The sequence below is a fragment of the Plectrocnemia conspersa genome, unplaced genomic scaffold (assembly GCF_051122295.1).
Source record: "Plectrocnemia conspersa isolate PC_06_02 unplaced genomic scaffold, ASM5112229v1 ptg000001l, whole genome shotgun sequence".
Lineage (NCBI taxonomy): Eukaryota > Metazoa > Arthropoda > Insecta > Trichoptera > Polycentropodidae > Plectrocnemia > Plectrocnemia conspersa.
The window spans coordinates 11101863-11678578 of record NW_028277165.1 but is presented as its reverse complement, the minus strand read 5'-3'; the positions used below and the strand labels follow the sequence as shown (position 1 = coordinate 11678578).

At 30.3% G+C, this 576716-nt stretch overlaps 27 protein-coding genes and 3 long non-coding RNA genes across 37 annotated transcripts; 13 read left to right on the top strand and 17 right to left on the bottom strand.

Annotated features, from left to right (window-relative positions):
• Positions 1-6297: 6297 nt before the first annotated feature.
• Positions 6298-17582, bottom strand: Helz (Helicase with zinc finger). 4 transcript variants are annotated; one of them, XM_088202887.1, is made up of 8 exons: positions 17232-17321; positions 17018-17072; positions 12772-12925; positions 12632-12699; positions 11172-12568; positions 10911-11099; positions 10009-10141; positions 6298-9934 (listed from the first exon to the last, which is right to left on the bottom strand). In XM_088202887.1, the coding sequence occupies exons 2-8, from the start codon at positions 17049-17051 to the stop codon at positions 7137-7139; spliced, it is 4773 nt and encodes a 1590-aa protein (XP_088059013.1). In that variant the 5' UTR covers positions 17052-17072; positions 17232-17321; the 3' UTR covers positions 6298-7136. The 4 variants fall into 4 exon arrangements, with proteins under 4 accessions (XP_088059013.1, XP_088059032.1, XP_088059004.1 ...); XM_088202906.1 differs by having other exon boundaries at positions 16960-17072; positions 17232-17307; XM_088202878.1 differs by lacking the exons at positions 17018-17072; positions 17232-17321 and adding an exon at positions 17385-17582.
• A 2709-nt stretch (positions 17583-20291) lies between these two features.
• Positions 20292-24431, top strand: RecQ4 (RecQ4 helicase). The gene has a single exon (XM_088198544.1). The coding sequence runs from the start codon at positions 20351-20353 to the stop codon at positions 24386-24388; it is 4038 nt and encodes a 1345-aa protein (XP_088054670.1). The 5' UTR covers positions 20292-20350; the 3' UTR covers positions 24389-24431.
• Positions 24432-25504: 1073 nt separating this feature from the next.
• oxt (Xylosyltransferase oxt) lies at positions 25505-30123 on the bottom strand. Its single transcript, XM_088198556.1, has 4 exons — positions 29505-30123; positions 29149-29291; positions 28917-29077; positions 25505-28118 (listed from the first exon to the last, which is right to left on the bottom strand). The coding sequence occupies exons 1-4, from the start codon at positions 30044-30046 to the stop codon at positions 26289-26291; spliced, it is 2676 nt and encodes an 891-aa protein (XP_088054682.1). The 5' UTR covers positions 30047-30123; the 3' UTR covers positions 25505-26288.
• Positions 30124-31842: 1719 nt separating this feature from the next.
• ecd (ecdysoneless cell cycle regulator) lies at positions 31843-34153 on the top strand. The gene is made up of 3 exons (XM_088198569.1): positions 31843-32141; positions 32233-32435; positions 32497-34153. Exons 1-3 carry the CDS (start codon positions 31922-31924, stop codon positions 33994-33996), a joined length of 1923 nt encoding a protein of 640 aa, XP_088054695.1. The 5' UTR covers positions 31843-31921; the 3' UTR covers positions 33997-34153.
• Positions 34154-34205: 52 nt separating this feature from the next.
• LOC148238875 (tether containing UBX domain for GLUT4) lies at positions 34206-36792 on the bottom strand. Its single transcript, XM_088198582.1, has 9 exons — positions 36701-36792; positions 36542-36622; positions 36286-36478; positions 36000-36225; positions 35560-35932; positions 35301-35498; positions 35071-35230; positions 34805-35000; positions 34206-34423 (listed from the first exon to the last, which is right to left on the bottom strand). Exons 2-9 carry the CDS (start codon positions 36620-36622, stop codon positions 34249-34251), a joined length of 1602 nt encoding a protein of 533 aa, XP_088054708.1. The 5' UTR covers positions 36701-36792; the 3' UTR covers positions 34206-34248.
• Positions 36793-37737: 945 nt separating this feature from the next.
• On the top strand, positions 37738-38797 carry Polr3H (RNA polymerase III subunit H). The gene is made up of 4 exons (XM_088190563.1): positions 37738-37921; positions 38002-38185; positions 38250-38390; positions 38458-38797. The coding sequence occupies exons 1-4, from the start codon at positions 37811-37813 to the stop codon at positions 38694-38696; spliced, it is 675 nt and encodes a 224-aa protein (XP_088046689.1). The 5' UTR covers positions 37738-37810; the 3' UTR covers positions 38697-38797.
• Positions 38798-40802: 2005 nt separating this feature from the next.
• LOC148238872 (uncharacterized) lies at positions 40803-122850 on the bottom strand. Its single transcript, XM_088190553.1, has 6 exons — positions 121154-122850; positions 106481-106603; positions 102470-102638; positions 61183-61378; positions 41111-41259; positions 40803-41038 (listed from the first exon to the last, which is right to left on the bottom strand). Exons 1-6 carry the CDS (start codon positions 121790-121792, stop codon positions 40890-40892), a joined length of 1425 nt encoding a protein of 474 aa, XP_088046679.1. The 5' UTR covers positions 121793-122850; the 3' UTR covers positions 40803-40889.
• LOC148238873 (uncharacterized) lies at positions 118579-120930 on the top strand. The gene is made up of 2 exons (XR_015810494.1): positions 118579-118669; positions 120850-120930. It is a non-coding gene; the product is annotated as an uncharacterized LOC148238873 (long non-coding RNA).
• An 8140-nt stretch (positions 122851-130990) lies between the features above and the next one.
• Positions 130991-153554, top strand: crc (bZIP transcription factor crc). 2 transcript variants are annotated; one of them, XM_088201611.1, is made up of 5 exons: positions 130991-131116; positions 135621-135744; positions 135807-135934; positions 136502-136807; positions 152184-153554. In XM_088201611.1, the coding sequence occupies exons 3-5, from the start codon at positions 135823-135825 to the stop codon at positions 153020-153022; spliced, it is 1257 nt and encodes a 418-aa protein (XP_088057737.1). In that variant the 5' UTR covers positions 130991-131116; positions 135621-135744; positions 135807-135822; the 3' UTR covers positions 153023-153554. The 2 variants fall into 2 exon arrangements, with proteins under 2 accessions (XP_088057737.1, XP_088057746.1); XM_088201620.1 differs by lacking the exons at positions 130991-131116; positions 135621-135744; positions 135807-135934; positions 136502-136807 and adding an exon at positions 146073-146779.
• Positions 153555-164255: 10701 nt separating this feature from the next.
• LOC148238870 (uncharacterized) lies at positions 164256-268475 on the top strand. 2 transcript variants are annotated; one of them, XM_088190297.1, is made up of 4 exons: positions 164256-164394; positions 263234-263472; positions 263548-263757; positions 265784-268475. In XM_088190297.1, exons 2-4 carry the CDS (start codon positions 263320-263322, stop codon positions 266048-266050), a joined length of 630 nt encoding a protein of 209 aa, XP_088046423.1. In that variant the 5' UTR covers positions 164256-164394; positions 263234-263319; the 3' UTR covers positions 266051-268475. The 2 variants fall into 2 exon arrangements, with proteins under 2 accessions (XP_088046423.1, XP_088046434.1); XM_088190308.1 differs by lacking the exon at positions 164256-164394 and having other exon boundaries at positions 263210-263472.
• A 1838-nt stretch (positions 268476-270313) lies between these two features.
• PolD2 (DNA polymerase delta subunit 2) lies at positions 270314-274086 on the bottom strand. Its single transcript, XM_088190283.1, has 8 exons — positions 273640-274086; positions 273460-273581; positions 271636-271726; positions 271401-271549; positions 271104-271322; positions 270960-271031; positions 270661-270897; positions 270314-270604 (listed from the first exon to the last, which is right to left on the bottom strand). The coding sequence occupies exons 1-8, from the start codon at positions 274002-274004 to the stop codon at positions 270459-270461; spliced, it is 1401 nt and encodes a 466-aa protein (XP_088046409.1). The 5' UTR covers positions 274005-274086; the 3' UTR covers positions 270314-270458.
• A 2127-nt stretch (positions 274087-276213) lies between these two features.
• hdm (meiosis specific with OB domains hold'em) lies at positions 276214-279091 on the bottom strand. Of its 2 annotated transcripts, XM_088186719.1 has the most exons (9): positions 278838-279091; positions 278396-278463; positions 277555-277705; positions 277407-277490; positions 277241-277334; positions 276963-277183; positions 276758-276902; positions 276489-276681; positions 276214-276426 (listed from the first exon to the last, which is right to left on the bottom strand). In XM_088186719.1, the coding sequence occupies exons 1-9, from the start codon at positions 279082-279084 to the stop codon at positions 276256-276258; spliced, it is 1374 nt and encodes a 457-aa protein (XP_088042845.1). In that variant the 5' UTR covers positions 279085-279091; the 3' UTR covers positions 276214-276255. The 2 variants fall into 2 exon arrangements, with proteins under 2 accessions (XP_088042845.1, XP_088042853.1); XM_088186727.1 differs by lacking the exons at positions 277407-277490; positions 277555-277705; positions 278396-278463.
• Positions 279092-279216: 125 nt separating this feature from the next.
• b (glutamate decarboxylase-like protein black) lies at positions 279217-281557 on the bottom strand. Its single transcript, XM_088191703.1, has 3 exons — positions 280802-281557; positions 280364-280731; positions 279217-280127 (listed from the first exon to the last, which is right to left on the bottom strand). The coding sequence occupies exons 1-3, from the start codon at positions 281450-281452 to the stop codon at positions 279530-279532; spliced, it is 1617 nt and encodes a 538-aa protein (XP_088047829.1). The 5' UTR covers positions 281453-281557; the 3' UTR covers positions 279217-279529.
• Positions 281558-287286: 5729 nt separating this feature from the next.
• On the bottom strand, positions 287287-288949 carry LOC148238866 (membrane protein BRI3-like). Its single transcript, XM_088192847.1, has 2 exons — positions 288788-288949; positions 287287-288634 (listed from the first exon to the last, which is right to left on the bottom strand). The coding sequence occupies exons 1-2, from the start codon at positions 288849-288851 to the stop codon at positions 288318-288320; spliced, it is 381 nt and encodes a 126-aa protein (XP_088048973.1). The 5' UTR covers positions 288852-288949; the 3' UTR covers positions 287287-288317.
• A 2032-nt stretch (positions 288950-290981) lies between these two features.
• Positions 290982-293131, bottom strand: LOC148238865 (uncharacterized). The gene is made up of 3 exons (XR_015809871.1): positions 292918-293131; positions 291935-292850; positions 290982-291666 (listed from the first exon to the last, which is right to left on the bottom strand). It is a non-coding gene; the product is annotated as an uncharacterized LOC148238865 (long non-coding RNA).
• A 1774-nt stretch (positions 293132-294905) lies between these two features.
• LOC148238863 (membrane protein BRI3-like) lies at positions 294906-302073 on the bottom strand. Its single transcript, XM_088190833.1, has 2 exons — positions 301809-302073; positions 294906-295372 (listed from the first exon to the last, which is right to left on the bottom strand). Exons 1-2 carry the CDS (start codon positions 301852-301854, stop codon positions 295086-295088), a joined length of 333 nt encoding a protein of 110 aa, XP_088046959.1. The 5' UTR covers positions 301855-302073; the 3' UTR covers positions 294906-295085.
• Positions 301124-301735, top strand: LOC148238864 (uncharacterized). The gene is made up of 2 exons (XR_015810529.1): positions 301124-301253; positions 301288-301735. It is a non-coding gene; the product is annotated as an uncharacterized LOC148238864 (long non-coding RNA).
• A 5935-nt stretch (positions 302074-308008) lies between the features above and the next one.
• Sec71 (ADP ribosylation factor guanine nucleotide exchange factor Sec71) lies at positions 308009-318251 on the top strand. The gene is made up of 3 exons (XM_088197458.1): positions 308009-308367; positions 312511-317345; positions 317628-318251. Exons 1-3 carry the CDS (start codon positions 308244-308246, stop codon positions 317763-317765), a joined length of 5097 nt encoding a protein of 1698 aa, XP_088053584.1. The 5' UTR covers positions 308009-308243; the 3' UTR covers positions 317766-318251.
• Positions 318031-320624, bottom strand: Arpc1 (Actin-related protein 2/3 complex, subunit 1A). Of its 2 annotated transcripts, none has more exons than XM_088197474.1 (3): positions 320476-320624; positions 320180-320256; positions 318031-319329 (listed from the first exon to the last, which is right to left on the bottom strand). In XM_088197474.1, exons 2-3 carry the CDS (start codon positions 320250-320252, stop codon positions 318260-318262), a joined length of 1143 nt encoding a protein of 380 aa, XP_088053600.1. In that variant the 5' UTR covers positions 320253-320256; positions 320476-320624; the 3' UTR covers positions 318031-318259. The 2 variants fall into 2 exon arrangements, with proteins under 2 accessions (XP_088053600.1, XP_088053608.1); XM_088197482.1 differs by having other exon boundaries at positions 320487-320624.
• Positions 320625-321780: 1156 nt separating this feature from the next.
• On the top strand, positions 321781-324241 carry RIOK1 (RIO kinase 1). The gene is made up of 4 exons (XM_088183064.1): positions 321781-321918; positions 321980-323182; positions 323242-323431; positions 324008-324241. The coding sequence occupies exons 1-4, from the start codon at positions 321820-321822 to the stop codon at positions 324160-324162; spliced, it is 1647 nt and encodes a 548-aa protein (XP_088039190.1). The 5' UTR covers positions 321781-321819; the 3' UTR covers positions 324163-324241.
• On the bottom strand, positions 324175-357784 carry LOC148238859 (ATP-binding cassette subfamily G member 4). Its single transcript, XM_088183054.1, has 10 exons — positions 357566-357784; positions 353823-353978; positions 329092-329218; positions 328731-329003; positions 327418-327604; positions 327232-327346; positions 326817-327158; positions 325228-325392; positions 324907-325163; positions 324175-324842 (listed from the first exon to the last, which is right to left on the bottom strand). The coding sequence occupies exons 2-10, from the start codon at positions 353875-353877 to the stop codon at positions 324501-324503; spliced, it is 1863 nt and encodes a 620-aa protein (XP_088039180.1). The 5' UTR covers positions 353878-353978; positions 357566-357784; the 3' UTR covers positions 324175-324500.
• Positions 357785-361661: 3877 nt separating this feature from the next.
• LOC148238858 (uncharacterized) lies at positions 361662-365871 on the top strand. Its single transcript, XM_088183137.1, has 7 exons — positions 361662-361842; positions 361925-362050; positions 362117-362214; positions 362298-362444; positions 362516-362644; positions 364717-364872; positions 364931-365871. The coding sequence occupies exons 1-7, from the start codon at positions 361779-361781 to the stop codon at positions 365801-365803; spliced, it is 1593 nt and encodes a 530-aa protein (XP_088039263.1). The 5' UTR covers positions 361662-361778; the 3' UTR covers positions 365804-365871.
• A 1330-nt stretch (positions 365872-367201) lies between these two features.
• On the top strand, positions 367202-377705 carry LOC148238857 (arf-GAP with dual PH domain-containing protein 1-like). The gene is made up of 6 exons (XM_088183155.1): positions 367202-367495; positions 371860-372085; positions 372603-372953; positions 373021-373256; positions 373329-373520; positions 374665-377705. Exons 1-6 carry the CDS (start codon positions 367393-367395, stop codon positions 374727-374729), a joined length of 1173 nt encoding a protein of 390 aa, XP_088039281.1. The 5' UTR covers positions 367202-367392; the 3' UTR covers positions 374730-377705.
• A 2626-nt stretch (positions 377706-380331) lies between these two features.
• HLH54F (basic helix-loop-helix domain-containing transcription factor HLH54F) lies at positions 380332-388290 on the bottom strand. The gene is made up of 4 exons (XM_088186569.1): positions 388003-388290; positions 385858-385939; positions 385636-385789; positions 380332-381129 (listed from the first exon to the last, which is right to left on the bottom strand). The coding sequence occupies exons 1-4, from the start codon at positions 388100-388102 to the stop codon at positions 380893-380895; spliced, it is 573 nt and encodes a 190-aa protein (XP_088042695.1). The 5' UTR covers positions 388103-388290; the 3' UTR covers positions 380332-380892.
• A 6268-nt stretch (positions 388291-394558) lies between these two features.
• LOC148238854 (glucose-fructose oxidoreductase domain-containing protein 1) lies at positions 394559-401585 on the top strand. The gene has a single exon (XM_088187402.1). It carries the CDS (start codon positions 394605-394607, stop codon positions 395802-395804), a length of 1200 nt encoding a protein of 399 aa, XP_088043528.1. The 5' UTR covers positions 394559-394604; the 3' UTR covers positions 395805-401585.
• On the bottom strand, positions 400969-401580 carry LOC148238855 (10 kDa heat shock protein, mitochondrial-like). The gene has a single exon (XM_088187413.1). It carries the CDS (start codon positions 401495-401497, stop codon positions 401189-401191), a length of 309 nt encoding a protein of 102 aa, XP_088043539.1. The 5' UTR covers positions 401498-401580; the 3' UTR covers positions 400969-401188.
• Positions 401586-407158: 5573 nt separating the features above from the next.
• Positions 407159-411581, bottom strand: LOC148238852 (carboxylic ester hydrolase-like). The gene is made up of 5 exons (XM_088205802.1): positions 411407-411581; positions 410176-411347; positions 409943-410111; positions 407437-407570; positions 407159-407361 (listed from the first exon to the last, which is right to left on the bottom strand). Exons 1-5 carry the CDS (start codon positions 411533-411535, stop codon positions 407205-407207), a joined length of 1761 nt encoding a protein of 586 aa, XP_088061928.1. The 5' UTR covers positions 411536-411581; the 3' UTR covers positions 407159-407204.
• On the bottom strand, positions 407957-409917 carry LOC148238853 (juvenile hormone esterase-like). Its single transcript, XM_088190273.1, has 2 exons — positions 408634-409917; positions 407957-408570 (listed from the first exon to the last, which is right to left on the bottom strand). The coding sequence occupies exons 1-2, from the start codon at positions 408766-408768 to the stop codon at positions 408388-408390; spliced, it is 318 nt and encodes a 105-aa protein (XP_088046399.1). The 5' UTR covers positions 408769-409917; the 3' UTR covers positions 407957-408387.
• Positions 411582-413964: 2383 nt separating the features above from the next.
• LOC148238851 (juvenile hormone esterase-like) lies at positions 413965-415666 on the bottom strand. The gene is made up of 3 exons (XM_088205791.1): positions 415535-415666; positions 414187-415472; positions 413965-414124 (listed from the first exon to the last, which is right to left on the bottom strand). Exons 1-3 carry the CDS (start codon positions 415664-415666, stop codon positions 413965-413967), a joined length of 1578 nt encoding a protein of 525 aa, XP_088061917.1.
• A 125483-nt stretch (positions 415667-541149) lies between these two features.
• On the top strand, positions 541150-550237 carry emc (Basic helix-loop-helix domain-containing extra-macrochaetae). Its single transcript, XM_088182183.1, has 2 exons — positions 541150-541621; positions 549184-550237. The coding sequence occupies exons 1-2, from the start codon at positions 541256-541258 to the stop codon at positions 549220-549222; spliced, it is 405 nt and encodes a 134-aa protein (XP_088038309.1). The 5' UTR covers positions 541150-541255; the 3' UTR covers positions 549223-550237.
• The last annotated feature ends 26479 nt before the right edge of the window (positions 550238-576716 follow it).

The window sequence follows — 576716 nt, the reverse complement described above, 5'->3', positions numbered from 1 at the left end:
ACTTTTAAGACCTGCCAGTTCAACTTCCCCACCTATTTTGACGACAAAGTCACACACCCTTCGGTGACTAAAACCCGAAACATTCTTTAAAACAGGGCATATTGAATCAAATTAGTATGCATTTAAATTTGTTTTATACATATTGATCCAATTCGAGTTTCATATCATCATTGTAGTGCCTTTTTTAGCCGAGAATATGTGAAAGTGTGGCCGAAGACACGGAATTGTCGATTCGTCGCGTTCGCAGTTTTTTGCTTTTATTTTGGCTCCCTTTGGCGCATTTTGGATCTGGACTTGCACCTATTCCCGTATACAATTCAGAGCAGCAGGAAGTTGATGCTGATTTTTCAAAAGAAATCTTCTTCTATGGTGAGGCACATATCCACTTCTATTGTTATGATAATGATCAAAATTGTCGCATATAATGTGAGGAAAATCCTTATTTGATTTACAAGAAACCATTACATTCCCAAAAAGGTTTTAGTGTCATCAACTGGCCGCCAAGATCATGCGATTTAACGCCGGTGATTTTTTTTCGTGGGGTTATCGTGTCTTCGCTGACAAACCCGAAACGTTGGAGCACTTAAAAACAAATATCCACCGAGATACCACCCAAAATTTACGAAAAAGGATCGGCTGCTGCAATTTTTCATAATTATTGATATACATTAAGTGTTCGATTAATAAAAAAAAATTTGTGTGTTTTTTTTTTAAAATCGGAAACTATAACTGGATCACCTTTTATATCAAATCCATTTGAAAATTTGTTTTATTAATCTAAAAAAGGTTAAGGTTCTATTATACGTACTCGCGTGTATAATTGTATGTAGTATATAGAATTGTATGAAAATTATATTTTAGAATCAAATATGTATGACTAGAAAGCCATCACTCATAATAAAACACAATGTAGAAGGACAAAAAATTCAATTTGGTAATTATTTCATTACGCCACACGAAAGAAAAGTCTCATTTAGAATATAACATTTTTCCATTACTTTTTGTCCAAACCACTTTCCACCCCCTCTGGTTATCACCATTTTTTTCTTCTTCAACGCCCGCGCCCCAACTTTCGACCGTTTCTAATAAAAGTTATACAACAGTAGATTTTTATCGTCGGCAATTCGCGAAATTTTATTTTCTCTCATTTTTTCCGACCGAGGAGGTGCAAATTGAAAGGGAAAATATTTTGAATACATTAACCGAGAGAAAAGTCACCTTCTTTAATAATCAGGGGAACCCTTTATTTTGACCTTCGTTGCGATTTCGTTGACTTTCTTCGCCTCCGACTTTTTACGGCGTCTATAAAGCTTCAAGACACTGAAAGCGCGCAGCGCTATAAAATAAAATCATTTCCTATTTTAAACATGTACTATATATGTCACAAATGCATTAAAGTAAAGTAACGTGCCTATCATAATATAGCAGCTATGTCCACGTGCCTGTAAAATGATCCTAGCTAGCCTTAATCAGCAAAGCCCAGTGACACTCGTTAGGACTAAGGGATTATCCAACCCCCGCAGAAGAGGTCTGGAAACGCAGATTAAGGATAATCCGCGTTAATATAGCGATAAGGTCGTAACGCAACCGTTCCAATAATTTTCCAAAATCAACTCTAAATTTATACATATATTTGAGTTTCAAAGGTCAAAAATTAAATTGTAGCCTTGGATTAAATATCGCTAGCGATGAGATTAATCTCTATGAAATGCTTTGAATTAATTTAGGTTAAACGAATTAGTATTATATTGAAATATTATACATATGTATTTTTTTAGTAATCACAGTATATTCTTACGTATTTTGACTTATGTTTCTAAATAATTCCACCCGGTTAATATAATGGAAAGTCATTTAATGTATAAAACTTAAACTTTTGTCCTACTAACAGCAATTAGTCGCTTAACAGTGGTTAAGCGACTAATTTTGTTAATGTGTTGTTGCAAACTAAGGCGTGATTGTTGACAGCTTTCTGATTTACAGTGCTACCAACATAGGAAACTCGGATTCGATCATATTGTACAAAATAATTAAAAATACTTCTAATCACATCTATAATTATTGTTCTGTAATATGCCCAATAATATATGACAACAGCAGCTGCTTCACATCTCAGCGATTATCCTGCATCAACATCAACTGACGCTTTTCAAATCATTCATGAAGTGCACTGTTTTTATGGGAATATTTTACAACTAAAACCTATTCATAAATTCAAAATGCACACATAGTAACGTACTCATAAGTGTTCCGATTTTGGTTTTAGGCTAAAAATACAAAAGGTATAATATAACATAAATAATCTTAAGATCTGTGATTATTTAAATTTTAAATCCCTAAAATTCCTGGGATTCATCGTGGTGAAAATCCCGATTCCCGTTTATCCAAAAAGTGCCGAAAATCAGAGTAAGCACCAGTCACGTTACGTTAGATCTGATTTACACTCATCCATTGTTAGGTTAGGTGAAAAATGGAGTCTGGATTAGGTGGAGCCCCCTTAGCTCATAAATCACTTATTGTGTTGAACGAAATTAATAATTTTGGAAACCGCATCTGCAACCATATATTATATCCCCCGAATGAAAACGGCCCGCAAACGTTTAATTACATCTTGACTGTCACGGGCCGCTTTGATAAATTGAACTTGTCTCGAGCAGTGCGAAGAAAGTTATTGCGCTCATCAGGACTTATTGCCCTTGTTTGATGTACAAATTATGTCTACGGGGGAGACATTTTCGCAGAACGACGTCTTATTGTGTTGCCAGCGCGACGACAGTTTTCCTTCCATTCCGACGGCGAAGGCAGTAAACAGGGGAAGACCCGTTTAACGCCTTCGGGTGGAGTAGGGGAATCGCGGTTGGGACTTTTACAGATGCAAACGACCACACTTAATCTCGTGCACGAGCAGAGAATGCGCGTTTCGAGACGGAATTGTCCGAAGAAAGGGGACAATTTGTCAAAGTTCAACGAAGAGCAAACGATAAGGACTAATACGAGGTCTGATCAAAAAGTATTTGACCTTATTTGTTATTTATTCCAACTAGGGCTTGTCGTGTTGAGCACATTTCCTTATCCTGGAATTCCAAGTTAAAATCAGTCTTTACGCCAGGATTTCCTGACATAATATTATACATTATGTCAATGTTTTTAATATTTTTAATATAATTATATGGAATATGCAATACAATGGTACTAGTAATATAAACATATATTTAAGAAAATATCTTTTCATTACTTTTTTTATTTCTTATTCCAACATAATGGCCCTTTAGAAAATATAAATAAAAAAGTGCAATTCTAAGAATGAGAGAAACTCACTTTTGAAAGTCATAATCGTCAATTACTGCGACACAAAAACTACATTCCTAGAAACAATACGCATTGTCTTGTGCAGCGAAGAGTATTGTAAACGAATCCTTTTGTCAATATTGATTGGTCGCCCACAAATGCCCACCCGTAAATTATAATCACTATCGGGGTATTCTGGAGGCGGTGTTAAACAGAAAAGCTGTATGGGTCCTAAATTTGCCTTTGCTTCCATTATCTCATGCTTTGTCCAAGAAAATGTAAACGGTGATTAAATTTCAAGTTCCGATTTTTTTTCACACAAAACATCTAACGTTGCACCCGATGTGTGGAATGTCAAGCCGTTTTGTTAGAACCTCATGTCTCCCACATCAATATCTTCGATTTTTTGCCAAAAATAATCGGTTATCATGCATCTATAGCACTCACTATTAACTATTACAGTACAACTTTCGTCGATTCAAAAAAATAAGACCTAATGACGCCGCATGACCACAATGCGCACCAAACAGTCACTGACACTTTTGCTAATTAATGTACTGCGTAAATTCTTTACTGTCTCTGGGCTTCAGTTCTTGTGTTTTCTGAATTTTATACGGGTGCAAGTGCAAGTCCAGGTGCAAAATGCTCCAAAGTGAACCACAAGAAAAGCCCAAAAGCTACAAACACTTAAGAATTGACAATTCCGCGTCTTTGGCCACAATTTTACTTACAACAGCAATATTCTAAGCTGAACGGGCGCCACAATGAGGCACAGGTCTTGCCCTATCTCCAACGCTTTCAGTCTTTTTTAAAAAATTTCACTACGTTGCGAATTGTTCTTTCTGTGTTGGCTTCATAAATATATTACTGGAGATGAAACTTAGCTGGAAGACGAAGTAATCCCTCCTCACCAAAACCGAAAAAATAAAAAGATTATGCTGATTCTATTTTGGGATGAACGAGTCATCATTTTGGGGTACTGTTGCTCAAGGGGAAGACGTACCAGTTCTATATACGCATATCTCAAGAATCATCTTCGACCTGTAATCTAATTACGACACGTACATGTGTTTTATTGCAACATGATCATCCTCGTCTCCATACTATCCGTTCGACAGCTACATCGATCTAAAATCTATCAACATTTTGAATCTTGAACATCACCGACGATTTTTACATCTTTTAACGGCTAAGTGTAGAGAAAAGGTTCAGGTTCGATGAAAAGGTGAAACAGGCGGTGCTTTAATGGTTGTGAACTCAGTTAATATTTTTAAAAAAATGGATAAAGCATTCTAATATTCGTAATTTTTCTCGGTTTATAACGATATTAATTTATTTAAGCAATTAATTAAAATTTATTCAAGTAAATTACTGATCAGTAAGGGTGGCAAAAGAAAAATGCTAGATTTTTTATTATAAGCATTTTTCAAATCACCAGAATTAAGATCAGCTGCGATTGAATTAATTCAGCAAAATTGATGAAACATTTTAAATTCATAATTTTATCGAATTTATTGTATATACCAGGGCTGTGGAGTCGTTAAAAAAAACACGACTCCGACTCCGACTCCGATTCCGATATTTACCAACAACACGACTCCACTCCGACTCCGACTCCGACTTCGACTCCGACTCAAAAAAGTTTAATTTTATCAGGTATTTTTGGTGTTTTTCTACAAGTTTAATATTCATACGCTATACACATTAATTATTACGCAAATAAAAATTCATAAATTTCATAATTTAAAAAAATGCTCGGAGTCGCTCATTTTTCACGACTCCGACTCCGACTCCAACTCCGGCCAAAACACCACGACTCCACGACTCCAACTCCGACTCCGACTCCGACTCCAACTCCGACTCCGACTCCGACTCCACAGCCCTGGTATATACAATAGTATAATGTTTGTAACGAATTTGATAGATTGCACATAAAGATCGGACCCGTGCCGGCGTTTATTTTGTGCAATTTACATATATTTTAAATAACTAGAAATTAATTAACCGCGATCGAATTATTGAACTAGTTAAGATAAAATATTTGCGTCTTGAACCAAGAGATACGCGATAATAAAGGATGGGTCTTTCTAACATTTTATTTCGTTCAAAGAACGAATTCTGTGAATTTCGGCCATAGCAGATACGGCCGTTAAACATACTATTCACAATTTTTTTTCGAATGCGTTAAAACTTTTTTTTGTTAAAAAGAAGTGTTTCATTGTCTTGCATTTCGAAACAAAATAAAGGCACATAAAGGACCGTGGATTTTGGAGTGGCACAAGTCACTCGGGCTTATTGAGAGAAAAGTAATCGAGTAATTAAATATTCAAATTTAGCATAATGGATTACCTACTTGCTCTAAAAATATTTAAAACATTCTTAACGGGCACTCTAAAAAAATATTTTAGATTATCCAAAGTAAAATATCAGTTAAGTTACTTAGTTTTGCTTTGTGACACAAGAAAACTATATCTACACTCCTCTCCAGTCCATGGACAAGTAATATTAAGCAATTCAAAATAATTTATTTTCCTAATTTAATAAATATGAAAAAGGATCGGAACGCGGATTCTACAAGAATAACAACGAAGTGAACGAAGAATTAACCCAGTTCTATGTAGTTAGCAATAAAACGCATCCAGATCCGACTTTTACTATACATTTGTCATCAATGTAATAAAATATTTTGCCTGCTAAGAATTATATAGATGTGAAGATTTTTCTAATTGAAAAAAAAAATATCCACCGATTATTTTTCCATATTCAAACATCAACAATTTTTTTCAAAAGCTCACCTGAAACAAAACTAGTTGTATAAAAAAGCTAATAATAGGAAATAAAATTATGATAATGGCTTATATATACATTATATATAATATATATGTAAACATCAAAATGTTCATCAATTTTATTCATTATTAATTCACATTGGTATTTTACAAATATACAAATTGAATTTTTATACACATATGTCTTAACGTCGCTTATATTATAGTTTGAAAATAAAAGTTTATCATCAATGATACATTTATTTATTAAAATAATAATTTTACATTTACATCACTCGCTGACCAACATGCCAATCGAAGGACATTAAAAAAAATATATCACAATAAAAAAGTTTTTTATACATATATATTTTAATAATATTTGCACAACCACGACGATGCGCACACCTCAAAATAAGAAACCGTTCAACGGGGAGGAAAAAAACATGAGACATGAGTTGGTCAAGGGTAGTGGAAATATACATGCTATCAGACAGTACAAATATGAAACTATAACTATGAAGAAGAAACTTTTTGGATTTTCGGTTTTTCATTTTTTTTATACGTTACTCAATTTCACGAAAGTAACATTTTCAACATTATTTCACCCATTTAATAAATTTATTACATTTATATCCGATTCATAACTTACACTACAAATTTAGCAAATCTATGTATTTTTTATACTCATTGAATTAATGCATAATATTCAACATATGCATTCTAATCATTATATACTTAATAAAATTAGGGCTACCGGATTGCTCCGTGTAACATTTATAAAATAAACAATTCTAAATATACAACTACTGGCGTTGATTGCGCGAGCTGTAACCGAATACGCACGATAACACTCCGCATCAAATCTCAAATTTATAACCATTATAGTATTTATAAAAGAAATTGAATATATTTTGTCTATTCTTCACCTTTTTTGTCGTAAGGTATAGATAAAAATGGCGGTACGTTTTCAATTTGATTTAGTATTAAGTAGCACTCACAGCCAATGACTCTTCGCCATCAAGAGATTCAGCATTGCAGAATTCGATTAAGTTCTACTTAATGTGGCTATTGTATGTGTCAGTTGAAGTATTGATATAAACCTTGCGAAGGCTGAGGTTTATGTCCATAGTACCTATGCGCCGCCATTGGATCACTTTTATCGTCTTCCGGTTTCGGGGTATTCTGCCTTAACACACTGGCATAAGTAGTATTATCACTATTGTCCATGTTTTCTAACGAAGATCCGTTGAGTGGACGAGGAAAGTCTGGGACCTGATGAGGCATACGTTGCGGCGGCGGCATATTTGGCCCCATAAAGCATCTATAATCGGCCGCTCCAATATTACCGTTTATCATCGATCTATCTGGTAAGAGTATCGGATTGTGTTGCATGTGTTGATTAATTAAATTCGGTTCCGTCTGTTGGAGACTAAAAGCTCGAGCATATCCGGCGAACGCTCCGGTGGTAGAATTCTGTTTATCTAACGTATCTAACAGCCCTTGGGACATCGGAGGCTCGTTTTGAGGCGGCATCGTGCTCGATTGTCCGGCTTGTCTACGATATAATGGAACGGACTGTGACGAATTGTTGATCCGCCAAGGAACTTCCATTGTTTCGTTAGGAATGTAGTTTCTCTGATCTCTAGGTTGATTGGTGTTTTGGTTGTATGCGCTATTATTGAGAACCATCGACGAATCAAACTCCCTCGCAAAGTTTTTATTATTTATATATTGATTAACGTCGAGTTTCGGCTCAGGAATGGACCAAGATCGGTCCATTTCATTACCGGCCGGCAATAGCCCGTGTCCATTTGGAAGATTAAAGTTAACAAAATTTTGATTATTAGGAACCGTTTTATCTGAGAATATATCGTCAATATTCCTAGATATTTCGTTTCCATGCAGAAATGAATCAAAATTAGGCATCGAGGTTTTGACAGTTTGCTGCTGCTGTAAGATTCTTCTCTGCATAACTAGATCTATAAACTTAGACGCAGACTCCACTCCTTGCGTATCCAACAAATGGTGATACCATCTCATGTGAGCTTCTTGATTTTCAGCCGACATATCTTGGAGAGAAACGTTCGGCGGAATGATCGAATGCATATCTCGCATGCCGGGATTCATCATCGGTTGCCGTTCCGGGAAATGCACGTTTTGCAGGAATTGAATCTGCTCCTTCTCCTTTTGCAGATTCACCAACGGTGGTTGTGGCGGCGGCTCTTGTAACTTATTCAAGCACGGCGAAAAAGGAATCCGATCGCCGGGCATATTTATAGGTCCAGTTCTCATAAACGGCGTAGCCATCATATCATTTTGAACAAAGTTATCGTTCATGACTGTCGACGCGTTTGGTACCACGCCTTCGGGGCTCAATCGCGGCGGTTGCGCTTGTTGCATCTGCATGAATTGCGCGTTTTTATTCGCCACCATCTGAGGCGGTATGATTTGTGGGAAATTTTCCGGAAACCGCGATGGAACCAAAAGACGCGTGCTCCTTATCGGTGTACCCATTCCAGGGTTGATTTCTATCGGTTTCTTCAATTGTTGTTTAGCCCAAGCTGGATTATTATGATCGTTCGGAGACGGTAATTGAAAAGAATTTTGATTCCAAGGGTTAACCGCCGAATTGACGGGATGGAAAGGCGGAATATTCGATATCGAGACAGGCTGCTGAGGTATCGGAGCTCTCACAATTGGCATCACATTGGTAGTGTGAGGCTGTTGATTCGCTCCACCAGAATAATAGAAAAGTGGATACGGTATAATCGGAGCGTTTGCATTATTGATCAACGGTTGTATTTGTGGTGCAGTCGGCTGCCGAATATTAACAGTATTCATTTGAGTAACGGGTAGAGGCATGCTTATGGCAGCAGATCCTTGTACCAGTGGAGGTCCAGTAATCTCGTTTATTTGATATTTTATATACGCTTCTGCTTGCATAGCGCGTGGAACAAATTCAGGCGCCAATGGATTCAAGGTGTAAGTCTTCTTGAGCTCGACTCCGTCCAATTGAGCACGCAGTAATTTCCAAGTTATGCCAAACAAGCTGTCGTTATCGTTGCAAATATTTATAAACCGCTCCCACACTTTCCTACATCTTCCTATTGAACAAAGAGCGACTGGATCACCGACCACAGCAACTAAACTTTGAGCACGCGTTATAGCAGTATTGAGAAGCTTTCTATTTGATAAAAATCCATAATCAAGTTCGGCCGCAGCTTGACACGTTCTTCTCGTACGCACTGTCGATAGAAATACGGCGCGAAATTGTTTTCCTTGAACGTTCAAAACGCGTTCCACTGATATTCCTCCCATTCTGCGTTTCCGTAGCTCGGATCGAATGCGAAACACTTGATCAGCGTACGGCGTCATGATACCGATGCTGTGTTCGTCTATTTTCCCCCATGCTATGGGCCAGTTCATCCGGAGTTCGTGAACTCGTTCCACTACCTCATATACTTCGCTGTTGTTATAAAATGCCGTCGAGTTCTGATCCTGGACGTCCTCGCCTCGCGTTGTGAAAAACGTTAATGGATAGAATTTATTATGCCTAGGCTGCTTTCCGCTGGCGATCAACATTTGCTCATAAAACAGTTCAGAAGTGAAATGTATGATTGCCTCGTGAGCTCTGTAGTTTTCGCACAAGAGTATTTTGCATGGATAGTTTGCAGGATAATGTTCGTAGAGTCGTTCAAGAAGTGATACGTGCAGATTTTTTTCCTTCGCAAATTGCGAAAACAACTCCGGGCTGAGCTGCATATGATCTCCTGCGAGAACTATACGAGTGATGGGTGTCGCCATAGCCAGAGGCATCAAAGCTTCGCTCTCCATTGCTTGAGCGGCTTCATCGAGTAATATATGGGAAAAATATCCTAAAATTTAAGATAAAATTGATATTAATAATCTTCTTAAAACACATTTTACATTCAATAAAAATTTAAATTACCTTTCGGTAGACCCAATGTCGATAAGCACATTGATATGGACAACGTCACCACCACTATCCTATGCTTCAAAACGTCCTGTAAGGTTGGCACTTGAAAACTCCTGACTCCTCCGTTCAATTCGATTAAACAATACTAAAAGAAAATATAATTAGTTAAGACATAATTCAACTTCACTAACGCTTTCAGTGAATGGAAAATTACTCATATGGCAACTGATCACACGAACATCGGTCACAGGTAGATTGCTCAAGTGGACTATTGCTCACACAAAATTTCATAAATATGGAAAAATTATTTATTTACTTACGTATTTGAACATTGCAAGTAGAATAATAAACGCATAAGAAATATAGGGATTGCACTGAAACATTTTCCAGAGTAGTTGCAAATTATGGCAAGTTAAAAAAACATATTTCCTATATAATAGTTAAATACATTGCATTAATTAGCTTTTATTTATTTTTTAAATAACCAGCTATTGTATAATCTTGTTTATATCAATCACCGTTCATTGATACATTTAGTTTAAAAAATCAGCAGCTTTTATGAGGTTATCATAATTAAAATTATCCATATGCTTTCGATTTTTAAATTAAAAATACCTAACCGCCATGTTATTATTTAGCTCGGAGATTTTTCTTGTAAAACTGAACGAAATTATTTAAAAAAATAGTGTATGAATATTTTTCACCGTCATGTAAATAATAAAATTAAATAACTTTCCTTAAACCGTGCTAATGATGTTCCGTGTGAGCAATATTCGTATAAACAATTGCCTTGTGAGCGATCGATTTGACGAATTTTCGTGAGAGCAAGTTGGCTTGTGACCAATATTCGTGTAACCAGCTGCCATGTGAGCAATGATCACCGAACTACGCTTTAATATAAGATTTTTATTAACCTGTTGAACTGTCTCGTCCACAGTAGCCACCCATCTTTTATGATAGTATATTCTCAGAGGTCTAGCATCTGTGACGCCCGATTCTAACCATGGATGTAAATAATCTTTAATATATAGATCAGCTGCAGAGTTGGAATGTGTACAAATTAATATTTTTGATTCAGGTTGTAGCAATAACTTTTTAATCGCCTGCAATATAAGATAAAAGGTAAGTAAGTAAAATAGTTCATCATAAAAAAATAAAGCAGAAGCAAAATGAACCTGCGCTAAAGTGTACGTTTTTCCAGTACCAAAAGGTCCAATGATTAATATCGGCGGTATTTCGATGCCAATTGGAGTCGTTATTGCCAAAACGGCTTCCTTCTGCTTTACATTTAGACGAATATCTAATGTTTCGTCCCATTGTCTATTTGGCGACCATGGTATTACAGGTTCTATCGACATATCCGGGAATATTAATCTATAATCAGTGATCCTGTCTATAGCGTAATGCCATTCGCAGTAAGTCAATCGATTGAGTTGAAACTGTATATCTGACGCAAAGTCAGAATCTGCTCTCATTGCCAATTCGCGAACAGCGATCGCAGAAAGTCGCAAGTAGATCATGTTTTTTCCTTTGTCTTCGATGAGACATTCATAAACACGGCGACAAGCACCCGTAGCTATGTTTGTCGAAGACGTTAATAGAACAGTAGTGCAATTATTCAAGATAAGACGACCGGCTGAGGTGTCTTCGGACACGTCTTTACCTAGCGTCAACAGAGCGAACAGTTCGCCCGAATGCGCATATTTAGCTGTCGATGTCGCCATTCCGGAAGGAGCCAGCAGATAGCTGGGCGCTACTCGTAATTTACACGTCAAATTATATCTTGCGACCTGTTCGCATCTCGCCAGTTCCTCGACGGAAAGCAATTCGTGCATTCGAGCTCTATAATTGTTCTTGGTCAAATTTCGCTCGGTCACAGTTGCTTGAGTGAGCACTAAAGTAGCAGCTTTCGGCGCAGAATACGCATTCAAAAGATCTCTATCTTTTTCGCTAGCTTCTTTACCGTACGGAGTCGCCAATCCGGGATACACGGGCGAACTGAAAGGTACAATATCAGCATTGTCGCTGTCCCACCTTTTAGTAGACGACAAAATAATTTCTTTCCGAATTTCCTTGATTTTGTCGGCATCGGTGACAGGAACGACATCGACGCACAGATGTTTAACCAACACGGGCTCCGAACCGAAATCAAAGACGATCGACTGACGGAACGTTCCATAAATATCTGTCGAAAACGAGACTTTAACACGATGCTCCAATATGGTTCCCTTATCCGAGTCCGGAGCTTTCTCGATGCTCGTCGTCGTCCATTCCTGATCCGTGATTAATTCAACTTCTGTTGGCTTATGATTATCGCGGCTCTTTTTGTTCAGTTTTAATTCTCCGAGTATTATATGTTTGATAGCGAAATGGTTTCTGTGGGCATCTTGCAGCAAAGCGACAGCTTTGAGAAGTCTTTTGGTCTTTAATACAAAAGTCCAGTCTCGTTTGCTAATTTTTGACGAAACTGTAGTAACTAAATCCGCAGAACTAGTATCTTCTACAAAGTCTATCTTCTCGCGCATGACTTTCTCGGGCGAAGTTGCCTGCGACCATTTTTCTAGGAGTTGTTCTATGAAAAAATGTAATTATTAATATCACAATAAAAATGCAATATAAAAAATATCAGATATACCTATATAGCTTTTGCCATATTGCTCCTTTTCGCAATCTTTTATCATCTGCATCTTTCTGTATTCGAACCTATAATAATAAAAAAAAAAACATTAACATCTGAACTATTGAGTATTCAAAAATAATTTCATTGACACTGACCTCTCCTTCCACTCGGAGAGTTCGTCTCCTCCGTGCGCTTCCACGCATTGAGCTCCATATTGGCAGCTCTTGTTGTTCCTCTCCCAGCTCTCGCATAGTGCATAAGTATCCGAAGTGAAGCCCCGAGGTGGGGGCCTCCATTTCCAATCTCTCCCTAAACATATAAAATTTCCTTTAATACAAGTTAAAATACTTCATAGTTTTAATATCCATATAATGTGAAAAATGCCAATTTAACATTTACCCAGATTACTGATAAGTTATATTATATACTTTGCTAGATATAATCTTCAACCAAATAAACATTGTTGATGTTAATGATGATTATGACAGATTTATGGTAAGCATTTTATATGTCTTGTCAATATTTACCAAAACCTCGGCAGTTTATAGATAATGTTATAATTAAATTGACAAATCAAAATTCTAAATTACAAGTCAAAATATAATTGTCAAATGTTATCATAATCTATAAACATACGTTATTTTTCCTAACCCCGTTACTGATAAATTATTTTGTACATTTTGCTAAATACAATCTTTAAACAAATGGATATTGACTACGCTGATATGATGAAAAAAATACATTAGCATTTTCTATGACCTGACAATAATTAGAAAATTGTAAATGATGTTATAATTGAACCATCACATATATAGCTATCTAGCTGAATACTAAAGCTGGTAATAAATGACTTAATCATAGATATAGCTATCTTCTGTGTCAACAAACAATACATTAGCACTTTAAAACAATTTATTATTAAGAAAATATACATTGTGTATAAAATATAGGCAGACAAGAACTGACTCATAGTGATTTATCATAGAGTTTTCCACAGACACTAATATAATACATTACTGAATCAGTACGAAGTTTTGAAAGGCACCGAATATTATGAAATACAAATCCACACAGATGATAATATGAAGAACAGATTTATAAATGTTTACACCAATAAAAATCCAACACCATTGAAGCGCGAATATTGAAGCAAAAATAATTGTGATTATCTTTATTAATAAAAAAATTCAATAGGTTGAAAATAATAAGTATTGTATTATAAATTAAGCTTTTGGGCCCTTATTTTAATATATTTGACAACATTTAGTTCCTTCATTTTACATTACTTAGACTTGTACACCTCTTGCTTGTAAAGTCTGGCGACAGTAATAGTAAAATAAGTAATCTTCGAATGGCTCGTAAGTTGAATCGTATATAGAAAGAAAAGCAAATAATTTGACTAACAGCTGTGTTGAACAATATCAGGCAGTCGTCATTGTTATCAATTGTAGTAGTTTCTACAGTGCTGGTGATTTCACAATTTGCATATAGTCCACAAGTTAAGCTAGCTTAATAGTGATAATTTTATTAATAAACAGCATGACATTATAGAAAATGTGTAACAATGACGGAGCAAACTGGTCCTAGTAATATATCAGATGATTTAAATTGACTATAGTTCAGATTTTGGTAATGATTTTACATCAAACACATGTGATCTAAGATCACCATTGAATTACAGTGAAGAGTGAACGAGCATGTTTGGCAGATTTGCTAAAGAAAATTCACAAAAAAAAAATAAAGGACCCAACTAAAAGGAAATACCAGGAAAATTGTACAAAATTTAGTTGCAAAAACATTTATGGCTCATTATAATACATAATTACAGCAGTTCAAATGTGATATTTTTAGACAGCTTTATATAGCAAATTCACTAAATCTAATTTACATCTGCAAGGAGATGAGCTTAATTTGATCAAAATGAAAGCTATTTTCTGCGTTTGTAACGAAACTAGATTACTAGATTTATACTCTATCTAAAAATGCAATTTAGGATTTATTAACTTTTGGAGATGCTCCATATCATTTCAATGAAGGTTTCCCGTTAGTGTTTAGGCTTATTTTCAAGTTCCGAACAATCAGAATTAAAATTGTAAAAGGTATTGAATTGAAGAGTTGAAATTTAAAATTAGAAATAGGAACCGAGTGTTCTGAATGCAGAGGTAGATATCCATATTTAATCCTGAACTTTGCGCTGAGGCAAGAAATTTTTTGATTTCCCCCAGTATATTTAGTTGAACGTAAATTTAAACCAGTCACAAATATTTAAACTAAAAAGGGGAACATACAGAAAATAATTTACAATTGCGATATAAGGCTGCTGTTGACAAAACAGCCTAATTGATAGCATAAATAACACCAAGTAAATCATCCTAATTAAAAACTATATTTTATTTTACTGATTTTATTGATATAAAATACTTAGTGTATAGACAAATTAAAAAAATTTACTCCCCTGTAAAATAAGTAAAACTCGAGATCTTGCTAAGATGTTTTGGTGCATCCACTATATAGTCCGAACCCTGCTCCTATAGACTAACATTTGTTTGCAACTTTGCATAAATTGTGTAAATTTTTACCATAGTTGATTAAAATAATTTCTGAATTCACAATATGTTCAAAAAATGTCAATAATTTTGTCCAAAAAAAAGTATTTATTGCATTCAATTATGAATTATAACTGGGATAATGATCAATGCACACATAACACATAAAAAAGAGATAGAATTTAGCGTTGAAAATATATATCCGCTATTTATAGGATTAACAGAAACACATATCACAAATGATATTGAAGTACATGAATTATATATCGACGATAATATGATTAGATGCTATTCTAATTCCAGACACACAGGATGTGTTATACTGTATATACTATTTAAATATAATAAAGTTAAAACATATTGGTACATAACGGTAAAGATTTTCGTGGAAAAACTCTCATGTTATTATATTTAGCATACAGATCTCCAAATAGTGATCCAAATTCATTCTTGAAATTCACAAATAATATTTCAGAATGGAGTTATGATAAAATTATGGATACAATTTTAATTGGAGTGTTTGAGATGATTTTTATACCTTAAAAATAAAAAAATTTGCGAATATATTTGGATTACGACAATGAAAATACAAGAACAACTAATAACTCGAGCACATTAAAATATATTTCGTCTTTACCAATAGTAATGGAGTATAATGTAAAGTGAAAATACCTCTAAGAATTACTGATTTTATTATATAGATTTATATAGAAAAACAAGGTAATTACGTTAAAAAAATAATGAAGTAATTTAAAAAAAATAGATTTCAACAAATTAAGAATAGAATTACTAAAATGTGACTGGAATGTAGATAATATGGATGTTAATATGATATGGAATAATATTTATAAGAATAGTGTGTATAATAAAATAAAAAGTCAATGTTACTTTAGAACAGAATATCAATTCAACCAAAAACCGTGGTTTAATGGTGATGATAAATATGCTTTAAGCAGAAGAGATGAATCATATAAAATACTTCAAATGCTTTGAATAAAAAATAGCTTAAAAATGGTATTAAAAGTCGATAGATAAAATAAATAATATTCCGTACAAGATGTGGAAAACAATAAAATTTTTAATTAAACCTAATCAGGGAACAGACATAATAAATATGGAGATCGTTGGAAATATATATACAAAGCATCATATGTTAGCATAAATAATAAATATATATTACATTGAGTACAGAAAATATTGTGAATCAAATTTCTCAGTTCAACAAATTAGTACAGCACAATATTGAAACATTTAATTTCAAATTTAAAGAATTGAATCGGTATCTTTATTAAAAACACAATTTGCAAAAGAAAAAATGAATTAGTAGTGATGAATTTGATGTAAATATAATTAGAGAAACATGGGAAATACTAAGAACTAAATTATATTATTTGCTAAATAAAACTCTCCGAAGGAGAAATACTTAAATTACATATACAAAAAAAAATAGAAAAATAGGTATATTATCTAGGATGAGGAATATATTAAAATAATCTACTTAAATTATCGGTCAACAATAGTATGTTGCAAAAAGTACAAAATAGTTCCCTATGAGAGTAGTTTTAAATAAAAATAGATTTACTAGTAATATAAGTATGATTGAAATAAAAACATAACATAGATATTCACATGTATTTATGTAGCAATATTCGACCAGGTAAAAAGCACTCTCTTGATTAAAATTGAACGTGTTAGTTGGATCAGTGAAAAAACAAGGTGTTATCAAATATTATCGCACAACATACATATGTATTAGAGAAACATTGACATTGATTGCGTTCGACCACCTGTTCTAACCTCAAACACCTGCTTCAGGTGAGGTGTTTGTTTATGAGGCGCAAACGTCACTTGTTACCTTCGGGATCCGAGAGATTCGCCTCGTCGGCCATCTTGGATCCAGCGACGTCTCACTGCGAGCGAGTGACGTATAGCGGAAAACAAGATGTCTGATTTATAGGTTATGTCGAATAGCGAACAGCGGATATCGAATAACGTACGCCGGACTGCGCCCTCCGTCCGGAGGCGACGCGCATCTACGACGCGTACAACAACAATACGCGCACAAGTACCTTCGCCCGCCGTCATGTCGCTGGCTTAGCGGCTAAGCGTCGAAGGCTTCGGGCGCCCCTCGGGCCTGCGCCCGCTACTCGATCCGACGGCGCCCGACCGCCGTCCTGCGCTGTGTCAACGTTTATTTATCGGCGGCGGCGCAATTTATTTACCCGATTTTTTTTCGCCGACGTCGTCCGTCAGCGCGTCCCCCATGACGTTCTGTTGTTGTTCGAGATCGTTTATCGAAATCGGCGCCGTCGTGACTCATCTCGGCGCATTTTGAAATCGTATTCGGCTCGCTTATGCGCGACGGATGCTAGCAGTTTATTTTATTTTTACAATATTGTGGACGTGCGACGAGTTAGTGCGCTATGGCCAAAATTGAGCATCATCTTTTTTAATGTCAACGTATATGCACGAAAATTTCGTTGCGGACCGCATAAGCGTCATTATAAAAAAAAATTAATCATATGCCAATACCAAAAATGAATATGCATTGCAAATCATTAGCATTTATTTAATTAAAATTCAACAAAATATGAAACCATTTATAATGTCATCATAAATGAACTAAAACAAAAAAAAACACTGAATTCCACTCCTATCGATAAAAAAACGGATAAAACGTTTAAAATTCAGGGACATTATTTTAACTTTTTCCAGTGAAGGAGAGCAAAAATTGCCCAGTCAGTGGTCATTTTTTCAATATTTCAATTTCATTTGGATTCACAGTATTTCGCTAAATGACATGCATTTTTTTGATAAAATTTAAGGAAGAAGGGGCAATAGGAAAGTGCATAAAACAAGTATCCCTTCTTAGAAGTCAAAAATCTACGTCAAAAGCAATAAAATTGGAAGTGCTCGGTTATCTAGATAACCGAGCACGCTAGCGTTCATGCTAGGACTTTTTATAACAATACTACGACTTACGATAAGTGAGAATAAAATCATGTATATCCAAACCAAATTTTGACCAATAGGAGTGAGCAAAAAAACAATTATCCCTTTTCAGAAGTTAAAAATCTACGTCAAAAGCAATGAAATCGTGCCATCGCCGTTGCAGTGGAAATGCCCGTTACCGAGCATTTCTAATGCAACGGCGCCGACACGATTCTATCTGGCGCGTACGGTGAGATACATTCTCTTTTGCTCGTTTCGTATTAATTTCGTATTTCATATTAAGTGACAAGAGTGAGTGAGAAGAGTGGACGTGCGGAACGCATATAACGCACGCCCTTATCTCTCACTCACTCGTGTCATTCAACACACGAGCGAACAGAAGGGAATGTATCTCACCGTACGCGCCTGGATTTTATTGTTTTTGCCGTGAATTTTTGACCTTTGAGTAGTGATAGTTGTTTTTGGGCCCTCTTTTTGTCCAAAATTCGGTTCGAATTTACTTTGATCAATACGCTCATATCAAACGTCCGTAGTTGTATCGGTAAGGATAGCCATCATATTTTAAAACATGGTGTAATACCGAAGTCCAGTTAAGCTATGGAGCAATATGTAAGATGCAACCTCTGTCTGTCTGTATTTCTTCTTTCGATTATTTTTTTCTGAGATTGTAGTTGGGTAAGTTTGTATTTTAGACTTGACCTAATGAAAGTTCTAAAACTCTTATTAGTTACAGAACTTTCATTATGTCAAGTTTGGTTTGGTTAATCCATGTAGGTTAAGTTTGAGTTTGACCAACAAATGTACGTTCCGCAACTGTCAATTGAGTTGCATAGACATTTTAAAGCAGCATATAATTTCACTAGCGCCTATCAATTAAATTATATTTACGCTAGTAGAAATATATATCTACTAGTGAAACTATATTTGGACTTCCCTAGTAAAAATATAACTCCATAAAAAAATACACATTCACTGTAACATTTATATATCGCCAACATCTTAAATAAAAGACATCCAGAGAAAGACGAATGTGAGCTTTATGGAAAACTTTTAGCTAAAAAGCTAAGAAAACTAAGAGACGAGAGAAGGGCATTATTTATGTATAAAATAGATGACCTATTCATTGAAAGAATTAATAGAACACTATCCGCTTCCACACCTCATTCTCAAATTCTAAGTAGACCTTGATCCCCACAAAACTCCTATTCAAAGCCAATAAATCAATCATTTATACTACTACTTTACTTAATTCGCTATTTGCATCCGAGGAGAACAGTACCTCTGTTATTTCAATATAGCCTAACAATAATTCAAACTCCAAAAGAAATATACTGACTTAAGAAATAATTGTCCCGGCACAACGAAACATTATGCACGATGCTCTATTGAGAGCATTTGAGTAATATCCAGGATTTTCTCAGATCAATAAAAAATAATCTTTGTTATTATAACATTATCAGCAAATCGTTGTAAGTTTCAAGAATTCAAACAATGATTATATAATAAAAGTAATGCATAATTATAATATATAATAAAAATGAACAGCGCTTACTTTACCGCTTGGGATAAGTGGCTTGGCGAAAGCCAGGAGCCGACATGGACCGATGAAAATGTATTCCGATATGATTTCACTAAAATGACATATTTTTGGGATAGATTTGAAACTATTTTTTTTATTTTCTTTGAGATTTGCCGGAGGGCTGGTGATGGTTGGCAAAAAAATATAGATTGAGCCACTACAGTAGTCAGTCAGTGGTAGATTTTTCAATATTTCGATTTTATTTAAATTCACAGTATTGCATTAAATGACATGCATTTTTGTGGCCAAATCCAAGGAGGGCAAATGCCCAACTTCCCTAAATTACGTCCCTGTTCAAATTTCTCGCTGCATGAGGTGTAACTAGTATTTGTGTATAAAAACACGTAAAATATATTGTTGTGGAATATATTTTCACACGACAGGTTTTGATGACATTTAATATATAAAATACCGCTCATTGAAGAGAAAGAGTCTGAAAACACTTGTAGATTTTGCCCTGTAATTTATAATTAGAATGTAGCTAGTTTAAAAATAATCATGGAGCAAATTTCAATATGTTTTTTAATAACTGTGAACAAAAATAATTTTCAACTATATTATTATATAACAAAATATTGTTCAGTATTACTCCACATAGTAAATGGTCGTCATTATTATTTAGGCCTCACGTCAGTTTACGCGCCACTTTGGAAAGGCATGGAGCTGTCAGAAGGGAGTGATTTCAATAAATCTTACATCAAATATAAAATAACAGTCAGAGAATGGGAAAAGGTATTTCTCAAAAACAATGGCAGAATTCCATCCAAGTACGATATCAAAGAAGCGCCCAAACACGTCAAAAGTGCTTACAGCCGTTATTTTCAAATGAAATCGCAAATGCTGGAGAAAGCCGTGGCGGATCTTCTGCCTATTTCTCCTCCTTCGGCCCCAGCAGAATCACCAGCACCGTCTCCAGCTTCGCCGTCTTCCAATACACCTCAGAAAGAACTTCCAAGCATATCTCAAATAGAGCAACTAGTTAGTACTGACTGTGGAGAAAAGCTTAACTCAAGCAAGGTTTGGGGATCTCATCTCAACCACAAGCAAGTCAAAAAATCAACGCCCAAGTCATCCAGTTGCTTTCTCAAAGTTCCTCAAACACTTTTTAAAAGTTGCAGTTTCAACAAGAGAAATCCAAGAAAATCAATCAGTAGATCTCATAGCAAGACTGATTCGAACAGTGATTTGTTCCAAATTGGAGCCGTGTCAGATGATACGATAATCAACGAAGACGATTTTACGGATTCTTTTGCAGATTATACGATGGCAGTCAGCAATAAAACTAACGAAGTTAACACAACTGTTTTAAACCCGATCCAATCTATGAGTATGTCTGTTAAACCTTCCATTAGAACGATCAACGAAAGTTGGTTGAATAGATGCAGCGTAAGTTTACCTGATTCGAATGAGCAAATCCCAGTGGAACGACTAGAAACACCTCAAATTAATTATGGCTTGAAAAATCTTAATGTTGAACCTATTTTTGACGATGATGTTTTCGATTGTATCGATAACAGCGAATCTGAAAACGAGGATTCTCAAAGCAATAAAAAATATCAACGAATACGTCCGATCATTAAGAAACAAAAATTGGACGATACTGTACAAAATGTGTCACCTCAGATTGATAAATCCGATCAATCTTTAAATGAAAGCATAGAAACCAAACCTAAAAAGAAAACGAGTAGAAAAGCGAATAAGCGAAAATCTCCAAAGAAAGCAATAAAATCAAAAAAAGTTAAAAATAAAGGAAAAAAGAGTAAGAAGAAATTAGAAATATTATCAGACGATGAGACTAATACAAACCATTTCGATGGAGAGTTAGAAAGATTGGCTGATGTAAAAATAGAAATGCCTAGATTTGCTATCAATGCATCTGTTTTGAAAGGAAATGATATAATTGACGGTCTAACAACTGCGTTAGAATTACCAAAAAGTTTTAAGGGAAAGAAAAAGAAAAGCGGTAATAATAGGATAACTGCTGAAGAGAAATTTGAGGCAAAAATTAAAAGTGGGACATTAAATGATAATTTTGTTAGAATCAATATAGAAAAAAAAGTGTTCGTAAGAGGAAAAAAGACTGTCAACTTTTCAAAATTCAAAAAGCAGCAGTTTAAGAGTAAAGTGAAAGCTTTGAATGAATTAGGACCTGAATTTCCCGAAGGGGGTATACTAAAATGTTTCAAGTGTGGAGAAGTTGGGCATTTCTCTAGATATTGTAAAGCTCACAAAGGAAATGATTTACTGCCTTTAGGTAATACTGTTGAGAGTTCTCCGCATCAGACTCTAGCAGAAGCTAGCGATTCTAAAATAGAAAACACTGCTCTAGGCGAAAACTTTTTGTTTAAACCGATCCAGGACGATGAGATTGAAAACACAGATGTGCTAAATATTGATATGTTTAAAGCTAAGATGGAGATGGTTCCTGAGACATTCTTAAAATTATTAGAAGCTCCTTTAAAGAGTAATAATTTTACTCAATCAATCGATGCTTTATATCCAATGACTGAGAATGGAAAACTACAAGTCACTCCTCAAGAAGTCTTCAAAGCTTTACATATGTTCGGTCATACCAATTTTAGAGACGGTCAAGAGCTAGCTATTATGAGGATCTTATCTGGAATGTCAACTTTATTGACCTTAACAACAGGCAGTGGAAAATCATTATGTTATCAATTACCAGCGTACATATATGCTCAACATAATAAATGCATAACGCTCGTCGTATCTCCTCTAGTATCACTGATGGAAGACCAAGTGGTGAACATGCCTGGTTTTGTAAGAGCGGGTTGCTTGCATACAAATCAATCTCCGACGAATCGCCAAAAGATCATAGATATGGTAAAAGACGGTGAAATCAACGTGTTGCTACTTTCACCGGAAGCGATCGTATCTGGAGAACGATCCACGGGCTTCGGAAGCATCTTGAAGCAGTTGCCGCCGATTGCGTTTGCTTGTATTGATGAAGTACATTGTGTATCGCAATGGAGTCATAATTTCCGACCTAGTTATTTAGTCATCTGTAGGGTTTTAAGAGAAAAGATGGGAGTCAAATGTATCTTAGGATTGACAGCCACGGCTACGGCAGCTACTACTAAAAGTATCATAGATCACATTGGTGTGACTGACGGTATGGATGGAGTCATAACAAATTTGCCCGTTCCTGAGAATTTATTCTTGACCGTATCAAGAGATAATTTACGAGATAGAGCTATTGTAAGATTGCTTCAATCTGAACGTTTCATGGATTGTAATTCGTTGATTGTTTATTGTATAAGACGAGACGAATGCGAAAGGATCGCCGGTTTGATCAGGACGGCTCTGCCGAATGCGAAAGAAACTGTGGCTGGAGATGAACAGGTTCAACCCAACAGGAAACGTAAGCGTTTTAATTGGTTAGTCGAAGCTTATCACGCCGGAATGTCAGCAGCGAAAAGACGACAGGTTCAAAATGCATTCATGAACGGCGATCTTAAGATCGTTGTTGCTACAGTAGCTTTCGGTATGGGTATTAATAAATCGGATATTCGAGGCGTTATCCATTATAATATGCCGGCTAGTTTCGAGTCATATGTCCAAGAAATCGGCAGGGCTGGACGCGACGGATTGATAGCTCATTGTCACGCATTCATCGATTCTGAAAGTAAAGATAAATATGAACTGCTGCGTCATATTCATGCAAATTCGATCGAAAGACATGTCGTAAGAAAATTGTTGCAAAAAGTATTCATACCTTGCGCTTGTAAAGTAATGATGAAAAAGGATAACGATGAAGAGAACTATAAATGTCAGGGACACGAAGTCGCTTTTTCTGTAGACGAAACTGTCACCGAACTTGATATTCCGTCTGAGAATATCTGCACGCTTTTATGCTATTTAGAACTTCATCCTAATAAATATATCAAGTTGTTGAGTAATGTTTATATCATGTGTAAGATGATTTCTTACGGAGGGCCATCTGCTTTGTTTGACGCTGCTAAAAAATGTCCACCTTTAGCGATGGCGATCGCACTAGAAAAAAAGAAAGGTGTTTCATTCGAGAATATCGGAACGTTTGAGTTTTGTGTTATAGACGTGGCTGCAGCGATCGGATGGCAGAGCGGCTTAGTTAAATATCATTTGAAGAATCTAGAATGGGATAAACAGAACGATAGAGTAAAACGATCGTTGCTCAAAGTCGAATTCAACACATTAGGCTTCCACATCATGGCTCCTGGCGATCTGGATTCAGCAGAATTAGACATCGCTTTAGATTCACTATACGAAAGAACACAATTACAAGAGAAAACAATGCTGAATCAACTACATCAAGTATCAAAAACTTTAGTGGTTTCTTCGTATCCGGATACGAATCATTGTTCCGATCCTGAATCGGAATCTTGCTTAGAAAGCTCTAAAAAGTTAAGGAAGTGTATCCAAGAATATTTCATAAATAATTTACAAAAATGCGACACAGAAGCTGAAGAGAGAAAGATTAACGAGAATCAAGTCATAGCTGACGTTCGAGGATTGATATCAGCTTACCGAGATTGCACATTTACGGGGAGAGCCATAGCTAGGATCTTTCAAGGTATAAGTTCGCCTAATTTTCCAGCCATTGTTTGGGGACGCTGTCGTTTTTGGCGTTCTCATCTTCATGATGATTTTTATAAACTGATAGAAATAGCTAAACAACAAATAATGTATATGAGGTGATTGTGTACAAAATTATTTATAAAAAAAGTTTATTGTATATATATAACCATAAGAATTTATTTAATATATTTTAATTTGTAATTGTCAATAAATATTTATTATGAAATATTTTGTTTTTTCTTTCTTGTAGTTCATCATTCTGTTTGTCTCACTGAAAACTAGCGAATAGAATCCTAACAATATGAAAGTTTTGCAGAGTTGCATGTAATTTCTAGGTCAATACAACTTTTTTTTAACATCATATACATAGATATTTCGGTAGTTATTTAAAAACAAGAAGAAATCATTGAACAGAAATGTCATTTGCGGGGGGGGGGGGGCATTTGCTCCCTCCTTGAATTTGGTCATAAAAATGCATATCATTTAATGAAATCGAATTTTATTTTTAGATTATCACTCAAATAAAAAAAGTCTCAAATCTATCCCGAAAATATTTCATTTCAGTGAGTCGTATATATTTTCACTGGTAGATATATATTTTACCAGTGGACAAGATCGTATCCTGGGGCATATGCCCCCGAGCGCAATGATCAGATGACAGCTCGAAACATGATTCAGTTAGAATTCGTTTTACATCTATGCCTTTGACAAAGCAAAAGTCAATCAAGTCAGGTAGTTTTTTCTGATCAGTTGGCCAGTATACATGTTGGTTATTTCAAGTTATTTTTCACTGCCGCTTTGTACACTTCTTTCCCTTTATTGTTTGCTGAAAAAGGATATATAGTTTGATAATACACGGTGGAAAACGTTAATGATGAGTAACGATTTTGAATTTTACGTTAGTCGCTTGAAGGTATTCTTCATAATGTTAAATATTGTTTTTAATTATTACTGATGTGCCTCTGTGTGCAGTTCCGTCTGAGTGTCTCGTGGAATAAACACAGCAACCAGGCATTTTGAAACAATTTTTTTTCTGTAAAATGAGTTTTGGAGACCAGATTTATTTTGTGTTGTTCTAGAAAAAAAATGTTGTGTGTTGCGATATACCGTTGGCGTTCCATATGGCAATATGTAGTAAATCGTATATTAAGTTAAATATTGATTTATAGCTTTTATAATAAAAACAGTTCACTGATTTTAAATGGGCACATCCCTAGTTTAATATAAAAGGCATGATTAAAATTTATATAATTTATTTTTGATCTCAATGGCACTATATAACAGACGTTATAATAACATTGATAAAAAAATATATTTATCATTAACAAAATCAAAATATGTAATCTGGGAATCTCATTTTTTATTATTTATCAATTAGAGAGAAAATATAATTGTCATTATTTATAATACATATTCGAATTTTGGTATTATTTATCATTTTATACATAGTTAACTTATGTGTGCTTTGCTTTACATAATTATATACAAAAAAAAACTAGTTTACATAATATATCTTCAAATTATCACTATGTTCTTTTCTCAATGATATGCACACTTTTATTATTTTGATTTTTTAACTGCATTGTCAAAAATTACAGCTACAAATACATTTTTTCACATTGGGTCCACTCATTTGAAATTAGACTTTCAAGATTATTGCTAACAATAATAAATGCATCAAATATGTAATACATAATTTCAATTGAATACATTTTAATAAAATTATACAAAAAAAAATCAAGGAAGCTAAAAGTCATCCATAATTATTATATAATTATGATTTTGGTTGAATTTTATACAAAAGCAATAACGAATTTCAAGACTATTTAAATTCACAAATTATTTCAACTATAGCAATATGACTTCTAGCTGTTCCATTACAAAAAAATAAGTCTTATTGTATTTTTCATTATAAATATTGCATTATTTTGATACATTTTGTGTATGGCAATTCATCTCTGATTAATAATTCAATTAAAAAACTATCTGAGTCCACATTACCATACACAAAACGTATCTGTCATACGCCATTTATACTAAAATTATTCTTCATAGCGAACTTCTTCATCTTTCCCTCGAAACTCTTAGGATCTGGAGCCAACGAACTCCACGTTGTCATATGGCAAGGCATCAGGGTAATTTTACCGCATTGTACGCTCTCGACGTTCTTAGACGACACGCAAGTCCCTAACACACTATAGAATTGTAAAATAAGGCTATCGATCCACTCCTTCAGATCTGATCCGAACCTGACCGAATTCAGTTCGGATTTTGACTTAGCGGCTAACTTATCTTTGTTCGGTAACAAGAAAGATTTAAATAAAAATTCTTGACTAGTAAAGTCTTTATAGGCAGTCGCAAAATTTCCATGCGCCAATTTCGCTTCCCGCTTGGATATTTTACTACCGTTGTAAAACTGCAACGGAATGACGAGGAATCTCGTGACAGCCACCAAAGTCTTACCCTCTAAAAGTTTAACAGTCCATACGCCCGGTAATAATGGCACTTTGAAAGCGGGTTTGATAAAATTAACCACGTTCCCTTCGAAGACAATCGCCTCGCTGACTTCCGCCACGTCCCCGACCGGATCCAGCCACAAGAACGTAACGTTGCTCGCCGTTATTGTCTCTTCTAGAGTCGGTATGAAATGATACATGAGCGAAGGTTCCGAATAGGGACCCATGGCGCGAATCAAGTTTCGGAACACTTGTTCTTTTTGATCGTATTCTGTGCTGACAGCTAATATTCTGAGCCGTTCGTAGAGTTTAGCCGAGCGATTGACTTGCAAGAAGTGCTGATATTTAAACCACGTTTCAATGACTACGGAACCAAAGTTGTTCATCCGAGCTTCGTGCAAAATCAGACTGCCTTTATAAGTGTCGGTGTAATGATAAGACGTGACTTCGTTGACGATTCCGGGTTTGATTAAGCATCCTTCGTCGAGAAGCATCTTCGAGTTGCGTCTGGTGACACTGGACACCACTGTCAAAAGACTGTCATCGGCTCGAGGGCTAAAGTCGGCATAATGATATATATTCTGCCAATAAGCGTCGACATTGATAACTTGCTCTTGATCTAAACCCTTAATCCATTGTTCTACCCGCAAGATGATCGCTTGATTGACGATCGGTTCGAACTTCCTAGCAAAAAACAACTGACGCTGCTCGGACGCTTGCAGACGAGGCCAATCCTCCAATCGAAAATCATTAGGGGAACATCCGCACCAATCTACGACGTGTTTATATTGACACTTGCAGCCCAACTTTCGCTTCCAATTTGTAATATGAAGATTATTATCCACGTACGTATCGCAAAACTCGGAATTCCTCAAAACGGTGTGAAAGAAAGACTCGGCAGGCAATAACGTATATTTAAAAACACCCAGAAGTCCTTCGACTAGATCGTCTCTCTCTTTGGATGCTACGTACGAGACAAACTTACGATCGAGAGCGATCCAATCGCTGCCTCCGTCGATCTGCAATCCCCACGGAAGCTTCCTGTCCCCGATGCGCCACATATGCGCATCACACTCCACGAACGTCTTGTCCAATCCTTGCTTTTGTATAAAACGCTGCACTTCTCTCCCATGCGACTTCACAAAATTACGTCCTTTATTAGCAGATAGGAACTCCTCCAACTTTTCCACTGATTTGACTGGAAAATCACTCTCACTCAGATTGATGACAAAATTCCACTTCCAATCCGAAACCAACAGCTCTCTCATGGCAGCGAGTAACATCTCCAACAAGCTGGCGCCGCCCCATATCGTAGAGAATCTACCTCTCATCAGTCTGACGTTGCGATGTTCTCTCTCAAGAGACAGAAGTTCTCTATAGAGATAATCTTGCCTCTGTAATTAAAACATATTTATTAAAAATCGTATATTATTACGAGGTTAAGCCAATGAAAACTTTAATAAAAGTGCAGTAAAAATTCAAACTGCTGTTATATTGACCTATAGCTTAAATTAGCCAGCATTATATTTTTAATTAGTGAATTGTCGACACCCACTGAAATTCATTGATGAATGAAAGTTCAGTATCATAATGCATGTGTTCTTCTAGCAAGTATACTAGCGGACTAGAATTTTTCAAAAGTAACATACCGAGCGTGAGCCCAATACATTATAATGGGGAAATTAATTAATACTTTTCAAGAAAGTATAGACTAAAAACAGAGTCTTAGATTCAGGGACATCCAGAGTTTCGAACCGGAACTGAACCAAAATCCTTTAAAAATAAAAATAAAATTTAAAAAAACAAATGTGTGGGGAATTACTTTTTCAATATGTAGTAATAACATGTTTTACATTTGAAATATTTTTTTTTGTTTTAAACACATTTAAAATTTACAGTGTGGGGCACATACCTATATAAAAAATATATGGCGTTTAAAAGGTTAATTCAATCAGAACCAAAATATAACGATTCGATGCCTTGGTGACATATTTTTTAATAATTATAAACTATTATTATAGTTGGCAATGGTACTGTATAAATGTTTAAATAATATTGTATGTTTTAAATTAAAAATTCGAGTCTACTGCAGTATTTTGTTCATTCAATAAATTATGAGATATAATATATTTAAAGTTTTCATTCGACTCACCCTCGTATATTCTTATCGAAAATCATAATAATTTACTCACAGCATCGACGTGAACATAAAAGTAATGTTTTTTGTCATAAAGAGCGTTCATCAGTCTTCTCACTTGCCTAGAAGCTCTCCCGTTCAACGTCAGTAGAAAAACAATCCTAACAGGAACGGTGTCACTATCCGTAGCGGTGGCGGCGATTTGAGCGTTAAATTCTATAAAAGAAACAAAACGTTAGTTGTAAATTTTAACAAATTATGTGCAATAAGGTCGAAAGGTGACTCACTGACTGCACCGGTTTGATAAATGTTCATCATGAAGTATCCCCCGCATAGTTGACGTGCGTCACCGGGACACTTCATATTGCAAGATGTGTCGGCTACTTTGGAAGCGGAAGGCGGAGGGTTTTCACCGCAAAAGCACTCAGTTCTGAAAATATAAACATTTTTATCGACATACATTAATATCAATATAAAAAATCATTTTCAATATTTTATTTCTGGATATGGGCTTAGTAAAATAAAACCGAGCTATCATCTGGTTCAAACTTTATAGCTGATTTTAAAATAAGACTACATGAATTATCCTTATCAGTTGTGTGAATTATTAAAATAACTATAACCACAAGAGATAAGCACTCACGAGTATTGCACTCCGGCGTAGGGAAAGCCGCTCTGCAGGCACATGTCTAGACAAAAGTCCGGCTCGTTGGTCTCCTTGTAGTCCGCGTAATATCCAGGCAGAAGGCGAAAATCAGCCCTGTCTCGGAAGCAGCCCAGAGCAGCCCGCCCCGTCGAGTCTCTGGGACAGGTAGAGCTCAGCCTCGGCGGATGGAGGGTTCCCGCCTGGGCCGCGCACGCCGTCGCCGCTATCTTCGCGCGACACTGGCTCGAAGCGGCTCGCTGCAGGGCCGACAGGGCGTCCCTGGAGGTCGCCTCGCAGCCGGCGGCTTTCCACAGCTCGGCGGCGGCCGACGGTACGACCTTGGAGTCGACACGGGCGTCCGAGCGGCGAACGGAGCCCGGTTCCTCCTCGTCGGGCGGCTGCAGACCTCTCCCCGTTCCCGTCGGGGCGCCGGCCTCCAGGGACACGAAGCGCAGCGCAAGATAGAGCTGCGCCGCGAGAAGCCCCAGGCCGAGCAGTGCGCAAGTGCGCATCGGCAGCAGCCGCCGCCCCCGGGCCATGGGCCGACGCTCATGCTGCGACCGTCCCGAAAGTCACCCGCTCGTCTCCGACCGCTGACAGTTGCCAGTCGCGAAGCACGAGAGCGAGCGTTCGCGAACGCGTTTACGAACGCATAGCTTGACAAATAATTATTTACTAATCAATTTATTTTCGCTTTGCGTTTCATTTATTTATTAAAATGCATCACAATAATCTAAAACAAAAATTAGTATTTCATTTTACCCTAAATATAAATATATTATACAAGTCGCTTTGATTTTAATTTTGTTTTATTAAAGGGAAAAATTAGTCAGACCCAGCGTTAGGCCATGTTTACACGAGCTTAGTAGTTGTATCCACGTGTAAACAAATACTAAGCAATAAGTAAATCTGGTATATGCGAGTGAATACTGCTGCCCCCCACCACCATTAAAATAAGCACTCGCTTGCAGAGTTGTCTAAACAGCCGCGACAAGTATTAAGTGACAAGTTAAAACAGCAAATGAATGCACGCGTTCGTCCTTTTTTCGGTTTGTTTACGTGGTATTTGCTTAGTTTTTTATTTTTGCTTAGTCAGACTGGTAGCCAGTCGTACTTCCGGCGTCAATAAAAGAATTAAGCTGGCTAAAAAAATAGAAAATATCTACTAAAGTAACTTTAAAAAAAAGTTGTACAGAAATATATATTAAAACTACAACAGTTTATTTATACTACATATTTTGATTAACCGTGGATTTTTGCTCCCCCTGTGATACATTTGTACCAATAAACAAAACTTAATCCCATTTCCAACGCAAAATTTTATACAAATACTTTGTTCCGCCATTTTTAAAATAAATAAATGGCCGAGTTTGATAATTTATTGTTGGCTACGAGCGAACGGAGATTGGCGCCTGGCTGTCTAATGCGTGATCTACCCAGGCAGACCAATACATTTCTTTGCGCTGTCTCGGTTGCTTTCTTGTTGCGGCAGCCAGGTTGCCTAGTATGTGCTCAGCCTTAAGGTCAACCATTATAACCACAATCAAAACATAAGAAACGTTAGTTCCGCAATGGAATTGTGAAGCTGCGTAATGCTTGTAGATACTTATCATGCTAATATTTATATATTTAACAAGAAAACAACACATTTAACATAAAATATAGAACATATAAACTATTTCAAAGCATGTACATAAAAATATGAAAAACAAAACGTCTAAATATTTTCCTTTTTGTATTTTATTATTTTATAATAAAAAAGATGATAGTGGCATGTAAAACATTTGTACACAGCATTTTTTATACGTGTTTCTTTTATGTTAATATTGTGCTTTACCAATGCTTATTTTGTCATTGTCGCAAACATTTAAATCACATATATAAATTATTTATAAAATATACAAGTTTATAAATTGGTCATGATATAATAAAAGAACATTAAGTTATAAAAGGTTAGAAATCCAAATAAGTGTTTTATAATTTATTTTATGCATACAACTTCAAACTTTTTTGCGATTTGTGTTCAATAGTTTATGTGTTCATTTGTCATTGTGAGCAATTGTCTTGTGTTTAACTCTCACGGTATAAAAGCACCAGAAAAAATATTTTATTAATTATTAGCATTTATTTTTTAATGCTATTTCAATAGTTATATAAAACTGTGTTTTTTTTGTTTATAAAAATTCAATATATAATTTTGGTTTTTTTAATTGGCACTTATAAAAAACTTAGTATTTGTTATTCGTAGAAACTTGATTTTGCTGTAATTGGAATAAATTCAGCACGTGGACAATTTTCAATGTTATGATTATTATTATTTAATATGGCAACATTCGTTCGTTGTCAGATTGTCAAACGATATAACCACAACGCTTTGTTTTAACCGTCAGTACGCATGACTCATTGAAAATAAAATGTCCGCTGGCGAAATAGTTAAAGCGGACGATTTCGTCGAATGCTTCATTTTTCCCTTTAATGATGAATCGTTAACGATAGAATCGTTCGATGCTCTTTACGAAGATATACAATTATATATTCTAGAGCTTTCTAAAGGTTATATATGGCACAAGGACGCTCTCACGTTGCACAAAAGGTTTTACAACAATGGTGTATCGCTCAACGAGGAGGACAAAGGTAGTTTTGTGTTGTTTAGATCCATATTTGATCACAATATAAAGTTGAGCATTTCAAATGTTATCTATAATAATGACGTTTTTCGTTTCAGATTTTCGATCGCATATACATGGAATATGTCACTATGGAGATGACATTGAAGACGAATGGTTCATTGTGTATTTGATGAAAGAGGTGACGGCCAAGTATCATAGTGTTACTGCCAAAGTTGCCGATATAGATTGCGAGTTTTTGCTTATTGAAGCTGCACTTTCTCTTCCATCGTGGGCAGATCCACACAATTCAACAAATAGAGTAATAATTCAAATTTATATTATTAGATAATGAGGTGTTTTATAAATATATATTTTTTTAGGTGTTTTTCTATAAAGGTTCACTTCTATTGATACCGCCCGAGGATAATGAAGATACCGGAATGACTATTCCGGAAGCTATGAAATGTATCAAATCAAATTCGCAGCAATATATAGCGTCCGAGAAGATAGTGCAAGATATCAATCTAAGAATTATGAACTATCCGAACGGTATCAAAGATTTATTGCATCGGACTCGAGTTTATACTCCAGTGGGTGTGGCCGCGTTGCTTAAGGAAGATCCGACTTACATATCAGCTGCTGTTCATGCGTTTTGCAACAGAGATCCGATCGACATGAAAGTGTGTAGAGCTATGAAGTATTTTCCGCCTGAAAATAGAGTCAGTACATCTGTGACGTTAACTAAAAACTTATACGCTATGCTATTGCACAATAACTACGATCCAGATCGTAGGACCGGCTGGAAAATTCCATTGCAAAATTCTCCTCAGTATAAAGCTCACAGTTTAGGCGTAAAGTTGGCTTGTGGTTTTGAAATTTTGGTTTCGCAAGCTAAACCTGATAATCCATTGGAGTCCAATAAAGCGTGGTTGCTTTATTTGGAGAACTTAAAGAATCGTAATTATTTTCAGGGGTTATTGGAAGGCTCGGCTCAATATAACACGCTACTAGATAACGCCAAAGATTATTTTTTGAATAATTTGGAATCAGTTAAAATTGCTCCCATTTTAGGAATGAAAATATTGAATATGCTTAATAATCTCACTATTGATGAACACGTATTTAAGAAAATGGAACCGTTCTTACCAAACGACGACGATGATTCTTGGCTTTCGGTGAATCGTAACGAACTAGAAGAGATGTTACAAAAGCGATATGGTAAAAAAAACTTTTTCAATTTAAATGGAGAGGTCGGAGCGTCGAAAGTGAGCGGAAAGATCAGCGAGTTTTTAGAACACGTGTCCGGTTTAGAGGGTGTTGAATTTCCAGAGAATTCTAAATCTGAAGAAATGGAAACGGGAGATGTTCCGGTGCGTCCCAGAAGAGGCGTCAAGAAGAATAAGAGAATTGAATCTCTAGCATCTGACGATTCTAGATCTCCTAGCTTAACCAGGAAATACAACATCGATTTTGATCCCGATCAATTCTCCGGTGCGTTACAAAACATATTAGATTTTGTTATACCGGAAGATAAATTTCATTCGGAATCGGACTTGAGCGATTACGGAAGCGACGGCGATATAGAGAGTGACATATTTGATCTAAAATGCAGAATAAAGGATAAGCCGAAAGATACAATAATGGAAGAATATATGAAAGAAATGGATGCACAATTATCTTCGACGTCCATTGGAAAGTCTTTCGAGATAAAGATCGATAAAGGAGACACTTCAGTCGATCTGGAAAAGAATATGTTAGTCAACATGACGAAGAGTTACAAAGAGGAAGCCGGAGGCACCGGACCGGCTGGTAATATTCTGGGACCTCTGGGTTTCGCCAAATATGATCATTTCGATTCTATTGACGAAGAAGTAGATTAGGTTATGTATAAGCACATGTTTCATCTCCTATTATTGCTATTATTTTTCGTGAAATAATGCGATGCAATATTGTGATATATCGCTTTAGAATTAAATAATGATTCTATCTGTCGCCGCTTTATGAAGTCTTCTTTTTAATAAAAGATTTTTATACAAAGGATCTATTTTTATTTTTTGTTATAAGGGGATTCTTGAAATAACACTAAAAATAAATTAAAAAGTATATTCGCATATAAAAAGCTGTGTACAATATTATTTTGTATTTGGTTTAAACCATTTTGGGACGTTAGGATTTTTTTCTTTAGAAGGTCCAGCTGCGTCAGACGGCTGATTTATTTTGACCGACTGATTTGCTGTAGTATTTTTTGTCTCATTTTCTGGCTGATTATAAATTACTGATGAGATTTGTTGAACGTTTTTAATTCCTCTGAAACACATTTGAAACAATGTATACAACCTTGCTAAACAGCACCCAGCGAATTTATTCAAAACTCAGCTTCCTTTTACAAATATATTTAAAAATAATGGGTTTGGGATGAAAATAGTATGTTATATAGACATGATTGTATTAATGTCTGCAAGATTTACTATATGTAAGATGTGGTTATTGTTTAAATTATACCTAAGATTCAACTTTCATCTTCTTGACAATATTTTTAAAACAAGAAACTGTCTCATGGAGTAAAAGTTCGCATATCATTGTGAGCGTAAAACTATCCTTATGTGTATTAAATCCAAATGGACTAAAATATATATAAATCGTGGGTGATGTTGAACAAGGAAGGATCATATGAAGATATTATTTTACCTAGCTTTTGCTGCAGATTGCATTGCAGCTTTCGGCGATGAGAGCTTTGCTAAAATATCACTTTTGAGGTATTGAACATCAGAAGCATTAGCCAAATCTACGTTAGAAGGACCAAAGTGTAAAAGAGCCGACGGAATGCATTGACAATCGAATAGTGTAGTTTCAACTTCCAAGATTTGTTTCGGTGGAGTTATATCTTTGAAAAAGTAATATAAAGATAATTATTCTGTAATTTGAATATATACTGTAATAAAAAATACTCTTACATAGATGAAAATCTTGATCTTCGTCTTGCAAGTATAACTTAACAAAGTCTTTTACTACTTGTATCTTGTCGATCGGTACGAAAGTTCCTTGCAGAACTGTACGATCTGGGAATAAAATCCTTAAAACGACCTTTTCGTTTTTGCGCATCTTCATTTTTGTCTAAAAATATTTTTGGATAAAGATAGTACTCTTATTAAATTTAATTTGTATTTATTTGTATTACATTTACCGATTCGTTTTTTTCTATATTTTTCAGTGCCGACGTTTTTAGGGCTGTATTTTCCAACGCTTCCCGCTTTTTCTTCAATTCTATAAAAAGTTTTTTAACTTCTGTGACTGATAGGTCATAGAACTCATCAGGAAGATCATCAAATGGCAAACCACTAGCCATTTCTTGCGAAAATACAAGCGCATTTCGTTCACCCAACTAAAAATTTCATAAGACTATAAAATAAAAATCTATTTAAATGAAAATATGTATTTATTACCACAACGACTTCTTCGGTGCATTCTTCTGCTTCTTCAGATACATCCATATTTGGCGATTCTTCAATCATCTGCAGATCTTTAATTTCACACTGAGGAGTGTTTACTTCCATTTTCATTGAAGAAGATTCTTCCGTTACATTTTTAACAAAGTCTTCATCAGTCTTCATTACAATATCTTCTGGCAGCTTAACATTGCAAATTTGTACATTTTCAACTTCAGATTTCACCACACGTTCATTGGCAGGTGGCTTTGTATCATTCGATTCAATACTTTTATTCTTTGGTTCACTCGCTCGATAGTTAGCTGTCGTTACAAACGTTATTTCTGCATCTCTAATTTTTTGAGGCAACGGGGCTGATACGTTTGCTTGTCTTAAATTATAATATAAAGATAAATACAAATATAATTATTTAAAATATTAGATTAAAACTAAAATACGTTTTTAATTGTTCTGGAGTCCTATGAATCAATCTGAGTATGGCTCTTCCGCTCGTAAGCCCCAAGCTCTTCAATGTCGTCTCTTTTAACAAATCAATCCCGTAAATTTCCTTTCTCATGTATATAACAACAGGATTCAAAGATGAGTCGCACTGATCCGGCACAAGTGAAGATAATATTTCATATATTGTGATATTTGGCTTGAACGTGCCCATGATACGATTGCCTAGAAAAATGATTCATTATAAAAAAAATGTATTAAAAGATATATATTGTACTTGCATACCGTTTTCTAATTGTAATCCTAACGTTACTTCAGACTCCACTCTGATTTTCTTCGCAGGAGACATTTCTAACATGGCATTGTTTGGCAAGCCCGAAAACCTCAGCGTTATCGAAGTATCCATGGTACGATTATGATGTGTGAGATCGTATTCATCTGATTTAAAATCATACTTCTTACACGTCTGCTCTAAAACCTAAAACGTTACATTTTTATCAAATATCGAATAGTAATATATTCTTTTTATAATTAATCTAACCTGCAATAGCGTAGTATCAGTGGGATAGCGAGCTGAATGTCTTCGCCCGTTAGGGGTTAAGACTGTTATGTTCCAAGACATCTAAATTTTTGGCAAATATTTTATATATTACATTTTTCAAGTTATTAAAACAATATTTGATTATTTATTTGGTAATACCTTTTTATGAGCCACAAAATCTTTGCCGGCGAATGGAAGATGAAACGTATAATTCGATGACAGTTACATACTTTTGTGCAACTCTGAAAGATAAGCGACAGTTTCTTGGCCATGACAAATAAATAAATTATTTTCACAATAATTAAATAAGTTATAAATTAACTGTTTATAAATAATATATTATGATTTTTAATTATGCTATGCTAAAGGGAAAGTATCGCACCGCCCACGCCTGGTACTTGTACACATTGTTAAAACTACTCGTATAAATCAAAATCCATTTAAGCTCGTTAGTTAGAAGAATGTGTCAATTGATGAAATGTTAAAATAATTTTAATTGACTCATAAAATAAATATTGTTGTACATAGATATGATCAGGGCCGACCCGAGAATATTCAGCGCCTCGGGTTCTAAAAAAGGGCATTTGGGAAAATTTTGTTTAAGGAAGACAAATTCCTGAGAGAGCTAAAAAAAGATCACCACGGAAATTTTAGTTCAAAAACCATCTCTAAAAATGAGAATAAGAAATTACTATGGGAACTCAAAAAAGGTCTTTTTGTAAATTTTTGTTTATGATGAATAACATTTTTAAGAAGGGCGTCTGGTCACCTTTACTTATATACATTTCCGAAACCCTCTTAAATAGAATAAAATGGTGCCCCAGGTGACCATCTGTACAGCCCGCTACTTGGGCTAGCCTCGATTATAACTCATTAATAAATAGCAAAATTATAGTCTTACAATGATATTTAAACAATAGAAAAATCAAGGTTCTCTATAAACACATTTAGAGTTGTAAATATTATTAAATTCAATACGAACAACAAAAGTATTGCTTTGTGGGAGATTATAAAATGAATTGGCACATTGGTAAAACACCATAATAAATATATAATAATAAGCGTAATTAAATTTCAGGATTTCTACAAAATATTTCGGTCTCTCGACTATTAATACTATATTATACTATAATATAATTTTATTAACGATAAAATAATAAAATATAGAATTTGACGTTTAATGTGTAATAGACAAATTATATCGTGTTATAACCAAAAACGATGTGGTGGTTTTGACATGTGACAGTTAAAGCTGCCGGTCCATTAAATATGTTTGTTTTAGCAGAACTAAAACAGCTGGCGCGGACGGCACCAGCTCAATTGGGAACACCGTTACCAGCTGCACTACATGCAATACTCAATAGAAAGCTAGCCAATAAGGTATTCCATGAATCTGATATATAACCTCAAAATGTTTAAAATCGTATATTAACTAAACCATTATATGAACTTAAACGCAGGTAGTACTCAACGTTGGGCTATGTATTGCTTTATTTGACATAATCAAAATAGGAGATTCGTACATTTTCCCTGGCGATGGTGCCTCATACACAGAAGTAACTTTCCGATATATTGTATTCCGACCTTTTATTGAAGAAATTATCATGGGGAAGATTAGAAGTTGTAGTAGAGACGGCGTACATGGTAAATATATGATTGATGATAATTTTAATGTAATTTGTGTTGCTCATATAACTTTTTTGCATAGTTACACTTGGATTTTTTGATGATATCATCATTCCTGTAAGCGGACTTCAATATCCTTCTAGATTTGATGAAACAGATCAGGTATGGGTTTGGGAATATCCTGTCGGGGATGGCGATAAACATGATTTCTTTATGGACGTCGGTGAGTATTATAATGATTGAGTGAATAATTGATGTATTTTTATGTTAATCTTATGAATTATTTTAAGGTGAAAAGATACGTTTTCGGGTAACATCTGAAAGCTTCCAAGAGACGTCTCCGGCTGAACCTCCCGATGCAGTGAGGGCAAGTACTTCAAACAAACCAACTGACGGACCAGACAATTCTAAAACGCCATATAGATTATTGGCTAGTATTAACGAACCCGGTTTGGGTTTGTCCTCTTGGTGGGAAAATCGAGCTATTGAAACTCAAGAAGAAGACGATGGAAAAACTGAAGAGAGTTGATTCTCTATCTTTATCTGTGATATTTAGGAAATAATTTAATAGTATATTTATGTATTGCATTTCTTAATATAATACTTATGTAAATAAAAGACGTTGTGTGATTTTATTCTTTTTATTAGCATGTAAGGGTAATAATTCTAGAAGGAAATATTACATACAAATATCTATGTGCAATTTGCACTCATAAGGAACAATGACAAAATATTTCGTTAAAAAATTAAAACAAAATAACTGATATAATAATAATAATAATAATAATATGGGAATAACGTATAAATAAATGTAATTAAATTATAATATAAACTTATAAAAAACTTAACATTTTATTGATAATGCATAAAATTAATGGTTCAATAAACTAATTTCCTATTATGTACAAACATCCTCCGATACTCTCAGGTACCCTTTTATGTTTCAATTAATAATTATCGCAATCGTCGATTTTTATTATTCACAGTCATTTTATGCCACATTAATAATAGATTTTGATCATGAGCCTTCTACTATATAATGTAGTACTAAATTATAATATTGCACTTGATAACATATTAAATTCTATACATTTAATATAATAATTTTTGGGATTCAAAGTGTATCGTTAAATCTGTGTCATTCTTGCGTTAGAAGCGTAGAACATTTTTTAATTTATAATATATTCGAAGAGATGTAATAACAAAATCACAATTCAGTATGAATGAAATCGAATATTAAACGGTGGCATATTTTATTTATATATTATTACAATACAAAAGCCGTAATCGCAAAATATGCTCTTTGGATGATATAGTGGCCGAATGATGGATTCGTAAAATTGTATAAGTACTAATTTTGTCATAATAGATTATACTACAGCCGATCTATTGCCGAAACTATGGTAAAGCTGTTTCCATAACAAAAAATCGTAATGATCACACACACAAGAGTGATGTTAATTTAATTTTTCGTTTATCATACGCAGTCGTCGGACTTAACAATTAAAATCTTTGTGGACAAAGTGGACGTTATTATTGATTCTCTTAATATCTCTCACTTAGATGATCCGTTACAGTATCCCTTAAATAGACTGAGATGTATTCATACAAACACCATGGTAGGGTATTTTTAAGTAACATCCTTATATACTTCCTATATAATAAATTCATTCTATTACATTTCAATCCGACATCACATTACAAACACGACTATATTACATTATTTACACATAAAGGTGACATCTAAAAATAAATTATATCTAATGCATATGTATGCATATGGCTATTACACCATAATTTTTATTTGATTTTTATACGGTTCATATAAGATGTTGCATTTTAAAGGATTGATTCTCATGTTCAACATTAGAGGATGTCTTAAATTTATATAATATTAGACGTTCAAACTTTTAAATGCCTCATCTTATATTATTGCTTTTTTTTGATAGTGAATGATGCGTTTAAACAATCTTTGTAATTTGGAATATTTTTATATACAATATAATTTCATGGATAAAAATCATATATGCATTAATATATGATATAATATATTTTTTCTTTAATATTCATACCACACAACTTCACATTATTGATTAGTCTCTATTCTGCATGCGCATTAAGCTATCTGATGTTATTCTCATAAATTGGAATGTATCTAATAATATCACTAACGTTGATGATTTTTTAAATATAATAATAGTATATTATATAATATCATAATAAACGCAAAAATTTATATTCTGTATAAAAGTCAATGAGCGGAAGAGTTTTATTGTAGTTTTAATAGCTTAGAAATAAGCTTACACGTTGAATGCTTTATCATTTTCACTAATCCATTCTTAAAAATATGCAATGAGAAAATAACCGCTTATAAAATTTCATAGAAAATATTGCATATCATTATAGAAGTCGTAGGTTTAGTCAGTCTTAGACTTGTTCCATATTATGTTATGTTGTGAGCTTGTTTTAAATTGACAATTTGTTTTACTTCAACGGAGAGATTTGCGCGGCATATAAATAAATTAACAATGCTTAGAGTAAGTCTGCCGTGAAAAGCGTATTTTAACAACGTTCATACAACGTAGAGAAACAATCCATTTATTTATATAAATAGGTATTTTTTTTAACTAGACAATTTTTGAGAAGCGTTAAATTTGATTGTTTTCAAATCCTAGTGAATTGACTGGAAATGGATCGATAACATTGATTGTTAAGAGTTTATTTACTCTATGATGAGGCATCTTGGTAAATGTTCGTGTAGATAGTCGAATAGTTCTCTAGAAGCACCGGGACAGTTGGTCAACTCTAATTCTTGCATGTGACGTAATTGTATCAAGCTTGACAATCCACTGGAAGTTAATAGTGGACAACCTAGAAAAAATATTGTTTATTTAGTAAATAAAATTATAACCGTATACAATAAATAATTGTTAATTATATTACCTGCTAATGATAATATTTGTAGATTTCTCATGCCGCAGAGATGCTGTAAACCGAAATCTCTGACTTGAGTACACCAACGGAGAAACAGAGCAGATAGAGATAACATTGTGCTTATGTATCCCACGCCAATGTCAGTAATATGGACACATCTGAAATAAATAAAATAATATATTAACATATTATCACTTCTGAAATCATTACATGTCTCTTAAATCAACCCAATAGCTTAATTATTTCTTTTGCATCTGCTAAGTTGTTTGATATAATTATATAAGTAATCATTGTTGGCAGGCTATAGTGGACCAGCAAAACAGTTATCGTTCGCGTTGTTCCATGGCCCCTTGAATCTAAAATTTTGGTTGACGTAGTATATAATGGCTTTCAAAAAGCATTTGACAATTTTTTTTAGGAATTATTTCATTGTTATTCAAATTAAGTATCTTCGGTTTCTCAACTTCCGATATTAACTCAATAAAGTTGTTTTATTGGATGTAGTCATCATTGGAGGCAAAATTTAGAGAGTAGGGCAGATTTTTATGACACTCAAAATGAAGATCTTTGATTGTTGTGATTGTAAAATGGAGTCATATTACAACAAAACACATGTAATCAGATATTTATTTGATAGCAGGTCCAAGACGTTTCTTGGATTTGCGTATGTTAAACTGGTAACATTATGGTTTCATCAGTTATAGATAACTCTATTACAGAAATAGTTGATAAAATAAAATATTTAAAAGTAATTGTAGATATAAAATAAAATTTTGAGGTACATTGTAATTACATATTAAAAAAATATCCAGGATAAAAAATAGGTCAAGTATAAACGCAAAGAAATAATCTATAATATTATTATATTGCCCCATTTTAATTATTGTGCAACAATATTAGACGTGCTTAATAAATTAGATAAAATTACAAAATATGGCAATGAGAGTAGTTTTAAATAAAAATAGATTTACTAGTTGTACAAGTATGATTGATAGATTGGAATGGTTGGATGTTCAAGAAATATTAGAGCCGAATGTTTTAGTGTTTATACATAAGCTAGAAAATAATTAAAATAAACATATACATTAATACTAGAAATAGAAACAATTTAAGAATAGTTAGGTATAAGAAAAGGAGTACGGCCAGGGGAATATTGTACGGGGGGAGGTGTGAATTTTTATAATAATATTCCTAGGACAATCAACAAAATAAAAATGTAGCGGTTTTCCTAAATGGAATAAAGAATCACCTCTATGCATTAAGAAATAAATTATAATATTTGGTCTTTTTTTATTTTCTGTTTAAGTGTTTATTGTATTATAAGCTGGTGTGCAAAGAGCGCCTCGTCGAAGCAATCGAGGTCGACTGCCGACAAAAATGTCAGATTTCGCTGTTTGTACACCCCGCCGTAAAGCGGCGTTCACGAATACACAAGGCATGCGAATCTGGCGTCAACAGATAAAATCAGCTGTTCTTTTGAAATTAACTACAGGTATGAAATTACATTGAACAACATATCAATATGTTTTTATTAATTTTAATCATTCTTACAATATTTTTTTATGTTATAAATGATAATAATACAAATATCAATAAATACAAAGAAAATTTTTAACCAATTGTCGGATTGTGGTCTATCCATTTTTAAAGTTTTTGTAAATGTTATAATATATTTTTATTGTTTTACTGTACTGTCTTTATTTTTGTACTATTATTCTCTCTTTCTATGCATATGTGTATAATTACATTATAATGATAATTCTAATAGTGAATCAGTAAAAGATAAATACTTATATATAAAAAAATATAAAAAAATATATACTTAAATAAAAAAATGTTTTTTTGCACACATTTATAAAATATATATATATAAATATAAAATGAGTCCCAAAGAATGACATGTCGAAAGGATATAACAATTTAAGACACCCAAGCTATTGAAAAGTGGGTGTTGCATCGGAAATGAGCAAAAGGGCGACACAGGAAGAGCGACGATTGCCTGAACGAAGATCTGGACATACTCGGAAACAAAAAAATAAAAATCTATCCAGAACGTTTTCAGTAGCAAAAAGTGGACAAATAGTAAAGTAAAAGTTTTACAAAAATAGGAAAATAATGAAATGAATATAATATCGTAGACAACATCGAGTATGTAGATACACGTGCCATGTTTTTATTTTTTTGTTTGAGTGCACTAGGGGCATTGCACCAAAACGACACGATGACTCATCCGGCTTCCACGAAAAGGACCTGGGGGAGAAGCAGCGAAGAAAGGGGGATTAATCCCGTCAAAATGAAAAGGTACGCGCTTTTTCGCCTCCGCGGGAAAGTGCCCCGTTATATTGTCGCTATATTGCCAGCACAGGTGTAGAAAATTGCGTAAAATTATGTATTTTCCATAATTTCATCGCATATATGAAAAATGCTTGGATCAATTAAGATAACTACATTACATGTGGCAAGTACTTGAGCTTTTATACCGATGGCATTAGTTATCTATGTACGTAGTATAGATAACTTTGATATATACATATGTGTTATATTGTGGGCGCTTTATGACTATTTTACATTATTATTTACTGTTTTAAAAATGTTATTTAAATATTATTAATATTTTTGGAAGAGAGGAGCGGACCCTTGATTTTTAGCTGTCCTCAAAAGTTTGGCCGTCTCTTTTGTATATGATATATGATGATAAGTGGAACATGAAAGGGTTAACACAAGTTCAGTCTATTAAGATGGATGGAGTGGTGCCGGTAGAATTTCGAAGACAATTTCGAAGCGGGCGAACGTGAAAGCTTTCAGGACAGTTTCATAAATTATGAGACCCTCTTGTCGTAGTGTTTTGTCATGGCGGTGTAGTAGGTATGTAGGGCGACGTAAAATTTTAAAACGTAGCAATATTGCCAATGTCGTTTCAAAGTTTGCCGCACGTGTGCTATAAAATTTTCGAAAAGGTTAATGCTTAATGTGGGATAAAATGGCGCTGCTACAACGGTTATTGAGTTTTGAAAGTTGTGTCGTATGTGTGTTACGTAAACGTTCGTAATTAACGTGAATACAACCGTTTTGCTCGCGTAGTGAGTTAATTTAAAATCAAAACGTTGAATAAAAAGCTCCAGTCTAACAAAAAATAAGCTTTTAATATTTTTACAATACAGTTGAATTTCGCTCATTTAAGAGAAATGTGTTTAAAAGTGTGCAGTACAGATAAAACTGGGATCATAAACGGTAGGCTAATAACATTGATTCAGTCTGCAAGATGTCGTGGCGGAGTGCCACCAGACGATGCTCATCTGAATGAGCATCATTATTAATTAACACAAACACTGTGTACCTATCAAAATATAACATTTTATCATCTTATAATTTATGGTTTGAGTAGTATATAGGAATTGCAATACTGGTAATACCGGTATCGGGGCAAAAATTGACTATCGTTACTACCGATATTACAAAACAAAATGTCGATAGTACCGATTTTGATATTATTTGTTGAAAACGATATCTTCGTGGCTATGAACTACGAAAACAACGATGCTCATATTGTTTGAAAGCAGAAGCGGAGAATAAAATGATGCTTATTATAGGGGATTAACCTAAATAGATTTATCGGAGTAGGATATCAAAATAGAATAATATTATCCCTTTTAGTCCCAGAAGGTCAAAATATCGACCCACCCTACCGGTGCAAAAGGTCTCATCGCCTGATATTTTGGCGTAAATTTTTAAAATTTAATTGAACATGTACGATATGCGCTACGTGTCAACATAAAAGGAATACATTTGATCTCAAGAAAGTCTAACGGTATCTAGCAGTTGCAAATAATTATGTTATGTAACAGAGAAATGACAACGCCTCTTTGGCCTGCAGGCCTCTTTTTTATGATAGGGATGGCTGACGAAGTGAAAACAAATACAGATTTTGCATACACGAAATTTTTTCTTCTTTTTGTACATTTTTATCTCCATTTAAACATATATTTACCCAAATAGTCCACGGAATATGATTCAATAAGCATGTGCTAAATATGAGCAATAAGTAATTATTATTTTTTTTTTATTTGAATTTTCTCAATAGTGATAAAAATGACGTTGACAATTCAAGGGGAATTAAACATACAACTATTATAGTAAGCCACTAGGTAATTTCTATAGTAAAAATTTTGCAACCAACCTAAGAATGGACTAAAAATATATATAATTTATAAAAATATTTGTTCACAATTTAGCCAACATCAACGGAAAGCCAGCAAGTATTCTCAATGATAGGAATATTCACCACGAAAATTATAAATAGCCTGATATTCACTACGAAAATTAGAAATCTGGTTAGTCTTCTAATAAAATTGTGTTTTTTGTAGTTCTTATAAATAATAAATAAATACGAAAAATATGTATTTAAAATCTCACATCTTAAAAAACCGATTTTTTAAGATGTGAGATTTTCATAGAATATAGAAAATGTATCAGATGGTGATAGTAAGTTATGTATAAAGTTATCCTCTTAATGCCATAGCTAGTTTGTTTATCCCAATATAGCATGTTTTAATTAAATACAATTTCATGCGCTTTGTGAAAAGCGATCCGATGTCTGGTGATTACAGCCCAAGACTGATTAATAGCATCAAACTTTGAACCCTCGGTTATTGCTATCGATTTTCCCAACACAACACGTGTACCCACCGAGCAAGCATGCTTCCATCGGCCGACTCCAATTAGCGTGCTTCGAATGCAAAACGCGGTGACCATGAAACAGCCCCGGGCAGGTGGGACGAGACAAGGGTTGGGGCTGGGGCCGCCTCTGGGAGCTATGACAACTAAACGGGCAACATAACAACAACCGCGAGGGCTGCGTTTATTTTCGTTTCAGCCGTCGAACCTACTGCAAGCTTTTCCCGCTCGGACACAAAACAAATCCTATAGAGCTATAGACTGTAACCATTTTCCGAGTATAATAGCACGATGTAGGTTTTCGGTATGTACATTTTCGGAGCGCCGATCAATCACGCGAAAGTTTAACGCCCTTTATTAAGGGGTGTTTAACCCCGTTAAAAGGCAGACGTGATTGTTTAGTGCACAAATATTAATGTTAAGGACTTGCTTATCGCGCCTTTTCTCCCCACATCTCTTTCACGTTTCGTCCTCTGGTGTTGGGGTCATCGTCTGGGGCGATGTCTCGATCTTATCTCCGTCTACATTAGAAATATAATATGGCACGATTTTTCAAACCGTGTCCCATTAATCAGCTATACTAAACAATTTAAAATTTAATTTATAAGAAGTTAAAAGAATTAAATTTTATTTGCTATATATTTTTAAGTACTTTAAACTTAGTTGATATAAAAGTATTCACTAGAAAAATGTTCTATTAATATTTGTGCAAGCGACACAAGACGCACCCCGCCGACAACAACCAAGGTAAGGGTCTGTGCCTCCGAATATGACTTTAATGGCACGTTTTATTAGAGTTTTATTATAAATATATATTTATAATTTTTTAATAAATAAAATTTTATGCCCAATTTAAAATAGCTTGAATTGCGTTTGACCACTAATAGAGACATTCAGTTGTAACCCGACAGGCTAAGCCCAATGCGTTACAACAGAATAAATCAGTACCAACTGGTTGAAGCAAGCATTAAAAACTATACTAAAAGTCTAGGTAATCGTTATATAGGTGTAATTAATTATAAACTATTATATTATGTATATAATATAAATAAAAAGCAATAGTCGGTTTGCAGCTGGGGCCGGTTTTCGTGCATTTTTTAAATGAAAATTCGAGTGTGCTGCGGGAATCCGAACCCATGACCTCTGGGTTAACAGTCTAGACTCTATAGACTACGCTATTCCGACCTTTTAAATGAGCAAAAAAATAAAGACTGAATTAATATTAAACGCTTTATAGTACGAACTAAAAAAAACACATTGGATTGGCGATCTTTATAAGTATAAAAATATTTTTTCAACAAAAATATAACTAGCTTTATAACTTGATAAAATAATGTGTAAACGGAATCAGATTTCAATGATGAATATATTGCATATATTAGTCAAGTAAATAGTTTTACAAAAACCATGGATTATTTTTAGAAAATGGAAATAATTTACCTTAGATTGATATTAACTATCTTAATTTTAAGAAATTAGAATGATTGGTAATTAGAAAAATAGTTTTTTCTCCCTTCTCATAAAAGTTTCCGCAATTTATATTAAAAATGCTCTTTTAAAATAAATAAGATTTTTTCTATTTTTATATAATATAATATTAACATATATTTTTAGAAATTCTTCTAAATTTTTGTTATATATACTGTAACTTGAAACCGTGCGATTATTGCCATTGATAGAAATATAGCATTCTATAGTAACGTTAAACTTTAAGCAAAAGTAAAGTATATTTTATGTTTATATTATATATTTAAATATGTTAAATAAATAAAATTAATAACGCTATCGTTTTTTTCTCACATAAAACAACATATATTTAAAATTGAACTCAAATAGATATGTACATTATTATAATATAATTTCTAAAGATAGTATGCTATGCATAGTGTAAAATTCAATTATTACAAATGGACCGTAAAACCCTTACTACTGTTTTATTAGACGTATTAGATTTACGAAAGCGAAGGATATATATAAATTATAGGCCTTCGATTTTTGTCATTGACAATGAAAAGAAATAAAAATTTGATACAAAATTCAGGAAGAAAAAAATTGACGTTGTATATTAGGACAAATATTTTTATTTAATGTATTAAAATATATTTTATCATGAATAAGTTTTATAATTCATTTAATACATAACATAAGCGGTTTAGTGTTGTTTCAAAAATAAAACAATATGTATTTCATAGTCCAGTAGCATTAATAATTTTTATACAGATGTTGCTTTGAATATATAGTGAAAATATAATTCAGATTTTTCGCGCTAACTTAATTATTTAAATAGCTTTTAGCTTTTCAGTGAAATTTTGTATTTTAATAGGAAACACTGTAAACATTTTATTACGCTAAAAGAAGATTTAAAACGATTACGTAGAATAGTGATTTGCAATAACGTTGCGGGAAACAAGCTCCGTTCGACGGAAATTGACTGGTAGAAATTGGATTTGCGGAAATGACTGCGAGTTGTGAAATCCCAGAGAACTTTTTGTTGAAGTCTGGACATACTTTCTATAGAAAGAGAGCAAAAATCTGACTCGTCATCCAAACTGATACTCACTGCAGAGAGAACGTGTTAAGTCGATCGTAGAAATATCACATCTAATAAAGAATTAAATATAAAAAATTAGTACAATAATAGAAAATTGTTTAGTCGAGCATATTTTGCTAAAGACGTAAAATAGCTTTGGCGTCTTGTTTGTATAATATATTTATTTCGATAATATTTTCGCACAATGGCGTTTAAATATTTTGCGTAAAAGCTCCAAAGGGACTTTATTATGCGAACAAACTTGCTTGCCAAACTCTTAAATTATGTAGTAATAATATCTGATATTAAAACGCAAAGAAAGTTATGATAAATACGCTTATTTATTTTCGTGAATAATTTTAAGCAAAGTAAATAGCCAATTTTGTTGTAAGTTGCTGAGTTGGATATTCAATTTAACTTTGCATATTAATAAAAGAGGTGAACCACAAAAAAGTTAGTATTTAATTACCATTTAATAATTCGAAATTTTACTGAAATTTTTTCATGGAACACCTTTAATTTTCCGTAAGTCTATACAACCATTATTAATCTAATTTGATATAGATATAATAAAAAACGTTTAAGTGAGTATCTAAAAACATCTTAATTTGATTTAATAAGCATATTTTTAAATATTTTTTTCAATATGAAAATAATTTAAGTTTTATAAAATCGAGGGAAAAAATACGAAAACTCGATATTCGGAAATCAAAGGTTAGTACAAAGTGTTTTTTATCCGTTTAACAACACTAATGTTTCCGCTTGGGTTCGCGTGACGTGACAAAGTAAATACACTTCACTTAACAATAACGTTGTGCTTATAAAATGGCTGCATCAATAGCTAATTCCATGAAGTGCAAGATTTGCTTAGATCGAAGTTAGAAACTCATAATAAAAATCACCGTATTTATGGCAATGACGTTAGAATAAGCAAAATGAGGCAAAGTGGTGTCGTGAATATATAGCAGAAATAGTGACTTAAATACCGAAGCATGCAGTTTATAGTGACAAATCTGTAGCGTATCGTCGTAATTAAATGGTGCAAGTGCGATGAGAAAGTCATACACAATTATGGATTTTTTCTACGCAATTGAAAAAACAACAAATAAGTAATAAATTTTAAAACCTCATTTTTATCTTTTCGTCGAAAATAATTAAACAGGTTTTATTAAAATGTACTGCGAGAAAAAACTTTTTACGCGTTAAAAGCGACATAAAGCAATGCTGTTAGACACGGTACGCAAATTTTTAGACCATTGTTATGCATACGATGCGTAATAATTTGGTGATTACCTAAATAGCGGTCTTTAAGGAAGTGCTATTGTATTATATTGTAATGACAGTATAATAAGAATGTCTTTAGAATTGCAAGTGCTATTACATTGACAAGTTGCTAGGTTTCCACATCGCAACTTGCTTAAACTTTAACGGATAAATTCAATATTATTACAGTTGTCGGTTCTTCACTATCGTGAGATACCGCAGCTAGCGGGTGTACGGATACCAGACGCTTGATCTGATTCGTATACATAACAATAATTATGCACACTATACGTGAACTGATTCAAACTCCCTGATACACAGTTCAGGACATGATCTTTACTTTTCTAATATTCACACTCATTTATAATACTTTAAATATATTTCATAATTTATGGTATATGTCATTTCCACACATCAATTAATAATTCACACCCACTCTTGGCGCACGATAATGACCTTCGTTTAAAAAGATTGACTACCACTGGCTGTTGCTCATAAATTAAACGCACTTGCCCTTTAACGACCGTTAAATGTAATCGTTAGTGAATAGCGTAGTGATGTAAAGTTTAATCAGATTTCCCGCTTTACGGAGTGTGTTGAAAACGCCTGACCGTTGAGTTGGCAAAACTGAGCAAAGAACAAAGGCGTAAAAAAAACACCTCTTCCGGCGATCGTTTTATTCAAAAGGCCGGAAAAGTGAGAATATCGATGTTAAATCGATGGTGAATATTGGAGCGTGCGAAATAAACGAAGCTCATCAATATGGCTGAAGGAAAAAAGGGCTAAAAAATTGTCTATGCCAAACTGCTCACGCATGCGAGGGCTTATGTGTTTGTGTACGATATAACATAAATAATTATTTAGAAATATTAAAAAATATAACAATAAGTATGTTTATAACATTAAATTGCCCAGTCCCAAACTAAATTTATATCTCTAAATAAATCTGATCATTAGATTGACTATATATTTTATTCCACTGAATCGGTTATTTGGATACTATTTATCTTTGAAGATAATAACTGTGGATGAATGAAAATCATTTACTTTTTACCAATATAATATCTACACCTGTCTATGTAAAAAGAGAACATTGCATGAATTGCTATTATGCACATACATATATGTATGATATTGATTCGTATAAATCATATTTAACTTTCGTCCAGTTATTATCTATCTAATTGGTCGTCTATTGTTGGTGGATATATATAATTCCTAGAGATATTTTTATATGATACAATACGAATCATCTCTCGATTGATCGGTCGTAATAACTATCTAGTCAGATAATTCATCACACAGTTATATCAATCATCAGCTTTTATATTGTTCGAAATATATATGACTAGTTTCGTTCTTTTCACATCAGACGAAAAGTCTATACGTATAAAATGTTGATGACTATATATATAAAACACTTTTTAAGTATTCATCTAATACTAAATATGATTTTGTTCAATTAGCTTGTATGTTATTAAATATAAACCAGTTATCAATAATATATATGATATTAATATTTCATTCACATTTCAGTTAATCATATAATAGTTAGCCAATGAATGAAATATGTATTGTTTCACCGGTTGTTTACTTAATTTGTTATAGTATTAATACTTATTACTTATTATATTAATACTAGAAATATATCTTACAAATTATTCAAGTACAAATAACACACTACAAGTGAAAAGAATAACACAATATTTCTGAAAGAAAATTGTCCTTTTTTTAATATATCTACAAATATCTATTGAGGTTCCAATAAAAACCTTTATTACAATATTTTTTAAGAGAAATACGTACTTTAAAATAAAATATATGTTACTTATTTAAAACCATTTTATAGTTCATAAAAAAATTAAATAAAAGTAAAAATATTGTGTTTCTTATAAGTATGTGTTAGAAATAATAATAGCGTTAAGTTATCAGGTACTGTTTAATAACTATTAGAGTTTTTAAATATTTGTTATTTTTAACTATTTGAGTGTCGAATAGTTAACGATACAATATTCGAATATTTAAATATATTTGTAAGGTTATCAAACAAAAATAGATAATCGAAAAATACAGTTTCATATATAAGTTTATATATATATGTACGTATTATACGTTATAAGTGCTTCAAACTTTTAATTAGAACAATTAATTCTAAGAAATTATATTAATTAAGGACATTATACATAAAAAACGCATGAAAGAATTATTAAAAAATATGAATAGAAAAGCTGAAGAGCAAAAGTGAGCCATAATAAATTACTGTAAACAGACTTAAAATGAAATATTTGTATTGCTTTAGAGTGGATTTTTATTATTTTTTTAATAAAGTCCACAGATATACAATATTAAAGTTTACCTATGCAATAATAGTATTATTTTTTATTATTTTGTATCTCAGATATTAGTTGTTATGATCATTTCTGATAAGGATAAACAGATAAATTTCGCAAAAAAAACTGTAGTTTATTCAGCGGTAAAAAATAATGATTACCTAAGTTGTTATAATACTCAAAAACTGTAAAAAAAAATTCAAAATATTCTACAGCATACATATATGAACGAATACTTTGGGAATAAATAGAGAAATATTAGAAAAACTAATAGTTATAAAATAGGCGAATATTTTTGGTATTCGAATAATAGGATAATAATCTCTAGTAGCAATGTAGATTAAAGAGATTATTGTCTACTATTTTTTTAATTCCTAGTCATGGTTTTAACAACTTTAACACGAAATGTATTTTTAGGGATTGCGATATGTTGTTTATCTTAGAGTTCAGATTTTAAATGTTCTAAAAAAGCGGATGTAATATTATATAATAAACCAACTAAGAACCACTTAACTATAGGACAATATATGCTTCGAAATCAAGAGGAACCATCATGATATAAATACAAATGTCTGCTAGTGAATAAACAGTTCATATTTCAACGATATACTATTTCTTCTATTTAAGTTTTGTAAATGTTTTTCAATGAAATATAATGAAAATAATAAAAATATTTAACTACCATATTTCAATTGCATAAAAAAATACATACATAAAGAAAATGAGTTCGTTTTAATAAAACAATATATTTTTAACACGTTCCATTTTCATCTTTAACGCGGATCCCTTTCAACTGAACCTAAATTATCTCAGTGAATACAGACAATGGAATTTTCAGAGAGACGAATCATGCATTGAATTATTTTCAGTCCTTTGATTTTCAAAGCTGACTGGTCATAAGCTGCCGGTCTTCTACATATAGCCAAAATACAGTTAAATATAGCCCGTATAGTACAAACGATGAAAATTCACTATTTTCCGGTCGATTAAGCCCGAATAAGTCACTCGATTGCAAAAAAACGTTTCAGATGTAAAACAAGTAATTTAATTATATAAAATTTATAATGTTGTTTATTAAAAAAAAATCATTAAAGCAGGATATACTATGTATTCAATTTTTGCAGTAGAAATTGGAATTCATTGTGCATCGCAATTTAATAAAAAATACATATTGTATTCAATTGTATATAGATATAAGCATAGTACATGCATATCCACGTTATTAAATTTTATTGATGCCAATTTCATTATACGCAGCACAAAATACGACACCCCTGGGGTAGATAAATAAAGTCTTTATCTTGATAAGTGGTCTTAGTACGTTTCTCGGTGCTTATAAAGCGTATTGGAGTTCTTTAAAGAAACATTTAATATTGGTATTTTTATCAAGTATGAGATATTTGACCTGAATTTAATCTTTATAGTGATTTTATATCAGATGCTAATAAACCAAATGGATTTTCTTAATCATGCTACTTAAGTTTTTTATAATATAGCTTTGTGTAATTAATATTATTATACACATTTACATATTAAAAAAAGTCGACAGACAATGTCATCACAATTCAACATGTAATATAATATTTTCAATTCAAGCGAAAAATATATAATTTCATCCCCAATGTATAATATGCGGCTTTCTTGCCTTATTTGATTCTTAATTGATTAACTTGAGGGTTAAGACGCTTTCATTATACCTCAAAGCCTAAGGGCTTAATTCGATCAAAGGTAAGAAGGAAAACCTACCCTAGGCAGGGAATCTCAAAACAACCTAAAGTTATATACACAAACGACCGTTATACGATATAGGTATTGTACATTACACTTTTTTATGTCAATACATTTAGGGGATGAAGCTTTTATCGTACATCTTTGGACAGTGTATGTATGCAACGATGGGAAAATATTGACTAATGCTATATGGGGTTTTTATCGAGAAAGATAAATACATGAAAAGATACGTACAAAGATTGTGGTAAGATCGAAGTAAGTGAGCTCGGTGTTATCAGGGTATTGAATCGAATCGTAAATCAGTAGTTAGATTTTTTTGCAATTGCCAAATGCTGTTGATTTATGTATGACATTTAATAAATTAATAATCTGATAAATGGATTAATAAATTATTTTAAAAACGAGTCTATATAATAATAAGTAAAACATATAACACTTGGTTAATTCAATTGAAAAAATGAGCGAGGTATATATATTTTTGGTTAATCAATTTATTATAATTTTGACGTATTATTTATAACCATAATACAATATAATACATATATAATCGCTCTTTAACAATTGAGTCAATTGAGTTAAACCAGTTGTAACTTTTTGGGCTAACGCCTGTCATTTTTGAGATGTTAAGATGGAAGATTTAAATTATAAAAAATAATTGGATGTAATGAAAGTTCGCACACAAGTTTATTTAGATTCTGATTCAGATAAACCTATTTAAAGTGAGATAGCCATACGTAATAAATAAATAATTGCTATCATTAACAATATATTGTAAAATTAAGTCAATTTGTAAGCTTTCGTGATGGTGTCGTTTTATGAAAATTTACGAAAAAAATAAATAATAAATCAAATAAAGGAAAGACCATCAGATCTACATTTATAAATGAAAGCTAAAATTTTGATATAATAAATTAGATAAAGATACTAACTATTATGGCGAAAATAATGTACTTTTTCCGTTTCAGCGGGGCTTTTGATATTGATCGAAAAAAGTTCTTTTAATGTATGTAAATTTAAAGAGGATATTTGAGAAAAATATATTTTCGCAATCATATTCTACGCATTTATAATATCACGTTTAAAGATTTAGCTTATTTATGTTTTATATATTGAGAAATAAATTGAAGAAAAAAATAATTTTATTAAAGATTCTCCTTGAGCTTATACCCAGATATTTGCCCTTGACCCTTATTATAAGTATAGCAATATTAAAAAAAAGCAAGGTAGAAATACAAATTATATACTTAAATTCAGTTTGTTATCTTTCCCAAATCTTGTTTATTAACAATTCAACGTAACAACCCTCCGCGTTGCCGCAAAGCAATCTAATTTACTTGGAAGATTTGCGTAAGTCGAAATCAAGAGCAACGCCGAGGGCGACACGTGTCTGAGAAAATATCTCGCCGGATGGAGACGTTTCATTAAAAGTGAATCGTAATTTGATTTTTACTGTCTCGGAAGGGTTAAGGGCGTGAAAGTAGCTCGAAGTTTGCGGAAGCCGCGCACTGAATAAGGGGGAAAAATAAAATTGGCATTTCGGAGAGGTCGGTGCGTCCTTTTGACGAAAAATTGCTTGAGTAGAAAATCTGAGAAAAACACCTAAAACCTAGCGTCTAAATTTTCTTTATCACACATAATGTATTACTCTACAATATATTTTTTGTCGATTAATCCGCTCTGAGAAAAGTGCCTTAAAATTTCATTCCCAAATCCATTTAAAATTCATTAAGTAAAATAGTTATATATATATATATATATATATATATATATATATATATATATATATATATATATATGTATATATTTGCGCTTGAAATTTTCTTGTATTATAATACAAAAGGCAGGCGCTCAATATGCAGCAGACATAAAAAGTTCCTCAGGGAGCTTCGCAAATTGTTCAACTCAAAACTTTACATCGTTTGCTGTGAAAAGTAATCTTAATTTTAATTAAGGGATTCGTTTGATATTTTATTTGTAATACTAACACTGTATGTTTGACATATAATTTATATCGCTACTTACATTTTAAATCTACTCTTATATACAACGCAAAGTTAATAATTTGTCTTGACATCAACTGAGGGGGTTTATTTAGTTAAGACAAAAACTGTTGAGACGTGTAGTCTACAGTCAAACTGAACCAGTAGATGTGAACAGACAAGTGGAAAGTCATCTGTCTAATTTCTGATTGATAGCTTTGGTTTATATTTAATGCTCGACTAACCTAATGAATATATAAATTATTTTATTATATAGCAGATTGTAACGTGTGAAATGTTTACAAAACGATTCGGCTAACAAACCTACTTCATGAAAAAGAGGTATTGAGAGATGATTTTCAATTAATCTTTTTTTAAATATTTATCAATTATTTGTGAAATTATCAATCGTTCATATTTGTAGCAGAATATTTTGAAATTTTAAATTTATTGTATTATTTTATATTTGTGTGTTACAACGACGCAAGAAGTCGTTTTTTTCAATTGCTGCTGCATTATCTACCCAAAGATATCCCACTTTTTAAAATCAATAAATATATTTTTTTACTTTTTATCTTTAAATTTAATTAAGAAATACATTATTGTTCCTAAAAAAAATGTAATCTTGCCTACTATTCGATTATACAAATATACAAGCATTTAAATAACCTTTATATACACAATAAATTGCTAGTAAAACTAAAAATAAATAAATGGAAAATGTTTTTCATGCCCTTGAGACAAAGAGAGTGTAATACATCTTACTTTTGTTTGACAACGATAAATTGAATAAAATAACTATGAAATCATAGAGCATATTTTAAAATGTGTCATCACAAGAATTACTTTTACAAATCAAAGTAAATATTTCACAAATAAATGTGTATTTTAGATAATGGATGTGTACTTTTAATATATAAATTTAATATGAAATCGTGTCTTTTTCTGTTGTAAAAAATATATTTTACTTTACGTATAATACAATATTTTATTACAAAAACGTCCTTACCGCAAATAATTTATTGATGATATAAAAAATTCAACCATAATATAAAATACGAATGTTCAAAGACGATACGGTTTTTTACGTTGCTTACAAAGAAAACTTCGCAAATGTGTTCTTTCTTATTGTACATAATCGTATCTGTTGGCAAAAACACATAAATAAAAGGGTACACCAGGGATTAACAGACTTTGTAGGTATTTATATATTTATTTTAAATTATCAATCTGCATGTTATAATGTCTGGCGACCAGAAACATTGAGTTAAATGCGAAAATAGTCATTATATATGTATATTTTAAGTTTTTTTTATAAGGTCATATAAAGTTAAATAAAAATCATTAAATAATAAATTTATTAAAGTTATTTTAAGTATAATATAAATATTTTTTTAAGTATAATATAAAACAACTAATTACAAAACAATGATTTTTTAGCAGTTAAATACGCGTACAAAGTCTGAGTGGCCTCTTATTGTTTTATATTTAATTCCCTCTATTTTTGCAATCTGTCTTTTTTTCTTGACATTCTATCATTTTATCTTGACCTCATGTAAATAAATTATAATATCACCGATTTATCAGGGTAGTTAAAAGCAATACATTTTCTTGTTTGGGATGTTTCTCCAGTTCTTCCTTGTATTTAAGTCTTGCAATTTCCACTTCTTCCTTGACAATTTTTATTTTAAAGTGTTTCTATGTTGGAGTTGTTTGTTGATCCTCAGAGTTTAATACCGTACATCCAAAAGGATGGATGTGTATATAAACAGTTGCTTATTAGCCAGAGGTATAATTACATGGAATCCATTGCGTGCACTACTGACGTTACCGGTAATACGTCCCTACGAGTCCAACCCTTCGGGTGGGCACCCAGCTTGTAGTGGCCGGGTGAGCGGTTCCTTACTCTAGTTGCTTTATTTTACTCCAAATATAGGTTTTTCCACGTAAGCTATCTGTCGAGGTGCATCCCCAAATAATTTCACCATCTGATTGTGGAATTATTGCGTTATTTAATTAGACAGAAGAGCGTGTTTTCTTTCTCATGATAAACGTAAGATAGACATACTTTAGCTCGTTTGCCTACATTTTACAAATACGCAACCATTTTTGTATTTTGTTGAGTTTTTTTTTTAGATAAGTAAACGCTGTATCCAGGTTCTCACGAAAAGCGTTGTGTAATAATTGTGTCGTCAAAAAGGTTTGTGCAGGTAAGATTGTTTGTAGTAGGCTTGCTGTATATATTAAGTATAGTACTGGCTCTAGTACACTGCCCAGGGGTACTCCAGATTTTATTAGACAGACGGAGGACTTTACGTCTTTATATTTTACTATAAAATGCTTTTTTGATTTTATATGTTAATCTCAACTGTCATACTTCGTCGAAAGCTTGACTTGTTTAACATTTTCTTTTTTGTAGATTTTTATAAATCTTGTTTGCCACTCGGTGTATTTTTTAAATTATGCCATGCTCTTGCAGAAAGTAAAATTAGTGGCTTGAGATAATTTTTTCTCAATTTTGTAGTATTGGATTTATTTTACGTAGCTGTAGCTTCTTAAACATTTTTAATAAAGTATGCAAAATACTAATTGGTCTGTGAGATTTCATGTTTCTGGGTTCATTCCTGATTTTGGAATAAGTATAACTTATGCCATATTCCACTCTGTTGAAACATATTGGAGTCTTACTATTGAGTTGAAAATGTTTTTAATTATTTTAATACTCATTTTCGGTTGTTTTTAAAAAACATTTTGAGAATATTTTTACTTATGGAATTAATTATATTTTTATTTATGTTTATTTTAATGAGTTTTCTTTTGACACACTAAAATTGAAAGCAACGCACAATTTTTCAATACCGTATTAAAATAATAAATATAATATTTGTGAAATATTAAAATACTAGTCCTATAGGTATTGGTTGTACACAAGAAAATTTTATGAAAATATATTTTATTTAATTTAAAATGTTATCAATGAGTGAATTGCTAAAACAACATAAAATTTACTAAAATTGCAAAATAAAGTATGTAAGTGAAAATGATATTATATTACCATAATTGTAATGAAAAACACTTCACTCAAGGTAAAATTTCCCTTTTATTTTGATAACACTGTTTTGCGTTGCAGCCATTCCAAGTTTGATTAACATAATAAATGCATAAGGGTGTCCATTTTCCCCTCGTTTACTCCATGGTGAAAAAATTCAATAAAATTTATTACACCGACTGAAGGAGAGCGAGGAAACGTAAATTTAACTTCATCCTCGCGGAAATGTCCAATAAGTTTTCGCAGAAATTTCGCGTTTTCGTACGTTAACGTTAAAAAACGTACACTGTCATAAGTGTTCCGTATCTCATGTAAAATTATTTACTGTGTATATACAAAGGTTTCAATTTAACGAGCCTCCTTCAAGGACTGTACATGCGATATGTTTAGATGGCTATTTAAAATACATATGTACGTGTCGCTCATGTACAATTTATGTTTATATGCATAGATATCCGCATATTGTATATGTACATATACTACATTTATGTATTATATATTATGACGACTTTGAGAAAATTCCGATACTGAACATCGTGTGCCGCAACGGCATATATGATTTACGGGTTTCTCTTTATACGGACCCAATGTTTAACGTTGGGTTTTCCACCGCAGTAATTTTTGACTTATGCCGCAAATTTGTTCTCTCGGGAAACTTTATCTGCAAAAATATAGCATTTATATATATGTATTTACAACATGTATATGTATAGAATGATGAGCTTGTTAAAGAAGAATTGCTAACCACTTTTGTTCAATATTGATGAGTTGGCTAAAATTGAACTGCTTTATTGAAAAGCAGGATAATGGTTATAATATATTATGTAAGAAAGTAATTTGCTAACCAATTTAAGCAGGATTATTTTCCACGAATTTGTAATTCTCTCATTATATTCATATTTCTTATTAAGCATGCCATATAAGAATTATTAAATTATTATATAATTATTCTAAAATATATACATAATTATAGTTTTATTTTAACGATTAAAATATTTGTCTATCAAAGCCGATTGTAAATATTTTTACTTCTATTTATATGATTTTTAAAAATACAAATTAAGTACGTGTTTAAAAATACTAATAGCGACTAATACGGCAATATTAATTTGTTTTGCAATTTTGAAAATTGTCAGAAAGGTAATATAAAAGCTATTTTTAGAAGTCGGTATAGACAACATCGACCTGGTTTTCAGAATCAAGTGATTTTGTCACTGTCTTCGAAAGACACAAGAGATTTGTGACAGTAGAACGACGCGGACGAAACCAGCGTTTTTGGTCTACTAATACTTGTCTGCAATAATTGTGGATATATCTGTGAATTATTATATTAAACAACTCAGCAGGTGCCGAATGAACGGCAAACAGCAAGTTTTCGATACACGATTTATCATCATTTTTATAGGGGTGACTATCGTGCATCTTATATACATAGATACTATACGTAATATATTTGCTTAATTTTAAAAATATCACTTGTATCCCTTCAAAAATTAAGTGCATTTATGTTATTTAATTGTAAAAATGAGACTGTGGTAATCTATAGTATTTGTGATATTTACGATAGATAAGCAATAAAAGTTAGACACTTTTAAATAAATACTGTTTTTTTAATTGCTGATAAACCAATAACTGGGCAACCGTTAAATATTTAAGTTAAGTATATAATCGACTCTGACAAACGTTAAAATTTAATCAGAGATAACTATTTATTAATTTCGGTATAATTATTTACTTTATAGATACAAATTTAAAAATTTGCGTTTTTTTGATTGGTGAATGAAGATGGAAAATAGTTATTTAATCAATACGATTTAAAGATAAATCATTATTTTTCTATTTAAACATTTATTTTAATTTTTTTTTAATTAAATAATATTCAAGCAAAATACGGAAAACAAATATTTTAATTAATAATATACGTATGTATATAATAGTGAAAAAAAAATACCCGGAGACGAACCGGATACCCGATTAAGTAATGGAAAAATACCCGTGAACCGGGTAATGAATTTGGTATTTGAATGCCCTAGATTTAATATAAGAAATACCCTGCTTAAATCCCTGAAACCATTTAATTTTTCCATAAATATAAGAGGTTCTTAATTTTTTTAAATAAAAAGATTCTGATTTTAATACTTAATATGTTTTTTATAAAATATTATAATATAAAGCTAACCATAAAATATTAAATTGCTCTTAATTGGAAATATTTTTGATGTAAGGCTTAGTATCGCAATTAATTAAGCTTTCAGAGCTTTAGCTGTGAAAGCGTTGTCGTAAATCAAGATTTGACCTTTACGCTCAACAAATTCTGATTTCGAACAACTTTTGTATATTTGATATTCAATAATTATGAATGGAATCATGTTAAAAATTGTAATTTGTTTCGCTTTAAAAACTTTTTATAATCAAAGTGTACTTTATATAAATTGAAGTTTACTTTTAATGTATTTTTTTAGGGAAAGAACATATGTAGTACTTTCGTAAACTTCTCTCAGTGTTTGACATCAAAGACATTTTACCTGTCTAGCGTGAGTTCTTCTAGCTGATTCAGGTCACAAGCTATGTACTCTAAAGCCGCATCCGTGATTCTGGGACACCATGACAAGTCTAAGGCTCTCAGACGCGGCAGATTCTCGGCGACCAGCTCGACACCCTCATCCGTGACCTTACTGCATCCAGACAGCGACAGCACGGTAAGATTCGGTAACGAGTGTACTGTGAACAAAATGAAAATGTATGTCAGACAAATTTGTACCCAAGACACGAGTTTAGTTTAAAGTTTAACATGCTAAAGTTAGAGATGCACAACCCACGTGGGAGACAGCTCAACGCGACCTTACGTGGGATGAATAATTCGCTAGGTAAAACTAATTTGTAATGTAAAGTTAAAATATAAATCTTGTATATTAAATAGCTTATTATCTCAAAACAAAAACAAATATTTTTGGACTTACTTTAATAGTCTTAATGCAGTATATTTTATAATAGTAAGAGATCAGGGATATTATTTAAAACATATATTGTATTTCTTATTGTAATTGAAAAACTAAGGCGGTGGATTTCGGAATTTGATTTTATAAGCATTGCATATAAAACTAACAGCAAATAGGGTATATAATATAAAACTTTTTATTTATGTAATACCGCGTTACACAAGAAAATGGTGCACTCGTGAATAATGGCTGTTGTGAGAAAGAGTTTTAAACTTTTTTTTAATATTTTATAGTACATCCAACGCGGAAGCGCCTTCTTCTTTCATTTTCTGTTTGTTTAGGCTTCCTTTCGCTATTTTGCGACAGCACTGAGAAAATTTCGAATAAAGCCCTTTCTGGGTCATAAAACAGCTCCGAAGGAGAACACCTTTTTTCCATCTTCCGTTGAAAAAGGGCCTTTTTTGTTGTCGATAACGAGAAAAATAAACCCAAGCACACGTCGGGCCTTCCGTTTCAATTATAACATGATTTTTTTATAAATCTCTCCTCATAAATATCAAAGAGTAATATCTGACGTTTTTCAAGGCAGATTACGAACGAGCACGTTTTCGTATCTATTATATATTGCTCCTATGAGACAATTTAAGGTATTATCTTTTAAAAGCTTTTTTATGCGAAGAATAAATAAAATAAATTGAGTATAAATTTGTTCGCGAATAAACACCATGTAGCAATTAATATTAATTATAAACCGCGTTTCAACGAAATGTCAAACGTGACATTAATCCATTTGTCAATGTTGACAATCGATCATTTGTCTTTATCCGACATTCTTTGACCTTTCGCTTTGGGGCTTGATCGATATAGTAAATAATTACTGCAATTTTTATGGTCTCAATCTCATCTCAGATTGTGTCATAAAACAATATCGTCTTTTGCCATTTCATGGTGTTTTATTGATATGGTGTGATGTTATGGCATGGCAATAAACATTATGTGCACCAATGATTAATATATATCACTGTATTAATAGTAATAAAAAAATATGCAAAGTAAGTTTTAAAAGCATATACATGCGATACAAATAAAACATTTAATCAAGGATTCACTAAAAACAGATTTTTACAAATTTGATCATTAGTCAAATGAAGCAAAATGGTGTTTTATATTACATTTTTTGTATTTCAGATTTATAAACGGCTTAGGGTTAAAACTACAAACTTACTTTTCTGTGAAAAGTAAAAAATATTATAATAAAAGTCGTAGGATCATCAATTCTTGCTCCACTCTTTTGGGCTAAAGTGTATATTTATATACATTTTATGCAGCAAGTTAAAAGTTGTCTTGATCTATATGTTTTGTGTGTAAAAGGGAATGTAATAAAAAATATATATAAAATTACATTTACTTAAAATCAATAACGGATAGCTATACAAAATGTAGAATATATTATGACATGAAATTATTTACCCAACTAAGTATTTGGTTATAAAACATAGTTCGCAAAAAGACAATATAACACATATTTTATTTTAGTTAAGCATGACTTTGAGATGGTAAAGTTGAAGTTATTTTAAGTCTGATTAGGTTCTAGATTTTATTTTGTAAAGTCAGCTTAAACTTTAGATTTAGAAAAAAATATAATGACGTTTTAAGAATCAGACTAAAATACGCTTTAGACTCTAAAACATATTTTTTATCTGATTTAAAATTCTGCGGAACAGAATTGTTTTGCTTACAGATTCCTAAATATTTTGTTAGCAATTCTGTTTACCCATTCAATCGTTGAATGATCCTCACTAAAGGCAAATTGGTGCTTGGGGATGAACTTTTCTTGCTTTAGTATTGGCTTAAAATCTTTGAAGAAATAGTTATTCTAAGAGTTTTGATAAGATGAGAGCAGACCAATTGTTCTGTAAAACTTTGGTTTGAATTCTGATTTTCTAAAATAGTAATACGTTTTTCAGCTGGCATGGATCCATGAATTTTAACTAAGCAGATTTTCCAAAAGTGCTTATCAGTGTAAATGTTAACGACCATATAACAGTGATTCTTGATGAATGTTAATCTAAATCTAATGTCCTCAAGTATTTGAAAAAAAAATTTCCCAATATTCTAGGTAAACGAATCATACAACAAATACAGTCACGTAAAATCATACTTTAAGAATAACATTACATAAAATTTTAAAAAGTGAAAAAATAATTTACCGAAATAACCGGTAATTATAAATTTATCTACCGGTAATTCGGTAAAGGAATTTAACCATATTTATCAGTAAATGGATTTAATAAGAACCGTTAATATATGCCTTTGTCACGGATCTGATGGTTGTCGATTGACTTGGTTTTATGTTTAGATTAAACCTGTCAAGTAAATTGATTTGAACTAGATATTGTTAACCTAAAATGCATGAAAACCATATTTTTTGCTTACTTTGAACTTTTACTCTACTATGCTATTCAAAATTTTATTTAATAATGTTTATTTCAATATTATATTGAAAAAATATACTAATAATATTTCTCGTTCAGTTAATTTGTATTAAAGATTTTCAGTTATATAGTAAACATTTGTATACAAAAAAGTATTTTTTATAATTTAAAAAATATTCCCTCTAAGATTAATTCCAACAAATTTCCAACATAGATATTCTATAAAATATACATATGTGTATCTTGAAATACAAAATCCCTATGGGTTTATCGAGTTACACACACAATTTGGCATTTACGTGGCACGGTTTCGCTATGTAAGAAAAACGTTCGATTTTATACTACACAACGTGACATTTTAGGGTAAAACCAATCTTTTCTTTATTTTTATTAATAAAATATATTTTTCTATTAAATATTTATATTATTATTTTCTACATAATAAAACATATTTCAGTACGAACAATCTTGATTCAAAACCAACGATTCAATTATATGTAGTATATAATAAAACAATATTTATCTTGAAATATACGAATTCTCAGAATGTTGTTTCACCACTCACGTTACCAGCTCTTAAACGATTTCCAAGGTTCATGAACCCTCGGTACTAGACTTGGTACGACCCGTCTGCTTTCCCCTGTTAAAATATGAATGACACGGTCCGGATTACTGCCAAAGCAGAATGAAAACTTTTAGCATCATCCCTAGTTTAAATTACGTTCACGTTTTTAATATCCTAGCTAAGACAATATGAAAGATATTTATTTCCTTTGCTTTGCATGCGGCTTTTGGAAATGTTCCAATTTTAAATGGTTTCGAAACCTACATCAATTACACTATGCGAACAGAATTATAAAAAATGGTTCATAAATATGTAAATATTTATTGAAATTATCAGACTGGAAGCATTAAAAACATCACCAATTCGCTTATAATTATTTAAATCAGTGATTCTACAGCTAATTGTTTCTCAGTATAATGCTGAAAATATAAGGTATAATAATAATACAATTTATTAAACCAAAATAACGTAAGAAAATATATTGTCATTTAAAGTAATGTAAAACATCGTACAATATAATGTATATATTTTTAATTTAAAGCTTAATTTAAATTTAAAGTTTTCAGATAATCTTTTTACATATAAGATAAATGCTCTATTATACAAATTTATTGACGATTCAAGAAAAGAAAAGGAATAGTAATAACTTAAAAAAGATAATCTCTAAACAAATGTTATTATTGACAAAGTTAAAGAACTTCTAAATTGGAGTTCTTTGATAATTTATGAAAATATTGTCAGTGAGATGAGATGAGATGATATAGTTTACACATATATCTCTAAAGCATCAGTATGACCACTTTTGGCTGTCAGCAACTACAAACTTTTAACACTTTCCCTACCACCGGTTACATCAATTGGCGTCTTAAGCGTGCCGAACGTTAAATACTGCGGACGCCAATTGGCGTCATTTGTATATTTTGTATTGTATGTTTATTGTTTTATTTGAATTTTTTACAACATGATTAAATATATGTATGAATTATACTTTTATTTTGATAAAAAATATATATTTAGACACATATTAATCAATACAAAGGTCATATATTAATATTAATTTACATATATTTTGTATTGCTTCAATTTCAATTACAAGTCTAGCAAAAATCAGACTGTATCAAAAGATACATAAATTTAAATAAAAAGGTAATATTTACGCAGATTCACGAAAAAGTATCGGTATTTAGAGTAAGTCTAATAGTGAAACTGCCGGTAGGCAAAGTGTTAAGAATGGTTTTTGAACATCATCGCTAGTATATTAAGCGAGCCAGATAAGTTGTATTTAGAGGCTAATACTGCATGTATAAAAATATAACGTTTCATGTGGATGAAACATCTATTTCACACGGAATATTAAAAACTTGCAAAGCAGTTAACTTGTGTAAAGAGAGACCTCTGAATGCTTATAGCACAAGACCTTAGACTATTATATTGAAATGGATGGTTCACTACCTGTTTATACAATATTTAACTAGCCAGTTTTTAAGACGCAACATTCCGTCTTTCTAAATATTTGGCATTCGTAAATTATTGTTGCTTTGATTTAGTCCTTGTGACTTTATTAAAATCATGTTTGTTCTTTAATGGCATCTAATATATAATCTGCAAAATAAATTAATATTATTACAAATAAATAATGTCTGTGGGGTTTTTAATAATAACTTCTAGAAATTTACAAATGGTTTGGCTTAAAACAATAAATATTACAGATCGCTATAATACCTAGAACTGAACAACAGCCACGCAAATTTTCGTAAGCCAACAATCACCACAAACATTCTTTAAGCCCGGTAGGGGATCCCATTCTTGAAATTCGCGTTAAAATCTGTGACTAAAATTATCATTCATCCCTCATGACTAAAAATGATCATTCAGACCCTCGTTACGACTAGAAAAAAAGGTTTTCCTTAAATAATACGCAAGGATTCTTCAGTGCATTGAATGAATATTTCTTTGTTGCGAAACGGTCACAGGAAACAATATATCATCGGAAGAAAAATTGCATCGTAAGGTCACAACATTATAAGATGTCCATTAAGCAAATATCACTTTGTAATGACATATACATATTTCGTTGTTTTAAGAAGCGAGTGAAACGATTGGCTGGAGGATCGCTGCATGATTGTGATTGGTCAGCAAGCTTTGCAGACCTAAATACATAAGACTGGTCTTCAATGAGACACCGACAGACACTCGAAACCCGCGGACAACATACGGTCATGGACGCTCACATCCTGAGAGTAACTCCACCATACGAGCACCGCAGAAGAGAGTAAACAAGAATCTTCCACTGACTTCATCCCTCCGCCAGCTTTTCCATCATCGCTCGGAGAATAACGATCTCGCCAATCATAGTTTGTCGCAATATGTAAATTTAACTAATAAAATAACGGCTTCGCATCGAATAATACTTGTTTTTAATTATTGTACGGCAATTTTAAAACCTACAAAGGGTTGGATTCGGAGGTGGAGCTAGACTCTCATTCTAAATTTGCTTTATCTCTTTTTCATCAAAGCTGCTTTCAGGGACCATTATAAAATCAGACCGACGACAATTCAACGGACTCTCAAGACTGTTATAAACATTTGCTCGTTGTTCGTAAAATTTTAGAAATTTGTTAATAACATAAAGCCTAATATTCTTATGCTATCCTTAAAATAGTTATTCTGACTACAAAATTCACTATAATTTCCTTGTTATATTTTAATCTAGATTAAGAACCAACTGAACTATTTCTCTTGCATAATATTCTAAGCCAAAATATCATAATTCTATAATAACTTTGCGGTCCGCTTGTCTTGTCATCGCCTACATACATTTAAACGTCCTTATGAGTTATGAAGTATCGCCGACGATTATTTACGCACAATTTAACATCTCAAGTGTCTGGCTGTGGTCCAAATAAGTAGGCGAATTTTCGAACTTGGACTTGGATGCATTCGAGATCGCATCTTGCTTTGTTATATATCGGTGCATCGAGTTGAGAAAAGAGTTTCCTTTCGAACGCCAACACCATTTGTCATTCGGTTATGGAGCTTGATAGGCGACGATTTCGTATAAAGGATGGACGTAATTTATGATGCTCTTAATAGTAGCCAACGATTGTGGCTACGAAACTACAGACTGATATATGATTATTAAATATATAGAGTAATTTATACTACACACTATAAATCATAGCAATACCATTTTATTGGATAAATAATGGAGCTTCGAATATGAGCATTATCTGAACAAAGATTTACTTTATTATGTAACAGTCTTAAGCCATTGCCACATGCTGACTCTTAGTGAAAACTGTAGATTAATATCTTGTCATTTATATTTTTTACTAAATATATGTATATTAACGCAGATGAATAATCAAGTGATTAATATAATTTGATTTATAGATATACATCTACATTGCTTTGCTATTGCAAAAATTATGCATCTAAAGATAAAGCTATTTAATTATGCTTCGATTTTATTGGTTTTAGAAATATCAAGATGCAAATGTCAATTATTTATGTCCTTGCATCGAAATAAAAAATAATGTAATATTGGAATCAACAAATACATCTATGAATATTCATAGATACATAAAATACTTATATTTATTGAGAAGCAGATCAACATATCTATTATATTTGAGTCGTTGTTTTTGAAAGTAGTATATGTATATTTATTAATACATTGACATATTAAAAGGTTTGCGTTTGAATCAACTTAATATAATATAAAGGCAAACGTTAAGCAATTCGGTCAATGATTAAATTTTATTTAATTTATTAAAACTATAAATTTATTAAATATATTATGCAGTAATAATTTTAAAAAAATGTTAAAGAAAATAAACGAATTTTAGCTTTAAATGGACTTGTACTACTTTCAATTATGAATAAACTATAGAAAAATATAAATAATTGCAATTTTAAATTTGTACTTTTTTTGAAGTTGGCTTTTATGAAATGTATTATTCTATGTAAAAAAATAATAATTAAAATGAAGATACTTAAGAAAATGAATATGAAGTATGAAAGGCAGTAAACGCATGTTGAACTTTCAACAAAAACATTTTACAGTTCAACTTATTTTGATTAATTTAAGAAGATATTGCGCAACATTGACTGTGTGATTATAAATATAAAAAGAGGATATTATTATTTGAATAAAACTACCATTATCTATTTTTTTTCAAAAATGGACTTGAGCATATTTTTTCTATTCTGTTTTATAGACACTTATTATTGGTTATAGACACTTAATATGGATTGTTTATTTTATATTCAACCTTTCGTCCTTGATTCAAAGTTATGTTATAATTCAAATATATTTCATTTTTATTTTCATAAGAAAGTGTGATATGTGAAAACGAGCGTTTTATTTATATTCCACACTTCTATATAAAGTCTCTTCTATCTTGAGAATTAATTCACAAGAGTGAAATTTATACACGTTGATTTATGTACGCTCTTCTTTTCGGCGTCTCTTTCGTGATACGTCTTAGGGTGTTGTGGAATTATGTGTTTTTTTTCGCCTCAAAAACACAAAGCGCAATTTAACAAAGATAATAAAGCTAGAGTCGCAAACGGCGACAACAAAGTTAAATTATTCAATCCCAGTGAAAAAAATGGGCCTTTGCGAATCGTTCGCGAGGAACAAATTGGATTTAGAACTTTGCGAAAAGGATTTCAATTTCAATCATCGCAATCGATTCAAGGATGATTTATTTTTATATGTATACAGTGAAACTTTCCATTCATATTAAAAAATATTTCAGTAGCAAAAATACCAGCGGAATTTATATACGTAAAAAGTTCAATCGGGAATTTCATCAAAGGACATTGTGCGAATATTTGATAATTTAATAAAATGTAAAAGGATATGAATATTTAAATATTTATATCCTGCATTTTGCATTTTAAAGCAACCCACGGACGAATTATATGGAGCAAGGACAAACATTCATCCTTAACCTATTGACCTATATTTTGTATACAATAGCTCTGAACACATTTACTGATACGACATCGTTGTGCATATATTTTAGATGTATTTATCATTTATATTAGTGGCATATATTTTAAAATTATATATAGCATAAAGCTATTATTAAAACTGAATCTATCTGTACATAATGATTTTTTGACAGAAAGGAAAATGTTAAAAATAAATATAAGCTCACTTTTAAAATAATAATTTACATGCCAAAGCTGGTGACACAAATAACAAGGTGTCTAAAAAACCCTCTTCACAACAGCCACAAGGTCAAAGGTCAAACTGTAGAAATAATTCGCTTGTTAAAAATACATATATGTATATATTCTCCAGTAAAAAGTGTCAGTTGAACAATGGTTCTTTACAAACAAACTACCAAATTTCATCATCTGTACGCTTTTTTATTCCACTTGAAACGTACTTTTACATTTACAGAGTACTTCGTAATTAAAATAAAATTCAATATGCATTTAAATAAGACTATTTCCTCTGATATATTAAATTAAAATAGCACACATAAACCGTACGGTTTACTCCCGTTAAATGGTTAACCAACCGCATTTTCAATCATATACGCCGTAACGCGATATCATCCAGCTTTTATTCTATTAAATTACATTTATTTTCATTGTACAATTTAATGATTATCAGATTTTTTCAGTGAGCCATTATCTCCTTATTATATTTTTAATAAAGAAGCATTTAAATTGGCTTTATTATGCTTTTTAAAGAACTCACAATTAACGGTAAGCGGAGCCATTCAATAACTCATCGTAGCACAAAGGCGAAGCTTGTTATAATTAAAATACATATTGCATTATACAGGGTATAATGCTAGACTATACGAGATTGTATACGTGTTATAACGCGTCTTTACAACCTCCGAGGTTGTGTTTGACATTGGGTCTCAGAGCCAGGGGGCAAAGTATATTAAAAGTGGATACTGTGGAAACCCCAAGGAAATCCTGTTCCTGTCACGCGGGCCCGTTGTCGTTGACACAAATGGAGAATAATTAACTTGCCGTAGTTAAGTTTTACCTTTCACTACGAAAGCCTTTTAGATATATTTGCGGGGTGAGATTTTATTCAATACGATTGGTTCTACCTGTATTAAATATAATTGCTCATTTTAAAATAACCTCAATATAAAATACACTATTAATTATTTAGTAATGAGTGTTTTTCCTATGATATATTTATTTTATAATAAGAGTAAAATAGTATACTTGATCCAACTGGAGTTTGCTAATATTTCAGGTTAATCTAACGTATCTAATAATATAGTTTAGCAGTAAATGTAATATAGCACTGTCCGATATTCTAAGCAGAGTGATTTATTTCACTTCTATCAAACTCTGATGTTACCCTAACGTTGAAACCTTAAATTAAATAGCCATAATAAATATGAAAATGTGAGTTATCCACCTTCGAGTGAATCCGAATTTATGTGAATGCTCTGAAACACTTCAATGTCCATCAGCATTTAATTCCCGCATTATTGTCGTTATAAAGAGAAAAAAAGATTAGATCCCTGTGATACTTCAGAATGAGTGAAAGAAAAAATCTTATGTCATACTTTGTCGAATGCTTTTTAAAAGTCAGTATAGACAACATCAACCTAGATTTTCAAATAAAGGGATTTTGTCACAGCGATATTTATTTATTAAAAACTGTACCTAATGTTCATTGTTAAGTTTGAATTCTAAGACCAAAAGAACATCAGTACTCATTTCTAAGCATTTTCATGAAAAATTAGCTATAATTTGAACCAGAAGCGAACTAATAAATACAGTTTGCTTTGACCTACGAATTAATGTGTTTCCTTAACAATTTTAAGTTACGTTCAGTATGTGCAATCACTATAATAACGTGATGTTCTCGTTGCCTTTTCTGCATCTGTTAAATCCAGCTGTTTTCAAAGGTCGGATTGAACACTGATAGCATACGTAGCTGGACTAGGGTTGACGTAAAGAGGGAAGCGGCTGCATTCTCAGTTTTTCTTAGTTTGTTAGATGCTTCGCGTAGTTTTGCTTTGTGAGAGTTTGGACGAACTTGTTAAGGTTTGCCGAAAATTTAGAATAGAAGTGAATAATATGCGTTATGTATATTTTATATACAAGATGGAGTAGGTTACTTTGTTTGCCAACCTCTAACGCGACCCTGGGGTGTAATACGATTTGTTTATTTCCGTCGATTTTATTACAAGAATCGTCACATTACCGTTGGAGTTCGAATTGAAATAATTGACATTTGTAAAGATCCTGATTGGTGGTTATGGATGTTCATTCATCCGAATATCTGATCATCACGTATAAAACCACTATTTTTGATAGTAATTGCACTTGTTCGAGGGTTGTATTGATTATTTTGTCTCAAGTTTGTATTGATTATTTTGTGTTAATATTTAGTTGGTAATAATTGCCGGTTTTATCTAAAATTACATAACTCCTGTTGCGTCTCTCGACCTCTTTCCGTCATTGAAGAAAATCCATCTTCGAGACGTCTCCATGGAGATGTCAACATTGTCTACGCAGTAAAAAAATACAGCGTGACTCGAAATTAAAACTTGAGCCAGGGTTTGAGCAAAAAGCGCGTCATTAATAACGGCAATGCGGTAGATTGCTCTGAAAAATGAGTCACGGCGCATTGTGCGGAAAAACAGACGCGGGGAAAACACTTTGAAATTCCTGCTGGGATGCCAAGATACGGATAGGGAGAAAGAGACAGATAGAGAGGAATACCACTCTGACAAATGGACCCAGATTCTCAGAGATTGGACTGCGTCCAGACGTCGGGCCAAGATGTCAATCGATGATAACGAACGTGTCATACGATATTGGCGGTAAAACGCCAAAGGGTATAATTGGAGAATGGTGGCAATTAAAAGAGGTTGAACATCGACTGGGGATTCTTAACCCCGATTAAGAAAGTTGGACGCGATACTTTGGAGCATTTATGGTATGCGAGTTACAGGAGGGAGCTGAGGATGTAAAAATATAATAAAAATAATGTTGAGATTAATGATAATAACAAACGATAGTAAAATTGACTTAAATTGTTTTAATCAGTAAATTAATAAAAATGGTTTTATTATAGCTAAAATACTGCAGTTTTCACTAGGGTCTGCGCGACATTATAAAGTTTACTAACAGTGTGTAAAATGACCGTATCATACAAATTAGATGTTTTTCAATGGTCCGTTCTTTTGACAACTTGTTTCTGTTTATGGCAGTGATCCTATGAACACGAAAAGCTTATTGTTTCGATAAACTTAGGGCACTATATTGCTAAATAAATGTATTCATATGGTTTATGCGTATGTTTATGGTATCAACAATTAATTTATTAATTATTTGTATATTGCTATACAACTATAAAGTTAATACATCTGAGTTATTATACACAAATAAATTTATTTCACCATTAAAATAAAAGGATAGAGAACTTCGTAGATAAGAAGTTAGTTGCTCAGATAAGACAGCGAAGGGTATCGAATTTTCTTTTAGCGAGAAAACTTTTTGTCATTAAAAAGAATGACTTTTTTTGCTCCTAAAATCAAAATTAATGTGGAAGGGAGAAACAGGCTTGCAACGCGAAAATGACACCGTGCTTGTAAAGCATGTACTATTAAGTAATTAAGATAATGGAAATGTGATGTTCGCGTCGGATTTTGATTCATTATGCGTTAAAATTATTTAATACTTCAACGTTGAAAAGTTTTTATGCATATAGCTCAATTCACCTCAAATTGTATTCATTCATTATCAGCTGTACTCTTTATACTCCGTATTTGATCTTGACATTGCCCTTTCTTTGTCAGAATAATTAATTATATTAATAATATATCAAGATAGCACTTTGATGTAAAATAATGTTAAAAAATGCGCAAAATTTATAAGCCAAGCTTATAAAAGTTATTAAATTACATAACATCAATATTTTATTTTACTTTATAGATATTTCATTATATTTAAATCATTGAAATAAAAAGAAAGGGTAAACTTAGACAAGAATAAACATTATTTTTGTGGAGTATTATTCTTAAAACTCGCGTTATTTACTTACGATGATAAAAATCATTCAAAGTCTTGCTGGTTATGGATAATGATCCTGCTCATCCTTCAGACTTTGAGGATGATTTACTGAAGAAATTGAAAATCAATAATTAAAATCAATTTTCTTTCTCCTAACACACTCCATTATTCTAGTCATAGATCAGGAGGTCATTTCGAACATCAACTTCACTATTTTAGCGATGCTTTAAAGTGACCGAAGGAACAAATCTTAATCTCGGAAACTTTGTATAAATTATTTCCACATTAAGATCATTGATAAAGTATTCTGCTTGGATAAAACTGTATCCTAATTGCATTTGTGGGATTGGCAATGGATTGACGCTAGTGTTTCTTTGAAAATTGGATTTTTTTTGAAATTTAAGCTCTCGTCCTTGGCCGGACGTCTTCACAAAAAACTCAACGCATTTAAAACACCCTCCGGATAGTTGCATATACGTATTAAGATACTCTTTAGAGGGCCAGTCAGGAGTCACATCATTCTCCTGAGGACCACGACACCAGAACGAATCTCGCCGACAACAGTTTTTAGATGACGGATCTCCTCGGATAATTTGATCTGATATTGTGTCGCCAGTGACATGTTGTATTATTGTAAATTATTTGTTTTGTATTTAATTTTTAAAATGGTTTAAATTGCGTCTGATCCAAAAGTATTCACGTTCTTGAAATCACTGCTGATAAAATATTATTTCAAGTGAGTGGTATGCAGATGAGAAGTTTTATTTATTGAATGCATACAATTTCAATTTGAGTTATATTTTTTCTCAAAAATTTATATTCCTGCAGTAAGTAAACATGTGCTTCAACTGCAGTCATAAATTTTGTAATTTATATAAGAAAACATCGCTAGTTTGGGTTTTATGGGCACGTCGACCCATCGCACGGGTCATTTCGCGAAAAAGTGTCACATAGGACGATGCGCAAAAATTTGCGCTTTTCTTGGCACAAACCTGTGCACAATGCAGTTGAGTTACGATGTTTTCGATACGATTCCCATAGAAAATGGTCAGATTCTGGGCACATTTGGGTCGGCGCCATTTCGATTCGCAGCCAGCCAAACCGACGCCGTTAACCCTCGTGTAACGGAACAAAATTTCAAAGAGAATATATTAAAATACAATACAAACGTAACTATCTATAAAGGTTTACATACTTATGACAAAGGATTCAAGAAAATGTCTTAGCTCAGAAAATTCTAACAATAGGCTTAGAGTTTAAGGAAATAACGCCCTTCGGAGCTGACAGCGGGATATGCAATGCGAGGACGTCTAACCTTCGAACTCATAGAATATATTTATATATTACTATATGCTACACGTGTTACGTGCAGAATCAATATAAGACATGTCACGTTTATTTACTTTTAAATAAAATAAATAATATATATTAAAATTATAACATATTTTTATATTTATATATGTTTCTGTTTAATGGTTACTTATGTATATATATATATATTTAATTTGACAAAACCAAAATAGAATAACTAGTGACGTCTCGAAAACCAGCAAAATCCGTAATATCCGGGTAATAGACGATCACGTGACTAGAAGTTGGCATTTAATTTGTTGTTTGTTTTATTTGTCTTGGTTTAATTTAACTTTTCTTTTGATCTATGCATTTGAAAATCTACATATAATAAAGAAACCATAAGAGATGACCAGGTTTGATATTAATTCTAGACGTTGTATGTTATAATATATTTAACTATACCTTATTTTAAAAAATACAATAATATTTTCGAGCAGTTTATTTAAATTTAAAATTATATTGTAATAATATATTTATATTAAATTATATATTCTAAATAAATTATATTAACTATTGGTAGTAAATATATTGTAGGTAAATTATTCATTATATTTTTATGTACTTTATTTATTATATTTTTATAAAATTAATGAAAATATTCCCTACTATATGAATATAAACACAAAAATAAATATTTTGTAGATAAAATAAATATACATAAGTTTTTGCATTATCGATTTAATAATAAATATTTATTGCTCTAGAAAAGTAAGCAAGCAATTACTTTGATTTATTGATATATTTTTGTCCTACAGACGATGAAAACACCTATTTGTTCTATATGCATATAAATCTGATTCCTTTTCATGATTTAATCCAATTGGATTGTATCCAACATTCCACAGTAAATAAAACACTATAACTTCAACAAAAAAATTGTGTTTACGCATTAGGCTTAACGAACTTTTCCTTTGAAAACATGATAAGATAAAAAGTTAGTTGCTGTTTATTTTTAAACGTAAACTAATATGGTACCTGTTAAAAATCATGGAAAAGCAGGTTTAAATAAATTGTTTTATTTTATGTGCATGTATTATAGACATGAGTATATTAAATTTAATTTTATAATCTTAGCATTTTTAATATGGGAAAATATGACATTGGTGTCCAAAAAGTGATGGAATTTTACCTATAAAATAAATTCTGCATTTTGAATACCAATATAAGACGTTCATATATATGAAAATAAAATAGAATATATAATGAATAATACTAGATAGAAATCATCTATATTGACTATACAAAAAAACTTATCCATATATTTGTTAGACCACAATATATTTGTCGCAAAAATCAGGTTGAAACTAAAAAAAAAAATAAACTAAAAACAATTTACTTGTATTTCCCCAGCGAGAAATAAAATAGTTTTGAAAGGTTATTAAATATAAGGTGTTTGTTACATCTTGGAAACAGATCAAAAAATTTATCATTATATCATTCGAAAAAATAAGATCACTGATAAAACACGAAACCTGATTAAAAAAAACAACTGAAACAATCAAATATAATAACAGAGAAAGACTAAAAATGTTATGCTAATTACCAGAGAAATTCAGAGAATCTTTAGACATAACAAGAACAAATACATAAATTATATATGCGCCAAAACTGAAACGAATGGACATACAAATTAAAAAAAAACTATTTAAAAATTAATTTCAATAAAATTACTGAGTGGCAAGTTTCGCTCAAAACCATAGGTAATTGAGCTCAGAAAACCCCATAATATATCTTTATAAATCTTTACAAAGATGTGAAGAATATTGCTTAGAATCATATAAAGCAGACATATCCAAAGAATCTTACAATCTAAACGAATTCAGTTTTGAACCAGATATCTTACCTATAGCGGTTTATGAAGCTATTACAAATTAAAGTTGAACAAATCCCTAGGTAAAAATGAAAATGAAATTCCAGCGTAAATAATAAATAAACTTTGAGGCCATGGTATTGCCACCTTGTGTAATATATGCAAAAAACTATGAAAAAGATTGGGTGGCATTCATATTTATTCAAGTACATAAATTATAGAAAAATTGCGCTTATATCTTACACCAGTAAAATACTATTATATATATTAAAAAAATAATTGCATAATTATATGGGTTAGAAAATACCAAAAGAACAAGCTGGATTTTTTTAAGAAAAGTGAACTAGAGAGCAAATACTCAATATTCGCTAAATTATCGAGAAATCAAGAATCCAGCGTTTTTTTACTTCGTAGAATATACAAAGCGATTTAAATGTGTAAAATAGGAATGCTTTTGGGATGTATAGTATTGGTACGAGTGAACTCCTCAAAATCAAATAGTACAATATTAGAAAACGAGTAGGATAATGGTGTATTTTATTACCTGGCCTATTTAATATCTACCGATATATAATATATTGGATATATGAAATAGCGGCATATCAATTGAAGGAGAAATACTGTCACCACATTAATAATTAAAACTACTGACGAAATAACTTAGTTTAAAAACCGCGTTGAAAAATAAGTCTTAAAATGAACAAATCCAAAACCAATTATTATCGATAGAAGTATTGTAAAAAAATTAAACAACTACAAGCAGTGTAGATAGGAAATGACTTTATGTATCTTAATTCTTTAATATGTATAGATATATAGATAAAAGATGCGAACTCAAAATCATAAAGTGAATAAAATTAGCAAAAGTGCGACGTCTTGTTTTGTAAAAATAAAAAGACTGAGGTACCTCAGAAAAAATGAAAATTCCATACACCTTTATGCTTCTGAAACATGGATCATAAAGGACATAGAGGCAGTAGATAATAGAAGATTAACTGTGTAGAGGCGTATTAAATTAAATTTAAACACAATACCTCAATATGAAATTGTCTGTTTAGTACAGTTAAAGCGAACACTTTGTAAAAAAATCATTATTCATGTCAAAATTAAATACATAAATTAAATTCAATGTTTAATATGCAATTTATTAACCCCACAGTTCATGATATATCGGTGTGGTATTTTTTTGAGTAATTGATGGTTAATTTCCACAGGAAGCTACGAATAGGAAATTCATGTCAGTGGGACATTGTGCCCGGCGGTATAGGATTCACTTGCCAACATATAATTGCATGCAAACATTGTTGATGTTATAAATCAAACATAATTATTATTAATTTGAGTGCTTGAGCCTTAGGAAAATGTGTTGAATTTGTAATGACATGGTCTTTTTTTCGTTACTTTAAGATAAAAATCAGTGATTTTTTTTAGGTTTTGTAATAACATATATTTGTGTACATTGATATTATTCACTTGCCTAATTGTTAAACGTCATGATTTATTTAGACATGCCTAGACTGATTTGTGTTTTATTTAGCTCCTTATTTGATTTTGACTAATTAGATTTACATTGTATCATCTGATAATTTAATCCTGCAGCGAAACTGCAAATTTTTGTAACCTTTCAAAAAAAAAATCAGGGCAATGACCTATACCAAATTTAGAAATCATTTACATCAAAGGCTTATAAATATTACTAATAGTATTAAATATTTGCCATTCGAGATTCTTGCATTGAAAATGTAGTTTTTATGTTAATTAAATAATAAAAAAAATGCTCAATCTACTCTTGATAAAATTTGGTGATATACCTCAATTTTACAAAAATATTTTTTTTTAACAATTTCCAGAGCGTAAAAAATTCAGATACTCATGCACTACTTTTTTTTATTAAAATACAATGTTAAGATTTAAATTAAATATGTGATGTTTTATAAATAATTAATAAATTGTTATTTTATTACAAAGAAAATATCGAGCACAATAGAAATATTTTTTTTAAATTGAGAAATTGCCATATTAAAAAAATTAAAAAATTGGCAAAAGTTAAAGTTAAAATAACAATAAAAATCGGCATATTAAAAACTAACTGCATACAATAATTAATATTAAAAACTAAAATTTGAATTTTAGGTTTTAGATAATTTTATGTATATTAAACCTAAATTACTTCCGAGGACTTTAATCTTGGTTTAGATAAATTAATAAAAATTTACTACATTGCTTTAAAATAATTCTGTTCAGCATTTAAATACATAAATACATTTAAAAATAAGTAAAACATATTGCAAACAAAATATATAAAAATACGTCATTGCATGTTTATTGCGCTTTTTGCGCTGGATGTATAGAATAACGAGGATACGGCAAATTTGTGTGTGACGGTGTATTGTTGAAGTGAATAATTTCAATTGAATTTAATTTATGCAATAACTGTATACCTATATATATGGAATTGACAATTATTTAGAAATTTTGGATCGATAAATAATTAAAATAGAGAATACGGCTTACTGTCCTGCGACTACTTAATTGTGACAAATGTATGTTATTTCGTATATTTATGAATTGCTGACATGAAAATATTGTAGAAACACGTGATGTTAATGTAATTAATTAAATAAATTAACGTCATAATTTAACTGTAATTGTATACTTATTTATTTGTGTATGCGTCTTAATGGCGCAGAACATGCGCGTTGTAAATAATTATTAAATTAGTAGACACAAATAATTAAAATTAAATGATAATGTTCGTCTTAGTTAAAACTGAGTTAATTTAAAGGAATATATATTTATACGTACATATAAATATAAATTAAAAGCTCTTTATGTCCATAGTTTTTTTTTTCTGTATGAATATGAATACCATATTATTTTATGAAAATTACCTACATGTTATTTAAATTTCTCTTAATATATACTTAGCAATGATAAGAACAAAAGATTTGTATTTGTATTGAAGCTAAGTATAGAACGTGTGTTTATTTTATTAATGTTATTAAAAGGACAACTTCATACTTGATAAATCTAACTCAAAGAGTAAATTATAAATGAAAATTTGAGCACTGATTTATCAGAAACCCAAGCCTTAGAAATTAATTTTGAGCAGTGAAATATGCAAGAGGATTTTAGTATTAAATTATAAGAAGCTTATGCTTCAGAAATACACAACAAACATTCAAGTTCAATTAAGATTTCAGTTACTTATCACGAGCTCGTATTGTATAAATAGATATCAAAACTGAATCTAAACAAAGATTTCATCATTCACTTATCATAAGCTTGTGCTTTAAAACTCCATATAAAACAGTGATATCCTAATATAGATTTTAGCAATAGATACTTAAAAGCTGATGATACAGAAATGCTCATTTAATATTAAAGTCAACTTGATTGAAAATAATTTAAAAGGACAATTATCTATCCTGGAACTTTCCTATTTGACAAACTTTAGATATCATATTATATATATTTTAACACTATTTATTACTATGTATTCATTACACAAGTAATGAATAAATAGCAATAAATACTGTTAAAATATAATTATTTCTCGGTATATTCTTGAGTCGTTTTGTTAACGGGTACGCTGAACATCACTGCTTCCACTATTTATAATAATTGATTATATTAAATTAATAAATATTTTTTATATGTATAAAACCATATGGTTTTGGTTTACTATCAAAATTCAAGTTCACCGTTCGCGTGCCCCAGTTAGCGATCACTGACTTATATAATTCTGGCGGGCAGTGGTACTATCGATCGAGCGACCCCCGAAATGCGTCCGCACCGAATCGTCGCAAAGCTTTTCACGCTCGGTTCTCTTTGTCAGCTTTTTACGTTGACAAATCCTATTATAAACATCCTTAAAGCTTGCGTAATGGACGCTGATGGATCTGCCACACATTTTTTTAGTTTTATCCATAAAATAAGCTTTAGAATGCCCGATTCGGCCAATAAAGTGTTAAAAAAGCTTCAATATATTCCAATGAAATGAAAGATTTCATAAAAAAAATAATGCAGTGTAAGCTTTTACATATTTTATAACAAATCATATTATATAAATATATATAAAGTGTCTAAACAATGTTTTTCTTTCAAGTTATGACGCAATGAAAAAGCAGTTAAACAACACATTTATATAAAAAAATATTCTTATATTCCATTGTAAATGTAGAACATTAAGGTCATGTGTTCTATTTTCGACGTTTAAGAATTAAATATATAGCATTTAACTAAATGATGTAATTAAATATATAGTTTCACAAATCAATCATGATCACATTTACTGATAAATGAAATCGATAATTGAAAATTAGTAGGACGGTGATTAATATATAATTATGTAGGGTAACATCTACCTGAAGAGAGATTATATATATTATGGTAATAATCTCTATGAATTTTAACGCTGAACTTAACTTTAAATATAAAAATGCGGCATTAAAAGCAATATTACGCAATGAACATTAATGGAATACTCTATATTATAAAACTTTTTTACGAAAATATATAAAATAAATGATAGCACGTGGTTCTTCGAACAACTTTCAATATATCCTTATGAAACGAGAGATTTCATAAGAAGAAATATTGCTCAAAGAGAGCAGAATCCTTCAAACTCTCCCCCGTTACAAAGAAAACACGGGGAAGCAATGTAAGTTTTGAAAGCTTTCACAGATTTTGTGACATATACTTTCGCGCATGTATATCTTTTTTGTGTATATAGAAAGTATGAAGTATTTTCATACTTCAACTACCCGTTGAAAAATCATCAAATAAATTTATTCAATTGGCATATACTTAAATAAAAATTACGGTGTATTGGAACCGGAAATTTAACTTAAAGAAAACTAGTTATATTACGCAAAGAATCTCAAAGCGAGAGTATTTTAGTTGTATGATTTTTCACACCTTTTTATAAAATACATTTCATATATTATATTACAATTGGTTGGTTCATTAATTGTAATATATATATTTTTATGATACTAACATATTTTTATAACGTTTTTTAATTATCCAGCACAGTGTTATAAATACTGACTATAGACATGAAAGGTTAAAAAAAATTGAACACATTACTAATTGAATGTGAAAAATAGATAATCGACATCTCTGATGCTTCTAAAACACCCAAAAATAGTATTAGTAAAAAATTCTGCAAAAAATGTGGACCAAATTCTTATTAATATGATAATTATTTATTTGCTCTAAATATGGATGATGTTTTTTAATGTGCTTTATTTACAATACCTGTACAAAATTCCTCTTAAGTTTATTTTTTTACTGTTCTTTTAGTTCCTATATTTATCTGGTTAATTAGATCTAATATCAACACTGTCTGATCTATTCAATATATATATACAATATGTTGCTTTAACCCAAAGCAAAATAAACAGCAAGACATCTGTTGTACTGATGATCTTTTGTATATTTTATTAGGCTGAGAGTTGTTACATGAATAAAATATGGGATGTGAAAAAAATTGGTGATTTGTAAAGAGAAACGAATTAGATCCCACGTATGTTTCTATTGATCATGCATGCTATGTTTAATATATTTTATTTTTATTCTTTTGTGTCTTCAAAAAAATGTTTGAAATTCAGGGTGCGTTTTCCAGCGAGGGTATTTTCAACGTTTCGATCGAAATATGTTCCCCCGGTGAGTGCAAACAGAGAGTTAGTTTTCCCGTTTTACGAGCGAACGAAAGCGGAGGGTTGGATAGAGAATGGGGTTGCAACTAACCCCCTTCGTAGTTATATACAACCTTGCCGACCGACACGCTGCGAAAGCGCTGAATAATGTTTAACAGCTGAGTTAGCGAGGGAAACCGAATGCAAATGGACCAATTACAAAAACAGTGTAAAGCATTGTCGTCCGAAATGCTACCAGATTATGGGATTAGCTTTATGCGTGCCAATTAATTATTGTATTGTAAACTATATAGTTTATTAACTATATCTTAAACCGTTGTCAGTATCAATATTAATGTATCATACATATATTAAAGTCATTATATGGAGTAATATCTACATGTTTATCTCCAATTTTGTTGAAAAATAAATTAAAAAGACGACTCAAGAATATTTGACAACTCCATTGCCAATAAAAGCAACATTGGAAAATGTCAGATAAAAGTGAGCGAGGATGAACTGATAATAAAATAACACGTGGTACTTTTTTTGGTCAGCTTGTAAAGATCGTTATGTTATTAAAATATGTATTATATTATATTATACACAACACAAAAATATAGTATATTTATAATACAACGTAATAAATGGAATTTTAATAAATGGAATTTTATTACCATGGTTCTTAATTTGATTTAATGTAATAAAAATATGGTTATTAATTAAATGTACTATTGCGCAATTATCTGATGAATGTATGAATCACTGAACAACAATAAGTGCATTTTTTCACTATTTAGTATATTTTTCCATAGCCAAACATGAGTTTGATCTAGAAATATTTTTAAATGTTTGCGAAGAAATGGAAATTATGTAAGTTTTCTAAAATAACTTCAACCTCAAAGTGTTATTTAAAATTCTAACCAGGGTTTTATTCATTGGATGCTAAATATTCAAAAGCTTATGATGATAAAATCAAGGTTATAACTAATACTGGTAATATATCAATCATTCCTAAAGAGGCATATCTATTACATTTATATAGTTTTAAAGTGCGCAGTTTGGGTCTCTCGACAATTGCCGGTTTCATGGATCGTGTTTCGGTAAAAATACTTGTTGAAAAACTTTCACAGTTGAAAGCTACTTAAAATATAATGCTTTGTGTTTGGTGGATTATAAAGAGTATTGCGTAAACACAGCCTTTCAAAACAACAATCCTATATATTAAACTGAAAATGTGTTGCATGTAACAATGACAATGCACAAAATTAAATAATTGTATTTTAGAATAATTGAACACTTTGCTTTAGTTTTTGCAATGTATCATATTTTTTGAGGTGAAATAAAAAGCTTGCTGCTAAAACATTTTTTATCTAGAGTTATTTCATATATTTTTATTAAGTTGTTCTTAATAAGAAAATAGAAAACTGGGAATTTCATGATTTTATTCAGAAACATAGACACAAAGTGTATTATTTTTCAAATTTCAGTATTCTATAGCAAGGCTTTGTTTGAATATATTTTATATATTATTTTTAGTGCGCGATTTATAAGTGACAATTGCTGATCATTCGAGATTTGATAATCGCGTCAAGTCTTTAAGAAGACATCCATGGAATTTGTTGAACTGATGTGTATACTACAGTGAATGTTTCCAGTTAAAATATAGTTTCACTAACTCAGCCAGTTAAAATGTATCAAACAATAACTTACGATTTCACTGCTCAGTATCAATAAAATTGAATTTGTTCACTAACGGATGAACCGGTATGCGTATTTCTACATAAACTGATATTCACATAATAGTGATGTCACATCTTTCGACAAAAAAAACTACAATAATTTAAATAAATTAAGGTAAACCACATCCTAACCAAAAATAATAACCCTAATTAACTTAAAAATATGACACAAAATCACTAAAACATTTTTTTAAATATGGATAATCAAAAATCATTCACATGGTAAATTGTTTAAGGATAAATATGTAACTTAGGTAATTAACAATAATTTAAGAACTCTCATAATATCAAGTTGGCTTTGGTAAATTCGTTAAGGTTAGATTTGGATTTAAACAGAAAATGACGTATCCCAACTGTCATATTAAATTTTAACAACTGTTTAAAGCAATATGTTACAAGTGCAAAGGGACCAAAATGTTAAAACGCAAATTTAACCAAACCTAACTTGATCTAACGAACATATAACTTCACATTCACTGTAAAATATATATTTTCACATACGACACAATGCTTTTAATTTCTGGTATGGTATTTATGGCTTTACTGGTATGAGTTTTAACCGCTCTACCCATACGAACGTACGTGATACGTTCGTATGGATATTATAAAAAATATTTTGCGAATTTTTTTTTCGAGAACCTCTGACTTGCAAAGGATACAAAAAAGGATCACAAATGAGTCTATTGCGTATTTTTTTACAAGTATTGTTATTGTGAAATCTAATGAAAAAAAAAACAATGTATTTTTTAACTACTTTTTGAATAATAATATCCCAGAGGTAGGGCGGTTTTAAGGACATCGTAAAACTAAAATTTTTTTTTTATTGTACAAATTCATTCGTAATTTTCAACTATTCAAATATCAAATATTAAACGATAAAAAATATTGAAAAGTATTCGTAAAGTTATAATGTTTAAATAATGATAACATTGTACATATATCTAGGCTGTGAAAAAACAATAAAAATGTGAAGACTATTTTTTTTAATTTTAAAAATATTTGAGGATTAGGTGAATTTTACCATCTGCTGAAAATAATTTTATTAGTAGGTTCAAAAAAATATTAGCATATCAAACTACTTAAAATAAACATTATTTGTATTCATTTAAAATAGTTTAAAGAAAAAGTGAAAAAGTCCACAGATGCACAATATTGACTCGGAAATATGAGTAATATATGGTACTTCAGCACAAACAAAGTGTTTATTTCTTTATTAGTTTTTGACGGACATTGTAATAAATAATATAAAAATTCTAATATTTTTTTAAAATAAATAAAAACATAATTGGACTGTAGATAATGCAGCGGTACATCGATGAATAAAATACTTTTGCATTATTTTTAGAATAAGGTGGACGTCATAGAATTGTTAAAAAGGGACTGGAAACCACTATTTAACAATCCGATATTATTGTTTCATAATTTAGTTTTATGACATTTTTCATTTTGGCATCGTCAAACATTTGCCGTTTTACAAAAAAGTATGGGAGTATTTGCTTAAAATACACACGGCATACTCGGAGGACGGTGGTACACAAAAAACGGCATTAAAGTCTTTGTTAATATTTACTGTCAATGATATATGATCGTTTGAGTCTTTTAAGTATTTAATTAATATTAAATAAATATCAAATAAATTAATAAGTTTTCTGTTGCAAACAATTTTTCAACAAAGTGCTATGAAATATGAAGCACTATTTTTTTTTCCTAAAAAAATAAATAAATAAAAAAGAGAACGAATAAATAGATACCCAGGTGGATGGCTTTGGCCAGGAACTGGAAAAATAAATATTAGACACTGTATGAAGCACTAGATGCATTGGAATTTTTTAAATATTAATAACAGCAATGATAAAATACTGTGAAATTAAAAAAAATTATATGTTTTATGTATGTAATACAATGTATATAAAGCAATGTACGTAAAATATAATGTATACTGTTTTTCATTATATATTAAGTGTAAGTAAATATTTCGATTAAATTAAAGATTAACAATTATACTTGGATTATTATTTTATTTTCAAAAATTATATTAATTTTTAAATTAAATACTATTTAAGCAAAATACAAAATCAAATATTTTAATATATAATATACGTATGTATATAATATCTCCGAAATGTTAGCAAAAAAAAAATGGCACGAAAAGTTGGACAGCGCTGCTCTATCGAATCAGATATTTCTTTCTTATCTAAGAGAACCTAAATTGTCAAAGCATGAATGTCAGCAGAACGTGGTTCTGCTGACATTCATGCTTATTGGTATTTTACACTATACCCTATATATGACTAGCTGCAATTAGGTAATTGTTAGAACAATTGCCTAACGTCGCAAGTGAACAGTGATTCAGCTTCGCTGGATCACTGTTCATACATGATACAGGAAAACAAATAAATCTTTTGAAAAAAATATGGAAATACTTTAGAAATTTTAGCATACAATAATAACTTTTTAAATATAAGGGAAAAAATTAGAGTTATATTGTATTTAAAAAATTAGCGTTATAGTTTATTTAGCTAAAACCAAAAAAGTCAATTCCGGTCTTTATTATAATAAAAAAAAACAATTATTGAATCACTTTGTATCTATGTATTTTTTCTACAGCATCATAAATATATATATTCAATAGTATACTATTGCTTACAAACAACACTAATTTGCCACTATCAAAGGCAAATCTCTCACATTCGCAAAAGCTCTAGAATTGTATAGAGCGGAGAGGACGCTCGAATCTCTCGAACAATAGGCGTCGGCCATTGTCTTGGCGGTGCATTGCAGCGCTCGGTAAAACTTGAAAATTGCTAGGAAACAGTACTTTTGCTGTACAGCAGAAAAGTACACATACACAGGCGGGCAGTAAATTTCCCCGCTAGTTAAGCTTGTTAACTGACAAAGTGCGGTGCGCGCGGTTTTAACACTGTGTAAGTAAATATAAAAAGCGGTTTACCGACACTACTTTGCGATTACGGTGACAATGTTTGCTTTGGAAGCTTGGGAGTCTCGTGGGAAATTTTCAACGTTGACAATGACCAGTGTGTTATGCAATTGCGATAAATATACTACGATTGAGCGAATGACGCAAAATAAATAATTACGTGTAAATAGGTTAGCGTGTGCCACACTTTTGCGACTGTCGCGTGTGTGATTTTGTAGAACAATTTATTTTGTGATATTCTATAAATTTACATCTATTATACATAATCTATTTATAATACACTTTATAACACAAATACCTAATCATATTAATAGTACATATTCTGCTATTTGCAAAAAAATCTGTTCCGTTCGATCGTCACAGATTAGGTTTTCCTTGATTTTTGTAATCTCATAAATTCTTATGGTAATGATTAATTAAAATCGGGTTGTTGAAAATATCAATATGGCTCACAAGAATTATATTTATATAGTATTTATGTATTAAATTCTGAATAGATAGTTAGTATTGTTCTTAAATTTATAATCCTTTCAGATTCATTCGACTTTAAGTTCAACATAATTTCACAATAGTTGTAAAAAGTATCGCCTTTGATTAAGATAGATAGAATTTAAGTTGCTGAGAACTAATAGTCTCTGATTGATATAATAAGGCATATTAAACAATAATCATTTCATACGTTATAATGCAATTTTTTGCTGTTTAAGACAATTTAACCTTTACCATACGAAATATGATGTTATCTGAATAACACACAAATATTTGTAATTAATATTAAATCGAAACATAATGCGATCCTTTGATATTTGCAACACTTTCATCAACTCGTATCAAGTGACGCGTTCAATGATATTTAATAAGCTTTCGCGTAACCTAACACCGCTGACATTTCGTAACATTTTTTTTACTTGACATTTCATTAAAACAGATGTCTGTTTCGTTGATTTTAATTTATAAAATTATATAGTCTACGTGTCACGTATCTTCAATTACGACGATGCGGTCCTTAATCGTACCCTGCTTCATAAGATCGTTAATAATCAAAGTGGTGGAGAAGTCTGGTGACAATATGCGGGTCGTTCGACACCCATATCCCCAGTTATGGAGTGTTCACACCATTGTGAATACTGATTTGTGCCGTGAGCTTCAGCAAATCGATAATACTGCAGTAAATCACTGCCGTTCGACTACATGTTGTGTTTGCAAATGTCGCTTTATGTTTAAGGTTGGATATTTTTCTATGTGGATAGTAAAAATGTATATTTGTCAAATGGTAATCAATGATTTAAGGCAATTTTTTAAGGTAAATAGATTTTTTTACTTTTGCCAAAAATATTAATAATTCTACCTAACTGGTTATTGAAAAATATGTTGCTACCACAATTCAAAGTAACTTTTCACAGATTTTAAAAAACATTTTGTAACACTTCCTCTCGAGTTAATTTAGTAACCCCTGTCAGTATGTGATATATGATATCCATGGAATGTTTCGCTTATTTGGGAGTATTTTAAAGATCAAATCATGTTAATCAGCGATATTGTATCCATGTGACAGTAAATACGGTTTATTAAGTATAAATTTAATTCCAGCAGCTGTTTCATATTTGAATATATTTTCACCGGTAGATATATATTTCTACTAGCGACAGTGAACTTATACTACTGCTATAAAATGTATATGAAGCTCAATTTGACAGTTGCGAGACATCAATTTGCTGTTCAAACCCAAATTGAACCAAAACCAACCTGGGTTAGGGTAATTTGTTCATGTTAATGTTGTGTTTAAACATTTTGGACTTGAACAGATGATGCCTTACAACTATTTTTTTAATCATAATTGGCTAGTGGCATATATAAAATTTAACAAATGACGTTTACAGCTGTCAGTTGAAGATCGCCACATACGTCGCTTTTTACACGTTTTATACCTATAATATGACAGCTTAGAGCGATATATAATTTCACTAGCAACTGTCGAATAAATTATATTTTCACTAGTAAAACTATATTATTAAATTTTCCGTTTTAACATGATAGGCGTGGACCCAATGCGTTACAACGGGAAAATCTGTAAGTCAATCAGACATAATGAATACCTACAAGTAAGTATTAACCACTAGACTGAAAGTCTGGGAATCAGTGACATCTATATTATTAATAATAAATTATTATGTGTTACACAATTACTGCAGCTGGCCCGGTTTTTTTTAATGAAAGTGCAATTTTATAAATAAAAATTCGATTGTCGCTGCCGGGGCTCGAATCCGCAACTTCAGAATTACTAGTCTGAGACGTTACGGACTACGCTATTCCATCCAACATATGTCTATATATCTAACTGCTAGTGCAAATTAATTTTATTGTTTTACTGAAATGCCGGTGAACAGATATTTTCACTGTAACATATACATACACGCGGCTGTTAGAAAGTCATGTTTTTACGTGCTTAAAAAATCAGAGCATTCCTAATTTGCGGATTATCTGTTTCTGCAAAAATAATTAATGAACAACAGAGAACCAGTATTACCAAATGCTATCTAGTCACATTTTACTTCTCTATAGTTCACTCGAGATGCTTAGGTTGTATTAGAGAATTAAGTTTTAAAAATGGAGATCCGCTGTCAAGCTAGACCAGCGAATGAGAAGAGGGAAGCAGCTGCTTCTGCGATTTTCGCTAGTCTGAAGCTGAGACGGCCTCCTCTAGATTATAGTCCAAGTTGCAGGGTTCTTGAAGTTTGGATGTCTTGAACTCCGAAGTGGATGTTCAAGTATAGATGCCAGTCAAATGAAATCTCTGACAGTAGGTCCTTAGACAAACTGTTCTCAGATGAAATGTCTGAAGGAAAGTTTTCAGACAAAGAGAAAGTGATTCCAATTTATATCCATGACCCCTTCCATGATAGATTTTGTTGTGCGCCTTTTTTGCACCGAATATATTTTTTATATTTTAAAATATATAAAAATGCATTACGCCAAGATGTGATTTATTTTAATTTATTATATGTGAGTCTTGAATCGTATTTATAAAATTGCATGTATTTTTAATTATTATATTAAATTAATCACATTCTCGTATCTCTACTTTAATTAATTACTTCGTAATATAAGGAAAACATTATCCAACGTGATTGATCGGAAGTATTATTATAATAACTATAATCTCCTTGACAATATGGAAATTTAACAATGTTCTGGGTTCATGTTGGATTTAAACCAATGGTTTAATTATATAATATATAATTTAAAATAATTGTTTAATAAATACAGATGCACAGTATGTAGCTAATTAAATATTTTCCACTTATTTTTGGAATGTTTGAGCGCAATGTATTTACCGAGTTTATAAAGATCGTATTAAAAACAACGACGTCGTCGTTCGGTATCGTACGAATCGTTAATATTGCCATAGAAGGATCATGGTGTCGTTCCGGAGATAATTAGGATGAGGCACACCATTGTTTTATATGGCTCCGAAAACGATTTCATTAAACGCTATAGCCATAACGACCGCCGAATTGTTTCGCATCGCAAGCCAAGTATTGCTCGTCTATTTGTATTGATTTATACATTCAGGTCGAAAATATACAAACGGAAATTATCGTGGTGATACGTGGCTAGAAATCCAATCTTTTCACAGATACATAAACCGCACAGATGCTGCATAATAACGTGATGCAGTATATTCAATTTTATTGCTACACCGCATCAGCGAATATATTCTTGAACTCCCGACACCTCCGGCCAATTAACGTGCTTCTTGTAAAGGATGATGTATGAATATTAATTTATGTTTTTTTTTACAAAAGTACCGCAAAATAATTACAATATAAAAACGGAATTTATATGTAAAATTACAACTTAAATTTTTCAATTAAAAAATCAACGTTATCAAAACTTGATGAATAATATTCAAAAATATTTTTATTATTTTTTTATAATTTGATATGATAAAACATAATACATATATGCTAATTAAATCGTTTAGAGCTTAATTTTTGGCTTTATATTATAATTATAAAAAAAAACTAAAGTAGAACAAACTAAATTTTCCATATAGAAATTGTTACAAAAGCACTCTCAAAAGTTTTTTGTTATAGTTGATTCATAACTTTTCGGTTACTTATAATGCTTATATACATATTTTGAAATTTTTTGCTATGATTACATTTTAAATTAAATTTTTCTCACAAAGATTCATATATAATATCACAAATAATTGTACATTTTTGCGTTTGACACCCATAAGTGAAACTGATAATAGATTTCTTCAAGATATGATAGTAATAATTAAAGTTTAAAGCAGAAAAATGGATGCTTGTTAACATTTGTCCATTGAATAAATTTTGATATAAATAATGTTATTTTGAAATACTTGACAAACATATATATATGAGAGATAAGGGCAAGCTGACTGCATGTTCTTATCTTTCACTCACTCTCGTCACTTAACACGCGAGCGATTGAGGAGGAAAGTATATCACCACCCGCGCCTGGTATATACATACATATTTAAAAAAAATAGGTAAAATTATGATTATATAAACTAAATTTCATAATATAGTGTTTTTGAAGTGTAATTAACATTCCAATGTAAGATTTAAGTGAAATTCAAATAAATGAAAAATATTTTGTGAACTATCGGTGTTTATTTATAAATTAGATCTTAAGTAGCAATATATTTTAAGAAACGTATAATTAAAATCAGCCATGGGCATAGAAATAAATCAAATGAGGGCAAAAAGAGAGGAATTCTGTTTATTCATATGTACATAAGTGTATAATTTTCTGTCGAGAGATTCAATTACTTAGTAATTTTCTATACAAGTATACAACAAAACTACATAAGAATATCTTATTTTAATTCAATAATGTGTAATTTAAATGGTAATTGGCTTCAGGCTTTAATTATAATAAAATAAAACATAATTATGTTTCATTTAAAATATGTTTTCGATATTTTACTAACACATATAGTTTTATTTGTAAAAAATTAAATGACAAATTTTATAGTACCACAGACCAGCCATACAAATATTAAGCTATGACAGAAAGCTGTTAAAAATGTTACAAAACTAATCAACGCAATCGTTTATATGCAAATATATAATTGAATCTTTGGGTAATAATGCAAGTTTTTTTTAGCAATTTCAGTATCAAATGCTTCTGTTTTTACTTTAAAACGTTATAATGTAAATCGCAAAAGTTAGATTTAAAACAGTTATTGTGTTACTGTTAAAATGCGATACGTATATTAAAAAAATGATATAGTTATAATTAGTGTGTAATTTCAAATCAAAATCGAGCTATAATTTCTTTGTGACACACAAATACATAGATAGTCAATTATAATTACACATATATTAATATTATATATATATATATATATATATATATATATATATATATATATATATATATATATATATATATATATATATATATATATATATATATATATATATATATATATATATATATATATATATATATATATATATATATATATATATTAACATTAAAGATCTTAGAAAATTAGCTGTTTAGTGCCAGTTTTCTTAAAGGAATCCTTTAAATAAATCTTTAAATGTTTCATTTAAAAAGTCCTATCAAAGTCTTTAACTCTTTTCGACATGCTGAATTTTTTTGGCAAATATGAAAAATTAGCCTTGTACATGTCCAAAAATTATACGATAAAAACGTGACATATCCACGACATGTCTGTTTGTTTTCCTTCAAAAGAAAAATATGTAATGTTTAGATGTAATTTTTTTATGTGATTCGTATTTTAATTTAAGAATCCTATTGAAAAAAATAAGGTAAATTTCTGTTTTTATAAAATTAAATAAAGTATTAGAATTTCCACATATTTTTTCAACCGAATATATATTTATGTATATTATAAAATCGGAATAGCGCTGTCCGAAAAGTCTAGACTTGTAACCCAGAGGCCGAGAGCTCGAGCCACGGCAGCAGATTCAAATTTTTATTTACAAAAATGCACTATTATCAAAAACCGGCACATCTGTAAAGTGATATATATTGTTTATAAATGATAATACACATATTAATTTATAAATATTTATATATGCGTCACTGATTATCAATCTTGGTACAAATTTACCCCATTGCAACGCATTAGGCTTACGCCTGTTAGGTTACAACGGAAGATTAAAAAAAAATTTTTTTAACGTTATTTGTTAAACGGCCGCTATTTTAATACAAGTGGATAAATTTATCTAACAAGGTAAACTATTTAAAAAATTGATTAAAAAAAAATGTTACATGAAAAAAGAATATAAACTACGATAGTTTTTGTATACATATCAACTTTAACCTTCAAAATCTCTTAAATATATGGTATATTTCGTAGATTTTTAAAAGTTATAGTGACAAATACAACATTGAAGATATATTAAGCAGTGACCGCTACAATATTTTACTTTCGATTTATCTATGTAATAAGTAATATTTTCTAAAAAATAGTATATCTGGCTAAAATGATGTACAATTTAGTTTTTAATTTTTTATTTTTTATTTAACATATTTAACCGTCTGAATACCCAACATCATTGCTGCTACAATAATTGATACCAAGACAAAGTAACCCTTAAACAAAGTTGTCAGTCAAATGATTTGCTATATATATTGTTTATAATAATTTTGTTTGACTGCCCTTTAATAAATACAGTATTTAACTAACAAGCTTAAAACTGAAATATCAATTAATTTTACCCTAGTTCTAACAAAAGTTTGGTTGAAAAATATACTTCATGGTACATCGCACATTTTTGGCTTTCAATACTACTGAATCTCACTATTCCTGACTTTTATTTATAAATATATTATGAGCAACATATAAACAAATTCGATTCATACAATAAAAACGAACTACACGAATCAATTTTGATAACTATTGAAACAAAACCTAGACCTCTTTTACAAAAGCGATAAACGATATTTGGATCATCTACACATTTTGCATTATTGAATGTGAAAATTAAAAAAATATATTCACGTTTTTTTCAGTAACAATATACATGTATCACCCTTTATTTTAAGCAAAGTAGTGTATGAAAAATTAATTAGCTATCCACATGTGAAGGGTTGAAGATAGGAGGCACCTAAAATTTTCGCTGTTTCAGCTTTTCGCGCATAATTCCCATAAACGTTTCGGCCCAGATACTTTCTAGGTCAGCAAAGGGTGACTTTAGCGTCACATGGCCGTAAATAGCCCTAGCTGGAAAACAGACAACCATGAAAAGGTTTTCGGTTTGAAAATGCCTGATAACACGCCACGCTACTGACTTATAACTGACGTCACGCGTTGTACTGAAATTCAATTCTCGAGCATTCGTCTCTAGCAAATATCAAAGTTCAATAGTTCTATTAAGATTATTACTATTTGTTATAACGTAAATACGTTATTTGCGATACCATAGCATTTCTTAGCATATTTCATTATATTGCTGTTCTGAAATGAATCTCGTTATATTATAGATATATAGAATTATGGCGATTAAATTTAATAAAATATTGATATTTGCTATTTGACTAACATTTATAATATAATAGTTTCAGAAACACGTTTTCTTTTTTGCTATTGGATATTTTCCCAAGATATGCTATGATTCCTATTTTATATATTTGACGCATTACTGTCGAAACTGGAACGAATTTCTATTGGATCAAAAAAGATTAATGATATTTGGCTGTTATTATTGTTTTCATGAAAAATATGTATCTTTTCAATTTAACGATGCTACAGCGATGAAAAATATATATTATATTATATACATATGTATATATGTGACGTCTAGAATCAATATCAGACAGATTAATTTATTTACTTTTGAGTAAAATGCGTAATATCCATTGTATAATATTGGTATAAAACAGAATATGTATTTAATTTATATAAAAATCAGTATTGTAAAACATTTAATACAGTCTATGCAAACTTTCTTGAGGAGCTCCTGCTGGAATTTTCGACGGTATTAAATGTTCATTATGTGTATTAAAAGAAACAGTATACGTATTAAGAGTAGCAAATACTTTCGGGCTTAATATATTTTTTTTGTACATTTCTGCATTTTATGTAACGTACAGTTTTAAATAGTTATCCTTATTATTAAACTATGAAAAACTGCAGGAGATGTAAAATCTTACAGGGTAATAAATCTTTTGCCAATTTTATTATGAATGTGTGAGAAGCTACTGCTACGTACTATAAATCTAATACTAGAGAAAGAACGTTAATCCCAAGCCACCAATTGGGGCTGTCAAGAGCACGGCACAATTGAAGCAAATAAAATTAATAAAAATCTACAAGAGAGAAAATGTAACTTAGCTGCTTTTCTGGATCGGCAAAGTGTGGCACATGGGATTAAAATATAAAATCAAAAGGCAACATCCACCATATATCATATATGAAATTATAAATCATATCTGAGCGATAGATATTTTATAGTATAATATCAAGACGAAAGATCCTCCGTCTGTCCAGAAAAATGTGGAGTACTTCAAGGCAGTGTACTAGGGCCAGTATTGTATCTAATATACACAGTACACTTGCGCAACCTTTGCTTACGACACATTATGATTTAGTATGAGAACCCTGATACATTGTCTATAAAAAGCTAAAGCTTGTCCATTTTACGTTTATCATGAGAAAGAAAACATGTCGTCCCATCTGATTAAATAATGCACAATCGAATGGTGCTATTTGGGAATGTACCGCAACATAATACTCATATTTAAAGTGAAATAATACAATAATATTAATGCTAACAAGCAAAACCTTCCAACTGACAGTGGAGAATAAGCTGCTCTTATACAAATCCATCCTTAAGATAATTTGGTTGTACGATATTCAACTCTAGCAACTCTAACATACAAATATTCAGTGGTTCCAAAGTATGATACAATTTTTAGGATGTTATTGGAAACTCCGCGATGTCCCAAACTTTGTTATTCACAAAGACTCAAAAATATAAATTGTTAATGAAGAAGTGGAAATTGCAAGACTGGAGAAACATTACGGAGAGATTGACTGGAAGATTTATAGTTTTCCTGATGAATCGCTTATGGGGTAATATTTAATGATAAAAGGTTTGCTGAATAACAGGATGAAAAAACATATTGCAAAAAAATAATCTATATTTTAAATAATAGTATATCACAATATTTGTATTATATTTATTCTATATTTTTCTTGTGTATATGTTTATAATATAAACATTAAAATATACATTTTAGATATTAAATTGTGATTTTTTTTTTATTTAATATAAGCATATAAATTTTAGATGCTTTCATTATATATAAAATAATTAATAATCATTCCTTAGTAAAGATATTTTATTATTATAATTACCAAAATGCGATATTTATTTATATTTTTAAATATAATAAAATCCATAATTCCTAAAAAATGTATCTCGCAAAGCTTTTGTGTCACTAGTGTCACTAAAATTAAATATTTTAATTTTAAAGCTTGTGATATTGCCTCTGTATTTGATTTCAGAAATACGTTTGCTTCTATATATATATATATTATTTTGGAGGAGAAATACACATCGCATTTGACTAAAACAGTATTGATTAGAAAAAGTACTTTCGATTTTTCCTCTAAAATATACTATTGCATATTTGTTTTAAATTTATTAAATATGTTTAATTTATTTCATACAAGTATATTAAATGTACTGGAATATAGAAATATATTAAAATAATACAATCTATTCAAGCATATAAAACGCTCATCTTTCAGCATTAATAAATGTATTAATTTACCATGCGAGATTTTTAATGATTTCGTGAGAATTTTTCACAAAAGAGAAAATTTGACTAAAGATTTATTTTGCCATTCTGTTTATTAAAAACTTTTATTTTAATCTTACATAATCAATATTTATAATATAGCTCTGCCATTCATGTTGAATTGCGATTTCATATTATACATTGCTATTTCGTTTTATTTTATATGAAATCTCATTGCAATAAAATATTCCTTAATAATAAAAAGGATATAAATAAAATATTTGCCTCAAGCTAAGGTAATCCGACCCTTAAACAGATATTCGCATTATATAGATATATTTTTATGTCGGAGAAGATAATATTCGTATCTCCTTTATTTTATTTATTATTGTTTCGAGTAAAAGTGCTAAGTAATGTGACTTTGCAGTCAAATAAACGCCGGAAAATCTGGTAATAGGCGTTTGAAACTGTTTTGGTTTTTGTGCAATATTAAGTGTCCTGCACTAATTGAGCGTTGATTATTAATACTATATTCCAATTGCAATTTCATTGTGCATGGACGTTGAACTGCATAAGTTGTAATTTTTATTTATTCTAAATATTGCATTTCAAGAGGTTGAAAGCAAAGTATATAAATCAGTTACATATATTTTAAAATAAATTATTACTACATCTTATAATGTCACAATGCATTATTATATTATTACGATATTTTTCTATAAGCCTAAAAAATTAAAACAACCTAATCGTGATGATCAGTCAAAATTATAATTATATAAAAGTCACTAATTTTGATCTTTCAGACACAATAGAAGTTAAAAAACATTTGCTTTTATATAGGATTCGAAACTAGAGATTTTGTGTATTAGTCACCGACAAAATATTTTGAATATATTCTGAAATATACTAAAGAATCTGATCTCATATTTTTCATACAAAAAAATATAATCAAGTAGAAAATCCCCTTGCAATATCCACACAAATTGACGTAGATATTTGTTATAAGTATTTCACATTGCTTACCATACTCGATAAATGCTCTTACGCTAGCGTTTAGATTACAGACGGAAAATAATCGTAAAAACGAGGAAAAATATCGTAAAACAGCACCGTTCGAGATTACTTTCTCGAATGTTTGCATTCAAAGTTTCCACCCTCGAATAAAGGGAGAGAAAAGAGAAAATCTACCAAGATTGGAAATAATCTTACAAAACGAGCCCTCCCTTTAATTAACGTATGAATACTTAATAATGAATGAAAAAGCTCATTTTGGAAACTTTTGATATTATTTTTTTTTAAATCACTCAAGAAATTTGCGCTTTGAATTAATTAGCAACATTAATTAAATACAGGTACGGTTAAAATCTGTCATACTCGTGTCTCGCGTATTCTGAGAGTTCGTAACTAATTAAATTTTCTTGTTAGAGCGCTGAATTATTATTTGTTAATCACACATATTATATAGGTATATATGTATATATTAGATATTGCGTGTAAGATAAGCGCGTTTAAGCTTAATAAATATGTATACATATATAATAAGTAATAATAATAATAAATAGGTATTTATTAAAAGGGCTTGTAAATGAATTTTTGTACATACATTAAAATTACTATATATTAAACGCCATAATATAAATTGAAATTTGAAACTGATTGAAGTTGTAAATAAACAGATTTTTATCTGGCATCGTTTTGGATAGTAAAACTATTTTTCCAGACCAAGGAAAACAATAATCAAATAAATCTACGCTATACTTCTCAACGTTTATCTTTCTGTTTGTTGACTAGCAACTCACAAATTTACTCTGATTGATACAATACATTATTTTTTATTCTGATTGTTGCAACAAATTTTTAAGTCAACATTTTATTTTACTAAATAATATACTTAGATAATTATTTAAGTACAACAATATATTCATATTAAAGATACAAATACAAAATTGAAATCAAAATACTAAGGGATGCTTCTCTAATCATCAGTTTTATGTATCTCTGTCACGACCTAAACGTTTAAAGCATATACTATGTAGATGAAAAAAATACCGTTTATAATTAATTGTTAAAGAATACAATATATTATATATAACTAAGAAAAAATTAAAAAATGTATTTCATTTTAAATTTATATTAAATTTATTATATTCTTAGAAACGTATTTTAAATCCAATTATGCGACTCCTTTGCTAGTATAAAATCTTATTTTGTGATATAATGGCGATTCAATGAACATCGTGAAATTGTATTACTTAGAATACAAAAGTAATACCATTTTCTTCATTTTAGATTAAATATTAATCTTAAATAACGTAAATTAAAATATAATAAATGATTATTATATATTTAAAAATCAGAGAGAAACTTATCATATTATTTACTATTAACAAACTACTTGTTGCTTGAAGAGCTTATATTTATATTATAAAGTGCTGGCTTTGATGAACTTTAAGCTTGAAAATTGTTACGTGTATTAAAGTTTCATATTTTGCAGAAGCGACATTTACTGAAACTTTGCTCTAGGTTATTATAAACTACAGTATATTAATAATTATAATTTAATGTTGGCAAGCCATAATCTTGCTAATTTATTTAATTTACTGCATCGTTCTATTTTCTGTGATTTATATATGATTTATTGACATATAGTGTTTAAAATTAAATTTAAAACAAATACAGATTCCTATTTATGATTTTTGATATAAATGATGGAATAGAACGTGAACGTGAACGCGAACTATATAACAGAGTTAACTGCATATATTTAATGTATTTTTCGACATTAAAAGCGTTTTATCAATAGAATAAGGATGAATTAGAGTGAGTCAAATAAAAACCTTAAATATGTTTTAACTCGTATTATATTTTAAGTGAAAATCTACAGAAAGGCACCAGTTACCTTCGTGGAAACTTAACCTCTTTCGTTCCGTCGTATTTTTAAGTGATCCAAATGGGTATTGATAGCTTTTAATAAAAATAAAGCGTTGTTATCTATGATGAATTTATACCTCACTTGAACGATTATTAGTGGTTTTTAACAATCAAATAAGGATCTTATTACGGCAAAGAAGGTTAAGCGCAAAAATGGATATTAAAATCACGCAGGACACCTAATATTGCACAATAACCACAAATTTATAATCACCCATGAGCGTGGTTAAGAACTTAACCCTTGTATGAGTCTAAAAACTTAACACATGGCGAATATAATACCGTTACCAATGCATTGACTGCTATTTTCTAGAGCTTGAATTTTCTAATGGGTGTGTTTCAAACATAGTGCGGTTGGTTTTTAATTATATTTTAAGGAATTTGTTAAAGCTTCCTCAATTGATTTATATAAAATATGTGACACATCACAAGATCACTTATAATGATGCTGTGAATGCTTTTTATAATACATAAATCACAATGATACGAATGTTTCAATGCCACAAGCAAAGTAATTAAACATATTCAGCAAGTGTTGAAGAATACGATTTAACTGAGAATGAAGCGCGAGCGTGAGTCGATTACAAGTGTTATATAAAATAAAAGTCCAGGAACATTTTGAGCAGACAAGCGTATGTAAAATGCCATTTTTATATTCCACATTAAAGATCACGAATCACTCGCGTTTTTCACAGACTAATGAAATATTCAAGAATGAAAAGCCCTATTTATTAATATGTCCAAAACGAAGTGCGTTCGGTGTGCGTGGATCGTGAATAAGTAAAGCGGCGCAATTTACTTCGGACTTTCGCCGAATTTAATATTTATGTATCGGATGCCAAGAGTGACCCGGCCGTTATAAACGCTGGGGTCACTCCGACCCCACGCGACCGGTAATGACCCACACAAATCAGCCTTTTGCGCTAATCTCACCGGCGGGGGTCAAAAAAGCAACGACTGCCGCCAATTAAGCGAACATTAATCAGCGTCGCTCTCTAAGTTACTTTTTTTGTTTTGTTTCAAAGTTAAAGTTTTAATTTAAGATAATTAAGTTTCTAATCTGATGGAAAAAGTAATTTAAGTCTCACTTTCATATAAAAAAGTAAAACATATACTTGCTGGAATATATCAACAATTAATTAAATAGCAATATTGTTCATTTATAAACTTCATTAAAAATACAATAAAAAAAATATTGATTTAACTTTTCTGATTAAGATTTTAACATGTAGTGGGCATGATTAAATCATTTTTAATTTTTTTACATCAATAATAGATTAAACGGGTCTTTGAATATCTAAAAAAAAACTGAATATTTGTAAAAGACGATGTCATTTGAGCCGAATTTGAAAATCATAAATAACTTTTATACCTAAAAGCTTTTTTTTATGTTTATATCTTTAATGTATATAATAAAATAATGTTGATTTTTTACTTATTTTAAAATAAAGTACAAAAATAAACATATAAATGAATATTAAATAATAACCTTTTCCACTGTGTTAAATTAAAAAATAATACAAATAATTGTATTCCTAAATAATAGCTCAGGGGGATTGGTCTTATCTAGCGAAATATTAAGCAGATCTAAACTAGTGGTCGCCGACCTAATGGTCCTTGAGAAGGTGTTCCGCGGAGTAATTTTATATACCTAATTTTTTAAATAAAATGTTCAACTATATTATGAATCGATTTTTTTTTTAATTTTTAATTTTCACCTTATTATGTTGCGCGTTAATTAAAGGCTCTGACTAATATCCAATATAAGTGATTCAACTTGTTCTATAAAACTATCGCACTGGTCATACAAGTCCAGTAAAAAAATTGGTTAATCAAATAACATCCCCAGATCGTCATAACTGGCCGTGGCATTAATAAGTGGGCGAGCATTAAGTCACCCTCACAGAAAAACAAGTACCATTCATATTAGTAATGTTACTTTTATTAAAAAGTCATGGTTGTGGTCCGCGGGATTCAGAATTTTGAATATAGTGGTACATGAGGTCCGAAAGATTGCCGACCGCTGATCTAGACTACAACCAGTGGCGCCATATTGAATCAAAGGCTTACTTCTGATTAATTATTTTTATTTATCTGGATTTGATATATCTAAGATAAGAAGTGCAAAAACTATTAATAAAATAAATAAGTTGTTGTTGGTACAATATATGTATATGTTATATACAAATATAAATAGTAATATACATACCTAGTAACATATATAATATATAAATAAATCGATACCAACAACAAAAACTACTGTTTCACACCATTCTGTATTAAGTGGCGTCATTAATATAACTTAGCTCAAGAGCAGTTGAAATATTACAGAATAGTAATTTCTCACGGCCTAGACTAAGACATATTCGCTTTACTGAATTATATGGTTTGCCGGAAATATTTCAGCAACGACTTTGAACCGAAATCGATTTTCAATTAAAAGTTCTATATATCTAAGCCCGATTCAAACGACCGCCTTATCCCTAGGGAACTGTTATCTCTAAAGCTCTAAACTTATCCACTGAACTGGATAACGGTGCGTCTTCTTAATTGGACATTTCGTCGTATCATTTGAGACATGGTTAACTTTTAAATTGTCAGATTTGATCCACTTTTAGGTTAATTAAACTTATCGCGTTTGATTCCGATAAAAGCAATACACTTATAAATATAAATTACTCACCAATATTGACGACCCCGTGATTGGTTAATTCCCAACAAGAATGTAGTCTAAGAACGCTCAACGAAGCACTTTGTTTCGGTGAAAAATATCCTAAAGCTGTATCGGTGACGTGGTAAGCTTGCAGAGAAAATTCATATAAAGACGGTAAGAGTTGTGCGACGGCTCCGACCTAAAAAAATACATAACAATTAAATTAACCAAATTGCGCATAAACATATTTTTATGATTTCATTTCTGTAATTTTTATTCAGTCATAAAAAAATCCGACATTTTTAACGGCACGCCTAAATAGCCAGTTATAAAATAAAAATATCTTTTGGCTGGATGAGCTATTTTCTGTGGCAGCTGTTTGACACTCTACAATTTGCTTGACATGTATCGAATGCTTCGATGTGTATTTTTAATTAAATGTTAGTGTTGGGTTTTCATTAATCTTTTATTGTAACGATACCTTTTTCTTGTTATGTAGTACAATATTGCTGGGCACAATGAGCGGCCTTTATAAGAAGTTACACGTGTGTTACATAAATACTTATTCAGGCTTGTTACGTCGAAGCCTTAAGAAAATGCGGAGTAACAATGATGCAAAACTTAATGGGTTTGTCTATAGTATATACGTATAATATACATTTTAATATGTTATACACGCAAATACAATGTTATCCACAAGGCACACTGAATATTTTTGTTTTAAACTTAAAAAGCTTATAATGAACAATGTTACAATGTATATTTATTTATCAAATAATAACTTGACTTGCTTCTTCCAAAGCGTCATTATTCGCGCCACGAAGCGTCATAAGAATTAATTTTTAAATTCAGTACTTCCGTTAAAATATTTCTTAGTTCATGTTTAATAAAATTTATAGCTTTTAAATTGAATTATGGTGACGAATATATATAAATAAGTTTACTTTTCAACCTCATAAAGTTTTTAAAAAAATATTTGATATATATATGTATATGTATTTTTATAAATACTACAAATTTTGTAAGGGGCGCTGTTGTCAGCGGAAGCCAGGGAACGGAGAGGCGGTAATTAGATTATCGTGTCCAGATCACGTCGGTGGTCACCACTTTAGCGCCCGCCCTCTAAGCGGGCTCTGTGGTGGTGAAAATAATAGACGTTAGCTCTAGCGATTCTCTGCCACTATATTTATATTAAATATTTAATTTTATACACGTGTGCATAACGTTATTAATGAGCAACACATGTAAATAATTAATTACAAACAATTTGATTAATTTGTAACATTATGACAATTTATGTATGCAAATTTATTTAAAAAAAAAAACATGTAATTAATTTGTTAGTTCCAACAATATTATTTAGAAATAAAACGCAAGACTAGAACCAGACATAAAGTCATATAGAGTTTATGTGTTATACTATAAAAAAAGTTGCATTAAGTAAAGGGGAGGACGAAAAATAATAATAACTTTGATTGTTTTTTCCCACTCGTTTAAATTATGGGCTATAACACAATTATATTAGGAAGGTTGTGATATGATTATGATATATACGATTCAAAAATTACATCACAGTAATAATTAGAACCAAAAAGAGATAAATGAAGAAGACAATTAAAAAGCAGGCACGCTATTAAACATTATTTGACCTAAGGCTCTATGTGAAAAATGGCTGAAATTGGAAGGCGCTCTGTAATGTCTCGACTTTATTATCTCGATAGAAATATATATAATTGAATCATAAACTATGAAAGCGAAATAAAAAAATTAGCTGAACTGCGAGAAGCACAACTTCTTTCTTTAAAAATATACCATAAAAGAAAACTTCGATATTTTGTACCTATTGTAAAAAAATAAAATAAGAGAGCCTCGTAAAACAACTATAGTAACAGAGCTAGAGGGTTGTTTTCCTAAAGATGGATCGACCAGTTTAAGAGTATGACAGGATATTTATTTGCCGCACCGAATATGGTCCAAAATTTGGAATATGGAATATACAGTGGTACCTCGGTTCACGAGCATAACTCGTTCTAGAAATGTCTCGTATATCAAAGAAAAAATTATCATTAAAATTATATAATCAAACGACATTCAAATTAGAAATTACTGAGATTTAAACAGACTAATGCATCGAACTTCAAATTTTCGTACAAAAATTATTAAATCGGTAAAAACACGTTCGCTTTCTGTTGACGTTGTTTAATTGTTTATTAGGAATTATAATTTTTTTTGAGATTCACAGTACGCTGTTTACTATATTCAAATAATTAAACATATTTTTGTAGTTGAAATGTTTCCTCGGAAACGTCTTTCATTTCCGGAACAGTCATAATGGATGATACACTTTTATCCATTTCCGTAATTAAGGAATATTTTTTATGAGTTGAGGCAATTGTTTGATCGTTGTCTGTATTTATAGCGGATCGAGATAATTTGCTTGTTTTCATTAAAATTTCACAACCTTTTGAAAAAAGTATTTTAAATTATCATTTGCATAAGAAATTACGGAAGCTTTGGAAATATTTGCTTGAGTTGAGTTAACTAGTGTTTTAGGAACAATTGCAGTTTGTAAATATTTTAATAAGGAAACATAATCGTTGTTCTAATATTCTATGAGTTAATGCATTTTTCATTTCACAGCTAATGATATTATCATTATTATTTAACTTTTTAAATAAAAAAAATATTACTCATTCCGCCTGTAAACTTGTAAAATCACTCTTACTTAATTCCTTAACTTCAATTTCTAATGATTTTAGAACATCTACCACGTTATCTAAAATTGTAGAATTAATTTTATTACAAAATTTTGTCAAAATAAGATCAAGCAGAGCGTTTCGAATGCACACATTTAATGAATTTAGTCGTGAATTTTGTGCGTTATTAATCATTTTTGCAATAAATTTGCACAATTTGCAAAGTCTATTCATGGTGAATGGCACACCAAACTGAGCACAAATCAGCTGTTAGCTGTCGCTTGAAAAACAAACCTCTAAAAAAACACGCTTTGTAAATGGTGGACGTGATCTAAGACACAACGACCAAGAAGTCCAAAAGTTTTCATATTTAAATTTGAATTTGAAAAAGGATTCTATACATAGATTTTGCATCGATCTCAACAATTATCTTAGCCAGTTCTGATTACACATACATTATTTATGACTCCGCGAGACTAATTATTATTGTAATAGACTCCATTATATGAGCGGTCATGTCTCATAGCCTCAATTTGTCAATTAGCGCTGATTGACAATGCTGTAAATAATATACATATGTGTAAATGTTCTTTTTCTTAATTTAAAATTTAAATTTGCGACCATGCACTAGACGGAACTGGCGTAAAGAAGTAATTCAGCACGAGTCGCACATGGTCGGATATTGAGTGATGTGGTCGCTTAACCTCAATTTAGCTAAAAATAATATTAGGTATCTTAAAAGGTTTGAGAAGATTGTAATATATTTATTTTTATCGTAAAAATACTATTTAAATAATAATATGATTTATTTCGTTAAGTCAGAGATGCACAATCATAGTCACATTTAACCGTTTGTTTAACCCACGTTTATTGTCCTTCAGAGTTTATTATAATAGTTTAGTATCTATCGATAAATTTTGCACATTATTGTCAAGAATACACGTCAGTCTAAATTAAAAATAATTAAAATATACTTCCAAACATTTTCTGTTTTAATATAAATACCTAAAAGAAAATAATAGTTGCTTTTTAACTATAAATTTATACTTCGTTATTTATTATTCATACGTACTTATCCCAAACATTGTTCTTAATTATCTAATGAAAATTTGTTTCCATAAATACATATTTACATATGTATGTAACACACGTGTACACTATATACATAGGTTAATTAAGCCCTGCAGTGTCCAGTGAAACCATTAACTACGACCGTAATCGCTTTGAGCGATATCAATACGCTTTAAGGGTTATCGCGAACTATTTGAATAACGGCTCAATCAAAGCGATCAAACGCAGTTATGTGTGCGTAATAAAGTTAAACAATTAATAAATTAATACTCACTGCTTCATCTGCGACGTTTATACAGTCGGTTAGTGTTAACGAAACTATTCTCGGCGTTAAACAAGCCCAAAGCCCAGCTTCGGTAATCTCATTGCACCCGGCCAACTCTAATTCGAATAGAGCCTGTAAACAGAGAGAGGAATATTCATCAGTTAATTCATCATACATACAAGACATTTTGCATAAATTTGCTTTTAATAATAAAACCGAAACTTATGCTAATTAAAACGAGTCGCTCAAATGAGAGTTCTTAATGTTTTGTGTATATAATCTTGTTTGTTTTTGAAGGTTTTAACATATATAATATTACTAATTATGCTTAGATTTTATAACCAAAGAAATAACACAAAGATAGTGAAGATATAAAATAAAATATAATTAAACTATAATGTAACCAATGGCAAAATTCATTCAAGAATAATACGCCCCTATACATTTACAGACTTTTACTATAACAACACAAACTATAGGAAACATCTAACAGTTTTACAGTATTTATTGAAATTTAATTTAATTTAAATAGTAAATTAAGTGTACAATATACCAAAAAATTTCAACCCTAAAAAGTATAAATTCACACTTTTTAAAAATCGTAGCTTATCAATAAATTATCACAAAATTTCGTGCTATGCATAAAACCATAAACTTAAATTGTAAATTGTGTCAATTCTGTATGTAAAAGGTTTCGAATATGATATGAATTATTATAACTAAAACTCCTCTAAGCTTCTTAGTTTATTGTTAACTTGAAAGACACAACATTCAATAATTATTTATATATGCTAGCTGCGTCTCTAGTGAATGCATAGTTCGAACTACTTTCTGATAATGTTACTACCACATACATATATGTATATCTATTGCGTCCTATGTATGTCACAATCACGCTTGTTTAGTTGCGCATTCTTAAGAAGACGTGCAAGTCAGATGCACTTAAGCGCATCTTCTTAGTTATTACAGTATGTAAAGTTTAGTAATTTGCATAAAACGCGTATAACCTTCATATATAAGAATACAATGACAGTGATATTAAAATATAAAACATTTTCGCACAGTTTTTAACAAAAACATCCAAAACTTTGAGCTGTGGCAAAATATACTTTTCTTTTAAACAAATTTTTATATCGCTGTGTGAAAGTAGGCAGATTTTTATAAATATATAAGACAGCTATTTTTAGTCATAAAAAATTATATCTAATTTATAAATGTAGCCATTACTACACATATACACATAAAAGTCGGTTCTTTTCAGCCTTATGTGTTGAAATTTTTAATATTACTTTAAGCTGTCATTTTCTTATAAAAATAAATTAAAGATACAATTACTCAAGTAGTATAAACTTTTCAGATATTTTACTAATGAAATAAAATGCGCACATTGAATTTGACCACTAAAAAAAATTTCCTTAAGAAATTACTGATATGGGCAGGGATGCCATTATAATTAAATGTGTCAAATGTTGCTCTAAAAATTTCGTTACGGAATTTTTAGATATTAATCATGTCCGAAATTACCGATACAGAAACTAGCACAAAATCTCAAATTGTCGCCTATATCAGTTCAGATATTTTAAAAATTAGAGTAAGTGTTAATTTGCTGAATATGGGTATCTCATATATTGTCTGAGGAAAACCTTGCGCAGCGAATCTCAATATGCCAATAATGGATAATTCTAGAATAGAAAGATTAATTTTTGAGTTAAATTGTTACTGAAAATGAGAAGTGGATTATTTACTTTAACACACGGCGTGAAAGTCAGTGGTTGGATGCCATCAACCCCCAATTATAACCCTGAGAACAGGATTACAACCCAATAAGATAATGTTATGCATTTGATGGGATATGAAGAGCATAATTCATTATATGTTATTGGATTATAGACAGACAGACACGTAGTGTGCTTAGCTAATTAATTTAAAAGCGACAGACCGTAAAAAGACCTTCCTTTATGAATTAAAGAAAGGTAATTTACACCAAACAGTGCTCACCATTATGTATTCAAGAAGACGATATTAAAATTTAATGGATTTTCTTGAGCACTTCTTTCTCACCCATCATATTCTTCAGACTTTGCTCCAAACGATTAACATCTATTTAGATCCCTGAAACATTTTTTAAGTGGAGGAAAATATTTTTCAAAAAAATACGTTATTTTTCGATTGAGATACAAAAAAAATGATTAAACATGTGGAAAAAGATAGAGAGTATATAATTTAGGTAAAGTATTACTCTTTTTCATTTTTAATCTATTAAAAATATATGGGATTACCTGATGTTTTTAAAATTATCTTTATCCATTTTAAGGCAATCAATGTATCCAAGGATTTATCCATACAAACATATTTTTATATACTCCGTGTTAAAATTGTTGCTATGTTACAAAACCAACACTATCCATGGAATTCAATATATCAACAACGACATTTTTGAATCGGTGAAAATAATAATTTAGAGCAGGGATGGGCAACATTTTCAGCTTATTAAGCCATTAGTGTTAGTGTATGTGGGTTTGCATGTATGTATATATTTTAGGATTTATTTATTTATTTAAATTAATTAAGATCAACGGTCAAAAAACAATATATATTATTATTAAAATACACACAAAAATACAATACAAGTAATATAAAAAATATTGCATAGTAAGAAAGAAAGAAAAAAATCATGACACAAAAAAAATGTTACGAACCGGACTAGTTCCTCGTACATAACATTAAACAGATCAATGTAAAATGCCAGTGTATTAAGGAGCCGGATGGCGACAGCCATAAACGATTCGATTAGTGTGGAAGTCCTGCCTCAAACGGTTGTTAAAAGATCGTGATTGCATGATGTTTCGGAAGCTCAAGCTGAACTTGAATGATTTAAGTATTATAAATAATTTATGATGAAGTTGTCGCTTAATTTTATAAAGTAGTGTAGTACAAATGCTTGCAAAATATCAAAAAACACTGCACCACAGTATTTTTTCTCCGATTTCGCGAGTGTTGATTCCTAAAACCGAATTGATGATAGGAATGATTTTTCCATTCATAGCTGCTTTATTTTTAATATTAGCTTTTCTAATATTTTTGAAATTATCAGTAGCAAGCTTAATGGTCTGTTTGATATGACTTCCTCTGGCTTTTTTCTAGGTTTTTGTAGTAGAAATATTTGAGCACCTTCCATTTGGGTTGAAAAGTAGTTAAGCCTAATTGTTTCATTATATAAAATGGTCATAAGTATTATGGCCTTTATTGGTATCTTTTCAGTGCACAATTTTTTATTAATACTATTTTTTTAAATATTTCAGGCGTAAGCCCAATGCATTATAACGGGATAAATCTGTACCAACTGAGTAAGTCAATCATATATAATGAATAACTACAAGTAAAAATTAACCACCAGACTAAAAGTCTGGGAATCGGTGACGTCTGTATTAATAATTATAAATGATTATGTAATATAATTTATTAGCAATAGATGCCACTGCAGCTGGGCTGGTTTTTCTTAATAATAGCGCATTTTTTTGTAAATAAAAATTACCGGGCTCGAGCCCGCAACCTCAGAGATACTATAGTCTATTTATTTTCAAGAGTCAGTGCGCAAGAACATTGTTTAACGCGTAATCATAACATGCTTTTAAATTTCTGCCCTGTGATTGGACGTTCGCCGTAAGATCAATCGTTTCATTGAGAACGACCAATCACAAGGCAGAAATTTAAGAGCACATTTTGATTACGCGTTAAACAATGTTCTTGATCACTGACTCTTGAAAATAAATAGACTATAGTCTGAGATGCTACGCTATTCTGTCCTTGATTAATAGTAAGGTTTCTAATTGGCAAGGCAAGTTAAATAATAAAAAATAATATTTGTTGTGTCAAATTCTATGATTATTTATTTAAATATTATTCTACTAATATGGTAATAGCAAAAAAAACATAAATTATATATTATATATAATGAGAAGAATGAAAAAGAAAGGTGATTATAGCCACGACTGTTATTATTGATGAAACAATGAAGAATATTGAACTAAAGATACTATATTAATCTTAACGAAAACATTAGCAGTAAGGAGACTGATCATAAAACATAATTCTGACGTATCCCGATATATAATAAGCAATAAGGATAAAAACGTTATCCTTTCGCAAACTGCGTACTGAAACCGTAACCCATGTAATCCTCCCAACGTACGGTAACCTTTATATTAAATCTTTATTATTACTTATCTACTTACGGTTCAGATGTATGTTACATATGTGCACAATGTATATCTATAGAACTTGATTTAATAAATAAATTCAGTATCACGACTTAAATTTAATTTTAACTATGCAAATTAAATTTAACCTTTGTACAAATATTTTATCAGTATGTTTGCTTTTGCTTAGTAATAATGTTATACTACCACAATTATATTCAAGGTATAAAATTAATACTCCTACAGAAAGTCTAGAAGAATTTTTCTTTGCTATTATTATTCAATGTCAGTGTTATTTGATTTTAAGCTTTACACAATTCAACAACAAATTTATTTTGAAAAGAAACTGCAAATACACAACATGAAATTCTACAGGGTCTTGGAGTGCAACTGAGAGTACTCTATAATATATATTTATATCAGCGCGAGATTAAAATTAAAATATTTAACATTTTTTACTAAAAACTTTGTTTGTTATTTATATACATATATAGTAAATATTGTCAATTAATCAAAAAAGAAAGAAAGTGAAGAAAAACTACTTAATTTATGTTTCACCTTTTATGCATATAAAATAGGCTAATATATAGGAAGCAAATTGCTTTGTTGCCAATGTTCTTAAAAACGCAGTATTAAATCTCACCAGTCGGCTACTTGCTCGTATGAACACACTCGTTCAATTACATGCGCTACCGAAGTTCCCGTAAACTTTTGCAGTTTACGACCCGTAAAATTCAGTGCCATGTGAAAGGTAAGTTTTATAGGTCTATTGTAGTTAAAAACATTCCAATAGACTTTTTCGTCAATGACGTCACATTTTTACCGATCGTCATAGTCCACATTGATTTTCCGTTCGACGACCCTTTTTTAATCGCGGCAATGAAATGCAGCTCGGTGCCAAATTAAATTTCCGCCGTGCATTTCGATTGAGAAATCCCTTCGAAGAAAGCTACCATCTCTGCCAAGTGTCTCGAATTTTTCCGAAGCACATTTCCCAACAGACACTGAGATTTCTCCTCTCAACTTTCAACTCTGTGGCGGTCGCACCTCATTATTGCTCGTAAAAAAGCAGTCGAGTGGTTCCTTCTGTGGATCGCGTGCTGAGTCGCACACTAATAACAAGTGGACCTTACAGTGCTAGTGGTCAAGTGCTTCTTTGAGCTGTCGCTCTGATTGCTCATTGTTAGTCACGCGTCCACAGTAATCCATTGGACCATGTGCTCTTATTGCGTACATAAAATAAATTATGAAGCGACAGATAGTCTACTGAATGATATGAAATTTACTTGAAGGCTTCATGGTTAAAATTGCTTTGGATTTTAATTTTCTTGCTGTTCTAAAAAATAATTTTATTTTCTCTGGTCCTCAGGTTTAATCAGATATCGTTAATAATTTATATTTAAATATAATTTCTCTTCTTCCAGATTTAGGTCTAGTTCTTTGCTTATTTCGACTGGTACGCTAATAATTGAAATTTTATTGTAAGCACTATCAATAATTTTATGTCATACTTTTACATAATTGCGTAAACGTTTGTCTAAATGTGGTCCGTATGTAATATTTGTTAAATGTATATATTACACATTGAATTCAGAGAAAAAAATACTATTTTTATGTTTTTATTACAATAACATGTCAGACGACGACCCGTGTCATGATAAAAGCTACACGAACTTTTGGCCCTAACTGTACTTGGGCTTCCGACCCGGGTACCCAAGTACCCGTACATTTTTTAAAAAACCGAATACCCTGTTATTTTTAATAATTTCAATATAATATATGAGATTTCTTCATATGAAATATATATCTCACTCAATTTTCAAAATTCAAAATTTTTCATCTATTCTTTTGTTTCGCCAAACCTATTTACAGATTAAGTGGGTAGTGAGAGTGGTATATCAAAAAGGGACAGGAAAACCATATTTAACAGTCCGAAAGTATTGCTTCACAGTGTAAGTTTTATGACACTTTCTCTTTATTATAAAAACTCATTTTTATGTGATGATTTTTGGTTTTGTAACGAATTAACTCTTTTTTAGTTTAAAGTATTTGGTATGAAGAAATTAGCTTTTTTATACGAATGTTTTGAAACACGAGTATGGTTCTGAACCAAAATATGCTCATAAACCAAAGTAACTCTGTACTACTAAATTCACAAATATATACCTTTTTACACGTATGTAAATAAACACATAATATTGTCAGTTTTATGAAAACTAGAACAACAGTATAAAAAATCATGTTTATTGCATTGAAACATTTTAAAAAAGGAGGACATTAATAAAAAAATACGTTTGAAAACAATGCAATAATCGTTATTTTTAGATCGGTCTTTAAAATGTATGTTGGGTTTATTCGGTAAAGGTTAGATAATGAAATAATGTTATTTAATGCTGCCTACTGATTGTGATTTCTAAACATATTATAGTATGTAAATGATATTTTATTAAAATATAATTTATTTTCAAATACCGTTCCGCTTAAAACCAAATCACTATGACAAAAAAAATCACTTTTTAAACTATAAAATCTATTAGAATGGTTCGAATATATGGACCCTAATATTTTTATATTTTTATCCTATCTGAGATATCGTAATTAGTGATTATTATATATATTTTTAAATAGGTTGACCATAGTATATATTAGATTTTTATAGATTTTAATAATTTGATGGATTAAAAATTAAAATAAAATCGAGTTAGGTCGTGCATAATAAGATATTTTAATAGTTTATAATTTACAAAATAGATTTCAGTCTAGCCCCTCAATGTTTACTTAGTGGTTATTGATTGTATTAGCCCGGTTGTATTGCATTGAGTTAACATCTGTCAATTTGCAACGAATGATTAACAATAAATAAATAAATTGAGAATTTAACTTGAGGCATCATACAGTAACAGCCACAAGAAGTATCAAAGTAGGATTTAGATAATTATATACATTACGTTTATAAAATTTAAAAAAAAATAACAAACATTGTTGAGACTGGTCCATAAAAAACTTTTTTGATACTTTAATTAAGTATAACACCTGAATACAATTCGTAAATTTTCCAATTTAAAGAATCTTTACTTTATCCAACATAACTTTTAAAATATTTATAGAAATAATAATAATTAGTGATATATTAGCTTATAAAAATATAGATTTTTTATTAACAACAAATTATTTATTGTTTTCGTATTTTCTGTGCAGTATAATACTAACAACATATTTACGAGTCCTCATTGTACAAAAGTTACAGTTAAAAGTACTGCTAGTTAGAGTTGATTCAATAAATTGAATATGGGTGCCATTAACCTTGACAATCAACATCTATTGGTTGTTAATGAAGTACATTTGAATACATTGTTCAAACTAATCCACGTACAACTATTTGGTCACTCGCAATAGAAGTCTCTACAACAAAAGTTTATATACCATCGGTAATGAATTCCGTTCCAATTGAACGAGGCAATAACTGCACAGTTTGAAGTTCTCAATTTTCAACTCAATATTAAAAAGTTAGATTATATTTCTATTAATAGAATTAATACATCCATTTCATGTATAATAAACTAATGTAACTCTATTTTATTAATTAAACATATTTTCATTAAACGCTAAAATCGAACCATTTATTATCCTAAAACCGTATTACGACTCTTAATTAAATGATAAACAAATATATGTATCTTTCTTAGCTATTAAAAAAACATTTTAAACAAAAAAAACATTATTAAGTTAGAATAATGTATCCACAAAGCACTGATTATATAGAAAAGCCTACGTTTTTTTAGCAAACGTATTATTTTAAGCACATCCACGCTCGCATCGAGTGTTCAAATATTCATTCTGTTTTGGTTTCGTTTATCTGGTTGGTTAAACTCTTTTAGAGTCGTATCCAAAGCTTATTCCACCGCCGGGCAATGAACGTATGAAAATAATAAAATTTGTTTGCGAACGCCCTGTGTTCGGCGTAGCTCTCATATGCTTGTTTGCTCTCGCATAAATGAATTCATACGAACGTTTGACGAAAAATAACGCTGTTTTTTCACATTACTCGAAGAGAGAATCTCTTTGCGATGTGATACGTGCCATTTTTTTCTTTAGACCACACTTTAAACATGTTCTATCCGTCCGTTATCATGACATGTGCCACTTTGCGAAATATGTCAATGAAAAAAAAAACATCAACATCTTTTAATTACTCTGAAGCATAACACTGTTACGTGATTTGTTTGCGGCTATGTTAATGTTTTACTCGAGGGACATAATGTCTTGATTAATTATTATAAAGCAGTATTAAATAACTTTATGGAGGAACATCAAAGCAGGAATAGCATTTAATGTATTCTAGCAATGTGCATAGGATACGAGATATATTATAATAATATGCTTTAACCACCACAGATTTACACTGTTGGGAAACTTTATCTTTGATGTGGTAAAGTTTCATAAGTAGCGGTGATTTATGTTATCTATTTTAAATTAGTATATTCAATTATTTGAGATGACATTTATTTATCTCCTGCTGAAAATGTATTTATTCATAATCAATTAAATTGACAATATTAGATAAATATTTATATAATTAAAAATATTATATACTAATAAACCTCTTTAGCTTTTGCTCGAATATGGCTAAAAACCGTTTTAAAATTGGCTTAATTACACGTATAAATATTAATGGTGTATTTTCATAAAAATTTTCTGTTATCGAAAATGAGTTACAAATCAAAAAGTTTCACGTGCTTTTCAAAAATGCCCGAAGCGAGATGTACTCGTAAAACAAGAAATCAAGAGCATGTAAATCCTTTACCATTTAATGAAGAATGTGTTTAACAAAATAGATAATTTATTCTTGGCATAAATGTGTTTTGAAGATTCTGTAGGTACACGCATATATTTTCAATTAATTAAATATAATATTTGAGGTTACGTCACGTATTATATATTATAGCTATTTATGAAAGCGCAGTACCTTCTTGAAAAAAAATTTTAGCGAAACCAAATGGTTTCTTTAATTTATTTTTAGTAATTATATATTTTAAATAGTATGATATCCAGAAATTTCATTTTCGGTAATAAAAACAGCTGTTAAGCTACCGACTTTTACTTTTACTAAATAAAACTTAAAACTTAAATATTTTTAAATATTATATTTTTATTCTTTATGTATTCCCTTTTAACAAAGAGAGAAGCGGCAGCTTCTGCAATCTTAGCTTGTCTGAAGTTGAGCTAATCTCGTTTTGGTTGCAAACTAAGTTAGAGGACTTGTCAGAGAAAATCTCTGGGAGGATATTCTCAGACGAACTGTCTGAGGTAAAGTTTCAGTATTTATATTCACGGCAGAGTAGTGGTTTAATTGAAGAACCCGATAATTCTATGTATTATAAATCAGTGTGAAAAGGTGTTGCCTAATTTTACAAAAATGTCTGAGCTAGTGTTCATCCTTAACCGTCGAGCGGTATCGCCGTACATGTACGGCGGTCGATCTTTCGTTGAACATTACAAAAAATATTCTATATTAATTTCATAAAAAATATTTAGAGCCTGAGTTGATCTTAAAAAATATTAAACATGTAAAATTAATTAACGTATTTTAATAATAGAAACGTGTAAAAATAAATTAATATAATAAAACATACTAATACAAAAAAGTAGTAAAATATTGAGAATCACTGATTTTTTGTAATATACTATAAATGCAATATATAATAATAATAATACATAAATAACAACAGTAATAATTATAGAAAATATTTAAAATCAATTCACTTCTAGGTGTATGCTAACCAATTAACAAATGTGTATAAATTAACTTACTACTCAAAGGGTTAATCCACCCCCATTCTTAGACTAACTAGGGCGAACAGGAACGCTTACTTTATATCAAAAGTTAGCGGTCTATAGCAAATTGTGATGAAGAAATCCGGGTTTGTTTATACGCAGTATAAACCATATTTAGTGATACGCCTTACTTTAAAAACAATACCACAATAATTTCTTTTGTTTTCTTTTATGAAATTTGTCCTGATATGGTTGGATGTTTATTCTTATAATATGAAGCAATTTTTAGTTAAGTACAATTTGTAAAATTATTGTTGTATATACGTTAAGTCCTTGTAGCTTTGTAACTTTGTCTGCATCTGTAAAACCCAGTCATTCCGGACGTCGTAGCTGGACTAGGGATATAAAAAAAAAATCAGCTGTGCTCTCGGTCTTCTCTGGTTCTGTCGATAAACGGCGTAGCTCCACTTGGTCCTAGTTCAAATTAACTCATTTGTGTCCCGAGGCGGACATATGAGAGGTTTTTGATCGGGTGTTGTTCAGTATAGACGCAATTTAAGCGTTTTTATACGCTTTGTTTGTCTGGGGGAGGTCTCTTGCTCGCTCACTTTGGTCGCAACGGGTAACCGTTAGAGATTCAGCAACGCTGCATTTTTATTGCGTTTGTACAGCCACCAAACGATTACTGAGGCGATGCTTTTGGCTGATCCCTCTATTGTTACGCACGATATTCACTTATGCCGGTTTATGCCGCTTTTAACGCGTTTTTTTCTCACGGATAATTTTAATAAAAACTCTGTATTACAAAAATATTTTAATATACATTGATCAAGCCTGAATTTTGGTTTTAACGTTATGATTGCCACATAGTTTAAGCACTGTAGATACACACAATAAAACAATAGAGTAAAATTGTAGTTTTTTTTTTGAACAACCTATATTAAAATTTTTTTTTTTAGATATATTATATGCCCGATTGCATTTTATAGTGCGAATTTATTACTCGAATAAAAATAATAAATTTACGAGATAAAAATGATAAGACTTAATGAAAATAATCGCGGTATTAAGTTCGTGACATTTACAAATTTTCCTCAAGTTATTTTTTAGTGAAAGTCATTAATCTTGAAAATATAAATAGCGATTTGTGTCTGAAGGATGATATTCAAGGTATTTTTAATAATATTAAATTTAAACGTTTATTTAAGTGATAAATTATTTTTGTATAAATTTGAAGGTTGCTTGAACATAATATAATACATGACATTAAATCCATTTTAATTTATGATATTATGAATACATTTGAAATGATTAGATATGCTAGGATATTAAAAAAATAATTAAATTGATAATTTATGGATTTTAAATATATGTATATATATCAAATTAATTCTGTCTAAGCCATAGTAAATTTAGAGCAGTCGGCTAATAAAAAAAACGTAAAAAATATTTCCACAGTTAGACGAATTTTCTATTTAAATATTGATATATTATATATGTATATATATAGTATATACGATATATAAAAATAACATTTATTTTTAAATAAAATTTAAGTATATTTGTCTTTAATTAAAACTATGTATAATATAATTTATATTACATTTACTTCCTATGTCATAAAAACACTTCATCCGAGCGGTCAAAGATCTAGCCAAAATTATGTCACTGTGACAGTTTCACTAAAACGCTTCTTCTTCTAAATATCTAAAATAGAATAAAAATTACCATTCATTAAAATCAGTAGAGGAAAACTTTCCTTTAAAAATACGCCGTTAGCAACTACGAAAAAATAATTAGAAGCACGCGTTTTAGTTTATTTCCAATTGAAGTTGGGGCTAGTTGATAATAAAAAAGTAATCAAATCACTATCATACCTCGTTATTAAAATATTTAATTAATGCAAAACTAAAGTCATTGCTCCCATTGAAAACAATAGTAACTCCCCGTTGTGATTATACCGCAAACAAACATAAATTCAATAAACCATTATTGTTATTTCAATATTTGCACAGTTGAATTATTATATTTTAAATCATAAATAATTGTAAATCTAACACTTCTAACACCACTCAAATGACGTAGCTTAAAAATATGTACTTATTTATACATAGGTATGGTTAGTCGGTATTAGACATGGTCTCTGAATGTCACATTACCATCCTGACATACTTGACTTGTTTCACTGACGTTCGAAGCAGTATTTAAACGTTTATTTTGACTTGTAAGTGTATATTACGTATAGAAATAGATACACTTTCTAAATTCTGAGATCTATTATTGGATTTAATTTCTAGAGCTTCAATATTAAGCAATGCAATATTAAGTTATGTATTTGGAATATAGAACTAATATAATAAATAAAAGTATTTTTTCAGTTTGTGTTGCCCTGTCGCTTATAATCCGAATTCATGTATCTTGTAAGTCAATTAATCTTTCGTTCTATCTATATATTTTGGCACTTAAGCTTGTTTTACAGAATGTTCGATGCTTAGAAATTAGAGTTAATATCTTCTCACTTGATTTAATATGAGAAAGTGTTAAAATTTATAATGTGTAATAAAATAAATGCGAAACTATCGGTCATGTTGTAGTAAATATAAGTAACACGTGTCCGTGACTCAAAATAATAAAAATAAGCTATAAATACACAGTCTATCCAACTTATGAGCGAAAACATCTAAACGTGTTAATTGTATGTTATAAATACCCAGTCGATAGTTCTTTTAGGTGTTATAATTTTTTTATAATAAATTAGAATTATTTTAATTATCCTCATTAGAGATATTTTCCTATCTTTGATCTAAAATAGAAATTTCTATTCTTGAGCATCTGATGGACGCAATGAAAAAGGATAACTTTACAGAGTTATATCCATACTGCAGTCCAGTGCCAAAATCTTTTTAGTTTTCATTATAAATTCTACTTCTACTGCTTGTTCTAGATCTTAGACTAGATATAAAGAGCCAATTGTCTTTTTTTGTTAAATAAATCTGTTAATTTCCGAGTTTTCGAGTGAGTAATAAAATATATTAAATACACGTGGGGTACTATCTATTATAGTTTAATTTATACTCAAATACATATTTAATTATATATAAATTTATTTAAAGGCAAGTTTCAATGTTTAGTAAATTTGTAATATGAAAAATTACCTACACGGATTTGGAACTATGTATTTATAAACAAAAATGGGATTTTATTGTATTTTTTTATATAAGCAGTCAAAGTTTTACAATAAGTTCAGTTCTAATATTTTTATCGTGTAGTAAATTGATTCTTAGTTTTTATTGAAAAACTGATACATATTTTTCTCCTTTTTCTATTCAAATATGATTTTTATATTTAGTAGATATTTTATTAGAATGGTAGAATACAGAATTATTTGTTATAGAGTAACTAAAGCATAGTTAAATCAAACCTAATCAAACCATTCAATATACTAATTATATGAATACATACAAGAATTACATTAATATTGTTAAAACCGTCAGCTTTATAGATAGATTTCTACTGAAATAACGAAATAAATTTATGTACACAATTTTGCTTAGAATCACAAGATGAAATCAAGAAGTAAATATTTACACATCCTGCTTACATAAAGTCGCTTTAGTTCTAACCCCGTTTTATTATTTTTATTTTCACGTACATATTCCGTGTGTTCTAATAAAACTTTTCTTGTATGCAAAATATTTTTTTTAACAACCCAAATTCACTTTTAAGTAAAAATAACTTAAAATCTGAATGTGAAATGAAGCAAAGCTTCAAATCTATATTTTGATTTTAAGTGTAAATTTGTGTTTCAAAACTAACGTCAGAGTTAGAACGAAAATGCAATGTTTTTTTTTTTTTATTATTTGTATAAAAGAGGGCCAATAAATTTTTAATTATAATTTAAAATACCTAAAACATGTTTAAAAGATCGAAGATCAAAGTACCGAAGACAAAAAACTCATTTGCACAACTTTTATTTGAGTAAATATCACAAAAGTAAAACTAGTAATTCAAATTCATCACCAATTTGTGTTTTTGGCAATGATATTAAGAAATGAGGTTGCGAATTTAAGATGCGAAGTTCATAAAAAAATCTTTAATTATGGAAAATATATAAAAAAAAAAATTCAGACATAAATAAATTTTATACTACGCGGCCAAATAAATATTGATAATTTATTAATATATAGCGAGTTATATTATTACTTTTTAATTGCCCTCTACACTAGACTTATTGATAGCATGTGTGGTCAATTTATATGTAAAGGATAGTTACTTATATAAAAATTGTGCGAAAAGAGAAACTACTGTTGAAATCCATCACTTACGTGTTTCTGTTTTATAATAGGTAATTGTGACATTTATGCTAAAAGAAGAGTATATTAAAAAATAAAATGCGTTTAACAGAAACGGCGCGCGTTGGGTGCCGAAAACGTAAGCAGACGCGAGATATCTAAGACGTTGGAATCGAGAAACTCGTATGTGTATTCTGATCTATGATAACTATATTTTCTGGATAATAAGCATATGAATATTGAGGTATATATATCGTACATACGAGTATGAGAGGTTTAGTTGCAAAAACGTCTTTCTAGAGAGTATGAGAATAAGTTCATTCAATTTTTTTTTTTAAATGTGTATTGGAGAAAGACAGTTTTGTTTCTAAGCTTCTCATCTATGAGGTAATTTAGTATGTATCATGAATATATACCTGTAAGTGATCTAGGAGCGCCTCCAAGCCACGATCGGTGAGGGTAGAACATCGTAGACTAAGCGAATGCACATGAGCAGCCGCCAATGGAAAGCTGGAGGGCAGTTCTAGGGCATCTTCGTCGGTCGCGCCCAGAAGACTAAGAGCTCGAAAACCCCTTCTGAGGAGAGACGCGTATAGCCTCGCTCGACACCCAGGAGGCGAAGCCCTGAGTTCTCTGCATCTGAGCACGGGTACAAGCCCTGTCCACCACCGAGGCCTATACAGGACGTCTCTCCACCGGGTGCACACCTGAGCCAGGGTCCTGCGCTCGTAGGGGCAGAAGTAGAGGAAGAACCGACAGAGGAACCGCTCGTCGGCCATCAGCTGCTCCCAGGTGAGATAGGGACAGGGGGGTGGAGGCCTAGGGCGGCGGGCTGCGGGGGCTGGAGTGGCCCTTCTGGGGGGCTGGCGAGCAGGCTTGTCGGGGGCTGCGAGAGCTGCGGAGCCCCCACAGAAGGCGCTGGTGACCCGTTCCATGACGCTGGCGCGGGTGCCCCCCGGGGAGTGATGCTTGCCCCGCAGCCCTAGCCCGTTGATCCTCTTCGACAACTCGGCCGAGGCGCGCTCCACCACCCCCTGCGCTGACATCGACGACATCTTTACCTTTACCTTCTTTATTGTGTTAATTTTCGGTCACCCCAGATGGGGCGCCACACACACGGCGAAACGAAATCGACGGCGGTCCCGGGACCGAATATCAACCGCAATGTTTCTTACGCATCGTCCACCTATCTGGTCACCATTTCAACGCACAACCACGGAAAACTATTCATTTTCAAATTTCGAAACCGCGCCATCGGAGGTGCGAGCGATAAACAAACTCCGGCAGATTTTACATTTTCACCGACGCGATTTTACGAAGCGCTCAGAATTAAGGGTAGTTTAATTCTTCGGCTGCAGAAAAAGTCTGACTAAAGGACTGAAAAATGTCGGGCGAAGTCTTTGCCAATGTTTCAGACCGGAATCTAAACGGACTCGGTAGCTCGCTGGCCGCTGGTGTACTGACTTCGCAGTGTTTTGCTTTCAGACTGCTAATGCGGCACGCTAGCGCACCCCACACACTCCCATCGCACAATAATATTCAAAAGTTTGTAAATATTTATCAAATCTATAACGCTGCTTTATTACTTTTTAGATATAGTTACGAGATCTGAGAGCTAAAATATGGTCCCATGAAAAAATATTGAGGCTAAACCTTTAGTTGTTGAGGTTTATGGTAATGCTATTGCAATATCGACGTATTACAATGGCTAATAAACCAAAATTAAGTTTATGTTTTAGTAATCCATTTGTATTCATAGAATTTAATAGAAAGTGTTTATATTGACTTTTACATTGATGAATATTTTAAAAGCATCTGTTGTATGCATTTAGAAATATATATTATACTATTGCTATTTATATAATTAATAAATAATGCAACAGAACATCACTTAAAAAAATATGTCAATAAAATGTTTCGTGATTTTTTTATTGGGACAGAGAAACACATGATTTTAATTGATGATATAATAAATTGTAAAAAAAGTTCACAAATAATAAGCATACATGTCTTTTTAATATTAGTTTATGGCATAATTATTTTTTTTAAGCAGTTATTCTCTAATATATATTGAAAAATCCTGTTTAACATATTCCATCAGTCCAAAATAAAAAATAAATTTAAGTATCAAGTCAAACGTTTTAAAATGTTACACTTTCTATTATACAGTTACATAGGAGTAACACAAATGAGTTGAAGAATATTTTACTATTCTGCAGTTAAAATTTTCTTGCAAGCGTCTGTGGGTTACTTTGTGTATAGATTCAAGTGGACGCCGACGCATGCGCGTCTCGCGACGACAGTCATCCCCAATGTACCGGCGTCGATAGGGGTGTAACGTACACCCCTAATATGTTAAGGTTATAAACCAACCCTTCGAATGTACACCCCAACCGAAAATTCCTGCATCTTATCAATAACCTGTCGTACCATTTTTTTGCTTATAACAAATTATTGATTTTATATAAAATGTATATTGCGTTAGGCGAAACGAAGTTTTCAAGAAAATATTATATAATATGTATATAAATTATTATTATTTTAATATCGAATATGAATTCAATATTAAAATAATGTAACAAATAAACGAATTCAATACTTTTATGTGTATCTTTTGTTTATTGTTATTATAGCAAGGGGTCTAAATTATTCGTAGATAGGCTATGACAATAAACATATTTTATTAGGGTTGAAATAATAAACTGTTTTTAATTAACAGTTATATAATATCAAAACAATGTACATACTATACAAAATAAAAAATATATATAATTAACTCACCGGTTCTACTTTCGTTTTCTTTTACCATTGATTATCAAATCCACTATGTGATGAAAAATACTATATTTTAATTAAACAATAATAAATAAAAAGCTAATTATATTTTTTAAATTGTTTGAATTCACTAGCTGTTTTATTTTTTTATATAAAAATCTTACATTAATTTTATACAATTTTTGAGTAGCACGCAAGAAAATTTGTCGATTTACTTCCTAATATCACAGCTCATTTATTTATTTATCCTAAAATGCTATCTAGCGATATATATTCTTTCGCCCCCGTAAAGTTTGCTCTATTTCAATTACATACTTATCTCGCTGTTGAACATTTCATATTACATAGGTTACCACCTTCCTCGACATTCATTTATGAGATTATTAAAAGAGGTATTGGCCTAAAATTATAATTAATTCTTATTATTTAAAAAATAGTTTCATCGCTATGGTTATAAGGGAAAAATTATACATATTTAAGATAATCTATATGGGCCAAAGTAGCTAAGCTACTTATTATAAATTATTTTTTTAATTTATCAATATGATATTCTTCCGTGAGATTAAGAAAATCAAGTACAATGGAACTCTCAGATGATATATAAATTATAAAAGCCCTAGCGTCCACATAGAATTCCAGGTATTTGAGTTAATAGTCACCGATTTATACCGTTTATATCGTGCCAATGTTCACTAATAGTTTATTATATATAGTATTATTAAAATCCAAATTTATTTCAAATATAAATCAAATCGAAAAGTAAATTTTGCTAAAAAATTTTACTTATCGTATCAGGAGAGTACCGGGCTTATAACCTACGATACTATTTTCGATGATTCTCGCTGCAAAATCAATTTTTAACATTTATAAAAATACGATAATAATAATAACTTGCAAGTTAAGCTTATTGATAAATCAATATACAGCTAACCAGCAAACATAACAAAACATACAATTTGAATGCTGACCTAATCTAGTAATATGGTTATAATGTGTATAATAAATCGATTTGTGAGCGCGATAACTCAATATACACACAATGCATAAATAACTACATCTATACAAATATTGTATATAATGAAATAATATTCAACGTTCTAAATTTCAAGAGTCATTAATTTGTTTATTTGTTGTTATGCAATATGTAGATACGTTGTAAAGTTTTAAACAAACGCTTTTGGTAATAATGTATAATGAAAAATAATAATCATAATTTTGCATTTTTACAATATATGTACTTATAGATTTTTTTAAATAGACTATAATTTCCAAAATCAAAATATCAAAACACTGACTATAATAATGTGAAAATTTTATGATAAAGGAGAAGACAACGAAAAATTAAAGTACTCCTAATTGCTTCGCAACATAACCAAAAAATTTGCATGCTCAGATATTTGAACAAACAAAATTCAATCTCCAAATACAGTAATTACCAAATTTAATATTAATAATGCAAAAATATTTTGTAACATATAAAATGTTGTCAATATTATTAAAATGTGAATATATAATTTTCATTTATATATCATAAAAATATATTGCCATCTTACGGTTAGTAAAATAAAAATACTTTCTACGCCTTGTTATATTTTATTTACTAAGTCGTCACATAGGTGGCTCTTTATTATATTATTTAATTACAATTATTGAAATTTATAAATTGATTATCCGTGTTTATCGAAATTTACTATATTAAATGTTGACTTTTTGTTTGACGTGGAGAAATCACTCTCCCTTAAAATGCGTCGAAAAATTCCCAATATTTAGAGAGGTAAAACAACAATATTTCTCTCTCGCTAAATCGATATCTATGCTTGCTTAATATTCGCGTATTCGTTACTGTAAAATTACAAATTTTTTAATTTCAACACAATTTATTGTAGTCAATACAAAAAAGATTTATAAATTTACTGATAGTATCTTTATTATTGTATTTAGAAAAAAAATATAAATTTTCCTATTTCAGTAAATATTTTCTTATAAAAACAAATCTACATCTTATTAATATTTGTTACAAGGTCGTTTTAAAATATATAATAGCACAGTTGGATAATTAAATGAGGTTTATTATCTGATGAGTTTGTGGCTAATGAGTCTAGAAAAATGTATCGCCCGCAATTCACCGCCAGCAATTAATCGCTAGCGGTTAACCGCCGCGTCAATTGATGGCATAATCGATTTATAACCTACAAATGATCGCTAGCAGATAGCTAATTAAGAGACTTTAAATTCAGTCGGGTGTCTTACTACTTAGTAGTTTTTGGTTGTGTTTACTTCGTCGTAGCCTGTCATGTCACAACGGAAGATTTATAGCAAATAAATTTATATTACAGATTTTTACTAATGTAGCTCACATAGAAAAAATGTTTTTTTAGTAAATCCATCTCAATATTATTTATTATATAATAACACTTTATTTTTAATCATTTGATTCTGATTTATGTAATAAATAACGTTTTGTCGTAAAATATTACAGTCACATGTTTATAAATCAATTTAAAAAATGTTTTTTCTTATTTATAATAATTCAACAATCGTACGAATTAACATCAATACATTAACTTTAACAATATATGTATTACATAATATTATTAATGAAAATTTAACCAAGAAACATACGTAGCATGTAAATAATTACTTTTTAATCAATCAAATTAAAATCGACCTTGCTTAACACAACTGTGGACTTGTTGGATCGATATTTGTTAGTTACACTGTAAAATACATTGAATTATTACGAAAAACTATAAATAAGCAATAAAATCAACGATTCGTTTTATTTTAATGTGAATCAAACTTATCAGTATTTATTTATATATTTTTTATCATGTAAATTACCTATCGATCTTAACACAATATGCCTAAATTGTATATATGTATACGTTTATCCGATTATAACCCATCCACGAGTCCATTAGCGAAATTGATAGGGACTACGGCTATTTTCGGTATGAAAATGCCCCCAAAAGTGCCATTTGATAAAACAGTATTTTGTACAGACACTTGTGTTATCTTTTGATTAATTATATTCTGTTTGTTCATGCTGCATACGTAGGTATATATTTGACACAACATAATAAACGTGATCACGTCCATATCATGACTTCGATTCGTGACATTGCGCGTTTTGAAACATCACGTTGGGCAATCTCCCAAAGGCCGTGCTTTCTAACAAAATAGTAATAATTAACACATAACCCAGATACGAAAAATAGATAAAGAGATCAATTGGTGTATCGCGAAGTTATACTATTATATATATTAGTGATATTATAATATGTAACCGTTTTTAAGAAGATTGTAGACCAACTTCTATATTATTTATCAATTTTTATTCTCCTTTAAATTTAAAGTGTATTTATCAATTACCATGCAACGTTATAAGATTTATATTAGGTTGAAAAATAATTCAGAAAAGTGTAATGTATAATATAAATAAAGAAGGTTTATCTTATTTTGTATATCAATTATTTTATGTCGCGTTTATAATCATTTTCTAGCATAAATGAATAATCAATAATTCTGCTGAGTGAATGCATCTATTATTTTTTTGTAACTAACAGGATAGACTATTTATTATCTGAATAAGAGGTTCATATATACATAGGTCGTAAAACGATGCGTCTATAGATTGGTTATGAAAATTGATGACAGTAATAAATATCTAAATAAATGTTAAAAAATCGTTTCACATTGCTTTTGATTAATATGTCATGTGTTATGTGTAATAAATAATATCATGTTTCTGCATTGGTTTTTATTTAAATTATAAATAAATTTTGTTTAGATAAATATCCAATTTATTTTTGATTATTTTTTTAACAGCATTAACAATATATTTAGATTATTAAGTCTACAGAAACTGCGCAAATTGTGATCAAGTCACTGAACCAATTTAATAAAAACAATAAATAACAATAAATATATGTACAAATTTTATATTTTTGCCAGACACATCTGAGACTTTACACTGGAGATAAAAACGTAAACAAATATTATATTAAAAAATAAAAAATGTGCGTGATAATTTTTTTAAAAAACTTTGATAAGCGTGCCTATATTATGGTATTTCGCAGCGTTTTTTTAACAAAAATATCACGACTTGTTTCACCGTTATTATTATACTTACAGATACACCTGTCCTGGTTCATAGCAAAAAGTGGTTATACCAAGTGAAAGCTTACTTTGACCCTAAAATGCCCAAAAATATTAAAAATAAATTAAATATAAAAATAATAACAGATTTTTTAATATTATTATTGTGCTCAAATATGTTTTACTGCTTATCAACTCATGTAATCTGTTCTATACAACTTTGAAGGACATGTTTGATTAAAATAAAACAAGAGAATATGAAAACTATATATTCGACCTTCTAGGTGATATTTTTTAAGAATATTATTTTCAACATTACACTAGACATTAGGGTCCATTTGATATTATAATTTATATATAAGCTTAATTAGCAATCTTGGCAGAATTAAGCTGTAAAAAATCCTTAAAGTAGTACATTACTATAATAGTTACGTTAGTGTAGATCTATTTTTCAATGTTTCATTATGATTAACCTTTAGTTTTCACCGAACGCTGTTAAACTTATGTTAACACAATACACATTTGATATGTTTGCTTATAATCTGCCTTAATAATATATAATTTACATTAATAAACAACTTTAGGAGAAATTATGTATTGTATACATATAAAAAAATAAATGTACTATTTTTTCCTACTTTTTAAGTTGCATTTAACTGCATTATAAACAAGTTGAATAATTGAGAATGATAGTTCATAAACACGAATTCATTGTTTAATTCAATTAAGCTACAAAAATTAAAATATACTTGTATAAATTGTACTTGTAAATTATTAGTATGCTATAAATACGTCCTAATCGTTTCTTGTTGTACTGCGCCGTAAGCAGTCTCCAAGTCGTTTCTAAAATCGAGTTGAACTCTTGGGGGTTCAAGGTACCTGCTTGGCCGCACCAGAGCTAACAATCAACATGGGAGCAGTCGCTAGTTCTCGAGTCGTATGTATCGATAATCGAAAGCTGCGCTTGGATGCAGATAATGAACTTTAATATATTTCAACTTAAAAGCGAAGTGGAAGTTCGATGTTACTATGGCTGCGTTACGGTTTATAGGGAGGAGATCAATGTCCTTAAAAAATACAAATTAATTAAGAAATGAAAACATAAAAACAAAAATTTGTTTATGCAAAGATGCCCTTTACATTTAATAAGTCTTATAAATGATTTTTCACTGCAATTAAATTTCACGCATTTTTGCTTAAATTTTGTGCACTCGGTCAAATGGTCGACCCCATATTCTACAATTACTTTCAAATAAATATTTAACTTATTTTATTTCTTTAACGGTTCATTTTTATCGTCTCTTGGACGTTCACGAGACCGTGGAATTAAAAATAATGCTCCCTTACTTGTAAATAATTCTGCAAACAATTGTGTGAGTTTTTCTCCACAAAGTCTAGCTATTTACATACTTTAAATCAATTATGTGACAACATATTTTACAATACCACCTTTTACTTCTAACTTGAATTCTATATTACCGTATTATTAAATCTAATAGAGCAACTCTACCCATAAACTTATTATAAATTAATACATAATTAGGGCATGGAATTGTTTTATAGTCGTTATTCTTTCTAATAAACTTATATGTAGTAAATATTGATTATTTTTCAACATATGTTGAATTATCGTCAGCAGTAAATACATATTTTAAAAACATTTATTTTTGTTTGCAATGTTTTTAACCCTTACAATGCTATCCTTTTTATTTGAATTCTTTCTTTTATTATTTTTTACTTATGGTGTTTCCAAAGTTTCATTTAATGTGATGTGTGGTAAAGATTGTTTTATTGTTTTGCAAAAAATACCAAATTCAGAATCATCTGACAAATACTCGATTTCGCTTGTATCGGATATGTTAAAAAAAATTGTGTCAATAAAAAAATATTGGATCCATTTTATCTAAAAATAAAGAATACTGTATGTAGTACCACATATTTCCATACATATTTATAACACTCAATGCAATATCATCATAACATTTACTGCATGTTACGCCATATTTGGCCTTATAAAGAAACCTCATTTATTATATGATAAGGATTGAAAAATGAATCGATATATAATATATTCTCAAATTTACTTACGATTATTTAATATTTATCGATATATTTTTTTAAAACGTGTGATTTACACAATCAACGATAAATTTCTGTTCAAACACATAGCAATGTGACATTACCAACTGATGCACATCAAATGACTATCGACGGTTAACGCAATTTATGGTTTCGATGGCAAAGTGGTCACAATAATGTCACCAAAGATGTCACTGTATGCAACAAGACAAAAATTGATCAGAATAAAAGATTTTTGAAATTTACTTGCAAGCCACATATGGGACTATATGCGGTTAAGGATTAATTGAATAGTCACCGAAAACACATTTTTAAACAGCTCACTGCATTACTCAACCACAACGCAACAAATAAAATAACCAGGATATTTGTCGGTTTCATATAAACTGAAATCTCATCGACTATTCCAAAGGGGAGTAGCGTGTCGGTGCTTATTTTGTTAGAACTACTTCATTTCTTAAGTATTTAGTTTTTAATTACATTTTTAATGCACTGATATTTAGCAATAGAAGCGCAGTAAGAAAAAAACATATTTTTATCATTTAAACAGCTAATCGGATTGGTAATAAACAATCTTTCCCGGAATGGGTAACACAGTAATTTTTTTTAAAACTTTAAGTCATTCAAAATAAAGTGATACAAATAATATATAATACACCTTTGTCTACTAACCTAATAAACGAAAATTACAGTATAAACGTAAAATACATAAGCACATATTGCTTTGTACCCATATATTTTTTTAGTAATTTTAGCTCTTTAGCTAAGTAAATTGTGATAAATAGTATTTAGTTTAATAATTATAAAAAAATATTATTATAGTTTTATTTTACTATGTGAAATGTCGTGCAATTTATTAATGTTTTATCATTTCTATTTTTTTTATCTTGAAGTAGAAAATTGGTTCAAACTAATAAATTGTATTTATTTAAAAGTATGTATTGGTCTGTATTCTTTATTTTGTAATTACCGTATTTAAATTATGAAAATATTGTAACAATAAAAAAAATATTATTTTAGATTTTTCAATACGTTGTATTAAATAATGGGGGGAGGAAGAATTATTTTTCTATGTGACCTTGCCACCCCTGGTATGTCAAGTTGAATTTATTTTATTTTATTTATGAAATAAATATAATTTTTAAGAACTGACACACTTTCATTTTTAATTTCCTCAGTCTAAAATTCTAGGAATCGCTGGAGGGTTATTGTGAAATGCGGCTATCTCTATCTAGCACGCGCGCTAGAGCGAGATGGCAACATTCGCGCCGCGAGTGCAGTAAAGCATTTAAAATCCGGCCATTCCTTCCCATGACGTCGATTAAGAGTGTACTGTTTTATTTCGTCGCTCGATCGCCGCTGTAAAGATGGACTAGTTCGCCCTGCCGTTTGCACACTCGTGTGCCTGCACCTTCAGCAATCATGGAGTGAGTACAATATCATATTCTTTGTTATTTTCATTCGACACATTTGACCCGCATCCGCGCCTCTATGGCGGCCATGTTGCTGCCATGTACTCCGTTTGCATGCGATGATGCAACATCTTAAACGTCACAGACGTATATTTGGATCTCGAATTGTTGTTCGATGGAATTGAATCCGATAAGATCGATTTTGCCATACCTTGATTAGGTTTCCCTTCACATTGCGTATTTTAAAATGGCGACAGTGCTGCCAACTTGAGCTAATAAATATTAGTCATTTGACGTCTGAACAAACGCCGGAATGTGCGTGAAATAATAAATGAATGCGTTTTATTACATGTTTAATAGCTTAATTCGATTAGCGTCAAGTTGTATTTAAATAGTTTGTGAGTCATAACCACGAGGCGCTTCTGACGTCATTGGTTTAATTTACTTTTGTGTGATCGATCGATACTATAGTACTATAGTATAGATACTACAGGTACATATGCAATCTACCAAATTTACATGCTACATACTGTAAATATTGTTGTCAATTGATTTATTTAACTATTTCCATTACACTAACAGTAGTAGTACTTTTATAAGGAGGCCAGATTTGAAAATATCAGTATTGTTACAGGAATTGAAAACAAAAGTTCTTTTTAAAATTTGTATTAAAGAAGGACGTCTGGCGACTTTAACTTTGTTGGCTTGGATGAATAAATTAGGGGATGTTAAACGATTTTTTTTAGTATGTTGTAAATACAGTATATTCTTAATATTCAGTCACCATTCAAATGTCTGCCTATCCAAGAATTTTGAGTTTAGATTTTCTTTGCAGTATCGACTTTATTATTGGGATTTTTTAAAGTTAATGATAAATTGTTGTGATCAAATAAAATTACTCATTTACAGCCCTAAAAATATTCCTACCTATCTTAACGATAGTGAGGTAGTTTATAACCATAATTTTTGCATGAAGGGTAGAATCTACATTTTTTTACCTCCGATGTTTAACTAATTGCGCTGCTATCTATGAAATACTAAATGAAAAAGTGTCTTTTTGTACATACATGTAGATTATAATATGACGTATATAATAAATTTAATTTGACACCTTTGTTCTAACCCACCAAAGCTTAAGATGCTATTAATTTTTTATGTACATTTTGATTTTAGGTGACCTACAAATTGAGAATCATTGATAAAATAGTTTTAACAGGTGTAACAATACAAGCCAAATTATTAAATTTAATTCAAAATCTTTTTCTCTAAATTTTGTGCAATTAATGTCTGTACAATATATAAATACATAGATGGATGGTTCACACCGTAGCTATGCGTTCTAGAATAACCATGTCGCCTCGAAACATGAGATCCCTCGTGGCTGCTCGATAGTGCTGACTAGGCTAGACCAAAATCTGACAATTAAAGTAGAAAGTCTATATTTAAACGCCGGTCTTTTATGGTGTTAGCTTCAAGTTTGAAGCTCGTACTGGATCTTCGAAGTTGAATTTTTGTATGCTCCATTGGTAGCGAGCTCAATGTCCATACGTAACCAGTCATACGCAACATTTTTTCCTCCGGGCAAAATACAGATGTTTCATATGTTACATACCTAAAAAAGTTAAAGAAATGACCGATATCTAAAAAAATATAAGATACTACCAACGTTCCCTCTAAGCTGTGCGAGTGCGCAATCGCGCGGCAGTTTTGAAAGTCCCGCGCAGTTATCAGCGTTTTCAAAAATTATTTTGAAAAATATTTTTTTTTATCTATATTATCGTTTATAAATTCTTTTGCTTCTTATTTTCACTAATGTTCAATTTTTGATATGTATTGAATAAAAAATTACTAACAACCAATTTTCTTACATCATTGTAAGATGTAAGAAAATTGGTTTGCATAAGCAGAAAAATTATGTTGCGCTAGCACATTTGGTAATTTGGCATGCTCAGGCTTTTGGTTTTCTGCGCAGAGGCCCTCTCGTCTTAGAGGGAACGATGGACACTACCATAAACGATCAAAAAGTAACTTAATATATGACATTAATGAAAAGTTAACCAGATGCAAGCAATATGAACCAAAACCCTTTGCGCAAAGCAAAGAAGTAGTTCAAGAACAATGTGTTAGAAGCTTTTTAAAATGATTAAAAAGAGACAAATTCAAGCACTAATAATTTAATTTTTATGTAGACCATGTAATGTGTTACAGCAAATTAAATAATCAATATCTACAATTAAGTAGTGAGACTACAGACTATTTTATTAATTATAAACTATTATTACAACAAACAATCAATATATGTCACTATGTAGGACTTAATTTGATTAGGAAAATCCAGGAAAGTCTTGTATGTGATAATCTTTCAGTATTATTATTATGTAGTAGTAACTAATTTTGCTATCCTAGACATGATAGCAATTGGAAAACACTAATTCATGTTGATATCGAACCCAGGTCGTTCAGGTATTAATCATCTACTATACCACTGGTTGATTATGGTAGAAAAAACGATTCTACGATTAAAATATTATTTTGGCATAATATAGCTATACTTGGGTGGTGATGATTAACTGACAGTATTTTCATTGTAGTTTTTTTAACTCATTTTATTTAGAGAAATAAATTATAAAATTTCTGAAACTGGCTGTTTCAATAAATATTAATTTACTGGTACTTTTAAACATAAATTTGCTTAGATTTCAAACAAAGATGGCAAGTTATACTTCTTCACAAGAAAATTCTTGCGTAACCTGGTAGGTTACCCCAATGCACCTTGATGACCTAATAAAATTCATGCATATACATACTTATTAAATATATATTGGGCTAATTTTTAATGAAACAATTTGATCTGTTGCAGTTATTTATTAATTAATATTATATTACACATTTATCGAACCACCTCCTCGTAGCTATTTCCAAAAATATATTTAGATACCAGCATGATAGTTCAGTGGCGTATTTCGGCGACTAATACCCGAAAAACCTGGCCTCGAATACCATATGGACACTAGTGTTTTTCAATTTATTTCCTGTCTTGTGAGATCAGAATTAGTGATTTATATAATTATAATTTTGATTGATTTTCATACATTAGATTTAGATTTTTGTAATCTCACAGATGAATATTGCGATGAATAATTAAAATAAAACTAAGCTAAGTTCTGCATAGCGACATCTTTTGATTGTAAGCTGTAATAATAGTTTATAATTAATAAAATAGATGTCACTAATGTAATTACTTTGATTCCAGTCTGGTGTACCACTACTTGGTGGTTATTGATTGCATTAACCTTGTAACTAGGGATTCCAATCCCGGGCCAAAATTTTGATCCCGGGATTTCGGTATTGCAATTAGTCGATCCCGGGACCAGTCCCGGGATAATTTTCATGTTATTTTATCGATAAAAATAATTTAAAATGAATAATACAATATATTTTTACATCTGTTTTTTATAACGTACAATGTATAAAGTACGTACAATGTATAAAGTACGTATAATTTTAGTCTTGGACTTAAAATAGAAAATAATATAATAAAAATAAAAAAGGGAAGGTCTTATATATTTATTTGAGAAGAAAAAAATGAACTTTTGACAATGTATGTACATAGGTATGTACATTCATAGACACAATTAATTGAAAACATTATTTTGAATAAAACTCACTAAGTAACATCAAAGCATCAAGTGTTTTATCATTTAGCCTTGATCTGATTTTGGTTCCTAAGCAGCCTGCTGCTGAAAAAGCACGTTCAGACTCACAGCCTCATAGATTCACAGATGACACGTGCAACTCGCGCAAGTTTGTACACGAAATATAACGATGTTGTCAATAATAATTCGATTGTGCTTGATAAATCAACCAATCCGAAAAAATCGGGATTATGTTTTATAATCCCGGGACTCATCGGGTATCGAAAATCGTTCGGGATCCCGGGATTGGAATCCCTACTTGTAACGCATTGGGTTAATTTTTTGTTGCAATGCAAAATTTGTAATAAGTAAATATTTGTGTGGCGAGTTCGTCCAGAATCTATTGCTAATTAATAGTTATCTAAAAAATGTAATGTTATTAGTTTCTTCATATATTGTTATATCGATCTGTTTTTTTATTGTATAAAGTAAATCGAATCTTGTCTTTGAACAAGTTATTTCAGTTTAAAGAAAAATATATTTTTTAGAATTAGTCTAGTTCAAGCAAAGATTTAGAAATTCAGTCAAGTTTTTGTTAACAAATTTTCGATTTACAAAAGTGAATAAAAAACATTTTTTTTATTTATATATCTATTAAAAAAAATTTGCAACATATTGGAGAAAACCCAATATGCTATTAAATAAACACATTTGTATATCTGATATACATATGTATTATCTAGTTTAAATATTTGTAATATAAAATATACATTAATTAGTGACCCTTTTTTCTTGTCGTAAGCACTGAAAAAGATTAAAATTAGTATTTCAACTCAAAGTAAGAAATGAACTGTATTTAATGTATTTTTTATTATTTTTTTCAGAGCCATCATGGCGTTCTTCAACGACCCCTTAGTGGTAAACACTCAACTATCATACGATTCAAGCAACGCACCATCAACGTTGAAAAACACAAACTTCGCAACATACAAACCTTTTGCACAAGAGGTAAGAAAATGTGATTTAAAAAAACTAGAAACTGTGTATTAATAATTCATCAAATGTTTTAGGATTCATACAACTACAATGAGTCAATTCTTCGAATACCTGGACGGTTCCGCCAAGGCGGAACCGTTCTCGCCGTTCGGCGTTGACGAAAGCTGGACGTTAGGCAACGATGACTTGGTTCTAAACGACGGTAAATATATCGATTGATTCTGAAACTTGATACTGGTTTAGTTCTTGGATGATTTTATTTCAAAACAACTTGGTTCGAAACATTAATAAATTTAATTAATATTTAATTTTGGTAAAAATTTTAATCCCGAATCAACTTCTGTAGAATCGCATGAATTATGACGATGATCACCTTGAAGCAATGTTTTTATGTTAATTTAGAAATTTCCGATAAACTTGCGACACACCCACTTTATTAATGATTCTTTGTTTGGTTTTTATCAATTTCAATTATATTGACGTATTTTGATTATCAATAAAAAATATTTCATAAATACTCATAATCAAATCTTCAGGGTATCGATCAGGTCAAACTGTCAGAGTTTAATCGGTTTGTTTTCAAAATCCAGTATGGCTTACATTCAGTGAATTTAACTTGCTTTTAGTGCATGGTGGTGCTTCAATTTATTATTGCTCCTAAATCATGCAATGTGCTTTCGTTGTCAATATATGTTCTATATTTTAGAAAGTAAATTATATGATTTATCAAAACATATCAAATATTTTATTGTATTTTTGTTTTTAACAGGAATATTCTTATCTCTACCATTGTCTTTGATTCAAAGCGAAAATCGGACACAAAACGATGAACTGGTACAAATCGAAGATTATACAGTACTATTCGATTCCTCAATCGACTCAGCATATTCACCCTCGTCGCCTGGAGATGTCAAACCCGGACAATTGGTTCCTACAATCAAAGCAGAAGATGTTTTCCTCACCTCGCCGTATTCTCCAACAGAAACTCCTTCTGGAAGTTCTTCCCCCAATGACAAAACGAGCAGGGCGCAACTAGCCACCAAGTTATTGAATGATTTGGACGAATACAAAGAAGGTGAGTTCTTCTATTATCATTTATAAATGTTTTAATAACTCATATGTAGAGCGAATGGAAAATACAAGGAGCATTTTGCGAAGTGCAATTGTCTTGAAGCGGCATAATTCTGGTAGTATTATTAGTCCCCTTGGCTTCCCAGACTGCTCGCAGTATATATCTATAAAATATAATCATCCGTCACTTCTATGTTTATAACCAGATTGCTTTTATATTAAATGAGTTTTACTATATTATGAATCACATAAAATTGACTAAAGCTGCTTCCTGCTGTGCATACATTAATAGCAATAACACGGAACATGAATAATGTATTGTATTATTAAGTATTGTCAGACTTTTATCTAATCTCAATATCAGTCCTTTACAATATGTGTTGAGAAATGTCATCCGTAAATTATTATTACATTTTAAAATTATTGTATGTTCCTTTGTGTGATATTTTTTCAAATAAGCTTTGTTTTGATATAAGTCGAACACATTGCAAACCTCTGCGTGTCGTTTAACAGACCGGTTGTCCTTTGAAAACAGGTAATCAACCTGTGCTATATAGATCTACTGCTAGACTTCAAGATATTATTTGGACTGTTGTGTAGCTTAATATTATACAAAAAACGAGTTATCGAATGTTATTTTTGCGGCCGACTGCTTTTTTTCCATAAGCACGTATACATATAGTGACATAAATGTGTTGTACAAATGTGCAATAATCTGTATTATTTATAAATAACCAATGTTATACATAGATTTTGCCGCAGGATGGCGTTAACCCGTTTAGTCTGCAACGTTGAATATTTAAATATATATAAAATCTGAAATACCACAATTAACATTCATACGTTTGGTATGGAAATTTTCCAGTTAAAGGTTAATAATATCTGTTGGTGGACGAGTGTTAACTGAAACTATTGAGTTAATTAAATATTTAATATTTTATGATAATTCATATTATATAATCGTGTCTATGATATAAAGTGGTTTATGAATTATTCAAAACCATCTTAATTAGATAACTTAAGGTATTTTGGACCTTGAGCTCACAAAAAAATAATAATTGAATCACAATATGTTTTGTATTATATGTAAATATAAATATTTAATATAATAGTTCTGGAAATAGCCAGTGGATACATGCTACAAGAGCTTCTGAGTTTGATTTTTAATATATATAAAATAATTTACTTTATTAAAAAAATGATCATCACTAAAGAAAGATTCTCTAATTGTTACAATTTTTTATGTACTCTTGTTACGATGTGGCAATGTATCACTCCAAAGATCGCCGCTGACTCGATCAATTACTTGACAGCTTCTTGTGTAAAACTAATGATAAGATCTTAATTATTGAAATATGAAAATACACAATAATTCCTAGCATTTATTTATTCATTTTAAATCGTTCGTTGCATCTTAGCAGGCGTTAGCCCAATGCGTTACAAAATGGTAATCGCAATCAAGTAAGTAGCGAGACACCAGACTGAAACCAAACTGTAAATCAGTGACATCTATTTTATTAATTATAAACTATTATTGTAGTTTACAAAATAAATCTATGCATGATTTATCTCGATTCTATTTTTAATTATTCATCCATGATATTAGGAAAATCTAATTTGATAATCGGAATTATAATATAATCACTAATTACTATCTCCAGATATGAGCAAGGAAGCCTCTCCTAGTATTTTATGTATTAGTCACCGTACCACTGGTTTATTGTGTGTCTAGTGTACATATAAAAAATCGTCCATAATACTTTGTCGATAAATTTTGGTTAGTTTGGAAAAATAAAACCATATTTACCTTATATGCATATGATTAATTTCGATATTAAAAATTAAATCATTATCATAGTAAAATAGTATAAAATATATGTTTATACTCAAATAAATAAAGATTACTACCAAATATAATAATCCACTCACTGTTTACAAAATAATATTGATTGATGAAAAATAGGATATAATTTTTATACATTTCAAAAACATTTGCATATGTAGACCGATATCTTTCATTGATTTGATATTCAAAATGCCGGTTTTCAATTGGCAGTGTTCGTAGACTCGGAAACATGTTTATATGCTTTAAGATAATTTTATTACTCTCAGTCTGAAGAATATTCTGAAAGTAGAGTTTTCAATATTTTGTTGTTTCAACTTATTGTTCGCGATTAATTTCCCACAATTACAAAAAAATCTTAATGAACTAACAAAAACTTATAGAGGTGACCAATTAGACCACTAACTCATCGAATAATTGATTAATTACATGCTTTTCCATGTTTTAGCAGTATTGAATACTAAAAGCGATGCAGCAAAATTATTATTGCTGTTAATTATTGGTAGTATACAATTAAAATATAATTTTTCAGATAGACTTTAATAATCACTGACCAAATTTTACTATTTTATATTTTATTTCAATTTATATGTTTAGTATAAGTTTTTTTTAAATGTTATTCTTCAATACAAATTTATCGAGTTTAGAAAATATAAATATACAGAAATGTAGGGCTAATAAGCAACTTTAAGACTAGTCTTAAAATCTGAAAAGTTTTATCTTTACATAAAACATTTTAAATTTCACATTATTACTTTATAGTTTGATTGTTTCCATGACGCCACTGTTTTTTTTAACAAAATAATAAAAGTATATATAATATATACAAAGGTTAAAATTGAATGAAAACAACACGAAATTTCATGATCAATAAAGTACAATGTATTTTATTGTTTTTAGACGATTTATAGATGATTTGTATTGTAATAAGTTAGATTTTTTAATGAAGCAGTGTTTAATCCTCGGTTACTTATAATTACCTTATCAGTTATTATTTGTTTGTGAATACTGATTCAAACCATTTATAATTATAATTCACTTTGAGTATTTATTTATTTAATAAATAATTCAACCTTCGTCATCTCGTTACAATTCTAGCTCAATACGTTTGATCGCGTTTATTTTTTCTATATTTTTCATTCTACAATCATGATACTTATTATCAACGAGACCTTCATGCTGAAGCGATCTGTAGAAAATGCCACACAGCTCATATCGCGCTTCGCTCGCCTTTCATTTTTATCGTAAAATGAGTTGCGATTTTATATTTGTATTGTTCTATCTAGTTTAGCAAAAAACTTAAAAAAACACCACGCACGTGTTATAACTCGTTTTTTTATACATATACGCGTTTTTACGCTTCGAAGGGACCTGAAGCAGAGTTGAGACCTTGAAAATCGAAGGGAAAAAACCGACTCGTTCAGTATTAAATCGACAATAAGGAAATAGGGCTTTTGAGTCGATGACGATTGGCGTTCTCGGTCGATTCATTAGAAAGTGTATATGCGAGGTCGCGATTTTATTGATAGCGATTGGACTGGTCAATTCTTTGACGTGTGCTGTAAAGATCTCTCTGATTGTCTGAGATAAGTTGGCGAAGGATGGCAATGAAGTTTGAACTGCAATAATTATACACTTCGGGTTATCGATGTGCTGATTTATGTATCAAAATATTATTGCAAATTTAGATGAGCGCTTTTCTTTATCTTGTGTTGCTCGACTAATTATCTAATTAAATTTAATTATGGTCGTCTGATCGGCTCCTTATCGCGTTTGGACTAATTTGTTGATTTTTGTAGCTTATTTCTTTGCAAATATGTACTGAATTCTGGTTAGCTTCAATAAATTGGATATTGTCGCGATAGTGTTATGATAATATATAAATATTCTTAGGGGGTCACAGTTTTATGAGATCGTTGACTTTTAATTCAAATTAATTTCCGGCCCTGGTTTTATATTTTTTGGTATAGTTGAAATAATTATAAATATATTTCCAGAGAAAAAATAAAATAGTAACACCAAGAAATATGTTTCTGATATCTATCCAATTAGTACATCCCTTGCTTAACTTTATAATTCAATATTATTTTTACGTTTTCTTATCCAAGACTGCGAGAGGTTGAATTCTGTAAGGTCAAACGTTTATTTATCTCTTATTGTGTGCACAAGTGTATTTGCTGATGTCCACGGCCCTGCACCGTCTGAGTTTTAATTTAAAAATAGCACATTCTCATCTCAAACATTATCGCTAGACGTCCTTCGGTTAAAAAGAAGTACCATTATTTTATAAATAGGTCTGGCCTCCTCTAAAGCATGCATTTTCTCTAAATTTTCTTTGTGCTAGATTGACCGAGCTTTTTGCAATATTTTATGTCGCCGATGCAAATCGATATGCAAGAATGTTGATTGCGTTCAATTCAAGGCTGATTGTAATATTGCAGTGCGCATGATTTTATTCAATTTTGCCACTGTGCGATACCAATTGATCGATGTTGTTGTTTTTTGCTTTGGTTTCCGATGGAAAAGTTAGAAGGCCGAAAATCGGTTAACGAAGGTGAAATTAAATCGCGAAACGCGATATCAAGGATAATCTTTGTTAAATCTGAATACATAAAATAAATAGGCGATCGAGGTTATCTAAATAGCAAAGAAGCTATAAAGGTAGAATTTTAAAAGTTGAATTGGGTTTTAAGGATTGATTACAATTACTTCACTTATGCTGGGAGGAATGAAATAATTAACCTGCAAATGAGACTCATGTTTATAAGCATTTATTTGGAATATACAGTAAAAGCTTCCTTCCAAATTAATCCGAACGTCAATACAGTTAAACGTATGAGTGTTACTAGTCGGATTTTTTTATTCGCATACAGAAGTTATCAACAGAATTTTTGTAATAAATATTTGATATGTTTAATTCTGCATTTAGCCGGCCGCACATGCACGGTTTCCTGATTAGGTTTCCGCATCAGGAATTCAGATTCGGAAATTCGAATGCACCCAGTTAATACAAAATGTACACGGCGTTCGGAAAATATACGAACGTGTGCGTCATGTATAACATTTTGTATGAAATGCGTGCATTATGTTTCTGATTCTGGATTCTTGATCAGGAAAACGTGCATGTGCGGTCGGCCTTATACATATAATTGCATTTCAATAATGCTAGCGACTTTAATAATAATATTAGTGTTAACTCTTTATTTACGTTTACATGTACACCGAGTGTACATTACCGGAAAAAGTCAAGGTACTGGTTTTTTAGATGCCGTGCGGAGGCAGGCCATCCGGGCCACATAGGCCTTTAGCCCGGATGGCCTACCTCCGCACGGCATCTAAAAGACCAGTACCTTGACTTTTTCCGGTGATGTACACTCAGTGTACATGTAAACGTAAATAATAAAAAAACATGCAAGTGTATACATATACACGCTCGCATACATTGAAGCAATTCGGCCCACGTGCGAACGTCGTGTTAACCCTCAAGTGACTTGCCTTTTTTCGTCACATTAAATTAAATTATTTTGATTTATTTTGGTACATATGTTAAAATTACTTTGTTTGAAACTTGCTTATTCTAGGTTTGAAGATAAGTTGCCGAAATACATTGATTTTATTCCCATGAAAAATGATGATTCTGAAGGAAAAAATGAATATTTAAATTTAATATAAAATGGTAATTTTTTGGTACGTTCATGTTATTAAGGGTCAAATTTATTTATTTGTTGATACATTTTTTTATTTATTTACAACTATAATTACATTGAAAATGGATGTGTTCGAACAATTGCGGCAAGAATCTGTTTTGTTGTGTTCATGGGGTGTTCCCTGTTTTGATCAACGCTGATGCCGTTTGCACATAACCTGTTCAAATTTAAAACGTTTTTATGTAGCAAAAATACGTTTTAAAATTTGAACAGGCTAAGTACGAATGAGCGTTGATTGTAACAGTGAACAATCCATAAATAACTGCAACGAATCTATAAAAAAATGTAACTTGTAAAATTTTGCTACTTGGTTATTAATACGGCGCTACGCTCAAATTTGACAGCTGCGAAACGTCCATTTGCTGTTCAAACCTAAACAAATAAATCATTATACTGTTATTATATTCTTTTAGGTTAGGTTTGCATTAATTGACCGCTTTGCAACTGTTAAATTTGAGCGTGGTGCCGTGATAATAAACAAGTATCAAACAAGTTCAATGCATTTCGTTAATTAATCCTCAAAACCAGATTTTTTTAAAAATGATTTATATTGAATTTCAAAATATTCAGTTTTTGGAAAATATTTTTCAAATTGGAAAGAAAACGAATTTTATTATTTTACTTTTAATCTTATGTGGCCCACTGACAAAATAATTGTAACATTTGTACCAATACAAATTAGAATAATTTAATTCAAAAGTTATCATATTTAACGCTGCGAAAAAGCCACGTCACTCGAGGGTTAACCGATGTTCGAGCACGCGCCGAATTGTTTCGTTGCATGTGTGGTTTTAACCCCGCCTACCACACCGCACGGCATCTAAAAGACCAGTAACAAAGTTAACGTTATTGCCAAAAAAATAACCATGTAGAGAAAAAAACTAATTTTGTCTTAGTGCTTAGCTATACACGTGGTACTTGATGTGTCGAAGAACTATTCTCGCCGGCCGGCTGTATCCCACGGGGGGAAGCACGTGCGTGCCGCGTTTTGCTGACCTTGCTCTATTGCGCGCATTCAATAAATTGTTACGCACATACTGAACATTTGAACAAATCATTTACTGACTAGTTTTGTAAACATCCATCACATGTATCGCTGGTTTCGTGGGCAGATTCCTGGAAAGAAAATAGTGCGTATATTCTCATACCATTTTAATAATGGAGTACTGATTTTTAAAATAAAATTGAATATTTTTTGTTTAGCAGAATGATAAAGATTCTTATGCACCATGATGTATATTCTGAACTATAACTTGATTCATAGCTGTCTTACTGGAATCCTTACTTATCTATCCGTGCATTGGTGGTTTAAACATTGTGAATTTTCTGAAGCAAATAAGGCAATTCGTATAATTATAAAATTAAAAACGTGGGGATGTTCAGATAAAAACGCAAGAAAATGGGCCTCTATACAATCTACTATAGTGCAATAAATATTTTTGTCAGTTTGCTCAAGTCTAATGAGACGAATCAGAACTGCCAATCTCTCGTTTAACATTCAACTCAACCTAAATACATAATGTTCAATTGTATCACGTATTCAATCGATCAAAGTGCATGCTATTTAAAAGCGTGCAAAATTGCCTTTGATATCATTTCTGAAACTGTAAACCTTGATATTTTAAGGTTATCGCTTGTTTGTTTTTTATTTTATAACACATGGTCTTCGTACAAAATGTTCCTGTTTACGAAGCAAGCTTGATTGTGTTTGAATAAATAATTTTTCGGTACACGATGTATGGCTACTTTTCGGGGGACACTCGCGAGATCTCGGGGACAGTTTGGTCACAAAAACTGGTCGGTCTGTCTTCTCGAATTCCGGTCTTTCGTGGTTGTATATGTATGTACAACTACATAATGTTTCAGAACAACGGTTTCACTCGATTGTGCTATTTTCGCAAATCGCACGCGTTTTTAAAAATCATAAATTGTGATCATGTAACGTGTGCATGATTTTGTGTTTTGTTACGTTCGCAGATAATAAACATTGCTTACATAAAAAAAGTATGATACTGTGACGGATTGAGGGTCGCTGTTTTTTAATTTTAATTTTGACATGAAATCAATAAGTATGTACACCCTTGCTATTATATTACTTTTAAAATTTATCAGGGTTACAACAAAGATTATTTTAATCGCAAGAAATATTTGTTCGATCAATATATGTATATTTTAACTGCTTATAAAACCTTGAATTGTACTTGTCATAAAAAAGCAACGTTCTAAATCGCTAAATTTTATCGCCTATTTTAATTTAACATTACACAATGTGTTAAGTAATTCCAGTTAAGATCTTAAGTTTTGTCGTCGACGATCGATTATGTGTGATATTGTAATCGTTTTTCATTAGTGACTTATATATAGTTCTGATATCTATATTAAGAAAAATATAGAGCGTCAACTCTGGCAAAATTACACTTCGCCGAGAAAGATTGTTAGTTTTTGGACTACTTGTAGGTTGGATGTGTTTTATTGTTCTAATCGCCTTAGATTATGTCTAATTTCTCCGTTCTTTGCCTGTTGATGTTGATAAAACTGTGGTCTTAAAAAGTAATAATACTAAAACTGAAACCGAAATAATATGAAACTCATGGCAGTTGATAATCACACTTTTGAAAGGAGCAGATTGTCCATATGATTATGTTTATCTGGAATTAAAAATGCTATTTAATATGACTAAAAGATTGTTTAATTTATATAGAGAAATCGCAGTATCATCATTGAAGGTCGGAATGGCGTATTTAGTAAGGTCTAAATTGATAACCTAGCATGCAACAGACTCGAATTTTTATTTATAAAAATGCGCTATTATTGAACATCGGCTCTAGCTGCATAATGACTTCTATTGATTATAAATTATAATGCATATAATTAATTATATAGATGTCACCGATTCCTAAACTTTCTGGTTGTTTAAAACTTGTAGGTATTCAGTTTTTATTCATTCGTCTGATTCTACCCCGTTTAAACCCATTCGCAAATATTGCACGATGCTCTTGGTATGTGGTATTGTAGATAAATACCTAGGATATTTGAAATTATGCGTGAAGAGGAAGAATAGAAAGATCAAATCATTCCATGGCCTTATGCATATAAAGCAGGGCTGTGGAGTCGTTAAAAAAAAACACGACTCCGACTCCGAATTCGATATTTACCAACAACACGACTCCACTCCGACTCCGACTCCGACTTCGACTCCAACTCAAAAAAGTTTAATTTTATCAGGTATTTTGGGTGTTTTTCTACTCGTTTAATATTCATACGCTATACACATTCATTATTACGCAATTAAAAATTCATAAATTTCATAATTTAAAAAAATGGTCGGAGTCGCTCATTTTTCACGACTCCGACTCCAACTCCGGCCAAAACACCACGACTCCAACTCCGACTCCGACTCCACAGCCCTGATATAAAGGTCTTAAATGTGTTAAAAACGCATCAATATTGGCAACGTCGGCGATGACCCTATTTTGATTAAATTTCCTCAAATTTCAAGTTATGCGAGGGTACAGTTGTTGGACTGCACGCTGCAGAGATGCGTCTGTGTCGTAATTGTCGCCCGGAGGGCAAAATCTTCCTGTGCCTCTCGTCACGGATTTTGCGTGTTTTCCTTATCAGCGTTGTCCGGCAGCAGAACGATGACCCAAAAGCGGTCACGATGGCGACGGCAACCAGTGGCAGTGGGTGCCGGTCACGTGGCCCACTGCTGTTCGGTCAGTCAGTCATCGAGAGACTTCTCCGTCGGTCGCTCGTGTCTTTTGCTCTCTCGCGTCCGGATCCCGTCCGAACGACAACGCACCGGCTGCCACCGCAGCACGGCTACACACCCCTTCATATAGGGATATACAGGACGTCTCCGCCGAGAAAGCGGCACCGTTACGAAAATTCCCGACCACATAACCATATGCTGCTTGAGGTTGCCTATGCGCCGGCTCGGCGTCACTTCTAGAATGAAGTTCGTATACAGGTGCAAGTGGAACAGGGAGATTATCATCAACTCACAGAAACTGGTGAAAAGACGCTGAACCCAGGAGAACCCGCCCGCCTGTCCCCCACGACCTCAAAAACGACCGCGAAACCATCAACACAGTGAATAACATTCAAAAAGGCACTGCGATCTCCAAATTAAACGACAGTTTAATTTAATAATAATATATTAATAAATAAATTCGATTCTGGTGATATTAGTTTGTATACGAGAGAAGATCTGAAGAAAATTATCGTACTTAAAGAAATTTAAAAAAGTTACCCGTAAAGGCGATATATGTTCTTTTAAATTAGTCAAATTCGAAATTGTGATCGTGCCATACATATATTATTATATATTATATAGTGTTAATTAAGTAAATAAATTAAAAGTAGTGTACGCGCGTTTGACGACGGCGTGGGGGACAGGTTTTCGTAATGGCGTCTACGTTATACGGTACGTAAATAAGATAATTGTCGAGATTGGATTAATAACGACGCGTTTTTTCGTTGTGTACGTATGTGTGTGTGCGAGAGGGACAGATTGTATAACCTATTTTTCGTGTTGTAAGTGTTTTGTAAATAAACATCCAGTTTAAATATGGCACAGTTCCATAGTTGTAGGTCGAAAAAGATCTCTGTTTCCATGACTCCCTAGTTTAATTACTTAAGTAGGTCAGAGCCTCAAAAGATGACTGGCATTATACTCAACCACTATAGATAAGAGTCAACATAATTATATTTATAAAAAAACATGTTTCACTGTAGTTTGATTATGTTAATAAAAACGGTTTTTTTAAAAGAAAATTCGAAAAACTACTTACTGCGCGGCTTAAAATTCGTATTCTCGGACATGTTATTTTAATGATTGAAGCAGGGAAAGCCCTTAATATGAAAATATTAAGGGATATATTTTCAATACAAATGCGCTTCTTTGTTTTGAGAGACAGGACTTTTAATCCTAATATGAACTTGACCATTTCGTTGTAGATATCTTTCTATTCTTTCTCTAGAAAGTCCGCGTTTTCCATTAATTAAGCAGTGCTATACTTTTTTGTGGCATGTCAATGAACACAAATTTAACTATATTTCGTCTATAATGTGTAAATGAAACACCTGATCAATTGAACAAAATTAGCAGATGCGACTATTTAACAAAATCATTTAACAACCATTATAGAAACGCATGAAAATGATATATCAATGATAATTAATAACGTAACAGTACATGGATCGTCAACATTTTCTGCTCTTAATCAAATTATATTTTTTCCTGTTATTGTACTTAAATATAATCGTTTGGCCGCGCAGTACATTTTCAGATATTTTATTCATAAGTCGACCACAGCTGAACAATTGATTGATACACCTCCACTTTATTTGTGTCAGAGCTATTGCGATCGCATTTTTTCATAAAACATTTTTTTTTTCATTTGCCTGTAAATCTATCGTTGCAACATGACAGGCGTTAGCCCAATGCATTATAACTGGGTAATACAATAAACCACTAAGTAAGTAGTTGAACACTAGACTAATATCAAAGTCTGTATATCAGTGATAATTATATTGTATAAACCCCCTGGCCACTCATATTTGACCGTGCAGCGTAAATTGTTCCATACACTCACTTTATTTAATAATGTCATGGTTTTATCTGGCCGCGCAGTGCGTATTTTAAAAAATATTCCAGTTACGATGCAAAAAATCCGTGCGCTCCGATGATGTACATTCAGTGCACATATTAAACAAATATAAAAATTAGTGATTAAAAATTAAAAAAACACGAATATTATTCTGAAATAATCATTATAATAAAAGTTAAACCCGTAACAATCATTGTAATAATAAGTGCTGAAAACGAGTGAATCGAAATTATTCTGCTATTAAACGTACCAAATATTTATTTACAAAAATAATATTGAAAAATCATTTAAAAAATTTCTGTACGCAATGTACCAAAATATCCGACACTATGTTGGTAAATTGATACTCCGGTAATAATCTTATTTAATATGTAAGTGTATCGTGAAGGTTTACCCAAAATATGAACATTCTTTTATTTTACTATTTATATAAATATATACATGTACACTTAGTATACAACATAGTATAGGAAGGGTTAAAGCAAAAAGTGATGCTCATTGGATATTCTTGCCACACATAGTTGGTTAAAAAACTATGGATATTATTTTTTACTGCCATCATTATATTATAACTTGCCTTAAAACCTACTGTTGATAATTCCAATAAACGTAAGAGTTGAAAGAAACGCTTTGCTCGAGTTTATCGAAAATAATTACGCGCGTATCTCAGTCTCGTTAACGACACTGGTTCTCAATATATCTTGTATTAATTGATCCATTTGAGAAGCAGATTTTTCTCTCATTCGCTCACTCAATTAGATAATTCTGCTTGCGCGCGTCGTTGAACTTCGCGCCCAGATTTCTCGTCTGTGTTGGTTTAACCCAAATGTTCGCGGTTTTCTTCGAAGGGAATCTTTAAATATCTTAGGAACTTTCCGTTACACAAGAGGAGCGTATTCTTCTCTGATGTCGCTGTCCATTAGCAATTTTTTCGTTACCTTGCCTATGGCTTTATAGTGTCACAATTGCTTCGTTGACACAATTCGCTTATCTTTAGAGCTAACTCGTGTCTTGATCTTTGTGTTGATAAATGATTGCATGAGGTCTCTTGTGTTATCTGTCTATCTGTGTTTTCCATAAATAAAATATTAATGTTCTTATATTTAATAACCAACTGATGAAAATTTACACGACACTAAATCATACAACGTAATTCTATAAAAAATATAATACACCGAAACATTAATGTGTAACTTTCTACACTTACGCGAGGGGTAACTAATTTGAATGAATTCTCTCTTGAGATATTTGGAAATCGACTGATGTTACACCATTGCCATACAATCGATCGAAACGTTTCAAAACTTTTGATTTTAATTATTAATTTAATCAAAATTTGGAAACAAGGCAATATAAATATTTTTATCTAGAGCTTATCGTTTATTAATAGTTTATATAAGTATGTAATTAAAACTGTGATATTGATTTTTATTAACAAACGTTGACTGAGTTTTATCAGTTATTTAATTTTATAAACAATAGTGTTTATTGCTGGGAATGAACACTCTTTTGAATTGTAAATTTAATTGATTCTTCAAGGTACTGATTTAGATTATCATTATAAATTCATTAAGTACTACTATTCATTTGCATTACCTACATTGTTTAATAAAAATAATATTGCTTGCTCGTGTAATGCTAATTAAGCGTTTACTTGTGAGGGAGAAAATTATTTTAATATTTTACTATAAAAAATATGAGCAATCAAGTTATGTATTATTATTATTGTTAATATTCGCACACAATTGTGTTTATGTTATAATAAAATTGACAACTTAAAACACAAGTTTTAGCATCACTGGCATAAATTTGAAAAGAGCTCTGCAAGGTCTCGTATGAGCATAATACGCACTATGAGTGTGACACGTGTCTGCTACCAGATAAATAGATATCAAGAAATCAATTGTGATTTTAAAATTATAATTGTTTCTAATAGTCTTTCAGAATTCGTTGAGCATATGTTCGAGTAATGAAGTTCAAGAAATGCTTCATATATTTTCTGACCTTTGAGGAAAGTGAAAGTATGTCCGACAGTGCCCGATCTTTCCGCATCCGCGTTTTGTTATCTATCAGACATGTAGGCCTTGATTGCAGAAGCGTTATCTAATTATTGCGCTCTATCTCATGTTACAAATTGCTATTTCCCATACTTTTATGTAATGTGGCAGCTTGTATTTCTTGACACACATTCTGTCTGCTTTCGTCCCGTCTGTAGATAAACTTTCTCTTTTTGATCGACAGATTTTCAATATGATCGCTTTTGGGCTTTTAAACGATCACTTTCACCCAGTTTGTTAGTATGATTATCATATTTGTATATTAATTACAATAAATCGGTTTTAAATTAGTGAAGAGTGATTTGACATTTTTTTATAATCAAAACGAAAAATGGAATACAAGTAAAATATAAAAACATATAACTTTTCTTGGGACACGTTTACATTTGAAATAATGTAATACTATTTTAAAAATATCTGATTCAAAATGGCCAGTTTTATAGACAAAAGCTCTACTTCTTGGCTAAATGATATATATGAGGGTGAGTCTAACGAAAGCCATTGTTTGATTGTATTCTGTTGAACGAAAAATGTTTAAAACCATTTAATACAAGTTTTTCAGTGCACACGGATCGTATAGAAAAAATCCTTGGCTTTGTACACATCTTTGTCGTGTCTGAACCTTTTCCTTACATTTCCCCTTTAAGCAGTTATGCAAAAAATCTGAAATTTATTAGGGGTGAAATTTGGCGAGTATGGCTGAAGTTCGAAATACTTTAACCGCCCTACCTTTGGGTTATTATAATAATTTTATATAACCTAATCGCTAATTTTATATAATCTCAACAAGCATTGTCTTATATGATATCTGAATATGTTTTACTGGTTAGTGTTTTTCCTGGACATGTAGTGCTTCAAAATAATCAGCGTAATATTTCCTGTGGTTGATCTCCAGTAACAATTATTTATAGATAACCACTACCTTTTGCTATAAAGAATTAATATATCGATATTTAAATTCTGAAGTTAGTAAATTTAGTGCTCGGCTTGCATCATGGAATACTTGGTTTGATGCTGATCCATAGCTCAACTCCATACATTAGTTCTTGGCAAATTACCTCTACAATGTCTTCTACTGCCGAAAATAACTGCTCTTTTCATTTTTCGATGAATTTCAATAGTTAATGAAAGCACTGCTCAAATTGTGCAGCGTCCATTTTAAGCTACTGTTTTACCTTCATGTTGAACGTCACCCAACATATATAACACTGCTGCCAAATTACAGGACAATAGAGTGGTGTTTGAAATTTTTATCGTACTTTTAACACCTGATTTACAAAACCCATCAAATTGATGGTTTCTGATTTTATTTGTATCAGACAGTATTTTTTCTGGGTTTTTTTACGACTTTATATTTGAACAATGCAAATATATTAACACTATTTTTATTTTCGGAAACTATTTTATTTTTGAAAATTGGTCACTATATACCTATATTTAATGACACCCGTCAAATTGACAGATTTATACCCGTAAAGCTAGTGTTAAGGTTTCAGTTTGATTCACCCTTGTTTATCTAATATTGCTTCAAGTAATTGTTAGTACCAATTTCAGTCTTTAACTGAGTTGCTAATACTTGTTTGATAATTTGTCACCAATTATATCTGTTTGCTCTGTTTCCGCTTATTTATTCAACTTATTTGTAATTGATTTGCTCACATTAAAAGTGATACAGTGGAACCTCACTTAACGAGCACCTCCCATAAAGAGAAAAACAAATAGTAAATAAATGACTCACTTAACGAGCGTTGTTTCACATAATGAGTGATGAAATTATCGGTAAGTCCTGGATTGTGCCAAAACCGTTCTCTAATAAAGACTGAGCGTAAGATATTTAGATGTCAAATTATATCTCCTGCTAGGTATTATCGTATTTTACATTGCTTCATATGGGAAAAATTGTTTCGCTTTACAAGTAAGATTTTGAAATGAATTTATATTATAATTAAGCGAGGTTCCACTGTATATCCTTTCTAATTATGACAAGTCAATAATTCGTTATAATCTTATACCGTTTAAAATTTGTGTTTGTATGCATGTATGAATGTATATTTATTTCACACTGATAAACTTTGAGCCCAGTCATGCCTCAAAACTGCAAAAACATTAACCTTAACTTTGATAAAATAATTAATCATATGTTTTTCTTAATTATTTTCAGAACCTTTCTCCGATTGGCTCGAGGAGAAGATCAACTTGCCAATCTTCGACGAATTCCCCGTCGCTAAGGAACCCGTCCAGGACACCCAGTCGCTGCTTCTCGAGTTCGAGTCCGTCTGCGGAAGTTACAACGCTCCCCAGCTGACTCACTTGACTCCACCGCAGAGTCCGCCCGAAATCCAATACCACCACTCTGCTCCCATACAACAGACCGTACCAGTTTTGAACAATCCGTACGCATGGCAATCAAACATACATTTGGAGCCAATCGTAACACCTACGGACATCGACGATTTGGTCTTACACGCAGCTCAGAATATCGAACCTCAATACATAATACCGGCAAACGAAAACTTGCCAGCATTCAACAACACGTACGAATGCCTAGAGAAGAAAAATGAAGTAGCAACTGAGCAAAACTTTGTACCGTTCGCCAATAATGGATATGATCAGTCATATGCAGATGAATCTGCCTCGCTTTCGCCTTCGTCTCCGAGTTCCTCGTCTTGCAGCACTTACGGAAGCTCCGAAAACGACGATGAATGGTCTTACCCGCTATCGTCGTTGAAGAGCTCTAGATCTAAAGGTAGCTCTCGTTCCAAACCATATGCTCGTGGAAACGATGACAGGAGGTCTCGTAAAAAGGAGCAAAACAAAAACGCAGCCACCCGCTACCGCCAAAAAAAGAAGGCCGAGATAGAAATTCTCATGGATGAGGAGAAAGAGCTTCAAAACAAAAATGCCGATTTGTTCAGCAAATATTCGGACATACAACGGGAAGTGACTTACTTGAAAAGTTTACTGCGAGATCTCTTCAAAGCCAAAGGGCTTCTGAAATAATTCCAGTCGTATCGTTGAATTTGTTGACACAATCATATGAACATCCTTAGAGACACTGTAGAGATATGAATATTTAATATTATAAACGTACCTTAATTGTTTTAATCTAAAAAGTTAATTTTTACGTGACAGGTAGACGTATAAGATAATTTAGTGTATCGATCAAAGCATTTCTGAATTCTTTCAAATATGTTCTTGATATTAAATTTAATTTTTATTAATATTGCCCCCAAGGCTTTTTTTCTTAAAAGTTATAGAATGTAATTTTAAGTGTATAATTTTTTTTTATTTCGTTGATAATTTCTCTAGATTTAGGAACAAGTTATCGTTGCATCATTGTTTGCAAACGTCATCGCGGTATATCAATATTTTTGTATCGCTTCTAAAGTATATTTACTTGTATCATTTAATTATGTTTATTTCATTGTCAACATTTTCATTATAATTATATGCAGCCTTCTTTTAAAATTATTTTTTGGATATTTATTGATTGTACATCAATTGAATTATTAATAAAAACATATTAGACAGATTTCTATCTTTTTTTTTTAAATACCTGTACTACATTTATATAAAATTGCTTGATCTGCAAATAAATAATAAATAAATTAAATGGAATTATTTTATGCCATCTATTGACATTTTTAAATAACTTTGTAAGAAATTATGCTTAACTAAACAATATTTTAAAAATAATTATGCTTATAAATTAAAAACTATTTAAAATAATGATAATATAAATTATCATCGAAATTAATTAATTTAATTATATATGTATATGGAAAGTTTAATACAACCGTTTAAATTAAATAAAATATAAGAATTACTCACCTGGCGTCATTCTATTATCATAAATAATTGCGACTACGATGACCTAAATCAGCGCCATGGAGACATGGATAACAAATAATATACTAATTAAAATAACAACATAAAATTCTTTGAAAGGAGATTGACAAATTAATATTTATCAAGGTAATCATATGTACGCTGTCTACCCTACCCCCACTTTTGGTTTTATACAAATAAAAGATTATGGGGAAATATAAATACGAATTCCGCTTTGCATCTAAATCTATTATGTGTATTTTCAGAATGACAGTTTTTTAATGAAAAGTGTTTTTTCATTGCATAAAACTGCACACAAACATTCATTCTGAATTTAAGACAATATAAATGTATAATAGCCATTTAGTGATATTTACTACAAAACAAATTAAACAATCTTATTTTTTTAATGACCATGATAGATGACACATTTTCGATTTACAAAATTATACATAACAAGATAAATACTATTTACATTATAGTACTAAAAATAATTTATAATCTTCAACCATATCATGTAATAATGTAAACTGATAGCGAGCAAACTTTCCAATTATATAAAAAGCCATTTTAAAATTAGAATACAAAATTATTAACAATTTACATATAGAATAGATTAGAATACAAACACATTTACGTTATACATATTATCAAGGAGCGCAGACCCTCGACGACACCCCAACTAGGGGCTGTTGTCGGCAGGTCATTAGGTTTTAATACATAATTACAATATTTACCTTACTCGCTTAATCCGACACCAGTCTTATTTTTTTAATAAAACCGAGAAAATATTTATTAACTAATTAATTTTGGATTCTTTCCCAAATAATGTATGTAACGTGACAGGTGTCCATTTTTTTCGAGGTGATCTTTAATAATGTTGTCAAATAATCCTAAGCATTCAATTATTTAAGAAAAATCGTATTATTTGGTGCATTTGGAGGATCTTCGAAGAGCAGTATTCTGTACAACCGATATATGGATTAAGTAGCACACAATCTAAATAATATCGCACATAACTTCTTCATCAAATATGTTTTTTCCTGGCAATCGATCATTTTATTTTATTTAAAATTTAACACCATATCTTGCCAGCTCGAAAAATTTCATAATAGTTTTTTTACTTTTCATGTGCTTTTAACGTATTGCCTAGATTTTTAGTCTTTAAGAATATACTAACTAATACCTTTTACACTTTTCTGAATTTTTCAAAATGCTAAATAGTGCGAAATTGTAAACTTTCTATTTTATGCATTTGCGACATAAATCGCATATTAACAAGGGCCAATAAAAATGATCATTAAAATCATATTTTCTTATACTTACATATGTACGTATATCAGATAAATTATGTTCATCGTCAGAATTCTTTTCCGTGACTAGTTTTGGTAAAAAATCTGTTTGAGAATAGCAATCTAATGAATTTCTGGTGTTAAAAAATTAGATTCTAAAGCATTGTGTATAGTTTCATTTTCATAAGACTCATTAGACATGGTTGGTTGAATTAAACATTTCTAAGAGTACCTACTTGCATTTCTACTAGTCTCAGCATTCTTCTTTTGTGGAAAAAATAAAATGTATTTATAATTAAAAATATTTTAAGTAAATTGTCACTGTCACTATTTCACTGAAATGCGCTTTAATATGTATTATACATGTACGTATACATATCTGTCTTTGCTTTTTTCATACACATAGTCGATCACTTTTTTTAATTTAACATGTATTCTTATTATAACCAGACTTAAGGAAAGAGAAGAAAAAGATTAAAGACAAACAACAAGACCCAATCCCGAAAGTTTTAGATTATAACTGAAGCGGTGAAAGATGGTTTAGAGTTTCGATGGAAATGTACATGCTATCTAGATCTAAACCCTCGGCTCTCAGGGACGAAATTTGTGGAGGGCAGGTGGCATTTGCCCCTCCCCCCCCATTCTTGAGTTTGACCAGAAAAATATATGTAATTTAATTAAATATTATGAATTTTAATGAAATCCAAATATTAAAAAAAAAACGAGTACTGACAGGTCAACTTCTGCTGCCCCCCTTCCCTCATAGAAGTTGAATTGACGTCCCTGATTCTAAACTAGAAAATTAAAAAAAAACAGCCTTGAACCTATTACCTTGAATATATGTATGCATTTATATACTTATCATTATTTATTAACATGCGATGTTTAATTGTCACAGTGAACGTGTATTTTTTTAGAAAAGTTATATTTTCACTAGTGAAGTCTAAATACATTTTTGCCAGTAGATATATATATATCTACTAACGAAAATATAATTTAACTGATAGGCGCTAGTGAAATTATAGGCTGCTGTCCATTTGCGTCCATTTGCTGCCATTTGCCAACCCAAACCTAGCTCAATGAAAGCTCTAAAACTAAATATAATTTTAGAACTTTTATTTTGTCATGTCCAAAATACAAATTAAGCTAACTCGTCTCTCAGGGGGAGATTAGCGGAAAAAGTAGACAGACGTCGCATCTCGTAAATTGCTCCATAGTTTGTCTGCACTTGGATATTATAATATGTTTTAAAAATAGGATAGCTATCTTTACCGATATTACTACGGAGTTCTGATATGAGAGTATTGGTCAAAGTGTATTGAAATCGATTTTTCGTCAATAGGAGGGCGCAAAAACAAGTATCACTTCTCAGAAGTCAAAAATCCACGTCAAAAGCAATAAAATCGTGTCGGCGCCGTTCCCGTGGAAAATATCAATTTTGAGATAAGCTCGAAATTTCAGTGGGCAATTAGATGCTACTAATTTTTGGTTAATTTTTTTTATTAATAACCAGATATAATAAAGTATTTTTATAAATAAAGAAAGTTATAATATATTAATCTGGGGATGGGCGATATTGAAGATTAATCTAAGTAAACACTATTTAGTGCCAGGTGAAAAAAAGTTTTAGATCCTTCACCATTACAACATTCTATTTGCCACTTCCATATCCTTAGTTGCGCAAATCCGTTCCGGAAAATCCCGTCCGGGTCTAATCTCGTTTTCAGAGATGGCCACGAAGAGTAATGCGATTTTTCGCTCTTCTCGGAACATCGGAGGCCGTTTTTCGTACGCGGTAAGTATTTTTATCACGGGTTCCCATTTATCGGTCCAACGAAGCGGAAAAACCGGGTAACACGCTTTCGCAACCTGGGGACTCCTCTTCTTCCACTTCTTCCTCTTATTTGTCGCTCGCGTCGGCTGCGTCAGACGTGTCAAACGACCGGCAATTGTTTTCTTTTCGCGGGGGGCAGAATGAAAATTTAATCAAAACACTGACACATGACAAAGTCGGATTTGTATAATCGCGCTGTGGGTTGTTCGTTAATACTTTAACAAAAATTCAGATGGTGTGGGCGAGTATCCGAACACTTATTTGATGAGTTTTTTATACCACTCTTTCACGAGCAAGCCTCATTTCATTGATATAATTGATCTGTTTACGAATGCTCTTAATCACTTTTTAGCAACTTAAGTTTTCTGTAAGCCCTTCGATTACATAGCCAAAGTATGCCATTATCTATAGTAGGGGTCCGCAAACTTATTTTGTATATTTATTAACATGGGCCATAACGTAAATATTTTAGGCTCAGCATGCCAGGAAGCAAAATTAATAACTTGTAAGTTTCGTATTTAAGCACTGTTTTTCCTTATAGATTCAAGTTAAATTCAGTAAGAAATCCCATGACATCTGCAGTTTATTTTTCAGTCATTTATTATTCGATAATAATAGTTTTGCGTATAGAAAAATTTCAATCACTTATTTAAAATTAAAAAAATCAAAATAAAATTTAACCATGACTAAGCCATCAAACTGTTCAGGATACTCGGCTTAAATTTCAGATTAAAAAGAGTCATAGAACTGACGACAGTTTACCGCTTATAGAACTGGTTCAATAATACATGATATATTAAGATGTTTCACACAAAGTTTTTTTTCATATCACCATTTGATGTGATATGTTTTAATCGATTTGACTTCAGAATATACTTTGTTAACGTTTTCTAAACTTCTTTAAAAATATTTTCGTCTGTAATTGTTCCATGCAGACTATTCATGGAAGCTAATTTTTCACTGGTCACTACAAATATAGCATTGACTCCTTTCATAAACGATATTTTAGTTTAGGCTTAATGTCATTGCACATTATACATAATAGATTCCATGACAAACGATTCCCGACAGTTGATCCCCGTTAATTGATGCCCGAAAGTTTCTTCAAGTATTTGTATTCGTAAATATCAGCATCCGTAATGGTTATAAATATATCATTTTAAATTTAAATTGGGTGGGAGCAAATACATAAAAATATTGCTCTCGTACGAAATTACATATAGTTCCAGATAATTAAGAATGATTTAAAATTTCTTAACCGTTAAGGAAATAGAAATTTGAAAATAATTACACATATTTTCACTCAAAAACTACACTAGTAAATAATTAATTTGTATATATAGGTAAGTAAATAAATAACTTTCCCAGATATTTTGGATTTTTTATGTTCATCTGTACGTACTTTATTTGATATTAATTTATTTATTATTAGTATTATATTTGTTCAATTGTACTCTATGATCTATTTTAATTTTTATTTATTATAATAAATCTCTACATTTTTTCTTTACGATATCTTGAAACGCTTGCTTTGTTTACTTATTTATTTATAAATTTGAGAAATTATGTATTTACTTACGTATAGATACATATTAATTATTTACACATGTAGCTTTTGAATAAAAATATGTGTAATTAGTTTCAAATTTATATTTACCTTAATGGTTTGTAAATATGAAAACATACTTAATTATCTGGAATTAAATGTAATATTGTTTGAGAGTAATATTTTTATAAATTTGCTTCCACCCTATTTAAATATAATAGTATATATTTATAACCCACACAGATGCTGGTATTTACGAATATAAATACTTGAAGGTAGAATTGTAATATATGTATGCAGTAAAATATAAATCAGAGGAAAATAATCGGAAGAAGTACATGCAGATGTCGCATCTCGCATATTGCTCCATAGTTGGTCTGCACTTGGGTATTACACTATGTTTTAAAATAGGATAGCTATCTTTACTTGTCTAACGCCTTTTCGATATCTATTAATAACATCACAAATCACAGTTCACGCTTTGTTTAGAGTAAATTGAATTTTCTATTATTTTATATCGTTAATATTTCCGTAGGGAATCTTTCTAATATATGTTATTTATCTTTATTTTTCAGATTTTCTATTTCAAATTCGACAAGTCAATTTAATAATTTATTAGGCGGAGAAATAGATGACTGCCAAGCTCGGAGCACTCTCCCACAACAGCCATCGTCGTAAAACTAATTGAGTCGTTATTGCGACTGTAGGACCCCCAGGGCCTGTCACCCTTCCTAATTGGCCATTAAACACTCATATATCGACCATGTCACATTCGCGTCGAACTATGTATGAAACGGAATTTAAACGCTAACTTGTCTATGTAACAATCGACGGTTAACACAATAACAAGAGAGAGAAGTTCAGACAATCATCTCACAAAATTAATGAAGATTAAATATTCTAATACATTTATATTGCTTAATTATTTTGGTAACTTTTTAGTTCATAATTTTATGCAATAAATATGTATATCTTATTAACAAACAATACAAACACTAAATAAATACACTGCATACCAACATTATATATAACTTCTTCGTGTTGGAAGGCTGCATTAGGTTAGCGATAACTTAATATTGCCGCATGCAGGAATTTTCAATTAGATGCACTTTAGAATGTACATTAGCTTGCAAAAATCTAACTATAATATATTATAGATATTATTTGGTTTAGGGTTTTGTTACACGAACTACTTTTATGGTTTGTTCAATTTGACATAAGCAAAACAATGAAAATAATTATACATGCTTAAGTTAACTAACCATAGAATGATAATATTTATTGATAAGTTAAGACTAGGGATTTAAAGATAAAAAGATATTGTAAATATGTTATTATTGAAAATTTTGTTAATTTGGCCGCGTAGCACGATATTTGCATAATTTTCAAAACTAAACCATCTGAACGCTCATTCGAACGAATACTATTTATAGTACCCCGGTTAGAAAAGACTGCCTTAAAATAATGTTGCCTAAACTTTTTTGTTACGGATGCTTCAATTAAATATTTTTGTATAGTATCTTAATATGTTACAAGATATTATTTTATTCTATAAGTCTATTTGTGTTAACAGAGTCAGTTCGAGAGCTATCCGTTTTATTCATAATTGAGAAAAAAATATGTTCTTATATCTTTATTTATAAAGTTTTTTTATCTATAAGTTGAAATAATAATATATTTACTTTCAAATGAATATGTTATTTATTAGTTAAAATAATGTACTAATATGTAAGCTGAAATATTAATAATGGCTTTTGATATTTTAAGTATAGAATTAAGTATATATTTACATATGTTTATAGACATGAGTTTTTATATCTGAAAATATTTATTTTCAAGCTTTTTTAAATCTAAATGTTTTTTTGTGTATCAATGTACTATATACAAATATACGTATTTATATCTAACTTTAGTTTTCTATTACACCAAACTGGAAATAGTTAAACTATTTCAATTTTTTGTTGTTATTATGTAACGTGAATATTATAAAACATTCGTTTAATGCATATATCATTACATAATATCATTGCACTAATCTTTGAATTGCACTTCATTTAAGTTTATTAAAATAATTCGCTGAAAATTGTTTATTTATTACTGAACTATTTTTTTAATTTTATAATAAACAAATTTTTGTATAACAAATTTAATAAGTAAATATTAAAGAGAGATTATTCTTATCATCACGATTTTTACTGTATATATGTATGTATTATATTGTATATAAAATAATATGTTTACTCATGCGATAGGCGTTAAGTAAAACGCATACAGACGTCCCACGCACTATAAAATTATTAAAAAGTCAAAATTACCATTAAAAAAATACATTTAAAGCTTTCACCGAGTGTACGTATACAAACACTCGGTCTGAAAGCTCTCGTTCTCAAAGCTCGCTTTCCTTGCATACATAGTAGATATTTTTTTTTCTCGTCCACTAAACGGTCGTAAATAAAAATTCCTATTTGTGGATCGCATCATTGAAAAAGATTAAGCAAACAGCGAAAACGCTCATGTTTACCGCCCCGTAAATATTTGCCATATATCCCTTTCGTGGAAAGCCGTTAACTCCGGATCACTACTCTTAATAATATCCGCCCTCAGACCCATGGCATGCGAACAAGGTCCTTGCGGGATAAATCTGCGACAAACTGCTTGCGACCCATAGCCATTCGTTGGATAAACGAAGTGTGAAAGTGAAAAAAATGATACGTATTTATCTGGAGAAAATTGGTTCGGAGCAAGTTCGCTTCCTTTTCTTCGCTGGCGCGTTGGAGAATCTCAATGGGAAATGATTTAATAATGTGACGAATTCTAAAATATAATATTGCTAAGGGCTAAGTTATGATGGCTCCATACTTGTAAGGGACTTACTTATTTTTATCAAAAATAAATAAACTTGTGTATGCTTTTCTTAAATTGTTAAGACGTAAATAAAAAAGTTGTTCACAAATGTAATATTATTTTAAATCTAATCCTGTAACGTGTCAGGCCCAAAGCTTAACAGTTTAGTAACAATTCTTAAATAAACAATAAAGTCTGGCAATTTGACAGAACTGTGATATATTATATTAATAAATAAACGTGAATATTAAGATATATTTTTTATTTATATAATGTATAAAAAATTTTCTAATTACTCAGTAAGAGTATTTTAATTAGATCATAGGACTCTAATTTTGGTTATAGGACTTGGAGAAGTAGATTACAAATAGGTGGATAATACAATCTACATTATTCCAGAAGTTTGTAAGACTTTTATCACCAAGTTGAAAACCATTGTAAAAAACGCATCGCCTTGTCTAACCACAGACTAAGTCTCAAAGTCATCTATCAAATCATTTTGTACATTGAGTGTGGCTTTGATAAGTCTCATATATTTTGCCGGTATTCCAAATATTTTTAGTTAGTTCATAATACGCTATCAAATGCTTGCTTAAAGTCTAAGAACAAGTGATGGAGAGCCATTTTACATTCATACTTTTTCTCCAGTCTGACTCATGAAGTAGATGTGGTCGATTGTTGACCTGTTTTATCGGAATCTGAACTGATAATTACTTTTAATAATTTCACCATATGTTTGCATCCGCTTATAAAGTGTAAATGGACGTTATCCAATGTTATTCAAAGGACTATTATTCCTCTATAATTCCAGCATATTGTGTTGTCTTCTTGTTTCTATATATTTTAAATAAGTCATGATTGTGTCAGTTCCTGTGGCTTTATTATTTTTTAGTCATTTCAATGCTTCTGACACTAGGTTCTTTAATGTTTGCATGCATTTAATTCAGGTTGATAAGTCTTGATAAAACCTCGTATAGATTTATAAAATTAACTAAAATAAAATAATTTAAAAGGAAAGAAAACATTCAACCAATATTTGTGAAACAACTTTTATTTATTAGCCAATATCTTATATAGCCTATTTTGGGGCGATATTACTGACCTTCAACAATATTTGCAATAAATCTTAGGTTATTCTACAACCCTCGATTAAATATAATCTTACACTAAATTAGATGGAAAGTTATCTAAAATATCGCCTTTATTACCAATGCGTGGGCTAATATATATTTTAGGATAAAAAATCCTCAAAACTTTTTATCTATTCATAAATTGTATTAAAGTATATATTTATTTTTATTATAAATTATTTGTTTAACATTAATATTTAATGTGCACATTGTATAAACAAGACCATGTGTAAGACCCTACACATATATCTAAAAAAATAATAAAGAGTGACTAAATCATTACTACTTTTTTCTGACAACATAAATTAATTCATAAAATTGATTCTATACATTAAAAAACTTCAAACGTGTTAGGTATACTATTAATAATATATTTAACAGATGTCTAAGGTATTATATAATAAAAATATTACATATAGTATTTGTATCGATTTTTTGAGAGATTAAAAAATGTTTTACTCTAACTTTTTTATAAATTTAAATGAAAAGAAAATATATTATATTAATAAAAATAAAATTTGAATTTGCTCTAATGCTTTCCGTTGCACCGGTAATGCATTCTGTTGTTTAGACCAATAAAAAATAAGCATTCAAATATAAAACAAGATGGCCGACATCGACATGACATCCCGTCGACGGGCTCCGAGGCCGAAAAGTGAGTTTTTCCTTTTACAGTACATAAAAAATATCATTGCTTCTGATTTAATGCACATATTTGTTAGACTTAATTGCAAATAAACCAGATAACATTTAAATGTGTACGTGTAACATATCCTTAGTATGTATGAGGATTAAAAATTAATGTCGAACAAATCGGCGCTGTCGCCGTGGGAGCGCTATATATTATATATCAGTCAACGGACAGCTTATAAATGTGTAGTTTCTTGAACGTTATCTAATAAACGACATTTTACATTGATTATAAATATGTGATTGCATACCTGGAATAATTGATACCCATTGATGTTACTAACAATGTGCTCAATAACCCTTCTAGCAACCATAACACATTTATTCAGCTACAACTATCAAACGCGACTTATTTAATTCATAATCTTCCTTTAATAATTAATAAATGAGGTACGTGTGAACTTACTTGAATCATAGCCTTAATTTCGTTTTTTATTTTTGCAAAACAAAATGCGTTGTAATGTTGTTTTAAACTTTTAAATTTTTCGGCAAGTGCTTAGTCTAATAATTATGACGTATATTGTATTATTTAGGTACAGACATCACACAATAAACATAATGCTTTGTCATATTATTTTATAATAAAATAATTCAAACTCTACTCTGCTTTAAAATGACGACATTTTTTTTTCTGGATTTGACAGTGACATGTCACGCGCGCCCCCGGTATGTGCACCAGCGCTTCAAAGCTTTACATACCAAGAAAAAATAATAGAAAAAATGCAGCCTTATAATATATTGTGTGTTTTATAGCTCAAAACTCACGCTCGTGCCATGCGGGTGGTCAACACGGCAGATGTTTAGAAGAATGAATCCTTATAAAACATACTACAATGTATAGTCTTTATATATGTACTTCTATAGCATTGCAGCTATGAGCAGTTGCTGTAGCGCCGATGGCAAATTGGTCGATTAAAGCAGTTATGGATGGTAAATACAGTGTGACATGCAGCTAGCGGATCCGAACTGACAAGTTGGAAAATAATCTTGCTTCGTATCAACAGGTTTTCCAGGGCGGGCCGCGTCGCCTACGTCACGATCGGAGATATGAACGGGAAGGGCGGGGAGGATCGACGTGCACCCTGTTGCTGCCGAGCTGTAGTTCCGCCGTGGACGTAGCCAGAGGCTGACGTGGGGGTGCGACTACCCTTAATATTCCGTCTGAACGAAACAAACTTCTGGAAAACTTTGCCGCAGCTGACTTTTTGGTAAGTGTTATAAATCACATGTTTTTATTCGTTACACTTTTTTAAAACGGTATCTAAAGTCATCAGCCTTTGAATCACCCGTGAAAGTATTTCCTTATCAAAACATTTATTTATTTATATATACATATGTGATTTATTTATACATATAGAGAATGTGTAATATATACATATTGATTTTAATAATTCACCTTTATTTATAAACAACAGTAAGATTCGGAAAAGCTATGAATCCGTAATCTGAGATGATCGATCTGAACTATAATTATAATAATTACTAATTCCGATCTCTCAAATAAGATCATGATGTAACTCAAACCAAGGTCTTTTAAAAATATTAGTCAGCGGTGGGGAACGCTATAGTATTGTTGTTTTGTGACATGCAACAATTTTAATATTTTTATTTTACACTGCCATGCGAAAGCTTAACTTCTTTTACTGGCAGTGTTAAGAAATTATATATCATAGACTTGCAATCGTGTAAATAGTATGAGATTAACAGTTAAAAGATACGTTAAATTATTAAAAGGTGAATATATGAACATCTTTTAATATTGTGAATTGTTATGGTTCATTTACTTATACAAAAAACTACTGATTTGATTTTACCAAAATAATATTAAAAAATACCTTTATACATTTTATATGAATACAGTTTTCCTACTACAGTTTAAATTGTCAGTAAGTTAAATACGTTTAAGAAAATAATAATTAATATAAGTTATTACAATAATAAATTGAGAAAAGTAAATAAATTAAGTATGTTTGTTTCGGAGCAGAAGTTAAAAAAAATTTTACTGAAATGTGAAATGTTGAATCAAAATATATAACAACTTAGTTTAAATTGTTATTCCTGTTAAAAGTAGGTTAGGTTAGATTACTTTTGCTTTTGAACAGCTCTATTACAAAAAAATGTACCTGCATATTTAAATCAGCGCGTTATTCTACATATACGTGAATCAGATTATAGTGAACGTTTTATAAAAAAATACAAAAATACCTTTGTGACTTTTACCTTTGTAACAAACATTTTTATTTTTTATATATAGCTAGAATTATAGTATAGTGCACAAAAGCTGGGCTTTGCTGCAATACAGTGTGTAATATAATTTCATTCTATCACAATCAATATTTTTTCAGTATTCCATCATTAATTTAAAATGTCTGTATTTAATAATAAAATATATTTTTAAATAATAATAATAATACTGACATATTAAAAGCAAATTTAAGTTTATTTTAGAAAATAAACTTTAAGAATTATCTTAAATTAAATGATTTAAAAGAAAAATGTTTAATAAATATTTAAAAAAATATATATTTTCTTAAAAATATAACCGTCTCCCACATCACAGTAATTTTTTTAATGTTGGGGGCTTAGATTTAAAATTTTATTTCTGCATTTTTAATTTTTTTGCCGTCTAGGAAGCCTTCCAGCTAAGATAAATTCGCCACATGGGTACACGCATTGTCGTGTTGTAGAGCTATTCGACTTCTATTGATAAGTGCAGACTTTTTTGTTTACTTCATTGTGCCAAGGTTCCAGCTAATCACAATAGAAGCTTGTTGTTATTGTTTGAGCAGGTTTATAATGCGAAACCCCTTTGCAATCCCACCATATACATAAAATAACTATTTTTCAGTGAGCCTGGGCTTCGAAGTAGCTTTTGCTACTTGACCTTTGGATAACTATTGTCTTTTACGACGAATGTTGTCGTAAAACACCCATTTCTCATCTCCAGTTATCGAATGATTGAGAAAAGGCGACCAGCTTTAAGATACAGAAGTTATTGGGATATGCGCCTACTTGTATTCTTCGCTCAATTTGTGTGAAACACATACATCTTGTTTCCAAACCTTCCCAATCTTCTTAATGTGTTTATGCACTGTTAAATTGGACTGGTTTAGTTGTTTGTCTAGATAGCTTAAATAGAATTTGTTAGAATTAACCGATTAATTATTAACGCTAATTTTTTTAAGCCATCTTCGACATTAAAGGATATCCAATAAATTACTTACCACCTCAAAAATGTAGTTAGAATTATTTTTTAAGAAATACATGTGCAATTTTATATATATTGTTCCTTGGTAAGAATACTGCCGTCGTAAATTTTTGAGTCCCTTTTTCTTAAATATTAGTATTTGGAGTCCAAATGTACATCAACATAGATTTAACAAAATACGTACTCAAGTATAAACGGCCAAAGCATGAATATTAAAATTTAAGGTAAAAAACAACATTTATATTGGTATTACCTAATATAATATGATATATGTTTTGCAATTTATACATATTTTATTTTTTAAACAAATAAATCATATACATATTTTTAATTAGAAAAAGACTACTGTTACGCTACTTATGTATTTATTTTACCAGAATATACTAATTCATATTCACAACATACAACGGAAAAAAATATAAAGAGACAATAGCCATATTATATTTCACCATTTGATAAATTAAAATGTAAAGCATGAATTTTCAGTATTCTCAAACACAACTAGGTCGAAAACGCCTGCTCTACAGGCTACCCGACCGAATACATAACATTTTACATATATATAAAAAAATATTTTGTAGAATTCTCGTGTCTGCAATCATCTATGTCCGAAATTTTGCTGCTCGCAATTTTCGCTGTCCGGAATTTTTGGATATGCAATTTTCGTTTCCGCAATAATTCGGTAATCGAAACAATTTTTAAATATTTTTGATAATTATTTTCTTATTAAGATGCGTTATATCTGCGTCATTCTAGATTTTATAAAAGCTGCTATAACTACATTATTAGGAACCCTAAAACTTCCAGGAAATTATAAAAATACTTTTTATGATTCCCAAAATATTTTTAAGGGTTCTATTTTTGTACATGATCTTCAGTACCATTAAATTATTGAGCACTCAGATTTATGCCTGCTAAAAGGGGGGAGGGAGGAGGGGACGAATTCTCGGGACCCGTTCTCCCGACTGCCCGACACTGAAAAAAATCATAACAATAATATATTTATAAAAAAAGTAAAAAGCACCCACTTTCTAGGCTCGTTACCGAGCATTCCCACTGCGACGGCGCCGACGCGATTTTATTGCTTTTGACATGAATTTTGGCTTCTGCGAAGAGATAGTTGTTTTTGCGCTCTCTTATTGGGCAAAATTCGGTTTAGATGTGCTTTATTTGATTCTCACTCGTAATATTGTTGTAAAAAGTCTTAATGTAAACGCTTGATAATCGAGCGTTTTCACCGTGATTGCACGATTTTATTTATATTAGGAGTAGATATTATTTTAATGATTTTTCAATACGATTTCAGAAAATATGTCGCAACGGTGGCTAATTTTTATGTTTATTTGTAGCATAGAAAAGGTTAGCTCGCACCTATTATTATTTATTCAAGAAATTATATTAATATGCTAAAAATTATATAAAATGCTATTTTTGTCATGAGGCCCGGAATCATTGTTTTCGCATGGCCCGGGTCGCTCTCGGCGGACCCGCTCAAATCTTAAGAAGCTGTATACGGGACATTCTGGATCTAATTTAATTCCTATGTTTTACTATTGCAATTTTTCAAGTATTATTTACTGTGTATATGTAAATCTATATATTATCATGTTTATTTCCCGAATTAATTAATTTTTATCAAGCCAAAATTATAATTTGATTTCGATTAATGTAAGCGCAACTTATGATTTTCTGTTAGTATTAGTAATCTGAATTACAATATGATCCAAAATATGTTTTCACTGTACCAGTTTAATTTATGTTTTTTATTTATAAGAGTGTACTAATACAAATTGAAACATATATGTCATATAAGTATATACACCGACAACCAATGCTAGTGAAGCAGAGGTGGATAATTTTTATACTCATGTCAAAACAGCAATCTAAATAATATTATATATAATAGCAGACTTTGTTGGAGATCTTCCGACACACAATGCCATAATGTCATAATCATAATGGAGAAACAGTCTAGAAGAGAAGCTAATATAAATTACCAAGAAGAGAAACCTTAGTAATGAACACATGGTTCCAACTTTCAAAGCAGAGATTATATACTTGAAAGTCATAACAAAGCGGCTAGTTAGTATGCAATAACAAAACAGTTTAATGATCAATAAAATTATGTCAATGAATGGCAAAACTGTTATTTTAATTACACATTAGTCTATCGGAAACTCTGCGAGCGTTAGGTGCCGAAAAAGGCAAACATTAGAATCCATAAATTCGTTAGATGCATTGAAATTTATGTTTACTGTATTGAAAAGAAAAATTTCATTTTATTCTTATAAATATCCAGTTATATATAAATAATCCCATTTTTATATGTTTGTTGTATAAAGTTATAGGAGAGACAAGTAATTATACAGTGTTTTAATGTTTAAAAATCAATTACACTTAATTGTAAAATTGAATATTTTAATGCTGTAAACTGCCTTTTTAAAAAGCTATTATTACATGTTAATTCGTTTCCTTTCACTCTCAACATTATATTGTCGGTTGTCGATCAAAGTAATTTAATTATTGTATTATTTCAAAGCGACTTCGTTCCCGTCAGCGAGTTTCGTAATAAAAGTAACTTTTAATTAATTGCTTTAAAATTTCGACATTCAAACCAATTTTTTAAAGTTTCTTTGAAAGAGTAACAGAACAAGCAATAAGTCAATTAATAAATGTTTTCACTCCTAATTAAAACAATATTGAGATAGCAAAAAAATTAAATAAATTCTTGATTCTAATTTGTTATGTTGTGTATCATTAACACGCTTAATAAGCATTCATCTTGTGCAAATTATACTCCGTTATAATTATATCACCTGAGACTCTATTGCACCAGGTTAGGTTCGCTTTTATTGCTCACGTGAGATGAAATTAATTGGTAATGCTATATGCGAAAGTAAATCAACTCTCGAAGGTCCTTTGATCGAGAAAATTGGGACAAATATCTACGGCGCTCGTCCCTTTTTTAAGCAATATTTGCAAACGGAAACGTAATTAAAAGGATAATAAACGGCTTTCGTGCCATTCGCTTTTTTGGTTAAAGTAAAATTGAAAAAAATACTATCCATTGTAAACGACGCGACGCGATGTTCAAAACAAACAAGCCTCTTTTGGAAGCTGTTAAATACATCGAGGAATTGTGATTATATACGACATCTATAATTAAATTTACCTATTTTTTATTATCATAATTTTATTTTATTTAAAGGTTATTCTAAAACATTTTTATTAAAAGCTTAGATTTAAAGATGCCACATTTCATATTAATCTTTATATCAAATTTTTCATTCATTTTAGACTTGTAAAAAGTGGCATCTCTTTACAAGACTTTTGTACATCATAAAAAAAATTGCGTTCTGACTTTTTATATACATCCAACAATATATATATATATATATAATATTAATGAAGGCGTCTCTAATTTCGCTTCGAATTTAGCAAGATTCTATATTGACTGTATTACCCTGAATTAAGGATCCCAATTTTAAGCAAAAATTGCAGTCCCGGGATTTCGGTATTTTTATTTGACATGAAAATTTTCTCAGTATCGTAAAATTACATTTTTATATACATGAATTTATATATGTTTAATATATATATATATAGTATCTATTAATATTTAGCAGTTCCTAGACTTTTTTGTCTCTTGCCTGCTTAACATAGCATTGGTGGATACATGGTTGAATTTCATCCATGCATCACCTTTTTTTTATTTTTTTTATTATTAGATTAGTATGTTAGTGCATTAAACTATTAAATATTAAAACAACCAATCAATTGTCTAATTAACTATGTTTAATATATTAAGACTGAAGAGAATTCAATAGATGGCGTTTCGAGTGGCTTTGAATTTTATACATTTTCCAAGTTGTTATTAGTTAACTAATAATTTTACGAGTTGTTACTAAAAACACTATATGTATGATGATTTTAGTAATATATTTCAGTGCATCATTTATATCTGTTATTATTCGTTTTTTTAATGCAGATTTAAGCTCGGTCAATTACTGTAATGCCAATTTTAAAATTGCATTAACTAAGCACAAGTTTGAATCACTAGGACAGAGTACTTTAAGGTGCCAAAATTTCGATAATTTATGCCATTTTTGTTGAAAATCACGAAAACAATCTTTGCATTTATTAGCATCCTTAACTAAAATACAGTTTAGCCATAAGACTGGAATCTAGTTAGAGTTTTATTACATTATATTTACATTTGTTGCGATAGACGATAAATGGTGAAATGTTTTCTTCGAGCGGTGGTGGAAAAACTGGCGGAGGGATGATGACAGTGTCTTGGCGCTTAGTGAACGTGCAACGCGTTTTGTTTCACGCCTTTTTAATGTTTTTGAAATTTTAAATTCCTGAAATTACATATCTGTATTGACTTTAATTTCTGCAGCTATGTGGTCATCATTGATGATTTTTTGTGTCCTACTTCTAGGCTTATTTTCCAAACAAAAAAAATATGATTTAAATCTTTTGAACTATTTTTTAAATTGACAAACCAATAATTCTTAACTCACTTAAATGCATTTGATTGCTGTGGTTGCCAATTTTTGTGTGAAATTCATACAGCATATAAGTGCGTAAAAACACCTTACTCGGAACAAAATCTTATATTGTTTTTTTTGTTCTTATGTTCGTAACGCACTCTTCATATATTAATCCAAACACAATAAGAAAGACATGCCACCCGAACAACAAATAAGTAACACCGTCAAAGTTATTTAGTATAAAAACGTCTTTATTTTGGGTGCCGCTTATATTTGTTTAACACATACCATTATGCATACAATGTATTACAATATACACTACACCATTACTCAGAGAAATACAGAGTTTTCCAGGTGTTTTTATTAATTTTATACAAGTAAAAGCATTTCAAATTGGTCCAAAGAGCAACTTGATTATTCTTGACAAAAAATCAATCCCAAAATTTTTGCCATTATGTTTATTAACTAATTAGTAAATTATTCGAGAATATACTCTGTGCATTAAACTATATTTCGAAGAAGATTAAGTTTTTATTTTTGTTTAGCTAAAGGTAGGATACACGTGTTTGAATTAAGTATTATATAATAATATTAATAATAATAATATAAAGCAGTTTTACTGACCTTTTGCTACGGATAATGTTATCAATCGAAACCATTTTTCAAAATCGCATCAAAGCTCCGACGTTTTGACCTGTAAATAATCTCAACCAAAGTGAAAATCACATCGAAATTATCCGATCAAACATATACCTACTATGGACCACTTTTCTCGTTAAAGTTAACTCCGACGGCGTCTGTTCAAAATTATTAAGTTTATATACCAAGTGACAAATGCGTGGGTATAACTACGCTTTATTAACGCATTATTCAAAATAATTAACGTCGTTTCTTATTTGCTATTTTTGCGACAGCTTTTAGTTGTGCAAAAAAATAATCTCATACACCATCGCTTTTATGTTAATTAAAACAAAAAAAATAATCTTAACCTTCGTACGTTCAAAGTAGACTAAGCGAGTTTGACAAACGTTCAAACTTTCGAATTATAGGTTAATTTGCACCTTTTATTCAAAATGTTTTGGAAGTTAAGCCTCGGATAATCTGCAACCCAAGGAGCTTCAGTTAAGGTAAAAAATAAATAAAACATACAGAACCCTTATTTTATTTTTAATATTTAATATTCGGGTGTCGACGAGAATCTTTAGACTTATTTGTTGAGTTTTTTGTATCACGATCAGGCCTGAATAACCATTATGCGCTTCATCGTCCCATTGGCTTTCCATTCCAATCCAGCGTTTATCTCCCATTATACCTTCCACAGCAACTGAATAATTCTATAGTTAACACCTTGGTTTGTGTGGCCAGAGTATTTTATAATACGATTTTTAGATCGTTTATTATTAACTTATTGGGGTGTACCATTTGGAATTGTGTCGTTTTTTTACAAATTCAGGCTACAAAATCTTTAGCATCCGTCTATAACCCACATTTCAAAGACCTCATTCAAGCATATTGATAAGCAATTCCTTTGTGTAGATTTTTTTATCATAAAATTTACTATTTATATTTTATAAATTCATGCTAGTTATATTTTATAAATAAGCAAAAATTAAAAACTACCGTTTATAGTAATTAATCATAACTTATTTTCAAAATGAAATTAAAAATTATTGTTGAAAAGGTTTTTCATAATCAACTTATTTTTGGATAAAATATTAATAAAACAACAACAATATTTTTATTTATGACACATTACAATCGAACCTCGGTTTAAGAGCATAATTCGTTCCAGAAACGTGTTTGTATTTCAAAACGCCGGTATATCAAAGCAAATTTCCAAATTTTCAAATAATTTTATTCTTCATAATATATAATATATAATAATATAATAATATTCTTAATATAATAATATTCTTCAAATTTCCAAAGCTTTTGATACAGTAGATCATAACATATTATTAAAGAAATTAAACCATATTGGAATAGTTGGACCAACACTAAATTTATTAAGAAGCTATTTAAATAATAGACAACAAGTAGTAGTAATAAATGGTATACAAAGTGAATATGAAGTGGTCAAGTGTGGAATTCCACAGGGTTCTATTTAGGTCCATTACTATTTAATTTGTACATTAATGATTTAACTCTATGTAAACTTACAGGAAGGATTCAACTGTATGCTGATGATACAGTGTTAATATATAACTCTAAAACATATAAAGACATGCAAAACAACATGCAGAATGATTTGATCCATATTAATGAATGGATGAGACTAAACAAATTAACAATTAATGAAAAAAAACAAATTATATGATATTTAATGATGATTTTAATATTTCTCTTAATGTAAATAACTCTCTAATTACAAAAAGTGATAATATAAGATTCTTAGGTCTGCTGTTAGATAAAAATTTAAATTTTTATAATCATATTGATTATATAATAAAAAAAATTTTACCAATGTCAAAAATTTTATACAGGTTTCAAAATATTTTATCATATAAAACTAGATTAAGCATTTATTTTTCACACATTCATAGTCATCTAACATATATGTCTTGCGTCTGGGGATTTACAAGTAAATTTAAAATAAAATCACTTCAGGTGATACAAAATAGTGCCATAAAAAATTTATTGAATTTACCGTTTGATACTCACACTAAAGACATATATATAAAAACAAAAATTTTACCTATAACTATCCTTCCAAAATATGAATTAATAATGATAACAAAAAAAATGTTAGAGGGAAAATCAACTATAAATACTAAATTTAAAATTAGAAAAGAACAACACAAATATGAAATTAGATCTGCATATGATCTACACATCCCTCAACCATTTTCAGTAAAGTTTGGAACAAATTCTTTAAAATATATAGCTTTTAAAACATATAATGATTTACCAATATCAACCAGAAATAACTTTAAAGAAATTAAAAATTATTTTTTAAAAAAATTCATCGAACTTTAAAAAAAAAAATAAAAAAAAATAAAAAAAAAAAAAAAAAAAAAAAAATGTGTGTATATGTTTATGTTTGTATATTTTTATATATGTATGCATATGTATGGATGTATGTATATGTGTATGTACATTCTTATAATTTGTTATACTTGTTATTTTGATAAGAGTTTAAATACTTTCTAATGTATAAGTTTTTATTTTTCATATTTAACATAAAACTGTTATAAAATGTAACCGTAGAATAAGTAATTTTATACTCATGCGGAATTACGTTAATAAATAAATAAAAAAAAAAAAAAAAAAATAAGATATACTGGGAACTTATGTTGGTTCGTTCCAAAAACCAAAAAATATTGATATAAAAATGATTAATACAAATATACGTATATATTTTTTATTATTTTATAAAATAATTTAATTCAATAATTATTCATATTGAAATTACCGAGGTTACCGATAGCTCAATCAAATCTTTTTATTTTCTTGCAACTTTAACTAGGAACCTATGCAATGACACTTGCTTTCTTCCTTTTAAATATTTGTCGAAAATGTGACATAGCATTGTTATTGAATATTGAATAGATTAGGCTTGCACTGCTACATCTTAATCAGGTGGTAATTTTCCACGAAAATTTGAACTTTTTCACAAATTTTACAGATATCCTTAATCTCATTTGAAGTGAGGGGTTTCTCAGTCTCTTTCTCCTCTTCTTCAGACGAGATCTCCTTTGTATCATTGTATTGTTGCTCTCGATGCAGATCTATTAGTTCTTCGGTAATCAGTTTCTGACCATTTTATTCCACTTTTAAATATCGTTAAGAACACAATTTCATCGACAATTGACTTTCGCTTGCTGTGAGTGAGAAGAAGTGGGCGTGCGGAACGCATGTAACGCACGCCCTTATCTTTCATTCACTCTCGTCACTTTACACGCGAGCGAGCGAAAGATAATGTATCTCACCGTACGCACCTGCAATCAGTACCCCTTCAGCAATAATTAAATGTACCCTTTGTTCCACAGATGATTGAAATATAGGTCGCTTAATTCGTAAAAAGCGATCTAGCTTCACCTCCATTGTGTTCCATCTGGTTTTCACGTCTAAAATGAGGTTCAATTTTTTTTCAACTTCAAATACATACTTTTGTAAAATGCTACTTCGTATGGGAGAATAATTAAAAATAATTACAATTTTTCAAATGCTGTTTATCGTTTCTTTAATTATTGGTGCAAGTTTTACGTTGGTGATTTCTTCAAATTCTTCTGTATCTGAATCTATATAGAAATCCTCGATAGATTCATTATCCTCACTTTTATCACATTTTTTTTTACATTTAACACTTTTAACATTCAATCATTTTAACGTCACATCACTAATGAAAGCAATGACAACATATTTAATACGGATTCCAAACTAAAATAACTTTTTACTCACTAACTTTAAAATATTATCTGTATTGCAGCTTTTTTATATCGTTGTCATTACAAAGTTTTCTGTCTTCTTTCAATTATAAATTTGGAAATACATGTATTTTTTATTGTTTGCACCTGTCTATTTTTCCTCTTATTTTATGTCATTGTAAAAGTCCATCATCAGTTTTGTAATATCTATGGGATTTCTGGGTAGTTTAAGACATCTTTCAGATAATGCAGGTAATTGACGCTGACCGATTTTCTTAAGTGTTAGTCGGTAAAATTACTCGAGAAATGAGATTTCTGAATTTGGAATTTTACTCGAGAAATGATTCTCGAGAAGAAACACTAATTGTGTGTATGATAATGGAAGAGAATTTCTTAACTCGGTTAAAATCCTTTTGTCAGTTTATGAACAATGCAAGAATTGTCCAGAAACTTAATGAAAAGAGAGAAAGCATTAAAAAAACTCGTTCTCAGGCTCACAAAATTGGTATTGAGGTTTATTTCGACTTTTGATAAATATCTGAAGAGGTGTTCTTAAGGTTATTATAAGTCAATCCTAAAATAAATTTCTTTAAAAATATTTTGTGGGCTTTGTATATGTTCGTACATTTCCACGCATTTGTATTGATATTATATGTATTGTAGCTCTCGTGTTCGTAATATAGAGATGTATTGGATTCGTCGAAAAAGTGACACTATCAATATATTTTCATTACACCTACACTTTCAGGCCTTAAAAGCGTTATTTATTATTATGTCACGTGTCTGTGTAAAATCACTCCAGTCCTTGAAAATTATAAATGTGTACATTTTTTTATCATCTAGCAGCAGCGATGGCCAACATTTCCCCTCCATTTCCCTACCTAATTATACTCGAAATTTTAACTGGTATAATATAATATTAAGCACATCCCCGGGTGGATGATTAAACGCCCCGAGCAATTACACAGATTTGCGAATCGAGTGACACATTTTTGCTGTTCATAATAAACACGGCGGACTCCCCGCCCGCACTCGAACCTCGCCGCCCACCTCGCGATTTAATTTTAATTTGAAACGAACCAATTAAATTTTGTCTTTTCGCTCACCGTCTTCTCATTCGTTCGCGTCTGCAAATCGAAAATTGTAAATGTTATCTGGTTACACGGAATTGCGTGTATATTTGTACTTTTGCTACATATATAAATAACGTATTTATTTTTACGTGTACACTTTACAGGGTGCTAAAAAACGTAAAGTACTCTAGATATATGTATAAGATTATCAATTAAAAACTTGAATAAATAACAAATTACAAGATTGTAGAAAAAATATATTTTTCAGTTCGATAAGTCACAAGATACTTACTCTTGCAATATATTATACAAAGCAGACTTATTTAAAGAATTCAGCAATTAAAATACATTGAGTTTCTAATCAGATATCTTAGGTACAGAGTTAAAATGGAAGGTCTTGGAAGTTAGAAATTCTTCACTGGCGTTTCATGTTGTATTATTGTCAGCTGTGATTTCGTAGAGGATGATCTCTCATCTCGATGCTTGCCTTGTTCTTCTTTTACTGTCTCTCTTTTTATTACGAAGTATCACATATTTTATAATTCTGGTTCGATACAGCTTTGAAAAATTACATATGAAGGTTTTATGCGAGCTAATTGCATTACATCTTGGACACACTCTCAAAATGTGTTCACGCCTAAGAATAAATGGCCAAGATAGCTACTCAGGCGATCTGTAACCAAGACTTGAAAAACATTAGTAGTGTGCGCAGGGTAGAAAGTATCGTTCAGCGTGCGGCATTTCCAAACTTATAGTAGTTTTTCGGTGCTACTTATGAATAATGAACGTATCGGGATGACTTTGCAATATTTTCAATGATTTATGCAAATATTTGGTCACCAGATCTCATTTCCATTGTTGTGAATATACTGAGTTATTGATAAAGGGTTAATCTCTATTTTTGTTTGTTCGAATTGTTGCTAAACCTCAAATGATAAATGATTATCTCGATAATTTCGTTTTTTAATTATGTTTAAATTTTTATCTTTAACTATGCGAATGCGCAAAGGTATCTTACTCTACAAAATATTATTATGTATTGTCTGTAGTTTTTATAGTGTCAAAATTCTCGTCACGGTTTTACATACTTTTGTGTGTATATGTGTATGTATATATATAGTGCCTTGAGGACGAATGACATAACTTTTATGTGCGAGCTTTCTATAAGCTCATAAGCAAATTCTTTTTTGTGAGATACTAATGGTGTGACAAGGCAGAATTATAACGGGAAAATATTTGTATCGTACTTTTACATTGATCTTTTGTCTTTCATTTTTTTATATATCAATATCTCGCAAATACAAATTAATAAATTTATTTAAATAAATAAACAATAGTATTTAAACTTACTGCCTTTCACACTATCGACTATTTTTGTATTAGTCTGAAAAACATGTAGAAAATGTATTTATTCTGAAATCAGTATTCTAATCCTAAATCCCAACACAATATAAGGAAGTAAAGCGTTGTTTTTATTTATATATTCAACCATGACAAAAAAGCATCTTCTTAAATTATGCATGTGGCAAGAAAACACAAAAAATATGTAAATACACACTAAATGTTTCACTATGATGGCTGTAGATAAATATGTGTTATATCTTTGTGTTGACGTTGTGAAAATACATTTTCGCAAATTTAGGATATAATTTTTGCGCATATTAAACACGAAACACGACAAAGATTTGCATAACACTTAATGGTGATATTACTTCATTAATGAATTATGTGCAAACTTACAACGTACACAATACAACATATAAATATGAAGCATGTACGAGTATACAAATGTAAATATACGATATACATAGTATAACGTTATAAGTAAATTAGATTATTAGACTGTAAAATGCGTATTATGTAGTGGTATATAAACTTTTTTTAATAGTACTACGATTAAAGTTTTTTAAATAGGTTATAATGGTCTAAAAGATTTATTAAGTGGTATTTCTAAAAAGCAACATTCGTTAATAGAGATTTTGCTTAAATGTGCTTTATAGACAAATTCGTTATCATGCAAAAGTCAGACACCTTTACTAGTCTTATCAAGTCGTTTTTCAGCATCTCACATTTTATGTAATAAAGTAACAAAATGTTTCATATTAACTGTAGATATTTTTATTTACATTACAACTTACAACAATTTTTCATGGAATTACATGATTTCAACATAATTTTTTTTCTAATCAGTTTTGTATTTTAAATATTAAACTGTCATTAAAATTCATAATTTTGATTTGACAAAAGTAATAAATACCTAAAGGTTTTCAACATATTTTTAACTGGTAATGCTAAACAATAAAATAAAACATATGAAGTTCATTTTCAACTACAGATTAAAATAAAATTTAGCAAAAAAATATTTATTTTTTTACAAAATAATTGGAATGTTTTTTAAAGAAATTCCGAAATGAATGTCGTTTTTTAAAATTTAAAATTTAAATTTAAATCAGTCGTGCTTTGGCCATTGATATATAGGTAAAAATTTTAATATATCTGTGTTGAATCACATCTGGACTATATATTAATATTCGAAATAAAATGCCCCCCAAAATTTACGATGGCAAATTATTTACCAAGTAAACAATTTATACAATCTCACTTAAAAACTGCCATTTTATATGAAACAACAAGTTTTTCATTCTTAATAAATGTAGCAGTAATAGCAATATAATAAAATATAACAAAATTCACGATAACAATAAAAAAAATACAGCAATAGGCTAAATATATTACATCACTATAATTATGAAAAAATAATATTATTCATTAGTATTTTTATCCGTAACAATTTTAACATTTTTAAGTTAATTTAGAATAATCACCAATCTTTCGATTTATACAGTAGTTATATATATATTATAAAAAAATTGTAATAAAAGATTTTTAACGCTTCTTTAAATTATAAAGTAAACGAAAAAAATCTTTAGATACACGCGTGCATTCCTAAAAGTCGGATACACTGCATGTACAGTATGAGAGGTTCCAGATGTAGTATTAGGTGTACCGGAAAAGAATGTCGTTTTTTTAATAAAACAATTTTGTGCATTTAACGATTAGCCAGTGCAGGTCTTTTTTTATTTATTTCTGCATCTAAACGCTCTAGTTGATCACAATGCATTTGAGCGTTAATTGTCTGTCCGGGTTTTAATGTTTCAAAATAAATTATTCCCTTGCAGTTCGACAAAACAGACAAAATAACTTTTTTTGCAGAGCCCGGGCTTAGGGGTGGGTTTTGGTACCTGGCCCTTTGAAAGCCATTGTTTCTTGCGTCCTTGGTTTGAATACAACACCCATTTTTCGTCACCAGTTACAAGATGTTGTAGAAATGGAGTTTTGGTATTTAATTCCAATAACTCAGTGCACGCGTTTAGACGCTCACCTAGATTTTTCACTTAATTCATGAGGTATCCATTTTCCTTGTTTCCGCGTCTTGCTGATTTTTTTGATATGCTCTTGCTCGCTTGACCATGAACATCAGAGTTGCTCCGCGAGTTCTTGAATCGTTGAAGATGGATTTTGGTGAATCAGCTCAGTTAAAACCCCGCTATCCACTTTAACAGGTCGACCACTTCCAGGGTTATTTTTTAGATCAAAATTGCCGGATTTAAATTGTTTAAACCACCTCTGGCATTTACGAACATTCAAAATATCTCCCAGTAAATCACAAATATTTTTTGTAACACGTGTTGCACTTTTTTTCTTCATGAAATGATAAAGCATAAAATTTCGAATAAATTTCTCATTCGTTACAAAGCTCTCCATTGTATATAGGGTTGTAATTTTTTTTGTTTAAAAGTCCTAATACACTCCAGGTATACGTAGTCAGAGAAACAACACAGAAAACGTTGTAAAAGTTCAACTGATGAAGCACAACTGACTTAAAAGTGATAACAAAAAAAACGACATTCTTTTCCGGTACACCTATTATAGGTGCATTCTAGACAATTGTAACCATGTTTATGTGAATAAAAATATTATTTAAATATAATATATTTACATTATAATTAATATTTTTAATTCATCATAAATTAATGATATTATTTATATAAATATATAAACCAGTATGTTTATATAAATAAGTTCGTTTTCAATAAATTCTCTTGAAAACGCATCCCACGTGAATTGCATAAAGAACAATATCAAATATGTATATAAAGAAGCGCTTTTCGAATAGCATTCGCATTACAATCATAATAATATTATTTTTAGTAATCACCAAATTTTCTTTTGTATCGAATAACTCCGCATTTATTTATATACATAAAGATTTAACAAACAAAGCCTTCAAAATTTTAAGCTAGCGCGCAGCGTATTGTTCAATAAGAAAAGCGTATTGTTTCTTTAAATTAAGGAATCCTTTTTCGGAATCTTATCAGTGTAATGTATCCAGCATCCAAATATCTCGAAACGTAAATGGCAAACCACCTGACCGTTAAGAGGTTTGAGAAAAATTAACCCCCGAACGCTCGTTATTGGAAAACGTTTATGACTTTCGCTAATTCATCTCGATGGATAATATAAATACCCTTGCAAAAATATAAGAACGCTAATAGAAATATAAAACACGTTATTTTCCAGTGGTTTCAAATATTTTTAACCACGTCTTAGAACAATAAATATTTGTTTTATAATTTATATTTAAACAAAAATGTTTACAGTGTTGTATTTTTTTTTCACTATCGATTTCATAGCTACTGACATTAAAAGTATTGATTAGTTTGTCACTTTTCATTTATGACCCAGTTGCTTTACCTGATAAACCTTTTCCAGGAAGCAACAATATTAAAATATACAATACAGAATATCTGCTCCTTTTTAATATTCATAAAAGCATTTTCAGTAAAAAAAAATTATTAAATATCACCGTACAACAACTTTTTTTCGTACAATTATTAGAAATATTTGTAGAAATATACTGATTTTCAAATATATTTGTCGTTTTAACAAAATTTATTTGCTAAAACGACAAATATATTTGCTTTATTTAAGTACTTTATATGTCATAATTTTTATTAATGATTGATCAGAATGAATTATGATATATGTTTTATATTTATATTGCTAGAAATTTAGTTTTAAGTCAGTTATTTTTCTGGTATATTTTAAAATTGTTTTGGTGTGTTCAGTATACCACTATATATTTTACAAATGGCAATTTTATTATTTTTACTGGTTAGGTTATGATTTTGATTTTTTAAAGTAGAAATAATATAAATTTCGTTGTTGTAAGTTAGTTTTATTATTTTTTAATGTTTACCTAGATTTATTTAAGAAATACTACTTATTAAAAAAGGATTAATAACTTAATAATAACGCGTCAAATTGGCTTAAAACAGACAATTTGACGCTCAATTTTGTTTAAAATGGCGGCTATTAAGAAAATAAAAATTCTCAGTCCTAGTAAAAATCCCAAAGAAAAAATATAATACAATAATATCAATAATATTTAATAGAAATTTTTTTGAAGACACGATAATTGCGGTAATTTTAATTATTTGAGTTGTATTCTAAAAATAGTTCTTGTAAATATCTTATCTCTGGTTATTAGCGAGCCTGTTCCGCCATCTTGTTTTGAAATAGCAGCTATTCCAAATATAAAAAAATATAACTTTGTTGAAAATAATCTCAGAGAGAAAAGTAAAAAAATCAATGATTTAAAAAAATATTTGAAAAAACAATATTTTTCTTATACATCTTATATTAGCTAAGTTTGTTAACAAAACTTATTCGCTTTATTGTTATAAAATCACAATTATTCAAAATAATAATAAATACTCGAAAAAGAGTAACATGTTTTACATTTTCTCGCTATTTATGTGTTTTTTTAAAACACAATAACCGCCGTAATTTTATTTATATTCTTTAAATAGATCTTGTGAATATATTGGAAAATATTTTAAGACAATCTGACCCGCCATTTTGTTTTAAAATGACAACAATTAAGAATATTAAAAAATCATAATGTTTTAAAATAAAATATTTTTTTTCATAAAAAATGTTTTTTTTTTACATTTGTGTGTTTTGTAAAATACTTAATCCTAATAATATATTATTAACAAAAACTTATAATTATTAAGTCTTAATAGTATATTATTAACAAAAACTTATTTTAATAATAGATCTAGTAAATATATCAGCTGAGTTTGTTAATCAGCCTGATTCGCCATCTTGTTTCAGTCTGGCGGCATACAAAATAATAAAAAGAATCTAAAAATAACTTAAGAAAAAAATCCCAGAAAAAACATAAGAAATTAAAAACATTTAATTATATAAATTAAATATAAAAATGGTATTTATCATGTTATTTATTTGTGAATAATGTGGAATATAATGAAATTAAAGGGCACAATAACTGCTGTAGTTTTATTCATATCGACATGATTAAAATTCGTTAATCGATCTAATATTGTTTTAAAATAGCCGCTGTTGTTTTAATTAAAATAATTACTTCGCTCAAAAAATTCGTAAAAATCGCTAAAAATAGAATACAAAAAAAAATTATTGTCTATTTAATGTATTGTATGTGTTGTGTTTTTATGCTGCGGCATTTACTAATTTTTGTTTTGCTCTTTGAATGATTGGGTGCCTATTGTGCAATACTGGGTGTTCTGCACAAACACTAAATTCATTGTTAAAAAGCCAAATCATTGTCGTTTTCAAGATTTATAATGTTTTTAGTAAGCTTATATGATCGGCGAACTTTTTAAACTTGACGAAACAGCTACCGTAAAATTAGACTACCGAAAACCGAGAGCACGTGACTTTTATGATATTAAAATAAGGGCAGTTGTATCCGGGTTCACTGAAAGCATTGTGATTATGCTATAAAATAAATTAGGAAGAGTTCTTTAAGTATTACAAGTAAATTACGAAATAAAATGTTTTATAATTATCTACTAGACTCCATATTATTAATTTTCGAATAGCGAATTCAAAAATATGTTTAATTAAATAAATACAGAAGTTTTTATTTCTCATTTTTCTATTTACCCATTTCGTGTTCTTATTTATATTATTTTTTTAAGAAAAGCGTTGTTTATTTTAATGTCATTTTTGCCATTGTGCTCTCTAAGCCGGCACAGATAATCCTAAGATTATTGGACGAGACTCGTTCAGACGCTCCAAGAGCCGCAAAGATGCTGGAAACAATCAACTCAAAAGTCATTTTTAATTTATATACCAAAGAAAATTTGAAATAACAATATTAAATCAAAAATATATGTATATTTATAATGCGACTGCTAACTGCGCTTTAGCTGAGTTCACTATATAATGAAAACGTGTTGGGAATTTGTTTTCAGTGTGCTACGAATATTCGCGGAAATTAATAATTAGTTGGCTTTCATGGGATACTCATAATTAAAAATAAAGTACGCTTTACAATTACATGAATTACAAACTTAATTTAAATACATTGTAATCCTATGCTTTGGGTTTATATATATATTTTCAAAATATATATTATATATTTTGGGTTTATAAATATTTACAAATGTTTTTTAAATTCCTGATATCAATGTCAAATAAGTGCATAATAATGCAATATGAATAATATTATCGAGAAGCACGAATTTGGTATTATGAATGTAATAAGCATTTATTATATTTTAACTGATTAAATAACAATCAATCGAGGTTATTCCAAAAATACTAAATACTGAAATGGAGTGGTTCTAAAAATATATTTTACTGGCTTAAGAATTATAAATGTATTTAAGTATTTACATTGACATTTATGTAATCCTATATAAACATATCCTATATGATCATACAGAACATTTATATTATTCAGAGAAATACTTATATGGACATTGTAGTGGTTTAGCTATATCTTGTACGCATCAAAAATTTAGGTATTGAATGATATTGTTTTTCAAGTTATTTATTTATTTATTAAAATGCAAATCTTTTAACATGTATCGCGTAGAAAAAAAAATTAATTCGTAGTATATACTCATTCGATTAGCAACGTAATACTGAAAAGTTGAGTTTGTTATCAATTTATTGCTGCAGTCGCTTCATTAATGGTGTTTGTAGTTTGGACTGTTTAATTAATTGAACCCTACTACAATTTTTATGCAGCTCACTAACAGCTCTACACTTCTTATTTAGAAGTTGTTCGTCTAACTCAATTTTAGTTGATGATTCTTGTATACTTTTAAGTCTCGTTTTTTATATTACTAATAATAAGATTGTGATCAGAAACTACACTTGCAGTAGAAAGAGTTTCTGCTGATTTAATACCGTTTCTCTAATTTATCTATTTTTAATTAATATAAAATCAATTAACAAGAATTGGTGAATTATTATGGTGAAAGATTTAAATAAAGTAATTTTAACTTATTATTATAAAAAAAATGTATTAAAAACATCACTAAGTGAGATTTTTATATATGTATATATATATATATATATATATTCTCATAGCAACATTTACGCATCGCCTTTTACTTGTGTATTTGAATAGACATTTTTATATATAAATGTAAATCGATTTTTTAAGATGTGTGTATAATATTTTTCTATAAGCTGAAGCAAAGTTAATGTTAAAATCGATGAATGTATATTATAAAATATATATATATATATATATATATATATATATATATATATATATATATATATATATATATATATATATATATATATATATATATATATATATATATATATATATTGCTTATTATATTTGATAGGAATATGTTTTATAAAATTAAATCATAAAAAATGAAATGACATTTTAAAAAATTTCCTCTCGGACTTTTTATACCCTTGACCGGATCCAATTTTATCATAATCGTTCTCATTTGAAGCATAATCGTAAACTATTTATTATCAAAAGACACACATATTTATAAACTGTGAATAACTAATTATGAGCGAATAATTACCATAACACACGTCGGTTATCTCTCTGTGAGGTCAAACAGATGACATCAAAGCGTCGCATAAATTTAGGTCATTATTTATATTCTTGAATCTTAATCGAGTTATCTGCCACCGTTTTATGTATGCGAAATTATAATAATATATTTTTTCACTATTAACCCACATAGGACTTGTAGGTTTTATTGCGCTCACATTATGCTACGTCTTGAGTGTGTGTGTCTAGTAATAAATTGGCGAGTTCTTAACTTTTTTGAGAGTAGCAATAACTTTTTATTGAAGAACATATTGAGCGGAAACTTATCGGTTGCCCTTTGATGAAAGATCCTGTCATTTTGAACGTGAAAATGGACTAAGAGAAAAAGAAAAACCCTCGCATGCAAATGTAGTGATGTATTTCAAATGGAAAACAAAAAATACAGAGTCAACAAAAATAATACATTAAGTAATGTTTTTAATTATTTTAAGAAAAACTAAGTTTGATGAATATTTCATCAAACGTCATATGTCATGTCATATTTAAACTAAATAAAAATGTATAGCAATCAAGTGAACTATTTATAAAATAATGGCTGATTATGATCTGATTTAATATAGTTTTGAATGGTTGAGAAAACCCTAACTAGTTGGGGTTGAATGTGTTTTACATGGGAACTTGAAGTGACAATTTAACGAGCGTATCATCTAAAATATGTATATCTATGTTTATGGTGAGCAAACTATTTTCATTTCGAAATCCCAATTTTGCTTAAAAAATTTTCGCAAACATTTTTTAACGTCAATGTAGTTAAATTCTTTCTGAAACTTACACTTATGCTTCTAGCTTGTTTGAGATCTGAAATAAACACATAGTTTTATAATACAATGGTTTTAATAATGCATGTAAATATACATATATTTTTAATGTAAAATACTTTTCAAAGACTTGTGATTTATTTCATGTTTGAATCTGTATTAAAAATCACAAACTGTAAGTCATCTTCTGTACACGTCACACGTCATCTTCATCACGTGTTGATTGTCCGGCAGTCACCAACAGAGTACGTAATCTGTGTCGCGTCGCTTGGCACTCCATCTTGTGACTATTGGGACTATATACTGTTTACTCCTGCTACCATCCCACTTATGTATATATAGTTTAATAACATAATTATATGTCGTTGCTTTACTGGTACTAGATTTTTTCTGAATAAAATAAAAGCCTTATGTTTTTTGTCAAATAAATTTCTTTGAATTTTACGACCCTAAAAATGTTTCTCGTGATACATGAGGTTTGGGCACCACTAAACATAATATTCTAAGTATTGAAATAAATTTATTACCTATACGTTTCTTTATAAATAAAATATGTTTTGAGATCACTCTGTACACGCCTTTCTGTATGCAAACTTTTTTTATTGTGTTTGCGGTTGAAATCTAGCGTTTCTATTTTTACACGGGAATTATCCGGGTTTTCGTTTCTACGATTCTGACCTGGTGCCTGCGGTGCTCTGAGAAACCTATTAAAGTGAGTGCAGCGTTTTTCTGTAATTCCAATCGCAAATAAAAGTTTGTTCTATTTAAAAAGCACCATATCACTTTAAGCCGTCGGTATAGTGTTTGCTAATATTCTCACAACGATGATAAAACGAACCATCACATGAGATAGTAATTGTATTGAGATAGGGCTTTTCTTTTGTTGATTGATATGCGTCATAAAATGGCCTACTCAAGAAAATACAGGATTAATTATTTTAAGCAAGTAATGTAAATTTATTACTTATTAAATAACAACGCATATATTTACTAAGTAATGCTTTATGTCTTTTCGAGAAAACACTGTTACGTTCACACGATTGGATTAAATGCTGCTTGCACTCGATTCAATCGTGAATATAGCTATTGCGGCCAATGAACCTTACCGTTGCTGTACACTGAAACTTTTGCAATATTGACGTAGGGCATGATCAAAGATGCCATAATAAAAACTTGACATTTTTCTTCACCATAAATATTATAAATATTATAAGCGTGGCAGTAAAGTTTTTTGTGAAAGAAAAAAGCTTTCGTTTTCAATAAATTAGCTTAAATTAAAATGTATAATTAATTTCTAGACTGGCAATGTATTATATCTAGGTCTCATTTAAGATTGAAAGATTTCGTAGAGATCTCATATATTTTTTTAGTAAAAGAAAGTTAATTTTAAAAATTAGAGAAAATAGAATTAAATTTATTTATTTCCGTCGGGTTTTATATTTATATTTATTTTACATCGGTCGTTCTGGGTCGTTTTACCTTGTCTTATCTTTTTGTGTATTTAAATGTACCTAACGGCCGTCACTGCATTTAGAAATGCTCATCCCTCGAAATATCTGATCGTCATGTACAAATGCATGTCGGAGAGTCGTAAAGCACTTAGATTTATTGCGCTTTTAATATGCGACTAGTGCTTTCTCTTGGATAGTGCGTATTTTCACTTACTGCTTTTCATTTGACCGGGTGGTCCTTACAAAACTAAATAAAAAACACCGTAAGAGAATAAATTTTCATAAAAAAAAGCATTAAGAAAAAAATATACTACTAATTACTATAAATAATTAAATAAGTTTCAATGAAGCAATTCATATTGAAAATGATCTACTTATTCTTTAATTAGTATTTTGTCATCCAATAAAAAAATTATGTTTTCACAAAATCATTAGTGATCGCAAAATCTAATAACAGATTTGTAATCATTTATCATTGATATTAATTTTGATATTTTTTATACGTAATATCTTTTGTATTTAATTTATTTTATAAATTATGAAAATTAGCTGCACACAAATGGGTTTAATTGTGATGATAAATTATCCGTTTAAGAATTTGAAAATACATAAATATTTATATCATTTGCCTTGAACCAAATGCCAAACGTAAACTAAATAATATTATATTATGATAATTTAATGCTGTATAAATATTATTGATTATATTTTTTTAATTAGCTTTTAAACATGTATAAAATATTTATAATTATAAAAAAATCAATACTAAGCAGTGTAATATTATGAAAGTAGAATTAATTTAATGACTTTTTACTTACTTGTTAATGTTAATATATTATAATATTACATGGAATATTACAAAAAAACAATAGATAAAATATTTTTTATGTTGATTTGTTTGCATAATTATTTTTATTTTTCCGTATAAAAAAATATGATTAAAATCTTAGACACAAATTTTATAATTTAATAAATATTTAAAATTGTAGTGTTTAATTTTAAAACAGATAATCAACATTACTTTATTTTAAAAAAATCATCGTTTAGTTTTTCTTGAAAATTTCTGTCCATATATTATTGTAGCAAAAAAATACAGTGTTCATCTAAATTTAGTACATCACCGTCGATTAAAATTCTAACGATTAATATGATCCTTGTATAATTACTTTATTAAATTATGCGATTTTGTAATGATTTATTGTGTTTAATAGATATCTCTCACATATATTAATGTGAAGATTACAAAAAATACCCATGTTAATATTAGATATGTTGGGATATGAATATCTTTAAGCACATGGATATGTATAGCAAACAAAGAACCTTGCAAAATGTACATATCGCAAAAAATATTATAGTTTTTATATTTAACACACATTTTGTGAGTCATTGTGTTTATTACTATCTTATACCATTAAATTAATTTGGCCATTATTTGTGTGTGGTTTGTATAACTCTTTTATGCGAAATTCTTTAATTGCCCTTATATTTATTTATTCATTTATTGCAAATCTTTCTTTTTAATATGATAGGCGTTGGCAAAATGCGTTACAACGGGTAAACACAATTAATAACTACTAAATTAATAGTGAGACACAATACTGAAATTAAAGTCTGTAAATCTATGAAATATTTTTATGACTATTATGATATATATATATATTACGCACGAGCTAGCTTGATTTTATTTTATTTATTCATCACGATATGAATTCATTAGACAAGGAAAATCTATAAAAACATAACCTGTAAAAGGAAAATAAAAACACAAGTGTTTTTATAGGATTTGACCTAGGTTTTTCGAGGATTAGTTACCACTGTTCTATTGCACTGATGTAAAAATAAATGTATAATTTATTTATTTATGTTTATTTACAAAATTTATTATGACGTGTATTTCTTTAAAATTATTACCTTTTCAACATATGTATATAATACACGCATAGGCAATCATTACAAGGCGCAGATTTTCTTTTGGGATTTTGGTAATTCCTAATTGAAGTTAAAGTTAAAAGTTTGTCTAGAAAGGAAATGTAGATCTTGCCCTTCAAATTGTTCCAAAATTAAAAATTTTATGCCAGTAAATCGATTCAAATGATTTCCAAAATGGTGGCGAAATAACCGTTGAGTGGTCACCATACAATCGTTATTTTTGTAATACGATTTCACAGCAAACGCTCGTTGCGCTGTTTTATGCTTACTTAATGTTTAGATAATAACATAGCGCGTATTTTTTAACTTATTCTAAACTTCATAAGCACTCCTATTCAACTGTCGTGAGTCATTATACTTTCAGTCAATTTTTATCACATACATTTACGAGCAAATAAATGTTATATAATGTTTGTAACGTTCATAAAAAAAATCAAATTGTGTATCCATGTATTTTTGTGTACACGTAGGCTAAATGAAATTTCTATAAGGTCCGCTTAAAGGGCCAAAGTCTGGGACGTGCCGCGAAAGTGAAATTCGGTCCCGAATCTGTCCTCGTGTTTTCACGTGGTTCGCCAAGATTGTCATCTCCCGTGCCCAAATCAAATAACTTCGACATTTTTATTTTTGTTTTCGGTTATTCAATTTACCACGCACATTAGGCATTCCAGAGGCGGCGCGCGCGATAGCCAAAATTCGTGGGATACTTTATGTTTAATATTTTTCGCACCCCCTCGCGCGGTGACACACGGTGAATAAAAAATAAATTTCCTCCTTAGCCGCGCATAAATTATGAACGTCATAAATAAAGCTTCGTTGCGATTCCGGGGGCGTCCGAGCGGCGAAAAAATCATCAATTTCCATAATAAAAATCTATCAAAATTTATTACGTCGTGTAACATAATAGTCGAATGCGTTATAAAATAGGTATTTTTTTTGTTTTGTTAACCTTTCATGCAAAATCTTGCAAAAACGTATTTATCAAATTTTCTGTAAATTGGGTAGCTCGCATCTATTACTCTCAAATTATTACAACATATCAGGTGAGTTATACCAGTTATTCACGCTATAAAAGTTGCAACAGTCAGATGCCCATTGTACACGCTTGTGTACAGGGCCGTAAAATATAACGTAGCACACGGTAATTGAAAAATATTCTCATACTAATAGTATATCACGTTATAGTAGAGTGAATGCGAATACTTTCAAGTCATCAGCATTTAATAAATATTCCAGTTATTAATTGACACATGTATGTTTTTATCCCTGTGGTACTCCAGAATGAGCGAAATACTCATTGGAGTGATGATTGCCATACCACACATACTGACTCGAAAAAAAGCTAACAAGACCGATCCAAATTAATAAAACACATATAATTTAATATAACAGTTGATGAGAACACTATTTGCCATCCGTAAAATAACATAAATTAGAGCAAAAATGTAGTTGAATTAGCTTAATTTATAGAAATAAAAAAACAAAAAGATTTTTAAGGTTAATTAACAGGCAAAAATTTCAAAGATTTGCAAAAATTTCTGTATCATAATCTTTTTATTTAAAAGGTGGAGGTATTTTTATTTTTTATTATAATTACTTACTATGTAGACGTTGTTGGATTTTCATAACACTTGTATCACATAAAGTTCAGTAAATAAATTTACAAGTCAAGTCATTGAAATATTTTTTTAATAAATTCGTAAACTAGACCAACACTTTTTTATTATATAAAAAAATATATTATTAATATTTTTTTTATTTTCAAACAGTTTTTTTGCATATTTTAGTTTTCTTTTTTGAAAATATAAATGTTTTTTTTTAATTTTTATTAAATATTATTTTTTAATTTAAAAAATAACTTTTTTTTTTTTGAAACAATTTTTTTTTAAATAACAGTAGAAATATCCTGTTGAAAACTAGATGAATTTATTATATACTCCTACGCATTTTTAAAAGTTATTCGATAAATATTCCCTGAACTATTGTCCTTATTTTTTGTTCTATGAATTTTTCTTTCCCCTCTGCATTTCCATTAAAAAGTTGCGATTCCCATCGCGTCTTATAAAAATAGATATAAAGCAGCAAACGTGCTACGAATCTCGCATATATACACTCGCACGCTATTGTCCGCTTTGACGGACGTATAAGCTCTTCCTGTTTTTCTTCACAGGAAAATATAAGGGACAAAGGGTCAGTGATTGGTGTGGCCTCATTTTTTACAATTTCTCTAAGTCCGCACTGCAATAACCTAATCAGCGTTTCCGAAACATTTTTAAAGGAGTAATTTTGACCATTTGAGAAGCATGCTATGCTGATGACATAGTATATTTATTAAATCTATTCGTGAATCAAACAAAGCGTACTTTAAAATTTGATCACAGTACAATTATATGTTTAGCTACGTTAAGACGATTCTATATATGTAAAATTACACGCTGACTTTAGCTGTATTGGTGAAGTAATAATTTATTAATTTTGTTATTGTTTTTTTATATAATTATTAGGTATATATTTGGATCTATATTAAAAGCATACATTCTTGTCTAATTAAATATTACATAACATTTTTAACAAATTTCTACTTACTTTATTTAAGTGACGTTTTAATTTAGATTTTATATGGAAAGTATATAAATATTTTTTCTTAGACTACTATTTTTTTATTTATGATATTAATTTAATAATACAATTGATTAGTTAAACTGTTATCTCATATTTATTGTATTTGTATTAATATCCAGTGTACAAAGTACGAATATTTACTTATTATTGTAAATATTAGATACCGAATTTTTAGCTAAGCTTTATTACAAAAAATTGGTCAATACTCGATATATAATTATTTATTTAATTTGTTTCTAGATAATTTATAACTACAAATAAACCTATTTTTCATAAAATACTTTTTTTTAGAAAGTTACAATTTATTATTCTAATATTGCAATGAAATTAATTTTAGGTGAATAAGATTACTATTTAATTACATTTTGACACCTTTATATATGTATATTTTCTAAAAAAAATAAGATCACCAAAATCTAGCACTTACCAAAAATTTAAAATCTTGGTAACATGTTGTGCTTCAAGAGAGAAATGTGGTATAAAAAATAAAACCGAGTTCAATCAGACCGTCCGGAAGACCGTGACCACCATGAGCAAATAAACTCACGTCAGACGCTGTTCCTATTGAACAGATTTAGAAAGGAAAGCGTAATCTCATAGTTCGGGATATGCTGTCATAGTTGAATTATTATCATATTTCCCCAGGCGCGGATTAAATGCTCCGAATGCGTAGGAGCATTAATTTGTTGTAAGACCTATCCCTGAAAATTGAAAGGGGTTAGTTAATATCGATCGTAACAACCCTGTGTCGGAATGGCATGCGAGTGGCTTCTGGTGTCGCCTGGTGGGGTGTCGGGTTCATTGTTCGCCTTATTTCAATGCCGTAAAAAGCCCCGAATTCGACAATAACCGAACTGAAAGCTAAAAGCCGATGAAAGGGAAACTGTCAAAGCATATCTGGACTGATTTAATTTAATTTCGATAGCGGTTATATGTATTGTGCAAATTAAATTGTACACCAAATCCACCCAATAATATACAAAAATGTATTAATTATCGAATTCCTAAGACTAATTAATATATTGGGACCAATTATGAGTACACTGTTAGTGGTGCTGAGATTTTGTCGTATGATATATATATATTATGTAGGAATCTGTGATGCTAAAACGTTCATAGATATTTACTTCAAAAAAAATAGCTACTCATGCACCGCCTGCCTCACCTTTTTGCTAGAACTGAACCTCTTTGGGTTTTCAAGAGATTTGAAAATCTCTGGAGATTATTACGTCGTATATTTAAGATTGTCGTATTGTAACAAAACAATAAAATAGTGCTCCTACTTGGCAAGTTGTACTCAAAAAATCATCCCAAAAGAGATCAGTAAAATATTTCTATCAAATGATGTGTTTTTTATTCTTCAATCTTAGTAAAGATGTATAGCGCCATTCCTTTCTGACTAATGGTAGTACACCTTACTTTCTACATAAGTATTAATTATTCTAGGCATAAAGATGTGATTTATGGCTTATCTTCAGTAGTGAATATATCATATACAATTCAATATTTCTCGGTTCTTACATAACTCAAGTAATTTCGAAACATTCACGTCCACTATTACAATTACTGAACTGACAAATAATGTACTTACAAACTGTTACCGCCCCTCAGGGTGACCGAACAATCACAAGGCAGAAATTTAACGAACACGCGTTTTAAATTGTTTTTGTGTACGACTGTTAAAAAATAGACTTGAGTTGGCATAGTTGAGTGCTACCCTTTATATAAATAGCATTAGAGTATACTTTCTACTACTATGTAAAAGTATGCTATGGTGATGGTTCTGATTTTATTTTAGAATTATACTGCCTTTTTGTTTGATGGAATCGCAAAATCAGATTGTTGTTAAAGGCTGCCGCACTTTTCTATACAAATATGCTTTAATCGGCAACGTCACAAATGAGCGCGGACAAATGGGCGTACGTCAAAAGAGCGGTTTACCAAAGTAGCGCTGTAACAAAATAGCGTGCGTCAAATGCGCAGACAGTCATATGAGCTAACAAAAGAGAGCACGTCATAAGACCGCAAAAATACTTGGAGAAAATCAAGTAATGAATATTTTAGGAATTATGTATACAAAATATAAATAAATTGTGAGAAATTTACAAAGAATAAAAATTCACGAGATATACGCGGTAAAATTAGTATTTTATGTGCCAGAGCTTAATGACGATTAAAATGATTAGTCAATGAAAACATTATTATTTATTAATTATTACGTACATACGAATTTATGACTCCCCATCCCCATACGTACGATATACATATATTTTTACTTAAATAAAAACGCTGATTTTTAATTTATCATTAGATTTGTTCTGTAATGTTTCATTAAATTGACAAATAATTATCGACTCGGCTTGCAATAAATGCGTACAGTTATAGGGCATGTATATGGCTCGTCAGACCTTTTTTTTCATTTATTTTAATTTTAAAAAAACAAAAACTTATTAGACAGATACAAATCAGCATGTATTACATACAAACATGTGGGAATATACGCATAAATTGCCTTATATTATAGAAATAATATATTAACTAAAAAATCAATTAGAAAAAATAATCAAAAATCCTATTAAGAAAAAATCATACGGTTACATCGAGTATTACAAAATCAATAATTTGCTTGATTATTAATAGAATAAACAGATTATATTTATATACTGTAACTTGCTTATATGTTTTATATTTTATTATATATAGATACTTATTTGTCGTTTTGGTTTGGTACGTGATTTTTCGCATTTTTTATACCCAACGATTTTCTAAGAACGCAATGTCCGACATTTTTCGGAATCGAAAGGTAAATTTCATCCATATCAGAAGACGTGATTATTTGAACAGGACCTCCTTTTTGGATTAATAGCTGACCTCAGTGGGTGGCCGGCCGGCCTGGGGTCTCCCCACAGGATTTGGCTTCAATTTTATTGCAAGTAATAAGATTGTTGCCCTTATATAAATATACTATATACGTATGTATATTGTAAATAATAATATATAAGGCTTAGTAACTGTTGTATGTTTAATAGTCTCACAATTTAAGACGTTCCGTCTGTGACTATGTAAGTTTAGAAAAGTTAGGGTAAACCGTAATCTCGAATACAAATAAGAAACTACTTGAAAGACCCACATTCGCAGCCTTAGTTGTTAGAGAACTTTTCTAGAATATGTCTAACGATTTAAATAAAACAAAGCACTCGACCAATATTTTTTTTTAATTATTTGATTTATTTTTTGAGATAATAAGGTTGTTAAATATTTTTATAGATTTGCTCATTTGCTATTTGTTAATTAAGTACAGGAAATTAAAAATAATAAATAATGAATTGTTGCCTTAGCGTTTTGATAGATACATACGTGGATTTTTTTAGCATACTCAGGATTGCTGTATATCGATACATTTTTATAATACGTTTAAAATTTGTATAGAAACCAATTTTGCAAATTCTTTTTGTCGTAGCGAGACTCAGGTGGTCGTGGAAGTGTTAGGGCTTTCTGTCAATATTAAGCATTCGCCCACGCTTTCGCGATACTTTCGAAAGGTCAAAGTTACATTTTCAACAGCAGCAACAGAAAGAACGTTTAAGTTAAGTAACGTTAGCTGACCTTCCGTTTCTTCATTTAGAACAATTTATTTTTGCGATAATAAACATAAATTAAACTACAGAAGCTACAACAAATTAGTTGCCATTTTATATGTATATAAAAATATATATATATATATATATATATATATATATATATATATACCTATATATATATATATATATATATATATATATATATATATATATATATATATATATATATATATATATATATATATATATATTATAAATATATATATATATATATATATATATATATTTATAAATATATATAAATATATATATTTACAGGGGTTGTAAAGTGTGGTCGGCGTGCGACGGTGAACTGAAACAGCAGGTGCATGAAGGCCTGTTAAACCTATAACAATTATCTGCATCGGATTTCTAGGCTAATGCAATTTGGGAAACGCTGCTGAAATATAGTCGGTACGTTGTATAATGAGATAGAGTGCTCTTGGCAATGCTCGTGATTTTTATCTACAGAATAAAAAATACAATTTAAAATCACTATATGGTAGTCCAAAAGTGACCTTACATTTAAAAAAAATTATTTACCACATATGCATAAGTAAAGAAAAAAATCATACGTTTGATGTTAATTGTTATGAAAAGAACTATTTATCAGCAATGTTTCTAATACTAATAAAAACACAGTTTTATTTAGGAAGAGCTGATATTTTTATTAAATCTCACAACAGACGTGTTGCAATTCTGGCAATTAGACACAGATTTTGTCCGCTGCGGTATTATTTATTAATGTTATTATACAATTTGGTTACATGTTATATTGATGAGAATAATATGAGAGATGGCGGACGAGGCGCCACCGGTCGACTTTCTTTGACTTCCCGTCAAAGTTCACCTAATGTGTTGTCATACACCGCCATCACATCAGCGTTACCAGAGTACCGCTAAGTTTTTGCTTTAGTAAATCAACCTCCCTCCTCCACATATTTAATGAAATATCTTAAATTATTACAAATTTGGTTATGAATACACTACCGCATTAAAAAATGGATATTTTTGTATCTAAATCTATCTAATTTTTTTATTTTGATTTGGTAATAGTCGAGTGAGATATTAAAATTTAAGTTATACATATGGTATTTAAAGTAAAATAATAATTTGAGTTTTGCTTAAATTGCAGGTCTATGTAATTTAACGTCCTGGGCATTTGTTACCCCCCCCCCCTCCATGACACTGCGTATTTTGCTAGCATTTTTTTAATATGACGAATTACACTCTAGCTTTTTTTAGAAATATTTAATAAAAATATATACAAATTTTTAGTTCCCAAGTCAATCCAGCCTAATGTATAAACTATTTTAAGGAATCATAACATTTATCCGGGCTTTCCATTTATTGATCTGATAAGCCAACATACGTAAGTACGATAGGATTGTTTCGGAATCAAGACGTAATTAATATACATAAGTATTTATTTTATAGCATTAAATAATTCATATATATTGAAATAATATTTTTGTCACACCAAAACGAACAAAATGCTCAAAAATGGACAAAACAATCACGGACAAAATGTTTACACTACAGAACGTTTTTGCGACATAATGTTCATCCACAAAACGTTCATGCGACAAATGTTGACCCACAAAGAGTTAAATATATTATATACGAAGAAAATCTTTTCAAAAACGTTTTTTTCGCGTGAACGTTCTGTCGTGTATAAATTATGTCGGTAAACGTTTTGTCATGGACCCATTTAATTAAAGTCTTGAGAGTTGAAATCAGTATTAGCTCCCAATTTTATGATTAGCGTTTCCGATATGAAAGTTTCTGGTTTACATGATAAGTGTTTGATCCATGGATATTTTTTTGTAAGCCAAATTTTTGATTCTATGTTTTGAGATTGTTTCAAATTGTAAATAAATTTGGCGATCGGCCATTCTAATATTAGTTAAAATATTATTTAAAATTACATACCTTAAAGTGACTGAAGGTATGTAATTTTTACATACCTTCAGATTTACGGATTGTACGGATTGTCGCCAATAGTAAAATTTCTGTAAGATTCATTTGCCAACATCGTTGAAACCTGATCCAGTATAATACAATTTAGATACAGCAACTTCGTTTTTTAATGAAATATTGCCACTTCAGCGATCGATAACCAAAGGGTAAAAGAACAATAGTATTATGCGCAGAGTATTGCCTATCGCGAGTGCTTTCCAAACAAAGAGTAGTTTTTACGGCGGTTCTTGTGTGTGACTAAAGTCTTGTCTTCTTGGACGGATGTGCTATTAAGTGGTCCATGTAATACTTATAATTAATAACGCAATTGTATAGTCACGAGAGCTATTCTCCATTGCTTTCTAAAATACTGTGTGTGCCTTTACTTTCGAGATGTGTCTATTTTGAAATTGTCGTTAGAGTGTGCATGAGGTTAAAAAACCTACAAAATATCGTTAAATTACCATTTTGTATCTCATAAATTGAGCAATTATATGCATATTTTATTTAAAAAAGTAAGACCCCTAAGAAAACCGACGAGCACTCTTTTGGTATATTTAAGAAAAAACCCGCAGGATATCTTCAAAAATATAATGGACGTTTTTGATTTTTGGTTTTATGTTCCACAATCTCTTCAATTTAAATAACTAAGGGCTATTAAACCATGTTCATTACAAATATATTGTCACGATTAAAATCACGTAATTTTCTTGCTTTTCACACACATTCAGATGTATTTTGAATACTCTTTGATACAATCAATTCCATGTTAGGAAAACATTTCTTAGCAGCTTGACAAATGGCTTAAATTTTATTTTTAGCTGCGTAAAAAAACAATCTTAGTTTTTATACATTGTTCGTTAAGTCTTTTACCTTATTAATTAAAAATTCAGATCATAAACCGTGTTGTTATAGCTAACGGAACAACCCTTTTCATAAATCGACATACTGATTTTGATTTTGTCTAAAAGTGACACAAGTCTAGTTGAAACCATGCTAATGCTTAATACAAGAGATCATTATATTTAGCATTTATTTTATTAAGAAAGACCTAAAATAGCCTTTCTTAATAAAAGTATTCTTACGTCTTGATTGGATTGAATATTGATATTATTATTATAAGCGTCTATATTAAGTACAGCTGGTTCTATGGACTGTTTTATACTATGAAAATAATATGTGATATTTTTTTTAAAACAATGAAGTTATTATTTTTGGATATTTTTAATAAGCTCTGAAGAATATGAAAAAATAAAATTTTTAAGCAAATTGCAAATTATATAGGTAATAGCTTAATGTCAAAGCAATCTATGTACCATTAACATTTTTTAGATTAACCTATATTATATATTTTAAATAAATAAACAATTCTGCTTATTTAATGTTTATTTTGATTTTACTCCGTTATGACATATTATGTACCTATGTATAATATTAAAAAAGTATTTTGCAATATTTTCATTATAATTAGTATAATTAAACTTTTTTCTTGAAAATCCACCTCGATTTACATACATTTACATAACGTCAAAATTATTATCTGCATATCATTACAGTGTTTCAAGCCCGACGAAATGGAGGCAAAAATAGAATTATGGAATTTAATTCGAATATTTACCCTCGTAAATTGTGGGTGAAATTTACAAATCTCGTATTCGCTGAAACGTTTCCAATGTCGCATTTGTGTTTGTTTTCAACATAGGAATATTTCAATAGCGTAAAAAACACATATCGATATCATTAAACAAAAATAACTTAAGACATATATTTATATCTTCAAACCTAAAATAAATATTAATAAGATTAAAAAACCTTAAAATACTTAATTTTGTATAAGTAATTATTATAAATCTATTTTTTTACATACAACGTAAATATTATATAAATTTTCTCTTGCGAAATAAATTAGTGAACTATTAAAAATCTTACATAATTAGAGATAAATACTTTTTTCTGCTTCGAGTGAAAACGTGAAGCTCATTCATCTACTGTAACTAGACCAGCGATTGCCAAAGCTCTGGTGTTAAATATCACCACCGACCCATAAACGTAAAAATGTGATTTAGTACTGTCCCTAGAGATCGGTTCGTTAGCGCCTCTTTGCCAGTCACATGACCTTTAATGCACAACCCCAAAAACTTATCAAGTTCCGGTTAAATTATTCAAGAGTTATTCGATAAATTAAAACTATTTATTTTTTATAAATAACTCTTGCCGTTTATGTTTAAGTCTTATTATTATTTTACCAATACCGTATACTATATTGTGTACTATACCAATTTTATCAATATCGTATACCGTATACATTATGATTTTATCAATACCGTGCACTAGCTATAATGTATAATTGATAAGCACAGATAATACGAACTAACAATTTTTATTTGGTTTTAAAATATGTATAATATAGATAACGAACAGATTATCATATTTGTAATTAATCAAAAAATCTCTGATTCTGGTTTGCTTTTGAGAACCTCTCAATAATTTTTAAATGTTAGTACGATTTTTTTCTAAAAGATATTATATTATTTGAATCCTTTTTTCCAGGGCCAGCGTGAACATTCGCAGGGCTCAAAAAAATTACATTAAGAATTGTATTAAAAATGAATGCATAAATGAGTTATTATATATTACACGGTGTAAATAATCAATAATTGAATATGCACCGCGAATAACGTTATAAGTCTTAAATACGTAAATAGTCAACTTTACAAGGAGGTGAAAAATTAATTAACAGATTTATATACGTTCATTTTTGGATTTTTACAATATTATATTTCACAATTTATTCATTAAAAAGTTTTTTCATATTTAACTAATATCTATATAAAACGATATTGGATTTTGTCAAGAATGAACATTTTCAACTGTGGAATAACGTAGGTTATGATGTTGTAACGTTGTTACACTGTATGACAGTAAGTACCTATCTATGGATCAATTTTAACGTTGGTCGAAAACTTATTTACTAATACATTATTTTAAAATTAATTATAATAGTTCTCTTTAAAAAAGATTTGATAATAAAATTTTACAAAAAATATTTAAAAACGATAAAAAACTTTTAGAAAACAAGGAATTAGAAATTAAAACTGTTACATTGTTTTATATTAAATAATTTTTCATTTGATTAAATCATTTTTCATTTTATATTTTGACGCAGTTGCTTGAAATCTCATAATCACGCATATAACGTTATCAAAATGTCAAACCTGACTTACTGCCTATTCAATTGTTGATTAAAATCCGATGATCGGAGAAGATAAGAATAAATTACGTTAATTTATTTTATTTTATTTTATTTTATTAATGTATTTAGCTTAATAGCTAATCTTTACATCTAACAAATTTAGTAAACATATATAAAAATATATAAAAAATACATAACAGAAAGAAAAAATGAAAATATACAATAATAAAGTCTTAATATTATAATTTATTTCTATATGTACGAAGGTGTTTTTTTATTCCATTTATGAAACCCGTTATATTTTTGCTGTTTCGAATTTCTCTTGCAAGACTATTATATAAATCAAAACCTCCGTACATAATTCCCCTAGCCGTACTCGTTTTCTTATACTTAATTTTCTTTAAATTTTCTCTATTTCTAGTATTATATTTATGTACATCTTTATTTCTTATTAAATACTTATTAAAATATTTTGGTAATATATTATTTTCTAACTTATATATAAATACTAAAACATTCATACTCAATATTTCTTGAACATTCAACCATTCTAATCTATCAATCATACTTTTACAATTAGTTAATCTATTTTTATTTAAAATTACTCTCATTGCCCTATTTTGTAATTTTTGCAACATTTGTTTATCTAATTTATTTAACATATTTAATAGTGTTGCACAATAATTAAAATGGGGCAATATTATACTATTATAAATTTTTTTTTTTGTATTTATACTTAATATATTTCTTAATCTAGATAATAAACCTATTTTACTACTAATTTTTTTTAATATGTAATTACAATGTTCTTTAAAATTTAATTTTGTATCAACAATTACTCCTAAATATTTTATATTATCCACTATTTCTATACTAGAGTTATTTATTACTATTTTGGTACTATTATCTAACACATTTTTATAATTAATAAACATACATTTAGTTTTATTCTCATTTAATTTAAGTACATTATTCTTTAACCATATTTCTAATATACTTAATTCATTATTTAAATTATTTACAATTTCTTTAATGTTATCACCTATGCAATACATTAATGTGTCATCCGCAAATAGATGAATTTTACATTTTTTCACGTTATTAACTATATCATTAATATACAAAACAAATAACAATGGTCCCAATTTAGACCCTTGTGGTACTCCATAAGACACTAATTTCTCTTCAGAATATACATTATTTATTTTAACTTTTTGTTTTCTTTTATATAAGTAATTATTAAACCATCTTAAAACTATATCACTTATACCTATACTCTCCAATTTCTTTAACATTATTTTTCTGTCTATTGTTTCGAAGGCTCTCTTGAAATCCAAGAAAACTGCTCCAATGATTTTGTTTGTATCCTTAGCCAATAGCCAATCATTTATCACTACTTGTAATGCAGTTTCAGTGGAATGCTTTTCTCTGAATCCCGATTGTTGTTCACATATTATGTTTTGAGAAGTAATAAATTCCTTTAATTGTTTGATTACTACTTCTTCTATTATTTTTTCTATACACGGTAGCATGTTGATTGGTCTCATTTCTTCAACTTTTTTACTATTTTTTATTTTAGGTATAGGTACAATAGTAGCAATCTTTAAATTTTCAGGCATTTCTCCTAAGGAGAGTGCTTTATTTATTAAATAATTTAATTTAGTTCCTATTATTTCCCATGTTTCCTTAATTATATTTATATCTAGTTCATCAGTACTAGTTCCTTTTTTAAATTTACATATTATGTTATGAATTTCATCTAATGATACTGATTTAAATTTACTAAATTTTACAATTATTGCTTTATTATTATATTGTACTAAATTACTAATCCTTGGTATTGAATTCACAATTTCTTCTATGCTCTCAATGTAATATGTATTCATTTTTTCTGCTATTATATAAGGATCTTGATATATATTTCCATTAATTTCCATTTTTATTATGTCGTTTTGCTGAGTTGGATTAATTAATTGTTTTATTGATTTCCACATCTTATTTGGATCATTTTGTATTTCATCTATCAATTTTTCATACCATTTCTTTTTAGCCATTCTTAATACTTTGACTGCCATATTTCTACATTGTGTGTATGTTTTCCATTTTTCATTAAAGACTTTATATTCTATTTGTTCTGTTTTTAATATTTGAAAAATTTTGTATGACTCATCTCTTTTCTTTATAGCATTTTTAACATCATCATTAAACCACGGTTTTGGGTTGTAACGATATTCCTTTTTAAAATTATATTGACTTTTTGTTTTACAATCTACTATATTCTTATAAATTTTGTTCCATATCATGTTAACATCCATATTATCTACATTCCAGTCACATTTTTGTAATTCTAATCTTAATTTATTAAAATTAATTTTTTTAAATATATCAATTTTTTTGGTTTTTTTAACCTTAAGTTCATTATGTTTTTCTATATAAATATATACAATAGAATGGTCAGTTATTCTTGGAGTTGATTTTACTTTACAATAAATTCTTTTGGTATTGGTAAATACTAAATCTATTAATGTGCTCGATCTATTATTTGTCCTTGTATTTTCTTTGACACATTGTCTTAAACCAAATATATTTGAAATTTTTTCTAATTTTGATGTGTAAAAATCTTCACATTTGTTCCAATTAAAATTCCAATCTCCAATTAAAACAGTCTTCTTGTTTTATCAACCGAAATATCTTGATTTCCATAAACAATTCCGTTCCATCACTATCTCCTTCTAAATGTAAGTGCAAATATTGCAAACATTTAAATACATATTGATCGGTTGAATTGGCAGTTATATTTATATATTAAAAACCAATTATGACATAGTGATTTTCATATAGTTTAAATTTGTTTTTAAATATATTACTGCGGTATCAGTTATCTTTAAAAAATAGTTTATCCTAAAATTTCCTTCTTCGCTAAATATCTAAGTTTTATTTTATCCCTTGTGTCAAAGAATTTTATTTTTTACCCTTTAATAGAAGATTTGAACTCCGCTTACATGTATATGAATTGAGATTTTTTCCTTCATAGCCAGTTCTGTATATTTCAAAATTGCTGCATAGCTAAATCTATGTGAATTTTTGGACTTACTTGTACGATTTTTCCTTTTGCTAATATATCTGTGCAGCAACTATTGATTCCCGACAGTTGACCTCCCGGACAGATAATCCTCGTGATAATTTTTCCTCCAATGTTGTCATATTCGTAAATACCAGCATCCGTGAAGATTATAAATATTATATATATTATATTTAAATAGTACCGTATAAAAACATCTGATATTTGATGTTACAAATTATTAGAGATTATAAAATATTATTATTGCTCTAATCTCAAGTGTACAAATCTGATATCGAGGTGTCAAAAAGTAAAACCTTTATCTATCTCTTACTATATAATATGAAAAATACAATAATTTCTTCATAGCTAATACTGAATCATTCTAGTACAGTCATACGTAAATAAAGGTAAAGGTATTGATTATTTTTGTAATATTTTTAAATGAATGTTTAATTTTCCTAATTTTCTTTTTCCAGAAAATTAAAGAAAATTGTATCATTATTTGTGAAAGGTATAAAGGTCGAACTACAATAATTTGCCGATATTGTTTATAAACAAAAAAGTATACTGGATCACGAAATATTGATGTAATAAAATGTGGTTCTTGCAAATGTATGTATTTATAAACATTTCACTAATGGTTCTTTATGAAAATTAGAAAACCCAGCCATGAACATCGCCAACGATCCAATTCATCCTGGATTTAGAACCATATCAAAAAGAATAGAATCTTTTGCAACTTGGCCCATAATTTTAATGGGAGCAGCTCCTCAGATGGCCGAAGCGGGGTTTGTCTATTCAGGAGAGGGTGATAAATTATTTTGCTATAATTGCAATATAACGTTATCTGGCTGGTATTTAGAAGAAGATCCCTGGGTCAAACACGCATTCTTTAAGCCAGACTGTAGCTATGTTCTACTAAGCAAAGGTGAATCTTTCATATCTGAAGCAATAATGATTCAAGCTAAAACTGAAAAAAAATTCATTACTCCCGAAAAGTGTGTCAATTGGTGTAATATATGCTTTGAATTACCAGTAACGACAGTAGTTGTTCCTTGTGGTCACTGTGGGATGTGTTTTAAATGCGCTAATTCTATTGCTAAATGTCCATTTTGTAGAAAAATTATCACAGATATTATTTTAATAAATCATATCTATTAAATGTAATTAAAATAATTTATTATGAACAATCTAAAAATGGAACTACTAAATTATGCTTTATTTTTAATACTATATCTAATCTATTTCATTTACGTATGTATATAACACACAAAATAAATCTATAGTTGCAATTTAAAATAAAATGAATTTCATTGTAACTTTGTTTTTGCTAGATAAAATTCCAAAACATGTTTATATGTATGATGTGTAATTAAATTAATAAATATATTTTTGTTTTGTAATTTTTATGATTATTTTATTTTTGTGTATCTGTCATTTCCTTATATTCATTTTATAATCATTGCACATCTGATATCTTTTGTATGTGAAGTTTACTTATGCAGCATAAGCTAACTCTTTTGTAAAACTCATATTAAGTATAGATACTAGTAATACCGCTATTGGTTAAAAATCGACCATCGGTACTACCGGTATTACAAAATAAAATACCGATAATACCGAATAATTTTTAATTCTCACATCTGTAGATTTTAATTGCTGAAAAATATATCTTTATGGATAGAGCTACAAAAACGATGATTTACATATTACTTGAAAGCAGAAGCGAAGAATAAAATTATGCTCATTGTAAATGATCAACCTAAGTAGTATTATCAGCGTAGAATATCAATTTCTATCATAATCTAGCTCTCCTGCAGCTGATAAGTAATATTTTTTTATTTATTATAAATTTTGTGATACACATTGATCCGTCTCAATACATTTCTTTGGGTCACAAAAAATTATCACTGAACAATTTTATGCACCTCAGAAAAACCGAAAATTACACTCTTGAGACGTTATATTAGTTGAGAATATATAACGCACATTTGAGAAGCAATGCTTTCGAACACGCGCTACTCGCAAACAAGCTTAGGTGAGATTATCCTGTTTTTATTTTTATTTTACGTAGGTAAAATTAAAAACGATTTCATCATTTTCATTGTTGAGCAAACTCGTTTCCGTTGTCGGGAAATTGCAAATGCAAAAAAAAACGAGCGAAGAAAACGGATTGAATTTTTTGTCGTATCGTACAATTTTCCGTTTATTATGCAAACGAAATCGTCAGTGTGAATAGCATTTCGAGTTTAAAAATGAGTAATACTCATTAGAAATAATATATTTAATAAAATAAATGTAAGTAGTACTTTTTGGAACCTTTGCATCCGTAAGAGTTAATTTAAACTTGTAATACTGTCCGCTGGAATAATACCTCCTTCTACAATATATGAGAATCAAACTATTGAAATGATCACAAGTTCTCAAATAAACCTCTATACCGCAAGAATAATTTATAAAACTACAAATACGCAACAAAATATTTAAATATATATATATATATATATAGATTGTTTAAAGTGTAAAATTGCTAATTCCATATTTGACAACTTTACATGAGAAACACAAAACTAAATAGACAACTTGAAAATAAGAAAATCTTGAATAGCCCAATGTTTGTAGTGTTTAATTGGAGATTTTGGAGAAAGCAATTTTTTGAGCATGTGTATTTTCATTAAAGGTACAAGATAATATTGCTTAGTCATTTTCACCCAAAAGTGGCGCTAGCAAATTTACACTTTAAGCCATCGATATTTTTATTTTTTAGTCGTCTTCGTCAATATTCAGCATAACTTAATATTAGGTAGGAAGCAATGTACAATAGTAATTCTGACGAGTGAAAAGGAAGTTTCAAGTATTGTGATTTCGTTTTTACACAGTTATAAAGCTAGGGTAGGTTATTTTCTCTTCCTACTTTAAATTGTCTGGTTAATGCGATGGTTTGAGCAGAAACAGACTATTTGCTATTGTAATATGTTTGTGAGCTTATTGTACACAAGATAATTTATCTATAAAACTGCCTTATGGTAAAATAAATGGAATATTGCGATATATGTTTCTCTTGAAATATAAAATATGTATATATTCTCATAGTATTTGCCATTATTGCTACATTTATGGACATTGGTGCAGATATGCATAGCTGATTTTGTATCTACACTAATAAACCCACAAAATTATTACTTTTTTACCCTTTAAATTAGTTTTGCACTAATAATTTCAACACAACGATTATGGCTGGTCCCGACAATTTAATATAATACATACATATATGAAATGTTATTTTTTTAATATTTTAATACAATATTTGAATATGTTACGAAAATAATATTATATACGTTAATAGAACACAGCAATGTTTGCAGGAAATATTTAATTTAAGACACTTTTTGAAAAAACTTATTTGTAGTAAAAAATACAGTTTTATTAAATGGATCATACATGTAGTCAATAATTTGTCGTTACTTAATTTTTTTATATATTTAAAAAACATCTTTTCATTATATATTTTGAATATATAAATTATTTTATTACAAAATATAAAACAAATATTTAAATAATGTAAAATGAATAAAGTAACCATAAGATTAAATATAACAGCATAGTCTCATTCTCCGATAAATTGCTATAGAAAATTCAGATCAAAATAAAATGAAAGATTTATAATTAGTTAAAAATGATTAGCTTTATTGTTTCCTGATTTCTGGAGATAAATCGTATTCAGACCATATAGGTTCACTTGATACCTGTTATTTTAATCAAACTTTTCAACAAGTTTGCCAAGCACAATGATGTTTTAGGTGACAGCTATGGGGATATGGAAAAAAATACATAAAAAATATATGTGTTTTTCGATTATTGTTTGTATAATGCCTATTAAGACGCATTGGAAAAACTCGTCAAGTTAATTTTGTTAAATTTGTAATATATAAAAAAATTAGTTATTGTTTTGCCATATTAGTATTCTCTTTTATAAGTAATAATCGCATCTGTAATCCGAACGACTCTCCGAAATAAAAAAAGCTCTCATAGACAATGTATTTGATCGCTATTTTTAAAACTAAAATAAAACATTATACACGAGGAAAGAAAATTCAACTTTGTCTGATATAATAAATTCGCCTTGTGTTCAATCTGTATTCAACGATAAGAAAATTGGTGACACGAGCGTTGTAACGTGATGTGAGTAATTTTATTGGGATTTCCCTATAATGGCTTGTTAAAGCTTCAATTCTTGCACGTGTGACGAATAATAAGACGCCATAACTCGGATATTTCCATACGTGTTAGGTCGAAATAAAGCATAATTTAGCTTTATGTAACGGCAAAGACACCTATATATAATAACGCAATGAAGGATATAATAAGAATATTTTTACTGCTAGAGATAAATATAAATATAATAACATGATACATCAATAAATAGGCTGAAAATTACATGTATTCTTATTTAATGTTATTATTAGCTGTTCATAAAATATCAACATTGCTATTTTTTGCTAACATTATTAATGCACAAAGCATTTGAGTGGAAAATCTATTACCTTATTTAGTAATGAGCAGTAAAAATAGCTTTATCATAATGTGTATGCTTTCAATATAGTTGGTATATGTAATATATTACATTTAATTAAATTACATTTAATTTGATGTTGAAATTAACTGAGCACTGGAAACATAGAGTTACGAAATAACTTTGTTTATTGCTTTAGTATTAAGTGATAAATATGATAAATAATAAAAAAAAGCTTATAAATGCGATTTTTAGATATTGAATAATACTAATAATTGTGTGAAATATTTTTACAGTGAATGATAATTTATTAAATATGATCTCTATATTCTTAAAATACAGTTAGTAAGATTCTAGTATTAATAATATCTATTTACATAAAGCAATAATATTAATCAATTTTGGGTCAAACTACATATATTATATAAAGCATATATTTATTTTTTAAATTACAATAATTTATTATCCCTTTGTTATATTGTATATATTTATTTATTTATTAAGAATTTGTAATAATCAATAAGTAAGTGATTAGTAATATTTTTTAATATTGTATGAATATGAACATTTTCATTAATTTTGCGATTATTAAATCAAAGCATAGTGAAATTTTAATTTTCTGATTTAGCAGTTCATATATACCTTAATAAAATTGTTTATTACCAATTATATTTTCACTGGCGTTTTAGTAAAATCATATTCGAATACATTTTCACTAAATTGTACATACAGGCGGCCCTCGACTTTCGCACATAATTGGTTCCTGAAAATGTGTGCGAATGTTGAATGTACGAAAGCCGAGGGTAGTAAAAAAAATTGAAATTGTGTGTATTTTAAAATATTTATTTATCAAGTAAATATAATAGGTTTAAGAGGCGTTTAAGAGACATATTTAAGTGGGGTTTGCGGGTGCTTCCTTTGAAAAGTTATCAAGAGTTAACTGTTCCACTATTCTTTTTCTTTTCTTCATATAGTGTTTTATAACATGCTATGTTTTTATTGATCGCCCCACGCACTTGAGATATGCGTTCTCCATTGGGATCACAATCTTCCATAATATTTAAAAATTTGTCAAGGTGCGTGAAGGCTTCATTCATATTTTTCATTGTTAAAGAGTTTTCCAAAATAAACCTGTCACATCTACATTAAATATTTGGCTAGAGGAATATTCTACATCTTCAATAATTTAGGAAAATTAAGAAATAAATTGTTTTGAAGCATCTTTATCCGCATCAGCCGATTCTCCAGTAAATTTAATATTATGAAAAGAATACCTCATTTTAAAATTGTAAATCCAACCGTTACTTGCTTGAAAAACCGTGTTAAAATATTTTTTTAATCTATCCTTCCAATCTTTGTGAAAACTAAGAGCTTTTGCTTGAATAATTGAAATACTCAGAGGGACATCTTTTTGATGTTGGTCATCGATCTACGATGATAAAGATTTTCCATTTCATCCATGTTTTTTTGGAAATATATCATTAAAGATTGTGGAAATATATCTTTATTTTCCTTAAGATTGTGGAAATATATCTTAAATGCGATAATAATTATAAAAACTTTAAATTAATTATTAAATTCTAATTCATTATGTGGAAAAAAATTATTTCACTTAATCTTTGCCAAGAGTAATTATTTGCACCCTTAACCTGGTGTAATGCCCCTATTTCAACCCTCTAAAAAAAGATTTTTAACTAGTGGTTAAAACCTACAGACTATTTTTTTATCTTGATAGGTTGACATATACACAGATATTGCATTTTTTATTCAAACACAATTGTGAACAATTATACTTTATAATATTTATAAATAATTGACGACCATTTATCAACAAAATTAAACAAAAACAATATATACATACCCTAAAAAAAAACTCAAAACCTTGTGCATTTATTATGAAAAAAAATATGTTGTATTTTTAAATATGTACCTATACTTTTCTATATCATATTGAAAAAAATATTTTTTTTAAATTAATATTTTTAGAGATACAATATCAATGTAGAACAAAAGTATATTTTGATTTTACTGTATTATGCTTTATTCTGGTAATTAAAATTTATTTGTGAAAATTATTAGCAGTCCATATATATTTATTTAGATTCACTAGCCCTATATCTTTGAACATATACATTTTTAAATTTATTTAGAAACCATCATTGTTAGTTGAAAATCCCTTTAAGATTTTCTTTTATCCGCCATTAGTATAAAGCAACCCACGCAAGTTTCGAGTTACTCTAGTTCTTTTATCCTATCATCTTTGTCGTGGGCTGCCTAATAAAACATAGATATGTGTATATATCTCTATGTATGTATGTGTATGCGATTACTTCAAACAAGCATTTCCCGGTGGCTACCCTTCCAAATGTGATCAACGTCGCCGACACGTGACATCATGATTAATTTCATATATCGTAAAGCCATAAAGATAATAAACAACTTTGATTTCAATAAATAAAACAGCTTAAAATAAAAAATATACTATAATATAAACTATACACTACATCCAGAAAAATAACGAGGGAAAAGTTGACGTGTCACATGCCAGTTCGTTTCAGATTATTTTTCACGTACTTCATCATCCCTGGATTATCATACAATAGATAGAGAGAGATAGAGACTTTCAGATAAAACGTGCTTGGTGACTCTTGGTGTTAGAAGGGATTGTTTTCTTGCTACGGTTAATAAAGGACTACCACATGGGATGTCTGGGCATGGGAAATTCGATTAGCTCTATTGGATTAACCGGAAAATATTAAGAGCTTTTGCTGCGGTGGCTAAAAATGGTACAAATAAGCCAATGAGCAACATTTATATTGTGGCAAACGTAAATATGTTTTTCCTACAATTTAAAATTCCGATTTAACCTAAATATATCCAACTAATGATACACTTTTATTTATTTTATTAAATCAGACATTCCCAATAAGAAAACAATCAGATATGTTACTTAAAAGGTTATTATAAATTATGAATTTAATAAAATTATTAAAAATATATATCATTAATACACCTCTGCATTAAAATAAATATAAGCCAAGAAATCTCATACAATGAGCTTCGTTGTCATGAAATTTGCAGTTTATTATATTTTTTATGTTCAGTTTATTCTGAATGTTATATTTATCTCGCAACACATTTTCATTATGAGTTAGCATTTCTTAAATAAAGTCGAATAGTAAAGTACTAGTAAATTAATGAAAAAAAAATAGCTTTCTTCTCTAGCTATGTGTCCATATTCATCAGATTTTTAACGGTTTTTTATGGATTTAAGAGAGCTAGCGTGTCCTAAATTTATAAATATACCCGAGTGAATAGCTCGAAATTTTCAGCGCGTATTTTTTAGTAGAATAGAAGGTCCAAATGTATATTTAGATATTAGATTATTAAAATAGTACTCTAATAAATGTGCTATATTTTAATAATTCGATGAAATAAAAATACTGATGTATTTTTTTAACTAAGACATTGGATTAAATTACAGCTATATTTTTTTTCTGGATTCTTTCAACTAAAAGTTGACTATTAAATAGTTTATTTACTTCCCATTCTAAACCACTTAAGCCGCTTTAAAAGTAATTGGCAAATGGGTACCGCACGAACTTGAAGAAAACAACAAAAATCACCGTTAACATTTTCTTTTCTGTAGTGTACACTAAGTACACACATCTTATCTTAAATAAAAATCAAAAGAAAATGCAGGTGAAATAGAAATAAATAGATTTGAAACAGATTGCCGTTAGCTGCAAGAGTATTTTACAAACGGTCGTTTAGATGGCAATTCTGAATTCACTTTTTATCCATTTTCAAGGCATTTGTGACAGATATTTTTAGTCTTTCTGGTTCATCACGGGCTCCTCGATTTAATCTTAAAAATGTTTTCTCACTACAGTATCTCATTTTAACAAAAAATATTATTTTTCATCTTAGATGCTTAAGCCTTGTCATTGCTTATTACATGCCGACAAACTGTCTAAAATAAATAAAAAAAATATCTGACGAACCATATACCTGCCCTATAACTAAACGCATTTATTGCAAGTCGAGTCGATAATTATTTGTCAATTTAATAAAACATTACAGAACAAATCTAATGATAAATTCTAAATCAGTGTTTTATTTTAGTAAAAATATATGGGATGGGGAGCCATACATTCGTATGTACGTAATAATTAATAAATAATACTATTTTCATTGACTAATAATTTTAATAGTCATTACGCTCTGGCACATAAAATACTAATTTTACTGGCCATATCTCGTGAATTTTTATTCTTTGTAAATTTCTCACAATTTACTTCTATTTTGTATACCTAATTCCTAAAATATTCATTACTTGATTTTATTAAAGTATTTTTGCGCTCTTATGACGTGCTTTCTTTTGTCAAACGCTCATATGACTGTCGGCGCATTTGACGCACGCTATTTTGTTACAGCGCTACTTTGGTAAACGCTCTTATTACGCAGCGCTAATAATGCAGCGCTCATATGACGGCGCTCATTTGCTGCACGCTCTTTTGAACGGCCGCCGTTTTCTTTACGTGCCAATATCATATTAAAAAAATATATTTATGTATCGACAGATTGTTAATAATTGTGTATTTATAAACATTGTAAATAAATAAAAAACGGCTGCTGCTGCTGCTCTTTTTGATACAACTACCATACAATTTATTTTAAGATTTAATCAACCAATCATTGGAATAAACAGAATTGTATATAGCTGATAAACATCTAAAAAGTATCATTGTTATTACTGATAATGATGCACATACATAAATAAATTTAAACGACATAAACTTAAATTATTTTTTTAGCACCTGTATAATATATAACAATACAGAATTATGACATAATTTAAAAGGACTCCGGACAAAACCGGGTAACACAAAAAATACGCTTTTTTATAATAAAAAACAGTGAAACTAAGACAAGTGTAAAAGAAAATCCAACCTCTTAGCTGGCGTGTTTGAGAAGGGAGCGTGTTATTCAATTACCATCCTTTACCATGGCCAGTGTTCATTCTATAGTCACAAGTAAATAGCTTTCTTACACAATTTGTACCCGTTGAGAACTCGCCTTTGGCTCTGACTGACCACAGTCTGTTTAGAGTGGTTGCTTTGTGTAAAACATAAGAAGTAGACCAATACATACGGGTATAATCGAAAACATATGCTTACATAAGTAAAAAGTAAATAAACGTATGATTAACTAATAAGGTAAACTTTCATACTTACGTCTAATAATATAATAATGGATTAATACCGTTAAGCAGTGTATTACAATGTGCTAGTACTTTCATTAAAGTTAAGCGAATGAGCGTCGAGTTTCATGCTAGTTTAATATATATATATAGTGACCAAAGACAAAATTTAACTATCTGTATCATATACAAAAAGTAAAGTTTATCTCAAGCCATAATCTTAAATGATTGACTATTTAATAATACTATTTTTAAATATTGATATGGTTATAAAAAAACACCCTTTAATAAAAAGAGCTGAACTTTGTCTATGGGACTACTCATTATATTATTTATTTTTGGGCCACCCTGTATGCACATCTAATACTCTCGGCGTTAACGGGTTGGCAGGCTACTGTCGGATCATGTTTCGCACCCTATTTACATACATTACATTGAATGGTGTTTACAATGGACCGTAATGGACGCCGGTGTTTGTGTCTAGATCTCTAATATCGTAGCAGGTATCTTACGCTATGACGTTTTGATACATTTTACGATGTGTGTGCCACAAAATTTTGTGTTAGCAATATGGAAGAAACTACTAAATTAATTTAAATCAAAATTTTTAGTAAGGGTAATAAAATGTAATCTAAACTAAATCTAAATAGCTTGATATTAATTTAAAGTCGAAAGAGTGTGACTTTACAGACAAAATAGACGCCGGTAAAGCAGCTCATTTTATCTACATATATAAATTACCACATACATAGAGAAATGTAGGTGTCGCTATCAAGTGTTGGGAGTTGAAATGGCAGGCGTATCGAGTTGTATTATTGTCGGCTTTGATTTCGGCAGAGCGGCTTGAAATGTAGTAATGTGTTCTCGCGATACTCTTTAAACGAGTCGTTGTCTCTTGGCTCGTCACTGCTGTTATGACTCCGTGGCGTCTCTGTCTTTAATGTCTCCCACCACGTTGGACGCACGCTATCTATCAGTAAGGGAGAGCAACGGATCCTTCTTGGGCTAAATCCCAAAATTGAGGAGAAGGGACTTCTCGGACTGGCCGTCTGAGGAAGGAGTCTTAAAATATAAATAATTCAGACGGGTACTCCGGCGATCGGTAATCAAAGTGTAAAAAACTATTATGCGCAGGGTAAAATGTATTATCTAGCTAGCATCCTTTCCAAAGCAAGAGCTGCTTTTTCGGCCATACTTATGGGTGATTAACGACCAAATATTAACTCAATTGCTTAGTTACAAGATCTTTCATCTATTGTGTGAAATTCTGTGTGTGATTTTCAATACTTTCAAGACTTTTAGTTTCTCAAAATGATCTTTGATTTATAAAAAAATTTAGGTGGGTAAAATTATGCACAATACATACTTCTCAATTTTAATACAATTTAAATAACTACTTCTATAGTATAATAAATCCAGCAAATTAGTTAAATATAATAATGTAATTAATTTATGTTTACATGCATGACTTTTTATGATTTCATATTGAACTTTATTTTGATCAATATGGCACATGAACACTTTTTTTAACGACTTATGTGTATATTACGTACAATATGTATATAAGTTTATTTACTAGTACCAATTACGCCTTGATGTGACTTTAGCCTATTCTATATTAATATTTATTCAGATGATTATGGCAATCTGAAAAAATCATGACTTTGCTCTTTACATACTGTTAGGTCCAAATAGGTCATCAAAAAGATAAGGCAAGAATGACACGTATGATTTAATTACAGAATACACAATCGAAAAATAATTAAGTCTACGTGTAATTTAAATTCAAATAGACAAACAAAATTTTATTATTACGCAAAGTCACAGTTTATTGGTTTGCGCCGTTTCGTTTAACAAACGTTGATTCCTCAGCGATTTTAATAGTACAAAAGCCTGAACTTTAAACTACCTTTTAATAAAATACCGTTATGCAAACATTTCATAAAACTGACTGAATCAGGTAAATTAAAATATAATTTACAGGGATTTTGGAAATAAGTCCCATATTTAAAAGCTTTATCTAAAAACAATGTGTCTTTTTGTAGCAAATTGATAAAAATATAAACCATTAAAATAATCGTGTCAAATTCGAGCAGTTAATTATGAAAGAATCATTTGTTAATTACATTTTTATAGAGATAATAATATAAATTAAATTTAAAATGAAAATTATATACATATTAAAAAATTATTTACATCTTTTGAAGGCAATTTTTATATGCTTCTTATTAAATTATCTTCTGCCTTAGTCAATTAAATAAATTTAAAAGTAATAATTTAATTGCGATCGATGATAACGAGCGATGTGCAAGGTGATAGAGACAGTTATTTATATTATATATTTTTATAAAAGCTTACTGTTAAAATTAGAGTAGTTAAATAAATTACAGTATATACATATGTATATAATATATATTTTATAAATATTTAAATCAAAAAACATATACATATATTAAATTAAAAATTATTACATAAAAAAATTTTATTACTCGAAATAATTATTTCTTATTTCATTTCGTATTTGAATTGTTGTTATATACAAAAACCTTTCAAGTATTTTATATTATTATAAAAAGCAATCCACATTGTTTATAAAATTATAAATTTAGATACCTCTTATAATTGAATAATAAATTTTCGTAGAAACCTTTCAAGTGAATGTTTTCTAATATTTGTTCCGGACAAAAGTCCCACTGGGATATAAAAAATAGCGAAAAGCGTTAATTGTATCTGAAATATTTACAATAATTTGTTTTCTTATAAATATATTTTCAACAAAAACATACTGGTATTTTTCGACGTCTAACCATTTATAAAATAGCATTAGTCGTTATTGATATTAGATATGTATGTATGTCAAAGATTAATATTAAAACTGTCATTTAATTATCTATCATAGTTACTCATTAAGCAGTATTTTTGTTTACATCAAACATACTTAATAGAATTCTTGCCTTATAACTAAAGACATGTGTTTTTAGCATTTTTTTTAAAGCAACCTAACAATTACAATACATTTTAAAACAATTTTAACTCATCTTACCCACTAAACTAATTTTATGTCTTCAGCACTTAAAATGTAACATATATTTACCTATCAAAATGTTTAAAGCTTTAAACTATTTTAACAGAAAGTCATATAAAGAATTAAATCGGAAAGAAACAATTTTGTAAAAAGTAATAAACAAGTAGTGGATTTATTATTGGGACCCTGCCATGAAAAAGCTTATACCCATAGATTTGTAAGTGCACATTCTGAAGACGAAAATGACAACTTTTACGTTTTTTCATTGATCTTTGAATATTTATTTTGCACCATTTTTGTGTAATGACTCGGCCATGAGGTGGACCACGCAAAAAAATTGACTGGGCCGCATACGGCCCGCGGGCCTCAAGTTTGACATCGCCAATCTAGACAATTTTTTATGACAGTGTGGCCAATGGCCATAGATAACGCCATAGTGAATAAAAATACACAAAATTTTAAATCTTATTTGAAATTTTTCCTCATCCTACACTTACACAATATTTTATATTGTGTCAAGAATGTTATTTTTACTTATACTTGCTATTTGTGCAACGATTTAAATTTAAAATTTGTGCAAAAAATTAAGTAAAATTCTATATTTATGTTGAAATACAAAGAAAGTATTCTTATTCGTGTCAGCGTCTGAAGGATTTAGTCAGGTTAAACTATGGATTCAGGACTTTGAGCTGGATCAGGGTCAACGTGAAGAGGGAAGCGGCTGCTCTCTTAACATCGCCCGTTGATGATCGACGGCTCCTCTTGGTTCAAGTTTGTACAAACTTTCGTGTGTCCAAATTAAAGAGCTCAGGGTGAAGTTTTTTATTTTCAAACAATAGTTTTTGATTTGGGCGCTGTGTATTTTAAACACATGGCCAGCCTGAAGAAGGTGTAGTACTCACCCACTAATTCCTAACACGAACAATTACGTAATTAAATTAGCTTGTTCACTTACTGGATTTTTATAAACATTGCGTTAAAGTTCAAGTAGGTTGCAATCTGTCATCTAAACATGTGTGGCAACTTTGCAACCCGTTTTTTGGATCCTATGTTATGTTATAATGCTTTTAGTTAATTCCGTCTATTGTCACGTACTGTCCGTACTGGCCGCAAGAGATTATCGTGCTCTTGATGCGTTAGAGATTTTTTTTCTACAGTCAGTGCGTCAATATTAATAAAAGATTATAAAACTGCTCTGGCAATATACGCTGAATTCATTGTAAGACACACAATTTTATTTAAAAAAATACTAACAATTATGAAGTGTTTATCTGTAATCATTCTCACGCGACCATCAGTGGTCAACGGATCATTTGTTATTTTACTGTATTTTTTCTGTATTTTTTCTTATTTTCAGTTAGACTTGTTGTGCTTAAAGATTTTCAAATATGTTTATGTTTGTTTTCAAATTGAAACACAATAAGAAATATCAATTTGGAATTTGACAAGGTATTTTTAGTCAGAGAAAAATGAAGTGTTATTGCAATAAATATCGTACTTGCGATATTTATCTTTAAAATGAGCCCTGAGGGAGCCCTTTATCACCTGTTTAATTATATAGATTGATAAACACTATTAAATCTGAACCACAAACAATTGTTCGGACTCTCGAAGCAAACTTAGATGTTTCTTTTGAAATCATTTTACGACATTTAGCTGGCTAGTAAAGGTGAAAAATAGGCAAATAGGTACCGCATGAACTGACTAAAAGGAAAAAAGATTAAATTTTAGTCCGTTTCCAACTGAGTAAAATCGGCATAATAAAACAATGAACCTTATTACAACTCGAGAAATTTGTATGAATTATCGTTCCGTAGAATGCGATTATATCGGCGTAATTTTTAATTATTATTCTATTAGTTATTTATTGATTAAAGTTATATTGTATTTGTTTTTTGTTGTCTCTAATTTAAGGACTTTATTAATACATGCTATGATCATAGTTTGTCTGAAATATTTATACACACTATGACGCTTTGTGCTAACGCCTGTTGTGCTGCAGTTGTAGATTAACAACCGTGACAAAAATAAAAGATTTTTTGTAAATATACTTTATTTTTATTTATAAATTATATAAGAAAATCTTATCGAAATCTCCTATTTGTCAACATTTTGATTTCCCTCGCGATTGTGCAGTATATGTATTCTTGGCATTTTCAGTTACAGCACAAGCGAATCATAAACTTTGTGTTTACAGTTATTACGATAGCTATAAATGTGTTTGGAATGTTTTCATAGCTCAGCGATTTCCACCCACTAGCCCTCTTCGGCTTTAAGTGCTGTCAACTCCACCAGACTGCTCCTGGTTGCCTCTTTGCCAGTGGCGGCGCGTCATGTTTATTTATATACGACCCTCATCCGTAGATCATTATTATTTAAGCAAATTACATGCATACAGATAAAACTGTATCTGCTGGTGTTATTTTATTTTTCAATCCCTCTCCCTAAGTAATAAGGGGAGTGGATCAATATTCTCCCATTGTCATCATACACATTCATAAAAATATATCTTTACATACATAATATAAATACGATTGACGCAAAATATACAAATGTGTAATATTTTGAAAGGTAAGTTTATATAATCGCAATACATTTAACTTACAAAATTTCTTACATAAAAACGAAGCCAACTCGCGTCATTTTTGTAAATGACGTATTCGTACGTCAATGGAATTTTTCGTTTCGAGTCTGGGGTGAATGAAAATTTCATCACATCTCGAATTATCAATAAATAGAAAAAAATTTATCAGGCGTGCATACAGAGTGGACAAAAAAATATTTTAACATATTCAAAATTCATAACAATCAACAATAGAGTTTTTTCTTAAATTAAAATTGTAAGGTTGGGGCGAAAGTTTTTTCATAATTTTATGACGTTAATATTTATTTTTAACTAATAATTGTAATTAGAATTATAATTATCAATATTTGTTTTTGTACAATTTGTCTTTATAAAAATATATAGCAAATCAAATAAATATATATAATTATTACAATAAATAAGTTTATTGTGTGAACGTTTCAGTAATTTACGATCAATAAAATAAATTAGAAACCATATAGGAGAATTAAAATATGTTAAATTTGACTTTAAACAAGTTCTATATAAAGTAATTTACTAATTGATATATAGCGTTGTATAGCAAAAAATTGCCTAACTGGTGCTGCAACCTAACTACTCTAAAGAAATTTAAGTTTTGGGTTCCGAAACGTCTCCGGAACGTCAAGATCGCGTCTACTTCTGATACACTATTAAATTAATTATAAGTCTATTTGCTTATAACTAATTTAATTGTTATTGTATACCAAGGAACTTATCCAGCTCGAATCGTTACATTAGTATGTATTATTTTTTACTTGTGACTCGTTATGGTAACGATGGTCTAAATTTAAATAAATAATTAAAATGTGTTTCTTTTTTAGTACATGACAAAAAAAATGTTTAATCTACAACAACGTGACACGAAAAATACATTGCTTTAGTAAACGTCCCCTTAATGTTTTCAAGACCGAAACCCACCAAAAAATGTAATGCTTTGTGTTTGGTAATGCTTTGCCTTTGAAACGTGACCAAACAATTACAGCCGAACGTCATTGTTAACAATTAGTTATTAAACAACGCCTTACGAAATAATTTATCAGAACGAAAAAGTGTTTAAAATCAAGATGATGACGCAACACAAATTTTAATAATTAAATTAGGATTTTATCAAACATTTTGCTCTATTAAATGTTCACTTATTAATGTTTGTTGTTTTTAAATGTCATAAAAAATAAATTCTAGAGATTAAAACAACTATAAGTTTATATTTAAGCGTCAATTATATATTAATTTGTAATAAAAACTAAAAAATAGATAATTGACCTTTTATTTATTGAATAATAAACCAAAAAGTTTTATATTAACTTAATAATATTAATTCTTGCTATATTTTAATAACTATGTGTTAAAATGAACGATTATTTTATAGTATACCGTCTAGTCTAGACTAATCGTTAATAAAGCTGTCAATAGACAACTTTCATATACTTGAAATAAATTTGTTTTTAAAAAGCAATTATTTAAAAGACAGATTATTTTACTTATCCATATAAAAATATTCAGAGTCAATTTGTGTCAACATGATTAAAAAAATGTTTTCGATAATATAATTTTGTGAATATAATAGATAACTTAATCAGCATGATTGTCTTGTAAGATGTATCTGAATAACCATTTTGTGAAACAGATACAACTTAACGTAACCTACAATAATATATTACATGCACAACGTTTTGAAAACATCGGAACTCAATTAGTTTAAAAGTATTTACAAATACTTTTAAACCAATTAAGATTTTTGCAATTTTACCTACAGTTCGATTTGTCATGTCATATATAGGTACATATACTAGTTAGTGTTTCTTCTCTAGAATTATTTCTCGAGAAAAATGCGAAATCGAGAATTCTCATCTGTATGAATATTTTTTTTAAACAGAAAGTTCGTGACAGATATTTAAAAATATTTATATTTTCTTGGAAGCTTTTATTAGATGTCGTAAGAATTTGATTGGCAAAACATTGTTTACAATTTTCTTTTATCTTTTGCTTTAGTAATCTTAGAACTACTTATTATTTACACAAGAAAACAACGCCTAATAAGGGTCAACAAAAAATTTTAGCGGATTACTTTATAATATTGCAGATTAAATTGATGCGTATTTGCTTCTTGCTATATATTTATCTTATATAAAATTTTCTTACTTAAAACACACATGTATTGGAGAAAACTAGGAAAAGCGTAATGCTTTCTTCCTTTGAAATATGCTTTGGTGCATTGAATTATATGTGATTCAATATTGCAACCCTTATAAAACATCCAACAGAGTATTTTTATATAATAATATGACAAGATATTATTATAAGCCGTTTCGAAATAGTAAATTCTAAATCAACGTATATATTATAATACGTTGAGATGCTAATGGTAATAATTGGTTTGTCATATTCTGCCTTCTGATTAAAATAACGTTTTGTGCGAATGCGAATCATAAGATACGATGTGAACAAAAGCAATTATATTTATCGAAAAATCTGTCTTCGCTTCTTACATGTTACCATCGATTAGTTATTATACATATACGTGTAAAGCAATGTAAAGTATCAACTAATATTGTATAATAATTTCCTAATTACTTCACATGAAAATCATTTTGATAGCTAATGATTATGCTGTTATGCAATTCATTAAATTATATACACTTTAATCATAAAATAATCATTATTTTAATTATTACAGAAGCAATAAACAGTGAGTGAGAGATAAGAACATGCGGACCGCATGCTCTTATCTCTCACTCATACGCGAGCGAACATTAAAAAACGAGCTTACTCTTTTATATTCGTGCTCTGAATTTTCAGGGAAACCTGTACAAATTATGGAAAAAAAACAGAAAAGCACATTTTACGAAAGCGTAATTGAAAAAAATATGTCTAAATAACGTAGAATAGAATTAATATATAAATAATAATAAAACTTGTTATAAAAAAATTTGCACCTTTTTTCATTTTTCATATACAGCACACCCACCGTACGCCACTGGAAACTATATATACTACATTATTTACAATTATATTTATTCAATAAAAAAATACTAATCTTAGTAATAAAATAAAATAATAATACATCATATACTATATTAAAATATTAATACACAAATACCAGTATTTTCATTAAGTTAATTACAGTATTAAAAATAGTCAGTCTACCTGTTTTAAATGCCTTAATACAAAATACAGTAAAGCATCAACTTATTAGCTAGGAATCACTAGTTTTGCAAAGCAAATCAAAGCTAAGTATTACAAATGAAAATAGAATATGCAAATTTATATAAATTCTTGAGGGCTAAAAATGGCTGGGAAATAATAAATAAATTGTTTTAGATTAAGAATAATTTATAAAATCTAAGGAAAAATGTATAATAAATACCTAATTCAAAGTAATAACTGTCATTATATAAAATAAAATAAAACATAATCACGAAATATTAATTTTTATTACGTTACTGTTAAATAGTTATTGCGATTCCGCAAACCACTTAAAATTATTGACTAAATAATCCGGAACTTTAAAAGCAAATTTAAGGTTACCATTTTTCTGTAAAACACATGTATTTTATTAATTGCATTCACATATTCAAAAATCTACATGCATGTGTAGAATATACTTATTTTGAGCTTTGCATTACATTGAACCTCCCTTCGCTCCAGTAAAGCGTGTTTACTGAAATTCATATTATATCAACCCACTTGTCAAAGCAGCAACTGTCAACATAATCAGCTGACCCGCGGACGCTATTACAGCAAACAACCTATAAAGATGGCGTTGCTTGTTAGCTTTTTCAGTCTGAATTGCACTGACATATTTTAGAGTGATTAATGAATTATAATGGTTTGCAAGTTATTACGTAATATAATTTTGTAGAGGCACTAAAATTGATTCGTTAGCACAATTTAAAGCTTTAAATCTAATTAAGAAATGCACCTAGAATATCATAAAAGTAGGTTAGAAAAGGTTGAAATATACTATACAGTGTTTTTTCATTGCTATAAGCTATAAAAACCAATCATCATTTTACTTCCCATTTCCCAATCATAAAGGTTACATAAGCAAGTGTAGGAATTATTTTAATAACTCTAATAGTATCTCGTTGTTTTTTATAGCTTAGATAGATACAAAGTATCCATATCTACTATCTTATTATACATAAATTAGGGAGTTTCTGCGTAAACTTGTTGACAAATTACTTTTAGATTTCAACACAGTGGCGCCTCTTATAATTTTCTGCACCATTAACGAATCGTGTGGCGATGCTCGCCTAATGTGCCTTGTCGTTGTGATCTTCGCATTATGTAAGTCAATTAATCGAGGTGTCCATTTTACAAAGCGCGGACACATAATTGGACCCCGACTGTCGACCCTCATTTAACCCCATCGGACCCGGAAGGGTTTATTCGTTTATTTAATTCACCCCACCCTACAAGATTCAAAACAACACATGTCTTGTTTACTACTGTAATTTGAATCTATTACTGGATAATATGGTTAAATTTAAAGATAAGCTATGAAGCTCACAGATTAAAAATCAGTTAAATTTCACTCCAATTTACACGCCTTTTATTTTCGTTGTATTTAAATGATTGCATATATTTATATACACTTACCTCTTTTTAAAGTATCTATATACTAAGTATGTCCGTTATAGAGCAGCAAACTGTTTTCTTCCCACAACGCAACTGCTTAGAAAGTTCTGGATAGACTCAATATGTCATTCCTTTATCATTTTTAATATTGATAAGATTACCATATCATTTTCAAATGTAACTATCGTGAGGGTATCGCAGTTAAACTAGTGGTTATAGCATACTATCTGAAAGTACTTTAGATTATATATTTCATATGGATAAGCGGTTTAATATGTAAGACTGATGAATTGTTAAAAAAATTATGCATCATTGACATATATATTTAAACAAAACAAAAATCACTCAAATTGGAAGTACATAACATCTGAAAAGTTGTTTTTTATCTGCGTTCTATATATGATATTATACAATATATATATATATATATATATATATATATATATATATATATATATATATATATATATATATATATATATATATATATATATATATATATATATATATATATATATATATATATATATATATATATATATATATATATATATATATATATATATATATATATATATATATATATATATATATATATATATATATATATATATATATATATATATATATATATATATATATATATATATATATATATATATATATATATATATATATATATATATATATATATATATATATATATATATATATATATATATATATATATATATATATATATATATATATATATATATATATATATATATATATATATATATATATATATATATATATATATATATATATATATATATATATATATATATATATATATATATATATATATATATATATATATATATATATATATATATATATATATATATATATATATATATATATATATATATATATATATATATATATATATATATATATATATATATATATATATATATATATATATATATATATATATATATATATATATATATATATATATATATATATATATATATATATATATATATATATATATATATATATATATATATATATATATATATATATATATATATATATATATATATATATATATATATATATATATATATATATATATATATATATATATATATATATATATATATATATATATATATATAGAAGTAGAAGCTTTCTCATTTTGAATATATATATATATATATATATATATATATATATATATATATATATATATATATATATATATATATATATATATATATAGAAGTAGAAGCTTTCTCATTTTGAATTTGCTCTGTCAGGACCACCCTATAAGCATAGTAATAAAGCTAAGATGTGATTTGTTATAGTAATTTACATGTATTTTTTTATACTAACGTACATGACGATCGGAGATTCAAAACCAAATATACCATAGACAACGGCCGTTTTTTATTGAAAGCCGGTAGAATGTGCAAAAAAATTAAAACTCGTTGCCTAGCGTTCCTACTGCAATGATTTTATTGCTTTTGACGTGAATTTTTGACTTCTGAGAAGCAATAATTGTTTTTGCGCCCTCCTATTGCCCAAAATTTGGTTTGAATACACTTTGACCAATACTTTTATATTAGAAGTTTGTAGAAATATCAGTAATGATTACGATCATATTTTTAAAAGATAGTGTAACATCCAAATACAGACAAACTATGTGGCAATATGCGAGATGCGACGGCTGCACTTTTTCCGCTTATTTTCTCCTGAGTGATGAGTTCGCTTAAGTTGTATTTTTGACTTGAACTAATAATAGTTCTAAAACTAAAATTAGTTTTAGAACTTTTATTACGTTCGGTTAAAGCCAATATCAATGTGAGTCTATATCGCACAATTATATTTCCTAATGTATTTAAACTTAGTGTCGTTGTTTTAAATATACATACTTATTATAAATCTTCTGTTGTAACAAGTTAGACCAATACGTTACAATGGGCTTAACACACCTGCAAGTCTAAATCTATTTTATTAATTATAAACTATTAATACAGCTTACGATCAAAATATGTTACTATGTACGACTTAGCATCTGTGAGATTAGGAAAATCTAGAAAAACATTATCTGTGATAATCGATCAGAATTTTAATTATATAATAATCATTAAATCCGATTTACTGGACATGATTTAATTTTTTTAAATATGTGATTCGAGCCCAGATCTTTAAAGTATTAGTCATTGACTTGTATTACAATATATCACTCGTCTATCGTATTCTACACTTATGTATTCACAGATAACCGCTTTATCTGTACAGCTTTAGTAGTATTCATCAGCAGAAAAATAGGGCTTATAATCATATTTTGCTGTTTAAATATAGGGAATGTTAATTCTCAAACAGATAGCTTATAGCTTTCTTTTAGTCTTGCTAACTGAGTAAATAAACGTGTTACAACTGGCATAACATTTTATTTAAGATTTCCATTCGATTTTTTATGAAAATTATAAGAATAAATTACAAATGTGACTTTTAAAATCAATATTAGCAGTTAATCGTATAATAATCACATATAGCTGTGTTTTAAAAATGCTTTAGAGCAATCTTGATAATAGAGAAAATTTCAAAATAAATATTTACTCCAATCTCTCACATAAATAATACGCATACTTTTGTATTACGATCATACATGTTTATTTTCTGTCTTGTTAAAACAGTTTCTTTATAAAGCGACTAAAAAGCACAATACATTGTTAACGTTCATAAGATGTTTGCGAAATTATTCTCCTTTCAATAGCTAACTATGTATATATTCTTAAATTCAAAACATACACATAGTAATGATACTTGATTGTTAATTGCGTAATCATAGAGAATGTTAAAATTAAGTGCATAACGACGTATTGAAGCATTTCGCTACTTTGTACAAAACAGCTCAAAGCTTTTCTGAAAACTCAAGCACGTTATTAAAGCAAGCCACGTGACATAAATCACGCAGCGACATATTTATATTTAGCGCCACTGCCTATCTATCTTCAGCGGCCAAAAACAGACTCGTGACACGTGGACCACCCTCAAGAGGTGTTACATAATATACATACATACGAGCATACAAAAAAAGATACATATTTTCATACGCGTGGGTGCTTAGCCTTACAATACAGGGTGACTTTGGGAAAAAGCTTCGACATATATTACGTGGTATCAATTTCTGCTTGGATATTGTCCCTTAGTTATCTTGCTTTTTAGGTTTATTTTGACATACCTTGGGTGTTCTTTAGATATATATGCAAATAAAATTCAACAATTTTATTTCATCATAATAAAATCATGTTATGAAATTACATCTTCAAATTATTTTTTAAGGTGGTACTAATAAGCAAGTATTTTTAAAAATATTTGTATAGAGTTTGGTACATTAAGATCGATAGTTTTTTGTATTTATGGATATACAAAGTGTAATATATATTGTTGAAGAATACTATCACTTTTACGGTTGATTTTGTACCAATGTCTTATTAAAATGTATGTTAGTTAAATGATTATTAAAAATAGGTATTAGTATAATAAGTTTAACGTGTAACTTATTTTCTGTATAAAGTAAAGTATATAAATGTGTTTTTAAACTTTGTTGTCTCCTTATTCAAAATTTCTTATATACTTTTTAATAAGTTTTGTACTCTTCGTTTTGAAGTAGGAAAAATATTTGTAAAATTTTGATGTCTCCTAGCGGTTTACAAATATTCCCATTGCGGAAACCCTTAACCACGTTGTTAAGAGACATAACCTGCCGAAACATATTATGGAGCTAACAAAACATTGTCTCAACTCCACGTATTTTATTTATAAAGGGGAGTCAAGGGAGCACATACGAGTCTACTGCTTTTACCAGTAATAGCTATTCTTTTTATGAAATATTTCGAAACAGATGTCCTAGAAAAATCGGTTAAAACCGAAAGCTTGGTTAAGATATGTCGATGATGTCTTTGTAATGTGGCCCCATGGAAGGGAGGATTTGGATGTGCTCCTTAATTTTCTCAATGCACAACATCCAACTATGAATTCTTCCTTCACGGCGCACATCCTTCCTGGACGGCGCCAGTCGACCACACACTGGAGTTCACCGCCTATAGTGTAGGAGAGCGAGGGATCACTCTTGAGGTTAAGACCCAAACCCTTGAGTGACCTATCGGGGTGGCCATCTGAGATAGCGTGCGAGGCACTACTGACAACGAACAAAGCATAGCAGATAAACGCAAGCAGTGCCAAAGAGCTCGGTCCAGAGAGGATCCGAGGGCCAAGGCTGCGACTGAGGCAACATATATACCCCTCGAATATCGAGAGGTGCTGTTGTTACTAGGATGATACGCAATGCATGTAATGCAAAGCAATGCAGGCCAGCCAACGAGAGCACTATCATCTGGCCGTCAAAAGCTGGGTGCCCGCCCATAAGGGTCGGACTCGTAACGGCAGTGGCGCACGCAATGGATGCCATGTAGTTATCAATACTGTAAAATCAAAAATAATTATTAAATTATATTTAATGGTTACAAAAAATTACTTATTTTCAATAGACAGATTGTGTAATGAAGGAGAAAAAAATTATATATTGGTCTGAAGGTTAAATATGATCAATTGAAGCGTAAGGTTGTTATAAAGTAAAGCTGATATTGTTACACATAAATTGAGTGAAGTTGTACCGTGTTATTTTACTAGTTTCTTAACGAATCACCCTGTATATCTCAGCTACATTGCAATTTCTCTTTTGTTATGAAACTTTAGTATTTCTCCGTCTATTTGCGTATACTCAAGGTCTTATCAGAAATACACGAAGCGCGTATATAATAGAGAAAAAGGAGAAACAAATTGCTACATGAAGTCCCTTGCATCTGCGTCACATGGTCGTAATTTCCGACTATTCTTTTCTTGTCTTGGTGACGAAAAAAGTGTAAGCTGACGATGTGTTAACGGTCAGCCGTGATGAATATTATTTATAAGAGGAGAGCGGAGGCTGTGTGGGAGGGCGACGGCTCGGCGCCTGTGCCGACCCCAGTCGAAAAGGGGCGAGGGAGACCACCCCGTCTGTCAATTTCCCACCCTCGACCTATCGACATCGCAACAGTTGGTTACTCGAAAAGTGACCTAGGTATTCGCAAAGTTTTGGTGGTAGATTTATAACTTTGAAGACCTACCACAATCATACATTACTATAATTTAACACATAGTTTAAACTTCACAAAAATCAATAAAAACTGTTTAACATAAAGAATACCGAACATTTTTAACAACTACAAATTGACAGCTATTAAATAAATTAATTTTGTAAATCAGCGAGATATTTTAATAATTTACTGACTATTACCACAGGTTACCGATTAATAGATAACACAATGCATGACCTAGCTAGATTTTATTTTAATTATAGTAAGACTAGGAAAATCTATTAAAAATTATCTTCGACGATCGGTAGAAATTATAATAATATAAAAATCACTAATTCTGATCTTCCAGATACGATTTATAATTGATAAAGTACATATGATGTTCGAACACAAATTCTATAGTTATTATTCATTGGCATATACTGGTGATGATAGTATTATAGAAAATCTACAATAAAATAAGAATTGTGGATGTAATCATATTAACTTATTTATAAGGCAAGTTGAAACTTTGGTACTGTTTTAATTTGTTTATCAATCATTACTGTAACTTTAATTAAGTATGTTAATTCTACAATATAAAATTATTATTATTGTTCCACTCTTACGTTTTCAAATAAGATCATTGTTCCAATGATGTAATTTGCATTCCATATGAGCAGCCAATTATTTATCACTACTTATAATGCAGTCTCTGTAGAATATTTTTCTCTCAATCCCAATCGTTGTTCACATAGAATATAGATATTTTTGTATTATTAATGTGCTACCACATTTTTTTTATTAAAAATATAAGTTACAACTTCTTAATATGTTTAAATACATCTGCTGTTTAACTAAACTATTTTATTATCCAGAGCTTTTAAAGTTTGGTTAAAATCATGCCTTAATAATAAATAAATTTTAAATATTCTACTTTTTATTTTGTTAATAATTACTACTTATATTTTTTAACGATTACGATACTCGTGCATGCATAAAAGTAACGAAATTAATTTTGTTATCCTCAAACAGCGGACATTATATAATGGCATTATTCTCGGTTACCATAATCCTTTCTTAAAACATACCTCTCCACGTTTCTAAAATGAAATATAGTAGATATGTATGTACAGTATATTATATACTTACGAATAAGTAAAAGGAACACAATATATACTGAAATAAAACATATTAAACTACTACTTTAATGCAAAATTATTGAGAAAAAAAATGTTATTTTAAAATACAATTCATTAGCATATTGAAATTATATTATGTGAATAAATAACATATTATTGTATCATATGTAAAATATTTGTTCATGCTTTATATGTATTAATACAATTTACAGTACAGAGTATAAGACGTTTTAGATATAACATGCGAGCTCTTAAACATACATATGCATTTTATGAGAGTGCTTCTTAGGTAACATTAGTACAGCAGTCAAGTACATAGAAGTTATGTCTAAATGACGTATTTAAAATCTTTGCGTTATTATGAAAATCGGAAAATCGCTATAATAAATATGAAACTTTAACGACTTGCGGAGAAAAACGATATCATTTCCGAAGACATTTTACAATTTTCCACTTTGCGACTTTAAGTGACGTTTTTATGGGCCATGTCGTATATTTAAACTTTTATAATTTATAAATGTGAATTATGTGTGTATGATATTTCTGAAACTGTCAAAGACGGTATTTTCTCATCTTTGTCGAAAAAATATGATTTTTAAACGAGCAACGTACAGTAGGGTAAACTCAATGTTTAGGCTTATTTTATCGATATGTTATACTAACTAGCATGTTTAATAATATTTGAGGTGTAAGGACATCTAAAAATATATTATATATACTGTATATATAATATATAGATTATACTAAATATAGCTCAATCAATTCATTCAATTATCCCATTGCTAATATCATTTTATAAAAATGGAATAAGATTTTCATTTACATTTTCGTAAAGCAAAAACATAATTTAATCGAGTTTATTCAATGAGATTGCGAAAGTGTTTCAGCTGCATCAGACGATCAAAAATCAAATTAAACGGCTATTTCACGTTTAAGAACTTCGGATTGCTTCCATCTCATAATACAAAATACTAACATTGAATTTAACAGTGATAATATTTTCAAAACGCGGTCAAACATTATTTTTTATATAAATTTCATTTCACGCAGAGCTCAACCACATCATCCATTTTGAATAATAAACCAATGTTATTGTTATCCTTGAAAGCTTTCGTCGGATTACGTAAAAGCTCGACAAACATTATTTTTATCCCAATTATGTGCGTATATATTATCGAATAATTTTTCGCTAATCCACGACTGCCACGTGCGATTCTTTTTTATTATGTCATATTCATTGCGTAATTATGGAGATTAAATCGGATGGATGATGTCACAGTACGATAAGGTTGACAATGAATGAGTACTACTGAAAATTATTATAATTACTGAACCAAGCAGAAAATCCCTGAATTTCTATATAAATATCCTGTCTAGAACGTAAGGTTAATGATCAATAAAAATACAATAACACTATACGATTTACTATAGCTTTTTTCACAACGACAATACATAAAATATACGCGAATTAATTAAAGTGTTTTTTTAGCATATAAAATTTTAGTGTATATTTTTATATATAATTTTAATTTTACGTTATAACTCTAAATAAAGTCCAACAATTTAATAATCGCCTTTTTATCCTCAATAAAAACAATTCTGATTGAAGTGAAATTTCTGTTTTCTCTTGATGTAGGTATATATACATATATATCTATATCTGTGATTCTCCTTTTCAATTCGCTGTTATTATATAAATTATTATTTTTATGTATTAATTATGTATATAATGGAAAATAAAAGAAATACTCTAATAATTATATAATTTTTTAAAGTTGAAAAAGTAAAATTTTTGTTTGGAAAAATCAACATTATAATTTTTTGTGTAAATAAATTTATTATTTACCCATAAATATTTTTTATATCGTGTATTATATATGTAGTTGAGCTATCGATTACCTAATTAAATATAATGGTACTTTAATTAATCTTGACAAATAAAATGTTATAAAAAAACATAGCACAAAAATGCTTCATAAATAAGATTAATTTGTCTATATAAAAATATGCAGATTTTGTTATCCGATCCTTTTTCGAAGAGGCGGCCGCTATTTTATTAAGTGGTGACGTTAAAATGGCAATTCTTGGAAATTGGAGTCTTTGCTGGCGAGTTGAGTTGTATTATTGTCGGCTGTGATCTCTCATGGTATGTTCTCGTGATAATGCTGGACGATCCGCTGATTTGATTTGTGTACATGCAGTTTCTCTGCTGCTGTGATTCCGTGGCATCTCTCCTCGTCCGCCTTCTGCGTCTACCCTATGTAATTAAGATTTAGTCACAAATGAGAATGTAACTTAATAACCAAAAAGTGTAAGAACAATAGTAATATGCGCAGGATAGAGTTTTTTGCGTTACTTATGGATGATTAACGTTTTGGAACGGATACGCAATATTTCTAATTATTAACGATTTTTTTTGCTTACGAGATATCTCTTTCATTGTTTGAAATACTGTGTGTGGCCTCACATTCGAGACGGGTTGATCTCTCTTTTCGTTTGCTCTATGTATTCATTAGAATGATCTCTAAATAATAAAAATGGTGCCTCATCATCTCTCAAATATATTTGTAATAAGAAATATAAGTCTCAAAACCTCTTTGTAACGGTATTATTTTCAGAGAACTCATCCGTAAAACAGTAACTTTATTATGTGATGAGATTTGAAGCGAAAAGCGATAACCTACATCCGATTCTTAATGAAAATTTTCAACAGATAAAGACTCAAGAAAACTAGATAAAAAATCTCTTTGCTTTTCATGGCTGACTAACCAAAACAGCTTTATTTAAGTTCAGAAAAATCAAGTTAATATGAGTTTGTTTCGTGCGCGTCAACGTGACTCGGGAATAATTTTAACTGTTTTATAAAGAATATTATTAAATAATGTGAAAACTTTTGACACGTGTTACAAACGTGGCCAATAACTTCCCAGAGGCATGAGCTTTTTTTTCTTCCAAATTAACTACTATATTTATGGCGCTCAGGTGTCCAACAGGGCAAATGCTGAAAATACTTTATTAATCAACACCTTCTTGGTCTTGTAAAATTTTCATGAATAATTTAATTAACGGCGAACAACCCCCTTCTCACACCCGCCAACTCTTGTGACGGTCGAAGGGTTTAATTAAAAAGTCAGTGGCTTATAAATAATTCGGCCGATTTGAAGACATTGCGCTTATGATCTTTAACCCGATACGACACGTTCGTGTTTGATTTACATAAAAGTATCGAGTAGTTAACTAATTATCTTAGCTAACGTATTTATAGTCTAATGTATTATATTGCTTATAATTTTATTATTCAAGCTTATTCAATCAATGAATTTGTTGAAATGAAAGCCATTAAAGTGCAATCAAAAGTTTTATTTATATTTCAAGCATATTAATAAAACAATTGTTTTATGGTAGTTATTTTTAAGAAATCCAAAAATAAACTTTTCACATAGCACATGAAAGGCTAATTTCTCCGTCAGTATAAATGTGATATCAAACCAAATAAGCACTACAATTTAATACATATAAAATCTTAATACAATTCTAAGAATTTCCGTAACATTTCCATACAGAATTATAATAAAAGCTTTTTAAAAAATAATAAGCTTTCATGATTCTTATTTAATTTAAAATAAAATTGGTGAGCTTTTATTAAGCTATATTTAAGCTTTACTTTTACAAACATAACGTATTAAAATAATTATTGCTGACGCCTCAGATATAAAAAAATAAATAAATCACGAATATCTACGCAGAAGCAAGAGAAATGGAAACGTAAATAAGTTCATTAGAGCTTTGAAAGCGGTATCTGAACTGTAAATTATAGACCTCTACGAAGGTAATATACACAAATTGCGTCTATTCGCAAATAAGCGTATATATTGATTTTTGTATATATACACACATGCATATTAGGAACGAATATCATTTTGATGAAAATTTATTCTTTGTTAAACATATTTTTATTATTATAAATACTTTTATATCTAAATAATAATAGTAGCCTTATTTAGCTGTACGACGATACGTTATATTGATAATGTAATGCGAAATTTGATAAAGTGAACGAAGGTTATTATTATATCAAATTATATTTGAGATATAGAATATACTTACCAATAAATCAAGTGTGTAACATAAAAATATATATATAATTAGCTTAATTAAGAAAGAGTAAATTACTTACAATAACTTTATATTAAGATAATAATTAATATTGTTAGCTAAATTGAATAAATAAAAAACAGTGATATTTATATATTTTTTTTCATGTTCCATATATATTTTTTTTAATAATTTTAAATATTATTATTATTGAGGAACAATTTTATTTCACATACAATTATTTACAGTATAACTACTATAAATACATTAGCCTTGTCTGTGTATGTAAAATCCTGTCGTCTCTCAAAATTAGGTTAAGGGCTGAATTAAAATGTTGTTGTTGGACAGGGTTGACGTAAAGAGGGAAGCAGCTGCTTTCTCAGTCTTCTAGGGCAGCTTTATATGGTCCGAGTTTAAATGAATTCTCATGTATGCTAAATAAATTTGGGTTGCATACAATCTCATTGTGTTTAATGTGGTAAAAAAATATAAAAATGAATCGAAGTCGATCGATTTTTTACGACTCCGATTCCTCTAAAATATTACGACAACCCTGATTTTTAATACATTTTTGGGATGCCAATCATTTAGAATTACATTTTAGATTATTGCGCTTTTAACCCGTATATAAGACAAGTGTTTTTTCTCATAATAAATGCATATTTACGATGTTGTACTGGTGGTCTTTATAAAGTAAATGGAATCTCACTCAAAACCAGTAGTGGAGCGACTATAGCAATAAAAGTTAAAAAATTGAGCATATCCCTAGTAAAACTAAAATTTCTACTATAATATATAAGATATTATACTACACAAAAATAATTTATAAAATTAAGTTGGCGCTACATATATAAAAATATTTGAAACAGGAATATTGGTTTTATATCGGGAGATGAACCGCCTCACTTAAAATTCAAAAGTCAAAGAAAAAAAAATATAAATTAATATTGTACTCATCGAATATTAAAAAGTACGAAAGGCAATAGAAAGAAACACATTATGCGGATTTTAACCATCTGTAATTTCGTTAAAATTTGGAGATCACTCTAAGGACCATTCGAATAAACGAAAAGAGAAATCATTCTATCTCGAAAGTACATGGGCTACAATGGTTACGTTATTAATTAGAAATATTATACGGACCACCTAAAATCACATTTGTCTCGAAACGTTAATGATACATAAGTTCCTTTGAAAAAACACTCTTTGTTGTTTAAGGACGCACATTACTATTGTTCTTCAACCCTTGGTAACCGATCGCCGGAGAGGCCATCAGGACCGTTTCTCATAAGGATACACCTTTCGGAAGTATGTCTAAGAAGCGATGCAATTGGTTTGCAAATATCCTCATTTTCGATTCGCCAGAGCTTTCTTGAACCAGCATTATAAAAAAGTACAACAGCAGGGACGAATAAATACAATTTAAGAGGATTCATCGATACGAGAAACATTAGCTGATGGTTCGAAGAGCATCACTAGAAAACATCATAACAAATCACAGCTGCTTTACCGAAGTCATAGCATAACTATAATATAACTCGATACGCCGCAAAGGCTCACTGACTTCTAAGATCTGCAATTTCAACTCCAACGCAACTTTTAGCTGCATTATGTGTAAGTGGTAATTTGCATATTTTTATAAAATAAACTGCATCTATTGTATTTAGCTGCAAAGTCACACATAAAAATATAATATTACAAAATATGAGTATAATATAATCTTTCTCTTAATAAATTTATAAATAAAACAGCAGATAAATAGTATTAAAATATACTTTTCCATGTGTTTTTCTGTTGCTCTACATATACAATTTTAAAACCAATTAGGTGCAAAAGTCAAGGATCACATGTTTATTTTTTGTAACATCAATCTAAAAATACAATGTTCTTCTTATAATTATTTTCAAGTGCTATCGTGCTTATTACATTGTTACAAAGAGCTTTATTATAGTCCATAAAACTTGTTAATACTGATATCCTTTAAAACTTTAACGCTGTCGAAAGTTTCATAAAGGTATTTTTTATTCGTAGTTTTAAAGCATAAGAACAATAAGCACTAGTAATACATAAGTAAAAAAAAATAAGATCTTTATACCATGAAAGTTACTTATAAAACACTTTATTTCACTTATACATTTAAAATTTACTTAGCCGCATTTTTTTACTATATTACACTTGAAATTAAATTACTATAAATAAGCTTTATTTTTTTTTTTCGAGATATCCAAAAGTTTATTCACTAATAAAATTGATAGTAATCTGCGATTTTAATATGATTTATATTGTTTTTTATTGGCTTCTGTATAGCATATTTTTTTGTCATTCTAATAGGAATTACATAAAAGAACGCATATCAAAGGCAAATATATAATATAATAGCAATGTCCTTATCTTTAGACTTCAAAGTGACCACCTGTTTTACGAAATTCCCGAATAACTTTGTTGGAAGGGCCTGTTTTATAATAATATACTTTCGTGCAAACTTTTCTTGACTTTTATTGTTCTTTGTGTCTTTTATCTAGCATCTTACTATAAAGACCCTTAATGTGCGTCTGGAAAGTAAATACATACTGAAAAAATACATGAATTTGTAAAACAAATTGTATGAAATATTATAATAAATATAAATCTGTATTAATAGTTGTTGTTGCGTAAACAGATATTGCTTATTTTCTTTTAAATAAAATATTCATATTCATAGTTTATTTTTGCTATTTCGGATATACAGCATTTAGGTCTATTTAAAATAAGATATTTACGTATAAAAAATAATAATATGCTAGATAGAAATGAATTTCATATATCTACAATCCCAATGGGTATCTCCTAATAATAGATATCTCTTAAAAATATTTACATATAAATCCTGTATTTTACATACAGGAATTGTATTATTGATAATAAAATTCCTGTATGTAAAACACATAGAGGAATTTTATCATCAAATTATTCAACACAAACACAATTACGATAAGTGAAAATCTAAACAGACAATTCGCACATGAGGCAAACGGCGTTAAGAACCTCCGTTTTCATTATCTAAGAATAGAGTTGAGATTCGCTCGAGTCATAAACGCGAAACGTTTCCTAAAGCTACGTTATGCAATCGTAATAACTTCGGTTTGTAGACGGTAAAAATTTAGTATGAAAAATAAAACCCAACTATAAAAAGGCCAAGATACGTCTATACATAGATCGAATAATGAGGCTGTGTAAATGGCGCATCTGATTGAAGTGGAAAAATTCTCGAGGGAAAATGAACCGGAATCGCTTCGAACGGATGCAGCTAGAATTAGACATGTACATAATCGGAATAGAAATTTCAAACCATGTAGTTGTGAACATATCATTGAATATAAATCACAATATGAAATTCCAATTTGTATTACATCGAATGCGTTTTCGTGATGAACATGAATTATTTATGTTCAGGTGCCAATGAAAGCATATTACCGAAATATAACCTATTTATCGTTAGACCGGACTAACCGTTGAATGGTGCGTAAATATAAAAATGCAATTTGTCAGGCGATAGTAGAAATTGAGGGATGATGATGGTCCTGTGCAATAAACCTTATTTATGAGTGTACATAAAAAAGGTTATTGTTATCGTAAAATTTTGCTCGTATATACTCTATATAATGCGTTTTTTTCTTCGTATGTAAATAATGCTTTGAAATAATGTATTAGGGGTTCCCAAAATGAATGTCGATTTTTTAATGAAAAAAATTACAAATGTTAATTTTCATTTTAATGATTCAAAATATTTATTTGTAAAAACGTTACATCCTTCTACCTCTCAATCAATTTTTTAATTACATTAGCATAAAATGTTGAAGGTTTTGATTCAAATATTTCGATAGCCCCCTTTTCGTTGTTCAAAATAAAAATTAGTTTGAAAGAGTAAGGTCTGGAGAATAAGGGGGATGAAATAAACCTTTTAGCCAAGTTCATTTTAGTCAATTTCACAATAGTTGTAGAACTATTAAACTTAAATTGACAAGTGTATCTATAAATCCAGCTGTACCTATGATTCTTAAATTATTATTTATTTATTTAGCTTTATAGCTAATTTATACATCAATAAATTTGAACTAAAGATATATATATAATATATAACATAAACAGAAAATATTTATAATAGACTTGATGATGATGAAAAATAGAATTTGTTTCAATTTCAGCAGCCAGTACATTTCATAAATTTTAAGACCCAATTTTTTTTAAATATTGAAATGTAGAGTCCAGATGTGCATATGATATATAAAAATATGTACTCAAGTAGCAATAGCCAAAGTACAACTGACTATTAAATCTTAAATCAATTTTTTCTTATTATATATTTTTCTATTATTATTAATCAAAAACGATATCAATAATACTTGAAAATAAATTGACAATGAACGCAAATAATTGTTAATATTGTCTTATGATGAAACAAACTCATACATACAAACGTTTTGAATAAATTAATATTAGATAACAGAACTAATTGGATATATATAATATTTATAAAACAATGTATAATAGATTGAATGAATCAGTTAGCAATAACAACGTAAAGCATAAAAATTTGTACAGTGTAATTAGAAAATCTTACAATAAAACAGTCGCTAAAATATACATATATAATATGGTAAAGAAACTAAATTTTAATTTTAATAGCTTAGTAGGCAAAACCTAATCTGCAGATATATTAGTCGTTGTTTTACACGTATAAGTATATAAAAAGATCTTATGTATACTAAATTTATAAACAGATCTAATTACTCATTCACTTAAAGTAAAATCATTATTGCTACTAATTAATATTCATGTATCAGCAACATATTATTATTATTAATATTATTAATATTACTTTATTTCCATAAAACGACAACAAACACAGTTTATAAATACACAATGTATTATTGTCCTTAAAAATAGGTATCGTTTTAAATCGGATTTATTCGATTTCAATGACGGATATTTGGACTCTTTCTAAATTTAGAGCCTATTAAGGCAATTTGTATCGTTGCCTGCGTCACCCTTATTTCCATACACCATGGCTTAACCAATTATACCTTATTCGCCATCCCACATTCTTTGTCTTCATCCTCATTTGACGCACATAGAGGCAAATATAAAATCAATTAAACTATAAAAATACACTTTAAAATGGATTAAGAGAAAACTAATTTTGATTTTCCACTAAGAATTGCATCTTATGTAATGTCTGAAGTAATTAATCTCATAGAATTTGCACTACATAAACAAAAAAGTTATTCTTGATCTTATCATTGATATACACCTAAGCTGTAAAGTCAACTAATTCTTAGAAAAATATAATAAAACATTTAAAAACAAGTTCAATAAGTGAAAAAGTTGATCCATGCAATTGATATATATATATATAACAAATATTCCAACTACAAAAAATTATGATCATTCAAAAATCCATATGTACAATATTTGAGAGTACGGATTATATTTTTTTGCTCGAAAAAATAAAAAATTGAATACCCCTATCAACACATAATTAGCAATGTAGACGAATACTAAAAGTCCCTAGCTTTAAACTATAAGTTAAATATAATTATTTACAGATACATCCACAATCACTGTCGGCAAGCGCTAGTAGACCAGCAACATGGGCTTCCTCCGCGTCGTTCCGCGGTCACTGACCTCTTGCGCCTTTCGAAGGCGGTGACAAAATCTCTCGATTCTAAAATCCAGGCCGATATATTCTATACCGACTTTCAAAAAGCATTAGACAAAATTTGTCATGAGCTACTTCTACGGAAGTTCGGTTTTTTAAACGGTCTTTTTATATTTTTTTCTAGTTACTTGAGTCACCGCCACCAGTATGTGAGCTATGGCATTCATTACTTCGATGAGTATTTTGCTCATTCTGGAGTACCACAGGGATCTAATTAGAATCTTCTGCTTTGTTATTTTTATTATCGACATACATGCGGCAATTACTAACTTGGAATACTTATTTTTAAGCAGAAATACTCAAATACTTGGATGTTAAAAACTCACGATTACTTAGGAGTGACATTGGAGCAGAGATGGAATTTTTCTATGCACATCGCCAAAGTTTGCGACAAGGCATCAAAGATGCTCGACTTCGTTATGCGGAGCGCGTGTCACTTCAATAATTTATTGGCATACGATATACTAGTTCATAGCGTCCTCAAATGTGCCTTCACTGTATGGAATCTAAGTAACGCGTAGTACTACTTGTTGTTAGAGAGAATTTGAAAAAAAATTCTGAGATATCTATATTTGTATCCTAGTGATTTTTTTTCTTTGAGCGTTGGAAGACAATTCATTATATTCTCGGCGTAGCGTCTACGTAATGAAACACTTTCTAAGGTTATGTGGTGGTGTCGACAATTCATCAATGCTTGACGGCTTTTGGCTGCCAGCTTTAGAGTGCCATAGAGAGCCGCGATTGCGTCCCTTATTCTTGACCGTCACGGCCAGGACGTGGGCGATTAAAAACGCTCTTCATTCACGAGCCATTCAGTTTCTTGCCAAACACAAGGATGTTTTTGGCAATAGCTAAATTATGTTAGATTTTTTGCAACATTCAATTGTATATTTATTGTCTGTAAAATAGCCACAATGATGCATTAGGTAAACCTGTCAAGTCATAATAGTGATATTTCTAAAACTAATTAGTAAAAACGCTTTGAAAGAAGTTCATTACATAAAATTTCAACGCTGTTTTTGCAATAAGATATTTTTCATCTCAGTGAAAAGTAACTCAAATATTAGTTATACTTTTACCTGAAAAATCTCCAGAAAATGTTATTTTGCCACTATTTAAAAAAATGCTTTTAAGTATACTGAAATTACTACTGCTTAAAATCCTAATGCCTGAACAACATTTTTTTGGGTTTTGGCAACAATTTGCCATCATTGAACAAATTTAAAAAAAAAATAAAAAACTACTGGATAACTGTATTATAAACAAATTATATACTACCAGTTGTTACAATTGTTACAATACTAACTAAATACAGGTGAGCAATTTTATATCTCATTATTCTGATACAAAAACTTAATAGATAGTCTAAATTTTAAAAATAGACGATATCTTAGTAAGAAAAAGTGAAACTAATGACATATTTGCCATTAGTTTATTATATAAATATAGCTAACATAGCCTCTATGTTGTTTAGTGTTATTAATTACAAAAAAATATTAGTTGATGCAAAAATTCTGACGTATTTTTTATAAGATATTTTTTTAATTTTCCTTATTAATTTAAACTATTAAACTTTATTTTTCTAGTAGTTTATTCATGCCATTAAAATAAAATGTACGTGACTCTGATTCAATATTTTTATTATTTAAAATAAAATTAAATACTCTGAACAAATGATAATTAAAAGGAGCAAGGTCTGGAGAGTATGGTGGTTGCATATTAAAATTAAAGCTCAATTATTTTAATTTGTCATGGATCATCTTAGCCAAATGATGTCGCGCATCGTCACAGTGAAAAACTACTCCCTTTCTGTTGACTAACTGAAGTCTAACCTTTAACCTTTTAACCTTTTTTTAACCTAGGTAGCTCAATGTCTTTTTCATGTCACATATTTGTAGACAACCCATATTTCATCTCCAATTACCACTCGGCGCAAAAAAAGGTTCGTGCTTTTGTCCTGCACTTAAAGCAACACACATCGAAACACAATCCAATTGATTTGTGACTAACGATTGGGGAGGAGTCGTAACTTTATAGTTAATCATTTCCATGCGATGCTAATGTCCTACAACAGTAAATTACTACGACCTGCAACTTTTCACCATCACATTCAAACTTCACCAGGTACGTCATTTATTGCACAACAAAAATTCTCAGAATAAAAATTTTTTGACCCACCTCAGTGTCAGTCGAATTTTAGTGGCATATTCCTTGTACACGTCCCAAATGTTTTTGCTTGCCACAGTTGCAAAATTACCTTTATGAAATTCATCAAGTACACAATGTCGTAAATGCACTTGATCCACAGACTTTAAAAATATTATTATGTCTCTCTACTGCTCGCTGGCTTAGCCAAAACTGAACGTAAAGTAGCAAAAAAATGTCTATTATACAATATAATAATTAAAAAACAAATGTTATTTATTAATTTAAAAAAAAAGCAAATCTTTTGTTAGGATAATAAAAAACGTCAATACTTTTGTATCAATCTATTTTCTACTATTTTATTTCGAGTGATTGATTATGTCTATAATCAATTATTTCTATTAATAACTATCATACCAAATATAAATTTGTCAGTTTAATTTTACAACACGCTTCATTGACACTTCATATATGGATATAAAATTTATATTATAATTTCATATTTTACTTTGAATTTATCTTACAATATTATTAAGCGCACATCTGAATAGCTATATTTTTAATCATTATGGACTAAAATTACATACTACATATTGCTTGCGCTCTAACCAATTATCAAATATCATCGCAACTCACTATTCAACCTAAATGAATGACGTCAATGGAGATAACTGCGTTGTTCATTCGTTCAGTAGAGCTGGATCCGATTTATTTGTGCTCAGGTGTCACTCGTTTGTGAAGGCTTCTGGATATGTACAGGTATCGCAATTTCACATTAATAAATTGAAAACGAGTTACACGGGATGATGAGAGAAAAAGTGCGATGGTGTATCAAAGCTCGGGCCGTAACACCCACGGCGCGGTTTTACATATTAAACGGGCGAATGTTATTAAAAAAGTTTGCAAAAGAGTGTCTTCGTCGTCGGTGACGTTAGAATTAATAATATAGCACATGATACGACTCTGCCATTTTGACACATCTTTCGTAATTATATCGAATATATACGCAGGCGCATAGTATTTATCTTGATTTGTATAAGCTAAATAAACAAATTCACGAGGAAACATTAGTGAGGGGAAAAAAACGCTATCAAATCAGGCGCAGTATATTTATTTTGATTTGGATGTTATCATCCAAATCGCATAAGCTAAACAAACAATAAGCGAACATTTAACAGTGAATATTTGTGAAGGAATATGCAAGAAATCTAATTTTACAGAGCTTAAAAAGTAAATAAACACTTTTGGGCAGACTGAAATTTAAAAAAATGCTTTCCTTTCTATTTATATATAAAAATTGAATGAAAAAATATATTATTAATAAGCACGTACACAATAAATAATGTTTTTAACCTTTATTAATTTTTCCGACAAAGTACATATTACCTAGTGGGCTGGATAGCGTAATCTGTGAGATTATTTATTTATTTATTTCTTAAATATATGCGCGAGGTCTAACGGCTTGACGCCAATAAGCCCTGCATATAAAAGTAAAATATTATAACTTTAATACAATGTAATTAGGGTACATACAAACTGACATATACAGTGAAATTAGATAAAGGTTAAATATAATAGTGGGGCAAAATTTACAAATGTAAAAAAGAACGAAAATATATATAAAAATCGATATAACCAGCACAATATACGAGTGGTATAAGTCGCTCACTATTGACTTATGAGACCTAGGTTCGGATCTCATAAGAACTCTAATGTTTTTTAAATTTCCTTTAATTTTTAATGGCACAAAATCCTGAAATTATCGGGTTGTCTCGATACATAATCACTAATGTGCAGTTAAGTAGTAAAATATCTGTGAATACACCCAAAATAATAAAAATTAACTGTGAGCTTTCCAACTTTGACTCGCTAAGTTCATACTAACTTCAACCAAGAGGAAGACAAATTAACTTCATACCATCAAAAATCGCAAAAGCCGCCGCTTCTCTCTTTGCATCACCCGGTTCAGCTCGACAATTAAAATATACAAACTGTACATTAGTGCTTCAAATCATTCGCTTTATAATTTATCAACAATCTTCTTTGTGCCCAGTAAATTAAACTAGCGTTGAACTATTTATTTGTCACCTGTGCATCCATTGCACCAGAGCAGCTAGTTCGATCCGTTCGGCGCTTTATTCAATGATCAATTAATTGAAATAGATCGTTTAGACATGTCCAAACGTTTTCCACGGATTTACTACGGCACGTGGATTTTTTCGCCAAGTCGCCTTGAACTGGAACAGAATAATTTGTCTTGCTTAGACGCCGCCAACGCCGGGTAATTGTATTAAGTCTGTGCGGCTATGTCAGATATTTCTCAGCTTATGCGATAAATAAAACACGAATATACGTGTTAATATTTGTACGATCATAATAATAATATTTGTGTACCATAGACGATGCGTGGAGAGGAAGTTTTCTGATTTTTTATATTTATTTTACGACTGGAAAGCGTACATAATATGAATTAAACTCGAACCGGCAAAACAAACAAGCCTCAATATCCTGAACCAGCAATTTCAAAGGGTAAAAACTACGTTTATCTAGCTAGGAACTCTGATAAATGAAAAATAAAACGTTTCGGATGAAATATTCTATTGAAGACAAGCTGAAAGCTGAATACTATGCACACAACAAATTTCTGAGTACTAGGTTAATAAACAAAAAATGATCATATACAACCTTATATATATTAATTAGTTTAATTATAATTAAAGAGAGTATTAAACATCATTTATACGCAGTTTCTTAGCCATTTTTAAAGACGTCATTGTCAATCAAATGAAAGCATTGGACCCCTTCTTTCAGGTATTAGTCATCACTGGTCTATCGTGTTGATTGTTTTTTTTTTATATTTTAATTACAGTTATTGGAAACAGGTATATATATTCATAAATATGTATTATATATATTAAATATGAATATAATTATTAATTATTATTAATATTTTTTAATTATAAAATATATTTCCTTTTTATTTCTACGCAGCAGCTGTAATTTAGATGATATATAAAATTGTTTTTAGAAGTATACGTCAATATTTGTTTATATAAAATGAGTTCAATGATTAAATAATATTTGTAATGATAAAAATAATCTTAACTTATGATAAGATTATGGATTCATTAACTAAATAATAATAATTTATTCTAAGATTATCGATCATCATGAATATTTATTAATATTGTTTTATAGATTTACAATAATATTTTTAAATTGTATGCATATAGCAAAATAAAACCAACGGTTTTTTTAAGTTTTTCTTATTTAAAATCCTTTTATTAGATCACTTTTTTCTCTTATATCTAAGAAACTCTCAGACGCGGTCGCGTGTACATATTTGTAAGTATTTAAATCACATTAAAGCGAATGTAAAAGTCTAATGAGAAAGCGGCAATAAGTCTTACTTCTCGGAAGCTAAGAATTAACGCCAAAACCAATAAAACCGGAGTAATAAGGCCGTTCGTTACAAATGCAAATGTTGTGTATTGATTTCATTATTTAAGCCATATTTATTATTAATCTAATTTATTTTATAGAATACTAATTTATTTGTTTATACTTATTTACTATTTTACATGTATTATTTGTCATGTCTGGTATGTCGAATGGTCTAAATCGTTTAAGTCGTCTGGTGTCGTAATATCTACAATGAAATAGTTCGGTTATCATTTTGTTTGGGCGAAGTTTTAGTATATCTCTATATGTCGTGTATTTGTTCGTTTTTTAATCTTTTTGTGCTTGCACTACACTCTCTGGAAGTTGTCCGAACCGAAGTTTAACTGAAGTCGGCCAAGGTCGCCAACTTCCGAGTAGCGGCCACACTGTCACAAATTTCATATGCGGTTCGGACGGCGGGCGTGAATGACGTACGCACGGCGGCTGCTGTCATGTACAGCTGGCATATTTGCGCGCGATCAAAAAATGTGCCAAATAATCGTAATTTTTAAATTGTCATATTATTAAAATTACGCTACTGATAATTATAAAATTGTGTGGACACTCACCAATACAATATCAGTAAAACTTTTCGGTCGTAAATATTCAATTTACGCAAAATCTTTGTCGGCTTTTGCAAAATGCCATAAGGCATAAAAATGATACTTCAGAAAACGAACACCACATCTGTGACTATCCTAGAATCGATTATAAATAAGAATTCGTTATGGTGTGACATTTATATAAACCGATCTAGGAAAATACATAAGGATATTAGAAACGATTTTTTTTTTTAAAAATCAAGTACCAATAATTATTTAATTTTATATGAAAAAAAATATAATAACGATATCTGTTAGAAGAATATACTATCGAAAATATAATTAATCCCTTTTGGTGCCCTAACATATTCAAAGATGTCAGTAAGAGTTTGTTGCAGTCCCTGATAAGCATGTGGTATTATAACTTGACCACGTGACCATGATGCAGCGCTCGACGTGCGTGTTAACCATACGCGCATACTGAAATTGAACCGAGCTATTGATTCTATCTCAGTTTGCGAAACACTCTCTCACTCTCGTCACTTAACACGCGAGAGAGCGAAAGGGGAAGTATCTCACCGCTCGCGCTCGAAAGAGCAGCTCCGACTTCGGTTTCTTTGACTTCGGTCCGTTTGCCGACAATGCTCGGAAGCGCTCGAAGCTGGCCAAGTCGACTGAATTACCCCCACTTTACCTCCCGTTCTCGGTAGCCTCGGACAACTTCCGAGAGATTTTAGACCGAACTCGACCGAAGTAACCCACTATATTCTCCGTCCTTGGCCAACCTCCAGAGAGTCCAGTGCAGGCATTAGAATTCTACGTATAGGTCTAAGTTATGTATTACGTCATTAGGAACATACATTAGGTCTTTATGTATTTATTAGTTCAATATATTAATTATAAGTTATTATTACAATTATATATGACCCAGCTCAATTTTATTTTAATTAATCATCACAAAATTAGGATTATCTAGAAAAATATTTTCTGATAATCGATCAGAATTATATAATAATAACAATAACTAACTTTAAACTTAGCATTATAATCTTTATCGGAAAATTAATAATTATTAGTAGTAACTTAGCGTTACAAAACAATCAACAAATACTTAGACGCTAGGCTGAAAAACAAAGTCTATTTTATTAATGATCTACTATTATTTTACTATGAACTACCTAGCTCGATTTTATTTAAATTTTTAATCCTGATACTCAACCGTGAGACTAGAAAAGTCTAAGAAAACCTAATATGTAATCCATCAAAATTTTAATTATATAATGTAGTTATTTTGACTAGAAAAATCTTCAGCTGTGATAAATCTTCAAAATACGATTGACGATTTGCAAAAAATCAAACACTCTTTCTTTATCCAAAAAAATCAGAAAAGGTTTTCTGCGTTCCTTTATAAGAGGATATTTGGTTATTATCCGAGCAGTTCTTTTAGTAACCTTGGGATACGATTCGCTAAGTCAGAAAATTGGAATTGGATTTAGCCATTGTAATTTTTATGTGGGGTTACGCTAATCGTGTCTACGTGGATAAACCCGAAACATTTGAGCAACTAAAAACCAACAATCGCCAAGTTATAGAACAAAAAATGATCAGCTGCTGCAAAAAGTCCAGAGATGGTCATTTAATTTACATTATTTTTCATAAATAAAAAATATATAAAATGTTCTATTTATAAAAATAATCCGAAGATGTTTTTAAACTTGTGTTATTTTAAAAAAAAGTCAATGGAAACTGTTGTTGAATCACCCTTTATATTACTGATCTAGCGGCGGCTTGCATAGTGACACACTTGTAATATACTTTTTTTTAAATACTTTAAAACACTTTTAATGTACATAATAATTGTCATGTTAAATTGGAAAAAGCTTAAAGTTTTTAAAATTATACTTTTATAAGTGTTTATTAGACCGTGCAGCAGTAATTTTTTTTAAAGAAACTGCACTATTTTATTTAAAGAAACCACTCATTTAGTTTATTTTAAAAAGTATATTTACGAATTTCCTACCTTAGTTGAACACATTTTCTTCCGCCGACATATTAAATTTCCGATTTCCTGCTCGAGTACAGTTTTCCGACGTGAAAAAATACACTGGAATAAAACGCCATCAGGCAGAGTATCGCAGGAAAGCTAATATTTGAACACGTAACCTTTTATAAAAGCAATGTGATGTATGAAAAATGGCAGAAAATTATATTGTTGTCTCCTAGAATTGCAGTAAAAATTATAATGATATCTCGCATACTTTTAAAAACTTCAGATGATACTCTTCTTTCATGTGTTTTGCATGCATGCTTACAAACAACGTTCGTACCATTTCAATTTCAACGTTGAATCCTTACGGGGTGGGGTACAAGGGATTCGAACGATTGAAACCCTATCAAAACTTATCAAGAAAATTAATTCCAATGTTCGATATCGGGAAAACGGTTCGGATGCCATTTCGTTCACTCTTTCGTTTCTATTTTTCTATCGGATCGTATTCATCCAAAGCGGAGAGCGATAAAAATTTTCATAGGAAAACGGAGGAAAATATAAAAATCTAATACAGTTTTGTATTTATACCTATGTATTTGTTTACATATTGGTTCCAAATCATCCGTTTTGATATTCAACGCAACTGATCAATAATGTTCGTATCATATTGGTAGTGGGCGATGTTATATAGAACAAAAAAGGATTATATTGCATAGTTCCCATAGTATTCAGGTCATGGACTCTCCTTGACATGGTTGCCTGTGTGCATCATTGGCTTATATACAAGTATTCCGGGGAAACTCGAAACTACGTTATAAACCTTAAATGGGTACCTGTATAGATTATGGTGGTATTATTATGAATTATAGATTACTATGTATTGTTTTGAAAATACTTATTCACATAAGATATATTTTTTAATCATAATTATATTTAGAAGTACAACACTACTTATGGACAAATTTATTCTTAAAGCTATTATTATAATAAAAGATTAAAAAACACTTAATAATACAAACCTAATGATTAAAAATATGTAACTGATTTATGACGATTTTCTATTCTACAAGAAAAAAAATATTTTTAAGAGTAGTGTACTATAATATAAAATGAATGCAATGTTTGGTGTGTTTTGTGCATTGACGTGCAAGAGAATTGGACCTTTTCGAATAATTTTGTCGATTTCTTGATATTAGCTTTCGACTGAAATGGGTTAATTAATACTAATTATAGAAATATTTGGATTAATTAATACTAAGTATATGTACTGTTACTTCGATATTTTATTAAACTAGTCACTACTAATGCATAATACGCGGATTTTCCATTTGATTGTTACCAAGTGTACTTCTAAATATACTTTTTGTTGTGAATGCTTCAGGGCACAAACGATATGTGTGCATTAAAATTATATCAACAACCTCTTGTCTAAGTGGTCGTAAAGAAAGCCTGAAAGTTTACATTTAAGCTAAGAGTCCATTTTGTTTACATTTTCACGGTGCACAATTGCGGCCATTGTTGAACGTCTCATTGTGGGTGGTCATCAATAGACTCGAACAAAACATCTACTTTGTTCCTCGACATAGAATCGACTCCATGGAAACTTTGCCGTGGCGTAATTTAGCCTGCTATTTATTTGTGCTCTGCGAAATTGGACACATGCTGACAAGTATATTATTTAATTAATCCATATAATAAACTTATGTTAGAATTATTTAAAAATATTATGATATCGTCATTGCAAATCTGCCACTGTGTAATATGCTTTTTTTACTAATAGATGTTTTAAGTGACACATAAATTATCCATTGGAAAAGTTAAGTTGGCAATACTACTATTTACACTAAGATCCGCGTGACGTGTGTGCAAGCAAGTCGTATTGTACACACACACACATATATATATATATATATATATGTGTGTGTGTGTTTTCTACACAAAAAAAAAATGTGTTGCTTACAATTTTACTTCTGGAACTTGCACAGTTATTATTTAATAGCAAAATGTACTTCTTCTGAGTTGGATTAGGTTAGATTACCCAATAGATTGTTACCCATCACTATGTGACTAATTTTGGATACATTTAGTATTAAATAAATATTTAAATTGTACGTAAATATATTATTCTTTATATATTCAATCGAATATGACAAACAATTTTACAGTTCAAGGACTTTATAAGACATGTGACATCAAGCGTTCGTGCGTTCTTCGAATAATTTCTTAGCTTTTCATATAATCTATTAGCTTTATATAATATATTTATATTTATTATCATAAATTATTAAAAAACAGTTTTTATGAACGTATACATAAATATGTAATAGTGTAAAAATATCTCATATTTAAATTGAATATCTTTAATAATATTAATAAAAAAAACATTATAGTTACATATGTAATTACATATATACATACATGCAGGATTTTTTGTCATGTAACTCATTGCTGAGCGTTCCCACTGCGACGGCACCGACCCGATTTTATTGCTTTTGACGTGAATTTTTTACTTCTGAGAAGTAATAATTGTTTTTGCGTCCTCCTATTGACCAAAATTTGATTTGAATACACTTTGATCAATACTCTCATATCAATAAATTTTGAAATAAATAAATCTCATAAAAAAATGTTTTATTTTTTATGCGCTTCGTGGCATAGGAATAGCTGCTTTAAATTTAATTTAAATGATATTTAATATAATTTTCTTAAGTAAAATGCTTAACAATAAGTGAGTTATGCTATGTTATATAAAAATCCCTTCATACACGTATCCGTAAATATTACTTTCTCACGCTCGGGGACGCACATTGAGTCTCATATTCTATGTTTATGCGCGCGTCTAATTATTTTTTTTATTGAAGCATCGTATTTCTTACTATATAAATACTTATACCGAATTAGAAGTTTATTGGACTGAAAGTTAGATAGACCAGTGGTATAAATCGGTGAAAAATACCAATAAGACCTGTATTCGAATCCTATATGGACCCTAACATTTTTTCAATTTCAATTGTGTTTCGTAGATCGGAATCACTGATTATTATATAATAATAATTCCGATTAATTTTCCTAATCTCACGGATGAATAATGAAAATAGAATTGTGCTAGGTCGTGGATAGTAACATCTATTGATTGTAAGTTATAATTATTAATAATATATATGTTACTGATGAACGGACTTTTGTCTCAGTCTGGTATCTTACTGTTTGTATTTATCCCGTTGTAACACATTGGGCTAACGAGTCTTATGTTGAAATGGAAGACTTACAATAAGTTAATAAATGGCTTATTTACAGATGTGTATATATATTATATTTTGAGACCAACCACAATATTTATATTACTTATTGGCTTGTAATTAAATAGTGAAAAATAATAATAATCAAACCTAAGAACTAAGAAGAGAATTTATTCACTGCACTCTTACCAGCCCAAGATCCAATTAACAAGTCTTCAAATATTCGTTTAATATTCAATAATTCTCAACACAATTAAATATTTGTGTGTGTCGATCATCTACTAGTTTCTCAAACGTTCAAAATGCAAACTCTGAAAATTCAATTATGAAGTGGAACTGTGCAAAACCATATCAAAATTCAAGTTTAACAATTTGATTTTGCGTTCTAGTGTTTATAAATTATATTAAAATGAAATATATATATAGTATACGTAATAATACGTACATATAACTATTAGTGAAAATATATTTTATTTGTATTCTAAAATCAAGATTTACTTTAGATATTGAAATTTTATAAAAACGAAAAATGCTTAAATAATATATTGTTTTTTTTCGTAACTGCAATAGAACTGCAAGAGCTCGATTTTCACTTATCCATCATTCTAAGCCTTTGCCATTTCCATTAATATTGATTATCTCAACTCTTTGATAGTAACAGCGTTCCAGTATGATCTGAAGAATTTTTTCAGGTCCGAAAGGTCAAGATAAATCTTAAACCTGTCAAGACACTGTATATCCTTCACCTTTTATTTTTAATTACAAAACTGCGTTCGATAAATAAAAAGCGTAACACTTTATTTTATCATTACATATAATGTCAACAATTTAAATATTAGCACAGAATTAAACGAGGATCGTTATTATTTGTAAATATGAAAATTACATATATTAAAAATGTAAATGTTGATCTAAACCCCTAAATCGTGCATATTCATGAAGCAAAAATTTCAATTACAAATTATCAAACTTTTCGTTTTATACTTTCATTCGTATGGTATATGTATATACATTTATAGCTATATGTATATATAATATATATTCATATATATTTAATTATTATATACATACATATATCATAAATGTATTATAATAAATAATATATTAGCATATTATTGGTCATTGTACAATATAATAAAATTTATATGGTAAAGTTCATATTCGAACTCCTAGCAATTTTATTTTCTTTAGGGTCTCAATTAGTGAATCCTTATATAAAGATTTCTTTTCTTTTTTGATGGATAAAGTTGTACTTATTTTTTGGAGTATCACGTTATTCAATTTTTATTCCCAATTTATTAAAAATTAAACTACTTATCAAAACAATTTCTCTAGTAGAATTTGAATTAATACAACTTTAGTAGAACTGAATTCTAGAGATACTTTCATATCTCTAGAATCCAGTGCTTTAAACGCAATTTATATCTCATATTTTTATGGTCTACTGCTTCTTAAAATAAAGTTTTTAAATGCAAGGAGAAAAATAATAAGGATACATAATAATAATTATGTTATTATAGTAATATCTTAAGACATGGTGAAACAACTTTTTAAACATAATCTAAATGACACTACAACAGAATTTCCGTATTGGTTTCATGAATTAATAGGCAAAAATTCACAGTTAAAATCTTCAATCTTTACCTAACCTTTAAAGTTTTGATAAATAAAAAGATACATATAATATAATAATACGGTATATTACAGTAAAAAAATATATTATTGATGAACAAATGAAGAGAACAAACATCAATTCGATGATGGTTTGTTACAATGGACGCGAATAATCAAATGACCAGAATGGATTGATCTACTTCGATTGAATAGTGTCGAGTTTGGAAAATTGAGTAAACGTAGAGCAAAACAAGATAAAGACTAAACCTTTTTGGATTATTAAAAAAACGATATTTAAGTTCGCTTACAGGTAAATTTTATGGTGTAATTATGTGTAAAGTTCCCATACAATTTCGCAATCTACCAACTCTCACGCCGAGCGGCTTCTTATTACTTGATTATTAATGTAATTCTTAGATTACTAAAGCAAAGATAAGACCGATTAGAGTATTTGAGAATCGTATGTAACATTTTTTTTTCATTCAAATACTTCCGACCTTTATCAAAAGCTTCCAAAACTGCATGTGTTTAAACATCTGGTACGGACTCACCCTTGTAAACATTTTTTAATTTTCGTTTAATTTTTATCTTTACTAAAAAAACTCGAAAAATCAGTTTTTTTTAAGAAATGTGAATTCTCGATTTGGCATTATTCCCGAAAAATTCTTAAAAATAAGCACTGCGTGTATATTGCGAAAAACTATATCGGGCGATTATTGTTTTTTTTTCGAGCAGTGGTGGAGAAGTTGGCAGAGAGATGATGTCCAGTGGATGTTCCTCAGAGGTATTGTAATTGTGGCAGCGCGTGGAGGTTCGTTACTCTCTGCTGCGGCGATCGTATGGTGGAGTCCCTCTCTGGCCCTGACCGTCAATAACCGTATGTTCCACCGTGTCTGACCTCTCCTCATAGGAGACCAGTCTTAAGTATCAAGGGTTGCAAAGCTCGCTGATGAATCACAACCATGCAGCGACCATCAAACCAATAGATGCACTCGTTTGTATGATCAACGAAATATGTCCACACTTCTAGAAAGTGATAACTGCTTGATGGACATCCTAATGAAGTCAAATTTTTCAATGGGAATTTTGTGGCTTTACGGTGCTTTTTGTCGTCCGGTGACATATTTCGCAATGCATCGAAGAGTAAATACGTGTTATTTATGTGAAACCCTTTTTTTCTGGACGTAACGAGGGCTTTTGTGTGGTCCCTTCCTTTACACTGTATTGTTAAGTTCATCTTGATTATTACGGATGCTCATCTCTTGTTAGCGTAAGTTTCGAGAAGATCCTCCTTAATTCGACCATATCATTCGATTATCGCAATTCAGTGTAAAATATATTACTCTTCATTATCGTATGTATTTATTTTGTAACATTTTTATATTATATGAATTTTAAACATTTTTATATTATATGAATTGAAAACAAGGTTCAGAAAAAAATTATAAAAAATACACGAAGGCAATGTTTTTATTGATATTATAAATATAGAACAACATTAAAGAAAAAATAATAATGCGTTTATTAATATAACAAAGAATACCCATATATAAATAATAAAAAAACGTAAGGTAAATAACATTTAATTGTAATAAATATAATACAGATGAAGTAATAATATATTTTACAAAAGGCACTAAAGATACATTAAATACTTAACGTTTGCAATGTTTCAAACACATGTACATAAATATATTGTACAATATTAGTAGGATACTTTTTTTATGAAGTAGCTCTTCTTAGAAACCTAATTTGGCATATATTTGCGCGTCCTCTTTGTATAAATTGCCACTAAGAATTATATTTTTCACTAATTGCAGGTGTTGAAAAATGGTGAAAGATTACGCATGATCGAAAATAAACGCCGTATTTTTATTTTTTATTTCTACAATGTTTAACAATTTAACGCAGTTACAGCAAATCATATTGCCGTTTTCTTCAGACTTCCCGGAAGCATGTTGAGTAAAAATACTACTTATAGGTTCCAATTTAACAAGTTCATTATAGGTTTCATATTAGCGAACTTCCGTTAGCCATACAAAAAATATCATTGGCGATACAATTGCTAAGGAATTTTTATTAAAGAACATTATTAATATTTTAATTTCTATTTCGAAATAATTCTAATAATATGCACCAGGAAACGAAAATATTTAAAAAAAAAATGTTCAATATATGTGGAGAAAAATTTTGAAAGGATTGTTGTCGAATAATGATCCGGACAGCCGTTGCTACAATGCCTGTATTAAAACTTTTTCACATTTTATAATTTGGACAGAATTTTCATCAATAGATTATTCAATATTTCAAAATAATGTTTTCGGTATTTTATTTTGCGTTAAAATTTCAATCTCCAGAGGCTTTTAAAAATATTTCATGGAATTCGAGATCTCTAGAAATCCCTAGTTGCAACAAATAGCAAAAAAAATCGCGAATAGTCGTTTATCTCGGCTAATATCGGTGATAAAATAGGCAGGGCCGTATCGATTCTACTGCGTGGGTGGCTTTTATTAAAAAGTGAATGGCGGTGGGTGGCTTTTGTTTGCCCATCAATATCCCTTCTTTTCACTATGAGTTATATCTTCGCGACCACAATATGTTTTTTCATCTTGTCCAAAAGCGCCGATTTGTTAACGGGCCATAAATAAGAGTTTCATTTATTTCGATGGCCCGTCCTTCAAAATGCCAAAACCTACGGACCTTTCGAGTCGGGCGATTTCAAATGCAACTAGCACGTCGATCTGGCCGTTGGAACGGACCGCAAATTGAATTTGCAAATCGAGATCGTTTCGTGTGACGGGCGTGTCGATGAATGAAACAAATTGACTTTTTACAATATTATATAAGAGTATATATATATATATATATATATATATATATATATATATATATATATATATATATATATATATATATATATATATATATATATATATATATATATATATATATATATATATATATATATATATATATATATATATATATATATATATATATATATATATATATATATATATATATATATATATATATATATATATATATATATATATATATATATATATATATATATATATATATATATATATATATATATATATATATATATATATATATATATATATATATATATATATATATATATATATATATATATATATATATATATATATATATATATATATATATATATATATATATATATATATATATATATATATATATATATATATATATATATATATATATATATATATATATATATATATATATATATATATATATATATATATATATATATATATATATATATATATATATATATATATATATATATATATATATATATATATATATATATATATATATATATATATATATATATATATATATATATATATATATATATATATATATATATATATATATATATATATATATATATATATATATATATATATATATATATATATATATATATATATATATATATATATATATATATATATATATATATATATATATATATATATATATATATATATATATATATATATATATATATATATATATATATATATATATATATATATATATATATATATATATATATATATATATATATATATATATATATATATATATATATATATATATATATATATATATATATATATATATATATATATATATATATATATATATATATATATATATATATATATATATATATATATATATATATATATATATATATATATATATATATATATATATATATATATATATATATATATATATATATATATATATATATATATATATATATATATATATATATATATATATATATATATATATATATATATATATATATATATATATATATATATATATATATATATATATATATATATATATATATATATATATATATATATATATATATATATATATATATATATATATATTTAAATATTGATCAAATTTATTTTATTTAAATTTAGTCAAACTTAATTTGAATTTTTAGTAAAATCATGGCGTTATAATTTTCTTTGGAAAAAATACTTATTATTAATGTCAATCTTTCATTGAAACTTGACAATCAACAACTAATAAGTAGTGTGACACTATAATGAAAATCAAAGTTTTATTAATTATATACAGTGAAACTTTGGACAATCATCAATTAACAAACAGCCGACAAATGAAAGAGTTTTATCGCACCGTGAAACTGTAGAAGCCGAAAGAGCAAGACAAGAAAATTGCTGTGTTAAAGAAGGTTCGCCAAAATCTACATCGATAGTGTCTAAATTTGAGAGTTTATTAAATCTTATCCCATTCTATATGATTTTTTAATCATATGTGATTTACTTATATTTAAATTATTCCTAATTGAAATAGATTTCTGTTCGTTTGCCAATCCGGACAGGTGTTTTTTAAATAATGAAGAAAAATATTTGATGACAATTGACGCATTTGGGAAGAATTGTTCCATCACGTATGATATATACAGTAGCGGTTTTTAGGCAGGATAGACGCATTGTTTATCGTGCATTCTTCACGCACAAAAGAGTATCTGTAAAAACAAATATTTACACAAGTGAGTTTAACATAAGTGTCTTAAATCATAGTTCAGAACAATTTAAAAATATTTCGCACAGTAAAAATAGTTGTCATTATTTTTATTATATGGCACCAGCGTTTATTTTTTTAATAAATTTTAAATACCTATAAAATATTTTTCTGTTATAAAAATTTAGAGCTTACGTACTTACGTTAGTGCATATTATTATTTTAAAATAAACATATTTTACTGGATTTCTTATCTATTTTTTTAATGAACAGCATCCTGATTCCAAACAGTAATAAACAAGCTACTTAAAAATAATTTGTAATATGCTTATTAAAAGGAATTCGACGTGTTTTAAATTAGCTTCTAAATCCATTTTAAATGATGATTTTACAACGACGAGTAAATAAAAGATCAATTTAAATATGTACTTATGTTTGTTTTGTTGTAGAATTTATTGCTAGATTACGTCAACATATTTCTATTAAAATTATCGTTCTGGGTTTTGGGCTACCAAATATAGAAGCTGCATGGACATATATTGATTGATTGATGTAATTCGTCAGGCTAACGCTTGTCATGTTACATTGTTAGTTTTGCAATAATAACAATAAAATAGGAAATATTATTTTTGTATTTTATTTAATAATATTTTAATTATGAAATATATTTTTTATAAAAGTATACTTTAGATTTTCGTTTCATATTTAAATACAAACTAAAGTCTTACTTAAAAATATTAATTTATCCCTACCATACCCTGATGACAGTTTTAAATCAAAATCAATTAATTAAAACAATCCGTACAGAAATTTATTATTTTTAAAATTAAAATTTATCGAAAAAATGAAGCTATAGTAAGCTATACCTCCCATAAATAGAGCATCCAATTCTGAGATTTCAAGTCTGAAATTTGCCGATCACGAGATCTCAGATCTGACCTGAGATTGTCAAATTAGATACTGTATACTAGATAGCATTTATAAATTCACAACTTACTGTTTCATAGTAATTTGTTTAATTTATAAGGATTTCGTTGATTCTGGAATACGAATTACAAAATTGCAAGGAATGTGCATAAGTTATAGTCACGTCGACAGAGTGCTTTGACAACTATAATTCACAATTGCTTACGAAATTTTGAATCTTTTTACAAAAACTTGATAGCAAAAAAAATATATGTTCTAGAATATTATACTAGCAAGACATCATTTTTCAGAGGATGATTCGGAGAGTTGAGCTAAAATATTTTTTATGCAATATTTCAGAAATTGTGTGTAATCCATGAACAGTGCATAATTGTTCTGGTATGACAAAGTTTTACAATGCGTATCATGACTTTTACACCGTCTGTTACAATACAAACAATATTATTACTCAATGAAATACGGTGAATTACCAGAAGTTTTTCAGTCATTATATACAATCATCAAACATTTAAAAAATTTTTAGAGACCTATTTGATTTTTTTTGACAAAAAAATCAAGTTGGATTTTTCTGAGAGAAAAAAAAGTGCAGCCAATGAAATAATTTTTGCAACATTCTGAAGAACAGACTTAAAATTTGAATATTTTACATAAATCTTTGCTCATAATTAAGCCAACATCAACGGAAAGTGAGCGAGTATTCTTAACTTATTCTTAACTTAAGGAATATTTCTAAATAAAATATAAATAGACTATCTGATTTGTTTTTAATTGGCTTATAAAAATTAAAAAAATTATAGTTTTATTATATAATCGTAAAATTCTTGAATTTTTTGTAGTTATAAAAAAAAATATAACAAAAAAATGCACTAAAATTATTAATTTTTAATAAATTAAAATGCTTTTTTATATAGGTACATGTGTACATACAAATATTTAAAAAAATATTTTTTAGCTATGATTTTATCGATAAGCTAATCTCTAGTATCAGATTTGTACAATATATAGTACATGTGCCAATATTTTATCTTTCTCAAATGACACTATTAGAGTAGCATTGATCTGACTGATACGATTTTATTGAGTTAACATTTTCCATTTCACTGATTTGCTGCGATTTCCGTGACATACGTGAAGTTCATCAATTAGGCTGGACCGAAACGAGATTAGTGCGCAAACAGTTTACCGCTGCACCTGCCTATAATTAAATTATTCGGAACCGACCGCAAATCGGTTTAAACACTCTAGTTTGTGTCCGATGCTGAAATTCGGTTTCACTGCAATCCACTACGTGCTCCAAACCAGTACGTCGCAGATTATCGCCAATCCGGCACTGGAAACGCACTGAACCAGATGTACAAAAAACTTTTTTTACTTTTAATATTAAATTTAATAACTGTTTTAAAAGTTCTATAGACCATTCTAAACACTAAACGACGGTCACACGCAGCGGTGGTTATTTGCATTTAAATAAATTCGTTGCAAAATTAACTGACCCCTTTAAAATTGATATATAGCGAAAAATAAATTAATGTGAAGGTAATAACCGAACGTGCGCGACATTTTGCATTTTTACAGTCACCACGCGTCCCTTCTCAAAACAAACTTTTTTAATTACCGCGAGTCGGTTGCTGAGCTTCACTTTATGTTTTTACTTTGACAAATCTACACCTGAGATTCTTTTTTTCGTTGTTGTTCGTTCCCCAGTCCATAAGGCTACTTAAAAGTTTGTGTATTATGTTATATTGAGCAACGATGGTGGCTATAAAAATATTATAATAATATACAGTATTGAATAAAAGCAGCACAAAGTCTAGATGCTCAATTACGTAACGTTATTTCAAGTAGTGTGCTTTTATTATGCTACGTACAACAATATATTGATGTAGTTTAGGTGTCAGTGCCGGACGGCGGTGTCGAATGCAGAAGCGTTCAAATAAGTTTGTAGCAGACATAGACGATAGTAGTCATTAAAGTGACGTTAAAATGCTAATGTTGGGGCCTCTTAAAATGCATAAATATGTCGAAGTGAATCTCTCCATTTTTTCCTTTATAAGTAAGCAAATGCAAGAATGTTATTTCAGCTTTTCCCAGGGAGGTGGCAAAAGTTGACCGGTCACACGAAATTCCTTAGTTAAAGAAAACCTGTCTAGAATATATCGACTGAGATGGTAAGAGTATTCCGCCTGCATGGAGGAACTTGAAAATGAAATTGTGTGACATATAATGACACTATCAGTTCTCGAAAGCCACTTTTATGAAGAATTGAGATCTTCATGCAAGTCGATAAAATCCGAAATCATCTGCATTCTCTAGAAAATTTTCAAAACCATTCATACATAATAAAAATATTGAGTGATTCGTTGTCGTTTCTGTGTCATTAATGAACAATAGAAACAGCAATGAATCACGTTAGATCCTTGCGGTACTCCAGAAAAAGGTATTATATCAAGCTTAAAATGAGTTTTTATACTTGAAGAACTAATATCTTCAGAAAACCGAAACCAGATCATTTTTTCAAAAGTAACTCGTGATTGGCTTTATCAAACGCCTTTTCAAAATATGTGTATAACACGTCCACTTGTATACCGGAATCCAATGATTTCAAAAAAAAATTTAGAAATTAGGTTAGTGATAATGCATCAGTGACAAACGTTTAGCACAATCAACACAGTTAAGAAAATAGTGAGATAATATACTATTAACTATTGACTTCTACTTTATTAATTATAAAACTAATAATACAATTATGCCACTATGTACTACGTCATAGCTTAAATTGATTAAATGATTCGTCCGTGAAATAAGAAAAATCTAAGAAAGCCTAATCTTTGATGATTGATCGGAATTATAGTTACATAATAATCACCAATTGCGATCTTCTAGACACAATCTAAATTGTAAAGCACTAAGTGTCATATGTGATTTGAACCCAGTTCTTTCAGGTATTAATCATCGACTAATGCAAATATTTGTTTTTCACTATATGATTAGTTAAAAACATGTATTTTAATGACTTACAGATGAACAAAAAGAAATCCCCCCTGTCTCTAACTACCGGTATATAGGAACAGATCTATTGTATGTCAGGTATTAATATCGAGCGCGCACGCTGATTCATGATAGTATATCGTTAAAATTTGTTCGCCAATGTTTCTCAAACTTAAAACATGCAACATATTACTTATAATAACCACGAGAGATATTTGAAAAATAGGAATAAAATGTTTCTGAAACGTTTAATTTTGGGATCGATTTGTATATCTTTAGAACATAGAGTTCTACTAGTTACTAAGCAAACGTCACACTTAAAAAAATTACACGGGCATTGTATACCCGAAATTGCTGCGACTATAATTTAATTTAATATGCCACGTCACGCGGGCCCTAGCTAGACTGATTATTAAAACATCTCGTATAAATTTATTCGATTCGACATCTATATTAATTTGTTACGTATTTTTAATTTCCTTTTAAATATAATAAATAAATTAATTAAAAAAATATAAGCATCTAAAGGTTAAAAATAAACTCGAATTATGATATTTTATTAAAAAATCCTCTCTTTCGCAAAGATATCCCTTGACTAATTTGTCTTTTAAAAAAAAAAGTGTATAACATAATAGTATTTAAGTCAATGGCTCCGAGCGTTTTATTAATTGCGAATTTTAGCAACTTTATCCGCCACCCCCACCTCCACTCCAATTTTCGCTCCATTACATCAAAAAGAAAAATATTAATTTAATTGATTATAATATTATTTCGCAGAGAGTTTGTTTAGTCGAATTTTCAAAGAAAGCTGACTGACGACTTGGCAAATAGCCCCTGTTAAAGGGCTGCGAAATATATATATTGAACAAATATATATTTAAAACACCCTTCTAATTATTAAGAAAAAAACAAGCATTTGAAGCAAACCGTCTAAAAAAGGGGTATCTGGACAGTCTTGTGCAATATACATACATATATCCAAATAAGCAGTGTTTATGTGTTTTTTTCTTCATATTTTGTCTATGTATATGTTTTTAAAAAACATTTATTTTAATATGATAATTAATTTTACACACAGATTATATTCAATAAATGCGATGTGTACAATTGTGCTATTTGCTAGAAATTATAAAGTTAAACAACTTTTTACAATTTAAATAAAAAAAAAATAACAATAATGCTAATTAAAATATATTTAACTAAAGATCTGGAACTTTCAAAATGTGTTTTTTTCCTCTAAAACTTTATTTCGCATTTTTTGCTTATATTTTAATTCAAGATTCTTTCTATCAAGGTCTCCAATACATAATATGTTTTGTGTGTTATCTCAAAATATTTTTATAGTATTTTCTAGCATGAAAATGACAATGTTCTTAAACAGTTGCTATGTGCTATGAAGTTATATTTAAAAACTTCATAATAGTTTTTAAAGACAAGTACAATTATGTGTATATTATATTTTTTGTAGATTTATTTCGGATGACTTTAATTCAAAAAAATATATTAATACTGGGGTTACTCCTCACCTAGCAAGTATATGTTAGAATAAGTAATTATTTATATAATAAGATTTTATTTTTTGTGGTAAGCGTACTCTTTAAATATTTTTTTTGTCTTAAGGCCGCGATGGCAGCAAGCCTATATAAGTTCAAAAATGTGCTTCTTTAATTTTAGCTTAGAGTCCAAGTGAAAGCATTTAACGCTAGAATTCTATTATAAGTTATTACCCCGTTTACCTTGGAGAAATGATGGCAAAGCTCGTATAGTACGTTTCGTAATACAATTGACTATAATATTCTGCTTCAATTGAATTTCTAACTATTCGAAATATTTCGCCTTTGCTACTATAGTTTTCTTATGTTGAAATCCCATAATGTCTGAAATTTGTGACGAAGTCAATGCTATTTCTAATTTTATATCTTTCTATTGTTCCAGGCGTGTCTCTAAAGAATATGTCTAAAAACTAAATTCATCGAAAACGATAGTAATAAAACATTTACATACACCAACTCTCAACGAAGATGCGTTCCAATCACAACGAACGAGAAAACGACAACATTTCCATCAAAATTGAACTACCGAGCTGTGAAGACGGCCACTGGACAAAAAGTGACGCCGAAGATACTATAAGTCAAATTCGCACAAGATCTAAGACCCTTGCCCCAATGATGAAAGTAAGTAGCAAAAATAGTATTTTCTAGTGTGTACTAACATTCATTAATAACATAATATACGTTTATAATTGTAAGGTTGAATCTTCTGAAGCTGAGCACAGCGACTGGTCACTGATGAGCGACGAGATGAGCGGAGGCAGGAAAAGAAGACGTCGACAAAACAGCACCAGTATGGCTGGAAGGAAACGCAAACCGGCACTTACAGCTAGGGAGAGGAATTTAAGGAGACTTGAAAGCAACGAACGTGAAAGGATGAGGATGCACAGCTTGAATGATGCATTTCAGGTAATGGAATACACTTATCTACTTTATGGTGACCAAATACCTCGACAGATATGTGTGTTAAACATCTCCCCTCGGTGAGAAGTTTACATTTTTTATTAGCGGTCGACCTTGCCCACCTGGTGCTTCGAAAGACCAGCGAAACACTTATAATATATGTATGTGCTTATTCCCGGACGCCAACGATATAAAACAAGCGCTTTTGTTGATCCAAGCATCTTGATCATAATTGAGCATCTCTCAAATAAATTAGAACTGTATAACTTGTGTATGCACAACAATTGTATATTGATACAACTTATCTCTATTATACTATATAATAGGCAATTATTAATGCGTTTGTTTTGCCTTAAAGCTGAACCAGTTAAATTTTGCACAGTAACCAGACAATTTCTAGTGTTTTTAGGACCAATTTAGGACCCTTCTATAATAGGTTGCCTTACTACTACCTACAATACATTAGATTCAGTGGTAAAGTGTGACCGGAATACATCGTTCCGTTTGTTCCATTGCCAGAACGTTTTCTGGTACGATTTGTTATAGGATCTGGTAAAATTTATTTTAGCTTAATTGAATAGTCACTGACAGCACACTGCACAAATCAACTACAACACAACAAATAAAATAACCAGGATATTCATCTCCGTGTTCACGGGAAATGAAATCTCATTGATTATCCCAAAAGAGATTAGCGTTCCAGTACTTCTTTTTTTACAACTACATCGCTGACGCTTCTGCTCCGGTGTGACTCACAAACGCGCACTAAGCCGATTCATGTTAATACATTTATACAAAGAATGGTTTTTTGAAGCGGTGCTTTTTTAGTTTACGCTTCGATGTGACCCTTAAGATTTATATCCAAGCATAATTTGCAAGAATCAAAAAAAAATTTAATTGTTATGATAAAATTAAATATTGTATATCATTTATGATTAGATTTAAAACTTAGCTAGATACTGTTAAACTAAATATTGGATGACGTTTTAAAATAGGTTTACAACTTAACTAAGTATTAATAAAACAAAAAATAATAACAGGTTTGCACTTTAGTTAAATAATAATATTTTGTTATACCTTACTGACGCTACAACAAAATCAATGATATATATTTGTTTTAATTTTAGCAGTTATGTGTCATTGATAGTGTTTTAGTACATTTTCGGAAATTGAGTGCCCGCATCTGTAAAACATTGTATTTTTTTGTTGCTTAAAAAACTGATACGAAACGTACACTTGCTGTTCAAACCAAAACCTAACCTAAACAAATTAACTAAACTCCAAAAAATAGATCATATTAAGTAAAAACGTAACGATAGACCGCATATGTAACGGTAGACTGCACATGCAGCGTGCAGTCTACCGTTACATATGTGGTCTATTATTTTTGAGTTTGGTTAATTCGTTTATAAAAGGTTTTGGTTCGAACAGCAAATGTACGTTTCGCAACTCAAATGTAAAGTGGCATCGAAATATGTTATAATCAAAGTGCATTGGTAAACGGTGCTAATTGTAGATAAAATGGTGTAGCTATTTATTGTTATTAATTATTTTTCTATTATTAAGACTTATTATTTTTCAGAAGCAATGAAATAACATATTGAATGATCTATATAGCGGTATATATCATATAAACAAAAAGTGAATCATCTCAAGTTGAAATCACTGTCAGCAAGTATTATCTTTTTATAAAGATCTACTACATCATTTTGATTTGAGTGTCTTGAATTTGGCTGTTCTGTAAGAAAAATGATCGCATAGAACAAAAATTGCTAAAAACTATATAGTAGATACATATTTTAACACATCGGAACTAAATATTACAGGTTAGGTCAAAATTACCGCTCTGGCACTATTTAATTTAACACTACACCAATGATCAGATTATGAACTTTGCTAATCGTAATTAATGCTTAGAAATCTCCTTCTAATAATCAGAAATCACTGAATATTTATTTTATATTCAGCACTGTAAAATATAATTCTAATTGCTATTATATAATGTCATTTAATAAGCTGTTGTTGTTTTCAGTCCCTCCGAGAAGCCATACCGCATATCAGGCAAAACAAGAGGCTTTCTAAAATCGAAACATTAACATTGGCCAAAAATTATATTCACGCTCTTACCGACGTCATTTGGGGAGGCGTTTCCATCGAGAGCGTTGAAATTAAAGAACCAATCAATAAAGAAGACCCTAAAGAAATATGCAAAGAGTCCGGAGAACAGCAAGTCGCTTTCGAAGCACCCAGCGTTGATATGGACGAAGGCAGTTTCTACGAGGAGTTTAGACTTCTGTAAATTGGGACAATGAGCATAAGTAAGATAAACGCGCAAAAAGGGTAAACACAAGCTTCTATAATAGTTAAGTTTGCAGACATTATTTTGAAGGAACAGCAATCGTATTCAGATGCCGAAATATATTCTTCGAACAACAAACAACAATCACTTAAGCCTCTAAATTGTAAATGAATATAAAAAGAAGTATTTACAAGGGATATAATATGACAGAATAAAATGTATGTTTAATATAAAAGTATATAAAAAAATGTATTTTGGAAGGCATAAATTGGATCGTCTATTTTGCGATTTAAATTGTACATATGTTCACATGTGAACGTTGTGTGCGTAATAAAGATATATGCTTATGTAATTTCATTACAAGCATTTAGACTAAGTGGATAGAAAATTTGTTACACATGAATAACATATGGTAGCACAAGTCATTGCACGTTTGTAATCAAGAAGGCACTAATTCTGATAAATATTAGTTGCAACAATAATTATTCGTATTTCAGTCGATGCGCATAGCTGTTTTACGTTTGCGCTATTATTGCTGGGTACAACCGTCCGGTTGAGAACAAAACAAGTGACTTAAAAAGCAAAAAGTAGATCAAATTCTTTGCAATAATTTTATAGGGAATATTCTCTGATTTGAATTTTTCCAATTAACTTGTATTTTAACTTTATATTATTACATTTTATATATGTTAATGAAAAAACACAAGAAAATATTTAATAACTTAAGATCGGGCCTTATCAATTGATATTCAAAAACAGAGACTTTTCTATTTTGATTTTAACCTTGCCTATTAACTTATTTGTAACATGAAACTCTTCAAAAAATTTGATTGTGACAAATATTAGATAATTGTCTTGCTTCTCAAATGGTTTTAATATATTTTTGTCGAATCAACAAAACTATTTTGTTGGTGGCATTAATAAATTTGTAATCGTTACTTTACCTAGCTTTGATACACAGCTAGTTTATCTGCTTTTATTGTTGATTTTATTATATATGATTTGCTATAAAGCTTGATACTCAGCGAACTCGAAAAAACATGTTAAGCTGAATGTTCTATCACTAAACATTACGCTTAATAGGTTGACGCAAAGAATATTGTGCAATGCATGATTTTTTTTTCTAGAAATTGTCATAATAACCTACTTTTATTTTTTATTGAATTGGCTATTGAGTAATTGTTCTGTCAGATGGTTGTTTAATTCTACTTAGATTGAAGTAATATTATCTTTTTAACAAAGTTGATTAATTTCTATAAAATCTGAACGAACAACTTAAATACAAATGTGCTCATATTTGTGACTTGTTAAGATATGTCTTGTTTTGCTGGTGGAAATAAAATTCAAGCCATTGTGCGTCTTGGTGTCGTTGTGGCACTCCTGGGTGACCCTCTAAGTAGGGCCTCGCTCTTTGAACGCAACTTGATAGGCTGTCGTCTTGGTGGAAGGAGTCTTCAATGGCCAAAGACGCAAGCTTGACGAATAACCGCCTGACAAATTAAGGTTTAAAAAATATCTTGCATCAGACCAAGAAAAAGAAGAGTGCGCTGACCTTTTCTCTGTTTGACGACCCAAAATCTACTGTCTGGTGCAGCTCAAAACAGTTGCTATCCCTGGCACCTGGCGAAAGTAGGGGTTTCTCGAAGGCACTCAGAATCGTGAAACAAAGCAACAATTTATAATTTTTACAGAAAGGACTTATCAAGTTTAAAAACGGTTCCGAAAAAGTTGGAAAGCTGTTCAAGCTTAGTTTTGCCGAATGGTCACCACAATACCTTTACAATAAAATAAGTAAATCCCACATTTTTATTTTACTAACAATCAAATAACTTCTACTTTTGATTGACCAGCTTAAATCGTAGGTTATTACTATTTTTAGAAAGGCTGAAAAATTCTGTCTTTTTCTATTTTAATCAAATATAAGCTAACAACAGGTTCTTAAAATACTTATATATCAAAATATTCTTGTTCTCTGACAAATTTCTACACTTCTAGTGTGCAGTGATTTTTATTACCGAATAAATAAATCAATATAGACTACTATCTTCGTGATTCACGCACTTCTAAGTATTTAAAAACTAGTTCTATGAATCAAGGGTATGTTAGCAATCGGCACTACATATTGAAGATAACGAGAATGAGATTTCGATCCGAAGATGAAACAAATATCCTATGACTAAATATTGTTAGTAAAACTTTTGAAGAACTTGGTGATAATTAATCTTGATACTCAAAATGATACGCTGTCTGTTTACTTAATAAATAAAACTAAACAAGGATCTGAATACGATTGATTCCATTAATCATTACCATATTAGCAAATATGAAAGAAAATTATAGCGATATTATTGCGTTAAATTTGTATTTATTACATGCATCTCTATGATCATATTGCTTAAAATCTAGTCAATATCTATTGATAAGTGATATATTAATATAAAGTAGATGGCCATTACTCAATATGGTCAAAATCGTATTAAAATAAAATATTTGCTATTAGATTTAAAAACATATTTATATTTATGAAGTATAAAAAGGCAAAAGTGTAATTATTATAATTTAACACCATTCACTCAATTTATGTTATTGTTACTGTTTTTTTTTATAATTTGCTTATAAAATAATTATAAATGAAATATATTTATTCAATATAGCGTGTATCTTAAATGTTAGAAAGCTTCTTAGTCAATAAATATATTTATTTTTCTAAATTTAGTCAATTAATGCATCAATTATTACGGAGAAGAGTCACAGAATACCAAGATTAAATATTAAGTCATTAGTCAATATTGCATTTTCAAATGATGATGCTTTATGTAAATATGAAATATAAAAAAAAAACATTAATCATAAAAAAAAATGTCAAAAAGATCTATTTATGTATCTAACATAAATTTTTGGGCACTTGTTAAATAAAGTACATAAATTATGAAAGAAATATGTAATTATATTAAAAAATTGTATGTTTTGAAATTTGTATATCTTAATATTCTTCATCGATTAATAATATAGTATGTAATAAATTTAGATGCCTAATTTTTTTTCGTAGCTTAATAGTAAAGTATTTTATGAATAATAATATTCTTTAAAATCAGCTTATAGAGTAGTTTGTAGCAAATTGTTATATTATTAATTATAAAATATTTATTGGAATAAAATATATTAAAAAGATATTAATAATGTGCATGCATATATATTTAAGTAATTATTGTATAATATAAATGAATATTATGATATAAAGAGTCAAGTTTTAAAAGTGACATTTAACGACAATGTTGAAAATAAAACGGCAGCTATTTACGAAATTAATAAATTATTATATACACAAAGATAAAGAGAAATATATTTATATTTATATAATTTTATCTTACAGTACTTTTTTTGTTTAGTCTAAATTTATACTAAAGATCGATGGATTTTAAATAATCGTTCTTTCGCTGATAAAGAACTGAATAGTAATAAAATAATGTTAAATTTGCGACTGACGGGTGTATTGAATTAGTTTAATTTCTATGATAAAATTACATAAAAAACCATATATATTTTTTTATTTAGTAAATTTTTCTTAAAAAATTCATAAATACTAACAAAATTTTAACGCAACGTAAATATGATAAAACATTAAATACGTCGTAAATTTAAAAAAATTAGGAATTGAACAATTGTCCTAGAAAAGACATACATATATGATTTTTAAGATGAGAAATCAAGTTAATGACATTATTTTAAGACAAATATACAGAACGATAGTTTATATTCACATGATGCAATTTAGTGTCGGTCATTTTAAGAATAAGATTGTATTACTATAAATATATATTGTAATTCACACGTATGAGTATTTTATTAAAATACTCAATCAACTTATAGTTCTAACACCAAGTATCTCATTTTTTTACATTATAACCAAGAACCGAAAAATAAATTTGATTATTGAAATTCTATATTGTGACACATAGATATTTGGTGTAAGTACTATACTTTGGTACTTGTTAGTTAGCACGTAAAAGTGGCGCCACGCTCAAAAACCACCAGTTGTTACTCCCCACTGCGTTTTCCGTGCTGTTCAAACCCAAATTAACCATTATTATATTCGTTTAGGTTAGGTTTGGGTTTGAACAGCAAATGGACGTTTCGCAACTGTCAAATTTGATCATGGGGCCGTGCTAGCTAACAAGTACTAATATTTCAATTCATGCAAATATTATTTAATAAATGTATAAAGTAGATGAAAAAAATATTTATGTAAAATAATAAACAGAATATATGTTAATATTGTTGTGAAAAAAAATAAATAAATACATAAACATGCTTAAATATAAACTAGTATCATTTCATACAAAAATGTTTATAAATAATTGAATTAAACATACAGAGGAACAGACGTAAATAACTAACCAATGTTAGATTAACTTTTAATTTCCATTTTATTCACAAATTCTTCCATAAAGGACATCGGATGACACTCTAGAGTTCTCAAATTAACCAGAGCTATTGTGTGTGAAGTTGAGAAAGGCGGAACACAAACCAATCTTACTTTCTGTCCTTCGTTACCTATGAAAAAATAATATTATAATATATAAACATAATAAAATCCAATGAAAATATACCTTCATATAACTCAGTTTCATATATATCAGCATTTCCCACAAAATAAACATCTGGGCAATTATCAAATATGAAAGGATCTGCGTTATGGCTAGGGATACAAGGTAAAGTATCAGGAGCCGTCGGTGCAATATGACCCCAACTTAACGTCGATCTGAGAGCCTCTAAATATGAAGATTGGGAACTATATCTCAATACGTCTGCGATCGGTTGACCGGAAGAGCCAGATACTATTCGACCTTCAAATAAATAAATATTAAAATAAAATATCAAATTGTAGTTAAAAATTAATGTATTGTACCTCCGATATCACATTCATAAGGATTAGTCACTCCATTGAATGAATTATTTTCCAACGACTTCGGAAACATGCCTGTAAAATATAAAATTATCATAATAATAATTAATACACGTAGAATAAAGCTATTTTATACAAAATAATTACAATAATGCATAGGCTTTTGAGGCAACATAATGTTAGTGGGATCAAATTCTCCTGGCATTATATCTACAGCGATATTTTGGCACAATAGATCGAGTAAGCTGTCTAATTTCTGAACAGCGTCCAATAAATCATATCCAGGTCCTGATATATTCGTACTTATCGTACTGATCACATTATCTCGTTTTAACGAATCGCTTGGAATGCCGCTAATAGAGTTGCCTAAAATATTGTATAGCATTTACATAAATACAAATGAAATTTATAATTATTATTTAAAAGAGATATATATATATTAACCTGCAATAATTAATCTAACAACTTTAGATACTTCCACGCGTTCCTTTTGACCTCCAACAATTCCACACAACCAGTAAGCGAATAACTGAATAGCAAATAAGTTATTTTTGATTGAAGAAAAATTTAGTCCAGAAACTATTGCTATATATCTGAAAAATAATTAATAGTTCGCAATAAAAAAATTTCACCGTTTATTTTTATATCTAATAGTTCTATTATAATAAACATATATTACTTATCATCTTCCATTTTCAATGATTTTTGTGGTAAACAATTAATCCAGCAACATTCAGTGACATGAAAACTTCCATCTCCTTCTTCGTAACCTGAAATTTCAATGACATTAATTAATAAAAAAATACCAACAAATTGATGATGAATTATAAAACAATTAATATTTGGATAAACTACACGAATGATTACATTACATAATGAGTAATTATTATCTATATAAGGATTACAAACATTAATTCAGTAATTTGATATTGATGATAAATAAACTCTACGATGCTACAAGAACGAGATACACACTGAAGTCAATTGTGTTTCCCCAAAAAATCTCACTTTTAAGATAAATATAATACATACATGTGTACTTATATTTGAAATCATTGATTTAAAACAAATTTGTATTGACATCATATCCAAAAATCATATTTAATACAACTATGCTTAGCATTAAAATCATTGAAATATAGAAAGGTTGATAGTAAGAAATTTTGTGAAAAAAGCTTTCTGTATACAAAACACTACTACTGAAGAAATAGTCAGTTTATTTATTAGTACTATTACTAGAAAAATTAGCACATTTGATTTATATTAAAATCGTCATATCAGTTTTTATATCTCGTTTAAAAGTAGAACATAAATATGCTTTATAGTACAAGTTTCTATGTATTTAAACAAAAATAATTGGTGAAATATTATTGGTGAGTAAATTTCTCTTGTATTATACCAAATTATAATCTCAGCTTTTAGAAATTTATACATAACGACCACCCATAATCGTCACATTGCAATTAACTTGAACAAGATCCATTAAGAGTCGTAAAAACTAAAGAATATTTGTCCTATGCACATGCGAAGAAACAGCGTTTATATAATGTATATTTTTTCTGGCAAAATCTACGCAAAAACAGGATTGTGAATGCCATAAGTATAAAAAGAACGTGTGCACTTTTAAATATAACTGACATTTCCCAAACACTAAAAAAATTAACATCACCATCTCTCTGAGCAATTAAGTAGTGAAACTGCAAATTCCACTGCTGGATTTATGCAACTATAAAAATAAAATAAGTTCCAGATCTGCCTCAAAACAATCAAACTTGGTATAAGGGGATGGGAGAAGAGAATCGTTGATCTCCTCCCATTTCCCGATCGTATATAAGCGAAGTCTTCGATTAGGACTTGAAATCAGCACTGAACTTGCATCCAGTAGAGCTTATGCTAAATCGGCACAGACAGAGAGAAGCAACGGCTTCTCCATAGATCGTCAGTCATGGTCTAGCCTAGAATCGCCAAGTTTGATTCATTTTTGATTATTTATTGTAACTTAAAAATAAACACATATGCCAAGCACCGAAAAAAATAATGGTAAAAGTCTACAGAATGGTAGAATAAAATAATTATTTGTGAAAAAAAATAATAATAAATATTTTTATATTTTTATTTAAAAGAACAATCGATTAACACAAACTAATGCATTAACTTTAGAAGAGCAATTACGTTACTTCACTAAATATTAACGGTTATTGAAAATATTTATAGTTATCTTATTTTTGGAACAAAAAAATGTAGAATTAATTTAGCGTTATTATTAATTGTGCAACTAATTCATATTAAATTTCAACAAAAAATATGGAACAATAAGCAGTGATTACATAACGAAAATGTTGAACAAAACCAATGTGTGATATAAATATAATCGTTATCAAAACTCACGAGTTGTTCCTTTGATTAGTCAAAGATAGCAATAGAGCAATATAGCATTAAAAATCATATTAAGTTGTTAATATTTTGTTATAATAATGTTACTTTTATCAACTTAAGAACATACCTAACACTGCACAGACTATTCCTGTTACTATTTTTGACACCTCAATAACGTCGCCTCCCAATCTAATTTTTTGTAGCTCGTCTTCTAATATTAAAAAGTCATCGTCTTCCACAAAATTCGTTCTAAAGAAACATTTAAAAATCAATTTATTATATTTTCATATATATGACAAAAGAATACCTGGAAGGTTGTGGTATTATCTCCAGCTCATCCGATAACTCTCTCAATATAGTAGGTTTCAAATCTTGGTGTTTGAACAGAGTACCGATTAATATGCAAGTTTCTTCTTTCTCCTCCTTAAGCTCGTGGATTTTTTTAACCTGATACTTGTCGCCCCATTTCAAATTAATCCTTTTAAGCAACGATTCTCTCGATGCGCTCAAGCGAGCCGCATAAATGTGAGCGTACTGCTTGGAGAAGTCTTTTGTGCAGTTCAAAAATCTGTCTGATAAGTTTATATAGTCGCAAGTGACTCTGGAGATGACTTCATCCGTCGATGGATCGATTTCTTTAAATTTCGCAGCGGTTTCACTTGATATTTTCATTTTGAAAATTGACTAGACGCTCACATTGACAGGAGTGGCGCCAATTCGAATCGAGAGCGGTGTTGCCACGACGATGAAACGTAAATATAATGATGCCATATGATAAGCATCTCAAATATGACTAATATATTTTGTTAAAATACAAATAGAGCAAATGTGGTATATTTATTGCAAAATATATATTGTTTTATAAATAAAACGTATTCTTTATTTAAACGCGGTGTAATACCGAACATAATTTTATATTGTATTTAAATTGTTATTTTTGCTCTTTAATCATTTATTTCATGTAAACTTTTAAAAGAATTATTTATGTAGTTACATTTTATATTTTTATGTCGAAATTTTTTTTTAAATGTATTTTTAATTAAGATTTTTAACAATATTTATTTATAATAAAGTAGCACTTTATTATAAATGTATTACGTTTTATTAATATAAATCATTGATCCACATACTCGTAATTATATGAAAATATATACGGGTGAATAATCAACTGGTCTCAAAAAGCCTGTGCTAGAAACCGTTATGTGCCGAATTTTAATCGTATTAATTTAACGGTAATGATCGAGACTAAAAACTTATTATCTTGTACCTCACATACGTTGTATTTTGCTATTTTACTTACGTCCGTGTTTTATTTTCTAACTTAATTTTAAAATTCTCTAGTCCTCTAGGTTTGTATTTTTTGCATCTAAAAACTGCTGTAAAACTTAAAACTTGAAAGAGCGAGATCCGGAGAATAAAAAATTACCATTCAAATTTATTACCTTTTTTCAAGAACGTTTTGCTAAGGTACTCAGACGTCCTCCCTTCGAGAGGATTGTTTTTCTCAGAAATGTTGTCTTCCTTGAACAAAAATGATCGAGGTGAACTTGTTTTAGCTTAAGTAGCAATAGCCTTTGAACAAACATTTTTAATTTCCAAAATGGCCTTGTGGGAGTCTAGATTGGTTATGGCCAAAACTTGGCAGCACTTGAGTTGCACTGGTGTGACAGTAATTCTCCCGACTGGCAATCATCTGGGCATTCGGACGCATTGTCTCGCGTCCGCTTTACTAACCAAAAAAGTGTTTACACACTTCATAATTCAATAAAATATTACTGCAGCGGCTCAATAGGTGTCTAATTGCCACCCGTCACCATCCCGTCGCTAGCCTTTTTTTAGCTTTCGCAGCCAGCTGTCCTTCATTTTTCTCGTACATAAATTTTCGAGTTAATCTTTTTATTTCAAAATCTAGTCACCTTAGTTTTGCACATAATGCGGCTTTAGCTGTGGTCATATGAGATGACATCACCAGTTGTAGATTTTGAGTTTCTCGAGTTTCGACATTAATCTCTCCAATCGTTTGCAATCGACATTCAATGTAATGGATTCGTGATTTGGTAACAATTCAAAATGAGTCATTCTTTTTGAACTCCACCACACAATTTTTTATTTAATCCGCACTGGGCTTGTTTTTCTGGTGGATTATGTTTGTCTACCAATTGCCCGTGGTGTTTATTAATGTTATAAATTACACATTTTTAGTAGCGATGGACCTCAGAGGCTGGTTTTTATCGCACCATATAAGAAACGAGAATTTATACGTTGCATTGGATTCATCAGCGTTCCCTATTTGAAGGATATTTTTTTTAGATGCGACCGAACATATTACAAGAAAAGTATATACTAGATACTCCCTTAATTTTTAAGCTAGGTGTAAAAAGGTACATATATTTGACATTACCGATGTAAACCTATTTATTATAAAATTAGTTTTTATGAACAAATTGAGAGCAACCGATCAAGGGTCTTCACATCTACAACACCTCAAAACAACAAATACTAAAACTTGTGATGAACTTTGCAAAAATGTAGTACAAACATTAAGCACATACATTTTAAACTAAGCGTTAAACCATTGTAAAAGAAGGATTATTTCAATCGTTAATTCTTTGAAAAAGTGTTTCAAATACTTTAATGCTTTAATTTAGGCAGAAATCGTCCGTTCCATTTTAATATTAAAACTTAATTTTTAAACAGATTACCGTTTTATTCTGAATTATTCCGGCTAGCTTTCACCCCTGACACTATAAAACAATAAATTGAATATTTAAATTTACATTTTAAAACAACATTACTATATATTCACCTACAAAACAACCTGATTTTATCTAATAAATGAGTTTTATTTGTAAAATCAACAATGTTCTTTAATATAACAGTATGTAATGAAATTTATGAATACCATTTATTTAATAATATGATATTAATAAACTGGTAATTTGCTAACAACTTCATTTGGATCACCGATGTTACATGTCAATATGGACACGAGCGGTCCCTCCATTACTACAACTCTTATTGCGCATCTTTCCATTAAAAACTTCCATTTTAATTCACCTCTACCGTCCATATCCATGTTCATAAATTCACGAACCTGTGAATATAAATTAATTTAATGTCAAAATACAAAAATAACATATTTTAAAAAAATAATACCTCACAACCCAGTACATTCTCAGCAAACTTTCCAGCGAGCTTACAATTAGACAATGAACCCGTATGATCAGTCATTGTTACTCTGATATCGAAACTAGTTTCATGTTCATATACTTCATTTCCTGCTATGTAAGGACAATTAGCCTTTTCACACAAATATTCAGGCGCTTTTAAATAACTCGAACAAGCACCACTATAAAATTGTGTTATATTTAGATACCAATACCAAAATATACCTACATACATATATATTAAGCAAGAATAGCTACCATTTAGTCACCGTTAACTTTGAAGGACCGTCGAGATCAATTTGTGTAATAACAGCGTATATTAGAGCAGTAAATTGAACGTGTTCTTTAGAATTAGCTCTATCCATAATTTGCTGAACGGTCATTACTGTCCGGATACTTTTTGCTGTAATAGTAACATAATTTAAGTAAATAATTTAGAATTGTCGATGTTAAAGTAACTTACGGTCAGGAATATCATAAGAGATTTGTTCAAGAACAGCCGTCTTTTGTAGAGGTACGTGTCTAGCGTACACTCTGAGTGACTCCGCTTCAGATGTATGCGGATCTTCTGTTATGATAGAACGCCCGTTGATACGACCTACTATAGATTTATTAAACTCACTCCATTCTAATTTTATATCAGACATGAAAAGTATTGTTTCGCGTGACTGCCAAGATGAAGATCTGAAATTAATTGATAATTTAATATATTTAAATAAACACCATTTGTATCACATATACCTTTTAATCGATTCTGCATCCCATAGCATGATCTTCAAAGGCATTGTAGTACTTTGATCCATAACAATAATTTCACGATGAGAAATTTCTTCTCCTAAACGTTGGTCAAATTAATAATAATAATTGTATGTAGTACTAACAAAAACATAATATCCACTAATATTACCTAATTTTGTTTTAATTATTCGAGTAGAAAAGACTGACCTTACAGCTACTAATAAATCTACCATCTCTTCTCTAATATCTTGGGCTATGTATATTCATTAATAGTGTTTATAAATGTAAAAATATAATTAAACACATTGAAAACTTACTATTATTAATAACATCTGCTAGTGTAAAATAGCTGGCAGCTGCTTTAGAAGGAATGTGTAATAAAGGAAGAAACTTTGTATAATCATTTGTTTCGTGGATCGTCATTTCAGATTGTCTTTCATTCAATATTAATTGAAACGGAGAAGATACCTTGAAAATTAATATTATATTAAAATGCTAATGTTTGAGAACAATCATATTAAGATATGAAGACCACAAATCAAGAATATATTAACTGACATTTCTGACAAAAATTAGTAATAATATCCATTATACTTTTTAAGTTTCATGCTATCTTACAATGCTTGAAAAGCAGTGGTGTTGTGCTAATAAAAAAAAAAAACAGTTCTTCTCCTCCAAAAACCCAACTTTAGTTTCCAATAAGTCAATCTCGTAGGTTTACAAAAGATAACGTATATTTACATGTATCGCGTTCAAAGTCATTATTCGCATTCAACTGATTTTTGGTTTCAGTGATGGCCCTTTTATATCCGTCTTTGGCGCTAATTTTTTATTTTATGAGTTTTTTTCTAATTGGCTTAAGATTTATTTAATAACAATTAATAATTATAAGCTGATTGGACAATAGAACTCCCTGGATCGTCTTATAATGTAGCTTTTAATAGTTATGTTTTACTAAAAGTAACGTAAATTTTCTTTTGATAGGATTCAATTAGCGCATATAATTTATCATTTATTAAATACTACCAAAAACATACTAATAGCTAATATCTACTGTATCCGTGAAATAGAATCTAAAAATTCTGTATCTATTTTTAAAATGTGTAAATTTTGATCAGTTAACATGTTTTTGCCTTAGGGTCTTTATATATGGTTTACCTTTGGTACAAACTGCTCATTGCGGTCATCTAATTGTCTAGTTTTTACTCTTGGACTTAATATATTAACTGAAATATTAATTAAAGTTACTAAATTGTACTTAAAATATTACTTTTATTTATATAAATATGTTGTATTATTATACTAATATTTTGATCTATTTGTTTTCTATCCCTCTCGTTATGTGAATAAAATATAATAGAGAATTTTTATTTCCATGATGACGTTACTTTATAGTACTATTTTATTAAATAAAATCTGTATTAGTGCTAATAAATGTTGATTGATGTAAAAAAAACACACATTGTGAACATTTCTAACTCTCTCGCTATATGTACAACGCTCACAAAAGAGAATTTTCATTTACAAGATGGCGGCGTTTTTTAAATAAATTAGATGAAAATGTATTTTTTTAACTACGATAAAGCCTCTGTGTCCTTACCAACGTCTCCGATATGAAACATTTCATCGAACGAAGTGACGAAATACGGAGAGCCCCATACGATGCAATTGATGAAGTCGATGGGAGAATCTCTCAGAGTAAAGTTCCAAACTCCGCGTGATTCGTCCGGATTTTTCTTCGATTTGAAAATCCTCGGTGAAGATTTGCCAATTATGATGCCGATGATTATTGAATTTGTAACTTCAACATTCAATGCGTTTAATTTCATTCGCTGCAGGCCTGACATAATGTGGACGTTCTGCGTTTTCTTTTAAAACTGAAATTTGCGATGGTCGAACATAACACCAAATAATTCGACCATAAACTATTTTCACGAAAAAGTTTTTTTTCATAAATAATATAAAGAAAAAAAATGTTGTTCAATTAATTATCTTTTTATTTCATTATAAATATATTCAATATTGATATAATATTTTGTTCCTTTGTAAATGTTAAAAATATTTTTTAAAAATAACACAAAAAAATCAAACATTCAATCTCAATTTTGTATAATCACAGAATCGCACATTTGTATTATAATACAATTTACAGTGGCGGATTTATATAAAATCCTATGCTAAATTTCAAAGGGGTCGGGAATATATTTCTTAGACGCCTTGTAATTTAGTTATCCGCCACTGTTAAAACATATAATAATAAATTAATAAATACTCTTAATCAAAACCTTCACCTTACAAATCCGCACCAAGTCGTTCAATTTCATTTATGAAGTAAATCATATCTGAACGCTCGAGACCTGAATTTTGGAAGACGATTCTGAAAAAGTTGGGCAAGTCATTGAGCGGCTGATAAGTTACCATCATGGTGCCTTCTTTCATCATCTTCTCTTTGATCTTCGGGGCGACTTTGTGCAACTTTTCTTTGTAATCCGGATCGTCTTTCTTTCCTTGCAAGCTTGGAGGCACGTACCAGAAGCATATATTGGTGCATTCCGGATTTTCCAAGACCATTTCGAAACCTTTTCGGTTTTTAACGTTTTGCGTAAAGTATTCCGCGTTGTCGAATACTTTATCAATATGATTCTCAAAGCCGTCTGTGCCTTTCGCTTTCCACATAAACCAAAATTTGAGAACGTCAGCTCTTCTGCCGCATTGGATGTGCTTGTCTCCTGTATCGTATTTCGTATCGTAAAATTTGTCTTTCTGGAACAGATAAGTGGCGCTGGCAGAATGAGCGGCTGACAAAATTCCTTGATGGCGAAGCAGAAGCGTTGAGCATTGTTGTGGAGCTGTTAATAACTTGTGGGGATTCCACGTAACAGAATCGGCCCTGCAAAAAAAAACATAATTAAAATTCCATTCATGTAAAAAAGTTGCTAAAACGAGTTCTTTTGCGCTACTGTACTCCCTTGATCTTCGTCGGAAGGCTAAACATAACAAGTTCAACACACTTTTTCCAGTTAATTTATTTGTTCGCCTTGGAATATTTTAATCATAATCGAGTCGGATATAAACTGCGTTATCGCGTCATTGAACTGTAATCGATAATGAAAGTAATGCAATTACCTTTCGACGCCTTTGAGCAACTGTTTATATTTCTTTGATATCAGAGCTCCACCTCCCCACGCTGCGTCCACGTGAAGCCATAACTTGTATTTTTCGCACAAGTCAGCAATTTTCTCCAATGGATCAAAAGCTCCCAAAACGGTAGTACCAGCAGTGGCCGAAACCATAAAAGGCGCGGCATTTTCAGATTTGGCTCTCAGGATTTCACTCTCCAAATGAGCTGGATCCATTTTTCCCACAGCATCAGTTTTGATCAAATACACATTGTCAGAACCTATGCCCATATAACAAGCCAACTTCTTTACGGAATAATGAGCATCTTCAGACGTGAATAACACTAGTCGATTGCACGCATAAAGACCTTTGCTCTGAAAATAAATGTATGTATTAGCAGTTGAATAGCTTATTGAGAATGTAATGATTTTTATTAACATTTACCTTGATATCTGGATTGAAATGGTATCTAGCGCAACTAATAGCATATCCGTTTGCAATAGAACCACCGGGGCAAAATATTCCGTCGCCAACTCCACCAGGAAATCCGACAATAGATCTCATTTCGCTTAAGACGGCCTCCTCCATTAGAACAAAGACTGGAGCTACTTCATATGTGTATACGCTTGGGTTTAAGGCATCTCCTAACCATTGTCCTACTAAAGCATAAGGATCAACAGATGAGAATAATTGATTAACGAAATAAGGATGTCCAGTCTTGACAGAGTATTTGATTATGTCTTCAATTCTTCTCAATAGTTTTTCTTGACTTTCAGGCTTTGCTTCTGGATGGAGATGAAGAATTTTCTTTAGAACTTCCGGCTCCGTCCATTCTGTGACGCGATTCGTCTTCTTCGTGCCTTGGAAGACGGCTTTTTCGATCAATATTTTGGTCGCTTCCTTGATGAAGTCTTCATGTCGAGATTTGTGTGGAAGGCTAGCGAACCAGGCCGGTGGGGCGACCCGCTCTTCAGACTCTTTAAGGACTCGCGGCTTCACCCACGCTTCGTCTTCCGAAGAAGTTGCTCCGCAAGATCCGCTGTCTGCAGCCTCTTCAACCATCGATTCGAAATAATCTGGCGTGTTGGCAGGCATCGTATTAGATTGTATTTTGCAATCGGATTTGCGGATTTTCTTTGCAACGGAACGGAAGTGAAGTGCAGCAGTGTGCACCGGAGCTGGCTAGTATAAACAATGAGCGAGTGTTCAACCTTCTTAGCGTTTAAATAGGCGTCCAAGAACAAACTCAAATGCTGTGTTTGTTTTGGTTTCTTTAGATGTAGAAGGTCGCGTAGTTTTTCAAATTGGCATAATATCATCCCCGCTAAACCATAATAAGCAAGGACTATAAATATCAGTAGTGCTCAACCAGCTAAAACAGTGATACCAATTTTTTTTCTTGCGACCCAATAGTTTTAAATCTTGCCAACCTAACCTTGCTTAAGAACTATAATCAAAAATATACGAAAACTAGATTTGCTAAATTTGAAACACACATTTTAATACTTGTTTAATGCGACACAGCTATTGATTTTATATTGTTATGTAAATTAATACTAATAAAGTTTTTCCTATATAGGTAGCCAATTAACGGTGTTTGAAAATTGAACAATTAAACGCATGCAACATCCGAAATTGATCAAGAGATAACTATTTGGGTTAAGGTCGAATATATTTTCTAAGCAATCTATGTTTTATGGTTAAAATGCATTTTTTACCACAAACTTTATTTTTAATCAATCATAAACACCGATCTACCGAAAGGCCCTCATTTTTTTCTTAATCATGTTCTGTTTATTTTTTATCGAAGCGTAAATTACTTTTTTATATACTTAATTTATATTATATTATTTATTATAAATTACCAATTCCTCGGTAATTTGGTGATTTATGGCCTTGCGAATCTGAAATGTAAGTTTTTGTTAGAGCTCAGAATGTATTATAATAATAAAATTTCTGAAATTGTAAAAGGATATTTGGAAAGTTTATATACAAGGTCTGAAAAAGATATTTAATACTTTACAGGCCGATGACCCAAACATGCGTCATTGTTAAAAGCTGTTTGTGCGTTTTTCAATATCATTCAATATAAGATTGTATAGAGTTTTACATATATTCTAATGTGTGACAGAATATTTTTACAACAATAATTTTTGTGACAATGATTGTTCTTCAAATAATGTCTTAAGCTATAATTATATTATTTTGGCGGACGAATGGTGACGGGTGGTAATTATAAACAGATTGGGCCACTGCAGTAGAAGTTTCTTTAAGTATATATTATATTACTTTTGATCTACATTTCTACGTTTAAAGAAGCCATTAAAAATCGACATGTATGATGCTGATTTGTATACGTCGCATTTATAAGGAAAATAATATGTATACAATTCTGACACGTATACAGCAGTACCATGGGGAAAACTCATGGAAATTTTACACGTGTAGTACCAATTAAACTTAATTATTTATAATATCAAATAGCAATTGTTTCATTGTTAATATAAAACTAAAAATTATATTCTCTATCGATATTTTTTATGGACAGTATTTTACCATATTTTAAAAATTAATTGTTTAAAGAAAACTCAGCCTCTTCGAAGACCTCCAAGTCTCACTTTTAACATTTTATTAGACCGTGTCCGACAGCTTCAGGGTTACTATCCGCAATACAACTTTTTCTACCATTTCCAAAATCGCAAAGGAGAATGTCCTCTTAATTAAAACAAACGATAAAGTTGTAACTGATATGCAAATTTTACCCGTTCAATGCCACAGATATCATCCTTCCGATGTATAATTTAATACAGCCAGATTGCTAAATAATTTGCGAACATTCTTCTTGTATTCGCCTATAAGTTAGTGTGGAACACTCGATGTGAGTAGTGTGTACTATTTCTGCATTTACGTCTTTCACATCCATCGCGCGTGATTTTTTTTATAAGCATTCTATAGTCATAGTTCACTCGAGCATGCAGTCAAGTGTAGATAAACGTGTTGTTATAAATACTATTTTTCCTGTATCAATTTTCACTTGAATGGATCAAATTATCTCAATTATTATACGATTTTCCTTCATAAGAAAAAATCTGAGATAATTCCATGAATTTTTTCTGTAACTTTTCCTATAGGCATAGCATTAAGCAATTGCGTAATATTCTCATTAAGCATTATCAGAAAATACACTAAAAAATAAAATATAATTTTATTTCATTATTCCAATACGTTTATGATTTCTGCCGATAATACATTCGACACCAGTCATACATATTATCGTACACGTTGTACAACAGTATCGTACACGTTGAAATATATATTATAAACCTTCCGTTGCAACGTGACATCCGTTAGCCCAATGCGTTAAAACTAGGTAAACACAATCAAGAAATACTAAGCAAGTAGTAGACAATAGATTAAAAACAAAGTTTGTGTATCAGAAACATCTTTTTTTTACTCTTATATTTGTTATTTGCCAGGCGTGAGCCTAATGCGTTACAACGGCGGTAAATACAATCAATACATACAAGTAAATTGTTAAAGACCAGACTTACAATTCTGTTATAAATCAATGCCATCTATTGTATTAATTATAAACTATTATTACAGTTTACAATCAATATATTGCACTGTATATGACTTATCTCGATTTTATTTTAATTATTCTTCACGATATTTATTATTATTATGTTTAGTTATATACATATAATTTGAAAGTAAGAAAGTATTGGTAAAACAATAAAACAAGCGGACAATAAAATGCTGTTATTAAATGCTGCCTACTGACTGTAATTTCTGAACAGTGTATATGTATACCTCTCACCGTTTCTTTCAGTTTCATTTCTGAATATTTATAAAAAAAATCAGCATTTCATCATTAATTTTCATATATGATGCAATTCAAAATGAATTAGAGAGCAAACGGACAGATTTTATTAATATTATTATTTTTATCGCCTCTTAACGAGCGAATAACATAAGACTTGGGTTATATTACGTTTTAAATCCTCATTAGTAAAAGCTATAAATTAACTGATAGCTCTAGACAATTTCACAAAGTTAATTTATTTAAAATTAAATTATACTTATATTAGTATTTAATATAAAAGGTCAGTTTTTGTCTCTTGAACTTTTTTATTACCTTGGGTCGGTTAATTATATTATAATTGACTCGAGACGGTTAAAATTGAACGTTCATTTTATAATGGGAGCGGCCAGTGTTATATATTGCAAAATTTAAATTGCATCAATTCCAAATACAACTACGTGACTATTATTATATAACTGTTAATGCTAATGGAAATTATTCCGTTCTACTCTATAAAAAATACTATATTGAGGGTTAACTTGCAATTGAATCGGTTAAAATGTGTCATAAAACTGAAATTAATTTATATAATCAAATTCAGGGCTGGCCCTAGGTAAAAAAATTAACACTATTTAATAAATATTTTTTTAAATATTTGTTCTATACTACTCAGAAAAAGTCTAAAAAATATTAAGCTTTTAATATATTCCTAAAAAAACTGGTAATCAATAGATACGTTTTGCATAGGCAGTTGATGTTGATGCAAGATAATCTCTAGTATCTAAAATCACTACTATTATCATAGATAAGCGCCTCTTTGAGTAGAAAATCAGATTTCAACCTATTTTAATGGTTTGAATCCAAAATGAGGAAAATAATAAGATAAGAAAGATTTTTCATAAAGTTAATTCGTGAGAGCTAGTATTTTTTTCCACTGCTTATTATATGTTTTTCTCAAGTTTTACATGTGCTTAATATAAAAACCTTGCATCATTTATATATCTAATATTGTTTCATAAAATTAAGGATAATTAAGTGGAAATGTATTACCAGACGAGATATCTATATATGTTCCACACAGTACAAAGCAGTGAAATGTGTGTAGCATACATATACATATATGCAAGATGATCTTGAATGTGTCAAGGCAAAATGTCAGACTGTCATTATCAACTCTTGAAATTTAGATTTCATCTTATATTTCAGCTAAAGGCCAATAAACCGAAACTTTATTTTGAACTTCAAAAGTAGTATTTATCTTTAAGAAAATATTATTTACATATATTGATGCACTTAAATAATAGCGATATTTTTTATCAAAAACTCGAATGAGGAATATCATTTTTTTGCTAAAATGTGGCACCCTTATAATTCAGTACACATTAAATTAATAAATAATATTATTAAACCCAAATTATGGTTATTTAGTAGTACTTACGTTTTACATATATTGTGCCGTGAACTTTAGGAATATGATTTTTTTTAATATGTATGACTAATTATAATAGCGAATAACCTTCCGCGTCAAACTTCCGTTTATTATCGCATGTTTTTTATTTGGAACGGGAAGTAAATGAAAATTACAAGTTACATATAAGTAAAATGTATTTTAATTCAGATATTGAGTCATTATTAATAATATTCTGTACAGAACTTTGCAGAATATAGATTCAATACAAAACATGTTTTTTTATTACAATTCATGTTAGTGCATAAATAATTTACGCATTTTAAACACAAAGCATAAACTGATTGAGTCATTTATGTAATTAATTTACATATTTTTTTTATTTCCGCAGATTAATTAAATATATCGCTTTAACGTAAATTTTAAGCCTCATATATTTATCTATTGTTGTAAATCTACAACTACAATATAAGGCTTTAAGCATTATAGCATGTAAAATTATTTTAGCCAAATTATAGACAAACTATGAATCATTTTAGTATAAGTTCAATCCTGGCACTCTACCGATACGCTATTTCGGTACGAATAAATTTAATAATTACATTTGAATAGTGAAACTATGAAGTAATGCATCCACTGCATCTACAAACTGATCCATTTCGGGTTTATTATGTTTGCAATACTGTAAATCAGACAACTGTCAATAAACGCGTGTGTTCAAAGTGCTATATGTTACAACTTACTTATTATTAGTAATTAAAAAATTATTCAAATATTTTATTTACTAATAATAATAATTTACGGAGAGATTTATACTTCATCGTCCTTCTGAACGAATAATTTCCAACGTAGTGAAAAAAATTGAAGAGACTGGAAGCTGGGAGATAGGGTAAGGCCTGTGCATGTAAGTAAATGTGTGGCCAAAGACCCGGAATTGACATTAAATAATCATAGTGCTATTATAAAGGCCTTTGACGACATCACAGCCTCCAAAAATAAAAGGGGTTCATTCGTTGTTAAATCGTTTACAAAAAAACATTTCTGTAAATATACATTCTTTGAATAATAAAATTGTAGTTAAAAAATTGGCATTTCACTTCTTCCTTTATTAAATTGCTAAATAAAATATATATTGTAAATGTTAACTAGCTGTATCGTCAAATTTATGCAACACGTTATACATGCGAATCATTGGTGTAATATTTTTTTAAGAACTCTGAAATAATTTGTTAGTTAAATGAAACAATTCAAGACACTGCTCTTTGGTATTGTTAATTGGCAATAATTTTAAATATGTGTATATTAGTTTAAAAACTACAAATTAGACATACCGCACAAAGAAGCATAAGTAGCTTCAAATTGTAGACTAAAACAGACAAAAACTAGACTTAATCTTCTCTATCAGAATTCTTTTACTTCTTAGAATTTTTAGTATAAAAGGAAAATTTTATGCCTGTTTATATACATACATATGTATGTATATAAAAAAATGAGTAGCATTTCCTTCCATTTTTCATAGTTTTAAATTATAAGTTCTAGGTATATTAATTTAGAAATTACTTGGAAAATTATATTTTTCTGTTTTTGCATTACATATACGTTTATAATACAAGAATCCTTAACAATATAATCTATATTCTATACAATAAGTAATTGTATATCTTCAAAATCAATTCCATAAAACAAGACTCAAATATTATTAAAATAAAATAATAATTAATTTGTATAAAATACGTTTTTATTTAATACATAAAATTATAAAAGCAGTTCAACACAATTGGATAACCATTTGATAGTATTGCATAAATTATTGTCTATATCCCACCCAGTAAGCATAAATAGGACAAAACCACAATATTATGATATATAAAATAATTATAAATTATGTTGACTACATATTAACAACATAAAATAATCATTTGTTTAGCTCTAACTTCTCACAATACATGTTGTTATTTTTAATGATAACATTCAAAAGTAAGATATTTGTTGTACATGGTTTTAAATATCAAATCATGCAATGTTAGAGCTAAACGAAAGATACAATAAAATGAAGGATATCACATTTGAAGATAATCTCTAAATTTATATTCCAATTCATATTATGGCGTACTGAAATATTTTTTAATGGGTCCCATATTAGCTTCTATTCAACTCAATCCTATAAATTATAATTAATCGTTACACTAGTAGTTTAGTTTATTATAAAAAATCTACATAAATTGACACTCAAAAATGATTATCATATTTATTAATTATTATATAATAAAACCTGTAGAATATGTGTTATAAAATATTCATATGCCATTTATTATTTAACATGCCTTATTAAAAAAAAATTAATTAGAGATTCAATAATACGTATTTATGTATTATATGTAGAAAAATATGTAATAATTTCGAACATTGGAATTCTATGTACGCACTAAACACTAAATAATGATGAAATTGGCTGTAACTTTGTGTTTTGCTTTATACTTTTCTTTGGTTAGCATATTTTCAAAATAGATTTGATTAAAATACTGTACTTTTCTTATATGAATTAACATTATAGTTTAAAACACAAATTGCTTTTTAAAAAAATAAGTAGGTACATAATATATATTTGCATATAAAAATATTACATTGCACAATGACATATCCTATATTTTTAGATTAACGAATAACATTCATAATGGCGAATATATACCTTAACAATAGAAAAGGTCAATTATTAAACATATTAATATGTGTTTTACATTTGTAAATTAACCAAAGTATGCCCCACACAGGGTGCAACGAGTATTCTTCATAGCCAAACAGCACAGTATACCTAAGGGGAAGAACGCTATAGCGCATAGGATTCCGAGGCATGTAAAATCGTCTTCTAAGACGCCGACTCGACAAGCTGGACAACCACCGACGACAAGAATTTGGGACGGCATTACATAAGTTGTGCTGATGTTAGTCGGTATCGTGCCGTAAGATGGTACGTTGTCGTTGAATCCCTGAGTTGTATAAGGTTGATATCCCGGTGGTAAAGTTTGGTATGCCGGCGGAGCCGTCGGATATCCATGATGAACACCTATTAAAAACAAAAAAAATGTATGATTCGTTCTTTATCGCGTTTAACTTTAGCTTTATAACCTAAAATTGTACAAATAATATTTAATTGATTACTAAATAATATGCGCACTTTGCAATAATAAATAAAGTTAATAAAACATAAAAAGGATACCTGGCATGTCGGAATTGACGGCTGAATATGGCGGAGGCTGTTCATTTTGCTCGTTTTTGTTCATTGTTAATGATCATGCGCCCAGAAATGTACAATTTAGAGAGACGTCAACAATGACAGCAAACGTCACGTGACCCGCAAGTGGTTTGTCATAAAGTTCAAATAAACTTTTTTGGTCTTAACATTTATATTATTGAACATCTAAAAATATAAAAAATCGCAAGAGGGAAATATTTAAATTATTAATATCAATATCTAAGCATTAAAAAATTAAAGAAAAACATAGTACTTGTTAATTATCTCGGCGCCACACTCAAAAATTAATAGTTATGAACATTTGTTCTGGTTGTAGCACTAACGTCTGCAAGAGTGGTCAACAACGTATTGCTACATAAATGTGATTTAAAATGTAGAACCTTTTTTCACCGTGCGCGTGTATATTTCCCAAGCATCGGTTAAAAGTCGCAATTAACCGTTTATCAGTGTCCTCGCGTGTTATTCAGTGTTATCACGACACTGATAAACGGTTAATTGCGATTTTTTAACCGATGTTTGGGGAATAAATGCGCACAGCGATAAAAAACTAAGTTTAAAATTGGCCACTTTCACAGACGTCAGGGCCAAAAACAGAACAAATCAACATATAAAAACACGCAAATAATCCCATATTTACTAATAAATACTTTTATTTAATAATTCATCAATTTATGATACCTATATTATTCCAATATTTCCCACGAGAATCGAAAAAATTGCACTTCACTTATAATATTGCTTTTAAAGTTTCTAAGCCCATGTGCGTTTTTTCTGTCATTCAAATTTTATTTACATGTGAAAAAATGCGTTTCTTTAACCATTTGTGCCTGGCATAGTGCAAATTCAATCACTTTCTTAATATTTTCATATAGAATATTGCTCTTTCCAAAGTGATTACATGTTTCTGTTCTTTTATATTTCTCTTCTTTGTCAGCATCAAGTTCGTCTACTTTTATCACAAAATTTTGAAACATATTGAAAACTGTTTTTAAAACTAGTCCACTTGAAGAAATTAATGTGTACATAGTGAGGTTAGCAAACATCTAAATATTGGATACATTTTTGATAAAAGCTATCAACACTGAATTTAAATAATACTTTTTGGTCCAACCATTCTCTTCCAAAAGTCTTAATTGATTACGTACAGCAAGTGGTAGGTACTTATTATCCATCCTTTCTTTTAATTTAAATTTTCTATTTCTGCAACTACTATATTATCACTTTCAATATTTGTTACTATATCATAGAATAACATAGCTTGACTATGCATGGAATACAACCATGCTTCTGAGCTATCTTCTTCTTCAAAAAAGCAGCTTCTGCAGATCACATAGACAATTATCAATAGACATAAAATATTAGTTTGAATGAGAATACAGTTTTAAAACTCTTTCAATTGCTGACATTAATACTTGCCATTTAGTTTTATTGTATTCTAGCAAGCGCATATATTCCACATCTGCATCCTCACAAAACTTTTTCAAAAATTCCACTATTATTTTAATTATATAAAAATGACCATATTTTCATAGAAACAGTGAAACACTTTTATTTATTTTTTCTACCTATTTTAAAATTAGCCTGATTTCTAGATTATTTAAACAATTCAAATAATTTTGGATAGGACTTGTATCATGATTTACATTACACATATATTATTAGGAAATAAATCTGGCAACAATGGTTTACTACTTGAGGAAATAAATCTGGCAACAATGGTTTACTACTTGCTCGCTCGGAGACCGCAACGATTTATTTGCACGTTGTTGCTCTATTTGCGTTGCCACTATAGATCCCGACAATTGCTTTTGCGAAAGAGATTCTTCCAGATTCTAATTCTTATTCTTTATCTGTATCAGTTTCTTGATGACAATTCCTTATAATTAGGGTGATCAGATTTTGAAAATATCAAAAGACACTAAAAATAAAAAACTTTTTTTATTGCTACAGAAGCTAAAAAATGTCATTTCTGAAATTTTTGATCAAAGATCATCTCTGAAATTTTTGTCCAAGGAGGATAAAGGAAGACAAATTTCTGCGGAAACTAAAAGAAAGAAAAAGGTCATTTTGGATTTATTTTTATTTAAGGACAAAGAAGAACAAAAATTTTGAGGACAATCCTCCTCAAAAGAGGTCGTATAGTAACCTTATTTTAATAAATACATGTTGAAAAACAACATTAAAAATAGTTTTTGAAAGAAATCTTTTAAAGTTATTGATTTTTTTATTTTTTCTGTTATTTTATTACATATGTATATACATCTTATTGTGTTTTTTATAGTCAATATACAATATATACTCTATGGTCACATAGCTCATATTCAAGTTTATCATTATATGTATCTTGGCACATGCTTGTTATTTAATTTCTATATTTGTAAGTCGATATTTATATTATATTATAGTGACATCTAAATGTATTAATAATTAATATTATAAAAATATTCACAAGTATCATGTTTAATATGCAGCATTTTTGTACTGTTTTTTATTTACTATAATACCTAATAAATACATTATTAATAAATATACATTAAAAAACAAGTTTATTTATACAATATTCATATAATATTTATATATTAAATGATAAATAAAATACTGTAAAATTCAGACAAAAGTAAGACTATAAATTAGAGAGCACTGATATTAGGTGAATAACACAGCTATAAATGTTATAACAGAGGTAATAATTAATAAAAAGCAGATTATTTTCAAAAACCCAAAGCATGTCAATTTGTTTGTATAAAATACTTCCGAATTTGTTGGTACTACGATTACAGTCTGTGTGTTTGAGGCTGGAATATCCATAGGTTGTATTCTTTCATTGAATTGGTGGGATCTTTCTGAAAATGAGCATATTTAAAGAATATTTTAATAGTACTTTTTTAAACAAAAAGATAAATCATACAAAGCTGGAACGGTTACATTTTTTTAAAACTATTTATACCTCTTTTTTTATACATGAGGCAAAGTTATAACCTTACAGTACTTACATATAATGCGATATAAACTAAAAACTTAAATTCAATTACTCATCGAGAAACATGTAGTGTTAGATATTCATGAATGTTAATGGAAAAACACATTTAACATTAAAATAGTTATTATTACCTGATTCTTCATAAGAAGGTGGAAGTCGTGGCTCCATATTGAATGTTAAGCTATCTAATGTGTACTTAACGTGCGTTGTAGATAGTCTTTCTAGAATAGAAGTTTGCAACTAAAGCTGGCAAATATAAAATAATCAGTTGAACAAATTTATCTTATCAGATGTCATTTGTAGGAATTACATATATGCGTCATTTTATCTATGAATAATAAGAATACAATGAAAAAAATCACACTTATAATTATAGATAAATTTATAGTCATCAAACAGAAAACTTAGAAAATATGATTATAGATAAAAATGATGTCATAGTAATAATAATATCAGCTAATTGATCTAGAAAGTAAATATTGTTTCGGTGAGTTTTAACCTACGGATGAAGCAAAGAATTATGAGCACAGTTTATTACTGCACATTAAAAATGTCATGTACAACTGACCAGCCTAATATAGCTGCATATATAAAAAATCGATAGGCGAATAAAAGTTATAAACACATTGAGGTGGATGTACGTTGGGACAGGCGCCATGGGTCGAACAGATAGGAACGCTTATTATTGGACGATATAAAAAAGTTTTTAATAGTTGTTATAAAAATGTGTATTTATTTTATAAATATAAAATTATACAAAGGCATATATTAAAAAAACATATAGGGACCAATCACGTTGCTTTAAATTAATTATCTAATGAAAGTGTATCCCACAATTCGTACACCTTTTCTCCGTCATCATTAAACAACACAGTATCCCAATGGGGAAAAAGAAGATTGCCATCAAAATCCCAAAAAGTGTATAGCTGTCATGCAAAATACCAATTCTACATGAAGGGCATATTCCAACTCCTGGTGTGATTAATAATGCAGTTTGTGCTGGAGGTTGTATGGTAACATGCACTTCTTGAGGTTGTTGGTTTGGTCCTAAAATTAAATTTGTTAGATATTTGAGTAATTATTGTTATATGTATTGATAAATGTTAATTCTTACCCGAATATGGCGGTGGTTGTTCCATTTTATTGTTTTTGAAACAGTGTTAGATCATAAATCGAACTGGTTTGACAATACCTCACCAATAACTGGCAATCTACACATTTTTGTTTCTTATCATAAAAATTATCTTATCTTAAGTAAATATGATATCGATATATTGTGTAAGAACTAATGTGTTTTAAGGTGCCATTTTTTGTCAATAATATATTTAATAATAATAAAAAATATTTTAGAAAACGTTCCAATCTTTCCATATGTACAGTAATAGATAATTAATTTCAACATTTAAATTGGCTCCTATTTCATCTGTTTACATTGGATGTAATTGGATAAAATCATGGGTGAGTCAAATGTAAATCTTAAAAGTGCGATTAGAATCCATAACACCACTCTATTGTAAATTGGCAGCAGTATTAAATATATTTTGAAGAGTATGAGTCAGGCACGCAACACGAATACATAGCAGTAGTTTAAAATGGCCGATAAACTTGAGATATGCATTGAAGCGGAGCAGCGCTCTGACATTTGATTTTTTTAAGTAATGAATGAGTGTGTCCAGACTGCTGATCATCGTTTCGTCGAAATAAGCTGTGGAAGACCTCTAAAAGTAGTAAAACTAATAGATTTGTGTTCTTCGAATTTACTAAGAATTGGTGTAGTTTTTGGACTGTTATCAACACCAATAGTAAAAGAACATGCACCTACAACCGTTGAACCATGGTCAAAATTACAACATTCCAGAGCCAGAAAGTCTAATAATATGTGTAGGTGAGATTTTGTCTCATTCCAAAAAAAATATGATATGACTTTTTCTCAATTCTATATAAACAAGAAAGCTGCTATACTTCCTCATTTTCATTCGGAACTTAACTTTATAATCGACCCTTTATGAAAATTCATCAACCTATGAAAATTGCATGTTTGTGTACGAATGAACATGAAACAATGTGAGTTCTGTAACATACTCTACTTGGTTAAGGCAGGCACACCGATAGTGAGTCCATTGTAGCAATTAAAAGCATTGTGAAGAGAATTCTCCTATTAACAGTTAACTGAGCAAAATGAGTTTAGCAAACTACACCGTTTATGATGTTCTGCAGCTCCATAATGTACCACACCAGCTGACTTATGTATTGGTACCAAGAATTCGACAGCGCTTTTATGTGAATAAAAATACTTCTTGGAGATGAACCTTCCTTCATCTGCAGAAAATATTATGTTGACTCTTTTGGGATGAGATAGGGTTAATTTTGAAGCACTACATATCTAAGAACACAATTACGAAGAGAAATGACAACGTACGTACATACATATTTCTCCTCAAGAATTATCTTCAATTTGCAATTGAATCAAAACGACGTTTTGTAGACAAATATTACAACACGACAATTTTTAGCTGCATACTGTCAACAACAATCCAAAAACCTAACTTTTAATATTAAACGCCATAGAAACATAAAAAATAATGAATTTTTGTATATTTTTCCTTCTAAAATATTTAATAAGACATGATAATGTGATAGTATATATTATATAATTTAATGATCCAATGTAACCGTATAAATTCGATCCCAATAACAATGGCCTAATGTATTAGTTATTATTGAAATATGCTTATATTTTAAAAAGAATTCTTATTTTGTAATTGTGTTTGTGTTTGTAATAATAACACAGATGTTACATTATTATTTTATTATATTTTCAATATGTTATAATATATAATTGTTAAAAAATAATGTGCTGAATTAATATTTAAAATGTTTAATGAGTATACACAAAACGACAAATTTTATATTTTCACATATTCGTTATGAATATGTGTATATGCATATATAATATAAATTTTAAATTGAAATTTGAAAAGGTAATGTCATACAAAATTGGCATGTTTGTTTACTAGTTAAAAAACAAATTATTTACCAATAATAATTGTAATTAACATACTTTAATCGCTTATTTGGAAAACCATATGTTTTTTAATCTCGTTTTTTTTAATCAAAAATATGTTCTTTTATTTTTTATAAAAGTTTTCCAAATATAGCAATGTTGTATTATTATAATGAATTAACTTGATTTTCAAGTAGCACAAGATTTATATATGTAAAGATAATACATAAATTCAATATTTATAATGATAACAGATATTCTTTATAAATTACATTTGTTCAAAATGTTCCTCCGCAGTGTGAACATTGCTTTTCAGTCATCAAAATGCAGCATAAAATTCCAATCGGGAAAAATATGATTGCACAGCATATTCCACAACAGGTAAAGTTGTGTCTCAATACTCCTATCCTACATCCAGGGCAATTGCCGTTTCTGATTCCTTGAGTAACTATCACAGTTTGCGCCGGTTGAGGTTGCTGGTGAACCGTCACGTGAATGGGCTGCTGTTGCTGAGGCATATTCGGTTGGGGTTGAAGTACAGGGTAAACTGGATACGGTGGATTTCCTGAAACATTAAAAATCATAATTAACCATTAGACTTTGAAATCGCCCATCTAAATTATATTTCAAATTTAAAGTTAAATATTACGTAGAAGTAAAAATATTGTATTTAATCTAATTTATAATGTGATAAAATGCATTTCCTTCCATTAGTCATTTGCCAGATAAGAGGGTTTCCATTATTAAGAGAATTATGTTTCTTATCAAGTGTTGAGTTTCTATTCACACATATTATATACGAATATGTACCGGGTATAAAATCAATTATACTAATTCTATGATTACAAAAAATTATAAATTAACCAAAACTTTTATTCTTATATTAAACATGAATAACCATGTTTATATAACATAAAATATATATAATATAAAACACTTTTAAAAAATATTATGACCGATGATAATTTAGACAAAATATGAAATGTTACACATTATTTAATGTTTTACAAGTATAATAAATTTTTAACACATCTTATATATACTATAAATTTATTTATTGTAAATTGTCCATGTAATAATGAGTTACAAAGGATTAAACACAATTTAAACCTACAAGTAAGTAATGAGACATCATAAATCATATACACACATATCCGCTCAAATGTGTACACACCTATTCTTATTAAAAATGTACAGGAAATATTTTAAACGAAATGATAATGACACACCTAAAAAAATATGCACCACCTAACATATGTTCCAGCTCCTTGTAGCCGAAAACATCATTGTGATACTGTAACATCATTGTAACACGGACAAGCATAAGGGACGCAATCGCAATTTAGGGCACTCTGCATCCCAAAGTTGAAAATCGCCAAGCGTGGACAGTGTCGACACCGCTATCAACTTAAAAAAATGCTTTATGACTGCATATTTCCTGGTTCATATTTCCTTAGGTTTTTCCATAATATTTTCAGGACTTATTTACCTTCAGAATTTGTTTTACGAAAGTGTTTTCTTTTATGAAGGTTGCCAATGGCGAATTCTTACTTGATCTAGGCTTTCTGATTTTTGATGATTTTCCTTAATAGGACTTTTCCTTATAGGTAGCAACACGCTTATACCGCGGACTTATGTGAGGCGACCGAAGATTGAGGTCTCCCCTCCCTACGTATGATCTAGCTTGAGCTTAAGCCTAATCACTATTTACTGTATATTTAAGCGATATTAGAAAAAACTTAGAAAACAAAATCTGTGATGATTATGTTTTAAGGCGCAAGCCTGATGTGTTTCAACGCAGTAATCACAACCAACATCTACAAGTAAGTAGTGAAATCAATCTGTAAATTATTATGTTGCAATATGTAATTCACGTTAATTGCATTATTTTCAGAAGTAAAACATACACATATTCACCACAGCCAAAGAATGGCTTAGGATCTTTAAGCATCCCCTTGTTGGGATTTGGAAATAAAAGCTCCGCCACCAGCGAAGGACGTTCATTCGATTTTGGCATTCTTCAAAATTCATAATCAATCAGTTTATATGGTTTTACGAAAGCTGGTATCGACACAGTTACATGAAAATTGATAAAAAATAGTTTAAGCTTTGTTCGGTAAACACCAAATAACAAATATCTTGCTGAAAATAAAAAAGTTTTACGGTAAGGATATTTTTTAAATTTATTATAAATCTTTTGTTGCAACATAACATTAGCCCAATTCATTACAACAGGGTAAACACAGTCAACAACTACTAAGTAGATAGTGAGACACCAGATTGAAATCTGTAAATAAAAAACATCTATTTTATTAATTATAAATTTTTATCACAGCTTATAATCAATAGCTGTCACTTTACATGACCTAGGTCGATTTTATTAAATTGTTCATCTGTGAGATTAAGAAAATCTAGAAAAAACAAATCTGTGATTAGAATTATATTTATATTTAAATTTAGGACAGAAATTTAAAAACAGTATGATTCATATGGGATATTATACAAATCACAATCAACCTTCAAATATTTTTGCATTATATTAATTATAAATGATCGGTTTTTAATCAAATAAATAAGTGTGTATGTCTATATATTGTGTTTTAATTACAGTTCTTGAAGAAAAATTGTGGGATTTCGTCCTTTTTAGCGATCAAATTTGTTCTAGATTATCCTAAACATATCTATTGTAAAATAATGGCAAACTATGTTTCAATCTGTCCAAATTTTATGTATTAAGTGATTTTAGTTATATTTGCAAATAAAATCACACTCATTTCCTTGTAATAATGCGGATTGCTGAATATAATATATACATAGTACTTCTGTATTATGTGGTAAATGCTTCCACCACATAGTACATAAAAAAGTTCATGCAAAAATTAACTCAGTAATGATTAACCATATAATATTCTTAAAATTTTCAGTTTTAGTTAATACATTTGTGTAGACCTTCCATTTAATGTTTGCTTAATAATTAATGCAATGAGATTATATTTAAGTTACTGAAATTAAAACTAATAAAACCAGACATGATATTTATTCTCCAAGGGCACAGAAACCTAAATGAGTAACTACTATCATATTTAACGTTTACAGTACACCAACGTTCTACGTAGATCTTCTACTAACGTAACATAGTGAAAAACCAGTTTTTGTGCTTTATGTGTAGCACGATTTTAAAGCAACATAAAGAAATACTTGATGCGAAATGTCAATGTTATGAGTATGTCACGCGTTTCATATTATTCATGTATATATTATTTGGTATAGCCCCGCAAAAATAGTACTTTTATTATTACGTGCCACATATCTACGTAATTGTCCGCATTTTTATGGAGTGTACTATTAGATAAGATTCCAGACTATATGGTTCACTAAAATCAATAGCCATAGGTGTGTAAATTGCTTCTCGTGCAAACGTTGCATAAATGCAATATGGATATTAAAAATAAGCAAAACAGCAAGCAGTTCTGAGAAAGCAATATTGCAACGAAATGAAATAAGAATACAAAGCATTTTTATATACATAAATATTTTTATCTGCTCGGTTTTAATTTACAAAAATAGTAATAAAAACAAAGCAAATAAGATAACTCGTCTCCTTTTCATACATCGGTGAAGCATTTGAAAACATTCAGAATCAATCGTATTGCCTTATCTTATTTGCGTAAAAAAGTGTGAGATAGTATAATGAAAATCGATACAGCAATAAAAAATCGAGATAACTATACATGTCCATAATGTGTATGTAAAGATACATATAAAATGATAAAATTAACGCTATTCAAATGTGGACGTGTTTTAAGAAAATGTATAATAAACCAATCAGATCACTGAGTGGTTTGCTTATTTTAATGACCCCACTGCTTGTTATCTTGGTTGTAATTTTTCTATTTTTGTTTTATTCAAAGAACCTACAATACTTATTGCAAATTATGATTTTGTATCACATAAATTAAGAGTCATAAGCGTGATAATTTTATATCAGTCTGTGAGTATTAACCTCAGTAATTTATATGGGATTCCAGATCTGTTCCAAGGTTTTATTAAACAAAAACATGACATGGCAATCGTATTAAAATAATATTTCAAAAGTTCTTATTAAATAGGATACAAAATTTAATATCTATCAATATATAATAATATCAATATATAATTTCTATATCTACTGTATTATCCTATAATATGGAGAAAACATCACTCGTATCATAATAAGACATTTTTTTGTTAATAGCTCAGTTTCGTGACAAATAAGTAAATCAAGACAAAAAAAAGGGATTATTTTACACTATAACTAATCAAGAGGTGCGGTCGATACAGGTTTTAGACTATTTATAGAGATGCTGGATATAGCAGCATTTTATGCACATTTGCTACGTACGGGAAAATATCCAGATTGAAAAAGAACAACAAAAGTTGACGTAAATATTTAAAATGAAAGCTTATCTTGGAATTACAAAACTAAAAATAGTAAAGTAAACTTCTATCAAATGGAGCAAGATACATCTGAAACGATACTATATTTTTATAATCAAATATTTCACAGGAATACTCAATTGTTTTTAATCCTCTTTTGTGACTTAATAGGCGTGATCCCAATGCGTTATAACGGGGTAAACACAATTAACACCTACAAGTAAGGGGTGAAAAATCAAACTTAAATTCAAAGTCTGTAAATCAGTAACATCTATTTTATCAATTATAAACTATAACACGGATTTTTCAGTTGGGACCAGTTTTTATTAATAGCGCATCAATAAATTACAAATTTTGCCCATAACAAACATAATTATGTAAATATCTCTACATAAATATGTAAAATAATATATTATATATTTTTAATATCAATTATAGAACTCTTTTAACCCCTATGAATTTTTAAACCGAGCAACGAATTTTTAAAAATGTAATAAGATGTCATTTAAAAACAAGATGGCGGATCAGGCTGGTTAACGAACTCAAATGAGATTTATGATAATATGAATAAAACTATGGCAGTTATCGTGTTGTTGAAAACCGCCAAAAATGACAATTTTTATATTAAAACGTTTTACTACCAATTTTTTCTCTAATATATTTTAGTTGAGTTGCAATTTTTTTAAATAACCGCTATTATAAAACAATCTGGCGGATCAATCTGGCTAACGAATTTAGCCGAGATAAAATATATATCTTTAAAAAGTTTAATCTCGATATTTTTATACAATAATTCTAACTTTTTGATTTTGTTTATTATTATATCGATTATATCGTCCATTATTATATCGGTGCTGTCGCATTGGGAACGCTCTCGGTAACGAGCGACGGCGCCGACACGATTTTATTGCTTTTGACGTAAATTTTTGACTTCTGAGAAGGGATAATTGTTTTTGCGCCCTCCAATTAACCAAAATTCGGATTGAATACATTTTTACCAATATTCTAAATATCATACATCCGTAATAATATCGGTAAGGACAGTTATCATATTTTTAAACATGGTGTAATGTCGAAGTGCAGGCAAAATATGGAGCAATATGCCGCTTATTTTCACGAGAGTTGAGTTGACTTAGTTTGTATTTTGGACTTGACCTAATGAAAGTTCTAAAACTGTAATTAGTTTTAGAACTTTCATTGGGTCAAGTTGGGTTTGGTTAATTAGCGGGGGTTAGCTTTAGGTTTGAACAGCAAATGTGTGTTTTGCAACTGTCAAATTTAAAGCAGCATATAATTTCACTAGCGCTTATCAGTTAAATAATATTTTCGCTGGTAGAAATATGTATCTACTGGTGAAAATGTATTTGGACTTCACTAGTGAAAATATAACTTCACCGAAAAAAACACATTCAGTGTAATATTTATACGTCGCATGTAAATAAATAAACGTATAGAAAAGTTGAAATCATATAATTTTACTAGCAAATGACAGGTAAAAATATATATATACGTATTTACCGATGATAATGTATTTCGATATGATTTTACTGAAATGACATTTTTAAAAATATTTTGAGAATTTGTGGTTTAGAGTCAGGGGCGTCATTTCAGTTTTTTCCAGGGGGAGGCATAAGTTGGTCGTTTTTAAAAAAAATTGTTTACATTAAAATTCATTAAATGACATGCATTTTTATGGCCAAATGTAAGTGGAAGCAAATGCCCTTACCTGCCACCCTCTATAAATGATGTCACTGGCGAACAGTCTCTGCCATAAAATAACAGTATTTTCACGCGTTAAATTGGTGACAATGACTCATTGCTCGGTGCACGTGCACTGGCATTATCTTCTAATGTCAATACTATTGACGGTTGAAAGCACTCCGGCGCATTCCAAAGGGGAATAATCTTTTGTATTCCCATTCCCATGGCTCTTTTAAGTAACACGTTTTGGAAAGAAGCAGAAGAAGTCGAAAATCATACAATTTTTAAATGGTAATGAGAATTAGCGTTAGTGTGAAAGTAACATGATAGTTATGCGTTACATTGTTATTGTTGAAATGGTAGTGAGTATTCCTACCTTGAAATATTTTCCCTAAAAATACAGCAATTAGGCTTAAATAACCTTGGTGGTTAAACTAGTTATTACACCATGCAATATTTCTCATTTTGTTGCAATTCAATGCTAAATGTATACTGATGAATAATCAAATAATTAATATCGCAGACGTTTTGTTTCGTAATTAAGCTTATAACTGATATATTTATAATATAAAATGATGAAATTTGAGTTATACCTGCGTGCATATTAACAAAAAGAACACGTACATTTCCAGATTTGAATCACGCGTCGAATGTTAGTCATATTTGTGTAGCAATCATCGTTAATAAAAAGCAAATAACGATACGTATAATTTAAAAATACAATTGTAAATAGTCTCGCGGCTTTTATGTTTTCCCATAAAAGCCGCGAGCAGTCAAGCGTTATCTTGCAAACTTTGACATCACTGGAAACTACATTTAAAGATAAGGCATTCTTTAAGAATAGCTAAAAATATATATATATATATATAATAGAAATTAGTTACCAGGGTTAGGGTTGTACGGTGGCGGACGCTCCATCTTTTCACTCATCGTACGAGTCTTCTATCTCGAACAATAGTCGAATCGTGACTAATCGTGACTAAGCTCGGGCTCTTATCGTTTTATGTCGCACACAATACTTTATCTGCCAGCCGAATAGTTGTAGCGTGAATGTGTTCGCAAACGTCGGCGCGAGGACTGACGTCGAAGTGAAAATTTTCCCGCAACGCTCACGACACGGTCGGCCAGCTGCGACCAACCTTTATGTGCCGAACTATACTTTCAAGTTTCAATGAATGAAATAACAAACACTAATATATTTACATAGTTAGTTAATAGGTAACGTTGGCAACAGTGTTAAAAAATGTGTCATTTAATAAAATACTATATATCTTAATAAAATTAAAATATTAAAAAATGACAAATGACTGGCCAACGACCCTCGCCCCCTCTGGAAAAACTTATAAACCAAAACTTCTCCGATTATTCCTCAAAAAACATCTAAAAACCTAATACAAAACATGAAGAAATCAGAAAAAATACTTGCATTTCTCAAATTTACATTTTCATTTTTTTAGGTTCTCTCAAAAACCATTGGTTGACAATCCATAACAAAAAAATTGACACAATAGGGTGACCACCTCTTTTAAAATATTTATGGTACCGAAAAATGTTTAAACCGTAAATAAATAAATATACACAAACGCAAAGAAATTCCGCTCAGTTTTTAGATATATCTACCTGCGAACGAAACCAGCTTACATTGTTCGCGGAAATACAAAATTGTATCGTTTTTTCCACAATTGAAAAAACCCACAAAATATATCATATTAGCGGAAAACTGTTTATGTATGCATGCATGCGTACACGCCCCCTTATTTCCAACACAACGATGATGAGCGTTAACATCTTGGATGGACATTTGTTTGTAATTTTATATATTCGAGCTAATATTGCATAAAAAGCATATTTTTTATATAAAAATAAACAAAGTGATGCAGCAAAAAGGGTACTACGTTTAAATATTATTATTTTATTTTTCTTAAGTCCGCAAGTTCTGAATACCCCAGGTAGTGTTTTTTTACCTTCACCCAACTCGGGTGCCAGCAATATCTTATAAAAAAAACTCGTGTTTGACGAATTGGCTCGGACTCGGGGTTAAAAAACCTTTAATGCCGTAATTTCATTCATTGAAGAAATGCCATTGCAGTAATCCTATGCAGCTGCAAATTTTAAATATCGTAATACAATGTAACGGTATTAAAACGATTTTTGCAAATAGTCGATCCTGTTAATAAAACATTGGCGGATATAAATATAGATATTGTTTCTATCAGTGAATTAATGATTTAAAAAAAATCCTTATTGTTCTGGCTCCAATGGAAGTTGATATTAAAGAACTAAGTAATAATGATGTAACATTAATAATGGCCGAGGAAGTTTATAATTTTTTATTTAATAAGTTTGAAAAATTTGGAAGTTTCTTAACCCTTAATTACTCGCATGGGGTCAAAGCAATTTCGCATTAAAAAATGAAGCATTTGCTGTTTCTCGAAATTCCCCGCGCTCCCGCTAGCTTCATAACCCGCGTCGAAGTTTGTATTCCTGTAGCGACCAAGGAACGGGAGTGGAAGGATGTGTCGTTGCGCTCTTAAGCGGTGACCCCATGCGAGTAATTACGTTACTTTTTTGAAAGAGATTGATTGAGTTCCGTGGCCGTTTCAAAGGCAAAGTTTACATGCCAAGCAAACCAAATAAATACGGTATAAAAACCCAAGCATTGGTAGACTCCAAAACATTTTATTTGCTGGCCTTTGAGGTTTATTCTGGCAAACAACCTGCGGGTCCTTACCAAGTCTCAAACAGCCCAAATGACATAGTAAAACGTCTTGTAGAGCCGATAAGAGAAAGTAACCGTAATATTACCGTAGACAATTGGTATACGAGCGTGAAACTCGCAAATGAATTATTGGATCCACTTACAAGCTCACTTTAGTTGGAACACTCAAGAAAAACAAACCCGATATACCTCAGGATTTTTTGCCAAACAAAACTAGTAAAACTAAACGCAAAGTTTGTGTGCAATGATCACTCTCAAATATACTGTCAACAGTGTAATAAAAGTGATTCGGAGAGTTCCTAAAAATATTCTAAAATTTTAACTTTATCTCAGTATAAGTATAAATTGTTAATTTTTGATAATTATTTTAATTTAGCTTGTTTTTGTGTAATTAGATATTTAGTTAATGTTATTCCTTTTAATTATAATAGAATTAATAAAGCACTTTAACAATAAACAAGTTTTATTTACTTATATATTTAATAAATAATAAAAATTATTCCTACAATTTGGGGTCACCTGTGACCCCATGCGAGCAGTTATGTAATTTTCTTTGTGCGAGTAACTAAGGGTTAAGTAAAGAATTATTATATGCAGTAAAAAAAAATGAACGAACGTCGAAACAAAAAAATAATCACACTCTTGTTATATTTACAGTCTCTTGGTATATTTACAAGTTCCCAGTTCTAATGTACATTTTCAATACTCGACCAAAAATGAGGCTATTATCGAGAACATTCATCCAAGTTTTTTTTATCTAATGGTGAAATATTATATACTTTTCAGGAATCTGATGTGGAAAAGACACCTCTTTCTCTTTCAACTTCCGAATTGCATCGTGAAATACAAAATTCCACTTTATCTCTCGTGAAAACCAAAAATGATAATTGTACAAATCATTTGAAAAACGATTTCTAATATTTGGATCAATTTAAAAAAAAAACGAAAAGTTGGACCTGTTGTTTAAGACACTTCTAACAATAAAACCAGCGTCAACAACTACTGAACGAGTATTTTCAACGGCAGGAACAATTATTAAAACTAAGTTTAGTTTAGTATAAACACATATATAATGTTATGTTTTAATAATTCAAATCGAATTTTTAAAATCATTTTTATACTTCAAGAACTATTCGAATATCTGAATATATACGGATAATTTCAGTTTTAACGTTCGATATTCGAATAGCTGATAATGACGAATAGTTGAAATCCCTATTCAGTATTGATACTACTATAAATAATAAATATTAAAAAATGAAACCAAAAATTTATATTTTTCCATAAATATACTCTATGGGTGATTAAAAGTGACTATGGAATAAAAATGTAGTATATTAATATATACATATATTAATATTATTATATTAAAAAGCAGTTTCGTTGGACGCCTGTGTGTCCATTTTCATTGAAATAAGTAGATTACTTCAAATATACATGTGTATCAAGAATTTTTGAGCAATCCAGGAATTAAATAAATTATCAGATGAATTGGAGAATGTCTCATCAAAAAAATAATTAAAAATGCACATAAAGATTCACGAAGATTACTTTTATTCGATTACAAAAATATTCACTTCTCTATTTAGCCCGAAAAAGATTCTCATGATACTTTAAAATTTGAATATTAGTTTTAACTATGAATATCAATGTATCTATTTATAATGTCTAATATGTCAACAAATGGTTGCAGCGTAGTGTCCGTTATCCATTTTCAGTACATATTTCAACATACAATGACACATCCGTTTATGATGATATCAATATTTGATCAAATTTTTATTCCTTCGTTATAAAAAAACAAATATTAAATTTATTGTTAAGATGAAAGCGACTCTGTACTAAAATTATTCTTATCTTATCTATACGTACACTGAATCATTATCATTTGCAAAACTGATAAAGAAATGATAAATATCCTAGCGAGTTTTTCAATGTTCATAATTAATAATTAGGCAACACTTTTAAAATTATGTAGATTAAAAAATAAGTAATACAATACATAAAAAAACATAATTTAATATTAATGTCATGCTATTCTTGAAATAAGAAATACTTTTTTATTACATCTGGTTTAATTATTTTCTGAACGATTTGTAACAATCTTATCTATGTATGTATTGTAATTGGATATACCTTGGAATTTATTGAAAAAATGACAAAGTTCATAAAGTAAAACTTTTATCAATATATTGTAGTTGTTATTTTAAATATGATGAGTAATGATAAAACAATTTCGATTAGACCTTGAATATATACAATATTATATTTATTACAAATCTGACTTATGACGACAGATTTTTTCAATATATCATGATGTCCTTTATACAAAATAATTTTAACATTTCGTACACATTATACGTCAGCTCAAGCTCGTATACATTCATACTAATCTACTCCTAGTACAAGTACAAAATGTAAAAAAAAAAATCTTTTCCAATTTCTTGTAGCTATCGGATAGCACTCTCGCAATATCTGAGAGATTTCTTCTATTTTATCTCCAAGTAATACTTCGCTGTGATGGGACTCCAGAAAATAAAGTCATATTCGAGGATGTTACGAACTACCCGGCCTTCTACCTGGGCTGTTACGAATGGCGACAGCCCAGGTAGGAGATGATCCCAAGCATCACTAATCAATTTGAGAAAATGAATAGGGGAAATCAAAGTTGGGTGAGAGGATGGGTAAGTGGCGTTAAGTTATGTTCCATGTATCCGAAAAAAACTAAAATTGATATCTCCGATGACATTTTTGTATTTTAACATCACTTGTATAAAATATCATTCAATGGCATTGCCAACGCGGTTATGGCTAGTAATGAAAAAGATTGGAAATTTTGAACGGTACTGTAAAAACGGGAGAGAAACCGAAAACTTTAAGATAAAATAGGGAATTTATAGGTATTTTGTGTATTTGTGTATTTTCTTATATAACGAGGCTAAAAAAGAATACAGATAATTAATCATTTAGTTTAGCAAGGATCATAAAACGTAAATTGAACGTTTTTAAATATATTAAAAGCTTTTTTTTAATTATTTGGCAGTCAGAAATCAGCATTTATTACAAATATACATATACATATATGTATATAAATATAATACAATACATAAATACAAAATCATAATACATAAATACAAATCAAAATTAAAAATACAGATACAAATCAAAATGCAAATATCGTAAATAAAATATAACAACAGTACAATTATAAATTTGTTATCTCAAGAAAAAAAAATTGTATCTTTATACAATTTTTTTTCTCTATATCTAAAACCGTTGTGGTTATCAATCGCGTATTCCGTCCAAGCTTTGTGACCACCGTTGTTGACAGTATCACCATTATGCGAAACAGCTTACATTCAACCAAGTGTTGCAATGTTTGTAAATTAAAATGGTTCATTATGTTTCTTATTTTTATTTTAATCCCCTAGTTTTTCTTTCTCCGTTTATTCACAGAAAAAAATACCCGGTTTTTCATTGGAATAAACCGAGATTTTTTTTCGTTGGCACATCCCTAGCTATGGCCAACTCCTTGTATGAACTTTGGACGAATATATTGCCATAATAGAAAATATAATGACAATGAGTTTTTTTTATTTTCATAAAAATATAGAAAGATAAATCAATTATAATCTACACGTAAGTTAGAATTGATTCATTATTCAAAAATTATTATAATAATTGTATATGTTTATGAAGTAAAATTTTTGCTTAAAATAAATGTTTAAACGAATATTTTTTTTATACTTGGTTTGAGCATTTTCCGTACTACATCGATCATAAGGAAAGTTTTTAAATTAAACTATTTTCAGTAATTGTTAATTATATCGGCGCTACACTCAGAAACCGATAGTTATGAACGTGTATTTTATCGGCCCTAATGTCTGCGAAAGTGGCCAACAATGTTTTGCTACATAAAAATGTTTTAAAATTTAAAACTTAATTTTTATAACCGTTTCGCGTTCTTATTCCCCAAAAATTGGTTAAAAATCGCAATTAACTGTTTATCAGTGTCGTCGTGTTATTCAGTGTTATCAACGACACTGATGAACGATTAATTGGGAGTTTTAATCGATGTTTGGGGAATAAACACGCGCACGGTGATAAAAAACTAAGTTTTAAATGTATTATTGTAGTAAAACGTTTTTGTTCAGCTTAGGACCAAAAGCCAGAGAACATGTTCATAACAACATAGTTTCTGAGCGTGACGCCGATTTAATTAACAAGTACCCTATTTTCAATTAATTATTATGCACTACAACGTTTAAAAATAAACTGCGTCGCAAAGTGTTTATATTTATCGTATTTTGACATTCAATTATCGACTCAATTAGACGTTTGACGTTGGTAATTTTTTACGTTGGCAACACCGAACTTTGAAGTATGTCGTGCTGGTGATGTGTTTCATCGTCGTATCAATATTGAATGCTAACTAGAGCACATACGAGATGACATCTCGCCGCTAAGCGTCCGATCGAACCGCCGACGACCGCTTGAATCCAATATCTGACCAAAGTGGGAAATGTTTGACAAATCGGTAACACCTCACACCATTCACCACTTGGAATGCATAATTTAAGCAGTCAAATACCTAATTACGATGCAAACTAACTTAAAAACGAAAGAAATGTTTATCGTTCGAGCGCTAGAGAGAATCTTGAACGACAAAGATATCAAAAGGTCACACCACTCCCAATTGAAGAAAGCCTGCGAGGTGGCACTAGGTATAATGAATTTTTCATATTTGTATATCATTTATTTGCATGTATCCTTTCACTTTTATGCGCCTTGTGATCACTTGTCACTTTTGCAGTGTCATTTTATTTCATAATAGTTAATTATTAAATACTTCTAGAATTATTAACTCGTTCATCTTTAAAATTAACAAGAATCCAGTAGGATTACTTAAACCTGACAATTTGTTCTAATTCTGATAATTGTCTGACCTTATGCTATGCGCTACTGTGCAAAAGATTTTTAAAATTCTGTTTAAACTTGAAACCTCAATTTCACACCTTGTTTTGAAAGCATTACTTAATGTAAAATTCATTTTTTGCACTAGTCTTTTAGTGTGACCTCGACCCAAAATCTAGCTTAAAGACAAATTTACGGCTTTATGCATTAATGCGTTTAACAACCAAATGTCTCATTTGACCTTTGGATTTAGAGTATTAATCAATGCATAGTAAGTAAATATCATAGGTTTTTATCATTTCCAAGAGAAATAGCCAAGTTATCTTTATTTGCAAGACAGTAAATCATTATTTATCATCATCAAGGTCATAGACACAAGAACATAGCAAAAATATATTAAAGTTCAGCCTAACATATAATTAAAAATATTTAAAAAAAAAATTTGGGATGAAAATTTATTATGACATTTGATCAGAATGGTTAGAATTAAAGTACAGCCATCCTTTATTTTCCACTCTGTCTGTACACCTCCCAAATCTGCTTGTTCAACAATATTTTAATTCCAAACACCGCAATTGGAGTTGCAAAGCATCGAATCATAATAGTAAAACTCGACAGATTTATTATAAAGGAAAATATTAACTTTGAAGCTTTGTATGCGCCTATACACTGTTTGACACGAGATGTAACAACCTATCAAGCACTACAATATCAAAATACTTATTACCCTTTCATCTATTCACAACCTAGTAATATTCTCATATGATTTAAACCAATTATACTTACAGTCAATCAATCTTTGCATTGTTAAAAATAAAATAAATAAAATAGATCATCTACCAGTTGAAGTTAAAAATATAAATATAATTTAAAATCATTCCAGACGCTTATAGCAAAATTAATGCAAAAATATCATCAAAAAAAGTCATTTGCGAGGGAGGGGCATTTACCTCCTCTCCCCCCGTTGAATTTAGCCAGAAAAATGCATGTCATTTATTTAAATACTATGAATCTTGATGAAATCGAAATATTAAAAAAGGTAAAAATAGCTGAAATAACGTTTCTGTTTCTAAACCAGAATTTCTCGGGTTATCCCTCAAAGAAAATCTTAAAGAAACAGTCTTAAATCTATACCGAAAATATTTTTAAAAATATGCGATTTAAGTAAAATCATATCAGATGCAGTGGGATAAAAGCATATCGTTGGGGTGGACACGCTCGGTAACGAGCGTTCCACACAATCGGATCAACACAATTTTATTGTTTTTGACGTGAAGTTTTGACTTCTGAGAAGGGATAATTGTTTTTGCGCCCTCTTATTGACCAAAATTCGGTTTGAATATGCTTACCGAGCGGTTTTAATATGCTTACTCTTACCGAGCGTTCCCACTGTGATGGGGACAGCACGATTTTATTAATTTTGCTTGCACTGTGTAATCAGAAGCATGATTTAAGACATGAAATGCTGTTATTATATAATAATGCGTCAAATGTAAAGATTTAGGATGATGAAATTTCGGTCATATAGAGAATGTTGCTCTATTGACTATGTTATCATTTGAAAGAATTGTTATTATATATTGTATAATTCATTAGTTTGTAGCATATTAGAATCTCTTTGCTTTCCTGTGATGTACACCGTGTGTACGTGTTACCTTGTTATATGAATACATCGAAGTGCAGACAAACTATGCTGCAATATGCAAAATGCGACGCTTGTCTGTACTTCCTATTCCACTTTTTTTCCTTAAGAGATGAGTCGGCTTAGTTTGTATTTTGAACTTGACCTAATAAAAGTTCTAAAAGTATAATTAGTTTTAGAACTTTCATTAGGTTAGGTTTGGGTTTGAACCGCAAATGGACGTTACGCAGCTGTCAAATTGAGTTTCATAGACATTTTATAGCAGCATATAATTTCACTAGTGCCTATCAGTTAAATTTTATTTTTTTGATAGTAGAAATATGTATCGACTGGTGAAAATATATTATGGATTTCACTAGTGAAACTATAACTTCACCGAAAAATACATATTCACTGTAATATTTATACATCGAATGTAAATAAATAATGATAAGTATGCAAATGTATATATTACTATGTATGAAAAATTTTAAATAATATAATTCTACAATCACCTGCCATATAAATTATAGTTTCACTGGTAAAAATATTAATCTACCGGTGATAATGTATTTCGATATAATTTCACTGAAAGGCCATATTTTTTAAAATATTTTCGAGATAGATTTAGTTTGAGGGATATTCTGAAAATTTCTGATTTAGAATGAGCCGTCAAAATTCATAGTATTTCATTAAATGACATGCATTTTTGTGGCCAAATTCAAGGGAGGGGCAAATTCCCCCACCTACCCCCTCCAAATACATTATCGCGAATGCAAAAAATCACCACTAAAGTTTCCAAATTTACGTCTGCTGAAATATTTATATTTTTTTGATATTTATTATAATATGATATGTGACAGAAAGTATGTGAAATTTAGGTCAAGTATGTACATGATATAATAATAGAATATTAGAAAATATAGTTATTATTTATGTATAATACGTGACTATAAAATATATTCCAATCACAATTCTATTCACGATTATAACATATGCAAAGAAATTTGAAAATTAAATTTATTTTTGACCAATTCTTATTTATTTACCCCTTGTATAATAAGATTGATATAAAAAGTCATAAACTACATTTTAGAAAACAATCATTTATCGCTATTTGAGTTAACCTGACAAATATGTATTGATGAAGAAAAACACTTTATTTTGGTTTAATAAATCACATGAAAGAAATATATAACATAATAATTAAAATGTATTTAATTACTGCTAAATAGCACAAACAATAATATTTTAAATTAATCGTGTTTTTCTCCAAAAAGTATATATAGAATTCAATGTTTTTTTCTATAAAAGTAATGATAATTATTTTTTGATTAAAATAAAGTCAAATTACTGACAATAAAATTAGTTTTAAATGCTGAAATGCTGCGTTGAACAAATAAAATTACTGAACTTGTACTTCTTCACTTCAGGTCTGCATCTTTTTAGGTCTCAAAATGAATATTATTGATATGTAAAAACGCATAAAATTAAATATTAAGTGTTTCGGGACTCTAGAAATTTCCCATCGATAATTTTTCCTAAAAGTGCACTTTTGCTAATACTACAAAGCTACCACTGCAAAATAACTGTTTTGGTAATTCATATTTACTTTTTCACGATAGTTTTTAATTTATAGTTAAAATAAATTTTATCTATTGAAAACAAAAATATAATTTAATTCGATTTTATGTGTGTAACTAATAATATTTGGAACAAATTTGATGCAGACAGAGCTCGATTCCATCTTATTCTTTGTTTTACACAGAATTACATGTTCGCAATTAAAATTACAAGAAATAAAATCAGCTGAGATTAGTGTGATTGTACTGATTTACTAAAATATTGATCAACAATCTTTACGTTTCAAAACAATAGATTCAAACTTCGCAAAAATAAGCAATGCACGTCTGTTTCTAAGATAATAACAAAAGCGGACCTTTCTGATAATTGCTTTAGTGATATAGACGAGTTCTATGAATCTCGCTTTTAACAACTCAAACTATTAATATTAAACTTATATATTTATATAAGTGTATATTTTTTTGTATATTATTTTATCAACACGTTTTTTCTTTCGCATCGTTCAAAACGATTTCTAACTTTTATTTTATGTTTCAGTAACGTATATTCGATTTCATTAATCTGGCAGCAATTGGCACTGATTTTACATTGATTAGTGCTAGTATTACTTGTTTTTGAAGCCATTTGTTGTATTACTTAAATTATTATTTTAATTACATTCTGAAAAATAACTGAATTTATGCCATGATATTGTAATTTAAATAATTGTCTATATAATTATTATTAATTTTTATTTGTATTATTTCAGAGGATATCAAAAATGAGTTGAAAAACAGTGGGCAAAAAGATGATGGAGAGCCTCAACCATCGGGAACGCTACCGCTCCCAAAGAACGACGAAACTAATATCATTACAGCTGAAAAATACTTTTTACCATTCGAACTAGCATGTCAAAGCAAAGCATCCCGCATCGTCGTCACCGCATTAGACTGTCTACAGAAGCTGATAGCATATGGTCATCTGACGGGCAACATTCCAGACTCGACGACACCGGGAAAGTTGCTCATCGATAGAATAGTCGAATCGATATGCGGATGCTTTTCTGGGCCACAAACCGACGAGGGCGTACAGTTACAAATCATCAAGGCATTGCTCACCGTCGTTACTAGTCAACATGTCGAAGTTCACGAAGGCACTGTTCTATTGGCTGTGCGCACTTGTTACAATATCTATTTGGCGAGTCGCAACTTGATCAATCAAACTACGGCTCGAGCCACTTTGACGCAAATGCTTAACGTCATATTTACCAAGATGGAAAACGCCGTCGATATCCCTCCAATAGAAACTAAGCCGAAGATACAAGAAGAAATATTACCCAATAATATAAATATAGAAGTAACGAATAGCGAAACTATCATTCCTGAAAGTAAAGAAGCGGCAGAGAGTATCGCTAAAGAAATAGTAGATACAATCATTGAAAACTCCTTGAATAGAATAGCTGGAAATACTATGTCGGAAGAAACTGATACACGACCTGTCAGTAACGATACTGCTAGTCTTAATGGTGAACATAATAACGAACAGACGATCCCAAGGATGCCTTCGCAGGAGAGTGTCGAAACTCCATCAGAAAACGACAATTCAGTGACTGCAAAGTTTACGCACGTCTTGCAAAAAGATGCCTTTTTAGTATTCCGAGCTTTGTGCAAGCTATCAATGAAACCGCTCCCTGACGGTACGCCTGATCCAAAATCTCACGAGCTCAGATCCAAAATATTATCACTGCATCTGCTATTATCCATCTTGCAAAACGCTGGTCCTGTGTTTCGAGGTAACGAGATGTTTATAACAGCCATAAAACAGTATCTTTGCGTCGCATTGTCTAAAAATGGGGTCAGTTCCATACCGGAGGTGTTTGAGCTTTCGTTGACGATATTCCTCGCTCTCCTCTCGAATTTTAAGATGCATCTGAAAATGCAAATTGAAGTGTTTTTCAAAGAAATATTTATGAATATTTTAGAAACGTCCAGCTCTACATTCGAACATAAATGGATGGTTATACAAGCTTTGACAAGGATCTGCGGTGACGCTCAGAGCGTCGTAGATATTTACGTTAATTATGATTGCGATCTCTCAGCGGCCAATCTGTTCCAAAGATTGGTGAACGATTTGTCTAAAATCGCGCAGGGAAGACAAGCTTTAGAGTTAGGAGCTACGCCGAATCAGGAAAAGTCGATGCGAATAAGAGGATTAGAATGTTTGGTTTCGATTTTGAAATGCATGGTCGAATGGAGTAAAGATTTGTACGTCAATCCTAACTCGCAGACGACGTTAGGCGAAAGAGTCGTAAGGGAAGAGAACGATCATCAGAGCTTAAAATCGCATGGAGGATCTAGTGTCAGTTTACATTCCACGGAGTCGAGCGTTGTGGGCAATCGCGAAGTTCTCGATTCGCCGGAGCAGTTTGAAGTTTTAAAACAACAGAAGGAGGTTTGGGAATCGGGTATTGAGATGTTCAATCGGAAACCGAAAAAAGGCATCGCATTCTTGCAAGAGCAAGGCTTGCTGGGAAAGACTGTTAAAGAAATGGCCGATTGGTTGCATTGCGACGATCGTTTGGATAAAACGTTTATCGGAGAGTTTTTGGGAGAGAACGACGATCACAGTAAAGAAGTGATGTACGCTTACGTGGACGCTATGAATTTCTGCGATTTAGATATCGTCGCAGCTTTGAGATATTTCTTAGATGGTTTCAGATTACCTGGCGAAGCTCAGAAGATCGACCGTTTGATGGAAAAGTTCGCAGCTAGATATTGCGAGTGTAATCCGAATAATGCTTTATTCACCAGTGCCGATACCGTATACGTTCTCGCATTTTCTGTCATCATGCTGACGACTGATTTGCATTCGCCTCAAGTAAAAAACAAAATGACTAAAGAGCAATATATTAAATTAAACAGCGGCATAAGCGACAATAACGATTTGCCAAGAGAATATTTGTCACAAATATACGACGAGATCGCCGGAAATGAGATTAAGATGAAATCGACAATCAATAAACCGGGAAAGCAGATGATCGCTAACGAAAAGAAGAGGAAGTTCATTTGGAATATGGAGATGGAAGTGATATCTACAGCTGCTAAGAATCTTATGGAATCGGTGTCTCATGTTCAAATGTCATTCACAACAGCTAAGCATTTAGAACACGTGAGGCCTATGTTTAAGATGGCATGGACGCCTTTTTTGGCAGCATTTTCTGTTGGGTTACAAGACTGCGACGATCCTGAGATAGCCGCTTTATGTTTAGATGGCATTCGTTGTGCTATTCGTATAGCTTGCATATTCCATATGAGCCTCGAACGGGACGCGTACGTTCAAGCTTTAGCCAGATTCACGCTTTTGACTGCGAATTCGCCTATCACAGAAATGAAAGCTAAAAATATCGACACCATCAAGACTTTAATCACGGTGGCCCATACGGATGGTAATTATTTGGGAAGCAGTTGGCTCGATATCGTTAAATGTATCTCGCAGTTGGAATTAGCGCAGTTGATCGGCACTGGAGTCCGACCTCAATATCTTTCGAGTTCAGGCAACAAACCTCAGCCTGATCCGTTGAAATTAAATCTGCTGATTCTCGATCCGAGCGTTAAAGAACACATCGGAGAAACGAGCTCTCAAAGTGTCGTCGTAGCCGTGGATCGTATATTTACTGGATCGACAAGATTGGACGGCGACGCCATAGTCGACTTTGTGAGAGCTCTGTGTCAAGTATCGCTGGACGAACTCAATCACCCCGTCAATCCCAGGATGTTCTCGCTACAAAAGATCGTCGAAATATCTTATTACAACATGGGAAGGATCAGATTGCAATGGTCGAGGATTTGGCAAGTTTTGGGAGAGCATTTTAACGCCGTCGGATGTAATAATAATGAAGACATATCGTTCTTTGCGGTCGATTCATTGAGGCAGCTGTCGATGAAATTTATAGAGAAGGGAGAGTTTGCCAATTTTAGATTCCAAAAAGATTTTTTAAGACCGTTCGAGCATATAATGAAGAAAAACATGTCGCCGACGATTAGAGATATGGTTGTGAGATGCGTGGCACAGATGGTAAACTCTCAAGCTCATAACATCAGATCCGGATGGAAGAACATCTTCTCCGTCTTTCACTTAGCTGCCGGCGATAATGACGAAGCAATCGTAGATTTAGCTTTCCAAACGACTGGTAAAATAATCAACGAATTGTACGAAAAACAATTCCCCGCGATGATAGACTCTTTCCAAGATGCTGTCAAGTGTCTCTCTGAATTCGCTTGCAACGCAAAATTTCCCGATACGTCAATGGAAGCTATTCGATTAGTGAGAACTTGCGCTTTGAGCGTGAGTACTTCTCCGCAATTGTTCGCAGATCACGCTGGTATGGAAATGGAAGCGGGTGCGCCCGAAGAAGATAGAGTTTGGCTGCGAGGATGGTTCCCACTTCTATTTTCTCTATCGTGTGTCGTATCAAGATGTAAACTCGACGTGCGCACGCGCGGTTTGACCGTTCTGTTTGAGATTGTTAAAACGCACGGAGATTCATTCAAACCGCATTGGTGGAGAGATTTGTTCAACATCTTATTCAGGATATTCGATAACATGAAATTGCCCGAACATCAGTTGGAAAAAAACGAATGGATGACTACTACGTGCAATCACGCTCTTTATGCTATTGTGGACGTGTTCACTCAATACTTCGACGTTCTTGGATCTCTGCTACTGGAACAGTTGTACGCGCAGTTGCATTGGTGCGTTCAGCAAGATAATGAACAACTGGCTAGATCCGGTACCAATTGCCTTGAAAATTTAGTTATATCAAACGGTTCGAAATTTGACGAAGTGACTTGGGATAAGACGTGTCAGTGCATGTTGGATATTTTTAATAGTACTATTCCGAATTCGCTGCTGACTTGGAGACCGGATTCGAGTAAGAATCACGTCGAAAACGGTGATATACCGTCGATCAAACAAGGCATATTGAAACGACCCAGTATCCAAATTTCGGGATCTATATCAACGGAGGACGCTAAAGGAGGCAATACGATGTTCAACGGATTGTTGATCAAGTGTGTTGTTCAATTGGAGCTGATTCAAACTATCGATAATATAGTCTTCTTCCCTGCTACTTCGCGTAAGGAAGATGCCGAGACTTTAGCACTGGCTGTTGCCGACATGGCTGGAGGCGTAGGCGGAACAACGGAATGCCAAAGAGAAGAACAGGGAATGTATAGATTGTTGAGTTCGCCCCACCTCTTCCAACTCACGGATTGCTTACTCCAAAGTCACAGATTTGCTAAAGCGTTTAACTCGAATAACGACCAGAGAAACATTCTTTGGAAGGCGAACTTTAAAGGATCGGTTAAACCGAACCTTTTGAAACAAGAGACTCAATCGTTGGCTTGCGTGCTCAGGATATTATTCAAGATGTACAGCGACGAGTCTCGGCGCGCCGATTGGCCGAGAATCGAACAGCGGTTGATCAGCGTTAGCAAAGAAGCTCTCGAGTACTTCATAAACTTAGGCAGCGAAGCCCACCGAGACTCTTGGACATCGCTTTTGTTATTGGTGCTAACGAGAATTCTAAAGATGCCTGATGACAGGGTATTTATATATTTTAAATTTGCTTTATATAATTGGACCAAAGAATAACCGAATAATGTTTTAATTTCTGATATGAATTTAAAGTAGTAATAACATTGTAACGGGCACAGCAGCCATTTTAAAAAAGCTGGCAAGATACTGTTTCAATTTTTTATGAGCAACTTAATGTATTTGATATATATTATGGTTTAAAACATTATTCAGTTGTATTAGTTCACTTGTATATTGTTGTACATATATATTTTTAAAATGTGCATATTTTAACAATGTTATTCTTTGCAGTTTGCCACCCATGTGTCAAGTTACTACCCTCTGCTGTGTGAGATTACCTGTTTTGACCTCAAGCCAGAGTTGAGATCCGTGCTCCGCAGAGTGTTTATCAGAATCGGTCCTGTTTTTAAAATTGTTACTAGTACCTAGCGTATTGGCCTTTTTCATAGTTATAATAGGTACTATTAACGTTAAAGTTAAACACAATACATCCTATAAACTTAGTCAAAATTGTTTTACACATTTGAAAATATTATAATAGAAGGTATATCTAGTAGTTTGTTACATGTTTTTTCTATTATTATATGAAGATTATATATTTATTTGGAAATGACTGCAAAATCATTTCGATTGTGCAATTAGTTTTATCGAAAACAATCATATTGTATCTAACCTTAGTTGATTAAAAAACTTATTTAATTGATTACGTTTATTTTGAAATTATTAAGTAACATTAATAAATTGAAAATATCTAACGATAGATGGGGAATATGTACAGTAACACCTCGGTTAATTAAATACAAAATCACATTTTCTCATTTCTTAATAAAAGAGATTTTACTGTACATATAACTCGCGCGTATGTATAATATAATTAAACGCTGTATTTATATATATAATATAATTTTCACTCAATTCTGGAATTATTTAATCTTCAATCCTTGAATGGAACTTTCCAAAGACTGCAAGTCCCAAATCACCAACTGTCCGTCTAAGCCCGAAGTGCTGAACTTGTTTGCGTTCCCTTTCACTCCTTGATACAAACACAAGCAAGTGATCGCGTTCTGATGTATGGAGTCGATGTTGGTATCGTTAGATTCGATCCTGGCTTGCCTGTCCAGAGACTGGAACTTCCTCATGGCGGACAGACCTCCGGCCTCCTTCTTTTGCGTGTTGTCCAGCTTAGCGCCGAACTTGATCTGATCGTCATCGTCGACGTAATAAAGCAAGGGTATGCAACTGTGACCGGCCACGACGATCGAGTTGGCAGTGACCCAGACGCATCCCAAAAATGGTAAATATTCAGTCTTGAGTTTAATACAGGCCGGCCCGCCCCTGGGTCCGGTTTTATTAGCGTCTGCTATATTGATTGAGCTATCGTGTCCCACCCATGCTATTTTATTGCCGTCAGCCGAGAACGAGACGCTGTGCACCCATCCGCCGCCGGATGGCGAATTCGGGAACTCCGCTAACATTTGACCGAGAGGTACTTTAGTGCCCCAAACGCTCGGACTCGGCTGATCTTCTATGTCTTTTATATAAGCGGAGAAGACTCTGACTTTAAAATCGGTGGAGCCGGCGACCAGCAACGTGTTATTCGGATGCCAATCTAAAGTCGTAACGGTGGATCGAATCGGTTTTTTAATATGCTTAGAAACCCACCAGTTGTTCTCCTTCTCAAAATAGCATACAGAAATTAATCGAGCTCCGGAGCCAACCGCGAACTTGTTCTCTAGTGGAGACCATTTTACGCAAGTCGCAGCTCGGTTGATGCGTAATAGTACTAAAGTAGGCGACCATTTCTTATCTTCGCTTTGAGTCCAAACGTAAGCGTTGCGATCCACGGCGCATGTCACAATGCGGTTAGTATTCGGCGCCCAGTCAATGCCCATGACTCTCAAATCGTGCTGATTGAGATTATCGATCAGCTTCCAATCGGAGCCGTCCTTTCTGTATATATGCACTTCATGGTTATTGGGCGAAATGGCAATTTCTGTAATAATAATAATATTTTATATAATTTGATATGTTATAATAAGAGGACAATTTAAACAATATATAAAATAATAATTCCATAAAACGAATTGCTTGTGCAATACTATTAGACAGATTAGGTGCGAGCGAGCATTGGTCAAAACAGTGAACACCTCATGAATAATTCTTTACAACAAATTCTTTTTCTGAAGTTACCTTACAAAAATGTACAAACAAATTGTTTTATGGAACAAAATATTTAATTAAATGCATAAATCTCTTAAAATAATTCTCTGTTGAATCGCACTTTAATAATAATAAGTCATTGCGTTTTCTATTTATATTTGCATAGTTTATTAACACCAATACTATAAAAATGTTATATAGTATGAAGTGTGATTCACTAATGTTAGTACGAATTAGGCATGCAACACGAAGGCACAGTAGTAGCTTAAAATAACCACCACACTTTCCTTGTTTTTTAAGTGGTGAAAGGGGTGACTCATTAAAATTCGTTGATAATATCAGGAGTTTAGTATGATGATGCATGTCTGACACTCCGGCAAGTGTTCATCATTTTCGATCTACAAGCAAATCAACGAAGCAGACCTAAACGAGTCAGTGCACTTAAGCAAAATGTTATTTTTCTAGAGCGCTGGAACGGAGACTATGCAAAAATTGATTCTGAGTGATAAAAGTAATCTAAAAGTCTCGTTGGAGCCAATCCAAGAACTAGCCCCGTAGTATTCGATTTTAAAACTAAATATCAGAAAAAAAGCTCAGTTTAGAAAAAATAAAGCTTTGATCGAGAGAATTTAACAAAAGCAAAATGCAATGACATATTGCTTAAATATAAATACATAACATACCAGTGCGATCCTTATTCCAAGAATGGCAAGAAATCGGACTGCAAGAATCGCCGAACGTGAAAATCTGAGACATTGTGCTGTAAAATAAAATTTTGCGCATTTAGTTTCATGCTAATAATAAATGAATTATCTTATTCGTTAACAGTGTGACTAAAACCATATCCGTATCTGGATTGAACGAATGTTTACACTGGCTAATCGAAACGCTTATCAACGAGTTAAAGGAAGTGAGTGACACATTGATTTCAATCTCAGTTAAACAGAAATGGTTAAGTCATTTTGAATAAATGGTGTACTGGTGATTGACCTGGGTAAATCCAATCGAAAGGTGTAGAATTTGTGTGAATAATGCGAATAATTAGCAATTCGCGGACTCTGGTCCGTCAACGCGAATGCGAGAGATTTCACGCCGGTAGACCCCACCCGCCGTTTGTCATCGGAGAGTGGTCTTAACAGTATTCAAATCGAGCATTACCATTCATAAATAAATGGTCTTCTAAAAGTAATTTAAAATATATGTTAACGTTGATTTGTTAAAACACAAGTACGTCCTTTAGGCCTAGAGGTGGAGTCATTTTCCATCTTGTGAATTTGGCCAGATAAATTATTGTAATTTAATGAATCTTAATGAAATTGAAATATTAAAAAAACGACCACTAACTGGCCAACGTTTGCCCTCCGACTGAAAAAGCTAAAATGACGTCCCTGATTCTAAACCAAAAATTCTCGGGATATCCTTCACAAAAAAAACGTTAATTTATCCCGAAAATATTTTTTAAAACGTATCATTTCAGTGAAATAAATACGTTTAGCTAAGGCGGATAATATATGATCAATTATGACAATAAATACCTGACTTTAAAATTGCTCTATAAGAATTTGATTTTCTACTTCATCGAGCGTAGTAGAAATGCTGTAATAGTTTTACTTAGAATTTTGCTTGCGTTGGCTTGAAGTTTGTTGCTGATATTCTTCACAGTCAGTCAGGATTTTAGCTTTTGCCTCAATATCTGAAAATGTAAAATGTATTCTCGGCTGAACGGGTGTCACGATGATGCACATGCCTTACCTTATCTCTAACGCTTCCAGTATTATTTTTCACTACGGTGCGAACTGTTCGCTCAGTAGGACGACGAAATTGACCATAATCTGGCAGTAAATTTTGATACAAAACTCGTACAGAATTGTTATTTCTGAATAAAAATTAAACAATTTTAACGCATTGGGCGATGGTTTAGCGATTTATTACGTACATGTGTTGTTGCAAACTGATATTTGACACTTTGAACACGCGTGATTATTAACAGCTATCTGATTTACAGTGCTGCCAACATAATTAACTTGAATTGGACCATTCTGTATAACACGTTATTATCGACTGAGCTCATATTAATATTACAAATATTTTTTTTAGCACATGGGTGTATGTAACTGATAGTCTGAGAACGTTACTTTTACTACCTAACTTTTGTACAAAAAATGTTATAAATGTATCAATGATAAATTATATAATTAAAAACTGAATATTTTTTTTTATTTAGTTTATTTTTAATGTATGGTCAAAAAACAGGTGTTTAGGTCTAATCAGAACTGTCAGCTTCACTCGCTCATTTGTATCCACGTGTTTAACACATGTCAGAATGACTACCGCTGTTGAAATATTAGATGAATCTGGACGATACAGTGACGCAGAAGACGAAAAATTAGATGCAAATAAAAGTTTTAGTCCAAAAAAAATTGTAAGTTGCATTATATTTTAGTTTATAACATGTATCATGACCTTTATTTATTTTATTTAAGATTAACGATAAACACGATAATATAAATGACTCGGATATAAAGGATTGTGATGATCAAGAAGAATATGAAAGTGATAATGAATACTATGACGATGACGATGATTGGGATGTCGAATTAGACGGCGTATCTGGAAAATGTAAACTTTTAACGATTAACAACAGCAATCCTAACTCGCAAACGAACTCGCATAAAGTGACTTCATTTCAACCTGCCGATAAATTCTTTAAAAAGTATACAAATAAGATTAACGTCGATAAATATGAACTCCCATATTTATCAAACTCCGTGAACAACTATTTGAATGAGAGCAATAAAAAATCCGACAATGACAGGTTACGAATTAAGGATAAGCACGATAGAGCTACCGTTGAACAAGTCATGGATCCTAGAACGAGAATGATTATATTTAAATTGTTGAATAAAGGAACTATAATGGAAATTAACGGTTGTATTTCCACCGGCAAAGAAGCTAATGTATATCATGCGACATCTAAAGATGCAAGAGATTATGCTATTAAAATATTTAAAACGTCCATTCTAGTATTTAAAGATCGCGATAAATACGTCACTGGAGAGTATAGATTTAGGCATGGATATTGTAAATCGAATCCGAGGAAAATGGTTAGAACTTGGGCAGAAAAGGAAATGCGTAACCTGGTTAGAATGTACGGCGAAGGAGTCGATGTGCCTGAACCGATTCTTTTACGAGGTCACGTCTTAGTAATACGATTCATCGGTGAAGAAGGATGGCCTGCTCCTAAATTAAAAGACGTCGAATTGACGCCTTCTAAAGCTTGTTCTTTATATAGGGATTGTATTACCATGATGTGGAAGATATACAATAAATGTAGACTTGTCCACGCCGATCTTTCAGAATTTAATATATTATATCACAAAGGAAAAATAATTATTATAGACGTATCGCAATCCGTCGAACATGATCATCCACAAGCATTGTTGTTCCTTAGAAAAGATTGCACAAACATATCGGAGTTCTTTAGAAAAAAGGGCGTCGCAACAATGACAGTTAAAGAATTGTTCGATTTCATCACCGATCCTAGTATAACAGAAGAAAATATGGAGACTTATTTAGAAAAAGTTTCCGATACAATGGAACAAAGAAGTTTCGACGAAATGACTGCGCAAGAAAAAATTGAAGAAGAAGTGTTCAAGAATGCATTCATTCCTAAAAGATTAGATGAGGTTCGTCTTATTCGTTAAATAAAATTTTAGTATATTTTGTAATTAATATTTTTTTTCAGGTAATAGATATTGAACGAGACATAAGATTAGCTAAAGCAGGAACTGGTGATGATTTAGTATATAAAACGATCACTGGTTTAAAATCAGATTTGTCTGGAGCTGTCACTACTCCAGAGATATTAGAAGATGGTAGTTCTGATAGTGATTCTGAGAAAACTGGTAGTGATGATGAATCAGGAGACGATAAAGGTAATTATAACTTTGTCAATATCGCTGTACAACAAATTTGCACATTTTTGTAACAAAGATAACTCAACTCATAATTAATAAATGTAATAACCGTTCTAGTGGTACTCCACAGAGGTAACTGTTTTAAAAAGTATCATTCATTGATGAATCACTATTAGAAATCATATTTATGTCTTTGTAAAACTTTAATTTTATATTGTATTTTACAGTGAACAAAAATAATAATTTAAATCTAATGTAAATTGAAGGTGCTATAAATATTTTAGCGAAACACTATTAAAAATTATATATATGCGAAAAATCGACAGCTTTTACTTAATAGCGCTCGTACACAATCGGCTCACAGATTAAGTGTTTACATTATAGTTAGGAACTTTTTAATCAAAACAAAAATTTTGGTTTAAAATTTATATTTTATAAATTTGAATACATTCATTATAATTAATATTACTTACGTCGTTTTTATTTCAATGTGATAAATAAATTCTCAGAAAATATTTTTTTTTTATTTTTAAAATCCTTATCAGTAAAATAATTAAATTGTAAATTAATCTATTAAATTTTCATTGTCTTCAGATAAGAGTTACAACGCTGGCGGTAGACCCAGAGATGAATCTCCTGAAAGTCGGAAAGCTAGGAAGAAAGCCATCAAAGTAGCACAAGCAGAGAAACGAAAAGTAAAAACCAAGAAACATATAAAGAAAAGAAAAGAGAAACAAGCCAAGAAATGAAATTAACACATATTTAATTTCTTATAAATTTATTTAAAACGTTTATAAATACATAATGTTAATAAAATACAATTAAAACTAACCTGCATACTTTAATATTTCTTCAATATAATAACTTAAAACTTACCGAATTTTCTTAATCAACGCCGAATTTGGTATTTAAAAAATAATAAACTTAATGCATTCTTCAGTCCATTAATCTCACCTTAAATAAGACACTAAGCTACTTAAACTAAAATAAATCCTAACTACAGATACTCGGCAAACATAAATAAATAAGATTAGTGTTCTATTTTTATAATATACGTATCACAATATATAAAATATTTTATATCAAGCTATGTAGCAAATCTGTGTCTGAGGCCTAAATAACACAAAGATCTGAAAAAGAGTAGTATCCCTATCATAGAACCCATCTCATACCACACCGATGATCTCGTAATGTCTAAATATTCTAATAGAACGTTGGGTTTTGAAAAGTGGCAATAGACGTCATCGCAATCTAATGGCTGTCTATTAAATCCGAAAACTGTTAACACCATAGCGACGACTCCGCATCTGATGAAAGATAGTTTCATTGCCACGTTCATCAGCCATGGAATGCTTTTAGCAAAATCGAAGCCGTAAATAGCTAAGCCGAGGCATGGGGCGATAGCTAAAGGTCCAATCGCACAACCGTTCTAAAAAAATAAACATAATATAATATATCTCCTAGATTAATATTATGAATAAATAAAAACATACCGTTACACTGAAGAATGATCCAATTGCCAATCCAATGCTTTCAGAAACCAATGATGTGATATTTCCAACCAGACAGAATATAAAGAATCTGTATAACTCATGCGGCAATCCTGCCATAAAGTAGACTATCGAGCAAAATAATATGTTCAATACAATCTGCAATGGTAGCTTTGATACTGTTAGAGCTGCGTAATACGGTACAAGACCATACCATCTGTTGAAGTATTCCTTCTTCACTAGTTTAACTTCTTGTGGATCTGAAATAAGTTATTATATATTAAATTCAACACTTAATTAAATAAATCACTTATTAATACTTACAAACCAATACCGGAACCATGATTTGTGTATAAGCAAAGAAGATTGTTATGCCAATACAGAATTTCAAGTGATTAAACATTTGTACGCCATCGTTTGCTGTTCCGTAGAAACACAAGCCGATCAATATTCCACATAAAAGATGATGGAACGTTTGTATCTGAACACCTGTTGATTAATAATACTATCAGCCGGCGATGATGTGTATAACATGTGTATTGCTATAGGACAGTGTTTCTCAAACTGGTAAAGCGGTTTCAGAGGGAACGAATGAATGGATCACATAGTTAAAATTGGCTGGTATTTATCTGGTCAGTACAACAACCCGTTTATACACTCCATTAGTGATCTGCTTTCGGAAGACAATTTAATTCAGGAACAGTTTATTGATTTGGTAAATAATGGGGGTGCAGAACATATTTTCTGTGAAATGTGTTGCAATGATTTTTGGATTGACATGGTACAGTTCTGTCCCGATGTTGCAAAGATGGCTCTAAGATTGCTGATTCCATTTACAACCATCTATGAGTGTGATACGAATTTTTCCACATTACTTACTAGCAAAACATCCCGAAACAGATTAGACGCGACAAATGACATGAGACTTTCACTAGCCAAAACAGAGCCAAACATAGAAGAACTGGTTTAGGTAGCAGATGTATCCATTCCATTGAAATTTGAATTTGATTAGCAAGATTTACCATTTTCTGAATAAATAATTGTTTGTTAGAAATGTTTTATTGACCCCCTCGCTCTTTACATAATTAATATCCATTTTAAATAATGTTTGTTTAATATTCGACAAGTTTGAGCAAAATACATTATTGTATTCATTATTTGAGACAGCTCTTATCCATTGTAATTTAGGACAACAAAAGCAAACATTATAATTTTTTTATTGTTTTAGGATTCTAGAAAGTTTGATTTTTTCCTGGAATATTGAAACATGTCAGTTCCTTCTTGGTCATCAAAGTGCGTGCATCTCTATAATATTAATATTTTATTTATTTGTCAAACAATTACTAGTTAGTAAAATCTTAAGAAATCGGGAAAAAAATATTCGTGAATTAGCTGCATAATCATTATTGTGTTTGTGATTTGTGAATATATTTTTGATAACTAAAATTGTGTTTTTGTGATTCACATATCTTCTTTATTTATTAATTTTATTGTTTTGTAGCATAATACAATGACTATCGAATACGAGTCATTAGAGTATTGAACCGATAGTGAATTTGATGATACAGGATCATCCACTAAAAACAGCACATCGTATACAACACATCGTATACAACAATTACCCCAGGACACACATTGGTCCGAAATGAGAAAAACGCCACCGTTATCAATTCCACCCCTAGACTAACGTTTTCTGGAGAACCGGGAATTAAATTCGAAGAGATTGCAAATAACAATTTGCATTATTTTGGAGTTATATTTCGAAAATGAAATAATTAAGTATACAAGAGGGGACTCAAAAGTAACGAGACTTGGGCTGTGGAAGGTAGGGACGTTAGGCGAACGAGAATAAAACACAGTTCTTTTTGTATCAATATTCATAAGTCACTATGTATTTAATATATATATCTCACCTGTGCCATTTCGGTATATCTGTAAAAGCATTCTAATCAACAAAACTCTGAACTGAGTAAATCCAGAAGTGGCGTATTCAATATCAGAATCTGTAGACATCCTCCTCATTTTAATCCATGCCATTGTCGAGCTGATGTTTGAAAACTGAGAAATCATAGAAGTGCTAGAGTTTCTTCTCTGAAATTTGACGTTATCCAACGGATTATCGTTCAATTCCTTCTCGGCCGAGCCATTAGATATCTTAGAACTGGCGTAACCAGGTATTGTTTGGCAAAGTTTACCATTTTCCATTATTTCTGACAGTTTTTTGACATTATATGGATTCTCAGTTAATTCAATTACTAAATAAATAAATATTTTATTAGTATGTATTTCATTAATTAAGTATTAGATTAGCATATGTTAGAAATTAACCGTAATCTGCTGGATTGTAATGCTGAGGACACGGTAATCCGACTGTTGATAAAAACGGTACCAAAGCTGTCGTTCCACCTTGATATATGCATGCGCCTTGAGCTATTATATACACCTAAATATTGAACATTACTTATTATTAATATGATCTTTTATTGTATAAATATTAATAACTAATTGTAATACCTGATCGAATTGCTCGAAAATAGAGGCTGAAGGTTGGTGTATTGTACAAACAACAGTTCTTCCTTGTCTGGCTAACATTTTCAACACCTTCACGCACTGAATTGTTGTCACTTGATCTAAGCCGCTTGTTGGTTCATCCAAGAAGAATACCGGAGGGTTGTTGACCAGCTCTAACGCAATAGATAATCTAAAAAAATTAAATAAAAATATATAGTATTTATATACTCAAAAAAATCACAAGATTAAAAAAGCTATGAAAATCTAATATAATTGGAATTATTGTAATATCAATAATTTGTTTATTTTTTTATCATCTTGTTTTACTAAAAATCTCACTAGCATAATCGTCGAGTTAAAATAGTACAAGATTTTTCTTAAACATTTTTTTTTCTTTATATTTTTTTAATTTTTGTTGAAAAAACTTTCAGATATGACTGTACTTAGACACAAAACATTGATCAAAGCATTCATACATTACGGTAAAAAAATTCTAATGCTTCATTCAGCATATTTCTGGTTTACATTTCAGATTTTCTAGGAGGGGGAGGGGGCAAAGATTGGCCAGTCAGTGGTCGTTTTTTATACTTCAATTTTAATAAGATATATAGTATTTCAATAAATGACATGCAGTTTTCTGTCCAAATTCAAGGGGGGTGGTGGGGAAATCATCCCCATCTGCTCCATCTAAATGACGTCCCTTGAAATATAAATACCAAACCGCTCCTTAGATATTTTAATTTAGAGAAATGCAATTATTTTTTCTGATTTCTTTGTGTTTGGTATTAGTTTATTAATATTTATGCTCTATACATAAAATTTTAATTTTTAATAAGAATTTAACATTTTCAGATTTTCCCGAGTTTACCTACCTACAAAAGATTTCGAGTGCAAAGGGTTAAAATATGCCATCTCTTCGAAATACTACGTAATGTCTACCAGACTTTTAAATCAATAAAAAAAAGGAATCCATATAATAAGATTATTGACAAAAATCCTCATTGCAAGTATTAAAATTAGACAAAGAGTTTTATCTAACGCGTCATACTGAATACGCAAAAAAAGTTTTTCTCACAAAACCTTGTAAAACCACTTTTAATAGCGAATTGTTCACATTTTTAAACATCAAACACAATTAAGATTTTGAAAAATCACTTATATATCCATATGTCACGGATGTGCCACGCTATTGACCTCTGCGTCGAGTATTACATTTTTGACTATCAATAACCGTGACTACAATCAGTAAACACAATGATCGATTGATTCTGTCATAAATATGATTTAAAGTTCACTTTCATCCGTATTAATTTTACCTTTTCTTTTGACCGCCAGAAAGATGCTCCGTTCTGGTATCCTCGTGCTCTGCCAGGCCCAGATTTCTTAGAATGTCTGCCACTGTATCTTTCCTGGTCATCGTGGAGGAATTCGACGGTAGCTTCAAAGAAGCTGCCAAGTGCATCAGCTCTCCAGCAGTCATCATCGGCTGGAGGAGATCTTCTTGTGTGATGTAGCAGGACCATTTGTGGAACTCGCGGTTGTTCCTCAGATTGTTGCCTACCAAAAATTCACCATCTACACCGGCAGATCTGTATTTTATACAAGAAAAATAATTTATTTTATATTATAGTAGAAAAAGAAAGCTTTGTAATAATATATTATTATATAATATTTTACCTGTAGCCAGAGAGTGCGTTGAGGAGACTACTTTTTCCAGCCCCTGAAGGACCCATTATGGCCGATAAATGACCGGAATAGAATTTTCCGCTGACATTTCTAAGTATTTCTCTTGGTTTTGTTTTTCCTGAAACGATTTAAAATTTGTTTTTTAAAATAAGTTTGAATACTAAAGTTTATTTCTATACATATACTTCAATATTAGTGTTTATCTGTGAGAAATCTGATTTTTTGCGAATTTTAAATTGTACAAATATTTTAAAATGGTTTACAACAATATATAACCATTACATATATTTTTTATTAATTTAAATATATTCCCAGAGTCCCATTGATATCTAGCGATTTTCTGCTTCGCTTTAAACATATACTTTAGTTTCTGCTATGTTAATTAACCAGTCACAAAAACAGTTGATTGCTTCTCTCACGAACAATTTTATGTAGTCATCCAAAGCACGCAAGTTGTTTGTTTCCAGGCAACTGTGCGAAATACAGAAAGTTAAATGACCTGGGGGTGCCTCTTTTATTCCGAAATGGACGGTACTCACTTTTTCTATGGAACAGCGAAGGCGGTGGATTATAACATTTAATTCTTTCTATGGAAAAGCACGTGAGCTCAAAATTTGACTACTAATGTTTTTTAATCAATTTTATCAAAACAGTGAAGTAGACATTTAAAAATAAATTAAATTAATACTTAAAATGTGTAAATAAGACTGGCCCTGGAATAGTCCTTAATTAAACAAATATAATATTGTTGGGCCGCTATTAAAAAAAACTTATTGAAGTGAAGAGTAAGCAACGACGAATTAAACCAGGAACTCATTATATTTGTGATTGATTCTATGCTTTTCTGCAGTATTCAAGGCTGAAGAATTTTTAATAAAATAATAATCATTGTGGTAAATATTTTTTGTAATAGTAACATACGTTTTTAAAATAAGTTTGCACCTCGTGATGTTTTAAAATTTAAGATTGAGTATTATTAATTAATGACTAAATTTTTTAATTTATTTTAATTAACATTTAGAGAAATTAAAAAAAGTATATAAAAATATAACACATTTTTAGTTATATCCAAAGTATAGTGATTTCGAAGGTAATGCAGATAAACATATGATAATTCAGCAGAAAACATCGTTTATGTTTTTTGTTGAATTATATAGTCAATTTCATCGTACAATAAAAATGAGTATGTAATATGCAATGCATTATACAAATGTTCTATTATGTTATACACACGATTCAGTTTAACAATTGATACAATTACCAGTAAAACTTTCTAAGCATCGTAAGCACAATTCATGTATACAATGTAATGCGTTTTTTCTTCTTAAAAAACGTACAATAAAGAGGAACGTTTTTCCTTTTATAATTACGTTATCAGACTTTATATAATCTGGAATTATTTACAATTTACACCACATAAATAATAGTCAAACCATTTAACATTCAAATAACGGTAAAGGTAGAAGTTAAATATATATTTTAAGGACGGAATAGCGTAGTTCGTAACGTCTCAGACTAGTAACTCTGAGGTTGCGGGCTCGAGCCTATAATATAACCATAAAAAATATGTTAATATAGATGTCACTGATTCCCAGACTTTTAGTCTGGTGGTTAATACTTACTTGTAGCTATTCATTATATCTGATTGAATTACTCAATTGGTACATATTTACCCCATTGTAACACATTGGACTTACGACTGTCAGGTTACAACAGAAGATTTAATAAAATAAATATTATGTTTTGTAAAATAACATAAAACTGATTTAATATAAATTATCTATCTATCTCTCTCTTTATATATCGTTATTTTAAAACTACTACTGTAAACAGGAGTTAATAAAATCATTAAAATTTGTGTAATAAGTCCGGCACTCTTCTGATACGCTATAACAATAACTATGTACCAAAGAAAGACCGCATATGACACGCCTTTCTCCATTGCATTGTATACTTATTTATCCGAAAAGGTTTATACAAAATGTTTGTATAAAATCGGAATCCTGTGTAATATAAAATATTGCGCCATCAATCTTAATTATGTCGCAGTATAGAAATGATTCGAACACATAGATTCAAAGCCTCACAAGTTACGAGGGATATTTGAAGCATTGTTTCGGTTAATGGCATAGGTAAAATATGGCAGAATTGTGTCGTAAATTTAAAACGGGAGGAAGTGGTGTTTGTTATGAAGAAATGAGCGGAAGGCCATTAGTTGTTACTGATCAACTCATCCAAATCATTTGTATAGTCGTTTAACAATTGATAGTATATAGAATGTTTTTTTATGATGCCGAAAAATGAGTACAGTATGTATATAAATAATTTATACATATACTATAAAATATAAATAAAACATGTTTCCTAACGATATCTCAAAATAAAATACTTTGTAATTTTATTTTCCGAACATACGTCATACATTTGTAAAACGAATATTTTTAAAGAAAAATTGCTAAATTTTATACATTCTTAAAGAAGTCTTAAACTTAGTTCTGCGTATACGAATTTTAGCGTATGTGATTTATTTACATGTTTGTCTGGATAATGATTAATCATTATAGGTTCGAAGAATGTAATACCGTGGGTTTACGCTTCGAATAAAATACTTGTTTTTGCAAAACTAACCACGATCTTGTCTGCATGAATAAGATAGTAAAATATTTTATTGTTTTATTATACCAGTGTGTAGAAAATAATGCTGACTCATCGTCTTTATCGTACTAACCCGCATATGTTAAATAAAATGTTTTGGACTATTTTTTATATGGATATTGCGAAAAATACTAACCTCATTCCTCAGTTTATTACATTCTGTGCACAGAAATTTAATAGAAAGATTTTTTTTAATATTTACGATAAGCAATAACATATCCAATGCCAAAGTAGTTTAAATATAATTGTTTTACTTTTACATTCAATAATTACATTTGTGGTGCGAATAAATTTACTATTAATTTTATCTAATATATGTATGTAAAACATTTATATTTATATTATATTTTTACTCGTATGGAACACAAACGTCTTACTCAGCAAAATCGTGTGCTTAAGATAGCCGTGTCAATTTATAATGATGAAATTTATTTCCAATTTGTTTCTGTTTATAGCAGTGATAATATTAACAACCAAAATTATATTGTGAATACAAAGCATAAGTAAGTAACGATAACGAAAAAAGTTGTCATCCGTTGTCACTGATGAACTCAATGAAAAAATAATTTATGTATTTACTGTAAATATTTAAAATATTATAAATATTTCGTTGAATTATTATTACAACTTAAAATGAATAGATATTACTATACAAGAATTGCGATTTATTAAATCCGAAGCAAGCACAATTTTTTTATAGCGTTTAGGATCAATATTCATTTTTTTTCTGGTTTATTTTTATTTAATAAAACATATTTTTATGCAATTTAAACGGGTGTATGATCTTTAGCAGAGTATACATTGTTGAAAAAAAATATTTCAACTCAAATTTATTGACACTAACATTAATTTTTCGCTGGCAGAGCTTAACGGAATTTTATAATTCGAACGACCGTTCCCGCACTTTGGCGGTTTATTATTATTTTTCAATATTGTGGTATGTGTTGGCAAACTACGCAGCAGTCAAAGTATCATCATTTAAAATTAAGCAAGTAAAAATCACCAAACATAGACTAGGGATTGATCACATTACTTATTGAAGTTTGATTGTTTATAACGTATAATATCTCTAAGGTTAATTTAAAGAAAATTTATGTATTTAATTTTATTATAACAATGTTCTTTTTTATATTTTATTTATGAGTATGCAAATGTAACATGTCTGATATTGATTCTAAACGTCACATATACATAATATATCATTTTATTTTATTATTAAAATTTTCTTTTTTGCATTTTACTTATAAGTATGCAAATGTAACATGTCTGATATTGATTCTAAACGTCACATATAATATATAATAGTAACCCTTTGACATTCTGATGACATTTATAGCTTTATAGTATGTCTTTTATTGAATATAATCAGGGCTACGTTAACAATACAATAGTTTTAAAACCATTTTCTGATTCTATTTACCTCATTTCTATTACAAGAACTATCCATTTAGGATTGCTAATTGGTAAAAATTAAAAGCGTGTTTCGTGGCTATAACTTGTTTTGCTATAACGGAAGCTAAGAGGTCATTCATGTACATCATTAGTCTTTCTTACAATTTCTTACAATTCAGTTTTTTTATTATTGTGCTAGCCACAATATTAAAAAAAAATTAATTGTATATACATATATGTAGTTTTAATTCATATTTTTTATTTGATGATTCAATCCATCCATCTCTAAATAATTAATTTTATTTACTAATAAAATATACCAAGGCAAAATTAAGACTTTAAATGCACTATTAAAAAAATAAAATCATATAAAGCTGTATATATACATATATAATTTTGGAGATGGCTCATTTTTCAAACAAATCTCCATCCAAGGCTGGTTGGAAAAATAAAAGATTTTTCTATATATTTTATATAAAACTTAAACTTTCAGTCTACAGCGACTAAGCATTAATTTGATGAGGTAGTTAAGATAAAGCCGTTTCTTTTACGGTATATTATACTTCGTTTCAATATTTTACTGCCTAATACTTGTATTTAATTTCATAAGGAAAAATGTAGACAATTAAAAATATTACAAGAAAATAATTCACAATTTAGCTCGCGTCAATAGTTAGTTATGCATCGACGAGTTCAACATTTAACCTTTATAAGAAAGTCTTTATTTATTCAAGTGTAAAATAAATGATACTTTAACAATTATAAGTAAATTTGAGATATTTTGTAATAGTAATATTCCAAAATTGAATAGAAATTGAAAATATCTTTAATAAATTTATATCCAAAGAAAGTTATATCATTGAATCGATGAGAAGGAAATTGAACAAAAATATAGCAAATATAGCTCTGATGTTCTGAGAAATAACTACTATGTACATATGTAAAATATGTTAATGCAAATCGCGTCCGTAAAATGAACTATACGAAGAAAAACAAGTTAAACGGAGTCATGCGAAACATAAGGCAATTAGACAAGTCTGTGTGTGCATGAAATTTATAATAAAATGCCTCATACCGCTAGATGAGATCATATTTGTGCTTAATTCCATAACACAATACACAAAAAATGTTTTTTTTAAGAATTAGTAAATTGGTACTTAAGTGGTTAAACTGAAAATGCACTCGGACTTTAATCACTTATTTTAAATAAAATGTGTAAACTAATTTATGAACAAACATTGTGTGTAAGTATTGATAAAAGCATAAATGCTAAAAATATAATATATATTTAAATTTATAAATTAATTGTGGGTTTAAATTTCATGTGAAGTTTTGGGAAGGGTTTGAGGTATATTAATTAATCTCTTGGAAACTCCAGTTAATCGACGATATAACATATTATTGATAGATATTATCAATGTCCTAATGGACCATATGTTACGGTATGATATATAATAATACCTATTTATAAAATTACGTTAATTATATATATGAAGAAACAAGAAGACGTTACTTCATCTTAAAATCTCTATGCAACGTTTATCGCCCAAATGAGTAAGTGACTTATATATAAACGGTCTGAATTTTGATTTTTTTCGTCTAAGTAGTGTTATACAAATGGGAGTCTGAAGGAGCAAGGTGTGAAGAATAAATCTTTGATTTTATTGAGAGGCAATTTCACCACATAATGACACGCATTGTCGTGTTGTAGAAGGTAGAACTATTCGAATTATGTTTGACAAGTGCAGGCCTATTATTTATTTTTCGTGCAAATGATCCAGCTGATCACAAAATAAGCTTGCTGTTATTATTTGGCCAGATTTGAGAGTTTCGTATTGCACTATCCTATTGCAATCGCACCATACACACGACATAACAGTGAGCCCGAGCTTCGTGGTAAATTTTGCTACTTAACCTCTATATAACCACTGTCTTCTACAACGATTGTTGTCATAAAATACCAATTTCTTAACTAAAGTTATCAAATAATTGATAAAAGACCACCAGTTTCAATATCTAGAAGCTCTTGATATCTGTAACAGTATGCACGCGGTCGCATGTATTAGAAGTTTAATAGAAATACCACGCCTTTACTTTGTTTTTTGGTGCTTATTTTTAAATTATAGTGTTAAAGTAATTGATACAACTACCATTTAAATAAAAACAACAACAAAAATGTGTCACTATTGACTTGTCTTGTGAACTAAACATTTATACTATTTTAACAAATTTTTAAATACAAAATATCATAATCTAGTCTTATAAGATCTACACTTATAATGCGATCAAAACGATTTATTAACTAAAGTATTATTTTACCTGAATTGATATGTATCTGAAATTACTATATATACAGGAAGTAAATCCGTCAAACATCCACCTACCAAATTCAGACTCACTTTCCTTGAAACGAGTTATGATAATGTTTCGTCCTTGAATATTAATTCTTATATATTGTATTACTTACTAATTATGCAATACATCCGTTAATTAATTAATAAAACTATTTAGTATTAAATGAAAAATTAATCTTTACTACAATTAATTAATTATATGCACTTTACAGAAGCCAAATTAAAATGAAGCCAAACCTGTTTTACAATTAAGGCAAAATCAGAGTTATCACGTATTTTGCAAATATGTAATAAAAGTAAATTAATAAAATAATTGCCGTAGAAAATTTACATTACAAGAAATTAATCCACACGTTGTCTTTCAATTGTATAAATATTTTTCAACAAATTTTATTACTCAGACGAAAAGAAGAAAATTTATTAGCTCACTAGACCAGTTTTCATGCAAATTACATCAATACTAGATTTGTATACAATAAACCCATTATATTTACGTCATGCGTGACTATTGATTTCAAAATTCAGTAAATACTTTATTTGTACATAAAAATATCACGAATTATTATTGAATTAAAATTATAATATAAGCAAATATGTATTTTAAAATACATATAACACACTCATATGAAGGTCAATCTAGTTTTTTTATGAAAATTAAATTAAGGTCCTCTCGGAATACATACGTAAACTAAAATTTTGCTGTTGATTTGCTAGAATACTTTAAAACAAGATAATAAGTGCTAAACGTGTTAACTGCAGTTTTCCACGTTAGCTCAATAAGGCTAACCTAGAAATCTTATAATTATATATTTATATCCTATAGTGTATAATGTTTTTATTTATTTATTTTTAATTATTGGCTTTTCGAGAAATATTTGCTATTATGTATAACATTAACATCAACTTTAGATTTTGCAAATTTGAGACGCGATTTAACTGACTCATCATAAATTAGAGAGATATAAAAATATGTACATAAAGAGTTCACTGAAACTGTATTTTTCAATGCTTTTTTAATACAAATAATTTTTGCAATTTTAGAAATTTCACTACAATCGCAAAGACTTAAAAGAATCAGCTTCAGAATTTTATTTTTACCCAATAATTAAATAATAAGAATCTGAAATTTTATTTTTAGTCAATAATTATTTTATAATAATTATTTTTTCGATTCGTTTTAGCATGTGAAAAGAATACACAGCACAGTATTTGAGACAAGTATTTTCTCACAATCTTAAAGACAAGTAGTCCCACAAATGCTCAGATGCATACGGGCAGATCCGCCTGTGTGTGGCCACACACGGGTGGATCTGTCCGCCGGATTTGTCCGAAACGGATGTCCGACGGACAAATCCGCCAGTGTGTGGGGTTAAAACGCTCGGACAGATCCGTCTGTTGTCTGTCCGTTGTCCGTGCTCAAAACGAACGGATCGGACACGGACAAGCAGATCTGAGCAGAGATCGCGCTCGCGTAAACGACCGTTTACAGTGTTTTTTGTAAAAATTTGTCCCTTAAATAATTTTATGACCCGGGCCTTTATTAATTTGCGCCAAAGTTGCCGCTAACGTCTAAGATTTTTTTATTTTATGACCCATTTCTATTATATCACTATACAATAGAAAAAATAATATAAATTTAAGATGCACTTAGAGACTCTAGATATGTAAATATTACATACATTAATACATAATAAAAAATGTAATTTTAATTATACTAAAATTAAAGTTATTATCATTATTGAAAATGAATGTAGATATCAAGGTATATATACGTATGTATATATTATTATTATTAATAAATGTCATTTAAATTTAGAATTTATTTTACATTTAACCTTTCTTCTATAATATCTACGGAGCTCAGTCAGACAGATCCGAGCTCGTACATTTTGCGTCTGTGGCCAAGCCCGGACAAATCCGTCAGATGTCCGACGGGCAAATCCGCCCGTGTGTGGCCGGATACTGCTCTAAACTCTAAAGATACTGCTCTAAACTCTTAAGTTGAGTAACCTATAGTGATATTCCAAGAGTGAAAGTGCATTTACAAAATTAATGTGGAATAAGAAGAACCGTTTACGTGCATTTGAGATCTGAATGAAAATCACGTGAAGCCAAAAATACTGTATTAAATTATAATTATTAAAAATGTATTTAATAACATACCATAATTAATGATTACGCTATGTTAGATATACAATCCCTTCTACGCAAAGCTATTTGTTATATTAAACTTCAAAAGTTCACCCTTGAATCACCTGTTCACTTGCGACCTTTCACTCCTCTAGACACATCGTTAACTCTTATTAATTCACCTTTATGTTCAGTGCAAATGAGCGTCGCGCATGTGTGGAATGACGCAAAACTTTATTGCAAATTTGGTACAACTGGTATATAATGTGCGTACCAAAGTAGCGTAAATCGATAATAATTCATCCAATGGCGAATTCGTGTAGCAACTTACTATTATACGACATTGCGAAAACACAGCAGCATGGGTAAACCAGTCAGGAATGTCTAAACGGCCACTAGGAACTTGCAAAACGTCGGACGACTCTAAAAGGAACAACCAGCCTTTTAGATCCGCTGGCGAAATGATCGCTAATCTCGCGTACGAGTTGTACAATCGCAAATGCGAATGCACATGTGTGTGCCTTTTTGCAAATTGATGAAAAAGTGCGCAACTGAGCGATTAAAGTCGATTCTGTACATAGGTATGAGATATTAGTGGCACTTGAGTTTGGAAGAATTTTGAGGTAAATGATTGCAGTGTACTATATGACATTCAGGCCTACCGAAAGGGGGGCGGGGAAGAGGGGATAAATTCCTGGAGCCCGTTCTCCTTGAGAGGCCCGACTCGGGAAAAAATCATAGCAAGAATATATGTATAAAAAAAGTAAAAACCGTCCTCAAATAATGAATCTGAACTGAACTACAGTATTTAAGAAATGAGTATCAGCTCTTTATACATACAATAAATAAAAGGAGCGGAACATTGCCTTCAAAAGCACTCACTTTCTAGGTAGTACTTTCACAATAAACATTAATATTGAAAGGGACAGATTGTAGTTTGTTGACACGGCTCTGTTTGTGTTAAAATTTGCTTGCAAATTATTGTTGAATTTATTGCTTTTTGAACGTTTAAAAAATATTAGATATGAGAGGAAATATTCAACGAATGGAAATTAGTAGCAGTACATAAAAAAAATTCCAGCTTCCTTTCTTCTTCGAATCTGTGACAAGTGACAACCCCAAATACAAAATTACCAATAGCCTCAAATAAAATTATTATCTGACATCGGATTTTATACGAATTAAAAAAGGAAGTAATGCAACTACTGCGATTAAAAATATATGTTAGCTGATGGTAAAGATGTGTATCGATCTTGGTTCCACAATTTCATTGAAAGACTTTGATAAAAAATTCAATGTAACTTGCAGAAAGGTTGAATATTGATTATTCAAACATTATTTGACATCTTCATAAACTGGTAATGATTTCAAAGCTCTGTGTTTGAATGGCACATAAACTATTCTTGGATCGGATTGTAAAGTAGGTTGTATACAATAATGTTACAAGAATATATTTATTAAAAATGTTATAAACCACACTGGTTAATCCTAGGAGCAGCACCGATTTCCATCTCCAAAGGGGAATTACACCAGAAAAAGGGTATGTCGTGTGTGGGGTAAGATGAATTATGAACTTTCAATATCTAACGAGAAAATAAATCTCATCAAGTACTGTTAATAATTGGATAATTTAAATCATGGGCATGGATTAAAAACGACCGCATTGATTAAACAGAATGAACACTATTTTTCACCACGATAATGCAAGATTAAATGTGGCATTTTACACTATTTTACAACATATCCCATGATTCTATTGCAATTATTATTTTATTAATAATATATGAGAAAAATCTATTGAATGTACATAAAAGTAGTAATATTTAACCTACAATTAATATATTTATAAACCCATAAAAATATAATTTATAGTGTATATTATATTATGAATATGAATTTATAGTATATATTAGAATATGTTTTAAAGCAGTATTAATGCAATCTGAAGAACTATTATTGTTTAATAAATAATACTAAAATTCGTATAGGTGCTAAAAGCTAATAAAATGTGATAAAAGGAAAAATATTATTATATATATTTAAAATAACTCCTAAGGCCTAGTTATTTTATTTTGCGATATTGTATGTAATGAACTAATATTGTTGAACTATCTGTCATATGATGTATTACATATAATTATAAATAAACGAGGAAAATAAGGTATTGAAGATTATATTATAATACATTTAAAACACCTCTTTATTTATTACTTCATATAGTCACAATGAACTTTAATGAATATGTGAAGTGCACAAGCATTATTTGTTTTAACCTGATTTTTGGGTATTTTATGGAAGTTTTTTATGGAAGTTACCACTTAATATTTTTCAACCAAAATTATCTAAATTCCATTTTAAACAATTAACATCAGCGCTAATGTTGTTATAATGCTCAATTGATTATGCAATATGCATCATCAAGGTGGGTGGTGTAGTATGTTCCGGAAAATCTCACTACTTGTCGTGTATAATTTTATTGTCTTATTTGTATTCATCGTTCAAGAGTGTATCTGCGCTTATTATTATATTATACTAAATCGTGAGCAATAAAATTATTGCAATGTGATTTCGAGCGATGCATCACATTAATCAATAAATTATTATGACGCATTTCAGGACACAAGACGATGTAGTGCGATAATTGCTAATAAATTACAATAATATTAAAGCAAGAAAATTATGGAAGATTATGCTACATGAAATTAAATCCTACATGAACTAGGTTATACAATGGTAATAAATAACACCGATTCTCAATAGTATAATTAATGAGCTATGAAATTTAACTTATTATTTCTCATATCTCATAAAATTTGATCAACTATATATCTTCTCTCTTTCTTGATTTGTTTAACCAAGCATGTCTTAGTGACTCCTAAATATACATTAGATCATTGTTTCCCAAACTTGTTCATATAGATCTTGAAGTTTGAGAATTTACATAAACAGCTGCAGCTTACATTAATTGCAGTTTACATAAACAACGAGAGAGATCTAATTTAATACTTTATATAGCAAATCAATATAATGTTTGGAATGTTTATTCTCAGTATTTCCTACAAAGAGAAAAGTTTAGAGCAAACAATGAAAGGCACAAACTTTAATTTAAATTATTCTAGTGTGTAGTGATTACTGCTCTAATTTATTTGGGATATGCCGATTAAAACAACTGTTATGGTTAAGATGCATGTGGGAGCTCCTATTTTTTCTTATACTTTTATCGTCCGTGACGTACGGATGTTTTCTAAGTATTTGTGAATATTTAGAAAGTCGAAATATAAGGGATTTTAAAACAATCAAACTGTTTCGCTGGTCCTTCGATGCCCCGATAAGTCGACTTTTTATCAAGGTGACACGTAAAAAAGGATAAACATAGTTTCTTTTAGAGGTGAAAAGAAAAGTAATTATCTTCGATACTTTTGTAATTGTTACTGACTTATAAAAATTTGCTCCAAGATTTCTTTGATTGAACTCCTTTTCAATGGAATTTTCATTTATTTTGGGAAATATGTTTGAAATCATGTTCCTGTATTCTTAATTAATAAATTTTAATTATGAAAAAAGCTTAAAGTTTGCAATTAATACTAAGAAACCTTTCTGAATGTCTGACGGAATTGACAGTTTCACTTAGAGCTTTTGAAAGCAACACTAGAAAACGTTACAAAATTCTTTAGTAGCCTATTAACTTGCTCTCAAACAAGCACGTGGATACTTGAATTTCAGAATATTAAATAAGTTCATTATTTATTGACTGGCATTCACTAGCAGGATTAAAGACATGTCTATAATTTCGACATTTAAATTTTCCTTAACATACCAACTTTGATTTCAAGTATTGATTTCGGATCGGAATAAAATTAAAAATGTATTAAATTTTTATCTGATTTATACTATTAAAGTATATTGTAATATATTATATTAATATAATGTATTTTAATTAAATGTCAATATATAAACAGTCTTTACAATATTTCGTCTTTTATGACTACTTGGCAAAATGGTTAAGGTAATTCATTATATTATATTATTTGTCCTTAATTTCTTGACGATGATGTCTTGCGACAAAATATTTTATAGAAGAAATTTCATCGTTAAGCAACTAAATGTTGTAAAGTTATTTTTTTTATATAATATAAAAAATAATAAAGAGCAAACAAATATCTATACAACAATGGCAATAAATCATGTCACGACATGAACTTATCAGATCTAAAATATACAATAATGTTTCAATTAAAATATATTATTCCACATCTCTATCTTTAACTATATAACTTAAAACAGTAGATAGAGAAGTAGGAAACAGCCATTAAATTCGCAACATTCCTTACAAGTGGAAAACCTCAAATCATCTGTGACGTTGAAATTTATCGGGATGTTATAAAATCAACATTAAACTTCAGTAATAACAAAAGTTACCAATTCTAAAACGCTTCTATGTCGATCTTAACTTTATAAACTCGTTTCTTTCTTTACACAATTATTATATTATTAGAAAAAAATACTCAGAGTTCAGAATACAAATTTAATCGTTAATGGAATTAAAATATAAATAATTATTTGTATGAATTACAAAAACAACTTATTTCGCCTTAAATTATATCTGTAGCATGCAAAATTTATCAGTAGAGGAGATGGTGCAAATATATTTTCCTCAGGGTCATAAAGTGCATCTGAGAAAATTTAGAAGGAGTGATGGAAAGTTCTCTGTGTTTTGAATGAGTTACTAAAAAGTAAAGAGTATTAATGATGTTTATGTTATAGACAGTCATTATTATGAATATGCCAATTACATAAATAAATATTACATAAATAAGTATTTATTCATGATGATTTAACTGAAAAAAGTATGTTTCTTTATCTACATTTTAGGTATATGTAAAGATTGAAAACCAATCATTAAAATAAATTTCCACTTAAGTAAAAGTTGTTAATGATGGTCTTCGTTAAAAGTAGAATGTCAAGGGCGATATGAGAATAGAAACGAAATATAAAATTAATGTTATTCCTAAAATTGTATTTCTATCAGCCAAAACTTCATTAGATACATAATATATATTACTTGTTTCTCTATACAAAATGGTTGAAATCTGCCAAATAGATTATATATATATATATATATATATATATATATATATATATATATATATATATATATATATATATATATATATATATATATATATATATATATATATATATATATATATATATATATATATATATATATATATATATATATATATATATATATATATATATATATATATATATATATATATATATATATATATATATATATATATATATATATATATATATATATATATATATATATATATATATATATATATATATATATATATATATATATATATATATATATATATATATATATATATATATATATATATATATATATATATATATATATATATATATATATATATATATATATATATATATATATATATATATATATATATATATATATATATATATATATATATATATATATATATATATATATATATATATATATATATATATATATATATATATATATATATATATATATATATATATATATATATATATATATATATATATATATATATATATATATATATATATATATATATATATATATATATATATATATATATATATATATATATATATATATATATATATATATATATATATATATATATATATATATATATACATCGATAAGAGAATCTAAAAGAAGCAATCATGGTGTCATAGTTCAGAATTATAATTAGTATATTAAATATTAATATTAATTCAGATTAATAAGAATTATAGCTCCATTGTATATGTCAACCTTGATTGTGTAATCAGATTGGTATTACTTAGGAGTGACATTACACCCACAGTTTTTCTTTACTTCCATATTAGGAAAAAAATTCAGGGATTCCAACCAGCTGCACTGTTAACTTGCAGGTCATTCAAACGACTATTTCAAACATTATGAAAAGGAAATACCAACTCGCCTCGACAAAAGGTTTATCAACAGGGAGAGAAATCAATGCTGAACTTCTTCTTTTAGTGTCAGGTCCGATTCCAGATGCTAGCGACCACTTACGGTGGTTGTTTTCATGAAATTAGTACAGTGATTTCACATTGTCTTTTGTACCACAGTTCCACAGTCATACTTTTGATACAACTGTGTATATCTGTTTACAATCTTTATCAATTTTGATCATCTTTAAAAATAAAGTGTGCTAAATAAATGGAAGATTTTACGGACCACTTGTTAGCACATCCGTTCCAAGGGTTTATTCACTTATAGTCACTCTGAGTTTGTGGGTTCGAGCCCCGACAGCGGCACTCGAATTTTTATTTAAAAGAAATGCGCTAAAATCCAGTCTGGTGGTTAATATTTATTTGTAAGTATTCATTATATCTGATTGACTTACTCAGTTCATAAAGATTTACCCCGTTGTAACGCATTACAGCTGTTATGTTACAACAAAAATTAAAATTAAAACTACTCTATTGTGCATAAAGGATGCGTGATAGGCAATGCGTCTATCTTGTGCAATAAACAACTATTGTAATTATCCCTTTATTAACGATATTCGAAAATGGTCACCTTGCAGTTTCATTTTAAGGCGTAAATATGGAACTAAAAAAGTGATGCAACTGGTACACAAACATCCTCATCTGTGACTCGCTAAATCTGTCTCGAATCAAGAATATCAAGAATCAAGGCGAAGGAAAACGTCATTCTAGGCAAACTGAGAGAGCATTGTAATTTATAAAGGGATGACTCAAAATGGGATGTCAACTTTGCTTAAGGGTTTAAGTTCCAAACAACTTCATCGTTTCTTACTTTACACTCTGGAGGTACAAACAGTATAAAAAACAATTCAACAATTATAAAATCAGGAGCATGCGGTTTATTCCAGATCACTACAGACGACTTCAAATGAACCCAAATAAGCTTGAATTTGAATGTTTGAATAGTAGGAACTATCAATATCCGCCATTCCATCTTTATTGATCACACGTTTTTGATAACATTGACATTTATTTCAAGTAATAAATTAATTATTACATTAAATAGTACATGAATACATATTATACGTTCATGTTTATTCATGTAGAATAATAACGGCACAATTTTCATATTATTATAATTCAATTGACGTTAGTATTGAATTATTATTATAGCCATACACCACTTTTTACACCTAGTTTATTCAGGTGAAGAAAATTATTTAAGTGGATTAATTAAGAAAAGTAGATTATATTCCAAGAACGTAAATTGCACCTATGACAGATTTCTCAATGCGCTCAAAAACTATATTTTTCAGCATAGCAATAAATGGTTTTTATAGCTTATAGTTTCTTAAACTATGGGTCTCGATCTAAAATTTAATCGCCTGGCATATTGAGTGGGTTGCGAAATACTTTCAATTTTATTATTCAAATTATTTTTATTTCACTTAGAAACAAGCACTTAGCACAAAAAATTAGCACTTATAAAAATATATCAACTATTTTTCAAATGACTGATTTTTATTCAGTAAAAAAATAGACAAGCTGACCGAAAAGCAAAAAAAGTACCTTTTGAAATCTGTTCTTTATAAGTTTTCTAAACTGTAAACAGCATTACCTGTAATGAAAGGGATCAGGATAATAGTTAGACAAAATAAAAAGCCTCTGAGTTTGCACCCAAAAAAATTATGATGACAATTTGATGATATTTTAAGGAAAATACAGAATCATATTGTGGAGAAATTAAAACCATGCCTAAAAACATAAGCATTAAAAATTTTATGTTGGTAAACAGAATCGGAGCAAAATTGCTCCATGATAATGCGAGAACTCAAACTTCAGTAATTACTGTTTCAAAATTGATCAAAATATGATTAAAATTTTTACAGTATCCATCGTATTTCTCAGACCTTTACCTTACAGATTATCACATTTTAAACAAGAAGTATTTCTTCAAAATATTATATTCAATAATCAGATTGATATTATAAAAGCCTTTGATGACTTCACAAAATCTAAAACAAAGATTTTTATATACATAAGATTCTCTTAATTTTAAATAATTGGAAAAATACTATTTCTGTAAATGAACCATATTTTGATAATGCAATCCTAGTTAAACATATAGCATTTTATACCTCATTAAAAAACAACCTAATAGCTTCGAAGATAAGCGAAAATTATAAAAGAAAAAATGAAGTATACTTCCTCTTATCTGATATCAAGCTATATAAGATAAATCATTCATTTTACTAACGCTGAAATACATAAGAGTATCATCAAGCATTTAGAAATACTAATAGTAAAATTGTATATATAATATAAAGCTGCAAGCAACAAATAACGGATGTGATGACCGTTGATTTGAAACATATATTCTACTCGTAAATTGCGTCATTGGCCTAGACAAAATAATTTTCATAAATATATTAAACAATAATAAAAAAAAACAATTTTCAATAACATCTCATAAATATGGCATAGACTTGTCATTAGTTGTGTCAGACATTTCTAGCGATGAAAGTCATCGTCCGTCATAAACGGTAGTGATGAATAGCGTGTATTATTTTTTTCTTAATTTAAGAATAATTATAATAAATATATGAATAATATTTTGTAGAATTTATTTATTGGCTTTTCATTATTACCTTTTTTTAACATGATTTTCCATACCAAAATATTGTTATTTTTACAAATAATACGGTTTTTTAAATTTAGGGAACAAATCTTCATCTTCAATTTAATCTACCGTATAAAAAAAGGAATTGGATTTCATTCACAAAACTAAAACTATTACCCTAATCTGGGTCACGGTTTATAAAGGTTAAGAAACACTGGCATAAATGGATTAATAACCGAAAACAGTGTATGTATAAACAACACCGGTTTAACTTGTCGATGCGCAAATAACAAAACGGCCTGCAAAAGTGGGTTGGATACGAAAATCTCTTCCTCATTGTGCTTATTAATTGAGTGAGTTCACCGGTGGCAAGATCGTAACTTAATATGCAATTTATATGCAATTAAAACGAAACAAAATGATAATTCCTGAATGAAATAAATATTTATAATTTATTAATGAATTTTTGATATGTTTGAACTATGGTTATACTAGAACCTATTGAAATGTATAGAAAGTTGAAGGCCTCTTAATTTTAAATATGAGATTAGGACAAATAATAAAAATAAAAGCTGCAATAAAATACGCGATGAGGAAAAACATTGACATTATTAAATTTATAAAATAAAATTTAAATCGCACGTCATAGAATTTTGCTATACCTACAGATATAACAGCATGTTTATTTAGTCAGTGAAAGAAAATCTGTAACTTGATGCTAATAACCTATCAATGAAAGATTTCTTATTTATATATGAATAAAACTTCAGTTTCTCTTCTGTATATAAATACGCATTTAAAGGATTTTTCATTTCCTTTTTAATACCAAGAATTGTATAAGCGTATACAAACGTTTCCTGAATTTATAAATGCTTTTAGGTATGGTTATTATGATTGCCTTCTTATGTGTGATTGAAACGAAACTATGATCGTGTGCATGTAGGTGATATATAATAGACATATATATTTCTTGTCGTATGTGGACTGAGATAATTTTTTTTAATATATGATATACATACATATACAATAATTATACAAAAAATTATTCAGTACATCGTACGATCTGCGCTAATCTTCTATCGCTAAACATGTTACTGCATCATGATATAAGTTCCTCTTACATTTTTTTACTTATTAGATAATTAAAAAAATATAATTTAAATAATTTTCAGATGGGATGTATCCCATATATAAATATAATATATACATACATTAAAACTTTCATATTATATAGGTTCATAGCATAGCAGTTTTTATACGTTGTGCGTATATATTTCCATAACAATTAAGTAGCATAATTTCCCAACATAAATATTTTTTAATGTGTTTCAGTAATAAAAATTAATGGCTACTATTACCATAGTGGAATTTTAAGAATGTGTTTCATTTAATTGTTTTTATTGTACTAAATAAAAAATAGAACTAACCTAATTAAAATAATTGTCAATTTTAAATAAAGTATCATAATTTATTAGCAATAATGATATATTTAATAAATAATGTTTGGAACGTCGTTTACATAAATCAATCTACTATAAAAATAATAGCTCAATTAATTGTATAAAGTTTATAAACTATAAATCAAAAGTCCCTCTAACAATAATTAAAACGGTTCACTATTTTTAATGACCTGCGCCGTGCATTCGAATAATTTACATCAGTATATTATTATTCATGATAAACCTAATGCAAAAAAATTAACTTAAGAGTCGAAAAATTATAAATTACTGCAAAAAAATATATATGTAAAATTTTCAAAGAATATTATAGTATTTACAACTAGTCATAAAGTTTTTTTATACAATTTTTTAATGAACCTAACCTCTCATTAACTGCGCTGTACACCAAGTGTACATACTATCTTATTATGTTAAATATGTAGAATGCAATGTTCATATATTAAGTATAACCCTAATTTAATACCTCTTGACGATTAATTAAAATCGAGGTAAGTCATGCATATATGGTAATAAAAATTATTTAATTCAGCTCATGAAGTTAGTATAATATACGAAAAATTTTTCGACGTGACCTCAGTGCTATTTTAACATAAAACAGCATCATGACTTTGAACTTTTATTAATCAGTTAATAATTCAGTCCTTGGTTTATCAGTCAATGAAAAACTCTGGATTGGAATATTAAAAGTCAACATCAAACCTGTCATTTTATTATTGTTTTTGGCTACAATTGTTATTCATAGATATTTTAAAGAGTTCTATACCATTCGATGTCTAATTCAAAATTGTATGAATGTGAAAAGTGTGTTCTTTATGTCCCGTTATTCATCATTAGGTAATAGAAATACATAAAACTTGCATTTCAATCATAATTGGATAATACTATTAATTGGTTCGAGTCATTGATGTAATAAACAGAGGTCAAATAAACAAATAAAAAAATTGACTTCATAATTTTGTTTAGTCATAGTATGCACATAAATTCTAAATAACACTAATTTATAAATTGGTGTCGAATCCAAGTCATAAACATTGCTATTGCAAAAAATGTATGCTATCCATGCGAAAGTTGTAGCTTAATGACTTTACTTTTGTAGCTTGGTTTTTAAACAGTGTTTATATTTGACTGTCAAAATCTTTCGTCGATTGCATCTGTGTATTAAATGCATTAACGTCATTATAGAATGCACGCGATGCAAAAGAGGTTGATTGTAACTCTCGCAAAGCTTTATGCCTTCTCATAACGGGACACGTTCAAGCATCATCTCCATTCTGCACAAAAGAAGCACATCGTCCTACTTAAAGGTCAACTTTCAATAGAATATCGTTAAAGTAATGCCTGTATTTATTTATTGAAGCTTAAGTGAAATATTTCAGTAAACCCAATACATTTCGATTGAAAAATAATATCTGTTATATAAAATAAGTTATTTTCTATAAATAAAATTTTAACTGTTTTCGTAGATATTCCTAATCTCGCGGATGCACTTTGAGGTTGATTAGTTAAAGTTTACGATGGTATACGAACAATAAAAAATAACAATAATAACTGTATTTCAGTTGTAGTGAATAGTCGCTATAATGGAGTTTTTTAATTCAATCATCTTCGCAAATAAGGTAAACCAACCACTCCTTTAAGCTACGACTTACTTACTAATTATGTAACTTGTCGTTACAAAAAATGACGAAGTCATAAAATACAAAAATTAGTAAGACGATACAAAAAAATTATAATTGTGTATAAATCTATTATTTTTATTTATTAATGATCCCAGTGGATCATGATCAAAATCTTTTGATTTTCTCTTTTTTATTTCTATAAATCGTTAAGCATGAAATAACATTATTATGTAAATGGTAATTATTTAAGTTCAAACGAGTTACTTTTTAAGCACCATAACAAAGTTCATGGACTCATTTTTTTATGTTCATACACATAAAAAACGTTGCTTTGTTGTGATGATTACCAGAAAATGAACTCTTTGTATTTATTTTAAACCACTCGTCCAAAAAATGCGGATGAAAAATTATTACGTGTTGCTTACATTTTTTCAATCACCTGTTCAACATTCTTTACTAAAATCTGGCGAAAATTTATAAGCTTTAAAAAAACAATAACTCTACTATCGATATTTTTATATATATTTATATATAAATAAAATTAAAACCATATAATTCCAGTGCGTAAAAAAATAAAATGAGCAACGGATTGTATATTTACGGCAGGAAGAAAACACAACAAAGTTGTACTAAATATCACCAATCGTGTATAAATTAAATAATAAAAAAAAGGGAATTTTCAGATAAAACCCATTTTTTTATTATTTTTCATAAATTGCTATACCAAATTCTGGATGTCATGAACCTGCTGACTATGCAAATAAAAATGACCAGATATCATTAATAAAAATTAACGATTGATAAATAGATAAGAGGTAAAAATAAAATTTTTCTATTATTGTTTGGCAGAGTTTTAGTAGGTAAAACATTTTGCATGTTGTTGTCTTTTGCAATAACATATTTAATTAATACAATAATACAAAAATAATATATTAATAGAATAGATAAGCATCATTAGTAATGATACTGCCAACTCACTGGTCGATTTCTTAGTTTTAGTATTTTTATCGCAATATTAGAGTTTTAATTTATTTATTTATCCCAAATCTGTTTATCGTGACTTGACAGGTTTCTCAAATGCATTATGATGATTTTTATATATTATTATTCTAAACATTTCATACACATATATACATATACTTTACATCAGCTAATATTCAAACATGCACTCATATACATTTATATACACACGAACGCTTTAATACACCTATGCTTAAAAATGTTTGTAAAATAAAAAAGATTTAAAAAAATAATAATTATTTCAAATTTTTGCAACTATCAATTTCGTTGAGAAACTGGATGGCTCGCGTAAAGGAAGCGTTTTCGAGCGCGGACGTCCTAGCCGTAACGACAATAATAAGGGACGCAATTGCTACTTTCTAGGGCAACCTACAATCCACAGCTGAAAATCGCCAACCATTGACCGATTATCGTCACCACACATTCATTGATAAAATACGTTACGTTTATAATAAAATGAATTGTTTCCCAACGTAACGGATACAAATATGGATATGATCCATACAATTTATTGTAGAGATATCCATGAATTTTACTTTAAATATTCTTTAACAACAAGGTGAATTTCGCTTCGCTGTGATTCTAGACAAAACATCATTATTTGAGAATGTTACGAATTAACGTATCGTACAGATCCTGATACGCCAATAAATTTTCAAAGCGACACGCGCTCCGTATAGCGAAATAGAGCATATTCCACCTTACCGCAAACATGTGCATAGTAAAGTCACTCCCAACTCTTCAACGAAGGTATTTATAAACTGTATGAAAATTTTGCCAGGCAATGAAATTTTGTAAATGCAACAATGTGACAATTAATAATGCAGAAAGGAAGCCGATTGTCAATCACAGCGACTACAAGTAGTTTTGAAAAGACAATGAATCCGCATTTGTAAGCTATGACAATCGTGGCTTCAGTGAGTATTTCGCATATTCTGGAGTACCACAGGGATACAATCTGGGTTTTCCGCTCTTTACAGAAAGACCTAGAGTCTCTAGGGAGGGGGTTGATCGACAATCGACTACCTTTCAGTATCACCAAGTATTTGTGTTTGGCTAAAGCTCCATTTTCTGGAATCTAAGTGAAGCGAAGTACTCCTTGTTGTTGGAATAAAATCAAAGAAAAATATGACATAAATTTATGAGACACAAGAGAAAGTACTGGTTGTATCCGTATTTGTATTCTAGTACATATTTACTAGGAGCGTTGGGTTACAATTCTTTGCAATCTATCTACTTATCGAAGCACAACATATCAATGCTCGATTAATTTTAGAGTGCCTTAAAGAGTCGCGATCGCGTCCCTTATTCTTGAGCGTTGCGGCCAGGACGACAGCGCTTGAAAATACTTCGCTTGCACGAGCCGTCCAGCTTCTCAACGAGCTTGCCAAACACAAAGATGTTTTCGGCGATATCTATGAGGAGCTGTAAAAAAATATGGGATTGTGCTCATATATTTTAGCTGTTTTTTTAATTTGCTAAATATTTTATTGTATAGTTATTGTTTTTATAATGGCCATCATAACGCACTGGGGAAACCTGTTAAGTCAGGATAGTCAGATTTTTAACTGGAAATAATATGCATAATTCGTACAAATACTCTAAATAACTTTTAGGTTATCAGTGTATAATAAATATTATATTAATGTCATTAATAAAGAGAAGTAAAAGCAGAGGACATAATTTGAATCCATGTGGTACTCAAGAAGGTGTGAAATATAAAAATAGTAGCTCGAGAAAAAGTTAATTAGACTGTTCGAGAAACCACAGTTGTTTAATTTCCGAAGTAGAAGTTCATGACAACTTTGTCGAATGCTTTTTGAAACTTGGTATTGATTAGTATCGAGGGACTTTGTCACCGACTTCAAAAAACATAAGAGGTTAGTGACTGTAAAACGACCCGGACGAAAGCCATGTTGCTGGTCCACTAATGCCTGCCGACAATGATTATGGATACTTGTGGAACAGAGTGACTTTCGTACGTCTAAATGTATTATGAAAAGAAAACGTTTAAAGTGACAAATTCAAAATATGTCAAAAAGGAACAAAAGGCTTCTCAAAACCGTACTTCATGTGGAATACAAAGTAATCAGAATAAATTATGGAGTCACTAACAGGTGGTTCGTCTAAAAAATATCCTAGAGATATGTATATATTCAGAAGGTGTGAAACAAATATTCGGTAACGCAAAAAATAATTATCTATGAAAGTATAATTAAAACCTATTTTATCATAATCATTATTTTAATTTTAGGTCGAGAAACGTTTGAAAAGCGAGTACTTTTTCTTTGATTAGCAGAAAGTAATAATTTCTAACAATAACACCGACAATTATTGGAAGTTATGTGAAGGCATAACACAAACTGATGATAGAATTCTAAACCAGGCACACAATACCCAGAGACAATAGTGCAATTAACGTCACGATTAAACTAAAAACATGTTATATTTATGTGTATATAAAAATAACTCTTTATTATAAAAATGTTAACGATGACACTCAACCTTGTTGTCTATTGTATGAAATTCATTCAATTAGTTATGTTTTTTGCGATATTTGTAACTATGAATGAGGTTCCATTAGGATGTTCCAAATTGCAGTAAAAATAATTTTAAGAAATCACACAAGCACATCTAATTATGTTTAAACTTATTATGTTTTTTTTAATAAAATAAAATTATTTTTCATTTTTATAAACATTGTTGTTTACACATATATAAATGATAATCAACATTACATTAACTAATGAGCACCTATAAAAATTCTTCGAATGATTCTAACGATCGGTCATTCGTATTACAATATTTTTTATGTAGTTAGAGATCATTCCTCATGAGATGACGCACTGTAAATGACAAATCGATCAAACGATCAGCCAAGAAATTTATTAATAAAATGGATTATGTAAATGTGCGGTATACCTAGGACGTGTGCCATTCACCTTGAATATTGGCCAAAAATCTAGTTCGCTTTAAAATCGTACTGTAATAAGGAAGTGAGAAATTAAGAAGGTATGATGGTCAACTCTTTATAATAAGTGTGTTCAATAAACCGTTACATTGGTGTTAATACTGGCTTAATTGCATTAAACCCGTTCATATACTCATAGACTCAAATTATATAATTTATTAGAACTAGAATCAATCAGCTTATATCTGTATTTAAAACTATATTATAAAGACATTTTCCACGCTTCATTTATCATTAAAATAATAACGACGAAATATTTACTTCATAAAACATTGGATGGATATTACATTGTAGTATCGGTTTATCGAACAAAATAATTATTTGCATACACAAAATAATATACAAATGTATATAATACCACAAAATAACCTTGACCACATTTTTAATGTGCTAATGGCAATTTATTGCTACTTTACAATTACTTCTACTGATATTTGGTTGAAATCTTATAGTATAATATAAAAAAAAACTTACCCTTGAACTTCCGGTTGTAGACACTGTACGTAACGTTATTGAACTCCAAATCCATATTGAAAAAACTGACTTTAACAACGATTTAAATTAAAAATAACAACTCAACACATTTTTTACATCAATCCCTCGTCCAAGGTGATTCGCTCAAATTTATATCTGCAAAAAAGAAAATGGATTTTAATATAGGTACATTTTTTTCGCACACTTTACTAATTTGGAATTATTACACAGAATGATTTTTGAAGTAATATAAATTAATAGGAAGCTAGCTTTGATTTCAAGTTAATTCCAACATTGTTAAATTGTATCTAAAAACGCATTTCAAGATCTTATCATAATATTCAATGAATAAAATGTTTACACTGTGTGTCGCGTTTTTTGTATTCTTCACTAATTTTTTTTTAATATTAAAAAATGTTTTGTGTAGTAGCCAAATTAAAGCAACACGTTATTAAATATAATGACAGTGTATCATTAAAAAATATATATAAAAAAATACATTTTTAAAAAAAAAACGTATCATTTATTTCTTAAATAAAATGCCAATTTAATAGTAGATTATCTAAAATACTAGTATCATACTCAAAATCTATTATATTTTTTCTATATGAATTATTATAGTACATAATTAAATCAAAAAAAGTGTTGATCTAATCATGAATATTTATGAAATCTATATCAAAATTATATTTTATAAAAATGCGTAAAATTTTTATTGTTGTGTTTTATAAATGATACACATATTTTATAGTATTACATTAAAATAAAATAATTTGATTATTTTTACAAATATAAAGACAAAATTTCTAAAGTAAGATTTAAAATAACTGAAAAAACTTCAAAGAAAGCTCCTTTCTAAGTCATTTATTAACATAATATTTTAATGTCATACATATTCTAAAATTTACAGATACTATATAAAAGTATCACAGTAATAAATAAACTGAAAATATAATATTATTTATTCATTATACATAATTAAATTGAATTGTATCTAAATATATTGGAAATATTATTCGATTTTTAATACCACGTGAGAATAATATTGTTGTATTTTATAAACGACAAATATTCTCTACTACTGCTATACAATTTTTTCATTATTATTCTTACAAATAATTAAAATAGCGTTAATCTTATCATATATATTTATGCAATCTACATCGCCAGTATTAATGTAATTAATAAAAACACGCGAGAATAATATTGTTGTATTTTATAAATAATACATATATTCTCTGTTATAAATATAAATTAAACTATTTTATATTTAAATAAAAATGAAGATAAATTGAATAAATTGTTTATTAAGAATAACATTTTGGAATGTATTTTATTTTGTAAATAATACACCGTAATATGATACATGTTTCTACAAAATGTGATGAAGTTATTGTATACGTTTTCAAGGTTAACCCAGTTGTTTGTGCCACTTTTATAGAAGGGCAACGCATCCATAGTCAAGATCCTGTTTTCCCCTCAAGGATGAACAATTGCGTATACAGCAAAAAGCTTGCAGAATCATGGTATGATACATTAAAAGACTTGGAAATATGTAAAACTGGAAATGGGAGGTAAATTAGTCATGAAACAAGTTACCGTTGCTTCATAATAGTTTTTGTTAAAGAAAAAATAATTGTATACAATATACTGATTATCACACCGCGATTTCAAGTGATCGCGACGTTGATTATTGTGATTAAAACGGTTTTATTAAGCACATGGCCAAAATTAACACTGGACCTAATAAGTTAATCGTTTAACGTAAAATATTGATTGCAAAAATGTGCAGGTGCTTATAAATTGGGTTAATTTGTATGTTTAAAATACAGACATTATTATTTATTATATATAAATACTTCAAGTCAAGAACATGATAACTGAAAATAAGTTATAATATCTATTATACAATATTTCTTGTGCTCTTTCAAATTATGACAATAGCACTGCTCTAAAACTGTTCACTACTCTTTTTATTGGGTCTAAATATAACATTTATGGCAAGAATGTATGTATTAAATTACATACAGGTGTGGAAGAGACAACAGTAAGGTAGATGTACCGTTTGTTCTGAGAAACTGTAAGAATAACCAACTATGGATAAATTCTAGATCAGAGTCATTTAAAATAATTAAAGCGTAGAGTATTGAAATATATTATATGCAAAATTTATCTTCTTATCTTAGAAATGGACTTACAACTAAAAGCCGACCAAAATGCAGTCGCATAAAATAATAATTATAAAAAAATACTAAGTAATTGCTGAAATTCCAGAAAGTGCTGATGTTTCTGAGTTAATAATCTCAATGAGTAGTATCGATTATTATTTAATTTTAAATACGAATAATATTTAATTTTAAGTCTGTCCAAAATAATTTATTATGGGAATATTTTTTGAGCATAACGAGTTAATATTGCTGCAACATATTGTTAATAATAAATATTACATTAATATAAACTAAATGAGTATTTTAGGCAGCAAGAATAATTAAAACAAAATTTCGTCCTTATTTTTTTAAAATTAAAATATACAGTCTTGATACTTGTTATTGTTAATATAAAATCATGTATGTATGAACCTGTATTTATTAATCAAATTTTTCGATTCTTCATAAATTAGCAAATATACTGGAAAATTCTAATGCTTTATCGATTACTATTCGATATTCGCATAGTTGGAAATATCGTATACGCAGAACAACAAAATAATTGATTCTGTGAATTATATACAATCCCAATAATGGTTATTATTTTACCAAAAGGTTAATATTTTATAATAGTCATAATTGACGTTTCAAAACGCGGTGGCAAAAAAACTCGTTTCATCGAATGTGTAATAGCAAATAAAAAATAATTCAATGGCAGCTTTATCTCGCTGAGCTTGCGTGAAGGTAAAGTTTTGTTAGATCCCCAATTTCCGGTATAGTAATACTAAAATAAAAGGTATTGAAGGCAAAACCATAATTATATACTAGATTTGTTCATGCTGTATCGTTTTTTTGTAGCTATATTCAGGATATGTACAAATTAATTTATTGAAATATATAAATGATGGGATCAGAAAAAACTTCAATGCCATGAAAAATAATATCGAATGCTCTAATGATTTCGTATTTAAAAAATATTTGCTAGCAATAAAAACGATATAATCATAGTGTATCATTCATTGCATCTTCATAATCTATTCTTAACTCTGAACAAAGAATTAAAATGTGAATTACATGCACTTTTCCGTATCCGTTTCTGCAAAGTATATGCAATTTTAATAATGTATGCACAAAATTAATCACAATGCGTGGATAATGAAATGCAATGACGTCGATTATTTATTATAATCAAAAAAATAATTTATTCACAGAATATGCACTTTTTACAAATGTTTATGCAAACGAAAGCGTAAATTCTGACAAAAGAAGTTTTGTCAACAGTAAAGGTCAATGTATGCAAAAGTGTTCTGTTTTAATTTTATACAATTGTAGAAGCTAAACTAAAGGAAATTTTAATAGTATTTTTATTATATATAAATAATGTATATATTTTTAATCAGATAATAGTTACCTTAAATAAATAAAATGTTTAATCATTATTATTATTTGTAAAACATTATATTAAATTGTTATAATACTAATTTTAATATTAATATATTTTTTGACAAATTAAATTTGATTAAGTTTAGAGGTGAATAACTAAATACATATAATACAGTTTTTCAGCAAAATAAATTTTAATGAGTAAATAATTACCTGTTTTCGATATAAAATCCAAAGCACACACTGGCGTAAAGCTCACTATTTTCAGTTTATATGAATTTTTTTGCCCATAAGCGATGTATTTTCGGCTATAAACGACAATTGTACGCGAGCGACCGCTTTCGATGGCGGCTGGTGGTACAGTAAACTTTTGGCCACTTCCGACATAGTTCATGACTATAGGACGCCTACTTGCCACCCGCGACCGTGAATGAAAATATACGGTTAAGCATTTACCTTTTACTGCAACTAACTAGCACATTATTAAAAAAGGGTTTTACCAACGTTTCCTACTTATAAACGTTTAATATTAGTATGGATAGAGGATCTACGTAATGATAATTTATTATAAGTCATTACCAAGATGGTTGACAGGTTTATAAAAATTAAAAACAGTTATCCAAAGATAGAAGTATAGTAAATGCTTAGCAACTTGTAAGTTGGGAGTTAAAAATGTTCGTTTAAATCGACTTCAAGTCAGTTCTACTTTAAAAATAATTTAAAAATATACGCTGCTACTGAACAAGTACAGAAAATACACTTTATAAAAGTTAAAACGTCCTTATTTCATAAAAATAGAACATTAATGAAAATGTCAATTAAAATATCATAAGAAATGGTTGCCATTATTGGGAAAATTATTATTATTTGAAATATAATTCAATCTACTTTCTTATATTAAATACTAATTATTATTAAGTTAATACGTATATGATTAAAAAATATTTTAATGAAATTGCGGATTGCAGTAGGTGAGTATTTGAAATGGCCGCTGCTAGTATATGACGATAAAGCCATCTAGCGAACAAATCTAAAAGCTATAATTTATTATTAAATACAATAAATAACACCGTAATAATATTTTTTAAATAATAAATTTAATAATTATTATATGTGCCAAGAAATCTAGCACAACTAAAGAAAATTTCATTTCATATTAAATGAAATTTTAAATCATTTTCATTTCATCTATAGCCGATAATAAATGTGCCAGTAAGTATTTGGTTATATGAATAATAATATATCACGGTTATTCTAACAAAACTAGTATTTACTTTCTAGGATTTAATATTAAAAGACAAACAGCAGTGCAATTAAAGATATACATACCAAAGTCAATTAAACATATTACAATGGTAGTAATAATGATAAAAATCATATTAGTGTAAACAAAAAGTTACATTTTACCCACTACATAGTATCGTTGACAGTTAATTTTCGGAAGCAATGAAAGATCTAATAACATTTACGTATGGCAAGCAATTAAAATATGACGTACAACTAATCAGTTTAAGAAGTGATGCTAATCTACGTGTTTAATCCTCTACGGTAACTTCCGTTAATTTTGTTCTTCAGTTGTCGTTTAAATTTTATTTATGGATTATATTAATAGTAATAATGTGTTCAATGTTTAGCCCGTGATGAAGGTCTTATTGCTTTTAATTATTTTTCAGAAGCAATGATAGAACAATTTGACGACCTATATGGCGACAGCATAAAATTTGTATATATAAACAAAAAGTGACTCATTTAAGCAAGTATTTATTTTGTTTATTTACCTTGGTGTATACAACAACCTACTCACTATATTATCACTATATGGCACAAAAAACGTAAAAATCAAAAAATCGAGAGCCTATTACTGCTGACATTTTAGGACAAGTATAAAATTAATTTAAAAGTTTAATATATCATTGTCAGTTCTCTGTGTAAGTATTGTGCTTAGATTTTAATTATTGTTTTTTTTTCAGAAGCCATGAGCGAGCAATAAGATGACGAGAGTGAAAAATAATGGAACCAAACTTCTCCAGCTAAATAACCGACTGCATCACAATCATTGTCTCGTGATCGTCGTGAAAGATAGTATTCCCAAATATCAATAGTTAAAAAAATACGTTTTATTAACATTTATATGGTTTGATTAACATTAACCTCAATCTGCATACGTATTAAGTATATTTATATATTACATGTTCACGTTTAAAATGTATCTGGTCTATTTGCAATTCGAGTGATTATATTCAGTCAAATCTAACGAATATGTGCATTAAATCAGAAGCAAGGATAATGTTTATGTATTGTAAACGGAAAAACTCACTTTTCGGCCTCGGAACTAAAAATTTGAAGATTTCACCACAAAAATGATGCTATGATTGTTTATATAGTTTAACAATGTATTATTCTAAGCCTCACACACATTATTTATATATTTAATTTTCATGGTTATAACACACCTAGTTAATTTGCAATCCGAATATATATGTTCAGTCAAATCGAAGAATGCACACAGGGCCGGCCCAAGGGGCAGGCAGTACAGGCGATCGCCTGGGGCGCTAGATCTTGGGGGGCGCCGTGATACCAAATAAAGGCGCAATATTCACTTAAAATTATCAAATAATATTGTTAAAGAATATAATCTGATATTTTTTGTATACACTACTGTGTACTCTTTAGATTATTTCACGCGTAAAAAATCGCGACGAAAATAAAACTACAAATTCTTAAATATCCACAATCGCAAAAAAGAGTATGGTGTCAAATATATGTAATATTAAATTACTTTAATTTGAATTATATTTTTGCGCTCATGTAATGGGTTATTAAAGTATTATTAGGGTGGGGGTGGGGGGCGCAAATTTAGTTTTGCCTGGGGCGCTAAATAACATAGGGCCGGCCCTGAATGCACATGAGAAATTAATGAAAATTGTCGTTACTTGGCAAAACGAAAATTATTGTCGCGCACACAAAATTATTGAAACTGTTGTCACGAAACAACAGAATGCATTACATTAAAATTCAATTTTTATTATTATATTTAAATATATATAAGAATTATTATATATAAGATGCATTTTTAAAATTATCACACTGAATATGTATTTTGTGCAAAATATAAAACATTTATGTTTATGGCAAAATGGTGTTGTGAATTTTAAGCAAGGAGATGTTACATCCATGATACAAAAATACATGGTATGTCATCCGTTGTCACTGATAAACTCATACCAAAATTCATTTTGAATTAAAAATAAGTACCTAGAGCTAAAGCGCTGGAGTCAAGAAACTAGTCCTCAAACTCAACTACAGTATTTATCTAGGCGATGTAAAAAATATGCTTTTGAAATATTTTCTGAACTTTGGATATAATAGGGGTCAATTTATTTAACTATCCTAGAGCATGGTGGCACACTTCGTTTTACAACGCAGAGAAAAAATGACTGCCGGTACCGTAACATTAATTATTTTGTACCTATGTGAAAATAACCATAAATAAATCGTCTGCAGCGGTTTACATGTGTCTTATTTATGTAAATAAGACATTGGAATGAATTTATTCAGACAGTTTGAAAACTTAGGACATCTGCTGACGCCTAATTCGCGTACGCGTAATAAATAAAATACATCGTGTTTTGTATGTCACAGAGATGTGTCAAATTCACAAAATAATAAAAAATCCCGGATTGTTAGGCATTTAGAACTGTTTTAATTTATTATTCTTGTATGTTATATGTCTTTAGATGTATGTTTTATTTTAAGTAATTTAGGTTTAATTTTTATAGATATGTTTTATATCATTTATTTTTTTGATATTATTATTTGTAAAAAAAATGTAAAAAAGATATATTGTGTTTTATTACCAATCGTGTGAGTTTGAGCCGGAAATGCGTTTATGTGCATGTATAAACAATGACAAAAAGGCATAGCGTGATCTCGTTCTACGTTCGATTAAAACTATTTCGGTTTCTCGATAGTTAATGTATTTTTTTTAAGATCTGGTTAGGCTCTTGTGGATTATTAATATTATATAATTAAAAAACTTTTTTTTATTAAAAAGGCAATGTGTGTAATAATAATATTTAAATTTTGCCATAAATATGTACACACAAATTGTAGCTGCAACAGTAAAAATATGTTTATACTGCTGATATATAATGATGGCAATATAAGACTAAATAAAATAAAATTTTCGTTTTATTTTATCTTCCTTCCTTCACTTTGTTTTAAAATTTCTCTAATAAATTATATTATGAATTTTATGGTTTATTTTGAAATTCAAGTATTGATTTATTTATAATATATTTTTTGTACTGGCAACATTTATGCAACTGTCAATGCTAGGCGTACCTAAGCGCGTTTATCTTATAACGTCAACCATTGGTTGTTTGATGCTCATTTTATAGTAAATTGGTAACAAAAAAACGCCAAAATGGGTCGAAGATCAATCAATACCACTAAAAGTGGTAAATACATGAATCCTACGGATCAAGCCCGTAAGTGAAATTTATTTATAACCTAAATCTACAAATATCTTCCCTGACGATGAATCCAATAATATAAATGTTTGCATTGCAGGTAAGGAAGCTCGTAAGAAAGAACTCAAGAAAAATAAGCGACAACGCCAAATGGTGAGAGCGGCAGTTTTGAAAATGAAAGATCCAGTACAAATTTTAGAAGAACTTGAAAAAATTGATGAAATGGGTACTGTATCATTTTAAATAAATAAATTTGTGTACAATGTGCTTACTTTATAAAATCTCGTCATAGAATACAACGTATTGCAACCTTCGCCGTTAAACGAAAAAGTACTAAAAGAAAAGAGGAAAAAATTAAAAGAAACACTCGATCGAGTATTGAAAATGTATGTAAGTATTATATTTGAAATCAGGTAGTATGTCAGTTTTTTATGGTGGTTTTGTCATTTGTTTATATATGATGTTTTCTCTAGGATAAAGATGAACCTGAACGATGGGCTGAATTAAAGAGACAAGAGGCGGAATATGAAAGACGCAGAGCTCAACTGGCGGCTTATCATGAGTCTGTCAGACATGCTCAAGCTGTACAAGTCGACGATATTCCATTACCTACTTTACAGGTACATATTTACTTCCGCTTGATTATGAATTATGATATTTATAATATTAATAAAACATATTTGATTATCAGGTTCCTGACAATCTTATTTATGGTAATATGCCATCCCAAATTCCATTGCCTTTGGAAATGACACCATCGATAGTACCTATGCCGCAATCTAAACCTGTTGGCATTTTGAAGAAAGATACAGTGTATAAGGTATATGATATATATTTTTATGTAAGAGGGTGAGTCAAATAATAACTTTAAATATGTATTATTTTGTAATTTATTGAAAGAAAAAAATTAAAAGGACATCATTTTTCTACGTAGATTCCATGACAATACAAGTTTTCTAGTGTTGAATATAAAATCACTGTTTGCACCTCTTCGCCTAAAGATGTTATAAAAAAACACCTGTACTCGGAAGTTTAGGTTTTACTTCATATACTTTATTTGACATCAGTTAATGTATAAATTCTGTATCTTTTCTAGCCAATTCTTGAAATTTATCTGCATATTGAAGGTATCTTCAACTGTCATAACAACTGGGTTTTAAAACGAATTTTATGAATATTGTTAGAGAAATTAACTTGTTCATGTGGGTCTTTTGCATCTGTCTTAACAGTTTAAACGTTCTTAACCAGCTGTAGGTGGATGCTTAATAAACCCTGTTTCTTAACCCTTTACGTGCGGAATTAAATTTCATAAAAAGTCACGTAATGAGTCAATTATCCAAAAAAAATAAAGTTGAAGATATAATTACGGTTTTTTTATGTGTATATAGTTAATCCTTTATGCATCTATATTTACCTTCAAAATTTAAAATAAAAAATTATTATTTATTTTAAAAATAACAAGTCTACCTCCTTCTGCAAATTCCTTTCCCTTTTTTCTTGCATGACGAGGGCACGATACTGCACACTTGACAATTGCGTTGGTATTTTCTGTCCTCATACTTTGTCGGAAAATGCAAGCCTATCAATATTCGACTTTTGGTTGGGTTCTTTATCTTTCTTCCTCTTCTGGTAATTGTATTTTTTATAATTTCTAAAATTGCAAACAGTGAAATTCGAGGCACACCAATACTCTTCAACTTCAGAATTCAACTGAATGCAAACTATATAATATATTATATATATCTAACATATATTGCACGTGTAGAATTCATTGGAATTCACTCTCCCCCAGAGCTCTTGTGGTGTACAAGAAAATAACATTTGTTCTGATTCTTGGTAATAAATTCTTAGAAGTAATTAAATGAGTGTAGAAAGCCACTAAAACATAAAATCATTATACATTTTAAAACAAAAAAAAATGTATTAAATTTGAGACAAAGACCTGCTTTATAATATTCCGATATATCGCTCCTTGTACATGCGTTTTTCCTTGACTGTGAGATATATCCGCTTCTCGCACTTAAGGGACATGCGATTTGAAGAGTATTTATCCGCTCCTCGCACGTAAAGGGCTCAAGATGACCAATCAAACTTCTAATCCAGAAAAAGCTGCATTTAGCACGACTTTTGTTAGTTGTGGTCGAAACTGGATATCTGCTGATTCTCGGCAAGGGAATTCACTATTCGTCTACCGATTGGTTGTAGGTCTTAGTGAATCTAAAATGATTGAGCCTTACAGTTTGTGCCTTATAGCTTTCTTTTAGGCAAATAAATATTACCTCTAACACTAAATAATCGTTCACTTTTAACCGAAGAGGGTGGTGCCAATAGGTATTTTCTCGCTAAATATGCTAGGGTGGGAAACTCATTTTTGTTGGAATTCCATCAGCAAAGGGGATTTTCATAATTTTTTATATTTTTTAAAGCAGTATATTTCTCCATTTCACGTTTTAAGAAATGTCTTCCCATAGATATTGATTCCTTTTTTTCAATATTTCTTTCTTGTCCCTTTTTTAAATTTATGAGGTACCATAAGATTAGGAAAATCCAAGAAAACCTAATATGTGATTGTTTGGAATTATAATTGCATAATAATCACTAATTCCAACCTCCCAGACACGATAGAAATTTAAAAACACTAGGGTCTATATAGGATTCGAACCCAAGTCTTTTTGGGATTCGACCACTGAACTTTCGTGCTAGTATAATGAAGCATTGTTGCCAATTTACAGTACATTAGAACTTTATCGCACTTCTACGGGTTTTTTTTTGACTCACCCTTGTGTGTATATACATACATATATATATACAGTGATCGCCATATATATTTATATACGCGTGTATATATTATTTATAAATATATATAAAATGTTAACATTGATTTAAATTTAGGAAATTCCACCTGCGTTAGAACCTCCTGGTGTTCCGCCAATTCCGCCACCTAATTTAGCAGATTATATCAACGACGGCGAAGCTGACAATTCTACAAAACGTGTCGGACAGAAAATTCTTCGATTTTCAGATCAAAATGACAATGAAGATAAAAATGTATGTTATATTAGTTATTATCTTAAAAACTTGTTTTAATGTATTTTTATTATTTTAGAAAATGGATGTCGATAAAGATAAATCTGACACTCAATCTTCTGGATTACCTCTTATGTCGTCCAACAATATGAAGCCGACATCGTTACAACAAAGAATGTTAGCTTTATCCGGTCAAAACATAGACGAATTCATGAAAGAAATCGAAGAAGTACACAAGAAGAGGGAATTAAACCGTGCCGCCGATTTAAATTCACGTTTATCCGCATTAGACCATCACCGCAAAGACGACGAATCGAACAGTGACGATGACGATGAACAAGAAAAAGACATGTCTCAGATGATGTGTCCCCCGGGAACCACAGGAATTGACGCTTCGCATAATATGATGCCCATTCGCCCTCCTGGTCTCATGAGCAATATGCTAAGACCACCTCCGTTGAGACCGCCGGGTCCTCCGCCTGGAATGCCTCGACTTCAGGGACAACCTCTCAGAGGCGCTCCGCCCGGACCGCCGCCAGGACCTCCTCCGAGACCGTTGCGAATGCCTCCCGGTCCTCCGCCGGGACTTCCGCCGCGGGGAATGCCTTTACCGAGACCTATGCCTCATAATATGAATCCGCACGGCCCTCCTGTAGGACCTCCGTTACCTGTACTATCAGCAGCACCGCAACTAATCAACAGAAAAGATGGGCCGCAACACGGTGCGACTATCATGGCTAAGCCCCAGATTAGGAATCTTTCGGCCGACGTGACTAGATTTGTGCCTTCCGCGCTTCGAATCAAGAGGGACGATAACAAGAGCAAGCACATCGCGAGAGGTCCGACGATGGAATTGAAGAAGAGCATCGACATCGTTCAAAAACCGTCGAGCGGACCTACCAAAGACGACGCCTACATGCAGTTCATGCAAGAGATGCAAGATCTTTTATAGAAAGAATAGTACATAACATGAATTTGTTTTTAATATAATTTTCTTGTAAATAAATTGCATTTTAATAATTTGGTGTGATATTAAAATTATATTTAGATATGTTCCTAATTAATGAATGAAGAATTATCTCTCGTCGATAAGTATTCACTGCCTAATATAAATTTAAATAATATAGCCTTCGCCTCGAATTACTATAAGCTGCGTTTTGTTTCATCGCTGAAATTATTGTAAATCATGTAAATTATTTACGAGCGTCATCTGGCAACACTGCGTTAAATTGGATTACGCATTTCGGGCACAACACGCGTCACGCGTAAAAACAAAATCTGGCGCGTCTTTAGTTCGCGGTCTACTCGACTGCGCTATAGTCGTCTCTCTCTAACCGTCAGTAAATTGAATCGCGAAAGAGCACGGACATTCAACTGCCAGACGTCAACTCCGTCTATGCCGACTTTCAATTTCTAGGAATCGTCTTCTGTATCGTTACTCATTTTACCGTCCCGAATATTAAACAAATCTATTATTTAATTAAAAATAAAAAATGTTATTCTGTATGCATAAATTTATTGTATATCATAATAATAAGAGCAATAGTCATAGGATTCAGTTATATTAATGTACTTTACTGTTACCGAGTAACTGAAAAACAATTCAATAAGGCAATTTAATATTGCACTGAATATTAAATGTGATGGAACGAGTAAAAAAAAGTATATTACACTTCGGCAAACCCAAATTATGATATGTAATTGCCAATAGCGGCACTGCCTATTCATGTTTTTTAATATTTTGTGTAAAAGAGCTTCAGGATGTTTTTCCTTTAAAAATTAGTATTTTACATTATCGTATATAGTTGCTAATTACTTTCAGTTAAGCTGCGCAGTGCAATATTTTATAGCAGCATTAAGTACAGAGTCCACTCTGAATCCATCCAAATTACTGCAATGTAATAGTTTAGAGGCTGAGATCTATATTATTTTAATAAAAAAAATACTATTATTACTCAGAAATTTGGTAAAAACTTAGCATTTATCTAATTCATAATGTAACGACTCATTTAGTCGTTCAGCTAAAAATTGGAGAATTTGTTTCAAAAGCGCATAATTAAAAACGTTATAAAAAAAATTGTAAATATAATCAACATTATTACAACAAGAAATAAGAAGAGTGGCATTTATCCTTAACATATTTATAGTACTTTGACTCTCCTGTTTGACGTTTGACAAAATGCACTTCACAAGAGTACGTTTGCCACCCATGAGTCAGGGACGTCATTTTAGATTTTTTCAGAAGTCTGTGGGCGTTTTTTTAATACTTTAATTTCATTAAGATTCATAGTATTTTATTAAATGACGTGCATTTTTCAAACTATATTTAATGAGGGAGGGGGCAAATGACGCAACTTTAAAATAACATAACTTTATGTGAAATTGTTGAAATATGTGCGAGTACTAGAAGCGTTCGCTTCGAGCAGTGGACTGCGGAGCGATTGTCGCGTGCGCCGCGGGTGCGGTGGTGCGGGCGCGGGTGCCGGTCGGGCTCGTGCGTCTCGCGTTCGCGTGCGGTGTGTGCGCTCGTACGGTGTACGCATGCGCAGTGCGTTCCGGGCGATGGCCGATCGCAACGAGCGGCTGCTGCTCGAGCTGCTCAAGCGCGGGGGCAACCACTATTGCGCCGATTGCTCCAAGCCAAGTGAGCGTCCGCTTCTTCGCCCTCGTCCGTCGTCTGTCTTCCGTTTTCCGCCGCTCGCCTTCCGCCTTCCGCCTCTGCCTCTGCCTATGCCTCGTTTCCTGTTCCATAATACGCGAGGGGCCCCCAACAGAGATCCACATCATTCATAAAAATACTGTCACGTTTCGATTCATTCCCATGTAAAACTTTCACATGCGTCAACTTTTATTTTTATCATAATATTTGCATGAAACATTTTTTATCATCTTTCAAAATAAATATATTGTGATACGTACCCAAATTTGAGCCCAATTTGGTTCATTTGTGCTCCTAAGCGGAAAATATTCAAATGTGAAATTATTTCAAAAATACTGCAATCCATTCCGAAATCGCAGTCAGTAGACAGATTCGTTTTCGACCATGTGTTCGCCCATCAAAAATTTTGCTTCGTCGTTCATAAAAATGTGCATATTTGAGAATACAGATTCTTTTGACCGATTTTTCAAATTTATTGTAACTACTTTTTTAACTGATTTTTTTATTTATTTATTTGTATACAATTATAAAATTACATTTTTTATGTAGATTCGTTGCAGAAAGTTATTCATGGCGTGTTCACTGTTCTGACCAACGGTCACTCACTACTAACGTTTTGCTACATAAATACGTTTTAAAATTTAAACACGTTGTGTGCGAACGAGCGGCTGCGTGTGAATGTTGGCCAGAATAATGAACACCCCATGAATGCATCAAAACAGGTTATTGCAGGAATTATACTGGTTCTGTTTCGGTATGAGGCAGTTTAAACACATTCATTTTCAATGAAAATATAATTGTATATAAATAAATAAAATGTAAAAGCAAATGAATAATTAATTTTGTAGAATAAATTTGACTCCAAATAACAGGAAAGAACTTAATAATATTGTACTTTTTATCGTATCAAGAAGTTTTTTGTTTTTCAACTTTATGTATATATGTATTTTACTCCTATTTTCACTTTTACAAAAAAGTATTTTCGCGTTACATATACTTTTATTCTCAAGTTTTTTCATAAACAAATTCTTACTACTGACAACTTATATTAATACATACATTTTAGAAGATTGTTCAAAATAAAAAAAATATGACAATCATATCGATTGTATTTTTTAAGTGAAAGTGATAGCGCTCCGCTGATTAATTTATTTTTATAATTCTATGAATTTACTTATTTTTATAACTGAAATCACAGTTCACGTCTTTAGGAAAATCATATATCACCGCCGTAATCAATATTTTATGTAAAATTCATTTTAATACACAATATTGCCAAGGCTTTCTGTCGGTTTTCATTTATTGTACTCTTTAACACTTTCGCGGACACGTCTGCAATTGCAGTCATTTTTCGGCTGTTAAATCGGCATATGAAAACCTCTGAATATACATAAATAATAATTAAATTTAGGTCAAGATATAATATACAATGAAAATAATTTGGTATTTAAAAAAAATATATTTTTTTTACAAATTTTAGGTATATTAGTGTCTCAGGGTATTTCAATACGTGTTTTAAGTGTCCGCGAAAGTGTTAAATATGTTTTCAATCTTCCCAACAATAAAATATTACATTCCGCAGTCGAATTAGTGCTTTTTTTATAAAAAATATATGTTATAAAGCACGATACAAAATATGTAGAAAAAATATTCTAGTATATAATTTTTTAACTGACTAAATTTTTATCTGGGCAAATACGGCACTGCATGTATTATTCACTATATTTATCAAGCTATACGTCGCACTACATGCCTTAAGGACACATTATAATTTAATTCAAATTGATTTATTTGTAATAACACAACCTTCAGTGTGTTTTTTTCATGCTATGTTAGACGTCTAATGCTAGATATCGCTTTGATAAGAATTTGCTCATCTCTAGCAAGTTTTCCTTCTCTTGATACACAATGGAGATTTTGTTTACACAATTTAATAGAGGGTTGATTCTCTATTTTTTTTTATTTACATATATGATACTGTATGGGCTGAAGCAGCGCATTTTTAGAGAATTTTTAAACATAATATCTATGACTTAGCTCCATTTGGTAAGATTAGGAAGATCTAGGAAAACATACCCTGTGATAGTCAATGGAATTTGTCACGTCCATTTCTTTATTTTAATATCTACAAATTATATTACTTAAAATTAAACTGAACAAGTAATGTGTTGTAATTGGAAATTGGACAACATAAATATACAGAGGATTTCGATTTTTTTGTTATTTCCTTCGGCAGTGTCTCCGATTCTATAAAAGCTATATCTTCTTATAAAACACTGACGTTATTTTCTTTCCCTTTTAAGGGTTATTTGTAAATTTATGATTCTGATTTTTAATTTATTAAAATATTAATTAAAAATACCATATTCAGTTTAGCGTAGTCCAATAAATATATATTTTTTAACATATACATTTTTAGAGAATTCTTAATACATAATATGTATGACCTTACTCGATTGATAATTATCTGTGAGATTAAGATAATCAAAGAAAACCTTATCTGTGATGGTCGATCTGAATTATAATTTTATAATAACCACTAAATCTGATTTTCCAGACCTGATATAAATTGAAAAACACAGGTCAATATGGGAGTCGAACCTAGGTCTTTCAAGTAATAATCTTCGCTAGCATCGGAAGTATTTAAAATTGTTCCGTATCTATAAAATATGTTAGGATAAAAAATATTGTGTGTAGATCCATATTCCAGATATGATTATATCGATAGAATCTTTAGTACATGATGTACCATATTTAGCCTTATGAAAAATATTATCAAATGTACTCAACAATATTCAATCTTTCTAAATATGCAATATTTGTTTAAAGTGATGCATTTATGAAAAATATGGTTTACTGTAATAATAACTTCTCTTGTTTTTTAAAAGTGATATTGTTTCATTTTTTACACAATAACAGTCAAAGCAATTTGAAAACTGTCTTCAGAGCTGAAAATCCTTGTTCCCGTAGATAAGTTGTTGCAAAATAAGTGGCTCTTGATTTTCAAAAAGACGACAGATCTGCTCTTCACAAACTCAATACATGCTACATTGTTGGAACGAAGTTCAAGAAATGCTTCTGTCGATTTTTCAGGTTCCTTTGGCAAAACAACTTCAATAAACAAAATCTGTCGGCAAAATAAAATATTGAAAAAAAGAATATCTGCATCTTAATTGATTAAAAATAGTACAAATATTTTTTTGCTTTCATTACTGTTAAAAAATTCATTTTTATCCATTATGAGATAATTTACCCCGGTTCCCCGACCGCTGTGTTAGATGATTTAGTGTTCGCAATTGTATTTCCAAATATACCTTTATATGCATTGAGATATAAAATCAATTAGATACATTATGATACTCGAATTTACCTATTGTCCATATATGGCACGTGATGCCATATATGTTTATACTAAGCTGTAGTATGATTTAATTAAAATTATATTTATTTGTAACTCTTCAACAATTTTGTTTTTTCTTTGGTCTTACATTCATTGTACAGATGTAAAAATTAAATTAAAGATAATGTTTTGAGATAAACTTTCTTAGTCTTTTTTGGACCACACTAAATTCAGCTGATATCTAATTAACAGAAAGACGCTCATCAAATTGTGATTCACAGAAAGAATTTATATCTGTGTTTTATGTGGCTGCATAGTCCCGAATCCATTTCTATTCGACTGTTGAAAGTAATAATGTTTTCATCATGGAAAGATGTATTAAAGTATTGTATTTTATGATTAGGTGTAAAATATCTCAATGAACTATTTTAAAACAAAAAAATGAAAAAGTTTTTTTTTTCATGTTGTGACAAATCATCTGTAACATTTTAGTCAATGTACAGCATTACACTACAAAGTATGTACAGCATTGCAGATTTGATAAAAAATATGATCTTTAGTATTTTTTTTTTAAATATTTTTATAAAAACATTATTTTTCAAAATATTTATTGACGTACCTGTAAATATTTTGGTTTTGTATTCCTTGTTCTTGGAAAGGTATTCCAGTTGTCTACTTTAATTGTTATCAACTTTTTTACTTTGATTGTTTCCATGATGTTTAAAATTTTGCTTTTGCCAAAATAAAAATAAAAAATGTCTGATTTTGAGATCTAGATATCACCATTATCATACAAATTGCTGTTTTTTGAACTCTACACATATTTTCTGAATTATGAAAAACTATTTTTAATGATACCATCATTGTTAATTGTATGAATCTTTTTTGCTACACTCTTATGTGGTTTCTTATCTCGTGTTGGAAATTTTGCGGTTTACGGTTTAAATGAATTTTTCCTCAAATTATTCTTATTCATGATGCCGTTATACTTTTTGTATGACTATGACAGATCCAGAATGGGCGTCCTACAATTTGGGAATATTCATCTGCACAAGATGCGCGGGAGTCCATCGCAGCATGGGCGCTCACATCAGCAAAGTGAAGCATTTGAAGTTGGATAAGTGGGAAGACTCTCAGTTGGAGCGGATGCAAGAAGTTGGAAACAACGCTGCGCGGGCCAGATACGAGGAGAGGGTGCCGCCGTGCTATCGAAGACCCGTCGAAGACGATCCACAGTTAGTGACTTGTCATTATAATTCTTACTAAGTCTGAACCAATATAAAAAATACCAAGTTTTTATCAGTGTGTTTTCCAACCCAAACGCCCTTGGCATAAGTCATAGTTGATAAGAGTGTTTGTCTTGGAATTACATCTTGCAGCAATTTAACTAAGCTCTGGAGATCTCTTCTTCTTTTGCTTGAGATGATAATGTGCGAAAATTTGCTAAATCATCTTTGTAATATATGTGCAAATATATTGTACAAATGAGTTGATCTGCTTTATAATTAGATTTGGAAATACTGTTTTTATTGAAAAGTTTTTGCAGATCTATGGTTCAGCGTACTGAATTTGATAAGATATCCCTGTACATTTTTAAGCGTAAGACCATTACGATTTTTAAGCTCATCAGTCAATTGATTTTTTTACAGAGAATTGTTCTTTGTAAGCGCTAAAAATTTGGATCAGAAGTAGTGAAGAATATATTTATTTATACATAATCCTAAATCTAATGTATAAAATTTGACATTTTAGAGTTCTCATCGAGCAATGGATAAGAGCCAAATATCAACGAGAGGAGTTTTGCCATCCGGAGAGGCAGAGTTACACTTCCGGACACATGGAGGGCTTCCTAATGAAGCGCGGAAAAGAGGACAACAAATATCATCCGCGAAAGTTTATCCTATCCGAGTCAGAAGACACTTTAAAGTACCACGTTAAAGAAAACAAGGATCCTAAAGCCATATTAAAACTGTCCGATTTGAACGTCGCTTTTGCTCCGCAAAAGATAGGACACGTGAATTCGTTACAGTTGACATTTATAAAAGATGGATCTACCAGACATATATACGTTTACCACGAAGACCCCGAAGCTATCAACAATTGGTTCGATTCACGTCTGATTTTTATAGTAATGAATATGAGAGACGATTCTATGGATGATTGTTCTTAGGTATATGGCGATTCGATGCGCAAAATTACATGGGATGCATGTTGCGTATCCGTCGGCTTCTGAATCCGAATTGGCCGTGCATCTTACGCGAGATTTTCCCAAAGAAGGCTGGTTGTGGAAGACGGGACCGCGTCCAACGGACGGATATAAAAAACGATGGTTTACGCTCGACAACAGGAAGTTGATGTATCACGATGATCCACTTGATGCTTATCCAAAGGGTGAAATATTTTTAGGTATTTATAATAATTGTTTTTATGTGTTATTATTTAAATGCGTCGAAATTATATGTTATTGTTTAATTACAGGGCATAATTCAGAAGGCTACAGTATCAGAGTGGGCGTTGTTACCGGTTACAGAGACATGGCTTATAGTTTCACTCTTCACACGCCGGAGAGAGCGTTTTGTTTGAGCGCATCCTGCGAAGAGGATAGGGATGAGTGGATAGGTGTTATAGATAGAGTTCTACAGCGTCCTCTCACGCCGCAAGACTCTTCTGGTTAGTATAATATTAATTATTTGGACCTTAAAAAGTTTATTCACTAAACTGTACAATACTAAAAGTTACATCCAGGAGGTTTATTGTTAGATGCCGATCATTTTCACACTAGCGTATCTTTCTGTCATCTCCTACATACAGCAATCATCTTGGAAATCATCATATACACATAGAAAATAAAATATAAACTTATAAGATACAATGAGATAAAAATCATTATTAATTTCTGGAACAATGTGAAAATATATTTTAAAATCGTATATTACATTAATAAAAAGTGATTCTATAAATATTTTTTTGTTGTAATATTGTCAAAATACGAAAAATCATGGAATCAATGCATGAATCAAGTAGTTTGTTGTCTAATGTTTTGAGGCATACTCTTTCGATCATTTCTATAAGTTTTTGTTTGCTCGTTGAGTTTTGCAAACTTTTTTTGTCTTAATTATGGCATCAGTATAATTAAGGACTATTCCAGGGCCAGTGTAAGATCTATTTTCACGTTTTTCTTATATTTTGAAACATTTTAATCATGTATTAATTTTTTTTTAATTTCATCTTTACTGCATTGATCAAATTGATGAAAAAAAATATTACCGACTATTTTTAAAGAAAACATTACCGACCAGGTGCTGAAAATCCATAAAGTTGAGTCCACATGCTTTTCCATCATAGGAATGAAAAAGATTTCAATGACAGGTTTATAATCCACCACTGTTCCGTCGATCAAGTGGATACCTTCCATTTAGGAATATAAGAAGCATTCCCAGATCGTTTTCACCGTATCTTTCTCCACATCTTTAAATTGATTGACGAATAAAAATGAATATCGCATTTTTCACTCAAACTTAATCGTGGACAATTTTACATTATTATTTTTGTAATTATTTTCATTGCTCATTAATGAGTAATAAAAAGATAATGGATAAATCCAACCTATAATTATGAAAAATCTTAAATTCTCATATCAAGAAGTGATGTGTTTTTTACAAACCATTTATAACACATGAAGGTAGTCACATGTTTTAAACTTGGCTAAATTTTTTTTTTCATAGATGTCTATATATTTATATATATGTATATATATGCATATATGTATATGCAAAAATAATCAAATAAATTAATTTTATCATTTCTTTTTCAGTTGCCGCTCGTCTGGTGCGTAAACGAACTGCCTCAAACTCAATGAATATTTTTTCAGCCAGGTAGAAGTCATATATGTGTATGTTATTACACAGATGCATACATATACACATACACACATACATATAATATTAATATATGTGTATGCCTTTTTGCTGTCGTTGAAAGATAGTTGATTAAATATTTTTATATTTAGATATTAAACGTAAGTTGTTGAGTATATTTGTAAAACGTTTAATTTTGTGATTAATTATTATTTTTTCTTTCCCCTTGAAAGAAATATGTAGAAGGCAACACATTGTTTAGCTAATGATATGAATAACATTTTTATTTATTGTTGTAGCAAAATATATTTATTGTTTTTGCAATTGAAGTTTTTTGACAATCCGAATCCACGTGCTTATAAAAAGTTGTTTTTATATTATATTTAATAAATAAAAATATACTCCAAAGCAATAAGAACTACGCTAATGTGTTTAATGTCTCATAGTTTTTTTTATACATACGTACTTTATATGTTTAAGATACAAAAATGTATACTTTATTACGATATGTGAATAATACATTTAATAATTATTATAGAGTTAATATCATTGGTAAATTCGCAATCTCCATTATGCGCGTACTTGTTTTTGCTCTATGTTTTTTTTATTATTAGCAAATATCGAGTCGTAATTCTCATTTTATATTGTTAATCGATAAAAAAGTATTATCTGAAAAATTTCAACCGTTTTTTATTATTGCATCTTAAAGAGGTAAATAGTTTATTATTTTTATATCATGAATGTTGATTTATATTATATATAAAATAAGTTGAAAGCTTGTAAATTTTCTGTTTTCTTTTATTATTAAGTGGAATACTCATAAACCAAAGATAGTGAAATGTAAAACGCTAACCGTATTAATGGTTGCTTTTTTAAATTACAACAAATAGGAAGCGCTTTAACAATATTCACTTAATACGTAAAAGAAAATAATGGCAAATTAATTAATGTAATCACACAATAACAAGCATAATTTACTAGTCATTTTCATTCTTTCACACTTGTGTATAATTTTTATTTTAAATTTTATTTTGGTTGAAATTAATTGGAGCGAATATCATCTGAACGTATGTTTATACGAATACATAAAAGTTAAGTAATTATATAGTTAAATTATACTCTCTTGTTAATTAAAAAAATACTAATAAATAACTAAATCAAATTGAGCTAGTAATTATAAAAAAAAAATGTTGAATGACCAAATAAAAACCTAGTAAATATTACTTTAATTTCTGTTAATGCTCAAACATGTTCAACTTGTATTATTAATTTTTCAACGTTGATAGAAGATGTTTCAGTGTGCTTTGTGTACTTTTGCCATATAAGATCCGTATTGTGTAGTTTATAATTAAATGTTTTTTTTTGTATATTTGTTTACGAAGCATTGAGTGTTATTTATATTTTAAATATATATTTGTGAATAAAATTTACTTGTATTCGAGCCCTCTTTATACTTATCTGGACGTGATAAGCGACCCGTGACATTGTATTATTTTTTTTGTCGTAATGCACGGGTCAGGTTAGAATTGGGCTCTCGATTTGATCCAAAGTTGTAATGTTATCATTACAGATTATACGTTATATATTTTAGTCCAATGCGCCTTTTTTTACAAAGCACAAAAGCAACATTCCCTTGTGTACTTTTTCATTTTGTATCGCACAAAGATTTGTGTTGCGTGTTTTTATTTTTTAAATTATTTGTTTATATCTGTGTGTTTGGATCACGTTAAATTTTCAGAATGGTATAATACTGTCAAATTTATATTGATTATTATTTGCTTCAATATTTGAGGTACAAATGTATTTTTATCAATAACGTTCATTCGTATAAATAATATCTTTAGTCATTGGTAAATTTTTTTTAAATATGTACATATGTATTATTACTAGTGGCTTATTGAATATATAAATTTAAAGATGCAATAAAACATCAAAGTATTTTTTAAAGTCGATTTTAGTGACTCATATCATTAACCATAGTTTTTAATATTGCCTTTTGTATGTCTTCACATGAATTAAAAATACATGTTTTTATAAATATTATATATATTCCGTAATAAACACAACTTTAATATAAGCTCGAATAAATTTAATTGTTGTGAAGATGGATAAACATATTTTTTAATAATGAATAAATGTTGATAAATATCGAAAATACGAAGTTGTACATTTATTAAATATACGTATATCAAGCCGGATGTATTGTTGACGGATAAATATTAACACTGCCATATATCGCAATAAACGTTTCCTATATAGAATACATAAAATACATTATATTTAAACATTATACATATACAAGACCTAAATATATTGTGCATTTATGTTTTATATACATACTAATTAGCTTTTAATTAAAATCAATAAACTTTTGTAATCCTCAATATTATACCTATTATATAAAATGAAATAATCATGTATTTTTAAGGTATTGTTCATGTTTGTGGACTGAAATATCTTTATTTTCATTTAGCAACATTTATACATTTTCTCCTTGCCATTAGTTGTTTAATAGCCAAAACTGCAAATAAAATCTTGCAATTAATATTATTTCTTAAGATATGTGAAGGTGTTGCAATGATTTTTATAGTTATCTCTATCAATTACTGTCTACTTCACGAAGCGCAGGGTATCATGACATTTATTTAACGTTCATATAATGTTATCAGGATTGTATTTATTTTTTACTTGAAACCAAAATGATCTCCGTACTATTCAAAAAAATATAATATATAATCAACACATTATGTATGATATATATATACAATTTAGTACAAATTCTTTTATTAAGTTATTTAGAATGTGAGATTTATTCTTAATTGTCTTTTTCTATCCTATATAGTTTCTGTGCAATAATTATGAGGAAAGTACAATTTGTTTTTTTATAGTATACTTTTATCATTGCCGTACTATTACTACCTTATATTGTTTTATACATATTTTTGTCAATGGGAAAATGAGCAAAATATATAATAAAAAATATATTCATAAATCATCATTTCGTCTATTTATTTATAACCATTTATTTAAAAACGTATCTTTGGCTCACAACCTGAAAACGAAAACGTTTTTGAAATGCGACTAAATCGACTCTGGAAAAAAGTTTATTATTGTATGTAATTTACAATTTACATACATGTATATAAAACATGTTTATTTTTATTATTTATTCGCGCTATTTAGTAATGTAGTTAATATGTTTATTTATAGAGGAAAAGTTAGCAAAAACCTTTGCGAGTACTTTATTTAATATTTATACTATTAATTTAGATGTTATTTATTTTTACACCAATCTTTAGATAAAATTCAAATTAATTAACAATATTTATAAACAAAAGAGAAAAATATTATGAATTCCTCTGAGGTGGTTTACGTGTCAGTAAATGTTTGGTATATTACATGTACAAGTCTGAAGGAAATAACATGAAAATTAGTGCGATGCTTGTGCTTGATGTGTGCTGCAAAGAGTTTCTATACGAGCTACTAATTTAGTCTATTTTAATATTAAATGTGGTATCCATACCATTTTTCAATAACAAATCATTTACAGCGCTAAAGCCGCATTCAACTAAATATGACGGTGGGAACGGTAAGAGTAATTTTCTTATTAAACTTGTCATAATTGGGTATTTTGTCTCTGTCTCGACATATTTAAAGCCACGCCATTTTATTTTTTTATGTTGAACAACGTTTTAATAATAGATTCATCATTTTGCAATTCTAAGAGTTCGTATTGATACTGTGTGACTACATCAGTTATATTTACTAATATCGTTTTGAGTTATCCAGAGCGGAATAGCAATTTATTTTAAATCTGAAAATCTGTTATTTAAGTCACAAGCAATTTTACTCAAATGATCCACTATAATAAGTACAGCAAAATCAATCACCTCGGAGCATACCGTGAGATACTTTCGCTCGCTCGCATGTTAAGTGACGAGAGTGAGCGAGAGATAAGGACGTGCGTTCCGCACACCCTTAGCTCTCGTTCACTCTCGTCACTTAGCACGCGAGCGAGCGAAAGAGAAAATATCTCACCATGCGTGCCTGCAATAATGTCACACTTATTTAGCCAATAAAATTAATCAAATTTTATATCTGAAACATTTTTTATACAATTTCAGAAGTCCAATGAAGCCAAATATCTTGGATTTCGCATCAATAAGTTATTTATTTAACAAATTTAATTGTTCGAATATATCTGTCAAATAATTCACAAATGCTTGACTGATTTTAAAAGTGTCATTTAGGGTTTGTGCGACAACCATCTTATTTTGGTATGAAGCAATAGTCTGCTGTGTTCAGCATTTTTATCCTCACAAAATTGTTTGAAGAGACGTTCACATTTGGCATTTGTTTTGATAAAGTTTATACATTTTATAATTTATTATATTATCTCATTTAGTTCAGGTAAAAGGTTTCTTGAAATTAAATTATCTGTGAATAACACAATGTATAATACAAGTAACATGTCTGGGTTGTCATTCTTTATTAATTTTAGACAACCGCATTTCTTGCCCATCAGAGTACCATCTGCAGCACATAATGCTAAAACAGTAGTTGTAGTTTCCAATGTTTCACATAGCAACATCTCTTAATTAATTTCACCATTGTCAATATATCTTACATAAGCCAACAATACAGCCTCGCTGTCTCTTTTATAAAGTTGATTCATTAATCTGTATTGAGAATCTTACTCTTAACTTTTCAATTAGTTGTGTTTCTACATCCTTGGACATCTCATCTATTCTCTTACTAACAGTGCTATTGCTTAGTGACATTTCTTTCATATCTTTCCTCTTCGTGAGAAAAACTAATATTGCTGGCTTAAATAATTCTTTCCCTACAATATGATTTTTTCCAGATTTAGAAGCTATGAGGATAGCTAAAATTTCATAATTAGCTAAAAGAGTACGACTTCGGTTAGAATTTCGTCCAGAGAACAATGAATTTATTGTTCTTTATCCTATATATTCTTTAATTGCTTCAAACCATGGTTCACACAAGTACTATGTTTCGTATTTATATGTGCTTCAAGACGCCTCTTTTCATGGATTCATTGGTCAAAGAGTGTTTGCACGACAAACAGAATGGTAAACGAACATCATGAAAACGAAATTCAAATAATCATCTGAATACTGACGAACTTTTTTCTTGCTTTCACTAATCATTTTGCGTAATGGGGTGAGTTAGGAATTGTAATTAAAATAAGTTTATAAGCTTTACAGAATTTAATTCGCGGTAGTGTTGTAATATTTTTCTCGGAAAGTCAATTGCAATATAAAAAAAATATTTTTAACAAAAAAATGTAGCACATATTAATGATTACTGGGGCGTGCGCCCCACGTTGAGAAACACTGATCTATATAGTATTATTTATCATTAGATTTGTTATTATTATGAAAATCTATAAATATTGTGTTGTGACAGTGTTCTTCCAAACCGACGATACTTTCCGACATTAGCCTTGATCTGACACACTGCCAGTCTTCTTTTAATATTTGTCAGTGATTTAACCTATTTTAAAAACATCATGTTGATGATCATGATATGATTAGAAAAAATTAAAAATGTATCTGAGGGTGTCGTACATATTTATAGGCAATGTAAATAACAATAACTAATTTTTAATTTGTATTTTATTTTTTACAAACTTATTATAGTATAATACCACAGTTTTATAACTAAATATAGTAATACAGTCAGTCCTTTAAAAATACGTATTATGTGTAAATAATTTGAAAAGTTGATAACATTATATATCATACGCTCTTTAATTTGTTTATGTATTGGTAATTAAATAATAATAATTTACATATTATTGAAGAGACTAGGAATCTAAAGCATTAGTATCAAAATTAAAGTAATATTTGCACATTGTATATGTACATACACGTATCTTTAGCAATAAACTAAAAATAAATGTTTTTTGCATAATATAATAAAATATAATTCTAGCCCTTTGCGGAATCGTAAAACTAATTTGACGAGCAATAAACGTTTAACATAAACACACATGAAAGACAATACCATTGTCGGTCCAGATTCGCCTCAATCCCATCAAAGGAGCCTTTGTGAATCACCGAAAGGGCAAAAAAGTATGACAGACAGGCCTGGCTCTTCCCGAGGCGTCGTCTCGTATTTAATTCGACGATCATCATATTTATCTTTAGAAGATACTTTTATTATCCCGTGTGCATCATAGAGTCGCTGTAAGAGTGTCTGATGTAACTGTTGTCCCTGTTTAACTGATCGTAGTAGTTTTCATGATATTGAGGTCTCGAATAACAATTGTTGTTATTGTAACTGTCTGTATTGCAATGCATCAAATTTTGCTGCTGAGTTGGTGGAGTCGGATGCGGAGATGGGACTCTTGCTGGACTTTCGTTCCAAGGACCCTGCTGGAAGGTGAACGGCCACGACTGAAAAAGGAAAAGAACCACTCAGATTGATCTAAAAATAAACAAAACAGTCTAAAATAAGAATCATTGTTATCTCAACGATCAAAGTTGGACAATCTTTAGGTGCATAGTTTTGAGACCACCCTATGAGGGTTTATTTATTTATTGAGTTCCCTTAGTTCCTAAGAGCGCTTGGTACACAAATAAAATGGAAGCGGGCCGTAAATAATTTAATTTTTTGGTAAAAAATAAGCCTAATCTAAACAACAGCTGTTCGCATTTGTGCGGACATTTTTACTTTTAAGAGTGGCCAAACACTTCAAACTTTAACGGTTGTTTGTTTTTCTTGGAGCGGATCTTTTCTTGTTTTATATATATGTATATATAAGTCCGAGGTGAAAATTTTCCAGCACCGATGTTTTCTTTTAGATTTTATTGACGATGTTTTATTGTTTTTTTAGAGATTAGATACATATAAAATTTTGCGTTGGTCATAAAAATATAAACTTAATTAGATCATTGAGACATACTATGTAGAGGATCGTAAAGTTTTGTTTAAAAATATAGTTAATTGTATTTGCTATAAAAAATAGTCTCAGCGACAGTTTCAGTAGTATATTTGGCTATAAAATATGATTCAATAAGCTGTGTGTTCTATTCTTGTCGTAAAACACAACTTTACTTTAATACTTATTAATAAAGTTTTCAATAACTACTGCGTATTTTATATCTCATTCTGAACTTTCTCGCTTTACGGAATACGCAATTTTTTTGTCATTCAATAATTGCTATTAATCATTCACATAAAATAAATATAATTTTTTTGTATGTAATTTTTTTGCGTAAAAAGTAAAAAGTTATAGCTTATCAATTAATTTATATATTATTTTACCCGCAACGACATTCGGAATTAAAATTTATAATTTTTGTCTATTCTATTTTTTTTTCATCATTTCACCAATTCGTTTAATTATTAATTTAATCTTAAACATTTATTGTGAACATCCATTTAATTCGGAATAACTACACTTAGGCCGGTTTCACACGTGCCGGATGGATTCACCCGGCACCGGGCCGGCGCCGTTTACAAAGCTTTCACACGTAGCCGGTCTCTGGCCGGTTTCTGGCCGGTTTCTTCCCAACCCGACCTATACCCCGTCAACTGGTGCCAGTAATTTAGGATTAACGGCTTCACATAAGTCCTTCCACACATTTCGCGTTATTTTTTATTTTTGTATGTATTCTACTAAGATAATTATAATAAAAGAGATTACATTAATATAATTAAAATTTCGAGGTCTATTTCTTCCGCTATTGCCTAAACACGAGGAATATATATTATATTTTATTATAAGATACCACAATCACTGTTAACGGCCCGGTTCATGTTTGAGTTTTACCCCCACCACACTCAACTCGGTACCCGGCGCCGGACAGTTTAGTGAGCGCGGCCGGTGACAACCCGGCAGTCAGCGCCGAGCCGGCGCCGGGTAGATTTGTCCGGCACGTCTGAAATGATAGTACTAGCCCATACAACACCATCCCCACTACACGGCGCCGGCCCGGTGCCGGGCAAATCCACCCGGAACGTGTGAAACCGGCCTTAGGGCATCCGAATACCCGGCCATATGTATTACCCTGTTCTAGCGCTTTTTCATAAATTAACCGGGTACAAATTTAAAATTTAATAAAAATGTGAATTTTCATTGCTGTTTTTGAAAAATATCAATGCATCTACTTTTTCATAGAACTTTGAGTATTTTATGAGAAATTATTAGCAACGGAATTGCCGTTTAAGTAGATTGAATAGATAGCATGGAAAGAAATAGCTTTTTAGAATTAGACTTCGTTTACAGAAGATTAAAATGTTCATATATGGGAAAAATCGAATAATTGATTGAATGACAATATCCTGGTACCCACTAAAATTTACCCGGTTCTTGGTTATTTTTAAACTATGCGACTGTCCGGGTACACGATTTGGAAGCCCTAACCACAGTATTTAAGATACAGGTATAATTGAAGCAATAGGAACCATTACTATTTTATTGACACAAACTCTTAAAAGTATTTTTGATATTCATTATTTTTTTCAGTACAGTACTAATACAGTAGCATTAGTTCAATTTTAAATAACTTGGCTTGATTATAAAATAAAAATTATGAGTTAGTTAGTTAGCCATTAGACTTAGACTTTATTAATCTCACGTATTGTATAGTATTGCTATTCATATCCTTTGTCGTTATCGGAAAGCGACCACGATAGTTTGACTTATAAAGAGTCACACGGGAGACATTTTCTCGCTTTATTAAAGGCGTAGTCTAACAGCATGAAGTTAAAACAGACCTGAGTTAGAATCCTATATCAACCCCTATGTTTTTCAATTTTAATCGTGTCAGGGAGATCGGAATTAGTAAATATCAATTTTAATTGCTTTTATCAGAATGAGTTTTCATATATTTTTCTAATCTCACGGATCACAAATTTGTTTTATTTATATTCTTATCTTACGCTGTAACCTGGCAGGCGTGAACCCAATGCGTTGCAACGGGGTAAATCTGTATTAACTGGGTACGTCTGGGCTAGTATTTTCAGTCTAGGAATCGGTAACATCTATATAAATAATTATAAATTAATAAATGTATTATAATTTATAATCAATAGATGTCACTTTGCTGCTAGTGTTAATTTTTAATAATAGCGCATTTTTATAAATAAAAATTCGAGTCTGTTGCCGTGGCTCGAACCTGTAGACTCTGTGTTACCGTACGGACTACGCTATTCCGACCTTATATAGTGCATATATATCGTGATGATTAATTCAAATGGAGCTAGGTTACATATAAGGTAAAAAATATCTTATAATAACCTACTTCGGCTGATAGAGAATATCATAATGTATAAAATAATAAATAAAATACCAAATATCAAGCATATTTTAATCTATCTAAATAAATTTTTTTTTAGAAAATATGGTCTTTGTTATTTTTAAAGTCATATAAAATCCAAAATAACTCAAATATTAGATATGTATATTACTATATAACCATCATATTTGTTGTTATTATTTATTATTATATATAAAATTGGTATTATTATTATTTATTATATAAATTTAAATATGTTATTTTTATTCATAATATATGAGAATGCATGCAGTTAAAAGAAATCCTATATAATAATGAAATACATTGCATAAATTTGCAATATGTATAACATATTAAAATAATTTACAGCGTATAAAAAATAAAAGTGTAAATAATTATTTTATGTTGTAGAATCGGTGAACTTACCGTCGGTGAATTGCAATCGTTGAACTTTCCTAGAACCATTCTAATTTCAAACCCAACCTAATGAAAGTTTTAAAATTAATTATAGTTTTTGAACTATCCAAAAATACAAACTAAGCCAACTCATCTCTCAGAGAAAAATAAGTGGAAGAAGTTCAGACATACGTCTCATTTCGCATATTGCTCCATAGTATGTCTGCATATGTAGCTATCCTTACCGATATTACTATGGATTTCTGTAAGTATGTTCAAACCGAATTTCAGTCAATAGGAGAGCGCAAAAACAATTATCACTTCTCAGAAGTCAAAACTTCACGTCAAAAGCAATAAAATAGTATCGGCGCCGTCGCACTGGGAACGCTTGGTAACGAGCGCTTTCACTGCGATGACGACGGCGCGATTTTATTGCTTTTGACGTGGATTTTTGACTTCTGAGAAAGGATTATTGCTTTTGCGCCATCCTATTGGTCAAAATTTAGTTTAGATATGCTTCATTTGATTCTCACTTATTGTAAGTCGTAATATTCTTTTAAAAAGTGTTAATATAAACGCTAGATAACCGAACGTTTTCATTGCGACGGCGACGGCACGATTTTATTGTGTTTGACGTGGATTTTAAGCAGGGACCAGAATTTAAGTAATTTATGAAAATACTATGAAGCTTAATGAAATGGAAATATTAAAAACCGACCACTGACTGGCAAACTTCCCACATTCCTCTGAAAAAACCTGGAAAAAGTCCCTAAGTAGCCTCGATAAATAGCAGATTCTATTCTTGTTCTCCAGCGTGTTCACAAATCGCGTTTTAATGTCAGTGGTTAAGCTTTTTTTTAATTATTCCTAGCGAATAGTAGAACTCGAAAATGTGCGTTTACAATTTATTGTTTTTTTTTATGTAATAAAAAGCAAAGATATCGTGAAAACACCTCTAAAATTAGTTACTCAATAAAAATTGCAATAAAGTCGGGTTTCTGTAGAATTGAGAAAAAAGTGATAGAAAAACTATAAATCTATGATTAAACCTACACTAAAATCATTGTATATTTATACATTGCAATAAGAACCCGCGGCTCGTGCTGGTGCCATACTTATTTACAATACCAGTGTTTGGACTACGATTGTGTCTTGAACGGAGTAGAACCATATGGTGGAATGACGGAATTATACGAGACGTTCCAAAAATGTCCCGAAAAAATATTTTAAATTTTAAATTAAACTCTAGAGATAAAAAATTACCAAATTTAGGGGTCTGCCGTTAGGTTGGAGGTCTTCAGTGGGCTGGTCGGCTAGCATCGCTCTCAAGTGGGCTATGTAACCACTGGCCAGTCTCAGGGTGTCCAATTTCGAAAGTTTCGTATCCGCTGGGACCCATGGAAGAGTTGTCTTTAATCTAAAATTGATTAAATAATATTTAAGAAAATAATTGGTTTAATTTGTGAGATAAGATAATAAATATACCTGCAAAATGCTTTGGAAAGAACTCTCATTCTTGCCCTTTCTCTAGCATTAGCTGCGTTTCTTTGCTGAGGTGGACAACGTCCTGTAAAATTATAATTGATAAGAAATTATTATTATAATGTTAAATCTATTATATTAACATGAGAGCCAGGGTCGGTACGAGAGTATTCATCCCGAGAGGGAAATTTTTGTTTGATATGATAAAAAAAGCTCATCATGAGCTTTTTTAGTAAATTAGCAACAGCTGTTATTGATAATTGACATTTTTTTATACGATACGGGAGCCCTAAGTTCCATCGTAACTCAACGCTCTGTAATTAATCAAGTAGATCGATCCGTTTTGGTCCTTTGAATATTTGCGTCCATTATAATAAATCGTCATCTTATTGAAGTTTGTTCTCTCAAACGTTCATAGAGTTCCCTGTTCATAAATAATATAGAGATAGCTTCGTACTATACTGTATTACTATATGCACTTACATTTTTTTATTTATCAAAATATTTTAGATTCTGGAGAAAATCGAGAAATGAAAATGATAATTGTCATTTTTCAGGAAATAAAAATCACCGAGAAACTAGAATGACTAGCTAATTGTTAACTAGTAAAATAATCAGAAACGCTAATAAATTATAGCCAACCACTTCTTTTGCTAACTTTATACTTTAAATAAAAATATTGTATATTGCAGAACAGATTAAGAAAAAGGTTATACTGATAGACAAATTGCATATGATTTTTTTAATGTTTTTCCCCTATATATTGTTGCTAGCACAATCGTATTGTACTATTGTACCATTTATAGTACGCTATTTCGTAATATTATAAATAACATACACATGTCTATAATTATTAGAAAAATCTGTGGGCACACTGCAACGTTTTGTTCTAACTCCTGTCATTTTTCAACGGTTAAGTTATACAAATATTAATTATTTTTAACTCTCAGATATCGTTAAATTCGTATTTAAAAATAATAAAAATTGTAATATTTTTTTACTTTTCTGAAATGCCAATCTTCCCCCAAGAGGAATGGTAAAAAACTAGTTTTAATAATATTTTTTTTAGAATAACCGATATTTTGTAATTTAAATGAAAATGAAATATTGTAGAAATATTGATTTGTCGCTTAACAGAGCACACCAAAAATTTACTATGTACTCAGATTTTTTTTTCAAAATTAATAATTACAAAATTAATAATTACATATTAAAAAAAATTAGTATAAAAATAGGTTTATTATCTAGATTAAGAAATATATTAAGTATAAATACAAAAAAAATAATTTACAATAGTATAATATTGCCCCATTTTAATTATTGTGCAACACTATTAAATATGTTAAATAAATTAGATAAACAAATGTTGCAAAAATTACAAAATAGGGCAATGAGAGTAATTTTAAATAAAAATAGATTAACTAATTGTAAAAGTATGATTGATAGATTAGAATGGTTGAATGTTCAAGAAATATTGAGTATGAATGTTTTAGTATTTATATATAAGTTAGAAAATAATATATTACCAAAATATTTTAATAAGTATTTAATAAGAAATAAAGATGTACATAAATATAATACTAGAAATAGAGAAAATTTAAAGAAAATTAAGTATAAGAAAACGAGTACGGCTAGGGGAATTATGTACGGAGGTTTTGATTTATATAATAGTCTTCCAAGAGAAATCCGAAACAGCAAAAATATAACGGGTTTCATAAATGGAATAAAAAAACACCTTCGTACATATAGAAATAAATTATAATATTAAGACTTTATTATTGTATATTTTCATTTTTTCTTTCTGTTATGTATTTTTTATATATTTTTATATATGTTTACTAAATTTGTTAGATGTAAAGATTAGCTATTAAGCTAAATAAATTAATAAAATAAAATAAAATAAATAAATGTGGAGATAATAGCATATCTTAGTTATATAAAATATATATCTAGATTTGAAAGTTACGTTTTTATGTTATGTATGTTAAGTCTTAGTTACGTTATTTTATTATATATTCATAAATCTAAATTCAAGAACTCATCATTGATTTCTTAAAAAACATATGATACATCGTTAAATAAATTAATTTTCAATTTTAATCGATACAAAATAACTTAAATATATTTTATTTATTATTTATTTCTTACCAGATATGGGAGATAGATCATCTCCAGTTAGCAAATCATCTTCGTCATCCAAGTTCAAAGGTTCCACCGGCGAGACGGACCTTTTCCTCCTGCGAGGCATTTTCTTCAAAAGTCTTTACACTTTTCCTTTGAACTTATCACATTTTCCGATAGTGGAACACTTGCAAAGCACAACCCGTCGCGTTCATGATGATTTTAAAAATATTTGTGAAATATTTCCGCGAGTCTTCACAAGGGTAGTCGATCCATCTCTTGGCTGTGGTAATTCATTCGGAACTAATCTCCGATGACGGCTGCAATTAGCGAGCATTAGCCCAACTCCAAAGGCGCAAGCTTTGAACGCAAGGATCGCGGCCCAAATGAGGTCCTAAAAAGTACGCTTTGATTTTCTCAAAGTTTGAACAGAAGCTTCAATTGTGAAATACAGATCAGAATATGAAGCAAACACTAATTTAATATAGAGTTGATATATACTTTGGTGAAACCGATATATGCGTAACATCTCAATAGAATACAAACATTGTATTATTATTTTTTCACAAACAATATTAAAATTCAACTAATTTATATCCATATGTAATTTTAATATTCACAAAAATATAAATACACATTTTATATTTCACAAACCTAACTGGTAAAAAATCAAGGATCATTCTATGTTGGATAAATTAGGAATGTATTATCTATTGTATATACATATGTGTTGTATATAACATTATTTGTGTGTGACACAAGCGAGACATTTTATATTTAATTTCGAAAATAACTAATGGCAACTTCTGGTTCCCATACCAAAGATTCCCCTCCAAAAGAAACGTTCCTGTGTTTCACACATGCCATTCGTAGTGTGACCATGTTTCACATATGTATATCCAATATTGTTATGCATATCATAAAGTTTTTTAAATTTAAAACGACGTTGTATGTATTTTATAAATAATAGTAGATAATATAAAATTTGTTACTTTCTCGCTAAAAAATACATCTATTTTTTAGCATGTACCATATGCTATATATTCTCATATATTAAATGATTTACATATATATTATTAATCATTACTATTTATAATTGTAAAAAGTTTGTCCTTCTGTTTGTATGTATATTTGTTTCACTAACAACATATTTAACGAATAGCTTAAAAACTGACTAATACAAAATGTAAAAATACAAGATGTAGTGGTATCACGAATTACCATTTTCTATACATTTTTTTGTACCTACGTCTATGTAAAAGTAGAATTTAACTTAAATATTTTATTTCAATGGCGATTTCAAAAAATAGTTAAAATTTAACTTGGACAGCCATCTACTTTATTATCGCTTAAAGTTTTATAGATTGACATTTCTCGTTAAATTTTTATTTTTATGTGACTTTTTTATCAGGATTTTCTTGTTTCATTAATTGAAAAAAATATTCATTGTCCTTAAGTATTGGATCGGATATTGTATCATTGATCGTTTCTTCATCGGTCATCAGTAAAACATTACTTTTATGTATATATATTACTTAAATTAAATACAAAATTTATAACACTGGATTAAAACACCCATCGCCCACCATTAAAGCTTGAATCGCCTACTAGTGAGTGGTACGCTTTTTTCCCAACCAAGTGTTAATTTTACACTTACCAGCACACGCCTGGGCAAGTGTTTTGGATTCCGGAACATCTTCGAGAATCACGAACACGTCTTCTTTTGATGGCCCATTAGAACCAGGACGTACAGACTAGCCGACTCACCTATGGCTATCGCCATCCGACCTTTTTATACCCTAGCATTGCACATTGATCTGTGTAATGTCAGCTATGAAGAGCTGGTCCGGTTCGTTTTATTTAATTTAAATTTTTTTTTGATTTTTTATTAGTCCTTTCTTAATATATATTATTTTTGTATGTGTTATTTTTAATCTTACTTATACAGTGACTAATATTTTATTTCCCAGTTCCTTGGCATAAAGCCATTTACCTGGTTATCGATTTCTTCTTTCCTTCCCCTTTATTTTATTAGAGAAAGAAAAAGAAAAAAAAAGAGAGAAAAAACATTATTTTCCCTTTTATATTATTTATTTAATAATCTTAATTTAATTAAAATAAATATATATTATTTATTCAATATTCTTAATTTAATTTAATTTAAATAAATAAATATGAATTTAATTATTTTTAAAAAGTACACTTTTTGACTTCTATTTAAACCGTACCAATAGGAAAATCTAGAAAAACCTAATCTGTGATGATCGATTGGAATTATAAATTTATAACATTTACTAATTCCGATCTCCGAGACACAGTAGATATTGAAAAACACTAGAATCCGTATGGGATTCTAGGTATTATTCACTGATCGAAACCACTGGTCTATCGTGCTGGTAAATAACATTTTAGTTTAAAAAATATATTAAAATTGTTAATTAAATCCTTTTCATATATGCTTGTTTGTTTAGTGTTATTAAACATTAACATAAGATACAAATTGAAAGTAGATATTTTAGTTAACTCCACATTTTAGCATAAGAATAGCTCCGGAGAGATTCACTATAATCTTATAATTAAAAAACTGTTTATTGAATATAGTATTGTATCGAATTTTATTATAAAAAAATCTGTCAATAAAAACATAGATCGGAGACAGATCTATAATATAGAACAGAAAATACACGTGGCTGTCTTGTCATAAGAACTCCTCCTAAATGGTGAACAGTAGCGTCGTGACATTTGCACATGTCATTCTGGCTGCTATTTATAGGTCAACTGCAATATGTGAAGAGAAGAGACTAAAAATATTGTATATAGCCAAGTATTGGAATAAATTTATGATAATAGGATGAATAAAATTAATTATAATGAATAATTAATGAGTTTGAATTTATCTTAGGCGAAGCCGGGTATTAAAGTTAGTTATATAATATATAGTTCATATAGTGAACATTGTTACCCTGTTGTGACGAATTAGGCTAACTTATATGATGTTACAACTACGGATTTACAATATAAATATATATATATAAAGTCACGCCATTAATTTATATGGAATATACAATAAAATCATATTTTAGAATTACTTGAAAATCTGAAGCACTTTTAAAGAAAAGTGCTTCAGATTTTCACTGCGCATTGTCACCCTACTAAATTCAGAGAGGGGGTGTATAGGAGGAGTTTTACAGACAAACGAAGATGATTGGTTCAAAACGCATTTGATGAAGAACCACCCCAAACAAAAGGAATGTTTATAGTACAAATCAGTAGCACAAAATCGTTCATGCGAAAAATCGTAAAGAGATTTTTATAAAATGTTTAATGATTAGAATTTTAAACTATTTTTTTAGCACTCTTAAAATAGTTATTATATTATTATCTAAATTAAATGTTGTCTAATATAATCTTGCAAAGGTCATGTGTTAATAATTAAGCTGAATTCTTCGCTCTCTAGACATCTAATCCGTCGGATTTGAGAACGTCACATGACTTGACAGCTTTTTAGATTTAAGGACGACTTCCTGAAGAAATGTCATCTAATATCGGGTCACATGCACTTTCTGATGTTCCACTTTCACGCCGACGAGGATGAAGCTCTTACAATAATAAGGGATTGAATTACCGTGTGCTATTTTCATGCAATGTCTCTTTTGAGATAGTCGTTAGTCCATAAAATATATATATTTTCTAAAATAGCAATAATAACGATAAAAGGGCTTTGTTCTACTTTTCCAAAATAAATTAATACCATATTATTAAATTCATAACACAACTTGCGTACGAAGGCATTGTATTTATTTGTAGATAAATATATTATTAAACATATTTGATAGATATATTAATATTTTGCTTATTTTAAAAATATAAAATCAAACAGGACAACAAAAAAGCATCCGTTTTATTTGTGTTTCTACATCACTCTCCACTGTTTGTACTTTATACCGGAATAGAATTTTATTACAGGGCCGGATTATACATTTAAAACAAAATGTGAAAACTTTATTTATAATTTTTTTGTAAATATATATTAATTATATTTTTAAATGCAAAATTATTTGCAAAAAATATATGATTTTAATATGATTACTATTTAGATAATGCATTTTAGAAACATAAAATAAATACGATATAAATCGTCATTATGATACTACATAAAAAATACCTATAGCAAAACTCTTTATTAAAGATGGAATCAATTTAACCAAAATTTGCCTGATGTTAAAATGTTATAATAATTAATTTGTACTATTTCAAACGTTTGATTAAAAAATCTAAATAAGAATTTCAATGTACGCATATTTTTTACTTAATTGATCAATTTTCTCAATAAAGATCTTAACTAATATTTTATTTTATAAATAACGTATGTATAAAAATTAATCTCAAATTAAAACCGATTTTAACATACTTTTAAATTAAATAATCGTAGCTTTAAATATTGTGTTATTTATATTAATTTATAAATTGGTAAAATAAATTATATTTTATCCAGTCCAGTCCAAAGTTTTGATCTCGCTATGTTCCCAGGTGGATCTTATCTCTAAAGTTCAAAGTGGGAAACGTGTCACTCGGCGGAATGAAATCGTGCCAAATTTCCAAATATACTTATCCCAAATCACCAAAAATACAATTCAAGCATCCATTTAATTGACTAATTACATCGACGATAAATGTTTGTACCCTATTTAACAATGTCTGACGGCGCTAACCGCCGATGACAGGTTACAGATTAATTTTATTTTCAAGTGCCTAATTAGAGGCGACGAAGTGTGTAAATAGATTTTTTACAAAAATAATTAAAAAAATATTTTTAATATTATTGAATTATTGGCTTAAAGGCGATTAGTGGCTGCTGAGACGTCATCCCTTAGTTTGGTAAAAAATAACGAAAAATAAATAGGTGTAATATGTCTGTAACCCAATATGTTACGACTCTTGAAGTGTTAATCTCGAGGATTATTTCCAAATACATATTTGTCATTTCTTAATGGGTTCCTTTCGAATGTGATAACTATTAAAATTATTAACTCAGTTCAAAAATATATATTTATGAAAAAAGGAAGAAATAAATTTAAAAAAAATATAATGTGTTCAGAACCACTATTATGTATGTTGCTTTGAAATTTTAATTCTACTATTTTTAACATACATACATATGTCCATATTCATATTCATATGTAAATATTTGTAATATATCAAAAGGTATTTATAGTAGGTAAATAATAATATATTGCCTGCTTAAATACAATATTAAACCTTTGCATTATAGTGATTCGATTGGGCGTATTTTAAATAGTTTGTTTAACACTAGATTCACGAAACCGGCAAATTGACGGATTTAACTTTGAATAAAAATCAGAGCACTAACAATAACGCTAAGAAAAATATAAAATACATATGAACGCGTACATCCGATTAGAGACAATTGAGTATTTTTATATATCTTTTTTTAAATTTGTTTAATTCATATTATTTTTATATATTGATCAAAACTATTCTGTAAAATCTTATGGATAATATTTGACCATAACTTTTATATATTTAAGTTAATGACTGTTATTATATACCTACGGGTTTTCTATTGAACTAGTGAATTACAAAAAAAAAACGGTAAAATATCAGCTGCCATTTAATAAAAATAAATAGTTTGATGGCAAAAAATAATCTCTTAATCTCCCTAAAAGCATTTAAAAACGCCACAAAAATAGTTATTTTGATATATGTAAAGAACTGCAATATATTGAATTAATACATTACGGTCCGTTCACGCATTTTCGCGCGTTAGCGAAACTTCGCTGTACATTCGTTCACGCGTTTACGAGGATTAAAAATAATGTAACTTAGGCGTGTAAAAATATCGTGCAAACATATTAAAGCTTTACATTTTTATAGCGAGATGACAATATATAAATTTATAATTATTTTGCTAGCGTAGAAAAGTGTCACATTTTGTCAAAACATGCATATATATACGTGTTAATTTTTGAAAATATATGAAGATAATAATTTTACATTCATCAAAAAGGAATTGCACTGAAATTTATTGGTACCGAGAATTGGACAAAACTTTATACAAATATATAAATGTAAACTTTTATACAAATATATAATGTTTTTTGATTTTACATTTAGTCTTCAGTTGTATATTTGTATTTGTTCGTTTAGCTTTAGATTTAACATATCTATAGTAAAGAAAAACATATGATAAATTTTGTTTAATTTTTTATGCGCTTCGTGGCAAAGGAAAAGCTGTTTTAAATTTAATTTATATGCTATTTAAATATATTTTTCTTTAGCTAAAAGCTTGACAAGAAGTGAGATCTGAACCCTTTTTTAAAAAAAGCCCTGATTAATATCTTATGTCGAACAATTGTTAATAATATTTTTATCTTATAATTTTTGTGCGCCAACGGATATTATGTGAAACAATATTGAAAAACTTAAGAAAGATATTGCATTTACTTAAATTTGTAAATAATATTATTTTATAAATTATAAATAATGAAAAAAATATAGTGTTAATTTGACGTTTTGGAATAAAAAGTTTTAAGCCGCAAAGTACGCCGTTAGGACCAAAGTAAACAGTAAACACGGCAGCTGTCAGTGATTTTGACGACAACGGGGCAATGGGCGAAATGTTGCCCGGCGTCGGCGTGTTCGGCACCGGCGCCGTGGCCCGAGCCCTCGCGCCCTTTTTGAAGGAAAGGGGCTTCGCTCTTCGCGCCATATGGGGCTCCACCCGGGCCGAAGCCGAGGCGGCCGCCAGGGACCTCGGCGTTCCCTTCTTCACCAACAGCATCGACGACTTGCTACTCAGGAAAGACGTCAACCTCGTGTTCGTGCTATGTTCGCCTAACTTGCATGCCCAGATCTCCGTCAAAGCGCTCGGCATCGGCAAACACGTAGTTTGCGACAAACCGGCAGGGCTAGATCAAGCTGAAGCGTTGAAAATGGTCAGAGCTTGCCAATACTACCCCACTCTGATATCGATCGTCAATCATTCCCTAAGGTTTCTACCGGCGTTCTCCGAGATGCGCAGAGCCATCTTGGACGGATATTTAGGACAACGCGACGAACTATCGTTGATGGACATCAAAGTACAAATGAGTTCTCTATTGGGCGACACATATAACTGGCTATGCGACGACACTATGGGCGGCGGCACTTTAACGTTAGTCGGCAGTCATGTGATCGATCTAGTGACGTTCTTGACCGGTCAACGAGCGTCGCGAGTGCACGGCGTTTTAAAAACGTTCACCAAATCGACTGATAAAGTCAACGGTATCAGGCAAATCACATCGCCAGACTTTTGCACGTTCCAGATGGAAATGGACAGAGGTTTATTAGTCACGGCCACTTTGAACAACTCCATGGTCAGTCCTTGTTTTCACCATGAAGTCTTACTATGCGGGAAATTAGGACACTTGAACGTGAAAGGCGGCGATTTGCACGGCAGATTGCGTAAATCGAATTCGCATCATCCCGATAATCATTCAGATGATGTTATATATTTGGATATAGAAGATTTGGATTGTCCGATGCCGGCGACTGTAGTACCCAAACCGTACATTAAAGGTTTGAGCAAAATGATAGGAGCGTTGAAGGAAGCCTTCTTGCCAGTAACCGAACAAATGGGTTGGATCAAAGAACCAGTTCAGCTAGCGGCGACGTTCGAAGACGGCCAGTACGTCCAGGCCGTTATGGAAGCCGTCCGAAAATCGAGCGCCGAGCGAAAGTGGGTCGAAGTGACTCTATTGACTGAACAACCTGATCCCAATCCGATGCTTTCAGCAGCTGTAAGAAGAACAAATATATCGTTGCAGTGATATGTTGTATTTCAAAAAGTGTTGTGCATTATTATTTTTGTAAATTGTTTATTATAGGTTGTCTCGTTAATTTAAAATCATATATTCATAGACTCTCTATTTTAATTGTTTTATGCTTATAACTTTATAAGAGGGTGAGTCAAATGGAAGTGTTATTTCGTAACATACATGTATCACCGTACTTAACTTTCATAGATTCATAGGTTTTCCCCTTCTATAATTACTTTGGTTCGTTGCAAATGCAGCGACCGTTTTAAACTACTTTTAATTTTAATGTTTTATCTGCTATCAGATATTGACACCATTTTTGTTATATTTATTTTCTTTACTTATGTCTTAAATAAGTCACTGTCTGATGTTCTTTTTTAAAGAACCTAATATAACTATAAAAATAATTTTAATTAAATGGCCACAGCAACCGATCCTTTCGATGACTTTGTACATTTCGGGTTTGTCGGCGTAAACACGACTCTTAGCATAACCTCGCAAAAAAATCCAACGACATTAAATCACATGATCTTGACGGCCAGTTAACATCACAAGACCGTTAAATAATGCGACTAGGTAACTTTTCATGCAAAACATCCAACATTGTAACCGATGTGTAGCAAGTTGAAACAACATGTCTTCCACATCGACTTCATGCTAAAAAGAATCAGATATCATGCGTCTATAGCGCTCACTGTTGATTGTTGCAGTCCAACCTTCATAATTTTCAAAAAAGTAAGGCCTAATGACACCGCCTGACCACAATGCGCACCTGTGTATATAAACGATAAATCATCAGAAGATATCAAAATAGCTGTATTTTGATATCTTCTGATGATTTATCGTTTATTCTAATTCATTGTCCATTCCTTACATTGGACTTGTCAAAAGCTTTTTCAAAGCTGATGAAACATATACAGGTAAAAATCTATTTACATGAATAAAGTGACAACTTGTAACTTGTTCCTAAAGTGGAAACTAAACTTTGTTTCGCCAATTTGTTGTACAATCTTGGGATATATTTTATCTTTAGTTAGTTACACGTAAAAATATTTTTAACCCTTGACTCATTAAATTCATCTTTTTTTTATTGTACCCATTTCCCTGATTAGTATAGCCACCTGTGTTAGCCTCTATACACGTATATAACGCTGCTGTCATTTGACAGGATAATAGTGCAGTGAGATTTAGGTTTTAATTTTAATGTTTTCATTTGACTCACTATCGTATGTAGTCATTCTGTGTAACATTGAATTTTTTCACTATTTTCACTATTATTTTAAATTGTAATGTTTTACTACTTTATTATATAGCCAATATTACACCGTTAGTGTTAACTTTTCCCCTCTACATATTTTTGTTCAAAACTCATACTGATTTATTACAATTATATTAAATAAATCAATTCAAAACGTTACCATAATGAACAATGTTACCCCGAATGACTAATAATTTTTTTATATTGTATTTAGTTTTAAGTATTAAATTCTTCGATACGTTTGTAATCAATCCATCCATTTTCTGTGACTATTTTTATTTATTATTATTTGTATTTTAATGTTTCCTTTTTATTTATATTATTCGGGAACAAAAGTTGTGCTTTTAACTATTTTATATATGTATGTACATGTGAAATATATTTATTATTGCTTTTATGAGGTTGTTGCAACGCTTTTGCAAAATATAAGATAACGGCGGGAGTCGCTTTATCAAAATTTATTATACTTTTGCTGTTTATTGTGCAAAAGTCGTGTTATTTATTGGACACAATTGTGATATTTTTTCAGTGATTGACTTATGATTATAGTATGTTACGAGCACATTGCCCTTACGATAACTCTTTGACATTTTAATACTATAATGAGATTCTAATATTTAATTACTTCTCATTTTTATAACGTCTTTTACAACGAGAGTGAATGGCTTGCCGGAATTACAGACTGAATCTTACGCTTATTAATGTGCACTTTGCCGGCTCCGTTTGTTATTTTTTAACAGTTTTACTATTAACAAACCTACTTCTCATATCTATAATATTTATAAATATATTTATATATATGAAAAGATATTTTTAAAATGTTGTGTTTTTGTTTGCAATTTTCTTATAATTAAAACATTCAATTCAATTGGATGCTATTTAACAGAGAATTATTTTAACATTAGATTACGTATTTAACACTAGATTACGGAACACGTCATTGCCGGTTTTCTGGTTTGTATCAGACAGTATTTTTTCTTACGGCTTTATATTCGAACAATGCAAATTTTTTAAAATCTGGTCACTATATACCCATTTTTAATGACACCCGTCAAATTGATGGGTTTATATCCGTAAATCTAGTGTTAAATAAATTCGTTGTTCCATAGAACGAATTGTTTGTGCTTTAATGTAAGGTAAATCTTTGGATTTTTTCTTCCGAAAAGGGTTCGATCCACCAATACTCGCTCGCTTGCACCTAATTTGTCCAACAGTAATGCACAAACAATTAGTTTTATGGAACAATTATTTTATATATTGCTCACTCAAATTGTCCTCATATAAATTTATTCATTCTGTATTTTGAGTTAATTTTTGTTTTGCCATAGTTTTACTATTAGTGTTCTAAATCTAAATCATTCTTATGTGATATGTGAATTTGTATTTAAATATAAAAGTAAGCAAATATGAAATAACAAAACTTATATTTTACAAAGTCGATTGTTTGATTAATTGAAAATTTCAGCATTCAATATAAATCACATTATGAACAATAAATAATTTATTAAATATTTTATCTAGTCCTTTTATTGAGTAAAACATAAATTATTAGAGAAATATTATTAACTATTATTTAAAAAAATAGTTATTAGGTGAAAATGGTTAAATATTGTAAACATTTTTAACTGTTTGCCGTATAGTCAGAAAAAAAACTTCGCTATAAAATATTACTTGGTACGTAAAAATACATAGCCGATTGCATCGTGATCTCTCAACGGTTATTTCGTCATATGGTCTGGTTCCATATGGTAATGGTATAGAGACATTGGACTAGAACTTTAAAGAACCAGGTTCTGCGCCAAAATACAGCCTCCAGATAAAGAAAGAAGTTTAGGTACATTATTGACACAAGAATTAACCAAACTTTCTATCTTAAATGAAAATGCATGGTTTTAGTAAGATGTGTCGACTTCTTATACCTTGGAATAATTGGATATGTTGTAGAAATAAATGATTGTTATTAGCATATTTTTATGAGATTATTAAAACAAATTATATACACAAATTATATTAATATGTAAGACTTGGTTTGATTTTAATTAATGATCACGATATTTATCTGTGAGATTAGGAAAATGTAGGAATACTAATCTGTGATGATCGATCAGATTCATAATTATATTATAATCACTAATTCTGATCTCCCAGATGCGATAGAAATTGAAAAACACAAAGGTTAGTATATGATTTAATCTCGGGTCTTTCGGGTATAAGTCACTGACTATAACACTGGTCCTTATTCACAAAGGGTATCTATTTTTAAATTACAATTGAGCATTTGACACGGTCTTTATTGAAGTATTTTGCTGGGTACTTGCGAGTATTAGTTATATGTTCCCAAACTGTGGAAGTTTGGGACATTATAGGTCTTGTTATATAGATTTATTTTTAATGTTGAATTTACTTTTGTGGCAAGTAAGAGAATATAGTTTAGTTCTAGTAGCTTTAATTTTTCTGGGATTCTACAAAGTTGTCTTGCAGAAGGTTACTATAAAATAAAGGCGCTAAAAAAAAACACAAGAAAAATTATCATTTTAAAACGCCAACGAATTTAAAGAACATATTGTAGGGTGCTTATTAATATATGTATTTTAATTTAGATTTTGTTATGGCCAAAACTTGGCTGCGCTCTGGTAGCACTGGCGTAACGGACTCTCAGTTGGCAAACTTTGGCGGGCTTGCAACGACCGGTTGTGAGTCCAGCCTGCTGCCTCATTCACTTGTAAACATGTAACTATAAATCGTCAATAAAAATACTACTGCAGCGACTCAATCTGTGTCTAATTGCCCGTCGCTAAAATATTATATTAAAAACATGCGTCTAATAATTGGTGTTGTCTCGTGCAACAGACAAATGCGGGGCAAGAGCAGTGGCCTGTGCAATAATGAGGGCCACCATCCCCTAAAAAAATAGCTATGTAATGAATATAAAATTTATTTTAGCAGTTCGACATTTTGATTCTTCAAAATCACAAGTAAATTATTATAATTGCATATACGTCATGCAAAGTAACTAGACCACTGGCTGGCTATCTTTCCACACCCCCCCCCCCACCTTCTGTAAAATTCTGAAATGACACCCCTGCGTCGAAGCTACATCTAAGTAAACCTATAAAATAATTACTCACTTCCAACACTCCAAGAAACCAAAGACCGGAGAGACTCGCCACTTTTAAAATGATGCCAAATGATGACACCAATGCAGTAGAAATAGGCTGAGATTAGAACTTTGAGGAATTTCCGATGTGCCAATGTATTCAGACAACTTGTGTAGTTCATATTGACGATGATTGGCTAAGTATTATTTTATAAACCAATCATGTGTGAAACAGTAAAAAATATTTTTTTATTATAATTAAGGCGTATTATATTCATTTTTTTGTCATAAAATTGGTAAAACAGAGCAGATTCGTTGCTACTGATCTGGAAACAAATACATTCCAATCTAAAAATATAGCTCTTCATCATTATTCTATTAAATTTCATAACCACTGTTTCAAGAGACCATCTTAGTCCCTGTGCCAGTTTGCTAAATTAAAGAACGTTCAAAAGGGTCAGGAAATGATAACTTTTTAAATGCAATACAAATTCCACTAAAAAGATGTATAAAATTGCTCTGAAAGATGAAGTTTTTATTTATCATATACTCAGTGATTTTAGTCTGCAACGCCGTTCAATTAAGATGGTATGTTTATGTCTTATTTATCTCAAAGCCACTTATTTTAATAAAGCTTTTTCCATGCATTGTTTACTGATTGTTTGCCAACTTGTACAAATGTAGATTTGTTTATAATGTATACTTACTTTTCTTAAAAGCTGCAATAATTGTAATTTTTCCATTACTTTATAGTGTTTAGTCGAATCTTATAAGAACCTTAATGGATGACGCAACTTTTGGTAAAAATGAAATACATGGAATAGTTTTATAGAAAATTTATTTTCTTTGGCGACTTAAAATTAAGATAACAGCAACGCACATACAACACTCGTGTAACTTAAATGCACAGATTCTAACCTATGAAGAAAAATATATAAAAAAAGTCGAAACATAACCTAACTTGTGTAAAACGTTCAACTATAAACGCCGACTACGTTCATCCGTTCACTGATCCTTTCGCTTATCGCGTTTGCTCCTACATCACGCCAGCTTGCCCAGGATGTCCGCCTCCTTGTAGAGCTGGTACTCCGTTTCGTCTCCCTCGAGCAAGACTTTCGTGCCGCCGTACTCGGGCAGCAGCACGCGGTCGCCCACGGCCAGCAAAGGCTGGAGAGTCTTGCCTTCGATGGTCCTCGCTCCGGTGCCTACGGCTATCACCTGGCCCTGGAGCACCTTCGACTGTGCCTTCTCGGGGATCACGATGCCGCTGGCGGTCTTGGTGATGGCTTCGGCTCTCTTCACCAATACGCGGTCCAGCAGGGGAATCAGACGCTTCACGGCTCCTGACATCTTTGCTCTTTCGAAGGAAACTTCTGGAAGCCGGGTCGGTCGGAGTAAGAGCACACGTGCGCGGCGCCGGATATGGTCAAAGTGAGACAAGTTAAGGAGCATGCGCAGTGACAGCTAGCCTGCGAGTCGATAGCTCCAACGGATGTCTGTTTTACCGACCTGATTTATATATTTAAATCATAATAACTACAGGTGTCACTACAATTAAATTAAAATTTTGCTAGTCGATCATAGATGTCAGCTCATTTTAACGTCCATATAAAGCACGGAGGAAATTAGATCAAAAATTACAATACCATGAATGGTACTTTCCGTTAGGGTTTTGAAATTGTTTTGCCTAAGTTCAATACCACTCGCAACATTTAAACTTAAAAATAAAGAATTCCAATGCATTTATATCCCCCCCTTAAATTTGGTCAGAAAAATGCAAATATTAAAAAAACAGACCACTGACTGGATAAATTTTACCCGCCCCCCCCTCCTGGAAAAAGCAGAAATGACGTCCCTGAATTTAAACCAAACACTTTTGGCTAAAAATAAAATCTAAAAAAGGTCTCAAATATATCCCGATTTTGTTTAAATATAAATAATATTTTTACACACAATAAAATTATATTCGCTATTTTAGCTTTACTTAATTCGCGTTTTTTAGCATTTTTTAAATGTTTATATAATATTAAAAATAAATTATTAAATTAAAAAAATTATAACGACAAATTAAGTCCGAAATCACGCAACTGAACATATAACGGTCACTTAAGCGAGACTGAATAATTAGATCTACAATATTTTTTTAAAACTCAAGGGAAAAATTAAAACGACTAATTTCTTTGTATAGTTCTCAGAATTACATTTTTTAATTTTTAATATCGGTCAGACTGTGCCCTTGTAACAAGTTAACGCCATTTGAAGGGATGCCCCATTATTATGACCAAAGCTGTATGTTACCCAGTAGATATATATTTCTACTAGTGAAAATATAATTTTACTGATAGACGCTATTGAAATTATATACTGCTTTAAAATGTCTATGAAATTCAATTTGCTAGTTGCGAAACGTACATTTGCTGTTCAAACCCAAACCTAAAATGATAAAATGAAAGTTCTAAAACTTTTTATGGTTTTAGAACTTTAATTAGTCCAAAATATATGCCAACTCAACTTTAAGGAGAAAATAAGCGGAAGAAGTACAGGCAGACGTCACATCTCGCTCATTGCTCCATAGTTTGTCTACACTTGGATATTACACCATGTTTTAAAAATATGATAGCTATCCTTATCGATATTACTTCGGACTTCTGATGAGAGTATTGGTTAAAATGTATTCAAACCGAATTTTGGTCAATAGGAGGGCGCAAAAACAATTATTACAAAATTCGGTTTAGATATGCTTTATTCGTTTCTAACTTATTATGAGTAGTATATTGTTATATAAAGTCTTATTATGAACGCTGGATAACCTATCGTTGCCACTGCGATGGTACAATTTTATTGCTTTTGATGTTAGGGGTCATTTGGGGGGGAGGCAGGTAAGGGAATTCCCCCCCCTCGAATATAATCTGTTTTCATAAAAATCTGTTTTTATAAAAAAATATGTAACATTTTTAACAAATAAGTAGATATAGTATTTATATTTCCTCAAAAATAAAAGCGCACAAAGTTGATTGTTCAGTTATTGTGAATAATTATTATAATGCTTTATTGTTATTACTTTTTATATACATACTTTTTTAGTTTATTTTATAATAATAATATTAATAATGAGGAATTTACTTTTTTTATATTTATTAACTAGACAGTCTCCTTTGTGTCGAAGAATGTGTGTTGGCGCCAGCGAGTCTCTGACACACCTGCATCGACCTTCTCACTCAATCGCCGTGACAACATCTATTACTTCTAATCTCTAACTACACATCTACCCAAATCGCCTTCCTACATCAGTAGACCACCGGCCTAAATCAGAGATCAAAACATTCTCTCGAATTACCATGGAGACAATGTTTTGAATGACGGTGTCGCATTTCAGTCTTATCATTAATAAAAGACATGTGGTGTCTATCAGTCCAGATTTTTTTTTAAATATGGTAGTATTGCTTTATGTTCTAATTTTAAAACTTGCCGATGCCAACAATTTTATGCTGTTGTATGTTGTATATATTGTATTGATTTATTCTAAATTTCATCTTTTTTTAATATCATTAAAAAAAGGTTAGATTGTTTGGTTTGACAGTAAAAGTCAGCGCGAGCGGCAGCGAGGCGCCTCCAAGACGCGCTAGAAAGAGACGAGTGAATGCTAGAAAGAGACACTACACTCGGCTTTCGTTCGGTATTCGCACGCATACAGCTACACTTGGTTTTAGGCATATGCCAGTCTAAATTTGCTGACGGGTGGCCAGTGGCGTAGCTATGGGGGGGGGGGGGGGCGGGCCGCCCCGGGCGGCACTTGCTTGGGGGCGGCATATTCGCGATGGGATCATCTAGTGTGGTTCTTAACCCTGAATGCAATAAAACATGTATAAATCCACGAATAACAAGAGCTTAATAATAACCAATTTATTATTTAAAAAAATGCTGATTTTATGACCCTGCAAAAAATGTATGGGGGGGGGGGCAATTTTAAGGATCGCCCTGGGCGGCACATACCCTAGCTACGCCACTGCGGGTGGCGATTTTTATCACAAAATGTTGGAAAATTTGTTTATAAGATATATTTTATTATTTTTGGCGTAGCGTTTTGAGATATTTACAAATTTTTAATATGTTTTGCTGCAAATCGAGCAATAGTGAATATATATTTATTGGAATTATTTTCAACGTAAAATACCTACTGTTTTTCTTAATTCTACTTAATTCTTAACAGTTTAAGACCACCCATTTGTGTTTTAGGCACATAAATTAAAATAAAAATTAATGATAAATTCAAGTACGTTATTCACTTATATTGAAATGATTCTTTTTAAAGATTATTGTAATAAAAAAAATACATTATTATAAATTCTATAATTGAATAAATTATTTTATTAAATATACTTAAAAATCTTAATAACTAATACATATTTTTTAATATGTTTTGAATATACTATTTTTTTTAAATTGCTGTTATATAATATTACGAAATAATTCTGCCTCGACTCGTTCATGAATTTTCAACATTTTTGTTTTGCGTTTCTCGTATAAAATATTGGAAAAAAACGAATCTTATAAATAATTGTTCAAAGCCGTAGCTTCCGCTAACGTATTCTTTTGTTGTTGACCAATGTCGAAAAATAAGCATTCAAATATAAAACAAGATGGCCGACATCTACGTGACAACAGTTGCAATAATTTTGTTATGCGACAATAATTTTCATTAATTTGTGTGTGAATATAAATAATCGGATTGCAAGTTAAATAGGTATGTTATAACTATGAAAATGAAATATATACATAATCTGTGTAATGATTATAATAATACATTTATTTAACTAGATAAACAATCATAAAACAATCTTCAAATTTTGAATTTCCGTCGACTGGCTCCGAGGCTGAAAAGTGAGTTTTTCCTTTTACAATACATAAAAATTATCATTGCTTCTGATTTAATGCACATATTCGTTGCATTAGACTGAATATAATTACTCGAATTGCAAATAAAGCAGGTACATTTTAAACGTGAACGTGTAATATATATACTTAGTATGTATGAGGATTGAAAGTTAATGTCGATCAAGCCATATACATAAATGCTAATAAAACGTATTTATTTTATTTATTCATATTTGGGGTTACTATCTTTCACGACGATCGCGTGACAATGATTGTGATGCAGTCGGTTATTTAGCTGGAGAAGTTTGGTTCCATTTTTGCGTATCTTATTGTTCGCTCGCGTCATCTTATTGCTTCTGAAAAAAAACAATAATTAAAATCTAAGCACAATACTTACACAGAGCACTTACAATGATATATTGAACTTTTAAATTAATTTTATATTTGTCCTAAGAGGTCAGCAGTCACAGGCTCTTGACTTTTTGATATTTACGTTTTTGTGCCATATAGTGATAATATTTAGTATAGTGAATAAGTTGTTGTATACCCCAAGATAAATAAACACAATAAATTAAATTATAGCAGTAAAAAAAAATCACCTAGATCGTTCCGTTCCGAGCGACGACCTGCAATATATCAGTCAACGCCAACTCAATTGGATGTTATCTAATAGACATTTTATAATAATTATAAATATGTGATTGCATACCTGGAATAATCGATAGCCAAAATATTTATGAGTGGCTTATTTTTAATTCCGATGTGGCAAAATATGAATCTACGTCATGGTTTTTTAGCAATTTTTCTTCTGTGCAATCATTTCTCTTTCGGAACAGCCAAATTCAGGATATACAATTGCATCAAACTTATGTAGTATGTTCTTTATAAAAAGATAATACTTGCTTTAATGATTCGCTCTTTGTTTATATATACCAATTCTACGCTGTCGTCACATACATAGGTCGTCAAATTGTTCTATCGTTGCTTCTGAAAAATAATTAAAGGCATATGAAATTTGCGACAGTCTGGTAGCTTACTCGAAGTCGTAGATCTCGACTGACTTCAGTTGTAACTTCGGTTCGGACAACTTCCAGAGAGTGTAGTGCAGGCATATGAGAGAATGTCACGATCGCGTCCTCTTCTGACGCTTGTTAAAGCCAAGACGTCCGCACTAGCCAACTCGCCTATAAATGTAGCAATTCAACTCCTTATTATTCTGGCATTGCACGTTAATCGTTGGAATAACCTGTTTGTTAACGATGTTCTTGATTTAAATAAATATATAATTATAGATGAAACAGGAGGGGTAAATGGTATCGCGCGAGGCTGAAGATAAATCTTATTAAAAGTCAAAACCACGCATTAGTTGATGTATTTATGTTTAACTCTATAAAATAAATGTTTCAGATGTTCTATCTGTACTTATCTTAGTTAACATTTTAGCATATCAGCTACTGTAAGTACGCTTTTAAACCAAGTAAAAATTTAACAGTCAATGTTGTTTTTATAATCTATTATTAATAAATTTTTACAGCGTAAAATAGTATTCAAATTAAGCAATTGTGTATGTATACCTATCACCTATGTATATGTTTTTAAATATACAATTTTCATTTCAAAGGCAGTTCATTAACGTCAAAATTATTCTGATTATCTCAATTAACTGACAACGATTAGGTCAAGAAGCGGACCGAATTTCGACTACCGCCCTTTATCAGATGAACGCAGATGCTTTTCGTGCACAGTTTTTTTTCTCATACGTTTTGATAAAATAAAGCTAATGGGCCACCTGAACGAAATCACGACTGTGCCAAAGGCATCATCAGCCACTTATTATTCGCTCCTTGCACGCTTTTACATTTTTTCTGCTCATCACGACTTCATGACGTTAAAAAGGCGAATAAAAATTGAGCCTTTGCCAATATATAGCTATAATACAAATCAGATTCCTAAACGGTAACAAGAAAATATATTCACAAGATCCATAATTTATACGACCTTAAATAAAAATATGCATATATATTTATGTTGTATTTTTAATATATATGTCAAATATAATTTTTTATTGGATAATGGAAAATTACAACGTGGAACATAAAAATGGAACAATATAACAATATTCATCCAAACTTTTCATACAGCAAATATATATATATATATATATACAATACATATTATTAATTTAAAATGTATACATTTCTATCCAAAATGTTCTTTTATTATCATTTAAAGACTTCCGCATTTTTATATCACTGCCGATTTCAAGAAATTGAAATTCTTCTTCAGTTATAGGTAACCATTTTACGTTAGTAACATCTGTACCTTCAGGCGTAGGATTTCTGTAATTATAACATAGTTTAATTTTCTATTGTACAATATCTATGAATGTATCTACCTGCATTCATATTGCTTACCCGGTCTTAGCAAAATCTGTCCACATTCTGACCATCGTAGATTTGACAAATAAATCTTTAGAAGTAACTTTGTCGTAATCTATATAAATGTTTGTCCCCAAATATGATAACTCATCTTCATGAGTAGCTCCCGCCTCCTCATATGTTTCCATCATAAGTGAAATAATATAAGTATTCTTTTTTATGATTATATTTCACCCTCTGCTCTTATGAGTAAAGTATTCCAGACATAATTTTGTAGTCGGTTAAGAAGTCAATTAAGTGGCTATTGGCGTATTTTTGATCGTCTCTTTTCTTATACAAATCTTTAAGTCGTTTTTCACAGTCTTTCAACGATTTATTTAAATTCGGAGTCACAAAATCAAAAATCTTTCCTGCTTCTAATTCACTCATAGCTTGCGGAGAGTTGTAATATTGTTTTAATATAGCTAAACCTTCAAAATCAGAGAAACCTGATATTATTGGCACTTTATTGAAACTTCCTCTTTTCAACAATTCCGGCGGTTCTTCATTTAGAAAACCATCGTATTCTATAAATCTATTTACAGAAGGCGCGAAAAGCAGAATACTTAGAGTCGCTTTTAAATTCGCAGTTAAATCAAGGGAGCGATCACAAGATTAGGAGAATCCATCTTATCGATGAATTCAAACAGACTCTCTTTGCTATTTGAATCATAACCGAAGCACTTCGCCAATTTTTCAGCATTTTCAACAGGATTTAGTTTTGGGCACCATAAATTCATAGTCGATCCCGATTGCATAATCGCTTTATGGAATAGACCTTTAGATTTCGGTGAAAGTATATGAAAGTCCACACAAATGGATCGGATCTGTGCACAAAAATCCCATCACACCCAAACGGTACTTTATTTGAACCAATATAGTATCTTGCTCTACGATATATTTAGGACCAAATTCTTTTACAGTTCCACAACCACTCGCAAAACCACCTCAATGTATGAAAACCATTACAGGAAGACATTCTCCCATTTTGAATCCAGGAGTGAAAACATTCAAATATAAACTGTCATCGCTACCGACCACCTTCAGAGAGGCAATATTAAATTGTGTTGCTGTATTTCCTTCCACTTTAGAATCTTTAATTCCATCCCATGGTTTCTTTGGTATCGGATCCTGTAACATTATTGTAAGATTATTATATAATGAGGCAATTACATATTTACTATAAACCTATACCTTAAATCTTAGTTTTCCTTGTGGTGGCTCAGCGAATGGAATACCAGAAAATCCATTATCAAATTTTCCATCTTTGGTTTTTAGTCGATATCCTTGGAGTTTTCCTTGTATAGTTATTACTATAGGATCACACATTCTCACAGAAATATTCACTCACACAAAAATTAAAACATAAAAAAAACGAAAACCTAATGTTTGTTTTGTGATTTAATATCATAATCAAGCAATTTTATTTATGTAAAAAAAATGCAAACATGTTTACCTAAAATAATAATATATAAACACTTTCCGACATATTGCTTAAAGAAAATGGAAAATTTATTTGGAACGTTCTAGTTTTATAGTAGCTGTATACCATAAATACAAATTTGACAACAGTGGTGTAATTGTGATAGTTATAAAATCTACAACTATTTGTATTTATGGTATACAGCTACTATACTATAATATAGAACATAGTTTCTATATACTTTTTAGATCCACTTTTTATTTAAAAGTGGATCCACTAAACTACATATTTTAAAAAATATATTTAAAATTATAAGTTTATACCTTATATAGTAAATTTTTTAGACAGAATATTTAAAAAATATATTTTTATTACGGCCCTGGTGCTAAATTATTTAAAGTGATTTTAGACCCGTAAATAATAACTCAATTGATATTTTTCTATAGTTTTATGCCTTAATTAAATAACGTTGAATTAGTAGTCAATAAAAATGAAATGGAATTATTATTTAATAGTATTTTAAGCCTTGGCTTTACTATCCGTTTTTATATTGGGTTTAAATGTTATTTTATGTATTAATATTTATACTATATTTATTTATTGATTCTGAATCTTTTGTTGTAACGTGACAGGCGTTAGCCCTATGCGTTACAACTGGATAAACACAATCAACATCTGCAAGTAAGTAGTAAGATACTAGACTGAAATAAGCATGTGAATTAGTGACTATTATTACAGCTTACACTAAATATATGCCACTAAACACAACCTAAATCGTTTATATTTTATTTATTTATCCGTAAGATTACAAAATCTAGGAAAACTCGATCGGAATTATAACTATATAATAATCACTAATTTAAATTTCCTTAAAAATCACTTAGGTCCATGTGGTATTTGAAGCCAGGTCTTTCAGATATTAGTCGCTATCGTATGTTTTTATAGAATAAAAATGATATAATTGATATAAAAATAAATAAAATATAAAGTATGATTAAATTTATTTAACAATCTCATCTATATAATATTCAACTAAAATAATTCATTTAAATATATTAAGTTTACTAAATTAACTTATACTTCCCACTTATAATAATAATTAAAAACTTCAATCCATAATTTCCTTCTCTCTGAAAAGATATCTTTTTTCATCGTTGTATTTTCGCCTATTTCCAGATATCGAAATTCGTTCTTATCAACAGATTGCCATATTTCTGTGATAACGCCAGTGACATTTGGCGTTGGATTTCTAAAAAAATATCAATATAAAAATAGTTATAGGAGATAAAAAGTATGCAATACAAAATACTTGCCCAGTTTTTGCAAAATCAGTCCACATTTTCATTAACTGTTCTTTGATTATCAGATTATGAGAAGGGTTAGTTTTTCCATCAAATTGAGTTCTCAAATTCGTAAGAATATAAAAATATTCCGGGTTTGGATTATATTTGATCCTTTGATTAATAGAATACAGCATTCCAGCAGTAAAAGTTAAATCGTCGATAAAAGAATGCACACTATCGCAATTGCTTTCATCTGGATTACTCTTCAAATATACCGTCTTAAACTTCTTATTATAATGCTTAGAAACGCGTAAATATGGAAAAAGATTATTTACGAACTTTCCTTCTTTGAGTTCATTCAAACATTGTGTTTCATAAAAATTATCTAAAGCCATTCCTTCATATTGTGAAACTCCTGATAATATCGACACTTTATTAAACTTGCCGCTTCTTAATATCTTCATCGGATCTTCGTCTATAAATGTATCATAACAGTATTTGTTATAAACTGGAACGAATGAAGATAAAATAGAATTACACTTTCTATCTTCGTTGATTAGGGCAGATGACGCTTTGATAAGTTCTTTAGCATCAACATGAATAATAAAATCATATAGATCACTCGATTCTTCAGGATCATAGCCAAATTTCTCTGCGAGACGTACAGCACAATTGACTGCGTCTTTAGCTAAGATTATTTGACCCAACATGCAACCAGATTGCATGATTGCTTTATGGAATAAACCCTCTGACTTGGACGAAATTACGTGACATTCTACAAAGGATGAATCTGAGCTTATACCAAATATTGTAACGTTATTTGGATCGCCACCGAAAAATTTAATATTCTGCTGGATCCACTTCAAAGCTAACTTTTGATCTTTAAGACCCATATCCCCTTTGGTGTTAACTGGATCTGTGTATAAAAATCCCAATACGCCAACTCTATAATTGAGTTTCACCAAAATCACGTCATTTTTAATAAACGCGTCAATGTCTGAATCGTCTGCGCCGCTATGAATATTCACCATAACTGGTAAGTGTTCTTGATCTTGGACTATCAAATTGGGAGAATATATGTTTAAATTTAAGCAGTCTTCATCTCCGAAGTACGCTTTTGTTATGTGATCCATTTGCAATGCCTTGTTTCCTTCTTTTGTAGCGTCTCGTATACCTTCCCATGGAGCTAACGGTATAGGATCCTATAATTCATATTAATTGTAAATGTATTGTTTAATGTTAAGCTATGTATTGTACTGACCTTAAATCTTAATTTTCCAATCGGTGGTTCTGCGAATGGTATTCCAGAAAATTTATAATACGCCTTGCCATCTTTAGTGTTTGCTTCAATCCCTTTCAATTTTCCTTGTTTCGTATTCACAATAGTCATATTTCTTAATTTTTTAAATTATTACAAAAAATGTGTACCACTTAAGCAATCACTTTGACAAATGATTTGATTACAGCACTTATGACTTGTGTGTGAAGTAATCTATAAAAAATATAATATTATCGCTTATTTACGTAATAAAAGTTAAATAGATAAAATACAGTGGCTATGAAACATTTTTTTTTTAATAAATTAGTTTTTAATGTTTAGTTAATATTGACATATATACAATATATGTCAATATTAACTGAAATTTATTTTAGGAATAACTAAAAAAGGATAATTATTAATAAGTTATAATTTATTATAATATATTACATATGACAAGCACGTGCTGTAATTTTTGTTAAAATCTAGTTTTTATATAAATTAAAAAATTTTGTACTCAATAGATCTAGGTGCAATATATTAGGGGTACCGGAAAAGATTCCATTTTTTTTTACATTCCTTGTTTGAGATCAGTTTGACCCTGGACACGGTGGAGTGAGCATCTTTTTAAGTTTTTTTTTCTATAGTATTGTTCCTCGGCTTTCTTTTTGCGCCATAAATATTTTTTTAATCTTAAGGGTAAAATTAGCAAACCAGAAGCAATCGAACAATATATACAGCATTGCATGCTACTTTTTTTTCGATCAAGGCTGGAAAGCAACTAAGGCAGTTAAAACCATTATTGAAATTTATGGAGCAGTAATAACAGCAAACAGATGCCAGTTTTGGTTCCGGCGATTTAAATCTGGCGATAGGACCTTAACAGACGTTCCGAAATCAGGACGACTTTCAAAATTCGACGATGAACTGCTGAAGGTCATTTTGTAATCAAATCCTCGTCAAAGTATCGAGGATTTATCCCAAAAACTTGCTGCTCCGTGGTCTACAGTGCAAGAACACAAAAAAATTCGGCAAAACTAATCGAATGGGTGTTTGGGTTCTCCGTGCGCTGTCCGTAGCGAACAAAGAGGAGCGAATGAACACGTGCGATTCACTGTTGTCAAGAAACAGAATTCACCCATATTTGGATCAAATTGTGACTAGTGACGAAAAGTGGATAGTATACGACAACGTGGTGCGAAAAAAACAATGGCTTTCAAATAAGGAAGTACCTGTTCCGACCCCTAAGCCCGACCTCACCCTTCACAAGTCCTATTGTGTGTATGGTGGGATATTCGTGGAATTATCCATTATGAACTGTTAAAACTGGGTGATACGATAACTGCAGAAGTTTATTGTCAACAACTCGAAAGATTGAATGAGAAATTAAAAGTGAAACGTCCGAATTTGATAAACCGAAAAGGAGTGATTCTGTTACACGACCACGCGCACCATCTCAGTGCAAAGATGACCCGTGAAAAAATATGCAATTTAAATTTTGAAGTCTTGAAGCATCCTACATATTTGCCAGACCTCGCTCCTTCTGATTTTTATCTCTTTAGATTTATGGAACATTCATTTAGGGACAAAAAATTTGAAAATCTGAAGGAAGTCAAAAATCATTTAAATTCGTATTTTAATTCGTATTTTAATTCGAAACCACCAAATTGTTATAAAGCGGGAATCCAAAAAATGCCTAAAAGTTGGCAAACAGTTCTAGATAACTATAGGGATTATATTTTATAATATGTAAAATAACATGAAAATAAAATTAAAGACCTATGATGTTTAAAATAATGGTTTTCTTTCCGGTACCCCTGATATTATATATATAAGTTCATTATTTTATTATTTTTACAACATCTTTGATTTTTTAATTAAATAATAAAAATTCAAGCTTGCAACCATTATTAAAATATTTTGCAATAGTAATTTAACTCATTGTAACTGATCTAATCAAACTTTTAATACAGATTATTCAAAATAACGTTATGCACAGACAGAGCAGGTGTCCGCTTATTGCGCCCAAATTGAAGGGACGGCCTTGCAGTTTAATTTAATTTAACATGCATGATCTTATTTTATATTTAGAATATTATGTTCTATGAAATTATTTATCGTTCATTTCTTAAGCAATATTACAGGTAAATTGAAACCATGCATTAAAAAATAACCATAAATCCAACGTTGGAAAACAGCGTTGAAGCGATTCTGCCCCATGATAATACAATACCTAAAACTACAATTACTGTTGCAAAATTAAAAGAATTAGGAACGGAAATTTTGCCTCATCCCCATATTTCGCTAACCTTTCTCCTTTGGATTATCACACATTTAAATATTTAGATTTACTTCTTTAAAATGCGAAATATTTATATTTTATTTGTATTTTTCTTAGTAATTTTCCAAGCATTTTTGACTACATGAGTGTATAATGTTTGTAGATAAAAAAATAAAAAATAGAGGCAAACATATATTATTAATTTATAAATATAATATTATACATATTTTTTTGCGTAATATAGAAATCCCTGCAAAAGTGTAGATAACACACGACAATCTCAAAAGGTTTTATATAATTCTCTACATAATCTTGTTCTTTCGGGAGTCAAACTATAATTCATTTTTAATTCATTGCCAATTTCTAAGTTACACAGTTCTCCTTCTTTAGCTGGTAGCCAATCTACATAAATTACATCATCGTTAATGGGAGACGGATTCCTAAGAAATAATAATAATTAAGATCGATACATTATATGATATATTATGTTAATGTAACTCACCCATTTTTTGCGAAATTCGTCCACAAATTAATCATCCTATCTTGTACCAAAATATCTAACGTATTCGCCTTCTTCCTATTGACGTTAACAAAGGTACTCAAATATCCAAGGTCATCTCCGTGGCATGCTCCTTTTTCTGTATAATTCATAAGTTGCTTAGAACGATTCATATTGCCGTCGTATGTAAAACAATAGAAGAATTCATCGTTCGGATTATGCGCTAATCTTTTTTCTAAAGAATATAATAATCCTCCGACGAATTGTATATCAGTCAGGAAATCCATTATATTATCGTCTTCGTTCCTGTCGTCTCTCTTTTTATATGTCCTTCTCAATTTTTCCTCAAATCTCTCCATACTTTTGTTTAGAGTCGCGGGTACGTAATCATAAAAATGGCAGTTTTTAAACTCTTTCCTGATATCTTCATTATGGTAATATTGTCGCATCATCATTCCTTCCATATCACAATACCCAGACATTATGGAAACTTTGTTGAACTTGCCGCTCTTTAAAATTTCAGATGGTTCTTCGTTTAAAAATCCGTCATAATCCGGAAAATAATTAACGACTGGTTCAAATGCCAATAGGTTGCCTGCTTTCAAATCTTTCTTCGTTATCAACTTAGACGAAGCTTTGACCAGTTTTTCCGTAGAATATTTATTGATGAACTCGAACAAACCTTCCGACCCTTCGTACCCTAATTCTTTCGCTAATCTAGTAGACATTTCTATTGGATTCTTGATACGAGCCCAGGGATTCATAGCTGATCCTGACTGTATTATGGCTCTGTTAAATAGACCGCTTGATTTTGGTGATAGGACGTGATAATCTACGGAAGCTCCTCCTTCACTTTCGCCAAATATAGTGACATTATTTGGATCTCCACCAAAGGCGTTAATATTCTCGTTTATCCATTTCAAAGCTAAATTTTGATCTTTTAATCCCATGTCTCCTCTAGCGTTCACAGGATCTGTACACAGGAATCCCATGACCCCTAAACGATAACATATATTGACCAATATGACATCTTTTTCGATTAGCAACTCAGGTCCGAATATATCACTATTCCCTGTCCCAGTGATGAATGCACCGCCATGGATCTGAACCATCACTGGTAGAGGCTCACAAACCAATTCAAATTTTGGAGTGTATATATTTAAATATAAACAGTCGTCACTGCCTATGCATTGGCACACACCTGGATCGCATAAATTAAACTGTGCAGCTACTTTGCCTTCTGTGGTCGCATCTCTGATTCCATCCCAATTGGATTTTGGCACAGGGTCCTAACACGAAGGATTTATTAATACATTGCATGACAACAATAAAATATATGATACGAGTTTACCTTGAATCTCAATTCGCCCACAGGCGGTTCTGCGTAGGGTATTCCAGAAAATTTGTAATATGTTTTGTGGATGTTAGTGGTGCAAACTTTTCCTCGTAGTTTACCATTTTTCACGATCACTACTGTATCCATTTAATGTTTTAAAATACGATAGGTATAAAAAAATCCGATCGCGATAGCGGCTAAACAACTAATGAGACCATAACGAGATTTTGATATCAATCGAGAATTTTTTATTGCGAAATTATAATTATTTTTTAATGAATTGTATATACAATATTTTAATGAAGACGTATTGCATACGCATATGACAATAATATTATTTTTGTAACAATATTAAAGCTACAGAAAGGGGTTTATCGTTATAAAACATTGTTTTACACAAACATTTTTTTTATTTAAATATGTAAATTCATGGTAAATGTTTTTAAATTTAGTAAATTGTACGAATTTTTGAAGTCAATAATTTTTTATAATAAAACCATGACTAAAAATAAGAGTTCAGTTCTAGCCAATTTCATTTTTCCAGCATTAACAGTTTACGAATTATTGGAACAATGATTGACTTTTTTTAGTGGCTATTGTCTCCATTACAGTAATATATAATCCAATGAATTGTACATCGATAAAACCAAATACTAAAGCCATAAAAGTTCATGAAAAATGCGCATTAAATTTTGTTATAGTTTGAAACAATTATTTTTTAAAGTTTGAGACTATGAAATATTAAAAAAAAAATTAAAAAAAAATCAGAATACAAAAATTAGAACGTTTGTTGTCTATACGATTTATTAACTTTCTAACAATGTATTTAAGCAAATATAATAGTTTCCAAATATTCGTTATTTTCAACTATTCGAATATAGAATTGTAAACGATATAATATTCGAATATATTCGTAGGATTTAAAAAAATCTAAAACTATAGTTTTTCTACACAAATCTAAATGTTCATATTAGCCCTTGTAGTGTTTTTTTTCAATTTATTAACTCGGTATGCTCAAAAAATATATTAATATAATACTTAAGACAGACTTAAAATTAAACATTTAAATCCAATAATAGTCATTAAATAAGTCCATAGGTGCACAATATGAGTCATTTCGGGAATTTCGTAAAATACAAAACGATTTTTTTTCATTATTTTTTTGGCGGATAATATTTGTTATGGCTGTTATAAATAACATTAATATAATAAGAATAATTTCGCAAAACAAAAAAGGCACAATTGAGCTGTAAATAGTGCTGTAGTACATAAAAAAATGACTATTTGCGATGTTGTAGAGTACGCTCGGGATAAGGATGCCGGTTTGTTATTGTGTGCGTGTACATGTATATGAGGGGGTTGTCTCGCTTTCTCTTATAAGGACAGTCGCTGATTTGTCAACGCTGGTATTCGTCATTAAAGTGCAGTGTGGCACAGAAGTTCGATCTTCTCTAGTGATTTATTTTAAATAATTTTGTGTTGATATTGGTTTAAAACCCAGATGTGCCCACTGTCCCATGGGTAGGTCACTAAACTCGTGCCACTGTTTTTTATTTATAAATGAAATTTTAAGAACAAAATTTCTTGGGCAGATCTGGGTTAATTGATATCAAGGCTTCAAATATACACTGTAAGTTATTCGTTCTCTTACCCGTGGATTAAAATATTTTAATTATTTTTCCATTAATCCGTACGTTGTTGATTTTTTTACACTATTCTCTGTAAGGCTTAAAAAAGTTATTATTCTTATCGTTGCGCCAATGATAATTTTTTAATTTATTCAATGGATTCTAATGATTTAATAGAGTCGTCGAGCCATTAAACAATCTGCGAATATTTTTTTCCCCCATTTTATATCTTTTTGCTTTTGAAGAATAGCTAAAAACTTCAAAATTTTTTTGACTAGTGAAAGATTTTGAAATATATTTTCTTTTAAAATAAAAAAATTAAATATTCTGAGCGAAATTGTTTTGAGCCACACAGTTCACGCACACAATAACAAACCGGAATCCTTATCCCGAGCGTACTCTAATACACAAAAATTTGATAAATAATTTACAACTCTTTTTAGAATTAATCGGCTTTGTACTGTTTTTAAATTGTTATCTTAAGTATTCTACTACAATTAACATAAACAAATAGTTGAATAAATATTAGAATCACGAATAGTTAAAATACGGGCGAATATATTTAGTATCCGAATATTTAACAATTTTTAGATTTTTTCTTTTTAATTTATAGTTTAAATTCAGATAATATAAATCATATCGACAAATATGTAATTGAAGACATATTTATGGATAAGTATATAATAGTTTTTATATTGTGGAAATTGATAATAATTTGTCGCTTTTAACAGTCTGCGTGGACATTATGCAATTTTTGGGTGTTAAACCCAGATTATAATCCTGTTTTGTTGAGTCAAACATTTATTGTTATGGTTCATAATTGGAACGCATAAACTTTGTGAAATTTTATTTGTCTAAATTATGGAAAAAAAAACCTATGGAAAATTACCCTAAAAGGTGTAAAAATATTTATAGTCATTTAATTAATATTACAAAAAAAAATACATTTTAGCAAAAATCATAATTTTATAGGAGAGCGAATACAAAATTCTTACTTGTGTCTCACTAGTTAGACTTGAAAAAAGTTGCTCTAATCTTACTTGGTAGATATGTACTTTTGAAAAAGGAGGACAAATGATAATTCTGAATATAAATTAGTCTAAAAGGCTTTAATCTGATAAGAAAGTATTTATTTAATGATAAGTCTAGTTTGCTATATATAAGAAATGTTCAAAAGATGCTCTGTTTATTTTTCTCTTACTGTAAATTTTCTTGATAAGTATGAATTTCCCCAAAGGATATGTAGTTTATTGGTAATTAAATTCCTTAACCTGCGATTAGTAAAAAGGCAAGGTGAAGTACCATCGAGAGAACATTCTTCAGCGTCCAAACTTAACACGTTCAGAATGTGAACAGTCATAAGAAGTTACTCATAGGCAGTCACAGTCTGAGCGGTCAGCTTCGTCGGCGCCACTCTGTCGCGAGGTGAAATACTCAGGTGCATCCAAAGGTAAAATACTGGTATATGTTTACAGCGGATACCGTTTATTACGCCTCCCGAATTTAAAATTCTATTTATTATTATTATTATTGCATACATTCTTTATGCAACAAAGTGTTACAGTGCGTAACAATATTTCAGACAATCGATGTTTTTATTAATTGTAAAATATTTATAGATATCTTACCGACCATATATTGCAAAACAAACAAATATTTTATTATTTATATTGTGAATTGATTGTTGAGCTGTTGTTTTATATTAATCGTGGTATCTGTGATTAGCGAAAACATAAAATCAGTTGAATACAATATAAGATTAAAATTGGTACATGATCTATCAATACAGACTTTGGTCATTTCAACATTGTTTATCCATCTGAATGAACACTGGTACCAATGTACATATTTACATGTAATAAATGGTGTGGAAATTTAATTACCAGATTGACGTAGCGAATTAAGCACTTGCGAGACCCAGGTGCAAAATCGCTTTGGAGGTCCTCTTTTTGAAATGAGTCTTTTCACTTTTAAAACAAAGAAAAATACCATAAAATACATAATAATACGACTTGATGATGTATCATCGATTTTCACCAAAAATAAAGATAAGTGAAAATCGATGATACATCATCAAGTCGTATTATTATGTTGGTTAGTTTTAATGTTTCCATGATAGATGTTTAAATTCGATAATAGCAAAATGCTAGATAATATAAAATAGATTGCAAAGATCCGTAAAATTGCGATAAAAAATCATTGATCTATGATATGCAGTGGATTTGATTTTTTTACGTTGATATTAGAAAGATATTTAAATTTTTTATGCGCTAAAATTAGTCTATATGACTAAGAATCTATAAAGTTATTAGCTGTACACTACACAAACACATATACTAAATAAGTTCAAGTAATGATAAGTAGGCTAATTCGAAGAGGTTGGTCTTCTTCAATTGTCTTTACAAGTTGTCCAGATTGAGGAGATTACTGCCTCGATATTGACGTGCTTTTTGAGTCCCGTTTAAAAGCAGTGTTTCATAGCTCTGGTGACGTTTTGATACATACATATATCACAACGTGTCTCTATCGTAAACTTACCAAAACATTTACAATGTTTTCTAATATTTAATTTTGTAAGTTTTACTGTTTGGCACATTCCAGAGTTGTACTCCAAAAATCCAAAATGGTTTTAAGATTTCGAATGGGTTTCATTCTATAATACTTTATATATTGTTTGTAGCAATAATATGTGCCTTTAATTTAAATATTGCGTTTAATAAAAATATATTACATTAATTGTTGACTTTTTTAAAAGCTTCTTCCTAATTTCATCAGTTATTAAGTTATATCCAGATGCTTTATTTGAATAAATATTAATTATTATTTTTATGGCTACTTCTATTGGTGTTACATATTTTATTTATTAATTTTCTTGCTTTCTGTGTAATAGTACAGTATTTAAATTTTATTTGCTTTGAAAACTTCCTCAAGATCGTTGATAAAAGAGTTGTCTTTTTATTTATTATCTTTCGCCCATTCTTCATTTATCTTTTTAATTGGAGGCATGTGGGTTATAGATTTTTAAAAATATTTTTGTTGCTTTCCATAAATGATATTCTGTATCTGTATCTGTATCTACTGATAAATTGTTCAGGTCTTTATATATTAAATCTTCTTTTAGATTCAAAGTATTTATTTTAATTGTTGTACTTTATTATTTAGTATATTTTTATCTTACGGTCTCTGGTTCGATGCCATCTTCTCTTTATCTCTAATTTGTAGTTATTGTTTACTGTCTTATGAGTGAGTTCTTCAAAAAATATTTTTGTTAGTTGTTTTAAGCATAATATACAAAGAAAAATCTAGCTTTTTTTATTGTTTATAAAAGCTTTTTAATGTCTATTTAAGTGTAATAGAGAAGGTTTTGAAGCATACAAGTAGTACTTAGTCACTTCGACAGTACGACTTGTACTTCGACGGTAGGTCTTTCTAGAACTCGAAGTAGTTGAGTGTGTATAGTCTGGTTTTGTACCGCGTAATATAATACACCATCGTGCGCGTAAACCGTAGGCATCATAAGATTCCCTATCGAGCTCGACGGTTTACCGTTACATTCTAATTAGAATCCACTACTATTTGCCTCTCAGCCATACACCGTGGGGGTGTTACCCTGCGCTTCTAAAGAAATATTTACCATTTTATTTTTATTATATAATAATGCTCTTTTCTTATAATAAATATAAATATTTTATTGCTTTTGGAAACAAAAATAGTAGGAATACATTTAATAATGACTATAATAATTATATTTATTTAAAATATCGTTGAAATTCCGCACAAAATTAAAAAAATCAGATACATAAGTAGTAAAATTATGGAATGAAGTTAGTGGTATTGTAGGTTAATCAAATTTATTCATTTAACAATCCAGAACTGACGCCGATCCCCTAGAAATAAAAGTGGGAGTGGTGTCGCATGCAACGAAGAAAGAGATAAAGCATGCTCTTTCGTGTAACGGTACTTCGTCCAGATGACATGGGAATCTTATGAAGCAAACCGTAGACTCACGCTGCACGTTGATGGGGTAGTAATAATACGTGCTGCTAGGTTCGTGGGTATGTTCGCGGGATTTCAAATACGCGCGTGGCGTGCCTTTTGATTGTTGTTGTGTATGAGACGCTTCAGTTTATTAAAACATAAAAATCTTTCCTATTGAATTAATTGCAGCTATGCGGTTATTTTTGCAATAGATTTACAATGAATGACTATCGATAAAAAAATAGTTGAGTCATTTTGTTATTTTATGAGAACGTGCACAACATTTCAAAAAGCGTCATATCTAAAAATATTTGTGCCACTTTCTTAATCAGTGGATAGTTTATCATGATGTTATGTTTTTTTAAATCTTATCTAAATGTATGTGTATTTGGTCGTTAGTTATTTAAACCAGTGACATACTTATTTATAATAATGTATTGGTTTTATTTAGAAATAAGAAAATAAAGATCCGCTGTAAATAAAGAGCGCAAGTTCTCTCCGTTCACAAACGGTGTGAATCGTGATTTGATTCTCACAGCTCAAGTACTCGAACTCTTCTACACTCACTCACACTTGTAATGTAAACATTTCAATAAACACTTTTAAATACTTCCATGTCTAATTTGGTAATATTGATAAAGATAAATTTAATAAAATATATTTTTTTTTATTAAATTTATAAAAGATAATAAATGATAAAAATGACTTATTGATAATAACATGCAATAGGCAAATTGATTTTAATGTATATTTTAAAAATCTACTATATTGAAATAAACTTTAGTTATTAAAATTAAAATATTTATATTAAAAAAATATGTCGATCTTTTACCGTTCAGCATAAAAAATGTTATTCTATACTTGAAATCTAGAGCACCGCTTCATTTAGATTATGATATGAGACATTAGGAAAATATATGCAGTAAAACTTTTCAGATGTTATATTTATTATCAGCTATGCTCCTCAAATATAGAGCTCGAGGCCACTGTATACCTTGTATAATCACGTCTCTTGTCTGGTTGATAAATTAATCATTAAGCTTCTTCGGAAAACTTTATACGAGCCAATACAACTGCATACTGTCTCTTGAACATGAATCTCCCGAGTCGTATCAGCGCGTATAACTAAGAAAATAACTAGTTATAGGTCTTACAATTTTGTGGCGCTTTTTTATCATTCGAAAAAGAGGACCTCCAAAACGATTTTGCACCTGGGTCTCGCAAGTGCTTAATTCGCCACTGGGTGCAATGTATTGTATATCAAATGAAGCACCTTTTTAAAATTAACGAGGATTGGTGACGACAATCGACAACGCTTGACCCCTAGATAGTCCCTTATTCTTAACCGTTACGATCAGGACGTCAGCGCTCGAGAACGCTCACCTTACACGAGCCATCCAACATCTCAATGAGCTTGCGTGATACAAAGATGTTCAAAGCACATAGTGCACATCTTCTTTAGATGTGCGTCACTGTCGGTTTATTAAATCTTCATTAGTATAATTCAACATTTCGTGACAAGTTTGCCTTACCAAAGTGCAAAATTGCAAATATGCGTTTTGTAATATATCTTTTACATCGCAGCTCAATATAATCACTTTACGAAACAGGCGCGATCGCAATAACCTCAAGCGTTGTTTTTTTTACTTACTTATTTTTTCTTTGTCGGTGACCAGACGTCCTTACGCCTACTCGAGAGCCTGAGCCCACAAGTGACTCACTCTACCGCATTTCAGATTATATAGGCCTGTTTGTTTCCAGCACACGTGTGCAGGTGGCTGGCCACCCTTTGTGCCCTGGGAACTTTTTCCAACTTGAATCGCTTCGTGCCAGGGCCGCAGGCTTCAAAACCGGCCGCGCTCCGACTTGGAAACATGGCCTGAAGAACGAGTCTCGTACAATAGTGAACGATTTCGATTGGGCAAAAAACAAATACCCACCTTCAAATAGTTGCAAATTTTATATCCAAGTTAAAACTTGGCACTTTTTGACTGGAATGATAAAAGTCTTAAATATATTTGGATATGGCCGCGTTTGAAGCTAAAAACCTGACTATGCAACGGACCTGCTTTTAAATGGAATTCAAACCATAACTAAAAAGACCATCAGATTTATAATTTTTCTTGCAATCGTGACGGTTATTGTGCTTCGATGTTTATAACGCATATTACCTATCGCATGCGTAATTTTGGATTCATCGATAAATTTCAAGCATGTGTCTCAAAATTAGTTATTGACAATTTATGCATTTTTATTCCATCGAATAAATCCAAGTCCAATGTATCATATTACGTTCAACAACACATTATTTACGCATAAAAGCAATTTGCATAATTTTGAAATAATTTAACGCAAATCACGTTAAAATTACTGTCTAAAATCGAATATAAATTATTGAAATGGATAATTATATATTACTTTAGCAATTAAGAATTTTATAATGAATTCGACAACAATAACGTAAAATAATAAATTATATCGATGTGTTTTTGACTTGTTTCTTTGAATTGCCAATAGATGTCTCCAAATTTATGTGTTATGATAAGCCGTAATAAAAAATCTGTATCATAAAAAATATTTATTGAATTATGAATAAGTTTTAATATATTAATTTTAAATTTTCTAACAATTCGTTGATATACCTATGTAGTGAAATATTTTTTAAATTTAAATTTATAATAATACCAAAAACCGACTAACTTTGAAAAGTTGCGTTAACACACACTATACAGCAATTTAGGTTTTGTTGTTTTGATGTACGCTTTGCCTTTTTTTATTTTTAGAAATTTATTTTATTATTTATATCAGCCATGGTCATTTCATTTTTTAATTTATGAAATTCCAGAAATTACTCATTCATCTGAGTTTATGTTGTACAACTGAACACTTTCTCTATGGATTCAATTTTATATCTCTTTAAATCAATACAAATAATTTTTAATTTGTGCGACTGGAATTTGAACAATAATTATAACAGACTAAATTTAAGTAGCAGGGACATCATTTCAGTTTTATATATGGGGGGGAGGGGGGGGGGTACAAAAATTAGCTAGTCAGTGCCCGATTTTTTTACTATTTCGATTTTATTACAATTCATAGAATTTCATTAAGTGACATGCATTTTTCTGGTCAAATTAAAATTCAAAGGTTAAATGAGCCCACCTGCCCCCCTCCTCAAATGACATCCCTGCTTAGAATTCACGTCTACAGCAATAAAATAAATTTATTGAAAATGTAAATAATAAAAATTTAAATAATAAAAAACAATTATTTGTAATAAATGATACATAAAGCGAATATAGGCAGTGGCGTAGCTAGGGTATGTGCCGCCTGGGGCAATCCTTAAAATTGCCGCCGCCCATACATTTTTTTGCAGGGTCATAAAATCAGCATTTCTTAAAATAATAAATTTATTATTGTTAAGCTCTTGCTATTCGTAGATTTACATAAATTTTAGTTTATTCAGGGTTAAGAACCACACTAAACGATTCCACTGCGAATATGCCGCCCTCAAGCAAGTGCCGCCTGGGGCGGCCCGCCCCCTCCGCCCCCCCCCATAGCTACGCCACTGAATATAGGTAAACTAGCAGAGAGGATTCAATTGTATGTTGATGATATAGTGCTAATATATAAATCAGATCTGCAAAGAAACATGCAGAGTTATTTGATCCATATTGATGAATGTATAAGATTAAACAAATTAATTAAGAAGAACAAACCCAATAACACGATAAATGGGGGACGCGCTATTTGGGTTCGTGTAATTAGGGACTAGAAAATACTCATAGATTTTTTGCAATACATACGTACGAATCAGCCGCATGTGGTGAGGTATATATGTATATAGTATATGTCACACATAAAGTAAAGGGCATCCAAATAGCACGTCCCCAATTTACCGTGTTATTGGGGTGTGTGATGCATATAATATTTAATGATAATTTTTATATCACTGTAAATAATTCTCTAATAACAAAAAGTGATAATATAAAATACATAAAATTAAAAAAAAAATTTGAACTAATATTAGTAACAAAAAATTGCTAACGAAAATCGATTATAAATACTAAATTAAAATTCAGAAAACAACTATATAATTATGTAATTAGTTCTGCTGATTATTTACACATCATTTAAGCATTTTCTGTGAAGTTTGGCACAAATATATTATATTCAAAATCCTTAATGATTTACCAAAATCAACTAGAAATAATTGCAAAGAAATTAAAAAATATTTTTTTAATGAATTCATGCAATCAACTAAAATTACTATGCTTTTTACTTTTCTTATTTGTTCGTTACCGAGCGTTCCCACTGCGACGGCGCCGACACGATTTTATTGCTTTTGACGTGATTTTTTTACTTCTGAGAAGTGATAATTGTCTTTGCGACCTCCTATTGATCAAAATTTGGTTTGTTTATACTTTAACCAATATTCTCATATTTGAAGTCCGTAGTAATATCGGTTTCTATCAAATTTTTTAAACATAGTGTAACATCAAAGTGCAGACAAACTATGGAACAATATGCGAGATGCAATTTTATATTTTGGATTTACTATAATTACTTTTAGAACTTTCATTAGGGCAAGTTGGGTTTGGTTAATTCGTGTAGGTTAGGCTTAGGTTTGAATATCAAATGTATGTCTCGCAACTGTTAAATAGATTTTTATAGATATTCAAAGCAGCAAATAATTTCATTAGTGCCTATTAATAATTAAATTACATTGAAAATATAACTTCACCGAAAAATACTAAAATGATAAATAATTAAATTTCATAGATGTTTTAGCGCAGCATATGATTTCACTATCAGTTAAATTATATTTTGGCTAGTAGAAATAATATATTTATGTACTGCTGAAAATGTATTTGGATTTCAATAACGTAAATATAACTTCACTGAAAAATACACATTCACTATACGTTTATAAATCGCATGTATATAAATAATTATAAATGGAAAATTTGAAATCTTATAATTTTACTAACACCTGCCAAATCAAATTAAATATACCGGTGAAAATGTATTCCAATATGATTTCACTGAAATGAAATATTTAAAAATATATTTTTGGGATAGATTTGTGACTTTGTATTTTAGATTTTTTAGAGGGATAATCTGAGAATCAGGGACGTCATTTCAGCTTTTTTAGGGGGGGGGGCAAAAGTTGGACAGTCAGTGGTCGTTTTTTTTTAATATTTCGATTTAATTATAATTAATAGTTTTTCATTAAATGACTTTCTGTTCAAATTCAATTGAGTGGGGGGGGGAGGCAAATCCACCACCACACAAAAAATGACGTCCCTGCTCAAATGTGTTGTAGTCGTTACAACGTATTGAAAATTAATGGTCACAATTATCCAAATCATAATATTTTTAAACCCGAATATACATTAAAAATGTTTATGAAAGTTTTAATACTTATTAGAGAACATCAAATCTAGCAGTACTATGATGAGCTTAAGCGGAATAAACTTTTTGCATTTTAAGTTATCTATGTAATTTATAATTTAATTATAAAACTCGATTCTGCTGAGAGAAAAGATCATAGTTTTTTCAATTATTAGCTCGTTATTACGACCAGACTTATAATATTGACATGCGATTACTGTGTACATATATTTTAATTAATTGTTGATGTTTATTATCATAATTGTTTATTGCTTTAATTTTAAATCACTTGTAGTTTGTTATTATTTATTACATGTATATCTAGTAAATCGTTTACAGTGGCAAAATATAATGCGGTCGAACTAAAAAAAAAATCACTTTCTGCGATCACGCCTCTTATGAAATGGCGTCTTGTGGGTTAAGCTAAGAATAAAAAGAAGACGAGAAAGAAGAAAAAAATGGCAACCAATAATGACTTCAATAAAGGTCGGTGCGGTTACACACCGGAGAAAGCTACCGAATTACTACTAGCGTGATTATTATTTTCCTACCGTTTTCTTGCCGATCGACACGCTGTTATTATAATTTACCGTTTCGTCTTATAATAAAATCTGAAGAGATGGTGTTATTTCGATTTAATTGATTTATGCCGGTCGCAGCGGCGCATATTTACGTGTTTAACACACTTAGCTTATGTAAATTGACCGACCAAAGACTGCTATCGGACGTTTTGATCATAATATCGAGACAGAGAGAGAGAGAGAGAGAAAAATAAAAACAGATTTGATGCGGTTACTTATAATAGTAAATGTGATGATGTACTTACTGGTTGTTCAAAAAGTTCACGAGCTCTTAAAGCGCGTCATAAACGCTAAGGAATAAACATCACCCCCTAGATATAGTTTTAATTATATTTTAAACTATTACAACTACGTTGTTAATGAATTGAGTAAATAAAAAAATAATACTGATAACAAAATACTCGGGAGTTTAATTAATCAGTCAATTCGTCCAAATACTTATTTTCATCTGGTGTTTCAGTACTTACTTAATAGTTGATGAGTATACCATTAGGATATCACCTGTTGCTAAAATATTTACAACAAATAAAGTTTTTTTTATATATATTTACGTATGTATATGATACATTAGGACACCTTCCTACTTTAATTTTAGTAGTATTATATAAATATATAAATTTTAATGAAAGAGTTCGTATTTTACATAAAAATAATACATTTTACGTTTATGGTATTAAAAAAAAAATTCTTTATGGAGTGTGTGTATTTTTTATAATCTCCTAAGCTGACTATTTAAGTGCTTGAACGTCTCCTACGCATTTCAATCAAAGACATTTTGTACAAAAAAGCTGATCGATAAATATATTTTTTTAATAATATAAAATTATAATTATATTCTTATGAACCGAATGTTCTTCGAAACAATAGAAAGCAAAAACAGCGCTTTGAATAAATGTATTTTTAATGTATGCTAATACGACATTTACATTCTCCATATAAAATTATTAGATTATCGCGGTTGAATTTGTATTATTATATTAACTGTTCAGGAATTGACATTTTTATATCCAAAATTATGTATCATATCAAATTACGCATTTATTAAAAGTGTAGAGAAACTAAATAAGTTTAACATTACTTAGTAGTACAACGTAAAATCGATCATTTTTTAGGTTCTATATAGCTTTTTGATAATACTACAACAAAATTTTGCGACATAGCTAAGATATACACAGATTTTGAAAAAGCATTTGATAAAGTTAACCATGCTTTACTTGTAAAAAAGTTATCTCATTTCGGGTTTTCTGAAGATCTCATAAATCTATTCTCAAATTACTTGACCAATAGATATCAATTCGTCAAGTATAATAACTCATTTTCAGAACGATATAAGACCCCTACTGGAGTACCTCAAGGATCCAATTTCGGTCCATTGTTGTTTTTATTGTTCATTAATGACATAGAAACAGCAATAGAGCATTCAGATTTTTTATTATATGCAGATGACTTGAAAATTTACAAGAAAATGCATTCGATTTCTGATTTCCTCGACCTACAGGAGGATCTCAACTCTATATGGAAATGGGCTTGCTATAACCAATTGCCTTTCAATGTAAAAAAATGTCACACAATTTCATTTTCAAGGTCATTAACGCCGGCAAAATATTCATACCATCTATGCGGATATTTTCTGGAAAGGTTTTCTTCAACTAAGGATTTAGGAGTGACTTTCGAAGAACGTTGGAAATTTAGCCAGCACATTGCAGAGACTCATAGCAAATCCTTAAAAATGCTCGGTTTTATCTTGAGAAATGCGCGTTACTTCAAGAATACTTTAGTATTGCGCACTCTTTATGATACTCTAGTCCGCAGCATACTAGAAACTAGCTCCATCATTTGGATCCCAGGCGTAATGAATCAATGTAATGAATTGAAGCTGGAAAAAGTACAACGTAAATTTCTTCGATATTTATACTTGAAGGAATACGGGTATTATCCGTTCTTGTTTCCCAGTGCTTTTATTTTGGGAGCAGAAGTGTTTATGTAATTAAACACTTCTGGAAATTGCTCAAGGGCATCGTAAACAATCCTTCAGTGCTCGAGCAGCTTCAAATGTGGGCTCCTGAAAGTGGTTATAGTTCTCGGTCGCGTCCACTATTCTTGCCTGTTAAGTCTAGAACTGGAGCACTTGCCAACTCTTCTCTGGCCAAGGCTATTTATCTGCTCAATTCTGTCCATAGTAATATTGACATTTTCTCTTGCACATATGGAGTTTTGGTTCAGTTCGTATGGGACAATGCACACCTGTTGAGGTGATTTGTGTCTGTTGTTTTGTCTTGTTTATATTTGTATGTATTATGATGTATTTTTTACTTACTTTTGACTATCATGACGCATTGGGTTTGCCTGTCAGGTCACGATGGTTATAATTTTAATAAATAAATAAATAAATAAATAAGTGGGTCTCGGTAAGCTCTCAGATGCCAGCAATTGTATCTAAAATATCCCATGAATCTCAGCTTCCAAGTTCAAAGCTTAACGCGAAAGTTTTGGAGGGGACGTTATTCTAGCTTCCGTGTTTATTTGTTAGCTTTTTGACACGACATTAAATAATTGTTATCGCTACCAGATAACTACGACTCTAGTGAAGATCGATATTATCAGTGTCCTGACGGACGGTATGGAACGGGGTGCTGTGATTAGAGCAGAGGGTGTAACGAAATCAATGTTTTTCCAGACTGTTTTCTCGTCTTACGGGCTCAAAATAAATATGCTGTTTTTAATGCCTGATTCTAAGTCAAAAATTGTAAGGTTATCCTTTAAAAAAATCTAAAGAAGTTTTGAATCTGTCCCGAAAATATTTTTTTTAAATATGTCATTTCAGTAAAATCATATTTTTACCAGTAGATACATATTTTTATCAGCGAAAATATAATTTATTTGGCAGGTACTAGTAAAATTATATGATTTCACCTTTTCTATATGTAGTAACATACATATATATATTTACATAATTATCATTATTTATTTACGTTATAAACGTTACAGTGAATGTGTATTTTTTGGTAAAGTTATATTTTCTCTAGTAAAGTATAAATACATTTCTACTAGCGAATATGCTTCTCTAAAATGACTATGAAACACAATTTGACAGTTTTCAACGATAAATGCTTGACTCAGATTTTTTCCAAAATATATAATTTGTATATATTTTTTACATTATTTACATTTACGTTTTCTTATGCTTATGATCTCATATATGTTATATAACGTTTAACTCAATACCTATATAATTATATGCAATTATTGAAACGTTATTCCAATTATATGCAACAATTTAAATATAATTTGACATTTGATGCTGAAAATAATAAGTATTAACAAAAACAACACGTTCGAGTAGACAGACCGACAAATTACATATATTTTGGATCAATAATTTATACGTTATGTTTATAACCCAAAAGGTCGTATGTCCCCTCAGGCGTTACCAGTTGTTATAATAAATATATCTTCAAACGAATAAACGTCGTGATTACTGATTAAGTATTAAATTTTAATTGCACTACAAATCAAGTGAGCCGAAAGTCAGTTGACATCAGTAAACGATATGAGATACAAAACACTTTTTTTCATATGTAATCGGTACTTGAATAAAGGTAATCTTCATGAATTATTTCACGTTTGCCGCTCAGGAAGCGTGGGACGAGAGGGTTTTTAAATTGAACCAAGAAATGCGTGTGGGATGCTGTTGGTTAGCAGCTGTTTTTCGACACAAAGTCCAGATTGTTGTTTGTATGTGTAGAACCGAAATATCGTGAAGCATTGTGTGGGATTTTTTAGAAACTAGTCAGCGCCATGTTCGCCTAGTGCGATTAGTGGATAATGATTATTTGCGCGAGTGTGCTAGTAGTAATCATTATGATTTTGTGCCGTTAAAAATCTCAACAATAGGCTCTCGGCGTGAATTATGGATTTTAATACATGTTAATATGGGGGCACAGATAAGTATGATTGCTTTTAATGACTGAAATTGCGTGGCAATGTGTTACGGTGGCGTCAGAAAATTATTTAGAAAACAAAACCATTAAAGATGAAAAAAACCTACAAATATAAATTATATTTTTCGGTAATTTTGAACAGATATTTTAAAAATAAATTATTATCAGCAAATAATTTGTTCTAAAAAATGAGGGTAGTTATATTAATTATAAAGTTTAAAATCTGTTTGCTTTTAAAGAAGCAAAAATCTTGCAAATTTAAGCAAATTGCCTGAATTCTTTGGATGCAATAGTTTAATAGGAAATTATTTTAAGAGATCCATAAAAAAAATTGTTTACGACAATGATTGTTCTTCGAAAAAAACGATATTATCGGTGTTTTGACGGACCGTATGGTACGGTATGCCATATGCTAATATCTCCCATTTTAAAGGAGACTCCATTTCGCCTGAAAATATCTAGCGTTGATCGCCCAAATTAGCGATCTATGGATAAGTATCTTCAATAACTCTTATAGACTGCTTTGCCATTTTTGCAGTAATCTCGAGTGATTCTCAACATCATATTTGAAAAGCATCGATTCTTTTGAGCTATTTAACTCTCAACGTCGAATGATTTGTTTCTTAGTTTTTCTCAAGATTCTCCTTGTTTCGCTATTATAAGTCGGGTCATTGCATCTTTAAACAAGATCCAACGACGCATACAAAGCAAATCAAATATTCCGATTACCATAATGCGAAAGCGGCATCGATGCAGCAGCAATCAAGTCGGAGGAGAGCGATTCCGCCCCCGCCTCATTTGCACACACAAGTGTCTACTCTCGTTCTGTGTCGTCAGGTGTCGGTCAGGTGTGCTTGTGCGTGGGCCCGCGGCCGCTAATTGGCCCGACACTGACCTCACGGTGCAGGTGTGCGCCAGACTTGCCGGCGCCGACACACGCACACAACTTTGATTTCTACGTGACAACACATTCCAATGGCTGCCATCTATTCGATGCTTCGTGGAATTGTTGTTGTTGCTAATCAGACGCGGTCCGTTTCCTGGCGCCGCATCACGTGAAAATGAGTCGCGAGCGATGAGGCTTTGCCGCGCGGAAAAACCGCTCGTTATGGACTAGGATCCAAAACAAAACTAACAACAAACGACCAATACTAATATGCGAAAAGTAAAATTCTAAAGAAGAAAAAAAGTTACTATGTTTACGTTTGAATTTGAGTTTGTTTTTGTCTTAGTCACTGATGCTTGATTATGGGTTAGTATGTTCTCGTGAAATATTTTTGTAATATTTTTCCTTGTGGTGATATCAGCGTTGTTTATTCGTTTCTTCCAATAATATGTGATAAACTTTAAAAAAAATATGTTGTTGATGAATTAAAATTTTGTTTATAATTATTGACGCATGGCCCTTTTGAAGATAGCTTAGACAATTTTAATTTGAGGTCCATGCAGTTGCACACTCTTTATTTTATGAAATTATCCTGTACATTCATGATAAGTGTAGGCTGATAATATCGTGTTTTATAATTTGTGTTTCCATATAAAACATTTTCTTATAATTGATAATATTAAAAGAAAAAAAAATCTAATTAAAATAAATTATAGAAAAATATTCTACAAAAACTAACTTCCAGATGACATAAAATGTTGTCAAGCCATTTCTTTTAGAACAAATATAAATAAATATTGTCTGGTTCGGTGATTATTGCGCAAACGAAAATTGCTTTCAAAAAAAATTCTGATCTTGGATGATCAATATACAATTACGTAGAAATATATTTAAGAATACGTAAATATATATAATAAATATTGTAAAATTATATTAGTAATTTGTTATTAAATATTATATAAAATATTATAAATTATTAAAAATCGCAGTGGGAACGCTGCGCCGACACGATTTTATTGCTTTTGACGTGAATTTTTCACTTCTGAGAAGTGATAATTGTTTTTCGCACGCATATTGATCAAAATTCGGTTAGAATATACTTTAACCAATACTCTTCTATATTAGAACTCCGTAGTAATATCGGTAAGGATAGCTATCGTGTTTTTAAAACATTGTGTAATGTCCAAATACAAACTATGAAACAATATGCGAGATGCTACGTCTGTCTGTACTTCTTCTTTCACTTTTTTTCTCCTGAGAGATAAATTGACTTAGTTTGTATTTTGGACTTGATCCAATGAAAGTTCTAAAACTATAATTTGGTTTAGAGCTTTCATTAGCATGCGGATGTTTCGCAACTGTTTGAGTTTCGTGGACATTTTAGAGCAGCATATTAGCGCCTATCAATATATACATAATACAGGAGAAAATGTATTTGGACGTCACTAGTGAAATTATAACTTCAATGAAAAATACATATTCACTGTAACATTCAATGTAAATAAGTAATGATAAGTATGTAAATGTATATATTACTATCATAAAATTTTACTAGCACCATATAATTAAATTATATTTTCACCGGTAAAAATATATATCTACCGGTAAAAATGTATTCCGATATGATAAAATTGAAACGATGTATTTTAAAAAATATTTTCGGGTTAGATTCGATTATTTTTGAGGGGTAACCCAAGAATTTCTGATTTAGAATCAAGGAAGTAATTTCAGTTTTTTTTAAATATTTCTATTTCATTAAGATTTATAGTATTTAATTAAATGACATGCATTTTTCTGGACAAATTCAAGGGGGGGGGGAGACAAACTCCAAACTCACCCCCTTCCAAATGTCGTACCTGCTTTTTTAGTAATAAAGGCCTTCAAACGTATTTAATAATCCCTACTATGAGATTTGCCGCTGATACTTGGACCTACGCATATCACCGGTTGGGAGTCACTGAAGTAGGTCATTGTTGTTGATATGATACATGAGAAACAGGGATTAAAATAAGTAACGTGTATCGACATTTTTTCGTTGGCAATTGTATCAAAGTTGAACGGTCGTATATCGCAGCGTAAATCAACCGTAAAGTGTTAAAAATAAAAATAAATATTATAGTGGTCGCAGAGTTTGATATTTGATGTTTTATCATCTATATCGTTTTTATTTTTTAAATAAGTATATATAGTGATTCTAAACATTATTTTTTTTTATTTAATTGCTGTGCGATTCACCAATAAAATAAAAAAATATTTTAAATTTGACGTTAAAACGTTAACTAATTAAAAAGTTATGATGGTATAAAATAATAGGTTTAGGTTCTAATTTTCGCAAATAAGCCCGACGGGTATTCAATTTGTATATTATAATGCTTTCTAGCTTTATTTTAATTTTAACTAGAGTATTTAAATTGTATTGATATACAAATATATATACTTAATTGTTGTTGTAAAATCCTAATGATAAGGTTTTACATAAATATAATCTTTAAAGTGTTTCATATGCCCCTTCTATAATTTTTAGATTTCATTATTATAAAATTATAGTATATACAAATATTTTTACTATTTTCTGAATTACGCGTATCGACTTTTTTCAAACATACATAATATCCATATACGTATGTACATTTATACTATACAAATATACTGTAATAGCGTGATATATTGAGCGTTGAGTATCGCGTGATGAATGTTAGTAGTGAGACGTATTTAAAACGTAATACGATACAACTAAAAAGGTGAAGAGATCAAGTGGTACAAGTTGTGTTTCTCGCCAAAGACGTATGACTTGTTTCGTGCTTAGAACACACATGGATATCTGTCTACACGCTTGCACACTTTCGCATACATTAAATTGCGAAATTCACATCGTAAAACCAGGGACAGGGTAGTGTCAGGCGCACTCTGTTCCAAAATAATTACCCGACTGTTTCCTGGAGAGTTCTTAAGCGGTAAAAAATTGCGCACTCCACTCTGCTGATACAAATAGTGTTGCCGCGTACTTGACACATGGTCGTCCATTGTGCAAATCGCATTTCTATTATGGCATTCCCGTTGTCATCTGTCAGTGGCGACCATGAGTGGAACAACGGTAAAGTGCAACAGTTATTATGACTAAATGGAACGTATCAATCCCCCAGCGACCTTATCGGGGCGGGTTTTAGGGGCACACATTGCGCATCTGTTATAAATCGTTTTTGTAGTATATAGCACAGATATAGTAATTTGCAGAAGCATCTGAGCAATTCACGAACAACTGTTTGGGTCGCGCCCCTAAATGATTAGGTATGGTGATGTAGTTGTCAAAAATGTTGCAATGAATTATGTTTATGAGCGATAAAAGTGCATTAATACTATATAGATCAGAAGTCATCAAAATGGTCTATACTCTATAGCAGGGTTTCCCAAACTTTTTCAGCGACGGAACACTTGGCAAATCCGAAAATTTTGGCGGAACACTTAGCTTATTTTTTAGGTAGCGTAATTCATATCAGTATATTTTTTTATGTGTTTGTTTTAAATTAACTAAATCAATTAAATTCTCAAAATCCCTTGCGCTTAAGCCCACTGGTTTAACTGTCACAGAAAATGGATTGCTAACCCAGGAATCGTCCTTACTAGTTCCCGGAAAATATTCCGAAAGAATTGTTTTCAAGTTATATAGGTGTTCTAAAAATACTTGTGAAACTTCTTTATCAACTTGAATATTCAATTCATTTAAACATTCATCCAAGACAGGAAAACAATCAAAATTATTAGATTCAACGATAAAATCCAAAATTGTATTTTTTTATCAAAAGATTCAACAACAACAATTTTTTATCAAAAGAAACCACACCGACTTATGAAACTTTTCCCTCCAGAATTTATACAAATCAATGCTGAATATTTAGTACATATTTTTAAGCTTTTTTTATCAGATTTATGAACAATTTTTATGTATTAGCACGACTAACAATTTTTTTAATTTACTCCAAATTTTTGTGAAATATCTATTTAGGCTCCGCGGAAAACCTATTTTGGATTCACGGAACACCAGTGTTCCGCGGAACATAGTTTGGGAAACCATGCCCTATAGCATGGTTTCCCAAATTATGTTCCGCGTTTATAAACTGTTTATAAGCCAGTGGGCTTAAGCGCAAGGGATTATGAGAATTTAATTGATTTAGTTAATGACTCTGATTTAAAACAAACATATAAAAAAATATACTAATATGAATTACGCAACCTAAAAAATAAGCTAAGTGTTCCGCCAAAATTTTCGGATTTGCCAAGTGTTCCGTCGCTGAAAAAGTTTGGGAAGCCCTGCTCTATAGCATAGTTTCTTAACCGGTGGTCCGCGAAGACTTTTTGAATGAAATTAATTTCACTGATTTATTTATTTATTATTAAACAATCATATTTTATTCTGTATTTTATGGATTCTTAAATTATATTTCTTATTACTGACTGTTTTAATATACTTAAATATGGTTATATCAGCATACTGTGTTGCAAAATTAATTGTTTTGAATAAAAAATCAATTATATAAATATTTATTATTTTATTCCAATGTTGATGGTCCGCAAAACATTTTTTGATTTTTTTGCTGGTCCGTGGATGTAAAAAGGTTAAGAAACTATGCTCTATAGTACACGCAAATCAGAATATTTTTAATAAATGTAATGATTCAGTATTTGTTTATTTATTCCGTATTACAAATCTGAACGTAATGACTTGACAGATTTTCCCAATGCGTCATGACGGACATTATACAAACAATTAATATACAATTCAACATTAAAAAAAAAAAATAGTAATGATTAAATAACCACCATTTACTTATATTTTCTTCAGCTCTTCGTAACTATCGCCGAAAACATTTCTGTGTTTGATAAGCTCGTTGAGAAGCTGGATGGTTCATGCAAGAGGAGCGCTCTCAATTGTTGACGTATTGTTGATTATTAATTGTAGATTATTGCGCTAACAAAAATTGCGCACAAGAAAATTCCACATAACGTAGATCATAGTTTGTTTGTCAAATATATTTTACTTTTAATTTCAACTGCTTTAAGTAAAAAATCTGTAACTGTGTAACCGCAGTAACTGTATTCCGATATGATTTTACTGAAATGACATAATTTAAAAAATATTTTCGGGATAAATTCGAGACTGTGGGGGAATTTTTTATTATTATTATATCATTTACGTAATTTCCCGTAAGTAAGAAATAATTCATTCTATGGTTACAATTTGATAAATTAAAATTATAAATTTAATATGTATACATTTTATTGAAATTTAAAAGAACAAATAAGTGTTATGATATATGTCTTATTTATTAACTTAATTTTCAATTAATTCAATAAATAATAAAAATTATATAAAAAATTAACAGAAGGGACATAGAAAATTTATTTTAATATGTCCCAACACCAGTTTGCACAAATGACACGCCATATTGCCAATAAATATTTACACGACATATTTGTATATCGCGCAACGTACATTTGCGCATATGCATCGGCCCTACCAAAATTGGAACAATGCACAGTCCATATGGCTAATATAAAGGCCTTTTGGAGTGGCCCTCGAAATGAGCACAAAGAGCCCACCACCCTTTGATTCGCGCCATTCGATATTCTGATTAAAAAAGCTGTCCATAAACGGCACTAGTAATTAAAAATATACGTCCATTTCGATTACTAATCGACGAATTTTTCGAAAGCTGATGAAAGTCAGGACAACACGCAGGAGAATTATTGCAAAATGCGTCATGTGTCCATTAGACTCACGCTTTCTGACGAAAAACACTCGTGTCTTGTTTGTTGAGCACACAAAATATGGCACATAGAATTTGACCGCTTGGACACGTTCAGATTTTGGCGGATGATAAAAAATATAGCAAATATTTAACGAGTAAAGAGAGTGGTTTTTATATTTTTTGTAAAAAAATATTAAGCATTTTAAGTTAACAGCTTCGAATAGCATTGTTTTAATGTAGTGTTTTCAAACCGTACTTGTGAATTAGTTTTTGTACTGTGCGTTCAAATTAAATGTTATGAATCTACCACTTAATTTAAAAAATGTCATATGCACCGTATGTTTTCCACTTATGGTAAAAATAATCATGACTGAAAAAAATATATCTTCGATATTAGAGTATAGGTAATACGAAATCTTGCTAAATGGCCTACTGCGCGCCTTTAGCATTTATCTCGACAAATCTCTCGTCAGATCGTCGATTACACGGACGATACGTTATAGCGTATGAAATACGTTTCGGCGATCGTATCTAAAATTTGTTATTTACCTGCCGGAATTGATTAGAGTAGTTTTGCATATTTAATGTGCGTTAACGTGGGCGGCGCCCGAATTGATATATATCCACGTAGACTCGTTCGACGGCTTCCGAATTCGAACCACCGATCGGCCTCTTTAATTATATCGCGACCGAGTGTGTCGAGAATGCCGAAATAATGACACTTTGCTTAATTTTTAGTGTTCCGATCCAAAAGCCCTGTGGCCGAATTTGAAAAGCGGCATGCATTATTCATAGGTAAAGAAAGATACGCGAGCTTAATTGAATTTAATCTGATTGCCTTTTCAGTATTTATGGGGTTTATGTGTGTAATGTGATTTATGGGAATTTGTAGAATAGGATCAATGATTCGATTTTCTTATTAACATTTTAATTTTAATGAATATTGATCAAGTATTGCATCTATGACTATATATCAAAATACTTTCTGAAATGGAGACTTAATTAAATATTATAAGCTTAGGTTAATCCCCAATAGTTTTATCGGGGTAAGATATCAAAGGTATCCCTTTAAATCCCAGAGGGCCGAAATATCGGCCCACCCTACCTATGCCAAAAATTCACCGGCATATATTTCAGCGCAAGTTTTTAAAATTTAATTTAATATGTTCGTTATATTTGAGACGGGTCACCGTAAAAGGAATAGCATTTGCTTTATCTCAGGCAAGTCTAACAGTACCTATCAATTCCCAGTAATTCTAAATTATCTTTTATGATAGGGATGGCTGGTGAAGTGAAAACAAATGCAGGTATTGCAAACATCAGAATAGTCCATGGAATATGCTTTACTAAAACATAGGTGTTAAATATTATCAATAAGTAAGTCACAATAATTATATTTAAATAAAAAATATATTTAATATTTTTTTAAAAAAAAACCTAAATAATTAATAATAGGTACTAATATTTTAAATTACTTTATATAATTACAAAGAAACACATCCAAACAATCACCAAAACTGAGGCCGGATAATAAATGACACAATCTCAATTTTATATCTATTGTACAAGTTAAAATCGGTTTATTGTTCATAAGTTTTTAAATGTTGCTGCAGTGGTTCAAAACATATTTTATTGCAAAATATTTTAAATATGTGGCATATTAATGGGGCTTGTAAAAAAATATTAAACGATAAGATGTAATTTAACAGATTATATAGCTATGTATCTATGCCTAAATCAATATAAAGAAATTAGCTGAAAATAAAATCGAAACCGAATGTTAGGCCAGTCCATCAATTAAGGTGCTATTATTATTATTATTGATATAAATCAATGATTGGTTTATAATATGTTTTAAATCTCACAAACAAAACGACACACCGTGCGTCAACTTAACCGATGTATTATAACGTTTCCTGTCGCTTTCACAGATTTCACTTAATACCGGCGAAAGCAGAAAAATAATCCTATATATATATATATATATAGAATGATGTTACGTCGCGCTTATCGTGATCAATAGACCAATTAAACGTCCGATTCAAGGTACTAGTTACAAAATAAGGGTACGTTATTATCTAATAATCATAGTAATGCGGCGTCTTTTAAAGCCTAATGTGATGAAAACAATTCGAAGGATGAGATTAACATACATAATATAGTGTTCGTGATGTACTAATGTTACTAATAAAACGCCTAGAGGTGCTCTGTGGGAATATTGCGTACAAAAGGGGTTTCAAACCATCACCAATTGGGCAATAAATTAATTAGGTTAAAATGTCGATGAGCAATAAAAAATACTAGTAGCTTAAAATATTAAGTAAACAATAAGTTTATGTGTAATGTTAATCTTAGGAAACAAAACTAAAAATATAAGTACTAAATAGGAAATTTCGTTATAGTTTCAGACGTATAATATATATTTTCAATACTGTAAAATTGCTGGATTTTTAAAAGGTATGTTACGCACCATTAAAAATAAAATCACAATTTCCGAAGGTCATTTTTTGTCCAAATCAGGTCAGTGATCGTCGGTTTATTAATCCTGATCCCGATGAACACCTGCCCATTCCATCTCTGGCCTTTCGGAAAGGATTAAAACATTCCTAAGCATACGCCGAAACCCTTGGGCGTTCACATCGGAATTATTACCGTGACCTTTTTTCTTATTAATCGTATTAATGCATGCACATATGTACTATATAAATGCATGTATTATATAAAATACACTCATACAGACGCTCAATCCTTTTAGGCTTTAATTGGTCAGTGCTAATTTTATCCAAGACCAAGAATCGAGCAAGGCCTTGTCCAAACAACACCTGAGCAAATATTATACTAGTGATATATCTACATCGCTTCTCCCAGCTTTGTGGGAAATGATCTTTGTACAAGGCCATGATGCTCTATGCTGAACATCTGTTGCAGAATCTGCCAAATATCTCCGTCGTTTGCTCCTCGTGTGCAATTATTTATAATTTCCATAGATGGTCTTTTGCATTTCCCAATCTTTAGACACAGGTGTTCGAATGTGACGGACTAATGTGCGTCATAGGCTAGTCAAACGACAAAATTTCATGTTTGTTTACTACATCGTAACTAGGTATTTGTACTTGGTGCTCATTAACCTCCAGCACGCATATTAGATTTTAATATTATGCATAGTAAATATTCTGAAGGTGCAGTGATTGTGTGATGTAATTCTCGATGCTCATAGAGTCATTTTCTTCATATGAGTGCTTGTTACTAATTGTGGGATTTACACATCAATTTGTGTGTATTGAGCTATCTCAATACACACACAAATTCAACTTTTTATGAAAATAATATATGTACTATTACTTATAATATACATAAATCCATATATACCCTGATATATTATTTTCATAAAAAGTTATAAGTATAATAAGATAAAATTATATTAGATTATTTTAAGCTTATTTTTTTATTTTATGTGACATAAAATATGTACATAGATGTTCCTAAAAATTATTAAAAAATAATATAAATGTGTTATTGAATGAATAAACCTTATAAATATGATATTAAATACATGTAACCGCTACAGTGATTCCTCATGAATTTGTATTAACGCAACTATAGAAGAATAAATTTAGCTGCGCTATTCTTATATAAAATAGTATGAAGAGTCCTTAACGCGAGATCTTTAATCAGTTACATATCAGAGAAAAAAGTCCAGAAAGGTCCTACAAATTCAAACCACGTCTAATTTACAGCAGTGAAAGCTCAAGGGCTTTAAAGAAGAATTCCAAAACATTACTACTAGGGATTCCAATCCCGGGATCCCGAACGATTTTCAATACCCGATGAGTCCCGGGATTATAAAACATAATCCCGAATTTTTCGGATTGGTTGATTTATCAAGCACAATCGAATTATTATTGACAACATCGTTATATTTCGTGTACAAACTTGCGCGAGTTGCACGTGTCATCTGTGAATCTTTAAGGCTGTGAATCTGAACGTGCTTTTTCAGCAGCAGGCTGCTTAGGAACCAAAATCAGATCAAGGCTAAATGATAAAACACTTGATGCTTTGATGTTACTTCGTGAGTTTTATTCAAAATAATGTTTTCAATTAATTGTGTCTATGAATGTACATACCTATTTGCATACATTGTCAAAAGTTCATTTTTTTCTTCTCAAATAAATATATAAGACCTTCCCTTTTTTATTTTTATTATATTATTTTCTATTTTAAGTCCAAGACTAAAATTATACGTACTTTATACATTGTACGTATAAAAAACAGATGTAAAAATATATTGTATTATTCATTTTAAATTATTTTTATCGATAAAATAACATGAAAATTATCCCGGGACTGGTCCCGGGATCCCGGGATCGACTAATTGCAATACCGAAATCCCGGGATCAAAATTTTGGCTCGGGATTGGAATCCCTAATTACTACCTATTAGAGTACGCTCGGGATAAGTATTCCGGTTTGTTATTGTGTGCGTGAACTGTGTGGCTCAAAACAATTTCGCTCAGAATATTTAATTTTTTTATTTAAAAAGAAAATATATGTTTACTTAGCATACATACATCTGAGCTAAGTTGGAAATTTCAACGGACAATTAAAAATATATTATATAATCGAAGATACCAGACATTGATGTCATTAATTAAATATTTGCAAAATTCAAAATCTTTCACTAGTCAAAAAAAATAATGAAATCTTAGCTATTCTTCAAAAGCAAAAAGATATAAAATGGATAAAAAAATTATTCGCAGATTGTTTAGTGGCTCAACGACTCTATTAAATCATTAGAATCCATTGAATAAATTAAAAAATTATCATTGGCGCAACGATATGAATAATAACTTTTTTAAGCCTTACAGAGAATAGTGTAAAAAAACCAACAACGTACGGATTAATGGAAAAATAATTAAAATATTTTAATCCACGGGTAAGAGAACGAATAACTTAGTGTATATTTGAAGCCTTGATATCAATTAACCCAGATATGCCCAAGTATTTTTTTTCTCTTAAAATTTCATTTATAAATAAAAAACAGTGGCACGAGTTTAGTGACCTACCCATGGGACAGTGGGCATACATGGGTTAAACCAATATCCACACAAAATTATTTAAAATAAATCACTAGAGAAGATCGAACTTCTGTGCCACACTGCACTTTAATGACGAATACCAGCGTTGACGAATCAGCGACTGTCCTATAAATAATATAATTGAGGAGCATGAATGGGTACAGATTGTTTTGAAGAAAGGTTTAGTGATTATTATAAATTTGTAATTCTGATCTAACATCGCAGATTAGGTTTTCATAGATTTTCCTAATCTCTCAGATAAATATCGTGATGAATAATTAAAATAAAACTGAGTTAGGTCGTAATGATAATCTCTAGCTTAAAATTAATAAAATTGCTGTTCCTGATTTTCAGTTTGATGACGCAATATTTACTTAGTAATTATTGAATGTGTTAACCCCATTGTTACCCATTGGGCTAATGACTGTTATGTTGCAACAGAAAATTACAATAAATAAATAACATTCACAAAACTTTATTATATTTGCTTTGGAAGTAGTGACTTGTATTATACCACTTTCATTTTTTCAATTTCACTTAAAACCACTATTAAATAAGCCATTAACTGTATCAATTCGAAATCAATATTTATATTATTTTCACAATATTGCGAAACATAAGGTAATGAAATACATGATTATTTCATTTTTCAGATTTCTTACTTATTTCACTTACATATTACAAAGAAACAGGACATATGTACTTTAAATAAATAATGATTTTTTACTGTATTTGTTATTACATTGTACAATAATTTTGCAATATTTTACGCAAATATAAAAAAATTATTATTTTCAACTATCTTGCTACAACACAATATAATACTATAAAAAAAATCGTTTCAACTTCTGGATTTGACGAGTAGAGAAAATAAAGTGTGACCGACAGTTATTATTATGTATTCAATTCAATTAGTATGTAAAATTATACGCTGATTTTAAATACCAATACGTTAATAGTTTTCTAGCACGTGCAGATTTTGCTATCAATATTTTAAGTTAATGTAAGCCTGAAAAATATGTATAATAATATAATTTAATCGGTTAACTGCATGAATACTAAATTTAAACTTATGTAAAATACAAAGTAAACAGCAAATTACAATGTAACTTTAATGCGTTTCTGTAATAAAAATAATTGATTTATCATTCTAGTGGTACTGTGGTATTTATTTTCTAGTAATTGCATAAGTTAATCAATTTGTTTTTACTGCTCTAAACATGTAACCGTTTTCTAAATTGACCAATTTGCCAAAATATATGATAAATAATGCAAAAACACAAAAATGATGCTTTGTCCACTCAAGATGCGAAAAAAAGCTAGGCGCCACATTCTGCAAAGTGCACAATCGAAAAACGTTTATTAGTCGCAGGTGTTTTTACCTGTTTTCGGGTGCCGCGTTTTTTATATTTTGGAGTTTTTAATGGCCTCTTGACGTAATTAATTTTGACCGGTTACGGCCATGATCACAAAAGGACCACATACGTTTTGTTATTGAGTTAGCGCCATAAAATAATTAACGACTAATGCTATTATTATTATAAATTACATATTGTGTTTTAATAAAATTAAAAAACCTAACGCGCTTCTGATGTAAATGTTCTTTAAAAAATACTGATTAATAAATATAATTAATTTTTATAGCGCATTAAACGACTATTAGTTCGTATTAGATTTTTTTTATTCGTGTCAAATTCAGAAAATTACTACTTTACAGCCTAGCGCCGATAATTAATACTCTTTTTAACGGCAAAAAGTCTTTTGATGGGACCGGTTCCGCTAAATGATTTTCGCATAACTTTGAAAGGTTGGCGACACCTGGAAGTGATTGCATTCCGAGTGGTAAAATGCCAACCTAATGTCATCCAACGCGGAAAGCATATTCGTTGATTAGATTCTAGGTTTTTTCTTCCCACTCTTTATTATTGTTGTACGACAGAAAAGGTTAATGGGTTTTACGAGCTTACATAAAAGCTATTAGCTATTACAATTACGATTAGATTTGAGCTTAGCTTGGAGGGTTTTTTTTATGTAATACGTAATTTATACATAAGCATCACTTACAATATATTCTGTAAGCCGCTGATCCCACAGAAAAAATAAAAACTTAAAAATAGAGTTCATTTCAAGCTCTTTCTAATAAGCCAAAATCATACTACAAAAAATTAGTGTATTTTTTATTAAAAATACATTATACATATTATTCTGATTTATTTATGTCGAAGTTAAGCCGAGCAGAAATCTTCCGCTCGATCGTCTTTAAACTGCTGGCTTCCGTACTGCGCGGATGCGGTGATGAACCTTTGTATAATATTACGTAGAAGCGGTGTTTTTTTTATATGAAAAAGGTGCCGAAACTTACATCTTGATAATCTGAAATCATATCGAAATATAGTTTCACTGGTAGATATATATTTTTACCATATTTATATGAAGAAAATATGTACTACATATTATGTAAAGAATATACATATAAATATGTAGGCAAATATACATAAAATCAATATGTTTAGTAACATTTTCCTCAACCTCCAATCAACACATAATAAAAACACGATCTTTACAAATTTTCCATTTTTTCCCCTCCATACAAATCTCGGCTAATCGTCAACGATCGCTATCTTTCGACAGAGCTACAAAGGCTATAATATAATTGGTGGCCATTATGTATCATACATATTTTTTTCTGTGTCCGCTTTCGTGGCGCCAATTAACGCCGGTTTGCTAAACGGTCCAGACTGTTTAGTTATAACCTGGCGCCCCTATTCACAGACACAATGGACGGCGAACCTTTCATTTAGAAGAATTTTTCAGGTGTGCCGGACAGGTATATGTATAAACGCAAAAACGAGCCGTCATTGTTGAGCTCTTTTTTTTAATATATATATACTATATATACCGGTCCGGTGAATTGTGGGAATCGCAGCGACGCGTCTGTAGGCGTATTTGAAATATTAGAATCGATTTAGTGAGGCGAAATGATATATTAGATGCTGTGGATGTGACGACGGGTAGTGTGTGGTGTGCTTTATCCAACATCCGCAGATGTAATAATAAATAGAACGCAATGAATGGTTGCAAAATGGGTTCTGTAAAATTTCGTACGGTACAGTTGTATAATTTGTGCAAAAATACTGTGTCGTTGTAGATTCATTTTGAATATTAAATGCTTGGGGATTCGGGGTGTCTGCTTCACTGAATCAGATAGAATGGCTAAACCGAAAGCTGTTGTTTTATCGGGATTTTAAGGATAATCTCAGTTAATTTGTACGAGTTCGACTTAACTTTATCGTTATTCCAAGTCAGAAGTGAAGTGATATTTGACAGAAGTGTTGTGGCTTTAATACCATTGACAAATAATAAGTCTGAGGAAATGTACTCAATCCTTTGATCGATGCAGATGATTCGGGGGGAAACAGATTCTTTGTTTAATCTAATATAGACGTATCAGGACCTTTGGGTTATACACACGGAAAAATGTGCTGTGAAGTTCGGCACTATTTATGGATACTGTTAATGTACGCCGATTAAAATTCCGATTCTTAGTAAATTCGATGGACACAAACCTTTACATTTTATGACCATTAAAACAAGTCTTTAACAACACACTTCGACGCAATGACGATTATGGATTATTCCGATAAATTGTTATTAGTATGTGAATATTTTACTCATTAAATAACTCGCAAGATCGCAAACGTCTTCTATAGATTGTTGATTGTGTTTACTTCGTTGTATCACACTAGGATGAGATTTAATATAAATATATATTGCAATTTAAACTCTGCTATGTACTTTACTCGTTGTATTTGTGATTAGAAAACGGTAATTTGAGAGTCAGAATAATAATCGTCGAGTGTTATATTTGGAAAACGATTGTTAATTAATTCACAATGTAATAACATGCCCGAGGGCAGCGCCAAAGGTGAAAAACAAATTAACAGGTGCGAATCATTAGCGCACTCACTCGTACCAACCTGTTTACGAACATAATAACACTTTGGACTTAAATAATTATTTGTAATGAACGCTAGGTATTAATGAAGTTTGGCTACGACATGTAGAATGTGACATTTGAGGAGCAGCAGAATGAGCGTTTCTCATTGACACACTTTATTTTATACATTATTTTATGGAGACATTTCTCAATAGGTGTTCTTGGCGGTTTTTTTGCACCGAAGAGAATACCATATTAAAAAAATATAATTGCTAATTCTATATAATTAGATAATCAATTATTTTTACTACTTTTGACCTTATAAATAAGTTTTCTCTATGACGTTCTTGTGGTACTATTTTTGATTTAAGGTTAAATCCGGAACCAAAAATATGTTTCTGTTTCGATGCTATGATATTGTTATTACTAATATTATTAATAAAATAATTTGCCATTTAAAATGTTCTTACATTATTATTCATATTTGCATGTAAAAAGATTTCTGACTTACTTAAATATACATATAAATAAATATCTTACATAGATTGTATTTGTTATTCCGGACTGTTATTCATAAATATTGTTATTTTTAATTATAAATTATTATACTAATTTATAATTCTCAGGATCCTGAGATCGTCAAACTTCAATTTTAGCTGGGTAATGGACTTCCTTAGTCAAATTGTATTTGAAATATTTTTGAAAATGCGTATACGATTAAAAATATTCACATGATCGTTTACACAACGTGTGTATACCTTTTTCCTGTTATCTATTTTCATGACTTTTTGTAGAACACAGGGCTGTGGAGTCGGAGCATTTTAAGTCGCAGTCGGACTCCGACTCCTTTTCAACCGTTTCTACCCCGACCAATAATTTTTTAATTGTTCGTCGTGTGCCATGAGTTTTAAGTTCGATACTAAGAAGCAGATAAAAGTTATTATGAACTTAATTAAATACCCAACAACAGCCGACTGGTCACCGATCACACGTAGACACATACAATGGCGCGGCACTAATCCAAGCAATCATGTTTCTATACTGGTTATATAATATTTACATATAAATAATATGTATTTACTAATTACTTTCACTCATATCCTGACAGGATATGAGTCAGATGATATCTTCAACTATTCCAATATGTATAGAAAAATCACGTAAATTGTATACAAAAAAAATATTAATATTTCTTGTTTTTTCTTCTTTGTTGTTATTTACATGAAAATAAATAAATAGAATATTTGAAAACAAATTTAATATCTTATCGAAATTTTTAAATTCGGAGTCGGAGTCGGGAAAAATTTCCAATGACTCCACAGCCCTGGTGGAACAGATAAACACCGGGCCAGCCAAATATTCATTGTCAATATAGCCTCTTCGCACACAACGAACACTACCATAAGCCATGACGTTGTTTTTCTTTAGCGTCTTCTTTTTTTTGTTAACTCATCAATATTGACTAAAAGAACGTCCATTATCGGCCCAGATAACGTAAGAAGGCAAATATACAAAGGCAAATAAGGGCTCAGCAACATCGATCGTGAATTTTTGCGAATTCAATGGATAAATCCCACGCGTTTATATTGACACGCTAAATTTAAAAAATATATATATACAAGTTAGATAAAGTTATAAATATCTTTATGTAAGTGTTTACTTTTTATATATTTTTATTATGGTGACATCGCCAGTTAACGCGTGACTTGAATTGTAGTATTAACAATTACACAAGTCTAGGAAATTGATTGCAACATAATTAAGGACGGCAAATAAGATTTGATTAACGTGTAAATTGATCCTAAAGTCTATATAATATTATCACATGCAAAAGCAAGTCGGGGATTATTCGATTGATGCTGTCGTATGCTGATGATGCAGTAGTGGTTTTAAACTTATTTCGAGCCAATTATAAACAAAAATATCAAAGGCAATAAGAAAATTATAGAAACATTGAAATATGCAAGCAAAACAAGTCAAAACAATATAATATAAATTTCGAATTGAATCCCTAGAAGCATATGCAAGCAACGGTTGAATATGTCCTGAGAAAGATCTTCAGACCATACTGGGACACTGCTAGTCCCAAGAGGTAAATAATTAATATGTTTATTGACTTTTGTCAGAGCTCAATGACCTAAGTAGACATACACAGATAGACTGAAGGATATCCACTTGCCCAGGGCCGGCCCTAAATTATTTGACGCCCTAGGCAAATACTATAGTGAAAGGAAAAAATAGAATAATCAAATACTACGAAGCTTCAATTATTTTTGTCAATTACTAGAGATTTAAATATTTATTAAAAATAACTATATAGTGTTTTTTGTCGAATTATAATTATTTAATAAATTAACACATTTAAAACCTAAAAGATAGTCAATACCGAAAAAAATCGGCGAAAACAACTCTAGGGTAACCACAGAATAAAGAATAAATGGTAACCAAGCAAAGTGATGGTTACCATGAGAATATTTACAATGAATGCGCTATTCACAGTATTGTTGAAACTTAAATTAAATGTAAAATAATTATCTTTATATATTTAAAAATCATAATATAATTCATTCCAGTTTTAAAAATAAATTAAAACAACTAATTTTTGTAGCGTTTTTAAATGCTTTTATGGAGATTAAAAAAATATTTTTATATACATTTCCGAATCAGACTATTTGATTATATTGAATACATTATCATCATTTTAAGCCACCATGGTAACTAACAATATATCGAAAATAATTTAAGTAATTTACGGGCTCAGTAGAGATAAGTATAGTAGGTGTGTTATAACATAAACTAAAATGAATAAATGTTATTGGCAAATATCATCCGCTAGCTTCTGCGGAATAATTTTGATCTATGCATTAAAATAATATGAAATATACTATTTTACTAAATTAATAAAAATATTTTTCTCCTTAAGTCTACAAAAGTATTAATAATAATAAATGTGTCAAATACTTTTGGAATATTTTTTATGAATTTAAACACCCATTTTATATATGTTAACCTGAAACAGATTTTAATAGGTTTAAGTTTGTTAAAAATACTTTCATGCTAAACAGCTGTTACTGGGAAGGTTAATAAAATTTTTAGGCAATTCACTAATTCATCAAAAAGTGCTAATCAATTTTATATCTTGGTCAAGAACACACAAAATTCATAATATAGAGAAAAAGCACCGTTTCATTAAGCAACAGTATAAAATAAACGGTTTTAACTTTTGCTTCCCGTGATGTATACTAAGTGTACATATTATCCTCAATATGTGAATATCTCTATAGATATTCATAACTATTCCTACGTTACATACCTACATATTAAATTAAAAATATAAAATAAGAATAGAGATCCAACCAATTTTTGTATCATAACTAAGACCCGTATACAATAATGTTTACTATGTATTTAAGCAAAATAATGCAGTTTTGCTTTTAACAACTATGTGGAAATATGTCCAGCTGAGAAAAATCGTTATATTCAATACATTCATTCATTTTTAGCGTTTATATTACAATAAATGTTACGTTCTAATTTTTACAATTACTTTAATATTTATATTCGTGTATTAGCAATTTTAAATTTTTACATGTACGCTAAGTGTACATCACCGGAATACTCGGATTTTTTAATATTAATTTAATATTAATAATGTTGATATTATAATTATTATTTTTTAAATATAATAAGTCATACGTCTAAAGAATATACTTTTTGGGGGAAACTAATGATGCAGTTGAAATTAGATTTAAATAAGATATGTAAATTAATAAATTAAAATGAAACATTGCTTTTTTATTATTAATTTACTGATACAAATCTATAGATTAATTTGCATAAATTTCAATTTTTTTTAATACATTTACTTTTGTGGTTCCGTGGATTTCTAGGAATTTACAGAGCACTAGGAGCAAGTTATGGGGCACCGTTTTAAAATTTTCTCAAAATCCCAGTTTATTTATCTATTTAATAATAGGCCGAATTTAAATTTCAAAGTTCTTGGTAAATTGTTTTGATTCGATCTATTCACTTCAACTGATGTTGTTATTGTTTAAGTACAGCTATTTTTCATTGTATAACACCACTCCTTTTGCGTTATTTCGAAGGCCTCAAATCCGTGCACGCTCTCCGGCTGCGGTTAGAAGAAGCAGAAGAAGTAGGAGGAGGAGGTGGAACGGATGTGTTCGTGTCGTTAGCAGGTAAGGCTGGGTTTGCGGGAGAAGTCATCATGGAGGCTGGAATGCCGCTTTTGATATGGCACCGCGTGTGCAGGTGCGCGCACAGGTGTGCTCCCATGCAATCTCTTGCATAAAACCAACCAACGTTTGAGAACCGCACAAAATCGAATTAGGCATCTCGAGAGAACGAACGCTCTCCGCCGTTTATTTAAATTTATAATATCGATCTAGCAGTTCTTGCCATATTTGAAATTTTATCAAATATGGTCAGGTAAAAAGTACAAGAACATATAAATAAATATCTTTGGGTATAATTATACTATGTACATATATGTTGATATGCAAAATAATGATACCGATGATTATTGGCAATTCTAGAGTTTCTTCTTTATTGGGTTGATCAAAAAAAAATTATCATTCTTTAATGTTTATAGATCAAGACATGTGAAGTGAAATTCTGGAAAAAGTTTTGGTGTAACGTTGATTGGAAAATGAGCTTCAAAAAGCTTTTGCATGAATGGCAAATTTTTGAAACGTATTTTGAATGAAAAATTATACTTCCACATTTGACGAAAATGTGTTGGGCTGGCGGGTGGAAAAATAAAAACAATCAAGATGATTTTAAAATAAAAAAAATGAGTTGAAAATGGTTTTCTTTGGTTGACATTATCTTTTCGCGTGCATCCGATAGGCGTTGAGCTTAGATCGCGCCTCTGGTGTATTTATGACAATTACCTTAATGGTCCAAAGGCGTGGGATGATATAAAGGAGTGCAGGTGTGAAACGTGATGATGTCCCGGCTAAGTTGACACGCATTCCTAGACAGGAGACGACCTTTTCGGCCGCCTTGCCGAGTGACAAAGCAAAAACGTGATGTATTCAGTGTCAACAAATAGTTGCGGCTCCTTGTACGTTCACAGGGACCGATTCGATTCAACGCATCGCTTTTAAATTTGTATGGATGAATGGGTCTAATTTATCAATTTGTATTAAAATATATCATTTTTTGTATACATTTTCATAACTGTGGTGAATATGTTTTATAATACAATCCATATTTTACTGTGTATGTATACATATGTAAATACGTTTTCTTTGAAGTGGTTTAGTCGGTAAAATTTAAATATACATATTTTAAACTATTTTAAAAAAGTAATAATGTAAAAAGATTTATGAGAGAAATTTTTATTTTATTTTCACATGGTCAAATATTTCTTACAACGAATAAATAACTCTTAAGGATCCCGAGGACGATCAATTGCGATTGATCAATCGTACGTGATTGACGGTTTCGAATGATGCGAGATTGATGCTGCGTCAATCGCTATGACTCATTCGGTTTGTTGCGCCGTCGAAGGAAGTCGTATCGAATCTGTCAAATTTTTTTGATGCAATCCCAGGACATCCGGGATGGTTGATAATCCTGATTCTAGTACCTGCCGATCTGTCAAGATGATTTCGGACATACATATGGCATTTATTGCAATTACTCTTGCGGTTTCTACTCAGAAAAAAATTGAAAAGAATCAATCGTTGGTAAAAATTGATTCGAATGATTATAAAAATACTATTGTTGCACAATAATAAATAAATAATAAGTTAGTAATTGGTATGAATTTGCTCCTCGTATCTTGGAAATGATAATAATGGAAACGTGTGAAGCTATATTCTAAAAATTAAAAGAGAACATTGCTTTTATTAATTTATTTAGCTAATATAACTAATTGTTTATACACTAAACACATTAAATTGTCGTCTGCAAACTTTTATTAATTACATCATTAATGTATATTATAAACAGCAATGGTCATAATTTGGACTGTTTGGACCACCGTCAATCAAAATTTCAAAGGTGTTTCTTTACTCCATTGAAGAAATCCGCTACATTTTTATTTTTTGCTGATTGTCCTAGGAATATTATTGCACAAATTCACCGATTTGTAAGTCCATAATATGTTTACATTGCAATGGTTGACTTTCCATAATACAGGAAAATCTCTATACAGCAATACAAGCAACAATACAAAATCGCGTTCTGTCATATCGCGTTCGGCCATGACCGCCCCGCCGCTCATGCGAACGCGCTCGAGACTAAAAACGATCTCAATGCGCAGGCGCACAATCTACGTGATTGACGAAAATGATGACAATTTTGATTGACGGTGGTCCAAACAGTCCAAATTATGACCATTGCTTTTTATAATATACATTAATAACGTAATTAATAAAAGTTTGCAGACGACAATTTAATGTGTTTAGTGTATAAACAATTAGTTATATTAGCTAAATAAATTAATAAAAGCAATGTTCTCTTTTAATTTTTAGAATATAGCTTCACACGTTTCCATTATTATTATTTCCAAGATACAAGGAGCAAATTTATTATTTATTTATTATTGTGCAACAATAGTATTTTTATAATCATCCGGATCAATTTTTACCAACGATTGATTCTTTTCAATTTTAGTAGAAACCGCAAGAGTAATTGCAATAAATGCCATATCTACGAAATCATCTTGACAGATCGGCAGGTACTAAAATCAGGGTTATCAACCGTCCCGGATATTCTGGGATTGCATCAAAAAAAATTGACAGATTCGATACGACTTCCTTCGACGGCGCAACAAACCGAATGAGTCATAGCGATTGACGCAGCATCAACCTCGCATCATTCGAAACCGTCAATCGCGTACGATTGATCGATCGCAATTGAACGTCTCCGGGATCCTTTAGACTTGTTAAGCAAAATATATCACCTGCAGAAAACTGTATACACTTCCTCTGAATATTTAATAATCTTATGGGCTATGTATGTGTTTAATTTAAAATCATAAATGTTTAATTTAAAATTTAAACACATGTTCAATTCGCATTTTAAGCAAGAACAAAGCTACTCCTGTAGGAAATTTCAATTAGGTGGTTTTAATACTTACATATTTACATAGGCAGGTATGCTGACAGGGGGAGAGGGAGAGGTGAAAAATTCCCGGTGCCCGTTCTCCTTGAGGGACTCGACTCTGGAAAAAATCATAGCAAGAATATATGTATAAAACAAGTAAAAATCAACCTCAAATTATGACTTTGAACTAAAGTTGTTTGAAATGTATGTACTGATGTATTATAGTTTTAGAACTTTTATTAGGTCAAGTCCAAAATACAAACTAAGCCAACACATCTCTCAGGGGAAAATAAGCGGAAGAATAAGTATAGACAGACATCGTATCTCACATATTGCTCCATAGTTTGTTGCATTTCGATATTACACTATGTTTTAAAAATATGGTAGCTATCCTTACCGATATTAATATGGACTTCTAAAATAAGATGGCTGTTCAAAGTATATTCAAACCGAATTTTGGTCAATAGAAGAGCGCAAAAACAATTATCACTTCTCAGAAGGCAAAAATTCACGTCAAAAGCAATAAAATCGTGCCGGCGTGAATTTTTGACTTCTGAGAAGGGATAATTGTTTTTTGTGCTCTCCTATTGGGCAAAATTCGGTTTAGATGTACTGTATTTGATTCTCCCTCGTAATATTTTTATAAACAGTCTTAATATAAACGCTTGATAATCGAGCGTTTTCACCGTGATGAAACGATTTTATTGCTTTTGACTTGGACTGGAAATTCACTATATGGCAACACTGAGCAGCATAGAAAACACTAATTTATATATCATTTTTAATGCCTAATTAAAATATTTCATAAAATATGTCGCAACGATTAGTAATTTTTATATTTATTTGTAGCATAGAAAGGGTTAACTCATACCTATTATTATTTATTTAAGAAATTATAGTATGATGTTAAAAATATATAAAATGAAAATTTTGTCATGAGGCCCGGAATCATTGCTTTTCTCTCTCTGCGATCCTGTACGTTGGTATTTATTATATCTGATTGACTTACCCTGTTTATACAGATTTATATCGCTGTAAAGCATTGGGCTTACGCCTAACATGTTACAAAATACAGTGATAGTAGCATGTGACTAATATCAGAAAAGCCTGGGTTATAATTTAACATGAACTCAAGTGATTTTTGTAAATTTAAGATCAAATTTAGTAATTATCTGATCGAACGATCCTACAAAAAACACTAATACTTATTTTACGCAAATATTATAACGAAATACACATGCAAGTACTTGAACAGTTTTAAGCACATGATAATTATTGATATCCTCGCCACTGTAAAGAAACTACTTTACCTGACTTTGCCACAGACGACCCAATACAAACGTAAAGACACTATAAACCAGACTTTCCACTTAGATCGTTAGATTTGGTCCAGCTAAGCCATCGTCATAAGTCACCAAGAGCTAACTCGAGCGTCGACGTGACTTGGAAAGTCACGTCACGAACGATCCATCAAGTACGTATTATAATATATAAATAGCAATGTATTGCATAAATTTGTTATACTGGAATATCAATTATTGTAACTTATAAATAATTTATATTTTTTGTAATTTGCACTTGAATAAACGAGTATGACAAGCATTGATATCGCACATAATCTTGTAATTACTAATTCCGTACTAACAACTTGATTATTTCACCTATCATATTATAATATGCGTTGCTTTTGATTATACTATGAAAGGTATGCCGTTTTAAAAATATGTCTTCTTACATATTATCCATTAAAATAAACATATATGGCTTTTGGCTAGCAAGTTAAAAAATATTTTTAGCCAAAATGGATGTTCTTTTTTTTTGAGATCATTTTTACTTTTCTCTGATTATGACACGTGCATTTTTTCAATTTTTTAGAATAAGTTGTATTGTGATAAAATGGCAGAGAAGGCAAAAGAAAATATTCTACAAATAGATGATCACTTTCACATATATAAATGTAATATAATTTTATTTTTTAAATATGTGATATAAAGTTGCATTTGCAAAATATATATTTAAAAAATTGTATTTCTTTTTGAGTACTCAGCATCACAATGGATCGTGGGGTTCGAGTTAGTTAGAGATACTCTGAGTTCCCTTTCGGCTAGGCTTGTGTCGGCACTCGAGAAAAGATTCTGCTCTCACACCTGTATCGCCGGCCTGCTTTGAATCCGTTCATTACCATTCAACTAATTCCGTTGTTGTTTTTCTCACGCGAGTGTGAAGATTACGTGACGCCATTGAGGAGCATATAAAAGAACGAGTTACTTTCATCACGCCATCTATTTACAAGAGTACAAAGGGAGCGGCGACCAAAGTAGCAGCAGTGTTTGGCTTCAGGGGCGTTGTCGGCAATAACCATATTTTCAAGTTTCAGCGAAACGGACATGAAACTGAAAATATATAGAAATTGAAAGTAATCTAGCTTTAACAGAAATTTTTGTACACATTTTTACTTACACATGAAAAAAAATATCAAATTAGATTATGTTAATCAAATTATTTGCCACTTGAAGTGGGTGTAAGTGCCAAATAGTTGTTTTTGTATACATTTGCACGTGTTCAAAAGCAGTGTTTTTATGTTGAATTACATCACCTGACAAACATGTTCCGTTTTCACTCGATGAAAAATGGTCACACCTTTACTCACTCACGGTCGGCGCGCATGAAAGGCAGGAAAATCTATTGTGGCAATCCTTCAACGTTCCCGCCGAGTGCAAAGGTCAAGAATGACGTCAAAGAATCAACATAACAATTTACCACAGAAAAAAAGTTCTTCCATAACTTGCCAGCAAAGCACAGAGCCTATTTGTCGTCATTGAATTTATTCCTTTGCCCGCATAATAAATTCTGCTGCAATGCACAGTGCAGCAAAACGACTAATAATAAGTTTTAGCAACAAATATTTGGACTTACAAATACTATTGACATTGATTGTTATATTGACATAAATATGCTTTAAAATAGCATACTTACTTTTTTAATAACCCCATTTATAAAATTTATTATAATACATAATAGCACATTAACAGCTTACCGCCCGGGTATTTTTTTGACGAACTTTGCTTGATGGCCGGGCGATTTCACAGAATAATACTTTTCGGGTATTCAGTCCTCAATCAAATATGAAATGTTTAATAGAATGGTGTACAAATCAGATACCTGTTATATTTGTAATTTCAAATTATACACCGAAAATGCAGGAAGATTAGTAAACACGGCGATTAAAGTATTAAACCCATGTCTTTACAAGTGGCACCGTGTTTATGCTGACAATTTTTAAAATAGCGTTTTACTCGTAAAATATTTATTTTTACGGAAAACAGAATTTTGTGGAACAATCAGGAAAAATAGGGGTCTACCAGAATCGCAAAAATATAAAATTAAGGCCGCTACAGATGAAACATGACAAATTTGGTAAACAAGTAAGAAAATAAATTTTAGAATGATATCTACCTTTCATAACAGCCAGATGATAAACACGGGAAAAAACCCACAGCGACCGGTCTTACAATATATAAGCCTCGATGTATAATGGACTGTAATAAATAAATAAGGTGTTGATCGCGCCGATCAATAGCTACCTAGTTACCTGATATTATATTTCGAAAAACAATGGAATAAACAAAAAAGATTATTTCTTATTTATTTCAATGTGCATTGTTTTATTTGTTCAGTGTCTATCAAAATTTGAATCGTAACGGCAAAATTAAAGTCAAAGATTTTCTTTTGGGTAAGGCTAAAGGATAGATGCAGAATTCAGTGGAATCTATCGATTCTAAAGACATTGCACCGGTTTCTACCACATCTTGCCGTGTCCGTGCTGTCGATCCACCATAACGGCTTTTGGATAAGCTGAAAAATCATCAGCAAATAAAAATTGGAAGTGGAGAGAAATATGTGAAAAGAAAATGTCGCGATTGTTCTGCACATGGAATAAGGAAAGATTACATACATGTGCAGAAGTTGTGAAATTCTTTTTCATATTTCCGAGTGTTTTTACATCTATCAAAAAATAATGAAATAGATAAAATGTAAATAATAAAAATAAGTGCAAATAGTGAAATACTGTGGTTTATAAGTGTAATGATAAAAATAAATGTGTCTGTGACAGTTGTGAGCAGAAAAAGGACGCCGGAAAATTTGGTGAGTGCAAATTATATTATATTATAAACGGTATTTTTTTTAAATCGTTACATACATATTATTAAATTATAAATAACTGGTTTGTAACCATTGCAACCATTTTTAATTTACACAAATTATTAGAAATTAAAAATTCATATTTATTCGTTAACGATTTTATTCCTCAGATATTCTTTTAAGTGCCATAATATTATTATTTTTAAGCTAATACGGCGATAATTTATCCGAATTGTAGCTTTTTCTCCTGGTTTCTTAATCTGTAATTAAAGTGAGGAAATTTTAAAATAACAAACACCAAGTAAAAATTAGATATTTTTAGGATGTTCTTTGATTACTGTGTTATATAACTTATATATATATATATATATATATATATATATATATATATATATATATATATATATATATATATATATATATATATATATATATATATATATATATATATATATATATATATATATATATATATATATATATATATATATATATATATATATATATATATATATATATATATATATATATATATATATATATATATATATATATATATATATATATATATATATATATATATATATATATATATATATATATATATATATATATATATATATATATATATATATATATATATATATATATATATATATATATATATATATATATATATATATATATATATATATATATATATATATATATATATATATATATATATATATATATATATATATATATATATATATATATATATATATATATATATATATATATATATATATATATATATATATATATATATATACCGTAACGATTTTACTTTTTAATTTTGTAATAACATACAGAATTTTAGATTGAAAATCTTTGCTAATTGATGTACTATCAACCGAGATGTTTCGATTTCTTTTGATTGGTTTTATGTTAACCTAGCCAGACAATTTTACCCTGAAATTTATTTCTGTTCAAGAAGTGTAACATAAAATATTATTTTTAGATGAAATAAATAATTATGGTGCATACATTGCATACAAAAAATTACGTGCCCCAAAAAGGCGACGACTCATTGCATTGCAACGCAATGGCATAAGTCGACTCTCTTTTCAAAAATTTGAAGTAAAATATAATGTATTTTTTAGTTTATATTATGTCAAAATAGTATGCTATCATCTCTCATTATCATGTAGAGGCAAACTTGATGGTATCCCATTATTTTTTTAATAAAAGAAAACGCACGACGCAGGACTCATATCCGAGTTCACGGCCACTCAATGTTCTTTCAAGACTCGTACACGAGTTCTTGGGCGTTAAGCTGTTAAGTGCTTCCTAATATAAGAAATTTATATTTTTATTTCGATATGTTACTTTACTTTCGACAATTCTCAAGTTTAATATTTTTAAATATGTAGTTTTATAATATAAATAAAGATACGTTTTAAATTTTAAATAATTGTATTTTTCAAATCATTAATAAGCAAAAACTTCATATTTTTGTTCACTGACTCTTGAGAAAATATAAAGAGTAGTTATCTTATCTTTATTATAAGAATCTTGGGCCGCACTGTGCAGCGATGCCTTATCGGTGCCTTTGCGTGTTCCTCCATGCTTCTGGCGTAGGAAAAGCGCGATTATGTTCACATGAAGAAGCTAAAAATCTAGCAATCTCTACTTGATGTAAGTACATATTATTCCACAGTCGCCGCCAGTAGAAACATCCGTTGTCTACTAAATAACTTTCTAGCGGTAATTACACCGTGGACAGGTGTTCGACCGACTGCACTTTCATGCCGTTTTACAGTCGCGGTTAACTGCGTTTTTTTACGTTTACGTTTTCATGATCGAAAAAAATTAATGTCGTTTTTCGAGTGAGAGGCACTAGTACTTGCGCAATCACTCGGCTCGGATGCGACAAAAGCAAAGAAAAAGTTACGTCAACTTGGTTGGAATTTTTACATAACCGGTGATGACATCGTCTAGATTTGCAATTTGATTAATTGATTAGGTTTAATAGAGAATTTTAATATAAAATTTAATATTGGATATACCAATATTTTATTTTATTTTTAATTTTTATTAATGGTAAAACCTTAAAAAGGCTAGTACAATATTTTTTAATTATTTGTGCATTATGTGCATCATGTTAAATCATATAAGATTTTGTAGATAACTATCATAATAGATCAATCACTTATGAGGAAACTATAAATATATAGATAAAATGGAGTAGAATTAGCGTTTCTTAGGAGGTCGTCGAGTGATTCGATTATTGAGTGATTACCGTACTCCATTTGATTGACGGTGATAATGTGACCGAGTGTCACATTGTCTTTTGAGAAATATTGGTGATAAAGACAATTAGACAATTTCTTATCAATTGAATTATGACATAACTTTATCTCAGAATCATCTCCTTTGTGAAAGCTGATTTCAAAGCCCACGTTAAGCGACCGTCCGATAATTACAAAGAATAATTCAAACGAAGCTGTTTCGTAGAAGGTATTATTATTGTTATTTTTGCGTTTTTTGGTAATTTAGTCTGCAAAGCTATTGTTTAATTCTGGGTGTTCTGCCGATTTCAAATATATATTATATTATTCGCCCAAACCATTTTTGAAGATCCTATAAAATAATTATTTTCTTTAAATTACTCATTTAACGGGTTAAAACTCTTCATGTATATTTAATACAATTTTAAGAAATATTTTATTTCTCAATTATTTTGGATGGTTTATTATTATTTTTGGTGTATATGTGTTTCCCATAACCTTCTTTGGAGTGAGTAACGCTTATGGACTATTATATTATATTTAAAATGTAATCAGTGTTTGTCAAACTTTTTTACCTTACGGCACACTGGGCGAGGAGAATTTATTTATCGGTGAACTTTCCATTCCACAAATTTACCGGTCCGTGAATTTGTTTTGGCGAACTTTTCTAGTACCTCACGAAATAGCATGAATTTTACGAAAAATCATGTGGTCTGATAAAGAAATGGATTTAATTTGTTTGATGACTTATTTTTTTAGTCTTTTTGATTAAAATTTTTAATTATTTTTGCGTCTCAAATTATTCTTTTGGTTTCACAATCATACAAAAAAAAACGAGTTTTTCCCCCCAGATAATATAAAAGCATATCGTATGTATTTTTCGCTATAATTTCGATTTAGTGAGGTGGACTTTTTATTCAGGCGTTCGTCTGTTTGCTATGACTCCCTTTTTTAATTTTTCTGAGGTCTCGTTGTTATTCTTTATTATTATATTTTTTTTCATTATTTACGACATGATTTTGTTCCTATTGACACACGTGGAATTAGATTGAAATGCGATTGTAATAATTTTCATGCTCTTTTGCTTGGTAATTGGTTCAACAAATACACCGTATTGCAAGTGACAACAAATACTTGTGGCATTGTTAAAATGTTAATCGCTGCTTTACATAGCTTTGATCAGTAGAATTACTTTTCACCATGGTAATGCTTTGCGTTTTCTATTTTTTGGGTAGATGTAATTATATATGATTCATTAGAACCCTTTTGTAACTACATAAATACTTAAGTATTGCAAGATCTGAGACTACTTCTGCCGAATGATTCATATGTTATATATTCATTGTCTTTTTGATATACAAACATTATATTTTGGGTCGGGAATATTTGTAGTACAATTCATATTTTTCAGTGGCAAATTTTATGTTTCTTAAATTTTTGATGCCGTAGAACAAAACTTCGCAGTCAAAATGGCGCGCAGATATAGCACGCATGACAAAAGAGCGCAGAACAAAAGCACGTACACAATTATCTTTAAAATTCTTAAAAATATTTTCGAAAATTTGATCAAAAATGTTAATATATAGACAATTAGGCATTAAAAATTAACAATATTTTTTTATTTATAAGTGTGAATATACCGTGCAACAAAATTAAAATAATATTAGTAGCAAAAAGTTTTTTAAAATGAATATATAAAAAAATCTTTGAAAAAATAGTAATAATGTCAAAAATGTTTTATAGTATGAAAAATAAAAAAGAATAATAAAAAATATATTAAAAATTTTTTTTATACATTTTTATATACAGAAATCTACATAATTCTTGCGGGTTGTTCCGGACGGAATATATAATAATTATTCTATTCGGAACACAAAATTTCAATTTCAATCATAATTGAAATGCAACTCGAAAATTTAGAATATTTGCAATAATAATATATAACTTTGTGAAAAATCCATCATACATACCTCAATAAATTTTAATTTTATTTATATTTTTATAAATTTGAAAGGACTATTGTCGATTTTACGCGAAAATCAACTAAAAAAATCAACAACAGAATAGGCACTTAGAACCCTTTTTTTTAAACTACAAAGTAAGGAATAACATTAATACAAATATTATAAAATAAATTTATTTTATCGCACGTATGAAAAAAAATATGTAAACATCTTTAAAATAAAATTACTAGTTTTAAGCAAAATTCAAATTCCATATGCTAAGTTTTATAACAGATGATATGTGGATTAAAAAAGTAATTAGATAGTCAATGTTGGAGAAACGTAATTCATAACAAACCGTAAAATATATTAAAATTGTTACTTTTATAATTTAATCACTTGTATCGTGTGCTAAAGACAGATGTTAACTTTTTTTTTTTATTATGAAAAGCGTAAATAGAGTTTTTTCCATACATTTTGTCTAGCGCTCTTTTGTCATGCCCGTGATTTTTAAAGCGCGCTTTTGTCGGGTCGCCTCAATTTTACATTACATCCTGCTTTCCTTTTTCATTGACTGCAAAATTATGTAATTCTTTTGAAAAATAGTTATTTGAAAGGTTATTTTTTAAGATGTCAGTTCCATTAAACAAATTTATTTAATTAATAATTTCAGAATCGATAACCTAAATACATGTTTTTTCAGGATTACATTACAAATAGTTTAAAAAAACATTTATTTTATTGATAAGTTTTTAAACAGTACGTTTGGTTATCACTGATATTTTGATTTACATGTTACTTATTTTACACAAAATTCTTCAGATATAGACATTTTTTAGATTTTAATATATTATCAAGAAAGATTAAAAGTAATTTAAATTCCTCTCAGAAATTCTAAAAAAATATATCAAAATTCAATGTTCTTACCTACTTTACAAGTTTCAAATGATAAAGTATGTAGAATTTGCTTATTTCTTTTAAGCTTTCATCCTATTTAAAAACATTTTATTTTATTATTACCATAAAAATTCCATTGCTTTATAAAAAATACTCTTATTTAAGCGATGCCGGTATTTTACCGTAAGATTCCACTATATAATTGACAAAATTATACTAGTGCATTAAAATATTTTCGTGTCGTTCATCCGATCACGAGTCATAAGAGTCGTGAAGCAGCTGCGCATAGACATGCATCTAATGAAGAATAATTTCTCTGGATTCTCACAGAGTACTTAGAGTACGGAGGCAGGTGTTGCGGGTCGTTGCTGAGGGCGCAATAGAAGGTACCTCTCACCTAGGAATGTGCTTTGGACCAATCTTAGACTTTCCACCTGCCGTTAATTAATGTTATCTTCTGTCACCTCTGGTTGCACCGGCTGTATGCACGTCGTGAGCACAAAATTTTACGATTTTTTTCTTTCTCGAAATTTATTGCTCGGTTATTAAGCGTTGCTCAAGACAAAGTCTAATTGAAGAATGTACATATGTACGTACGAGCACATGTGTGTACGATTGATGGTCGTACCCCGCATTTTTAACAACAAGCAATTAGAGAGCGAATTTTTGGAACGCTCGACTGCCAGATTCGACCGTGTAAAAATTACTCTTTCAAGGATTTGATATGTGAATTTTTCGATATCGTGACGATAGTAATTGATGACATACATCATAATTTTGGCAGGGCAAATCAGTTTAATACATACTTTGAAACATTTGAGTTATCGAATATACATTTTTCCAATATCAACTATGAAGTTCATGTCACATTTCACATGATAATATACATTATTTTATAAGGCATGTTTTATGTGTTTCTAAGATATCCTGTAAAAAGTAACGTATTCTTCCAAAACAATCACAACCCCTAAAGAGACATTGAAATCATTGAATTCTTTTAAAGTTGGCACTAAAAAATAATCAAAATTTCTGAATATTTGTAATATATAAATTAACCTACGTGATGAATGTATGTAATACAAATGCATCTGAATGAGACCTAAATTGTGATCCTAAGAATACAGATTTAACACAAATAAATATATTTATTGAGAATATGTATCTACAAAACATTGTTTACCGTTTATTTCACTAAATAAAAAATGGATGACATTTTAACGAGATTTTTATACAAAAAAATATTTTAAATATGTGCTATTTTATAGATTGCTTAATGAAAATTTCTGAATTGATCTTTGATTTCGCGTAACATAGAATATCAAATTATTTCATTCATTACTTTGTCACATTAAATTAATTATTCTCTGTGTCTGTTAACATTTAACCAGATACTTAAAGGTAATAAAACTTTAAAGTCACTTTGTTACATTTTTATGGACTAGTTGGAACAGTTATCTATAATAAAGCTTGGAGATCTTATTCGTTTGAATGTTTGTAAGAATATATCGTAAAGTACTAAATAATATAGACGCAAATACTTACATCATTCACTTATTTTTGCGAAACGCATAAACAGTTTATTGTAAAAAAATTGCACACATCACTGTTTGACTTTCATCATCGACACAAATGCATATTTCATGACGCTATTGTAAATTCTTCTAAATAAATACCATATTCCTATTTACCTTCTTATAGCAATGCCAAAAACGGCTAACACACTGTCGAAAAAAAATAATGAATAAATAAATGTCAAAAGGTAATCACCTGTCAATACGCATTGATTGATTTTTAATTTGAATTCGTACGACGCGTATATATTACGAGTGTCTAATCGAACGGTTTGTATAGTAAATATCTAGCGATTTATATTTTTTACGTTTTGGAAACTATGTTAATTACGTACGAGATTTAAAATTGGCTGCAGGCGGTCGAAGATGATTGAATGTATATATGTATATATATTATTATTGTCATTTTTAGTCGATACTGTTATATTATATAGAAACGACAGGTGAAGGAAATGTGTAATTAGCGTTGGAAGAGATACATTGTTACTTATTCACAATGCTGATTTTGTGCTAAGATTAGCGTATTATATATGGAAGTGTGTCTCTTGAGAGTTAACCCTTTTTTGTGAATGACTTTGGCTATTTTGACAGGTTGGCGTGGAAATGATTCTAAACGGTCGTAAAAGATTATAATTGAAAATCCTTGTATTGTGAGTTTTGTAACGGTTTTCTGATGTTTTCACAGGTGGGTGTACCGTTATATTCGTGCTAATGTAACAATTTGCAGGTAGACAGTTTGTGCATTCATATGATTTTCGTCGCGAAGATTTTAGGATGCCTTATCTAGCTCTAGCGCACTTAGATGGCAATAACACTTAGACCGGTACGGTGGCAGGTGGCAGGTGGCAGGTGTTGGTCCAAGTCGATTGCCTGAGGTTGCAATAAATACGAAACATGATTTCTTCGTCGACGTCTATCTAATCTGACCGTCACTCGGCATCCCTGGCTTATGCAGATGACATGAGCCAATCAAACGAGGGAACGGAACAAGGTCGAGAGATGTTATCCGTCTGTCTGTCTGTCTAGAATTTCTACCGAGAACCATTCGCTTCCTAGTTCGGCGTTGTGGCGAAATTTTACCATTCTGATCTTGATCTTGATGAATGTGCCCGCTGAATCCGACAAACGTATCTCGTAATTGATTGAGATAGCAAAAAGCAGCGCCGGCCTAAGTGAACGCTAATGTGGATAATCTATTGAGCGGCCAAGGTACCTAGGCCACCTGAGCATTATTAACCAAGCTGGTCTTCAATTACCAAGCAAAGACCACTCGCTGTTAGATTCGAAAGGTCATTCGGATACGTTTTATAATCTAGTTTGCAGGTGTTTGGAGCAGAACGACCTCCCGGAGGGAAGCTGGTTTGATCGGATCTTAGGTTGCATGCATTCTGCGGTGCAATAAAAAAAATTGACGCATCTCAACCGCCATTCTTGGATGTTGGACGGTCACCGAAGCGGTGTTCCAAGCCGTAAAGACGGTGGAAGAGATTAAAAGCGCAATAAAACCCACATAAAATTGATCTCTGGGGAAGTTCTCTACTTCTCTACCTTAATGGCACATGAATGTTATGCACAATTTTACATCGATAGATCAAATAAAGTATAGCCATTAATGTGGTAAAATAATAACTTTGAACTAGCTATCTTTAATTGTCCTTTTAGACTAATTTTTTTATATATTAATATTCAATACTGCAGCAAAAGTACATATAATACTTTTTAAGACATTTTTTATTAAAAAAGATCTTAAAAAGTATTATATCATATCCATTAAATTAAATTATTTCCATCAATATTGTTTCAGTGGATGATAATATGTCAGCAACATAATATATTTATTAACCTTTATGTTGTGTTAATTCACTTGGATATAGCTAATTTAATAAAAAAAACCCAATTTAACATTCAACCATGAAGGAATTTGTATGGCTATTTTTCGATTAGATTATATTTTGATTCTAAAAATTGCAGCAAAACTAGTATTTTACTGCTCATTACATAAGTATTATACATCATTATAATACTCCTAAAAACAGTTATTATAAAAAGGGTCAGAGATATGAAACTTGTTTAGTATTTGTTATATCGTATAAATAAAAACTTGACTGCATAGTGAATATGCATAATGAAAATTTATCAGCGGCATAAAATATCTAGTAGATTATTTTTTGCTGAATTTTATAACTAAACTGAATAACTAGTATATTATTTTAAATCAATTATTTTGTCAATCTATTAAATCTATAAATTTACAGCATCGTCTTTCACATTAACCGTCGCGAGTATTGATCGTTTTTGAACCTATTTATTTTTCGTACTTAAGTCATTAAAACCCTTTACGTGCGGAATTAAATTTCATAAAAAGTCACGAAATGAGTCAATTATCCATTAAAAAATTATTACGATTTTTTTATTTGTATATAGCTATTCCTTTATGCATCTATATTTACCTTAAAAATTAAAAGTCTGCCTCCTTCTGTAAATTCCTTCCCCCTTTTTCTTGCATGATGAGGGCGTGATACTGCACACTTGTTAATTGCGTTGGTATTTTTTGTCCTCATACATCGTCGGAAAATGCTAGCCTATCAATATTCGACTTTTCGTTGGGTCCTTTATCTTTCTTCCTCTTCTTGTAATTTTTTTTTATAAATTCTAAAATTGTAAACAGTGAAATTCGAGGCACATCAATACTCTTCGATTTCAGAATTAAACTGAATGCAAACTATATAATATATTATATATATTCAAACATATAATATATTGCACATTCATTGGAATGACAGATCTTTGACTAAAAAAAATTGGGTCACTCCCCCCTGAGCTCTTGTAATGTACAAAAAAATAACATGTGTTAATTCTAGGTAATAAAAGTAATTAAATGAGGGTAGAAAGCCATTGGAACATAACATCATAAAAACATCATTATACATCTTATACATCGTAAAAAAAATATGTGTTAAATTTGAGACAAAGACCTGCTTTATAATATTCAGATCGCACTTAAGAGATGCGTTTTTTCTTGACTGTGAGATATATCCGCTTCTCGCACTTAAGGGACATGCGATGTGAAGCGGGTTTATCCACTCCTCGCACGTAAAGGGTTAATGTATTATAACAAAACGAAAAGTTTGGCTTCTTAGGCGAATTTAACACTCATACACGAACAATCTGTCCCTTTCAATAATAATGTTTAATGTTAAAGTAGAAGTAAAAAATATTTTTGGGATAGATTAAAGACAGTTTTTTCTAGCTTTTCTTTTAGGAATAACCGCATAAAATTGAATGTATTATTTATTTATTTTGCAGCATTAAATTCAGTTATAAAATTAGCGATAATACAATCTATAAAAACATTAAAATTATATAATTCAGCTGGTGATGTTGTCGATTATTTGTTATTACTAATTACTATTTTCCATTCAGTCTAATATTTTTTTAAACGTTCAAAAAGCAATAATGTCAACAATAATTTGCAAACAAATTTTAACACAAAAGTTTTAACAAAAACTACTCCCTAGAACAGTGATTCTTAACCTTTTCGAAGTTACGGTGCACTTTTGATCATGGGAAAAAGTGGCGGTGCACCAGAATTAAGAGATTCGATTCGGCTAAATCGAAATCACATTAACTCTTTCGTCGACTTTCATAATTTTGCCAACGGCTTTTTCAGTTTTTACTATTTTGGGATTTTTTTCGTTTTTACCAATTTTTCGCGGTGCTCTTGCAATAAGCTTGCGGTGCACTGGTGCACCGCGGTGCACCGGTTAAGAACCACTGCCCTAGAAAGTGGGTGATTTTGAAGGCAATGTTCCGCTCCTTTTATTTCTTATATGTATAAAAAGGGCTGAAGGAACTTATACCTAAAATACATCAGTACATACATTTCAAACAACTGTAGCTTAGTTCAGATTCATTATTTGAGGTCGGTTCTTACTTTTTTTTAAAATATATTCTTGCTATGATTTTTTCCAAAGTCGGGCCCCGGGTATTCGTACTCTCCCCCCACTCTTGGCAGGCCTTGTCGTATACATATCTAGTATTGAAAATTCTCTAATAATAAGCTAATACAGCTCATAGAAAATATCTTACATGTATTAAATAAAATAAAAATAAAAAAAAATAACGTTAAGACTTAGTAATTGCTCTAAAAAAAAATTCAAATCGCAGGTTTCGACCGCATTTTATTTATAAATATATTTGTTACGTTTCCCGTAAACATATATTTGATATTCCCAGGTGCTAAGTGTTCGATACATCAATGTCATATTAAGATGCAGAATGTCCGTACGGATGACCGACGCAAATAAATCATAGCAATAGCTCGAGCAGCGCGACTTTCAATATATTTTACAATACTTAAACATCAAAAAAACAATCAAATATGTTTCGGCGGAAACCCTCAGGCTTTCAATGAAAAAAATACGCCTATCTATCGTCATGTTACCAAAAAAATATTGAATCGTGATGTTCGATAAGACGTTTGATTGTATCAATCGAGTTAGAAATTAAAATGAAAAAAAAAACTTATCTATAAATCATCTCGAAACGAGTTGTCGAATATGGAAGTAGACGTGTGTATGGCAATATTTACATTCACCCTTTTGAGATTTCATATCGCGTTTCGAAATTTTGATTTAATTACACTCCGCCATGTGATATGCGCTATTTGATTCGTGTTGTATAATTTAATTAATGTCAATTATACATTTTTATATTTGGAATTGCTGGTTGCGTAATACTGTTTGTAGGAATGTTGTCACTTAATTGATCGCCTTTTTATTTGATTTATCGAACGTAAATCATGAACGGCGAGTGTGATAACGACTTTCGTTAATTTCTCACGACGAAATGCGAATTAATTTTTGCATACGAGCGTTGATTGCCGCAATCAAGTATCCCCTTGCAAATTGATCTGAAAGCTTGAACATGATAACACTTTTTCTTTGCAATATCGCGTTCGTTAATTACGGACGCGAATGGAAATTAATTAAAAACTTCCACATGCGATAAATTAAAATTAACAGAGACATACTTTAATTGCTTAATAAAAATGTTTGGCAATTTATTATTAAAAAATGTAATTACATTTATGTACAAGTTTCTATGAGGGATATTCGAAAAATAAAATGGAAGTGATTTGGTTTTAAGTCAAGTCTCATTAGCATTATCATTTCAAAACATTTGATAAATAGAAAAATGTGGAAAATACTTAAATATGATAAGGGGTTGTATACGGTCTTAAGTCTGAACTCTCAAGTTGTCCGAACCGAAGTTACAACTGAAGTCGGCCTAGATCTACGATTTCGAGTAAGCGACCACACTGTCGCAAATTTCATATGCCGTCCGGATGGCGGCTTCTGTCACGTACAGCCGGCATATTCGCGCGCGATCGAAAAATGTGCTAAATAATCGCAATTTTTAAATTGTCATAATATTAAAATTACGCTACTGATAATTATAAAATTTTGTGTGGGCACTCTCCAATACAATATCAGTGAAAACTTTTCGGTCGTAAATATTTAATTTACGCAAAATCTTTGTCGGCTTTTGCAAAATGCCACACCACATCTGTGAGATGTCGCCATCGGTTCTAAATAAGAATTCGTTATAGTGTGACATTTATATAAACCGATCTAGGAAAATACATAAGGATATTCGAAACGATTTATTTTAACAAAATCAAGTACCACTGATTATTTTTTAATTATTTAATTTTATATGAAAAAAAATATAATAACGATATCTGTTAGAAGAATATACTATCAAAAATATAATTAATCCCTTTTGGTGCCCTAAAATATTCAAAGATGTCAGTAAGAATCTGTTGAAGTCCCCGTTAAGCATGTGGTATTATAACTTGACCACCTGACCACGATGCAGCGCTCGACATGCGTGTTAACCATAGGATGCCTACGTGCATACTGAAATTGAACCGAGTTACTCGTTCTATCTCAGTTTGCGAAACACCATATCATTATCTCTCTCACTCTCTAACTCACTTAACACGTGAGAGAGCGAAAGGGGAAGTATCTCACCGCTCGCGCTCGAAAGAGCAGCTCGGACTTCGGTCCTTTTGCCGACAATGTTCGGAAGCGCTCGAAGCTGACCATGTCGACTGAATTACCCCCACTTTACCTCCCGTTTTCGGTAACCTCGGACAACTTCCAGATTTTCCTTCCAGAGGGTGTAGTGCAGGCAATATACTTGCGTTATTGATATGCATGAAATGGGCACAAAATTTATTTTCTGATGAAATAAATTTATACGGGAGCACTATGTTCGTCATAAGCGAAAATGCCTCCAGGCAACTGTGCTTTTTATAATCCGGAATGACAGGTATCAACTTCATCGACGGCGTGGATTATTAAACTGTCCTTGAATAGTTTTCATCCCTTCGATAGAAAAGCACATGGTTAAGGCCACGCATTAGATCGCAATTTGATGTTTTTTTTATCAATTTCATCAAATCAATGCATATGAAATTAAAAAATAAATAAAGTCTTAGAATTGAATAATACATTCTCAAGCGAATTTTAAATTATTAACAAAATTTTCTTTTAATTTATTTTTGTATTTTAGCTTTCTTATTTTTTATGTGTAATACATTAATAAACATTAAGATAACTAATAAAATATCGTTAGCTGTATACGAAATATGATTTCGAAGGTGTTGCGCTTATTTTTGCACTCTACTTTAAATAGTATGCATATAATATAAAATTTTCAAAAGAGTACAGTCGATTCCAGATTCTCTCGACCTACAGGAGGTTCTCTATTCTAAATGAAAATGTACTTTTAATAACCGATAGCCTTTCAATGTAAAGAAGTGTCACACAATTTTTCAAGGTCCTCAAAACCAGCGGAATACTCTTATACCATCTCGGTGGATATACAGTTGGTTGCAATATTAATAGGGACACATTTTCATAAAAAAATATATGTATTTATGATTTTAAGCATAGTAATTATTATTTATTAATAAGAATATTTAATTGGGAACATTTTAACGGCTTTTGGGGTTAAAATGGCAAAACTATTAATTAAAGTGAAGTATGAACAATAAACTTAACAAAATTGATAGATAATTAATTATTGCTTAGCTGTTAAATATCGTTAAAATTATTATTATACCTACATTTTTTTTTTGTGTTTTACAAAAATGCTGGCCATGTATAAATAATCTCATTTTTTTACCAAATCTGCCACTTCTTAAAAGTGTCAGTGGTGATACCAGCAGCAAAAATAACGAAGAAATGACCATCAAAACAAAGTTATTTAAAAATAGAGGCAATGTAAACATGAAAACTATAAAATATTGGTACTGTCCCTATTAATTTGGCAACCCAGTGTATTATAGATTGGCCTTCCTTTACTAAAAATCTTAGTGTGACTTTCAAAAAGCACTGGAAATTCAACCTGCACGTTGCAGAGACAGCATATCTATAAAGATGCTCGGTTATTAGTTAATGTTTTAGTATTTATTGCGCACTCTTTATGATGCGCTAGTCCGCACCATACTAGAAGGTGCCTCTATTATGTGGATTTCAGGCGTTGAGTCAATGCAATAAGGTGCGGTCCGAAAAATTATTATCAAAGTATATTCGCATGGCATGAAGGTGAATTCTTAAACTTGGAATATTGTAGTCGCGTTGAAAAGTCAGCTTTGAATTATTGGCAATGAATGTTCCTAAGCCCATAATAGGAGTAATAGGTTTTTTAATGTTGTGATTTAGTGCTGTTGAATAATTATATTCACTATTAAATTGATTCGATTAAATGGCAATCAGCAAAAAATACGGAAGTCTTGCAATGAGTTAATTCTTTTTATGGTAATTTTAAAATCATACCGTATATTATATAATATATGTATATATGCAAAAAATATAATACCAGTTGATCGTCGATTTCCTGTATACGAAAAACGAAACTAATAATCGTAAAAAAGCAACAACCTTGACCTTTTATCAGCCTTAGCAGATGATACAGTTTCTAATCTCCGAAGGCCTCTCTCGTTACGCTCTTATATTATGTTCCATACTACAATATAACGACCACGCCTCGCATTTGCAAAATCATGTTTCGGCCTTAGCTGAGCGCGCAGGTGGTTTAATTAGTTTTTTATTGGATCGTGATTTATTACCGCGCTTTTTTCCGCGGCGAGCGTATTATTAAACTCAATACAGATTCGCTATCCGATTCTCTGCACACACTACAATACACACACCTGGTTTGTTTTAATTTGATAATTGCCGGATAACAAAAGTCACGATTTTTTTCTGTAACGCTGCATTGTTGTTTTGTTGTTGTGCTACGACATAACGAAGTTTATGCAATTGCGTATATCTATAGAACGTATATTTATTTTGTTGCGAAATTTTTTAAGCATAAACGTGCAATATACACACGATGGATATTCGTAAAGTAAATATACTGTGCTATACTAATTCTTGACATACGCGTTTATTTAGGCTCGAAGAAATTTTGATGGATCGTTTGTGCCATAACTTCAAGTTTGTGCTAAATCTTCTTCATCACCCACAATACTCGCCCCTACTGAAATTTGGATAGCTTTTTCATAAGAAACCAATTTAATTCAGATAATACTGTAAAATAGGCCTTCCAAAATTTCATTGACTCTCGATTACCAGACTTTTACATCACCGGACTGAACTGGCAAAAGTGTATTGACTACATGGGTATATATTTTGATGAATAACACTATTCCTTATATTTATAAAACATTAACAAACTTTGTTTCTTTTTCTGCAAATTTCAACATGATGACCTGATATATGTTTTATTTTATAGTATTTACATAGTAAAAATTATTTAAGTCAGCGAATAAGAATATATATTTTATTAAAATAAAATCGATAAATATGTTATATGCATGGAGTGGAAAGCTATCTGTTGTCTTTTGCAAAAATCTGATTTATTAGTCGTTTAATGATCGTTAAAGATTAAGGGCTTACTTGTATCAAGGCGTGTCAAAAAATATTGCGATATCGGCAAAATTACGCTATCGAAAACTCATATTCAACTTAGTTCTTAGCTATTCGTTGATATATATTTTTAGCGCATTTAGTATAAGAACTACATTACACGAACGGTCCTTCCATTGTGAAAATGCCACCCTCAAGCAAGTGCCGCCCGGGTCCGGTCCGTCCCGCCTAGCTACGCCACTGACAAAATCTAAATATTCGAATACATTGGCAATTATTGTGCCAATATATAAAATATTTTCAGTAAAATATATCATTCAAATATATTTATGACTGTAGATTTTTTCGATTTTTACCCTAATACCAGTATTACCGGTATCGGTACTATCCGTATTGCAATTCCTACTTGTGACGTAGTAGATATTAGGGGTGTGTTTAAAATGGCCGTTCCTACTAAGTGAAATTTTTTTGTTCAATAAATATAAGTTATTTTCTAGAAGCTGCAGTAGCTCATTGTTAGAGAATTTTTATTACCTAATATGTACGACTTAGCTCGATTTTAATTAATCGTCACAATATTCATCCGTGAGATTAGGAAAATCTAGGTATACCTAATCTGTGATGATCGATCTGAATTATAATTACATTAGAACCTCGGTTTACAAGCATAATTTGTTCCAACACGTGTTTGCGTTTCAAAACAATAGTAAATTAAAGCAAATTTTCTCATAAAAATAAAAATGTTAGCACGAAAACACTAAAAACAAGAATAATGTGAAAAAAATTCGATACAACACAGTGACGATAAAATAAGAACCGTTCACACGTAAGTTTTTGAAAGTGCACATTTGCATTATCGCTGATCCTTATATTTAACTTTTACATTTTCGTATATTATTCCTGTTTTTAATGTTTGCGGTGTTTTGTCGTGGCGCCATTTTTTCTTGTGCCGTTTTGTCGCTGCGCTGTTTTGTAGGTGCTATTTTGTCCTACTAGCCATTTTGTGTCAAGCACTGTATCACAAACATTTATAAATCTATTTTAAAAGTCTGCAAATTGTGACATGTATAAAGTAAATAATTTATGAAGTCATTACTGATACTAGGTATGGTGATATGTGACGGCATTTTATTGCGTATTTATTATTACAAATCTATGCTTTCATGACCTATATCAATAATTGTGAAACATTTAAGAAGTTGTGCTCACATTTTCATAGCTCATAGTTTTAATGCCCATCCTAAATTAAACCGCGCCATGCACGTGCAACTTAAACTGTCACAGTAAAGTTACGACTATTGAATACACGCTTAGTCATCATCATAGTTAAGTCATTAATCTAATAGCGAATGTGATTTTTTTATATATTATACAAACGCATAATTGAATTTTAATTACGCATCGTTGACGTGTTAATGAGGCGCAAATTAACATAAATAAATTTTTATTCAATAACCAATTTGCATTTGACGCCTAGTCCGGGTCGTATCGAATGTCTACAAATTCTTGCATAAAAATATAATATTTGTATATTATGTATTAATTCTCGCCATTTTTACGATAAAATAGACGTAGAGAATGCATTTTACCATAGGGTATATTGCTATATTCACCTATGTATAATTATGTTATGACCCTATATTATGAAAAAAGTTTTTCTTAACTATTAGAATACTTTAAAATAAGCTTTGCAATTTGGATCTATAATATACGAGGTGTGGCAATTCAGTTAGCAAATCCGTAATTTATTTTACTAAGTTTAGCAACAAATATTTTTAAGAAGTGTGTATATTTTTTGCTATAATAATTACTGCTATTAAACTATGAACTATAGCTTTGAGATAAAAATGGACTCTTGATGTTCCATTTACAGTACACTCTCGATTATCCGGGCCGGCGAGAAAGGGCATGGATAATCCGAATTATTAATTTATATTTGGCTTTAAAATATGTATAACATATTTACAATACAGATTATCATTTTTTTAAATGTATTAAAAAAATCTGCAATTCTCGTTTACTCTCAAAAAATTTCAAATATAGGTACGATTTTTTCTAAGCAATATTATAACGTTATATTCGTATCCCCTTCGGTCGTGTAGTCCAGTAAAGTTATGCTGTCTTGTGACTAATCTAATTGTTACTGTATTTTTCACTTGTATTATCATAATCACTGCCTTCCCCTTTTGTTTGAGTGACAATAATTACGTTATCCGCATCATTCTAGCATTGAAGCACCCCGGACCATTTGAATCGCGATAAAACCACCACTCGATATTTTCTCGATTGACATTTTCAAAGAATTTTAAATTTTGAAATTATCTGGATATTTTAGGTACATCATATTGAACTTAGTTATTAGCTTTTCGTTGATACATATTTTTAGCGCATTTATTTTAAGAACTACATTACAAGAACGGTCCTCCCATTGTGAAAATGCCACCCCCAAGCAAGTACCGCCCGGGTCCGGTCCGTCCCACCTAGCTACGCCACTGACAAAATCTAAACATTCAAATTCACTGGCAATTATTGTTTCAATATATCGAATATTTTCATTATATCATTCAAATATATATTTTTATTAAATATTTTTTTACCGGTAATATTGAAGGTCGATTTTAACCCCAATATCAGTATTAGCGGTATCGGTACTACCCGTATAGCAATCCCTACTTGTGACGTAGTAGAGAGCTTAAGGGTGTGTTTAAAATAGCCGTTCCTACTAAGTGCAATTTTGTTCAATAAATATAAGTTATTTTATAGAAGCTGAAGTAGCTCACTGTTAGAGAATATTAATTACCTAATATGTACGACCTAGCTCGATTTTAATTAATTATCACGTTATTCATCCGTGAGACTAGGAAAATCTAAGCATACCTAATCTGTGATGATCGATCTGAATTATAATTACATCGGAACCTCGGTTTACAAGCATAATTTGTTTCAAACACGTGTTTGCGTTTCAAAACAATCGTAAATAAAAACAAATTTTCCATAAGAAAATTTATATTTTATTAAAATTTATTAAATTTATATTATAATATTTAACTTTTACATTTTCGTATAAATTATTCCTATTTTTAATGATTTTCTGTTTATGTATTGCGGTGTTTTGTCGTGGCGCCGTTTTTTCTTGTGCTGTTTTGTCGCTGCGCTGTTCTGTATGTGCTATTTTGTCTTACTAGCCATTTTAACGGGACACTAAAGCTTGTAGATAAGTTTATCAGTGCCATTCGAAGGCACTGATAAACTTATTTTAAAAAGTGATCAGAACTACTCGTTTAAATTAAAACTATTTTTTTCACAATTAGTGTTTATTTTAGTGAACTTTCGAGTAAAAAAGCCAAATCAAGAATTCTTATTTTTATAGGACCTTTTTTTGTTTTGAAAAATAAATTTGTACAAATGTTTTACAACCGCTGCATTTTTTAAACTGCTGCATAAAAATGGGTGAGTGCTTTTCAGATGCTTAAAAATATGCAGACTTTCTTGAAAGTATTTGAATGGAAAAAATTGTCTATAATTTACTACTACTACTCTAATTGGCCTTATCTTTGCTCTGATAATTAAAACTACATTAATAAACAGAATAAAAAAACCGCTTCGCGTGGGAATCGGTGAATTGCAAAAAAGTATGGGGGCCTACGTCATAAAATTTGCTTGTCGTCGAATTTAAATCTCGTTTTTTCAAAGCGGTATTTTATTTTTATCTTGAAATATGAAAAATGTAAATACGGGAGTCACTGATTACCAATTACCGTTACCGATAATACAATCTATAAAAACATTAAATTTATATAATTCAGCTGGTGCAGTTGTAGATTTTTCGTTATTTCTTTACTTCTTCCTTAGGATTGAATATTTCTTCTTATGTATAATATTTTTTAAATGTTCAAAAAGCAATAAAGTCAATAATAATTTTAAACAAATTTTATCACAGATGAATAATAATGTTTATTGTGAACGTACTAGCTAAAAAGTGGGTGCTTTTGAAGGCAATGTTCCGCTCCTTTTATTTCTTGATGTATAAAATGGTCTGAAGGAACTTATACCTATCAGTACATACATTTCATACAACAATTGTAGTTTGGTTTAGATTTATTATTTGAGGTCGATTTTTACTTTTTTTTATAAATATATTTTTACTATGATTTTTTTCAAAGTTGGGCCCTTCAAGGAGAACGGGCCCAGGGAATTTGTCCCTTCTCCCCCCAGACCTGATGGTAAGACCTGTGCATAATTGTATTGATTGTCGATTTGTCGGCGTTCGCAGATTTAGGGCTTTCTTATGGTTCCTTTTGGCGCATTTTGCATCTAGACTTTCACATACACCCGTATGAAATTCAGATAACACAATAACTAAAGCCCAGAAACTATTATATAAACAGCGAAAAAATTATGCATATTGGATGAAGTTGGGCGCAGGAAGTTGATGCTGATTTTTTAAAGAAAATATTTTTCTCTGATTAAGTACATTTCCACCTCTCTGGGTATGTTAATAAGCAAAATTTCCGCATAAGGACCGAGAAAAATCTTCATGCGATACACGAGAGACCATTACATATCTAAAACGTGACTGTTTGGTGCGCATTGTGGTTCACATATATGATTCCAACAAAACGGCGCAGCACATTGGGTGCAACGTTGAATATTTTGCATGAAATCCCAGGCCGCATTATTTTACGTTTTGGTAACGTCAACTGGCCGCCAAGATCATACGATTTAATGCCGTTGGATTTTTTGGGGGTTATGCTAAGTCATGTCTACGCCGAGAAACCCGAAACGTGAAGCAGATAAAAACCAACATCCGTTAATATATTGTCGAAATGTACGAAAAAGTAATCGAAATGATAGGCTGCTGTAAACGGTATAGAGGCGGTTATTTAATTGATATTATTATTTATAATTAATAAAAAAAATCAGAATATATCCATAAATTCGTATTTTTTTTTATAAAGTTGGTAATCTGAAATTGTATCACCTTTATATCAAAGATCGACCGAAGTCACAAACAAGTAATCGTCGCTTCCCACATAGAAACACAAATGCTTCGTGCGGTATCGAATTTCTTTCTACCGTACAAATCGGTGACTGTAATTTCTTCCAAGTGCTATTAGAATTTCAAAAGAATTCAAATTAGTCGAGGTAATCAGTCTGGGCGTCGTGAGCATAACGTCATGCCATACGGCGCCAGCGGTGACACCTGCAACTTTCTATCCGCCGAGTTGGACCACACGAATCTGATCACGTGTGAGGGTTTTGAACTCTCACGAAAAAATAAAAAATGACCCTTTACAAATTTATTCACGTTTCAATACGGTGTCAACACGCCAATTTACATTTAATGCAAAGTTTACGATCAAAATGACAGTGTCCGGCGCGGTGTCATGTTGCGAGTGACAGAATGTCACGTATGTCGCGCTGCACGAGTGTGGATAGTTTCCGGGAAAATTGATAACGTTTCATTCTTTGTGGTATGTAATAAGCTATGAGTATAACATTGAGACTTATTAAAATCTTTAAAAATTTATCACACATAAAAACTCATAATAAGCTGACGGTGGACTAATGATGATTCATAAATAGTAACGGCTACTTTAAGCTATTGTAAATAAAAGGCGTAATATAAAAAATAGAAATGCATGGAAATTTAGCCACAAAGAGCGCCATTTGATCGCAATGGTAATATATCCGCGATTTATTTATTTATTAATTTATTTAGCTTAATAGCTAATCTTTACATCAAACAAATTTAAGTAAACAAATATAAAAAATATATAAAAAAATACATATCAGAAAATAAAAATATACAATAATAAAGACTTAATATTATAATTTATTTTTATATGTACGAAGGTGTTTTTTTATTCCATTTAGGAAACCCGTTATATTTTTGCTTTTGCGGATTACTCTTGGAACACTATTATACAAATCAAAACCTCCGTACATAACTCCTTAATCATAACTCCATAATCTTTAAATTTTCTCTATTTCTAGTATTATATTTATGTACATCTCTATTTCTTATTAAATACTTATTAAAATATTGGTGACATATTATTTTCTAACTTATATATAAATACTAAAACATTCATACTCAATATTTCTTGAACATTCAACCATTCTAATCTATCAATCATACTTTTACAACTAGTTAATCTATTTTTATTTAAGATTACTCTCATTGCCCTATTTTGCAATTTTTGCAACAGTTGTTTGTCTAATTTATTCAACATATTTAATATTATTGCACCATAATTAAAATGGGGCAATATTATACTATTGTAAATATTTTTTTTTGTATTTATACTTAATATATTTCTTATTCTAGATAATAAACCAATTTTTCTACTATTTTTTTTAATATGTAATTACAATGTTCTTTAAAATTTAATTTTGTGTCAACAATTACTCCTAAATATTTTATACTATCCACTATTTCTATACTAGAGTTATTTATTACTATTTTAATATTATTATCTAACACATTTTTATAATTAATAAACATACATTTAGTTTAAGTACATTATTCTTTAACCTATTTCTAATATACTTAATTCATTATTTAAATTATTTACAATTTCTTTAATATTATCACATATGCAATACATTAATGTGTCATCCGCAAATAGATGAATTTTACACTTTTTCACGTTATTAACTATATCATTAATATACAATACAAATAACAATGGTCCCAATTTAGATCCTTGTGGTACTCCATATGACATTAATTTCTCTTCAGAATATACATAATTTATTTTAACTTTTTGTTTTCTTATATGTAAATAATTATTAAACCATCTTAAAACTATATCACTTATACCGATATTCTCCAATTTCTTTAACATTATTTTTCTGTCTATTGTTTCGAAGGCTCTCTTGAAATCCAAGAAAACTGCTCCAATGATTTTGTTTGTATCCTTAGCCAACAACCAATCATTTATCACTACTTGTAATGTAGTCTCAGTGGAATGTTTTTCTCTGAATCCCGATTCTTGTTCACATATTATGTTTTGAGAAGTAATTAATTCCTTTAATTGTTTGATTACTACTTCTTCTATTATTTTTTCTATACACGTTAGCATGTTAATAGGTCTCATTTCTTCAACTTTTTTACAATTTTTTATTTTAGGTATAGGTATAATAGTAGCAATCTTTAAATTTTCAGGCATTTCTCCTAAGGAGAATGCTTTATTTATTAAATAATTTAATTTAGCTCCTATTATTTCCCAAGTTTCTTTAATTATATTTATATCTAGTTCATCAGTACTAGTTCCTTTTTTTAATTTACATATTATGTTATGAATTTCATCTAATGATACTGATTAAAATTTACTAAATTTTACAATTATTGCTTTATTATTATATTGTACTAAATTACTAAGCCTAGGTATTGAATTCACAATTTCTTCTATGCTCTCAATGTAATATGTATTCATTTTTTCTGCCATTATATAAGGATCTTGATATATATTTCCATTAATTTCCATTTTTATAATGTCGTTTTTCTGAGTTTATCTAAATTTAATTTGTAAAAGTAATGATTTTTTTAAAATTACTTAAAAGTCTTTTCCATATATATTCATGACACATTAGTGATATGTCACCAGTGCTCTCACGAAATATACACTGCAATCACACACAGTGATAACGTCATCTATGATATTATAAAAGAAAGGTAGCAGTGTATAATTTCACTTTTCAACATTTAATAACTTACTCTTTATAATTTAACTACGGCAATTTTGATAGTATTAAGTAAAATAAAGAGCAAAAAACAAACGACCAGTTAATGGCAAACTGCAGTTTGCCATTAACTGATCATTTTTACATGTACAAGAGCTGAATTCGATCTTTGAGACGACTTAAATACTAGTACGATTAGGGATTGAAATAATTCAATACCGGTATTGACATAATTTGTTTTTGCAAAAAATAATGTCTATTTATTCAAAGTAGAAATTTATGCTGTAATATATACAATAGTTAAATGTTGATACATACTTGCGACTTTTGCAAAAATTCTAAGGATTCAATAGTCAGATTTTGAAGATATTGAATGAAGATGTAGTAATTATTGTCTACATTTTTTTTGTTGTGAAATATAATAAATAAGCAGGGAAAATTTCGACTTAAGTTGCCGATATTTATGACCAATTATCAATCTATCTGCTTATGCATATTTCGTATTTCAAACAATAAGAAGCTCTTAAGCAATCTTCCTTACATTCAGGCACTTCTAAATATACTTCATACGCTGATATTTTATTGTATTGTCTACGAGTACTAATATTTTCTTCACTTTCATTAATTTACTATATTGTTGAAAAAAAATATTTTTGAAAATACGGGCAGTAAATCTTTTTTCTTTTAGAACAAAAGATCTAGAAAATCATCGTATTTTACCGGCCGCTTCTGGATGCCTCTTAAATTTTTAGACCAGGTGCCAGATTATTCCAATGAAATATATTCCTATATTACTCATTACGTTTTGTCAGTTATGATTTTCAGAAAGTAGTGCGTAGAAAATTGTAAGTCTGTTTAAAATGCAACATCTTTTTTTTAGAAACAGATTAATTCGATTGATATGTGATGTATTTATATAATTTTATTTTATTTATTGCACATTTAGTATTTATTTTAGAATATCTCAATATATAATTCTACTCATGTAAAGAGTAACATAAATTAAATTTTAATGTAAATATTATAGAATACGTATATACTGCATAATAAATTTTAACATTAATAATCCTACGCCGATAACACAGGAACGTCCCTGAAAATTTAGGGTTATCTCTCAAAGAGAATCTTAAAAAACCCCGAAAATATTTGTTAAAACTTTACTGAAATCATATCGGAATACATTTTCTCCAGTAGATATATATTTTTAACAGTGAATGTATAATTTACCTGGTAGGTGCTAGTAAAATTATATGATTTTAACTTTTCAATACGTAGTATTAATAAACATTTACATACTCACTGTGTTCATAAAACAGGATAATGAGTGTCTTAATAGGATAAAAAATATTTAATTTTGTAATAAAAATCTTAAGAGAGTCAGTAGCAACATAATCAAGAGTCGTATTATATAAACGATCTCAAATGTCACTAATGAATACCCTTAAACTATAGAGATAAAGAAAACTAGATTTGCTTTACATTGCATTTCATAAATCTCCTTCAACTTTCATCGGCAATAAACAAATACTTTTGAAAAAAATAATCAAAGAGGGCTTAAGAGACTTGCATATAAGGTTTATTTAGTAGAGCTATTAAAAAAATGCTTATACATTACTGAAACATATCGTGCGCAAAAGCAGTCTTTACTGATTACGGTGATTATAATTGTGTAATTATATTAAAATCTTTGGTGCCATTACGGTCGACTGGGATTGACACACGCGTTCTACTATTTAGACAATTGTAATTAGATAACGTAAGTTGATACTGACTGTCGCTGAGAGCGTGCCTGCACACTTCCAATTTTATACAATGATTGATGTTAATGTTGTAATAATATTTTTATATGGATTTAACGGCAAATTTTTGGTCAAGTAACTATATATTAATTAAAATATTATTATATATGTTAGTCACCTCAAATGAGATAACGATATTTCTCGGAAGCACTGTAATTTTTTGTTACGGATAGAAAACACGTTCAAAATTTATCAATAAATATAAAAAGTATTTAGTTTCTGATAGGGTTAGGGATAGAAACCACCACCCTCCGCCAAGGTTTTAGTTATTATATCAATGGTTCTAAGTCACAACAATGTATCTTGAGTCGTGTCCCCAGTGGCGTAAAGTGTTTCATTAATGTTTATTTTTAGTGTGATATATATAATATAATGTTAATTTAAATTACATAATGTGTTGATTTTGCTTAAATGGTTTGCCTCAGCAATCAAAGATTTTAAAATTTCATTACAAAATATTATATAGTAAGATAATCTTCTGCTGTAAATAGATTTTTACACACATGTATAGTTTTCTCCTGTTATTTCAATTTTAAAGTGACGATTAGTTATTTTGAAGTAAGAATTCGTTGGGATTACACTTGACTTTAGGCACAAAGATGCAATTTGATTTATATATATAAAAAAAATATTTTAAAGACAACAAATTAAATAGTCATTTATTTGAGAATATCTTGTTAATATTAATTGGTAGTCAGTAACTTCTAAATAAACTTTCATTAGAGCTCCGTTTGTGGCTATTTATTAATATTTAGTAGTCATAGTGACAAAAATAAAATTAATTTATTTTTTACTACATATTAACATTGGTTTTAAAACAGAGTTTTAGATAACAGTTTTAGAAAAAAATTGGAATTCCAAAATTCTGTTTTTGTTAATCAATCTATTCCTATCTTTAAACCAAGCACTCTTCTTTAGACTAAAAAAATCTTTAAGATGTTGCACTTGCATGTATTCGATATTAAAAAAAAACATGTTTAATCACACGGTAATTGCCATTCAGTATCCGTTATATTTACCATACACCTTCTTAGGAATATTTATACTTCAAACAGTAAATCTTGATCTACTTTAATTTTAATTGCGTTAGTGATTTCTACGATTTATTAAAATGTTGTTATGCTATGCAAAGATAAGTTAGAAAAAAAAATATTTGCGGTCATAAAAATTAAACCATTTTTCTACAATCAAATAAATTATTAGGTTCTATTTTAAACCGCTTTGAAACATCAAAGTTAGCACAATTGTAGATAATTTCATAAAAATTTTCCCCATAAAAACATTTATTCTTATGCTTAATCAAGTACTGCCTTAAATTATTCATTATTTAAAATAGTACATACTTCAACAATCGTAACATTATTTACTATCTTGAAGATGTTTTTAGCGCTGGTTAAAATATTAAACATATATACTTTACAATTTTTTCATACGCCTCACGGGGGTTGAGAATTGGAACAACTCCTTATGGCGTAAGCTTCGGCGCGCACACTTTGAACGTTTGGGCACTGAGTGGAGAGTAGGGCATACGTCGATTTACGCAGATGATTATGTCTAAAAATCGGGGTTCGAGGATTTCTTGACACCTAACGCGTCCCGCGACAATTAGCGTACAACTAAAGTGACGTCCTCATTTGAAAAGGATTTGCTTTCTCGAAAATTTTGTCCTCTTGCTATTTTTAGTATCCACCTTTTATAATTTTAAAATCTTGTCACCTTAGTGGAACTCATAAAATTCATGCATATAAAAAAAGTGTCTCTGTAAGAAAATTGTCTCTATTCAAAACATAAAAAGTAATAGGGAAAAAAAATTGTAAATAGAAATTGAAAATGAAAAAAATTAGAAATTTTTTTTTGAATTCTTTTTCATTCATGTGTGTTTTTGAGGAAAAAATAGCTGCCGTAGTTTTAATCATATTGACAATAAACTTGTTTATATCTCGGTTTAGTTCGTTAGCCAGTCTTACCCATAATGTTGTTGAATAATTGCGAAATTATAAGTCCGTTAAAAAAACGTAAAGAAAGGGAAAAATGTTCCATAATAAATATAAAAATAAAATATGCCGCAATTTTAATTATATCGATTAAAACTTATTCCAAAATTATATCTTGTAAATATCCTGATTAAGTTTATTAGCTAGATCTGATCCGTCATCTTGTTTCAAAATGAATAGCTTTTTGCGTCATAATGATTAGTTAAGAAATCCAAAATATTGACCAGATTATAAAGCTTATCATGAATAACTACTTTTATACATAGAATAATTCATTTTTAAATAAATTTGATGAAGAATTCATCAATATCTTGACTTGAAATGCTTGGGGTAGCTAAGCGACCCCACCGGATATCGTTTTTCATTTCAAAGCACCGTCATATATGGGTTAAAATATGCTTTTTTATTATATTATATTATTAATAAAAAACGTAAACGTAAAACGTAACGAGAAAAAAAGTAAAGTGTTCAAAAATAAATAAAGTGGATATAAAAATAATGAAAACAATATAATAAAAAAACATATTTTAGAAATCAATCAAATTTTGTCAGACGGAATTTTTCTTATACCACAGAGATTTAATTTGGGTATGTAGTTTTTAAAATATCCACGATTTTATTGAATGACTGAATTTATGTTGATTGGCATATAACTTAATTCTACATATAAATAAAATTGTGAATGTGAAATGTTTTTATCCTAGCTTATTATTTCATCACAAAGAAAGATGTTTTTCTGCTTATTTATCTTTTTTTATATAAGTATATAAGTCTTCTAATCTCTAGTAAATATGTGAAGCAACGATCTTGAGTGGCACATTTAAAAGTGGAAATTTGTGTATTCTTACAATCCTATTGATCACATGACAATACATAAGTAACAAAGACCTTTCTTGTCATTCAATTGGGTCTGTGGAAAATTTTTGAAACTGAAAAATATTTGTATAAATAATTGTGAAGCATTGAAAAATGCTAAAAACATATAATACTATGTGATAAATAATCGCGATCATAAATCACATAAACAGTTATAGTAAGTACATATGATACGCCCAACCTCATTTTCCACCATACCACCGCGTTCCCAAAACACTTTTAAAAGACTCTTAAACGACACAGCTTTCTTTTACACGACAACTATAAACTTCCATGTTTATATAGCCTTTCTAGTCGTCTGATCGCTTTTGGCTATGGGTAAAAATTAAAAATTACAAGAAGGAAAGAGGCTGTAAAATTGAGACATTCGCGACGCCCGTGAAGGCTCCGACCTCGCCGATCGCTTTCTGCCCAATACCACCTCTCGGGCCATAAGGACTAAAACCAGGTTTTAGCCTTTTCGAGGCCAGTTGGACCGGCGCTGATCCGGTGTCCGAGAATGAGACGATCGGCCTTAGAGCCGCGGCGACACAATGTCGGGTGAACACCTGCATTCAGCTCAGTCGATAAGCGAGAGGTCTTAAGTGCCTTCGCCTCAGATTGGAACATGCTATCTTGGCGTCCGTTAGCTCAGAGCATACTTTGGATCGTGTCTTCGCTCTGAGCCGTTTCCAGGTGAAACACTAAAGAAGATCTTTTTATCTGGCGAGCTTTCCACGGTTGTTACGCGCCACAAAAGGGAATTGCTCGGGCGTGTGGTCGTGCTCATAAGTCATCTCGAGATGCCGATGTGTCACGTTCATTAAAACCGTACGCGGACGTGTGTAATGAGAACAATGCTCTCCGAGTGTTAAAAATTCGTGTAAGCAACGGTGCGTAAGTGTATACAATCTGTGGAATGTGGAGGAAAAATAATGAAAAAATGCCATGTTTGATGATCGGTCAGATGGAATTGCTAAAAAAATGAAAAAAATAACGACATATTATATTTTCCTCGTTTACAAAGCGGGATTTTCCTATTTGATCAAATCTTAGCCACTTACTTATGTTTTATTATATAATATAATATTAGATTGTATTTGCTGTTAGTTTCTTCAAAAAGGAAACTTGATCCTTTATACAAAATTGACTAGGGAATAAGACAATTTAAATAACTACAGACCAATTGTTTTATTGTCGGCACCAGCTACATTGATAGAAATTATTCTTCATAGATATAAAGTGATCCATTTAATCTTAACAAACAAATTGATCAATCTGGGGTTTTCCGATTATTTAACGAGCTTCTTCCGTAGCTACTTAAAAATTGTCGACAGTTTATTGTTTATGATTCGCAATACTCAAAAGGGGACTTAACAGCTCTGAAGTGCCGCAATGATTACACATTATTTATTACGCTTATAAATAGATGACAAAGATTTTAAAATATTAAAATCCATTGTAGCAATTAGTGATTCTTCATATCAACGAGATAATTCGGGCTAATTGCCGAAATAGGCTGTAATAAATCATTTACCGTTCAATAAACGTAACTCAAGGGATTTTTCTCAATAATTAAAAATTTATAAGAGATCTTGTACTTTTATGTGCTAAATATAATATGGTATTAAAAATGCTGTGGTTTGTGATGACCATAAAATATTTCTTACAGTTAGAACGAACAAGTTGTACTGGTTAAATAACATTGATCCCTGGTCAGGACGCACCCATTGGAATCGGCGTATCAATAGATCAATACGCTCTCTACTCGGAGATTTCACGCGAGAGCAGTGGATCAATTTCGAAATAGGCACGTTGACATATGTTGAATAAAACCGTCCGTGTTTAATCTGTAGTCACTATTCTGAGGATCAGGGCCAGAAATCAGATGGCTGGGTCGGACAGCAAGGAATAAAGCACTCATTTCGCACAAAATATATAAATAATAATATATAATATCACAGTAGCTGATTGTCAATTTCTGCGATATGATGGTATTAGCTTAGTGTGCGTGTTTTTTTGATAAAAAGTGTAAGATGTGGCGTACGCTGTTTTACACGGTCCTGATTTTTTTTTGTGGTTCAATGATAATGAAATTCGTATCTTAAATCTTGATTTGCACATTACTTGTTCACTTATTTACCATTATATCGATAATCTTAAGTATAAATTGTTTACTTATATTTTTTAAAGAAAAAAAAATAAAGTATATGTTTTATATTAATTGCAATTAAGTAATAATGCGTTCTTCTAGATTTATTTTCAGTTTTTTTTACAAAGATCAAATTTTCACTAGTGCAACAAAATACACTTTCATATCTAATAAAATGATAGAGATTTTCAGTGATGATAATTTTGTTAAGTTGCTTTTTTAATATATAAATATTTAAGCATAAGGTATATTATCGTTTCACTATAAAAATCATACACGATATATATGTAAGCATTTAAAAAATGTATCTCAGGGGAAATTTTAGTACGATTTATTATGATCTTGTGAGCAATTAAGAAAAAGTTACATACCCTCGTTTACTCCTGTTATCTTCAAGTCATATGGCGATGTTGAAAAATAGGTTTTTTCATCTCTATAGAACACATCGCTGACAAACCGGACTAGCCTAAGGCCAGAGCACAGAAATTGTCCTGGCGGCGCAATTACTCTTTTTAACGATAATTTCGTAATACCGATCCAAAATCTGAGTAATTGCGCTCTTGAAAAATTCTTCGGAAATGAGCTGTTAGATAATAATAAATCGAGACTCAACCGTGATACTTTTACGATTGTCGGGTTGATTTCGCCTTGTGATAATGTCAGTCATGATCGTGGGCAATATCGGCAGGGTTCATCGGGAGGCAATTTAAAATTTCTCACACCTAATTACGGCGAGCCGAAAGCGGCGCAGCCCTGGGCTGACGTCCGTGGCGGTCGTTTCCTGAAATCACGAAGGCCTTGAGGTCAAACTTGACCACCGATCGTATTTATGGGAGAAAAAAAGAAAAATCACGATCGAGAATGGAGCACGAAGCGCCGTAAATTTTGCGCTGTAGATTTTATCAGCATGGCTTCACACTAGGTGTAATTATGAAATTTTACAATGTTTAAAATGCCTCAAATTTTACACAATTTTAAGCTCGTGATAAAAATTGGCAATGAAAAGATGTGGATGAGTTTTGATTACGGTAGATACGCACCGATAAAGGCAAAAAAATAATGAAATTTAAAGCTTTTTTTGTATCGTTAGTATAATGTTTAAAATTTGAGGGTTATACTTACATCTTTTATTCTAAAAACTGTACTGTAGTGAAATATTTGGACTCTGATTCCTCATGATCAACTAAGTCGAGTTTAAACCTTTTAATGTCCGTAGAGAATGATTTAGGGTCGGAAGTGAGTGATGCTGTGTTTATATTATTCGGTGGAACTTGGACGAATAGGAGAAAAAGTCGATTTAGGACCAATCGTATTATTGTTTAATTCCGCATACCGGTACATCTCTCAAGTAGACATTTGTGGGTGACTTTTCATTCTGATTCGTAGTATTTCATTAAATTACATTCACTTTTATAGTAAAATTCAAGAGGAGGTGCCCCCCACCCTCGTTACCGAGCGTTCTTACTGTGATTTTATTGCTTTTGACGTGAATTTTTGACTTCTGAGAAGTGATAATTGTTTTTGCGCTTTCCTATTGACCAAAATTCTGTTTGAAAATACTTCGACCAATACTCTCATATCAAAAGTTCGTAGTAATATTAGTTAAGATAGTTATATTATTTTTTAAACAGTGTAATATCGAAGTGCAGTGTCATTTTGACTTGATCTAATGGACGTTCTAAAACTATAATTAGTTGTTGAACTTTCCTTTGGCAAGTGGTTAATTTGTGTAGGTTAAGTTTGGGTATGAACAGCATATGTAGGCTTCGCAACATTTAAATTGAGTTTCATAGATATTTTAAAGCAGCATATATTTTCGATAGTAGAAATATATATTTATTGCTGAAAATGTATATGGACTGAAAAATACACATCCATTGTAAATAAATAATGATATGTATGTATATGTATATATTACTACGTGTGTAATAGTTGAAATCATATAATTTTACTAGCACTTGCCAGATGAATTATATTTACAATGCTAAAAATATACATCTACAGGTGAAAATGTACTGAAAATAAAAGGAGTATATCATAATCTTGTACTTTAGAGCAAATTGGTGGGGTGTACACCCAAAGTTGCATATATTTTTCACTTATGAATAATGACGAAATTAATAGACCTCCAGACCTCAAAGTGACTCTGTTTAAAGAAACGGATATTCCATCTTTTAAATGCTTTACAATCTGTGCAAAATAGTCTTTCTACAATATTTTATGTAAGATAATCTTTAGCCACTTTTAAACTGACTTTTGCGATGTAATTTGCATTTCAAGAGATCGGTGAATTATTTATGCTATAGTGTTATTTTAAACATCATTATTCCATCTCTAAAGAAGGGAAAGTGCAATCTTATTGCGAAAACTACTTCCTAACCTACAACTTAATACGCAAAAACTGACTGTCTGCGCATTTAACGCACGCTATTTTATTACAGCGCTACTTTGGTACAGTCCGTCCAAGATATGAACGCTCATCGTCACAGTATTGATGAGAAAATATAATAGGGTGACCATGTGAAATTACAAGTGCAATTAATTTTTACTTTCTTAATTTAATTTCTTTTCCATTTGTCCGCTTTTTCTATACTATTATATTCTCAATTGTTTATTTTCCAAGGGTCACATTAGACGCGTGTTTGTTTTAATTTCCTTTTTTAGATATATTGAGAAACACTTTCATGACTAATTGGCACGTGTGGACACAAGGTTGCCTACCCCGGATCTAGATACTATCTGAAAAGGCGTTTTAGTGCGCGATATTTCATCTATATAAGGACGGATGAGCGACAGTTGCGCGACCACTGTAATTGACCCCATGTTTGGTGATCCGTTTGAAAATATGACCGTCGGACAAAATCAAGATTGCCATAAAAGGTCAAGTAAGATCGTTGACGAAGAATGAATTTTCAATAATCGATTCTGGGGCGACGTGGGAGGCCAAATATGAATAGAGTGGGCGAGAGGAACGTAAGCTACCGTATGTCACACCCCGAGCTTTTTAAATGAACTATCTCTTTAAAACTAGTTTTTTTTACATCGCTTCTATCTCACGAATCTTACTGATAGATATTTACGTATAATAAAATAATAACGCAAGTGTCACGTCGAGGTATATCATATGAAACCTTATAACTCGTGACTGCGCGTTAAGTGCATGAAGGCTTAATAAAATCAGTCAATCGATACATAAGTGGAATTTTATTTCATAGTTATATTAATATTCTTTTCGAAGTTACTAATTTATTTAATATGATTTGAATCTAAGTATATGCTTAGGAACCACTGCCTCAATTCTATTATATCTACTAAATAAATAAAACCAGTATTGCAAAATTCAATTAATTTTTCTTCCATCGATTGTTCTTTTTTATTTATTTTGTAATTTCACAACGAATAGCGTTCCATATATAATAAATACACGTGTACTTATACATAATTACGAATTCTTATCTCTCTTATGCGGAAAGCAAAGCCCGCGACACGATCGAGTCCATTTAAGGACAGCGGTCACATATGGCCAGGCCGATGCTTCGTTGCCCGCGTGACCAAATATGTTCGTCGTACAGTTTGAACATTGATTTATTCGGTTGATACATTTCTTTTTCACCTTACGAAACGACCGAAGCGCAGTTTGATTCTTTCGCGGGCCTAATGAACGTCGTATTTGACCGTTCCATATATGGGCCGCCCCGTGTGGTGGGCGATGCATATTCATCAAACCAAAATTGAAAACAGCCACGTCTCTCTTTAAAGTACACAACGTAAATTTTACTCGTTTGGACTCGGCAATTAGTCTTCATTTGCCATACGAAAATGGATTTAGATGGCGTGGCCGACGCGCGGCCACGATATATCTTATTTTGCTCGCACAATCGTGTACATATGTGTAAATAGGAATAGGTACATGTGTACATTGAAATAAACATTATCATAAGTCTTGTGACGACTTTGAAAGAATAAAGACATTAACATATACAAATGCATAGTTGATATTTATTTATGTATTATCATGATTAGTATTGCAAATTAAAATGATAAAAATATATTTAGGTTTTTTTCGTACAAAAATATCAACGAAGTTGCGCTAAAATTTCTTTAAGCATTATTTGGAGATATTATTATTTTTTAGTAGAACTTTTTTACCAACAAAACTTCGTAGCACAAATATTGTGCTTCGAAGTTTTGGCTTTAAATACTAAATACATAGTATTAGTACACCTCGAATTAATTGTTTTTTTCTGATCGAGGTACCATAAGCCAGCCACAATAAAATAACGCCGATAAAAGTCTTTATAAATAATCGAATTGAAAACCAAAAATTTAGGATACAGAAAACAGTAAAAATTTAATTTAACTAAGCATAATAATATATATGTAATAATAAAACGTTAAAATTATAGATTTAATAAAGTATTTTTGTAGCCATTTGTTTTACGCCATTTATAAGATTTAAATAATAAATAAAAACTTATCCTGATAAATTAATATTACAGATTAATTAAAATTAAACAGAGAACTTTATGACATATTGGCTGGTATTTTAATTGGTTACTATTTCTGTTAATCAAAATTAGACAATTCCAGTAACCTACAGTATACATATATTTAGTCAATAACTTCACAAAATATTAACTCATATATGATCTGTTTTATGATATATTTCATTCGTTTGTTTTATGCTAAAGTGTAAAATTTAGGCAGAAATAATCTGTTCCATTCTCAGCACTCGCAGCATTTCACGAAAATATGCGTCTTAAAAAAACAGAACAAATACGTGAAATATACAGTATTATTAATACATATGTGTTTTAGTTTTTGCTGTAAAATAGTAAATAACAGAATATTTCACACAGTTCTTTCGTCTGTTTTATGCTAAAGCGTTAAATTCAGACAGAAGTGGTCCGTTTTAATCTCAGCACAAAAAGTGCGTTTTAACACACAGAACAAATAATTCAACTTATCATAAACTTCACATAAAATTAACACATTATGTGTTTTGCTATAAGAGTTAAATATATTAAATGACGAAATATTCCAAACGATTCGTTCGTTTGTTTTATGTTAAAGCGGTTAATTCAAGCATAAATAGTTCGTTCCATTCTCAACGTTTGTAGCATTTCTTGAAAATAATGCGTTTTACATCGGGTAAAATTTATAATATTTTAATTATAAAATGCATATTTTTAAACATTCATTTAAAGGTGTTTTTATATCTTTTCTTTCATATTTAGAACAATTTATTGTTTTTTAACTCATTTTTATTGCAATATAAATTTTTAATGTGCAATAATATTATTTAATATGATAAAATTTGCAATATTATTTTTTTTATAAAAATCAGAAGTAGCTTGCTTATTATTTCTTATTTTTAACAAAATGATATATTATATTATTATTAGAAATATATATATTTTATGATTAGCATTTTTTTTTGTTTCTATTTTCGATTTTATAATTTTACGGCTAAATATGTGTACTTTATACAATAGTTATTTATTTAAAATATTTCTTCACTTCGATTTACATTTGTGACTTATAACAGTATTACTAATATATGTATTAAACATATTAATATTCTGATTTATATTTAATATTCGTTATTTAATTTTAAGTAACGAAGTAATTAATTTTCATCATTTTCGATCGTATTAAGTGGCATAAAAATATTAACATATGGCAAAAATTGTAGACAAGTTTAATCTTAGCGAAATATTACATACAATTACATATCTAATATACCTGCATTTTAAATTTTTAAGAGAAAAAAATCCTATTTTAGGATACATTGTTTTTAAGTTTTGCTTTGACATCACACTTTCATTTTTTATTATTGATTGATCTTATATATAAATAATTTTAGCTTAGGATTAAAATTATGGATTAGTACACTAGAAAAACATATTATAAGTGATTACAAATTTGAATTCGGTGAATATAGCGCAATCTAAAATTACGAACACGAAAATTGCGAACCGCGAAAATTCCTACTATAAGTGTGTAATTTCTACATTATGTAATTTTTGCTGCAAAAAATTCTCATGTGTAATCTCACCCTCTAACCAACAATATAATATTTTACCATATTTATATTAAATTTTATTTTGCGAAATTTTTGTGTTCGCAATTTTTCTTTGCGCAATATACCGGTAATTTAAAATTTTAATCTTAATTTTTTTTACAAAATGCAAATTTTTTTATTGTAATGTAGAAAGCTTACTAAATATTTATTTTGTATTATATACAAATATATTATTTTATTATAGTCGATTTTATTATATTCCTATTTTGTATTATAGTTATGTAGGATTACACTAAAATTCAGTACAAAATTAGTACACATTTATTTTTAAAAAAATGCTTATTTTTTATTGAAATCTAAAGAGTCTATTAATGTAAATAATTTTTTGTATCATTTGTAATTTTTTGTTATAGTCGATTTTATTATTTTTACGGTTTAATAATTTTGTGGGATTACACTGTATTACATTTATTTTGCTCGCTTATCACTACCAAAAATTGAAATTAAAATAATAAAAAATAAAGGATGTAATATAACCGAAAAGATTGCTTTTAAAATGTGTTAATAAAACCCTTCAGGAATTAGTGATTAGAAACTTCCTAGAATCTTATCTGAGCAAAGTTCATACACGTGTGGTCTTTTACCTATTATATTTTCTTCACATTCCTGATTATGTACAAAGATGTTTTTATAGCTATCTATATATCGTATCCACATGCAATTAATTGATATAATCAGCACATAAATCAGCGAATCGCCCCGATTTAACCCAAATTAAGCCCCGAAAGGACATGCGTTCGTGCTCGCCGCTCGGAATAAATGCCCTTTTATTTGTCCCATTGTGGATCGAACACAATAGCAGCAGGTTGGAATGCGAGGTAAACAGGATTAAGACCCTTCGGTCCGAACTTTTGTTGATAACGATGGCGAAACCTGTGGGAACGCGAAATTGTGCAATTTCGCATAGAGATTTCGACTGTGCGCCCACAACCACGAATCTAAAAAACATATACCAACAAAAAATCGAAAGGTAGTTAGTATCTTATATTTCACTTCACATTAGTATCCTGATCGAATCACCGGTCGTTTTAGATTAGCCACACCTATCGCGTTACTCTGAGAACCGATTTCTGCGGTTAACACACTCCCGGAGACGGGTTGAAAATAATCGCTGGGAAAAAACTGCATTTACCACAACTGAGCAGTAAAATTAACCGTTTTCTTAAGCGCTCATATTGTGTGGTCTTATTTCATTTTTTCGTTTACTTAATTTTTAACAATTTGCGCTAAGCTTCGAACGTGTAAAAATTTTTTACATTCCATTACAACTTGACTTGATCTTTCATCACTTGAGTTAACTCACAATAAAAAATAGCCCAAGTTAACCAAACAAAGTATATATAACCAAACCAAATATTTGTTTTTTCCCAAAGATCATTGAAAGTTGGACAAACTTTACACAGGTGTCCTTTTATACTCTTCTGTTAACAAGTCTATATATAATAACTGCTAATAATCTAACAAAAAAATTGATATGCAAATATGTAAGAGAAACAATAATTATGTAATAATACGGAAATCGCAAATTTTAATTAACATTCCTTGTCCCAACATATATAGGGTCTAGTGATCTGTATATTAATGTAAATTATAGTTTGGTAGCTAAATGGTATGCGAATATATAAGAAAACCACAAATCATCTTTCATACACCTCTTTGGTATGTTAGTTATTTTTTTATAACATTTTTCACGAGGCTACTAAAAATATTTACTTAGTTTTAAACACAGTTGAATAACTTACTTATAAAAGATAAAACTAGGAATATTTATATCTACTTCAAGTTTTTGAACTATAGTAAAAAAAAAATCCATTTCATCTGGATTTTTGATGTGCATAAACTTGCACCCATGACCAAATTAAACGTAAATGTAATACATATATTTATTGTATTGCTAGAAAATTTTATCTTGCATTGCTAGTAATAAATCATTAGAATAACTAGAGTGTAGATAGATAAACTTTAAATAAAGTTATGCGTTTTTTTGCCCATTTGTTACTAGAGATCTTTTACATACAAAATGTATATAAAAGTTCTCTAGAAAGTAAGTAAACTTTTTTTAATGCTTTTCCATCTTTATTTATCTACAGCACTCGACATTTCATGTAGTATGTATATTTATAAGTTTTTTAAGTAAGTTATTAATACATAATCAGATTCTAATATGCCTAAATACGTGCAAAATAAATTAATTTCCCATTTCATATTCAACTAATATCTTACTAGAATTCTTTCATATTTTAATTATAATTACATATTCGATAATTTCATTCATTCATATAGCAATATAAATAATTACCATGCTATTATCGCAAACGTTGCACAATAGCTCAACCCCATTTCGCGCAATGTTTGCGCACCATTTTCGTCCTTTTTGTGACCAGATGTAGTTGCAGGTGTCCTACATTCCCCCTCCGTTGTAGAATTCCACTCATGAATGAAAAAACCTTATAAAGGATATTGTACAATATAACAATAAAACAGATTGACCGACCGCCTTTTCCCCACACCCAAAACTACACCTTGATCCCGACGGATACACGGGCCACATTCCCTCGTTAAATCGTGGTGTACTTGGTGGAATTTCGGGGATCATTGAGCGGTCACGGCTTTAAAATAATTTTCTCACGACCTATCTATGTAGAACACAGAAGACGAATCAGATTTTTGTGGTATTCATGAGGCCAGGTGTTGCAGTGTTGGAATGTGGGAAAGAGACGAAGCTGCGAGGGAGATAAGGACGAGTGTATCCAGGGCCATTATGCATAAATCCATATTACATACAAAGACATTGTTTTTATTCGGTGTTTTTTTCGCGCTCCTCGGACGTAGGTAAACGCCGGTGGTCTCCGCCTTAACCTCCGGTTATTTTATTACTTATTTGTTGTTCTTTTTCATTTTTATAGTGTAAATATACGTGTGCAGGTTTCTCGCGCTCTTTGTTATGTTGAGGCGGGTATTATTAAAAAAACTGGATTATGGGTTGATTCGTTGTGAAGTTATGTCATTCATGCGCTTATGATGTGAATGAAGTTTGTGTTTGTTTTTTATTGGATATAATGTATGCAATCGTATTGAAACTCGTATCGCAATAACTACTTTATATTTCTCTTTTTATATATTTTTTTAAAAATAATCATAAGATTCAATTCAATCCTTTCTAATCACTAATTGACTGTTGTCTAATTAAGTCAGCTTATACATATAACGTAAAAATATGTGACAACAACAAATGTATAAAAAATGGAAATACGAAGATTAAATTATGCAGATATTAACATTAATTAGGGAAAGAATATAAGCAGTGGATTTTAACGATATATCTCTGACGATAGCTAGAAAAAATGAATAGTTCCTATCCTAGCTAGTTAGGTACTTTGAAATCAATTAAAACATTGTAAATATAATGTTTTTATTAATTTTTCTTTTTCTAAATACAGATTTTATAACACTTATCATATAAAGATTTTTTAAAACAATGTCACAAAAATCAAGTTTTACGGAACACAAAAAAAAAACATTTTCTTCCGTAATTTTTAAAATATAATTAATTTTAAACGTTTTATGTTTACATATATGACATATCATAAAATAAGTTTTTATCTTTATGTATCATAAAAAATAAAAACAACTTGAACGTCGATTGTTTTTAGTCAAACTGTGGACATGTTCTATATTTAGTAAAATATTGCTTAAAAGTAAATAATGTTTTTAAATTCGACATTGCTTGATACACATTTACTGCTGTGCCGTAGATAGGGTATATGCCGCCCAGGGCGATCCTTAAAATTGCCACCCCCCCCCCATACATTTTTTGCAGGGTCATAAAATCAGCATTTCTTAAAATAATAAATTGGTTATTATTAAGCTCTTGTTATTCGTGAATTTATATATGTTTTAGTGCATTCAGAGTGAAACGCACTAGACGATCCCATCGCGAATATGCCGCCCCCAAGCAAGTGCCGCCCAAGGCGGCCCGCTCCCTCCCCCCTCCCCCCCATAGCTACGCCACTGCTAATAAGTCATTATTGCTTTGAATATTTTCATAAAAATATATTTAAAGGACTGGGGGGGGGGGGGGTAAAGTTGATGTCTGATTTGTACATAATAACTTTTTTTATCCAAAACCTTGGATATATCTCGGTTAAGTTTGTTAGCCAACCTAATTGCCATGTTATATCAATATATCTGTCAATCAAAAAATCATAGCTCTGCTAAAAAAAACTAAAGAAAACAGTATAGAAGGCAAAAATGTTTTATAACATATTAAATATTTTTTTTTTAAATAAATAGAGATATTTATACAAAAAGATAAAATGTGCACTTGGTGTACATAACAATAACTAAAATATTAAACAGATAAATTTGACGAGAGTAATTCCTAAAAAATATGTACTTATAATATAGTTAAAGAGTGCCCAGAAAATTATAAAAAATATAAAATTTATTAATATGCTAATAGATAAAATCGTAGCTCTATTAAAAAAATTCTAAAAATAAAAGTTTAGAGGGCGAAAACGTTTCATAACATATTTATTTAGTATTTTTTTTAATTTATACAGATATTTACATAAAAACATGTAGATACATAATGGTGTAGGTACATCACAATAAATAAAAGATTAAGTACAAATAACTGATGCATTTTGGTTAATCTCAGAAGTTCATGCTTCAAAAATGTATGCTTTAAAAATTCATCACATCAATACTTAATCCACTTCGAACAATTTTCTGGTAAATTTGACTAAATCCATAGAATTAAAAAACCTTTCACTTCTTTCATAAATCATAGTTAATTTACTTATTTATATTTATAAATATATTACTATTTTTAATTTTCTTTACACAATAATTTTCTTTTTTAAAATATGTATTTGTATATCAATTGCATTTTCTAAGATATTTTTTTAATTTTATAATAATAATAAATAATACGCGAAAGTGTTTCATATTTTACCTTCAATTCTTTATTTGCTCCTTTAATTTTCATTATATGATTTTAAAAATATATGTATTTCAACTATAATATGTAATTTTCTTTGCTTTTCTCCTTCTCTGAATAAAAATCTAAGATATAATTCATAAATAATTTTTATTACATTAAAAAATATATTGCGAAAGTTTTTTTAATTGCTATTTTTTATTTTATTTACATAATAATTATGTTTTTAAGAATAATGTACTTAATTTTTTATCCTTTGCTAAATATTTTATTCATATTCAAAGTTATAATTTATGATTTTTTACAAAATTTAATAATTTGTATGTCCATCTCTTCTTTAATGGTTGTTATTGTGAAATTCATATTTTTAAACACTATGTATTTTTAGCTTCATTATGTATACCACGCAAATTTGTCTGATATGGTTACAGTAAGTTTAAATGTATAGTATAATAAATAATTCATTCATCATTCCACGAGGGTGTCGACTGTTACATTAATTGCTGTTAAGTAGTGATTTGCTTGTAAAACTAACGCGACACAGGTGCTTCCTGACTTTTGTCGTAAAACAGGGGCACTCTTGTCGAAATGGTAATTTACCCTTAAAATATTAATTTCCTGCTCTGATCGCCATTGTTACCCGCCCTTTGCGGATAAATTAAATAAATTACACGGCCAAGTGGGCACGAGTTACCTATTTTTACCCACATCGATTTCCTGTACCCCATTGTATCACTTTCTCACGCTGATTTTTTTAATAAAATAGAAAGTGATAACGCTTTCAACTGAGACTAATTGGACTCTCAGAATTATAGATTTAACACAAAAAAATATGAAATGAAGTACCGACAATATCCGTGTAAATATTGAAAGGATTTCGCATAACATATTTGTAGCGCTACTGTGACATTAAACGTGACACTTGTGTGCTATATTGCCTAATATTACCTTTTAATATGAATAGATTGACGGGTGTTTATATACTGAAACTATATCCGCCAAGTGTCGCTTCTGCAACCGGTGCTTCTTCCTGTTTCTGCTTTGCAGTCTTCTTGACTTTCAAACGAACTTTTCTGGTGGCCACATGCACCGTCTGATGTCTGATGCATGTTTGATAAGCATGTGCATTTGGTAAAACATTTTCACGTTTCGGCAGGACATGTGGAGGCCAGTCCTTTGCTTTCCAGAAATCTTCTTTTCCGCGTACACATGTCAGATGTATGGATACGAGTTCTTTCCTATGAGAAACTTGACGAAATTTTAATCTGCCGATAACATGTACGCCACATGCGACGGTTCGATTCGGTTGTTATAATTGTACTTTTTCAACGCTCTTTTATTGCTTGATTTACAAGCGCTCATCCTGTGTTGTAAATAACCTTGTTGTTAAACAATCAAATCACACGTGTTCTTGTGCCGGCGAAGGGTGTCCAATTTGACGACAAAGAAAGCGCTTTCAATGGCTATGTTTGAAGCTCCTTGCAAAACAATGAGATTGCCTGCTGTCAAACATTTGTTGTTCAGCCCAGATTTATGGAGAGTAACAAAGGGGAGTGCAACCTTTTTTTTCAAAGACAACGTGTTACGACAAGTATATTATAAATAGTGTAAATAAAAAATGATAAAATCGACTAAATTAAAAATAATTAAATAATAACTAAATCAGCAGTGAGCTATATACCTCAATATAATAAATATTTAATATTTATATTAATCGTAAAAATAAAATAAAAAATATTTTCTTTGTAAAATTGTTTTTTAAAATGATTCCTCGGTTGTATTTTATTATTTTTTTAAAAAATGTTAATATATATATACCTATATATAAATCGCATTGTTGTAAAAAACTATTGTTTTCTTAATATATATTTCATACGACGGTTTTCAATCGCTGAACGTCCTCGCCAAAAATGACCAGCAATCGTCAATCGATTCAAATGCTCAACAACATGTTTCTTCTTGACCACCATAAATAAACAAATAACCGAAAGAGCTAACGGATAGTGGCATTGTGTCGTGGCGGGATTAGTCAAAGCATCTTCGCCGAATTAGTATTGTTTTGGCGTGAGGCAAAATGGTACAGTCCCAAAAAAACGCACATGCTTCATATTTATTGTATCGCATGTGCGCTTTCTATAATTACACACTGCATTCAAAATAATTTGTATTTAGAATCGTGCAGCATCGGCCCACATTCGCGTTGTTTAGCGTTGGCGCGTGATAGAATCCACACTACGACCGGGTGGTGGAGTGGCCTGAATTTCTGGTTACGTGCCATTGTCTAAAACTGGTGTGTGCTATATTTGCGATCAAACGGTCATAATCGATCCGCCAGTGAATTCGAATGTGCCCACTGTTTACGCCACCGATCGCCGGGAATGCGACGCTGGCGTCACTGTGTGTTTGTGTTTTGATCGGGTATGTGACGATAGTTGATATGACAACATTGCGATATAAAAGTGTCTCAAATTTTCCAAAATGTATATAAGAGTGGTAAGGATTCATGATAAAAAGAAATAAAATTAGTAACAATAATGTAATGGATATAGCAGCACAAAAACGCTGTACAGGCGGCCCTCGACTTTCGCACATAATTGGTTCCTGAAAATGTGTGCGAATGTTGAATGTTCGAAAGTCGAGGGAAGTAAAAAAAATTAAAATTGTGTGGATTTTAAAATATTTATTTATCAAGTAAATATAAGTTGTTTAAGATGCGTTTAAGAGACACGTTTAAGTGGGGTTTGCGGGTGTTTCTTTGAAAAGTTATCAAGAGTTAACTGTTTTCCACTATTCTTTTTCTTTTCTTCATATAGTATTTTATAACATGCTATGTTTTTATTGATCGCCCTACGCACTTGAGATATGCGTTCTCCATTGGGATCACAATCTTCCATAATATTTAAAAATTTGTCAAGGTGCGTGAAGACTTCATTCATATTTTTCATTGTTAAAGAGTTTTCCAAAATAAACCTGTCTCATCTACATTAAATATTTGGTTAGAAGAGGAATATTCTCCATCTTCAATAATTTTGGATAATTATGAAATAAATTCTTTTGCAGCATCTTTATCCGCATCAGCCGATTCTCCAGTAAATTTAATATTATGAAAAGAATACCTCATTTTAAAATTGTAAAACCAACCACTACTTGCTTGAAAAACTGTGCTATAATCTTTTTTTAATCAATCCTTTCAATTTTTGTGCAAACTAAGAGCTTTTGCTTGAATAATTGAAATACTCAGAGGGACATCTTTTTGATGTTGGTCATCGATTAACGATGACAAAGATTTTCCATTTTATCCATGTGTTTTTTCGGAAACATATCTTTAAAGATAGTAGAAATATATCTTTATTTTCCACAATTTTGAACGTATTCCTTAATTATATTTTTATTTTGCAAAATTGAACGTATCGTAGACCTGTTTGTATCACACGAACGTCCGATTGAATCAAAAGATTCACCGCTATCAGAACGTCTAATAATTTCCATCTTTGTCTTGAATCGTGTGAAGTTTGAGTCCTTGATTTATTTTTGTTCGTATCAACACAAGTTTTCCGTTTCTCACTCATGCTTTTATTTTTTTTTTATTTTTTTTAAAAAAATTCAAATTAAGAAAAATTGTTTTTTTTTTCTTACTGAATCCACTGCGACCCAATTTATTTAATCACAAAAATTAGGTTTCTTATCTATTATTTATTTTACTTAGGGTATCCAAATGTTGGGACCACTACCAGGGAAAAAATCACCCACAAATGCAATGATAATATAACAAATGTTTCGCTATATTCTTGTACAATAGCATTTAGTTAATTATTTATTATTATAATTCACATAACACCAATGATTCTTAACATATTTTAATCGCACCGAATTTATTGTTATTTTTATTACTTTGATATAGTGAAAAAGGAGGACATTTCAAAATAAAACTAAACTTAAGATATAAACATTAAAATAATTTTTATAACACACTGGTAATACTAACTAAAGCTACATATTATAGTTTTACATCATCAATGAAGAACTCTATACAAGGAAGCAAATCACTTATTGTATTTCTTAAGTAGCATATATTCAAAACACACTCACACAGTTGTCAGTTCCGTTTTCTCAAGTTTTCTATAGATGTTTTATAAACACGTTGAAATTTGTCATACATGTTCTGCTCTTCTTCCTTCCAACCATTTATTTCAAGAACAAGCTGCTTCAATTTCTAGAGCACAAATTTGTCTTCAATTCTCTTTCGCAGCATCCGCAATATTGATACTAAGATGTACTAAGCTCTCTTCTTCTTAAAATACAGATTTTAAAGAATGTGTGAACCACAAATAAACTTCTGATTATGAATTTTAAAAGATCTTCAATATGTAAGGCGGCTGCTCTTGTTACTTTTATACTACATAAACATTTTCAAAAAATGAGGACATATTAGGGTTGATGGAGGATATTATATTTTAATTGAAAAAGTAGGGTTTGTCCTTCTTTTGGATACCATATGGTAACCCTAGACCTATCTAGTAAAATATAAATTATCAGCAACTAATATAATCGTGTAGAATTGGCAGTAGAGAGTCATTACCGCTAAATGCTCGAAAATACAGCTCGGTAAATTACCAGTAAATTTAATGATAATCAAGCAACAAGTGTTGAGTCGGAAAGAGCATTCATCAGCTGGATCATTTTGTACCAAAATTATATCTCAATTAGTCGTCATTTTCTTGAAAAAATGAAAAATTAAATATTTATATATACCTTTACTGCAATAGTGGAACAATGAAATAATATCAATAAAAGGTATAGTCCGTCCAAGATATGAACGCTCATCGTCATATTATTGATAAGAGAATATAATAGAGTGACCATGTGAAATTACAAGTGCAATTAATTATTACTTTTTTAATTTTATTTGTTGAGGAAAGTGTAAAATATCACTTTCTTAATTTTTTTTATTTATATACAAATTTAACTCAAAAAAATGAGAGCAGTTTTGGTATCACTGTTCAATATAATATTTAAAAAAATACCAATATAATATTACAGGAATTGTTTTATTGATTACAAAATACCACAACATGACAATAATTTATAATAAAAATATAACACATTGTAATTTTTAATTCAATGTATGTATGCATGCATGCGTACACGCACCTTATTTCCAACACAACGATGATGAGCGTTAACATCTTGGATGGGCTATACCTACTATCTGTAATTTCTGAACAGAACAGATTAGATAATATAAGAACCACTCAATTTCACGAGGAACAGGCAAATTTATGTCGCGAGTGAAATAATACATATTTCTCGATTGCTAAATTTATTTATTATTATTATTTTATTATATAATAATATATTTTTGATTCATAGACGATATTTACAGCTATTTATGAATTATATATTTTATGAGCAATAAATACAAAAAGCTTTCAGTTTATATATACTACTTTTATGTACGATTTTAAAATCACCATATATTACATATAAATCGAATTATATTAATCGTTTTAGTTTAAATACTATTTATTAAGATAATAATCTTGATATTTAGAATACAGAATCAAAGCAATATGTACATAATTAAAATTAAATAAACAATATTATTATAGAATAGTTTTATCTTAATGATGTAATTAATTAATTAATTCGATTATTAAAATAGTAGTCTATGTTAAAATTTAATATAACAAAAAAGCTGTATAATATATAGTGTAAGCGTAATGTGAGATCATTGCATAAGTTTACAGACCAGTAAGGAATAAGTACGATAGTTCCTAATAATAATATAAAATAGTTTTATTTTATTCCTTTTTATTAGTATGTTTATGAATCTCGTTTGAAATACAGGAAGCGATAGAAGTTTAAAATCGATTTGCATAAAATAGTAACGGTCTTCAACAGAAAGGCTTCCTAATGTCCACCGATCGATATCTCAAAATAATATTTTCACAAAGAAAAGGCCGATAGAGCCGACAGTTACGAAAGGTCGAATTAATTAAATATCGCAGTTAAAAAGCAGTTCGTTACAGTGCGTCGTCAATCGGATAGTTATTTTATAAGCGGCACCTGTAGAGTGTGGGAATAAAAATCACATCGAGCAAAGGAAACGGATTCAAAGGTGAAACGATTAAGTCGCACCTGGTTCCTTCGAAGACGAAGCCGAGTATATCGCCTTCCGGTCACCAGTTTCTTTCTACTGTTTTAAATTGTTAATTCTTAGGGTCTCAAAACACGCGAGACCTCTGCGCTGTTATTTACACTTTCCTGGGAGACCTCACACATCATTACCATCTTGTTTTCAGTTAAATTATAAATATACAAAAAATCGTTAGCGTATTCTTCGTGCGTAACGTTAACGTGACTAGCCTTATTAGCGAGCGGCCCGTGAAGGAAAAATTATACGTTTGTGTAGTAATGTTTTACGATTGTGAATCATTAAATTAGCGACCGAGACGATGTAATGATAAGATAGTTGTTTGTGATCTTTGGGATATCAAATCTGATTTATTCAATCGGTTTTATATTTTATAGTAAAGTGATGAATATATTATATATAATATTACAAATTTCACTTTAAATAATATTTTTCCTAGATTATGTATTTCTGTATTACCCGTAAATAAGGCTTAATTACATTACCGGTAAATATATTGATATTTAAACCGGTATTTTATTTTTATTTTTTTACTTTTCGACGTAATTTTATTTTGAAACAACAACAGTATGTAACGGTATTTGAAGCGGACAAGATCGAAGGGTGTTTATTTACTTATAAATTCATGGAATCCTCTTCGATTTGAAACGACACATGTTTGAGTATGTGGATCTGGAGCACAACCACTTAACTTAGCTTTAATGTCATTAGTTACTCTATTACTTATTTTACAATAATTTTGGAATTCAAAAATTACTAGTTCCATCATTGGGTATTCAAATAATTTTTTCGTTAGTGTACTTTGAGATCTTGAGCTTGTTACAATAAATTTGTCCTATTGAAATTTCATCAATTGCAAGAAAATTTTGCTGTACTGATTTAATTAGCATTGAAAATTAAATTATTCTGCGACGGCACCGACACGATTTTATTGCTTTTGACGTGAATTTTTTACTTTGAGAAGTGATAATTGTTTTTGCGCTCTCGTGTTGACCAAAATTCGATTTGAAAATACTTTGATTAGCCCTCTTATATTAGAAGTCCATAGTAAGGATAGCTATCATATTTTTAAAACATAGTGTAATAGTCTGTAATGGTCACAGTAAAACATAGTCTGTTTGTACTTATTCTTCCGCTTATTTTCCCCTGAGAGATGAGTTGGCTTAGATTGTGTTTTGGACCCAATGAAAGTTCTAAAACTATAATTAGTTTTAGATCTTTCATTAGGTTAGGTTTGGGGTTGAACAGCAAATGGATGTTTCGCAACTGCCAACTTTAGAGCAGCATATTAGCATATCAGTTAAATTATATTTTCGCTAGCAGCAAATATATATATTTACCAGTAAAAATGTATTTGGACTTAACTAGTGAAAATATAAAAAAAATACACATTCGCTGTAACATACATATATACATCGGATGTAAATAAATAATGATAAGAATGTAAATATATATATATATATATATATATATATATATATATATATATATATATATATATATATATATATATATATATATATATATATATATATATATATATATATACATATATATATTACTACATATAGAAAAGTTTAAATCATATTATTTTACTAGCACCTGCCAGATAATTTATATTTTCACTAATAAAAATATATATCTATTGGTGAAAATATATTCAGATATGATTTTTCTATAATAACATATTTAATTAAATATTTCGAGACTGGTTTTATTTTAGATTTTCACTGAAAAATACAAATTCATTGTAAAATTTATTTTTTCTAGATTTTCTTTTAGGAATAAGAATTTTTTTGCTGTATTAAATCTAGTTTTCAAATTACCTATAACACAATCTATAAAAACATTAAATTTATATAATTCAGGTGGTGCTGTTGTTGATTTTTCGTTTTTTTTTCTCCTTCCTTAGGTATTCGATGTAAATTTTCAGATCGAATACTGAAATTTACTGCTACTAATTTACATTTGTTAAATATTTTCTCTCATGTCTAATATTTTTTAATAGTTCAAAAAACATAAAACCCAAAAATAATTTGCAAACAAATTTTAACACAAACGGAGCCGCGTCAAAATACTACCTAAAAAAAGTGAAAGTACTACCTACAAAGAGGTTGCTTTTGAAGGCAATGTTCCGCTCCTTTAATTTATTGTGTAATATGTATATAAAATGCTAAAGGAACTTATACCTGAAATCAGTATATATGTACATCTCAAACAACTGTAGTTTAGTTCAGATTCATTATTTGAAGTCGATTTTTACTTTTTTCATAAATATATTCTTGCTATGATTTTTTCCAGAGTTAGGCCTGCCTGCTTTTCCGTCGTCTATTTTAGCTGCAAAGTCACACTCATTTGGCAACATCGAAAGTATTGCCAAATAAGTGACTTTGTGTCGAACCTATAAAAACGATTGGCGAATATATAGAAATAGCTGATTTTAGTCAAAATGAAAATGTACAAATTACACGTACATAAAAATCGCCAGTTGCTAAATTATATTAATAAAGGACAAACTTCAGCATCTCTGAACAAAAAATAAGTAATAGGAAGTCAAACTGCCAACACAATCTAAAAACAAATTTGGCAAAGGCAATAAAAAGATTAATGATTAAATGATATAGTTTAATAAAGAAAAAAATCGTAGAAAATATTTTCAATCAGCATTTAATGCTCTCTTAATAATCATAGAGATCTTTCTCTTTATTCGAAGTGATCTGCATTTAATAAGATCCAAATTTTTTTACCACTGAAAAAGAATTACTTTTTAAACAAATGTGTGGTCGCTGATTTGGCACTAAGACACAGATAAGTCACTGCAAAATATTTCTTTTTGGTTTTAAAACACAAAAAAGTATAAACCATAAAACATCATATTTTTTTGCTAATAAATTTTATGACAAATAAGTCTGCTATCTATGTATGAATGTTGGTTTATTTTCTATTCACGTCTAATATGTACAATGTCATAATTGTTCAAAGTGAATTTAACGAATAATATTATTCAAATACTTTGCCCGTTTTATAATAATAATAAGACGTTATGCGAAGATTCATCAAGCACCCCTTTTTTATTGTCCACGCTAGAAGAAGCCCAAGGGTTGCCGGCGACCCTCCGGCTGACGGAAGGAAGTACGGTGAGTGATTCCTGGGCAATTTACCCCAGATTTAAATATGATGTACGCTTCTCAGCCATCGAAGCAAGAAGTACTTCCTCCGATACCTGTCCGAGGCACACCTGTTGATTGCTCGGTAATCACTCGACCTGTTGTTATGAGAATGAAGGAGTCGAGCCGCGACAATTAGTGTCATCTTTCCTTGAAACAGACCCTTCAATTAAAAATTGCCGACGTACAACAAAGTAGATGAAGAGACTGCGAGCCACAAGCGCAAGGAAAATAATAACTTTAAACCTACCATTGGATAGGTATTTATTTTACAAACTTGATGCTATTCTATAAAACGTTGGTTTTGGAAGTTCCACTGTGAGTTACTTTATCTTAGTATAGTTTCCGTTAAATAACGATAAAACTAAATCGTTAATAGTATACCTAATTAAAATAGTGATATACGCAAATATTTTTTGTAGTAATATATTTAGCAATATTTGGCGACATGAAATCGGATTTTTTAATGGTTTTCCGTTGAATTTTACGCCTTTACTGCGAATGCGTATAAGGAAAAGTAAATTTATCAAGAAAATAATAATGTCAAAACTAAACCGGCGCCAGCTGATTCAGCGTCTAGCTCACTTCCACGATTTGGACACGAATCGACGGAAGTGACTTTTAGCAAAATATATAATAATTAAGTTTATGTGTATTCAAATTTCATTCATTCGAAGTTCCATTGATATTCGATTATCAGCAGCGACCCGATTCATTCGTACATTCATAACGCTGATTAAGTTTATCTCTCAGAAATGAGATATCATCCTTATTCATATGAATGTAATTAAACGTTATCTTGTTTTATTCAGCGAGGTTAAAAATATTAAGCTGTCATGATAGTAATTTGAGTACTTATGCAGAAGTATCGTTTAGCACATGGTTTCCCAAACTATGTTCCGCGGAACACTGGTGTTCCGCGGGTCCAAAATAGGTGTTCCGCGGAGCCTAAATAGATATTTCACAAAAGTTTGGAGTATATTAAAAAAATTGTTAGTCTTGCTAATACATAAAAATTGTTCATAAATCTGATAAAAAAGCTTGAAACTATTGTAATTTATTGCGTTAAAACAGGATTAGGTGTATATTTTTGGAAATATAAATGATTTAAATAAGATTTGCATAAAAATGAATCGATTTTCTTGTACATTAATTTAGTCTGGTTGCTTACAATACAGTTTTTTTTTCATTTTGACAAAAAAAAAATATTAGAGAATTTACATATTATTCAAAAACTACCCATGGATCTTTGGTTGAAAACAGGCAATTTGACGAAAGAAAGGCCAAATATTTCTACTGATACATCTATCATCGAAGAAGAAAATAATCCAAAAACTGAGAAAACAACTGATCAATATTATGCCTGATATAAAAAAAATTGTAATTTAAGAACTCAAAATCATCAGTCATTAGGAGTTTTATTTATTTGAATTTTTATGTTTATTAAATAAATGATTTTTCCTTTTTAACATTTTTTATTTTTATTTATACTATTATGAATTACCCAACCTAAAAAATAAGCTAAGTGTTCCGCCAAAGTTTTTGGATTTGCCAAGTGTTCCGTCGCTGAAAAAGTTTGGGAAACCCTGGTTTAGCATATTCGCTAGAAAAGTCCGCAAATAAAGCAAAAACAAACATTTTTTATACAAAAATCATTTTAGTGGATATTTTATAAATTTTAATAATTTTAAATTAGTAATATGAAATTAGCGATACAAATTTTAGAAAATACATACATATGTATATGCTACTACAATATATAACATATGTACATAAATATAGTAGGATACTATAGCGGTTCGTATCCAAAGATAAATAGTAGCAGACTTTTCCGAACGCCAGACATAAAAGACCGCGATGACATCCATAGTCAATAGTGAAAAATAAATATACTCGTGAGTTGCAAATAATATGTTTTGCCGCTCAATCCGAATTTGCCATATATAATATTTTGCTTCAAATTTGCCATTTTCGTTTAACGAATTGTCGAGATACAATTACATACGTAAAGTGAAAATATGAAATAATTTTGTACATAAATAATATTTTTTTAACCCTTATATTGCTGTTATGTACACTGAGTATGCATGCCATACAATACTTTGAAAATTGTATATGAATATATCGATTACAAAAATTCATATTTTTGATATTTCTTCGTAATATTAAATAAAATAATTATTGGGCGTGACAAAAATGTAATCGGGTCTCATAAAGAGGTTTTTGTATGTGTATATATATTATATATTATCAAAGCCTCATAATCTTAAAAGAATAAAAAAAAAACAGCTAGAATAAATTTGACGAATAAAAACAATTTGCTAAACTTTTTTTTATTTTTAGTTCCCTTGCTAAATTCAGGTTTTCCCAAGGCGTTCTATAGCAGATTTTATTTCACTTAAGTACATTGCAAAAAAGCAAATATTATTTTTATTATTAATTATTTATAAATGCTTCTGCAAACAATTTGAGAACGACTAAATTAAAATATTAGACCTAGATTTAAAACACCTGGTCGATGACATAGATTTGCAGTTACTCGTTTTCAGCAGTTCAACCACAATAATTGTGACTTATTTTCACACATTTTCCATGTACACTGAGTGTACATCACCGGAGCGTACATTTTTTTTTCAATCGTTAGAGGAAGATTAAAGTAGATTTTTATATTTTTCCTAAATTTCAGAAATACATTTTTTTATATTATTTCTAAAATAGATTTAATGTTTAATTTAGATTAAATGATAAAAATCAATTAGTAATAGAAGCGCAAAAAAAATTTTTGTAAATTTTAAATATTTTTCGAAAACTGTATTATGAATTGCCTCAATATTAATCGATAGTAAGCTTTAGAATTAAATTCCAGTGAAAGATTTGTTGTGAAAAATTAAAAATGTTGTGCTTTATTATTAAAACCTATCTGATATATTTGATATAAAACAATTTTATAACAGTTTTTCACCCTTTCGTTAAATGCTGCGAACGTTGAGAATGGAACGTTCCATTTCTGCATGAATTTTAAACAAGTACGCAACATGTTTGTATTGAATTTTCGTATTTATTTTATTTTAAAATGCGTGAAGATGGTTGTTCTTAATTTGTATATCAAATTCTTGCTAGACAATAAAATAATTTAAATAATTAAATTTGATTGGAGTTGAAACAGTAGTCAAAAACTAATTCTTCAAAATTATATTTTAAATTTTTTTTCGCTAAAATCTTAAAATGTTGATCTGATATCTATTAGTTCGCCAGGATCGATCTTCATTTTAGTCACAGTCAGCTCGTAGCGATAACAATTAATTTATGCCATATCATTGAAGCTACAATTATCAGAGTTAAATTAGAATACCTCAACCCTTCCTTGAAACCTTCGGTGATAAACTTCGAGAAACTTAATCTCGATACCTTCACAACTACAGGATCCATCAACGACACGCAAAATAAAATTAGTGGTATCGGTGAGCTTCATCGAAATCTTACAATTTACATATATATCATAATATTCTCTGTGAATCCGGACAAAAAATAAATTACTATTTATTATATTTACATCAATTTAAAACCCTTTTAAAGTTCAACGGAGTATTTATGGCCAATAACCGATTAATTCCGGTTCAAAACCTACCGATTCCAGATTGGGTATTGTTGTTCGGCAAATTTCGCTTCTTCGTCAGGTACACTTTGCCGCCCTTTGTGCTGGCGTATAAAACGTATTTAATCGCTTTTTGCGTCTGAGAGGTCAAAGTAACCGAGATCGGTTTTTGACCGAATGTTTGACGCATTACGAGAATTTCTGAGAGGCGTTTCGCAAGGAACAATGGAGTCGTTATGTGCATTCAAAACCGCAGCGACGTTTCGCTTTGCAATAAAATATGCATTGAAGGAATCAAACGTGTGAACGAAAAAAAATTAAGCCGGATAAAATAGCAATAAAATTATAATGCAAGTACATTCAAGAAACCGATGTTGGAGTTGGTTTTTATACATAATCATTTTACGGTCAAAAGAATTTTCAATAAAATAGCGAGGCTCTCGCGTATAATTTATATATGTTATATATAATATCTACATATAAAATTATTTAACTTGAAGACAATATAGTTAATATTATTATCAATTAAATTAGGTCAGTCGTTAAGATAATAGTTAACATATATTAGTTAAGGCAGTTAGATTTTATTTGTATTGATTTTTCGATGCATATGCATTTGGGATGATACTAAATTTTATGTTTTGTAAAAGTACGTGTCATATTTTGTACAGTTTCTCTTTTTGTAAAAAACATTTGCTATAAAGAAAATTTATAGCATATACTCAATTCATAACATCAAAGTTTTGACTTCATATAAATAATTTTAGGATTTCTTTTGAGACAACCTCTAAAGATATACCAGAACTTTGCTTTAAAAAATTTACATTTGCATTCATTTTTTGTGAAAAACCAGATCGTAATTATTTTAGTCTAGAATCTTCATTATATTTATATATTATAAAATAGTTCATTTAAATATAAAAAAAAATAGTTTTTTGCCATTTTGCGGAAACACTGTTTTATATAAACAGGTAAATTTACGAAGCACAATTGTACAAAAAATATTACATAATAGCTTAAAACGTGCTAAATTTTTTTAAGCTTTTTTAAGATAACATTTCATCTAACTGAAGTTCAAAGTTTGTTGCAAATGATCAGCTATTAATTCTGGCCTGAAATTGTGATTTTATATACTTCATCTTTGCAAATGTCTTTTCAAATAGTTGCTAGAAAATATAAATACAAATCTCCTAGCATATGATCTTAATTAATCATGTCGTCTGAAAGACATAGTATGTTTCTATTAGTTTCCTTTCTTAAAATTTGACATTTAACATAACAAGACTTTGCATATAAAACACTTCCAATTGATAGATTTTTCAGTCAAATAGATCTTTAAAAATCAAAATGTATTCTGCACTTGCATCAAAATACAAAAAACGATGCAGCAACTGCAGTTCGATATCAGAAAATATATCCGCCGTAATTATTTGTTGATTATTTTTTAATATTTTTAAATAAATTTTAAAATTAATATATAGTAATATTAATATGTAAGTACTGTTTTTCTTTACTTTCAGTTGAGAAAAATTTCAATACAACTTTTTCGTGGCATTAACTGCTTTGTGGCGGAACAAGTAAATCTTTCATTTCTAATAAAAAAAAACACGATAAGTCTACGACAGCTAATAAAGTTCACCGCTGATACAACTAATTCAATAACACATTATAGTTTGAGATATTCACACAAATATCCTGCTGATAAATATTACAATAAATAAGTAGAGGTCTTAAAACCTTGAATTTTCAAAAGCCACATAATTTTTTCAATCACTCAAACATTTCCCCCCGATATTTAATTGGCTATTGATGTTACTCACAATGTGCTCAAGCCTTTAAGCAAATGTTCTCGCCGAAAGGCTGAAATATATATATTTTCCCGGTACACAGCTGTAACAATCAAACATAACCTTATTGATTCACCAGTCAGTAAATGGCTTTTCTTTATTTGGTAATAAATGAGCTACTCGTGAACTGACTTTTTATTTTTGCTTGGAGGCGAAATGCATTGGGATGAAAAATTATAAATTAAGCTTTCCAACTTTCGTGAATATTGTGTCGAGTGCTTAGTCTGATGAATATTGTATTATTTTAGTACATTCAGTGAAAAATCTTAGTGAAAAAGTTGTAATAAAATTTAATGTCACACGAACCTGGATTTCATTAATCTTTTTACATCATATATAATTGATGATATTTATTTTTTTGTAATAGTCTTTAGATTTAGACCTAATAACAAATTTCAATTTCCTTGAGACCAAAATTTCTGAAACACATACAATGTATTACCATTTTCTTTTGTTAATTTACTGCCATTTTCAATACAAAAATATCGAGATGCAGTTTCTCACGAACTGAGGAATAATCGGTCACGCGTTGCAATTTTGTTGTTGTTGATGAACTGCAATTTTTTTAAGGATAATTATGAGGATTCACATTGCGCGTATAATTTGTTCATTCAATAAACATTTATTCTTAATAAAAGAAATGTCAAATACCCTTTTCAAGAATTTTCATATTATTTAAAGTAAGCAATGATGGCTCCTACATAAAATTACACGAATTTGCAAAGGTACAAGAATACATTTTTAAATCCTTAAGGATGTTTCATGCAATTTTATTTATGTCTATTTCGCCTTTACTATTAATTAGAGATTTTTTTTTTAGTTTTCTATGTTGAAAGTAATATATAAATATTATTTCAAGCTCAAAACTTTCTTTGTCTAAAATCATATAATAACGAAATTTTTATATAATACTTATTCTTAGAATATTCTATAATCAACTTATTACTATCTTACTCTATGAGGTTTTTATGCATATTTTTTATGAAATAAAAAATGACACATTTGTAAGTTCATCCTTATATTGTTGATTCTTCATATGATATAGCTATCTACTAGAGAGAAATATGTGTAATGTGAATATTTATATTCAAACGAGCTATACGAAACGGTATCAGGTGTCTATAAAACACAACAAATGCCAGACAATAGCATTGAATCAACAAATCTACTTATGGCAGCCGTAATTTAGTAGCAATGGTATCATATTACTCAGCAACGTTCGATTGTCCAGTTGTTAAATTATTTTCCAATTCTCACGTTTTATTAACGACCGGCCACGACACAATAGAGATGTCAAAAAGTTACGTGTCGACAATCGACCACACGTCCTATGCTGGCCACGATGAAGTGAAAGGCGCCAACCGGAAGTTATCTATTTTACGGACGTGATCCAGCGGCGCCATTTTGAAGCTTTGATACTTTGATAGTACGAGACGAAGCGGCCAACAAAGCGAGTCTTTATCAGCGAAGGTCTATTTAATTGGCTCAAATGGTGCACGTGGCCCTTGTGAATGAAACTGAGTCTGCTGACCTCGCCGATCTGGACCGATGGCTACAGCTGCTGTTTGCTTTCACTGGTCGAACTTCAGTAATCTCCATTGTCGGCTGTCGTTGAACCGTCGACAATGACGTCTAGTAAACAGAGACAACTCCTTGTGCGTGTCGGTTTGTTTGCATATCGTTGCGTGGAACAAACGAAAAGATTAGGTACATATTGGCACACTGAGTAAATTCAATAAATTGAGTGATCAATCATATATCACGATTTATATTTTTTTATTATTGATCAACGACGCTTAAATTTAAAAATTTTGGTAACCTTTCACAGCTTCTAGATTTATTAATAAATTAACTTAAGTGACATAACACAATTCCTAATGGGCGTGAATAAGTTGTCAATGCAAAAATATAAATTTTCCTGGAAGCAGTTTTAAATGAATTGCTTTTGTGATTTTTTATAATTGATTAAACAGTTGTATTTAATAACCTTTTAAATGATACAATGAAAATTATAAAATTTAACTCTAAAATGAGAGTTCAAAAATTCACCAGTGAATTGAAACAAAGTTGATCGAGATAATTTGTTATAATTAAGAGGTCATTCATACGGCCATTTTAAACAAACGAAAACACGTCTCTAAAGTAAGACAACACACAGTATTTTTCACAACAATGGAAGAGAGATCTCGTGATCAAATTCTTTAAATATTCCACTAATAAAAAAGCTACTCTTTGTTTGGAAAGGATGCTGGCCATACAATACGTTCTACCCTGCACATACTATTATGATTCTACCCTTTGCTTACCGATTGCTATAGTGAATATCTGGGCCGTTTCTATTTTAATGCGAGAACATATTTTGTATGTGTATCCAAGAAGTGTTGCAATTAGTCCGCAAGCATCTTTATTTGAGAGTCGCGAGAGCTGTTTTGAACCAGCATTATAAAATATGTGACACTTTGTAACATAGGCAGAGACGTTTTATTTTTATTTTAAGACGAAATGTCTTCTCGTTGTTTTAACATAATATAATTAAAGGAGCCTCCTTTATTATGTGATCCATTATCATACACTATTCCGTACTAAGCGGTCTGTCAGGATACTGATAACATCGATCTTCACTAGAGTTGCAACAACTTATGAAGTGTCTATAAAGTTCAGAATTTATCTAAATTTTTTTCTATTAGATGACTTCAACCCTCATCTTAACCTTCAGCTATAAACTTTGCACATAGAAACTGAGTCTCATCGAAAACTTCAAACCCTTCTCGACACTTTCATTCACAACAGGATTATATATTGCTATTTTTAAAAATAGTAAAATTATTAACATATACAAATTAAAAAAAACAGACCACTTATTGCCACTATGATATTCATACTTCAGATGAAAAAAAAATGGAAAATCTAATCAATGGTATAGGACTATAGGTGAATGTTAAATATATTTCGTAGACTTATTTTAAGTAAATAATTCTGATCGCTTTCCTAAAGATTCTTCACAAAACGGAATAATATTAGAATCAAATGCTTTGGCAAAGGATTTTCAATTAGTGTGAAAAAATAAATATAGCAATATTTTTTTATAAAAAAATCATCAGTAAATAGCTATAGATCCTTTGTTGCGTTAAAAGCACTACTCTATTTTTTCACATCCAGTTATGAAAAGCATATGAAAATATACTAGAAAGTAAGGACTTGATTTAAGAAAGACAAACATTATGTATGAGACGTCTATTATCATTAACATTGAGTATAATTGAGCAAAAAAATTGTATATTGTATTTTAAGTCATATTTATTTAATTAAACCTATCATAAAACTGTGTGTACATGTCGATATTGAATATATGTATTATATGTACATACATTTAAATTTATATTATAGTGGAAAATATTATGAATATATAACATTACTGAATTCCAATTAATATTTATGAACTACAAATTTATCCAAGTTGAATTATCAAGATGGTAACCTTATACATATGATCTGTCATCGTGATGTATGCTAATTGATAAGCCACAGACATACTATTTGTATTCAAACAAGTGGCAATAGCATGGTTATGAGTTGCTAATTTATTTAAACCAAGTTTCTCAGTCTGGTTTGTGACATATTAAAATAATCTAGTGCTGTTATGATGTTAATAATTTGCAATATGTACCGTAAAGAGAGGTTTTATTATTGTTAAAATTTGCTGTATGTTATATGTTATATATAATATGTTAATATAGAGATGATCTATATATTATATAATGGTAACATTTAAAATGGTCAATAATTACTAGACCAAAGTATATCTATAACATATAAGAAATAACTCATGTGTTTTGGTATTAGTTAACTTTAGGAGAAAGTAAATTTACTTTTGCTTTTTAAATAAGTAGTTTTGCATCTTATTATAGACAAGTCTAATTAATTATATAATTGTGGACAAGTCTCGACAATCTATCGCATTTATCTCTTAATTTATCATTGCATCGAAAGTTGATTTGTGTTATTGAAAAATTGTAGAAATTCCGCAAGTTGTCACAGCGCAGCATTCTTGTCATGCCGTTGACGTTTGTGTTCGAAATATAAAACAAATATTTTCGTTAATAATATTCAAGCGGTCAGGGTAAATGTACTCCTAAAAAGCGGTTCTCCTTGTCATAACCATTTGGGAATTTCGACGATGGCCCATCAACATAATAACCGTTCAGATCCTCTGCGCAGCTGTTGTGATCTCAAATGATGACATTTAAACGAGCTTTATCAATTTTTATGATGCAAATTAATTAACGATGGCAAACTAGTTTTTTTCTCGCTTACTCAGCAAACAGTCAAAAGTCCAATGCAACATAGAAATCTGCGAAAACAATTTTTTGTATAGTTCATGTTATACCTTGAATAATGTATAACCTGATTCTGATTGTTGAGTGTTGTTTAAGCTTTATTTACAAATTGTGTTTGAATGACAATTTTCATGAATTGCTCAAAACTATTTATTTTCAACAATGAGTCCATAATCAGATCGTTTAACTCATGATCTTTATGTGCTCTTAATTTCTGCACTGTGATTGGTTGTTCGTCGTGACGAATGTACAGGTATGTGTAAGTACACAGATGTTGGTTGCTCTCGATGTACAGTTGTCAAGATTTTTATTATCGCTTCTTTCACTATTGTGAAAGTTAAATATGTATATTACATTTTCTAGGTATTTGTTTTATTTTATTTAAAAATTGTTTTATGTACTTTTACTTCTCAGCGTATTTGTTTTTGCTTATTAACTTAAGACATTTAGATTTATAATGACAGATTTGTATCGAAACAACATGGGAATTTATTCCCTGGAATTCCCGGCTTTTGACCCATATCGTGTTCCAGGATTTTTTTAGAATTAACCCAAGACATTTTTATCATTTTTAATTTTAAACAGAAAAAGTTGCCTGAAATTAACATAACTTCACTAGAATGATAAAGTTTTGTTATTTCGTTTAATTAATTAGATGTATGCAGCGCTGAAAGATAAAATTGTAGGAATAAGAAATAAATTAAATTAGACAAAATTTTATTCGGAGGTTGAATGCCGTCTGCTTTTTTTAACACATTCTAATCAATATAACATTATAAATAAAGGAGTCTTATTTGTTTTGGGGTACATTATCATATAACTTTAAGTAGCAAATGGATTAGCTTGTAGAAATAATAATTATTTTATATACAGGCAGCCCTCGACTTTCGCACATAATTGGTTCCTGAAAATGTGTGCGAATGTTGAATGTACGAAAGTCGAGGGAAGTGAAAAAATTGAAATTGTGTGGATTTTAAAATATTTATTTATCAAGTAAATATAAGATGTTTAAGAGGCGTTTAAGAGACACGTTTAAGTGGGGTTTGTGGGTGTTTCCTTTGAAAAGTAGTCAAGAGTTAACTGTTTTCCACTATTCTTTTTCTTTTCTTCATATAGTATTTTATAACATGCTATGTTTTTATTGATCGCCCCGCGCACTTGAGATATGCGTTCTCCATTGGATCACAATCTTTCTTAATATTTAAAAATTTGTCAAGGTGCGTGAAGGCTTCATTCATATTTTTCATTGTTAAAGAGTTTTTCTGTCTCATCTACAATAAATATTTGGCTAGAGGAATATTCTACATCTTCAATAATTTTGGATAATTAGGAAATAAATTCTTTTGCAGCATCTTTATCCGCATCAGCCGATTCTCCAGTAAATTTAATATTATGAAAAGAATACCTCATTTTAAAATTGTAAAACCAACCGTTACTTGCTTGAAAAATATTTTTTTAATCTATCCTTCCAATCTTTGTGCAAACTAAGTGCTTTTGCTTGAATAATTGAAATACTCAGAGGGACATCTTTTTGATGTTGGTCATCGATCTACGATGACAAAGATTTTCCATTTTATTCATGTTTTTTTTTTCTGTGTTTTTTTGGAAACATATCATTAAAGATTGTGGATATATATCTTTAATTTCCACAATTTTGAACGTATTCCTTAATTATATTTTTATTTTGCAAAATTGAACATATCGTAGACCTGTTTGAATCATACGAACGTCCGATTGAAGCAAAAGATTCACCGCTATCAAAACGTTTATTAAAAAAAAAAATGTTTTTTTTTAAATGTGCGAAATAGAGAATTGTGCGAAAGTCGAACGTTCGAAAGTCGAGGGCCGCCTGTAGTGAGTAAAATATAATTAGATTTTTTTTTCACTTTTATTACAAAAAAATATTTAAATTTGTGGTTTTAAAAAAATATATTTAAATTTGTAGATTTTTAGAACTAAAATATTGCTTAGTTAATTTTAAAAAGAAATGAAGTAGTTTTGTATTTTTGCATTTTTAATTAACAAAACGTTATGAATAAGAGAGATGTGTGACATTATCATATACAACTCGTACCATACAATCTTACAACTTTCACAACCACAAGATTCATTAAAGACTAGTTATTAAATATCATCCTAAACTCTTCATGGTACCATATATAATACGTAATTTATTAATAAAATAATAAATAGGACTCCCGTATTTATTATTCCTAGACCTCCCGGCAAATACTAAAAAACAGTATGTACACAGAAGCTTTATCCAATTAATCCGACACCTGGCCAATTCGAAACCCTAACCAAAAACTGCTAACGGGGTGTCCTCCGTATGATTTTTGCATTTTTCCCATAGAATCAGTGCACATGGTGGCCAATCGTGCCCGCATGGGAACTCCATTCGAGGGGTTCTACAATCGCGGAACATCTGCGCAGAGCAGTTTTTAAAAAACAGAAACGATTTCGTCTTTAGGGAACTATGTACTTTTCTTTATTATTTCGCCAAGGCAGCTGGTAAGCGATTCAATTGAACTGAGCCGGCAATCTTCAATCTGGACGACCGTTAATTCCGGGGGCATGCCCCATAACTGCGGTCGTGTTTGTTTGAGGTCCAATTTTGTTGGACCCCCGACGAATTTGAGATTTTTTAAATAAAACAGACACATTGCGGAATGTGTCATATTTTTTAAATATTTTTTTATTGACTTAATGGCTCACTTTTCGATTTATCATATATAAAAACTAGATTTCGTATCCAACTTCATCTAAAGTTTAACCTTAGTTATATCGATGATGTTGTTGTTTTATTGCTTTATATCAAATAGCACATATTAATATTATAGGTAGGATGCTTCGCTAGCGATAGTGCAACAAAAAGACCATGCGAGAAGCATACATCTTTCAAATATCATTCATGTCGAAGACAAATCGAAAGCTAAAATACATATCTATATGATTCAATGAAATTATGGGAATAAAATAATTTTTGCATTAAAATATGCTAGACGGTATCATCTTATACCGAATTATTTTATCAATTACGTTTCATTGTGTAGTTTTGGTAGATCTAAATTCCTCAGCAGCATAATATAATTTGTGTGTGGTTATTTACTTGGAAGCAAATAATTTAAGAACTTCTCTAGATAACATAGTATTTTCTTCGTTAGTTATCCTAAAATCAACAAATCAATATATTTAACATAGGTCCTTCATGGGTATATTTATTTAAATTCCGGTTGCGTTATCCATCGAAAATAATAACCTTCATATTGTACTTTCGCATAGGAATATTTTAGTATAATTTTCCCGATTGGTGCAGACTGGTCACGAGGACGTGCCTTCCTCAGTTTATTTTTATATGTTGTTTCAACACCATAAAAGGATGCCAAAGCGGCGACGTTTCATACTTTGCATATAAAGTCCTCCGATCGTCGGTCTTCGGGGAAGTTTCATACCATTTTACAATTTAGCACCGGTGAGAATGCATTCGAGACTCAAAGCTTGTCTTTTGTTTCAGTATAACTTATTGCATTCTAGGAAAATTCTACTCATCTAGACCAATTCCGCATCGGTGAGAAAGTTCAAAAGACAATCGTATCGTTGGTTGTAACGATAATTTTATTACGAAGCATAAAAGCTCCACAATCTGCAATCATCGTCTCAATAAAGTATGAGCTATGCACATACGAAAGTCGTAAAAGCTAGATTCCTAAGTATACAGTAAATGCATATATTGTGTATAATTTATTAATAGAACTTTATCGTTGTCCATAAATAAATATCTCTTTTTAGCACACCCGGTAAGGAAGGAGACGCCTTGTCTGGCGGAAATACAAATTTGCATACTGTCCGCTAAAGATGACAATCGTACAGATGCTCAGTTGAAAAGTAAATTGGATAAATAGTTTTCAGATAACCATGTGATTATCTTTATATTTTTCAATATTTTTTTTTCATCTCGTGTATGTATATTGAAGTTTTCACGCATTTTGCGTCTAGCTAAGATAGACATTCTTTGAAAATTTTAAGGTCTTTCAATCTATAAATCGCCTAAACAGCTTATCGTGTATATACATGTAGTATTTATTATCTAGTATTTTTTAGAAATGATTTTTAATAAATAAATAAACATTTATTTTATCATCATTTAGACTGACTGTATTCGTGCGCATCTCCAATTAGGAGTTTCAGGATAGCCTTTTCAACGAGTATGGTATGCAAACTAGCAGACGTCCAGACGGGTCCTGCATGCCAAATTGTATCTGAGTCTATTTCTGTACATCTTAACAGTTGCTTTTTACGTGATTGAAATCCTCATTCGTAAATGACGCAATGAAAGCGTGGTATTAATTCCAATTTCAAAAGTCATTTGTCTCTCCTTTCGTTTTTGAATTTGCATTTTATTATTTTTGCTTACATTCAAAGGAACCGATTGCATAATTTGCATCAGTCATTGCACCTCGATTGCCTTGCGGGAATTGTTGAATGGGTTGCTTCTTGGAATGCGTGTAAGTGTCGAGAGCGTTTTAAGTTGCGGGAAAAAAACCAAACCGCTACTTGAAATGTATTAAGCCTTAATTTAACCAAATTTAACAGCAATGAAGCGTAACTTTCAATTTAAACTATTAAATTTATAGTATCACATTATATTCCATGATTATATTATCATACACATCTTATATACACAGTGACGAATTTAATTTTTTTTCGACTGTGGTTCGTATCTTAAAAAGTTCGTATCTCGAAACCCAATTTTCAATTACATAAATACCAAAATAGATACACAAAAAAGCAAATATACACATGCAGCGTGCATCGAATTTCAGATAGATGCGACGTTTTGCCGCGCGCGCAAGCGCAGTGCATCGCGGTTCGTATCTATCTATACTTCGTTTCATTTAACAGAGTCACTTTGATGCTTATTTCGTATTTCACAGCGGTATTTCACTGGTTACTATTTCAACATAAAAAAATATTGTAACATTCCTAATTTCTCTAAATTTGTTTAAAATATAGAAAGGAGTAATGATTAGTATATCCAATATATATCCGCATCTTGTACTTTGTTGTCATCTCTTTTTCCTTAATGAATAATGACGAAATATATAGACCTTAAAGTGACTCTGTTAAAAGAAATGGAGTATAGGCAAAATGCGGTATGAAAAAAGTTCGTATCTCGAAAAGTTTATATGTAAAGCTGTTCGTACGTCGAGGTATCATCACTAATCTTGATTATACGGGTGCGTTTTATCCGTGTTAAAATAAATTTAATTTTTTTAAATTAATTTTAAATCATGTTACGGAATTGCATAGACTCTTTTAATTAATTAAACGCCATTGAATCACTAGTGCATCAATTGTTGATTATTTTTTAAGAACAAATTTATGTTTTATTTACATTTTTTTTAATTCATAAAAATATTGTGCTAGCATCATTTATTTATTCTAACGTTTTACTCAAAAAGTCTGCTGATACAAGGGCGGGTCTCTAATGTGCCACAAAAGCATTAAACTCCCATTCAAATTTATTGCGAATCAATTTAAGAGAGCTGTCGTCGGTGTGGAGATTACTTAATTGGTGTAGTAACATCCTGGAAACAGCAAGATTGAGAAATCTGAACGCCTTAATACGGCACATCCGCTCACCTTTCCGGGCAATTAACCTTTTTTTCCGTTGACAAACACGAATCGTCTTTGGAGACATTATAGACAGATCGTTACGCGCTTGGAATAGTTTTGAAACGAAATATGCAAATAACTGTTTAGGTGCCCAAACGTTCGGGGGATGATGAGTGTGAACGAAGACGGGCACTTCGCCAACACGTGTGATAGTGCAATATGTTTTCGGAGTCAGTACATAAAAAGTTAGACTTAAAAAGCAGACGGATGGAATACGCGATGGTCTTTGTGATTGGCAACGTTTTTAAACATCCGTTTCCTAACGACGAGCAGCTTCCTACGCTCGGAGAAATCTCTATTCGGCCTTCTCGTCACGTGCACGTCAAGACGCAAAGATCAAACTTTTTTTGATTGATATGTAATCATGGATGTCTTAATAGAGGCGCTGCCTTAGAAATTGAACGATGACGGCTAGGGCCATCAATTTTAAAACGCTACTAATTTAAAAACTACTTATTGATATTGAACGAGGCTAAAAAATAGGCAACACGTGACTTCATTATCTTTGGGTTATAATGTTATCAGTCGATTTGTCATTGTTAATTTAAATAAATATTTTGAAAAGAAACCAAATGTGTCTTCTCATGAAGACGTTTGTATGTGTCAAGCGCCACGTGTGTAACCGATATCAGTCTAACATTTCCTGATGTGGCAAAACATTGGCCTCAAAATAATAATAAAAATATTTAGTTCAGGATAGCAATATTATTCAAAGTATTTTTTTTAAAAAATCTTTGGTTATCCCTAAGTAGTTCTAGAATTGCAATTCTATTTCCTAATTTATATTTTTATAAATAAAAATTGCCACTGCCGGAGCTCGAGCCCGTAACTTCAGAGTTACTAGTCTGAGACGTTACAGACTACGCTGTTCCGTCCTTAACGCAATATTTCTTCTGTAATATTAAATGTAATATTTATTCAGATAACAGCTCACCAAGATCATCGTTATATTTGTTTCGTATTTTTTTTCCTTTTCCCGAATTTCATTATCTTTCAAGTTACGAAACATTATTTATTTATTTTGCTGCATCAAATCTAGTTGACAAATTACCGATAAGACAATTCATAAAAATATGAAATTTATATAATTCAGCTGATGTTGTTGTTGATTCTTTGTTATTTCTTGGTTTATTATTTTTCTGTTCATCTGAAAGTTGAGATTAAATACCAAAATTTACTGCTACTCATTTACATTCCTCCCAATTTAATATAATATTTTATAATGTTCAAAAAGCAATAAAATCAACAATAATTTGCAAACAAATTTTATCACAAACGGAGCCGCATCAAAAAAATACACTATGTTCCTTCGATTAACAATGCTCATTGTGAAAGTGGGTGCTTTTGAAGGCAATGTTCCATTCCTTTTATTTATTTTAGTATGTAAAAAAAGGCAAAAGAAACTTATACATTAAATACATATATACATCGTAAACAACTAGTTTAGTTCGGATTTGTTACTTGATGTCAGTTTTTAGTTGTTTTTATAAATATATTCTTGATATGATTTTTTCAGTCGGCCCAGGAATTTGTCCCCCCCCCCCTCTCGGCAGGCCTGATCGTATATAATTAATGGGATTCTTAAAATAATATTTTTTCAGACTCAAAGTTACAAATATAGTTTTTTTTTTAAACATTCGAGATATTATACTCATAAATTAGCTATTAAGCTAAATAAATAAAATAAATAATATAAATAAAATAAATTACTTAGATTATTTGTCGGAATAATATTGTCTTAAAAAGTTGACTTGGTCAAGCAAATTGCAGCAGACCGCCCTCCCTATAAAAAACATAATGGCGAAATTATGAGATAGACTTAATATCTATATCAACTCATTTGCAGTACTTTACAAAAAATCTTAAAACAAATTCCCTATAACATAGTTACAGTACGATCGAGCAAATAATTTATTTCGGGCCATTCAACAGATCGTGATCAATTAATATCGTTAATTACACACCGCGAGCGTTTTGATCTCTAATGATCGCCTTAACATTTTTCTAAACTCAATCCGCATACGCCGCTGTGAAAGATCGTCGATAATTATAAATTAATAACAATTAAAATCACGAAAAGGCCACTGTTGCTTTACGATCTTGACCCGAAAGAATTCTTCGAGTTCAACCACAATAAATTAAGAGAGAACAAGCCGCGAACCTCGGTCCGAGTAGGTTCAAATGTCAATTTCCTACGCGGATACCGAATTCGATAATTGTGTGTGTAGACACATGCCGCACGTGTAATAAGCCCCGTACCCTTCAACACAAACCAGATGTTTGAAAACACTTGAATGTAGAAAACCTCTGCTTGTATCACTTTACAAAGCCATCCTGTCGCTCACAATGGCAGTCTGTTCTCTATGTCGTAAGAAACGCGAGCTTGCACTCTTTCCAAGACCGCAGATATCAATTTAAACCAGAACTGGACGCTCGAATTTGCTCGTGGACCTGTTCAGGTGTCGCCGACCAGGATATGACCACGTAACGACCATATGGTCACTGAAAAACGTAGACGCGGTTAACTGAGTCAAATATGGTTAACCTCAGAAAATAACACATGGTTGTCAAATTCCATAAGTCTCCTTCTCGGATGTTTTTCCACAATGGAAGCCATTCATTGAAACGGCGCATCCTACGCACATGAATTTTCTGTGCAGTCGACTTTTACTTTGTACTTGCATTGTTAGTAACAACAAACTCGTATAAAATTAGCGCTAAGCCAAATTGTAAAAAGTACAAAGAATAATTAGGGAAAAACACTTTATTTACAAAAAATCTTTGCCACATAGGAAACTCGATTCATAGGTTAGTTTTTGTTCCTACAAGGCAGGGTAGGGTCTTCAAACCGTTGATCCCCTCAATAATTTATATATGTTTTTTTTTCTGCAACACGAATCTCTAGACACATGATTGCGTAAACCTGGAAATGCACAACTACAAACTGCTGATCCTAACCATATGATATTTATTAATAATTAATTAGTAAAAATATTATTCAACAAAAATTACGTTTTTTTGTGCTACTTTATTACATGTTCTTGCGTTTTTAAGTATTGAATACAAGAAAATAAGTATTTAATTATACAGAAATCGAGTCAGATCAATCGCTCTTCTGTATTTAAAAAATCTCAATAAAACTTTACCGTATGGTAAAGCATGTCCACGAGAGCGAATAAAGTTCACCGCTAATACAACTGCTTCGATAAAACAATATAGATTGAGATATTTCCTACAAATAACCTACAATACAATAAATAATAGGTCTTAAACACATTGAATTTTCAAAAGCCACATAATTTTTTCAATCACTCTAACATTTGCCTTGATATTTAATTGGCTATTGATGTTACTCACAATGTGCTCAAGTCTTTTAGCAAATGTTCTCGCCGAAAGGCTGAAAGATTGAAATTTATCTATTTTTCCAGAAAACATTTCTTCTGTTTCAACAATTAAACATTACCTTATTAATTCACCTGTCTTAGTCTGATGAATATTGTATTATTTTAACGCAGACATAAAGCTAGTCAGAATATTCAGCTTCCGTTTCTAATAAAAAATCACAGTCCACTAGAGCGAATAAAGTTCACTGCTGATACAACTGGTTCAATAACACAATATAGATTGAGATATTTTCCTCTTACCTAGTACCTGCTAGTGAACAATACAATAATCAGATACTTGGAACACCTTACATTTTCACAAGCCTCATATTTTTTCCAACTAAGCCTGTAACGCACATATTTTTACCACCATCAGTTGTGACACATTTTAGTCAATTACACTACTAAAATACATGGAAATCTGAAATTTATTCTCAATAGGCAACTGGCTGAATTTGGCTCAAGGGCTGTAGTTTGCCGACCCTAAAATAATATACCAAGAAGCACAGCATTCCGACGTTTTAACCAATTGTCGGATAGCGTTAATCTCTTTTAAACCACAAAACCACTCCTCTCCCCGATTCGATTCCTGAAATTTTATTATGCTTATCAACGTTTCGTACTAAGAAATAAATTCTGTTCCGCCCCATTAGCAAGTCTGAGTAGTACTAAACTAAAGCATTCAATTCAGTAAGGTATTCGTCACTTTCTGCATGAACAACTTTATCTTCTGCGTTTCGAATGTTATGTATGCTCTCTCCATCGATGCATACTCATTCTATTTAAGTCTCATGTGTACAAATTAAATCGGCATCATCGATGGAATGTTTTATTATCACAATTATTCAAGCAAGAAACTGCCGCGATATAAATATTGAGATCATCTCACTTGAATAGCTGAGATAAAAAACCACAGATTTTGTATTTTTTCTTCCATTTTACGAATTTTTAACTGTTATATACATACACCTAGGTCATGTAGTTTATTTGAGCGATGAAAGCTTGATAGTTATTTCGAGACGCATAATTTTAAAAATAGGATAATCTCCTTTGTTAAGTGAGCTATTGTGATTTCGTGTCATACGGTCCGCCAGGATATTGATAATATCGATCTTCACCCGAGTCGCAGATATCTTATTTTACGTCACGTCAATAAGTTTATCAATACATATGAAAGCCAGAGCTATCGAGAGTTTTAAACCTTCATCAAAACATTTTGCGATAAACTTTGAACATGGAAACTAAGACGAGTTTAATCGACACGCAAAATAATAACATATTTTTGGCGTTTTTATAAGACCATTTAATTTGTAACAATATGTCATGTATTCTATAGTATTATACAAAATATGAAATTCCAAATTGACACCCTGGTCGCAAAGCCATAAACATTCCTTTTGAAATATGTATATCCGCTACTGCAAATCCTCACATCCATCCTTGTTGCAACCAAAATTAATTGGACCCGATTAGTGCTGCATAATCAGCGTCTCAGGGATTATCCACGTGGCTGGTCCTCTTCCTCCAGGCGGCGTATTTGTCAAACACGTGTTATCTAAAATTAACCAAATTTGGTTTGAAGTGTTTCCTGTGATGTGACAAGGAAACGAACCTGAAACCTGTCACGCCCTTTTAAATGATCGCACACGTGATACTGCTAAACGATTTCGTCTTGTCTACAAAGCAAAAAAGGCTCCACGTCTTGTTAATTTACGACTATGGCTTTCGATAATATTTTGAGTGCTCGAACAAATTATTGCCTCATAATATTTAGGGGGTAGTTGCCTTGCTTAATAGCGAAACGTAAGAAGTAACTGTGTTACGTGTTTGCAAATTGCAATTTTATTATGGATTATTAAAAAAATATATCCTCGACAGGAACTTATTGATCAACATATACACATTAAGTGTTTCTCGTTAAATATACGAGTTAATTTATTCGTTAAGCAAACAAACATCCCATTTTCACTTTATAACCGTAGTAATATTATTATAGTTTTTTTTCTATATATCATGTGACACGCTCAAATTTTTAACTTGAAAAGCGAACCCTTTGTTGTTTTCAGTCGGATGTGTATATTTTACGACCTCAAAACTCAATTTAATCGGCCGAAGCGGCTGTTGCTTTTTTGACACCTTCTTTTATTTGTAATCCTAAAGGGGAAAAAAGTCAAAACTTAATATTTTACAAGTCGTAACTAATTGGATGGTTAATCGTTCGAGAAGCCGAGCAGTTTAAACACTTTTAACTTGCCGAAAGGGCTTTTTTAACGAGCCGAGACACTGAAAAGACCGCTGATCTAGCGTGACAACTTCATTCACTCCCTTAGATATGCATACATATTTTTATAATCGGTTATGAAACAAATATGTAGAAATCATTGAATATAAAAATGTTGCTCAATATTGATGTAACAAGATTTTATACCAGGAAATTATTAAAATTTCAATATCAAACATCAACAGGTGTTCTTCATGAGTTCTATTCAGGTTCATAGACATTCTCGTACGGGGTCACGCGCACTTTGATATTATAATAATAAATTTGCAGTCAAGTATAGCGAATATATTCATAAATAAAATAAAATTCGTAATAGGTAAATCTATTGAATAGCAATTAATTGAATGCAAAATCGTGAATTAAAATTAATAATAAATTAAAAAAAGACATTTTCTTATAGTTAAACCTGTAGAATAGCAATTAACTAAATATATGCAAAATATAATACAAAGACTACTTTTCTCGCGTATAAAATGTTTATTCAATTTCGAAAAATTATATTAAATTTAAAAAATTCACGGAATTCAGAATTGAATAATTATTTTTTGCCTTGTATCCATCTCTCCTTTCGAGCGTTGCTCTTTAACAACATTTTTAGTTGATTAATTAAGAACATTACAATATTTTTACGGATTTTAATTGTAAAAAATTTAACTCTATTAGTTACAATTTTTTGTTGGAAAATCTTTTAGAACTCTTATAATTTTAGCTTAAAGTATGATACATTAATAGAAAGTAATAAAATCAGCTTTTATTGCAATATTTTATTAATTAAAAGTGGTTTGTATATAATCATTTTTACTACAAATAATTTTACATTGATTTGGTGTAATTTATCTATACAACTTATTGAGTTTTACGTTAGTTTACTAGCACTAGATTATTTAAAAAAAAAATAACATCTAACAAAACCGAAAAATAATTTATTATTTATTTTATCGAGCAAAGTTTAATAAAAACACGTAATTGTTTTTTTTTATATTATTAAGTTAATTACTTTCTAAATTTTTAACATATGTTATTTTTACATATATTGGTTATTGTCTGTTAGGTAATTTATCCGTCGATTAAAAAAATAGTATACGTTAAACAATTAAGCAATACTATAAATTTATTTAACACATATGATTATACCGTTAGATTAAAAATAATTTGTTTAAATTCTATTAATAATAATTTAGTATTAAAAAACTATATTACTTCTATTTTAAAACAAGACAGTCCAGAAAATATTTATAATAAATTATTTTAAATATCAGCAATCAGAACCGAACCCTTAACTATTTATTTTATTGCACAAAGATTATTAAAAATAAACTTTGCTTTGCTTTAATGCTTTGTAAATTGTTAACTTACATGATTTTAACATAGTTAGGTTAATAATATGTTGATTTAAAAACATGGTATACAGTAAACTAAAACTATTTATTGCTATACATTTTATTCAACGTATATGATTATATGTTAGATTAAGTTAATAAATAAAAAAAAATCCTGTTCGTAATGTTTTGGTAGAAAAATAATTTTTTGCTCCCATTGAAATTAAATTGCCCAGAAATTATATATAATAAAATATATATACATACATATACAATACGTATATATTTAAAATATATTTAAAAACACATTACATATATTTATATTTTTATTTGTCACAAAAATAACTCGATTTAAATGCTAATATTTTCTGTAAAACTGTTTTTTTCGTTTTTTTTTAATAGATATTTTTAAATATTCCTATTTTGATTTGACGTTTAAAACTAATGTTTAATGCTTTATTTGCTATATATGATTAAAACTACTAAAACAAGAACTAAATAGCAAAACATATCAAATACCAATAACATGATATACATTGCTTATCAATTTAATTACGTTAATAAAATCTGTCATTGCATAATGCTGGCTTAGACCAGGTGACGGTGTTTTCGGCCATCAGGGGTGTCGCTCTGTAAGGGCGGCTGGTGAAACTAGGAAGACACCTGGTGGGCCAAAACCCTGCCTGCCCTGTGAACCCAACATCCCCGTGATTCACACAACTGCTCTACTGATTGCACCCGGCAGCCAAAGCTCACCCTGCGCTTATTAGGGGCGAGATCAGAACAACTGCTTGATTCGAATCAACTGTGAAATGAACAGATATGACAACATTATCATTAAACACTTATACAAAAACATGTTTAATGGTAATAATTCAACGGATTATCATATAAATATAAAAGCGTTTCGCGTTCGTGTAAATATCATACGATTAGCTTAAATAGTTGAAATCATAATTTAAGAATAAATTTAGAGATTATTTTCATATTCAATTTATTATAATACAAACAGATAATTATGATAAATCAATATTAAGTTAATGTGAATTGATTATCTAATAATGTTAACATATGTTTATTTATATATATTTTGCATTATTTTCAACCGTTGATTTGAAAAATAAAATAACGCATATAGGTTTTAATAGGGAACAAATAATGCCCTAAAACCCCTTTGTTGACCCCAACTTGTAAATAATAATGGAATATTGACATCTGCAGTTTTCAGCTGCGACAAGCTGCATATTGTCAGATGCGATACATGACAATATGCACACTTCCCTAAATAACTAGGAAGTCTTTATTGTACAATATTTTTATATATATATGTTTATTTTTTTAATATGTATATTAATAATAATAACAATATTATTATTATTTCTATTCAATGACAAGAATTCATTAATGAGGATTGTGCTCTATAATCATCCATTAACTAGATTTATTTATTTTTCTACCCCAACTCTCCGAAGATTTCGCCGCTATTTAGGATCATCTTCCTGTTTCTTGATGTTTCGTGTAATTATAACACAAGATATTTAATTTTATTTTTTCTCCGTCAGCATTCGTTCTTTTCGTGTTTAATTAACATACATAGTATTTTATACAATAGTATTAGGTACACAATAATTCCTCGACTTTCCTGGTTAAAAAAATATTTTTCTAAAAACTATTTTTTCCAGCAGAAATAAAGCGTTATTTTTAATATTTTTTCTTGTAAATTAATATGGATGTTTTTATACACATAATACAAATATTTATTCGCTATGATTTTATCGATAAGCAAACAAAAATCTCAATTCCTGTGAATTTCTGGTACTCAATTTTTTTTGTCTCGCTTCCCGGGACTTGAAAAAAGTGTTATTCTGAAGTCTTAGCTTTTTGCAATCACTTTTCATAAGGTTTGATCGTAAGTTTTCCGTTAAAATTTTAAGATTTGTGAAGTGTTCCGTCGGCCTTATATTATTATCATAATAATAAAATGTCTAAATGGACAAATACGATTTTTAGATTTTGCAACCAACCGGAGAACGGATTCTAAATTTAAATATTTTATATAAATATATGCTCACAATTAAGTCAACATCAACGGAAAGCGAGCGAATATTTTTAATGGTAGGAAAATTCACTATGAAAATTAGAAATATTCGTCTTTAACTGTCGTAGTCTTTCTAAAAACGTATTTTGCCTAGCAAATACACATACAAATCTGCTTTCTAAATATAATTGAAAATACGTTTTTTGTAGTAAATATAAATAAATAGTATTATAAATAATAAATAAATATGACAAAAAATATGCATTTTAACTATTTTTTTAATAAATTTATATATGCATATAAATTTATTAAATTGTTTAGTGTTAAATTCCACTTTTAGGTGAAAATTACTTAACAACGTCATATTGTATCTTTATCTCCAAAATCTTTATATCAACAAAAATTGAGATATTGTTTTATTTTCCTATTTTCAAGTATTATTTTTCCTGTAAAGTTGTTAAATATGGAGTTAGCAAATTTACACTTTAAGCCATCGAAATGAATTTTACACACATACATATGTGTGTATATATATAAATAATTACTAAAATTCCCGGTAAGCAAACAAAAGTCTCGATTCACGGGATTTTTCGGGACTTTTTTTGTCTCGCTTCATGGGATTTTAGTAAAGCCGAGACTTCAGAACCAATATATGTATATGCTATACAATAATTTATGAAAATAAGGAAAGAGCTACTAAGCAACCACTACCTAAAATATATGGTTGCATATTTATACATAAAAAACAATATTAAGTTCAGTAGTAAATATACTAATTCGTATGTTTTCTCCAAAGTCTCCATTGAAAGACAAAACTAATCCACAAAATTTCGCCAAATATAAAGTAAAACAAATATATTTTTCATCACGAAAGTAAGAATATATTTAGTTTTTTGTCCAAAGAAAAAAGCAAAGTTCATGATTAAGTTCTACAATTTTATTTTAAGCCTTTCTTTAAGAGAAATCCATCGTACTTCAGTTTGATATATGTACATATAGTATGTATTATAATTTTATGCTTATACTTGAAAAAATGGTTATTAAATAGTCTTCAGTTATAGTCAAGTGGATAAGATGCAATGTCGGCCCTTCGAAATACATTGCTTCACTCATGAATTCAAGCCAAAACTTTTCTGAATCGTTTTTTTCATTAGAGGCTTTTCTATCAAAGTGACTCACTTCCAATTTACTCCGTTTCCCTGAAAGTGCACAATTTAATACCCAAGACACGCGTCGCGTTCAATATAGTGCCCTGTTACGGAGCGTGCACAAACAAGTGAAATATTGGAACGGATTAGAGTGCATTACGCTAGCTCCATTATATATCAGGGGTAGAAAAGCGCGGCACGCGTGTGGAGCGTGGCCTGCGCGTGCGGCCCGCGGCTCCTCCGTAGATTAAAAGATAGGCCATTGTGGCCATAGAAACGAGAGTCGTATCAGTAATTGGCGTATGGGATTAACAGCGTTCATTAGTAGAATATTCGCATTGTAAACTCATTGACGTACGCTGGGATGAAAAAAAGGGGTTGGTTCGTTATGGCAAATGCGTAATAATACCCCTGTAACGTTTGAATCGTTTGAAAGGATTCGGTTATTGGAACGAAACGATGAGGTCTTTATAATGTTTAGGTACTATATACTATAATGACTAGTGATTCTAATTTAACACATTTATATACAGTTTTATTACATATTCGTGTGAATTTGTTGGTTCAAATATTGTTAGTTTACACCATCGATAAAGTTTTGCAAAAAACAAATTATAGTCTAAAGATGCAAGAGTCATAATGGAACACAATCAACTCTGGCCTTTTCCTGTCGATTGATTATTGTTTGTTCAATTGTGAGCAGTACTTCGTAGAATCAATAGTTGTGTATGGAGGCAATATATATTTAAGTGTGTAATCGTCGCAGTGGGAACGCTCGGTAACGGCACGATTTTATTGCTTTTGATGTAGATTTTTGTCTTCTGAGAAGGGATAATTGTTTTTTGCGCTCTCCTATTGGTCAAAATTTGGTTTAGATGTGCTTCCTTCGGTTCTCACTAATTTTAAGTGGTAATAAGGTTATAAAAAGTCTTAATATGAACACTATATAACCGAGCGTTTCCACTGCGACGGCACGATTTTATTGCTTTTGACGTGGATTCTGATCAGGCACCCCATTTAATATGCCCAGAAAAATCATTTAATGAAATATTATGAATAATAATGAAATAGATGAATCTTAATAAAATAAATGCCGTTTCTGGAATTTAATTTTATTCACGAATGTGTAAAAAGTCGTCCGGTGCGTGAAATATCCCTCTATAGATGTTCAAAACCGCTTGCTTACTATTTATAATCATTATTAAATACATGACAGAAAAACGACAACGGTGTACCATAGTATTATGATCGAATGCTGAACGAAGAGTGATCTGAGACGATTTTGGATTCACTGGACGATTTTCTTAATTCTAAAAATTTGCAGTTTATTCCACTATAGAATCGACTCGGTTTTCCGTCACCAAGCTGATAAAACCAGACGAATATATGTTACAATCTATTAGTTTCAATGTCATATAAATATTGAAATGGAAACGACATTTAAGCAGTTGCCATTTTTTGACAGCTTATTTTCTATTTCTTAAGATATTATTTACATCAAATTTCACGTAAATATTGTATAGAGATATACTTTATTTTTCATTTTAAGTGTAAATAATTTTAAGTGTAAATAATTTTAACTGTCAATAAAATAAAACCATTATCGACTGCCTACTGCATTTATTATTTCTGTCTGACACTTGTCGTTGCTATATCAACATCTACTTCATACCATCATCAAGCGTCAAATCGAACAAAAAAATCACATTATCGAATCGAGCGTGGGAGCAAGATGAAGATCGAGAAAAATGTTAAGAAGCCAATATCAATAACTCGTTGAAGGATTTAAGTTTCCGACACGAAAATTTTTAGATACAATTTTAAGTGCCAACAAAATCTTCCCCGTCTATATTATAAACCAAATCTCTTCATTTTACAATGCCAATCCGTTTTAATTACATTTTAAACATTACAAACTCCTCTCTTGAGCCCGATGTTTTTGGTTGTGTCTCGCTTATCGACCGTTATTTATTATATCAAAAAGGGGTGACGTCAGCGTCACGTGACCACGATTTAAAAAAACATTCTGTCCGCGTGTCGATGCACGTGTCCGTGTGAAAAAAGATTGGGGGAAACTGAAATGTGTTACTTCATTGTGTGAATGCGATATGTGTAGCTATTGTTTTTTTAGAAACTTTTTTCTGCGTATCGTGTCACAATCACAATTCAAGTGCTGATCGTGTGCTACTGTTCAGTGTCTGTTTATTTAAGTTTCAAGTTTCATTTCCTAAAAAATAATATTAGCAATAGTATCGCCGGAAGTGTTGACGATGATTTAACATATATGTATATATATACATTTTCTGTGATATTCTGCACAGGTGTTCCTTCACTATTAACTTTTCATACCATTTTTTTAGCTATTCTTGATGCTTTGACTGCCATAATTCTACATTGTCGGTATATTTTCCATTTTCATTTAGGACCATGGTTTTAAAATCATATTTACTTTTTATTTTACTGTCTACAATATTCTTATAAATATTGTTCCATATCATATTAACATTCATGTTATCTACATTCCAGTCACACTTGTGAAATTCTAATCTTAATTTAGTAAAATTATTTTTTAATTATATCATTATTTTTTTCACGTTAATTACATTATGTTTTTCTATTTACATATGATCAGTAATTCTTAGAGTTGTTTTCACTTTAAAATGTACTCTTTTACTATTGGTAAAAACTAAATCTATTAATGTGAGTTATTATTTGTCCTTGTATTTTCTTTAACATATTGTCGCTAATCAAATATATTTGCTAATTTCTATTTTTGATGTATAAAAATCCTCACATTTGTTCCAATTAAAACAGTATCCATAATTTGACCAGAACTCCATTCTGTAATATTATTTATGAATTCTATGAATAACTTTGGATCACTGGAGATCTATATGCTAAAAATAATAATATGAGATTTTTTTCACGAAAATCTTTACTGTGATGGACCAGTATGTAATATCTTATTATTTTTAAATATTGTAGTTAATTAGATATTTTATAGGGGCCCGGTCAATATACCGTAAGACTCCTTTTTTAATAAAAAAAAAATTTTAAATGTAAATTAAGGTTTTAAACACTTTTTGCATACATTTTTCAGTGAGATTTCATTTGGCAAAGTTTTGACAGATTTGACAGACAAAGACACTTTTGATTTTTACGTTGGCCGCCATTTTGTAAAAAAAAAATTTTTTTTATACAGAACGTATAGGGGTTTCTCGGTAGTTCTATACGATACTAAAAATTGAATTTTTAATCTTTAAAACCAAGCAGTTAAGAGCGTTAACTCTTCTGAAAGTCTCAAAATGGCTCGTATGGGGGTCCGATCGAACTGATACATCGCTTGTTTTGAAGCAAAAAACTATTTTTTTTATATTTTATTTAAATGTGGTTTAGGCTTTTAAACGTTTCATATTTAGCAATCTTTTCGTTAAAATTTAAACCTACTGAATTACGAGTGTTTAAATTTTTATACTTGTCGCTATTTTGCAAAAAATTGACACATTGGATTTTGCTAACAAACATTCCCAGGGTGCTCAAGAATTCTATACTGTCACAAAAATTCAACTTTAAATATGTATAAATAAGCTCACACTGACCTTAACTATATTGCAAGTCTTATGAGCGTATGTATGGTGGGTCGATCGACTCGTAACACTAAACGTGAAACTATTAAAATTATATATTTTCTAATAAACAGTATAACTCACCTGTATGACTGGAATTAGAATCGCATCTAATCATATTATAATCGTCAATTTAGATTTTTGGTACAATATTTTCCTGTGAATCCTTGTACTCTTCTATGAAATTTACCAAATCAAAGCACCTTGCACTACTCACGAATCAACACTTTTGCTGCGTACAGTCCTAACAAACTATAAGCTAGACTTTAAAAGCCCAAAACGAGTCTAAACCTACAAATTCAATACTAATCTATACAAAATATATTTATGTAAATATAATTTATAATGAACCATTTTTGAAATCAGTGTTTTTGAGTCTTTGATACTATTGTATGTGGCTCGTACTGCCATGTAGTTTGGCCATCCCTGGTATATTCGTTTATTTACATGCTTAAAATACTGTATTTTTTACACGTATACGCGTTTATCTGTACACTTGTTTATAAATGTAAGTAGCATGTTTAATTATTTATTATTAATTTCTTAAATACCTACATTAATTAAAGCTTTGAATCGTTCGATCATGGAATCACCTAATCTTATCATGACATATACTAGTCAATTTAATTCTCATTTTCATTATAATTTATGCTAAAACAACATAAATTTTCTATTCCTACATCTGTATATAAAACAACCATCTCTTATTGTGTAAATTGCGTTAATGATAGCCATAACTACAAGTGCAATTTCCATTACAGTAATTCTGAAAACCGCTATACTAGTTTTTGATATTTTAAGAATGATTGAATCAAAAATATATTTTCGATGAGCATCGAATCGCAGTTATTCGAAACAAATATGTGGGTCAAACGGAACGTGTCGTACACGCGTCGCTATGTTGTATTTCATATTTATATTCAGCTTTCGCAAACACAATATACAATAGAAACATTGACCACTTTTTTTCCTTATTCATATGACAAATCCAAAACTTCGATTGTTCTATAACGACGTTTCGATTGTGACAATCTAACGACGGAGTACAATGGTTCGGGTGACAGCCGTGACCTCTCGGTGACAATAATAATTTCGAGTGCATCGTCAATTGTGAGCCCGTATCGGTACCCCGGACCCCAGTTAGGGTCGCGTGCCGAGGGCGCGCGCCATTGTTGTGGGAGCGGGGCGGAGAAGACACTCCCACGGCCGGGGGCGAAGCCACGTGGGCCTTCAACCCCTTCGCCCCCGATCGCTAATCGCTCGGAATGAAAAGATTATATTGTAACCGTTTACATTAAAGACCATATCGCAGTTTATGCAACGCTATTGTTAAGCAATTCATTATTTTAATGTAGAGATCGTTTTAAAACGATTCCGAATTATATATTGTCTCTGGGTTGAACGAAAAATGGCTTTATTTAAACAATACACATTTTTTCTTAACATCCTCATTGAAATGCTATACAAAATCCAACGTATTTACGCTTTAACAGGTAGACCTATGTCTATACAAATTTACAGGTATTTAAGATTTTTTGTGAAACACTTAACGACAGGTACAGAAATAACCGAAATAAATTATCAGAACGGATTAGGACATTGACGAATTGAAGCAAGTGAACAATAGTGATGATATATAGACCAAAAATCATTCTAAGAATAACACTATTTATATTAATAATAAATTTTAATTTACTGACAAGCGAGCTATTACATTAAATATAAATAAGAGTTTCAAAGCTTACGTGATTTGATCATGCTGGCTCTTAAAAAAATATAATATTTTCTCTGTATATTAATTATATTATTTTTATACATACATATGACAGAAAAAAAAATAGTGGCAATAATAATAGTATATGATAATATGATAATATTCAAGATCTGGTATTTGGATACGACTTCCCTAGATCTACTTTTTAAATACTATCCTAAAAAACACAAGAGACTTTGTGAATTGTTTATTATTATTTTTTTTACAATTATAATTTGTATGCATATTCGTGACCAAATCGTTTATACTGCTAGTTTTGCAATAGATACGCATCATGCGAATTCGTGTCGTCGTTAAATTATGCACTTAGTCATTGTTTTTTTCGTGCTTATTGCACTTCGTAGAATGCTTCCTCTTCTGGTTTAATCCAGGTATACAACGAAAGCAGCCTGCAGGTAGGATCTACCTGTCGCTCGCACTTGTTCCACGCAGGAATTCTACGAAGGCGCGACAATTAAGATAAGTCGCATTGCACTTGTCTAAATCTTTTGACATTCCAAGAAATAGCAACGTAGCCTATCTACATGTATCTCAATTGCAATATAATGAGTGGTGTACAGGTGTCCTTCGATTGTGGCAGTAGAAATTTTTCAGCAAAAAATGCATAGCATTACTTTTTCAATGAATCTAATATAACTATTATACATATACACGAAAAGTGATATAAATCACTACCAATATTTTAAATTATGTTATTTGATTTATGAGTATTATTTTCATGAATACATTTATAGTATATCGCTAAAGTCTAAAAACTAGGTATCATTGTTGAATTTAGTCGAAGCAAGTCTCACTGAAAATATAACTTCACTGAAAAATACACATTCTCCGTAACGTGTATATATCGCATGTAAATAAATAATGATAAGTATATACATATATGTATATAAAATTATATAATTTATAAAATTATATTTTTAATTGTAAAAATATCTACTGGTGAAAATGTCTTCCGATATAATTTCACTGAGGGGGGGGGGGACAAAACAGTTTTACAAATTACATATTCAAAAATAAAAATTCCTTTTTATGAATTTTTACGCCAGAAGCCAATTCATTATCATATAATTTTGATAAATGTGGTCATGTGGCTGAAAAAGTTGCATACCCCTGATATGTATATACATAGGATTGAGGATAAGATAACAGAACTCCAACTTTAATGAAAAATTTATCTTGTATATACCTCTAATAAGTTTCAGACTGATCCGCCCTATTGTTTTAAAATGGTAGCCATAAAATATTAATAAAAATCATAGCTCTTAATATTTTTTTTTAGAGAAAAAAGTAGAGTTGAAAAATGTTCATAAAACATTTTAAATATCGTTTCTCGTAGTGAAATTTGGATGATAAATGTTCTTCTGTAACATTTGTATGTTGTGTATGTGACAAGTATGATTTAGAAAATCTATTGTTCAAGAAGTTTTACATCGAGTAAGCCGCGTATAAATCTGAAACCGTGTAAAAAACGCGTAAATTGAAGGTCAGGTATCGAAGCGCCAAACTAAACAAACACCGGCGGCTCTTACGATACGCCACAATAAAAACAAATTCCAATTTGCATTTCAATAACCGTCTGACGGCCGATCCATGGGAAAATCTCTCCGAACAGGTAGCACTCGCAGCGCCACTGCACGATTGGCGGGCGCCACCCGAGTCACGCCTTCGTACGAAAACGGAGTGCTCTCATTGGCGGTCGAAAAGAGTGGGGGTACGGCGTGCTCACTCTATAAATAAGACCGCACGTGTTAGCCGGCGGCATTTCGTCGTTGTCGTTCGCGCAGTTTGTGTGTCGGTCGTCAGTTCGACGTTCGATATCGATCTGTCAGTTCGAGTTTGTGTTTTTGTGCTAATTAATCCAAAATGAAAGCCACGACGGCCGTGTGCGCAACCGGAGCGGTTCCGCCCATCTCTTCCGGCAGGGTCCAGAGAGCCAGGAGCGGCGAGAACGCCGAGATCCAAATGTATCTGACGAAACTTCAGGATCTGGTGCCTTTCATGCCGAAGAACAGAAAGATCTCCAAACTGGAAGTCATCCAGCACGTGATAGATTATATTTGCGAACTGCAGACGGCTCTGGAAAGTCATCCCGAAGCCGGATCTTTCGACGCAGCGGCTGTTTTGGGGTCCCAGATCGGTGCGGCACCCACACCCTCGCCAAGACGCCCTCTCACCCCCGCCAACAGCCTACTGCAAAACACCTCCGCGCCGCAGTCTCACCCCCACACGGTGAGCCTCTTTTTAAATATATTTTTAAATTCAAATTATGAAAAAATAAATATATTTTGTACGAGAAAACAACCAATGGCGACAGGTTCTTATTTATTACAAATATTTCCTACAATAATCGTGTTGATTTACATATGTAAATTTAGAACATTATTTTAAAGTAATTATGAATTTAGGTGCGTAAATTATTTATTGAAGAATTTGCATTTTAACAATAATAAAAATGCATTTTAGGTGCGTAAATTGTTTGATGTTTAACGTCATGTTTATTAAAAAACTGAAAGCTTAAACCAGAGCTTCTAAACCTTTTTTGTGCCACGCTTCATTTTAATGTCTCAATAGGTACTACCTAGCAATTCATATTTCAGTCCTAAATTTCTTAAATTATAATTAAAAAACATTATCAACTCATTTTTCATCCGATTTCTTGTAGACTAAATATTACCTCCATCACTAAATAATGGTGCCGATAGATATTTCCTCGCTAAATATTTCTATTTTTTTTTTAATTTCACCAGCAAAGGGGATTTTCATAATATTTTTCCATTTAACGTATTAATAAATGTCTTCATGTAGAAGTAAAATTATCCGATTCCGAAATCTAAAAAGTTCCGATGTACCATCGCTAGTCATTTCAGTGAAATTATATCGGAATACATTTTCACTGGTAGATATATATTTTTACCGGTAAAATTGTCAGTTCTTCATGCTCGCTTCTCACTTATTGTAAGCCGTAATATTGTTATAAAAAGTCTTTATATGAACGCTAGAAAATTGAGCGACGGCACGATTTCATTGCTTTTGACGTTTAGTCTAAACAGAGACCCCTTTGAATTTGCCCTGAATGTAAAATACTGAAATGACGAATTGTACATCAATTGTAAGGTAAATCTTCGATTTCTTTTACTTACTTTTAATTATTTATTTCTATCCCCCCCCCACCACATATGGCACAATATTTTATTAATCCAGATTCTTGTATGTTTTACACTGTCACAATTCCGCTGACCACTCCCCCTCATAAACCTGCGACATATTTTATGGAAGCTGCCTAAGGTGTTCACTGTTCTGAACAATGCTCGCTCGCTGCCGTTCGCTCGCACCAAACCTGTCTTAACAGTAATGCACAAATAATTCAAATTATATATTGCTCATTTAAATCGATTTTCGGATTTTACATATTGTACAGTATATTGCAGTACGAAATGAGTAAATAAACATAACCGCCGAACAATGCGCCTACGCCTAAAACGCATTTAATTATTTTTTAAAATACATTTTTGAACTCTTTTTTCTCTAACAATTATATTAACGGAGTTTCGGAAAAACTAGATTGCGGAAATTTATATGACATATGTCCAAGATCAAATTTTCAGCAAAGTTTGACGAAAATCTTTATATTATTTCTATCGACCTTATTTAATAAAACAACAACACCTGTCTATATGGCATCACTCTTATCCCGTGCGATAGCACGAGTGAGTGGACGTGCTCAATGGTCAGGAGCGGTTTTTACGAGATTTACTTGATGTTTTGATAGATATATTTTTACATACAAACTTAAAAATTGCAGATAATATCTTGTCCGTGAAATCTATTATATTCGATACAAGTTTTGTTGTATATGGGGAGAGGGGGGAGGGTTTCGTTGAATCCTGTTGTGAATATTTCGAGGAGGATTTATTGATATATGGTACCATAATAGTATAATATCACAACATAAAATAATTGTTTTCGCTATAAATTATTGCGTATCTAGTAAAATATTGTTATTATCAGTGTCATGGCGGACCGTTTGGTACGGAATGCTATATGATAATCTATTCTCAAGTCTAAAAATAACTGATAGTATATTGAAAAAAATGTATGGAGATCTACCTTAGACCATTTATTATGATTCGGCGTATAGAATAACTTTGGGAGATGGACGCACGCAGGTGGTCTCGTCCGAATCCCTGCATAATTAACTCTTAACACTTCGTTAACGAACGCATCAGACCGCTGCGATTTTCAGAACAGGTGTCGTCGATTCGACACCATAAATCAGTCGGACGAATTTATTAAACCGCGTTTGTTTTCCTAAGCAGATTTACTGCCGCAGCTGCTATCATCTTCTAGAGAGGACCAAAAAAACCGAATCCGAGCGTTTAGCGCGCCAGAGTCCTCGAGAGATTTATCCCTCGCTGTGTTCCTCTTTGGTCCGTCGCGTCCTCTCGCTCGTAAATCCGACTGCATCTAAATCGAGTGCACTCCCGATGGCCGTTTCGCCTCTTGAATTACTTCTCCGGAGAGCAGCAGGTGTTTCGGCGGTCCGATTTATGCGTTTTGGCTTGTGTTCGCGGAAAGGAGCGCCAGAAGCGTCGATTTTTCAGCCAATTACCGGATATTTGTCACAATTCTAGCGCTGAGCGATCAAAAGAAACGATCCAATCACCTGTTGAATTATTTTATTTGGTTCTATTCTAGATCAAAGCCGCGCTCAGATTTGACTTATTCTCAGGCGCCTAAATTCTGCTCGGTAGTGTTAAATCAGTCGTAAACGCAAAGCGGTCGTCGTAAAAAAGTCGAAGAGTTAATTGATGAATAAATAAATATATTAGCGCTGCTGCGTTGGCGCCGAGGTAACTGGTCTCGGGACAACCCGAGCGAGTACTTCGCCTTCGTATATTAAATCGTCATATCTATGGAATCCGTCCAATGCTTAATGATGCAAGATTAATCCCTCCTGGTCGTTTAGAATGAAATATTTGCGCATAATCGCAGCGACTATCTTCCTGTTCGATTTTCTTGGCTCATCGGTAAGAACGAAACGTAAGCGAGATATTCGCGTACGATTTATGGAAACGCACGTGTGCGCCCAGAAGCTTTTTTAGACGCTCTTTGTTCGCTCGGCGAACAATGATACCAAAGTCTCCCAGGTCCGACATCTGCTCGTAAATAAATAGCGTTCGATTCGACAAACAGCGGTTGCCATTGTGCGAGACTGTGACGCCATACGCGTATGCAAATAACGACTCACCATTAGAAAGTCTCACGCTTCTTCTTTCGACACGCGTGATATAATTCCGATCGATGCGAAGCTCACGACTCGCGGTGAAAGTGACCGATTGTGGCGCCTCACGATCTCGCGAGAAAAACTGTAACAATCATATAGAGGGAGCAGCTAACCAGCAATCTAAAAACCCTCATTATTGTCAGCGATTGTATATAATGCGGTGTTAGACCGTATTATCTGCTAACTATATCGGTGGCGGTACAACCCCTAAAACTAATACAGAGGGCGACGACATGCGAAGGGTCGCTCATTTTTTTCAATCCTTGTCAAAGTTGCGTTTGAGGTACATGATCATATAGTATATACTGACTACTCACGATCGCCAAGGAACGTAAATTAGCGTTGCCAGTGGCACAATCCGAAGGCGAGCACAGGCCAGGTGTTCCTCTGGTCTCTTATATAAAATCGAATCACGGAATTGTGGCATGTCTTGTGTGCGCGATGGCTCAAATATCTGGTTATGGCATCGAACATCTGGCCGGCAACGGCACGCCTTCGCTTTATTTATCATTGCGGCGCATGTTTATCTCCTAGGTATGCGAAATACCCTTTCTTTCCTCTGGGAGATGCGAGACGCTCGACTTGCGCAAGCGCGTCTCTCCCGGCTTTGCGCAAGTCGGGTAACGAGGTGCGAAATCGGCGACCTCGCGCTTTTTGGCACTCGATGCAAATCGACCGTAGCCAAAACGCTTTCCACTGTCATGAAACAGCTTTTTCTTCATTGACTCGAATGAAAATTACCACTCTAGGTTGCTAATTGGCCTCTGGTTGGAGCAACAAATCTTCACTTTTTAGAATATTAAGAGGATTTATTTACACTTTCGGGTGTAAATAACTTTCAAACTAGTAGCAATTTAAAAAAAAATGAAATCGCTACTTTATAAGCTTTTTCTTATGGATTTACAATTTACGAAGTGAAATACGAGTCACCCGCATTCACGCAAAGAATTTTAATGATGCCGTTTCCGCGTGCACCGGCGCGAAAGTGTTAAGAAAGCTACCGTTTGTAGAGGGACTCATGATCAGCAAATAACAATCTACTACTGTTAACTAATTTGAATCTCCACCTTGTTGCGACTACTAAAAAAATTAAAAAAAGTTGAGATCAAAAACATTATATCATAAAAAATAAAATTTAAATTAAAAAAAATGTTACGAATTTTTTTTTTAAATTTAGTGTATGAGAGATAAAGTGTATTCAAAACGAATTTTGGTCAATAGGAGGACGCGTTACCGAGCGTTCCCACTGCGACGGCGTCGACACAATTTTATTGCTTTTGACGTGAATTTTTGACTTCTGAGAAGTGATAATTGTTTTTTGCGCTCTCCTATTGGTCAAAATTTGGTTTAGATATGCTTCATTCGATTCTTACTAATTTTTACACTAAGCATACATGTTATAAACATAAACATAAAATTAAAGAAGTTTCTTTATTCTGTTCTACCCGCTACATTTTTATTAGACTTAGCGGATTGTCCTAAAAACATTATTATACAAATTCACACCTCCGTACAATATTTTAAATATTCTATACGCGTAATCATAATTTGCTTTTAAATTTCTGCCCTGTAATTGGTCGTTCGCCGTGAGATCAATATTCATTGGGAACGACCAAGCACCGAGCATAAATTTAAGAGCAAAGAGTAAACGATGATATGACACACTGGCGCTTGAAAATAAATATACTGTAGTATTAAATCTATGTACATATTACTAAATTTTAATCATACTTTTACAATTAGTAAATCTATTTTTGTTTAAAACTACTTTCATTGCCATATTTTGTAATTTTGCAAAATCGTCTTATCTAATTTATTACAATATTATTTATTTTTTGTATATGTCTTATCTAAATTATCATATTATTGTTTTATTTTAATATATAATAATAAAAAAGCTATAATACGATTTTTTTCTCACAATTTCTCCAAAGTAACAAAATCCGATATATCGGACTTCGGCAATCAGAGGGTTAAATCATCTACCCGTTGATTCTATCGTAGTTTTTTGCCCACATTGACTTCAATAGAAAACACAATGATCAAAAATAGTCGTTTGTGTTAGAAAAATGCTCCTGCATTGTGGCAAAAATAATTTGAAAGAAAGACTGTCTCGTGGCCATTGTCAACAGACGGTGACAATTATAATTAGACGCATGCACACGTGCGCCGTTCGTCATCGGCCCGTCATGATCATACGGATCTACCGGACTCGGCGCAGTGTGAATTGGCCTTATCTCTATCTCTGTCTGAGAAGGTATGGAACAACACAGCTGCGCGACCCCGCGGGTCACGGGCTGCGAAACCGAGCGACTGACCCGGGTTTTGTTATCGTCGTCTCGGTCGCGAGGCGCCTCTGTCAGCCGACAACGCACTCTCTGTCTGACCTTGTTTTCCACTCATTCATATTTCTAATTATACCACGTGAATAACTAGACGCCCAGCAGTGTCGTCACGTGAACTGTGTACTGAAATCATCAAAAGCTGTAATGTTGTTTAACCCTTTATTTGCCAAGTCTTTTAGGATTCCATAATAAACATATATTTTAGCCCATTAAAGATGTTTTATACCACATATGCACGCCTAGCATGGTTTTAATAAATCATTATAGTATTCATCCGTGAGATTAAGAAAAACTAATCGGTGATTACTCGAGTTCCCATGGGATTCGTACCCAGATCTTTCCGTTGATAGTCGACTTGGTAGCGGCTACGTCCTATTAAAATTAAATTAAATTATTTTTTCAATGATGACTGATCAGGCAATTTTGATTTATCCAATTTCGGCAAGCAAATGGTTAAGCCCGCATATATAAATATTATTTTTTTTACGAATAAAGCATACTTTTCAGTTGTGCTGTTTCTTAAATATCGTACAATAAAATCAATTGGGCTATTTTAAAATGTGCAACAATGCAATTTGTTTTTTTTTAATAAATGACTATGGTTATTTATATGTTATAAAATTTCGTTACGTATTTCTTTTTTACGGATTAGATTGCTAATAAAGTACTTCACTTTTTTGTTTGCTGATCTTAACTTTTTCTTTACTGTGATGTACACAGAGTGTACATTCTTATTATGTGAATATTTCTATAAATATGACGAATGATATGTTTATGTATTACATATACAATATTTAAGTAATTGTATTTTGTGTTCGTAAAAATGCTCTCTACCCTCGAAAAAATCTCCCAGTAACTGATTAAAATGTATCCGATCCTTTTTTTAATGATGACGTTCGGATCCGGTCATCCTCGCCAAAGCCGATATATCGGATTTCGGCAAACAAAGGGCTAAATTCTGATAGTTATTTTTTGGCGTGAGAATCTCGGTTCAGTTAATTTTTTGCAAATTTAATTTTTAATCTCCTTGTTCTCATGTTATTCTCCCAAATTAGGTTTCTTTCCGTCTTTCATATTTGTATTGAGTGAAGTATTGAAACTTATTATTGTTTTTTGTAGATAATTTCTAATTTCTTAGTCTAACGATAATGTGTTGACCCTCGTTTATTGACGTCGTAATAACAATGATGGTATTCAGTAGTAAAGCGCTTAAATACGTCGATGACGTCAATCATATATAAGCGTAAGTAGCATCAGCTGCATTTTTCAAAATAGCTCTGCGCCACGTTTTTGGTCGCTGGATTCCACACGTGTATCGTGAAAACGCTCCGGGAGGACACGTGCAAAACGATATGGAACTTCCCATTGTGCGCGCACGTGTATAGCAAACATCGGACCCCTAATCTGCGTCTCATAGTTTTTGGCGTCGATTAATTTCGTCGCTCTCTTTGAATTCGTGATGTAAATTGGCAGATCGGTGCCAGGAGGGAGAGGACTCAACGGGAGGAGCGCAGATGTATCACACAGATGTCCGCGCGCAGGATGTCCCTATTATGTCCAATGAAATGAATTGACAGAGTGGCCCACGCACACACATAAGACAAAATATTGTTTTTTTCGCAAATTCGCGCGCAGTTTACTTTTTGTGAGCAAACAATGTCTGAAGGAGTCCTTTGTGTCTCCTGCACACGTGTAGATAGAGCCCTTCTTTGATAGTAGCTCGGGGATCTCGCACACCTTTACTCAGACCGTTATTGTGCATACAGACAGGAAGGCGAGATATGAATGAGTTCCTTAGAAAAAAGTTTTTGAGAAAAACATCACACCGGGTTGCGTATCGAACAGTGTATCCTGTTATGTTTTGACCAAGTCGCTAGCTAACACATCCGTCATTGCTTCGTGATAATATACATAAAATGTTTTTTGTACACACAAAATGACAGTTGGTCTCTCTGCCATCCCATATGAACGCACATGGCGAAACCGTGACAAAAACGTTTAGGGTCGTTGATTTGAGGGGTGAGCGATCGCGATGCGGATATCATACTCGACAAACAAAATTACTTGCGCCATCAAAGGGTTAAAATAATCTATTCATTAGGCAAACACCCACTTATTACCGTTTAAAATATACTAATGATTATTTTTTATTATTGTTACAGAGTCCTGAAAAAACATCACAACAAGACAGGCCGTGTTAAAACGTTAAAGTGATATTGTTATAAACTTTTGCGTGTATATAAATAAATCACTAAGAGCGCCGCTCTGCACCATCATCATCACCGAGTCATCATCAGAAGAGCGCCGGCGAATATTCATCACGTTATGAGCTCATCTGATTATTATAAATATTTTGTGTCCTATGACCGATCTCGTCTATTCGTATGTAATTTTAATATGTTGAATGATGAAGACCGATCAAGTATAAGAGTGTGATATTATTAAAAAATATGTGTGAAAGATCCGCCTATTGTATAAATCTGTCTGAAGCGATTCAGTTCTTCATTTGTTCCTCATGACGGTCGTCGAACTGCAATTTTCTGTTAAAACTTAAAATAAAAAAATCACGACTGCCGTCATAATCCGCAAAAGTGAAGAAATGAGTTTTTTATTATACGTATGCATAAAAAGATGTGATTTAATTCCTCATTTGCATTTTTTATAATCATGTCTTCGTGAAAATGTATAAAAGAAATTATTAGTTAGTACCTGTTTTCAAGTCTCAATGTTATTTGTTTTATATGACTATATGTTTTATTATTGCTTAACGAATTTTTCATTTCTTTTGGAAACTTGTAAATAAAAAGTAAAAATATATATGTGTAAAATAAAAATTAACAAAATGTTTATTTGAAAAGTTATTAATGTAAATAAGATTATTGAAGGATGAGACATTTTTTATTAAACATTTTGTTCTGTGATTGTTTCCTTCATTTTATTTGTTTCTATACATATATTATATATGAAAAATAAATCGTTTATTTTTAAGAATTATTGCTAAGCACTAGCTTTATTGTAAATACATTTTCGATTTAAGTAGATAAAACGAAAATAAATGTTCATTTTTTAATCATTCATTTGTATAAAATAACACCATTTATATTAAAAGACGATGAAAAGTAAGTTTCGTATGAAAAAATCTCACGATTCGAATTTTGTATGAAGAAAAAAATAATGATAAAAAAATGAAGAAAAATAAAAAATAATGCACAATTATTTCCGTATTTTATTGCTACAACATTACACACAAACCCCAATAACTTATGACTAAAATTAACCGCATAGGTCACAAGTTTCTACTGTAAACACCGCAAAGCGAAACGAATTTTTTATGCCAATAATCTAAATTACTTGAATGGATCTACAATAAACAAAACGATCGAATAATATAATCTACATTCATATATACAAAAAACCCTTAATATTTAAAATACACATAAATTTACTGAACGTGCAAAAAATAAAAACGCATCACTTCATACGTTTTTATTGCTTTTAAATGATTATCTAGCTTTCGATGTGAATGTCTGTCTAAAATGCGACGAACAAGACAAATTTGAGTCTGTCGGTTAAAAAAAACTAAATAAAAAAATACATTTTCTAAAACATTTGAAAAATAAACTAATCGTATACCTGTAAAAAAAATATTGACCAAAGAAATGCGTTTTGGATTGAAGAAGAATGAGTCAAGATAATTTTAAACGGGTCAAAAATAATTGCGCTACGTAGGAAAAGATTTAGCAAATAGTGTTTTCAGGCAATTGTGCAAAATTCATAGAGCCAAATGATCATCTATGGGTACTTTTGAACAAATTAATCGACGGAACTATGAAGGCGGTAGACTATAAAACTTCACTGGATTTTTTCTTACAGTGAAATCTCAGTATAGCAAAGCTCACGGGACTAGGGATTCCAATCCCGGGATCCCGAACGATTTTCAATACCCGATGAGTCCCGGGATTATAAAACATAATCCCGATTTTTTCGGATTGATTGATTTATCAAGCACAATCGAATTATTATTGACAAAATCGTTATATTTCGTGTAAAAACTTGCGCGAGTTGCACGTGTCATCTGTGAATCTTTGAGGCTGTGAGTCTGAACGTGCTTTTTCAGCAGCAGGCTGCTTAGGAACCAAAATCAGATCAAGGCTAAATGATGAAACGCTTGATGCTTTGATGTTACTTCGTGAGTTTTATTCAAAATAATGTTTTCCATTAATTGTGTCTATGAATGTACTTATGTACATACATTGTCAAAAGTTCATTTTTTATCTTCTCAAATAAATATATAAGACCTTCCCTTTTTTATTTTTATTATATTATTTTCTATTTTAAGTCCAAGACTAAAAGTATACGTACTTTATACATTGTACGTTATAAAAAACAGATGTAAAAATATATTGTATTATTCATTTTAAATTATTTTTATCGATAAAATAACATGAAAATTATCCCGGGACTGGTCCCGGGATCCCGGGATCGACTTAGTGCAATACCGAAATCCCGGGATCCAAATTTTGGGCCCGGGATTGGAATCCATTCATCCCTACATCCCCATATCCCTAAAAAATTTCGTTATATTGAATGTAAAGAAAATAACATATATTTATTTAATTTTTAATTACCATATTATGTACTACAGCATCAATATATTTATTTAATTTTTAATTACCATATTACTACAGCATCATAATAACCTCTTACAAGATTGACACATCTTTTTTTGTCCATTTTTAAGGATACCGTAATGAGCACAATAAAAATTGCTAAAAAATGTTTTATAAAAAAAGTTTGAGGGCGGACGAAACAACTTGAATGTCGTTATGAACACATCCGGCACACACCAAGTCAAGGACGAACTGAATTCGAAGAAATATTGTGTCAAGTTATAACGTCATTCTTAAATTCGGATCAAAATATTTCGTTATATTGAGATCAATCTTCGTTACAATGAAAACATTTTTATGAAAGCTTTAGGGGACAAATGGAAGATTCGTTATACTAGGAATTTCGTTACTCCGGTATTCGTTACAAAGAGATTTCACTGTAATACACTCATCCCTCAATTTACGCGGTTCATACGTGACAGAATATATTGCATAAATCAAGGCATAGATAAAACGATTAAATAGTATTCACGTGTACTTTTTTAACTCGAAAAAGAACTCAGGACACACCGTATGGGCAGTGGGAGAGATTCCAGACGTAGGTCAAGTGAAAAAGTTGGTTTAAGCCATTAATTAACTTTTTAACCTTTGTACATTGCCGCGTTACGCGAGTGGAAGTATTTCAAATAAAATGTTTTTTTAATCGCGTAAAAGTGAAACCGAGTAAATCGAGGAATTAGTATATACAATTTTTTTAGCGGTATCCAAGCCCGCGCATTAATATTGTTAAATATAAATTAATATTAAAATTTAATATTATAAAAACATTATATTTTACCATTAGTGAAATGAAAAGGATCTTTAAAGAAATGGATGCCCATGGATTATTTCTAACTAAAAAAGCTTTACACCAAATTACTATTTCAGCGATGTTTCGAAATCTCCAAAAGAAAAAATCTTATCCTCAGAGACGTTTTCCAAATGGCTCTGAGGATAACTATACCGGGTCATTTCGAACTTCAAAAAACTTTACACCAAAAGGTTTGAATTGAAATTCACTAATAAATTCTAAAACAGGGGTTTTATAATTTAATAGTTAGCTTCCAAGTTTTTTCAATTATTCATAAAAGTTTACTTTTACCATTTATTTAAATTTTTGACGCTTATAAGTATTTTATTATTAATATATAATGCTTTAATAAATATTTAAAGAGTTAGTTTATCAAAAATATTTTAACGATTTTAATACTACACACAATTATGCAAATTTGACCTTAGTCACCTATATGCGATTAATAAAAATCGATCTCTTCCTGACACATTGATTGCTAATTCAAGTGATTAATATGACGAAGAGTAATTTTACAATATAGAATATCAAAGCTTTGTTAAATCGATAAACGACTATGCTTCTCTTATTGCTTTGTTATAAAACATAATTGTATATTTGACAAATTGTCTTATATGCTTTAATTTTTTAACATGAAAAAAAGGTAAAAATCAGCTATATTACTTAAATAAATTAATAAAATATGTAAATAACATGATATTTGTTCTAAAAATATGTCATCTTATTTCAAAATGGCGATTAAAAAATTAATTGATAAGGTAAAATTTTATGTACAAATATTTTTTTATAAAACTTTTATAAAATAAAGTAAGGTGGTTAAAAACATTAAAATAAAAATATAAATATATGAGAATTTCTAAAAATAGATCTTATAAATATCTCGGGTAAGTTTGTCAGTTAGTTTGATCAGCTATCTCTCACTTTAAATGGCGACTTTTCAAAATGGTTATTTTAAAGGAAAAATTAAAAATATAAAGAACGTTTAAAAATAAAAATTAAATTAAAATAGAAATTTAAAAAGTTATATTTTTTATTATCATTATTTTTGTGGCATATAACGAAATGTGAGTACACGATAACTGCCATATTTTTAATTATATCAACGTGAAACTTGTTCTAAGAATAGATCTTGTAAATATCTCTGGTAAGCTTGTTAGACAACCTAATTTTATATAAAAATGCCGGCTATACAAAAATATCAAAAAAATCGTAACTTTGTTAAAAAATTCTTGAAGAAGAAATTAAAATAAAAATAGTAATTGAATTAAAATTAAAATTAATATTTTTAAATGGTATACAATAACTTTAAAAATAAAATCTAAGAGGTGAAAATTAGTGTATTTTTTTATTTTATTGGAATTACAATTCGTGTAATTTTTTGCATTGTTAAAGATTGGTTTAAGATTGGGGTTCGATGGGAAAACATTAATTATCTATTTCTAAGCTACGGCAACCGGAAGTATATGAACACATAGAGCATCTTCAAAAATGAATTTTATTGATTCATATAATAAACATATTCTGGATAGGTAACTTTCTGTAAATGTTTTAAGCACCAACTGTAACTTATAATAAAAACTTTATAAAAATGTATCATTAAGTTATTTTTGGACGAATTTATATTCTACAATTTTTTTAAACTGTACTTGTTTTTTACTTCCATATCCAGGTTTGAAGTCAGATGTGTTAATTCAATCTTAAAAAGCAGAAAATAAATTGTGTGGCGATTTTGGACTAAATCTTAATCACTTTTAATCCATCATCGCTAATCGTGCCAAGAGTCACCAACAACACCCGTCACTAATTAACTAATGTAATTTTAGTAAAAAATTCAATATTCAAGTAGTTTTAATAAAAGTGCTATTGCCATGCATTTGAAAGATAGATCACATTAGCATTTTTTTTGTGGATCAATAAAAAGTCAACAAAGTCTTGAAAACATCGATGGACAAAAAAGTTTAAGGACTGCTAGTTTAAATGCTGTATGTTGCCGAACGAAAAAGTAACACAAAAATATGAAACAAATTATAAAAAAATATGTAATGACATGCATTTAATAAAAACATACCAAGAAGTCGTACTCGAAGCGATGCAGATGTAAATACATTATTTTCAACAGTGTCAATCAATCAAAACTCGTAAACAGAAATTACACATTTTTTTCTAACATCCACAGAGATGTTATTGCTTAAAGTTTAAACGATTCAATTTTAGTTTGAAGCGGACATAACGAGTTTAGGTGTCTCGTTGCTCGATAGCACGTAATTGGAACGCCGTTTATTGCTATAGCGACCGACGCCGTTATGAGGAAGCGTCACATAATTGACGGCGTCGGTCAGCGCTCGCGTTGCGAAACGACCTCCTTCAGGTGTTGTTGTTTGTTCGGAGATGTTCGGAGATTTTGCCCATTCGGCCGGTTTTTTCTTGGCAATTTCGCAAGAGTTGCGAGGAGAGAAAAAAGCGCCAACCGACGAACACCTGGGCCCGCCGATCCATGACGTCTCAATCGCTCGCGAGAAAAAATCTGACGAAAAAATCGCTTTGTTGCTTAAGGTCTTTTCGTAGATTCGTCCGTGACGTGATTGCGTGTCGATTGTGACATTTAACCGAGCTGTGACACTCGCGATTTGTGCGAAAATCGAATTTTGGCACGATGAGCGCAACGCGGTGTGAATTCGCAACATCGACAATGCAATGTTGTAAACCGACATTCAATTTTTTCAAGAATCAGTAGACAAAAAACAAAGCACACAGTATACACGTGATCGCTAAGAGCAGTGCTAAATTAAAATAATTAGAAAAAAATAAAAAAAATAAATACGCAGAGCAAGGCAAGGATTATAATAAATACAATATAAACATAACTCTAAAAATAGTGAAAGGAGCGATAAAATAACAATTTCAGAAGCAAAAAATCAATGCCCTGTGTACTTACACATGCCGGCACATCCCCTCATGGCGAACTACCAATCATAGGGCAGACATTTAAGAACACACGATGATCACGCGTTGAACAATGTTATTGTGCACTGACAGTTGAAAAGGATAAATGATAAAGGACATCTGATTGCTTATTATTCATGCTAATACCTGAAGAATCGAAGCTATGTTGATTCGCTAAATAATACATTTTCGATACCGCGAAAAATACCAGTTGGTGTACCTCAGGGCAGTATATTTGGGCCGTTTCTCTTCATTCTATATACAAATGATATTCCAATTTAAAAAATACTATTATGTATTTTCCTTGAATATTACTATATATACGAATAATTTATTATTTTTTTATTGTATAACTTTAAAAAAATATATTCATGCTTAATTCCCACACCAGATAAACTAGCTCTATAAAATAATATTTTCTGCAAATAATTAAAAAATAACAAAGTTTGTGTTATAACGCATATGTAACTCGTCTAAGAACATTTTTCGGAGTCACACAGGTGTGAAGAAACTTGCTTCATACGTTTGTATGTAAGTGGAGACGCAAGGAAAAGGGGAATATAATATTTAGCTAATTATTAACTTAATTAATTAATTATTATGAACCACTGTATAAAAAAATCGTAAATTAAATTTTATATTGAATTTTTAACGTTTTCTTCTTTACAGATTTATAAGCTTTGGTTTTTAATAATATAAATATGTATAGTAATTCATAGACATTCATATCAATCATAAAATTTTATTGAAAATATTTTTTTAGTATTTTGTTTAAAATTACAAAAGAGTACAGAACTGCAAGTTTTAATATGGCACTGTGCAAAATAAATGCGCTTATACGACTTGCGAACATTTTTAGATTATAGGATAAGGTAGTCAGTGGCGTAGCTAGGGTATGTGCCGCCCAGGGCGATCCTTAAAATTGCCGCCCCCCATACATTTTTTGCAGGGTCATAAAATCAGCATTTCTTAAAATAATAAATTGGTCATTATTAAGCTCTTGTAATTCGAGGATTTATATATGTTTTAGTGAATTCAGGGTTAAGAACCACACTAGACGATCCATCGCGAATATGCCGCCCCCAAGCAAGTGCCGCCCGGGGCGGCCCGCCCCCATAGCTATGCCACAGAAGGAAGTAGTACATCAGTTTGAAACATTTTACGCTACAAAATATTTTATTAAAAATTTTCTATTATCTATTGAATTTTTCTCATCTATAAATATCATCATAAAAGCAATAATTATATATTTTGCAGTATTTTTATACCATGAGACTCGGCGACTATTACTTATTATGACTTATTCTAAGCTAACAGGTTTAAAATTGATCGCGTAAGTTTTGGGGTATTTTAATAAAACTTTTAGTACCTCTGGCTTTCATGTTTATTGCTTAATTTATTGACACGACATAACATAATTGTTATGCGACTCGGATGAAGATCGATATTATCAGTATCCTGGCGGACCACATGGTTCGGAATGCAGTATGATTATGTTCCACATCTCTCCTATTTCTAATGTTCTGATATTTAAAAATGTGAATAAGCAAAGAGACTTTATTTCGCCTTAAAATAACTAAGCAGTGTTTTTGTCGTTTCAAAACTATACAATTAAATAAGTTTCTTGTAAAAAATACGAAGTCATGTAATTTCAGTATCTTCCTTATTATTTTGATTATAGTAAATTTGCAAACGTTCTTGCTTTATGACCTTTATATAAAAGGACGTTTAGTACTGCGCAAGGATTGTTTAATTTTTCTGTTTGTCGGTATGTATAATCATCTCATTTATGCGATGATCATTATTCAATGAAAACATAAATTCAGGCTTTCCTGTTGCTTATCAACCATTACATGTATACAGTCATAGCTGTTGAGAAGGATATAATTATGACGTGTCCATCAAATACAAGCACTGACATCAAACACTTGCGGTTTGACAATGACTGGCTCACGTGCCGATAGTCATAAATATAAAATCGTATGCGGCTATTTAGCTATCCAGTTAACTATAAGAACCTTTTATTTAATAATAAATCAAAAACTCACGCGGCTATAAAGTCGACGGAACATTCAACAAAAAGAAATCATAAATTATGTAAAAACACGCATCTCGAGACCATAATTCATAATCGCCGTTTTTTCGCGTCTTGTAAAATCTCTAATCGGGAATCCTCGATGACAGAGATGAATTCGAATCGCCCGTGTAATATATACGCTCGTTCGACAGCCGTGTAATGGTTTCGATTATTTTATGGACTTTACCTCGGAGCGAGATGACGAAACCGAGATGACGCGATGAGTCGGTTTTGTTTGCTGGAAGATGGCCGAAGAAGTGGAAGAAGTATGACCAAGCGCCACCGAGGAAACCGGTTCCGACACCTGGTGACGACAATCTCGGGATATCCACCGGCGAGGAATGTGAAACAGCTCTCGAAAACCGCCAGAACGCTTCGCTCGATGAAAAAACGTTTCATTTAAGACCATGGAGGCAGAGGCAACAGTCTTCCTTTGTGTGTTATAGGTTTTAGTACTACTGTATGTTATGACATTTAAGTATCAAGTCGAAGATGGGTTTGTTCCATGACGGTATACAGAAGTCAGTTACAGCATCACTTATTATCCTCGTTTATCAATTATTTTTTACAAAGGTTATTTCCTAAAGTTCAGTTTACTTTCCATATTTTTAATGATAAAATTAGTGAAATTAACATTAAAATATTATTAAAAAATATTAGTGAGAGAAAAATAAAGCAGAATTTTTCTTTATTATTTGCAGAAAAAGAACTATATTTATTCTTATGTTTACTTTATGTTTTAATACATAAACTAAGAGAGAGAATAGCTTCTACTGAAGATTTACTGAAAAGTACTCAATCTCTGATCTCCGCTATGAGTTTTTCTAGTATTTTTTAAATGATATTATTATTATATATAAGCGAAACGTGTCACTTGCTCGACAACGAGCTTTTAAGACTTTGTTCTAAGAGCATTATCATATTTCTTACGTAGCAAATGGTTATTTAGAACACTGATAATATCGATTTTCACCCGAGTCGCAGCTAGCTTGAAATAACAATTTATTATATGGATAGTCTATTAAGTTCATCGTTAAACCTGGAAGCTGAAGTTATCATTTATAAAAGATCTCAAACCCTGCTCGAATCCTTCACAAGTATTCATCAATGATTCATTGAAATTTGCAAATTGTTTACATTTTTGGCAAATATTGCTTTTAATTTAACACTTTGCTCGCGGATGACACCTGTAGAAGTCATCAAGAAAATCGCCAGTATACCTTGGGCACCTAAAGGTGTCATGAACCTTTGATCCTTGAAATATGTTTTTTTTTTGTATAATTAAAAGTTAAAAAAAAAACACTTTAATAACATTTAAATAACTTATGGTACAAAGAGATGCTCCCCCACATATTAGCAAATTTTGAAATGGCGCGCAAAAATATCAATCGCGGTGAAAGGGTTAATCATCAAACATACAAATCGCTTAGAAAGCAACGAAACATCAAGGTAAACACAATACATACATACACTTACACGTGCGATTAAATTCCAATCCGATTATGGAATCGCCGCATAATATGATCAAGAGAGCGCCAATGCTTAACGCAATAACGATTCGCTAATTAACTAACGACTGTCTTTATGCGCACAAGTCACCTGTTTCATGCATCCGAACCAAAAGTTAAAAAAAATAGCATATGGCAAAACATCCGCAAGAAACATGTAACCAAATACATACGCTAAGGTGGAGCAAAAGTCTTGTCCCATATTGTCCATGCGTGACACCGGCCTTGCGTGACTAGCAGCAATTTTTTAATCTCCGATTTGCATAGAAGTATTTTACATTGTCTTTTTTGCATCGTTATTATTTTTTGCTGTGATTTAAATATACAACAAAAAATAGAGATGTGCGCTTTTCCTTGAAATTATGGTACATCATCATCATAGTTGCGAGTAAAGATCATAATTCATTTGAGATGTTATTTAACATAATAATAAATATGCACTGTAAAGAATAAATCGTTTTTCTATTGATTGATTGTGTATATATTTTCCTTATAGGTTTATATGTTTATGCATAATATATAATTATGAACCGTACAAGAAATTCAATTTTTACAAACTAGTGTTATAAATTACCACGTCTTGATTAATTATCTGGTTATGAAGATTTCGAGGAGGGTATGAAGTCTTCATTAAAAATCCTTCCAGGTTTAAGCTTATCGCAAGAGATTTCATGGAGTAAACCCTCTGTAACTCTTTTTTGCTTTCAAAAGTATTGATAGCTTACAAGCGTGACATAAATAATTGTTATCGCTAGGAGCTACTGTGACTTGCATGAAGATTGATATTATCAATGTTGTGACGGACCGTATGTCACGGGAGCTTGGTTTAGCAAGATGACTCGCATATGTATAACGTTTTGTTAATTACACACGTGTTTGATGGTAAAGCTGTAACGAAACGTGTAGATTTAGCTAAAGTTATAGACTGTAGTAAAATATTCTCTCGAAAATCATCCGCCATAGATTACGAGCTGTTGACAATCGCCTCAATAACTCAAGAATAATCGAACATTTTTGTACAAAAAAGTTATTAAAACCCAGATATGCACACTGTCCCATGGGTAGGTTACTAAACACGTGTCACTGTTTTTTTATAATTATTACGTTTTTGAGTCAAAACGTGAATGAACTCATAAAAAGTGTCTAATAATAAATCCTAAACAATAAACTCCGGAATATTGTTAAGTATAGTGTTATTTGTCGTCTGTTGAAGTTATGCTGTTTTTTGCGCGTCGAAATTATTGACAATGAGTCGTCCAAAGTGAGTTTCTTTTTATTATATTTTTATTAAATAAATGTTTTAAGTATATTATTACTCTAAGCAAATAGTTGCTGAAAGTATTTTATTTATTGATACATCGGTTATTGTAGTAAATTGATACCAAACATCGTTGTCCTACACATGGGACAGTGGGAAGGTGCTTTTTTATTTTTATTTTTTAGGAATATGAAATTACACGAGATCGTAGAATAACATTATAATTAACCCAGATATGCCCAAGAAATTTTGTTCTCTTAAAATTTCATTTATAAATAAAAAACAGTGGCACTAGCTTAGTGACCTACCCATAGAACAGTGGGCATATCTGGGTTTTAATATACTGCCTCCGATAAATAGTTGTGAAGATGATGGAAATAAAGATGAAAACACAATAAACAATCTTCCTACTGGCCAACTATTGTCTGAAGGTGAACTGGTAATGAGAAACAATTTTAGTGATAGTGATAGTTATTTTAACGTTCCTCTTTCTATTATTTCCAAAGAGAAGACCAAATCAGCAAGAAAGAAGAAAAAATAGTTGAATAGAAATTAGCTGATATTAGAACCTACATATGAAAAATGGCCAAATATGCACTTTTTAAATAATAATCTAAATCCGATGGATATTTTTTCTTATTTATTGATGGTCTCATAATTAAATTATTTGTCAATGATTTTATACTAGGTATCCTCAAAAATACCGTAAATTTATAAAGGTATCCTAGCCAAATGACTTCAATCGATACAATGAATTTATGGGTGGAATAGATCATGTTGATCAGAACATAAGTTTATATAAAACATCTATAAGAGGAAAAAATGGTATTTTACCATTATTACGCATATTCTTGATACTGCAGAACAAAAAGCATGGCAAATTTATAAAACAACAGGCGGAAAATAAGATCATTTAATTTCCGTAGGCGAATTGGGACCAACATATTAGAAGGATATGGACAAATTCACAACATGTAAAAGGACGAGTATCTACAAAAAAAAGATTGACATACGATACCATAGAATGAACCATCTTATTATAATTCAGCAAAAACAAACATTGCCACTGTAAATGTACAAGATGTAGAAAATGTGATGTTGGATTGCACACCAAATGTTTTGTCGATTACCATACAGCAAATTTTTTTTTTTTAATATTTTTATATGTTAAATTTTATTATTGATAATTTTGTAACAATGTACATATTAACAATTATTAAATGTGTTGCAATATATGAAATATCTTAATTTATTTATTATTTTTTTAATACTCCATTGCCCACTGGCCTACAGGTAGGATGGCACTTTTCCGGAAAACTAATGGTGATTAATTTTTATAATTATTTTTCATATTTATTATATATATCTATAAAGCAAATTCATTGATCAAAATAAAATTTTAAGGGAACAAAATTTCTTGGACATATCTGGGTTATAATAACCCATGACAAACCTTTTTTAAAACCTTCTCAAAATCAGTTCATACAACGTCTATTTGTAGTTTAGCATCGAGAAATTTGGCACTGTTTTATTTAAAAAGATAAATATAAATAATTACAGCTAAATGATTGTTACATATAAAATATAATAACGACTTATGTAGAGGTCACACGCGTCGTAGTTTACGACAGCGTGTGTGACCTCTACAAATGTACTTAGCGCTAGAATGTCGTGCTATATACTCCCAAAATTACGTGCACATAATTGTGACATATTTAGACAAAAAGTTATATATTTAAAGAAATCTGGAGTAAATTGTCCGTCAGAACGATCTTAACTATCTCGTAGAAGCTAAAAAAAGTTACATAGATTCTTAGTTAAAAGACATAAAACCCTCCCTGAAAGCTATGAACAGTCATTCTCAATATATAAAAATCTATACACTTACAATTTCTACTTGACACAATTGAAAAAATAAATATCATAAGGGACCAGCATAAAATAAAGTGGGTCTATTATCTGATAAGATCGTTTTCTAAGCTAAATAAATAATTATGTATGATTTATAACATATTATGTTTACTTTGCTCTTAACCTTATCATTTATAGTTACAATTTTTAGGCACCAATTATTTTTTTCTCATCAACCCGGACAGCCTTGCTTCGACTAGTTTCTCGAAATCAACACAACGCAGCATCGCACTTACACATACATACATACAACACGACGGGCAATTTAGCCAAATTTATTCGGACGAAATCGGATCAGAAACAACGTGACTGATTTCCATTAACAACCCACACCTGCGCTACTGGCTTATTGTTGTTTAACGCGGAAAATGTAATACGGCCATGACCGCGATATACAGGAGCGTACATACAAACACGTCGCAATCATCGTGTATTTACATGCATGTATTTGTGTACGCATGTTTGTCATTAAGTGCAATCCTCACTACCACTATGTTTTTAGATCCCAAATAGAATGTGTGTTAATGTTATGTAAACTTGAGTAGAACTATGTTCGTTTTATAATCTGTACGATCTGATTACTGATTTAAGGTGACTCAGGCAGAAAGCAAATTGGTACAAAAACAAATCCTGTTAAATATCGGTCTTGGGCCGCAATGACGATAAGCCCTTTAAACTTTTCTTTCGTAATTTAAATTTGAATTACATATGTACAACCTACGTATAAGTTGGTTTACGTACGCTCTTCATTTTATGCGATTTTTCTTCCTATATTTTAGTATTGCCGCGTTAAAAACTACAATCTGTCCCTTTATAATATTTATTGTTAAAGTACTACCTAGAAAGTGGGTGCTTTTGAAGGCAATGTTTAGTTATATTTATTTATTGTATGTATAAAAAAGGGCTGAAGGAGCGTATGCCTGAAATATACCAGTACATAAATCTTAAACAACTGTAGTTTATTATTTAAAGTCGATTTTTACTTTTTTTATAAATATATTTTCGCTATGATTTTTTTAGGCCCCCAAGGAGAAGGGGCTCCGGGAATTCGTCCCCTGCCAATGGGGACTCGAATAAAACGACTTAATATCGCTTAGAAAAAATTGTTCTAGTGATTGAAAACTATTGAGAGATTCTTAAAAGCAAACACGAATCACCGATTTTCTTAATAAATAAAAAAAATGTATTTTAAATGTATTATAGAGATTGATAGTTCGGATTATCCGTGTTATTCAATTATCCACAGCATCAACCCGGATAATCAATAGTATACAAGTTGCTTAAAAAACATCGTTCCTGGGTCTTTCTATTAAAAGTACTACGCGCTTCAACTTGGAAATTGTGTTTGTGTATTAACAGCGATAAATAATAGCTAATAAAAATATACATTTAAGTCGCAATAACAACAAACTAGTCATTTATCACTTTATCGGAATAAAACGACTCAATCTGCAATATAAATATGTCGTTATTTACAAATTGACGTAGCTTCGTGGGCGTCTTATTGTATTTTCCATTTATAGGAAACGTCGAATTGAAATATCGGTGTGACTAAGCATTGTCTCTAACATGTTAATAGCACAGTTCAACATTATATTATTTATTATTAGGCATTTGATCACCGCTAAATCTCAAGGCATAAGAATTCCAAAAAAAGTTTTTCCACGGAGGCTGCGCTCTCTCGGAGCAGGTACCCAGGTATCAAAATTGCCGTGAGACATTTCTCATGCGAACCGGACCTGTGGGAATGCGAGTCGTGCGAGACGCTCTTTGTTACGTGGTCCATTACCATATATAATGAGCTTTTATTGTCTGCGATTGTTCCACGAGATCGTCGTTACGACAGTTTTCCTCGCGGCAACTAGACATGAAAGGGGGGCATCATCAACGAAGAACTAAATTCTCTCAGTCGAGTTTAATTTATGCATAAAAAGATACCTTTAATAATATTTTTTTATATAAAATTAAAGAATATTTATACATGTAATTACAATAACATAACTTTGGAAAAAGTTTTGTGATAGGAATTAACCACAACATTTGCTTCAAATGTAATGAACATACACATATTTTGTCATAAAGTTAGATTTTACATAAATATATTTTATATTTTATTTTCATTATGAGAACGCGATATGCGTTGCTATTGTTTTTTAGAAACTTTTTTCTGCGTATCTTGCCACAATCACAACTCAATTGCTGATTGTGTGCATTGATTCAAGACTCAAGTTTCATTTCCTAAAAAAATGGTCGATTCAGTTATAACATCATTAATAGTGTCACTGGAAGTGATTATGATTCAATATTTTTGTGTAGATGTTAAAAAGTTTATTAATTTATTCGACCGCAAAATTCACTAATAGTTACATTAATAAATAAATATTACTATACCAGCTCTGGCCAACTTGTTCAGGATTGCAATCGATTTAAATAGATTTTTTTGAGGAACAGACAAATAATAAAATATTTTAATATTTTTAGTATAACATTTTCTACGTTATAATACAATATAAAATATACATAACCTAGGAAAATTTAATGGGAAGAATGTACTTTTATTTCTTCCAGCAAAATAATAAAATTAGGGTAATAATTAGTATCATCTTAAGATACGAAAATATTGATTCACATAAGTATGTAGATCCAAAACATTTCAGCATTTCCTTAATTTGGGTATTTTTGGAAACAAATATATTTGTTCAATGACCTGGCTTTCAAAGAAATATCACATTGCAAAGTAATGATTATATTTTCAAGCACTATATTATCAAAATTAAGTATATCTGTGAATTTATTTGCAAAACTAATTGAATACCCGTGCTATCAATACCAATTGAACCAGAATATATTTTTTGTAAAATCATTAAAACCTTATCTCAAAATCTTCTAGGGCGTTCTGTATTTCGGACATTCTGCGTTAAAAGGGTGGCAGGTGTTTCTTTGTAAATAGTCCCTAATATTTGGAAATCTGTCAAAACGTTTATCCCTGAAATCTTGGATCATAACTAAAGCTTGTCTTTTGAAAGCAGAAATGCCAATAATCAAACTACAGATGGTGTTGTTTTTATCTTATAAATCTAATTTTGAGATTACATTAAATAGAGCTTCTATAATACTATGCTCGAGCTAATTATATAACCAAATTGATTGAACTCACACTTATTGTGAATGATTTTGAGGATGATTATTAGGCATGGCTCGGCAAGTTTATTAATTTATACTATTAGCACTCTTTTGCAATTGAAGTCATTTGGAATTAAACTTGTTTTGTAATTCTCGTTCAAAAGTTCTAATTTAATCGTCCTAAAACAGTTCCATAATGGTATAGTTTTACAAGTATAAATATAATTTTACTAGCTCGTCAGTTAAAATGTATCAAACCATTTAAACACAATTTCACTGCTCAGTAGCAATCAAAATTTATTTGTTTACAAATGAATGATTTGGTACACGTATTTCTCAGAATTGTGACGTCAAAATAAATGAAACCCAAACCTAACAAAAATGAATTAAACTAAAAACTATAGTTAGTTATAGAACAAGTAGCGTTAGGTTTCGCAACTGTCAATTGAGTTTCGTAGAAATTTCACATCAGAATATAATTACACTTGCGCCTATCAGTTAAATTACATTTTCGCTAGAAAAAATATTATATATTCACCAGTGAAAATGTATTCGGATACGATCACTGAAAATGTTACTTCACTGGTATTACATATTTACTATAACATATTACATCAAAAGGCCCAACTGATTTTTTTTTTAATATCTAATTTGTACACACATACATTCGCGCGTGCTAGAGCCCAGTCACAAGAATAAAGTCGTATACGTCGCATGAAAATACGATTGTGTGTTGTTTTTGTTTCTATCTGCGCTGCAATAACGGTTATTATCGGGAAACTGCAGCGTATCAGCATAGTTTGGAGAGTTTAGAAGAGAGTTTAGATATTTTTCCTACTAGATTCTAGAAGGAGAAATATTTTAAAAACTTAGATTCATTGACTCCTGGGATAAGTTAACTACAAAGAAAAAATAACAACGCACGAGGAAAAATTTTGGATGATTTGCCCAACTTGCATCACTCACGGTTGAAAATAACATACCGAAAAATGCAAGATCTGCAAAGCATAAAAAATATCATGTCAGCAGACTATCACGATTTTTATGATGAACTTCCTCATGATTAACATTTTATAATTGTTGTTTGTTTTTATGTATCCTAAAATGTATATTATCTTTTATTACATTTTACCAAATAATTGTATTATTTTTTTCACTACTGTTGCAAACTCCAAAAATTATCCATAAAGATTTATTGAAATTTTTAATGTATTTAATTTAGTACATAAAACACTTGAAATTCATATAGAAAACTACAAATTTGAGATATTGTTTTATTTTCCTACTTTCAATTTGTAACTGGTAAAACCGGTATCAACGACTGTGTTTCTGATCTATTTTTAGAGAGGCTCTAAAAATAGCCTTCTAGACAGGGACGTCATTAAGAGGAGGGCAGGAGGGCATTTTCCCTCCTTGGATTTTGCCCGAAAAATGAATTTGAATGAAATTGAGAGACTGAAACAATAACCACTGACTGGGAAACTTTTGCCCCCCCCCTCCTATAAAATCTAGAATGATGTTCCTGATTCTAAACCAGAAATTCTCGGGTAATCCCTCGAAGAAAATCTAAGAAAATAAGCTAATTTTTGCACCCCCCTCACCCTCAACCCCTAGAAAAAGCTGAAATTCTCTAGTTATTCCTCAAAGAAAATCTCGAATCCATCCCGAAAATATTTTTTTAAATGTCACTTCAGTTAATATAAGTCACGATTTTATGGTTTTGTCGTGGATTCTAAATAGGTAAGTAATGGGGGGGGGGGCAGGTATGGTAATTTGCTTCCCTCCCCCATTAATTTGTCCAGAAAAATGTATATCATTAGATGAAATACTATAAATCTTAATGTAATTTAAATATTAAAAAAACGACTTTTGTCCCTCCTGGAAAGAGTTGAAATGACCTTCCTGCTTCTAGAATGCTAGAATAACATATATTTGGCGATTTTTCCAAACAATTCACTAGTGAACTTGTAGTGTAGGAATAATTTATAATAATCTCACAACTATTATTAATTACCGAAATATAAAACAATCAAAATTTATAAGCTACTAGATCTTTGTCTAATTGCAAGTGTGGAGTGGTGCTTTCTCGATGAAGACTCTAAGACAGACAGACAACCCACCAACTCATATTACTATAAGGAACCAGAGAACAAAGAGACTTAAACTAAATATAATAAACTAATACTTTATAGAATTTAATTTAGACTTTAAACTAAAAAAATCAATCAGTCAAGTCTGACACTAACGCAACAAACAAATACAAGCTCGTCCAACTTTCGCAAAACATTGAGTATCGCTGCCCAACTTTAATGTTTATCGCCGGTCATTAGCGCGATCGTGATTGATAGGTTCATCACAGGTGCATCGTTGTGTGATCTACAGGTGTTTAGAAAGTCCCGGAGCGTTATGGCGAAATCAGCACGCTAAATTACAGCAACCACAACATACGGGCCATCGATTCGTCACGCGACATAAAATACACACATACACATATAATATAATACTGTCTTACGTTGTATTTTAATTTATATTTTAGCTAATGTAACGCGATTAGTTTACTAATTCTAAACCAGTTAACGGCGTTTCAATATCTATAACTGCCGTCTTTGCCGTTTATAACTTCGATTTATTATCGCACGGTGCGTATCGATTAATAATAGCAATAAAAATTTGTTAAGGTGAATTTATAGCGAGCTTAAGATTTAATAACACTCAAGTCACGTATGATGTATAACACTGAAAGACTGTTGGAATTAATTCGGTGACTAGTTAAATGGCTGACTCTTTTTATTATAATATTTTGTAATTTGGTACCTGGATAATTATTTAATTACAACAATATAATACAGTTCAGTATCGAGGCTTCGAACTACAAATATTTTTTATTTAAGAATATTTTGCATAACTATTTCACCTTTATAAACGAACAATACTTATTATGCCTATCAATGTAAAAGTTAAAATAATCAATTTCTCGGTTCTATTGATACTCCCAAAGCGAATAAGCCACCAGTTATTCACTTAAGATCTTTAAAAAATGTTCACAGCATAAACTCTATTATACCGTTGAAAATTTAAGATCTATAAAATATATGCAATGTAACATGGGTGATTGTGAAGATATTTTTGTTCATAAATGATTGAGAAAACGATCTTGGTTCATATTTTAAAGCGAATGTGTGCATTTACAGAAGTCCAAGACTACAAATATATTAAAATAACAGTCGCTCAGTGTGCCATGAGTTGACATGAAATATGAATGCTTATCTAGTGATCAAATTAATGCACATAAGCTGAGCCTCCAAAACACTTTTATACAGACTGAAGCTGAAAACTAATATTTGTATTCAGTTTCAATTATCCTTATATTGTCACGACATTAAATAACTATTTGTACGCGAAAAGAAATATTTATGAGAATATAAAAATGATGGACTAACAAGTAAAAATGCTGTGAGAAGAAAACTTATTAGAACCAAATTGAGGGGATTAAAATTAATCATAAGATTATGAATATGGCAGACGTGTAATGAAAGTGAACATGATATACTCGTAAGAATTATCATGCTCATAATATATTAGTACAATTTATAAAAATGACAGGACGACGATTTGTAATGGTTTGCGGTTTTCATCGCGTAACTCTTAACCACAATCGCTTTACATATTTGTATTATAAAAAAACAGATAGGATATACATAATTAAATTTCCAGACGATATTTATATCAACGTAACAGAGGCGTTACACATGAATAGTAAGAAAAATATACAAATTGCTTTTTAGACAATTTTTCTCAAAGAATCTGTAGACATACAATTTTTACCCTTAATATTTTCCAAAGACTTTAAATTAATTTAAAATAATTATACCTATAACATAAACATAATTTTGTGAATATGAAAACATTTTAGGTTAATTAACAATGAGTAACTAAATAAGTAAGACTACGTGTCGGTGCGAGCGACCGCAAGCAAAATATTTTTCTTCTGGAAAAACATATTTTATACAGTGTCTAATATTTCTTTTTCCAGTTCCTGGCCAAAGCCATCCACCTGGGTAAAAAAATATATTTTAAGATTATCATCGATATACTATTTCAGTGACAATAGTTGTCGTTCATGATCTTCACAATAAGATAAGAATCAAATAGGAATATAATGTCAGTTAATGTTTTCGCACTACTCGCTTATAATTTAGGGCTTTGCGTTCATGATCTCACATTTCACTTTGAAAACTCCTCGCTTTGCACTTGAAACTGTACCAACAATTACCAGTACGGTGAGATACATTCCCTTTCGCTCGCTCGCGTGTTGAATAAGAAGAAGTGGGTGTGCGAAACGCTTGTAACGCACGCCCTTATCTCTCACTCACTCTCGTCACTAGCGAGCGAAAGGGAATGCATCTCACCGTACGTGCCTGACAATTACCAACCACTGTCTTTAAATAACATTATATAATAATATTTAAACGAGCATAAAAAATCATTACAAATTGCCCCCTTGTCTCGAAAACAGTGCATAAAATTTTCTTGGATAAATAAAACTAATTGAACCGAAACTCTGACGCCAAAAATCGAAACAAACTCATATTTTTATTGTAGCTACGAATTATTTTACTATCAAAAATCTTTCATCTTGCAAATGACCAAAACAGTGAGAACACGAACACTCGGTAACGAGCGTTCCCACTGCGACGGCATCGACACCGTTTTATTGCTTTTGACGTGAATTTTTGCCTTCTGAGAAGTTATAATTGTTTTTGCGCTCTCCTATTGACCAAAATTCTGTTTGAATATACTTCGATCAGCCCATAGTAATATCGGTAAGGATAGCAATCGTATTTTTAAAACATAGTGTAATATCGAAATGCAGACAAACTGTGGAGCAATATGTGAAATGCGATGTCTATATGTACTTATTCTATCGCTTATTTTCCCCTGAGAGTAAATATATATATATATATATATTACTACTCATAGAAATGCTAAAATCATATAATTTTTCTGGCACCTGCCAGATAATTTATATTTTCACTGGTAAAAATATATATCTTCTGATGAAAATGTATACCGATCTGATTTTACTGAAATAAGATATTTAAAAAAATATTTTCGGGATAGATTCGAGACTATTTTTTCTAGATTTTTTTTAGAAATAGCCACATGAAACTGAATGTATTATATATTTATTTTGCTGCATTAAATCCAGATGTCAAACTGTCGATAATAAAATTTATAAAAACACTGATTTTTCATTATTTCTTTGCTTTACAGACAATACTGACTTCTATTGAAACTAGGTATTCGATCTGAGTTTTCAGATCGAATACCTAAATTTACTGCTACTAATTTACATTCGTTGAATATTTCCTCTCATGTCTAATAGTTTTTAAACAGTCAAAAAGCAATAAAGTCAAAAATAATTTGCAAACAAATTTTAACACAAACGGAGCCACGTACAATCTGTCCCTTTGAATAATAATGTTTATTGTTAAAGTACTACATAGAAAGTGAGTGCTTTTGAAAGCAATGTTTCGCTCCTTTTATTTATTGTATAATATGTAGAAAAAAGAGCTAAAGGAACTTATGTATATCTGAAATACATCAGTATATAGGTACATCTCAAACAACTGTAGCTTAGTTCAGATTCATTATTTGAGGTCGGTTTTTCTTTTTTTTTTAATAATATATTCTTGCTAAGATTTTTTCCAGATATTTTTCCATTTTTTCCTTCCCCACCCCCCTATTGGCAGGTCTGGCTGCACTTGTTGTAGAGTACGCTAGGGATAAGGATTCCGGTTTGTTATTGTGTGCGTGAACTGTGTGGCTCAAAACAATTTCGCTCAGAATATTTAATTTTTTTATTTTAAAAGAAAATATATGTTTATTTAACATACATACATCTGAGCTTAGTTGGAAATTTCAACGGACAATTAAAAATATATTATATAATCGAAGAAACCAGACATTGATGTCATTAATTAAATATTTGCAAAATTCAAAATCTTTCACTAGTCAAAAAAATAATGAAGTCTTTAGCTATTCTTCAAAAGCAAAAAATATATAAAATGGGGAAAGAAATTATTGGCAGATTGTTTAATGGCTCGACGACTCTATTAAATCATTAAAATCCATTGAATAAATTAAAAAATTATCATTGACGCAACGATAAGAATAATAACTTTTTTAAGCCTTACAGAGAATAGTATAAAAAAACCAACAACGTACGGATTAATGGAAAAATAATTAAAATATTTTAATCCACGGGTAAGAGAACGAATAACTTACAGTGTATATTTGAAGCCTTGATATCAATTAACCCAGATATGCCCAAGAAATTTTGTTCTCTTAAAATTTAATTTATAAATTAAAAGCAATGGCACGAGTTTAGTGACCTACCCATGGGACAGTGGGCATATCTGGGTTTTAAACCAATATCAACACAAAATTATTTAAAATGAATCACTAGAGAAGATCGAACTTTTGTGCCACACTGCACTTTAATGACGAATTCCAGCGTTGACGAATCAGCTACTGTCCTTAAAAGAGAAAGCGAGACAACGAAGTACACGCTACATCGCTTCTCCCTCTCATATACATGTACACACACACGATAACAAACCGGCATCCTTATCCCGAGCGTACTCTACTTATTGTTGCGAAATAAATGCACGTGTTGTCATGGAGCACACATCCTAAAACCATTGGTTTCATCAACAATGTCTTTATGATTCGTAGAATACAAATTGTGGTTGCAGGTGTTCTTTCACACTCGCGAGCCTGTGTTATTCACTTCTCAAAGAGCATCGTAAGCTGTTCAGACTTTAAATAAAACGTCAATGACCAAAAGCGAATGGCGCATCGAACAGTGCCTAGATTAGTTGAAAATAAAATAAAAACGTATCGGATGAGTAACGAGCGCGGCTTGCGCTCCTACTCGGAATTCGTGTGGGAACAACCCCAGCTTTTGATGTTTTCGTTATTAGAAATCCGGATATAAAGGGAAATTAGTCTTGTGTCATTATCACCTGCTGGTGGACATCATGGGCGTCTTATGGGCGGACGACGGCGTCGTCGTCGGAAGTGTACACCTGTCTTTATAAATAACGTCCGACTGGTGGCTTTTCCACAGTCTCGATTTAGTCGACGAGTGTCGTGTGTTTTTCACGTGTTTCAAAAACGAATAAAAACGTACTTCACTCGTATCGGCGTAAAATTCGAAAGTTTATATAGATTTTTGCGCGACGACCGTTAAGTCGTTTGCTTTGTGCGCGACCCAAATGCGAACTCTATTAGCGCTCCTTTGAACTTTACGTAGTGTTAAAATATTGTCGTAAATCTTACTATTTTAAACGCGGCTTATATTTAAGTAAAGTAGCTATTTGTTGCGTCTATTAAATCAAAAACATGCGGTTATTAATAACTTCAATCAACACAATGTATGAATTTATAAAATAATATATTATTTTTTTTCTAAAAATATAACATCGAACTACTAAAAATAAATACGTGGCAACATAATATAAATACAAAACTAAAGAGGACTTCCATAACTACGAAAACAATAATACATAAGAAGAACCTGCATATTGGAATTACTGTAAAAATGTTTTTACGTCCGCAGCAGAAAATGGTTTGGAGCTAACACAAAGAAATAGAAACAAGGAATAGTTCGATACATAATGCCACGATGCAACCAGAGAGAAAAGTCTGACAAAAATGAAGCAAAAATATCTTACAAGAACATCTGCTGAAAACTACAAATTACTGCGCAGAAAGAAAGAAAAGAACCACAGGGATAAAATACGACAAAGCGAAAAACAGACACTGAACGATATGAAACAGCTCAGAGAGAGCAATAATAGTCGATTATTTAATTGTAAAGTTAACTATATTGGGAGAGAGTTAAAACAATAAAGAAGGAACCATCATAACTGAAAAAACAAAAGTCTTAGGAAAGTGGAGCACTTAGACGACCTGAACTACTCTGAAGAGACACAAACAAATATCTCATGTGGTGATGAGCCCTGTCAGGAGGAAGTAAGCAAAGCGTTGTTGCTTCTTAAAAAACAATAAATCACCAGGTATACATACAATATGTCTGCAGAAATGCAAAAAAGATTTAGGAATACTTTTCGGTAACACATACACAAAATTATTAAAAATATTTGGCAATATGATAACATACCCTTTAAATGGAATATAAGAATTAAATGTCTAATACATAAGAAGGGTGACCCATTGATATGTTCAAACTATGAATTATAATACCGGTAATACCGGTATTGGGGCAAAAATTGCCCTTCGGTACTACCGGTATTACAATTTTTTTTTTTTTTTTATATCCGTACATCTTATTTGTTGAAAACGATATACATGGCTTAGAACTATGAAAACGATGATGTCCATATTGCTTGAAAGCATAAGCTGAGAATAAAATAATGCTCATTGTAGGGGAGTATCCGAAGTAGTTTTATCAAAGTAGAATAATATTATTCCTTTTATTTCCAGATGGTCAAAATATCGGCGCAAATAATAAAAATTTAATTTAACATTATTTTTGTACGATATGCGCAAAGTTTCAACATAAAAATAATACATTTGCTTTATCTCAGGCAAGTATAACGATACCTAGCAGTTCCCGAGAATTTTTAATGTTCCCTTTTTTATGATAGGGATAGCTGGTGAAGTGAAAACAAAAACAGGTATTGCAAACACGAAATTCTTTCTACTATTTGTACATATTTATCTACATTCAGACAAATTTACCTAATAATCCATGGAATATGCTTCATTAAACATAGGTGTTAAATATTAGCTATAAATAAGTCTCAATAATTATATTTCAATAAAAAACGTATTTCAAAAACCGGCTCTCAAAAAGTTTAGGGACACCACCCGTTAAAATTACCCGTTACCCAACATTTTTTTAAAGAGCTAATAAACTCGAAATTAACACTTTAATAAATTATTATTTAAACATTAACAATTTGGAATCATCAACTTGAATATATGGCACATATATGGCACATTAACTGATTTTCACAAAAAATAGTTAATTCAAAAAACAGTACAACAATATGAATCACGTTCTAAAACCTTAGATATTTTTTATCGTCCTTTAATTTAGCGGTTGAAAAGATTGAGAATATCTTGCACACTTGATTATATTTGCCGAAATATCTCATTGGCATTTTTTTTATCTGTTTCATAATCAATATGTTTAACTTCAAAAACGTGCAGGGCATTATTTTTTATGTATATATTTTTATCTAAATTATGTTATGCTTTACATAACAAGTGTAAAACTAAAATTATGTTTTAGCTTTTTGGATAATAAATTTATTATACTACATATATTATAATCTCCCTTAGTATTAGTTATTTTCATCAATACAATATTAACTATTATCTCTATAAATAATGAATTATTTCTTTTGAATATTTTTGATTGATATCAATTGGTACTGCTAGTTTATCGTGCTTTTATAACTCTCGTTAGCTTCTAACCAGAAATGGATACATATTTTATAGTATAGAAAAATATATAAAAAAGCTTCATATATATTTTGTGTAATACAATGCAATTGTGCTAAAATATGGAATGAATAATTTAAAATGATCCACAGATCCAAATAGGGAAAAATCTTTTATCTAGTATGTATGTATTATCCAAGAGCAATACTAAAAAGCACATCAATTCAAGAACTGTTTCAAATCGGATATAAACTAAAACTAAAAAATATAGTATAAGTTCGATTCTCAGGATTTCGAAAAGTGGCGAAAAACATAATCATTATATAGTATGTACATACAGTAACAAGCTATTTAAATAATCCAATCAATCAAAAATCTAAAAAAATTAAGAAATAATATTTACTATATATTATATATTATTCCTTCAATTGAATACGAGCTTTTGGATTCTTTACAAACATTTTTATCTGAATAGGCACATAGGTCTGATTTATTTTATGTCCGATAAGTTTTCTCAAATTTTACCATAATTTTTTTTAACTTTCTTTGCTTTTTGAATTTCATGTATTTTTAATAAGCATATAAATTTTAACTTAAATTAATACAATAACATATTTTGTTAAAGATAAATGTCTATTATAATACATGGACAAGAAATATAATTTACGACATTGGTAAGCCGCAGTTTACAAAACAATGTCGTCCACGGAAGCGTTGATAAAAACCAGAAAGTCCAGTTCTAAGAGTGAATGGCAATCAATCTGCGGATCGTTTGATTAATGTCACATGTTAAGGGATTACGTATCATGTTTGGTACAAAAAGATTTATTTGTCTTCTAGTGATCTATTATAGTGGTAAAGTGGCCGAGGCTACCAGCTTCTGGCCATGGAGAATTAATACAAGAAGTCGAAATGTCAACAGGGAACAACCTCCGAGCACGTGTCGGACTGTAGATAGATGACTGGAAAGTATTATATATTTAGATATTCATTTTATATTGCGTCTATAGTTTCTAATGCTGTGTTAAAAGTAAATATAACGTATCGATCAAAATAAACAGGTGTGTTGGTTTTAGCTGCGGCGGCTTCGTTTGATTTTCATTGATTTTCTCCGCTCTATGACTCGCGAAATGAAAAGCTAATATTTTCCTAACATTTCGCGCAAAACACTGGCACACACGAATTTACAAAATTGCATAAATAAAGTGTATGTGATAAGGGCAGCCACCTGTTAGTAATTTGGTTCCGCTATTTGTAGATAAGGCGCCAGCTGTTTCGACCACAATTTTATATGCAATGAAAATAGCCTCGCACCACACGTTTTTTTCGCTTTTCATTATAAATTCTAAAATCGATTAGTAATGGAATTTGTTAGAATAAAAACAATATTAATAACCCACTGGCTAGAACGTAAATTCGAAGGATAAATCACATTGTTAAGATTAATCTTTATATATTTATAGAATATATAGATATAGATAATTCATCCTATTTTTACAAATGAGTCATTAAAAAGCAAAAGTGGTTTTTAACTACTAAGCGAATTTTTCTCAAGAATTACGAATCTGCATTTTAGTTTAACATTTACTTCGATTTTTAAAAGCTCATAAATGTATTACGGCTTCAAAACAAAAATATAAATATATTTTAAGATTTGACTTCAAACTTAAAAATGATAGTAAAAACAATAATCAAAATCTTTCAGTAATAGACAAAGACTAATGCGAGTTAAAATTAATATAAATTATCAGTAACCTACAATCGTTAACAGCTTGTTTACAAATCAAAGTTTAAATTTACTAGATATTTACTTCAGTGACTTTCCATCGCAGTTGGAAAGTCACTGAAGTATTGTTTTATTGTATTATATATAAATTACTTTTGCTGACCATCATTAACAATTAAAGCAAATAAATCTATAAATAGTTCGATAGAGCT

Coding starts and splice junctions, on each gene's coding strand:
- Helz (XM_088202878.1), bottom strand. CDS start 17,427: ATGGGGGACGCGCTGACGGACGACGTCGGCGAAAAAAAATCGG. Junction 12,569..12,631: donor ATATGGCAAAAGCTATATAG/GTATATCTGATA, acceptor ATTTTTTCATAG/AACAACTCCTAGAAAAATGG. Junction 11,100..11,171: donor AAACGTACACTTTAGCGCAG/GTTCATTTTGCT, acceptor CTTATATTGCAG/GCGATTAAAAAGTTATTGCT.
- RecQ4 (XM_088198544.1), top strand. CDS start 20,351: ATGGAGCTGTCAGAAGGGAGTGATTTCAATAAATCTTACATCAAATAT.
- oxt (XM_088198556.1), bottom strand. CDS start 30,046: ATGGCCCGGGGGCGGCGGCTGCTGCCGATGCGCACTTGCGCACTGCTC. Junction 29,292..29,504: donor TACGCCGGAGTGCAATACTC/GTGAGTGCTTAT, acceptor TTATATTTTCAG/AACTGAGTGCTTTTGCGGTG. Junction 29,078..29,148: donor TTATCAAACCGGTGCAGTCA/GTGAGTCACCTT, acceptor TTTCTTTTATAG/AATTTAACGCTCAAATCGCC.
- ecd (XM_088198569.1), top strand. CDS start 31,922: ATGTCCGCTGGCGAAATAGTTAAAGCGGACGATTTCGTCGAATGCTTC. Junction 32,142..32,232: donor GCTCAACGAGGAGGACAAAG/GTAGTTTTGTGT, acceptor TTTTCGTTTCAG/ATTTTCGATCGCATATACAT. Junction 32,436..32,496: donor CACACAATTCAACAAATAGA/GTAATAATTCAA, acceptor ATATTTTTTTAG/GTGTTTTTCTATAAAGGTTC.
- LOC148238875 (XM_088198582.1), bottom strand. CDS start 36,622: ATGTCTTGGAACATAACAGTCTTAACCCCTAACGGGCGAAGACATTCA. Junction 35,933..35,999: donor ACTCCAGAACAATTAAAAAC/GTATTTTAGTTT, acceptor TTATAATTTAAG/ACAAGCAAACGTATCAGCCC. Junction 34,424..34,804: donor CAATCTGCAGCAAAAGCTAG/GTAAAATAATAT, acceptor AATGTGTTTCAG/AGGAATTAAAAACGTTCAAC.
- Polr3H (XM_088190563.1), top strand. CDS start 37,811: ATGTTTGTTTTAGCAGAACTAAAACAGCTGGCGCGGACGGCACCAGCT. Junction 38,186..38,249: donor TAGTAGAGACGGCGTACATG/GTAAATATATGA, acceptor TTTTTTGCATAG/TTACACTTGGATTTTTTGAT. Junction 38,391..38,457: donor TGATTTCTTTATGGACGTCG/GTGAGTATTATA, acceptor AATTATTTTAAG/GTGAAAAGATACGTTTTCGG.
- LOC148238872 (XM_088190553.1), bottom strand. CDS start 121,792: ATGTCGTCGATGTCAGCGCAGGGGGTGGTGGAGCGCGCCTCGGCCGAG. Junction 102,639..106,480: donor TAAACGTCGCAGATGAAGCA/GTGAGTATTAAT, acceptor GTATTTTTTTAG/GTCGGAGCCGTCGCACAACT. Junction 61,379..102,469: donor TCACGGGGTCGTCAATATTG/GTGAGTAATTTA, acceptor TTTTGTTCACAG/TACACTCGTTACCGAATCTT.
- crc (XM_088201611.1), top strand. CDS start 135,823: ATGAGTCAATTCTTCGAATACCTGGACGGTTCCGCCAAGGCGGAACCG. Junction 135,935..136,501: donor TGACTTGGTTCTAAACGACG/GTAAATATATCG, acceptor TGTTTTTAACAG/GAATATTCTTATCTCTACCA. Junction 136,808..152,183: donor TTTGGACGAATACAAAGAAG/GTGAGTTCTTCT, acceptor AATTATTTTCAG/AACCTTTCTCCGATTGGCTC.
- LOC148238870 (XM_088190297.1), top strand. CDS start 263,320: ATGCGTTCCAATCACAACGAACGAGAAAACGACAACATTTCCATCAAA. Junction 263,473..263,547: donor CCCTTGCCCCAATGATGAAA/GTAAGTAGCAAA, acceptor TATAATTGTAAG/GTTGAATCTTCTGAAGCTGA. Junction 263,758..265,783: donor GCTTGAATGATGCATTTCAG/GTAATGGAATAC, acceptor TGTTGTTTTCAG/TCCCTCCGAGAAGCCATACC.
- PolD2 (XM_088190283.1), bottom strand. CDS start 274,004: ATGAAAATATCAAGTGAAACCGCTGCGAAATTTAAAGAAATCGATCCA. Junction 270,898..270,959: donor TTATGAATGTGATATCGGAG/GTACAATACATT, acceptor ATTTATTTGAAG/GTCGAATAGTATCTGGCTCT. Junction 270,605..270,660: donor TGAAACTGAGTTATATGAAG/GTATATTTTCAT, acceptor ATTTTTTCATAG/GTAACGAAGGACAGAAAGTA.
- hdm (XM_088186719.1), bottom strand. CDS start 279,084: ATGTCAGGCCTGCAGCGAATGAAATTAAACGCATTGAATGTTGAAGTT. Junction 277,491..277,554: donor AGCAGATGTTATTAATAATA/GTAAGTTTTCAA, acceptor GAATATACATAG/CCCAAGATATTAGAGAAGAG. Junction 277,335..277,406: donor AATAATTAAAACAAAATTAG/GTAATATTAGTG, acceptor ACCAACGTTTAG/GAGAAGAAATTTCTCATCGT.
- b (XM_088191703.1), bottom strand. CDS start 281,452: ATGCCTGCCAACACGCCAGATTATTTCGAATCGATGGTTGAAGAGGCT. Junction 280,732..280,801: donor ATTTCAATCCAGATATCAAG/GTAAATGTTAAT, acceptor ATTTATTTTCAG/AGCAAAGGTCTTTATGCGTG. Junction 280,128..280,363: donor TTGCTCAAAGGCGTCGAAAG/GTAATTGCATTA, acceptor TTTTTTTTGCAG/GGCCGATTCTGTTACGTGGA.
- LOC148238866 (XM_088192847.1), bottom strand. CDS start 288,851: ATGAACAAAAACGAGCAAAATGAACAGCCTCCGCCATATTCAGCCGTC. Junction 288,635..288,787: donor CGTCAATTCCGACATGCCAG/GTATCCTTTTTA, acceptor TGTTTTTAATAG/GTGTTCATCATGGATATCCG.
- LOC148238863 (XM_088190833.1), bottom strand. CDS start 301,854: ATGAGTGAAAAGATGGAGCGTCCGCCACCGTACAACCCTAACCCTG. Junction 295,373..301,808: donor ACCGTACAACCCTAACCCTG/GTAACTAATTTC, acceptor TTAATGTTTCAG/GAAATCCACCGTATCCAGTT.
- Sec71 (XM_088197458.1), top strand. CDS start 308,244: ATGCAAACTAACTTAAAAACGAAAGAAATGTTTATCGTTCGAGCGCTA. Junction 308,368..312,510: donor AGCCTGCGAGGTGGCACTAG/GTATAATGAATT, acceptor GTATTATTTCAG/AGGATATCAAAAATGAGTTG. Junction 317,346..317,627: donor TAAAGATGCCTGATGACAGG/GTATTTATATAT, acceptor TATTCTTTGCAG/TTTGCCACCCATGTGTCAAG.
- Arpc1 (XM_088197474.1), bottom strand. CDS start 320,252: ATGTCTCAGATTTTCACGTTCGGCGATTCTTGCAGTCCGATTTCTTGC. Junction 319,330..320,179: donor TTGGAATAAGGATCGCACTG/GTATGTTATGTA, acceptor TTATTATTACAG/AAATTGCCATTTCGCCCAAT.
- RIOK1 (XM_088183064.1), top strand. CDS start 321,820: ATGACTACCGCTGTTGAAATATTAGATGAATCTGGACGATACAGTGAC. Junction 323,183..323,241: donor TTCCTAAAAGATTAGATGAG/GTTCGTCTTATT, acceptor ATTTTTTTTCAG/GTAATAGATATTGAACGAGA. Junction 323,432..324,007: donor TGAATCAGGAGACGATAAAG/GTAATTATAACT, acceptor CATTGTCTTCAG/ATAAGAGTTACAACGCTGGC.
- LOC148238859 (XM_088183054.1), bottom strand. CDS start 353,877: ATGGATTTGGAGTTCAATAACGTTACGTACAGTGTCTACAACCGGAAG. Junction 327,347..327,417: donor TTTTCGAGCAATTCGATCAG/GTATTACAATTA, acceptor TTCAATATTTAG/GTGTATATAATAGCTCAAGG. Junction 324,843..324,906: donor GATCATTCTTCAGTGTAACG/GTATGTTTTTAT, acceptor TTATTTTTTTAG/AACGGTTGTGCGATTGGACC.
- LOC148238858 (XM_088183137.1), top strand. CDS start 361,779: ATGGGTCGAAGATCAATCAATACCACTAAAAGTGGTAAATACATGAAT. Junction 362,445..362,515: donor TTCCATTACCTACTTTACAG/GTACATATTTAC, acceptor TTTGATTATCAG/GTTCCTGACAATCTTATTTA. Junction 362,645..364,716: donor AGAAAGATACAGTGTATAAG/GTATATGATATA, acceptor ATTTAAATTTAG/GAAATTCCACCTGCGTTAGA.
- LOC148238857 (XM_088183155.1), top strand. CDS start 367,393: ATGCGCAGTGCGTTCCGGGCGATGGCCGATCGCAACGAGCGGCTGCTG. Junction 367,496..371,859: donor CGCCGATTGCTCCAAGCCAA/GTGAGCGTCCGC, acceptor TGACTATGACAG/ATCCAGAATGGGCGTCCTAC. Junction 372,086..372,602: donor CCCGTCGAAGACGATCCACA/GTTAGTGACTTG, acceptor TTGACATTTTAG/AGTTCTCATCGAGCAATGGA.
- HLH54F (XM_088186569.1), bottom strand. CDS start 388,102: ATGCCTCGCAGGAGGAAAAGGTCCGTCTCGCCGGTGGAACCTTTGAAC. Junction 385,790..385,857: donor CTTTCCAAAGCATTTTGCAG/GTATATTTATTA, acceptor AATCAATTTTAG/ATTAAAGACAACTCTTCCAT. Junction 381,130..385,635: donor ACGGCAGACCCCTAAATTTG/GTAATTTTTTAT, acceptor TTCCTTTTTCAG/TCGTGGCCGTTCACCTTCCA.
- LOC148238854 (XM_088187402.1), top strand. CDS start 394,605: ATGGGCGAAATGTTGCCCGGCGTCGGCGTGTTCGGCACCGGCGCCGTG.
- LOC148238855 (XM_088187413.1), bottom strand. CDS start 401,497: ATGTCAGGAGCCGTGAAGCGTCTGATTCCCCTGCTGGACCGCGTATTG.
- LOC148238853 (XM_088190273.1), bottom strand. CDS start 408,768: ATGTGTGATCCTATAGTAATAACTATACAAGGAAAACTCCAAGGATAT. Junction 408,571..408,633: donor AAGGAAAACTAAGATTTAAG/GTATAGGTTTAT, acceptor ATAATGTTACAG/GATCCGATACCAAAGAAACC.
- LOC148238852 (XM_088205802.1), bottom strand. CDS start 411,535: ATGACTATTGTGAATACGAAACAAGGAAAATTGAAAGGGATTGAAGCA. Junction 410,112..410,175: donor ACTGATTTTGCAAAAACTGG/GCAAGTATTTTG, acceptor ATATTTTTTTAG/AAATCCAACGCCAAATGTCA. Junction 407,571..409,942: donor ATTATTATTATAAGTGGGAA/GTATAAGTTAAT, acceptor ACATATGAGGAG/GCGGGAGCTACTCATGAAGA.
- LOC148238851 (XM_088205791.1), bottom strand. CDS start 415,666: ATGGATACAGTAGTGATCGTGAAAAATGGTAAACTACGAGGAAAAGTT. Junction 415,473..415,534: donor TGGGCGAATTGAGATTCAAG/GTAAACTCGTAT, acceptor CCTTCGTGTTAG/GACCCTGTGCCAAAATCCAA. Junction 414,125..414,186: donor ACGAATTTCGCAAAAAATGG/GTGAGTTACATT, acceptor ATTATTTCTTAG/GAATCCGTCTCCCATTAACG.
- emc (XM_088182183.1), top strand. CDS start 541,256: ATGAAAGCCACGACGGCCGTGTGCGCAACCGGAGCGGTTCCGCCCATC. Junction 541,622..549,183: donor CGCAGTCTCACCCCCACACG/GTGAGCCTCTTT, acceptor TTATTGTTACAG/AGTCCTGAAAAAACATCACA.